At 39.1% G+C, this 475,134-nt stretch overlaps 14 protein-coding genes across 28 annotated transcripts; 5 read left to right on the top strand and 9 right to left on the bottom strand.

The window, feature by feature from the left end:
• Positions 1–46,467: 46,467 nt before the first annotated feature.
• pdgfa (platelet derived growth factor subunit A) lies at positions 46,468–68,761 on the bottom strand. 2 transcript variants are annotated; one of them, XM_023349478.1, is made up of 6 exons: positions 68,127–68,761; positions 67,304–67,400; positions 61,780–61,914; positions 59,735–59,925; positions 49,968–50,094; positions 46,468–48,305 (listed from the first exon to the last, which is right to left on the bottom strand). In XM_023349478.1, the coding sequence occupies exons 1-6, from the start codon at positions 68,184–68,186 to the stop codon at positions 48,292–48,294; spliced, it is 624 nt and encodes a 207-aa protein (XP_023205246.1). In that variant the 5' UTR covers positions 68,187–68,761; the 3' UTR covers positions 46,468–48,291. The 2 variants fall into 2 exon arrangements, with proteins under 2 accessions (XP_023205246.1, XP_005809335.1); XM_005809278.3 differs by having other exon boundaries at positions 67,304–67,403; positions 68,127–68,760.
• Positions 68,762–82,553: 13,792 nt separating this feature from the next.
• prkar1b (protein kinase cAMP-dependent type I regulatory subunit beta) lies at positions 82,554–150,133 on the bottom strand. 2 transcript variants are annotated; one of them, XM_005809279.2, is made up of 11 exons: positions 149,953–150,133; positions 147,468–147,655; positions 134,486–134,656; positions 130,053–130,144; positions 111,495–111,556; positions 107,996–108,042; positions 103,851–104,009; positions 97,084–97,144; positions 93,532–93,653; positions 85,537–85,618; positions 82,554–85,320 (listed from the first exon to the last, which is right to left on the bottom strand). In XM_005809279.2, the coding sequence occupies exons 2-11, from the start codon at positions 147,639–147,641 to the stop codon at positions 85,148–85,150; spliced, it is 1,143 nt and encodes a 380-aa protein (XP_005809336.1). In that variant the 5' UTR covers positions 147,642–147,655; positions 149,953–150,133; the 3' UTR covers positions 82,554–85,147. The 2 variants fall into 2 exon arrangements, with proteins under 2 accessions (XP_005809336.1, XP_005809337.1); XM_005809280.2 differs by lacking the exons at positions 147,468–147,655; positions 149,953–150,133 and adding an exon at positions 137,646–138,067.
• An 872-nt stretch (positions 150,134–151,005) lies between these two features.
• On the top strand, positions 151,006–178,593 carry dnaaf5 (dynein axonemal assembly factor 5). The gene is made up of 13 exons (XM_023348864.1): positions 151,006–151,543; positions 152,974–153,158; positions 153,368–153,492; positions 153,733–153,851; positions 155,246–155,478; positions 155,805–156,029; positions 163,069–163,212; positions 164,838–165,003; positions 168,315–168,462; positions 172,634–172,784; positions 174,347–174,503; positions 174,815–175,006; positions 177,998–178,593. Exons 1-13 carry the CDS (start codon positions 151,012–151,014, stop codon positions 178,141–178,143), a joined length of 2,523 nt encoding a protein of 840 aa, XP_023204632.1. The 5' UTR covers positions 151,006–151,011; the 3' UTR covers positions 178,144–178,593.
• Positions 178,594–179,639: 1,046 nt separating this feature from the next.
• On the top strand, positions 179,640–183,422 carry LOC102227451 (MAPK regulated corepressor interacting protein 2-like). The gene is made up of 5 exons (XM_005809281.3): positions 179,640–180,091; positions 180,168–180,237; positions 180,649–180,788; positions 182,252–182,350; positions 183,081–183,422. The coding sequence occupies exons 1-5, from the start codon at positions 180,037–180,039 to the stop codon at positions 183,149–183,151; spliced, it is 435 nt and encodes a 144-aa protein (XP_005809338.1). The 5' UTR covers positions 179,640–180,036; the 3' UTR covers positions 183,152–183,422.
• trap1 (TNF receptor associated protein 1) lies at positions 182,592–190,221 on the bottom strand. The gene is made up of 18 exons (XM_005809292.2): positions 190,017–190,221; positions 189,126–189,296; positions 188,953–189,035; positions 188,723–188,863; positions 187,837–187,908; positions 187,500–187,660; positions 187,306–187,415; positions 187,145–187,218; positions 186,876–187,031; positions 186,589–186,709; positions 186,410–186,479; positions 185,487–185,634; positions 185,220–185,405; positions 185,002–185,140; positions 184,831–184,916; positions 184,189–184,334; positions 184,031–184,103; positions 182,592–183,937 (listed from the first exon to the last, which is right to left on the bottom strand). The coding sequence occupies exons 1-18, from the start codon at positions 190,123–190,125 to the stop codon at positions 183,836–183,838; spliced, it is 2,148 nt and encodes a 715-aa protein (XP_005809349.1). The 5' UTR covers positions 190,126–190,221; the 3' UTR covers positions 182,592–183,835.
• A 1,708-nt stretch (positions 190,222–191,929) lies between these two features.
• LOC102230576 (CREB-binding protein) lies at positions 191,930–230,995 on the bottom strand. 5 transcript variants are annotated; one of them, XM_023348773.1, is made up of 31 exons: positions 230,105–230,995; positions 218,611–219,230; positions 212,368–212,535; positions 211,389–211,641; positions 209,201–209,314; positions 207,529–207,768; positions 207,324–207,423; positions 207,077–207,217; positions 206,881–206,998; positions 206,609–206,783; positions 206,433–206,495; positions 206,100–206,215; positions 204,739–204,924; positions 204,263–204,652; positions 203,158–203,340; positions 202,896–203,076; positions 201,348–201,466; positions 201,016–201,255; positions 200,001–200,089; positions 199,018–199,128; positions 198,869–198,925; positions 198,692–198,769; positions 197,938–198,005; positions 197,687–197,837; positions 197,417–197,563; positions 197,209–197,322; positions 196,962–197,127; positions 196,017–196,184; positions 195,673–195,834; positions 195,298–195,579; positions 191,930–195,165 (listed from the first exon to the last, which is right to left on the bottom strand). In XM_023348773.1, exons 1-31 carry the CDS (start codon positions 230,187–230,189, stop codon positions 192,880–192,882), a joined length of 7,371 nt encoding a protein of 2,456 aa, XP_023204541.1. In that variant the 5' UTR covers positions 230,190–230,995; the 3' UTR covers positions 191,930–192,879. The 5 variants fall into 5 exon arrangements, with proteins under 5 accessions (XP_023204541.1, XP_014328089.1, XP_023204543.1 ...); XM_014472603.2 differs by having other exon boundaries at positions 199,018–199,098; XM_023348775.1 differs by having other exon boundaries at positions 202,896–203,073.
• A 1,012-nt stretch (positions 230,996–232,007) lies between these two features.
• On the bottom strand, positions 232,008–270,484 carry adcy9 (adenylate cyclase 9). Of its 3 annotated transcripts, XM_023348708.1 has the most exons (11): positions 269,617–270,484; positions 267,147–268,972; positions 245,044–245,201; positions 241,840–241,947; positions 241,271–241,527; positions 240,957–241,059; positions 240,267–240,475; positions 239,556–239,715; positions 238,974–239,116; positions 237,548–237,568; positions 232,008–237,306 (listed from the first exon to the last, which is right to left on the bottom strand). In XM_023348708.1, the coding sequence occupies exons 2-11, from the start codon at positions 268,957–268,959 to the stop codon at positions 235,959–235,961; spliced, it is 4,320 nt and encodes a 1,439-aa protein (XP_023204476.1). In that variant the 5' UTR covers positions 268,960–268,972; positions 269,617–270,484; the 3' UTR covers positions 232,008–235,958. The 3 variants fall into 3 exon arrangements, with proteins under 3 accessions (XP_023204476.1, XP_005809351.1, XP_023204477.1); XM_005809294.2 differs by having other exon boundaries at positions 267,147–270,483; XM_023348709.1 differs by lacking the exon at positions 237,548–237,568 and having other exon boundaries at positions 267,147–270,483.
• A 2,555-nt stretch (positions 270,485–273,039) lies between these two features.
• srl (sarcalumenin) lies at positions 273,040–292,629 on the bottom strand. 2 transcript variants are annotated; one of them, XM_023349614.1, is made up of 7 exons: positions 292,553–292,629; positions 284,100–284,192; positions 283,688–283,783; positions 282,234–282,269; positions 277,335–277,451; positions 276,836–277,069; positions 273,040–276,258 (listed from the first exon to the last, which is right to left on the bottom strand). In XM_023349614.1, the coding sequence occupies exons 1-7, from the start codon at positions 292,611–292,613 to the stop codon at positions 275,447–275,449; spliced, it is 1,449 nt and encodes a 482-aa protein (XP_023205382.1). In that variant the 5' UTR covers positions 292,614–292,629; the 3' UTR covers positions 273,040–275,446. The 2 variants fall into 2 exon arrangements, with proteins under 2 accessions (XP_023205382.1, XP_023205383.1); XM_023349615.1 differs by lacking the exon at positions 282,234–282,269.
• A 1,756-nt stretch (positions 292,630–294,385) lies between these two features.
• LOC102231357 (transcription factor AP-4) lies at positions 294,386–304,525 on the bottom strand. Its single transcript, XM_023349437.1, has 7 exons — positions 304,088–304,525; positions 301,087–301,252; positions 300,291–300,389; positions 300,016–300,186; positions 299,789–299,932; positions 298,249–298,416; positions 294,386–298,105 (listed from the first exon to the last, which is right to left on the bottom strand). The coding sequence occupies exons 1-7, from the start codon at positions 304,174–304,176 to the stop codon at positions 297,953–297,955; spliced, it is 990 nt and encodes a 329-aa protein (XP_023205205.1). The 5' UTR covers positions 304,177–304,525; the 3' UTR covers positions 294,386–297,952.
• Positions 304,526–310,077: 5,552 nt separating this feature from the next.
• Positions 310,078–341,051, top strand: glis2 (GLIS family zinc finger 2). Of its 2 annotated transcripts, none has more exons than XM_023349105.1 (7): positions 310,078–310,872; positions 331,808–332,009; positions 332,873–333,003; positions 334,761–334,898; positions 334,978–335,111; positions 335,190–335,308; positions 335,721–341,051. In XM_023349105.1, the coding sequence occupies exons 2-7, from the start codon at positions 331,832–331,834 to the stop codon at positions 336,461–336,463; spliced, it is 1,443 nt and encodes a 480-aa protein (XP_023204873.1). In that variant the 5' UTR covers positions 310,078–310,872; positions 331,808–331,831; the 3' UTR covers positions 336,464–341,051. The 2 variants fall into 2 exon arrangements, with proteins under 2 accessions (XP_023204873.1, XP_005809339.1); XM_005809282.2 differs by having other exon boundaries at positions 334,743–334,898.
• Positions 341,052–341,261: 210 nt separating this feature from the next.
• LOC102228224 (mitochondrial import inner membrane translocase subunit TIM16-like) lies at positions 341,262–458,236 on the bottom strand. Of its 3 annotated transcripts, XM_005809284.3 has the most exons (31): positions 458,097–458,235; positions 456,715–456,811; positions 455,923–456,000; positions 455,520–455,590; positions 454,713–454,899; positions 453,667–453,743; positions 445,939–445,989; positions 419,357–419,440; positions 418,765–418,847; positions 351,602–351,656; positions 351,459–351,516; positions 351,220–351,365; positions 351,015–351,113; positions 350,836–350,931; positions 350,600–350,753; positions 350,326–350,501; positions 349,975–350,083; positions 349,765–349,851; positions 349,399–349,541; positions 349,161–349,265; positions 348,839–348,924; positions 348,563–348,704; positions 348,376–348,465; positions 348,170–348,286; positions 347,928–348,063; positions 347,730–347,821; positions 347,506–347,592; positions 343,776–343,860; positions 342,708–342,844; positions 342,431–342,496; positions 341,262–341,432 (listed from the first exon to the last, which is right to left on the bottom strand). In XM_005809284.3, the coding sequence occupies exons 1-31, from the start codon at positions 458,154–458,156 to the stop codon at positions 341,343–341,345; spliced, it is 3,144 nt and encodes a 1,047-aa protein (XP_005809341.1). In that variant the 5' UTR covers positions 458,157–458,235; the 3' UTR covers positions 341,262–341,342. The 3 variants fall into 3 exon arrangements, with proteins under 3 accessions (XP_005809341.1, XP_014328090.1, XP_023204870.1); XM_023349102.1 differs by lacking the exons at positions 341,262–341,432; positions 342,431–342,496; positions 342,708–342,844; positions 343,776–343,860 and adding an exon at positions 345,086–346,799 and having other exon boundaries at positions 458,097–458,236; XM_014472604.2 differs by lacking the exons at positions 347,506–347,592; positions 347,730–347,821; positions 347,928–348,063; ... (22 more) ...; positions 456,715–456,811; positions 458,097–458,235 and adding an exon at positions 344,115–344,221.
• vasn (vasorin) lies at positions 372,828–394,332 on the top strand. 2 transcript variants are annotated; one of them, XM_023349104.1, is made up of 4 exons: positions 372,828–373,116; positions 378,095–378,273; positions 380,122–380,199; positions 390,504–394,332. In XM_023349104.1, exon 4 carries the CDS (start codon positions 390,511–390,513, stop codon positions 392,593–392,595), a length of 2,085 nt encoding a protein of 694 aa, XP_023204872.1. In that variant the 5' UTR covers positions 372,828–373,116; positions 378,095–378,273; positions 380,122–380,199; positions 390,504–390,510; the 3' UTR covers positions 392,596–394,332. The 2 variants fall into 2 exon arrangements, with proteins under 2 accessions (XP_023204872.1, XP_005809340.2); XM_005809283.3 differs by lacking the exon at positions 378,095–378,273.
• A 789-nt stretch (positions 458,237–459,025) lies between the features above and the next one.
• LOC102228474 (dnaJ homolog subfamily A member 3, mitochondrial-like) lies at positions 459,026–464,973 on the top strand. Its single transcript, XM_005809285.3, has 11 exons — positions 459,026–459,257; positions 459,918–460,054; positions 461,065–461,148; positions 461,277–461,483; positions 461,575–461,727; positions 461,809–461,956; positions 463,107–463,171; positions 463,304–463,432; positions 463,525–463,640; positions 463,735–463,832; positions 464,280–464,973. The coding sequence occupies exons 1-11, from the start codon at positions 459,050–459,052 to the stop codon at positions 464,300–464,302; spliced, it is 1,368 nt and encodes a 455-aa protein (XP_005809342.2). The 5' UTR covers positions 459,026–459,049; the 3' UTR covers positions 464,303–464,973.
• Positions 464,974–465,715: 742 nt separating this feature from the next.
• LOC102228740 (heme oxygenase 2-like) lies at positions 465,716–472,376 on the bottom strand. Of its 2 annotated transcripts, none has more exons than XM_005809286.3 (6): positions 472,272–472,376; positions 471,095–471,203; positions 470,841–470,958; positions 469,979–470,470; positions 468,412–468,535; positions 465,716–468,324 (listed from the first exon to the last, which is right to left on the bottom strand). In XM_005809286.3, exons 2-6 carry the CDS (start codon positions 471,172–471,174, stop codon positions 468,197–468,199), a joined length of 942 nt encoding a protein of 313 aa, XP_005809343.1. In that variant the 5' UTR covers positions 471,175–471,203; positions 472,272–472,376; the 3' UTR covers positions 465,716–468,196. The 2 variants fall into 2 exon arrangements, with proteins under 2 accessions (XP_005809343.1, XP_023205199.1); XM_023349431.1 differs by having other exon boundaries at positions 465,716–468,321.
• Positions 472,377–475,134: the final 2,758 nt, after the last annotated feature.

Genomic DNA, 475,134 nt, shown 5'->3' with positions numbered 1-475,134 from the left:
TTGATCATGTACTAAACTGTAAGGGGAGGCAGCAGAAGGCCTCAGTAAAATTAGTGCCCTGACATATCATTACTTGTGAATGCCTGCAGTAAGTGTGGCTGTCAGCTAGAGCAACAGGCTGTCACAGGGAGAATATAAGATGCGAGGAGCTACAGCCCCTCCATACATGCTGTCCAGTACAGTGGACAGTCACTCAGACCTAAACTAAACAACTTGAATACCAATGATTAATGGTGATGTATGACATTTGTTAGTATTACCTCAAAATTAGCAGTGGTGGAAATCACCCTGTCATCTTTAGGATAAAAGACCTGCATGTTCATCGATTTGGTGATTTAGTTTTTTTTTTAATCAAATAATTGAGTGGTATATTAAAATGTATATAAATTAAACTATGTTTAGTTTTATATAAATTCCTTGCAAATTGATTTCTAGCACTTTTTTTCATGGCAAAACTAAACAGTGTATTTTTGTTGCTTTCTATGTGATAAACAAAAACTATTGTTTAATTATGAAGTGTAATGAAAAATATTTTTTAACATTTGGTTTAGGGATTCTGAACTGGATCTAGGTCTTGACTTTTACTGGGTTATTTCAACCCATGAATCTGCTTTCATCTAAGCTATTTTAATATTTGTGTTTCGCTTTCTAGTGGCCTTCCTGGAAGATGCACCTCCTTATTTGTCTCAATGAACCATTATTCATTAAAAGAAGGTGCACTGATCTGGTTTTATTTCTTTTTATAATAAATGGTCTTCATAAATTATCAGATTTATAGTTTCTATAGTTTTTAATTTGTCATTAGAAAAGCTATTCCAATCTCTTAATGTTAGAACATTTTACTTTATGTATAAAGGATTTAACAATTAACGTTAGTTTCCAGAGTTTATATTGTGTAACTCCTCCCCCCCAAAAGATAGCAATAATAAAGAAAGAATACTTGTACAAATATAACTTCCGCTATGGAAATTTGTCAAATGTGTCAACTTTCTTTTAATAAAATGCTTCTCAAATTACTTATAAAAAGCTAAGCGCATTTCAGCTATTACAAATTTGAAAGGTCAACGTCTCAAAAATTATTATAACATTTTGTGTTAGTGTTAAAAACTGAACAGAAATGTAGTTAAAGAGGTACAGTGGTGCCTCTTTAGCTACTGTGCTCCACAGTTTGTTGTGACATTCGATTGATCCAGCACTTCCCCTCGGAGAAAAAAATTTGATGAGGAGTCTTGGACATGAAATGCTGAAAGGCTGCTATTAGAGCAGATCCTTCACTCACCCGTTCTTTCTCTTCTCCTGTTACATGAAGTCATCGGTGTGGAACGCCAGAGCCCACTCCAGCTTACTCCTGAGGGAAAGTGACACACTGCTGGATATATATCGTTTGAAGATATGTAGAAAGTTGTAAAATCTCGTCTGCATGGTATGGGTCCGTGTCCCTTGACATGTGTCAGCGCAAGGCTTGTGATGAGTGACTGCACTGACGAGACATCAAGTCTAGCTATGCATTCAAGGGGGTATTCCACTGTTGGAGTGACTGACGAATGACCTCTGACCTCAAAGCACAAATTTTAAATGGAATTTGGATAACCTCATAAATATAATAATAAGCATAAGAAGCTCTTGAGGGAGAAAATTTGATGTATGGATACTCACATGCACTGATTTCTGTCATGAAGTGCGGTGGTGTGAATGGTGAGGCAGATGCAGCAGACCCAGGATGAGATGATTATGGTGATTTAATGATGAGAACAAGGTGCAAGCAAATCCAAAAACAGTCCAAAATCCTGGCAGCACAGCACAGCACAGCGGAGAGGAGCGGAAGGCAGAGGCTCAGCACTGGTAGCAACAGAACATACGAAGGACCAACGACAACACACGACTGCTTAGACACACGACAAGGACCCGACACAGAGACACAGGTGACACTAAATACACAGGCGTAATCAGGGAACGAGACACACCTGGGAACTAATCAAGGGAAGACAGGACAACACGGAGACTCAGAAACAGAGGAAACTCAAAATTAATACACAGAAAAACTCAAACCATGACAATTTCATGAATTTTTAGAACTCTTATTAACTACTAAAACATGCAAAGGAGTAATTCAAATTTCTTCTTCTTAAGAATAGCTAAGCACATAAGTAATCTTTATTGTAAATATGTGGAGAACTCCTTGAAAATGAATCTTTTGATGTTGACGTTTTCCACTCTGGTTCCTTTAAAATACCTCATATCAAGTAATAGACCAATACAAAGAGAGAGGAGGGAATTATACAATTTTACTAATCTTTAATACTCATGAATGTAGATAGATAGATAGATAGATAGATAGATAGATAGATAGATAGATAGATAGATAGATAGATAGATAGATAGATAGATAGATAGATAGATAGATAGATAGATAGATAGATAGATAGATAGATAGATAGATAGATAGATAGATAGATAGATAGATAGATAGATAGATAGATAGATAGATAGATAGATATTCCAGGTAATTGATAATTACAGAGTAAATAGTTCAAAGAAGGAGGTTGAAGATGGAGGTAGGCAAAGCTGTCTCAGCAAACTGACAGATGCTTTTGTCAGTTTTCAGTGAACAAATTAACAAGTGGGTTACATTTGTAACATTCTCCTGTTTGAACTACCTGACCTTCCTCCATCGCTTGGCAGAGCTCAACCAATCAGAAGAAAAGGGTGAGGATTTAGGTGTAAACAGAGAGCTGCTGGTTGTTTGAAGCCAACCAGAGAGGTCATGTTCGCTTCCCCAGCCACTTCCACCCTGCTTCCTCCATTGATTGGGAATATTTGTCACATTAGAGAGAGGTCAAGGAGGGGGTCAAGTTAGAGCAGGGCTTGCGGGTTGCCACCCTGTAGTCTGGGTAGTGATACTGTCCAGAACCTGATCACAGGCTTGGGAATATTAGTGAATGGATAGAACATGTTTGTGATTAATTGAGTGAGGAAAGATGGAAAGAATAATACACAAAGGAGAAAAGGTAACAAGAAATATCAAGTTTCTAATGTCAAGTAGTGTCAGCTCTTCAGTCCAATCCCCCTAACAATTATTTATCTCCTAATAGACTCAGTTTGCTATTAACCAACCAGATTCTATCCCTACTCTGTCATTTGCACCATCCACCTGGCCTCATATCAGCAAAATAGATACATGGCGCTTTCATCTACCGGTTCAGGGCCTCTCTGTAATCCAGGCCCTGCATTAGGTTAGCCCAGGGCGGAAAACCCTTTTCATGAGCGACAGGCAGAAACCTCCCCTGCCTCTCTATTTGACCTCCTTGTTTCCTTAATTGTGTGTAATGTCAGGGCTATACCCCACCCAATCCAAGGTGTCCCCACCTCCTGGGCGCACCGGCCACAGAGGCCAAGTATTTTCTTATTGTTGACACAGACAGCCAAACATTTCCCCTCCCACATAACTGCTGTCCTCCTGTCCACCCCGGTGTCTTTCTATTTCTTTCTCCACTAAAAACTTTTTCGGGACCACCTAGGTGTTTTTAAGACCTGGTGCCTGATGTTTCTTCATAACATGTTGGCAAGATTCTCTCCGTTCATGCTCTGCATACCAGTGGAGAGCCATTAACAATGCCGCCTCAAGGCAGGACCACGACGACGGGTGTGAGGGGGTCGAAGGTCATCTGCTGTGGGGCAAAATCCTTTGTTTGCTTCTTTCCCCCCCAAGGGTAAAGTAACAGGTAATATTATGAGAATTATATCTTCTTAAACATATCTCTCTTGATAGATGGTAATTCCCCTCTTACTTTATGTTCATTCTTATATTTGGTTTAGAAAAACAAAACAACAACGCTCCATTACAACAACATAAACCCATTAAATACAGTGACATCTTTGTCTCTTGTGTGGGGGGGTTCTATTATGAGCTGCAGTAAAGCAAACATCTCTTCACTCGAGGAATGGAAGGTTGGTTAGGATGGAAACTCATCCTCTATTTTCAGCAAATGATCTGTGTCAAGGTTTTTTCCTAAGTCAATTTAAGAGCCAGCAGCAAGAAAAAGAATCAAGTCAGGTTATTTTCTTTTATTCTGCCAATCTGCCTAAATATCCCATTGCACACCATCTTAACCAGGCTCTTTTGTGTGATCTGTAGTGCATGAAATGAAATATGTTTCTTGTTTTCTAAAAAAAAATGAGGAAATTATGCCATTCATTTGTTGGAACTAGTACAGGTGTCTCAGGGTTGCTTTGGATTCTGGTAAAAGTATAAAACAAAAAATAATAATATTAATAAGACAGGAATGTGACTAAAATGTAACTGGTGGCACTGATATTTGAATACAGTATATTGCTGACCTGGTCTTTCTGGATGGAGTTTGCATTCTCCTGTGCATGCATGTCTTCTCTCTGGGTACTCTGGCTTTCTCCCACTGTCCACAAATATGACTGTAAGGTTAGTTGGGGTCTCTGAATTCCCTTTATGTATGAGTGTGTGTTTCTATACATAATTTGATACATTTTTCCAACAAATACTAAATTGTGAAGACTGACTGTTCTTTACGGGGTCCAAAGCCGGGGCCCCGTAAGTTTGATCAAAGTGTGATCAGGACCCCTTATGGCTTTCTTTTTGCCCTTCACCCACATATGGCAACTTTTTGGAGTACAGATCTATTGAATGTCTTGTTGGTGGATTCTTCCGATCTATACAGCTCCTCATTGGCCTCTTAGCGTCATAGTTTGTTCTTGTTTGATTGTGAATCAAATGCAGAAATACTGAGCATTAATATGCATAAAATGAAAGAATATGGAGTTTCTGATGATTTTACGTTGCAAACCGTTTTGTATATATCAGTATTCTCTCTGGAGAGAAGAAGAGAGACTTTAATGCTGTTCAGAAAGTAACTCTTGTCTCTCTACAGCAGAAGAATAAAGGGACTTGGTAGTGTTTGTGGCTGCAGGAGAAAGGTAAGTTTAGAGGTTTGCATGTTTAATTTTATCCCTGACAGAGTTGTAGTCAGTGAAGACTTATGTATGCACAGCCAGAAAAGTGAACACAGGTCAACTGGAGGACCAGCTGCCAGGATCTACTGTAGATAGTGGTTAATATCCATATGGGTATTGCAGGTTGTGTGTTTTTCTCAGCAGGGAAATCTAGAGATTTCCTCTGTGGGGAAATTTGAGGAAGGTTCCAGGTAGATTGGTTGCAACCACATCTGACAGTCTGCGGTCGACAGGATCTCATGCATGTCTTTTTATCCTGTGGCTCAGTGAGGCTTGATCGTGGTTTTCATTTGCTCCACATGCACCATTTTATTAACCTTTGCTAAAACGCAACTTTAAACTATGCATGGAAAGCACTGATGGAAACACTATTAGCATTTTCTATATATCCACTTTAGCTTGCTATGGCTTGGTGACATTTGAAAATAAGAACCCATGGAAGCATGTAGATATGAATGACTCATTTCAGGGAAACTTAATCTCTTTTTTTCCCCCGTGTGACTACGTCAATAGAAACACAGTTATGAACATTTCTGCCAAGACACACACTCCAAGCTGCCAATGCCTCATGCTTTGTGTGAGAACATTACTATTTTAAAATCCCCCCCAAAACTACAATTACACACAATGTGGTGTCTTGCAGAGAGGAAGTAAATGTTAACTGTTTTCGCTTAAGGCAAGTTGTCCCACAATCCGTCGACAATAACAACAAGAAGATGGTACATAATTTTTACAAAACAGGTTGCACATTAGTTTTATTTTCTGTTTATCAATAAAAATATTAATATGTATCTTATATATCAAGTAAGGTAATTTACAAATAAATATAATTAAATCCATGATTATCTGACCTGTACTGAAAATAAACACAGCTGCATCTGTACTGTACAGGTACCTGTATTTGACTTAAGTTGTCAGATTGAGGAGCTGCAAAAACGGTTGATTGGATTTGTATGCATATCTTAGTTTGAACAATTATGGCTCTCATTTTTCAGGTATTTGAAAGAAAAATAGGCTTAGAGTAAATTTTTGTATTTTTCCATTTAAGTGTAAGCACTGGCTATGCTCAAACCCTGTGGAAAAGTCTCAGACTGTGTATGTAAGTATATGTTAGTGTGGACTTGCTGTGCAGCAGAGAAAATCCAGCTGGTTTATTGAAATATTCTGTGTAAAATGTTTGCTTTGCACGATAGGATGTCAGTCAATATTTCTATGGTGGATTTAAGTTGGATTATAGGAATGACTTTTACCTTTAATTTAATGTAAGATAAGAGAGACTTCTGATAACATAAACTTGCAAGTTTTAAGCTGAAAATATTGAAACTGTAGGCTACGGGGTTGACCAGAAAGAAAATGAAGCAAAAAGATTTTGAAAATATAAATATTTATTGAAACTTAGCTCAGTAGTTTTGAACATAAGAATACTATAAAGCATTGCTACTGGATACAAAAGTAAAAAAAAATTTTTGGAATAGAAAGTGAAAGGCATCATTCAGCCTCAGCTATTCTGCACAACATTATGCTGTACCTTTCCCAGTTGTTTGAATGGCTCTCCGGGATAGCCATTCCTTTTAATGTAACCCAACCAATCAAAATGCAGATAATCATCTAAATTGTGGGGCTGGATAAAATGCAGTGCTGAACAACAACTTCATAGATTGACTTTTAAATAGATATATTAGTCTATTATGCTATTATGATTACATGTTTTACATCAAGATGTTGCAAAACCTCACGGACCAGACAAAGTATAACTTTATAATCTTTTAATGATTAATGTGTCATTAATCCTTCGTTGTGGTGCTTTCTCTTTATAATACGAGAGGTATTTTTTTTTCTGAAACTGTCTTTTTCTCTTCCATGTCAGAAATTCTGTCAAACCTGTCAATAGATGAATGTTTACCGAAAATAGCTCGAGGATGCATGTTTTCTTTAAAAAAAAAACAGCCTCTATATAATTTTTGAACCAATCTGTGCCTGTTTTTTAAAGCGTGTGAATGCACAGCCTGTTAAAAGTTGGTCTACTTTCAATCTTCACTTCCAGGCCTATAGCAGAAAGTTCCACCTCGAAGGTTAACTTTTTTGATCCCATTTATGCCCTGTCCCTCTTCATCATGCCCTCCTCTCTCCTGTAGACTCTGTGGCTGAGCTGGATGGTATCTGGAGCACAGTGTACTTTAACAAAGCTGCCTTTGTACGGAGCCTCTCTCACTGTGGTTTGAATCCATAACCACCTCTGCAGTCTGGCCAAGGTTGAGTGAAAGAAAGTGTGTTGGACATTTGCTGGCAGGTCTGATTTGATCTTCCTTCGTCTGCCGCCCCGAACTTGTCTTTGCACAACATCCAGAGTGTGACATTTATTGTTCTGCAGGGATACGTCCCACCAGGTGTGTGTGATGACTGTCATGTCCATGATTTAGCACCACAGGTCTGTGATTTTTAACGAGTTAGAGGAGCCTCTGCAGATAGTTGGATAAGTTGTTCCCATGAGAGCCATTCAGGCTCCTATAGAAAGGCCACCTGACTCTGGCCAAGTGATGGTACTGGGAGCAGGGTGCTGGTCCAGAGCAGTGTGGGCCAGCGCTGGTCTGCAGTGTGACGAATGCGACACTTGAGCCAAACTGTAACACCATCATTGTGGTGGGTCCCTCTAATCACTCTGGCTCCCAACTTTCAGAATCAAGTTTCAGATTCCGAGTCGGGTGGGGGTACTATGGTCTGTTGGGACTGAAGTGTCTGGTTCACTTTAACAACAAACACTTACAGGCACTTCTACAGTTTCCCCACAAAATCCATGCAGAAAAACCCACAACAGAAAGAAATTAAAACATCTTTCCACTCACCTCCCAGACTGGATCTGGTGTTTACAAGACCACGTCTCCTCTTGCAAAGGGTGGAGAATCTGCTGAAATGTGATCACTTTTATGCAGAAAGATGGTCTGTCCATAAAGATAAATTTAAGTAGAAAAACAGCAAGCTGTTCCTCAGCAGAAAAATCCTATTCGAGACTAATTGAACCTTAAAATGGCAAACTGATTAGTATTGATACATCTTTTTCAGAAGCCTCTACAAAATCAAAAAAGTTAATGCACTAACGTAAGTATGCCATTTGTACAGAACACAAAATCTAAAATAGGGATGAGGATAAATGCCTAATGTATCTTTAAAATACAGCAGAATGTGTGTTATGTAAAAAGAAAATACATTTAAAAAAAACCAACATCCAATACGCAGTTCAAAATAAAGAAAATCAAGGGTTTAAGGCTCAAAGTTTTGGGAAGCTGGCAGCATTCTCTTGAAAATGCTTGGTAAATAAACAAAGCAAAGATTTGGTGGTTAAAGGTTGCTTTAAACATGTAAACCCTGACTCTTGGTGATGCAACACTCTGTTGACATGCCATGCTATCAGTTTACAATGTTAATTGAACATCTAATAGCTCGATAGAGCAGATGGCCTGAGGTTAAACGTGTCCTCTTGCCCCCCCTCTTTGGGTTTTATTTCTGGATCAGCTGGAGGAGGCGGGAATGAGGTGGGGGCAGCAGACGGTCTGTATGCCCAGAACTAAAGCCTCCCTGTTTGGGGACATAAGACCCACACCTCCCTCATCTTTGCCGACATCCACCGCGACCAGATTTAGGTGAAGGGGCGGGGGGTAACGTTGCACTGTGTGTCAATACCAACGTGGGCCAAACCAAACTCCATTTGCACTTGTTTCTCTACTTAATCGCTCATCTAAACAAGCTTGAGGGCTGGTGGGAAAGGAGGAAGAAGGGCAAGAGGGGTGGGAGGTGGAAAGGTGAGGAGGAAAGAGGAGGGGGGAGGAGTGAATGGGGTTTGCCAAAATAAATGCATGAATGCCTTCTTTGACTGACTGGCATCTTTGAAGTCAGCTATAATTGCAGACCTCTTGTTGAGCAGTGGAGCCTGTGGCAAGCCAGGTCGTGGGCAAATAAGATGTTTGGCTGCGTCGAGGAGGAAACGTCACTGCTGAACAATAAACAATATCACAAGGCTTCAGTTTGGCAAGAAATATGGCGTCATACTTATGTGGCAGCAGCGCCAAACCGCAAGAATAAAAGTCCTTTATTGCCTGTATATACACAGCGCCTTTCAAAAAGAATCATACCCAACCAACTTTTTTGTCACCATGCAACCACAAATTTTGTTACATTTTATTAGGATATTATGTGATATATTAAGATGGGGTAAAGAATAATTTTAAAGTGGAAGGAAAAAATACCTGAAAAGAGTGTGTATGTATCCAGCTACTCTTAGAAGAAGTGATCTAACTGGTTGCATAGTCCATCAGTATCCAATGCAATCTCTGAATAAATCTAGGTGTTTAGTAAAGGCCTTGGGGTTTGCTAGAAAACATTAATAATCAAATATGAAGGCAGGTTAAGAATAACTAGGGGAGAAATTTAAAGCAGGATTACTTTTTAAACCAACATCCAAGCTTTGAATATCTCAGGAAGCATCGCTTAGCATCCCATAATGCAAAGCGTATGACACAACTGCAAAACTACTAAGACATGGCTGTCCACCCAAACTTAGAGGCAAGGGAAGGAGAGCGCTGGTCAAAGAAGCAGGAGCAGCTAAGATCCACAGCTCAAGTAGGAGAATCTGTCGACAGGGAACTGTGTGTTTTAAGAACTACGTTGCTCATGAAATTACATTACAGACTTAATCCCTGCATAGGGCAGCAACTCATTCAGAAATGACAATGAAGAAACAAATCATCTCATTTGGTTGGCCCACTTGTACTGTTCTCCGAGAACACAGCAACCATGCAAGTATGAGCTCATGCATCCTCACGGTAAATCAGCAAGGCAAATGTGGGCTCCTGGGATGCGAGAGTTGGTCATGGAGGGTTTAGACCACAATGTGGGTTTTCCATTCAGGGTGGAACTGTGACAGGGTTGCTGTAATTAATACACAAATCCTCGATGTTTTGTTTAGAAAATAAACCCACCCAAACCAGTGATTATTAGACCTAAATCCCTGAAGTATATCTCACACAATGCACCTTTCAGTTGGTCTTTATGACATTATTTCTTTTGCCAAGGGTGTGTTGTCTTGTTATTTTAATGTTCCACTGCAGCAGTTGTGAAAGGGGAAAACCAAATGCAGCCTTGCCTTCAAATACTCGCTTGCTTTTGCAGTTTTTCTGAACACCAGAGAACCAACTGTTGCAAGTGTTGCAAGAGGCAGAATATGCTTGTAGGGGCAGAGCTTAAAGAGCCGGCAAGGTGTTTCTTGCAGTTTGTTTAAACTATGTAAAGATGAGAATCCATGTCTGCTCAGCGTGATGAGAAGATGGAATGGCTGATCACGCTGAAGCAGCTTTTTGATGTTTTCCTGAATTCCAGCTCCGTGCCAAACACGCATTCCAGGTCCTGCTAGTGTTTTGTCCCATGTTCAGCGTCTGAGTCTTTTCACACCCTGGGGAGACTGAATTGGCTTCTGTTTAGCCTGTTTCCATGAATATAAAATGCAGTCGTCCCTGCTTTTTTAATAAACTTTTATAAAATGTACTCCTTTAGTCACAGGAAAGGACCTGAGACCAGAGACAGTCCGTAAATGTGTAGGGACCTAAACAGAATTTGATTTCGGCCCCCGTCTTTCAGTAAAGCACATGGTTGTAAATTAGATTTAAATTTCTGGGTACTATCAGAAGCTGATTTGAGCCTCACAACTTTCACCCTGCCATAAAGATCAAAAGATAGAACAGATGAAGGCAAATATGTTACACAGCAATCACGCTTTGAAGAAAAGAACACTGATGCAGATTAAGACAAAGACAAAAGAGATGAGAATATAGCAAACATGATCTTAATCAACAAATGTTGCATAAGACAACAGAAACCAGGGAACAGAGAGATGTCCCCGGACAGCTACTGATGCAGTGCAGAGAAGCCAGTATAGCACATGTATTCCAGAATTGCCAGCAGTGCAACAATGTCGCCATCATACCTGCAGTTAATCTATGTGCTCCTTTGCAGACCTTTATATGCAAGGTCTGCAGCAGATCAAATTTGCAACTTGCAGAAGGAATCGAGGGCCCAGGTTGGGGGCTGGTGAGAACAGATCTGGCATCCTGCCAAAAGGTAACTTATCCTCCAACAGCTATACAGAGTCCTTCTCCTTTGAGTATACACACCTGTGCATGGGCCGGGGCTTTTCTCAGTAGCCTTTTTCTTCTGTTTGATCTAGCAAAGCCTGAGATTTTCCTCCCACATTCAGCTGTGGGGCAATAAGAGCAGTACAACAGTTGGATATTAACATGAACACATGAATTCAGCTATAAAATTTGGTTGCAGAACCAGAGCACTTTCATTTTTTTAAAAATCTGAGTGATAATACACAATCACCATTAGACTGAGCTATTTGCTGTACACTACACTGTACAACACAATAACTATTTGAGAGACAAAAGTGGGAACATTAATTCCCATACATGGTTGTTGGTTTGTCAGTTTTTCCTGCAAATGCTTTCGGGTGTTTTTGTTCTTGTACTTGGGTCGTCTTCAGTTCTAAGTATAATAAGCATTATATTTATTGCTTATTATTAACATTGAAGAATTTGATTTGACACATTTATTTTAAATGTAGCTATTCACTCACATTCCTCAAATATTCATTATTTAAAAAAAAAATGGATGTAAAAAAACCCTAAAAATAAAAACTAAACCTAAAAGACGAGCTTTTCAGCTTTTAATCCACATCATTTTCCTCTGGCCAAAACAATAACTTCTGGTTACACAAACCTGACAGTATGTCTTTCACTCTATTTTACTACATAGGTCTTTTTAAAAAAATATACACCTATATGTGTTATTATCCATCGGTCTTTGTAATTTGCTTATCACTTTTGTTTTGCAGTTGGATTATTTGGTTGTTTATTTGTTTCTTTCGCTCTCCGGTCTTGTACTTGTTCAGTGCTCTGTTTTGAGATTACTACCTCCATCCTTATATTCTCTACTTCATGTACTCGTTAGTGCTAGTCTTCAGAGTTTGGTTTTGTTCGATTCAATTTGTCATGTTACATCTCTTTAAGCTGCTCGACATTTCCTCTTGCGATTGCGCCTCATTCCGTAGTGATTTCATTCAATAAGTCTTCAAAATCTGCAACTTTAGACTTCTGCTTTCCTGTCAGCACTTAGGTCTGCAAACAACAAGTTCTCCAAAATGACAAATCAGGAACACGATTAAATAACTAACACCTTGGATAATGTTCTCAATATAAACATAAAATATAATATTCAATAAAAGTGTATTCCAGAAAGCTTTCTTGAACACAACATGACATTCAGTGTTTAATGAAATGGTGTTTAATGGTGAGAAAACAGCTATTGCAAAAGTGTATAAAGATCAAAGCAGTAACAACAAATTGTTATATTCTCCCAAATGTGAAACCAAATAAGCAGCAATTTATTTATTTCAACCAAGGTTGCATGTGAATGCAACATTAGCATTACATTATATGTACGTACAGATGACGCATATTACTTCTGTGTGTATTTGTGCTCTCTCTGCCTCCTATAGCATGCATATTAAACTAAATGGTGATCATAAACAGAAGGTTTATTATCACAGTAAATCACTGTGATCAGTGATTTACTGTGATGGACTGAAGAAGACATGCAAGAGACAAGACTATCTATATTTCAATACAACCCAGATAGTCCTATATTGGGTTGCAAAGAGGTGTAACATATCCTAGCACTTACTGGGAAAATCTGGACAAGTTCCACGTTCCATGTTTAAGGATTGCATGATGAAGAGTGCACCCTTGGTCAGCAGACAGTCCAAAGCATATAGTCCAAAGCAGATAGTCCAAAGCAGCTGCAGAGTTTGCCCAATACAGGCCAGCTCTCGCTGGCCTGTATTGAGCTTCATGTCATGAGTGAACAACAAACCTTAGTGGTCTTGTGAAGAGTTTTCCGTCTGTGTCATGCATTCTTTCAGCAGCAGCATAAGTAACGGCACAGTGAAGTCACTCAGAGCTATAAAAATTAAGATTTGACCAGCTGCTCCTGAACAAAGAAAATCACATTTAGCGTGCTGGGTAACAAATATCGACGTGTGCACCTTCTCACGCCCGCTGGTCTCCTCACCACAGATCCAGGATCACCTTCTTACTCCTTTTGGCTGACTTAGAAGCTAAAAGCTGAAATTACACCGGCGCAAGCTTCAAATCTCCCTCCATTCTCCACACATGCCAGACAGGGGAGGAAAGAATAACAGGCTTTAATGCATTTGGCCCGCTTTTCTCTCAGCCAGAGCAAATCCTCAGCTGCATCAACTGATAATTATTACAGCTCATAAGCATGTGAGGGAGGCAAAGAAAATGCAGAGAAAGACAGGGAGGAAAGAGGCAAAGGTGTTGTAAGGTGAAGGTTGGAGGAGGAAAACGAGGAACCGCGGCCAGAAAAAAAGGATGTTATGCAGAAATTGGCGTCTATGGGTTAAATGTTGAGAAGCAAAAAAGTGGAAAATTGGAAAAATTGCTTGGAAAAGCAAAATCCATTGTTGATTTGTAAGGAGAAAGAAATAACAAACACCTAGTGCGGATTTTGATTAGAACAAAAACAAGAATTAGAAAAGATAGTCAGGGCTGAATATCACATCAACTCAAAGAAAGAGGAACATGATGACAGACGACAGATCTGGATCATGCCCAATGTAAATAGAGCACACAACTGGGTATCTGTGCTGTAAAATGTGTGTTGTGTTGACTGCTCGTTAATCCCATAAGCCAGGAGCTTCACAAGTTTTCTTTCATCGGTAGAACTTAAGCTGAAGCCAGCACACATAAAACTGGGTTTCTAATAAAAAAGAAGGCAAAGGGGCAGCTCTCCAAGTCATCCATAGGTGCAGACAGCGTGCAAACAGATAGAAAGCCTGCATGTAAGCAACAAAGATGTCATACCTGAGTGGCAAGCGAGTGGAGACAAGATGAGGCAGCAGTGAAAAAAGTGAAGCAAAGAGAACGACATGAAAACATCTGGAAAACCCAGGCTTTATCCCAGATTAATAAGCACATCATTTTTGAAACAGACAAGAATAGTAGCTAAATTTTGAAGAAAGGGCAAAATTACCCTGCATTGTTAATGAAGGGATGTTTGTGTATTCTGCTTCAGAGAATAAAGATGGACTTCCCCACATTTAGCCCACCATGGGAGATAATCCCAAACGTGTACGTCACAACAATGTAAATACATGTCAAAGTTATCAAAACAATTAAAAATGATTAAAATAGCAAAACAACAAACAAAAACGGTAGTTTCCCATTTCAGTTTTGTCTGTAAATATGTTTTTAAATGCATTGAATGTCTCTACAGCAGAAAGGTTACAAATTGAATTCCCGGACATTCAGATCATGTTTGTTAACTTTGTATGATTTCTCTGTGCCTTCTAAAGTATGCATGTTAGGCAAAACAGAGGGTACATGCTTGTTTTCTATGCATTCGTGATGCACTGTAATGGACTGGTGAAAAAATGTCGAAAAACAATCCACCTAAATTGCAATACATATTTAGGGTTGTAGATGGATGTAGCATATCCCAACAGTTACTGGGAGGCAGTTCAAGTCAAAAATGTGTTTTATTTAGAGTTTTATTTTTAATTTTAACCAAACTTACTGCATTTTTGATGGTACACTTGAAGGTTAAAATAAATAAGTCAAAAAATCTATAAGCAATAGTAAGAGATACCATGTAAAAGTCTGAGTAGCACAAATAAGCCCACCATGTGAGTGCAGTGACAATTGTTTTTACTAATCAGCCCTTCCTTGCCCCTTAGGTACAATAACGTTTATCTAATATTTGCAGAAAAATTCTAAACAGCAATGTAATTCAGAAATATGTCTGGAAATATGTTAGATGTTTTTGGTGATAGTACAGTGAAGACAAGAACTCTGATTTTATGCAGCTTGGTAGTAAATAAATTATTCTTAGGGAGATTTTGCTGGAAAATAAATACATTGAATAAAATACATACCGTTAATAAATTAAATACTGTTCACTCTTTAATAACTGGACAAAGGGGGCAACTTTTAAAGTCATGAGATTGACGTTAAATGTTCCTGCGACAACTGAATGGTTTAGATCACAGGATATTTATGCATTAGAACACCATGGTCAAACTCCAGACCTAAATTCATCCAGGAATCTGTGGACAGACTTTAAAACATAATGTTCAAGGACACTCTCCATCAAACCTGACTAAGTTAAAGGTATTTTGCAAACAAAAATCAGCAAACATTTCAATCTGGGAATACTACGAATGATTCTATCTCTAAAATAAATCAATAAATAACAAATTGAAATAAAACAGACATTATTCATTATAGGTGTCACAGTCGATAATATAACTGAGCAAAAGAATTCTTCGCAGCCAGTGATTCTTAGAAATGTATCTATATCTTCAGACTCAAGAGTACAAAAATAAAGTTCAGCTGTCACTATGACACCACAAACAACTTTGGTGTCATTTTTGCAGAATGATGCAATACCTGCAGTTCTGTATAATAGGCATGTGTAATGTCTGTAGTATTGTGTTTTTTGTGATGACGGGGAATGTAAATGAGACAGTAACTATGGACAGAGAGGTGGCTTGAGGTGGTAGCGTGAGCAAACAGATGTGTTTTACTGATTTTATCTGATAAGCTCTAAACATTTCTTACTCAGTACAGATTGCCTGGGACACTGGCACAAGCTGAACACCGAGACTTGCTGATTGTAAACTAAAACACACCGAAACATGAATGAAGGTTCGGATGCCCACAATGTTGTTTTGTCTAAAGTTTAAAACTGTATGTGGTTGGGCCACTTTTCGTATTTTTCTTTTTGGTATTTACTTACACTTTTGCTAACTCAAGTTTTCAAAGTTTTGCAATTTGTTACTCTCGTGGATACCTTGACTCTGATGTGGATGTTATCGTACCGATTATGTTCCTTTTTTTTCTCTTTCTCTAGCTTGTCTTTCTGTGTCGGTCACAGCTCAGTGCCCCTCCATCACACGCACTAACATCATACCTCCCGTCATTATTTTGAGAAAAAAAGCTCCATCTTTCTCCCATCTTTTCATGCAAAACTGTCAGATGAAACATAATCGCTCTCTGATATGTGACCTGCAGAGTAATGCAAAAGCAATCTTTTTTCTTTTACATTTTGTAACATTAAAACCTAAAGCATCTGTTTTTATAACAGCCTATAAGGTGCATGATTGTGGAGTACATCACAAATGATACATATTTTTCATCTCATTAATGGAAAAAAAGGGGTGCATGCTCTTAGAAAAACCAGTGGAATTGGATGAGAGCATATATTTTCCCACAGATTCTTCACTGGATTACGATCTGGACTTTGACTGGACCATTCTGACACATGAATTTGCTTTAATCAAAACTATTCAATTTTAACTCTGGCTAGATTTTGCTTAGATTTTGCTTGTCAAGTCTTCAACAAGTTCTCCTCCTAGACTGACCTTGTGCTTAGCTCCATCCATCCTCCCATCAACACTAACCTCCCTGTCCATGATGAAGAACAGCACCATCATGCTTCACTAAGGGAATGCAGTTTTCATTAGAGATATTTCCGATCACTGCCCCACATATCCGTTTGTATGTTGGCCAAAAAGTAATTTTTTGAATTCATATGACTGCAGCACCTTTTTCCACATGTTTGCCTTGTCCCCAGTATTTGTGCCATACTTTAAATTTGACTTCCATTGTGACAAACAAACATTCCTCAGTTTTCTCTCTGGACTGGCTCGTCTCTATGATGCTGTTTGTTCATTAATGTTTTCTAATAAACCTCTTAGGCCTTCAAAAAGCAATAGAGTAACTTAAACTGGGATTAAATATGCACAGATGGCGTCAGTTAACTAATTATTTTACTTTTGAAAGTCTGGTTGGGTTATGTTGAGTTGGTCTGTGGTAGGAATACTTAATGAAACACATTGACATCTGTTGTTTAATGTGTCAAAACAGAAAATGTTTAATGGGTATAAATGCTTTTGGGGGAAGCTGTGCATGTGGTTTTTACCTTCAAACAGTCTACAGTTCATATTTCTGCAGTTGGCTCATGCAGGTATGTGTTTGTTTTAAATATATTTTAAATGCTCACAGTGCTGCCAAAGTCTTGTCACATGCTGCAACAGATTCACTGCAGTGGCCATGCCTGGCTTACTCCAGAGTCCAAAGACACAACTTTGCCAACCTTTTCCATTTAAATTTGTTGTTTTTTAAATTTTTTGTTTGTTGGTTTTCTGCTCATCTCAGATTTCAAATATGATATAATGACTTGATTTTGGGCTGCACTGTAGCACATTTGGTACCGCTGGCAGCATAGAGTTGGTGTTTTCTCCCTGAGCATGCATGGGTTCTCTTTGGGTACTCCAGCTTTCTCCCACTGCCCGAAAACATAAATTTCTATGTCAATCAGTCTCTCTAAATTGCCCTTTGGTATGAATGAGTAAGTGAATGGCCGTCCACCCTGTGTTTCCTCTGTGCCTGATGGTCCTTCCTAGGTGTACTTTGCTCCCCGTCCAATGACCGGTGGATTTGGAGACAAAATCCATCAAGTCTTTGCAGAGACGAGTAGATATCGACAATAGATGGATGGATGGCTTGATTTTCATGACAATTGGACAAAAACATGTAATGAAGGAACATCTTTTATCTATTAACTAATTTCTGGCGTGTATTTGTTTAACATCTGAACTTAATCAGACGCAATTAATGTTTCCTGTGCAGACGTTTCAGCGAGTAATTTATTGAAACGTCCTCTCCAACCCTTTCTTATCATTTGACAGTGCAAGCTGCAAGCTGTACAATAAATGTATTGTTGCAATTGTTCTGTGTTGCCTAATGAGAATTATTGGAACAGAATTGAATTTGTTTGCTAGTTTCTGCCCAGTAATGGCATTCCTCGCTGTGTCTGTTTCCCTCCTGTGACTTTCAGAGTTGCTTAACTCCAGACCTCAGCTTTTTCCATTTCCTTTTGATACAAAATACAGAGAAAAACAAAAAGACTGACGTGTTAAGACAACTTATTGGTACTGGACATGATGTATTTGGGAGAAGAAACTCTCAACAGGTGGGAGTGAAAAGAGAATCCAGTGTAAAACAGTGGGAGTATCATGAAAGTGACTGGTAAAGTGATGAAGGCATAGTGTTGGAGGAAAAAAGAGCAAAATGATCCTAAATGCACAGATGTTCTGTTTGTTGTTGAACTTGAAGGTAATGCTATATCCCTTCTGTGTTTTGATATCTTCTGGCTAAAGGAACAAGCCTTGACCATCAACCAGACAATCATGCCTCTTTTGACAGGCATAAATAAGCAGCACAACGTCATGCATTTTTTTAAATTAACTTTTTTTCCAGTTACACTCATGCTAAAAAAAAACAGTACACCCTTGTTTTACTTCTAAGGTTAAAGGAATTGGAGAAATAAAGTAATGATCTGGCTTTTACTTGCTTCTAAAGTTAACGATCATTCTTTATCTATTATAGACCAAGCAAAAGTGGAAAATCCCTATAAAATGTGAATATCCCAGGACCTTATTTTCCTGTGTGGTATCTTTCGTCTCTCTTGTTGCTGTACAGCAATTTGGATGATCTCTTTAGTATTACTTCATTGAGGTTCGCAGGCGTTTTTTGCTGCTCAACTTTCTCAAGGTGTTTCTGCCATTCTCTTCTAGATCTGCTGCTGTATTTGTAATCATCCTCTGTGTTTCATGGCCTAATATGGTCCATCTGTCAGGTTCCAGACAGATGGCCCCACATTTGACTTTGCAATAAGTTGGAGTTTGTAGTACCTTGACTCAGGGCTGAAAAACCAACCCAAATCGTGTTTGAGGTGTTTTACTTGTGCTCATGTTTATGCCAGACAATTACAGCTGGTATTTTCGCTTTAGCCTCAGTTGTCTCTTTCTTTTAAATCATTCAGGTGTAACTTTAAAACCAATGTTGTGCTTCTGTTTTCATTTTAGGTAGAAGAGTCCTGCACAATCTGTAATTAGGATTTACATCGACTCTTGCCAAGAATGACAGCTTTCTTGATTTTTTTCCACCTACTTTCTCTCTGTAGATTGTTAACGTTAAACTGTTTGGAAATTGCTCTAAAGCCCTTTCTCAGATTGATGTGTGGCAACAGTAGCTTTTTATGGTTATTGCTGATCTCTTTCTGTCTAGACATTGTGATAACACACACATTTATACTCACCAACACCTAAAATCCTGACTTTTATTTTTCAAACGACAGAGTGAAATCTGTTGTTTAGTTTTGGATACTGAGGTTAGATCAAATTTATCTAAAGTTCGTTCTAAAACCAACTTTACCTGGATCTTAAAGCAGGTAAAGTTGCGATGAATTTCAAGTCTTGAAACACAAAACCTACAGTTAAGGGAATTACTTTCTTTTTTTTCAATACTGCAATTGTCACATGGTTTAGTTTTACTTTGCAACCTCTATGTAGGAACAATAAAAAAGCCAATAAAATCTTTAAATGGTGAGCACTGTGTCAGTGTTTGACTGGAATTAGAAACAAAATGAGAAAAGGGTTCTCAGTCGAAACATATCTAAATAAGTTGTAGAAGGAAACTGTAGGTGGATGGATGAAGGGGCAATGAATGAGAAAAACATGTCCAACAATCATCATTAGAATTGTGTTTCAATGCATCGGCTATTTTAATGGAAGAAACATTAAAGACCAGGGTATCTCTCATGGGTAAGAAATGTGATTATGCATTGTTCATATGAAATAAAAAACAGTTACACAGAAATGCCTTACATAAGCAAACTAAAGCAAGGTTTCAGTTCAGTTTTTCACTTTCACAAGTCCTATCTCTTTTTTCTATGCCCAAGTGTCTCTCCTCTCTCTTCTGTTATTCAGTTTTTAGCGTCTAATTAGTCCACCATACTTCGGAGGAAGCTTGGGTACTTTGACAAAATCCGCCTATCCACATTGGGACCACGCAAACCTTATACAAATAAACCCACATTTCGGTAAAGTAAAACTTGGAAGGTTGTACAGACACTTTAAGAAATGGTCTGAATGAAAATAGTTGAACTAGTATTCCAGATTCAGAATCAGTCAAACTCATGTGACATATAATCTAGTCTCTCAGTAAAGTCATAGTGGTTGTTGCTCTCTAGAACAAAGTATTGATTAGTATGGATACTGCACTTCCTCTGTGAAATTAGTTTTCATATTTGTCAACAGAATATAGACAGGTGAATGATGGAGCGTGAACATATTAACAGAGAAACTGAGTAACTTACAGGAGCAAACTTAATGCTCCTGTAGAATCCAGCAATTAATCAAACAAACCAGAGAACTATTGTGGACATACGATCTGTGGCAAACCAGGTCAGTACAGTCCCCAGAATGAATGGTAACTGAGTGAGAAAGCAGACTGGAGTAGTGGCACCACAGAATCATGAAATAGAAGGCAATCCACCAGGATTTGCAAAGCAACTTCAGTATCAATCTCAAGTGGCAAAACTGCAGGCGGGACATGACTACTACAACCCCCAACTTGTTATGGTCAAGCCTGGACATTAAGTCCTCCACTCGGATTATACGCTTTGTTGAGTATCTAATAAAATCATTAGATATTTGTGACAGCTGTTCTGGCACAACACATAATTGGGGCAACACCAGTAGAATACAATAAGTGGAAAATGTGCAGAAAACAAGAAAATGAAAGACATAAAATTGGAACGATACCTCACTGCAGCGTTAGTGTTTGAAGAACAACATGCTAGCAATAACATGTTTGCTCATGCTGCCATCAACCAAATAAAAGTTTTACCTTTTATCATTTCATTGCGGCAGGTTCCAGAGGCCTGATGCGTTTTAAAGCCCAAAGTAGATGCCTTTCACGTCTAACTCAGCAACACAGTATTTGCTATGGTGCTTGTTGATATGCACCAAGAGGCAGGTACCAGCATAACTTTTTCAGGAATTTTTGTATTTGTCCTGTTCCTGTTATCTTCCTCTTCCATTCATGAAAAATATCATGACTTCTGTGACACTATGACATTGACAAATAATATATTAATGACATTTTTGTTTCTCATTTGTTGCTCTTACTGCAGTATTGTCTTTATAATCTCTTCCTTTTGCTGCATAAAATCACACCGGGGACTCTGTTCTAACAGAGCCGTGAAACATGACATGACACTTTCTCAAGTCAGAGAGCTGTAGTCTATCTCTCAAGTGCAGTATCATTCATCTGATTATATCCTGGAGACCACTAGCATCTCTCAGATATGGGTGTTGTGGTCGTTGCTTCCCGACGTCTCTGTTGTGGTCATGTTTCAAAGATAAACCATGTGGTATCGTGTTAGTCTTTTGGAGAGGTGATAGAGAGTGACTTCATAGTTGAGCTGTAATGTTATTTTGGGTTCATGTTACAGGTGCTACTCTTTGAACTCAAATAATTTGAATTCAATTTACTCAGGAGAGAATTATAGTTTATTGCTCATTGTATTGCAATTTGTTTGAACTCCATATAAACTCTTTGACACCTTGATCCTACAGGATCCTAAACTTCAAAAGCCCACTGTTCAAACATCAATTCTCAGACATACCTTTGCACTTTCCAGCTTGCTTTAACTTCTTTCCGTGTGAACATCAAACCCCCTTCCTCTGTTTTTATATCTCTGCCCCCTTACTCAAAACACAGGAAACCTGTCCTGGAAAATTCAGCTCATATGTCACTGCACTTTAAAGTGAGAGTTTCAAGCAGGAAAAATAAATAGGGGAAAGGGAAAGTAGCTGCAGAACAAAGTAACACTAAATTGGTGCGGCTGCATAGCTTCGTTCTGGCTGATGTCCATGCTGATAAAGAGGCTTAGAATGCTAGTGTTTCTATAAAACTACCTCTGATGTTATCAGAGACATGCTATTGCTTCACTATTAGACAGTGAATGCGTTGATTGTGGCTTTGATTATGCTCCTAGGCGAGTAAGGCAGTCATTCTGTATGTCTGATTCCTCACTGAGTAATCATTTGGAAAGCCAACATGGATTAGCATGTGCTCACAAAACAACAGCTGACTTTAATTGCCTATATGTGTCATGTTCCAGCTCTATCACGCTTGTGTTTGTCTCCTTTGTAATCATTAAAAGCTGTGTGATTTCTTTGTGAGACAAAGTTACATTTCTCTGTAACTTGGTTTCTTATAACAATTTGCTATAAGCTGTGCCACAACTTATAACAATATGTGTTGTGTCACAATGCCATGCCACAACCCATCATTGCTGTGGCGCATCTTGTCTTTGAAACAAAACAATGTGGTGGAGAATTAATTGGTGGCTCAGAGAACAAAGAAAGGGATGCTTTTCAGAGTTGATTGGAAAATTGATGTTGTTAAATAAATCTAAAAGTAAACCTTTTGGAGGTTGCAAACCCACCCCCAAAAAACTCATGCAATATATATGGAGCTATAGGATGTTCTCACATCTGATAGTCTGGTAGACTCCGTTCGACTTGGGATCAAAATTGCAACAACTGTTACATTTGTGTCAAATGATCCAAACTAATTGAAAAAACAAAAACTGTTTGGGGAAAAACTGTTGGGGGAACAGTTTTCCCCAAACAGATTGGTGGCGCTGCACCAAGACCCATTGAAAGAAAAGACACAAAACTTACGAAGAAGAAACTGGCCTGAAAAAATAAAGAAAAATGGAGCAGTGACACATTTTAGCAGTTTTAAGACTGCTGTTTTGTCTGTGGCACATGTTCCAACCAAACACTTTCCAACAATTGACTCAGGAAGAGCAGAACTACCTACCTAATTCTTTGTATTTTTGTCCTTGTAGGACCATGTGGCCTCAACCACACCATCAATATGGTGGGAAGCCGTTAACAGCTCCTAGGATGAAATAGATTGGCAAAACGTCAGGATGAAAAAAAACCCATTTCTGCATCTTTGTGACATCCTCCAAACACATTCGACATGCCATCACACTAGATATCGTAGTCCACTTTCTGTTGAGATGCTGGTTACAATGTCTATGGAAGCTTGCAACAAATCTGTGAGGATTTGAGTTTTTCTGTGTGTTTATTTAGGTTTCCGTGTTCTGTGGCGTCTCCGTTGTCCCATCTACCCCTTGATTAGTTACACCTGTCTCTTGTTTCCCCTGACTGTCTCCCTGTCTATTTAAACCCACCTGTGTTCCTTATTCTTTGTCGGGTCCTTGTCTAGTCTGCTGTCAGATGTCTCTTGGTTTCCAGTTGCTACCAGTATTGAGCCTTAGCCTTCCGTTCATTCTGTGCTGCCTGGATTTTGGACTTTGGATTTTTGTATATTTCACCATTACATCATCATTCTCACTCAACTACCTGGGTTCATCGCATCTTCCTCACCACCTCACACCGCAAATCATGACAAAATCTGAAGTAGGGGTAGGGTGAATGCACCCATAGATAGGAAACGTTAAGGTTTATATTAAATACCAAGAGAGAATGCCATTCTGAATGCAGCTGAGATTTCAATAATCATATTTGATGTATCCATTGAATCTGACAGTTCTTAAGCTGTTATTCAAAGAATGATTGGTAAAAATATTTATGATTGCACAAAGCTGGTAGCAACATACCCAAAAATGTTGCAGAATAAGGTCGTTCTACTAAGTAATGTGTCAGAGGTGGCTGAATGCAAATACATGGCACACTTTTTAAGTTTTGAAAATCATGTATATTTTTTTCTTCACTTCCCAGTTATTGCGACAGACTGGCGACCTGTCCAGGCCTCTCCCCCGGAACGTAGCTGGAGATGGGCACCGGCAACCCTCCCGACCCCATTAGGGACAATGGTGAACAGAAAATGGATGGATGGATGGACTTCCCAGTTATGTACTACTCTGTGGTAGTCTATCATATATAATCCAAATAAAATACTTAAAAAATTGTGGTTGTAATATAACAAAATCTGAAGAAGATCAAGAGTTATGACGCAGTGTAGAGACTGAAATCTCTGAGATCTAAGATCATTCGTCGTTACTGGCGGCACGCAAATAAAGCACCAAGATGTTACCAGAAAGATGTCTGAAATAATAGTGTTAAAAAAAACTGAAATTATGTTTGTTGAGACCTTCAAAGTGTGGAGCCTATCACAGAAAGTTAAACACTGCTCCTTTAATCATTCATCAAAGTCGTCATTGTTGTGGCACGTTCTGTCTTGTGCACTTCAAAGACAGAAATCTGCCCTGCTGCTACTTCTCCCAATGTCTCTAGACATAAACCAATACACTGGGGCAATTTCAGAGGTTCACAAAAACAGTGCAAATATTCGTCTGTAGGTAAACTGAGAGGAGTGGCTTACAACATAGATTGGCAGGTGCTGAGCTGAAAGGGGGAAGATTTCCTAACAAGTCTTAACGGCTTTGCTCTCCAGCGATGCAGAGTGGATATTTATCTGGTGGAATGTGGGGTGAATTCACAGCCTGCCTATTAAGCAGCCTGGCAAAAGGAAAAGACGATACAGAGGACAGATATGTTTAGGTTTAAGATGGAGGCGACAGTGGGGGGTTAAGCATTCCTGTAGAGTTGCTGTGGGGACAGTCGAGGCTGTGTTCCAGGACTGTGTCCACATGTTGACAGCTTTACGCCTGTGGTCCTGGACTATAACTATAACTGCTGCCTCGGATAAACCCAGAAGCCTGCTTCTTTCACCAATTGGTGTGAATACCGAAAGGAAATTTGGTCTGAAGCTTGTAGCTCAGTGGAGAGCTCTTTAAGGACAGTGAATAGAAATACATTACAAGTATGTATTGTTTAAATAAGTTGAAAAAAGTAAAATATTTCTGTTTTCCACACTATTACAGGGAGAAGAAATCAGACGGTCATATTGCTTGAACATAATTTCTAAGTATCTTTTCTCAGATGCCGTGTTTGGTTACAGAAGAGGAGCATTATTGTCTTATAGGGGGGTTTTCCACCAGCAAATCACTGTGGAAAACTTGAACTAATGCTTGCTTAGCATCTGTTCTGTTTACTACCCCGTCCCCCCCAATAGAGACTGAAAAGCTGTTAGCTGAGCCTGAAGAAAGTAACTTTTTCATTGCAGACTGGAGATGAGGCACAATCAGAATGTTGTGAGAACCATTTTCAAAACTCTAACCTGAGGTCGGCGCTGCCAACTTTTAGACTTTGTTGCTATATTTAGCAACAATAGAGACGTCTATCAACCCCTTTAATAAATAGCTGCTTGTGACATATCTATTCACTTTTGTGGTGCTATTGGTGACAGGTGCAACTCTGGGCCTCGTCCCAAAGCACACAGGTAGCTCTGTCCTTGCATGAATGTCCTTCCCAGCTGTATTTAGTCAGACCAGGATATGTTTTCCCCTTTGTGTCTAGTGCAATTATGGCCACAATTTCCTCACATTACACTTTCTTCTATTCTCTTTTTGATTACTTTATTTTGTTCGTGTCAGCTGTGTACAAAACATCTTTTGGTTAAAAATGCTCATGTGATCCTGTTTAACTGCAAGGTCTTAAGTGGATCATAAGGCTGAAACCATAAAAATGTTCCTCACATTGCTTTTAAGGATGTATTTGGTCTCATCTGCAGACATTTTATTGATGACTGAATACGTATTAAATTCCTCACAATGTTAATTGGGCTATTAAGTCCATTTATTAGCTATAAACCTTTTTTAATCACTGAAGTTACAAAGTTACAGAGCTAGAGGAAGGTTTCAGTTTCATTCTTAGATTTTGTTTCACAGAAACAGGAAATTAAGGAAAACACTCTCTGTGTTTAAGATTAAACCCAAAGAACAATATGGATTCATTAAAACTAACGTATCACTGCATAAAAATAAGTGCCTTGTAACTAACACACAATATATACATATGGCTCTTTGCTACTTTAGTTTAGCCAGAGAACTTCACAGTTGTATGACTTCAGTCATGCCGCCTCATATTACTTTTCATGCATTAGCTACTTGGCAGCCAGCTGACTGAACATCTAAATATACAGATAGGGCATCTGTAATAATAACCTGTTGTTGTTGTGCGTGCTCATATTCTTTGAGAAGTACTGAAGTGTTGTAGTGTAGGGATTATGATTACCTTACATAGTCTACAGGCCTGTGGTGGAAATGTTTTTGATTTTTTTGTTTGTGTGTTTAAATATCTCTTTTTTTCTTTTCATTTCTGAATAAAATCTCTCTACATAGCCCATGTCTGTTACACAGCTCCTCCATCACCTTTACCAACATGACTGGTAAGAGCGGCGCCCATCATAGAACAATAAAGAGATAGACAGGACAAACTACCACCCACACACACCAGAACCAAAAAGACAATTTTTGAGGGGAAACCAATTAAGCATGTTTTTACAGTCATGTTTTTATGCTGTGGGAAGAAAACCAGAGTACCTGTATGCAAACTCCATGCAGATAAAACCCAGGCTGGGATTTTAACCCATGATCTTCTTGTGCAACTCATTTGTAAAATATTTTAAAAAAGAAAACTTTGGGGGAACCCCCGGAACTTGGAGGGCATACTGTTTGTGTAAGCCCAGCCCAGGAGTTGCTACTAAATCATCTTCACATAATCCTGTAGATTCTCTGTAAAGAGAACATAGGAGGTGTATTTAAATATTTTCTCTCCCATTTTTGTTGGTCATCAATCATCCTCTCAGCATCACTTCCTCTGTATATAACCACCTCCTATCCAGTTTGTTCTCTCTCATCCAGTCTAACATAGATTTTGATCAAAGTATTACATTTTCAAACGTGGATGGCTCATAAGTGAAGCTCCCTGTTTGGATGGGTTCGTCGTAAAGCTGCAGGTGTTAATTTTATACTCGTAAAGTTGTTGCTTTTTGACCTGTTCGTCCTCAAAGGGGGTGTGGACTGAAAGGCAAACATGCACAAACCAAAGACAAATACACACCTCACGGATGATGTTTTACAAAGTGTCAGCAGATGGACTCAAGTACTTTTGGTGCATTTTAATGGGCTACTATTAAAGTTGAGGGGGAAACATATTCTCTTGATTCTGGGAGGGAACGGTATTTCAGGCCAACTCTTGGTTTCAGCATCTGTTTGTGTAAACCAAATGGAACATTGCAGGAGAACACACAGAGCTTCTTATATTGAACAATTAACACAAGTAATGTTATCTCCGTTCTACCCTCCACACATAAAAGATTATTCCGGAAAATATACAATTTGGGTGGTTGTGGTAATGGAAAATAAAATGTAATATTCTGTACAGAGTTATCAATGTGTGGAGAAAAGACTTCCTTATAATTATCAGCACCCCTGGTGAAGATTGGCACAGAAGAGTAGAAATAAATGACAATGAAGATTTTTTTTATGCCACTGTTGAACCAAACTTCTTCTTATGCAGACCTATTTTAAGTTGAGGTTGTTTAAACTCATAAATTGCTGCTCTATCTTTAGCCACTGGCAACTAAAGGTCAGGCATCTTCCACAAAAAGCAAAAGTATGAATCAACAAATGCTTCAAATACGTTTATTTTAAGGAAACAAAATTTGAGGCATTATTTATTCAAAAAAAAAACATCTTAATTGTGTCATCACTGTATAAATGTAACTAAATTAAAGGCTCATGTAACCACTACTTAATTTAATTAGCAATAAATTCAGTAGGAAAGTTACTTTTGTTCTAGGGTCACACAGGAGGATGATAAGCATACAAGTTTTAACAACTCAAGTTTATTTTTCTTTCCCCACAAAAAAATAATAATCCAGGTAACACGAATTACCTTAATAAAATTAAGGTATAAAACTTAAATTGTCCACCCTTATATAAAAATATCAAAGTAATATATAGAAAATTGAGGGTAGTTTTTTTTAACTGTAGCTTTAAAGCTTATTTCAACAAAAGAAATTACATATTCCAATTAGTCCTTCAATATAACAGTTCAAGTCAGTCAGTTCAGTCAATGTGCACATAAGTTGTCCGTTATGAAAATGTTCATGAACAAATAGTTTGTGGAATAAAAAAAAAGATTTGGGGCCCCCTTTTTGTTCAATAAGCTTATCTGTTGTCCACGCAAAACATCCAGCTCCAGCAGCACCAGGCCCTCCGTCTTTCCAGGCTTCAGTCCGAGTCACAAAGATGGCGGCGGAACCATCCTGGTTCTGGAACCACTGGCTCGTTCAGGTATCGGTCGTCCAAAAAAAAAAAATCCAACCTGCATGTAGAGCGTTAACCGATCATGCAGGTATACGGAAATCATAGAAATCTTTCAATTACTTCTCATAAACAGTCTCATTTCACAGAGCTATGCTACTTATAGAGCGACACTTTATACTCCGGTTTGGTTTTTTTTCCAGTTCGAAAAAAACTGAGCAATGTTAGCTCCAGCTAGGTAGCCATTCTGCGTAAGTAAGCAGCTGAAAATAAAACAACAGACTCACCGGAGAAATCTCAGAGCAGAATGTACATTATCCAGTTCAAAATAAACAGATTTCTTTCATATCACAGCAGCACTTATGCGTAGTAACTTCTCTACTTCTGCTTAGTCTGCATTTCTTCTTCCCTTTTCTTTACTCTTCTTCTCGTACCGACACAGGAGAAATGTGGGTCTAGTGCTCCCTACAGGACATTCTAAGAACTAACAAACACATTAAACATACAGACAGATCAGCATAGTTTATGGGGGTTACACTCACGTTTTTCTAATAGTAAAATATTTTTCAGTGAGAGATTATACAAGTGCAATAATAGATGAGTTTATTTTTGGACTTTTTCCACATCTTAACCACCTGCAGTAACATAGTCAGAAGGTGACATGTCTGTGGGTGACATGTCTGTGTTACAGACATGTCACAGAAACTCAAGCAAGGCTTTTTAATCTTAGCAGTGAAGACTACCTGCAAACATCTAAGCAATATTTATGTAAATTCTTGGACCAATGTACATAAAAATAAATGTCATTTAAACACACAGATACTAAGTCTGTCATTTAGTATCTGTCATTCATTGGTCCAGTAAATACAATATTCAAAGAAAAACACGTAGTTTGTGTAAAAGTTAGAATCCACACACGTTTAATTTGAATTGCAAAGAAATTATGAGCCGAAATATCAATGAGTCATATCAAAACAAAGAGGAGACAAGCTAACATCAGACTAACATTTCAGCAGATGTACCCCAATGAAGACCCCTCTGTAGCCATAGATGCCAAGTTGCTCTCTATAGAAATAAAGGATGACACTTTATATGTGTTAGGTAAACTGTAGTTAGCACAACATAATAGTTTTCGACAACTCAGTATACCTAATATTTTGCCATAATACAAAAACAGAGTCCTGTATCTGTCAGTCACTTAGATGACTGAGAGACACATTTTAAGAGTGTATGTCAAATTATGTAAAACAAAACTAAAATGTGGAAAATTACTTTTAAATATCACCAAAATAATGTGAATAATGCTGTAAAATTGTACTCCACAAGTTTTCTTTCTATTACACTCAGTTTTTATTCTCTATAGCCTGTGCAAGACAGCGCAGACTTTCCTTTTATTATCACAGGGCAGAACCAACTGGTTGGATGCTTTTCTGGTATCAGTGAAGGACACAGATATTTGAGTATAAATAGCGTGAAAAGAGGAACTGTGCCAGACAGGAATGTCCTCCTCAAGGGCATCGCTTGGACAATGCCCAGAATGCCATGATGGGTGTTAAAATTTGCTGAACTGCAGCCAAAGGCAAGAGCGGGAAACAGTGGTCTGGAAAAAGACAGAGAAAATTGTCCAAAGGGAGGCCTGTATAATGTTTTCTCTCCTCTTTAATCTATTTGGAAGGGAGAAACATATCAAGATCCATGTGGCAACAGGTTCACACATCTGTGCAGCTCAGACTTGAAAGCAGGAATAATTACATTAAAAAAATTTGCAAAGAAGAAGCCAAAACAGACGAATCTGTTTTATAGACACTCGTGAAATTCTGTTGGAGAAATATGCAACAACCAGAGCGTAAACATAATAACTAAAAGGCAGAATACAAACCAGCCAATCAGAAGCTATCATGTTGATAAACAGACCAATAAGAACTCAATTTTAAAAAAAGTAGTTCCATCAAATGTTAGTTTGTTTTTTTTTAGTATGCCATATGTATTGTACCTTATAAAAAATGCTCTTTTAGATGGCTTTAAAATCTTTTTTTTTATTGTTGTTTCTTTTTTTTACTTTTCTTTATGGGAATTTTGAGCATTTTTGTCTGATTTTAAAACTTACAGATTATTTCAGAAGATAAGCTACAGGACGGTATTCAATTGGTTTCCTACTTGGTCTGGGAGACTGGCTTTGCTTTCACTCAACTCAAATAGCCACTCAGCTGTTCTTAGCCACCATTACCTGAATGTGAAAATCATAAAAAATGCACTTCTTGAAGAGAATTTTGGGCCACAATAAAGTAACATCCCAGGAAAGCCTTTAAGAGGGCAGTATTACGCATTTTCCAGACACAAAGTGCCATTTTATAGCACAATCAAGTAACTAAATTGACTTCAGTTGTTATAAAAATGCTGTAAATATAAAACATAACATAAAAGAAATGTGACTTTGCAAATTGAAGCCTAGAAATTTCCTCTGTCTCTTTAAGAATCTCCTATTCTTTCTGACACTCTGGAGAGGAGCATCACAATAATGCTCCTCCATTATGCCGTTTACAACAGAAGTATTTTGGCATGATTTTGTATCATTTGGTGCATACTTTCCAGTGTTGAAGTCCTGTGAGGTTGCACAGCTGTGTATCTATATGCATGCAACCAGTAGCCTTGTTGCCTTGTTTGTAGCAACAGGAGCTCCTGTCAGTCGCACAGTGAGCCTCCTATTTTACAGAGGTCAAGGGTGAGAGGTCAATGATGTGACACTGGGATTGTTGGAAGACATATAGAAAACCAGCCAAGACCTAACTTAACAGCATAGAGCAATGAGTTCTTTCTCTGTTAACATTTTGACATAGAGATGTTGAATCAATAAAAAAGCACCAGGAAATTTTGAGGACATTTGATCATTTTGCCACTGCTGAAAAAGGCCTGAGTGTAAACGAACAGTGTCATTGGCGTGTTGCAGCGTGACAACTTATGAATCAAATTGCTGACAATGTGGAGACATTTCGTGAGTTCTGGCAACAGCTATTCACTGAAAAATGAAGAAGTTATTGTCAGCGATTGTGAAATTTAAGATTATTTGATTGTGACACCAAAGAAGTCATTGACCTGGCAGTTCTAGGAGGAGTTCTAACTGTTTTCACCATTTCTTTCTTACAGTTATTGTGAAGGGTCGGTTTCCTCTCAGTAACCACTGGTTTATATTTCCAGTCCAAAATTACCTATATGTTTTTGGTCACGATTTTTAGCTAGATATTGCTGTAGGATGAGTTAACTACATTATAAACCCTGAAATTATCAAGAAGATATAAAACATATGAACAAATAAATAATAAAGACCAAGAATATTCTCCATTAAATGTTCAACAAATTGTTCTTGTACTAGGCAAACAGCAACAGAAAAACTCAGTCAATAATCACACAAAACACAAAAATATCTTGCATTGTTTTTTGAACAACAGCAATATTTGAATAAAAGGCTAAATACACTTATGTGATTCAGAAGGAAAAACTGAGAGCTTTGGCAGGAGTTCTTGGGTTTTTGACAGTTGTTTTCCTCCAATACAAATTTGATAAACATCTTCTCATATTTAGTTTATTTACAAAGCACAAATTCATAACAGATGTTATGTCAATACACTGTACATCTAAAAGGTTTATTAATTTATTTGCAAGTGGATTTTTATTTCTTTGGCAGTTTTATATGCAACATAATTTTTACCTAGAAGACAGCCATATTGGATTTTGAGATCAAATTTATTGTGCATCATTTGACTTCATTTTTGCCTCAGGATGGTTATTTTTTTCAACTTGAATTTTGACATTTCAATTGCCAATGGATACAAATGTTTTTCATCAAATAACATAACAGTCCAAATCCCTACAACTTACTGTAGAGAAATTTCGATCCATATGGTGGAACTGGGAAGCCTATTCCTCATAAAGTGGTATATGTGCTATATATGGTGCACAAAACTGTGCAAAGCTAACTTTCAGTAAAAAGTACAGGGAACATGCCACCCATACGTCATCCTACAGGTTTCAATGAGTTATGCTGCTCCAAGTGTTACAAAAAACACATTAAAGCAGGAAGAAGACTGGATGAAAGAGCATAAGGTTGCCATCAATTTCCAGTAATTCAAAGATTTGATTTCACATCTTTGTGTGTATCACAGTGTGGAGATCAACAGAGAAAGAGAAGAAGAGAGTGGGGGGGGTGTAATGAGAACAGTGTGGGCATGTACTGTATGTTGTTCACTTGATTATCTCGCTCCTCCATCAACTCTAAAACTATAAGGGTGTTTTTTACAGAACTGAGGTTGCAGCAAAAGAGCTACATAAATATTTAAACACAGTACATCTTACACTACAACTGCTCTTTTCATCTGTCTTATAAAAGTGATTTCATTCAATAAATTCACAAGCATTCTGTCTACTTTGTTAACCTGTCTTCAATTTAACTGGAGCTTCTGTTCTTTACTTCCTCCTCTCCTCTTTTTTCCATGTACCTCACTTCTATCTCATCCTGCTCTCCTCTCCTCTTACATGTCATTATACTGTACATTTACCCAGGTGGCTGCATGCCAAGCGATCACACACAGCAGCCATTGTTCCGATTTGCTCTGAGACAAGCGTTTAAAACCTTAAATATCCTCAAATTATAAAACATAAACATTTACCCATTGAAGTATTGGTTTCCGCTGTACAAACATGCTATCACTGTCTTTGGACTCCCATAAACACACACACACACAGACATAAGCCTTCAAGCATTGAGTCTTGGATGAACTTAGCGTTGAAATGTACACTTGTGCCACTGGCATTGGAGCAACAAAGGTCTACACAGGCCCTGTTGTCCTGGGACAGTAAGGTAGTTATCTGTGCCACAGTGGGAACATAAAGCAGTCAATAGATGAATGCTATCTTTATATCTACTGCACCAGAGGTGAATTGAAATGCTGCCACTGGACGTCATGGAGCCCCGCTCTGAAGCACTGCCTTTGAAGCACTGACAGCAAAGACAGAATCAGGCCAGCTCTTTGATACGGGTGTTGGGGGAGAGGAAAACTTGAACCTTAAGAGGGAGCATTATTTAGTTACAGCTCCATTTAAAATTCAGAACTTTACGGAAAAGCCCTGGAATAATAATAATAATAAAAAATAAAAAAACATGAGAGAATTGCGTTTAAAAAGGCTTTACTTCCAAGTTTGCGGCTTTTACAAGTAAAACAACAAGAATTTAAAATCTACTTTGGAAGAAATAATCTAAAATACAGAAAAGAGGTGTGCTATTGCAATCAACAAAACTGTGGAAAAAGTTCAAGGGTTATGTACTCAATTAGCCCAAAGGAGTTTAATTATCTATCTACAGTATGTTGACTTGTTTTACCCAAACTTCCTGTTTTTCAGTCCTATACCGTCTCTTTTTTCACTTCCTGCTAGTGGGGCTTCAGGTAAACCAAAACATTACATCATTATAAGGAAACCCTGAAGGCCTTTCTGAGAAGAAGGATAAACACCACTGCTGAGAGAGTTAATTGCGGCCGCTGATTCACTTGCTAATGGCTGGATCATTTTCTGCGGGGTGTTTTTAAAGGGCTCCAGGAGCAGCAGCGTTGTTTTTAATGGGACTCTGAACATTTAGAGCTGGGAACACAAAGTGAACCACTGCTTTTACTTGTGGTGCAAAGAGAATGATCTCATTAAAGGCCTGGTAATAAAAGAATCCCGGAGTGATTAGATCATAAGGAGCAGAACGAAACTTAACATCATTAACAGTTTTTTGCTACTTAAAACACACCCTGAAGCATTTCTCTCACCAAAATCACTCTTAATTTCTATTATTGTACAATTGCTCATAAAACTTTCACTTTATCTCAAAGTCATACTGTACAGTTTCTTGTCTTTGCAAAGAGAATACCATTCAGAGAACGAAAAAGGGTACACTACACATTTGACGCCAAATTTTTAGGGTATATATATCTGCCATAAATCCCTCAAACCAAATTAAAACGGACTAAACCAGTTGTTAAAAAGCATAATAAATAGTTTTATACATTTAAGAAATGACTGCATGAGATGAAAGCAAATCAGCATGGAAAAGCTTTTAATTCCACAGCTGTTACCATAAAGCAATAAATTCTAAATTTGGAAAGATGAAAGCTAAAAAAAAACAGCAGCTACAATATAATGTGTGTAACTTTTCTAAGTCTGGTCTCACAAATGTAAATTGACTTTTTAACGGCATATTTTGTGGTGGAGGCATGTGATGTGTTAAATTTATGTGCCAGTTCCACAGAAAGCAGAAAGAGTTTCCTGTGTTCACTCAGTTACCAAAGTGACAAGTCCAAACTATAGGCGGCATAAACCTGCTGTTTGAAAAGTAAAGATAATAGGGAAGTGCAAATTGTATGAAGGAAGGAAGCAAATGCAGTGGTTGAGAAAAGGATGTCAAATTCAATAGAAACATACAGAAGTGTTACTTCAGTTCTTGCTTTATTTGTCACTTTTTGAATACATTACTAATTGCTGGCTTTTGTCGTATTGTTTTTTTATTATGATGTAACTTGCTTTGTGTATTCTATTTAAAGAGTTGAAAATAGATATTTACATGCACTGTCTAAAAAATACACCCATTTTTTCTTCTGCAAGACTAAATATTTTATGTTAGGTAATTTATGATTACCTAAACTATATGTATTTGCGAAATTGCAGTAATTTAATTCAACACCTCCAACATTCTTGCTTCTTTTACAAAACATTTCCATCATAAACAAATCCTGCAAACCTGTGAACTTTCACAAATTAATCCATCAGTGTGGAACACCAGGAAGTGTGGCCCCTGGGAACAATTTGCAGATGACTGAAGGTGTCACATTAATCTGTTCAAATAATTATAAGCAAGTATAAACAGCATGGGAATGTCCAGTAATCATACCGTTAATAATGTTAATATATGCAGAATATATTACATCCTAAAACAATTTTAAACTTCAACTCCAGTGACCAAAATGTTAGAAGTCTCCTGAGTTCATAGTGTACTGGAGTTTCTGAGATTGATCTGCCCTCGTCTGATACACCTATTTTAAGACTTACAGAGGACCACAAGTCTTGAGGGAGCACTAAACTAAAATCTATGAATACTTGACACCCTCTTTAAAAATGCTAATAGCTGCTTATTTTAACTGTTCAAACACCAGGTATACCTTACTATACACTAATATGCTCAGTAGAAACTGTCTTACGCTAATATTTACACTCTTTCTTATTTGCGCTTCTGAGTGCACAGACAAGGAAAATGAAAGCAGCCGCAGGATTGGCTGCTTTGCAAATGCCAGCCCGTAGCATGTTGAGTATCATTGCAACTAGGTCTGCCAACTTCCAAAGTTGGATTTTCTTCCAAATATTTTAGTTGTTCTCTATGAAAAATATCTGTGAGTGAATGTATTTTCCTGCAGTTAACTTGGAGTCACATTCCACAGAAAAATCAGCAAATTAAAAGAAAAACATACAATAAGAAAAATAATAATAATGCAGATTTCATTTGTCATCATTAGAACCAAAACTGAAGAGGCTAGTAATTGTTGTATTAATCTTGATTATTTATTTTAAAAAAAGAAAAACATTCTAAAGGACATTCTGTAATATTCTAAACTTGACACTAAAGGCTAATAGTTTAACATCAGAAGCTGGAACATAGTAATACCATTAAGTCTAACCATTGTCACAGGTCTCAGTTGAGTTGAACTATTTCTTCAATGATGATAACATACCAGTTCAGCGAAGACAACGCATCAATTCAGCTTCAACTTCTCCGTGTTTGGGAAAGCAGATATTCATCTTGAATTTACTGTAAGGGATGATGTCAGTGCTTCCACCAATGAAAGAAATGATTATGAAAAAAAAATCTGTTGACACATTTACAGCTGAGGTAGTCACTTCACATCAGCACTCCGTCTGTGACGTAACAAGAGGAACGCCTCTTGTCTCAGTTCATTCGGCAGGTATTATAGTCTTGTTTATGCTGAACACAGCTTTCCTGTTTTATGGGAGTATCCTGAAATCACTTCTGAAGTCAATTGCTGCCTCTCCTCATGACTTACCTGTGAGTCATGAATCTTCACTTTAGTCTGAGCACGAGGCATATTTCCAAGTGGAAAATCACATTACAGTCTGGTTGTCAACAATAGTTTTTAGAAACTTAATAGTAACAAAAAGAGCCTGTTTAACCTGGTTTGGGCTGGTAGGAAGGAAATATTCAAGACTGTGTTTTACAAATGTGAAATTAATTACGTTTAGCACAGACGGTGTATGTAATGTCTGACTCTGACGGCAAGAGACGTAATCAGCGATTACTAATTAGAAACATGCTCATTGTGTCTCGCTTTTACTCTGAGAAGAGAAAAGGAGTCACATTGATCTGAACCCAACACGTCTGCCTCTCTGACTGAACAAACACATTTGCTTATTTACCTCCAGCTGCCTCCTACTGTACTTTGTGGTCGTCTTTATTTAGGCTTATATGAGCCTTAGCATCAGATCAAACTGAGACTGAAAGGAATGTTGTTTATTTTTTGTTTTATTGAGTGTGTTTAAAGACCATTACATTTTGCAATTTTCTGGGCGAAAATCGCATTAAAACTGCTTATGACTAAAGACAATAATTGTGCAGAGTTCTAAAGGATTTTATAAGATATCACTAAAGTAATGTTTTGATTTTTAAAGAATCAAAATCTTGGAAGCTTAATTTTGTATAAGTCATAGTGACAGCTGTTGCCAAACTTAATGAGTTTTTAGGCTGGTGTAAATCTGCCTAGATGCTGAAAATAGGGCACTTTCCTTAGAGGATGTTCTGACAGCTACTGAAAACAGATTGCTGTAAGTTTCTTTCTATACTACACAGCAATCCTTCTCTTTAACACTGACCTCAATAAAATTATATCCAATGTTTTGGGTTATATTTGAGTCAAATGAACAAGTCATATAAAAACAGAGACAGCATGCTAATGTTACCCTAGCAGTTCAAGAAATTTTCTCTGGCATCAATTGGAGAAAAGTTTGCCCCACTACTCAGTTTCAACTTTGAGACGTTTGAGGGATTTCGTTAAAGCTGGAAGCTAGTTTTAAATCACCCCACAATATCTTAATGAAATCAAGGTCGGGGCTTTGACTTGTCTCAGCACTTTCCATTCCTCATGTTTTTGCCATGTCCTCTGTGGATTTACTGATATATTTTGGGTCATTATAATATTGTGCGGTCCAGTTCTGCTTCAGCTTTAATTTTTTTCAGATGGTTTCAGATTTTACTTAAGCATTGTCTGATACAAGGTTCAATTCATGGCGGATGAACTCAATCAGTAGATGGGTTCTACTGCAACTCGGAATTACATGCACCACAATAAAAGGTTTTCACTAGATTATTGTATTTAGTTGAAACCGAACACGAGCTGTGATCTGTTTTCAAAAAGAAAAAAACTAATCTTAGACTCACCTCTAAAGAAAATGATTCCTAAAGTATTGATATTGGTCTGTGCTCTCTCAGACAAACTTTAGTCAGGTTTTCTGTTTTTTTCTTTGAGAGCAAAGGATTTCGCCCTCACACCTAAGAAATTTAAACTTGTGTAACCTGTTTTTGCCATTTTATATGGTAATGAATGTTGGTGTGTCCTAATGCTTTAGCTTTCAATTATACTTTGTTTTTTATTTAGTTTTTGTTGCTTATTTGCATTATTTGAATTTAGTATCACACATTCATGCGTCTAAAACTGTTACAAAAGTAAACAGGTTGTCATAAAGCATCACAATAATACAAAGCTGTTTAAAAAAAAAAGAAAGACAGAAAAATTCAGGAAATTATAGTAACATTAAGAATCTCTATGAACAAAAATATTGATGAAAGTGAATAAAAATGTCTGGAAGAGACAGCAGAGTCAGTAAAATCATTGATGTGGGAGAAAACGGGAAACAATCATAATGTTTATGTAATGTTGTCTTACTGCACTCTACAGCAGCAGATGTTTCAAGTAAGCACTCGAAACATCGCTACCTGAAACATACGAAACAGACGGAAATGTTCTTTGCCTGTAAAAAAAAACAAGTAACCCAATTTTAAAGCTGCTTTCTCTGATTCTTGTTCATGTTTCCTATTTTACAGAGGGAATCCCAACAAACACAATTAAAAATGCTGACCAGACAAAATATAACATGTGACGAATGAATGTGTGTATGCTGCTGAGTAGAGCTCAAATGCAAAGGGAAGGGAATGAAAAGGAAATTCCTGGATGCCGAGCAAAGACACTTTGCTCTGCTTTCGCTGCTCATAGGGTCGGGGATGTCAGTCATTTGTGCCTCACTCAGTCACTCACAATGATTTACACCTTCAACTCAACACAACAATGAATATGTCATTTAAAATAGCAGGTGTTCACATGCTGCTTAGCTCATGGAAAGCAAATTAAAGAGGAATGGGGTACAGTCAGAAGGGTGTGGGTGTCTGTGTGTGTGGGTGGGTGTGTGTGTGTGTAAGGGAATAGGACAGGATGGGGCTGAACCTGAATTAAACTCTTTAAATTGGTGTAGTCAAGCTGGCATGCAGGTCACTGAGTTTCCCAACCACCAGCGGGCCTGTTTCTCATCCCACCACAATAACTTTGCCAGGCGGCTTCCAGCAGCCCTGGTAGCACTTATGCTGCTGTTATTAGCTTTTGGTGAAAGTCATCTCAGAGATATGCGGGTCAGACTAAAACCGCTGAATATAAAACACCAGGGTTGGTGGGAACTGTGCATGCATGCGTCTGCGTGTTTTTGATTTTGCCCAATCTGCGATGACATCACCCTAAGTATTCCAGCAACAGACACATGAAAAAGGACTGCAGATAGAAGCAGATCAAATGAGCCAGTGGACAAAACTGCCGTTTTATTTCAGGGAGGGGTGGGGAAGGGTTGACAATATGACGTTAAATGGAAACCCCGAAAGAAAAACAAGAGAAACTATAAACCTTCTTGCTATTTAAGGCATGACAAGGAGAACAAATGGAGTTCTGTGAAGTCGGAGAATCACTAATGTTACCGCCCCCCTATATCCCCTGGCACAAAATCCCTTCAGAAGCCCTCCGTGAAGGCGGCTTCCACTCAGCATCTTTCAGCCTCACCTCCCATCAAAGACGGTCATATGGGGGGAGTGGGGGTTGTCTTTAGAAGATAAGTTCACAGAAACACATCCCAGCTTTTAAGTGGATGTGGCAGGAAATCCACAGCCAGTTCTGGAAGGTTCTCCAATAAGAGAGATCAAGAGGTTATCAGGACAGCTCATTCTTTTGCTCTCACACTGAAGTTCACAGGCTTCCTCAACATGTCAGACAATTCAAATTTACATAAATTATTAAAATTATACAATTATGTTTTAAGGGTGAACTAGAAAAAGGATATCTGACATCTGTATCTTTTGTATGTGTATGCCACACGATCACTTTGCATTTAATTTGAAAATAGAAAAAACCTTTCCTCAAATTTGGTGACTAAAGTGGCTAACAGGGCTCCGTTTTCACTTAGGGTTGTACTCGCTTTTGTTGCCAGTGGTTAATAAATAAATGGCAGTGTGTTAAGTTATTTTGAGGGGCCAGCAAATTTAGAGTATTAATATTTATGTAAGGGCTCTACTCGTACTCACTTTCTAAAAATGACTAAATGAAAGCAAATTAAAGAAGATAAAGAGATTTGACAATAACAATGAAGCAACCATTTCCTTCATGGGTAAGTCAAACAGTAATATTTGCTCTTCTGATTTGAAATAGCCAGAGTATCCAGATGTTTTTAAATGGTCTCAAACTCCCGGTCAACTATTTACTTAATAAAATAAGAAAAATCTAAATCCTGAAAGGCATACACAAGGACCACAACAACAAGATCTAACAAAAAAATCTAACTAACAGAGATATCTGGACTGGAAAGTTAATTTCTGAACAATGAGTAGGTGGTTAATTAGAAACAGGATGCAGCTGAGAAGGAAGTGAAGTTGGTTTAATTCAGGAAATAGGAGAAATTGCAGATGTTATACATGGGGAAATACAAAGAAGACTATAAATACCAAATTACAACAAAGCACAAAAGATTATAGTCTTTTGATTACTTTCACACTGAGCTCATTTCTGGTAAAAGGAAGTTTTCTTTTCTTCCGTTTCGTCTATAATGAGGGACAGTCTACTGTTGCTACATGCCTGTCCAGAAGGAACGAATGCTCCAAGTCAGTGACTTGATGCAATCTGCTTTGTTTTGTTAGATAGGAAACCTCTTGACCAATTTGAGTAATAAACTGAACTTCACTGCATTGTTTTATACCTACAGTCAATTTGAAATGTATGGAATTAAGTCTGAATCTGTCTGTACGATTGCATTGAATTGGATTGGATTTGCAATGTGCCTTGAGACAATGTTTTTTTTTTTTTCTTTTTAACTGGTGCAATATAAATAAAATTAACTGAACTGAATAATTACTAAATGTTGCCTCTTAATTGGTTCTCATCACAGAATGAGCAGACCTTGGATGTCCTGAGGGTTTAACATGGTTCATTTACCAACGATGGAAAGACTATAGTATAGCAACAATTTAAAGCAGAGTTTGAAAATGAAACATCCCAAGAACAAATAATTGCTGAGTACAAGAGCTAGAAGTTCCTGTTTTGTAGTTTACCACAGGCCAGAGGAAATGGCAAACATGTGAGAGAAGGTGCTCTGGTCATATGAGACTAAAACCGAACTTCTGTAAGTGATGGAAAACTAATATATATCATGTTAAGTGCTGTCTTGAAATTTTTTTTGTGTGTGTTCTTAACCCTGATTGTTTACCAAATAGTCCCTTGAGGGACAGTAAAGGTTTGCGATGAACACAACACAACATGCCATCCTAACAGTAAACATCTTTGGAGGTTCATCTTCCAGCTGTAACCTAAGCTACTGTGGAGTTGTTTAGCTCAAAGCATTTTTGTGTTAGAATGTTTTTTTTTTTTTTAAATACATTGATGCTTGTGGTTGTTGTGTGACACAACGTATAATGTTATAACAGCAATGAAATCTACCTATAAAGTAAATGAGATTTTTTTTCCCTCTTATTTAATTTGCACTTGAAGAGAAAACAGAGCAATTCAATTTTAAAAACCTGATCTGCTTCGGAAATGTCCACAACGTGTGCTTAACAACAGGTCCCACAGAGATGTATTTCAGATCTTTCTTTTCTTTGTGAACATGTCCGTTGATCCACTTTGGCACCAGGTGTGTTTGCCACCTGCCAGCTGGGCTGAACAGTGTGAGGTCTGTGATGCTCTCATCATACCCTCATCAGACAGATAGGAGGGCGCCTGCTACCTCACTTCTTCCTCATGCCATCTTTTCTTCTTTTTGTCAACACAATCAGGTCTGTGTGTGTGTGGGCGCGTGTGTGTGGGGGTGCACTTCTGCCCAGTTTACTGACAAGATTTTTCCTTGAAGATAAGGGAGTGCTGGGTTTCTGTGTGTGTCCATGGCTGCTAAACCAGGTGGTGTCATCAAACAGCTGAATTATGGGACTGTTCAATTCATGTTTTTACTTGGACTGCGTCTTGACGGGGCTCGAAATAACGAGACGAAGAACATCCTGAATATCATCATCTCAATGAAGTCAAGCATCTCTGGGAGGCCAAGTTCAGCTGAGTACATTACTCCTCTGATGATGACGGATCAAAGTAAACACTGATAATGGTTACACTGCAATCAATAATACTGCCGGCCCAGGAATGTCGGTTGCACTGGCTACTCCCGACCTCACACATACAATCGCACACACGCACATAAGTCCTTATTTCTCATCAGCAGTGACAGATTCTGAGCTCTCATCCTTTCTTCCCACAAGCCAAACACTCCTCACTCCTTACTTCTAATTGTAGACTTTTGATTTATTTGATGTGCAAAGGAAAACTGGCTTCTCCTGCTGCGCTCCCATCAGAAAACATGCACCCTCACACACTAATCCTCTCTCGAAAGCAGCCACTGGAAAGCAGCGCTTCCCCCTTTCTAATTACAACACTTGCAAGCTTTTTCGCCCATTAGAGGCTGACTTATCGCTCTCGAGAGACATCTACTCTGTAGTTTCTGTTCTACACCCGCTTTTTCTCCCTTCTTCTCTTAACTCTTCCTTCCTTGAGTTTTACTGGGACCGACAGTAGCCCTGTCACACTCACCTCAGCCAGACACAGAAAAAAAGATCTATTGTAAAAGGAAAAGAGATACAGTTTCTAGAAAGAAATTCAAAACCAATTTCAATACTGCTGTTAAAAAACTGCGTACACAAATATGAAGGAATCTGTGCTACTTGGCCGCAAGTTCTTATCTTTAAAAGTGCTACAATGAATCTATGGTCCAACTCCAGTTTATCAGCATTCTTCAGCCTCTCTTCACTTGACCGAGGTCAACACTGAATTTCTAGAGCTATTTCTTTCCTTTTTTCTCATGTACTGCTTTAACTTGAGTGTAGTGGCTCAGTAAGGTTAGAAGTCCATTAATTTTACTGCAAGAATATAATTTTATTTTATTTTATTTTTTTATGCAGGTGAAGGGTGAGGTGAGGAATGGGCAGTGTGAGAGAGGACTCTGGACAATCTAACAAGGTTAGCCAAAGAGGAATAGGAGTTAAATAAAATTAAATGTTAGATATTTCAAAATGTTTCAACATCAAATGCTATTTTAATAGAAGTTGAAATTATTTGAGGTATTTACTCATTGTTTAGATAATACATTGACATGCATCAATAACTTTTAATTGAATTTGTTGCCCTCATCTTTATACTATTGGTCTGTAAGCAGTAAGGTGCTTATATTATAAACTTATGAATGTTTTATTTAGCTCGTACCCAACATTTTGTGGCTTTTGGAGCAATGCTACAGTAATTCTCCGAAATGAGAAGGTGAAGGTTTTAAATAGAGCCCAAAAGGTCATAAAATAGTGTTTTGCATCAATACACATCTTTAAGTGATTAAAAGTTTGACTTTTTCTTTTAAACACAGTCAACATTGCTTCACCTGAATGAGGTAAGAGACTTAAGTGTTTCTGAGGGACATGCCACCCAGAGGTGAAACCAGAAAGTAGAAACTCCAGAGCACAGTCAAAAACCATAACCTCAACTATCTGTCGCTTGAATAAACCTTTCCTGCCCTAATCCAGTGTTTACATTCAACGCTGGGCAGTAATGATAGCCATGAGACCATGGACCACACCACGGGCCCTATACACCTTCCCCTCTCCAACCGCCTCGCCACCTTCCACCGCTAACCCCCGAAGCTGTTTCACAGGAGCCAAATACCTTAAATACATAATTAGCGGGGTCATTTGTACAAAGTGGGCCCCAGCAAGGGCATGAGTGTCTTGGTGTGAGCTTGTGGGGGGCAGATGGAGGATACTGAGTGAAGTAAGGGGGCGGTGGAGGGAGTAGGATATGAAGATGTAGGAGGACGGCGAACAACAAAGACATTCATTCATGGCTGTGGCCCCAGACAAACCCGGCTGCCGCCTTCTTCAAAGGCCACCTCTGCCTTTCCTCAAAACCCGGAGGCCACAGGTTGGGGAAGAGAGGAGAAACATAACAGGGGGGGAAATTGGGGAAAAAAGTTAAGGGGCAGATGGCGGGATGTAAGAAATGATGGTAAAAGCCATGGCTAATCCTGACAATGTTGCTCATTAAGATCTAGATAACATCTTCAGAGACATGCATTTAGAGTATTATGAGCTGTAATACAGAACCAGAGGAAGCTGATCTAAGCTTGACGATTCATTTAGCACCACTTGCCACATCCTCTTATGATCTGTGAACCCTGAACTCCGACCCTTTGTATTGTAGGCATTAAAATCTCAGTTTGCTCTTTGGAAGAGCCTAAAATTCCAGTGGGCCATGTTTCACACTGGGAGACCTCCTCTGTATTGTTCATATGCATGCACAATCACGCACATTTGCAGACTTTCGCATGCAAAGGCATACATGCACACAATGATATAAAGCCCATTCAGCAGCCCGCTTTTCACACCTTGCCTGACCTTTGTGCCCCTCTGGTATTGTTTATAGAAGCACGTCCACTTAAGAGCTGACCTGTCTGGCCTCTCTTGCCGTGGTGCCGATTATCCACATCTTGAGTCCACGCTGTTCCCTCTTTTCTTTATTTTCCAACCCCCTGTCTCCATCCTATTGCACTCTCACTCCTCGGGGTATCCCCTCTCCTCCTCCCTCTTTCCACACCATGACATATTGCTTTCTTTTCTCTGTGTGGTGAACACGCCATGCACTCTAAATCCCCACTTCAGCCTCTCTCCTCGCCTTTTTAAAATAAAGCCGTGCATGTCAGATAAAAACAATAAAATCAATCAATTCCTGTGCTCTTCCTTTTATCTCTACTTTTTTTGACTTTATCCCTCCCGTTCCCTTAGCTTGTCGAATTGCTGTCTCTCTGATCCTTTCTTCTCTTTCATGTGTTGCCTTTCTTTATCTGGCTTCCTATTGAGGTAATAAGTTGGGTGTATAGCAGGGAAGTGGAAAGGAGAAGGACTTTCATGTCCCTCCACCCTGGGATTAGGGTGAGCTCCTTGGGAAAAGCAATAAAGCCCCCTGAACCTTTCGTCTGTTCCTGATGTGTACTAGAGTAAAGCTCAGCTCATGCTCACTGTGCAAACCTGCAAAAGCTCTTATTTCCTTTACATCACCATCCTCAATTGTGGTTTTTGGGATGCCTGCAGCTGCAGTACTTGTTTAAGTAAACTTCACACATTTGACAAATAGTACACAATGTTTAGTCCTGTTAGAAGATTTTAAGAGCTCGAAGTTAATAAGTCTCCTGGCATCTCTAGTTTGGTATGGACCCACACCCAGGTGAAACCGGATCATATTGAATTTCTACTGTTGTGTACAGCTTCTGTGAATGCACAATCAGTAATAATTATAGCAATGAGTGTGTAGAAAAGAAATTAAATCCTCGTTTGTGGAAGGTTAAGAGCTATTCATATGGCGTTTTAGCTGATTTAATCTTTAGCCAAGTAAAAGAACTCAAGTGTTTAAAAGGTTTGCTGCCTCTTGCTCAATCAAACAAGCTACACTGGCCAATGTAACTGTAGAAGAGTTACATTCGGCAACTTTTTTTTTTTTTGCAAAAAAAAGTTGCAAAAAAAAGCTCTGCCGTAGATAGTTTATCTAACCTTTCTTTGGTTTTGCAACATTTTATTCTAAATTGAGGTCTGTTTGCTATTGTAACTATTTTGTACTTTGAATAACATGATTAATTAAATTGTCTTTTTTTAGCATGTGATAGCTTTCAAAAATACGTGGCATAAGTTTTGGAACTAAACATTTGACAGTTTCATTAACAGAAATGCATTTATTACTGAAAACAAAGGAATTATGATTATTTGCACATTTGTCCAACGGAAGTCTAACATATAGCATAATGGCATTGTTTAATCATGTATGAGCGCTACGCATGGATCCTGAGTTAGAGGAAATACGACCGTACATTGATGTAATCTTAATGTGAACAGTGTTAAATGATCCACCTCATGAACATGGCACTAGTCAGCTTTTCCAAAAATCACAAGCTGTCGTAAGATTTTTTATGTGATTCTACTCTGGTGACATTCCCTTTGCGTTGTAAAAATAATCCCAGTTTTCTGCTGTTGATCCACATTCATCACTGTTAGCTCACTGGTAAAGGAAGCGGTTGTTTGTTCAGATAGGGTGCAAGGTCAGGCCAGCACTGTAATGTTTTCAGACCACCTCAGTGAACTCATCATTTGTCCTGATTGTACATGAGTGCATAAAGAGCAAGCTCCCTCCACAGGGTGGAGTGATTTGTTCTCCTGTCAACACTGGGAGTAAAGCCTGACTAAACAAGGAGGGCATTCATGCAGTCGTCGATTTGCTTTGCTCACTCATTCACTCTTTCAAGGCGGACTTTGCTCTTCGAGGCATAACATGTGCACTTGTGAAGCTGATCGGGCGGGCATCTTCCTTATCAGCTTTCGAGATATGTGTGAAAAACAGCCTCTTGTTACAAATACACAATCTACGACTATCTATACAACACAACTTACCTTTGTGTCTTTGTGGAAATGTTTGCACTGCAAAAAGGTTTTGCTTATTGTGCCCCCAATCAAAGTAAAGGCAAAGCTAAACCCAGAGTTATAAACATGACAGAAAATCAATCCACAGGTATGTTCACACAAAATGTGAGCTCAAAATGTACCTCTTAAACAGGGCATATAGATTTTTACTTTCAATCCAAACCAGTATATCATAGATGTGTCTATCATTGTTAACCATTGAATTTTGCTCAACAGCAAGCAACACCCTGTAACCTGGATTAATTTAACCTTTAATTTATTTGTAGACAGGGATTTTCAGTTTGCAAAAAACAATCACTAAAAATATGTGTAAAAAAAAGAAAAGAAAAAGGACTTCAGTGACTTATATAGTTGTGCTTCATGATATGGACATAAAATACCTCTAACCAAATTTTCCTGTTAATTTAGATACATTTTGCATACCATAATAAGACCAATTTTATGGTATAATTTTATGTTATTGTTTTTTTTTACACATTTAGAAGTACAGATCACTGGAAACTAACAAGAAAGTCAGTATTCTAGTTTAGTCAAGGATTCTTAACTGGATTCTTTACTTTGTTTGGGCCATTTCAGCACATAAATGTGTTTTGATCAAAACCATTCCATCCTACGGTAGCTCTGGTTATATTTCTGCTGGATACTGAGTCTCTGCTGCATTTACAAGTTTTTAGCATCCATTAACAGATTTTTGATCTACAGGCATCCTTACACAAAACAAGGAATGTATCTTTAATTCAACACAAGTGCACATAAAATTTTCTTTCACTTCTGACATGGATGTCAGACAAAAATGTCTGTAATTTGGATTCAGCTCACTAACCTGTAGCATTTTCAGACCCAGCTCCAACTACATGTTTACTTAGATCTGCACACTGTGGTGCTTTTTCTGGTATAGTTATGAGATTGTCATCGACATATTGTGATATCTGCTTGTTTGTTTGTCTCAAAAAAGGAGCATGACTGCAGCATAAGGAAATGTAAACCACCACTAGCTATTGATTCTCCTTTTTTATACCCTTTGCACAACAGTGATGCAAACAGATTTCAACCTTACCAATTTGACCATCTGCTAAAATTATTTGCATTTTCAAAAGAAAATAAAGAAAACATAATTCCTGCTTGGATATAAGTATGCATAATATATTTCATAACAAAAATAAAACATCTTCCTTTACTGACTCCTCCTTGCACACATACATCTGAACCTTATGCAAGACTTGACATCAATCAGATATACTGCAATATAATACGAAACATGGTTGACGATGGAAAAAAAACTGCTAAAAAACAAAAATGACACTGAGATTGTGATACTGGTGAAAGCAAAGGACTGGACCAAACATATCAGTATGTCTGCGAAAATTAATAAAACATATTTTTTTTGTCCTTTCTTGAAGATTGAAAGTGACAAAAGCAAATGTCCACACGCATAAATAGTTTGTAAGCAGCGGCGCATCCTCTGTTTTTTTTTTTTTAAGATTTATATGTACATAGTAGGTAAGGCAATTTCAAAACCGGAAGTCTCTGTGGCTGTTTCTTCCTTAATTAGAACAAATTGTCCACCAGTTTCAATGTTTGCTGCCTCTTATAGTCCTGCAAAATGAACACTCCCAAACTGTTTCTTTGCGTCTTTATTCCCATCTTCCTTTTGCTTTCTTTTTATGAATGCAACAGTTTTTCTATACAAACAGGGCACTTTGAGTTATAGCACTGGATTCACAAAAAAAAAGTCTGATCCCACAGTCTATTTTCCATTTTGCGTGTCTTTTGAATTGTTCATCCCAAATTCCTTCCATCCTCTTGAAGTCTGAGCTTCATGGCATCTTCTTTTTTACTTCGTAATCAGCAGCACAGTTCAGTTGCCCTCATCATTACTAGTTTTGAAAGCACCTTTGGCATTCTGTATTTTAGTCTGTTGTCTATTTTTCAGTCTCAAGACTTTTTGGAGAAAGTATATTTTCCTTAAACAATGTTTGCATGGTGGGTGGAGAGACAAAGAAGATGGTGTCCTCTTCTGGTTTAGGTCCATCCCGTGATGCTGCCCCTTAGTCTGGGAGGTTTCACCTCACATCTGCTGTAGGACAGAGAGACAAAGCTGAAATTACTATCACAAATGCAAAAAGACTCCCATTTCATTATTACAAAAGAAATCTTTGTAGATCTCTGCAATCACATCCCAACCTCGGCATTTGAATCCATGCATCTCCTGCAAACTGACACAGCACACCAATAATGTTCTGAATTAAGTTTCCCCAGATACAGAACAACTTGATCAGTTGAAGCACAGTTATGTTCAGGGTGATTTTTCTGTGTACAAAGAATAGTACAGGGGAAAAAAATGTGATGATACAGTCAATCCCAAAAGTATTTACACCCCATGAACTCTGTCACATTTTGTCCATAAAGCACGAATTAGCAATGTACAGTATCTTAATAGTATTTTATACAATAAACTATTTGAATCTGAGAAATGTGATGAGCATTTGTTTTCAGTCCCGTCTACTTTTAAACTCTAAGTAATAAAACAATCATTTCCAAGGAGGATTATTTAAAACATCATCTGAAATAGAAAATATACAGTACAACTGTAATTGGCAAAAAGAAAATGAGCACATTACTCTAAACATACTATCCTGACAGAGAAATATGGGGATTGTTTTACAGTACATTACTTGGCATTTGTCTATTATGTAAAATTCCAATAAATGGAATTGAGGGTTTATGATTTTTAAAGTGACAAGTGAAAATGTTCAAGGGGTATAAATAACTTTGCAAGGCACTGTAACTTAAAGAGGAGCAAGATATAATTAAGAGAGAAGGGTGCCTTTTTAGAGGTTAGACAAAACAAACTGCTGATGCACTCAACAAGTCGCAAGACCACTGCTGTGAAACAAAACACATATAAAAAGTGAGCATGCTCAAGAGGCCACAAATTCAACATGCACAATTGGGACATGGAGGTAAAACTTGGTAGCCCTCCTTCTCCTCACACTGTGATTGGTGACTGTGATTGGCAGGCCCAGTTTTGGCCTTGGTTGGGCCAGTGTGACACCAAAAGGTGACTTCAGTGCTCTATTCCTACCTGTGTCCTGTCACAGCCTTGCAGTGGACTTTGGGTAATAAGAGCACCTTTATTATGTCACCAATAAGTCCTTGGTGGGCCTTAGCTTTTTAGGTTTCCTTTTTTTACCTTTAACCCTACGATGGCCTGAAAACACAAAAGTTGGGGAGGGTGAAAAGGAAGGAGGATTTAAAGCAAGAAGCAGGCTTTATGGAAACTAAAGATGCCGCAACAGCCCTGGGACAGAAGCAGAGAGTGCAAAAATTTAGCTCAGTTTAAATTCTTCAGGTGCCTTATCTGCGCACATTACAGCGCTTATCTGCACACAGATATAGGAAACCTTCAGATCAAGGCACGTTAACTGCTGTCATGCCAAGCAGCCCTTGAACACACACCCTTAACACACAAATTCTCACAGAGCAAGGCTCAAAGCTTTACAGTTTTCAAACAGAGAGTCACCTTGCAGGTGTGCATGTCTGCTTGGAAGCATTTGGAGGTAAAGGTTCATTTAACCCAAAGCAGACAGAGAGAATAAGGAGGTGTGCACAGTGACAAAAGTGTAAGTGCAGGATTTCGGCCATCAAACTTTAGAATAACAAACACAACATTTGAAAGGGACTTCGGAAACATCATTTAAGGAAGGTGTGAAGGAAATCCCAGCTTGTATTTATTTACCTGTTTCTGCATCTAAGTGTTCTACCACATGATGTTGTGATGTACACACACACTCCAGGTGGTCCTCTAACCTCACAAAGACCTCCTTCAGCTTGGGTCTCCTCCTCACGTACTCCACTTTGGCTACCTAAGGAAAGGAAGAGGAGAAAGATTAGCTATAGGCTCCTGCACATTTACTCTTCCCTGTGTGTGTCAATGAATGCACACTCTATTTGCACACTGGCAAACATCAAGAGGTGTAGTCCCATGACTGATGGCACATGCATGAACCAATTCATAAAAAACTCAGCTAAGGCTTTGCTTGTTGTGTTTGGAGTGTGACAGGAGCATTCCTCAGTGCCTGATTCATTAGGTTTCACTTGTTGTGTGCTCTATGGTCTGTAAGGATCTGAATGGAGTGTATGACCCCGCTATGAGTTGAAGGAAGAGGGATGAGGGGTAGGATAGAGCATACTGCACCCTCAGGCCCTGGGAAGGTTTGCTCTGGCAAAAGAAAAGAAGCTGGGAGATCCCCTCAGCTCCGACCCAAAGCATCCACATCCAAACAGACACCTAAACTCATTCACCTTGCCTCAACATGTTGATTTTAAGCCGTGTTTCTACATGGATTATGGAACGTTCTGCTTTGCTTGCATGTAGAAAATCTACAGTGCCTTCTAAAATATTTATAATACTTTAACCTTTTTATATTTTGTCACCATACAACCACAGACACTGTTGAAAGTAAGCCGGCCCTGTTTGCAACTTCCCACAAACTATGCAGAGCACACTTCTGACATATGCAAGAAGGCATTCCTTTGCTGATATTCCTTTATATCAAGCACGTCAATGAAGGCAGATGGATGCTTTCAGTACTACACACATAAAAGGAGACTTTTCCAGGACACTGAGAAAATTTAGACCTGTTTGGTGATTTGGTCACACTGTTCACAAATTGACTGGTTTGTGGACCTCTGTGTTGGGAGGTAGAAAAGATATGAGACTGTGACCAAGGTTCGCCATTTAACATGACAATTCCAAGGATACAGTCACAGCTACTAATGTAAAAGCTTAGATCAAAGTATATTATTAAGTATTAGATTGCCCTAGTCAAAGTCCAGACCTAAATCAATTTGGTTAGCAAAGAATTTGGGGAAAAAAATGTGCAAAGAGGCCAAAGACACAACTCAAAACATGAATTACTTAGTTTATTAACTCAGGGAAATCAAATGTGAGTTTGCACCCAGTTCCATGATTTAGAAAATGTAAATCACTATACATATTTTATTTGTACAAAATAAAATATGTGACTGCAATGTTACAAAATTTGTATAAAGTTCAAAAGAATATTTTTTCTGGGCTCTGCACTATCAGGTCTAAGCTCAGAAAATGGTCAAACAAGCACAAAAAGTGCAACAAGAATTCCAATCATTCCAAGGCACAGCTTGTTACAACTACCAATCCAAGGGTTATGAATGTTCTGAGCCTTCATCAACAATACACTACTGATTAAAGCTCAGATGAAAGCTGAGTAGAAAAGGTTGTATGGAGGTTATGATGATATTGTTGTGCAACTGAGAAGAAAAGTTGGGCACATACTGTTGCCCCTCTGACCTGAACACCAAGAAAGGTAACATCTCAAATCATCCCTGAAGGCTCTGGAACCACAGGGAAACAATTTCCTCAGCTTCACCTATGCCAGTTGCAGCACGAGAAAGGATATTGGCTGACAACCTCCCAGTACTCAGCAGCGATATGAGCAACCCAGTCCTGTACTCGGCATGAAGCTTCTGCACGCACAAAACCAATGAGTCTGTTTTCCTCTATCCCATGATGGCACAGTGCCAAGCCTGGCTCTTGGTGGTGAGTCAGTCATGCAGACAAATCAACATACCAATCCCTGTCTGATAAAACAAACAATAATGCTCAAATTCAAAAAGACAGAGAGTTGCTTTTTGTGGTGTGGGGGGCAGGGGGGACAGGGGGGGCGGTTCGACTGGAACTGCGGCAGCTAAAAGGCAAAGGGCAAGCAGTTTTTAGCAGCCACTCATTTGCAATAGTTTCTATCTGTGGAAAAGAAGAGAAGAAGAAAGGCAGTGAAAAGAGGATAAGCAGGCAGGAGAGGTATGTGGAGAGCAAACAGAGGACAATGGTGTCTGGGTTATTGGTGGATGTGTTTGCTGTTTCCGAGCCATGAAACAGAAGGGGAGCGGGTGAAAGGCCAGAGTGAGGAAGAAACTAGGAGTAGGAAGGTTAACCACCGTTCTCATTAGCTCTCGCAGGGGAGTACGCATGTGTGTGTACAAACAGAGGTGGTTATTTAAGGACGGGAAGGAGAACCTCACCATGATCATGACTTGCATTAGAAGGCATTCATGTGTTACCTATTAACACTGAGTTTCTGGGTTACCCATTTGGGAAATTTATTAAACCAACACTGACATGACAGATAGAAAACTTATCAAAGGTTTGCATTTATCTACAAAAAGTGTGCTAAACATCCCCAAATGGCACGACTTTCTCAGAAAACCGCTGTCAATGTTTAATCCAATTATCTTACTGGAAAATACGGATGAAAGGAGAAAGGGATGAAAGATGCAGCTGCCTTTGCGGACAGCTTGTCTGCTGATGCCGGTTACAAGAATGTCTGTGCTCGCAACTTCTAAGCGACTGCTCCAGAAGTTGCAAGCAGGAAGCAAAGAAGACAAAGTCTTGTCTAAGACTTACTGCTGACGCTAATCCTAATGACTAAGACACACACAAGCTCTGCCGGGCCAAACAAACAGCTATTGACAGAAGGATGAAGCTATGGCCTCCCTGGATGTGAAGCCCAGCGGCACATTTGTTTTGATGACCTGCACATAGCAGAACCATAATCACTCTCATATCAAGCAAACAAACATAATTTCTAATTATAGGTATACCTTCCTACACCATGTTCCAAATTATTATGTAAATTGGATTTAAGTGTCATAAAGATAAAAAATTTTGTTGTGCTATTAAATTTATAGATGGTATTGTGTTTGAATCACTATAATTAATTTCAGAGAACTGGGTTGATTAGTTTGTCTGGTGAGTTCAATTAAAGAAAATCTACTCAAGTAGGATGTTCCACATTCTTAAGCAGGCCACAGGTTTCAAGGAATATAGGAAAGAGAAAGGATCTCTCTGCTGACGAAAATCATCACATAGTGTAGTGCCGTATGACAAGGTAAGATGTTTTTGATTGAAATAGCTGTTGATTTTAGTACATGTGACCACTTAATACTGCACATTCACAGAATGACAGTTTGCAGTTCTTTATAATCCATAAAATGTTTAGAAAATCTGCTGTGCATAATAACTTGAAACAGTGCATTTTGAGTTTTTTATTTTTGAAAAAATACTGTTCTCCTGGGGAGCTTTGCTCAGTAAAATTTACTGTAATAGTTCATGACTTGAAAATTATACTGACCATTATTTGCATTGACCATTTAAGAAAATCTGAGAAAATACCACTTGCATAATAATTTGGAACATGGTGTAATACCAAGTAAGGCACGGGATTCTCCATCAGAACTTCCTTAAATATTCTTGGTAAAATTCAACACGATGTCAAAAACTTTCCTAGGAGAATGTGGTCCATATCCTGATTTGTCATTTGCATGTCCATGAAATTGATCTCAATTTCAATTTCACTGAGTTTGTGTAAAATTCTTCCCTCTGAGCTCTGACCTCAATAGGCATTTTCATCCACACAACTGCCCCTTGTATTTGTTTTAATCATTCTCTTTAAATTGACATTTTAGTTGAGTGTTTAAAAACCAAACATATCCAGCAGTTTCTGAAATATGCTGGGCTGACAATATAATACAAAAAGCCATATCACGTTTCAAGTTACATACATTGCTTTTCTTCTCAATTCCGGTGCACAGTGTAAACTTCAGAAAGTTGCCTTCATCACATCTAGATGCCTAGATGTATTCGGCTGCTTTCTTGTGTTAGAAGGGAGCGCTTATGAGAACTTTTGTTGCAGTCTTTCTGTGCATTGTTGTCTTATTAACAGAGACTTACACTCTGTTGCACAGTCAGTGACTTCCCATTTAAAACCTAGATAAGAAAGCACCCCTCTCCCATGCTACGACACAGGGCCCCACACTCTCTTTGTATAAATCAAACAGCTTTAAACTCCCTGGAAATCCAGGCCCTGAGAAAGAGTCCCCTGAGTGGCAGTGGAATGATATCCAATCCAGAGGGTTGGGGGTGAGGCTTGAGGGTCTGGGAATCACACCCCCTCTTGGTTTTGGCTTGTCCCCAGAGTCACCAGCAGCCCTTCTGTGTGAAGCCGTTTGTCCGAGTTGGGGCTAATTGGGAATTCCCTGAGCACAGAACACTGACGATGAGAGCATGATGAAGGAAGGGGAAAGTTTTGCTCCGGACTTCCAAGCAAAACAGAGCAGGGATGTGGATGTGCACTGCGGGCCATGGCAAACTGGAACAGTGACAGATTGGAGCAAAAATAAATAAAAAAAGTGCATGTGTATGTTTGCAGAATGGAGAGGGGTGGAAAGAGGCTGGGCAGGGTCACAATTCATCCATCAGGAGGGAAAACAGGCAACAGAGACAGTCTGTGTTTACTGCCCAGAAAAAAGAGGAGAAAGGAGCGGCTTTGTGCATCTCCATCTGTTACTATTTCTGTTTGTGCAATGACATAAATAAAAGAAAATAAATTACATTAACAAAGCACATTTGGTCTAACAAACATGCGAATGATTGAAGTCTGAAGATTCATTTCTTGCAAAATGTTGCATAGGCTTCAATATTGCCCAAAAGCAACACTTATAAAGTGAAAGTGTGTGACCACAGTTGTATATAGGAAATACACTTGTTCTAAGTTCTTCTTCAGTTGTGAATTACTGTTTACAGACTATGCAGTGACATCTACTGTTTGAAATAAGAGCTACAGTGAGCGTAGTGCGCCTGACATTGATGCAAGAACTAGCTTGCGCACAAAACCATACCAATCCATACCCCAAACTTTACGGTTTCAAAAATACAAAATTTTTCCTTCAACTCATCCCTATGATTTAAACTCCTTTAAAGGGGCAGCAAGGAAAAAATGACTAAAGTAACCTGAGTTTTATCCAGCTGTAGGGAGCACAAATTAGTACCCCACCCCTACATGTTGCTCCATCCTGCCAGTCAGATGATGGCTTTTAAGAACGATAAATACAACTGTTTAAATATATCCCCAATAGGACAATTAATAAAAGAATTATTATAGTTATTGCCTGAGTAAGTACCATTAAAATATCTGTTTTTTAAACTTGTGTTGCACTAAAGAGAGCAGAGTATTAAGAGGTATGTGAAGTTGGACAACACATAGCTTTAGAGTATTAATTGAAATTGAAATAAATGTTGTAAAATCAATATGAGACCAATTAAATCCTATTTTACATTTTTGTATTGAATTATCTTACCAATACTAAAATACCATGAGAGCCTCATACCAGCCCATGCCTTATTGCAGTAGTCAAAGGTGAAAAAAAAGAAGCAAACTCCAAGTGCATAGACAGAAACCATAATTTCAGAAAGGGACATTTCTAAGCAACGCAAAGGATGAAAAGTGAATGAGATTTAATGAAAGAGCACAGATGATGCAGAGACTTGACAAGTGGGGTAAAATTAGAGATTTGCAGATTCAGGAGAGACAGAGGGAGTGAACAACTATTTCACACATCAGACAATCAGACTCCAACACTGAAGTGTGCAGAGAGGAGATCTGGATGGGCTGAAGCATGAGGAGCAGGAGGGAGGACAGCATGGAAGGAGTGAAGTAAAAATACAGACTATTGAGTCAAATATGATTTAAAAAATACTGCTTCTCTCCCTGCTGAAGTGTTCCAGCCGCTGCAGCAGTAGCCAACGTCTCAGACACTCCCATGGTCTGCGACCTGCCCCGCCATGTTCACACAAACTCCCTCACCCTGCTTCATCCACCAGGAGAGTTGACTGAATCAAAGGGTAAATAATTCACAGCTGCAAGGCACTTCAAACACAGAGGCCCCTCACTCCCATCTGAACCCCCCCCCATCCTGTCCCTCACATAACCATAAATCATTCTCACTGTATCAGCGCCACACTTTTATTTATGAAACACCCTGTAAGTCAGAATCCCACAAAACCACAGGGGTACAGCTACCACTATCCCCCGGTACCCCGCCATGACCCACCGTCTGCTGGGATAATCATGTGTGAGTATGTTTGCGTGTAGGGGTCGAGGACCTGGAGGCTGGCGCTGAGAGATATGTGGGACCCCCACACTCTGTACCGGGCCATTTCCGCCTGGCCTCAATTGTCCTCCACTTTGATCCAGTAGCCATCAACACTTCATTACTCCTCAGTCTGTCTTCCTCTTGCTGCAGCTTCACACAAATGGCCTCATCTGGGTTTGCATCGTGTCGAGGACTCACTCTCCCTCACCCACACTCATGTCCAACAAAGATGTGCCCTGACAACCCATTCTAAACACTGCAAAATGCTTGCTTGGAAGCCAATTATAGGTTCCCAGCTATTAAAAGCTACTAAAAGGTAAAAGTGATACACCCTTTAGATTAGATTAGGAACATCATGAAGCTAATTTAATAGGTTGGTTCTCGTGTTTTGCTTATATTGTTGCAATTCAGTCTCCAAACTTCCGCTTTCCTAATGTCATTTGTAAACATAACATATAAACTCAACTTTTTACTCATTTCTTGCGATCACTCACTGCTGTATAATACTTTTTCTTTCAGAAATCTACTTGGTTTGTGTGCCAAGCATTTTTTTTTTCAATATGACTTTCTATGGGAAAAAATATATGTAGAGGTAATATAGGTCTAAATATAATCATCACAAAGCATGTATCAGTATGAGATGATCACAATATCATAATCTTACACAAAAATCCAACACTTTCACGGCTTTAAGTTGAACTATTAACCTTCCTACATTTTCTGCAAAAAATTTAGATTTCACCAGCTCATTTCTGCCTATTTCAAACTCTTTTCTGAATGAGATGTTTTTTGGCTATGTCACTATTATGTAAAGAAGATGTGCTTTCTCTCACTAGAACTTTGTAAAGTCACTACCCTGCCAATGAACAATACAGGCTTGTACAGAACAGGGCCTGCACAGACCTATCATGCTTCCTTTAAATACCCAGTCTCAAGTGAATGGGCAGAATAAGAGCAGATGTAGAGCTGATTTAGACAAATCTAGGTTGGTATAAGGTGGAAAGAAAACACCAGAAATCTTCTATGCTGATCCTTGGCTTACAGAAGAAAAACAATCCAGACCCCTTGGCAGTCTGAGAGAATTTTTAGCTTTCTAAGAAAAGAACGAAAATGAACAAACTGAGCCTCTGTTCAAAGTCAAACCTTACGCTGAGATAATGTTTCTTACACACAATGTGATGAATGTCACTTGATCAGAGAAAGCCCTGAGGGATGCCTTCCTTTGGGACAAAACGCCTTTCACCCTCCCTGCCACCCCCAAAATATCAGTCTGTTGTCTGTGTGCCCATTTTTTCACCCATGTCATGAGGGGGACACAAACAAAGCTGGATGGAGCATTCCGGGTGAAGCTGAACCGAACGTCTTGAAATGCTGTCGCCAGCGTCTTTCCATCCCTCTACATCGCTCCGATTACAGACAGAGCTCCTATTGAGGATGACATTCACCAACTGTTTGGCAAACAGAAAGGCTGAGTCGCTTCCATGCAGACAGACACAGATGATTGTGTGGTATATCAGAACTCTCGACTTTGACCGCAATATGAGTCAGCATTTCTGACCAAAAACCTGATGACCTTCGCCCCAGTCTCAAGTCTTTTGCGGCCTAGTATGCTTTCTTCTAGGATTGATCTGAACTTAGATCCATCCATCAAACCAGTAACTCTGTCCAACTTCAGTGTATCTGTTAAAGAAAAGCTTGTTTTGTAATGGGGATGTTATGTTGCAAGTGATGTGCAGAACAATTTCTGGCATACTGAACATTTTGAAAGTTGCCAAAAACCTTAAATTTTGTCTCACCTGGCCAGAGCACCTTCTTCCACATGTTTGCTGTGTCTCCTACATAGATTGCAGTTAATTCCACCTGAGCTGTGGGTCCTCTAGCATTACAAAGAGCCTTGCGGTTAGTTCTCCAATTAATTGCAATCTTGTTCAGTTTACGTGAAAAGCCATATCTTAGAAGTGACAGGTTTTTTTTTCCTATTTTGGATGATGTATTGAACAACTCTGCATGAAATTTTCAAAGCTTGAAGAACTTTTCATAACCATAAACTTGTATTTGTCTAAGCTGTTGAAAGCCATGCATCCTCAATGCAGCTTTGTGACAGCCTATTACACAAAATCCCAATAAAATACAAAAACTTCCATTAATAAAAGCTCCATAGCCCAGACTGGCATTTGTTTTATGACTAGACTAGTCTATCAGGCAGAGATCTTTAAAGACTTGGATGAAGGGCAAAAGAAAAACAACTCTGGCAGTCCCAGTAACTGGGCAATATCAAGCTGTCTGCAGCAATAATTAAGTACAGATATAGACAAACACAGTCAGAGTATTCTTGGCTACGCTGTTTATACCTTGGTTGTCTCTAACTTCCACAGGGCAGACCGCATAGTCCCCATACCTCCGAAAAGAGCAGTTGCCCACTCAATACCGCCACTGTAAATATAATGAGAAATTCATCTCATCTCCTGCCACCATGTCTCCTCTGATCCTGCGCAGAGGGACATGTTTTCAAGAAAGCTATGCTCCTCATTCTTACTGTCATTTTGTCTTCCAAGGGCACACTGTTTCCACAAAAGACAAAAGAATAAACAACAGGAAGACGTTGAAGCAGTCCTGCAGCATGTGACACTCTGACAATCTCAAATATTGTTTTTTTATTTCTTGAAACCTGGCATGAGCTTCCCTCTCTGGGCAATTCCTTCAACAGATATCCCAACCAACAGCTACCTCTTTCCTTTTTCTTTCATCTTCTCTCATTTGTACCATTCTGATGCTCTCACCTTGAACTTACACCAAGCAAGAGACAGAGTGATGGAAAGGGGTTTCAAATGGTAGGGAAAGACATTGGTAGAGGTCAGATGGACAATTTTGTGGGAAGGTATCAAGAGAGGTTCTCCTAAATAAGATATTGGAATGTGATTTAGTGTTCTGTCAAATTTTTCATGTCAGAATTCCTGACATCCCAGTCCTTTTTAGTCAAATTTTAAAGTAGAAATATAATTTCACAATGAAGTTGTGAAGTTTCATAGTGTTTTATAATTAGATATTTGAATATCATGAGCTACTCTAAAAGATTAAGAATGGGCACTATTGTTGGATACCCTAGATTGGATGGATGGATGGATGGATGGATGGATGGATGGATGGATGGATGGATGGATGGATGGATGGATGGATGGATGGATGGATGGATGGATGGATGGATGCTCTAAAATTACTGTAGTATCTATTTAACTTCTTTGGTGAATGAAATTAGAGAATGGATGGATGCAAAGGGAAGGTAAACATTTTTGCATTTCAATTTCTTTCTACATTTTGCCAGACAAACTCTCTACTTTTGCAGATCTCAGACACGTTGAATGCTAAAACTTTAAGGCACTGGATTTAAATTCCCAGATTTACTTTCCCAAAAAGCACAGAGAAGTGTGAGTTGTACAGAAAACAAAGCCAGACAGACTTACCACATGAGGGTAAGAGACATGTTTATACTTGGCTTGATGATGATAATTGGTTTATTAAGGAATCCAGTCTTACCTTAACGGTGCGGTGGTGCTTGCGTGAAGGGTGACAGCGCATGTTACTGGTGTTGCAGCATCCTGTGCAGCGCTTCACCTCCACACAGGGTGGCCATATCAGGAAGTTGGCAGATGTGGGATCCACCTGGCTCCGGGGGATCTCGTAGATCACCGTCCGCGTCTTGCATGCTGCCGGGACGGCCTCTTCGACTGGAAGTGAGACAGTGGCTCAATGCATTTGTTGTGCATGTTACAACATCTGGTGACGCATTTCCCGACCTCAACTAAGTGCTTATGTATTGTTGGAATCTGATCTTCACACACACAGCTGCTTGTACTCTCACTTGATGTGAGAGCTGCTTGTCTTGCCTCATATCGTACCTAGCATCTTTTAGGAGTGTTAAGAACACAAACTTTCCAAAAGCCTGATCTCATATCAGTTAAAAGTCCAAGGAACATGTGGAACTTGAGAAAACAGCTGCACTAAAGGCCCTCGCTGAGGTTAGCGTAGCATGACTCGGCAGGACAGCCATTACTTCAACAGGTGGGAAATTTAATAATCACAGATGTTTAATCCAAATGCTACATAAAGCATTTATGTACAACCCACAAAAAAGGAATTTTTGTGGGTTGTATCATTATTTAAATGAATCACAAAGGTTTGAAAACACAATAGGAAATTGTTACTAAATTCTAACAAGTTATTTTAAGTCTGTAAAAATATTGTACTTAAATATATTGATTAGAAATGGTTTATTCAAATGGGTATCTTATCTCATTGTTTATGTGTAGTGTCCAGCATTCAATGGCAAAGTAGGTATGTGTCTATTGACTATATTGTGGATGAAAATTTCAATTTGGTAAAAGTTAAGAGTCATGAAAAACTTGTAACTGGGAGAATTTTTGTGTTAGAGCAAGACGTTTGTATCCAGCATTAGATAGTTAAGCAACAGGGGCTGGAGGGGTGTTGGTATTGGATGCATTAGGCGTTGCCATGGCATCCGCAACCCAGATGGGGGGGAATAAGAGAATCAGAGGAACAGGGGGAGGTTTAGACAGGAGGGTATGTAGGGTAATCGCATGCCAAAGATGCCGCTCTGGGAGGTTGCCCATTTGTCTGTCAAACATAGCCTAATTCTTATTTTGTGCTTCTTTTAATCTTGGGAATATAAAATTGTAAACTTAAAGAGTTAACTGTAAAAGAAAAAAATAACCAATTTATTTAAGATTTTCTTAATTTAAAACACACCATTTTAGTTTCTTAGAGTTATAATTTCTTTTTAGAAATACTGATTAAAATATGCTTAAATAAAATGTTTGCAAATGTTACACTCATTTTGTTTTATAGTTTGTTTTATCTGTGTCCAATGGCTTGAGATGTGTAAAACTGTTTGCATTCTAATAATTATCCTGTAGAGATGAAATTCCAATCATGCGTTGAATGCAAGAGCTTCTGTGGAGAGCAGCCAAAATGCCATCTATCTCATAATCCTATGGTGCCGGACAAATACATGAAACATGACCAGCAGCTTCGTCCACGTCCAACTTCTCCACTGCTGGGAGTAACGTGGAGAGCATGCACTCTGCAGGCTCCACGCCTCGATCAGATATCGTACCGCGTGGCATTTTAGGAAGAAATCTGACTGAGGGAAGAGGCGAGCTGCAACTTGAACCCTGAATGTCTGGAATTTCCACGCTCGAGGATATATTTCTCCCTTGACGCGTGTGTCTTTAGATCTGCAAGCCTCGGGGCAATTAAAAGGCTTGGTGTCAGACGTCCCCGTCAACCCCGCGCTCTAGCCTCCCTTTCTCATGATTCCTTGATTGCAAATAAATACTGGGTAGATGACTTCATTAGGGTGCCTCTCATCCCCCTTAAAAAGCAGTATAAAAACCACTAACTGTTAGCTTTGTTGGAAATTAGTGTAAAGCGATCTGTTTCATGTCCTGGGAACTTCTGTTTTAGAAGTGAGACTTCAGATTATTTTCAGGGCATGTTGACGCTGTGTGTGCCAAGTTGTCACGCATGTAATGATGCAACTTCTGAGCTCTGACTGGTCTTACCAATGCTCCTCTTGCGTCGGCTGTGCAACTGGGAGCTTTTCAGTTCATTGTAGTAACCATGATGATGGGACGAGTTCTTATGGTGGTTGTGGTGCTTGTGGTGCTTGTGCTCCTCAACAACATCGTTTCCCGTACCTCGTCAGAACAGAAGGACGGCATGTTAATGATGTCACAAACAGGTTATTCAACAAACAAGTTCAAGTTCAACTTTTATGTTGCTTGTCATGTTCACAGGAGAAACATTTTTACCAGAAGCACCTAGACCCCATTGAACAGCAGTGCTGTTTGGCTTGGTAGACCTCAACAAAGGATTACATTTGAACTGCAACTCAGTTTAAATAAGCTAAATGTTGTTCTGTACAATTTTAAGTCAGATCCATTTTTGCAGCACCAAATTCCAACAAATCTTGGCAAGGAGCGCCAATTCACACACATTTAAGTAGAATAAAATAAATGCAGTTCATTCCAGTACAGTGTAGTTACATAGTCACATTGACATTCAATTACACAGTGCAGTTCAATCCTAGTTATAACACAGTGTAATCAAGAAGCTCCTGAACAGATAAGTAAATGTTTATAAGATTGATTTGCAACTGTTTATTCAAGAATTTTAGATAAGAAGTGGAAGTAGGAAAAAGACAGTGATTTCTTATGTAAGAATTGAATTAAAGCATCCTTGTAAGCCTTTGATACTATATGAATCCTAACACTAAGCATAAGTTTATCACACAAAAAATAAGGTGGGAATGAAAAGGAAAAAAAATCTCCCTAAATAATTTCGAAGAGGCCTAAAGTGCAAATTGAAGATTTTAGATGAAGAGAACAATCAGTCAAAGACCTCAAGATGTTAAAAACTATTTAAATACAAATCATGTTCTACATTTTCGTCACATTAAGATCAAATTCTGCCTCTCTCAGTCATGACCTAATAATGATATTTGGAAGGATAGAGTGAATTTTATTTCTGATTAAACCAATTCTATATGTAAAGGTTTCTATGAAGGCACTGGGAGCTCAAGGAACACAACTGAATGTTTCTATGACTGGAAGCTATAAATTGGTGATACACTGGTTCCTATACTGGAATGAATGCTAAGAATTACATTTCTCAAAGAAACAATGTTATTTATAGAGAATCCTGTGACATCACTACAGCTCAAAGTTAAATGGACATGCGTCTCAACAAAGTTATGACTCAAACATATGACACATTGTTAGTCTGGCTACTGTACTGGGAAATACACTATAAATTGTATTCCTGATAGAGACAACAATGTCATGAAGTCATCACCGCAGAGATAAAGGAATACACGACTAAACAGAGATGTGACTCTTTGCTAATCTGGTGACTACAGCAAAAAAAATGCACTCTTGTTTTTCCCTTAATGATGAGCAATACTCTGTTATAAAAGCATTTTCAGGATTAAGTAAGAATCTTCAACTGCAATTCTAAGAACCAAGTATTGGTTGGCCACATAGCCATAATGAAATAAAGTATCTTTTATGTTCCCAAAGGGTTTATACAGTTCTCTTAAACATGCAAGCATGGTAACTTCTAGAACACTGGCTGAAGGTAGGAGGTTCAGTTGTACACTGGTTAATTGCTGGCATTATAGGTCAGCCTCCCTCAGTGACTAGGCTAAACTTTTTTTTAGCTGTAGCAAGACGAAGGTGAGTCAGCACTGACTTGAAAAAAACAACCAGCTTTCACAGACACAGAGGCTTAAAGTGGTCATTTGACAGGTAGGGCCCGGTCACCTTTATTTTAGGCCTAATTAGTGGTTCTGTGTCCCTCATTTACTGCAAATGTTTGCTTTTCAATCACTTTGTGGTTTTTTGGGGAAAGTACATGTTTTGCTAACATAGCCAGTTCAGTTTTTTCATGTTCACGGTCATCTGATAAGACGTGCTTGTTTTGGTCTCCACCCAGACTTTTAAGGTGGATTAAGAAAAAGTGCAAGAACAGCAATAAAATTTTAAAGCTTGTCTGCAGGATTCCAAGAGCGTCTGACTATATTTGCAAACTGGGTGGGTCTGCCTTTCTTATGGTATATCATGCTTGTATAGGATTATTCTACACATGTACACTGAACAAAAAGACACTGTATAACAATCGGAGAAACTCTTCTCATTATCCTACATAATGTGGAAAATCCTTAAGCACACATATCTGAACAGAGTTCAACTGTGGGCAAACACAGTCCACTCTCTCAGCTTTTTTGTGCATTCGACCAAAGTAATTCAAAGGGATTTCCTCAAACTATACAAGGTCCACCACTGGGATCGGTTGTTTATTTGCTTTTTGATCATTTCTTTTTTCAGGTTTGTCTGTTAGAGACAGTTCAGGGAATTTCCTTCCAGCTTGTCATGGAGTCAGTCAACCAGTTGGCGACCCAGGACTAAAGGTTCACTGAAGGGAAGTATTGCCTGCAGCTGAAACTGGGTGTCAAACAAAGGGCTGAGCTATCATTCTTTCAGACCATTACACTCCAGCGCACACATACTGTACATAACATCCCAATCTATAAATCTTTTCATCTCTTACTGTCAGAAATACACAAAAGGTAGGAGAAGAATATAGCAAATATGGAAAGTTTGATGTAAGGGAAAGTTATATTAGATTTGACAGAGAGGCCGCATAAGAAACAGGAAAGAAAGGGAGGTGGAAAGACTACAGCAGTGGAGTGAGGGGGCTTGATTCTTTCCCGGTTCCAGGTGACTAAGATGTATGCACACGCCCAGAGTCTCTAGACAAGAGACCAGAGGACAGGAGACAGTCTCTTACCATGAATCAGGCTTTCAAGACTGGCAAATTACTCCCTCCATTAGCTAAGGGCCTTAACTCCCTCCTTTTGCTTCTTCTCCTCCACTCTCTTTCATTCTCCCTCTCCTTGAACAAACAGCCAGCATGTTGTTGACTTTCAGTGTAAGGGACTCCCTTCATCTGTCATCCTTTCTCATTTGTCTTCTCTTTTTTTAACAGTTTTGTGGCTGAGTTGACAAAATGTAGGCTTAAGTCTAATAGGCAGCAGGGTATTTCTGCGGTTGTGGGTAGTAACAGGTGGCAAGCAACTCCCCTCTTTAAGTATCAGAGTTATCTGTTAACTGTGCGGGAGACAGAAGACAAAGCAGATTGCACAACAACCTGCGGCTTCTCCGATTGAAGCCGGAGTGCAGTCTCAAGATGTCTCCGACTCCCTCCTCCACCTCTGCCCCTTACCAAGAGTCAGGTTCCCTTTTCTGTCAAAGTTCTTCACTGAGAGAGATAAGAGCAGGCAGGCGAGGGGCCACCTCAGAAGGGAGACAGGGACAGAGAGGAGGAGGAGTATAACGAGGAGAGCAGCACCTCGGGGACCAGACAGCCATCTGCAGACTTCAACAGGGTCATCTCATCTGACAGTCAGAACTGAGGACAGGGACTTTGTAAAAACAAATCCAAGCCTGCACTGAGCACAGGGGTATTGCAAGCCACCCCTGGGCGCCCTATTTATCCTGCCACTTCCAAACTTCACCCCCTCCTGGGACAGAAATCACAGAACAATTAAAGCTAATTCTGAAAAGTTCACCTATGTTTTAAAATCTCCCCTCCTAGATGATGTCATGTTACATAGTATTTTGCCTAACACTGATAACTTCGCTAGTTCAAACAATCTGCAACAAAAGCTCTGAAAATACCCCTCTGGCTGGCGTCTGGGGTCTTTTAATGGGCTGGCCAGGGCTGACCAAGCTGACCCTCAAGACAGATTTATGTCCTCGTATAACAATAATTAGCCTACTGCTGTTACTCTGCAAAGCATTAATCTGTTTGAAGAAAGACACGTTAATTCAATTATAAACACCTTTTCTCATCTATGAGGTACCAAAGCGGTATGTTCTGGGCTCAGAGTAAAGCGAAATGATGCCTGCTGTGGAAAGCAGCCTGGTTTAATGTTAATTAAATCCATCACTGAGGTTGTTCTATTAATTAAATCCTATAAAACTTTGCAAAAACTTTCCCACATTTTGTTAGACTCCAACTACAAACTTCAGCATATTTTATTGGGATTTTATGGGATAGGTCAGCACATAATTGAGCTAAATTTTAAAGTGGAAAGAAATGACAATATGGTCTTCTGAAAAGCATATTTCTATCCAGGCCCTTTACTTTGATACCCCCAAATAAAATGTTCTGTGCAATTACCTTCAGAGATCACCTATTTGTACTTGTGACAGTGCAATGAAAATAAAGTTGAATTCTATTCTATTCTATTCTATTTCCAACCATGTGCAATTTAACGCCAAGCGTCTGAGGCAGCTGTAATTTGAAGGCTTCAGAAGTTTGTTTGAGAATGTTGGTGAGTAATAAGCTTGATGTAGACTAAGAAACGGAGAAAGTTATATAGATGTTTAGATCAAGGTGACGTTATGGATAGAGTTCATCATCACAGAATGAAAAGATTTGGCACAATTGCAACTGGTTCAACCATCTCAACAGTGAATCATGGAGGTGGTAGCATCATGATGTGGGATGGTGGTCACAGTTGACGAGAAGTGGGAAAACATGGGAATAATCCTAAAGTTGAGTTAAAAGTTTCTGGACTGGGCAGAGGTCCTCCTTCTAGTCGAACAGCAACCTTAACCATACATTCAGATCAACAAGAGATTGGTTTAGTATGTGTGGGAAAAGCCTAGTCAAAGTCTAGACATAAATTCAATTGACTTTGTATCAGTAGATGCTCTCCATCCAACCTGATTGAGCTCAAACTATTTTCCAAAATGGAATAGACAAATGTCAATATTTAGAAGAAAACATGCATCCAAAAGCATACAAAGTATTGAATTAAGAGGCGCTGAATAGAAAAAATCTCAACATAAGCACAAGTCAATTTCTGTCTATTGTAAAATTGTGCGCTATAAAATACATTGAAATATGTGGAGGAAGCTCAAGAAAACACAAAATGTTGCTATTACAACCTATAAACAACTCAAATTCCAGTCTCTGCCTTTGTTTGCTGAATGTAAAATCTAGAGAGTTGTAAAGCAGGAGAGATAATTACCCCTTTCTGTTGGCAAATCTGCACAGAGGGAGCCCTGAACTTGATATATGACAGCAGCCTGTGTAAATAGAGGCTCATGTGAAGGCAAACAAGTTCTTCCAGCACACAGATGTAATTTAATCAGTAAGACAGTCTGGGACACAGAGGGAGAAGAAGCCAACTTGACCTGCAACCTGCTACAACTTTTCACCGGATTTATGGCACAAAAACATGCGGCAGTCTGGAGGCAACAAAGCAAGTTCACTGAACTCACCCTTCATCACGTGTGCAGTAAATGCACTTGTCTTGGATCATGCGTTTTCAAATGTGCAAACTATTATTTAGGTTAATCATAAAGCCACAACATAAGAGTCTTGACTTTCAGGTTAGGTTTAATCAGATTAATATCCAAAAGCCGGGGTATCCGACTTGCAGACACATTCCGCGCAAAAAAAATAAATAAATAAATAAATAAATAAATAAATAAAGTATCAAGAGGCAGAATTTACCTATGGAGTCAATCTCCAGTAACCGCTGGAGGTCGCTGATGCTGTGGATTTCACTGTTGGAGAGTCGATCGATCAGCTCCTGTGGAAACTCCACTTCCTTCTGTGGCAGGGAGCGGGGCAAAGAAATCACACAAGAAAATAAGGTTAGAGATGTGTCGAGTGATTGGGAAGCACATGGGGATTGGCTGTATAAATAAAGGCTCAACTGAGGAAATCTTTTCAGAAGCCAACTTTGCAACAAGGTGCCAGAGAAATCCGTTGCGAATTTAGTGAATAATCAACAACATTAGACCCCTGAAATACACATCACTTTCTTCCTCTAAGCTGGAGCGCGAAACTCAGACCGCTGGCTGTAAGACTGCGGGAGCGGCAACCTCGCACCCTTTGCACTTGTCGCGCTTCATCCAGGCACCTCGGGTTGAGCAAGACATGCAGAGCCCTTACAGGAACAGGAACTATTTTTATCAGCCAGAGCGGTTCCCATGGACGCGCTTGGTCCAACCAAAACGTTTGCCCAGTTGCCCTCAAGCTACAAACAGATTTGGCACCAAAAAAGACCAAAAATAACTGCGTTGTGCGCCCAAGCGCATGCAGCGGTGTTTACTTTGAGAGGCGCACTTGTGAGAGAAGCTGCCTCAAATCATCTTAGTGGTGGTTTTATTGTTTTGATTTTTCTTTGCATAGGCATTAATTCAAACTTCATTCCTATGGAGTTTAAATTAAACATCGCGTTTCAGTGTTATGTGTATGTATGTGAGGCCCTTGAGGAGAGGACCTTTGCACTCTAATTGGAATAAAACCTGGTTGAACCTGGTCACTTTACCTCAGCAGTGGCCAGCAGGTACGTCGTCCACAGCAGGAAGCAGCAAATTGTGGCTCTCATCTCCCTTTACTGTAAAGTCTCCCTCAAACACGAAAAATGTGCTGCCGCGTAGGAGCCCCTGAGTCGCTCCTGGCTCCAGAGGATCCACAACCATCCCCTCAGGGAGGGAAACGGTGTCGTCAGAGCAGGTCGGCCAGACGCGCTGCTTGTACTTGCTTGAAACTCTCGGGCTTAGCAGTCTTCTTTTTATTCACATTGAGCTGCGTCCTCTTGAAAAAGCCCTGCGCTCCAGCACAGCATATACCTTCCTTACGCACGCGTGAGGCAAATCCAATAAACAAGTCTAGCGCACATTGCACTTGTCTTTCACCTTAGCAAAAAAAAAAAAAAAAAGACTTCACACTTTGACCGAATGCAATGAGAAACCACACATAAAAAACAGCTGCTTGTCTCTGAGGACAAGTGAAAGCGCACTGTTTTTTCTCTGTTCTGAAAGTCTTGAATGAAAAATAATCCAAAAGATGCCCTAATCTCCAATGGAGAAAGGAGTCCGTGAGGGGCTGTTCAGAGCGTGTCTGCGCGCAGGTCCTTGGACGTGTAGGACTCTGGAGTGAATGGTGTCAGAGCGCCTCTGAGCCGCTGAATATAGAGAGCCAGCAGCTCTGTGCCCATTGCGCCTCCCCTCGCGTTTGGGTGATCGTGCATCCATTCAGCAAGGGGAGCTGGTTGGCTGATGACTTAAAACTCCAAGATCCGTCCCCGTGCCCCTCTTACCGCCTCCCCCCTCCATCCTGTGTGAGCGAGTGCATGAGTGTCTATGTCCTTTGAAAAAAAAAAGAGTCCTTCACAGATTTGGTGTGTAGTCCGTTTTTATTTACAGGAAGACTGGAAAATAGATCAATTTTTCAAAGACATTTCCTTCATCTCATTTCCCACCACTGCACGGATTGATAACTGGATTAAGAAGAAGTAGGAGGATGCTCTGGGTTTATCTTTCTGCAAATAATAGATAAGTCGCTCCGGATGCTTTGTCTAAAGGACATCATGGTGAATCTTATTTTCAGCTGATGGTCATGACTCATGACTAGAGCTTTCTAGGTTTCTCTGTTTACTCCTCCTAACTTGTTTTGCTTTGCAAAAATGTTTCACCCACTTGAACATTATTACAGTTTCTTAAGTGAAAGCTACAAACTTTAGTTTAATTTTGCTGTTTATGTGACCACCAGAAGCAGAGCTTCATTGTCAAATGAAAAGAAAGGCATACATCTTTCTGAAAATACTTTTTGAAGTAAAAGCCTTAACAGTCCATGATGCATTTTTTGTTCAAGTGTCGCCAGTTTCTATCCCCACAGCATCATGCTGCCACCACGAGTTTTCACAGCAGAAATGAGGTATTTAAGGTGACATTTGTTTCCCTGCAATTCAGAAAGCTTGGTCATTGCTTTGTATCATATGTATGTACTGTGTTTATTTACTGCATGATGACTGAATAATTCAGCAATGTTTTTTTTTTTTTGGCCAGTTGTCCATAAAAGCTAGTTTAAAAAAAAATACATTTTAACTAATAATTTGATTACTGCAGTTCCTTCAGAATTGCCTTAGGTCTTTTCACAACTTCTGTTTACTTGGGGTTGCAGTTATGTCATAATTTATTTCCATTTTCGAGGATGGACTGAATAGTGCTACCTGTGAAGTTAAAAACATGTTGTTTAGCCTTTAAGCTTCTCCCCAACTTCATGCCTTGACCTGTCAGGTGACCTTTGTCAGCAGTTGATTGCATTAATTTTACAAAAGTTGTCAGAATAAATGGATCTGAAGAAAAAACTTTTAAAATCTTTATATGTGTAACTTTTGAAAACCACACATCACTGTCCTGCACCATCACTGTTACACAACATAATCTAAAATTTCAATAAAATACCTTTATGTTGGAAGTTATAATTTAGCTAAATGTGAAAAAAAAAATCAAGAAACTGTACTTTCTTGATTACGTAGGATTTCTGGACACAGGGAGTCACTGCCTGCAGATTCACAACCAACTGGTCTTATCTTGCTCGGGGTCTCTCGTCCTGCACTGGGAGGTCTGGGAATAAAGCCTGAGGGTCATCTCGGAGGAGACATGCATGCAGGAGCAGAGACACAGACAGACAGAGAGCGTGCAGACACATTATCAGCCAGAGGTGAGAATCGGCAGGGAGCTACAGGTCAGCCGGCCAGGTGGTCCAAGCCTACACCTCGTCCGCTCAACCCTGGAGGGTGTTGTGGCTGGAAATCCTGCAAAGAGAAATCACTCCAGCAGATGGTACGGTAATTAATGCAACCATTTTAATAGGCCAGTTGAGCTCGGTTGGTGTCATAAAATGAATCAAATATTTTTACAGTGGAATTCCCTCTGCTGAAGTAATTTATGACAAGTTGTTGCAACTGAACCGCCTTTCCTGAGGTGCATGTTTCCTTTTAAGAAGGCTGGTTTAGTATGCATGGAGTAAACAAATGCTATGGCAACAGGCTGCTCCATGATGTTAACATATTAATTTTACTCGAAAGGGTTTATTTTTAAGTTTAAGACATATACACGCGGCGCAGATAAAAGATAGAGAAAACCTCCGATGCATTATTCTTCAAGGTAGAAACATAATCTTTAGAGAGGAGAGATATGTTTAAAGAAACAAAAACAGAAAGATCTCTCTCCTTCTTTTGCTCTCTTCTGTGTGAGCTAATAAGCAACATGTTTACTGGCAACTGAGGCCTGTGTACCTAACAACATTAACCCCATTAAATGACTTTATAGATGCTGCTGCACAGTAAATAGAGCTATAAAGACTGCAGAGAGGACGTTGGGAGTGAGGTGATGACTCCTATTTTGCCCCCGGGCCACACATAGTTCCCAGTGATTGAGACAAAAGAAGACAGGGGAACATTTTTGAAGAATGCGTTAGATATGAGTTGCATAGCCTCTGGAGAGCTGATGTGAGCCTTTTAGTCTGGGTGATCTGTCAGTTTGATTAATCTTTTTCCATGCTTGAGAGATATTGAGAAACATTCAACTCTTTTTTTGACATAAAATTTTTATTCTTATCATCAAAGACCAAAAGAAGGATTTTATTTGGTATTTGGTATTTGGTATTAGAGTGCCCTCTCCAGTCAGTTTTGTATTAAGTAGAAATCAAGAAAGATTGGGATTGCGCTTAGATTGTTCTAACATGCACAAAATAAGATGAATTTAAATACTGAAACTGAAAATGGATGGTTTTTATTTGTGATATATAAAAAGGGAAGATGCTGGAACACCAGTGTCTCCCGTCCAAAGTTGAAACATGTTTTTAACTCTGCCTTCCATAAAGAATCTCCAAAATATATGCCTTTAGGTATGACTGAAATTTTAGCAGCGCACCGACAAGTCTTCTGAGCAAAAGTCCTGGTCTAAGATTGAGTTATTTATCATATCACAAGAAGTACTCTTAGGAGGAGGTCTTCAAACCCAAGAGACTGTGCCAGCTGTCAGTCATAGTGGGCAGCAGCATCATCATAGCATGAGTCAGTTTTCCTTCCAGTAGTCCAGGTACATTGCACTTTCAAATCCTGCAACTTCCCGTTTACTCAACAGGTAGATGTTGATTATTGTAGATGTGCAATTCTGTGTTTGCGTCACTCTTCCACCATGAAAAAAAATAGTAGTTCAAATGGTTTTGTGTGTGTTTTAAATGGTTTACTAAACATTTTGTGACCTGTCGCGATGACAAAAACATAATTATCTAGGGCTTCATTTTAGCTTGAACTTTGACCTGGCAACGAAAGCAAGGAATCTCACACTTCAGTGTGCCAGAAAATCATAAAAAAGATAGCAGGACTGACAATAGAAACTCCATGAACTGATAGCCTCATGTCCCTCATTTGTTTTACAGCTCTAACTGTGATATTTCCTTCAATAGAAAGTTGTAAAATGTTTTCCACAGGGCATCCCCCGTCTATAACACCTTCTGATGACAACAGAGACAGAGACTGGATTGCCTTGCAACAGAGAAACAAACACAGATCTTAACCTGATGTCCCCCCCCACCTCGAGCACCACCCAGCCGTATCATGAGTATGAGTCAGGCCCTTCGTAAACTACTGAGTGATTCCTTCCCTCCTCCCCAGGGCAGAGCTTACTAACTCGAGCCGTTGCCAGTTCATCACTGTCCATGATGACAAGGTTGATGTCATTAGTGGTTTGATGTTTTGTAGTTGTACAAATTAGGAGCGGTGGTACCGTTTATGGTTAGGTTACTCGTGTGCACGTTCAAAAGCACACGCACACAAGCTGAAGTCATTCAGGTGAGATTTTCCAGGAGCAAAGGTGCATTCCACACGCTGGCCATAATATAGATTGGACTTGGAAATTATCCAGAGCAGAGTGCATATCCAGGGCAACCTCTGTATTCATAAGCAAACACACAGTCTTACTTAAATTATTGTTGAGTATTGGAGACAGTAAAGGTGCAGCAGCCGCATTTGAAGTTGGTTCTGGATACAGCTGCTCTTTTATAGGGACAATTACTAGAAACCATTTAAGGGACTTAATATGTCTAACATGCACTGCAACCTGAATGCATTACTCTGTGGGGCCTCTCAGTAACCCTCCGAACCCGTTTCCTTCAAGGCGCTCTAGGTGCGCAGCCATTCGGGGGCACAGTACCCGACTGCTCTTTCATAAGCCACAATGCAGTCGTCAAATCGGCCTCAGGGATGAAAAAAAAAATGACACCACATGCACACATAAACGTACAAAGATGTCGGTGCAAGGTATGTGAGGCAGCTTTCCAGCTGCAACACATTATGCATTACAGCAGTACACATTAGTTGTTAAGGGACCATGGCATCCTCTCTCTGCGATCTCCAGATCTGTCAAAGTGGGGTCTGGTCTTGTCATAACTCTGACATGATTTTTTTTTCACTCTGACATTCTTGATGAAATGTATCCTCGGAGAACTATACTTGGTCAGTGAGAAAGAGAAACTGTAAACACAGTGCCGTGCAAAGGTATTTTTGAACCCCTTTAAAGTTTTTCACATTTTGTTCTATTGCAGCCCCAAATTTCACTGTAGTCTCTATAGATTTTATGTGCCACAAAAAGAAAAACAAAGTTGACAGTAAGTGTGGACTTAAGTATGGTTTAAAAAGATACTCAAAATTTCTAAACAAATATTTTCAAAACTTTAGCATACATTACCAGTCCCCTTTACATGGCACCAATAATATCCAAAACAAACATCAGATTCAGATCAAAACTCACTGAATCAGCAAATGGAGACAAGTGGGGGTTGGGGGTGTGGGTGTGTGTCTCGGTATAAATCCATCTGTTCTGTGAAGGTATCAGAGTTTTGTTAGAGAACGTTACTGAATAAACAGAATTACAAAAACCAAAAAAACACAGCAAACAAGTCCAGAAGAAAGTTGTGGAGAAATTTGAAGCAGAGGTTTCTTCTCTCAAGATCATCAGAAAACTGCTAGTATACTACAAGTCTAAGCCTAAAAAAGACATGACAGTCCACCTAAACTAAGGCAGAGCATTGTTAAAGAAATAGCTAAGACACCTGTGGTAACTCTAGAGGTGCTGCAGAGATGGAGGAATGCAAAGCACCATGTATGGTGGAAAACTAACACTGTGCACACAGCTGTATAATGAAACATGGTAGCAGCAGCATCATGCAGAGTGGATGATGTCTTCTGCCTGAAGAGGAAACTTGTTGATCTCTGTGTTGATCTGAGGATGGATGGAGTTAAATACAGGACAAACCTGATGGAGGCTGCAAAAGACTTGAGACTGGATAGACAGACAGAGCGGCAAGGGGATTGTTTAGATCTAAACATATTTATGTGTCTGATTAGACCAATTTTGCTTATAGTTCAAGCTGCATGAATATTTTTGCAAAGCATTCTTTATTTCATTGCTGAGTCACCATCTAAGTCCCATTAGACCCATGGAAATGGACTCTCGACCACAAAAGTATAAAGAAAACCTCAGGCAGCAAGCTTCAGTCAAACAAAATTATTTAAGGGATTTCAGTTCTCTCACACTTCCATATAGGCTACACTTGGGAAACTTTACACATTTACACACCTCCACCCCCTCATGCACATTTACCAATTTCTTTAACTGGACAGACAGACATGAAGCAATGTGGGCACAAGTCCCTGCAAGCAGCTACCCGTTCCCCCTGTCCCAGCTCATTTTCCCCTTAAAACACTGCCTCTTTATTCTCTATGAGTGAAAAAAAAACCCAACTCTTTCTTACTGCACACACACAAACACACACACACGCATACACTTTCTCGCACATGAAACAGGGGACTTCCAGCCTCTAAGAAATAGCAGTGTAATTGCCGGTGCTCTGTTGTCTATCAAGACCTGACCTTTTCAACATGTGTGCGTTGTGTTGGGAGCGATGGGAACCGGCGAGGAGGAAGACAGGGGTCTCCCCGACTCTGCGGTGGTCTGACCCAAATCCCCCTCCTCCTTTCTCCCCCCTCCAACTCCAACGAATCTCTGGGAACTCCCAGTGTGTCCGGGCATCGGGTGAGTTCGGAGGCTAGTACAGGGGAGGACGTGACTAACCCACAAATCAGGTTCTTGGCGGGGCAAACATCAAAGCTGGGACAGGACGATGTGGAAATGGCAGAGAGGGCACAGAGCTGCCCTGTCTCGATGGAGTCTCAGGGGACAGAAGAAAATTAGAAGTCTATAAGTAGAGTCCAGACTTTATGGTAGCAAGCTCTTTTACCAGTGCCAATGGGAAAGTTGTGGACCAGTATTGCCTTACATTATCTGGCCCTGGAATACGTGCTTTATAGAATGTAACATACACAAGGAAACATTCATAATAAATACCTAACAGTTTGCAAGATTTTGCATCAAGAGAAGTCATCAAAACAAACAAGAAGCAACCAATACAGAGCGTAAAAGAGAAGATATAGAGTTCATGGGAGAGCGTTCCTGAGGATGCAATAAATACAGCACAGGCAAAAGAGATTGTCCACAAACCCAATGAAATGCCATCTTCACATCCATACATGACAGACGAGCTCAGAGGGGGCATACAAAGCTGACTTCGGTGGTTTATTTGGAGACTATAAGCTCATGATTACTCCAATTTGCAAGTGTGGCTTCCACCTTCTTACCTTTCATTTTACTTGTCTTTCACTTGCTATAGTATAGGCACAATTTTTGGGACTTTAAATCGAGGGTAACCAAGGTGGTTGTGATGATGGTGGTGATATATGGGATTAAGAAAAAGATTTCTAAGCTTGGTTTAAGGGACAGAGGAATGAAGATGACTTAGCTGAAAAACAGAATGGGGTAAAGAGACTGGAAATGGTTGGATTCAAAGACGTCTTGAGAATCCAATTTGGTTGCTTTATGTCCTCAGCATCAGCACCAAATGTCCCTGGAGGCAGTTTCGCAAGAGTTAAACGGAGATTTTCCTCAACACACTGCAACTCCTATGGCAACCACACCAAACTTAGCTCAAAAAGCACTTAGACTCCAGGAGAGAAACCCCTTCCTACTTTATGGTCCGTACTGCAAAGCTGTTTCGCACGCATCATGCTAACGATTAACTGAGGCTAATGTAATCCTTCGACCCCCTGCCCAGGTAGCTGCTCTGAAAACAGCACCAGTGCTGCTTTTAAAAAATAATTACAGAAGGTATTTTATTGTTGTTATTATTGGAGGCCATAAAAGCAGTAGCAGCCATGATCCAACCTCTGGGATCAGGAAAGACTTTTTCTGGCATTCTTGTCTTCAGTAGAAGCTGCTGATGCAGGCACAAGTGTACTATACGTAAAATACGTACTATGGAGTTCACTGGAGGACCTGCATTAGAAAAACTAAATGTTTTAGGTTTTATTTGACAGAAATCCATTCTGTCATCAAGGTGTAGCAAGGTCTGCCGTCTCTGAACTTTTTTTTATAATACACTTCAAAACGTCTTTGTGGAAACTTAGGTCTAGTCAAAACAATGTTTCATTTGCCCAGGTCATGAGCTGCTATGGTTAAGGCGTATATACAAGTGTCAGACAGCAGCTATTAAAGATCCTCATAAAAGGGAATGAAGTAAGCTGGTTCAGTAAAAGATGCCCAGTGCATATGATCAGGTTTGAGTCTGTTCAGTTCTGGTATGGTGACTCTGGAGCAAAAATCTAACAGATGATCACTTATCAATAAGAACTTAGACCAGATCATGAATCCCATTTTTTAGGCTTCTGTGGGAATGGTAAACTCCATTTTGGTTTACTGATCAAATCCATAGTGCGGCATTGGAATAGAATTTATTATAACTACAGTGTACAAAGTACTGTTAAAATAATGATTTCTCCAAGGGAAACAAAAGCTTCCCAGAAAAGTTGCTCCCTAAACCTAATAACTGGGTTTGGGTTTTTTATGTCAATGTGGAGGAACTATGCCCTCCTCTCTTTTCCAGGATTGTTTTAATTCATCCTCGCTGGAGGGTTTTTAAGCACTAAGGCTGAGGAAAAGCATCTACAACTGTATTTAAGTCTGGACTTTGAATAGGCCTTTTTTTTATTAATTTATGAATTGGCTCATTCTCCTAACCAAAACCCGATGAATGTGCACACTCCTTCATGATTTCCTATGAGACAGTCCTGGAAAAGTAAAGCATCCTTTGACAAAGAAGTTCCACCTTTGTCTTATCAATTTCATATTTCCCCATCAGTCTTGGGGATCATCATGTTATTTTTTGGGGGAAAATATTTGCTGGGATTTTGCTCACTATATCTTTGAGTCATTTTGGTAGGAATTATATTGCTTTGAAGATTCACCACTGATTCATGTTTCCACTGTTTGTGGATAGTATGCCACTCACTCTGGAGTCCTGGAGTCCCAAAGTATTAAACATGGCTTTCTAGCCTCTTGCAGACTTTGTTTCTCATCTGTTCTTGAATTTCTGTAGATTGGGCTGCTTTTTGACATCTGTTAGCCTACTTCAGGTCGTCGGACATGTTAGTCTACTTCATGTGATTTCTTAAACGTGAATGTGGCTGGTTAAGATTAATAAGGTGGCTGATTAGTTTTTCACATGGCGGCAGCTTATTTTGGACAGGTTTTCTTTTTAATTTTCAAACAGTTATTTGCATTTATTCAGATTAACTTAGTCTGACATTAAAACTTAATTGATGAGCTGGAACAACTGTGAAATAGAGTAAATAAAAACCATAAAAAGATATTGGCTATTTTCATTTTCTACAACTCAAGATGAAGTGACTAAAGAGAGAGATCACAACAAGGTGATTATCAGCAGGAAGTGGCTCCATTATGGGCTTAGAGATGGGAGAGAGTGCTCTTTGGTTACAGCTCTCAGTCAAATCTACACATTCCATCGGGGTTTAGGGTAGAGCTGGGTCACCCCTCTGATGGATCCTGCGGGGTTTTAGGGATAGGTGGGCCACCCTCACTCTTTTCTCCACCTGCTGCCCCGGTACCTGGAGCGCTGCTTTGGGCACAGTGGAGGATGCTGGACGGATTCTAGGACACTTGAGGAGGAAACAGAGGGTGTGTGGATGTCTGTCAAGAGACACTTGACAGCTTTTTGCTTTGACCTTGTGAGAAGTGGTGTTGTGAAGGATGAAGGTTTTCAGAGGCGTTGGGAGGGGAGGTGAAGCACTCACACTTAATTATCCCTGAAATGTAGGAGTTTCTGCGGGGGCTGAACTTCTATGCATCAATCAGTAAAGATATACTGTATCCGATCCAATCCGGAGAATCAACAAGAACAGACAAGCAGTTTGGAAAGCCAAGGTGCTTCAAGAGTGTTAATCTGAAAATTATGAAGTAAATCACATCAAGTTCTAGAATATCTCATCTTCTGAGTCAGCCTTTGTGACCATTATCCTAACAACTCAGCAGGGACTTGTTTTTTTTTTTTTCTCATGGCATTCCTTCATCTTCCTGATGTGATTAGAAAAAGAGTGTGAGCACTTTTTACGATCTGTACTCCAATCCCCAACAATTCCCCTGAGAGCAGCAGCAGGGGAAAACAGAAATAATTGAGACAACCGCCGAGCTGCCTCCCCTGGGAGTGAAGTCAGAGCCCGACTGAAGAGATGCATTGTTCTGGGTTTGGATCGATGTAGGCAGGAGACTGCAGAATCATGTGCATGATGGAATATCTTACTCTGAAAACTGCTTCTGACTCTTTCCTTTTTTTTTTTCTTTCTTTTTTGTCCGTCCGCCTCGGCGATGCAGAATGTCGGGGGAACATTCGGTTTGTTTTCTCTACACGTCGTTTGGAGGCTGCGCTGACTGGGAAATAGCTTTGAAACTGAGGCCAAAACTGAGGCAAGATGGGGAGGCCCGGTCTCAGTGTTGGTACATGTATACATGTGAATTATTTACTTGTCGTCCAGCAGGAAATGAGGAACGATAACAAGCTTGGGAAAGAAAAGCAGAATAACAAACAGATGGTATTGCATCCACTTCTCTATTTTTTTGTAGTTTTCTCTTTTTGTCTTTTTTCTCTGTTTCTAGTCTTTAATTTCTTTTATGTGCCTCAGCGGGATGAGTTTGCTAACAGGAAGAGAGGAAAAAAATAACTTTCTGTATCTGATTCCCAGCTGCAATTGCTTGGTTACATTGACCAGAGTCAGAGAAACACCTTTCTGGCTGCGTCACTCAAATTTGAAATATTTCTTCAAGCAATTTAGAAACAGACCAAGTGACACAGATGTCTAAAACCAAAACAAAAAATACCCAGGATTTCAGCAAGTGGGCACCTGTGGTCCTTTGCAGAGTCATTGACAGGGTTATTTTTAACTATACACAATAATATTTTTTAAAAATGCAACAGAAAAATGGAAGTTATAAGCTCAATGAGAAATCTACAAAATTATGATTACAAATTGTCACTGAAAATGATAATTTGTTCTCAACCAACCTACCTAGTAACATAAAGATAAAATAAAATAAAAAATATAAACATTTTTAACTCCTGTACTGATGATACTGCAGCAGCATTTTTGAATGGAACCTTTTATGTGAAGTTTGTGAACAATGTTAAGGTTTATTGAATATTTTTATATTATTTCTACAGACGTACTGACACAACTAACAAACTATCTATATTTACGCTGTAGAGAATTTATTTATTTTTTTTAGCTCAGTATGGAGTTTTTCTCCCCATCATCGCTCATCCTTAAAGTCTCAATCCTATCAACCTCACTGTTGCTCATCCACCTGTGACAAGCCTTGGTGGTGGCCTTTGACCTGAGAAGGTCACGATTAGAGCAGAGAATTAGAACTGGGGACCCAGCAGAGGAAGAGGATGCCGCTGGACTGAGATTTTTTTCAACTAAACCCGGCTAAACCCGGCTCTGAAGCCAACAGGTCGCCACACCCAATATATCCTGACAGCTGAGTATCAGAGTCCATGATCATTAGTGCAGGTGGTTGGGGTCGGGGATTGACTCGGAAAGTGGGAAGCAGGAAGAAACAATGGAGATCACCAAGCATTTTAATTAGCCTGAATCCCTCTGGTGGAGAGGAGGGGGAGATGGAGCAGAGGTGGCATCTGTGGGAACACGGAGAGCAAGCAAAGAGGGCAGAAAACAAAAGAGGGAGAGTCAAGAAAAAGTCATGGGGGGAGGTGATGATGCTAACACACCCCATGGCACTGTGCCAGGTTTAAATATCTTCTCATAAAAAGAGTGTGTGGGTTTATACAAAAAAAAAAAACAAAAAATGCACAAAAAACACCAAATTCCTTCCGGATAGTTAATCTTGTAAATTTTAGGCACTCGTTATAAAACTTGGAATTTGGAGGGATGTGCATGAGAAGCCACACTGTAAATGAGTGGGGAAAATGTTTCCATGTCGGGATAAACTCTAAAGCGCTCATGTGAGTTACTCTCAGAGGAGTTCAGAAAAAACTAGAAAGCCATTGTTATGGGTCCCACAGTGTAGCTTATGTAATCTTTCACTTCTGCCTCTTCATTGCTCATTACCTCCTCTAACTCCATCCTCATCCTCAAGTCTCGTCCAGATTTTCGGAGACAAGGAGTCAGCAGACTTACTCATCAGTGAGTGTGAATATGGAACGGTGTAAGAAGTGGGAAAGGTTGAAGTAATAGTAGATACCAAGATCATCAGTAGTTGGCATCATAAAAGTATTTCTTAAAAGTTTACCCACAAACTTCAATTTGTTTTGGTGACTTTATGTGATAGACCAACACAAAGTAATGCATGTTTGTGCATGTTTTTCACATTTTCACAGATAACAGTCAGAAAAATTTAGTACATTTTTATTTTCAGCCCTCTGCACTGCATTATACCCAACATTCTCCAGTGGGAGAATGCAAACGACTTGAGGTGGGCTGGGCATTGACCTTCTGCCACTAAACATGCAATCAAAAGTTCAAAAATGACTTAGATAAAGATGCATTAAGGTCTCAGAACTGACTACTCGAAGTCCAGACGTAAATCTAATTGAGAAGCTGGTAGCTGTAACAGCAGCTCAGGGTTGTTAAACAAAAAAGCTGAACACAAACACACTTCCCATTTTTTAGATTTTTATTTGTTAAAGAAAAAAAAAAGGAAAAGGAAACCATCTTTCTTCAATAACTGCACTGCACTGTGGTTGTCGTAAAGATTCTAGAGCTGCTATTTGTTTTTTTTTATACTCCAACGAAGTCATGGAGAGTTGCGTGCCATTGAGAACCTCTGCAGCAGGACCAAGTGATCTAATATAAAAGTAGCACAGACTGAAAGTGTGTGTTTGTGTTTACTCCTATACTGGCTCTGTTCCATCGTGTCAGGGCTTCATAACACTGCACATGTGACAGTGCCAAGATTTGTCCTTAGCTAGCCCACCCAGGATGGCTCGGTAATGGCCGTGTCTAATCTGGTACTCTGAACACACACACGTATGCAAGCCCCCCCACACACACACAGATACAAAAGGGAAGGCTTAGGTGACCAGTTCTTCTTTTGTTAATTTAGGCGTACCCTGTCATACAAATGCTGCATTCTTTGGTAAATGCTTGAATAATAGTGGGACTTATAAGGTTCAGTTTCATGCTATTTCCAGAACTTTGAATCAAAATGAATGGATTTAGTGAGCTGTCAGCAGGCTGGGCTGTGAAATGGTTGGTTTGCACCTGTCCTGAGGTCAACCAAAGAGCCTAAAATACCTGGTAGCTAAATTCATTCTTTCCATTTCCTCACAATAACTTTAGTCAAGTTTAAACCCTCATTTATTGTTTTCCAGTCAGTCATGGAATGTAGAATGCTGTAAAAAACGATCTTTCAGACACAGACAACTAGACAAGATGCACTTTTAAATGATTTTTTTCTTTCTGTTAACAATGAAAAAGGACAGAAGAAATCTATCCAAACCTACGCTGCCCTGTGTGAATCCCCTCTAAGCCTAATGAACAGCTTTGCTTAATGAAAACGAATCCACTCTTATGTGAAGGATTGTTTTAATGAAGACACATTGTAAAGTTTCAATACCACAGCATCTCAGTCAGATTTAAGTCTGCACTTTGACTAGGCCCCACTAATACCTTCAATTTGGCTTTTGTGAGCCAGTTAGAGATGGATTCGCTGGTGGATTTTGGGTAAGCTGTGTACCCTTAATGTTCTTGAGCTCAAGGTCAAAAGCCTATGACTGGACTTTCCTCTTCAGAGGTGAGAGTGGCTCAGGAAATAGCAGAGCTTTTTGTAACTAGTAGGTTGCTGGTTTGAATGCCGGCTCTTTCTCTCTCAGTCATTTTGTCCTTGGGCAAGACACTTAAGGACCAAAATTCCAATCAGAAAATGTTGAACCAATAGCTTGACACCAACCTGAGGAAAAACCCAAACTTGTTAAGGTCTGTTAGCATACATTGTGAAAGCAAAGAAGTTGTGCCTGTGTGGCGAGGGGAATATTAAACTCAATGTCAGCGAGTTGGGGGCACATTCCTCAGTTGATTTAGTGGACATTAAGATGAAGAGGAATGTGTCAAAGCCGCACAGGCTTTGGTCCACGGTGGTGTAAACCGCCTGGGAGGAGCTTTGAGCCTTTCTGACAGCCCCGCTATGACGGATGACTGACACTTGGCTTAACGTGAGAAGGAGGACAGAGAGCAGACAAAAGACAAGAGCAGAGGGTGGGAAAAAGAGGGAGAAGCCCGTAGGAAGAAATATGAGAGACGTGACTGAGGAGGTAAACAGGAGAGAAAAGGAAAATTATCAAAGATCCAACAGCTAACAGAGTTTATGTGCAGTCAAGAATATGAGGTGAGGTAAAGAAAAGAGTAGGAACTAAGTCCAGTCAAGGGAGGCGGAGAAGGTGCCAAAAGCTGGGATAAACGGGAGGAAAGAATGTGAGGAAAAGTCACACCCCCAGGGACCAAAAGGACCAAGACGAAAATAACATCAAATCAAAAGAGTTTCTGATGCTTATCTTTATTTGCTCAAGATGGTTTGATAGTTGAAAAAAAAAAAGATACACAGAAGAGAAATACAGAAAGACTCTTTTTCTTAAGGTCCCATTTTTACATCGGGTCAGTTGTGCAATGCTGACAGAACTGTAGATCGAAGGAAACCAACACAAGTTCTTAGTTTTCTCAACTTTCTCTTATTGAGAACATTTCAAAACATTTGAATCAGACTACGGTGCTGTCCTAACGTTTTAAACTTGAAAGTGGTGCAAAAGTACTAAAACATCAAACAAAATCACCTCAAAAACAAGCAGATTTCTTTATTCAGTCCTGAGACAGTGTAAGCCTTTAAGGTTCGGTCGCATGGAGATGACACGACTGAACCTTTGGAGAACAACAGCTCACAGAAACATTAGAATCTTTACATATTTTTGTTAATTTTCAACTAACCTGACAGAACAGCTAAAAACAGGAATGAAGAAGTGCTCTCAAAAAGTACTGTCTGTGTATCAAAAGTGTGATGCTGGGCCGCAGTTTCTCATAAAGTGGGGAGAAATGGTAATCATATCAAACTGAGAAGATGCTATTATTATTTTCACAGAGCTGACATCTTCAGGCTCCAGCAACTGACATATTGACCAAGATGAACTTCCAGTTTAACACTGCTCAAACCATTCAAGTAAAGGGTTTAATAAATATGTTTCTTTTCCCCCAAAATAGTGTTAGAAAATTCTTCAAAAAATATTTTCTTTTAGAAGTGAATGTCACACTGAAAATTTAGAAGAAAAAAAAACTTGAGTACATTTATTATAAGTAGAGGGGAAAAGTATGTTTCCAGAATCCAAAAGTTTGATTATTTTTTCCACATATTTTAAGTTAACCAGAAAGTCTCTAAAGTTTTGATTAGTAATCAAGTAATCTTGTTTCACTGGGGAATAAATATGATGTGACTCAGAAGCCAAGTTCACACTGTGCAGGGAGAGCCTCTGGGAATAAATATGACAAGAAACAGAGCATAATTTCTCACACCCACACTTCATAAATGAATATGATTCAAAAGATGCAGGGTTTTCACTGAGCAAAGCCAACTTATAAAAAAATATTAAGGGGACATTTATAAAAGCTTATTACTTTCCTATTCCTCTCATCTAGGAAAGTAATAAGTGTCTCCACAATGTCTTCTTTTCTTCGTTCTCCACTCCTTCTGTCCATGATCCAACTCTGCTTTCCCATCCAAAACATTCCATTTCTGCTGTGAATCTGCATTTGCAGCAGCCCTGCAGTCTGCCATCTCCCGTCGCACAGAACGGCATTGTTACCAACAACCTTTTATATAATCAAGCTCACACAGTGTGACATGTTCAAAATCCATTTCAGAATCACTCGGTGTGTGCCTGTGTGTTGATCTTCCTAATTCAGGAAATGGCTACAAGTTAATAGCTTCTTGCCTCGACTTGCTCACAACTGCAGTGAGAGTAATAATTAAAAAGATTAAAACACCTGGAACTGTGTCAAGGACGGATGGATGATGATCCAAGTTTATCTGAGCAAGATGATGTGGGAGGTAAAAGAAAATATCTAGGAAGCTCGCTCTGAACATCAGCTTTAAAATTCAGATCCAAACTCCGCAGAGTGGTTTAAAACAGGCCCAGAGAGCAAGAAATCACCAACTGAAGAAAACTGAGAGAGCAGCATAACAGATAAAGTAGGTAAAAAAACAAAATTTTCTACACTGCAGTTTCTGACAGTAATTATCCATACCATTCTGTCAAATTGGCCCCAATAGCTGCTAGAGTTAGGAAAACCAGTGCAAGAAAGAGCTGCATCACTCTTTGGATGCACAGACAGTATATTTTAACCCAAATTTAATGTTTTTTTTATTGTTGTATATGTTAGCAATAATAAATCTACAAAGTAAGCCCCCAGCTACATCTAACAATCTTCAACCTGATAAGGATAACAAAGTTATTCCTTCGACACAAAGAAAATATTAAAACAGCCAAGAAAAGTTTTCTTCATACCTCTCTGACTATGGTACATTTCAGGGAAGATTACAAAGATCTGTGTAGTGCGTGTTTGTTTTGATCGAGAAAAGATGCAACGCACAGGCAGAGATAAAATAAAAAAATAAAAATAAAAAGGCATCAAAAAGCAACAATATCCAGCGAGCAAAGAAATGTGTACCCACTTCCAGACGCTTTGCGTAAACATAACTTCACTTCCTCCGTGGTTCCTGAATGTGTCCGCATGCTCCGTAAAATACATCAAAGTGCAAACACCATTTTTATGCAAGTCCCCCGTGCATCGTAAAGCGACTCATTCACATTAGATCATGATTTAAATGGTTTCTGTCCTCTTCTGATTTTTACAGCTACATGACAAGTAGTTTGAGTCAAAGTGCACAGGATAAAAAAACAAAAAGAACGTAAATTGAAAAAAGTAAAGGTAAGAAACAAGCTTTTTGTGTCATTTTGCATTTAAAATTGCTGTTCACCCTGTGTCCCAACACTCCCCCTCGTTCCCAACCCTGACGCTTAACCTCTGATGCTGCTGATGATGGTGCACAACCCTGCTGGTGGAGTGGGAGCTAAGGGGCCGAGCTCTCACACGGTGAGGGAAATGAAGCTGTTGTATCTCTGGATGTTCCTCTTGAGGATCTCGGAGCACGGCCCCAGCACGCGCTCGAAGCGGGGCCGGTCCAGCTTCACGCACTTGAGGGGTCCGCGAGCGACGACGGTGGCCGCCCGGGGACGGTTCAGCAGCAGGGCGATCTCACCTGAATGCAACAGGAGTCAGAGACAAAATCAGAGACAGATGCATCTCAGCAAATAAAAACATCACTAAAAAGGTCATTCATTTTGCAAACTAATTCCACACAGAGTAATACAATTTTGTTATCATCATAGGCCTACATATTGGTAAAAATGCTCAGATTGGTGCATTCCTAAGATAGCTCTAAATATGAGAAAGTAATGAAAAAGATTACACTCACCAAAGTAGTCTGAGGGTCCGAGGCGTCCGACCTCAACATACTCCTCATTGTCAGATCGGCGCTGCAGAACAGAGGCTATTCCCTGCACACAGAAACAGAAAGGTCCTCAGCTATGTAAAAGAAAAGCAAGACTGTGGAAAAAGTGGATAGGAGACTGAAAATCATGAGGAGGATTAGGCTGAGGAGAAAATTCCTCTGCTTCATAAGAACACAGGTGCACTGGATTTAGTCGTCTGTGCAGTGGGACGAACACCTGTTTGAGTGGGACGCACATGAACAGCAACGTCCAAGATGGGACAGGACAGAAAAATCAGTTATCTCTGCCCTGGTTCCTCCACTGAATAATAAACACAAACATCTAAGCCCACTTGGGGATGAAGTGAGTCATCACTGTCTCCATCACAAAATCCTCTAAATCAGAATTAATCCGTGAACTGGAAACTGCTGTATTGTCCAACAAAGAGGAGCTTAAAGTCCTTAAATGACCCTCAAAACACTGCACACACACACACACCCCTCCACACACATAAATTCTGAGCTAATATTAGAAAACTCTGAATCAAAAAAGCACTTTAGAGTGTAACAACTCCAGGTGATGCATATATTCATCATGCATTTTTGTTGTTGTGAGAAGCTTGAGTGTGTGATTCATCTATCAAGCAAAGGGAAGGGGAAATTATTTGGATTTATTTTGGCCAACAAAGGATTAGTCCTGCAGCTGTTAGCGAACTTCAAACTACATGCCTGAAAATGTATGTTTTTCCACAATCTCCCAGACATACGTTTGAAGCTGCACTCGATGCATGCTTTGCAAGCATATTCAGAGCTAATCTCGAAACATGTGACATTTAAAGAGCTGCTGTAATTGATGGCAGGTAAAAAAAAAAGGAAAGTCAGGACGGGAACTTCCTGGCTTGTCTTGGACTGCTTTAGAAGACAGAGTTGATTGTTCTAGCAATCCCTCAAACGTTTCTAATCCCTTTCTGCTTTCTGTGCTCCTGGTCGCTGACCAGGCTAATAATGCTAAATATGAATATAATGAGGCTTAATGAGAACCCCCCTCAAACTGCCAGCTACTCACTGCTGGCAGACAAAGGTGAGACTGTATTTCAACAAAAGGATGTGTGTGACTCTGTGAGTTTACGCTAGAAATGAGCTGTGCAGAGTATTTCAAGCAAGGAGTAATTTGCGAATCCCCTTTTCAAATCAGTGCTGGAAAATTTGTACTGTGCAGTTACCATGTTGACTATGCAACACGTTGCACAGTGTCAGTGACAGTAGGAGAGACCATGGGAAAGTCATATACCCTGTTGTGCAGCAGCACTGTCTTCATATGGCACTTTATTCAGATGACTTGAATGTGATAAAATGTGATTTATCTGATAACTAATGTAATCAGCCAGGAAAAGGAGAGTGTTAAAAGAGCAGCCAAGAGGTCTGGAGGAACTCTGGTGGGAAAATCTGTTGACATGACAACCACAAGTCCTGAACTCAACAAATCTGGCCTTCATGGGAAAATGGAAGATGTGACTTAAACTGTTTTGCTTAAATTCTAGCAACACCGGATATGGAGAAAAATTAACACTTCAAATCAATGGAGGTGGCAGCATCATGCGGTGGGGAGGCTTTTATTTAGAATATCGAGGGAATCTGGTTAGAGTTGACGGGAAGTTTAATGGAGTTAAATCCTGGAAGAAAATCAAACTGGATTTACAAATTTTATTACATTATCATTTTAGCAAGCAGGTGATGAGTTATATAAATATACTCATTTCATTTTTTGATGGTTAACACCTGGTTGTTTCGAGATTAAGAAATACTCATCAGTACTTCACAGTTTTTAAAAGTTTTATTGGCCTTTATTTAGCTGTTTTTAGACAGAAAGGTAGGTTATGAGAGAGGGGGGAGACATGCAGCAAAAGTCGGGCCAGGACTTGAACTCAAAACAGCCGCGTCGAGAACCAAGGCCTCCATACATGGGTCACGCTTTACCCCTGCGCCACTGATGTGGCCTAAAATTACTTCACAGTTGCTGTTTATGATGAGAAAAAGAATTTTAAATCCCAATAAATGGCGAATCTCTTTCAAATTTAACTCCCCATTACTGCTTCTTCACATTTTTAGCCCATTCCAGTACTATTTTTGTAACTTATAAACTGCATTTGTAGGATTGCAGTTGGATCTTTTTCAAGCTAAAGGAGAAATGAATAAGCTGGAAGGTAGCGCTCTTGTGTTTACAACCACTGTAATACTCTCCTTTCCATTCATGTCCAAACAAAGAGAGTGAGACAGTACAGCGCTGCAACAACAGTTGTTCATGAACAGGCCTCATCCAGTGTGGTCCAGATAACCATCTCATACTGTACCACCTCAGGGGGAGTGCTCTGCTCCACAGATATTTCTTTTATAAACATTTAAGAGCTTCGCCTGCCTAACAAAAGCCGCTCCAGACTGCTGACAACAAAAGACGACAGGAGAGGTCAGGCATAAAGAAAAACAAACAGAAAATAACAGGGAAACACAAGCGAATAAAGACTTCACGCCAATTAAATAAGAGACAAGCCGCCGTCTGTCCCTCAGCAGGTCCTTTGTAACAGCTCATGCACAGAAATACATATTCACATGCATCGGCACTTAAATAAATACGCCACAGGCGGAAAGTAATGAATCAACTTGGGATGACAAGTCAAAATGTAACAGCTTGCTTGTAGGAGAAGCATTGGAACTCCAACACGCTCAGAGAAACACAGACAGGGGCACAGGCCGAGATGGAGAAAGGTGATATCCGGAATAGCCTGTTCACGGGGCCACCCAGCGCCAGGAGTGTCTGCACCTTCTCATTCAAACACACACAGCTCCCTGGCTGCAAGCAGCACTGTTTCTAACTAAATTTGCTCTCTTCCATCCGCGCCTGAGGGCTACGCTAAAGCAATTCCAAAAATGGCTTTACTCCGTTAGGACCTGGTAATCTTTACCTTCCTCCGAACCACCTTTCGATATGAAAACCTCAAATAAAAATGACCTGCTTTATGAACTCCATTGATCTGCCCTCACTCAAATCAGGCATCAGCTGAACCGCACGTCAGGAAACAGGTTTGGAATACAGACGAACAGCAGATGATATATGCTGTTGGAAATCCACAGAGGGTCTTTGTTCTGCGTGACCCACAGGGACCCTTTAAGTCCCGTCAGTGTGATTACTCTTGTGGGAGGTCAAAAGACAAATGTGAGACAGCTTATGAAATACTGTTTAGAATGATGACTGGGGGAGACGAGGGCAAATATATGAGCAGAGAAGATGACTTCATGACATGTCTTACCTTTACAACCTCTGTGTTTTATTTACATAACGACATTTAAAAGAAAATTATAATGTTTTCTACTGAACTAACTTCATATTTGGAAATATAAATATAAAACCTTAAATATTTTCTCATTCAATTACATTATAACCACAAACTTCAGTATATTTTTGGGGATTTTATGTGATGGATCAACATGCGTTCACGTGATTTCAAAACACTGTGTGTGGGAGGAAACATCATTTCCACGTTGAAACACAGCAGTGGCAGCAACATGCTGTGGGTAGGCATTGGTTGGAGGTTATTATTTTGTCACATCACCACCACCTCCTATAGGTTTTCTTTCAGGACCGCACTGAAAGTAGTTCTGTCTGTCTTCCAATCAACTATTACCCTTTTCCCTATCTCTGCTAAACTCAGTCATTACCCCAGCATAATGCTGCCATGGCCTTACCTTGCATAAGGATTAAGGATTATTTTATTTGTATTCTAAAATGAAAAGGCTTCCATTTATGACCACAGAAGAAGAAGAAAAGGAAGAAGAAGAAGACGGGCAGAAAAAAGTAGCAAAAGTGGTTGACGTTAAGGAAGCTGAGATTCGAGACCTCGTGGCCCCTGGAGCCTGTGAGGGCTTGTTTGTACAGTGTGAGAATAAAATGTAAACATGTCCTTTTTCATTAAAGCCTCAATCTTCCATCCAGGCCACAAAAACATGATCTCTCTATAAGTTCTTTCTTTTAAAGCAGTACATATTTAATGGTGTTTTTTTTCTTTTGCTGATTCACAAATAACAGTGAGAGGAGACAGATTAGGACACAAGGGAGGTGTGAGCAAAGTCATTGCAATCATATAAATAGCAATAACAACCATAATATGTGCACATGAGAAGACAGAAAAAGGGAGAATATGGTGAGATTGCAGGGAGCTTTTCTTGCAATTAGTCACACTTTCAAAATCCTCCTTTATTTTGCGGTCTGCCCACATGGCCTGCCCTCCTTTACTCATCCCTTTCTGCCTCTATCTGTCTCCCTCGCTCTCTCTCGTCTCCCCTCCGGGGAGGCTGGGTCTCCTGACCCCGTGTGAAAGTCAGTAACACGCATTCCAGCCCAGTCCACGGCACGCTGGGAAAGTTGGGCTGCCATGAGACATGAGGTTACAAACGGAACCGAACCGCTACTGGGCGCAAAAGTAGGTGGAAAAACAGTGGGTGTGTACAGGCCCCGAAAGATTTAAGGTGGGAAACAGCGATAAATCTTGTATAAAATGTAGTCATCATCCTTAATGATAAGAGCAACTGATCTGTGATAAGCACAAGCTAAAGCTTGTTTGTTGAGTCGGAAAGCGCATTCCCTCTTTGCTCCTACTTTTACTGTATCTCCATCTTCTATTCCCCTCAGTCCACAACATATTTTTCTCCCTTTGGCATGTATGAACTCCCAGATCCGTGAGTCATGCAAAGCTGATTGTTTTTCTTTCTTTTTCTATTTTCTGCAGAGTTAAACTGACCTTTGAGGGATGTCTGCAGCTAAATTTGGAGGCCTCAGACACGACCAGCTGGTGAAATACAATGTTAGGAAGTTTAAAGAGCTCATTCAGCTAAAACCTTCCCAAATACTCTTGCATTATGACACACATCAATGCACTTTCTTGGCATTTTAAGTAATAGACCAACACAGAGCATAGGTAACTGCAAGGTTGGAGGAAAAGAATGATTTTTCAACATTTTTTGTCAATACAAATCCAAAAAGTATTGTGCATAAATGTAGACAACCCTTGGGAGAAAATACTTTTGCTGCAATGTCTCTGCTCTCTTTGAACATCTACAGACTGACAAATTTGTTCGTTCTCCTTCACAAAATAGCTCAGATTCATTTAGATTTAAAGGAGAGGATACTAAGTGTTGCCACAGAATCCCAATAAGTTCCAATATACTCTGGATTTTGATTGGCTCATCCTAACACATGAATTTGCTTCAATCTGAACTATTCCATATTACTTCAGATCGTATCTTTAGTCTTGTTGTCCTGCAGCAAAGTGAATCTCCGCCCCAGTCAGAAGTCTTCTGCAGGATTGCCTTATAATCTGCGCTAGTCATCTTCCCATCAACCCCGACCAGCTATCCCTGACCACACAGGAGATTACTTATCGATTCTCCAATCTGATCTACAGCTCCCTGGGCCTCCTGGCTGCTTCATGTTGCTCTGTCACATAAAATCCAAACACAAAGCTTGTGGTTGTAAAGTGTGCAACTGAGAAAAAGTGCGAAGACTTTGCAGAGTTTAATTTAGATTAAATATTTTGCTTTTTATGGAAGCAATAACGTGCTTAAGGAAAAACAGGTTCGGAAAATGAATCAACTAATAGCAGGTTGTTGCTTTAGTTAGTCTAGGTTTACAGATTTCTGATAGCCTTTAAATCATCATTTATTTGGGCACTAGCATTCTTTAAAGAACATGAGTAAGAGGAAAACAAGGAGAGGTTGGGGAGTGACACAGACACTAAAGTCACTGCTCAAATCAAGGATGGCTGCAAGTGCTGTTGCAGCTAAATATAATGTTTCACCATGTTTGCTAAAGTACAGCCTGTAAACATTACATGTGGCCACTGTTCACGAAGAGCTCAATTTATTGTGTGTGAGATTACAACCTGCTAACCTCATTTTACTGCTCCACAATAGCTGGTTTACTCAGTGTAGTGTGCGCGTATGTGTGTGTGTGTGTGTGTGTGTGTGTGTGTGTGTGTGTGTGTGTGTGTGTGTGTGTGTGTGTGTGTGTGTGTGTGTGTGTGTGTGTGGCATCCTGGGTGTTGGTCATTAGGGAAACTGGTCTTCATTGCCACACATTCAGTTTAACAGAGTGTGCACTTCTCAGTCATTATGCTGTCAGGCATTTTTTCCCCCCGATTCTCATGGCTGAACTGGAGCCAAACGCAAATACATGTCAGTGTCAAGATAAGACTTGGTAATTTTACGGCAACATCTGGAGGTCCTGTACTGACTTGTGGTCAGTAGTAAGAGTGACAATAAGCTGTCCTTAAGAAAGAAGATTGTAGCAGGTAATGTAAGGGACTTGTGGGGTGACTTTAAAACATTTCACAGCTGAAAGTGAGGAGTGGGGAAAACTTTCCACAGACTGACGTCAGAGGCTGGTGGATGTCTGCCTCACTGAAGTTGTTTCAGCCAAAGGGAGTAAAACTAGCTGTTATGGGGGAAGGTGTTCTAGCTTTTACTCAGTTAAGATACACATTTTTTGTTTATATTGCTTGACTAGTAAAACAAGGCTGTTTAGTTGCAATTAAATCTGTTTATTTGCAAGAAGCAAACAAAAAAATTACATATTGAGAAAAAAATCTCTTTTTTGGGGGGGGGGTCTTATTTTGTTCACATGACTGTATTATCATAGCAATCCATCCATTTCATTATCCAACATTATCTCTTGAGAGGCAGGATACACCTTGGACAGGTTGCCAGTCCATTGGAGGGCAACAAAGACAAACAGGACAAACAATCAAGCACGTACACACATACGCAAGCGCGCCTTCTGAGAATTTAGAGAGATCTGTCAACCTGACAATCATGTTTTTAGACTATGAGAGGAAGCCACCCATGACCAGGGAGAACAAACTCCATGCAACTTGGATTTGAACCTTCTTGCTGCAAGGTAACAGTGCTACCAACTGCAGCACTGTGCACTGGGCTTCTGTAGTTCAGAGTGATTTCAGCAATCCCAACATCAACCATCTTGTTTGACAAGTGTGTTTTACAATTTCTATTTATTTGGACTTTGAATTCAGGTCAACTCTATGATAATACTTCACTTTCACAAAAGAAATGTTAAGAGTCACTTTCTGAAAACATTTTCTGTCATCTGTTATTTACTTTTAGAGAAAAGAAAGTGAAAAAAAATTATTGAAATCGGAAATTGGATCTGGAATGAGAAAAATCTGAGACATTGCCCAGTCCTAATTGGAGTTGAAGCCAGGCACAGCGATCAGAGTGAAAAAGATTAATGAAAAGAGATGTAGAACAAAGGGAGAGTATTGTGTAGGAAGGAAACAGGTGAAGAGAAAAAAACTGATTCAGTAAAACATGGGATAAAGTCTGACATCATTCAGCCTTCTCACATTTCACCTCTGCCTTACCTAATCTTGCGTACTGTAATCAAAGCTAAGAAGAAATCTCGACGGACACGGACATTACTACTGGCATGTGATGAGGTGAGCATCACCTGCAGGAGAGTCTGAAAAGAGGAGAGGAAAGAGAAACAGGGTCTCCCTCCCATCAGGAACCCTTCGGTCAGAATCCTCCTGGCCTGACCCCGCTGAAAGCTATACAAGTATGGAGTTAATCAAAACTGTGTTAGGATGACAGGCAGGGGGCCCTCTGAGAAGCCATGCCAGGGGCCCCTTTTCCACAAAGCTTGCACTGTGAAGGGGGCCTGCTCTTTGCACAGGAATTGTGGTTGAGGGCCGGGGCAGGTAATCTGTCTGCTGGTGGCAATAAACTAAAATCAGTTCTGATGTCAGTGGAGCCGTCTTCAAGGCTTCGGCTCAATGACATGAACGTCAACCCTTGTGCCCACCTGATGACACATGCATATACTCAGGTCCTACATGTCAGCACTTACACTTTAGAGGAAATGAGACAAAGCGTTGAAATTAGCCAACGTAATGGGCAGACATGACAGATCCTTACCTCTGTAATAATGAAGAAGTCATCTCCAGGCTCTCCCTGCACTACGATCTTCTCCCCATCCTCAAACTGAACTGGCTCCAAAGCATCAGCCACAGTCAGGCGCTCCCACTTATCCAAAGACTCTGTGAATAAAGCACATTAAACTGTGAAACAGTGGACGCACAAACTCATATTCAAACAGTGTATGTTTCACGCTCACAGACGCTGCCTTTACGGTTCTCCAGGGAAGTTGTGGGGATAAATCCCCTTCCAGGCTAATCCGGTTATTCATCAGGAACCATTACATTTCAGATCCTTTGACTACTCCCTCGTTTCATGGAGGCCCAGGGAGCTTAAACACCTTAAAATTGAGCCCTAAATCTGTTCTACTTACGGTGGCTTGTGGTGACAGAGATATGATTTATCCCCAAAAAGAATCTTTTACTCAGCAATAAGCTACGGTATGAGAGCATGCTGAATGCAGCGCTTTGCAAAAGTATTCAAACCATGTGAACGTTTTAATATTTTGTGGCATTGCACCCACAAACTTCATTGAGATTTGATGTGAAACAACAGACTTTTGAACTAGTAAAACAAAAAAGCACACATCTGGTTGTTGTTGTAGAGAGAAAGTAAAAAGCTACAAAACATCCTGCTTAAAGGTTGCAAAAAGCCACATATAGACCTATGCAAACATATAGTATATTATAAAGATGCATAATATTGGGGAAACAGAATGCTAACCAAATATTGCAATCAAGTTCTTTGTGATTGCAATTTTATACATATTCAGGGCTGCAACTAATTATTTTAGTAAATGGTTATTCTGACAATTAAGCAATTAATCAGATAAGAAAATGAGAACCTTAATATAATAATATTTAAAAAATGCACAAAAATTTATATGCAGGAAGAACCTAAATACAGGAAAGTCTTGGCAACAAAAGAGGCTGCTAACAACTTGTTACTGGGATGGAAATTTACCTCTAACAGGAATGGAACACCACATTAAATCGCACTAACAAATTTGTGGTTGCAAAAAGAAAAAAAAAACTCAAGAGGAAAGAAATTAGACCGATTAAATAAAACTTCAGGTCTATTTAGTTCCTTTTACAACCAGTAAATTAGTGACCAAAAATAGTGGCTAATTATAATTAAATATTTCCAAAACATTTTACAATAAAGCAGGATTTAAAGTCTAACGAATCAAGCCTGGAAAAAAGGAAAATCCAATCAGTATTTTCTTTCAGTTTCTGGGGGATCTTTCAGCCAGCTGGTTGTTCCAACTATCCGACCACAGAGACATTGACGTGGTTAGCCCGAGATATTCCTAGAAGCCATTGGTTATTTCACAGAAACCAAAGCGGATAGTTTCTCATCTCTCTTGGAAAAGAAATGCTTCAACCAAAATAGGTTAAAGCAACGCAAAATTTGATGTTTAAGAAAGAACGATCGGCCAGTAATAACCGAGTATCTCCACACAGATGTTTGACCAGATGATCTCATCCTTCATTCACAGTTCAGCAGATCAGTGTGGGCTAATCTTCCCCAGTCCTATCCATCTGCATGTGGAATGTGGCTTATCTGCAGCGAAAACACTCCTCATCCTCGGCTTTGTCTAGATGAAAAGATGATTCCCTGTTTTTATTTGACTAAGACGCGAGTTAGAGGCATAAAACTGCGGCGGGCTCCCTTTGCCTGGCAGCATTGTCTCCTGATGAGCTCACAAACTGATCCTGTTGTGTCTATTTATCTGTGTGTATAACCGTGTATGCATTTAGGATTAACTAGGATAGGCCTGGCAGTTTGGAGGTGTCCAGTGTCCTCTCCGGTGGGGCCACGCTGTCTGCCGGACCCAGATGGATGTCTTCTGTCTGGCTGCAAACTAAAAGGCAGCAGGTCCTGTAGAGAGGTGATCCTTAACGGCAAGGCAAGTAACACGATACAGAGATGTCTTGACTAAAGGAGCTACATTTTACGCTTCACAGAGCCTGCACCCACTTGGATCGGCTCGCTGTAAACATCTAGGGACCTCACTGCTGGGATGTCAAAGCCTGTTGAAGTGCGGGTGCGACAAACATTTGTTATTTCTCACTTAACACCAAAACATCAAGGGCTTGCACCCAATTTTGTGGCTATCTCTGAAATCAAAGACAAACAAAAACACTCCCACCCCTGTCCCTCCTGCATTTGACAGAGGGCGAGCAGAGAGGCAAAGCGGCGGAAAGGGGGACTGAAGAGAGGTATTCTACCTCAACGAGGGAGGCGGGTTCTCGAATTCAAGCCTCAACAAAGCTGTCAAAAAGGGAGAATAAAAATAAAAAGAGCCGACTTCAGAGAGACAATCTCCCGAGTCCTGAATTGAGTGTATGTGTTTACTCACCCAGCTAATAACTCTGTACAGGGGGCACGGTCTTACCCTATACACCACACACACACGATCAAGCGGATGGGGATGAGACGTCACTTCCAATTGAAACTCAATTCAAAAGTCAGAGTGAATCTCATTCACCTTCCCTTTAAATCCAGTGGCCTGTGTAGGCTGGGTGTTATCCAAATTCCAGCAGGAAAGAGAGGCTTATCCTAACCCCCTATACTTTAATTGTCCACACAGAGACATTACAGAGTGTGGCGGGCTTAAGGGTGAACACTGTGAGTAGATTAAGACTGTAAACACAGACCTTACTCAGCTACAGGCCCCGTGTGACAGCGTATGCCTGTGTTTATGTGGGCTAATCTATAATATATGTTAATTTAACTGCCTCGCCTCTGGATGCTGGGCCTTATAAATCAACTTAGACCACAGGTTATTATCGCTTGGGCAAAAGTACCCATTCTTTATTAAAGAAGAAACAATAAACGATTTGTCTTTCTCGTGTAAATTTCTTCAATCACTTTGTCTCATTAAAACCGCAAACCTCAATGTATTTCATGGGATTTTGTGATAAAGCAGTAAGAGGTGAATAGACAGCATGTGTGGATTTCCAATTTTTTGAGAATAAAAATCTGGAAAGTATCTCTTGTTTGTTCCTAGCCTACAGTATGTTTTTTGTTCAATCCAATTCAGAGGACTTAAAAACGTTGAGTGAGTCAGGCTGCCTGATGAGCAGCCGACTCAATGGTTGAAACAGTAGGAGCATTAAATTTTAAATTTTAAATTTTCCCTTTGAGAGAATGTGGAGGACCATAGGGTTGAAGCTTAATATACGGCAAGGCATTTAAAAACAAGTCATTTTAGAATTAAATCTCAAACAGACAGGAAATCAGTGGTGTGGTGCTAAAACTGAAGTAATGTGTTCTCATTTTTTGTACCACTTAGCAGACAAAAACTTGTATTCGACACATGTAAGACTCAAATTTGATGACTTCCGAAGGAAATTGGTTGTGCTGGATTTTGATTTGTAGAATTAAAAAGAAATGTAGCCCACACTTTTCTGAACTTTATTTAGAAAACAAATTGAAAAGAATATATATTTCCCACAATTTCACAAATTGTAAATGACCTATGTGAAAATGTTGAAGGCTTATGAATACTTTTAAAAGGCACTGTATTGATCTGACAAATACACTTACCAAGGATGGAGACCTTGCTGAGGAACTCTTCGTACATCTTTCTCTTTCTCAGAGTACTTCCCTGTGAGACAAGCAGAAATAACATTATCTGATCGATACAGTCCTAAATCAACTGGTAGCACAGCAGTTTCATTGTGCTGCTAAATACTGAAGTCATTCTTGGAGTGGCTCGGATTCAAAAAGCACATTCTGATTCATTTTGCAACGGCTTGTATTTTTCTCCCACTTTCATCACTGAAGGATTAGCAAAAGCAAGTGTCAGCAAAACATGAATTAAGATTTTAATATCTAAAAATATTTGAATGGTTATTACTTTTCTGTATCTTGCATGAACACTTTTGCACTGGCTATCAATCATACAGCAAGAAAAGTCCAGTGCCCATAAAAGTAAACTACAATACAACGTTTTTAAAGATTAACGTGTCACAGTTCACTGGGTCATGCTTAGGGAGGTTTGTATGAGATATGGAGTAAAGTTTATTGCGTGTGTGTCTGTCTGTGTGGCCCGCCCCACCCACCAGGCAGGGGACTTTCCCTCCCTGGTTTTGCCATGAAAATCAGGTGCTTCCTGGCAAGTCCAGACCCAGAGGACCCCTTCCCTAATTGTGTTTCTTCTTCACTGCACAGAGCCACTCAGGGAGAGCGGTAGAATAAAGAAGGCAAAAAAGAAAAAAAGGAAAAAAACAGTGAGGACGGGCAATCTTGTCCGACCCGTTTCTGCCGTTTGCATGTGGTAGTGATATATGTATTGAGGCTTGGGGTGTCTTCAGCACAAGTGCTTGAGTCCCACTGCTGCCTCTAATTTCATATAATTTCACATTTTGTCTTAAAAGGGGAGAAAATCTTCCCAAGTGAGTCAACGTCAAACTGAGGATCGTAAACAACTTGATTAAAGGAATTCTAGGCTGCTCTGCCTCCCTCCTGGATAAATGATTTGAGTGCGTGCAGGCAAGTCTGTTTTTAGTTCGGCCACTTATGTTTCAGTGCTATCTGAGCAGGGACAAAATTTTGAGGCTCTACTGTTAAACTTTCACATGCACACTGCGCTCCAACTTTTACAGCCTTGCTGCGAAGCTTAAAGATTCAAAATGATTGCCATGCAAACATAAAATGCATACAGCACGTCTGATTTATGCGAGTGCTGCAGGAACAGCAGGGTGGGCCCAAGTAAAGTGAAGGATTTGCATTTCCAAAAGTTACCAAATAAAAATATGACACTACTGAATGTCATACTTTCTAGCAGCCGTCTTTATTGGCATCTACCCTAATCCATCCTGTCTACCTGGGAGGCCTTCAGCACACGACCATGTGTAAAAATGTCCTACTTCTCTTTGACCTAGTGTCTTCACCATTTATGTGGTTAAAGATGAACCAGCATTTTTGTCTGTTTGCCGTCTTTGAGGTGGAATCATCAAAGGCTTGAGGTGTGGAGCGCAGCCAGACTAAACCAACTGTATCTTAAGCCCCATCGCTATCGCCTTCATCTCCGTCCAATGTGACACATAACCGCTCCCTCACCCTTCATCGCTCCTTTTTCTTGCTATAATTTCCCCTTGTTTCCTTTCGTCTTGTGTTCTGTTTGTTGACAGTGGTCTGTCAGTTTGATAATAGCTTTGGATGTAACTGTGTCTGTTTAAATACCAAGATGACACAACAACACTGGTATTGTATGACTGATGGCAACACAATGGGGAGAGTGTGTTTACTACAAGGACTGGTATTACATTGTTTGCTCAACTCTTGAATAAGGAAAGTGGTGGGATGTGTGGGTGTGGTGGAGTTTGAAGGGGCGCCTTGGCTTTGCTTTACAACATCAAATGAAATGTTACACATATACTGTGTCGTCAACATGCCCATTGGTTAAAATTATTTATGATAAATTTAATAATGTGATTTACTCTTTACTCTTCCAGGAATAGACTATGGTTTTCATTTCAACTTTAAACCTTAAAAATCTATAGCTTTCCCTTACCCTCCAGTCTTTGTACAAACAATACAATCATTTTCTAAATTACTACCTCTGAAATATATATTTTTTAATTTTTATTTAAAAGTAACAGTCACCTTTAATCTTACACAGCTATACCATCATTTACAAATCTACAGAGCTGCGATGAGGAGTTCCTCAGGGTTTGGTTGTGGGATCTGTCTTGTTTTTGTTATGGATTCTGCCATTAGGTCAGATAATTCAGCAGTTCAAAGATGTTTTTTTTCTGACAACAAGATTAATTAAAAGGGTTAAAAAGGTCTGATTTTAAATGTCTTAGTTTAGGATAAATTTAAAAGAATTATAGCATAAAACAATCAGACTTTAGAGATATCTTTCTTGAATATAGACAACCATAGACCAACATCAAATAACAATGTTATTCATGCCTGTAAATGAATAATATTTGAACTGACAGTAGTATAGTCTTATAGTACTTGTACTCTCTTTGACCAGTACATTACATTTGTATCAGTTAATACTTTCAACATTTCAGCATTTCATTTTGAAGCATACTGAAAACATGCACTCCATTACAGATGTCTCATCTGTAATGAACTTTGTAGTAGCTGTGATTTGATGTTTATTTACTTCAGCTTGCTTATGTTGTTTGATTCAGGGTACTCATCTGTTTGCTGTAGAATTCCCAGACAGTGTTTCCCTCCTCAGGGAATACCATAATAATAGAAAACAGATCAGTTTGTTAGCACAAGCTTTCTTCATTTTAAACAAAACCCTGTAATCACGTAAAACATAAAATCATTTATAGAGGCTAGTTCTGTGTACTACTTTTGTGTACAATTTTTCACTTATTACATGATCAAGGATGTGTGTTGTTATGCACAAAACATATTTGAAACATTTCTGACCTCCAGGCACCAATTATTTCACTAAGGGGAATAAGCCATATCTACAGAACATATTTTAGGAGCCCACTTTATGTTAATGATAGTGTTTATTTCACTTTTCTGTAGTGTCGTCAATCAATTAAAAAATTTTGGTTAATTAGATTCTGCTGCTGTGATTAATCATTATTAACTATAATGTATAACTTTGCAAGCTCCTGCCGCTCTCCAATTAAAATACAATCAATTATCATTTTGTAGCAGAAATTGGCAACTAAGGGAAATGTACTACCCTACTCATGCATTCATAGTAGCAAATTTGTTCAGGGAACAACTGATGGATAAGATATATCTTATTTTCTAGTTCTTGGATAGCTCCCCTTTCTGATGTTGCCCTGGGCAACTGCCCAGATTGCCAATATATAAAAAAAACTAACACTCTATTTTTATAAAATGTTTATATTTTGTTGTCCCAAACCAAATATTTCTGAGGATTCTCAGTTTTCCATGTTTCAGGAAGGTTTGAAAGAAGTCATATGGTTTTAAGCGTTAATTTAGAAATGTGCCTCTCCCTTCATTATTGACAGTCGCTTATCTTCATCCAGAAGCATACATAGCATGTAACATAATGGGTGTGTGTCACAGTGCAGGGTGTAAAATGAAAACACACTGCTGTGTAAGGACAGAGCAAGTCAAATGACTTTTGACGTCACGTGTCATTTTCTTCCTAATCTAAATATAACAATTGCCTAACCATTTTGGACTGAAAGTTAAAATCTTTGCCCACAGCCCATGACTGGTTGTAAGTGATCAAATAATTATTGGCTAAATCAATCAGAAATTAGATCCAACTCCATAGCTACACTAGTCACTTCAAGCATCTGGGATGCTGAGTTGAGTAAATCTTCATTAGTGCAGACACAAATGCCTGCATAGTACAACAGGAGAAGAACATTAATGGGAAGGCTCTATCTGAGAGGGAAAAGCAGATGTCTCGCAATCGGAAAGTCCAGTTTCCTCCACCATCTGTTGAAGCTCTATTGGCCAGACGCTTAACCCCAAGTTCCCTATCAATCAATGCTGGTGAATGTAGCTCTAGTGTGAAAAGAACACAATGTAACTTCAGTCAATTTATCTTGTCAATGCTCTGATATTTGTGTAGCATTTACTGAAATTTTACAGCAGTGGCACATACTGTATGTGTAATATACATGGCATCTCTAGATTTTGGCAGTCATGTTACAGAATATTTCAAAATCTCTTAAAAAACGGTGGATGCTTTGCTTAGCTAGAGATAAAATTTACTTTGCTTCACAACCAGATGTGTGCAAAGACAATGCTGTGTTTTTTAATGTACACCACATAAATTTGCATGTTTTTGAACTCCAAGAGTGAGAATGAGAATGCTAATGAAAGAATACTGCGACAAATGTATGTAAGTAGTTTTTTTTACTGATAAAATAGGGATTAGAGGGATTGGATTAAAGTAATGTATATCCTTATACCATTAGGGGCCCTTGTGTTCTGATTGTGTTCTTGCTGTGTCTTAATGAACAGATTGTGTTTTTGTCCTAGTTGTGATTCCTAATCTAGTTTTACTCAGAAACATACATCGATCCATTTTCATTTCTTTCCTAATCATATTCAGGGTGTTTAGGAGGCTGGATGCTACCCATCAGTCCACTGGCTTGTCTAGCTAAATAACTCCAAAGAAATGTCAGCACAAGACTGTGCAATTCTACAAATGAGTTTGTCTTGAAATCAAATGGATCAGTAACAAGTTAAGTGGTAAAGTGGTTAAATATTACTTTATCTTATAATTTGTAGATTATGAAGACAAAGAGGACAGGGGAGCAGATGCGAAAAAGTTAAACAAACAGCTGTGCCAATGCATATTTCAACCTCAGTGCTAAGTAGCTGCAGACCCAGAAATTCAGCATAATCTTTTTCACTGGGAAACACACATATTCTTACACAAAGAAAGAATGTTCATTGTGTTGGCCAAAGAAGCTGCCAGAATACCACACTTTGTAAAAAAAAAAAAAAAAAAAAAAAAAGCTTTACAAATCACTGACAGCAATAATTAACTACAGGTTTGTGTAATTGAATTCTGTTTTCAGTCCCGCCACCCCCCTTCTTCTAGCTGCTGCTGCTGCTGCTGGAAAGAACGAAGGAATGAGAGCAGCAGAGAGCGAGAATCCTCTCAAAGAAAGGTTACCCGGGCAGATTGAGCCGTCACTTTAACTATGCGCTTAAGAGGTGACATGAGTGCTAGGCAGATTGCTGCCAACTTTACAATGAGCTTAAATTCCACTTCTCAAAGAAAAAAAAAAAACTTTCTTCCATATCCATGAGCTCTGTTTGACATAAAACAGAATTTTCCCTGCTGCCAATGGCAAAGTTTAGATACACACAGGAATTAGGAAGGTTAATTGGTGTCTGACTAATTTATTTGAAATAAAGTGTTGGGAACGTCTGAAGTAATGTTTAGCTGGACAAGGAGGTCTCACAGAGACATACTCAGACGTGCAATAATTACTCATTCTTACAGAACAAAAATATGTCTGTGAGTCTGACAGTCACTGCAGAGTACCTAATGTTTCCACTTTAAACATTTAGACATTCCTACTAGATAAGCTCCTGCAGTGGGAAGTGCATGTACAGGCATTAGGACTGACCCTTTCTCTCCTCCTCAGCCCCCACACACCCACTGCTTTTACTTTTTTCCCTTTCTTCATGACTAAGAAAGAAGAAAGGAGATCTAGGGATATATTAAAATGGGAGGATGGACTCCTGTGTGTGCATGCATGTGTCGGGGTGCACATGTAAATGAAAGCAGGTGCTGCAAGTGTTTAAGGAGTTTTAAGTGGCTAAGTAGGAGGAAATATTGGAAGCAAATGAGCATGAAAGATAGTGTTGACGACCTACTGCAGAAGATCTTAAATGTATGCACATATATCATACTTACAGTACTTCAGTATTAAATTACAGTATAACTGATGCTACTCTGCATTTTTATGGTTTAATGAGACTTTTATCTTCATTAAAATGTCAAATTTTGGTCAATTTTAAACTACTAATGATAAAAATTCAAAGTAAGTTTTTCAGTCAATTTTGTTTTTAATATGTGGAAGTGTTACGTATCCCTTAAACTTTTCCACATTTTGTCACATTATAACTAGAAACTTAGAAAAACGTATTGCAATTTCATGCTGGAAAGTAACACATTATATGCAGAATGCATACAAGAATGATTTAATAAAAAAGTAAAAATACTAAATTTCACTAATCTCAATCCTTTTGCAAAATCTAACAAGTTTTCTTCCAGGATTGTCCTGTATTTAGCTCCATCCATCTTCTCACCCACTATGTCCCCGTTAAAGTAAAACCTTTGCAGAGCATGATACTGCCATGTGTAACCACAGGAATGATGTGTTCCAGTGATGTGTATTTATACTGAGATTAATATACACATCCATGCTGGCTGCAAAGATTTTATTTAGGAGCATGAAAGTAAAGAGTTAAAGAGACAAATGTACGCAACATTTTTGGATTTTCCTGAAATTGTGTCGTTTTCTGTCCACTTAACAGTAACACACAACATGTGTTGATCTGTTGCATAAATTCATTAAAAGTTCATTGAAGTTCTAATGTGACAAAATCTGAAATAGTTTAATAGTTCACAATACATTTGCAGGGGATTCTATTTGCAATTTAATGAGAGTTTGATATTCAATTAGTTAGAAAAAATGTAATTTACTGTATTTTATTGTGCTAAAATGTGCTAGGTGTATAACGATACTGTTTTTTAATACTAGAGATTTGGCCAATTCAAAGTAATTATAACAGCAACATTGGCTTCTTCCAAACTGCTCAGCACTCAGTATGTTACCAGAGAGGATGCAGATTGGACTTCAGGTTGTTGGGTTACTTACCATGAGGATGCGACGATAGCTGTCCCGGTCAATGCCCCACAGTTTAAGATCCGTTTTGGCCTTGACGGTGGCAGCTCTTGGAGTCCCATAGATCAGGGCCAGCTCGCCAAAGCTTCCTCCCTCTCCGATATTGGTCACCAGCTCACAATTCACATAAACCTGCAGAGATAAAAAGAGAAAGGAAAGATGGACAGGCCATGAGATTGTCTGCTTCAAAGAGTACTGACAAATGAAAACCGGTTTCACTCTAACTTTTGCAGCTCTCACAAACCTATTGACTTTTTTTATTCTAATCTAAGCCTTCAAATGAGATCCTCTAAGGGAATCCATCCCATCTATTTCTTCACTTTTCTCTCCAGTCATCTGAAAGAGACTGAGTTAGACAGATGTATAAAACAGTTCTATCCTCAAGTCAAACTCATACACACTCCCTTGCTTACATGTAGAGCTCTATTTAGGCCAGCTGGTAGAGCTCTAAAGACAATACAACCTCAGTGAGGCCGTCTCTGGGGCCGTTACAGTTTCAACTGTCAACACGCTATCCACTATCTTGTTGACTTAATAACACAGGGAGACAGGAGGGAGGGAAACAGAAGGAGGGTTTATTCCTTTGCTCTTTGCTGTGAATTGCGAAAATAGTTAGAAGACATTATTCAGACTCTAAGGGGAACCACAAGGGGCCCATCCGTCACCATATGCTGGATTCTGTTCAAAGAGATGCAGAGTACTGACTGTGGTTACGTCAAGGTTCGAAGAACAATTATCCGTTGCAAAAGCGTTACATCAGAGCAGAATGGCGGTGGTGTTTTTACGACAGTTTCCAATCCTGTTCCCAGGTGGTAATTATTTTGACTTAACTGTTGTACTAGCAAACCTTTATTCAGATCCCTGGAGTAGTCGAGTAAATTTGAGGTTTTGGTAACAGTAAGTGCAGCTCTACAAAGAAAGGCTGAAATAAAGCATGTTTTGCAATTTTTACAGACTAAATATGAGCAGAGAGTTGTGTGGCTGGTTGAAGATAAGAAACAAAATCAAAATGTAAAGTATGAGGATAAAGCATGAATTTGTGCTTAAGAGTTACTTCATTTGCAAAAAAAACCTAGTTTAGGTTGAAAGTATCAAGCCTGCTATTTTACAAATTTCTCATGTGCTGGTTTCTCTTGGACAAAAGACAGTGGCTAAAAGTAAATAGATTTGTGTGCAAACATAAGGGGGATTACATTAGTAGCAACTTTCAGGCAGTTTATGAGTCGCTGGCTAATTTACACCCCTGTCTAATGAGAGACATCTTCACACTCTCGTAACATCTGCACTGTTCTTGATGTAGTTTAGTGCCAGGGTTGTGCCTGGGAGGCAGCCGCTGTCTGTATGGGATGGAAGAGAGGGAGATGAGGTGAAATAGATGTAGAAGAGGGCGAGGTTTGGCAATGGAGGGAGGTGAGCTTGAGGATAGTCTTCCCACAGCTTGGGTGCAGGCAGAAAAGAGTCTGTGGGAGCAGATTCAGTGGTGAGCAGGACACATCTGGTTTAACACATCGAAGGAGGAGCAATCAAGGCAGAGCAGAGTAAAGCTGCAGCTGTGGGATGCTGCAGCTGTTGAGTCAAAACTTCATGGAAAACTTTAGGAGCAAGTGGAAATATGATAATTTAAGCTCGGGATATGTTAAAATAAAATGCAAAAGATGGAAATCAAAACTATGGAAAGAAGTCTAAACGCACAGCATGGAGAAATTTTGACTATATAATTCACATTTGTGGTGAACATTTTTAATGTTTTAAATCATGCTTAAATTTCTTTATAGATTATAATGTTAAATGTATAGGCTCACACAGCCAAATGATCAAGGTGTTCCAATCACTTCCACAATGACAAGATGTGTAGAATCCAGCTGATTAGTATGCAAACTGCTTGTACAACCATTTGTGAAAGTATAGGTCAGTGAATTTTAGTTTCCTACAGTGCACTGTGAAACCGCAGTAGAAAATTTTCTTACAGCTAAATATTCCAAATTCAACTGTTGGTGTTATTATAGCAAAGTTGAAGCAACTGGGAACACAAGAGTTAAAAACATCTCCAATGAGATCAGTGGTTATATCGTTTCAAATATGGCTTTGGATTAGCTCAGGATCAGTCTGTAGAGTGCTTCATGTAGTGGCTTCCAAGGCCAAGCAGCTGTTTCCTAACCTTATATCATCAGGTGCAAGGCAAAGTCTCCGACTGGTGAATAGGACAACACCACTGGACTGAGAAACAGTGAGACATGTTCTCTGGGTGGACAAATCAGCTCCAGCCACATGGAACATGTTGCAAACAGACTGGAAATTTAGTGAACATGATTCACTGAGCACTTTTAAGTCCAGACTGAGAGCACTAGAGATGACTTTCTTAAATTGTGACTGTTTTTAATGATCATTTGTAAGGCATTTTAATTGTGTTACTAGTTGTAATTATTGTGTAACCCTTGCTGCCTCTTGGTCAGGACTCACTTGACAATGAAGTTTTTAATCTCAATATGAATTTCATGGTTAAATGTATTCAAAACATTTTTTAAAAAAGCCCCTTTCTCCAGGCTACTTTTAAAGTGCACTAAGACTTTTGCACATAACAATGTTTCAATGGGTTTAATATGGCTTCATCATGTCCTTGTCTGCCTGACAGAAACCAGAGACAGCGTTGAAACAGTTCCTGTTGAGCACGATATCTTACAAGAGTAATAATCAAATTTCTACTTAAGTCCTTATCTTCTATCTAAATACACTTTACGCTTAAACAAAAAACTGAATGATGTTTTGTGCACAATTGTGGCTTACTTCTCTTTCACATGAATCTCACTATAGTTTAGATTACGGTACTTATCTAATCACATCAATAAGACAATCTGAAACAATGCCAGTCAAAATAGGAAGATTAGAAGCTATTTAAATTGTGGTGGTTGTAACAAGGCACCATCTCAGGGCTTTGCTTCCTACTTTCAATTTAGGATGGATTCCTGATGTTGGAAACCTTAAAAAAACTCACCAACCTGCCTCTCTTCTCTTATCCAGCTTTTTTTTTTTTTGGTCACTGCTGTAAGCTGATAAGGTCACTTCCTGTTTAACTTTCCATCAGCTCCTGTTTTATCTCTCCACTTATGTCTATCGGTTGGTGTCAGGCTCGCAAAGACAATAGATCTTCTCAATTTGGGAACCGTCACGGGGCGCTCACCTCTGAAGCGCCATGTTCAGATTGTCATCAGACCAGAACCAGACTTTGAAGAGGACAAAACATGAGGGCAGCTCAACAAACCAGCCCATCTGTAGGGGTGCAATTTTGTCTTGACATGACTGGAGAAGTAAGGTTTCTTAAATCAGGTCAGGTTTTACAAACTATCTAAAAACAGTGGAATGGAAATTCACACTGGTAAAGTTCCAACTAGAATACCTTCAAATATATTTTTTGTCTACTTTTCTTTTAATATCAGAAGAATTGACAAAGTGAGAGGACACACAGAAATACAAAAGGTATTTAGAAAAAGCTGTATTTTCAACAATGGTTGAAAGAGAGCATGCCTTTCAACAGATAACAGGAAGGGTGAATGTATCACAGCAAAAGGTCCAATGCAACATTTTGAATTTTTAAGCTTTGTTTGTCACTGGACATGTCACATGTTGGAAATTTTTGACACAATGTAAAGATCTGCATTCTCTACAAACACACATGACTGCTGTTTTTGCAATGGTAGCTGCACTAATCGCTAATATTAGAGCTACACTTGTTTTAAGAATTTAAATATTACTATAAACCTATCTAAAAGTGACTAGTCTCTTACATGCATTCACGGCATAAAAGCTATTAAACAAAAAAATATTAGAGTTTTGGAAATAGATAAAAAAAAATCTAACTAGTGTGTCTAATTAGTGTGTAAAAAATATGTTAAATTTAACAGTGGGGCAAACAGCCTACCAAAATTTAGCCTAAATTAAGACATTAAAGACAATATTTGTTAGGTTGTTTTATTAACCTCAACATTTCAAAGACATTTAGACATTATCAGACATGTTTATGTAGATATTTTATCACCATTCAGCCACATGTTCATGCTGTTCGGACAGAAGACAGCAGCTTTTTGCTTGGGGTTGTGTGTTTGTGTGTGCCAGACACTTACATCCACTTCACCTTGGTCAATCACATAGAAGTTGTCTCCTTCATCGCCTGAAAAGGAGAGAGGAGGAATCATTAGTTAATAACAATAAAGAAAATAACTAACAGGCATGCAATCTAGCTTACTTCATTATTTCCTACAAAAGGTTCTTGACAAATAAATCCTGAATTATATATTAGATAGGAGTAGGTCTGGACTGGATTCAAATGCAGACTTGTTTCAGTAATACTCAATCTTACTACCAAATTGAGCTATAATTTTAAACTAAAATGGTTTAAACATACCAAAAGACACGAATAACTTCACTCTTAAAATAATAACAATGCAAAATTGAAGGTCTGTCTGATTTGTTTATTTTCCAAAAAGAAATAAAACAAATTAAAGAACAGTTCCAGTACTTTAGGTCCTTATAAATAAAATGGCTTCGAGCTTCTGGGTAGTGCTAAAAGTGCTACTGCCATATTGAGAATACGTATTTCATAGGCCATGGCAATAACTTTGTGCAAATGTGCTCTTGCCAGCAGAAAGTTGCAGCAATGACAGTATTCATTACTTTGGTTTAATAGCGGAAACTTTGAAACATAAGTGTCTGAACATGCAAAGCTTTAACACCTCAGTGGGTTGGAAGAGAACAGTGCTTAACTACAGGTGGTTGCTTCATTCATTATGGTCTTTATATTACTGAAAACTATATTTATACTTTAAAAGCAACATTCAATCCATAAAATGTGGTCTATTTGCCTCACTGTCATAAAAAAGCTGTGCTTTTAAGGTAAACTCTCAAAGACATGAATGGGGTATGTGATTGATATATTCTAAAAGCATCTCTGGATAACAAAAACAGTAAAACATAACTAAATTTAGAAGAAAAAGTAGGCAAAGTGAGTAAATGAGACGTATATACATAACTGCAGCCTTTTGGCACAAGTAAAGATGCAACTTTGAGTGTATTTTTGATCTAAGTTTACCTGAAGACTTAAAGTGTGGAGAGGACCATGTGAGTAAAGTTCACAGAAGTTCACATGGCTAATTAATTCAGAGAGGATTGGAGGACTCATTAATCATAGTGCCCTATTTGTCACACGAAATGTTCGTTGTCTGTCTGAAAGCCTACCCCTGAAAAGACCCTAAAGAGCCATGCGCACACACATATTCTGACAAACCTGCTGCAACGTGGCCCTGCCATAATTTTTCTTCTTTCTCTCTCTTTCATCTCATCTATCCCTCTTTCAATTTCCTCTAACTGTGTCTGTCTTTTCTTGTACTCTTCCTGTCTTTTATCACTTTGGTGGCCAGGTCTTTGTTTTGTGTCTTTCACTTGAGAGTGCAGGCAAATATTTAACCAGAACTTGCGCTCACAAACACACACAGATGTACGTCCTCACACAATCTGAGATACCTCATGTGGCCTTGTTTCAATAGATTAATTTTCATATATACTGATATTGAACCAAAGGACAACATGGGTTATATCTTTGGTCCCCAAGGTGTTGTTATACCCAGAGTACCAATATTAGTGGTTTAGCAGAATAATATTAAGAGAATAATTGGTTAAGTAGCAGCAGTAGTATGTTTCAATCGTATTGCGTTTATTGATATTGAAAAACATGCACGTTCCAATGACACAAGCAACTTATAGCTCACTATATGCAGCTTTATTAGTGTGCGTATTAATTGACATATTGATACAGAAGTCATAATACTACTGAAATTTTGATTAATATCTGTCCTCTATAAACATGCTGCATTTAACAATTTTGCTAGCATCCCAATCTAGTAAAAATAAAAAAAATAGTGCAATACATAGCTTTATTTTTTAATCCTGGGTAGGGTTTATATAGTGCATAAGTAGCTAGTAGTAAGGTAGGTTTTGTTGAAGCTCTACAGTAGTCCAAACACTAGCTATGACATCAGCACTTTATACATCACACTCTTGGTGTATATAACAATGGGTTGTCTGGGTCGGGGGGCCCTGCATAGTAAGCTAGACTTATTATCGCCAAATTAGGGCTGATATACTCCCGAAAGCTGTTTTAAGAGTAGGTGGGAGGCACCAGCAGTTATCCTTCACTTAGTGTCTGTTTATGAATTTAATTTTTTTTTTCCCGGTGGCTTTTTTTTTTTTTTTGAGTGCTCTACAGCTGTAACACTAGGTGATTTTGTGCAGGTGTTAACATGACATTATCTAAAGTGGAGGCTTTTCAAGAATGTGTGTTTTTTTGGAGTTTTAAAAATATATGATTAAATGTCTGTGTTTGATAGGAGCTTCAGAGAGGGAAATACAGGAAAACATGCAGTCTGGTTCTCCTGGTCTGTTTTTCTTCCAAGTCTAGGGATGACTACTGTGGAGGTTTCTCTGTAAAACAGAGCAAAGGGACAAAGTGATGCATGTTTGAGAGGAATGTGTGAATAGGGCAATGAGGGGAAAAGGGAGTGGTAGGATAAAATAAACATGGCCAATGGTGGCAGTGCAACTGATGTATACTTTGAGATAAATCTATTGTGGATAATCAGTAAAATTGTGGTGTCTTAATTGCTTCCTTTCTATTTAAGTGGTTTAGTGGTTCAAGTTTATGATAATAGGTCATCTATTATCATATCAAGGAGCTAGCAGCAAAATAGATTCTGTACATTGTTCAACACCAGTTGTCATCCTAATTTAGTCAAAACTTCAATCATATTGTTTATTAGAATTTAGTGATTTAAAAGAACAAATTAAGGGAAGTACATCAAATATGCAAAAGTTTTCACATCCCTTTAACTTTTCAAGTTTTTTTACATTACAACCACAAATCATGTCTAATTTAATCTGTTGAAATTTTTCTGTTTGTGAAACAATGAGTTTTGTCTGGAAGGTGCTACATGAATCAAACTTAATGGTAAACTTCTATGCATATTATTTCCTTACTTTTACTTCCACCAGCTGAATGTTTGTGGAAGAAAACCCATCTTCATATTCATCTGCTACATCTTACGGATCCCCTAACCTGCTTTAAGTCTGGAGTCAGAGACTACAGTAGAAGGCAGAACATTTGCAGTAGCCTTCAATACGTGCATGTCTTCTGACTTTCTTTCAAAAGTGGTTTTCCTTTATCCAACTTTCATAAAAACAGATTTGATAAATCCGATAAATATCTTCTTTAAAGACTCTCCCATTTGGGCTGTATCACTATACTCTTGCGTAATCCTGTCAATTGGGTGGGTGGCCATGTTTCGGTAAGTTTTCAGGTGTGCCATTATCTATCCATTTTCAGATCATTGATAACAATCTATGAGATGCTGAAAGTTTAGAATATTTCTTTATTACCTAACCCTGCTTTCAACATGTCCGCAACTATTCACTGATTTGTTTTCATTCATCCCACAAAATCCCAACATGACAAAACATTAAAAAGTTCCAGAGTTACAATACTTTTGCAAGTCACATATACAAATGTTCTCAACATATCATACAAAACCATATTTTAACACAATTTTTTCTAATCAAATTGTTTGTACTAACCTTGTTGGATAACTATTTCCCCTGCAATGTGGGTGACAGGGAACATGGCATCAAATATGTCACTGCAGAGAAACAGGAACAAAAGGAAACAATTAAAGCACACATGCTTTCATTCTTTACATTGTATTTCTTGATTTCATTATAAATTAAATATGCAATACTTTCAAAACTGCATCATAAACTTGCAACATGAATGTTTTTCATCATTCTCTGAATACAACCAAATACATGCTGTCCCCAGTTAAAGGGATAAAAAAAAACACTCAAATACAATTTCACAATTCATGAATGAACATTTGTGAAATAAGTTGTTATGGTTGTCATATGAGAATTCCATCAAAGGCAGTCAAACGATTCAGCCACTTAGTCTGGATCTCTGCACAATACAGGTACAGTACGTGGGCCGATTTATGGCTGTTTTGTTTCAGCTCATGATCAAAGCTCGTATCTCTGAGAGCATCTTCCTTCAGAGGAACAGAAAAAAACAAACAAAATGACAGTTGAACCCAAGCACCAGATTTCTGCTCCATTCCGCCAGGTAAAAGCGCCTGTTAGATGGCTGCTAATCGCACAGTTTAAATGCATGAGGCCTCAGAAGATTAGAATGTGATGGGACAAAAGACATTATCCTCCTCTCTGGGTGTCTCCCCCCTCCAGGGTGTACTTTTTCTACCTAATCAGTTGCATACCATTTGTCTTATAGAAAAAAAAATACAGAAAAAAAACTGTAGTTTTTGTAAGTCTTTGATATAATTGATCTTAGTTAAGATCAATTATATCAAAGACTTACAAAAACTACAGTGAATTTGGGGCAAGTTTGAGCTTGCTCTGAGTTATGCCTCTATGTGTGTGTGTGTGTTTCATTGAATGTGCATGTTTAAGCCAGTATGTCTGAATCTGAGTTCATATAGCCTATGAAAACACTCAGGTTTGGACAAAATAATGTGTGGGAGAGGGATAACTGCATGCTTCTTAACCTGCAGCACACAAAATACACATAAAACACAGGGAAAAAAATAACTATATGTCAACAGCTGTTACATGGAGATCTAAGGATGTCAATGAGTGGTTTGGAAGGGAACGTACCATGCTGGTATTTATTTATGTGACACAGAATAGAAAACAGACTTAAGAAAGTGGATTTCAGCCAAATACACCCACAGGTAAGCCCAGTGCACTGCAGCTGGTCATTGACTCACATACACACACAAACACACGCCAATGCACCCCCGCACGCACTGGAGGAAACACTTACACATGCACAAAAAAATCATGCTTGCTCTTTGAAGTGCGGAAACCCAAAATAAAAAGATACACAACCACCATACAACATGTAAAGAAATCATCAAATGAATGCAAGCTTTGCATGTCAGCACACTATTAACACACATTGGGACAATAACAACAAACCTGTAGACAGGCATTTTTGATGAAAAAGTCCTAAATGGCAAGATGGCAAAGAGCTTGAACACTTTGATGGGGATTAGTCAGAGCAACATCTGCAGGTCTGCCATCAGTTCTCCTCACATCTGTGACCACCTGTGATTGGTGCGACTGCTTGAGCAGGGAGCTTGGAAGCAATCAGTTTCAGGTCTCAGCTAAAGATAAAAACTAAGTTTTATTTATTTATTTTTTTAAATTGAGAACAAGGCTGGTAACTAGAATCATTCCTCATCTGGCCCATTTGAAACTCAACATCACTCAATAAGATACCTAAGCACCACAAGCTTACAGTAATACCAACATTCTTCACATTCTTCATTTGTTCTGAGGGAAGAAGAGCCGAAATGATTCATTTTTAAAGTAAAATAAAGTCAGTAGAAACAACGATGTTCTGGATAAAACCAGGACCATAAATGGCCAGACAAGGGTCATGTTCCCTTTTGTATGACTGGCAATAAATTTCAACGCAAAACTAATCTGGGCGATCGACAGTGTGTCACCAATAAACTGCAAGAGCAACAAAGAAAACCAAACCTGACTTTAAGTACTTACACTTGACCACCTTTCTTTCAATGTCCCACCTCTCTGCATCCCTTCAGTGTATGCATCAGTGAGTATAACAAAGAAAGTCATGATGGTAATTACTTCCCCCTGTCTCTACCCATCTCTCTATTCTCAGTCACCTTTCTCCCTTCCTATACCCTCTGAATGCCCCCCTGCTCTTCCCTTTGATTCATTTCTGCCCCACATTTTACTCCCCACCCTTCAGTCCATTCCCCCGCTCCATGTGTCCTAGATGAAGTGATTAATCTTGTCCTTTCCGCTACCTGTTGCCCCCGCCTGACCTTATGAAAAGGCAGAGTAACTCAACCAACAATGAATGTGCTGTTGAGACAGAGACGGATAGAAAGGCAGGGAGGCAAAGGCACCTAGCAAAAAATGGTGATGGCAGTAGTGAGGCTACGAAGTTCATCCCAATCTGCAACCTGTGTAAAGTGTTTGACACACACAAGAACAAATCCTGGGCACAAATCATATATTACCAAATTCAAACATACAGTGTGTGCATGATGGCATTAAGGACTAATTAATTAAGAATTTAAAAATGTGCAAATTGTGAAGCTACTCATAGTGCCAGACAAAAATACTGTTACCTCCAGTTGCAACTTGCATATTACAACAAGTGTGGGACAGGAACATTTTATCTTTGCCCTCCACAATAGCTTATTATTGTTCTGCAACACTCATAATATAATTTTTAGCTCGGGGCATTTCAGTCATTAATGAAGTCTAATCAGGCTTGCTTATTGTGGCTGGATTGCTTGTTGTTGTTCCAGGTTGGCAGTGACAGCCGCTCTCGCTCCTTCACCTCCTACCCCGCCACCCTCCTCCAGTCTCTCTTGTTTATTTCTTCAGCATCAAACATCTTATCTTTTACATTACTGTGTCAACAAACAGCGCTGCCATTATTCCATTAGCACCAAACAGGCTCTTTGACGCTGCAGCGTGCCGCCTGTTCTTTGGGTTTCTAAATGACCCGCAGAATGTTGACTAAAGCAGCCAATCCAGACTCATCAGTCCGTTTGGGTGGAAGAGATTTTGTAATAAGCAGAACAATCAACAGTCTCACCGCGTATTGGGAACTTCCCTGTTTTTCAGGCCGTGTCTCAGCTTGGCAGCGACATGCCACTGGTTTGGCTGTGTTTATGCCATGAAGACCTGAAGGAGTAATTTTCACTGCCACTGTTGATTCCAATTCATTGTGCTGATTGTGCCGATTCTGCACAATAATCTTTGTTTTGCCAGCATAAACAATTCCAAGCAAAAGGCGATGGGCTGAGATTTGAGAAGTTCCACCGGAGAACGAAAACAAACAAAGCTGTCTATATTGTACATATAGAACGAAAGCAGTAAAAGAAGTGCATCTTTTATTAATGTGGTAACTTTGAAACATCTTGTTGTGGTTTATATGTTCCTACATGCTGTTTTTTCCAATACCTCAGAAAGATAGGAATGTTAAAAAAGCCTGCTTTACTGCACTTTATCCAAAATCAAGAGCTTTCTGCACATTCTCAACAACCTAAGTGGCAGCTTACCATGAATACCACACAACTCCATGCAAATATTTGTTTGGCAGCTATTGTGATTAGTCAGCAAAACATTTAAGGCTCGACTTAATTCACAAATATGGCCAAGCAAACATAAATTAGACTTCCACTGATAAGTGGAGGTATAAAAAAAAACTGTATAGCCTGTGATGGTTCGCTGGAAAACAGCTTTACGAGAGCTGACTAAGAGCTGCAGTTTAATGTCCAGTTTAAGTCTGTGCTCACCAAGCCAAAGTTACCCACATGGAACAACCAACTCACACCACCTTCAGCCATGCTGTTTGTGTAGATGCAATCATTGTGCTTTCAAATTGCATTTTCAGTTATATGACCTTTCAAGTAACCACATGCAACAACGTCCTCACACATAGACAGATACCAACATTAACAAAGAGAGAGTGAAATGCTCAGAAAATAGGGAGATGAGAAAGAAATAATTACAAAGCGTTGAATAATTCCGTGGAAATATTTATGACATAAAAGCTTGCGGCACGCGGTCCTATTCATTCTGGAGACCAACACATAGAAAGAAAAAGAAATCATTATGGGGCTACTGCCCCTTGCTTTTATACTGCCACTCAGGACTATGCAAAGAGTGTTAAATGGTAAAAACAAAAATCACAACTACAGTCCATTTCTTAAGCAATTGTTTATCAGAATAAAGTTAACAAGAAAATAGGTACATTGTTATGTTCACACAAATCAAGGGATTTATCGGTTTGGATTTGACTTGGTGTGAGTACACAAGTCTACCTGTGTGGAGTTACAGTGCAGAAGAGGAGATCAAGCTGTCTTAACACAATTGTTGTCAAAGCTAGAGTGAAATGATGTTTAGCAGCACAAGATTTCAGCTAATACAATTTTTCTTCATCAACATAATTTGTAAGGCTGATGGCATTACTAATAAGAAGAGATTACCTCTTCATTGTTCTTACTTTAAATCATGGGATTTAAAAAAAAACGTCTTTCATTCATCCATCTCAAATTCTATGGACAAGAACACCAGAACTATGAATAGTCTGAAATGATTATCGTTTCCAGATGTAAAATTAATTCATTCAATTACTTGTACATGGGGATTAGCCAATAGACACAGTTTCACATTATTCATGCATAAAAATTGTCCTACCATTATTTCTAAGACCAAATCTTTACCAGTTATTAAAATAAAGCTGACTGAAACTATATATATGGAACAGTTTCTAATACAAAAGCATCAGAGAGAAAACAGTTGCAAATGAGACTACGAAAGTACTGTAGATGACAATATTATAATTTTCTCATAGAGTTTCAGATTTGTCTAAGAGTACATGTCCAGACAAATAATTTGATTTTTATTTTAGGCCATTTTAGACGCCTTACCATATACTGCACAGTGCAGACTATAAACTAAAGATTAACTGGTTTCATATTTCAATTCCACTGTAATAGTCCTATTAGTACATCTTCCATACAATGGAAGAGGCTCTATTAATAATAAGAGCTGGTCCTTAAGGTTTAGAGATGGACATTTGTCTTGATAAGGACCAGTAAGACATGGATGGAAAAGGATGTCCAGAAAAGAACATGAGAAAGGCAACTTTCACTTTTAAAAATACTTAATTCCCGTGGATTTGGACCTCGACCCTACAAAAACCCTTCTTAATAAATTGCAACCTGAGAGTCAGTTTAAACAGTGAAATAAACTGTTGCTTTTCTGTATCATCCCTATAAACAGAGGTTTTAATATAAAACGAAGGCCAGAGAGCCACACATCTGGCTCTTGTTGTTTATAGGGGTGTAAACCTGAATGCATCCTGCTGTCTTAACGTGTGAACATGTGCCTCAGGATGTGTGTGGCAAAGTCAGAGCACCTGAGGGCCAGTGCTTTCGCTCTTATGAACTGTGTGACCTCTGAACGCCTGCTTAAACCTGATGACAGGCACCGCAATGATCAGACCAACTCATAGACAAAAAGAAAGTCAGATAGGAAACAAGCTGCATTAAGTTAACATCAATAGGGTTTATTTAGGCTACCCTGGACATGGACGATAGATAATGGCTGTAAATGCCAAACTAAGATGAGGGTGATTATAGCACAAATTAACAGAGCAAATTTGGATGTTGTACTTGTTATTAATGAATCAGGTCCATAAAAGCAATTTTGTTTACTTAAATATGTGCCATACTACTTTCATAAACTGCTACAATTTACATTCAAATTAGGTAGTGTAAACTTATGTTTGAGAATGGTTGCATTCAAGTTCTCAGCAAGCTTTACTGCTTTATGAAAAGGTTTCTTATTTTTAGCTCCATGAGCTACAAAGAGTGTTCTCCAGTTTTCAGTGAAGTTAGGCACAATAATGATGTGTGGAAGATATCAGCCAACCAAGCTGACCAAACAAAGATGTGAGGAATGTGCAGTGTGTTTGGAGAACTGTGACCTGAATGAAACAACTACACCAGTACAGTTTTATAGTGATCTTTATCCTTTGAAAACAGGACAGATTATTTACAACTTCACGAAAACAAGCATGTTGTAGGATAGCACAGGGGCTCTAATCTCCAGAAGCTCATCAGTTAAACCAGCGCAATGACTGGTTACCATGGGGAATCAGGCATACGCAGGCATGTGGGGAGATGCTGCTGAACAAGGATTTAAACCAGATTATAGAGCTGGTGGTTCTGCTTATTTCACATTAAGCGCTGTCACTGGTGAGGCTGCTTGATCTTATAACTTTCAAAGCAAAGGTGGGAGGTTTTTGCTCTTTAAAGGCTAAACAAACAAATGTCATTTGTGCCAAACCTTGCGTAATATAGTTGATAGAAAACTAAGAACAAATGTTATCTTCTGGCTACTTTATTTCATACTTTACTTAGCATAAGTCGTTAAAGTTTTCTTTTATCTTTTAACAAAAGCCATCTGAAAAAAAACCCAAATAAAAGCAAAATATTCTGATTTGTGCTTTATGCATGTTTTATTTCCAATTAATTTTTCCACATAGCATATTAAATGACAAATTAGTTGTTACTTCATAATAATATGAAATGGAATAGTTTATGGCCACTTTCTTAAAGTAAATTTAAACTAACTCCAATTTTATAGAAATCTGAAATATTTAAAACAGCTGTTACTGTTAATAGAACATAGTTCCTATTTTTCATAGAAAAATGCCAAACCTTTTTAAACTCAGCTTTTGATCCTTCTGAGTTCTTTGTGTTATAAAATAAAAACATTCACCAAGAATTTATAGCACCTATAAAACACGTGCCGTTTACACATGGTACTAGCAAGACTAGAAGGAAGGACATTAATGTATCGAAGGAAGGACGTAAAGGAAGGAGTGAAGGTAGGACACAAGGGTAGAAGGAAAGGTGGAAAGAAATAAAGAATGAAGAACATGAAAGAACAAGGATTTGAGCCTAGATATAAAAAAAAGAAAACGGAAGAGCAAAACATAGGAGGAAAGAAAAAGGGGAAAGACACAAAAACAGGCAGACAAATGGAAGAAATAAAAAGGACACATGGAAAGGACAGAAAGAGGGGAGGAAAGTCAAAGGGGTAAAAAAGCACAAGAGATGGAAAGAAAGAAGAAGGGATATGAGAAATTGAGAAAGGAAGGAAATACATAACGAAGGAAAGAACAGCATGAGCCAGGACATAGGCACGGAAGAAAGCAAGGACACAAGGATGCAAAAACACAACAGTGGAAAAGGATGGTGTATAGTGTGCTAACACACTATACTCTATTATCTTTTCCATCCTTTTCCATATAGTATAGAGCTGTTAATACAACAATGACAAAACATTTAACATATTTAATTTTTTACTAAACGGGTCCCTGTTCAGGTGGGGAGAGCAAGTAGTGAATTGTACACTAACTCACACAGTAGCCTTCTTCGAACCTTTGAGCCTAAGTTAAATCAGGAGCCCCAAAATAAAATACCAGACTGAGCATCTTGGACCCTGCAAACCTGCCAATAACAACCTCAAGAAGACTAATAACTATCTTATCACCTCTGGTTGCCTTTCCAGCTTCCTAAAGGATGAAAAGCCCTTTTAACATGTGCAGAAAAGGCACTGTAAGAAAGATTTTATCTATCAGAAGAAAAAGATATTAAGATATGTAATTGGTGCCAGATCCAAATTTGATTTGCATCTCATGTTCTCTTATATAATGTGATAAATTATCTTAGTAGCTGTGTGATGACATAAGTCCAGACTCTGCTCTCTTTTAACGCATTGTTGCATGTATCAAGAGTGACAAGCCTGTTTTACATCCCCACCTGTGATCCAGCACACACCACCTGCTGGTGAAGCCATGATGTCAGCCTACAAGCACTAAAAACATCACAAGCAGGCCCCATCCTGCTGCCTCTCCTCTGGTTTCCTCTCCCTTTTCTGTTTTTTTGTCTTTGCCACCAAGCTGCCGTGCTGTTGCTTAACTTTACAAGAACTTCTTTTTTCTCTTCTCCTATTTCGGACCTTTCTCCTCATGCAGTCAGTCCATATCACATTTTCAGCGATCAGGGATTTTCACACTTTCCTAATGCCCCCCGCTCTCTGTTGTTGTTTGCCCCAGGGCAGGAAAAAGCGAGCTCTTCCTCCACTTAGAGACAAAAAGGGTCAGGTTGAATCAGGCGCTGACAGGACTAAGCCTCTGCCTCTCTGATGTGTCTGCAGCAGACATGTCACTGCAATGAGGTAAAACAAGAGAGTAAACCTCTTCCTTGCCCATTAAGAAGACATCAAGAAAAGCATTTACCTCAAAGCATATAAATAGAATAAGTTTAGTTAAGGTAAACAAACAATATTAAGTGCACTGTATGCGCCAAGAACTTTATCCCCTTCAATTTTCTCTCTGGTTTGAGAACAAACACATTTCCTGACATGTTCCTGAACATCACAAGGAACGCCGCAATCTTGAGGGCAAATGTTTTTTTCTTTTTTCAACTCTTCCCTCTCCTCCTTACCTGTCATTCTCAGCTCACAGAGGACAACACCTACAATGGGATAAGGTTGAAGAAGCAGATCAGGACGTAAATTGGTCTTTGTGGGGAATTAGACCTGCGAGGTGTTTACACAGGTATGTGGCACATTACACATACCTCCTGGAACACATTTACATGCTGAAACTGAGAAGGAAAGAAACAAAGAGGCAATCAAACGTAGATAAGTAAATGAGTAAAATGAGAAGACTGAGGGCAAAGTATCGAGGGTTGAAGTATTCATACCCCATGGCCATTTTTATTCTCAGAAGCTGAGACAAGTTTCAGGATGCTGAAACCATAGTGTGAGACTCCTGATCTAACCCAGTGGCTGTTTTGTTTACAGTAATTGTCCTGCTGGGGGATGAACTTTGATTTTTATCACTCTAAAACATTTGTTCTGTTTATTTCAGTAATTCAGAGGTGGAATCAGTGAGTGAATTGATGCACACACCCTGCCAAAAAAAAAAGATAATTTATTTTACCTCTTATTCCAAACTGATCTATGACTTTACTAAATAATTTTGTACAGTTGTGAATTGAAAAATTTAACCAGTTATAATTATTTGTGATCCTTCAATGTTAGAAAAAGAGACTTACACAGCAATAACAACTTTTTTCAGGAGACATTGGTGACATGATGACGTGCAACAAATGTGAAATACAAGCTCCATGAGATGCTCCTTTCTGAAAGTCCTCAGGCGTGGTAATGCACTGAGCGCCTCTAACCTAAATAAAACTCTAACAGAGTGACACCATTAAACCAACGAGAAAGTCATGGGAGAATTAACACACTTTAACAAGACTGCTGTCTGTGTCTGTGAACTGGAACCTATCGCTGTAGCATAGACAAAGCAGACATGATGTATACAATAGGAGGCCATGGGGCAACCCTGGCAGTTTTGTCAGATGCAACGTTGCTCTGTCCCCAGCTGATGCATGGCGGTCAGTGTGTGGCTTGTTATTTGAGCCTGATTGAGCTACAAAAAACACAGAAAGACTGCAGGAACATCATGTTCCCACACTGAAGGGAAACAGAAGCAGATTTACTCTGGATATTCATTCAAATGAAATAAAAGTGATCACAACTAGCATGAGTGACTTCTACCTCAACACATTCTCACTCCCAACTCGTCATATATTGACGAGTTGGGACGATTTCTGACCATGCGTCACATATTGACGTGAAGGGTACCCCCTTTGCGTCAATATGTGACGACTTGGGCAGGGTCCTTCAGGGTCACATGTTGACGATTTGGGTAGGTCACATATTTTACGTGGATTATTGAAGCGAAGGGTTCTCGCAACCGCTGCCGACACTTCAAAACCCAACGATTTGGTTAGGTTTAGGGCAAAAATTACGGTAAGGCATAGGGTAAAACACCTCGCGTCACATATTGACGCAAAAGGGGTACCCTGCGCGTCAATATGCGACGAGGACGGACCGTCCCATGCGTAAATATATGACGAGTAGGGAGTGAGAATGGGTTGTCTACCTAGTTTACCTTTCCTTACTCCAGTGCCTCTTAGGACACTGTCTCCTAAGAGGCAAGAGGCAATTTATTCTCTTGGGCAATTTTTAAAAGTTGGACTGGGTCTCTAATGGCATAAGCTCAAAATGGTCAAGTCAAACCTACAGTTCTTTTCAAATGAGAAGCTGTGGCAAGACTTGAAAACTGATGTCCATAGATACTTTACATGTAATTCAACTGAGCTTGTGCTATTTTGAAAAGATAGATGCGAGAATTTCAGTCTCAAGATGGGTAAAGGTGGTAGAGATAAACCAGCCTTGCATGTGTCACTACACTTCCACTACATTGTGTTGGCCTGTCATCAAAGAAAAATACACTGAAGTTTTTGGTTGTGATGTTAAAAAAAGGAACATCTCAAGAGGTGTGAATAGCTTTGGAGGATACTGCAAGAAAAAAGACAATATGAATTAGAAAGAAATTGCAAAACAAATTTACAAACATACACAGGAATATAAAAGAATATTTCTGTGCAGTTTTGGGGTGCATTTGAAAAGAATACAAAGGTGTAAAGAGATTCCAAACACGAATATTGCCACACTTCTTACTTGTTTCTGAGGATTTGACAGAGAAACTGATGCAGGTGAATGATATGGAGCTAAAGTTTCCAGTAATCTATCTAAATACTTGGTTATGTCTACATGTGTGCACTGGCTGTAATTTAAATATGAGTACGTGTTCAACAGCATACACAGATACAGCTTGCCCAATACAACCTGCCTTCTGATGACATGTTTGCATGTACACCTAATGATTAGTGTAAGCGTTAAGGTGAAGTTGTCTAGACCTGAATCAAAGACGGGACAATCTGGGGGAGGTAAAAACTACTGGCATGTTAGGTGTCTGTGCGCTGGACGGTGGTGGGGATGGTGGAGGTTCAGTGAGGCCTGCAGCTCTCCTGTGGTGAGTGACCTCACCGCCTGGCCCCTGGCATTGTGGCAGCAGCACAAAGCCATCCAGGGGACAGAGACAAGGGGCATATACATCAGTATGGGGGGAGGGAATGGGTGAGAGTGGACGCGGACATGAATGAGCAGGAAACAGAGAGAGACAGGGAACAGAAATAAGGGAAAGACAGAATGTACTGAATAGTAAAAGAGTTGAAAAAGAGTACCACCAGACTTTCAGTAAAAGCACTCATAAGAGCATGTGGGAGTAAAGCAGGAGAAAGTTACAAGAAAAGTAGTCAAATATCCCCTTAGAAATGTCTGCTGTCTGTTTCCTGTGCATTCGGTTTACTATTCTCTGTGTGCTGCTAGTAAGTGAGAATCTGCAAATTGTCCCCCGACTCCAAGAGAAAGGGCTAAGTCAAAGCCCGAGTTAATCTTGAATAGATGCACTCCTTTATTTAATGTCATTACAACAGATGAAGAACTTATGGAGAAATGCTACCTGTTTTATCCATATATGACTAAAACAGCTATAAGGCAGCAACAACAGGCATTACCTTTTCTAGAGATTAATGATCAGCTGTGGTAATGATAGCTTATTTGGTTAAATGCTGGGCTATCCATCTTCCCACCCTCTTTGTAGCTTTGTCTCATCACAGAATAATTCTATAAACGAATAATAAAGCAACAAATTTGTCTCTTGTTTGTTTTATTCATTACTGCACCCATCGCCAGTACACGAAAGATGTTCCTCGTCAATCTGCACGGCCTAGTGATGAAGGTGCAGAGGTCAGAGTTTAAGGGGCAGGGGTCAACTAATCAGTCACTTCATCAACTCATTACTCAGCTTGTTAATTAGAGGATTAAAGCAGGCAGGATGAAGAAGCAGCACCTCTTCCAAATCCCTCTTCATCACTGTACCTTTACTTTAAAGTTGAACAACATTTGTCTTTATGTATCTTAGAAAAAAACTTTTCTATAAAGAATTTAATTATTTACGATGTGAAGTATTGCATACATTACATTGTGAACATTATATCTCTTGAGCTACAATGACTGAATAACTTCTTCATTTAGTTTGATTTTTAAATGCAGAAGCATGTAGATTTGAAGAGTATACACGCAAAAGGCAATGAAAGAGCTTGGATGTCAAAATTCAACACATTCATAGACATGTAAAATGAATGTCAAGTACCAGAAATATACAAATTGGGAGAATCTGTGGAAAAAAGTAAGAATTCAACAGGAAAATTTTCATCTGTTGATTATCTTTACAGAAATGTGCTTGGAATGTACGTAGTCTCATTAAGAATGAGCGTAGGAATGTGTTTGATTTTAATTCAAACATCCTGCATGTAAAGGTGAGCCTGTTTCAGCCCAGAAACAGAACCTTTATACTGTTGCCTGATGCTAAGTAATGTTGAGTTATTGTAGCAATATTTGCGTAGCAGTGTTGCATATATGCAGTATGCACAATGTGCGACCACAGTGTTAAAAACTAAGGAAAATGATGCTGACATGTTCTTTACCTAAGATAGCATTGTTTCTATTTTCCAACTTCTTGTCCCATGTCTAGTATTTTCTGTCATTTTTAAACTAATTTCTTAAGGAAATACCTTAAGGGGAGTAAATGATTTACGCTCATTTAGACTGTAATCCCATCATTACCCAACATTGATCACATCAAAACCACATGCTTTTCCATTTCGAAACATATTTACAGTATATAATGGGTGCAGCAACTAGATTGCAATGCTATTTTTAACGCTTGTAGGAGAATTTCCTCATCCAGGCTTAGCAGACTGTTTATATGGACACAGAGAACAAGGCTTTAAGAGTGTGTTTTATTCCCCAAGAGTGGTTTGTGGTATGGGGGTATTAGAAGACTGCAGACAGGCAGGAGGAGACAACTTGATATGTTTATATGGGTCTTTGTTTTATCACAAGAAAAGCTGGAGATCATCAAGGTGTGTAGAGAAAAGCAAACCAACGCCCCTGAGAACTCTATTTATTACTATCAGATGTCTCATTTCATGTCAAAATTTGTAGTCGGATAAGAAAGTAGTTTTACATCAGGATCTATGTAGCGGTGATAGTGCCTCCTCTGAGCATTTCAAAGCACATATTTTGAATGAGTTTTAATTTGGGGAAGTGATGAAAAGATAAACTAGCAAATTAAGTTGCACCTGGACAACATGGCTATTTATACATCACAGTATAGAAGCTGAGGCCTTACACCTAACTTCACTATCTTCCTGATATCTGAATATTTTAAACTTTTATCTGGGGCATTTCCTTATCTTACTGAAACCTAAACACATAAATCAGATGTGCAGGTTATGAAATAATTTCCTCTGATAGAATAATTTTTGTACACCTCTATCTTTACAGCAACAGGTGGCTGGACACAATGTGAAATCAGACACCTGCTTACAGCTTATCTTGAGAAAGTATGTATGTTTGTGAGGGCGTGTCATAATGAGGTCATTCTGGCAGCTAATGGGCAGCAGATAGACGGGCCTTTCCTTCAGTCTGCTGGCAACAACATCCTAACAGATGTTCAGATATAACTGCAGAGACCAACAACTGTCTGAAAAATGAACAGATTACCACAGATTTCTCTAATGGTTTGGCGTTTGCTTATTTGCGGCTGTCATACCTTTTAATTTAAAGTTATTGCAACAATTAAGTTCTGATGGAGCTGGTCTTATTTGATCCAGTCAACTAAAAGTTTAGAGAAGCCAAAGTTAACTTGATGCAGCATGTCTGGTCAGAATGTGCTATCGACTTCGCTGGACTGATGTTTCCTGATACATATGCCACTTTTCAACATCTATTATGAGGCGTAGCCATGCCAACAAGAGATTTGTTTACACGTGGGAGCAGCTGGAGGAGCTTTTCAAGGCCAAAGTAATGCCTGGAATAAGACCAAAATCTTTGACAGGCTGACTGGGAGATGTGACGGATGTAGGGCAGGGGAATAGCAGAAAATAAGAAGGGGAAAGTTTAGCCTTTCTTTCCCTGATAGCCACAGAGGTTGTGTGATGATTGACAAATAAAGAGGACAGAGCAAACACTGTGATATGTATGTAATATTCAGCTTTCAGACAATGTGAAAAGCCAGAAACTGCAGAGCAAAGGTTGACAGTATTTGATGATCTTTGTATGCTGAATACCAAAACATTGACTGTGAGTTTCCATTCAGATTGTCCACTGAGCCAGTTCACCTGTTTTTTCCTCCTGAAGGTGACGTTATCAACCCGGTTGTTGCCAGGCCGCAAACAAAACCCCAAAGCATACATGGAAATCTCTAAAGATTTTAATAAAGCCTCAATCTCTGATACATTTCAACTTTCCTAAGGTTTGTCAACTCATTTCTTAATCATGCTTTTCTATTTCATTTTAGTTTTCCTTTATTGTCCATGTTCCCTTTAATTTAAACAAGAATATGTATTCAATGTTTAACATTAATGATTATAGTACAATTTTTTTAAATATGATGTAAACTTATGACAACAGCAAAGCAAAACTGCATTAGAGCCAACTTTATGTATCCTTCAAAGAAAAAAAATATTCTTGGAGTCAAATTATCACAGGAGATATGGACATTACTAATTGAAGAAAGTGGTTCTTCAGGTTCCAGCTGGTTATCACTATCACATATGCTATAGATGCATCTTAATCTACTAATGTTCTGCAATGAAACTCATTAAAATGCAATAAAAACTCAAGTGTGTATGATCTTATAAATGAGATGCCTTTGACTGATGGTAGTTTTCATCAGAATGCATGTATCCATGAGTGTTGGTTTCACAAATACATGCACCGTTACAACCCTAGATTAAAAAAAAAAAAAAAAAAAACTCAGGTTTTACTTCTATATTTCTTTACATTCCTTTCGATCACTATAAATGCTACAAACTGGAACCAACGGTGAATAAAAGCAGATTAATTAAAAGTCTGCAAAGCAGCAACATTTTATTTCCAAGCAGCTGAGGAGGCAATGACTACATGCAACGCATTGGCGCACATGCGGCTGGTGGAGCTCAAAAACTTTGAGGCCATAAAGTTTGACATATGGAATGGCGTGTTAATCAAAGACTCCACACTCCCAGCTGGAGCAGACACACTGGGAAAACATTCTGACATGCTTACTTGAGAATGTTCTTATTAGTGTGTGCCTGCATGTGGACACATCGCGCATGTGTGCACAAGTTCCTCATGATATTGTCCTTTGAAGAGATGGTGGTATGTGCACCTGGTTATGTGCTAGTGTATGTGAGCTAGTTTCACACTTACACTATAACTATTAGGAAGAAGAATCAAAAGGGTTCAATACAATGAATGTCAACATGGGGAACTTTGTGAAACAGACGTTAATGGTCATGTTCTAAAAATGTGTTCATCATCTGGATCAATTATCTTCTGTATGACTCTGTGCTGTAATAATACATTTTGTTAGGCCTGCACAAACGTAAAACTAAAGGTTAAACTTTACCTAACCAAAAAAATACCATCGCACACAGTGAAAATAACATATTATCTAAACGTCTTAGTCATAATACCAAAAAACAAACCAGTTGAAGTGACAAAATGATTTCATAAGGAAGTAATTCTGGCTGTCCTGTAAAACATGGTGATTAAAATAAATGCTTAGGTTGCTAGCATTGTCCCTAAATTCCTAGAAAGGCAGATAAGTAAGTTGAGAAGATGAAATGGCTTAAGAATGACAGATATGGCGAGATGGGATAGTACAACAAGAAGAAACAAAGCCACATAAAAAGAAATGAAAGCAGAAGAAGAGCTCTGCAGGCAGCAGAGAAACAAAGAGGCCTTCATTGTTTCTAATCTTGCTCACTACTGAAAGGGATGATAGCATAATATGTTTGCTAATGGGGGAACAAATCTTTGGCGCTCAGCTTACATAACTGCTGACTGACTAATCATACATGCTGCCTGAAACACACACGACTGTCAGTCAGAACATTTCTCCCTTTGTGTGAGCTAAAGTTGAAACAAGATACTCAGATATGCTGTACAAAGAGACGAATAATGATTTTGTTCTCACTATCTGACATTAAATCAGACTAAACTTTTCCTGTTTTACATTGGTAATAATTATAACAATTACTTCTTTTTGCAAAATGCCAGAATAATGAGGGTGAGAGTAGAGAAAACGGCTTAATTTCAGAAGTTTACATAAACTGACTCAGTATTGTACGTATGGCTCAAATTCACTCAAAAGGTTAAAACTTATCGTTATTAAAAGATTACAAATCCATGCTATCCTTTTCCACCCTTTCAAAAATTGTTTGAATGGATAGTAACATTAACTTGTTTAGACTTCCTAGTCAAGTTAATGTATTTAGCAAATAGAAATAATTATGATAATTCTATCCTAGCACATGTAAAGTTTGGTCTGATTTGTTTTTTTAAAGTACAATTCTATTTACTGTGCATAAATATCTGGTTTCAAATGTACCAAGTTAAAGGTATTTACACAATATAAATACATATGACTATATTGCCTAATGTACTGACTGATCTTCAGAAGATGACATTTTGATAATGTACAAGTATTGTGATGTTAAATACAAGCTAATACCAGAAGTAATTGTCAACTGTCACTAACTTCTCACACACTAGCACCAGATCTGCAAGAACATCTGACAAGCCAAAGAGCCAGCTGCTTGCAGTCTGAGAGGAGAGCAGAAATGAAAGGGTAGGAGGCTGAGAGGCGGCTCCATCTGCTGATCTGCGTCAGTCAGAGGCAGCACTGGCACATCTTGAGAAAGTCAACGTCCCTTACTCTCCGACTTCACCAGTGCTTACAGCAGATGGCATCAACTTATTCTTTAATTTGTAGCTTTGTTCTGCTTCTCTCTTGTGGTTCGTTGTAATTGTGATTTTAAATTACAGCAGATTATCAAAACTGTGCACCATGGTAACATGTTATACAAAACTTCGCCTTTCAATTCTGTTATATTCTTGGCTTCTAAACCAACTGATTCATGTCAACAGGCACTCTGGGTTTATTTGTGCTGTTTTACATTTGTAAAAGTCTACACTTTTGAGCATAACTGCTAACTGTTCAAGTTGACAGTGAATTTATGAAAACCTCAAAGTCATAAAATACTATCATGGCTACAAGTGAAACAAAGAATAGAAAGGACAACAAAACAAAGAGTAAAAACAAGTTGCCAACTTGCTGCTTCATAAGTTATTATTGTAAAAAGATAATATGCTTGGGAAAACCACTTTAATTCTCTCCATGAGCAACCCTAAGTTTTGTTTCCAGAGTTAGCTGATGTCTTCAAATACATTAATGTAATTTTTATTATCATTTTTGTCAGATAGTACCTGTGCAAGATATTATATCTCATGGCCATTTGATCAAAACTGCAGAACAATCAAATAAATTTATTTAGCCATTTTCCATCTGTGTGTCTGTTCCATCCACCCATCCTCTTATGTTGCAGGAGAAATCATACCTTTTACAGATCTAGCATTCCCAACATTCCCCTGTAGTTTCTTTCCAGTGGTTTATATGTTTTGATATAGATATTATATTGTACTATTATAACATAAGTATGATTCCAGATTCACAAGCTGCTTCAGAACAAGAAAGAACATCTAAAAATCCTACTGCATGTTTACCCAAAACTTTCAAAAGGAATTCCTGTATGAATGATATTAATGGTATATGCTAACTATGCCTTTTAGAGAAAGCAAACAAGACAGCTAGTCAAATAAAATCAATTTTTTGCATGGCTTCATGAGATGATGTCAACTGCATTACATGGCTTGGCATTGCAAACAGATTTGTGTATATTAAAACCCGATGCCTTATCGTCTTTTGCTAGGTACTTTTCTTGTTGGGCCCGTAATCTGCCATGTCAAGCACTCAACAACGTAGTTTTTTAAACTGTCCGGACTCATCGCATGTTGCAGCCCAGTCGAGGCTCCTTCAGAGGCAGTGACAGGCAATCAGAGGCACGCTTGCCAGCGCCAAGGGAGCATTGAAGACTGTCAGCTGATGAAAGAAAGGAAAAACTGTGTTTTGGGTTTGGTCCGTGTGGGCTCTAGCCAACAGGAAAGCGCCAGTGTTTTCCTCTCCATGGGGCATAATGGATTCTCTCCGCCAATGAAATCCTATTCCAGCTGGGACAGATGTAAACATGATGAGAAGACGGCTAAAGAGAGGAGGAATATGAAAGAATACAAGCAGATGATGAAGAACGGAGGGATTGGTGAGGCTTGCCAGCTTTATGTTAAAAAACAAATGGAAATAATTCTTGGCTTCGAACTAGCCTCTAGACCACTGCTATATCAGTGTATGCAACATGATCATGTTGCCCAGAGAGGTTACTACATCAACCAAAAACATAATGCAATACAAGCAGACAGGGCCCTGCCCCAATCATCAATGTATCACTTCCTTGGCTAATTCTGGCAATGCCCAGCTCCTCGGCCTGAGTCTTCAACACTCAAGCAGCATTGACAGGTAGTGGTCACCAGGTTAAAACAATGGCACTAATACATATTTAAAAGAAAGTCAAAGTTTCATCCATCAAAACTCATTCAAAGTTGGCGTACACTGGGCTAAGAAAGACTTTGTACCTTCTCTCATTGTCATCCAAGTGAGCAAACAACACATTCTTTGAGATGGCCTTGGCCAAGGCAGTCATGGTCTTGTAGTCCTTAGGAATCACCTGCATAGACAAAGACATAATTGCAGTTAAGTGGGCAGCAACAACAAAGCACAGGTGAAACCATGAAACAAACCAGGGCAAACTGACTTCAAAAGCTGACCAAGATGAGTAATTAAAGAGCAGCACATTGGCAAACCCTAAAAGACATATCCCACACATGCATCCGAGTATTTTTGGGAATGCCCATCTGCTCAGTCATAACACTAAAAGTCACAGATCTTAAAAAAAAATTCACAAGAGACCTGAAATCATTCATAAAGCATGCATTTTTTTTGGTCCCAGATTCTGCGGCACATGTTCAGGCAAAGGGGGGAACAGCAACATCTGAAGCCACAAAAAAGCAGCTGAACACAGAGTTCTGTGTTTATGGTATCTAACATATGCCAATTAGAAAAATTCTATAGAGAGCACAAATAATATTGAAAACATAAAAAGGAAGAAAGTTTTATAAACCCAGTGTCTTTCTAAAAGACCAAAGAGATGTAGACTAGTGTATAAGTATGTGTATTTGCCTTTCATTCTAGGAAAGAGGAGGGGTTAGGCTGTAATTAAGTTAAGGCAACAGATGTCTCCACATGAAGACAACCACACTGCACAGTGTACAATATGCACACAAGTGCACACATAGCCACATCACACACAAATGAAGGAATACTACATTTGTATCATCTGTAGGACTACAAATATGACTATACAGCAGCCAGAAAGAGAAAGATGCTGGATTGAGGAGGGACACAAATTTTTCGGTTGGATTTTATATGCAGGAGATTATTAATTATGAGGATGCTGGGGCTGTAGATATCCAGGACAAGGCTTTTGCTCACCAAGATACATAGTTTTCGGACCAAAAGTGGCATCCACAGAACTCCCTGCAGGAATCAGCAGTGAACCTCTCATGTTACGTGCGGTAGAAGAAATAAGACTGAGGCAGTTTTTTTCTGTAACTGTGTGAAGCCTTGATGATGCATATTTCTCTTGCTTAAATTAGCAATTGAGCTTCCCCTGCTAGTGAAAAAAACAGGGAGAGAAATGATAAGACAGGATATAAATATATGATAATTGCAATGAGCCAAAAAGCGCTGTTTTACCGACTAAATCATCCCTGTTCTGGTGTATTTTCTTAGATGTGATAAATCCTGTGTTTAGCGACTGTGAAAGGATGTTGCACCACAGTCAATGTTCAACCATTTTTATCTTTGGCCACAGCAAAGTGCTGTGTGTTGAAAGCAGTATTCATTCTATACTGTTGCATGGTGCACACAATACAAATGAAAGACTTTCTGGGTGCAGAGCCACGTGGAGCCACTTGTGGTCTGAAAACTTCACTAGTCCACAGAAGCATAGCTCCTTTCTAGAGCCACTTGTGTCCTCTGCATTAACAGTGTTAGTTTTTGTGATGCAGCTTGAGGCTCCCAGTGGACATCACTAAAGAGCTTCTGCAGAACTTGTAGCAGAAGAATCTGAAGGATATACATTTCTAATATTCAAATATAACTACACAATTTAAACATTAACTGGAATGTGTGTTTATTTGAGCTAATGTTGGATTAGCTTTTGTCTTTTTTTCTGTCTAAATGGGCCAAATAACTTCCATTTAATTGGCTGATTTGCTATTTGTGTAAACAGACACTTCAACAAGTATAGTTGATAAAGTGGCTGGTGTGTGTACATCACACCCATGTATGTGCAGGTAGAAACCAATAAGGTTCAACTCTAGACTGCTGCTTTTCCTGCTTGGTGAGCACTTTGTCCCCTCCAAGCGACAGGTCTATTTTATATTAACCTACAACAAAAGTTTTTTTTTTCATCATCAGAAATGTTCAACCTATTCTGGTTTTATCAATGAGACACGCAGTCTGAGCTGCTCAGTCTGAAACCCCGACTGAGTGGAATCTCGACATTTTAAGACAATCTGCTTTTTATGGCAAAACCATTTTAATCAGATGAGCAGAGTTGCTGATTGTTAAAAACCAACATGGAGTTTCACACTGGATCTGGCTTCATGTTCTAATTTAATTTTGATTAACTTTCCTCTGACGGGCTTGTTGTGTAAGTTAAAGACATGCAATAAATTGTCTATAAACGCCACTGATGTGGTTTTGTGTATTGTGTGTTGAGGTATACATTTGTGAGAATGTGAGTCTATAAATGGGAAAAGAGGGGCGTAGAAAATACACGAGCTGAAGATAAAGGCGGGGCTTTCACAGCAGCACAGGCTCTGCCAGCAAGACACCTTAGACCGAGAACTGCTAATGCATGTCAGTGCAGACACACACCTCTCTCTCTCTTTCTCTCACACACACCCCCCCACACGCCCACACACAATGTGCACTTCCTGCAATTACTATGTGGTGATGTCGGCTTATGCTGTAATGTCATTATCTCACAATTCATGTCAGGTTAATTACAATTTAGAAAGTATAGGACTGATGCAACGTCTACGTTTCACTGTGCATATGTGTAGGTGAAAGAAAGTGTGTGAGACGTGAGTAAACATAAAATATAATTTCTGCAAAAAGTACAAACTACAAAAGCCTCAATGAAAATGTGGACATATAATACTGAGAAAGTCCTAATATGTCTTTCATTTGTGTGTGTGTGTGTGTGTGTGTGTGTGTGTGTGTGTGTGTGTGTGTGTGTGTGTGTGTGTGTGTGTGTGTGTGTGCGTGTGTGTGTGTGTGTGTGTGGGTGTGTGTGTGTGTGTGTGTGTTCGCTAAGGCTGTTGTAAACAAATATTTTAGTAATTAATAAAACTTAATTTAATGAAGCTTCAAGGCATATACATTTTTCTCTGGGAATTTTAATAATTTAGGTACTCGAATCATTCGAGGAATCGTTACAACCCTAGTGTTCATGTGTAACTAGAAGATCAAAATACAAGTACAATTGTTTTAGAACAGCCCTATTAATTATGACAGCACATCTTAATTTACTTGGGGCAAAAGCCTTTTGATTAAAATGCATTTTAGCTTTAGCTACAATTTAGCCATAGACTAATATCCAATTTTCACCTAGCCAGATATCTGGGAAAACAAATAAATTTTTATACATTTTGGCCTTTTATCCACATAAAAACCAATATCACTAGAGATTATTATTAAGACCATCGCTGAGCAAAGGGAAGTTTTAAGAAAACTCTATATCTATGTTTGCATGTGTACATGGAAAAATGGAGAATTGGGGTACCATGCATTTCAGTCTACGACAAATAACGTACCAATATATCCACACGCTTGCTCCTGATTGACATCGTTGTTTTATTAACTTTATATTGAAATACACTATTTAAAATTAGTTCAATCTATATATATCTGTCCACACAACTGAACCTCCTGGTGCCATGCTTAAATGATTGACTAATATAGGTTTTAGCTTTGTGCTACACCTCCCCCTATCCATTTGGCATGTTTAAAACAACGCTCGGGGTGGATTTGGGTGGGTTAATGTAGATGAAAACTTTTCTGAAACCAATCCGTGTGCAAAGCTGTTTTCTTTGGTGGCTGTTTTTTTGTTTTTAGAAAGACCTGGGTACGTGTGTACAAGGCCCTCCATCATTTCTGTATCATTTTATTCATAGAAAAATCTCTGCTATTTTCATCATAGTTCTAGACATACTCCATCAGTTTTTATTCCCCTTTCAAATACTGTCACATAACATCCTAAACATTTTAGTTTAGGACTCAGCTCAGATTCAGCTGAGTAACATATTTCTGAAATCAGATGGATTTGTCATGCAGTGTGCCTGCTCTAATTGTGCACAAACCTGAATATTGCTGTTCACAAATACTCTCCAACCAATCTTGAGCTATTTTGCAAGTTGTGAAGATGTGTACCCCAAAATATCTGCAGCTGTACCTACTTTAAATAGTGGTGATTATAAAGGTATGACACACTTTTCAGTTTTTTTTATTTGTAAAAAATAAATACATACATAAGTAACATGCTCACAATCACTAATTATGCATTACTTTTTGTTAGTCTATCCACTAAAAAGTCACATAAAATCAAAATAAAATCCATTAAAGTTTGTGGCTGTAAAGTGTCTTGCAAAATAGGCATCAAGGCACTGTAGCTGCATTGTTATGCAAGTGCTGACAATGTGATGCAAATGTAAACGGTCATAAAAATAGTGATTATGAAATGCAGATACAGTCTCAGTGTTGGTCCCGCAAATTTGTTCAGTAGAACATTCACCATCTGTGCAAATAAATTCACCGATGTGTCCAATTCTGTTCGGTGACGGCTTTCATAAATTTTACCGATTCTTCATCTACTGCCATTCTGCTCTTTTTGTCCATCAAGATGGCAAGTTGGAGGTTTTGAGCTGATGTGTAATCTGACCTTGCGTACGTAGCTGACAGCATCCTCCTCGGTGTACACTTCCGCGCTGACTCCTCCCCTGCGGCAGCGGGCCTTGACGACCGGGTTCGGAGGAGGAGGAGAAACCTCATCGTCGTGAGAGTCTGACTGGCTGTTAGATTTCTGTCGTGCCATGATCTGCTTGCATTCTTCCTGTAAAATGAAAGACATAAAGATGTTAAGCAGCCACCATCTTCAGTGCCTGAACAGGAAAAGAAAATGCAAGCAGGCATCGTCCCACTTTAAGATAAAGAACAACAGGTAGCGAAGACATCAGAGGAGACCCAGGAGGCATGAGGCTGGCTGTGCTTCCAAACCCTGAACACAGCGGGTGATGAGTTATTGACTACTTTCTTGATTAAACCATTAGCATACGAACTCAATTAAGGCACTGTAGCATTGACAAAATGAGAGTGCTTCAAGAGTGGGATAATACCTTCTGCAAAAGCAAAACAATAAACTGACCGCAGCTATCACATTACAAGTGAAATTTAAAGGAGAAAAGAGCAAAACTTTTAATGCCATAAATTGGAATTTTTTCTGACAATAGTGTAAGTGTACCATCTATTTGCAGTTGCTTGTTCAATCTTTATTTATATAGCTGAGTAAGCAATCTCAGCTATTATTTGTGCCTCCAGGCCAGTAGATGGCTCCAGAGAGTATTTGACTTCTCACACATGGCATATATGTTAAAACTTCAGAGTTTCATAGCTAGGTTTGTGTAGAATAACCTTACTTTTAAACATGCTTTTATGGTTTCTGGACATCATATTTGGAGCTTGATTTAAAATCAAGATTTAGTTAGGATTCAGAACAACTGAAGGGCTGAACAATATGGCTGAAAAACATCAAGATATAAGCATTTCATATCAGTCGATATCAATAACTATTGACTGGTTTTTGTTTTAAATATCCGAAATCTTACCAAACTGGTGCCGTTACCTGTACTCTTTCCCTCAGTTTCTACTGCATGCTGTTGATGTTCATTTTTAAGCAATTAAGAATAACAGTGCGAAAACCTTAAAGTGCTGTGCCAGTTACTCAACAGGTTGTTGCTAGGTAACCAAAATGCAAGTGAGTTAGTTACTCACTTTCATCGTTGTTAGTTAGAAAGGTTAGTAGTACATGGTGAGCGATATTGCTAACTGAAAGTGGGGCCCCTGAACACATTCTGCTAAGGCCCTGTGTAATCTTGGTACGGCTCTGTTCTTTACAACTCAGGCAGGCAAGCCTTAAAACTAAATAATCTGGTAAAAACTATCACAGCAAAGCTGATGTAATTAAAAACTTCATAGACAACAGAGAGCGCTACAGTAGGAAGAAAAACACATTTTCCAAAGTGAGAACAAACGTTAATCTTTGGTCAACAAAATATGGAGATGTGTTGGAAGGGAACGAATAACTGATGAATATGGTCGGGCAAAATCCATGCCCCATTTTGTCTTTTGTCAAGATTCCTATCAACAAACTCAGAAGCCCGTTTTACCCTGAATGTGGCTATATTTCTGATCATGGCTCATGTTCTTTTTGAAAGAGAAATTTAGAGCAACTGCTGTGTCCAAACCATGGGAAACTGCCTTTTCAAGCAGGGAATCTTTTTTTCTAATTTTAGCTTTTTATAAAACTATCCTTAAATAATAAATAAGTTTAACTGAGCTTAGCTGAACCTTATTAAAATAGAGTCAACAACATTTGTGATTTTACTGTAAGCAATCACAGACAATGACTGAATAAATATATAAGTAGAAATATTTCTTCATCTGTAAGGTAATTGTAACATATTTTTATGCAGAACTGGGCAAAAGTCTCCTTTCATTCCTGACATCTCATTGCAGTCATATGTTATATAAATACTTAAATTTTTTCCTGTATGCATAACATGTACTGTGAGTTATACTATGGTCTGGTTCATCGGTTCTTCGGGCTTCCTGTTGGCTTTTCAAAGGTTTTATTTCAGTTTTAGCTGATTATCACAAACTGTAACATTAATCAGTTTTCATCGCTTTATGAATAATATTATTATTTGAATTTAGTAACATGATAAATTGTTTATAGTTTTGAAGGCTACAAACAGCAAGACGTGCAAGATGTGAGGAACAAACATGTTAAAAAGCTCTGTGATTTGCTTGATCTTTAGTAGCTGAAATATTCTGGTTATTCAGAATTTTTTACAGCATGGTACTCAAGTTACATCTCAGTGCTTAACATTTTTGGCCTGGTAGCCATTAAAACCACGACACACCTTATCTATAACTGTGATGAAACGGTAGCATTTTACTAAAGGTTCTCACACCATGACTACTACAAAGTACCCATTCCTTTCATGAGTATCTACCTAACCAATTAATTAAGTTTAAAAACCATCAATTTGTTGAATTTGACTTCTTGCTATTATGAATGATGCATTCTTACCATTTCCAAAACACTTCTATCCAATTTTATGCCTCATTCACACACAATCTTACTGTTCAACATAGGCAGAGGAGCGGAAGGAAAGAAATAGAGAGGAAACAGACAACTTATGTAAGTTTGAAAACACCACAAGAGATTAAACCAGAAAAAGGCCCTTTTTAGATCTGTGTTTAAATTCTCTACAAAATGTCCCAGTTAGAAAGTCAACAAGGAATTCATTAGCTTGCACTGTGACCCAGTCTATGAAATAGTACACAACTAATGAATTAATCACAGAATCGCTCAGTTTCACTGCCTGTCCTGTCTGAATTTAAGTGTTACTCCTCCCAGATTTACACTTACAAACACGAATCAGAGAGGCAAGCAAAAATACTCCCAAGCACACACTTTCACGTGCTTCTTGCTTACGCACAATCATGAACCTGAGAGAACACAGCCTGCAGTATGAGAGGACAATAACACAACTCTCTCTCGCCAACACATGCACAGGCAGACTGCAGAGGGAGACGGTGGACACACAAATACTGTTAAATTAGGACGACAACATCTGCAATCAGGAAACTTACTGCATCCGTAGAGGGGTTAATTTAAGAAAAAAAACATGCATGAAAACATGAATCTTTCAGCTTCACATTCACAAGCACTCGCTGGAACTATTCTAAACATGTTTATCTAGTGATAAAACCCAGGTAGCAAACTCCAGGTTAGGTTTGTCTTCAGAGGTATTTACCATGGCATGTAGGGCCCCCGGTCAGGCCTGCTGTGTGTCCCCCAGCAGCATCAAGACTCACTGTGCGTTCATGGGAATCAGCACACATGGATTTCCATCTCATACACACCTGACACACATGCCACAGTGCATCAGCATCTTCCCGTTAAAAGCACAGGCAAGCAACAATAATCCAAGCTGGCTGCTTGAGACGAAGAGACAAAGAGAGACGGAGAGCCTCCGGTCCCCACGGCGATGAAAATCTGATCACAGCAAAAAAAGAGCCCGACTTCCCATCGCTGCTGCAGCACAACTCTGTGTCGCTTGTTTTCTGCCCTCTGTCTGGCTCTCTCGCTCTCGCACTCACACTCAGGTGGCGCAGTGAGCGGGCTCTTCTTGCTGCCCTCCGTCACTATGACAACTGGGTGCTGGAGGAGTCTGATCGGGAAGACACAGCAGCTCGGAGATGCGCTCACGTTCGCACACGCACAAGTTCTTCTGACGCCTGGTCTGCAAAATATCTCTGGTCCAAGTGAGTCAGTTAGCAGAACGGGAAACGTCACTTTTCCTCGGCACGCACTTCTGTTCGGACCAAATGTGCGTCTGTATGTTGAGCGCCACATTCTCTCACTTCCGAATCTCCTCTTTATGCCAGAAACTTCTTTCTGACCTGCGGATTGATTTCTACTACAACCTTTCCTTTCAGATCAGATGGTCCAATAGTACAGATAGTTATCCACCAACACTCTAAATTTCATTTACTTTCACCAGTTATTGGTAGGTCAAGTAAAACAAACAGAAATTATATTTTGCTATTTTTCCTGGCTCAGTACTGGAAACTTTTCACAGAATAAAGAACTGATCAGAAAAAGGTCTAATTTTGAACATTTCAGATTAGAGATGCATTTCAATGGATTGGATTAGAATAGCTTTGCAAGACTGTATTTTATAACTTCCTCACACAGACTGATATGTTTCATTATGCATTTTCTGTTATTTTTTATGATTATGGCTTGCAGCTAAGGAAAACCCAAAATTCAGTTTCTTTAATAAGCACATTATTGGGTATGAAGGTTTTAATCTTCCCCTTGAAAACACATTAATAAGAAATGTACTGGTACTTGTGACAGTGTGGGCTGGAAAACATAATCAGCATCTCTAAACCTATCAGTAGAGAGAAGCATGAAGGGCTCTTAACTTCCTGGATTGCAGATATTCTATCAAGGGGGCTGTTATGCATTTATTGTTTATGCTGCTTTTTCTATAACATTTTTTCCTTCCAATTAACCTTCCATTATTGTGCTTGGATACAGCAATCTGTCACAAGCATGATACTTCAATTGTGACCTTTTGTGGTTTACCCTCAACGACCGTCAGCTGGACAACTGTGAAGTCAGCAGTCTTCAGTATGATTGTGTCGGGCATAACATAACGTTTCTGAATTAAAAATACTTTTATTGATTTAATGTAATATTAAATATTAATTGGTTTAATTCTAATATTCACCCATAAGCATCTAAATTACAAGAAATAAATTACTGAAATAATTGAACTTTTTAATGGTATTCTAATTAATTGAGATTCACCTATATGCTCTGATGCATATAGGTGAATCTCAACCTGCCCCACATGTCAGACGTCCTTTTAAAGCCGATGACTGATTTAATCTGTGAATTAAAGCAAAAATTTCCTCAAATATGTTGGTATGAGTTACAGAATATTGGAGCAAGCAGTCAACTCCTCAAAGAAAGCCAAAAATCAGTATCAGACGGGAAGAGCTGATGTGTCAGTAGGCTACTAAGTCATTTTAGAGCAAATAATATGAACAGCGAGGTAAAAAATGACAATCTGTGTAGGTTTTGCTGCTGCTTTCATAAGAAGAGCAGCACTACAGTGTTAATATCATCCCTTCGGTTCTGCTTCGTTTTCAGCTAAAAGAAACAGCGCCATTGCCCTACATTAGGCTCTCTCCTTTCGTCTGTACTCTGCTCTTCCTGCGTCATCATCTGCAGCTGCGTGCCAGACAAGAGAGGACGGGGCTAGAAGAAAGACGTTAGGCGACAGAGGAAATAAGCACAACCAGTGCTAAATAATAAAATAAAAACTCTCTTAAAAGTGGGCTTCCAATTAGCAAGAAAGCATAAAATACAAACCCAACTCCTCACACAATCACTCTAAAAAGTCACTCTTGTTAAAACCATCATCTTTTCCATTTAAAACTAATTCATGGATGATGAGGCTTATTAAAATTAATATATTCTGCTCTGTTCGTTCCCTGAATCAATTTGCACCCAACAGACATAAACAAAAGTTATGTCTGACTCATTTTAAAAGCCGCGACTAACAATTAATAATCAGCACGAGGACCCTACATGCACAAGAACAAAAGCATTCAAATCATCAACACAGATTAGTTAGCACTGGCCATAAATATTTGAAAACACAAGTCACTCTAAAAAGTTAATTTCTGATCAGAGAGGGGGGAAAAAAAGTACACAACCCTAAGTGGTTACCTTCCGTTTACCTCCTCCAGTGTCATCCACAGTTTCACTCTGGGACTGCTGGAGTTGAAAGTATGTGAGTGAACCAAAAACAAAAACTCACACACACACACACACACACACACCATCACATGCAGTTAATGAAGCATGCAGGGGCTGATCCACCGGCAGAGCTAACAGTCTACTCATCACTCTGTTCCACACCATTACAGCACCACAATGGGCTGAATTTTCACTGCTGCGTTGGCTCTGACAGCGCTGATGATGTTCGTTTTGTTCGGTCTTTCAGTTCACAACGAACTTGTCTCCCTGTGTAGTATATGTATATCAAATTTAAAAAATTAGTTTTCAAATTACCTATATCTGAAATCTGCTGACAGGCATAAGTGGACTAAATAGAAAGAAAACAACAAATCGGCTCAATAAGAGCTGATTTTCCTCCACTGCACAGGTCTACTGAGAAAACAATACAAATTACTTTTTGAAAAAACAAATGAGTCTAAAAAATCCCAGGAGAAATCACTGCTGGTTTTGAACATTGTTTACCTTTTTTGGCTGCCATTTGTTTCTATAATCAGTTTTGCACAATTCTTCTGTCTCACAGAAAGCAGAAACTAACAGAAGAAAAATGGCAGGAGGCAATGGACAGATGAGAAAAGACAAAGAAGGACCACCATGGAGACAGAAGCCGAGGGGTCCTGTATAACTTTAGGGGCCTTCAGGTGAGCCATGGAAGAGGATGTTTGGCTTCGGGTCACTGCGTGGAACCAGAGGTAATTTCACAAACTACTCTGCTCAAAGTGCAGTGGTGAGTGTGGATACATTGCTTCACTGAGTACTATAACTTAGAAAGTCCTTTTGGGTAAAATACTGATTATTTTGATCTTAACCTTACCTCACAATTGTACATCAGGGGCACTAAAACCATCTGAAACTGTATTCCCACCCATTGCACGGTTTCATATTTCGGTACATTACAGCCCCATACTTCAGCATATTTTATTATGATTTTATGGGATGAACCAACACAAAGTGTGGCATAATCCCAGAGTGGAAGAAAAATATTACATTGTTTTTTTTTATTTTGTGCATTTGTACTTAGCACCTTTTCATTCTCACTCTCTCTAAATAAAAGTCAGCACCACTACTTAGCTATTTGGCTTTTTTTTCACAAATGCACACCTACATTGAGTCCATCTACTGTATGTATAATGCAATGTAAATGCAGCTGTTCTGTGAAGTCTTCAAAGGTTTGTTAGAGAACATTGGTGAACAAACTGCATCATGAAGACCAAGGAACCAACTTTAAATTTCTTGAGGAAAAAATGTAGCAAAAAGTTGCTCTTGTCGATGAGATCAAAATTACTTCCTACATCCAAAGAATTTATAAAATAAACTATGTGTTACATTATTGTTCTTCTACTTCACAAGCCTATAGCAGTTTGCAATGGTATATCACATAAAACCCTATGGAATATATTAAAGTTTGTGGTTGTTCCTTGGTAAAATTCAAGTATTTTATTTTTTTATTAAAAAAAGAAAAAAACAGCAACAAAAATAGATAGTTGATACAACACTTTCCAGAATTTCCAGATCAGCTGCCTTTAAAGGGACAGGTTGATTTGTTATGATAGGTTCTTGGTGATGGCAGAATGGCTGCCAGCCCTAGGCATCTTCTCATTATACTGAAAAAGTGATGACAGCAGCTGATTGACTGACACAACGAAGGAATCCATCTAATGCAATCTCACAAGCAGTCTTAATGCAGCAGAGTTGCCACTCGACATGATGCATTATGCAGAAAAATTACTTTTCTTCTCCCTTCTCTTCAGCTCACTTGGCAAAATTTCACTTCTGTTTACTGAATCTGATTGTAGTTCATATTTTAGCATAATTTTTGCACACATTAAATGGATGGGTGGCAATTATCATTACATATCAATTAAAAGGCAAAATTTATTTTTTTAATATTTATACTAAGAAAATATGAACTATTCTCTATTTGTTTCGTTTTTTCTTCCCATGACTTAAAGTGTTGTGTATTCCTAATGATCCCATAATCGTAAATTTGTTTCATACTTTCCTCCCAGCACTATATATGTTAAATCTTCATCAACCATTTTCCCATCTCTCTGCCTTCAGCATTTCAAAACTTGTCTTTCTCCATTTTACTTTCTCTTTACTTTTAACTTACGTGAGTAAAACTGCAACTTATTTTGTCTCAAATCAAGACAGAAAGAAACACATTTGAAATCTGTTTCAATTGAGTAAGGCTCTAAATTAATTAGTTGTAACTTACACAAGCACTGACGAGAGACACGCTTTGTCCTGTTTTAACCTCTACACCTGCTTCAGAATACATTTCAAATTACAGTGTATATAGTGTGCTGGCCAGATTTATTGGTGACCCAAGTGAATATGAATAAAAAGTTCTAATTTGAATCTTTTATTGATTAGGCTGTCTTTTCTTCAACTCGTCTCATTGGTTTTTTCCAGGATTTGGGTCTGGTGGCTCAGATGATCACAGAATGAGGTTCGATTTGTGTCTAGTGAATCAATTCTGTGTTGATTCACTCATATGTTTCAGAGCATTGTCCTCAAGAATGGCCCAAAGAAGACTTTACTGGTTAATAAAAATGTAACTTAAAGAGTTTATTATGCATCATAGTATGGTTCCAAGTACCTTTCAAAGGTCCCCAGCATCACGGATCCGCCACTGAACTTATTCTCAACCGTATTTGGCATGAATTTCTTTCCTACAACATTATCTTTTACATCACACCAGAAACTTTTGGGGTGTTTGTTGCTAAAACGATTGGTGTAGACGGTTTTTTTTGTTTTTCTTCCCCCAAAATACACAATCCCACTCAAGCAAACTCCACATGTTTACATTTGTGGACAGAAAAGGATTTTACCAGGCATTCCTCACAAACAATTGCTGTGATTATAGAGACTTTGTGACTCCAAGAGGCTGCTTTAACAGTTCCCTAACACTGAGCTTTGGTGATTTTTTTCACATCACTCTCACTGTGTGAATTATGGGTCTTTCCCCTGTGTAGCTGCCAGGGACTAAAAGAAACAGGCTTTTGTTTCAGTTCGTATTTAAATCTGAGACACAAAAAGTCATGGGTTCCTCATTATGAGTTCCTGGAAATGTCAATAACCTTAAAAAATGTAAGCATAAATGTAAAAAAAAATGCTTTGACTATATTTATCGTAAAGGGTTTGTGTTAGGAATATTAGAAAAAAAACTATCATTTCTCAACATAACATTTTCTCCTAACCGAATGAATGGACTCAAATTGAAGTTTGGCAATTTCTTCATTTCTAGTGTGAGATTCTGATTTTATTTTAGGCTTTATACACATGTTTTAAACTATGAACAATAAATGTGGTTCTCTCTGTATTAGAGTCATAGCTTTCAAAGACCTCATCTTATCAGAAAGACACAAAGTGTTCTTCATTATAAATCTTAATAATGATGTAAATCAATATTTCTCATGCACAACCCAAACACCACTAAGATCCCAGAAGGAAACTATAAAACCTGCAGATGCCAAATGCCAGAAAACATCTGTAATGCAAGCTGCTCAATGGGCGACACATTCACAAACACCATTATAGTTTCAGCAGATGCAAACTGTTGCAATTACTGTTGTGCAATTTACATTTAACCATTCAATACAGATGGTGAGAGCAATTATCTATGCACAGATGAAATTTCTGTTAATCACTAATGTATCTCTTTAAAACTAATCCTGTCAGACCAGAATTCAGTTATGACAAAATCAAATATTGCTTTGTGTTTTTAGGCTAAACTGATTATGTCAAAAATTAGGGGCTTGCTTCTCCGCAGTCAGAGCCAGACAGAACACACTGAGCTGATAGACATGATGAGACCAGAACACCCATCTGAAGCCTCTATTGTATGCACAAAAGGCATCATTATCATGCATAAATGGGCAGGAAGAAAGGAACCAAGATGCCTGTCATTTACACATTTACTCTGTAGGCGTGTCAATGTACGAACGCAAAGGTTAAAAACAAAGTACCTACTGGGATGATTGCAATCAAGACAGAAATAGAAGAAAAATTAAGATAGAGAAAGAAAAAAACAATCATGTATATCAGTAAAATATGCATGAAGGAGAAGGTTTCTGAGAGTGGACAATGGAGAAATTAATCTTTTCAGGAGAAAAAAAGAAGTTGGGTTTGACAAAAGGACAGAAAGATTACACCCAGGCAATCTAATTTGCACACAGAGAACCCTGACCAGATTAGGGAATAAACTTTGTGAATACAGGATTGGTCTACAGTCTATCTATCCTCTCCTGTTGCCTAGGTTACCGCCTGTAGTGGGCGAGGAGTGCTGACAGAGGTGGCCCTGAGAGATGGAAGAATCATGCAATCATGAAAGGGAAAAAGTAAAAAGAAAGATTTTCAAAAAAAAAATTCTTATGTTGTATTTTGGAGTTGAAAGAAGCATCTTCCTAAGGTAAAAATCCAATAAAGTCCAACACCAAAAATTCTGGCAAAAGTTGAAAATTTAGCATTTTCTCTTAATTTCAGACTTGGTCCAAAGTTTGCACAAATAATCGAAAAAGATGAATCATAAAGATTATGATCTTGAAATAAAATACTGGTTATAAATCAGAGCTGAAGGAAAGAAAAACATTAAGCCTCTTAAAAAAAACAGGGACACAATGAAAGCGTGCATAGCCTGTTTCAGCTCCACCAGTGATTGGTCTCATAATATTAGCCCAGATTTGGACTGGTTGACTGCAATCAGGTTGGGCTTCTGTTGACCGTACAAGGCTAGAAAAGAGCAGTTTTTATTCCAACTATTTACAGTTCAATTAATTCAAACTGCACAATAGTAAGAACTCTGTTTCGTATTTAAACTAAAAAGAGAGTGCTGCAATCTTGCATCACTTACAACTTACTGTTAAAAGTCCTGTTGTGATAATATGGGTTCATGCATGGTGGCGCAGTTGGTGCAACTATTCCTTACTGCAAGAAGGCTCTGCATTTGAATCCTGCCCTGGAGGTTTTCTGAGTTTGCATGTTCTCCCTGTGCATATGTGGGTTTCCTCCCACAGTGCAAAAACACATATGACTCTCGTGTTAATTGGCTTCTCCATATTGCCCTTAGGTGTGAGTGTGTGCATCGTCGCTAAATACAGGAACAACGTTTCCAAGTTAGAAACAGTAGTCTAAAAAGTACAATAACATAAAAAAAATCAGGTTGATAACAATTATCGTGTACCAAAAAAAAAATCCTTTTGCACACACTGATATTGTGATGGCGATATATCCACAATATATTGGAAAACACAGGCTTTTTGTTGCCCATGACAAGGTTCTGGTATATTTCTGCCTGGATATTTGACCACTATTTTTGTTAGAATATGTAGAGTTCAACTTGTTTATTTTTTAGCACTGACCCATCTTTCAAATACATAATCCGAATTATCATTAATTCTGACAAGTAAACATCTCACTCAAAGTGCATATGCCACCTATCCTCATATCTTCCATCTTTATCTCTTTAAAAGGGGTGGCCACATATACAAAACAAGTTTATTAATGTGCTTTCCATTCAGTATTCCAATTCTGTACAGACCTGCAAACATGCAATATTTGGCAGACTAATATATATATGTATATATATAATATGCCATTCATTCACACTCTAATAATATAATTTTCCAGTTAAATGAAGATTGACTGTTTTAGATGTTCAGATCTGATTTAGATGATTATCAGAATCATTATGACAGAAAATAAAGAAATTGATCAAAAATATTTAACAATAACACATCCTGTTTTTCTAACACCATGCAACTTGACTTATGAGTGCATATTAACGTTCATATGTTATTGAGATTGTAGTGGTGAACCATGAATCCCATTAAAATTGATTACTTGAGATTTTCATATGATGATCTCTACCAAAATTATTAGTATTCATGCTGCCTCTCTGCTGATGCAGCATCGCAATCCCAAATAACAGCACAAGCAGTTGTTTACCACACTTTATTCTTTTTGACGTTAACTATTTGTGACCGTTCTGAATGCATTTTGAACACGAAGCTGCAGACCATGGAAACGAGAAAAACAAGTCTGCTCTAATTATTTTTAGTGAAATCAGTCCCCAAAGAAAGAGATACATGGGAAAAAAAGTGGAAAACGACAAAGAGGTAAAAATGCAATTGTTGCTAAAATCTGGTGCCTCTCATGATACCATATGCACACATCCCTGCAGTAAAGATGAGGAGCGGTACCACCTCGACCCACCCTGCAGATAATGCAGTCGGGAACTTTAATCCTTCTGCATCTGATTTTTCTGAATTACTTCCCTTGCTATCAGTTATGTTACAGCTACTGTACATCCGTGTATGTCGACCTAAACATTTTGAAGTATGCAATCTAAGATGTACATTTCAAAGTAAATAAACTCATGTTTGGGAGGAAAAGCTCTGATTTTCTATTGGCTGTATTAGAATGTAAAATGATTCATTAATTCTAATTTTAAGAATTGTTTTATCTTATTCGATTAATATTTTATTCCTATTAGGATCAGAGGCAATGTCACGCTGGGTTTGTTTGAGAGAATAGGCGGTGAATTAAAAAGGATTGGGGTTTTGATCTTCTGTAAGCCAAGAGCTAAGGGTCGTTAAGCGAAGCAAGCTGTTCCCCTGTTGGTTCCAAACACCAGCAAATCATCTAAAAAGATCTTGGTACTCAAAATCACCAAGAAGTCCCATTACTTGTCAGCAACAAGAAATGTACCACAGGGGTCACCACCTCTTCACCCACTTTGTGATTTATTTTCAGCTGATTCCAAAAATCTCTCTCCTCTCTGTAGGCTGTTAGCTTTTAATTAACGTGTCATCTCCATTGTTTCTCTGCTCTGATGTAGACGGGCTTACAGAAAGAAAGATACAAACAGTCCGCTGTCCGAGTCTGCGAGCAGGACACTGGCCTTTTATGGGAATCTCTGTTGCATCCACTAATGGGTTCTACTATTGTAGCAGAGAAAATAAAGGCTCTTTTATAATATTTCTTTTTATGTTTTGCTTTGGGTTTTTCTCTATCATCTCTTCTGCTACTGTGGAACTGAAAATGTCCTAACAAGGCACTAGAAAGACTCTGCTGCAATAGAGTAATCCAGCAAACAAAAACTGCTGAATAAATCATTGATGTACATTAATCATTGCAAGCATGCATAGCAAATAAAATCTGTCTAAACCTTTTACAAACTCAACCTAAAACACATCAAATTCCCACATTGCAAAGAAGAATCTTAAACTAAAGACCTTTTTTTGTTGTTTTCACTAACCTTCTCCAGCTTTTCAAAATGCTCCCGCAGGAACTTCATAGGACGCTCGGGCTTGGCAATGCAAAGGTTCACGATGCACTCTTTGAGGATCTGCTGGATGTTGTGCTTCTGCACAAAGATTTCACACCCCTTCAAACTCTCGTCTTCTTCCAGAGCTGAGGAGGAGGTGGCCATCTTATCTTTTATCTCTGTGGTAGTGAGATATAAACAGGGTGGACCGTGAGAGGAGGGGAGGCAAAGTAGGACAGAGGGGAGAAAGGAAAGCTGTAGCCAGCTTGGTGAAAGCAGGAAATACTGACGGAAGGGGCAAAAATGGAGAACTCATAAAGCACAAAAAGAGGAGAACAAAAAAAAAACAGAACAGCAGGAATCGATGTATAAAATTAATTGCAATAATTATGTTGAAAATAAAATTGTTGGCATCCTCCTGAATATGATTACTTCATCATCAGCAAGAGAGGCAGCACTGAATGTAACTAAAGAGCCTGATATGTGTTTTGAGTCTGTTGAACTTTCCAATTTATCAAAAATATTAGCTTCTTCCAAACATGCAACTTCCATGTTGGACCCTGTCCCAGCTAAAATAGTGTTCCCTTTGATTACTGTTTCCATTTTAGATATTATTCATCCATCTTTAGTAAATCAAAGAATTCCACAGGGTTTTCGGGTAGCTATCATTAAACCTTTATTTATTCACTCTGCTATGAATTGGCCCTAAATAATTAACATCAATTGAATTTAATTCTGTTACTCAAGATGGGCACAATTAATAGTAAACAACATCTGTAGATTGATCAGCATATACTTATGTATGCCTGGGCAGATGACGGCTTTTAAGGATCTGGGTTGTTTCAGCATGATAATGTCAAACTACAATGACCAAACATTAAAGCAGAATGTCTAATTCTATCTGTAATTCAATCTAAAAGGTTTAAAGCGCTATGGTCTGAAAAGCAATTGTTTTTAGAAAAAGAGTAGAAGTCATATGGCATTAGCAGGTTACCTAAATCACAGTTTTAAAAAGTTATGGTTTCTATTTTACATCATACCATTTCTTCAGCTAAAAGTAGGAAGGCACAATATATTGGCATTAGCATTGCTATTGGCCCATGTTGCTCATTTTATAACGTACTGTTAGTCCTATAAGTATAATTGAGCCAACAACATTCTATCCTGTTGCCATTCGTGGATGTGATTCAGGATAAAAGGGGGTTGGCCATGCGCTAATTTTTCAGGCATGTGTCAGTGTTAGTGATGCTGCGCAGGACTGTTGGGTGTTTAACTGAAGCGAGAAGCTATTTCAGCAGTGTGGTCATATTTCAGAGGCAAAAGGGCAGGAATACACTGATATCAAAAATAGATATCGGTCTAAATGTTTACATCAGTACATCCCTAGCTTAAAGTCCTTTTGAATGAGATACCATAGAAAGTGAGCTGGGAATTTCACTCGTCACTTGAGTAACACAGAGCTACACCTTCTCCTCCTAATGTTACGCACTGCAGGTCAGCTGGATGAAATATTGCTCCTTATGAAAGATATATAAAATTGGTTGTTTGGAAAAAATACACTATTATTCTGAGTGTAATAATCAATACTATATAAGCAACACGTTTTCTGCTTCAATTCATTTAAATTTGTTTCATTGAATTCTTCTTATGATAATTGTGTTATAGTTTCCTTTGTTTTGTATTTACTCCTTGATTATATTGTGCTTGTTGTTTTATCCCAGTTATATTTTATATAAGTATATAATCTTTTAAACAGACAATAATGGCACAAGGGATTTTATTATTTAATGAAGATACTTTGTAAATTATGATCTACAGGCTTTAAATTACTTGGGATTCTTTTCTAATTGTTTGTATTTACATTTCACCCCATTATCCAGCTTTTAATAGTAACATTCCAAAATAGATTTGCATAAATGATTATGTTTCAATCATAAACAGTTTCATTTTCTTCTAAATTTGGGTAATTGTATATTACTTAATTGTATTACGTTAAGATGCTGGACGTGTATCAACAGCTCTCATTGTCAGACTACAAATAGGGTAGATCAAATAACACGCTGAAGCATGGTATAGCTTGACAGTCCAGGAAGAGGAGCATAGATAACCACCTTGTTTCACTTCCTAAAAAGCATATCACGTTTACAATACGAGTATTATTGCATTATGCATCATCAGTTTATGACTTTGGTGATGACTCCTACAGTGTCTTTTTTTTTTGTCAGAGTGCATGGTGCAGCAGTGTCCATGAGTAGCAAATTAAATGCAAACAGTGTCGCTTGTGAGAGAAGTGAGCACCTGCTCATCCGCATTCAAAGGGAAGCTAACAGCTAGCATTACAGTGAGCCCCAAACCACAACGTAGGGGAATTACAGCGACTACAGACATCATAAAAGCAAAACAGCGACCCCATCCATTGTATAAAAAGCTATTTTATAAGCACGGTTCCGTCGGAGCTGTGGCGTGTGGTCCCTACCGTTTGTTTGTGGAGGACGCTCAGGTAGAAAACACCTGGGGTTGGCGGGTTGATGATGTACCGCTGTTTAGCTGGGATGCTGCTACTGCTGCTGTTGCTGCTCTGCCTCTCTCTCTCCTGTCCGCTCACTCTGCGTCAGTCTCCATGACGTCAATCTGTCATCCAGTCGACCGCAGCGTCTCTCTCGAGGACAGCGGCACCTGGCACGCGGCAACACAATCAGCACAAAGAGTGGGGAACGTCACAAAGACTTTAGTTAGATTTCAGCCATTTTAAATGTCTACCAGGGCTCATAAATAGAAAAACAAAGATCAAATTACTTCAATATTTTTTTACTCAGGTAAAAAGTAGTCACCCACAAATGACTAAATTAAGAGTAAAAATGTTTTGAGTAAATTGCTTACTAAATGGGTAACTGTTTGGTCATAAAATCAAATTTGTGAAAAATCAGACATACAAAAAGATTATAAAATTGGGTGCAAATTCTGTTACTTTAAAGAATGAAACAAACAAATTACTTTACATCACTACAAAATAATAATTGATGGAAAAGAGATCAACCTTTAATTTTTTTTGTCATATTAAAACTATTATAGATACAGTACTGTTTATTGTATATTGTTCTCTAAATGTAGGCTCCGCAGATAAAAATAACATATAAAAGAAATACGTTTTTTTACGAGAATTGAGAGAATATTCTCTAAAGGTAATCTGAAGTTTAGAAAATCTAACCACTGAGGGAACATTCCCTGTAATTTCCAAAGGTATTGTATGATGCTAATTTAACTGAGAGCTGACCATGCCATTTCTTCTTCAATTTGCTTATACGTTACACCTTAAATGATTAAATGTAGTTGAATTTCAAAAAGTAAAAAAGGCCTAAAGCAAATTTAGATTTGCTTTTTAGATTTTTAGATTTGCAATTTAGAAAATGCAAATTTATGTTGCATTTTGTTACTTTGTAAACGTTTGTAAAGGTTTTGATTTTGAATCTACAGCTGTCGTAAAGCAGACGTTTGTTTTGTCGCGAAGCAACCGGTTGTCATAGCGATAGTTAAGATGGCAGTGGCAGGAGACCAGCATGCTGCCTCTGAGGTTTTGAGAGGTATCAGCCGACACTTAAACTGCTTGAACGAGGACAACAAGGCGACACGAAAGAGGGCTCTTGAGTCGATAAGGAAGGAGACTGTGAATAAAGGACTCCCCAGCGGCATTTTACAGGAAGTATTCTCTTCTCTCCTCAAGCCTCTCCTCAAGTGTCTGTCAGACCCAACGGAAAAATGCAGAGAAACCACCATTGCGATCATAACAGAGTTTATTCGTTGTGTCCCCAAACCGGAGGAAGCGTTGCCCTATCTCATGCCCTGTCTGGGCCAGCGGTTCGGCGACAAAGAAATCTTGGAGCCGTCGGAAGAGCTTCGGCTCTCGGCTGTGGAGCTGTTGACTCTGTTGGTGGAGGTGTGTGGTAAACATTTAGTGCCTTATCTGAACGAAACGATCAACATTCTGCAGAGAACCATCGTTGACCCGTTTCCGGATGTCAAAAAGGAAAGTTGCAGATGCACTGTTGGCTTTGCAAAGTCTGTGCCAGGTTGGTTACCTTGGATTCATACTACACACGCTTACAGTACTCTCTACTGCGCAGCCGCAGTTCCTATTACTTGTTTTTTTTTTTTTTTTTTTTCATTCTCGGTTAGTAGTTCTCAAAGTTGGAGTATTGAGATGATTACAGGTCAGACATTATTATCAAAATGACAAGAAATAATATTTTGAAGTCAGGATGGAAAGAGAATAATATCATGGGTGAAGAAGTTGTTTATGGTGTCATGCATTTTTAAATTTAAAGCTACTAGTCAGATTAATCAGTCCGACTTAGGTATAACTTTTACTTATTAAATTCAAATTAGTTTTTTTATTTCTTTTGCTGCTTCTGTTGTTTTTAAGCACATTAAATTAATACAAAATTACTGTCAGAAACCAGGTAAATGTGCACATTCCTTGGATGACATCACGTAAGGCAATAATCATTTACTAGTAAAGCAGTACCAGTCGATAATTTAAAGTCAAGGTTGTGACTTCAAACATGAAACATTGTCAAATCATCTCTACAATTTCAAATAACTTTATCAAGAGATCACAGAAAATCGAATAAATTTGCAGTGTTACTCCTCCCCTACCTGTTGCTGTGCACTTCTGGTCAGCTGGATAAAGGAACAAGGTTACATTGTTTTTGTCACACTTCCAGAAAAGTCCGATTTGGCTGTTTGGAATTAGTTCAGTTGCAAAAACACACACAGACAGTGAAGGCTGGAAAAAAGTAGAGTTTGGTTTCATTCTCTTAAAGGCACCTTACACTCTTGAAGCGGACTTGCGGGTTGTTTTAAGTCAAACTAACTAGTAGTGGTGAAACATATGAATAATTCAGAAAATTTGTGCTAATGCCTACTTCAATGTCTTCTAAACATTTTATATCAGGTGGCAACTAGTGTTTGCAGGAACTAAATCAAATTGAAAGGGAAGTTTGGAAATGTAAAGAGTAGATGTATCATCCATCTTTACATTTAACTGGCTCAGAAGTCTGGTCCAACCAATCTAGCTCTGGCTTCCTGTTCCTTAACACTTTGGATTAATGTAACTCAAATGTTTTAGACTGTGCCAAAATCTACTAAAAGACACTTTTCCACAAAATTGTTTAGCACTGACAGCTGATTAGCTCAATTCCAGGAACTCTAGTGATGATTACTGACAGAATCATAACTGGGATTTTTTTTAAATCCTTTTCTTTTTCATCCTGTGCTCTTTGTGTCTTGTGAGATCTAGTGAAATTAAATACATTAAATGATCCTTAAATACACTGAAATTGATACAGATGAAATGGATTAATTTCACAATACATCTAAAGTTTTCCATTTTAAGCTTATTTATTGTTTGGTAATGCTTCCTTATGAAATTAATTTATGTTCAAATCAGAAAGTCCAAATTAAAATGTAAACACGTTGAAATCCGCTTTCTTTCTTTTAGAACATTTTCACATGCAAGCTGAGAGTCTGGTAAAGCCGCTCATGCAGACCATAAGTCATCAGCATTCACGGGTCAGAGTTTCAGTCATCGAAGCCACTGGAGCAGTCATACAGCATGGCAGTGGAAAAAACGTGGATGATGTGCTGTCACACCTAGCACAGAGACTATTCGACGACTCGCCTCAGGTATTTCTTTTGTTATTAAGTGTCTTTTAGAAAGCTTTACCTGTGTGCTTTCTATCACCTGCTGTTTGCTTGTTACTATGTGGCTTTATGGTTTGTAGAAAAACTACATTCTTACCTTTCAGTAAAGATTTTCTTATTTTATATATGAAATAAAACGAGCAAAAAAGTTTTTGTTTTTTGTTTGCATCTCATTTTCTTTTATATTTCAGGTGAGAAAAGCTGTGACTGCAGTTGTTGGTGACTGGCTTTTAAACATGAGAGATCGGTATTCATATTTCCACAAACTCATTCCACTCCTGCTGAGCAGCATCGGCGATGAGATCCCAGAAATCAGGTTTGAATTGACAATACAATACAATAATATTTACCAAATATTAGATAGATGAGATTACAAATGTAAATGCACCCCTGCTACACATTTAGTATAAAATTCCTTTATGTATTATCCATATGTATTTATCAAGCTCAAAAAATGTGGTTTTAAATATTCCTCCTTTAATAATGGAAATCGCAATGAATTCTATGAGAAAGTGGTTAACTAATAAATATGGGATGTTTGTACCAAATGTTACAGACTGTTAGCAGCTGATTTGTGGAGACAAGCAGGCCTGCAGTGGGAGAAGGAAAATGAGGACGACATAAAGGACAAGATGGATTTCCTTCTCAGCCCGCCTCCTCACTATCCACCCGGAGGTCAGTCACTGTACCAATAACATGTTTACTTTCAACTTCTGTGTGTTTCAGTGAAAACAATAACGTGTCACTTGTTTGAAAAAATGCAACAAAAAGTTTGTACTTGCCTCAAAATAACTGTTGTGTTTTCTGTACTAAAAATATCAGCCTTCCCTCTAATCTGCTGCAGACCGTAGACTATTTTTTTTTACAGTCACCATAGTTTGGAATATGTTATGATTTTTCTGATTGAACTTATGTTAACCAAATGTCTGTGCACCCTCCAATTGTAATTTTTCAGATTGGAAAACAACAATTTTTCACGCCTTAAATTGATGGAAGAGCTTTAGTGTAAGAGTATTTGACCCTGAACTGGAGCTGCACAACAAAGGGGTTTCTCCAAAAAATTGGAGTATCATTGAAAATTTTATTTCTTCTAATAGCTGGGTTTAAAAAGTGAAACTGCACTATCCCAAAGTATAATGTAGATGTCCTTAGTGTTATTTCTGAGAAATGTGTAAAGCCACAGAGCAGTAATAATATTGCCACTTTAAATTATGTTTTTTGAGAGTTTAATCTGATTTTTTTTAATATGTTCACATCTGCATATTGAGGTAATGTAATTGCACCAACATAAAGTAAGCCATACATTTTTGTTGTAGCTTCTCTTGGTTATTACATTTTATGAAAATAGGCTTTCTATAACTGTTATGTTGTCAGGGCAGGCACTGGCCTGCAAAGATTAATGTTTGCCTCAGGTCACAGAATGAGCCTGAACCTGAACATGGTCACCACGTGTTACCTAAGAACCAGGGGTGAGTGTACTCTGCGCTGCAATAAAGCTTCTGTCCAAACCTCAGAGATAGCAAAGCAACATTATGGATGAAAACCAACTCTGCCTACAGAAGGAAAAGAAAAAAGAGGAGGCTTTTCTTTTCCTCCTCCTTTTGTCTTTCACTTTCTTGCCATCATAAATCTGCCGGCTCACCCCGAGTGAAGAGGTCACTGTCAGACAGCAAGACATCCAGAAATGGTCTTGTTTGGGCTTGTTGTGGTTTGCCTCTCTGATTTATATCCGTCTGCTGTTAGTCTTTGCTTCCTTTCTCATCAGTGTGCCTCTACAAGAGAGAAAGGAAGCGAGGGTTGGCTAAATCAAAATTAGCAATGAAATTCACTCCCAATATGCTCCATGTTTTACAGTGCTTGAATTTTTTTTACAATGCTTAATCTTTCTCCATATTTTGCCTTATTATAATTACAGAATTTAGTGTGTTCAGTTGGGTTTTTATTTGACAAACCAACACAAAACAGTGCACATTTGTGTATTGGAAGGAATCAGACACATGCTTATCAATATAAAATATTGATTATGATATTATAATAAAAATTATTATGATAAATTTGTTGTCCTTCAGTGGAACGTCCAGGACTGGGCTGTAGAGAACTGGTGGTTAGAAACCTAAGCAGACTGGTACCAGCTGTCGCCCACGATGTGACCGACTGGCTGGTGCCGACCCGGGTCCGGACGTCCCAGCTTCTCTCCGTGCTGCTGCTGCACGCCGAGGACCACACCACGCAGCACCTGCAACCTCTGCTGGCCTTGCTCTACCGGGCCTGTGCTGACACAGAGAGGGACGTGGTGAACAATGTAAGACCCAGAAAACCTTTGATCAGCTGGGAAGGACGTGATGCATTATTTTGTGTGTGTGTTTATTAAGGCAACAATAAAAGTTTTAGTGAGACAGAGGGATTTGTTGAGTCAACGGTTTAACATTCATTTAAGTTTATTGATTTTTTTATTATTATTTTAAATTGGGTCAAGCAGTGTTCAAGGACTTAGGATGCACCTGTTTACAATAATGGATTGTCAAGATCTTTGATGTGTGGTAGATTAAAAAAAGGACTTCCTCCTCTTCTCCTTCCTGATGTCTCCTGTTTTTTTCTGTCTCCTTTCCTGTCTGTGCTCACTGACAGTGCCTGGCTGCTGCTAAGCTGATTGGGACTTTTGTCCCACCACCTGTCTTTCTGAAGCTGATGCTTGAACATGTGACGACTCCGAGCTCTCCCTCTCACCCTTGGACACCCCTCATGGTTCTGGCTGCAGTCCTGGGAGGCGGCTCCAAACCGCTTCTAAAACCACATCTTCAGCAGGTCGTAGACACTCTGGTGCAGCCTGAAGTCTGCCAGGAATATCAGCAGGTCAGCGGAGGATAACTGGAGTCTGAATAAGAATGTGGTCTACCAGTTTTATTTACCAGACTTTCATAAGTACTTCAGGCCATCTGAGTCATTTGTGCCCATTAAAACACATAGTGGTATCCAGAAGTTTACAGAGACTCACAGTCCATATATTTTTTATAGAATTAAGATCAGAGCTTTCCAGAACCTTAACATCAACCTCATTTAATGTGTTTTGGGGATATTTGTCCAACTAGAGCATCAAATGCTGTCAAAGAGTGCATTCACACTAGCCCTGTTTAGTCCGCTTTAATCAAACTAGTTCATTTGCCTGGCGACCCGAAACGTTAGCTGGAGATAGACACCAGCACCCTCCCAATCCCAGTACGGACAACGGTGTAAGAAAATGAATGGATGGATGGATAGTTCATTAGGCTAGAAAGTCTGGTTCGATTGGGGAGGTTTGAATGCACAATCGTACTCTGATGTAGACCAAAAAAGCCAATTCTGGTCCGCCTAAAAATCTAGATCTCAGTTAGTTTGTGCTCATGTCTTCTTCTGAGGTTTTCCTTCAGTGGTTCTTGGTGGAGAGGTTTGTGGTGCAGTGCCACCACGGGCAAGGGGATGAGCAGGTTTTTCAAAGAGTTTGGATTGTTTGACACTGTACAGTATGAAAGCGAACCACATCAACGGAAAATACTCAAAAATGTTGTAGTTTTGGTTCCCAATCAAATCAAGTCTACTGGACTATAAGATGTGAACACACCCAAAGTTTCAGCCATCAAACCCAAATTGTCCCTGTTAAATGAAAGGAAACCAATTAGAATGACTAATAACAATCCAGGAATCTTTACTTTAGGGCCATGCATGCACGTTCTACATTCCAATAATCTATTTGACCTGCCTGTTTAGCGGTGTGATCGAGAGATTAAGGATCAAAAAGAGTGTTGGGGACATTGTTTGACATGTAGTTTGGGTTATTTGTAATCAATACTCAGCAGTAGTATCACAATTAGATGTTAGGGTTTGTTATGCTGTAATTGACTATTGTGCTTTGCAAATAGTATGTGGAATAAAGATCAAGGACTCCTTATGAGGTCACGAATTTCCTACATGTCTGAAACTTTGACACAGTTGGTATTCTAACAGGACAGTTAGAAGCATGGTCAAACATTCAGGGTAAACTTTGCCAGAACCTAATTGGCAAAGTTAGGTTCAGTAACTCCATAGCTTCTCTACAGCATAAGAAAAAATGTACCAAAGGTACTAGTGGTGATGGATGCATGTATTTGATCCATAATGTGTGAATTTGAAAAAAACTTAAATAGATTTGTACATCTGGTTAAATAATCATTTAAGTTCCATCTTCTTAAAAGCATTTATGCTGATAAAAGAGCAGATCAAACACCTCTTAAAAAGCATGAAATTGGTATAATAATCCTGTTTGCGAAAGCTGTTTACAATGTATTGTTGCTCTTACTTTAGCCCATTTGATCAAGTATAATGATAGACAAGTTGAAACGTTTGATGAAGAGTAGGTTGTTACGACAAGGCGGCTAAAAAGGGTCATACGTTGGAGACTATCCAAGAACAGCAGTTGGTTTGTTGGGTTTGCTTTTGAGTAATTCCAAACAAACATGCCCACTCTGGCAAAAAGGTTGCCAGCACATGTGATGTTTTTCTAATCTATTATTTCAAGACTTTGATCAGACCGTCGCTGCTGTCACGCGTCTCTTATCATCTGCATCTACATTGATGCGCTTTTTAGAAAATGTTTCCTTACTTGTGGAAAAATCTAAACATCTTTTTTGCTTTTACACCAAATACGTTTCTCTTGCTGTTGTCTGGCAGAGGGCTATTTTTGCCCATGCTTTTTTAAAACTGGATTGGAGCGAGAGCCCCATTCCTCTCGCTCAGACTGGGCTTCAAGAATCTCCTCTGTGAGATAATAATAACAAAAATCCACTAATTTTGCGTGACCCCTCATGGACCTATGGAACAGGCGATGCAGCACACAAGATTCACCGCTATAGTTCAGCTGTGCCTTCAAATTTTAAAGCCTTTATCACCGGCCTTAACACGGTCAAGGCCGGTGATAAATGAGGAGGGGAAATTGACCTCCTGTCATCCCCCGTCGCTGTCCGGCAGGGGTCGAGCGGACAGAGAATTAACAGGACGGCAGAGTCACACGCTGCCGCACAGATGTGGGCAGACCTCTGCTTCCTCTTCGTCTCCTTCTCCATCTATCTTTCTTTGTCGCTGTTTTTGAGGACAAAGCGTAGCGAGCGCTGTCCCTGAAGAGCTTTGAGCTTAGATAAGCCCACCTGCGACATTCTTTTCATAACAGGCATTGTTCACAGCAGAGAGCTGAATCTTTATCTGTAAATTAGACCACCATAGATGAACGAACCACTATCAAGCATCATGCTTTTTGCTTGTTTTCTGTTGTAAAATTATTTCGTTTAATATATTTACCTCTAGACACACCATAGCAGCTCTAAGTCCTGGAAACTAAACCTTTCATTTTATTTTTAATAGCTAAGACATTTATGAAGTGTTTGGATTTGACCTGATAGAATTACATGCCACTTCAAACAGGAGGCAAAGAGAAAGTACAGTAGACATGATGTTTGACTTGGATGGAACTATATGTCTGTTTAGAAATTAAACATAAATAATCTTCAAAGTGAGCAGAAGTAGTGGGAACCTCGAGGCCCGGCTGGGAGCTGAAAAAAATGAAAGCTGATATATGAGGCGTCTGCACGACGTAAGCTCTCAGGGTCTTTCAACTCTGTTTTCTTCTGTATTCCTGTTAAGAGGGAAAGACAGCGTACAAAAATAAACGGCAGGATGCTCAGCGGGAATTAAAAATATTGGTCGTAAATTGGAGACGAAGAAAGCCAGCAGCTATAGAGGTTACCATCTTCCCAGTGATTTACAGTATGTGCTCTGTCTTCTTTTTGAATAACAGAAGAGCTCCTTTTTTCAAAGTTATTTCAGTCAGAAATAAGAAAAATAGAGTTGGAGTTCAAGCTTAAATTGATGCCTTCTTGAACTTTTTTTTTTCTTTTAAATTTTTTCACGTTACAACCATAAACTTTTATTAGAATTTCACATTCTGTATATTCTTTCTGTAAAAAAACATTTTTCATGTTACTATCAATGACATAAATAGTGCTGTATTTATGCTGTATTTGCATGACACTGCCACCACCCTTGTTCACTAGGAGGTTGATGTATTATTAAGCCAAATATTTGTTGATTTATATTTTAAATTATTTTAACTTACAGTAAAAACATTTCCCAACAGAAAATAAGATTTTTAGCTCACTTGACAAATTCAACTCCGATCGGATCGCTCCTAAAGATTAATATTATTCCAGTCAGTAGAAAGATTACATTATATATAAATTTGCCAAATGTATGAATAATTTTGACCTTAGCTTTATGGTATGGTACAACTTTGCTTTTGAATCAACTGACTTTTTTATCGCAATCGTATGCATTGAGTGTTGCTATTTCCTGCTTGTGCTACATTTTATTTGGGGTATCTGATTATAGAAGGCTCAGTATAAATGACTGTGACACTTTTTTGTTTCTAAAATATTTTGACATGTCATGCCATGGATCCATTTTCCTACTACTTCACCATTCCCTGTTTCTTTGTGCTGATATTCCACATAAAAAACTATTGCAATGCACTGTCAAGTGTTTGTAGCATTACAAAATGAGGAAAAGGTTCTAGGAGTGTGAATACATTTTCATAGCTGCTGTATTGATAAACAACCTGGCTTTCTTAAGAATGAATATTTGTATTTTTGAAGAATGCGTAACCCCACAGAGCAGATCTGCAGGAGGCCGTCTTAGTCAAACAGTCAAAAAAAATCTCACTTTGTTGCAACATAAAAGATTTTGCTGATTGCAAAAACATGTTTCCAACATGAGCACGCCTTGCACGTGTATACCAGCTGGAGACTGCTCGCATCCAGTGACACTCAGCTCCAAAAGGGGCAAGTGTTACCCGACTGCAAAGGGGTCTACCCACACTCTCACACCCTGCCGGTGTTTGTTTCCCTGTTGCCATAGCAGTGTCTCTGGCAGCATGGGGTTAACTCCCCTCTGGATAGGAATTCATCGCCTGCTAAGGCTCCTTAACAGAGGAGCTGGCTGGATGTAAGTGATGTACTATACAGTGGTGGACAGATGCGCCACATGGCGTAATGAGGCCCCCGGAGCATGCCTATTACAATATAACCAGGTGTATATCACCTGCCTCCAGGTGTCAACCTAGTCATTAAACTGCAGCACTTTTTCCGCTCTCGGTTTTTCTTACCCCATTCCAGCCCTAATGGGTGTTTTCTGCACACATGTAACCTGTGTGTCTGTGTTTGTACACTAATGTGTGTAAAGTGCCTTGCTAAAAGTATTCATACCTCCTTTGCTTTCCCATGTTTTGTCACTTCCCAGCCATAAACTTTAATATATTCAATTGGAGTGTATGTGAGAGAACAACCCAGAGTAGATCATAACTGATAGGAGGAAAAAAACTGAAGCTTCACTAAATCGTTATTGTTAGATCAGCGTTTTGCAGTAGTTTCAACTGCAAGCCTTGTGTGATATGTTTCAACCTGCTTGGCATATCTAGAGATTGTGACGTTTTGGCACAAACTATGAATTGGATTTAGCTCTGGGCTTTGACTAGACGATTTATAATGTGTATATACATATATATATATCCTTTGATTTAACCCTGGCTGTATCTTTGTCCTGTTGAGAGGAGAATGTCTGCCCCATTCTGAAGACTTTTGCGCCCTCTAACATATTTTCTTTAAGGATTGACCTGTATTTAGCAACATCCTAAATACAGGATGCATGATGCTGCCACCACCATGTTTTAACATAAGAATGGTGTCAGTTATTCACAATTTTTCCACATTCTTGTTGAATTCCATACGAGGCCTGAAAAAAGAAAACTGGAGACGGAACATCTGTCCGCTCTCTTTCAACAGTAGTTTTTTTTTTATTTCGACTCTTCCATGAAAGCCAGATTTGTAAAGTGCATGAACAGTTGTCCTGTCAATAGACTCTCCCACCTGAGCTCAGGATCTCTGCTGCTGATCCAGAGTTAACATGGGCCACTATGGATCTTTAAGTTGTTAAAAAAGTGTTTAATAATTTTTTCTTCCACGTCATGATTATGCACTACTTTGTGTCAGTCTATCACATACGAGCCCAATAAAGTACATTGAAGTTTGTGGCTGTAACATAAAAAAAAGCTCAAGGGGTGTGAATATTTTTGTAAGGTATTAAATGTCAGCAGCTTCTCCTACAAGCCACTGAGAGGCTGATTCACACTTGAGGATTCCCACATCACTGACTCATAGGACACAGCAGGAAAGCATTTGTCTTCCTATTTGCTGATCAGTGGTCCACAACAATAGGTGTGTAGACCTATTAGACCGTTCACACAGAAGAAAAACTCTATTATCTCATTGTGAAACTCACTTAGACCTTTCTGTTACAATCGCTCCCTCATGAAACCCCAAAATGACAGGTGAAAACAGGAAAAGAGGTCTTGATCCCAGTGATGGCATGGAAATTAGCCTGAGCTGCAGCTCTTTGTATAAACATGACCTCACCACAATAGCGGACAAATGATGATAATCACACATTCCCAGACTCTCTCTGCTTCTATTTTTTGCAGGAGGAAAAAAGGAAGAGTTACTGCTTGTCTATTACATTGTGGAGGTTTTTCCATGCTACAATATTTTTGTTTCCATAAAAAAAAAAAAAATAACTTTTTGAGATGCATGCCATCAAGTCATTTGTGGCATCTTCTGACTGGAGATATAAACCCTCTGTGAAGAACCTCACACTGGAGTGAACAAATCTGCACAGATGCTGCACGGTCCAAAAATGATGACATAGTAAATCATGTACAATAAATTGCAATGTAATGTGTGGTTGAGGTTGCATTATGCTCTGTGGCTGCTTTGCTTTAACTTTAACATTGAATTCCTTACTGAGATCAAAAAGAAGGTGAAATATTTTAGCACAATTTGATTTTCCCACAGTAAAAAATGTTTCTTTGAGAAGAAGATATTTGTGTTGCAGCAGCATAAGAAAAGCAAAGTTGTAACATCAAGTAATGATTAAATATTTAGAAGTTCTATCAAAAACCTTAATACAAATCCAAAATAAATAAAACATGCAACATTTAAAGAACTAGAAGCCACAAATAAAATGTATCAGTTTGCTTAGGTGACACCAGAAACCTTCCACAGTAATAGACAAGCTGCTGACATACGTGGTGGAGGCTGCGTCATGCTGTGGGGCTGCTTTGCTTTTAATGAACATTTATTTTGCTTACAGTTAAAAATATTACTTGGTCTTGCAGCAGCACAACTGAAACAGGAAAACCACTGACAGCGACAAATATTGACTAGAAATACGTCTTTTTATAATGTTGTTGAAATGGTTGACCATAGCTGAAATCAATGGGCACAAGATGGGAATTATGTGTATTTCAAAGAAACTGAGCACATTACGAATCAACAATGCAAGAAACTTTCAGTAGAAGTTTGTAAGAAATTTCTAAATGGTACATCTGTTACAGAATATTGGGTTCACGTTTTTCCAAACTTCCGACACATCTCAATAAATTCAGTTAATTAGGGTGAGTAGTTAAATATAAAGAGTGACACTCATTTGTGTATCTCAAGCTATTATTCCTGATCAGTTTTGATAAACATGACAAAGCTAATGAAAAACTAAATTAAGTTAATCAGAAAATGTGAATATTACATAAGGCCAATGTTTTTAAAAATCTGCCTGGATACAACAGTTTTAACACTCTGTAATTTTTGGTGACTTACCCTCCTTATGGAAGTATCAAACCAATGAAATGTGAGTTTCTCTTTTTAAATTAAATAACTTCAAAAAGATTGTAATTGTAATTTATTGAGATGCGTCTAAAAGGATCAACAGGTCAAGTGTGTGTGAACTTCTTTTGGTATGAAGGAAACGTGGTAATTATGCTTTCTATGTATTTCTCTCTCAGGTTACATACTTGGAGCAGTTGTTGGCATGTGTGGATGTGCTGCTGCATCAGTGTGAGTCTGACTGCGGCTCAACCAGCCTGCAGCTGCTGCAGGTGCTGGTCACCATCCAGAGCCTCTCCACTGATCCACAACTCAGTGCAAAAGTGAGGAAATGCAACACAAAAGAGAATTATTCCTTCTGATCAGATAGAACAAAAGTCCTGGCTAAAAGCAATATTGCTCTCTAAAGTTATATCTTTCACAATTTTTTTTTCTCCTGCTTTTTATTAGAAAGGTAAGCGGGTTTTATGAAGGGAGAGCTATTCAAGGAATGTAAGCATTTGTACAGTTTCAAAGTGAGTACGACCAGCTGTATAATTACCCACTTAGCCAGGGAAGGTGAAATTGCACCTTTGGTGTGGAACTTTAAAACCAGTCTTGGGTGAAAGGAGGCGGATCAAGTGTGCAGAAAGAAATGAGACTGACAGGAATAGAGGAAAAACAGATGGGGAGAGATGAGTGGTGTTTCTCAGTAGGTTTGTGTCATCCGTTGAGCTCAGTTTGCTTTCATAGTCGGCTTCACAAAACCCAATTCATTGCTCGACATTAAGGGTTTGTCGAGTGGTCAGTCTCCAAACCCAAAGCGGCCGACAGGAGCAGTGAGAAGCGAAGCCATCGGTGTCTGAGGGCAGCGTGTCATCCAGCTGCTTGTCGCCGATGTCAACTAATGACAGGGAGGGAAGCGGGAAGAAACTGGCACAGACGCAGACACCACACCGGCCACCAGCGTGACTGTGTGTTTACGTCTGTCTCCATCCAGTGTGTATGTTCACACAGGCATCGGTATTAAAGATGAGATGGGAAGGAATGGATTAGGAAGGAGAGGGAGGGTGAGAATTGGCCCTGGGCATTTGTGGACCCAGAGGAAAAGAAGTCTTGTTTTCCCAGAAATAGGGAATGTCTTTCCCATCAGTGGGCAGCTCAGGGTTGTCCAGATTTGTGCAGAGGAAGTTAAGCTGTGACTCAGAGAGTTTCTCTGTCACCGTTCAGCCCCGAGGGACGAAAAAAGGAACTATGCGATGGCCTTAAGGTCAGTTTCTCTGCCCTGAACATGAGCTAATAGTTGGTGAGCAGCCCCATCATGGATTGCACAGTATTAACTGTAGAACATGTAGTAAATGTTAGCTAACCCACTGGTATTGGCTGAGATTTTATCATCCAATTGTTAGCTAATGACGGCATATAAACAGTTATTAATTTAACATGCCAATGTTTATATTTTCTAAATAAAAGTCTTCCTTTTTCATGGTTTAATTATGGCTGAAGAATGTCAGAGAACTTTAACGGGTTGTAAACGAACCCAGCAACAAAACCTTTATTATGGTGCCAGGTGGTATGATCCAAGACACAGGGACCACAAAATAACTTCAGGACTTTCCAACTTCACCATGCTATCTCATCTTCTCCTCTCCCCTTGGTTTATAGAGGTGTTTTTTCGCCTGTGTGTGTTTAAAAAAGCAAGTTCTGGAAGCTCTTGTGTTTTTGCTGCCTTCAGTGCATGAGTTTTGGTTTGATTGATTTTAGTTATAAAACCTTTTTGTCTCTCCATTTTTGTTCCATCCATAACTTTATTGATTGATTTTGTATATCTACTGGGAATTAGACCTTAAAAATCAATGAACTATGTTCAGTAGCTGAAATTAAAGTTGTTCTGTCCAGTTGCTTTACTTTTTACCAAACTTTTGTTGTTTATAGGAGAGGTATTCATGCTTCTACCTTTTTTTCACAGGCCTTGGAGAGCGTACATTTTTTGAGTAAGGTTCAGGACTTGGACCTCTTGGAGCTCTATAGACGACATATGGGACAGTTGCTGGACTGGTTGTCTGCCTCTGTCAACACCTGGTCCAGCTACTCCCCACAGAGACTCCAGCTGCATATCGTTCTCACGCAATCAGGTGAGATTTCAATACATAATAGAACAGAAGTTATGTCAGAAAAATAGGTAATGTAGTTAAAAAAACCCTAATTAACCTCAACATGATCACATTCATACATCTAAAACTTTTTAAAATCCTAAAATGAAATGATTTTTATTGGGATTCTTTGTAACAGACCAAGACAGATTAGAGCATATCTGTAAAATGGAAGGCAAGTGAAGCATGTTTTGTTTAAATGTGGTGCAAATATAAATCCAAACATTGTGGCATGCATTTGTATTCAAATGTGGCAAAACTTTGTAAAACACACTTTGCTGCAATTACAGTTGTGAACGTTTTGTGGTATGTGCAAGAGGCTGACATTTCTGCTCTTTATTCTCTGCAAAATAGCTCAAGTACAATCACATTAGCAAGATGTAATTCATTAAGGATTATTAATGGTGTTATAGAAAAAACACTTATACTTTAGGATTGCCATGTATTTAGCTATATCCATCATCCCATTACAGCATGATACTGTCACTGCACTGTTTAACCAGGTGGATGGTGTGTTCGGGATCAGTGTTGTTTTTCCTCTAAAATAGTGTTTTCCTTATCTCCCAGAAACCATGGTTATGAAACCATAGTTTGCGCTTTTCAGTAAAATATTTACCATAATTTATAAGTTAGAAAGATTGTTTTATTTTTAATGAGTCTGGTAGAGTCTCTCGGATTTGCCATTTGGAACTGTACCAAAGATCTGGTGCAGGGGTGGGCACTCCTGGTCCTCGAGGGCCGGTGTCCTGCAACTTTTAGATGCATCCCTACTTCAACACACCTGAGTCAAATAATGAGGTCGTTAACAGGACTCTGGAGAACTTGACTGCACTTAGGAGGAGATTCAGCTGTTGGATTCAGGTGTGTTGGACCAGGGAGACATCTAAGAGTTGCAGGACACCGGCCCTCGAGGACCAGGAGTGCCCACCCCTGATGGTGTATGGTTGAGCATGACCTGTATTCTAAAAACCTTTAAACCCGCAAAATTACCTGAAAAAGATTCCAAGAAAATATCAGACATCAAACCCCTGTAAAATCATACTGCTGTAATAAATTATCTGGATGCCACAGCTTTGTACTTGAATGCAACAGAGAGGTTTGAGACTTTTAGTTTAGATTTTCTTTAATTGGTCATTTAACTTTATTTGAAGTGATTTTCTTTCTTCTCAAACCAAAGATGGTGATTCCAGTTTGACAATTGAATTGCAAAAATAAAAAAAACTTCAAACTTTAATTAGACTTGTGACCTAAAGACTTGAGACTTGACTTGTATGCTGGTCTCAGACTCAAGGCCTACTAACAGAACAAGCACAGTGCAGTCCTATCACTGGACTATTGCACAAACCATCTTCATCATATCACTCCTTTGACCCAAGAACCCAGCTTAGCCTCTTAGAAATCAGCTGATGTAATCCTGTGACTACGTAGCTTGGTGACACAGAGACATTATTACAGACGTGGCAAGCAGATTTAGTACTACTTAGGTTCTTATTTACATTTCACTTTTGTAGATGAGATCTTTATTCCCTAAAAACAACCGACGTAGAAGAAGGAGACTATGTCTTATCAGGATTTTAAACGAAGACTTTGACCTTCTTTAAAACATCAGATGGCGGTTCTTAGACAGCTAAGATCTGAGATGGGACAGATACTGCTGTTTCATGTCCTCAGTACACTCCTTTGTTCTTCATCTGATGGCTGAATGTCTCATAGGTTGTGATGTGGCGTAGTTTCATTTCCCTCCTTTGTTTGCAGAGAGATGGTAGGGCTTAGCAGAAGTGATTAGTGTTTTTTTTATTATTATTTATTACATTGAAATATATTCCTTTATCTGCATTTACTCATAAAGAAGTCCATGAAATCCCTTTGTTTAATTCTAGTTAACTCATTCCTTTTAATTACCAAGGTCTCCTGTTGTGTTTTTCTCCTTTGTCCTTTGATCCCTTTATGAGGCTGGCTCACATCCTCAGTTGGTGTCAGGATTTCCCCTGTCTCCTCTCATGCTGGTCACTGCTCAGTCCAAACAGGGCACAGGGACTTATCACCAACTATAAACACTATGCTCACTATATATAGCTGTGTAAACATGTAGGTGGACTGATGTTAGATAAGTGTGTGGGCATGAATGGAACTGGAAATACTTGCAGGTTAAGTTACTTTCCTGTAAAAGGTGTTTGTTTAAAGAAAAAAAAACACTCCATCAAAGGTCTGGGTATTTCCTCATCACTCTTTGTCACCGTCTGCCTCACCAGTCCACTGAGGACTGATTATTGTTTTTAAATAGTGCTCCAGTGGGCAGAGGAATGGGTGTGGGTTTTAGTTGCCGTGTCATTTCGTCATCTGTCTATGTACAAAACAAATTAAAAACAGTTGGTTTATGCTGTTTTTGCTTTTTCTAAGAGTTACTGTGACTTCTCACTGAGTGATTTTTTTTTACCTCACAGATAGATACAAGCTTTCGTTTCCCTCAAAACCCTGAGCAGAAAAAAAGGATAGTTATACATTTAGAATAAAATATAGAATTAATTTCACTTTGACCAAGTGGTTTGGTTGGCCATTAAACAACAATATAGACCCAAGGACTGTTGAAAAAACTGCTTTATTTTGGTAATTGATGTGTTTTTATGCACTATTGGCCTAAACCCACAAATTGGAAAAGAATTACTATGAATAATACCAAGTTGAGTTTGTGACTTGACTGAATTTCCTCTTAAGTTTTAATTTTATGTAAAATTATGACAATACAAAAAAAATCTTAATTCAGGATAATTTGATTATTCTCAAATTATCCTGGCATTTTTCATTTTTTGACATGTTTTGATTTTTTGACAATATTATATCAAGTTATTCTGAATAAAGTCCCACCACTGCAGGAATATCAGCTGTAAATATGTAAACATTTTTATTTATCCTTCGAAAGTTGACTCAAAATGACTGGGATTTCTGGAAATTTAGGTTGTTTTTTTACATAAAATATATGTATTTTATTAAGAAATACAATTTAAAATTCTGGGGTTAGATAAAATTGGATGTTTCATAAATGTTTTATTTTCTATATCTACAACTTAAAAGTTGACTTACTTACTTCAGGTTGTCAATATATATATATAATTTTTTTTTTCTCAGAGAAAAAAAAAACTCTGCAGCCATACTGTCTTAAAGGAGTTGAAATGCTTCATCAGAGAGTACAGATGTGAAGACAGTGTGGTTAAAAAATGTATCTGATGTTACTTCCTCTGTTTTCTACATAATAGATTATCATAAAAACGGTCAGAACGTTTCTGTGTTTGTAGGTCCAGTTATTGGGGAGTTTTTGAACCAGCTGATGCCTCTGCTCCATAACTGCCTCCAGCCAAACAGAGACATGGAAATGAGGATGAGTGTTTTCACGATGCTCGCCAAGCTGCTGCTGGATGCAAAAAACACACTGGATTCCCAGGGGTGAGAGAGACGCTTTACACACTCTAACTTTAAAACCAGGTGAAACAGATTCCACCCTGTTGTCACTGCAGAAAGGCATGGTGAGTGTCAGCCTTTGTCTGATTCTGTCTTGTTTTTTGAGTAGTTACCATTAGGCCTGCTCATTGTTTATCCTCCCTGTCCTGCACTTCTGCCCCACATGCAAAATCCTGTTGACTTTTATGATGTTGGCTACTTTTAGTAATGTCTAAGAATAAAAAGCTGCCCCTCTCAACTCACCCATTTGCTGTGTCTTGCAAAGGTTTTCAACTCTCCTGATTTTTTATTTTTTTTAACCTTTTGTCACATTACAACCACGTACATCAATTGATTTTATTGGGATATTGAAGATAGACCAATGCAACACTGCGAGATGTATGAAAAAATATACCTTATTTTAATTTTTTTAGATTTATATACAAATCTGAAAAAAGTGGTATGGACATTTCTCTACCTCCTTTAATCTTAAATAAGCCTAAATTAAATCCAGTGCAACTAACTGCTTTCAGAAGTTATGTAATTAGTAAACAGAGTCCACCTGTGTGTGATCTAATATTTGTATAAATCCATCTGCACTGTGTAAGCCTTAGAGATTTGGGTGAGAAAATCATTTTGACTAAAAGTTATGCTACAATGACATGGCTTAGTTCAAAGAATATTAATTTCTTAAACTGGCCTAGTCAAATTCCAGACCTAAAGCCAGAAAACTGTAGCTTGCAGTTGTAATTATTGGCTTAGAGGGGATGAATACCAACACATTTCATCCTTTTCCTCCCACTTCTTAATCATACGCTATATTGTGTTGTTCTATCACATAAAATCCAAATAACATACATACAGGTTTGTGTTTGTAACATAACAAGATGAAGAAAGCTTAAGAGATATAAATGGCTTTCCTGTAGAAGGATGACAGCCTTCTTAGAAAAAATTTAAACAGTAATTTAATGGTCATTGACTTATTAGGGAGCTGGGACGACAGGAACGTCTTGACACAGCTTTAGCCGTTTCCGCCTGCTTCCTCGGAGTCTCCAGCTGAGCGGCCGCCAGCTTGGACATCAAGCTCCAGACTGAAAGAATGCTTTAAACATGGGGGCCCTCTCTGGGCCCCAGCAGTCATAACAGCTGCTCCTGTCCATCCAAAAGACAATCGGCACACTGTACGGCAAAAACTAGAGCTGCAGCCAAAAGGTTTGTTTCCACTGGTTGCAAACAATATTAGAAGCACAATGAAACATAGTGCAAGGAGCCCAACAAGAAAGAATATCGTTGTCACTTAAACAACAGAAGGAGCTCTGGAGCCAAAATATTCTGCCAAAGATTGTGCAAACTTGAAGTTCTACATTGGTCTGATTATTTTCTTCCATCTACAAATGTTGATGCAAAACAAAAGAAGCCACTGTTCCTTGTGCACTCCCTGCTCAGCCACCTGCACTCTCATTCCTTAGCTATATCTCTGCTAATCACATAACCACCAAGAGACAGAAACCATGTTATACCTTCAAAAAGGTTTCAAACAAATGCTTAACTCACAGCGTGCTGAGCTGTGTGGTCTGCCATAACATTTCCATTCACTCCCTCCATCCATGATTTACGGCCTGATCTTTGTTCGGCAGATTGCAGGGCCACACGCGCGCCGCATGTCATCAAGAGGACAATGATAGTCATGCAGAAGACTTTGGTTCTTTGTTGTGCTCCCAAAATGACATAATGACACCTCGGTATAGAACCTGAAAGGGAAAGTTACGTGGAAGGTCCTTTCATCCGCACGCACTCATAATGTTGCTTTTCATGTGGATTTGCGTGTCGTGATTAAAAAGCTGAATATGAAAGTTAAGTACAAGAAACGAAAGTTTATACCTTTTCCCCCTGGATGTGGCAGACCAAAATAACGTGCCGCTTGTAAAGAAATAAGAGTCCGCTTTCAAGCTTTTGTAGATGACTAAATCAAGCTTCTTTAATTTCAAGCTTGGAGATTTACCACAAAAAAGAAAGGCATATTCAGATATGGATTTCTTTATAAAACAAGCCATAACAAAGCTGTTAAAACTGTGCCCTTATCTGTAATGACTATAATCTGTAACATATCCGAGAAAATTGCTGAAACAAGACATTCCTGTCTTTGTAACACATTTTTAGTCCGTTTTCATAAAGAAATACTTGAATAGCTAATAGATGTTCATAATCCTTTGGATGTATTACAGTATGACATTTTTTTCATGTCATTACAGACAATGAATCAGCATTTTTCACGTACATCATATTACACTAAATTGTATTGAAATGTCACTTGATAGACATAATTGAGCAGTGGTAGCCAAATTATATACGGATTACAATTTTAGATTCATGTGATCTGTAAAAAGCTGAAAAGTGTGGCTTGGTTTTCATCCGTTCTGTAGTTGCCTGCAGAAGGTGCATATATATATTTTTTAAAAGAAATCTCACTTTTAAAAAAAAGTTTCAAGAAACACGTAATTGCTGAAGGAGAGCCTTAAGACATTCCTTTTATTTCTAGAAGTCATTCAGTAAAAATACCATCCGCCAACCCTATGGCGGTGGCAGCATCATGGAAGGCAGGATGGACAAAATTGTAGAGGAAAACCCATGAGAGGCTGCAAAGTAATTAGACAGGTCACAAAACACACAGCTATTGCTTTGGTAAAATGATTTAGTTAAAAGCATAGTCACTCAGAGAATTACCTAATTAAAGTCCAAACTAAAATACGTGAACTCCAGGTATTCACTGGGGCCAGAGGCCACAGCTGTTCATCAGTAGCTAAAATCCACAAATACTTGAGACTTTGTCTAAAAACATGAAAAAAAGCCACAAATGGTGTGTTAGAGATTTCTCCTAAAACATACATGAAACAAGCAGCATCAGATGGGAGTACAACTGTAAATAATAAATGTTAACACATTAATAATATGTGTTAACAATGTACTATTAAGCCATTTACCTAAAGATCAGTGATCTATTAAAACAATAGAGGATGCAGCAGTAATCTCCAGGTGTATAACGGGTAATGGCACCAATAATTTAAAGCTACAGCAAATCAAACCGAGACCAGGCGAATTTTTTTTTTTTGACAACGTTTTTGTCACTTGAGACAAAATTGCATTTGATAAAACCAGATGGCATTTAGCTTGCTTAAAGTGAATCTGGTCTGGGCTCCAGAACAGTGGGGAGAAGCACAGAGGGAGTTTGGGAAATGACATCTGAAAATGATACAATAAATGTCAGAATGTGGCCTGGATGGTTAGTAGCTTTCTTACCTTGCAGTTAAAAGTCCAGAATTTGAATCCCGACCCTGGACTTTTCTACATGGTCTGTGGTATATTTGACATTTCTGAAGAGTGATCTAGAAAACTCCTGAAGTTTATTTTAAAGGATCGTAATGTGCTACCATGAGATTGTTAAGCGGATTCTTTTATTCTCCCTCTGTTGATTCCTGGCTGGAAATACGAAAGAATAAACCAGTTCCAGTTTGAGTTTCTGTGTCATCTTTAGGAGTTTGAATACATGCAATCACAAAGTGAGCTCCGACTCCTCAACACTTGGCGACGTTCTTGACAAGCTTGTCAGCACATTTTATGTTGAAGAAACTTAGCTAGGGAGGTGTGAAAGTTCTGGCTGTATTTTTGATGCACAGTCGCCCCCTGCTGGTGCTGAAGTCATTACAGTTACTTTTTGAGACAGGGAAAGCACCAGTTGGATTCTCAGTCCAGCTCAAGAGCTGAAATATGGAGGAAACGCTGGTTGGGGGATGTCGAGAGAGCGCAGGTGCAGATAGTTTGATATCAGAGGGTCGAAGCCAGCATGGAAAACGGAAAGAGAGGGAAACCCAGATGTTTTTATTTCTGTTTTTTTCTTTCTTTCTCCACGAGTCTGCCTTCCAGAGTGTGGGAAAATGACTGAATCACATCAGTTATGTTGCAGCAATGAATTAGTGCAAATACCTGCTGCTTGCTACTCAAATTCAGTCAGATTGGATGGGAAGCATCTGGGAACATTCATTTTTAAGCCTCATCATAGATTCTCATTGGACTGGACTTTGACTAGGAAAATGTTCTCAATTCTTTTGCATCCTCTAACACACGGCAAGCTCTGCTACGTGATGCCATTTGGACTGACTCGATCATCATGTCATCGCAGGCATTTCTGTGACGAGTCGGAGAAGTTTCTGCGTGACGTTCTCCTTCCTAACCTGGTGTGGCACGCGGGCCGCACCGCCGCCGCCGTCAGAACCTCAGCACTGAGCTGTCTGCTGGCCCTGCTGCATGGAGGGGCTGTTACACCTGGACAGGTGGGTAAACACACAAACACAGACGAATTGACATAACATCATGATTTCATTACCAGATGTGCTGGACGACTCCTGCTCTGGAACCAAACATCAGTTCTGGTCCCTTTCCAGTCGAATGACAACCTGCAAGAACACTTTTTATTGTTGACTCGGACGTAATGCAAAAGGTGCATTCTAGAAACCCTTCAGGGGTCGACTTCAGATTCTCTGTTTGAACTCTTTTTTTTTTTTTTTTATTGTTGAGGAAAAACAAGTTGTTCCACCATCTTTTCTTCTTGGCTCTGGGAGTTGGCCTGAGCAGGTAGCAGGTGTACGAGGAGGCAAGCGGGTTCACATACCTTTGTCCCAAAGGAACAATGCCGGAGCTGTTCTGGACTTTGGTTAAACGTTGGAACTGTTGCCAAAACTCGGCCTCGCACCTGCCTGCCGGGTTGCAGTACGCGCACAAACACATGCACATCTGGCAGCACTTGTCCCTACGTTTGCATGCTGACCTGTCTGTCCAAACTGGGTCAAGCAGCTTAATTTGGTGACACGTCCTCAAGTGCAAGTTGGTGCAAAGCCCTGGAGGACAATGAGAGAATGGCGTAGGTGTGCATGATCGAACCGCTGCTATCTTGTGTCACCTAAATATCCTCACAAGATTAGAAAGCCCGAAGTGTTGAGATTAAGTAAGGCCGGGTGATTTTAAAACCGGATGCTTAGAATGAGCTTACAGTAGAGATGAAGTAAATAACACGTCCTGACAGATGGAACCGCAAAGAGTTGTGTGTGTGTGTTTCCACAGGTGAATCAAGCAGCCTTTCTTTTTATAAGAACATTGTTTCCTCTCTTACTCCCTGTGAAAACAATTTACAGCTCCAGTTACACTTGGCGCTCTCAGATTGTCACTGATGTAATGGCGGATGAAACATCTGCCAAGTTTTCCTCCTCCTCTTGTATCCACTGTGGCTCAGTGTGTTTTTTCTTTTTTTTATTGTTTTGCCTGCCTGGTTTCGATAGCAAACACACAGGGCGACAGAGGTTTAAATAATCACATCGTAGCTTTTGGCTGAGTTCACACAGCTTCATCTTGTTTATCCATTACCTCTGTTTCACACTTTTGATTAAAACATTCCCTCTCACCACACACACCGTAGAAATCTCTCATTTGAATTTAGTATGGAAAATTTTTTAAAAAGACTGAAAAAAGTGATTGTATTTTAAGACTTTATCTTGAATTTTCTTTTTCTTAGTTTGTTTCTTTCTTCCTCTCTCTATTTCTTTCTTTCCTTCTTTTTTTGCCACACAGTCATGGTTAAACTTGGACTATGTTTTTAAATCTAATCCTGTTTTTAAAATGCAGATAAGACTAGTCTGGTAAAGGTTATATTTCACTTTAAATGTAAAATAAAACATTCTGTCCCTAAGACCATCATGTGAGATTGATTTAATGATGCTTTAAAGCATGTGCTTCACTAAGCTGCAGGTTCAGGTTCTGAACTTCGATGCCTAAAAACACATTTGGTCAGTTGCTGACCAGATTTATCCCTTATTGAGTTCCAGTCGATGTCTTCTTGCAGCTCCTGAGTCTGGAGGAAAAGCTGAGCCCCCTGGTGTTGTCGGCCCTGGATGAAGACTCTCAGATGAGCCGAGTGTTGGCCTGTCGCTCTCTTTCTGCCACACTCCAGCTCGTTGGAACTAGTTTACACCACGAGGCTCTGAACAAGATTTATCCTGGTAGGAGACTTTTTTGCCTTATTTGCACATGTGGTCACTTTGGGTAAGCTGTCCTGTTTTCTCTGCGTCAAACAGGGGTAGAGGTTATCTCTGCCTTCTAGTGGCTCTCCACACTTCATTTGGAGAGCGAAACAACCTCTTCCCCTTGACACAGCTGGATGCAAAATGAACTTTTTACAGCTTTGGAATTTATAACCCCTTGAACTCTTATCGCATAAAATCCCAATAAAATGCATTGAAGTCTGACACTGTAAAATGCAAACATCATGTGCCATAAAGGTCACCTTGACAGCGGCAGGTTTCTCCCGCAGAGCTGTTGAAGCGTCTGGACGACAGCAGCCAGGAGGTTCGCAGCGCCGCCCTGCAAGCCGTCGCTCTGTGGCTGTCCAGCCTGACCGGAGGCTACAACCCGGAGCTCTGTGCTCCCCATCTGCAGCTCCTCTTTCAGCAGCTCCTGCTGCACCTGGATGACCCTGACAGCTCCATGCAGGACCAAGTGCTGGGTGAGACCGGTGGGGTGTTGATAGGTGGAGATGCCTGAGAAAGACAGCTCTGCTTCTTTTGGCTCTTTGAAAGAAAGGTGCAGATTCATATTTAAGAAATTAGTTTGGTTTTTTTTGTTTTTGAAAAAAACCTCTAACTCATGGGGATGTGAGGAATTCAGGATGACCTCTGTCAAAACATTGTCTTCCTCTGGAATACAGCCAGCAGGACCTCCTCTCTCTTATTTCAAAGCTTTCTTTTATTCTTCTTTTGCACTCAGTTTATCACCCAGACCAGCGTGAGCATTTTCTCCTGCCAGAATACTTCAGATCCGTCAAGAACCGGGCTGGTCGGTCACTGACAAACAATTAACTGACCGAGCGGTTTCACTGATTAAAGTCGTAATATCTAAATAAGTTGGTGTTCAAGTACTTGTGATAGATGGATTTAGTTGTGTGTGACCGGCCTAATGATAACCACATGGGGACCCTCTTCCTCCCCTCTCTTTCTTGCCACCTCCTCACGTCTGTCCACACGTTCATCCCACTTAATCCCTCCATCTTTTATCTGTCGGTATCCCTTCCTCTTCTCCCAGCCCCCCCGTTTTCTACAGCGGCTCCGATTTACAGCCTCATCAGTGGAAAAAATCTGAGCGGCTTTCCCCAAAGTGTGCGGCTCCCCGGGACTTTCTGCTCTTTCCTGACTTATCAGGAATGTTAGCTGTCATTACTTCTGACAGGATGCAGGCGAGCGCTGACGGCTCGGCCAAAGCTGAGAGGCCTCTTGATGGGATCTCTCATCTCCAGCACTCAGGAAGACAAAGAGAGGGTAGCATATTCTCATGCTCACCAGATAAAAGACGAGCTTCCATGCATTGTTTTCTAATGTGACTCCAACATTTGAAGGCCTTTTAAATAGGTTGAGTAATATTTTTCTACATTTTTAGAAAGTTGAAGTTGAGTTTGGGTTTTTTGGGGGGGTTTTTTAAACTGCTCCCCTGCAGTGAAAATGTACACACCTTTATAAATTCCATGTGTCACGAAAGAAAGGTAAACCATGATGTCATCGATTAAGAGAACATAAGCGATCCTGGTCCACCTGGATTTTTTAATTAGAACTGACCCCTTTGTTGAATCAAAAATCATTTGTAATGAACAAACCTTTTTAGGTTCAGTTGTACTAGTTGTGTCTAGACCTAATTACTGTCCTGCACAATCAAAAAAACAATTAAAAAGCACTTTTCTGACAACTCAAAGTAGAAGAAAAGTGGGGTATCTTACCCTGATCTACTAAAAATTGTGAACAGATTAGAAAACCCAACCTTTCCATTGAATTTGTGGCCTACCAGAAATATTTGCATCAATAACTCACCCAGAACAACATCTGAAGCACTACAGAACTCAGTCGCTAGGCTAGGTTGGCTCTTTGTGAGCTTTAAGAAAGCACTCGCATAATAAAAAACAACAGATCTATTAATTAACGTATAATGAACATAATCAGGGCTTGCCAAAATCACATAAATATCTCAAAACTTACATTTATTTTGTTGGAATTTGTTTGGTAGAGCCACAGTAAAATTAAGTGGCTTCTTTGTTTTTATTTTTGAGCATAAGAGTAAAGGGGGCTGATTCCAAATGCATTCCACACTTTTCAGATTTTAATTCCTAAAGGTTTTTGAAATCAATGTACTCTCAGCTAAAAGCCCAATAAAATACATTTTGACGTTTGTTGTAATTTGACAAGATGTGAAAAATTAAAATGCCGTGAATACTTTTGCAAGGCTCTTATAAAGTTTACATATCCCTTTACCTGTCAAGTGCTTCCATCCCATTGTTTTGAAGTTTATAAACACATGGGTGAGCTAAGATTCTATAAAATAAAGCAGGGTGCGTTCGCAGACACCTCGGAGTCTCTTTGTGAAACGGGAGGACCTCACATCTTGCTGAGCGACCGTCTGCATCTGACCGCTCCCCAAACGTGGAAGCATTCCTTCCTGGTGTTTGAAGCGCTCTTTGTTCCCTCCACCCTCTCTTTGTTCTGCTTTGTCTCCCCCTGCTTGTTTCAGTTAATAGTTGATCCTTTTCTTACGCTTCTTATATTTCAAACGCATGTCTCTGAAGTGGCTGGATGTCTGCGGCGCATCCTGACAGAATGATGGACAGCGTTCCCGTCCTCTCCCTCTCATCCCTCCTTGTCTCACTGTTGGCACAAGTTTAAATCACTTCTCACAAGCCATCATTGTTCTCCTTTATCGCAGAGTCCCCCCCCACCCACCCATTCATCTCTACTGGCACTTAAAGAAAACCTGAAGAATCCCCTAAACAACAAAAGAAAGTATAATACAGGCTGAATCCTTCAAACTGGTGGCATGTCACCACTGGACTTTAATATTTTGATCACTGAAGGGTCCACCTGTGTAGGAAAACCACTACACTCCTAAAATCTACAGATTGTTGGAGAAAAATGAAAGAGGTGGATTTATCGCCTCCCCGTGGAAAGAAAAGGAACTTTTTCATGAGTAAGAGAAAGCGCTCTACTTCCATCTTCTGGTGAGGTCGCTCCACTAGAAAATTAATTCAAGTTAATTCTGCCGTCATTTGGAAAGCAATAAGATATTTTAAATGGTTAAAATATGTTATTGAATAAAAAAATCAAGTACATTGACATGTAAAGTAAGATTAAACAACACATGATCCAATTACAGCATATATAATATACTTAATATCCTCATAAATGTGAAGGTTCTTTGTTACTCCTCATTCTTTATAGTTTTCACTAGAAGGGGGTGTAAACAGTTAAAGCTCATCATTAAATCAGACTCACTTTTGATTTAGGTCAGTTCAGATTACCAAAGTCATGACTGTTAGCAAGATGCCAGAAGAATAACGTACTACTTTCTTTTAAAGTAATAAAATTGTTTACCTAAAGATTTCTGGCGTATGTCCTTAAACAGTGAAAGCCCAGTTGATTTGCTGTGTCATTTTCTTTGTGTGTGTGGTTTCTTTGTGCAGAAGTCTTGAAGAACGGCAGCTCGGTTCACCCGTCTCTTCTGCAGAGGGAGGCTGAGGCTGTGAGGGACAAACACAGGAGCCCCCTTCACTGTGACCTCCTGCTGCAGCACATCAGCTCACTGCACACACACACTTCGCACCACTAGACGCGGACAAGAAAGATGCAAAACACATCCAGACTGAAGTTGGTGCCTTCACTCCTCATCAAAACCAAAACTCTGTATTGTAATTTACTGCTGAGTTAATGTTGTTTTAATTTTTTTTTCCTTCAGTCATTCCTACAAAACGGCTGATGTTGTTTGTACTATTAAGATATATTATATGGGATTAATGTAATGCCACGGTGCTTTTTTTTTTTTTTTTACATCAAAAGTGGCTTAGTCGGATTTGAAAATAAAAATAACATCTAAATAAATATGAATTAAAAACAAGTTCAAAGTGTTTTGAAATGTAGGTAGCTTAATGATTTTCTACTGTGATTTTAAACTTTGTACTCTTTGTGTGTAATTTGCATTTCCAGAACAGATTGAAGGTAATGCACCTTGAAGTATTTTACAGTTCTTAAAAAGTTTTCAAAAAATAAATTATGGAAAAATGTTTTTGTTTCTCTTTCTTTCCTTCCTTCCTTGTGCTATTTCTTCCCCTTTATTGTGTTCATCTTTTTTATTTCCTTGTCTGTTACCTACTTCTTTTCTCGCTGTCCTCCTTGTATCAAAAGTCAGCACTTCATACCCTGATCTACGTGGATTTCAGAGCAGATGAGAAACAGACATTTAGAAATAGAGGAAAGATTACATCTTCCCAAATTGTTCAACTTATTAGGTACAGATGAGTGTTTGCCATAGCAGGAAGTGGGATTTTGTATGAGTGTGGAAGCAGTTTGTTCCCCTCTGTACTTTGAAGAAATTTTAAGACTGGTTCCATTGAAGTAATTTCATGCTTCTGTGAGTCTGGCAGTAATCAGGGGTTAGTTTGACTCTTGAATTTAAACCAAAGAATTCGGTCAATCATTGTTAATTTATGATTAACACAAGGGACTGTACCGCAGTACCAAGTTAGTTTGGACAGTTTTACGTCCGTAATCAAAGAAATTGTTTATTGAGCAATGAATTATTAAACAAAATTTGTGTTCATTCTAAAACATGTTTGTTAAAAATAAAAACATCTGAACGGGGGCAAGTACTTTTTCTTATCATTGTATATTACATCATTTGAGTCTTAAAATGAAATTTGTTTCATTTGTATTTAAATATTTGGTGACGGACGAGTAGGGTAAGTTAAATGTTTAAAGTCCTGCTTTGATGTTAAACCTTCTGAATTTTTACTCAGAAATTTACTAATGAAAATCTGTCCAAATAAAAGTTACCGATAATTATACTGTAGTAAAATGTAAACAGTTATCAGCTTGTGTGTGTGTGGGGTGTGTGTAATATAAACAGAGGCTGTTGGTAGGTGGGAGCGTTGAAGAAAAGTTTTCTTTTTTCTATGCACAAACTAAACCAGATAATCATCCATTCCATTACTTTAGTTGTTATTAATCGGTGATATTCGTTTTTTTTCCCTCCTAAAATAGTGGTTGCAGGGAAAAGGCGTAAAAGGGGGACGCTGTCTCTTTAAGGCGTTAAAGGAGGCGTGTAGGGGACGTCGGCAAGACGCGTCCAGAGTGAATGACTGCCGCTGCGTGTGTTTGTGTGACATTGTGACAGGACAAAACTCATCAGAAACAAACGGTTCGGATTCGCGTCTGCAGGTGAAGCAGAATCAGAGGGAAGGGACGTGGGATCCGGAGATGCGTCACGGCGGTTGGTGTCTTTACGCACAGAGGAGCTGCGCGGCGCACCGCTCACTTTCATGAGATTACAAAACAGTTTAGCCACTCTGCAGCCAGCGTGTGAAATTCAGCCTGCCTGACTGACCTACATCCCCGGAGTTTTTGTTTGTTTGTTTGTTTTTTTCCCCTCAAATTTCAGAAGAATGTGTTCACCTTAAAGGCGTGAAACAAAAATTACTGTGAGCAGCGCAGGTGGATTTCCTCCCGCATGATGTACACAATCACAAGAGGTCCAAGCAAACTGGTCACGCAGAGGAGAACAGGTGAGTCTCCTAACTTTCAGCTCCCTCCCACCTTCACTTTCCAGATACGCATCGGTGTTTTTAATCGTTTCCGCAGGACCCACTCAGCAGCTGGAGAGCAAAATAAATGACTTCAAGCACAAACAGACGTCCTGGAACATGCCGGAGTGAGTAAACCGATTCTTTAAACTCATTTAAAATTAGAGGAACCTTCAAGTTGTCAGAAATGTGAGGGGTGTTTTTCGTTCACCTTCTTCCTAAACCCGAGCAACTTTCTGCCTGTTGCAGTGTGCTCAAGTGAATGTGGGTGCAGCAGTTTAAATCTCCTTAATCTAGAACACACCTTAACTCTCTGCCTGTTGTTACCATGATGACTTTGAGGCAGCAGACACGACCCTGAGTGTGTTTGAGTGTGACCTTGGCAGCACATGCTCCCTCTCTCATTCAGCTGTTGCAATCTGACTTCTACTGAGTCAAGCGTGCTTGAGTTTAGGTTCAAAGGGCAACTTTTTTTTTTTCTTTTTTCTTTCATACAGTGAGAATTAACAAAATCTCTGATTTCTCTTTCCACTTGGCAGCCTTCCTGCACCCAAGATAGTTTTCAACCGTCTGAACGGGAAGAAGCACCATCTTCCCGCTCTGGCGCTCCCCGCAGACAGCAGGCATGAAGAGGCTTTCTCCCCGGAGCACGAGGAAAACGTGAAGTTCATCTCTGAGGGTGAGGAAGGCTAAACTGAGCTTTTCGTTTTCTGCACTGCTGGTTTCTGTGAATGACTTGGCTACTATCAGTTTTGGGGTTTTTTTTTAAAGGCAACGGATCAAACACCTCCTTCCCTTCCTCCCAAGGCGACTCCCAAACAGCTGCTCTGACACTGATAGAGCAGAGAAACTCTCTCACACCCACATTTCACACTCCTCAGGACAGAAGTGCTGAGGGAGGCGGGGGGAGCTTTTGATTTCAACCCACAAGATGAGCTAATTGGACTTTGAAGGATAGAGAATTTGTTTGGGTCAAAACAGTCTGGGGTTGTTTTTTTTGGTTTTGTTTTTGTTCCCTACATTCACAGAATCCCTGTGTCTCTAGGAAACCTTGCTTGGCTCGGCTGTTTTTGCTTTCTGCGTCCTGCCAGTTGTTGGCATTGAAGCTCAGCCACAGCAGCCCATAAACAACTCCAGTAACCTTCTGTTTGATTGGACAAGGCCGTAAAGTAGAGCCAGCTCTGTAAAAAAAAATACTGCTGTTTCATTCCCATCAAACCTTTTCAGTTTTTCACACAGCAGCCACAAGCTTCAGTGTGTTTTAATAGACCATTACAAATAGTTTATCGTTTAGTCCAGTAAATAAACTCCCTCCAGAAGTCCTGCAATAGAGTCCACCTGTGTGAAATCTAATCTGAGCATAAATGCACCTGTTGTGTGAAAGCTGCTTCCTAGAGAACATGTTAAACAGCAGAATTGGATGATTTAAAAAAAGTATTCGAAGTTTTGATTATCTCGCAGAACAGTCAGAAAAAAGTGTGGCTCAATTACAAACATGCCGAGGCAGGGCCTTTCTAAACTGACAGGTTGAACGAGGACCAGCAGAGATCCAGAGTTCAGGAGGGAGACTACAGTTGGTGCTCCGCAGATTTGGTCTTCCTTCCCAGGATGACCAACAATGTTTGTGAAATGGCCCTGTCAAAGTCCAGACCTTGATCCAATTTTGAATCTCTGGAAATAATTGAAAGTTCAGAAAGTCAGTGTTCAGCCTGCCTGAGCTTGAGTTGTGATGCAAAGAAGAATTGGTGAAAGTTTCCCAAATATTCATCATTTTAGTTTCTAAGAATCTTTTTCAGATTTGTCTGGTTTTTTTTTATAGAATGTATCATTTTTCCGTCACTTCATGGTACCTGGTCTATCATGTAAATCTCATTGAAGTACACTGAAGTTTGTGATTATGCGTTGGATACCGTTGTAAATCCCTGCAGCTACCATAGATTTAATCAGTCACACTGCATGTGGCTGAGGCTCTGAATGATTAAAAGTACAAACATTTCCCTGCAGTGGCCTTTGTTCTGGTGGACTTTAACCCCACCCCTAACTCTGTGGGTGTGTCACTTTGATGCAGAACTGTTTTCATATTTCTTCATTAAACACTAATTGTTAGACATGCGGTTGTTAAAGAGAGCTGCTTTCATTCAGCCTGGCAGGAGGTGGCTCAGGCGGAGGAAGGTCGAGCAGAGCAGGACTCCCAGACGGCGGTTTACTACAAAGAAGCGTCTGCTGGACCACACATGGACAGTGAGTACAGCTGCTTCTCTTCTTCCACCAGTTCGGCTACAAATACATGCAACAGACAAATAATTCAAATAAAGAGTGAGCTTTGCTTTTTATCGTTTTAAGAAGAAATTAGAGGCATTTGCAAAAGGTGTTTCGAATGTGGCCCTGTAGAAAATAACAAGAAAATATTTCATTTAAATCACTTGCACATTTTTTAAAGTCAATTTTTTTTTTTTTGCTTTATTCATAAGCGTATCAACACTAGAGGGCAAAACACATTTTAATATCCATAGTTTTGAAACTCATTGCAGTTAACAGGCAAAGTTTATGCAGAAGATATTTTACATGAGTTTTATGTTATCACAATGAAATCTGCAAAATAGTGACACATTTTAACTTTATATAGCAAAGCATATCAATTATGTATTTAAGACTTTGTTTTAATAAAAAAAAGTACTTGCATCAAAAGTAGTATTGAGGAATCCTTTGGCTAAATATTTTTCACATTTAAATACGAAATAATGTTCTAATAGTGGACATGTTTTGTTAACTTATGTAGTTTCTGATTTCGACCACTAGAGGGCAGTAAAAGCAGCATAAAAGTCTATGAAAAATTAGTTTTTTTGACTTAGTTTTTATTCCAATCACAATACTGAACAGCATGATTTTGTGAATCTTGTTTGGAGCAAATCTTATGTCTTTAGAATTTATTTTAGACCGATGAATCAGATCCTTGTTTCTTCCTTTCCAGGCTTTGTGCCCATAGATCTGGACGAGTGGTGGGCCCAGCGCTTCTTGGCCAACATCGACAAGCTGTCCTGACTTTCCAGACTGGATCTGATGCTGTTTGCCAGTCAGGAGGTGAGAACCGAGGAACGGCTCACCGAGGAGAAACGAAGCCTGCTTCTGTAGGTGTGACGGCTCAGACGGCCCAGGGATGCTTTAGATGGACTGACAGCGCTGGGACGCTGACCCCAACGCTGCTGAGAGCTACTTCAGTGTCTGAAAGACCAGATGCAGGATAAGGTTTCTTGTGGTGTTTATGGTCACAGCAGAGACAGTTTGAATGCAGTAAAATTATGTTTTTCCAAGACTTCTGGGTTTATCTTTTTTTTTTTTCTTTTTATTTCACTGCATTTGTAGTTTCCACTTTAATAGTTAAACAGCTTTATTTGGCAACTGATGGTGCCATACCTAATCTTAAATGTAGTTTATAAAATGTTTGGAGATTTAAATTTGAGAACAAGACAGGGAAACTTTAAAACTGACTTTCACACGTCAGACATGAACGGAATTCAAGTCCATCAAAAATAAACCAAGAAGTTCGTTTCAAAATGGATGAAATTTCTCAAACACCACAACCAGACGGAGAAACGTTGTTTTCATTCTGACTTGTGCAGCAACAAATTCATCCACAGTAGTCCGTATTGTTCTCCTGAACTGTCCTCGGTCAGCCTTTCTTGGTGCTGCGAATGCTTCACTCGGCATCTGAAGTGAGACGAGCCGTCAGTGTTTCTCCAGAGCTCTGGCCAGGAGCTCATTGAGGCGTGAAATCATCGGCCGGGGGTCGTCGTTCAGGCCGGCTGCAATCATGGCGTTGTCGTAGATCTGAAACGAGCGACGGTTTAACGTCTCGTAATCAGGCACAGCTGTAGATGTTTAACATTTTGTTTAAAACTAGACAGAAACAAGATTCAGTACCTGTTCCAGCAGCAAACCAGCCAGTTCAGAGTTTGTGTCCTTCAGTGAGTGCAGCTTCTTGATCAGATCGTGTCTAACAGGTGAGGAGAGGAATTACTAGTTAGAAGTCCTTACTTGTTTCTTTTGAAAGGAACAAAACGGCAAAGTCTGTGTTTTACCCGGCGTTGATCTCCAGGGTGGGCTGCAGGATCTGGGCCCTCTCCTCAGCAGTGCGCGCTAGCTGCTGGGTTCGGAGGAAGTGGCGGGCCGCGCCCATTTCCAGCACCGTGATCATGGCGGGATGAGTGTCGAGACGAGGAGTCAGCTGAGCGTCACAAAAAAATGACATTTGTGGAATTATGATTTCAGTTCAAGACACTACAGCATCCTGCAACAGTGTCTACATTTAGCATCACTGGGACACATCAAGGAAAATCATCAAAGCAGTTCACTGAAATGACATCTGGGTTAAAAACTCTTCGGTGCATCATTAACATTGGAAGATGAGTGGAAAAACAAACAAGTTTAGGGAGGGAACTGAACAGCTGCTAATTTCATGCTCCCATCATGCATAGTGGCGGCTGTACAAGCCTGTGATGCCACAGGGACACAAAGCTAAGAGGGGTCCAACAAAAATATTAGCACTAGTTTTGTTTCAAACTAGAAATGTATATTCCTTCTTCTTCACAAATACTGTAATAGAATCCGTTTAATTTTGTGGTAAGATGACAACATGCCAGACATCTGATATTCATGGAAAGAGATTTTTTTGGAGCTTTTCAGTCTTTGTTCCCTAATGTTGACACCATTCCTGCGGTTACCTTTATGTTTGTGACTCGGGGACCCAGAGTGTTCTTCATCCAGGCCATCAGGTCGTCCGCCTGCTCCTGCGTCAGCCGCTCAGATGCTGTGGTGGAGAACAAGGCAGGGTTACAGCCGTGACAGAGATCACCGTCCGCTCCGCCCGACCTCAACCTGAAGGTGGGGCTCACCTGGCTTGCTGTCCTCAAACTTCTCCTCCTTGTAGTGATCCACCACGATGTCCGTCTCCACCGAGATCAGCTTCTTCTTGTCAAACTCCCTGAGGTGAAGCAGGGTCAACTCGTCGAACTGCTCATAGCAGAACAGGACCTGCGAGCATAACCAAGTTAACCCTCATCTGGCCTCTCACTGCATGAAAACATTTTCAATCGCTCGTTATGTCTCCCACCTCCATGTCTTTCTTCTTCATGGCCTCAAAATACGGCGAGTGCTCGGCCAGATGTCTGTTGGGGGCACACAGGTAGTAGATGTTGCGTGTGCCAGCCTTCATGCGGGATCCATACTCCATCAGGTTGGTCTGCTGGCCGGCCGGCAAAGCGGACGACTCGAACCTCAGCAGCTTGGCGATGTCTTCCTGCAGAGTGACAGACCAGCTGGTGAGGACTACGCTCCTTAAAAGCCTGCTGTGCGGGGAGCAACGTATCTAATGCAGAACCTTTACGTCCTGTTCCTGGGTGGTAACGATGCCCTCCCGCATGAAGAGCCCGTAGTCCTCAAAGAACTTGTTGTACTTCTCCGGGTCCTTCTTGCTTTGGTCCAGCAGGAAGCGGATCACTCGCTGCTGCAGGACATTTCGAAGCTTTCTGAAAAAGGAGATGGACATCAGCACATATGGTCACCAGGATTCCCAAACACACCTCTGGTCACAGCTTCAAACTTTTCCAGATGGAAATTTCCAAAAGTTCTCAGCTCCTTTTTGACTAACAGGAAGGTTAGTGAATTTACTCTAGATAATATTTACACTGCAAAAACACAAACTCCTACCAAGTATTTTGCCTAGTTTCTAGTGCAAAAATCTGACTTTACATAGGACAAAGCTACCAAGTAACTTTTGAGCAAGATATAGGAGCATATTTTAAATAAATAATTAATTAATATTGAAAAAAAATTTTAAAGTACCACTGGCAGATTATTCAATTTATAACATTGGAAAATGTCCTGTTATAAGACTTTTTTCTAGAACAGGTAGAAACCAGAGAGGAAGAGTGGATGGAAGGCCAACATTGATGGATCAATCTGGGACAAGATATCTGGCCAGAAAATAAATTCACTGGTTTGAGAAGAGCATTAAAACTCTTTTCTTTTAGCAATAGTTGTATCTAAATAAATATTTAAATCCCAGAAAATGCAAATAAAAATCTGAACCAAAGGAGCTTAGAGAGGCAGATTTGTAGAAACCTGATATCAATCTTACAAATTAGATTTTCAACAAGACAATAAACATACATTTTTTGAATGCAGTAAAGCTCCACAACATTAATCTACCTGCACTGTATGCTTTAAACCTAAAGATTCCCAAGGTGAGAATGAGCCACAATCAGAAACAAAAGGTTTGAATTGAAAAATACTTCACTCTACCTGATGAGGGCGCTCTCCTGCAGCAGTTCTCTGCTCAGGTTCAGGGGGATGTCTTCGCTGTCCACCACACCTACAGCCCCAAAAACAAATGGTTACATTCCTGATGTGAAGTGTGAGATGGAACTAAAAGGCAGAGCTCAGTAGACCAGCGGGTGGAAAAGTTCGGAACGACGCAGAACCTCGAAGGAAGCGCAGCCACTTGGGCAGGATGTCGGTGGCTTTGGTCTGGATCAGGACCTTCCTGCTGTACAGAGCCACGCTGGAGCCCATCTCTCTGCTCACGTCAAACATGCTGGGTTTCTGTCAGACGGGACGAGGATTAGTCCAGTTTTATACGATCATAGACAAAATCCAAACTTCATTCAAACATTTTCCTTATCAAATCAGCTATAACCATACTTTTTCCCTCACCATTTCCTAACTAAAATTCCTAAACTTGACCTAAAATTCACCAAACACTCCTCACCGCGTCAGGGACGTAAAAGATGCTTCGGATGTTGAGCGGCGCGTCGGCGCGGTAGTGCAGCGTGTAGCGCGGCTTATCGTAGGCCTGAGCGATGTAGCGGTAGAACTCCTCGTGCTGCCAGTCACTGATTTCTTTAGGCTCCATCATCCACAAGGCCTGGTGGACAAAACCCAAACAAGAAATCCTTTTGAAAGCAGTCAAAAGGTTACAGAGTGTGCTCTGTAAGTTTTGCGTTAAACACTGAAGATAACAGAAGGACTGAGGCTCACCTGCAGAGTGTTGAGCCTCCGTCCGTTCAGGAAGATGGAGAAACTAACAAAGTTGCTGTACTTTGTCACAACCTCTGAAACGGATTCATCATGGCATTGCTGTATGAATTTTATTGTACACAGTTGTGGTTCAATAGATCATGGTGCAGTTTGAGTTTTACCTTTAACTCTGTCCTCAGAGGAAAACTCCTTACAGTCGTCTTTGAGGTGCAGCACAATTTTAGTTCCCTGTTGAACGCCGCTGGCTTCAGCGATCTCAAACAGTCCAGAGCTGAACGAGGAAGTGACAATGTCCATTTGAAGTTTAACAGTTTCACAAATAAAAACAGAATAAACGTGGTTTCAGTGCTCTCACCCATCGGAGGACCACTTGTATCCGGGAGCGTCCGGCTCCGCAGAGCGGGAGAAGACGTCCACACGGTCAGCCACCATGAAGGCGGAGTAGAAGCCGACACCAAACTGACCGATGATGGTGCTGCTGGCCTCTGCCTGGTTCTGCAGGGCATCTAGAAACGCCTGCAGTGAAGAGGGGAGAGAAGACGACGAGAAGGATGTAAACACATCAGTTACAGGACAAATTCAACTTTGTTAATATAAACACAGAGCCAAAGCTCAGTCACATTAACGTTTAAAGTCATTTGCCTCCATAACAACCACCATTGGCGTTCACTTTGCTGAACATGAGCACTGACCTTGGATCCAGAGCGGGCGATAGTACCCAGATTGGCCACCAGCTCCTCTTTGTTCATGCCAACTCCTGTGTCCTATCACAGAAACACATTTTTCACTAAAAAGTTTCATTCAACATGCAGCAGCACACTACCACCACCAGATGGCAGCACATATGAGAAGTCAAACAACAGAGCAGGGTGGTTTGTCATGTGTTTAATATTTGTAATGGTTAAAATGTTCCTATATCTTAACTTTATACTTTATAATTTCCAGTCTTTCATGCTACAGTAAAATTGTAGAAGTAAATGGGAAACATCCGGGGTTTTCAAAATGTAGGAATCTGTGAATATCAATTTTCTGACCTATAATGTCTGAATTTTTTTCATACATACCTGAATATTAAAAAAACAACTATTTCTTATACCATCATCAATAACTGGACTGCTCTAGATTACTTCTCAGAGGATGAATGCAAAAAGACTTAATAATAATAATTGAGCTTTATATGCATTTCAGGGAGTTACAAAACACTACGATTTTCATTTCAGATGCAATTTTATCACATTAAAAGTATAAGCTCCAGTTGCGCTCTGGGTCACCTTCAGTTTATTTATTTTATTTTATTTATTTAACCAGGAAGTCCATTCATAACAGATCCAAAACAAAAAAAACTCTTCCAAATCCTTTAGTGAATGAAAATAACTGCTGGTTGTACAAGCCGTGAAGCAGCTGCGTATCAATAACGTAAACAATGTCAAAATTCAAATAAAGCCAAGATTCCACAGCTTAGTAATGCTAAAACATACAGTGCTGGGACAAATCCAACAATATTTAAATCACATACAAAAGCAATAACAATACATTTAAAGGCCAAGATAATTCTCATCTGGCATTAGATGTGGGTACCTGAATGGTAAAGGTTCCTTTAACACCATCAGTCTGCAGGTGGATTTCCATCGGAGCCGTTTCCCCGCCAGCTGTGATCATTTTGTGTCGCAGCTTTTCCAAGGCGTCGCTCCCGTTAGAGATCAACTCCCTGATGAAAACCTGGTGGAATGAATAGATAGGAAATAGATACACAGGAGTGCTGACAACACTTGAGCAAAGTGGAGGAAATGTCCTTCACAACTTCTTACCTCCTTCTCTGAGTACAAAGATCTGGCAACAATGTCCAGAAGTTTCTTTGTTTCTGCCTGAAATTCATGTTTAGAGGAACTACCTGAAATTTTTTTTTAAAGAATGACACAAAGCTTATGAGCTTTGAAGTTCAAGAAGGAGAGAAAGAATAACTTTGCAGCTGTTCAGGCACCTTCTACAGACTCCGTATCGGTGATGATGGTGTGTAGAGGTTCTTCTTCTGGCTCTTTCTCCACTTCCTGAGTGCTGTAGAAGGACTGCTGGTTGAAGCCCAGAGAGGACCACTGAGACCTCCACACAGTGGGCCGGCTGCTCCACCTCTGCTGCTGTCCAACCTGGAGATCTAATGACAGGAAGTGCACAACGGAAGAAAGCTGCAGTATAAAGTATACACAAGAAATATAAACATACATTTTGCTGTTCTGGCAGTCTCTTCAAATATTGTGTCAATTGCAATGTTCTTTTTTCACATGCAATAGTTCTGTCCTGACAGTGGCTGTTTTATAGGCAAAACAAAACAAAGTACATCTTGTAAGCTATACGTATGTTTGCCACAGTCAGTGATGTTTCAGTGCAGCATCCAACAGAACATTTTACAGATGTTTACAAGCAGTATGGAGATGCTGCAGTTATCCTCATCACTCAAGCTCAGTTAAAAGCCTATTTTTACTACAGCTAACCTTTTGTAGTTTGCCATACTCGTGACTGTGTAGTCTAAAACATAACACCTCTATTTTAAAAATACTTTTTTACTTTATTTATTGTGTAATAATATGCTTTTTATTTTGTATTGTCATGATCTACAAAACATGTTATTTAAAAATAAAAATATAACTTAGAATGTATCAATGTTTACTTGGCGAATTAAATAATTCAACAACATTCAAATATACAGAGTTGAATCAGTCTGTTTTTTTATTTCGATTATTTCCAATTTTTTGTTTCCGAGTGAACGAAACTAATATTTAACCTCATTAGCTGAAGGTTATTAGTAAAAACATGCAGTTCCCAGCTGATGGAGGGAGACTAAGCTAACTGCGCTACCTGACATAATACTACCTACCTCGCGAGACATTTAGCGTGCTCAGTCCACGCGCACAAGACGTTAACCGTAAATTGGTCCGGTGAGGAGAGCCGAGCAAGAGGCGAGCCAGGCCGAGGCAGCGGGACATATTGACGGATATCAATAAGCAGGTGGAGACCAAAAGTCACCGGGCTGGGGGACACACGCTGACCGGTGGAGAGCGAAGATGAGGCCGCGCTTGAAAATGACATCACCAGGGTGTCTAGAAATATGCCTGATGAGAATTGGAGAAGGAAGGTTTTATATTATTTCTGTTTGAAAACAAATTTACAAACATCTGTAGGTTTAATAAGTGTTTCATTAAAGGCAATTTTTTTATTTTGCATTTATTTTGAGAAGTTACTGTTAACTTTTAAAGGATACTAGTCCAGTGGCGTTGTTCTTCACTTACACTGACAATAAAAACAGCTTGGTGATGCATTAAAGGCACTTCCCCGTGTGAATCCCGTTTCCCCCCCCCCAACTCACTTTCACGTATATTTGTACGAAATTGGCATATAATTGTGCCCAAAACAGGCTTGTCCAAAAGGTTACATAATGGTCCTATCACTACCTTCGGATAACCAGGTAAAATAATTGCACCTACCTGAGTCGCCGTGCTGTAAAATTGATTTATTTAAGAGATGTACATATATAATTCCAGGTCTCATTTGGCAGATGGCACCGACTGTATACCATTTGACAACTCTAAATCTCAGGGGTTTCTCAAAGCTCCAATGTCGTACCGCTTTTATTCAGTATTTATATCTCCCCACTGCTCCAATTACGATGAAGAGATTTAATATCTTTATGCTGATGAGATAAAACTACTATGATATTAGGGGTAGTGTCCATAACATCAATAAATTTCCTCCAGCTTGAAAAGGGAAGACATTGTTTTTGGTTTCAAAAATCCAAGACCAGAGGATCAGCACCGGTAAAGTCATGAGATCAAATACTTTTCAACATACCTCGACACTAATAGACTAGATTTCAACACCCACAAAGATAAAAACCAAAACTGACTACCAATTCTTAAAAAATAATGCAAGAATTAAGGGTTTCCTGTCAAAACAAGCCTGATATTGGTGTACGCTTTTAATTTTCTCTGGTTTCTTTACATAATGTCTTTACTCTCATCCAAAATGGTGCTCCTACAGTCCTAACCAAGAAATTACTACACTGGCTCACTGTTTGTAAAATGTTAAATTTAAAATCTTAAAGGTTTATGAAGCACTGAATGATCTTGAGAGTAAATTCATTTGAGAGTTGCAGGTCAGGAATGGGAAACCCAGCTCCCTGAAAATATGCAGAAACTGTTTAAGATCTGAGATCTTAAAAGTATAGTTTCTAGTATTGTTCCTATAAAAGTTAATTACTTTACCAGTTCATTTATCAAATCTTAACCTGTCATCGTGTGATGTTTAAATGCTGTCATTACTCTTAGTGTATTTCTTTCCCTCAATGCAAAATGAACTTGCTTTACAAAACGAATCTGAAACCCCGCGAGAACTTTCATATTTCAGAGGAAAGGGTGATATCCTGCCTGGGTGAAAACAGTTTATGTAGTTGGTCCAGAAAGTGGAAGAAGGGTTAAGCTGCAGAGAATCATTACAGAACCCCAGGCTGCAGCATCCCAGACAGATGTGGAAATAGCTGTAAGGATTCTGTGACCACTTGGACGTAGAAGGATCTTTGTGTCCTCCAGGAAGTGCCAGAGTGTCGCTGAGAAGGATGATGTCTGGGTTTCCCACTTGGACCGGCTGCCCTACAACTCGATCTTGGATAAGTGGAAGACAAATGAAGAATGGGACCAGAAGAGCAATTTCTAAAAGCTCTAGACAATCAAGTTTCTTCCTAAAATGCTTTTTCACACACTTTTAATGTTTGGTTGTGATAGGTTAAGAGACAGATTCTGTGGCACACAGGTTTATTTAACAATAAGGTATATAAGTACGAAATGAGCCATTTGAACCAGTTTATACAGTGATTTCATTCTCATTTTCTGCATATTTACAGTACTGTCTAGCTGCTTGATTTACATTAGAGAATAGTTCCTCATCAATTCAAGTTTAATGCGAGAGAAAAATGCTGCACAAAACTCTCCGAACACAAATCAGCAGTCAAACAATTACATATTTCCCACCACAGGCAAAACAGCTTCAGTACTTAATGACAATTTCTTTAGAATAAAGAACAGACAAAAGCAAGGTTTGAAAATCTGCAAGACAATCGCTGGGATCGGGCCAGGTAAAAAGAACATTCTGGCACCTGTGAACAACAAGTTTCAATGCAAGCTTCTCTTTCACCAGCATGTTGTGTTTGTGTGTGCAATAGGTATCCTAGATCTATACAAATACGTTAATCTCCTTTAGACTCTGCAAACAGGAAAGAAATTAAGGCTTTCCTAAAGGCAGTCCTTTTGAAAAAAATGGCATATTAGAATAAATTAGCCAGGAACAGGAAAAACTGAGAAACTGGCGAAAAACTTCACAGACAACTTTACAGACTTCGCAACACAAATACAATATTTATCTGCAAAGGTACAAAATAAGGATATTTTTTTTTGTTGTTTTCAGATTTTTTTTTAAAAAAAGTCAATTGAAAATCAAAAGAAAAATAAAATAAACCAGCAAAGACCAGGGCGAATTCTTACAATGCTGGTCTGAACCAAAAATATATTCTTTGTCTTTGTTTTCTTTTCAACAGCAATTATTAAATCACTCTGTTTTCAGAAAAAGGAGTTTGTGGTGTAAGGAAAGTTCACAGTCCGTAGGCCTCCAAAGACTTTTTCTAAAATCAGTAAATAGAAAAAAAAATCTCAGTGGAAAACTGGAGCAGGCCTTTCTTCTGCCTCAAAATGCTACAATCCTTCAACGAACCTCTCTAGCGTGTCTCCTGTTGTGTCGCCCACCATGTTCATGTCGTTGCTCAGCCCTCCTCGGTTTGGTGTGTTCAGCTGTGGGAGCATTGCGCTTTGCTCAGGCGTTCCCATGTGTCCCTGGTCCATAGAGCCTGACATGGGGCCGAGGCTTGGGTGAGGGGAGCTGGAGTGGAGAGCCCCGTGCTGCGGCGAAGGCTGGGGTTGTATCCGCGGGGAGGAACCGGAATGGGGGGCTTGTTGTGAAGGCGGCCGGGGCGACTGCACCGGAGCCGGGGAGCGGACCTGGTTTCCCAGGGTGTTAGCCATGGTCTGACCAGATAGATGAGCTGCGGTCTGGCCTTGGCCCTGCAGCAGATGAGGTTGAGGACTCATCGGGTTGGCCTGCCCAGGAGAACCCATCTGCTGCTTCATCATCTGATGCTGAAGCATGCGCTGCTTGAGGTGGTTCGGGATCCCTTCCATACCCATGCCGGGCTGGCCCATCTGCGACATGGGAGGAACCGACCCCATTGGACCGGAGCCCCCTTGCATAGCCATCTGCTGATGCGCGCGGAGCTGGGAGAAGCCTGGGGGCCCCTGCTGCTGGGTGGGGAACTGGCTGTGGCCCTGAGGCATGCCCCCCTGCTGCTGCATCTGCTGCATTCGGAGCAGCTGTCTGTGGTACTGAGGGTTTCCGTTTTGAGCCGTATTCATCATCTGGCCTTGAGGACCCATGGGGGGCATACCCTGAGGGCCCACCAGCTGAGGAGGCTGCTGCTGCGGAGCCATCCCGGTCCTCTGCATTTGGTTCATAGCTGCCATGGCCTGCATCCCAGGCTGGGAGCCCAGCAGGACCTGAGGGTTCTGCTGCTGGACCTGTTGCTGCTGCTGGACTTGTTGCTGCTGCTGTTGCTGCTGCTGCTGCGGCACCGCCTGGCTGGCCTGGTACTTGGCCGCTCTCTGTTTGATGAAAGCGGCCATGAGGTGGGGATTGGACTTAAGGATGGTCAGCACCTGCTGCTGTTGCTGTGGGGAGCTCGGAGACTTGAGGGTGTGCAGTAGTTCCTGCACGGCACTTGGCGTAATATTTCCAGGCATTACCCGGGGCATGTTTGGCTGCTGCTGCGATGTCATTCCCTGTTGGGGGGGCCCCTGAGGAGGCATGACCCCAGGCATTTGGGGACCCGACTGCTGTGGCATCACGGGCCTCTGCATGAGTGGGGACTGCTGAGACATGGGGGTTCCCTGAGCCTGGTGGGAGGCCATGGGGCCTTGCTGAGGAGGGACCAGTGGCTGATGGCCTTGGGCATTCTGCATTCCCACACCCCACTGACCCTGCGACACAGCCTGCATCACCTGGGGACCCCGGGGACCCGGCATCATCTGCATTTGGTTCTGAATGGGGTTCATCATGCGTGACTGGTTCATGGGCATCCCGTTCATGGCGTAACCCTGCTGCTGCTGCTGCTTTGCCTTTGCCGCCATCTCGATCTGTTGTGCCACTTTCATTGCTGCCAGCAGCTGCTGCTGCTGTTGCTGCGGCTGCTGAGGAGGAGGAGCCTGCTGCTGATGCGGCATGTTAGGCATAGGGGACAGCTGCTGATGGAGCGGCGATGACTGTGGGCCAGGTTTACCTTGCGGCACAGGCGTGGAGGGCTGACTGCTGCGGCCGTTGCTGGGGAACCCTTGGCCCATGTTGCCGGGGTTTGGTGGTGGTTGCTGTTGCTGAGGGTGGTTAGGCATGGGTTGTGGAGTCTGGGGCGTGTTAGGTTGCTGCACAGACGTGGGGGTTTCTGGAGCAGCTGAGGTAGGTGGAGATGGCATCGGCATACCTCTTCCAGCCATGGTGGCCATTCTGCGGCGCATCATCTGGGCCTGCTGCAGCCTGTGCTGCAACTGCTGCTGACGAAGCTTCTGCTTGATGTTGAGGCAGAACGGAACCGGACACTTGTTCTCCTGACAGTGCTTGGCGTGGTAACAGCATAAAGCAATCAGCTGCTTGCACACCGGGCATCCACCATTGGTCTTGCGCTTGCAGCCCTTAGTGTGCTGAACCACCCGCTTCATCTTCTGGCAGGACGCGAGGGAGCAGTTGGCGTTCCTGCACTGACAGGCGTGGACCAGAGACTGGATGCAGCGCTGGATGCTGAGGCGCCGACTCTCCTGAGGACTCTTTGAGGCCTCGCCGCTCTGACTGTTGCTGTCATCATCGATACCCAGGCCCCACTTCACCATCTGGTGCTCGTGGCCCTTAGTGTTGTAGCAGTTAATGCACAGGTCATAGTCCTGATGACAGATGAGGAAATGCATGTTAAACTGGAGATCTGAGCATTTATCCAGTCTCTAAGCTCTGAAAAGTAATACCATTTGAACTTTTTCCTCACATTTACCCACAGATTTCATGAATTGGGGTCTTACCTCACAAACAGTGCAGTGCCAGCGAGTCTCCACATGATGCTTGCATTCGTTGCATGTGTAGACAAAGCGGTCCTGGCCCTGGTTGTGCAGCTCCACCAGCATGCACATGGAGCTCCACTTGCATCTTCTGAGCGAGCTGAACTCCCAGTGCTTGTCCCTGGCCAAAGTCAGGAAGGCGTCACGTCCGTCCATGAGGTCACAGGTCAGCAGAGGGTCGGGGTCCATGATAGGTGGGAGGGTGTTGATGACAGGCCCCGAATGGAGGTGAATTACAAAAAACACCTAGAAAGAAAAAAGATATTGTAGCATTTAACAGCTGCTTGGCTGAATAATCTCTTGTAGGGTTAAAGTTCAGCTAAACTGCAGGTTTCCCACCTCCTTGTGTTTCTCCATGGTGGCGTAGAGTTTTTGAGACAGATCATTGGCTACATTTGGCATGCCAGGCTTCTTCTTATTGGATCGGCTGACGCTGCTCTTGTTCTTGTTGGTTTTCTTATTATTCTTCTTTTTGGCATTCTTGCTGTCAGCCTGGACTCCCTTGTAGGGCAAACATAAACATTTTGGAAAACAGATTCAAACCATGGTTGTGTAAATTAGGCTGAGTGGGTCTACTTTCCCTGGAAGGTTTTATTAAGCCAACACGTTAGGTTGATCAAATCTTTAGTGCTCAGCTGATGGCATAAAACAAAGAGCTAAGTCAATCCAGCTATCTAACATACCTCTGTTGTCTCCGAGGAGGCAGTGTTCTCCTCCTTTTTTCTCTCCTCCTCCTCCTGCTCCAGCTCCTTGATGCTCTCCTCCAGCACATTAGGCCAAAAGTCGCCCTCAAAGTATGGCAGCTCGTTGGCACTGGTCAACCTGTCTTCTGTTGCCTGCTTGAAAATGTCCTGAACAGAAACACAGCAACTTCTTATCTCAGGCAACGGAGAAGCAAAACCACCACATCAGAAAAATCATCAAGTTCTTGATTGAAAACTTTCCATTATTGTCATATTTGTGCTTGAATTGCAATTTTTAAACTGAAATGAACTCTAAATAAGGCATATACATTACAGGCACAAATATCATAGGTAAACAAAATGGGTTGTAAAAGCACAAAATATTAAAAATGTAAAAAAACAACAAAAAAAGACAAACTTCCTGTTGAAAATAACCACATTCATTATAAAGACTGGGAATGTGCCTGTTTGCCACAATCAAAGTAGACAAGAATTTAATTTTTTTTATTTTAATACACATTTTTCCACCATACCAATCTTTGTGTTACACCAAAAACAAGCTGAGTTTTTGTCCCCAATTTGTAAATTTTGCTCATTGTCTGTTTTTCCGCTAGAAATAGCTCCACTTAGGTGTGACATTATTCCCAGAGATTTAACATAAAATGTTTAAAAATTCCGATAAAATGCTCATGAAAGCTATATTCTTGTTGAATGGGGCAATTTTACAATGATTACTATTATACTGATTATTGATAAAGACTCAGGTCATTTTTTAATGTTCATGTTTAGGCACAGTCACCAACTTTCCTCTTATTTCTAAAGACAAACTCCTCAAACTTGTTTCACAACAGAAATTTTCACACATCTTTCTAAAATGCATTATTTTATATTAAATGTCTCAAAGTGAATTATCTCAAGGTAAACTTTTTTTTTTTGTTTTCTAACCTTGTAATCATGAATGATCCTCTCTGCAAACGCCTTGTCAAGCATCTTCCTGTACCACTCCTGCAGCCTTTTGGGTTTAGGGATCTTCTGGTCCGGAGGGTGGCAGTGGAAAATATAATCATCTCCTTCACTTGGTGGGCAGGCCCAAATGTGACCCATTACATACCTGCTCAGAAAATACACAATGAGCACTACATTCCTATACCGCATAGGTGGTAAGTGAAAAACAAAGAGTGCTTGGACTTACCCAAGTTTCCTCACATACTCCAGGTAGCCTATCAAGATCTCGTGGTACACTGCAGTCCTTAGCACACGTGGCTTGAAGAAGTGAACACTGTCGAGGTATGATATGTAAACCCGTCTGAAAGGAAAAACAGGGCAAAGCATTAAAAACCTAAATAAACTGACAAATTAGTAAGACATCCGTTAAGGTTTTTATTGAACTGTAGCATTACCTTGTGTTTGGAAAAGGGCAATCTGAGCCATACTCCTGTACATGCATGCCGAAGAAACAAACGTCCACGCCATCGATTTCCTCGAATGCAAAAAGTGCTTTGGTTCTGTAAGGGAAGTTCGCCATCATCTCACCTGAGTCTACAAACCTGTGGGCGCAACAACAAATCCTTAGTCACAACAATACAAAAAAAAAAAAAGAAAGAAAAACAAAATGCATACAAGATCAAAGTGCAATATAACTTATCCATCTTGGGTGTAAGCTGCCTCACCTAGACTTCATGCCAGGCTTAATATCCACAGTTTTATCAGAGCTGGCAACAACTCGCACAAACACTTCACCAGCTTCTGGGTGGTTCTGCCTTTTTAAGTACTTGTTTACTCTGTCTTCAATGTACGTCCCCAACCTTGTAGTCTGCAACCCTAGTAAAACAAAACAATTTTAAAATTAATTCAGATCACAGACATTTAGTTTAGAGGAAAATATTAACCTTTTTCTTTTTCCATCAAATGTTAAACTCACTTTTTGCTGAGAACTTGTTCTCCTTCCTTGTTTTTCCTGATTTTCTCAGGCAATTGTCACAAACGAAGCTGGAGACAAATTAAAGATTTGGTCAACCTGCAAGGCTTTTAGAAAATACAGCACCTTGCAAAAGTAAATTGATTTTTGTCAGATGATGAGTAGGGCATAATAGTTGGTTGATGTCCTTTTTTTGTAACCAATAAAATGCTGTAAATTGTGGTGACCATTTATATGTGGTCAACCTCCTGCAGCTAAACGTTTTTGCAGATTCTTCTCTGTAAATTACCCAAAACTAAGTCAGATTAGACAGAGAGTGTCTGTGAATGGCCATTTTCAAATCCTTCCACAGACTGTCCAATAGATTTTGGTCTGGACTTTGACTAGGCCAGTATCAAACATTAATCCATTTTGATCTAAACTATACCAGTGCAGCTCAGGCTATATGTTTAGGGCCACTGCCCTGCTGATGAACTTCCTAACCAATTTTCTTCCTATATTTAACAAAAATGACCAGTTGCCATCTCCATGGCATCACCACAGCGTGATACTGACAACACCATGTTTTGCTGGGGAGGTTATTAGAGGAACTAGAGATGTCAGAGTAAAAGGGTGAATAAATGTCTAAAGAACTCTGCTCTGTTTGTCTATCACATAAAATTGTCAATAAGGTCGTAGTTGGAGTATCAATACTTTTATGTTCCTATAAGAGCATATTTTGTTTGTTTTAGTCACAATGTTGAAGAACAAGACTCACCCAGAGGGCCAAATGACATCGTAGTGCAGCACACAGATCTGATGCATTTTTCTTCCACAGTCTTTACATTCAACAAACCTAAAAACAGACAAACATGTTTCATTTTCACCAAAAGCTATAGTGAGACATTTCACTCAAATACCGTTGAACTTCTTGTACTGGCCACAGTGCACTCACGGTTCAGGGTCCAACGTATCATTTTTCTTCTTTTCAAACTGATCTTTAGATATTTTCCTGCACGGAAGAGAACAAAGAAATATGTTGACGTTGGCTCATATGAGACAAAAAGATGATCCCCAGCAGATTTTCAGGTTTGGGCCACTCACGTCTGCGGTTGTGCCGGGTCGTCCCCCAGGTTCACACTGTTGCCCTGGATCTCATTGAAGCACTTCTCACAATAGTGATACCTGTCGGCAATAAGGCCATATTTGGGTGAACTGCAGCCAGCACACACAGTAGCAGCACAGGTGGGAGAGTGCAGAGCGAATGGAGCACATGGCAACAAGGGCGGACCGAGCATGGGCGGATAGACGGACAGATAGATGGACGGACAGACGGACGGATAGACGGACACACACACAGGCAGAGGTACAAGTTAGTCACAACTGAACTGGTCATGATTCAGCGACTCATGCAAACTGGAAAAATGATGAGGAAGGCAAAATACTAAAAACTGTGCGTTAAGAAAAAGTTATCAAAAAACGAGAAATTATTTCAAACAGCATGCTGGTGAATGGACAGTTTCACTGTAATGGTTTATGACATGACAACATGCACCAGGGGTGGTGAGAATGAATGTCACGATGGTCAGAAGAGGCATTGATGCAATAACAAATACACAAGCTTTTATTTCAAGCTAACACAGACACTTTTTATCTTTTCATCTATAAATGCAACCTAGGTGCATAACTGGCTAAAGGGAACATTACACTTTGACAAAATTACGTTGAAAGCCAATAGGTTAAACAATGGTTCATGTAAATCTGTGGAAAATACTTGATATTAAGATGTGAAACATCAAAGCATTTGCAAGAGTAGGAAACTGTATTGTGCTCCACTAAGGTGCAGTAGCACATTCAAAACAGAAGGGGGGGCTTTGGTGCCAGATTCTTGTGAAAGTAAACCTTTGAACTGAGCACAGACTGATAAAGAAAGATACCAGCCCGTTGTGTCTGCAACCCTCCATAATTACCATCTCATTACCTGAGCGTTAAGGTTTTTTGGGGGGTGTAAAGTGTAAAGAGGCTTTCTAAACCTTTACAAATATTCAAGTACAGCCCCCCCAACCAGTGTAATAACACCCTCCTACCTGTTCTGGTAGCTGTAGTAGGTGCTGTCTCTGGAGATGGTACACAACTGTTTGCCGTAGCAACAAAGCGTCTGAGGTGAAAACTCGTACTGTTGATAAAAATAAGAAAATGTTATCGTCCAGACTCCTCTGAAAGATTTCATCTGCGGCCATGGATATATGGAATGTTTTGGAAAAGTAATCACACTAGAGTTGGGTCAAATGGATGAAATAAATCACAATATTTCATCAGCATTGAGCAATTTTGAATATTTATTGTGATGAAGTTTCAAATGAACAATTCGGTATCTAATTTAGTATGTTTTTCATTAAAAGCAAAGAAATGTTTTAAATAAAACCTTATTATTTAGTAAATAAACTAAACTGCATAATTTCTTTAAGCATTGGGGGTGTTATGAATTGCAGGCCCACTTCCTCAACTAGAAAAATATTGACCAACAAAACCTGCTTGCAGTTCTGTTTAAAAGTGCAAATATGTCTTAGTGCAAGCTTAAAGTGATGAAAATCAAGTTGACAGCTTGAAATACGGCGTCCATCTTGTATGAGTGCTTTCAAATAATGATATCTCCATGCACTGCCAGAAAGGCCGCATGTATTTATTGAATTTTAAAGCATAAATTTGTATATTTTCATTTCAGTTGCTCTATAAAATGTTGAAATTGCTCAGCACTAACTTCCATGCTCTTAAACTTATTCCAACTACAACCACAGACTTTTTTATTGGCTCAGATTCTGAATCAGATTTTATTGTGGATTTTGACTAAGCCATTCTTAAAGCTAAATATGGTTTAATCTAAACCACTGCGACCTAATTTTTCCTTCCACCTTGCATTGTTTTTGTGTTGATTTATCACAAAAAATCTGTAAGAAAACAGATTAAATGTCCTATTCATAATTTCAATGAGTTACAGGGGATATTAATCATTTTTCAAAGCACCACAAGTGTGAAGTGAAGATGCTTTTAATAAAAAATGAAGCACATAGGCATATCTGCGGCGCTGTGTTACCGTCTCACCTTCCTGCCACAGCAGTAGCCCAGAACCTGCATGACGGGATCAATCTCTGCTTCGAACACCTCGGCCAGCTTGGTGCAGTACTTGTAGACGCGTGACGTTTTGCGGTTATACAGCCAGGCGTTGTTGAACATGAGCCAGATGTCATCCACATACTGCCACGGCTCCTGGTACTGACCCGTGTCCAGCTTGCGTTTGATGGTGGATAAGTCGATGGGGTTCTTCACTATGTCAAAGTAGTCCTGCAGGAAGACGGGTGGGACAAAGATTCCAGTTGTAGCAGTGTCTGTGTTATGGAATAAATAAGTCCGTTCAGAAAATTGTTGACACTTACAGGAATGCCGAGCACCATGGGGTCTACAGGTTGCCTGAAGGGTAGGGACTCGGGGTCTTGTCTGTAGAGGGCCTCAAGAGTGGGCATCAGTGCTTGTCTCAGTTCCTCTGGCTTGAAAACTGGATGGAAGACAACTCTTCAGTGGAACTAAATAACAGCTTTCTTAAGTCAGCCTAAAAATTTATGTACACCAGTGTTTTCCAGTGGAAACAAGCAACAATCAGGATTTATTGATGGCTTAATTAGGCTGTTAGGCCAATTTAGGTTGGGTCAAACCTTTAATAGTTGCAGTAATACTGCTTAAATGTTCACAAATTCCAAACTGTGTTTAATGATATCAGTTTAATGTACTACTGTTTAGTCCAGGTTTAATCAGTTGGAGTATTTTAGATAGTAATGAAACCTAAATTGCTTAAAAGCTAATAAACTGTAAAGCTTTGTCCTCAAATTCTTCACTCTCCTTTTAATGCCGACCCTAACTTGTTAGCAGTAAAATGTCATTACCGTCGCTCCCATTAATTATGAGGGTTTAAGATGGATGTGCATTGGAGAATAACAAAAATTGGAAAAAGTGCTCAGCTTTATGTTGCCTATTTGCTAACAGAAACATTGCCTTGGTGCGTTGCCTATGTATAAGGAGATTGATATTTCTAAAGACTAGATTTTTTGAGTCAATATAATAGATTACGTTCAACCGCTGCAGACCTAATATGATTCACCACCTCTATCTGTACTCAAACTTATTTAACACATTTTAATAATAGTCTAACCAGCAGGGGATTGTATCAGAACTGGGATTTCCTGAAAAATCTGAAATCTAGCTTTTTATCACTCAGCGAACTGGTCATTCCTGCACCGATGAAAACAATCCTCAGAATGGTTGCAGAGCCTCAAGGAAGGGCCCTGACAGTCAGTCATCTTCAGTATCAGTGAGAAGTTTGAAAACGGAGGACAGAAAATGTCTGCAGTTTGTCTCATATGCAACAAAGCCAGAAATTCAGCAGACAAAGGAATAGTTGAAAATTTGACACAAAAGTTGCTGTTTTATACTTTCATGCTTCCACCTCTGCTTATGAACAAGTTGGAAATCCCAGAGTTAAGGTCAGGATCTACACTCTGGGGAATAAGCACAAAGGCTGTGACTTTAATAATGTTACCTGTGCTAATCGCTAATATAAGTTGCTAAAGCTAGTTTAAAATATCAACGTATAGATTCACACACCAAGCAAAGCTGTTCTATCTATATTGCGTTAAATGCAACTTTGTCATCATTTTGACCTTTTTATTATTATTATTAAAATCCTGATATACACTAACTGCTCTCATACATTGCAGCGGCATGACATAGCTTTAGTTCCCAGTATAACTAATTAATGATGGGCTATGGCAGGTCTTCTATCTCCTTCTATTATAGCTTAGGAGAGATCTGACTTGAACAGAATCAGAAAAGGTTGGTCAAAGCTGTACGAAAATCAGGTTATCAGAAACTGGTCCTAAAATGTTAATATTGTCAACAAATAAAACATCAAAGTGGATGAGTGGTCTTACTTTTTTTGCGGTTCTGAGCAGTGGAAGTGGCTGATGTGCTGGTGGACGCACCGTCCTCCTCTTCTTTGGGTTCCACCTTCACCTCTGGCTTCTTCTCGTCCGTCTCCATGGGTTCCTGCTTTGGTTCTGCTGCATCCATTTCCTCCTTCTTCACCAGGGAGGGTTTGGTTTCATCGTCCTGCTGGGTAACAAGAAATAAAACCCACATTTACCTTCATAGCTTTGCTCCAATTTCTTTTAAATGCAAAATAAATGTACATACTTCCATCTTTACATCATTTTGCTTTTTTCCAGACTTGCTGTCCTCCTCCTCTTCTTCTTCCTCTTTGACTTCGGATTTGACCTCAGAGCTGGTCATGTCAGGCAGAGCCTGCAGGGAGCTCAGTTCAGCCACAGAGCCAGGAGTGGGTACTCTGTTATCAATACCGGCAGCAGCCTGGGACAACTTCAAGAGACAAAATGATCACTACATTAATCATTTTATCAAATAAGAATGAATGATGAGAAGATTTAAAAAGACCAGCCAGGAAGTTGAATTTAAACCAGTGGTGGTATAAGCAGGGTTCGTACACTTTTCCCACAGTAAAATTTAAGAACTTTTCAAACATTTTCAAGGTAAGTTTTGAAAATTGTCCTGCTTTGGAGATAAAAACAATACAAGTGAACTAAAAAAAAACAGTTTCACTATTGTATCACATCATTTATTACTATTATTAAAGTTTTGTAATAGTATTCCACAGGGAAAAGGTATATGAAAAAATAACAAAATGTTACGTTTTAAAATGTTTCTCACACACAGCCTATACACCTGACTGATCCAAGAACAAAACACCAACACCTGAGAATTTCAATAACTAACATAAAATTTAAGTCAATGTTCATTTCAATTACACTGACCAATACGTCCTTGAGCCATTAGGAATAATAAATATTTGTCACATTGACAGAAACCCAACCAATGTTAGGCTAAATGGCCTAATGTAACGCTTAAAAATAACGTACAAAGAAAGTTACAAAAATTTTTTTTCTAAAAACAGAAATAATTTTAGTAATTCTAAGTGACCTATGCCAAGAAAATTTTGGTCTGATGTAACGTCAGTGAGAAAAAACATGTTTGTATTGTTTCATTAGGTGTATAAAAAATACCTAAGTAACGATTTCCAAGTTTAGGCTGTTAATCCAGTGTTAAATTGCACTTTATTACAAAACTATGCTGTTCGAAATTTCAAGGACATTATACAGAAATCAAGCACTTCCCAAACCTTGAAAACACAAAATTGAAATTTAAGCATTTTCAAGGATTTTAAGCACCCGTACAAACCCTGTATAGGCCAGTTTTTAGCATTCAGGCAGAACAAGGATCTCACCGGTGTACTAGGGTGCTGAGGCTGCACAGAGGTGGGCTGCTGCATCTGGCTGGGGGGCTCAGAAGGAGGCTGCAGGGGTGTCAGAGGCTGGGAGGGGTCAGGGGGAGTGCTCATAGCTGCAGGGGGGCGAGGAAGGCTACTTGGAATGTGGGTTGGGGTAGAGGGGTGTCCTACTGCAGAGCCAGGAGTGGAGGGCTGCTGCGGCACCTGGGCCTGTGTGGGAGCATGCTGCTGCTGCTGCTGCTGCTGCTGCTGCTGCTGCTGCTGCTGCTGCTGCTGCTGCTGGCTGATGCTGGGTGGAGGGGGGGTGCCCCGGGTGGGTTGGGTGGTGGGTCCAGAGGGCAACTGGGAGCCCAGTGCATTCAGAGGGAGGTTAGAGGTTTGTTGTTGCTGGAAAAAAAGGGGAACCTCACTATTAGCATTGCCTAATATTTATTGGGACGACTAGTTTCATCCAACTTCACAGATCATCTCACCTGTGCAACGGCAGCCTGTGGCATAGTCTGACCCATGCCTATATTCACATTCATGGCTCCACCTGCAGCACCAGGATACTGACCCTGCTGCAGGTACTGGCCTTGGGTGGCTGGTTGAGTCATGCTATTAGCATGATTACCCATCATGCCTTGGTTCGGGGGCATCCTGGATGGAGACATGCCCATCTGGAAAGTGGTAGAGATGACACAAACACATCAGAAAATCAACAAATGAATTTTTATAGAAAATTATTTTTACTCTGAATGTAGACTACACTGCTAGAATCATAACCAAAGAACAAGATATTAATTAAAAACATAATTTTAAAAAAACTGTATTAAAATGCAGAGGAGGAAATCAGTTTGAGGTTTTAATGAAAGAGCTATCAAGAAGGAAAAAATTTAATGTTGAAGATTATTCTTTTTGAATGGATCTATATAGCTTAAATGTGAATTATCCCTATTGTGAATTATTTATCATTTCCGAAAATAAATTGAGGCTTCACTTTCCTTTATTTCTTTAGAACCAGGACAAACGTTTTCCTTGACTTCTCAAAAAATTTAGCGAAATGTTAATGGGATGTGTCACATTTGTAGTAAGTAATATCACTCCTTTAATATAAATGTAATGTCTTCCTGTAGTCACATTATACACTCTGAATATAAAAAAGTCAAAATCTTCCAGATGACTTAATCAATAGAGGAAAGACCCCAAAAAATCCCATTTAAAGGAATTTCTCTTTTTTCAAGTTATCTCTTTTATTTGATCTATTACCTGTAGTAATTTTAGTTTAAAATTACTACCCATTTCTTTTAAACTAAAATTAATTTTCTTTCTACTTGATTTTTCAGTTTTTTATTGCTTTTAAGTATTTTATTGTCACTAATCCATAACATCTAATTTCCCTGGCATATGAATATGAGGGGAGTCTTCAAAATAGGAATAGTTAAGAGAACATTCAATTCAAATAGAGCAGATGGCTACAAAATAGTAGATGCCAACAGGAACATTCCCTCCTCTACAACTGGAGCTGCAGTGAGAAAATTTAAACCACCAGAAGTTTGATCAGCCTCAATTAAAGGCACCTTACAACAACATTAGCAGGACACTTTTGATATTAAAATTAAAGATTGATCTGTTAGGTGAAATCTACAAATTATACATCGTCATAGTTTTAACATCTTGTTTCATGAACTTGTTTTCAAATGTAAAAAAACAAAACACCTAATACATTAAAATAGTTGAAAAGGGGTTTTTTGCAATGTGTTCTTAAAAGAAACCAACATAATCATAATAATAATAATAATAATAATAATAATAATAATAATAATAATCATAAAAACTGGGAAACCAATCTCACCACAGAATTCATGTTCATCTGCTGCGGATGGCTCATTGGGGAAGGAGCCCTCGCTCCCATGGGTGCCTGAGGCATCTGTGCATTCTGCATCGCCATTGGGTTAAACTGATTGATTCCTGTGGGAACATATTTATGTACAATTACATACCTCTTCAGGGGAGTTGATGTAATTTAATATTCAATGCCCGAATGGGCTGGCAGGGGCACTAAACCAACTGACTGAAAGAGTGGTTCAATAATCTCAGGCTTTACTAAACGGCTTTATTTACATAGTGTTTACAGTTGTGGTTCTGATATTAATTAGAAACACATGTAACAACTTGATAGATATACCTTGATCCACCTGCATACGGTTCATCATCTGATTTGGCATGTTGGGCATTGTTGCAGGTCCATCTGCACGGAGGTAAGACAGAAATATGCTTTATTAAAAGTTGCTCTTAGTATCTGAAAACAAAGTGAGCAGCTTTAACCAATAAACCAAGGTGTTACGGGGTGTTTCTACTAACTTGGAGGTCGAACGGCCTGTGCAGGGCCCATGCTGTTGGGCTGAGCCATACCAGGCTGCTGGGGTCCGGGAGCGCCCACCATGATGGGCTGTTTCTGCAGACGCGAGCGTCTCTTCTCCTCCAGCTCTTTCTGGATCTTGTAAATTTTTTCTGCCAGGAAGTGGTAGTACTCATCCTAATTAGATGGACAAGAAAACCATGAGATCAGAAAAGGTTAAAGAACAATTATTGAGTTGAAATGATAAATAAAACAACTAAGAGTATCATAATACCCTGCTGTTTGCTGACTCATACATGTCTCCCTCAACTTTGCGTGCGTAAGCCACCAAGTTCTCCATTCGCCTGTCCTTCAGAGCTGCAGGGTCTGGGGTCGGGAATATGGCTTGTACTCTGCAGGATGAGAAGCTGAGTTTATCTGCTGAACAACAATATATTCTACAGACACACCTGCTTATGTAGTAAACTTACAGTTTGTGCACCAGATGGGAGCGCAGGCCCTGAGTCACGTGTTCATGCCAGGCCTTTCTTACCCCTGAAGCAGAGAGCGGGGTGGCAGCGGGGAGGTTTCCCATACCTTCTACCTCTGATCCATCTGGCAGTAGCTGCCTGCTGGACAGAAAAGGTTTCTCTTTAGGCTCATTTCATAAAAGAAGCAGAATATGGACAGAGCCCATATTCTGTAAGAGTTGAGTCAAGTAGAAATAATAAGGCTCACTTGTTGAGCGAAGAGGGGAGCGAGGAGTCGGAGAGCAAGCCCGTCTGGTCGGAGGAATGGCTACCCAGGCCTCCTGCCATCTGGTTCATCTGATTAGTGCCTGATATTAACAAACATTAACAAAAGTTTACATACAAGCACAGTGACTGAACAGTTTAGGTAAACACCAAAAAAAAATGCAGCTAAAGACTTTTTGGTTTCATACCGAGTGAGTTCATATTTCGTAGCTGCTGGTGTGCCTGGGGGTTCTGCTGAGCCGGACCCTGACCCTGGACCTGAGCAGGGGAATGGTTCCCATATGGGAGGCCCAGAGCTGCGTAAGCCCTCTGCATAGAGCTGGGGTCAATGTGTGTGGGAGCGCTGTTGATGGCTGTGGCGCTCGGCTGGCCGGGTCCGACTGTACTGATGGCATTCTGCAGGCTGGCTCCGGGAGAGCTCAACATGGCTGGAGAGAGAGATTAACACACCCACTGTTTGGTAAAGCTGAATAAAAATAATTATTATGAGGTTATTAGTACATAAGCAAACTTTGCAGCTTGTAATTTAAATGATCTATATCAAAAATGCTTGTAAAGTATTAGTATCACAAAAGTAATGAGTCAAAAAATGAACAAAACCTAAAAATGGTTAAAAAAAAAAAAAGAAAAAGAGAATGTGAGTTAGAAAACTTTGCATCTTGTGCTTTTGTTTGCTCTTATTTATTAAAACTCCAAAAAATAATGTTGCTAAATGGTTGTCATTCTGAATCAGAGGGGAAAACAATAACCAAAAAGTAAACATATTCCAGATAAAATATAAAAGCATATAAGAGCCATCTCAAGCTTTTGTATGTTTTTAATTATTGAAACATACATAATAATGGATGTAAATGAATTATTCAGTGAGAAAAAAATTGTAAAAAAATATTGAGTAAAAAATTTGAAATTGAATTATAACAATTTAGCTTTTTGGCTTGGTTTGTAGCTAAAAACAAAAATAATGCTAGCAAACTATTAATTTCCACATATAAAATCTGCATTTTTGTTAAATGAACACATAATAAAGAACATAAAAATTAATAAGTTAAAAGACCTATAAGTAACAAAACATTTGGCATCAATGCATTTTTGTCTGCTCTTAATTATTCAAAAATAGCAAGCAAGCAAATGGGTTAAAATCCCAATATTACTTAATTAGTGGAAAAAATATAATATAATAAAATGACTAAGTTAAACTAAGTTGATCAAATGAAGAAAATAGAAGAAAATTGCATCTTTTTCTTATATCTTCTCTTGCATCACAAATGTTGCCAAGAATGTTTTATTTCAATATTAATCATAGTAAAAAATGTAAAAATGAAAAAACGTTAGAAAGATCTAACGCTCCACAAGGAAACTTTTTCTCCTTTTGACTACTTTAGTCATGACAATAATTTTAGTAAATGAGTAATAACATTTAATAATGTATTTAAAAATAAAAATAAAAAAAACAACAGAAAATGGCAGCTGAAGAAGGACTCATGTATAACCTGTGCAGCTCCCTGCTGTGTTGATTGCTGACAGTGAGCATGCTGCCTCTGTGGGGGATTTAAACCTGTCATAGCGGCTTTTAACCAATTAGAAAGCATGCTGTCCTGAGACCCTGCCCCCCGCTAATAGCAGAGCCACCAAGCCCCTCCCTGGGTGTCACATTACAGGCCCTCCCTTTCTAGAGGAATCCTCTCACAGTCAAAGCTCAGAGCTAGCGAGCCAGCACAGCCGTGTAGCAGGAAAACTCCGCCTGCAGGTGGCACCACTTCATGATACACTTACTTCCTTGAGGCTCGCTGCTGTTTGTTGAGCACTTCTTAAAATGTTTTTAAAAAAAGCTACTGAGCAAACGTTCCTGGAGTTACTTACGCTGCTGATTTCTCTTGTCACTTGCATTCTTTAAAGGCAAGCAGACGGGGCAGTCGTGTCGTGTACAGTTCTTCCAGTGAGAGATGATCTGCCTGGATGATGCACAGTGAGCCACTGAAGAAAAAATGAAAGCACACAGTAACTCTCAGTGAGAAGAATTAACAAGTAAACCAACACGCTCAAATCACCCTGCAAATATATGAAATTAGCAACGCAAAATCAATTAGTCAACATGTTGTAAAACCATGAATGTACCTTTTAATTTATTTAAACAACTGAAACAGCATAAACATTAAAGTTCAAAGTTCACAGACCCTTGGTGTCTGATGGGGACCAGTGTAAACATATTAAATGTAAAACAACCTTCCTTCCAGCAGTTTGAAACGATTAAATTAATGTTTGCTGATGTTGTCAGTCACTAGGGTTCAGCCAGTCAGCTGAAGTAACCGGCTCCACTAAAGCAATAAAACATGGACACGCAGACGTTTAGCTATATACTCTGGGAAGTGGGGTAACTGCCTGGAAATCGCACTAAACAGGCATCAAATAACCCCTCCTCCAGTGTCTGTGCTCAAAGCACTTTACACACAAAATCACTGCTTTTTGCATCTTGTCATGTAAACAAGATACTAACAGAAGCCGTTTTATTAGGCAAGTGTACCGGTGTAATCACTTGTTAGAGCAAAAAGTTAATTTACGGTAGCACCTCTGTTCATTTAGGCATCTGGACGTGGAGAAGAAGATGAAGATAACTAGCTTAAGTTCAAAGAGAGCATCGGAATAGAGAAGGGTGTTAGTGACAGAGAAGCTGGTCTAGAGCTGTGATTTTAAGGCAGAAGCATCACTCTGACTTATAAATTTTACAAATCATTCAGTGAAAAGCAAGTAAGTGAGTGAGAGGTGAAAGGGCAGATCACTTTTTTAAGATATGTAGAAAACCATCTATGGAAATACATCAGGTTGAATAGCTATCCCAGATCCTGTCAGTTAACAATAAAAAAGTGTGGCTACAGTTCAATTGGACAATAGTCCTGGAAAAAATATTTCATTTTTCACACTTTGGGCCCTTTTCCATCATTTAAAAGTGACCGCCTACCCGAGTATTACTGCTGATGATATTCAACCAGTTATGACCAGACTGTCAGACAGACCTTTGATGGCTACTTCTGTCTGGGGTTGTCAAAATATCTAAGATTTCAACAAAATCAATACTAAAAAAAATATTTATTCAAATGTACTCATTTGCAATAAAATCTATACAAACTGATTCATTTACAATTGCTTCTTCTGGCAGCAGAGCTGCAATAGCAGATACTGAGCTTCATCCCCTCCCTGCAGACGCTTACTGGGCCCAAAACAATGAGCCGCTTCTGAAAGACTTCAAATTTTTTAAAGAAGTTGCTGCTGTATTGAAAATGGTATCAAGTATTGAGAATTTTTCTTAGTACTGGTATCAAGTTTGAAATGTGTGTACTGTAACAGCCTTTCCCCAAGGAGGAACCCAGCCACCCTGCAGAGGAGGCTCATTTCAGCCAGGGATTTCATTAGTTTGACTATGACCAAACTAAAATGTACCAGTAAATTAAGAGCTTTGCTATGCGGCTCAAAACTGAAGTATAAAACATTGACTGTACTACTGCAGACAAGACAAGAAATTAGCAGAAGCTAAAGTTTTACATCTCAACCAGCTCTGTACACTAATTGACCACTCAAAAATCAAAAAGAAAATCCAATCAGTGAACACACCTTAACACAACATTCGTTGGTGTAGATGCTGTTACTTAGAGAAGAAAGTTCAAGATGTCTATTTTTAGTGTCAGTGAGGTGTTATAAGGATGTCAAAGATATGTTAAAAAAGCTTCTTAAAAAGAAACGTTCAAGATAAATAGCTGTTCAATGATTCATTTTGGCTGTTAGAGAACAAGACTTTAGCAGATAACAGGAAGGTTAAACGTAGTCAAGTTTCTGTTTTCTCCATCTAAGCTTTCAACCTCAGTTTGTTTTGAAGAATCATTGACTGAGAAATCAATCGACATTCTCAAGGGAAAACACACAGACAGCACTGTTTTAGTAATGCTATCTATGCTAATCACTCACACCCAACAACACCTAACAAAATATATGTCAACTCTAGTTTTTGTCTTTTCTTAATATTAGTAAATGTTTATTATTGTAATTTTTTACTCACCCTGGCAAGACTTGCCAGCTTGGCAGTGAGTCATGTGGTTGAGTACGTTCTTCATGGTGCGGCAGTGAGGCAGAGTACAGGCCCTCACTTCTCCATTGGCCTGTTCCCGCCGTTGGCACTTGTGTGCGTGGAGCAGCAGGACCAGCTGCTGCTGAATGAGTTTTCGTTTCTCGGGGTCGGCAGTCGGCCCTCCAGATACGCCGCCAGCCCCCGGGACCATACCCATCGATGTTACCTGCTGCTGCATCTGGGCCTGCAATGGCGTGCAGACACACATGGTTATTATATTACTCTATTGTCAAATGTTGCTCATTTCAAACTTTAAAAGTGTATGAAAATAAAATGATGTGCATAATAAAGTGCAAGAATTAAAACTTGAGGTTTGGCTTTAGCAGATTAACAAGAAAAGCAGTTAAAAATTAAAAAAAAGATCAACACAAAAAGCATAGAAATTGAAGTTTGATGTCTAATTATAGTAGCAATATTTATACCTAGAAATTGAGGAAATGACCTTTAATCCCAGAAAAGGTCAGAATTAAAAATCCCTAAATTTTCTGTTTTCTTCATATTTAAATGGCTCTCAGTTAAACTGGTGGTATGAAATGAATCAATGAAGTGAACAATTGAAGTTTTTACACCCCAATTTTAACTACAGCTGTATGCAGACATTGTGAAGTTTAAGCTGTCGAGCAAAAAGAGGATTACCACTTAGCCACACTTTAATGAATTACGTGGTCATTTTAGTCTTAGTTTCGTTTAATCAATTTCTCAAAACCAACACAGCTGCATAAATCCTACATTTTGTTTTGAGAATTATTAAAACCTACAGCTTATATTTTAAAGAAATGATGAAGTAAAACATATATTAACAAGATAAATATAACCAACACTGTATTTTTTTTCTACAGCATTGAAGGATGACTTCAGAAACGCAAATCAGACAACAGGCAGCAGGTCATGTAGGGGCTAAAACACTCACCATGTTTGGCACATTCCCAGCTCCCTTTAAGTCAGCAGGGAATGGGGGCAGGTTGTTAGAAAGGGCCGTCTTGTTCTGGAGTTGTTGGGCATTGACCCCTGCTGTCCCCATCTGCTGCACCCCGGCCTGACCATACTGCTGGCCGAACGGAGCTCCTGACATCACCATCTACAGAGAGCAAACAGGACAATGGCTGGTCACAGGCTGAGTCTCAGCATATCGCAGTTTCTCCGTTCCTGCCCAAACATCCAACTGGTTAAAATTGAGGAGCTTGGCTGGCTTTCTCTCACAACAAAATAGCAGTCCTTAAAAAAAAAAAAAAGATTTTAGGATGGCTAAATTTACTCAAACTGCCAAATTTGGGCCATGTGCAATTAAGTAGGGAGTAAGCTAAACCTATCAACCATGATGGAACATTTCTGAACTCTGATATTCTTTTAGTTTCACCTATGTCAGGGGTGCCCAAAGTCGGTCCTCGAGGGCCAAGATCCCGCATGTTTTAGTTCTCTCTCTGGTGATAGTAAAAATCTTTTCAGCACGTCAATGTACTTCTCAGGCCTTCTAATGAGCCATCATTGGATCCAGGTGTGTCAAACCAGGAAGAGAACTAAAACATGCAGGATGTCAGCCCTCAAGAACTAACTTTGGGCACCCCTGACCTATGTCATTATCTAGTAAGAAACATACGCAATTGTGCAAATAAATGGTGGAATCTTAAGGGGAGTTGGAATTTGTACTGATAGAAGTGAATCCAATCTCCCGACATCATTTCAAAAGAAGAGCTGTGGTAATATCTACCAAAAACAACTGTAAGATTCAAACCATATTAAGGATAAGGTGTCATTTGCCCATTTTTGTGTTTTTCACTAATAGCTCATAACGCTATTAGTGAAAATAGCATTATGCTATTCAAATAACTAGTGAATAGTTATTTCAACTTACTAAAACCTAAATAAATTCTCTTTAGCTATGGTTGAATGTTATTAGGAAAATGGACCATTTAGACAATTTCATTTAGAATGCAATGATGATGCTGACTGCAATTAACCCACACTGACTTATCTTAGGTCCCCTCCACACAGGAATGTTTTTTCTTAACAGGTTTGCCAGTTTCAAAAATACCAATGTCAACACGGAAACACAGAGATCGTCCCAAAATGCAACTTTTATCCCCCAGTAGCGCAATTAGACATGTACGTAATGTTTCAACACCAGGTTAGAAGTAAACACAACAAGAAAACAAGAATGCCAAAGGTGCAGAGCATCCCATCAAAAATACTTTTGAGCATTTCTCCTACCATCACCCCAAAAAGATTAAGGTTCAAAGTTATAACGTATATCTAAAATATGTAAATAATGTCAGAAGATCACATCATGAGCTATTTCTGTCCCCAAGTGGTCGCTCCTCTACTTTCAGCTCGCTATTATGAAATTACGAATTTTATAAAAGCTGGATGAAAACACACGCTTCATACACCGTCACCAACGCTAACACACTGCAGGTCATGTGCTTCCGTGCTGGTGAACACACAACACACAAACAGAAACCATGTTGCAAAAACTTGCAAACCGAGCAAGCATATCCGTGTCTTTTTAAACAAGCTCAGCTTCATTCATGGAAGCACTTCCTTTCTGTGAGAAGCAGCAGGAGCAAATCTCAGGTACAAACATATAATATAGCCCAAACGCTTCATGCCCTGCCCCTGACAAACAGCAAAAATCCAGTCATCACTGACTAAAAGGTTTTGACCTGGCTTGGCTGTCAGAGGGGAAATGCTCCCTCTGGCTGTATAAGACTGAGCTCCGTAAGGAAATGTATACATGAGAGAGAGAGAGCGAGAGAGAGAGAGATACAGTAGACAAAGACTGAAAAGCACAGAGACAGAAACATTCAAAAGCTGAGATAAAGACAGAAATATGAAGATAGATAAAAATATAGACATTAAGAGAAATATATAAATATAGTAGAAAAGATGAATTATGAAGATTCTCAAATTTGTCTTCCTTAGGAATATTCTGTTGAACATGTAGACATATTCAAGACATGTTCAAGTACTTCTTCAGTAGCTGTTAAATATATTTAGTTTGTATTAATGGCTGTTACCTTGATTACATCAAACAATTGCTCTACAAAGCAATTGCTGATATTAAAAAAAAAAACAATGAAAAAATTACCTGTCAAGGTATTTTTTGTCTTTGCAGAACCCCCGCCCCTAAGACAAAAGTCTCTAGGGGAAACACTGGTCTTTTCATAAAATCCAACATAAAGCTTATTTTGAAGTGTCATATTATGTTTGGTACCCTTGTACACACAAAAGATAGCAGCCTAACAAAGGGGGAATTTCCCAATTCAAATTCAAAACAGAAGCTTAATATACAACCATGTGTTTTCTTTGGTATCAAATTCATTCTTAACAGGCATTAAAATATGGTCAACAAACTGAAATTGTTTCCATTTTCTAAATGCAGGAATAATGTGAAGTAATGTGCTTTCATTTTTCAAAATCAAGCGTTTACATATATTTCCTCAATATATGACAGATAAAATTAGGACCAAATCAACATTTTTCTGTCCAAAAGTAACATTCTGGCAGAATGCTTATGGTCCCTGTCAAATACACATTCACTCCTAATAACTTCTTGACAATGTCTGGAGATTTTGCTATATTATTTCCACTTAATGTTCTTAATTGGAAAACACCCACACAACATGATGCTGCCACCCCCATACTTCACAGTAAGAATGGTGCTCTCAGGCTTTGAAGCATTTCCCTTTTTTCTCCGAATGTACCAACGGCCGTTATGGTGCAAAAATTCTAATTTAGTTTGATCACACCTCATGAGACGTCTGTAAAAATTAAACTCTCTCTGTGCACATTTCTAATCTGTAATCTGTCTTTTTATGTTGCTTTGTGACTTGGTTTAAGATGCCTTTTAGCCCATCTTAAACTGGACTCGTTTGACTGTGGCTGATGATGTTCTGGAGCTGATATGCAAATTTTGCACTAAAACATGTTGATTTCTGACACATGCAACCCTTCCAGAAAAGTATGATGGTTGGATATTCTCACAGATGAACATGGCATTTTCAGTCATCTGGAAAGTTTATCCAAATATTAAGGAGAATCCTGATAACCTGGCTGATTTCTTGAAATACATAGTTGTGTCTAAATTTCACTTGAAAGTCGTCAACATTTTGAGGAAAGTAAAAACTCTCAAAAACTAATATTTGGTATTAAAAAAAACATGTAGGGCAGAGAAAAAAAGTATTTTATACATTTTATGTGAATAACTGGTTTCTATACAAGGAGCATCACATTTTATAGGAATGGGTATATATTGCATCATTTATTGGTCCTTTGAAATCCATCCTGCAATAATGGGGCCCAACTTCAATTGACTGACTGATCCAAAAAAAGACAGTATAAACAGATTAGTTTTTCAGACTCATTTTGTTTAAAGTTTGATAATAAAAGTTTATCAATAAATGCATTTACATTTAATAATGTGCAACAATTGTGCACTGTTTAGCAAAATTCTAACGTTACTGTTGAGAGAAGAGATTTGTTAACATAACTTATTCTGGTTTTAGAGCAATATTTGTTTCGGTGAGGCTCTTACTGTATGCAGTGATAAAGATTTAAGTGCCAAAAAGAGTCAAAAGACTTATGATTACTTCAAAACATTAAACACTTTAATATACTAGAATATTACGATAAAAATTATTATCACCAGCCCCTGCACTATAGTGGAATACTTACATTTTTGTGGTATATTTTATTTGTGTTAGCACTGGAATGGATCACAAAACAATTCTTATGTATTTTAAAGTTACTGTTCCATTTCTACTTAATATGAGGAATAAAAGCTTTTAGCTGACAGCTTTGTTGAGCAGTGCCTCTATAAAAATTAGCTTGTGTTGCTAACATTTTTAAATGCAACACAGTTAAAGGCATGCTGAGCACCCTTACTTGTTGGCAGGAGGTTCAGCATTTTTCTTTCTCAATTAAGCTTTTCTATAATTAGTTGCTCCCAATGTAAGGATTATGTATTTTCTTCAATAACTGGACCACTGCAAGAAAACTAGAGGCACATGGAGCTGAAATCTATGGGAGAAAAACAGTCAAAAAGAACAGAAGTGGATTAGTGCTTTTATTTTTAATTAATTAATTAATTCAACAAATTTAACAGACGTTCCTGGCATAAAGCGATTTGCTGCCGGTCCCGACTTTCTTCTTCTGCCGTGGCTTAAGCAGCCCGACAGAGCAAGCCCTGCCCAGTCTAAAGAAAAACGGTACGTGACACACAGAGAAAGACCAGCTTGCACAACAAATGAGCACTGCACCGCTGCCTGCCTGCCCCTCCCCCTCCCCTGCACATAAAACCCACAGATGCTTGTCTGCCTCTCATTCACACATCCAACCTCTCCTACCAATGGCTTCTCCCACTTGATGAACTGCCTTTATCAGGGGATTGTCGGCAGGGAAGAGGAAGGCAACGCAGCAACGGAAAGCCTCCAGTACCTCCCCTCAGCCTGTGAGCCTCATTTCTTCAAGTGTTAATAATAAACTCTTACAATGAGTATAAAACTTTGCATGTTCATTATCCTCAAGTGTTGGGAACTTCCTAAACAAGTTCTTATATTTAAGCTAACCATTTACCTCCAGAGAAGGACAGATCAAATGGACAACTAAAAGTGATGAACAATAAAATTTTATATTTGACACATCGGTCTTGGACCATTTCAAACATTAGAAATGGCTTCTGTTTACTCAGATTTTTTTTTTATTTCTACTAAAATTGTTTGCATAAAGAAAAGAGAGAAAACTTCAATCTTTTTCATTTCAAACAGCAGCCAAGAACACAGGCTGCACAATTTTTTAGACATTTTTGACACTTTTATGCAATCTGCCAAGTAAATCAAAATGATGCTTTGGTCTCGTGCCAATTTCAGCAGTTTTTAGTTGTTCCACAGTCGTTTCATTTTCAGATTATAGACTGGCTCTGTGAGTTGTTCTGACCTTGTTTAAACTTTCTCCCTCACCTGTCTGCTGTGTGTTTTGGTCTTAAGGATGCTGATTCTTCACTAAAAATCTCTAATAATCACTTTTGAGGCCTTCCCATAACAGCTGCGTTTAGACTTTCAGCTATGCAGATGTGAGTTCTATTTACTCGAGTTGTAGGCATAGTTGGTCGCATGGGATTTCATTTAGGGGCATCACATTAAAGGGGCAATGAATACAAATTCATGTCCAACTTTTTAGATTTGTATTTGTTGCACTGTGTAACTTTTCTCTCACTTCGCTCCGTCCGAACCAATTTCAATAAGACATCGTACAAAACAGAATCAAATCAATGAACTTATGAAGCACATAGTGAAAAATTAAGGTGCATACGTCTGCACAGGAAAGGAGGGGCTTGTTTCATGTGGTGACGTCTGCTGTAACAATGTCAGTGAGACCTAGCCTGTTGGTTTTAGTCTTGGCTTCCCTTTCAAACCACAAAGCCCTGTATCTCTCAGACAAGCGGAGGAGCAATTTCTCGCATTGAGCACTTCAAAGTGCTTGAAACTGTAGATATTCGGAGACAATAAAACCAGCAGAGCACAATACAAACCGCTGCTCATTCAAAGATCGCAATGCATTAATGCCAAGGAACGAGTTTTCAGCAACATTTTCACAGCTTAACCCAATTTTATATCACTAAGACGTGAAAAAGGCCATAATTAACAGACTGATTATATGATTGAATATTAGACAAAAACAAAATATAAATCCAAGATTACAAAGTAGAACAGGTTAGGTCTAACATATGAACGATTGTTGGATGACATAAATCCAACTCAATAAATTATATAGGTTTAAAATGAAAAAAGATCAGTTTTAATGTTGGTTGTAACTTCAGGCCCACACACAGACTGTTGACTTGACTGTTTTCTAGCAGACAGGCACCGACATCCTCCACAAGGAGGCTGAGCCAGAAAGGACATAGTTAAAAACGCTGACTGTTCACAATATGTTGTATATAAACTTAATAATGTAAAGTTTAGTAGAAGAAAAAAAGTGTGGTAAATAAAAAAGAAAAATTTAAAATGCATTATAAAATTATTGGTGTTCATTAGCTGTAAATCAATCATGAAAATCAACAGAAATGCTAAAAGACAGCAGTGCGTTTGTGATCAATCTAATTGATGAATTTCTCTCTCATATTTTGTCAGACAAATTAAATTTTTTTTAAACTCACCTTGTTCATGTTTCCAGCTTGTTGGGCATTCATGGTGTGCGGTGCACCCATCTGAGGTCCTCCTTGGGTCAGAGTCTCTGCCAGCACACTTCCTCCAACACCAGGTCCAGCGCCTCCTTGTGTCCCCTGCATTGCTTGGCCTTGGTACTGCATGCCAGGCCCAGGTCTCCCTCGGCCTGCTGGTCCCATAGCACCATTCATGACCTGTCCCACTTGGCCCATAACACCATGACCCTGACCACTGTTCAACATCGTCTGGTTAAAGCCCAGGACTCCATTTCCTTGTCCAGTGGAAACACCTTTCTGGCCTTGGGGCGACTGATGATTGGGTGAGCCCTGGCCCAGAGGCCCTTTGCCCAGCACCGCACCCAGCTGGCTCGGCACCATGCCTCCCTGTTGGGGACTGCCAGAATTGAGCGGACCCCCCAGAATAGATGAGCTTCCGGGTCGCAGGAGCTCAGAAAGTTGCTTGTGTTTGGAGGCGGCATCAGGTATAGCCGAGTTGAGACCAGGTGGCATGCCACTTGGACCACAATTAGCAGACGGCCCATTTCCTAACTCTCCATTGAGGATAAGTTCATCAGGAAGGTCGTTTTCCAGATCAAGCAACGATACAAGATCTAAAAAGAGACAGGAGGGAAAAGGATAAGTTAGCCACCTCACTTCCAAGGGCTTTAACTAAAACTTACAATAGCAACTGCTGGAGAAAGTAGCTAAAAATAAAACACGTTACTAATATGAACCTGGATCAAGCATTCATAATCTTTGCTCTTACTAACCTCCCCCTCATAAAGTACCAAAAGATCCTCATCCATGAGTGAATGACAATAAACTTGATTTAATCCAACTCAAAAACATGACATGTACAAAAAGATGCTCAATGGGAGAGATGCCAAAGTTTATTTATGTGGATATGCAACTCAGCATTTCATATTTCAAATAAATTGTTGACAAATCCTCACGTTAACCTAAAAATACCAAGTATACTAATTTTAAGGAAAGGGTTAAAACAGAATATAAATAATCTTTATTGTTCATAATGGGGAACTAGCAGCAAAGTGACAATCAAAGTCCGCAGATTTACACAGAAATAAAAACAGAATCTAGAAGAGCACACTGTACAGTAGGCGCCATTTGCCTCCCTTGACTAAAGTTGAAGAATTATATAAAACAACCCCAGCCCAGCAGGTTGGAGGAGGCTTCTTTGTTTGTTTGTTTTAAGTTTGGGCAAAACTATTACAGATAAATCAAAATGGTCTTGCAATGAAAAATGTTTGGTACACAAAGTTTTTGTCTCTTTACATCCCCAATTTCTACCTTTTCATTAATTTCTTTGTGAAAAACACCACATCTATCCAGTTCTTTATACTCTAAAGCAAATTTTGGTTAATCCAAATTTACTTCCAATTAATTAATTAAACTTTAATAAAAACAGCAAAAATATTCAGAGGAGTAAACTAAATTTGACTCTTATTGCTGAAAATAAATCAATTTGTTTGTACTTCGTATCAAACAAGCCCACAGAATTTACATGTTTTTTTAATAAGATAAGCCTACTTTTAAGTTTTTGGTGTTCAATGATCGACACTCCTTTCCTACGAAACATCTGACTACATTATTTGTCGAATTAAAACATTGCATACTTAGTTTATTGTTGAGCAAAAAAAGAGTAAACCATTTTTGTGATTTCCTTTTTAAAAGTGCGATTTTTCTGGGCCATGAGTACTTTTTATGATTTAACTCATGTGACAAAAAGGTTGAACACCTCAGCTGTACAATAAAGGCAAAAGTAAATGCATTTCCTAGTACTAAATACATCTATTGGAAACTCACAAGAATATAAAATTTGACTTTTTTTCAAAACAAAATGCACCTACCTTTTATGACATGTTATTTTAAAATGAATCAAATTTTGGTCATTTTTAATATTAGCAGTGACATGTTTAATAATGTAAACAGTCAAAATAGCCTGTTTACATACTCTCATATTTGTGAAACTAAATGATTCAGCTGGTGCTATTTGTCAGGAAGCCTTTTCATTTGAGAGAGAGAGAAAAAAATCAACATGTATACATGTATTTATTCAAACAAAAAAGGAACTGGCTATTTTCTGGGTATTAAAATCATTTTAGTAACTGTAGTTTACTTAATCAAGTGACATGTTATGTTTGAACTAAAAGTTGCAATAGAGTCACAGAGAAGCAAAGCCTTCCTCTGCAGTTGTGCAAATAACAAACCAACTACCAATAAAAATACTGAAGTCTAAAGCCCAAATCACGTGGCAATGCCAAGGTCCTTCCTGTGTAGGTGTGCTTTTGTATGCAAGCCAATAAACAACAACCACACCCCAACACACACCTTATTCTATGTCGCCACTGATTTATAACAAAAGAGGAATCCAACCCACTTCTTAATGATGCATTTTCACAGTAATTAGGAAAATTAGACACTTCAGTTTTCCAAAGATGAAGGCTAAAACCACATTTATAAATTTCAGTTGAGCCCAAAAGTGTGCTAAAGGAAATAAAGCACCGTTAATCAAAAGGCTAAACTCGGGCCTTTGACATCATCGCAGCCGTACGGTGCTGCCATACTTACAGACAGCAACATAAACAAATAGACAATCTGGCATTTAATGGAGGGAGCAGCTTAAAAAAAAAAAGAGACGTTACATTTACTGGAAGCAAAAGCCATTCCACAGAGAAAGTGGGGCTGCTTCTAATGAGTTGATCAAACAGTAAATCATGAGAGTTTGTACTAGCAAGAAGCTACATTGTGGCGTTTAACTTTACAAAGTAAACATTCAGGGTTATTTTCACAAACAAAATTTGGCAGAACGTGAATTAGATATGTAAATTCAGCGTTTTTTTTATTAGTTGTCATTATATGCACATTAGGAATGACTCATTGCAAAGTCAACTAACCATTAAACAGTAAGAGAGTAAATGTATAACCACAAGCAAAAAATACAGTTGCTTTACGATAATAAACAAACAAACAAAAAAAATTAATATAGGAGCATAAAAAGTACAACAGAATTTAAATTATTTTGTTAAAACTCCAAGAGCAACAAATATTGGTGCTCTCAGCTAACATAATATTATGTGATAACAATTGAGAAAGAAAACTTAAGAGTGCCGTGACAGTGACTGTGTTTACTTTGTCTGTCACAATGGGAATAAATGTAAATCTGTTTCAGATAAACTTTATCAGCCCAAAATTCAGATTCTTTTTATTTTTTATAAGTGAACGTACCATATACGTTCATTTTTGAGAAATTACAATATGTGTTCTGATGAGCCTTATTAGATTAAAAATACCTTTTGAAATTCTAAACCTTGAAGCAGGTATTAAATATATTGTTCTATTAAGTCCATATTTCTGTATTAAAAATATTCCTTTTAATTGTTTTTTTTTTTTTTAAATAATGTTCTAATTCTAAATGTTTTTCTTTGCTGTGAAAGTTGTCACTGAGGGAAGAGGACTCCAAGTTTTCTTTTTTCCGAGGTGTTTAAAAACTACATTGGAGAAAGCCTAAAATGTTGGCTTTTCATTCATGTTGAAACTTTAAAACGCACAGCTTGAATTCAACAAAGAGAACAGCTTACAGTAAATTTAAATACAACAAGTTTACTCATTTTGTTTACACATGACATCTCAGTAAAAACTGAAGGGCTGCATTCTGCAAGTGAACAACAGACTGCTGTTGACATTTGCTAATGTTTAGTCTGCTAATTGTTTGTACAAGAACATTTTAAAATGTTGACTAAGTAATAATTTTGTTGTTTTAAATTAATTAGCAGATAAGTTTAACAAGCCAGCTTTAAATCCTAATTATGGCCATTTCACTTTTCGGACAAATGTTTTTTTTATGAGAAGGACATTAAAGGGTAATTTTTTGATTATTCTGTACAAACATTTCTGATGCTTTAAAATAATTTCTTGTATTCTATTTGTCGTTTATAAAATGTAAATGTTAATTGACCACAACAAATATTATTTATAACCTGTTGCTGAAAATTACTTTGTTTTGGTCAAGCATCATAAACGCGCATATATTAGAAAGGTCAGTGGGCCCAAATGGGATTATATTCAAAATGAAAAAAGTAATATAAACTCTTTTGGAAAATATTTTGCAACTACATTAGATTGTAAGACGTGAGAAGTTTTATCAATATTAATTTCCATAATTCAGCAAAATGCTTAATTACCTAAAAATATAAATTAATAAGCAACGATTAAGTTTTTAAATGGTAACAAGTGGTGTGTTGATGGTCATAAAGCTGGGTATGAAATTGATCAATTATCTGAAGCTTTTATTCAATATGCAATTTCATTTTCCACTGTCACTGTAGTTGACTAAGGAACAATATTATTAAAGCAGAAACAGTTATATTTCTAAAAAAAAAAAAAATCTATATGACAATGGAGTACTCTCAAGGTTTGTCTGTTTTCTCCATGCTTTTTTTTTTGTTTGCTTTGGCATCACTTCATGTTCTTCAACTTTATCTCTGAACATAAACATACACATTTAAAACACTGCTGTGTCCTGGAATAAAACCCACACTGAAATTTTTCAGTTTGAATGTTGCTATCATTACATTCCTATATTCTTTTAAATTTATTTAGAAATGGGAACCAAACATTACGATTTTGGCTAAGTTATCATTTAGCCAACATTATTTGTTGTCACAATTTCTAGCGACAAGAAAGGCACCTCAAACTGAGCCAGATTTAAAAAAAAAATCTTTTTCATGACTTAAGAATTAGGCTGAGCAGCACATTTGCAGCTGTTGGTTACAAGAACTAATAGCTGTAAAATCAAAATCATTGAGTTCATTTTGAAAGCTCGTTTGTTATGAATTGAAATTACAGGACCAGATAATGAACTAGGTCATGTCTAACTGTCCTGAAGCAGCACAGCAAGTTTTTACTGCTAAATAAACCTGCATAAATCTTTGATTGTACACATGATTGCTCAAAAGTAAAGCATAAAGTCAAAGATCAAAATAAAAACCTCTAAAATTAACACAACTAAGATAAAAAAAAGTCACTGTCCACTGATTTAAAAACAGTTCACAGCAAAATTATCTGTTACAATCAGTCATTACAGCAAATTCAGAAGGAAAACAAAATCATGTATCTGAATTGAACATAATATATGACATTCATATTCATATCACCTTAAATTTTTAGTGCTCATCACTGTATCATGAAGGCTGCATTTCTGGTTCAGCAAAGGTTTGTGGTTTTACTGCCCTGCTTTGAGCTCCTAAACACCATCATGAGAAAATGGTAAAATAATGCTAACTTGTAAATGGCTGTCACTCTGTCTTCTTAGATGCACATGCACACATATTTAAATGATAAATAAATAATAACTGATTTCCTTGTCAAACAAATTTGAATAGAAGTTTGCTTTAAAAGTCAATTCATAAAGTAGTCTTATTGTCCTGTTCCCTAGTCAAGCTTTGGCCTTATCACTAGCTTAAAGCAAACTAAACATCTGCTAATCAAAGTCTGCATTTTCATTCATCTTGTATTCATGTGACATAAGCTACATCTGAAGTTGGAGAAACAACTGAGAGTTTATCCCTATAAATCTAATTCAGAAAAACATCTGTAAACCTTTATATATGCAATTTTAATTTCAAAATTGAAGTTAAAAATGTACAAAATTTGTAGCACACAACACAAGTAAAGCTGAGAGAATACAGCTCTACTTGTGTAAACAGCATTAGCAATCAGAACTACTTATAAAAATGTACGTGAACACTAAAAGTTGAAGAAAATAGGAACCCCATCCCTTCTTCACACAAATATTAATGAATGAAATCCTCTCAAAAAAGAGAAAATAACAGTAATATTGGCACACGTGTCAAATGCAAAATGTTAAAAGAAGACACGTAGAGAGGAGACAGAGGGTATCTGGGTGGCTTCCAACGACACCCACCCTTCATCTCAATCAGTTCCACCACAGCAGACATCAGCTATCTGCCAAAATGTTACTAATCTTGCAAAAGGGAATATTTTTATGCTTTTCCCCCCTTCCAATTGTTCAAATGCTAACATATATGTTGGTCCTCAGAGACAAAGAAACCAAGCAAAAAGCCCAATAGGTGAGCAGTCCCATTAGCGAGTGGCTCAAACTTGCCCGTGGTGTCGACGCGCCCATTCAGTTACACAAATGAACACAAGCCTGACTCTGGCCTGTGGCCACGGGCACAAACACATACTGACACGAGTCTGGAGCCCCATAAAAAACTGTCGCACATTAACATAAACATCAAAGACTGCTAATCTGTGTCCATGAGCAACAGCTCAGCATGCGTGCTCCTCCGTCCTGATGCCAAAAATGAAAATGAGACCCAAGTAGAATCAATTTATGTTCGCAGATATTAGGAGTACGCAAATCATCGATTTTTTGATTAGTAATTTTAACTGAAAAAAAAATGCAAAGAAAAAAAAATATTATTACAGATTTACCATGTAATCTTAGAAAAGACTGCATTTATTGAATTCATGAAGTCTATGTATACCATCTACAGGCCTTCACATTAAATCACTTGTCCTTCATACAATGAGGGATTATGTCTGAGTTGCCCAGAGGCTGAACTAACATGTTAAAAATGCAAAACAAAAGCCCTACTTAAATACAACCAATCTATAAATCAGGCATACACAAATATTAATTCATTAGCTGACAAAACATATGAAGTCTGGAAAAATGGATTCTAGCTCCATACTAATTCCCAAAGAAAGATCCCATTTAATAACCATTCTAACAGAGAGCAATTCATTTTATCGGTCAACGCCGCTCTGATCTGCCATGACGTGGACAAAAACAGTTTAGGGGTATCCTGCAGTCTGTGTGTTAATTCTCTCTGCAACATTTCCCCGTTTTAACTCGCTTTGACCAAAATGAAATGCCAAATATTGGACAAAACAAAGGTGGGAATTCCTGTCTTTCAAACTGCTGAGGTCTAGTTTGTTTAAAAATTGCTGTTCATACACATTTTGTGTCATGCTATTCTGCTTCATAACAGTTTAATGCTAAAAGTCCGTGTTTGAGTCAGCAAATATTCCCACAGATGCTGCGCCACATGGAAAAGGGAACTTGTTACAATAAACACACTTCTTATTTATTAAACTTTACCAGCTAAATTGCTTGAAATTTTGATGTCAAGAGATGATAAATCTATGCTATGTTAATTTCAAACTCAGACGTGACCCATCAAAGGACAGTCTGTAGGCTAACTGCAGATGATTAAAGTTGGGGTCGGGACTTCACCAAGGTGTGGGTACTTTGTATTCCTCTTCAGAGATTAAGGTGAGTAAATAAAATATAGTTGTAAAAGCAATTTCTGTTATAAAAATAAAAAATGAAAACCGAAATCATAAAAATGCTAAAATCTAACTTATTTTAAATGTAGAACGCAACATGTAGAAAGTTACATTTTGCACTAGAAGAAGTTGGAAACTAAACGGCAGAACTCAGTGGGGTACAAAATGGCGATGGGGGGGGAAAAACACTGTCCATGTGCTGGGTGACACTACTGCACTCAACCAACAGTTGGCATCTTTTCCAGTTTAATTGTGGGTCAGAAGTTGATAAGTTTGGTTAACAATGGTCTGAAAGACCAAAAAGTAAGACAAAAACCAAGACAGAGGCATTCAAAAAAAAAAAACCTCCCAATATGAATTGTTAAGAACCAGAGTGAGTTATAGGAGAAGGACAACGGAAAAGATTTATCCCAGACTGTCATGCCATTGAACGGGGTGTAACTGACGTGCCTGTAGTAAATCACACAACATGGTACACACATCTTTGGTAAAAAAAAAAGTAAATGGTTAAAAATAATTAAGGGATATCTAAAGTACTTTAACAGCAAGGCAACCTGTTTTAGCTGTAAAGTCTAAATCTGCAGAAGATGGAGGCTCATCAAAGCGTTCTATTATGATAAAACCACAACCACTTTAAATTTTTTATCACCATGTGCATAATTAACTTTCTTTAAACTATGTGTCAGTTTTACAACAGAAGGCTGTAATATATTCAAAGCACAGATGTACAAATTAAGTTTTTCTTGCCAAACAGAGTAGAGGTGTGCAATTAATCAAATGTACAATTCAATTTGCTAAAACAATTTAACCACTGAAAAATCATTGGCTTTTTATTTTCGGATAATCAGATTTGTAAGTGAGCCATTATTTTACAGTATCTCCCAAATGAAGCATGCTTCTAGGAAGTTCAAAGGGTGAACTTCATGAGTTTCTTGTTTTGAAAAGTTCAAAGTAAGGATGGAAGAAAGAGGAGGAAAGGAGCTGCAAAGTATCCTCCCAGTGGGATCTAATTAACACACTTTTATCAGGAAATGTCCTGATGTACACACTGCTGTTTCACACCTGGAAAAAAGTCTGGCACGAAATGACCAAGTCTGCAGAGGTCTGAAACAGCAGAGGAATGGTTTACCAAACCATCTGTGAAATTTCTTGAAAAAAGGTAAATGACTTCTAGAATCTTTTAAAAGTTGCATTAAGATGCTGAAAAGTTTGACTGAAAAAAGGTAATATATTCATATAATAATTTTGCGATATGTTGATGTACAGTAAAATTTCAACTGAGGATCTTGTTTTTCAGAGATTGCAGAAATACAGGATATTGCTGACTGTGTGTCTATATTTTTTTTTTTACACATTTTGCATTTAAATTAAAAACTACTGGTTATTTTAAAGAAATTTTTCACATTTAAGGTATTTCAATGGACTTCGAGTGCAACTGATGCATTGTGGTCATGTTCGCAATATCAGCGTGTGAAACATCGCAATCTCCAAGAACTGCTTGGATGTAATATTTAGGAAATAATATTTGAAGAATCCTGTGTTCACACTCCCCATATATTTAATATATTTAACCAGAAAAATGAACAAACTTGTGAGCAGGAGTATTTCTTTAGTGGCTGAGATGCTAAAGGTGAAATTATATGACGTGAAGGAAAGAAAAATCTCTGAAAAGTTAAGACTCAATCCTAGTGCATTTAACAACTACAAAATTGCAATCCAATAGCTTTCAACAATTGTGCAGCTCTATTTAGGGGTTGGGCATTTGAACAATTCTGGTTCACATTTTGATTCCTCGTTGCGATTCCGTTTCTCAACAGTTATCGATTCCATTTTTAATTCATTTTATTTCTACAATCTTTTTACCTTTTGTAAAACTTTACTGTTTTTTTTTTTTTTTCATAGGGCTTCTTCCGAGACTTAGGAACCAGTCCAGGTAAGCAGCAGGTACAGTATATGATCATAAACGGTGCTAGGCTGAAAGTCCGAACCGGAGGAAGATCGGCACAGAAATCAAAGACCTGGAATTTGATGGCGTCAGTCAGAGGATTGGGTATCAAAACTAGGAATCAAAATTTAAAAAGTTGAACTATTCCAGGAGAACTGAAATGTTAGTACCAGTTCCAATACATTCTTGATGTCCAATCCTTCCCAAACATATATATAAACATTTTTCTTTTAAGCCAAACTAGTATAGTTTGTCTATAATTTTGCAACCCTAATCAAAGTTCTAATTGTGTATTCAGATTTTTGACTAATTAGTCATTTGTGTATAAACTAAAACAAGAAAAAAAGTGCAGATAAACAGAAAAATTCAACGTAAAGATTAAGGATTTACAAGATTAGTCCCATTTATGTATCAAAGCATGTCCCTAAACTTAATCTGACTTTTATCTTCCTCAGGAAGTCTAAGAAAGTAAAAGTTGTTTTTCAGCATTTATTGCTGCAAAATTGAGCTCCTAGCTTAATGAATAAGCAAAATATGTAAATCTAATTGTTTAGCATTTGACCACCCAATCAATGACCACCACCAAAAAAGAAGAAAAAAGGTAAAACTACCCCGTTCTGATATCTGGCTGCTTGATAAATCTGTGTTCTATACAAGAGGCCAGATGTAATAGCAGGTCCAACCTAAATGAAATGTACCAGCAAATTAAAAGAAATAAAATATTTGGGTTTTTTTTGTTTGGCATTCTGATAAGAGACAATACCTTTCAAACATAGGGTTGAGGCTAGGCTAGGCTAAGGTAAGGCTAATGTCGCTGCATGCCAAATTAATGTAATACACCTGTCACATGCCCAGAGGCCTCACTCAACCTTGGAGAGAATATTGGTTTAAAATCCGGCAAAATATTTTCCAACAAAAAGGCATGGGCCGGGTAACAGTATCAAAGCAAATCAACGTTTTAAGAGGTTTTGATTTTGAAACCGCAAAAATGTTGCACCATACGCTTGCAATGCTTTTAAGTCTGGACAGAAGTGACCAGAAATACTTCGCCTGGCCTGGAATCTAAAGGAGCGCTACCTGTAACTGTTATTATCTTTAAACCACAGTCAAGCAGGCAGTAGAAAGCTGGAAGCCCAAGTTGATGGACCAACTAAACTAAAGCTGTTATGCTGCCAATGTTACTCTACACAAAAAGAGAAATATGCTGTTCTTAGCTTCAAATGACAGTAGTTAGCTCCTGTTATTCGTTTTGGTCTTAGTTTCACATTTACCTAATGTGACATGCTAAATGTAGTACTCATGGTTAAACTGTGAAAATCTCCTTGCATATAAAAGCTCCAATGTATAAAATACTTTGAGACATCCTATTTTAAAAGGACAAAGTATAACACTGAACTCAAAAGATTAAACCTGGAAAAGTGTAACTTTTTTGGAAAGAACCAGTTAAATCCCCTAAATTTACTGCAAAGAGATGATATCCATAAAATATTGCTCATAATATACACAAGCTTTTTCTCCTCCCCACTTGAGTGAGAAAAGCTGCTCTACAAGTTGGGCAAGTGAAGACATGGACCCTACGGCTAATCAGTAATGTTCAGCCTTAAAATGGCAGGCAGTTTTATAAAGTCCGGTACGTTTCCTCTCCTAAAAAGAAACTCAACAAGTGACAAAAAAAAGGAAGTTTCATCTACCCAAGTTATGTTTCCCATTTCTTTCCTTCAAGCACTCTTTTGAGTGATGGACAGATGTTTACTTTTTCATGCCATGTTCAAATAGATAAAAAAATAAACTGTTCAACTGGTAAAATAATGCAGGATTTTTGTTTATCTGTGGAGAGATTTTTGTAAACACACAAACTAAGAGATCAGAAGCAAAATAACTAATCCAAATAGTAGTTCATTTAAAAGATGTAACTGTATTTAAAGTGCCATAATGGCTTTATTTTTGTAGCAATGCAGAAATAAGTTGGAAAACATGAGTTTCTGAGATTATCAGGTGTTTGAAACTAACTGGTTTTTAATACTGTTATGAGTTTATTCATTGGAGGAATCCAACAGGAACTTCATGTACAGTTCCTCTTAATATTTGCGCATCCCACGACTCAGGTGGCAGCTTGGTGTTATTTTACTCGTTCCTGTTCTCTGTGTTCTGGTCAGTCTCCTTGTTATTAAGCTATATGGGGGTAAAGTGGTGTTGCGTCCTTACCTGGGCCGTCTGATCCCGATATGGGTGAATTAATCTTGGGTCGCTTTGCAGTAGGGGGTCCCGCATCCAGCAGATTGTCAGCCATCCTGCTCGGTGAAAATGATCAATGGATGTTGATGCCGGGAAAATAATAACAGGGTCAGATCAAACCTTGAGTCTCTGATTTGTAATAATGCGTAACTTTTTTTCCTTCCAATGTTGCGTGCGAAGAAGCGACGTTAGTAGTTTATTTTCACTTGACTGGCAGAGTGGTGAAATGCTGCCCGGAGAAGACGGATTTTAAAAGAAGGGCAACAGCGCCACGCTTCGCAACCGAAGATCACCCCATGATAATCCAACACCCAACACCCACATAATTATCCCCAATTACTACGTCCAAAAATTATTTTAGTTCGAGAAAAATAAATAAAAAACAATTACAAAATATTACACAGCGTACAGGCAAATCCCTTAGCTCGCAGATGGCCGGTTTCACCCACGTACAGAATCATTTTTTAGCAGTCGAAGTAAGCAGCGATAAAATCCAATTTTTGCTTAAATAAGAAAAGGAAAATTCAGAAAATATTTTCTATGAGGCGGATATTTTTTCTCGTCGCTGTCTCCCCGGCAAAAACAGCGTTCCATGGACGGAGATACGGCGACAACCAGCGGCGCTCTCTGAAAGGGAAATCGAATATACAGTGGCCTTTCAGGACGGTAAAAAACCCCGCAACCCTCACATGTTTGGCCTCATTCTCTGCGGAAGAATCTAGTCTTCGATTTTCGACCGGAAAAATCCCGTTTCAGCCGGGTCTGGGTGGCTCCGGTCGGTTTTAAAAATTGTGCTCCTCCGAAATTCCTACTCCGAGCCGCGTCAAGATGGCGGCTGTTGATTCCTCCGATACAAAAAAAAAGTTTTTTTTTTTTTTTTTTTTTTTTTTTTTTTTGGTGGTAGGAGGGGGCACTGCTCCGACGCCCTGACGTAAACCTGTATCCCACCGTGCGTCATGTGAACGTATGAGAAGTTACCTTTAGGCGTGGAATAACATAAAAAATTAAAGGTGTTCAATCTGTATTAAACTTTTAACAATATACATCATGCATTTTGTGACGTAGAATCGGCAAATAAAGCAAAAGCGATGCATTTTCGAAAAACAAAAACTGTAAAAATAAAAAACTTACAATAACTCATTGGACTTCTCATTACCTTGTCATTTTATAAACCTCAAGGTATTTTATTGTGATTACGTAATATACCAACAAAGAAAAAATCTCCTTCCAGGTGGAAGCTTTAGGATTCATTTTCAATTCTTAATTTATGCATGCTTATGTATTTCTGTACTTCTTGGAACAAAACCTGCCAAAATAAATAAATATCAAGACTATGGCAGAGGATCACCTTTCATTGTAGTCGTCAAACTCAAGACCCAAATCCCATCTGAAAACAGTGGTTTGGCTTGAAAATTGCTTTTTTTAACGAGACAATATATGCCACCTGACTAAGTTTGAGCAATCAAGGCAAAAGTCCACAGATGGACCAAACTTGAATAGACGTACTCCAAAAAAACATATTTTTTTCCAATAAAAGTTAGTTCAATAAATTGCTGACTCTGGTCCAAATATAAATGAACCATTATGTGTTAATTATGTACAGATTTCTGTTAGTCTAGCACATGAAATTCTGGTCGCAGTGGCAAAATTACTTTACCCTAAAGGTTTTTGTATTTTTTTAATAAGGGGTTTTTATTTAATTACACATATTTTTAGAAAATGTCAACATTCATCCATTTTTAAATGCAAGATACAATAAGCTCTAATTTTAGTTAAAGAGTACAAGACACAAAAATTTGTATGACTGACGTACAATCTTTTATCTTGTATAACAGGTCAATGTAATGTTTAGGCTGCAAATTGAATCATTCTCTTTAATGTTCAGCAAGTGACTTTTATTTGTAGTTAAATTTCACTTCACCTATTAGCGTGCCTTATACAAAACATAAGCAAAACAATTTATTGTGTGGGAGTAATAGCAAGCTACTCCACTCCCTCTGTTACTATATACTATGAGAAAAACTGGGTCAATTGGTAAGACCCTCCCCCTTCAAGATATTAAAGAACCTCACACTTTTATAAACACCCATACAGATTTACACATGCAAGCCAACAAAACACACAAGCATTATTCCAACATTGTTTAAGTTGTCCAGTTCTAAACTATTTAATACCCAATTACATGCTCTTATACAAATAATAGAAAATGTTTTACAGTAGAAAGGCATAATGTAGATCAAAAATGAAAGACTTGTGCAATTTAATTTTTACAGTGTGTGTGTGTTTGTGGGGGAAAAAAAACAACCAGAAAATGGAGACAGCACACAACAAAACTGCATGAGATGGCAATGACACTCTTTGGCATCAACATTTTTCTAGTGCACTATTCTGCTGGTTCAGAATGTCACCAACATCTCAATGAATCCAGGTAAATTACTACACTGTATGCTCATGTACAGGCAGGAAAACAAAAGGGGTTCAAAATCAAAATCTGGGAAAACACAGTTCATTGCTGCACCCCAAAATAGTCCAGAGTTCAAAAAGTATAACAAAATGACCCCCAAAAACAAAGGCTTGTCAAATTCATGCTTTTTCCAAAACACCTTTACTTTTACCAGTACCTACCTGTACAGTATTATTTTTCCCCTTTTTGTAGTGTCAAACATATTAAGCTATCAGGGTTGTGTGCTCATGAGCAAAGAAACACAAATTTGCTTTTCATTTTTTTTATTTTTACATATATACTACACCATATCCATATGGCATGCAATAGCAAACTAAAGTGAAAAAGAAAAATGTACACATGCATCAAGAAAAGGGACTAGGCATTTTTGAAAATTATCCAAATAAAATATGATTTAAGCTATAGATTCACATTTTATGCTTTGTTTTTAAATATGTCGTAATTAATTAAATCATCTCAAAGTGAAAATCTGAAAAAAAAAAAAGTTAAAGCGCAACCCAAGCATCAGAGACATAACTTAAACTATGAAAATATTATATATTCATACAAATTATTTACAGAAGATGAGGAAAGGCAAACTGGTTCCCATTTATAAAGCTAAATTGCAAGTTGAAAATATGAAGTGGCAGGTTTAATATTTGAGGATTTGCTATCCATTATTTTTTGAACAAATCCAAATTAAGACAAGTGAGTGAAATTGTATCTTTTTGCTCTTGAGCACACAATCCATTTTTAGCAAGAACAATGACAGAAAATGCACTGCGTGGTTATTTAACATTATAGCATGAAAAAAAGCTTTAAAAACACCTAAGTATATGAATCACATCTGAGACACGCTTTTTGCATTTACAGTGCTAACACATTAAGTTTCATGCCACTAAAGGTTTTAAGCAGCAAGTGTCAAGCTGTTCGCATCCAGTAATGTCTTTCAGATCCTGGAGAATTAGACGTCTTAAATGAACAGCTTAAGTTTCATGTAACAACACAAACACATTTGTGACATTCCACATCAATTATCCTCGTTTTGAGAGAACTAAGAACTACTTTAACACAGTGTAATGCAATTCAACTTTAGGCAGTTATTCTTTTGTCTTTAGTCTTTCTGAAATCATGGCTTAAAACCATCTATAGATTTGTTAGCTTCTTCTAAAACACCAAACACATCTTGAGCTCCTGCTAAACTAAATTGTGGGCTGGGGGAACAACTACTAGAAGCCTATAATGCTGCAAGCATGCCAATAAAGTATATCTGACGAAACCATTTCCTAGTGTTTTGGAAATGTAACTGTAGTCAGAAAAAAAAGGTGCCACAACAGCAAACGAGTTTGTATTCCAGTCATCTCAGAAACTCTATGGGAGCTTAACCATATATGAATATATTATCCAATAAAGGTTACGCAATGTTAAATGCGTGCAGATATCCTCACACAGTTCAGACTGGTCCACTGTGTCCTTTACCAATTAGTCCTGGCCATGCCATGAGTTTTCTAGTTTTACACAAACTTAACCATAAGCTTAACCATATATGAATGAATATATTATCCAACAAAGGTTACGCAATGTTAAATGCGTGCAGACATCCTCACACAGTTCAGACTCGTCCACTGTGTCCTTTACCAATTAGTCCTGGCCATGCCATGAGTTTTCTAGTTTTACACAAACTGAGGCACGGCAGCAATTATTGTGCAGATTTTCCCATGTTGAAATAGCAACAATTTCTTTATAGCTTTCACTTAAAGGGATACTTAGGATTTTTTTATGAAAGGTCATTCATAAAAGCTTACTCACTGATGTCATTTCCTGTCAGGAGTTTATAAAAAAGTGAATAAGTCCTCATAGCGGTGAAACAGTTAAAGCTAATATGGGGGCAAGCGTTTTCGCTGACTTCAGCAGCTTAAAACAACTCAAGATGAAAATGTTTCCATTTGTGGGATACAATGCTAGATTAGTAGACATTAACTGCCTGCACTTTCAGTTAATATCTGCTTATGACAACAAGATAGGATCATATTTGTTGCCATTTTCTATGCTGACACAGGTCCGTGTGTACTATGCTGAAGTTACATTAGTTATATTTGCTGTCATTTGCTTTGTCATCTGAATTAATTTGCCTCATCAGCTTTGACTAGTCAGTTTGCTCCAAGTCCACCAAGACCAGAATAAACATTTGGATTGAATAGCGTTGAAGATTATATGTTACCCATGTCTCATAAGAGCTAGTCAAATGGAAAAATTAACTATTGAAACTTTCGCAACAGGCTATTTATACTAGTAAGCTCAACAACATTTATATTACTGTGCTAAAGTTATTATGTTAATTAATGCAGGCTGTATCAGTCTGCCTTTTCACCAAGCCCTGCAAGATGTAACTAAACTTCTGGTGTGTTACATAACTTGTGGAATGGACACCTGCTTTTGATAATTTAACACATTTTCAACCACAACAACAGAAAATTTTTAAATACCTGGGATACAAGGCTGTTACAGGAGGTATTAACCATATAAAGTTTTATAAGAGATTGCTGTCAAATTTGATGGTGTTTTCTAAATTGGAAATAATCTGTTACTACACTAATATTTTGTTACATTAGTGACGCGTCAGCAATGACTGCTTTGGATTTTATCAGACAGCAGTGAAGATGCTTAATTTGTGCTCTTAAAATGTTGAATGGTAATATCTAATAATAAAGTGTCGCATCCCACATTTGGAAACATTTCCAGCTTGAGTTGTACATCGTCGGGTCTACTTGGTAGCTTTCCTCCCTTCTTCTGACAACTTCACATAATTCAAATTATCCCTTTATTTTGGTTTCTCGTATTTCTGATTTCCTCTTGGATAAAAAGGCAAAATAAGTCATTGGAAAATATTGTTTAAAAAAGTAAACCAATAGCAAAAGCGAAGCTTTATTCCCAAAAAGTTTTCATGTGTAAAGTTTTCCCTTTTAATTTTTAGTTAAAAAGGCCTTGTTTACGTCTTATTCTATTCTAAAGGCACTTAAAAGACATTTGACAGAAACAATCAAGATTAAAGGTGCAAAGATAATCAAGTAAGTTAATGACAGACAATGGGGTTGCTAGGAGGCAAATTTCCATTTTCTCTGAATATCTTCCCAACACCCTATGTGTGGTCCACCAAGCACCCTTGATTATATCAGCCAAACACATTTACACTACAAACAACCTTGTTCTTGGCTGATGGAAAATCTGGTCTGTTTATACAACTCAGATTTCTGTGTCTGTCCAAATCCACCTCCTCTACCTGAAGTTGGACGAAAATATAGCTTCTACACATGCCAGCTAGCAGTAATGAGAGCTTAAAGGGATGAAGGTTGGTAGTAAGAGTGCTTCTGTAGCAAATGCTTAAAGCCTGGTTAAATCGCCACCATTGTAGTCAGAGTTATCCTCTAGCTTGTCTTTTGTGTCTTTTCTTGGGGAGTGTTGTGGTGCATGTTGTTGGATTGAGGATGAGACGATGAGCTGTTTGTTATTTGGCGAGTGTCCCTCAAGACTGGTTACAGGTACTGATGTTAAGCCACTGTGTGACATGGATCGTCTGGCACAAGAAGCGACCATGGAGGAACATCTTCCATTGATGTCTGAGTCTTTCATTTGACTAAGCCCTGTTGTGTTTGAGGAACCAATGCTGGCACTGGGGACCATCATTTTGGTACTGCTTCCATTCTTGCTGGTGGTTGGCACCATGCTTGCAATCTCGTCAGTGGGAGACCGCCCGATGCTACCATCCACCTGAGCTCGGATCTCCGGTGAGACCGAGAGCTGGTACTGAGGCACGGGGCCACTGTCGCTGCTTTTAGGATAAAGAAATGTCTTCATTTGACCTTTCCCTTTGACATTAACCGTTCCCCGATAATCAAACTCGTAATCCATGCCACTGAGCACGCAGTAGCTTTCCTCGCTGACCTGAACACGGCACTCTACACCCGTTGTGTCCATGCGGCTGGCGATGTTCACGGTGTCGCCCCAGATGTCATAAAGAAGCTTGGTGGTTCCAATTACGCCCGCTGTCAGGGGCCCGTGATTAAAGCCAATGCGAAGCTTGAAGCCGAAACCAAGCATGTTCTTGTTGAAGTCGTCAACCACTCGCATCATTTCCAGGGCAAATTCAAAAAGAGCTCGAAGATGCTCTTGAGGATGAGCTGCATCCGCGCACTGCTGAGTGTTGAGTCCTGCTGCAGCCATGTATGTTGCACCAATGGTTTTGATCTTTTCAATATTTGCAAAGGCAGGCTTGCGTAAGAGCTCATCAAAGTCACCAATTAACTCATTGAGGACGCGATAGCACTCTTTGCCTCCCTCGTAACTTTCTTCATAAAACTCACTGAAGTTGACAATGCTGGCAAATATGACTCCCACATTGTCGTGGTTCTTGGAATAACTCTGGGTAACCTTAAGTTGTTCCGCTACATGGATTGGAATTATGTTGCGGAGCAGCCAGTCGGCCTGGTCCCTCATGTTCTGAATCTTGATGCGGTGCTGATCAGCTTCTACGTTGCCATGGTAATGCAAACGGTAGCTGACCTCGAATTCACGGTTAAGGAACCAGACGAGGAGAAGGAGCAGGAAGAAGGCCACACAGGCTTCAGGAATAAGACGTTTGTGTGGGTCAAAGTTGGGTTGTTGATCAGAACTTGTTGAGTTGTCGGACAAGATTACAGATCCGTTTGTAATGTTGCTTTGGGCATGAGACCTGGTGGAAAAACAAAGATACGAAAAAGGAAATTAAGAATAACAGTAAAAAGACAGAAATGCAAGCATGCAATCAAAGTATTACTTGGCAATTGGAATTTCACACTTCTTATAAAAACATGAACTTGGGGATTCTTTTTAGGAATTGCCAAAATCTCACTTCTAGTGGCATTTGATGATGGCATATTAAAAAGTAATATTTTTCATATTTATTTCACATTCAACTTTGTCAAAGTTCTTACCGGAAAAAACTCTCAATAACACTGAAAGAGACAAAAACAACAATGATATTTATTAATCAGCCTAATACATAAAGTGTGAAAGATACTATATGTAACACCTATCTTTTCACACTCTTTTATTGTGACTCAACAATTCATTTTATGAATAATCACTATACAGCTAGAGGTGCAATCTCTCAACATAACTGTCGATCTAAAAAAAAAGTGTAAAATATGGGTATTGGAAGATAATGCCACAGAAAGAAAAAAAAATTAAAAACAGGCTTATAGTGAAAAAAGGTAGAAATAACCACTGTGAAGAGAAATGATGGAAAAGTCAAATGTTGCTTCTTTCACATATTGGTAATAAATAACTACATTTCCATCTAATTGTTATGGAGCTTTTGAACAAACTTTAAAAATGTCTCAAAAACGAAAAGTCGAATTAGGTATGTTTCCATCTGCTGGTTTGGAGCAAAGCAAAATTTTGTCAGATGTTTACATTACTAATGGCTGCAATGAATGAAATATAGAGGTTGAAAACTAGCAAGGACCACACATCTTAAAAAAATAGAAAGAGTCTCGTACCCCCCCTCAACTCCCTAAGGCAGAGGTTTGGATTCATACATTTTCCAGATTTTGTGCCTCTGGTTTGGCACAAACCCACAAGTGGTGCATTAACTCTTTCAGAAAAGTCAAAAACTATCACAAGCGAGCGCCAAAATTTTTTTTTGCAAAATTGAGGACATTATTTTGACAATTGACCTTTGATCACGGTAGAGCAGATCATTGCTATTTTGACTATTCTACAATTTAATGGACAGAGGTTTTTGTTTTCTACCACAGTTTCCATTTTAAAGAAATTTAGATCATTTTAGATGAACTATCAATTTCTGTACCAACTTATACATTTGCTGCTGCATCTGCTCTAGTGAAAATTGCCTGCAAAAACCCATTCCAATTTTCAGTGAAATGCATTATAACCAGCATTTACAACATTTCCTGCCTTTCAATTAATGATTCAATTACACATAATGAGTAGCCTGCAAATTATAGCTTTTCGGTCTGTTGCTTTCTATTTCTCTACTACACCTTCTAGTAAATTACTTGCTATGTAGAAATGTAATTTTTCCCAAAAACAGTGATTAATCTGACTAATGAGGTTGAGCTGAAATCATATTGAACAGAAATGTATGCAAAGACAGTAAACAAAGGAAATGAACACTGCTTAACTCATGACTGAAAATTATAGCTAAATGACGTAAGAGTGATGATGACGACATTAGGGATATGAAATGAAATGTTATATGACATTAATATATGTGCAAGCACCACCACCAGGGCGGCATCAATTTGAATCATAAAACGCCTCATCAGAGTTTCAATTTTTTCACCTTCCAGTATTTTGACCAACACATTTACCATGCATTTGTTAGCTGTGTCCTACCTGCAGGGGGAGCAGCAGAGCAAGGTGAGCATTGTCAGCCCCACCAGGGTGGCTATTGTAGAGCGCATCCAGTAGCTGAGATGGCAGAAGTTACAGTACTGAACAATAGCTATGATGATGGCACAGCAGATGAACATGGTAAACTGAGAAGAAATAAGAAGAAAAGGAAAACGTCAAGTAATTTAAACATCATCTTTAAATCTCATCTAAAAGTAAAGCCATATAGTTTTATTGATTTAGTTAGGCCTGGCCCGGTTACAAGAATCAAACGATAGCTACGTTTTGGAAGGTTGCCATGTCCTCCACCTGCTTCTTAAGTTACAATGTTTAGAAAAGGTCAGATACTTTTGCTTTTTATTGCTTACAAGAAAGAATCATTATATACTTGCTGTTTTAAAGAAAAGCAATTAATCAATTAACACACTGTTGCTTGTACCATAACATCTTAAAATTGTGGTATTTTTAGTCAAGACTATTTTACAATGAGAATCTAATTTCAGCCCAAGCAAAACTATTGTTGAAATAAAGATTAAACGTTTGATTTACAAAAGCCAGGAAATGGTTACGAAGACTGAATTCTACCTGGATCGAATTATACATGTCACAGGTGAAATGGGAGTAGACTGTCAGAGCAGGCAGAGACACCAGGACAGCTCCAATGAAGTGGCGAACTATCCAGCCAGAGACGGCCCTCATCAGCACCCGAGTGCAGCTCAGCACACTGTCCAGATAAAAAGCCATCCTGAAGAAGAAATACAATTGAAAAGACATAACTTATACACAACCTTTCATTGCATACAACATTAACATTTCAGAGGATTGTCTGGAATGGGCGACCTGGTGCAGCATCTTTCTGCATGGAGTTTGCATGTTCTCCCTGTGCATGGATGGGTTTTCTGTGGGTATTCCAGCTTCGTCTCATAATCCAAAAACATGGTTGTTAGGCTGCTTGGCCTAAACTGACCTCAGGAGTGAGTGAATGCGTGTGTCTGTGTGGATGGCTAAGTGCCTACTTGTCCGTTTTATCCTGTGACTGTCCAGAGTGCAACCTGCCTCTCATACCATGACTCCTGGATTTAAGATTGTGCTAGTGCAAGAAAAAAATCTTATTTAATGCTTTATCAAAATCTTTTACAATGTTGCCAGTAAATGCAGGTGACGCTGTAATTATTCTTTTTTTACTTCATATTGATACCAATTATAAGGCTGCACATTTTAATTTGTCCTTCCACTGTCTGAAAACAACCCACAGCCTGGTAGTTGAAGATCCACACTCTGTATTTAGTATCTCACCGAATGGCAAACAGCAGAGCCAGAGCCTCCAGCAGGGCGACTACAGCTGTCAGAACTAGCGCCGGAGTGGATGGACTCTGCTGGGTGACAAGAGGTCGGAGGAAACAAGCAAGAGAGAGCGCCAGAACAACTAAACAGCACAGCAGCATGTCCAGGAAAGAGCTGAACGTTGGACTGGCGAACATCTGAACCGCTGCTTGATTCTCCACCTGGGAGGGAAGACAAAAATGAAAATTAATATGAAATGAACAGAAAATGTTTCCACTTTCTATCACCTACAGCTGCAGTCATGCCATCATAAAATCACTTCTAAAGTTACACCAGCAGGGGGCATTGTAAGCTAGCGCATAACAACTTTCAAGGTCCTGCAGTCATTTCTCTTTGCCGCAGTCTGACCAGTCTGGCGATAATGTGGTGCTAACAGGCTTCCGAGACTAGACTCAGACAGAGGAAAACTCACACAAATAAATACACAGAAATCTAACCTGATATCAGCATAAATATACAAAATAGGAAAAAGAGATTGATTGACATCACGAAAAGATGCTGACTAACACTGACAAAAATGAGAACAGCAGAATGTTACCAGCGAAGTATACAGCACCAACAAATAAAACCTAACTACATTCATATGCATGAACAATCAATCAAATTCAGGTAGATGGAGACCATTACATCACAGAAACACACCTCCTCCTGGTAGCTTATCCGGTAGGCAGATTCCAGGCTCCTCTCCAAGAAGGTGAGGCTCAGCTTGTGTAGGGGAGGCTTGTAGAAATAGTCCTTCATAAGACTGATAGAGTTGCATAAACAGCAGAGAGAAAATCATGTCCACTTCAGACTAAATTGTTTTATATTTTATCATGCTACACCCACAAAGTTTGATTTAATTTTTAAATGGAGAATGTATTGGATGAATCCACACAAAGTGCCCAACTGAACTGACACCCAACCCCTTTGCAATAAGATTTTCTAATAAAAGGGACAGACAGGGTGGTGATTACCTATCCTCCTTGATAACATCCACAAAGTGAGCATCACTCCTTTCCCGGAAGTTCTTTGATCGGAGCGGGATGAGCGCCGAGTGGTCCATGCCCATGGCTCCTCCGCTCCAACTCTTCTTCTCTTTTTCCTGCAGCATCTCACACAGCGAGGTTTGGCTGTTATTCAAGGCCTCAAGCTGAGGACTGAGCAGGCCATTCACCGTCTTGGGGCTGCGGCCAACTGATACCGCAGGGGAACACTTCAGATTTGAAGAGTCCTAAAAGAGAGAAGAGTTCAGAAAGAAAGAGATCAAAAACTCTAAAGACAGAAGGTGTGATAGTGCAAGCTTTGCTCTCTGCAGAAGATTTTATGTAGTGAAATAAAGGGGACATAAAAATGAAAGACGGTGCTCCAGTCAGATCCATTCAAAGGCAACAGTTTAAATCAAATTCATATGGGACCCATTGAGTTATTCCTCAGAGCTCAATATTTTCCATGGCTTTTATTACAAGATATAAACATGCTGAATAGCTTAAATTTGTTTTCTTTTCACAATCCAGGTACACGTTTACACGCTTCCCTTTCTCACCTTGCTGTTATTGCTTTTGTCATCGTGGCAGCCATTATGTACAATTCCTTCTTCAAGAACCTGATCCTCTCCTGTTATAAGGGTCACACTGCAGGACAGGCAGGGGGACTGTCCAGAGATTAGAGACAAACATATGTAGTTACACAACAAGTGGGGGAATTAATAAATTGTGCAGAAGAAAACATGAAAAGTCAAGGTTGAGGAATCACAAGAGTTATGTTACGTATTCAAGAAACATCACGGAGACAGTTTTTTTTTGTTATAGCTTCAGTCTTTGTGTCCACATGGAAATGGTGGTAACAGAAAAAATGCTCTGTTGAATCTTCCCTTTGTTTGCTATAAGAGTTACTGATGTTGAGTTGAGAGTTTGACTTTTGTTAATGAATTAGGTAGAAAATAATCTGGAAAGAAAGATAAGATTAACAGAATAAATTATTTTAAAACAAGACATTTAGAGTAAGTTCAAGGAAAACCCAACAGAGTTAAGATTTTACCTAAACTTTATTTTATTTTAAACCCCTTAAATCAATTGAAAGGTTGTTCTCTACATGCATTATATGCAAGCCCTGCTTAAGTTATCTCTCAATTACAAGAGTTGAATGTAGATCAAATTTATTTAGGAAATCAGTAAGCTTTATCATTAACCTCTGTTTTATGTTGTTGTTTCAAAACATTTCAACGTGGATTAAAAATAAAAGACAGAAGAAATCTACATAAGGTAGAGAAAAGGTTTCACAGTGATGTGTCAAACTAGCATGCAGAGTGTGAATGCAGGAAACTGCAAGAACAAAATAGCCTATTATATATAGCACTTGTGGTGTCCTATGGTATTGCAATATTGAACCCTTTATAACTTGATATATTGTGCAGTTTACCTGAAGTCAAAGGAAATAATTATTTATTTGCTTGTTTACGGATTTTCCAAGTAGATAAATATGTAATTTAAAAAAAAATTACATATTTACAACTGCAACATTTTTTATTTCTTCTCAGTTTTAGGATACAGGACTACTAAAGAGTTATGGCATGCTTTCTGGTTATGAACGAAGCCTTTTTCAAAAACAACCCAACCTTTTTTTTAGGAGTAATAAATATATAATTTGAAAAAAATATATTGTGTGTGCACTCTGGAATAATTAAAGAGAAAGAATGTTGACAATTTCGTGTGACTAATCTGACCATAGTAGACTAAGCTGAGCTGACACAAAGGTAGTGTGTGGTTCTGTGAACCTACCAAATGGGAGCAAGATAACTCAATAGGTGCATTTATGAATCATTAAGCATCCAAATAATGCTGTCAAATGTGGCCAAAAAATATTTTTACACATTCAAATATCATTCTCTAATCTATTTAAAGACCCCACATCACTTGATACAAGTCTGTTTTTTGAGGAACAGCTTCTCAGAAGACTAATGGCTCTATATGGAGGAGTCAGACTTGAAGAGCGCTTCGCTGCATGAGCTAACCCATTACATGCCTCCCACTGTGCCCTTGATTTGTCGACTTGCTACAGTTAGAGTGAATCTAAAAAAGAAATGCAACACACCCTTGTTTAAATGGCTGATTCTCTTTTGATAAAAAATAGATCTTTAATGTCACCCATACTCTTTACAACACAACTGAAAAACAAAATGGAATCTTTTACGAGTAAAACAACAGACTGAAGTAACATGAATGAATAAGTGTACATGCTCTTTTCTAACTGGGGAGGTGGCTATGTTTAGAACAATCCACCACGTTTATTATTGCACTATATTTTGAGAAAACATGGTGCAACAATGGCATTACATAAAAGAACTCAAAAACTAAAAAGACAAAAAGAAAAAAACTGGTCAGGAAGTCTGCCAGGAGACAAACATTTAAAACAACTTCACAAATTTCTGAAAAGCACAGACTGTGTGGTTTGTATAACATCAATCCCCTATGCTCTTCATATGCCTGGGCTAGGCTGCAGGGTGGTGAGAAAATCAAGTTTTTGCTTCTTTTTTTTATACATTCAATGCAACCCCTCCCCCCCAAAACACCACCCCTATCATTATCCATTGTAGCATTATGGTTGGATGAAGACAGTTAACTGTTTCAAATATCAGCATTGGTAGAGAAATCTTATGGTCATGCTAGATAGCTAAGAAGAAGATTATTAAGGTTTTTGAATAGTTCATCCTCAGTCCAAATCTGTAGCTGATTGAAAATCTGAAGATATCTGCCTAAATGCAGCGCTCTCAAATATGACAGAGTTGGTACATATTTTTTCCACAGATGAGTATGTATCAGAATCTAATTTTGACATGGCCATTCATAATTACAATGACAAAAGTCATTAACACACATTTTCACAGTCATCTTGTTTTCCATCACCAATTTTCCCCGACCACTTTATGTGAGGATGAGCATTTTGGGGTCTGAAATCTGTGTCAAAGTTGTGCATCAATGTTGGTAAAATCCACCCAGATGGCCAAATAGATTAGTTGCAATTGATATTGCAAAACTGACTGGAAGTTACTATACTGTACAGATACAAGGAACATATTGTAAAGTCACCACATGCTAAAAAATCATTAGCTTTAAGGTCTGTGCACAATTTTCTCTTTTTCTTCTAAATGATTTCTGTTTTACATGTGAAAACATTTCAGTTATTTTTTTCCTGTCACAAGAAATAGATTTTCTAATTGGTGCTTGCACCCTTTTTATATCCACTATACATTCCTTCTACAAAGTTAGATTTAAAGAGGACCATCTGCACTAAAGGTATAATTTTTTTTACAAAAAATACCTGGTAAAAATAATACTATATTTCTAAAATTGTTTAATAAGATGTTAAAGTGTTGCTTTCAAGTCTCATAGCAATACAACTATGACTAATGGAAGCATTTTTAACGGTAAATCCATGTAGGTGTATGAAAAGTGAGCTACTCTTCCCCTAGAGGATGCATAGGGTTATATTAATGTAGCTACAAGGAACACATAGAAAAATGAGGCTACATAATACTGGGCTAAAAGTCAATGCAAAGGCAGCGTCTCTGCATGCAAAAAAAACAAAATCTAAAATATTTATAAAAGCTTCTGATACACCCACATATAGCAAAAGAGGTTGTAGTAACACACCATGTGCCGTGTTCTTCCTCAGGCGGTGTAGCTGTGCAGCTATAAACAACACACATTCAGCAGCATCTCGAGCTCTCCCAGAGACGGTTACTACTCGCCTTGTTTTTGTCTAAGGGGAGGGTGCAGGCCCCATCAGGCGTGTGCAACCTGGGCATTTGGCACTGAGAATCAGCATCCCCTGGTCCAGACAGCCCAGTCTGGGTGCAGTTACAGAGGGCCTCCACCTTTCTGCCGGAGATGAGGTAGGTCCTCATGCCTGGAGAGGTGACAAATAGATTAGATCAGAGCGCAGTTTAGTCGTCTCTGTGTGTGTGTGTAGAGGAACCCTGGGGTTGCATTAGGATTCAGCTAAGGCTTAGTGAATTCCCTCATTTATTTGTCTATGCAGGAAAGAGAGAAAAGAGCTCAATATAAAGCTCACCTAATTTGAAAAAAAAAAACAAGGTCACATAAATGAATCATTCTTTTATGCCAATGTGGATGTGTATCCACATCATGTCTGGTGTTTTATCCCCAAGTGGCTTTTTTATATAATACAATATAGAACAGATTGTTCAGACACACACAGAGAAAAACTTTAAAACTTTAATAGAATAGATACTTTAATCCAACCTCCATCATTTTCCTACATCATTCACTTCACTCTACTTTTCTTTCTCTCTGTGGAGGTTAAATTTATGTCCTTCATTTATCCACTTTGATCTCCAGTTCCTCCACAATGTGAGATTCATGTGCAGCACCTTGCAAAAGGATTCATACCCCTTGAATGCTTTCACGTTTTTAAGGGCATGTCTAACAATGTTGCACATTTAAATAAATACTAACATTTCTTCAAATGTTCTTTGGACATCCCTAAAAGCAGACGGAATGGAAGACACATTTTCAAATCTTGCCACAAACTAGTTTGATTCTGGTTTGGACTTTGACTGGGACATTCCAACACATGAAGATGGGTTGATCTAAAGCTCTGGCTGTGTTTTTAGGGTTGCTGTCATGCTGAAAGGAGAACGTGCAACCCCAAACTCTATTCATCTGCAGCCTCCAGCAAGCTTCATCTATCTTCCTTTAAGGTTTTACAAGCTTGGTTGTTCCCACTCAACAAGAGTAGCCCTCCAGCATGATTCTGCCGCCATCATGTTTCACAGAGAGGATGGTCGACTCAGACACACACAGAACAGTTGTACTTCTTCTGAACCTCTGATTGCCCTAATAGATTTATTTAAGAGAGATTTGGGGATGGTGAAAGCAAACCCACGCCACACTTTTCAGATGTACACTACTTTATGGTGATCTTGTGGTTGTAACATGACTAAAAGCAAGAACTTAAAAGGTGTATGAATACTTTGGCCATGCATGGTACATTAATATGGTCAGAAGGTTTAGGGGTTATGTCATGTTCAAACACCTGCATGTTTTCAGTTTAGCATTTCTTAGCATTCCAGCTCGTACAGGTTTTCGCTGTGTTGGTGAAGCTTTTTTTCCCAGAATTTCAACTATGAAAACAGGTCAGTTCACCGTGATAGCTAAGCCTGGCTGTTTTCAAAAAATAAAACTGATTTGTACAAATGAGAGAATATAGATCAAATCGTTTAAAATGGTGCTTGTGGGATTCCACAGAAGCTAGCCCAAAATAATTCTATTTGTAAACTTCATTTATACAACAGTGTGCTGCATTTGATACTTTTTCAAACAGTTTTCATTATGGGGTAAAGATGTTTACATCAAGACAGTCACAACAGATATGAATATATTATGCACACAGTATTTTAGCTTAAATTGTCTAAATAAAGCCAAATATAAACAGATAATTACTACTTCTGAGCAGTCAAAAGAGTGTACTTTATATCAATAAAGAAATTCATAAGCTAACTAAACTAAATGCATGCTGATAGTTGTATTTGTCTCTTGGATTTAAGGTATATTAAATGCACTGCATGGTGCAGATGGCTATAACATTTACTAGGTGAGAGCAAACAGACAAAATATGTCGTTGACTCTGTTCATTTTCCTCCACTCAGTCAACGTCATTTTGTTGTCACCAGACACAACTTCAGTTATCTGTTTGTTGTCAGAGCAGGTAACTACATGTGACTCCGTGCTTAGCCACATAGCTCGGAACCAAGTAAAATCACAGCCTCCAGCACTGAGCATTGTCTGCACTAAGCACTCCAGACAAGCCTGCCGCTGCCTGTGTTGAACCACAGCAGGGCTGTACCGCACAGACACGGGCCACACATGACACCAAGGTACAACAAAATGTTGAATAAATGAATGGGATGGAATACGAAAGCAACACTCATGTAAAAATGCAAATGAAAAGACAAAAAAATATATGATATGGTCATAAAAGCGCCTCTCTGTCCACCTACACGCTCAGTCAAACACCTATGCACAAAGTGTGTGGAGGAGTAGGAGGATAGCTTTGCTGTAGCTTGTCAACGGGCCAGGTGGATGAGATTCTAGGATAAGAAACCAGGGTACTCAAAGGCAGAAACAACGAACTAATTCTTCGCACCAGTGATGCAGAATGGCACAGCGGATGAGAACAGGCAGCGGGAAGCTGAGAGGAGCTTCTGATGGCCTCTGAAAATCAGAGCGAGTCCCTGCGACTGTGTTAAAAACAGAGTCAGGGAACGAATGGCTAATCGAATCTCATTCCGCCTCCCACCGGGAAGCACACATCGACTTCTGCTTGTGGGTCAAAATTGTTATTTAGCTCCTCTATTCACACGTCTCTAGCCTTTGTCTCAATATCTGTGAGGAAATAAATCAGCTGAGAGTGAATAGAGGTGCACTTCAATACCTTGCAATATCATTGATTTGTTTTTGGGGTTTTTTCTGGTAGTTCAATTCAAAAAGTGAGACTGATGCAAATTCATCCCACAGGGATCTAGAGCAAATATTTATTGCTTAATTTATATTATATTACATTAACCCATAAAAATGAAGCTTTATGACTGAAATTACAGCCTCTATAATCAGGGGAGTCATTGTTGATGACTTAACTGTTTTCCAACAGCGTCATAAACAATTTGAACAAGAAAGGTAAACAATGAAGAGTAATGCAGTGCAACGCTGTTAACATGCTGAATCTAAAAATATTTCTAGACAGTTGTGTGGAAGAAAAAAGATGCATACCCGCTATCTTCATTTTAGACTGAAACATGGAAATTTTAATTAATGCCCAGACTGCAAGGTATTAGAAAAATATGAGAAGATGTTGATGCCAATATGGCTTGCAATAAATTCAGAAGTACTGGGCTGGGCAGTCCTCATGTCTCACTGATTTCAGATAGAAATCTTGCATTGGGTTGCAACTGTACTGTTGGCAACAAAAGGAGTTTCTTACTAATCTTAGCAAACATGTGTCACAAAATATATATTACTGCATACAGAACAGGAATGCAAACATGTATAAATAGTGGATATGTATTGTTGTCTAAGCACCTTTTGGTGATATTGATGCTGCTGCGCAGATTGACAAAGTGATACCCATAAAGTGATGATATACTGCGCAGCTCAAATTCACACGAGTAAATCCGACCGAAAAACTAACGGCACCAGATGAATTAGATGTACTGGATGGAGACTAAGCCAAATCTGTTTTAAAGAAATTAATGGGCCATTCAGTCTCTATTCACAAATACTTTAAGAGCTTATTTAGCACACCAAACGGTAAGTATAAATTCTGGCCTTATCAAGTCTTTGCATACTTTCCTCCCAAATTTTTGGAAAATGCAAAGGTTTGTACAGATCATTTGGCATAAACTTGAAAGATTAAAGCTACATTTGCAATTACCCTAAAGTAATTAACCCTTCAGAGTAACATCAGCATTAATTGTTGGGCATCTTTTTTTATGTCTGGTTGTGAAAAGGTTAAAAAGTGCAACTGACACTAAAAAATGTCTGCAAAAAACCCAAAAGACCAATGGAATGCTTTTTATAAGGTCAAAACAATGCAGTCACCAGTGATGCTTATAGAGACAAAGTACCAAGATGGAGATAATTTGACCTTTTGGAGGAAAAGATAGCATGGAAAGTTCCCTTCCAAACAAACTGCCAGTCCCAAAACCGTATTAAGAAGAAAAGAAGAAATCCTTGTTGATGTAAGGTACTGTTCAGTCACAACCATCTACAAAAAACACCAACAGAGATTACCTGACCTCTCTTTTTCACCAGACTTAAATATCATCAAAGAAGGCAGGAAGGTTCTGAATTGGGACAAGAGAGAAATTATTCATTACTAAAAGTACACACTTATTTAAAAAAAAAAAAAGAAAAAAATGCTCATGGAGTGAGGAGAGAAACAAAGTGGGACAAACTAAGAAAAAAACCAAAGTAGTTCAGAATTTGACAAGCTGGAGGCAAAGTAGATCAGATGTGGTTCTGCTTAAAGCTTTGAGTAAGAAATAAAGAAAACATACAATGCCTTTTAAAAATATTCACACCCCTGGAACGCTCTTAGATTTGTCCCATAACAAACTTCAAAATATGAAGGCAGAATATAATTGCTAATAGGTTGTAAAATGATACATAGTTTTAAATTATCATTCATATATAAAAATGTGAATAGTGACACAAAATTATTTGTGGAAATGTTTGCTAACTGCGCATCATTTTCCTTTCATTTATTAGTCATGGCCAGCTTTGTTGGCCCATAGAATTAAATAAAATATTAATAAAATATAGACTATTGTGTTTGTAGTATAACACAATGTGAAAATTTTTTATGATGTATTCAAGGTAAATGTACAAAAATAGAAACCGTGTTGCTCAGTTGGTTTCGAGACGGTCTCTTGTCACACTGAAGCAGATCATCGTAGATCATCTTAAAAGACAGGAATCCATAACCCTGTTAACTTCAAATGTCAAAGCCCAATACGAGCGAGACAAATCAGGGGCAAAAAGCCTTTCAAAAGCTACACAATGAACAATTTGTGTGTGTGAGGAGCTGCATGAGCTTTTAAACAGATTACTGCGTTAGTGCCCCTGTTCTTTCCTGTCAAGGAGAATCTCATCTGCAGTCTTAACATGAGGTAGCTGAAATAGCTGCATGGGGGATCATGGATTGAAAGTCCTGAAACAAAACTACATCTTCATCTCACTTCAGAATACATATGAGCTCAAAAAGCCTCACAGGGGAAAAGGTCAGGAAGCCCCAACTCTTGTTGATAATTTCATTTCAGCTCTGTGTGGATGTTCTGCTTTATGTCAGTCTCTCTGCCAAAACTTTTGAAGGTTTGTGAGGCGGATCCATACATGTGTTTGACCCTCTCACTCTCGGTTGTCCTTGGGCTAATTGAAGAACACCATTACTGGCAGGCTCCGAGCATTACAGGATGTGAAGTGTCCTGTTGTGTGCCATCAGCAGACTGGGAACAGTAAATAACCTTTCCCCGTGAGAGCCCAGTAACATTATCTCCATCTCTTGAGCCCTTTTGTTCCAAACAGATGAGTGCAAAATGAGAAAAGACTTTTGTAAACAAATCTATTACTACCTTACACGGCCACAACCTCCTGGAACAAATGTCCCAGAGCCCGCTCTGTGCGATGCAAAGAAAGAATCAAACAAACACAATAAAAGATGGACGCACACACAGATGCATAGCAAAGTGGTCATTTTAGACACTTAAACTTACCCATCCACCGGTCTGAGCAAAGAGAAGGGCAATTAAATGGCAGCCCTGCATGATGGCCCACTTTTAAATGCCCTTTATGTAAAATTGAAAGCCGAAGTGATGGAAAATGTGACGCACACTAGGCTGCCACTAATCTCCCATTTTTAAAATGGGATGATGAGGCTCACTGCCCTGGGCGTCGTTCCATCAGAGGGCAGCACTGGAAATCCAGAAAGAAGAAGTTCTCAGCTTTGCCTGAATCTAGTTTTCTATTGCTCACTTGCAAGTTGAATAAACAGGAAGTGGTCGGAGTTTTGAATTTAGAGTGCAGTACTACAGAAGGCCAATGATGCTGAAGTTGGTACATTACTGTAGATTTATATTAAATGCAAAACTAAAAAGCTCTATTTATGTCTTTTCGTCCCCAAACAAATCTTGGCTACATTTGATCACCCCTAGATACAATCCAAACGACGAGTTTCAGGAGCGTATAACCTGGGCACTGTTCATGCAAGGACTCCAAGCACCTGCTAATGTTCTCTCTCTTTTTCTGGGGTCACTTTTATTGTCATCAGATTATAGATTTATGTCAAAACAAACTTTTAATCACTTTTATTGTCATCAGATTATAGATTTATGTCAAAACAAACTTTTAATCCCATCATTAAGACACTTTTAAAAAAGTCTGTTTTCATGGCATCTGAATATTACTGCCCTTGCCTCTTTAAATGAAACAAGAACAAGAGACAGATAAAACTAATTTGAATAAGGCTTACTGTTAAATTAGACATAAAAAAAATCTTTAAAATTATAAACTGTACATTAAATAATGATTATTGAATACTTTAAAAGCAACCCTGTCTTATTTAATGTAACAATTTCATGCTTGAAATGGCTAATAAACTATTTTATTCATGAAATAGTTATGGTTAAAAATGTAAACAATGTAAACACGTTAACATATTCTGACTATTTACTTTTCAAGAACTCATTTTATCCATGAAATAACTGCTACAAGGATGGTAGGCCAATTGTATTTGAATGAAGAAATATGCACTCTGATGACACTAGATGCCATTTAGACCACTGCATTTTACGAGTGGAGCATTACGGCTTTTGCTATAATGCTCCACTTGATAGATATAGTAAAAGCTCTATTAGAATCTGGCTTTGGGTTCATTTCAAATATAGTGCAATTGCAATGTAAAGGGAAGAAAAGAACGGGAGAACGGTGGGGTAAGGTTTAGAGGAAAAGAAGAAGAGAGAAACAGGAGAATACAGGATGACACTGTAGAGATCTGCTTCTACACCTACAAAAAGAGAGAGGAAAACACTACTGAATCAAGAAAGAATAGCAACAAATTTATGCATACAAAAACAGCTACAACATCCCTGTAAAGTCCCTGGTACTAGTTGATACAAGAATGCATGCAAATGTGAAACTCACTGGACATTTATTAGACATACGTATTTTTTTCCTTTCCAACTATATTTGCAGCCTGAGCTTCACAGAAAGAAAATATATATATACTATCACCATCCCAGAGTGGCTTATTAAAAAAAAAGGAGAACAGAGGGCAGCAAAGAGAAAAAGAAGGTTTGGCAGATTTGCTTGCTTCAGCACACAGCCACATGAACACAAACACATTGTGGGTCTGATCATAATGACAGGTTTGCCTTTCAGGGCCAGGTATCGGAGCAGGAGGGCAGCAGAGCAGGTGGCGCACAGAAACTTGCACTGCTATGCCGAGCAGATCTCTGTGCCATTTGGCGCGTCAGCAAGAACCCTTCCTCCTTCTCATATCACACTTTCTCTGTCCAAGGATATACTGTACGCCTTGTTCCCGTTGATGGGGAGAGAGCAGGAGGGGACGAAGAAGAAGAAAGAAAAGAGTGGAAATTTGTCCAACATTACAAGCTGTTTAAGAGAAACTATTACTGTGGAATGGTGTACAGGGACATAAATAGAAAATATGCTCAAGAAAGATTTGAGGGCCAGTTTCATTAGAGGCAGAAATAAGAGTCGCCATGCAGTTGTGGATTGACAAAGGAATATATAAAGCATGTCAGAAAAGATTATTGCTACACATAGCAGGCATTCATAAGTTATAACAGTGAAACCCTCAAGAGCCAAGCATGGGTGAGATTTGTGGTTGGGGGAGGTGTTCGGGGAAGATGACCTTCCTCTTTGGAGTCGAACAATTCTGCTGATCCCGTTTCTGATGGGGCTTTTTAAAGGACATCCAGTGATGTGAGCAGAATTATTTACAATGTTAAAGTGAGGGGAAAATAGCGTTTTCTATCAGAAATGCTCAGTTGCCATGCTCAGCAACATACTGTAGAAAATGTTTCCGGAATCAACTGGAATTTTTTTCCTCACTTGAGGAAAATTCAGGGGACGGTGGAATTATACCCACAAATTTGTGTTCTCCACAGATTTGTAGAGAATACAATGAACTGAAGTTTTATCGACATAATCTTTCACCTGCGCTGTGAATTTCTACAGCTTCTCCATACGAGGGGTCTTCTCAGCTACTTCTTGCCCAGCCTTTTAGTTCAAGTGGAAGGTCATGATTAAGAAATAGGCGACTTTCATAGGCAGGTGGTTAAATACTTTATTTAAGAGTACTTAAATAATGGGGTAGAATATAAATGCACAACACTTTTCCAATTTAAGAAATTAAAAAAAATAAAATTAGGAAAAAGTTTTAATAATGACTCGTTTCGTCCAATTTACCTGTTGCTGGCTCTCTCCATAGGTCCCAGTGACATACATTAAAGTGTCTGTTTGTAACATAATGAAATATGAAACAGCTCAATAGATATGAACGTATCTATAGGGCACTGTACATCTTTTAGCTGCATTTACCCACTGATAGCTACAAGAATCCAATAAATATGAACTCTATTTGTCTGCGGAAGCCCCCTTTTATTCTTCGGTTTTACAATTCAGATCTAGGGGTAATTAAAAAATGTGTTATAAATAATAGAGAGACATCTAGCAAGATAAAGTTGGGAGTCACCTCAGTAGATACTTGACAGAGTTACTCCATGTATTACAGGCACACTGAGCCAAGAGTTACAACTAACACCACACCTAAAGTGTCTGTCAAACAAAGGCACAGGTAATTCAACACAATTTCTTCTCAAACACCCTTGATAACCGGCAGTGACACCTGGGATAATTTACGCAACCCTCTGCGTTGATAAGAGACAGGAGGTGTTACACACCACCTGGCCTTTCTCAGCCTGACCTTTTCCAGTGTAGCACAAAAACACTGTCCTAATCTGAGAATAGTGCCCTACTTTCTCACACAAGCACACAGCCCTCACACAACACACCATCCTGAGATTTCCCTTCCTTCCTTCCTTCCTTTTCCCGTTGCAATCAACAGAAACATATCAATATCCTTCCCCTCTTTATGTCTGTGTTCTGAACAGAGGTGGACGCGAGGTTAAACGTTCATATTTGGGCCGTGCATTTTTCCTGGCTCCAGGCCGGCTCCAACACAGAGCACTCAAAAAAAAGGAAAACATCAACAACAACAAAAAACTCTCGACATCTCTCCAGTGCGTTCAACTCTCACTTGGCTGCTCCTGTCTCCGACACTCTGCGTTCTTTTTGTATTCTGTGCCTGTTATCCCTCCATCCTCGACAGTCTGTGGCTGTCATGCTCTGTTGGCTGAACAATAGATGCAGTTGAAATCCCTCCAAAATCTTTGACATCCTCACTTTCTGTTGCTCAGTGGCCTGCATTCACTCTTCGTTTTGTCAGCTTTGCTCAGTCTCAGTGCCCTCCACTTTCTCTTCTTCTCCCTCTTGCTTCCCATCCATCTGCAGTGTGACTATCGCCTGTGTTCCTTTGTGTCCAAGCCCATATCCGTTTGCTTCAGCAGCACATCAGCACATAGTTCTTATCTCCATAGAATTGCTACAACTGACATCATCTGAAAAGCCTTTCCTCATTTTCCTTCTCGTCGCCTTTTTTTTTTTTTGCATTCTTTCCTCGCCTGTGTACTGAATGTTAAAATTCTCCTACATTGCTTTGCTCCCTCTCATAGCAGTGACCATATGGCCAGATTGGTCATTCAGCACATCTGTGCAGCAGAAACGTCCACACTGCAGAGATCATTGATGCTTTTGAAGGAAAACATTTTTTTTTGTTTTGCTTCTAGCTGATTTTTAGTAATTAAGATGATTTATTTCTAATTTTGCCTTCAAATAATGTACACATTTGACCAAAATTATTTCTCCTGCTAGCAGATCTATGTTTATATTAATCTTTTAATTTGCCCAACATCACTCTTCTGACTGGAAAGAATCAGAAGAGTATGATGCTAACATGTGTAAGAGATTTCCCCCAAAAAATAAATGGCAGGGTGTGCTGTGGTGGCGACCCACGTTTGGAGGCCTTGAGTCCTCGACGCGGCCGTCGTGGGTTCAATTCCCGGACCGGCTGATATTTGCCGCATGTCTTCCCCCCTCTGCTTCCCCTGTCCTGTCAGCCTACTTTCATATAAGGGACACTAGAGCCCACAAAAGACCCCCTGGAGGGGAGAAAAAAATAGGCAAACGGCATGTCCAAAAATATCAATATGCAAAGTAAACTGTGGGAAAACAGTATCCTTATTACAATCACTAAAATAATAAATAAAGAACTCAGTGAGAAGCTACATAAAGGGCCATAAAAATGTCTAAGTACTATACTTAATAAAAATAACATTATAAGCTCAGGTGTTGTATTTAGGAAAAAAATAATTAAGCCTTGTTGACCTCTCCCCCCTCCCTCTCACACACACAGAGAGAGCTTCACATTTACTTGAAATGGTTGAAATATCTCAGCCTGAGATCATATCGATGTGCGGCTATGAGCAGCGCTACCCTATTGATTTAACAGTGACCAGAGATGTGAGAGTGGGAAAATGATCAAAGTGCACAGCAAAGCAAGACAAAGCTCCTTTCAACCTCTGATTCACCACCTGCCCCTGGTTTTTTGCTCTAATAATAACACATTCTGAGTGATGGCATCTCTTCAATGGGGGGCTGATGAGGAAAATGTACTGGATCCTCTGCAATAAATGAGGATCATAATTATCTCAGCGTCTAGTCTGAACAAGGGATAAGTTATGTATACCGTCTTTATATCGCGCTGCCTCGCACTCCTAAAGAAGAAGAGTCGACGGGTTCAAAGTGACTCATGGATTAGTAAGAAGGGCAGAAACAATCTGATACCAGGCCTGCCCAGAAACATTCCTGTAATGTTGCATTGTTGATGATGGTGCAGTTTGAAAACAGCAAAGGCAGCACTTTGACACAGTTACTCAATGAGCGAGACAAAAGCAGAGAGAGAAAAGTAGACAAAATAAAGAAAGAGGAGATGGACAACTATAGAGTGATAAAAGGACAGGGAGTCACCTCTGCAGGGAATATATCACGTACTTAGCACTCTGACAGGCCAAGTCAGTAGTGGCTTTTAGGACTCCCAGCATGTGAGATTCCTGAAGGTATGAAGTCTGGATGGAGGAGCAGCTGACAGCTAGTGAGACACAGAAGGGACGTGCAGATGGAGAAGAAACAAGGACATCATCTGTATAACCACAGTCTGATCTCAGTCAAATTAAACTGAGTAGTTTTAGGTTCTTCTGTCACACATTAAGTTATGGCACCATCCAATGTACAGGTACTGAGACAGACAGCCAGAGAATAAAATGAAATGGAACCCCCTCCTCTTTTCAGACTCATTTTTAGAGATCTTTTGACCATTTTAAAGAAACACAATGACGCACTAATCTACGTCTTCTCTTCTCTCTACAGACACGCATAAAAGCACAAAGCCAAGGAATAGAAAAAAAACTACAATATCATTTTTACTCTCAAATATTTACATTTTTACTGATTCAAGCTCAGTACTGACTGTTAGTAATTCCTCTTTATGCTTCATCTCACTGCAAGTCATGCAATAAATTGGTGTGGGTTGTGAAAAAACAACACATTAAACGCTGATTAAGTACCGGACAGCCAGGGCTGGTTATAACACAGTTCCTTGTAGGGATTAGCAGCTACTACTACAGCATTAAAGGCAAACTCTCTTCTGAAAATCTTCAATTTGGGGTTTCTTTTTAACAGAAAATTGAAAAACAAGACAAAGAGATGCCAACAGAAGTTACTGTAATTCTTACTATCCTTAAAAAGACGAAGATGCCGTGAGGAGGAAGAGTCTCCTGTAGCTTTCTGTATTACAGTGACTCTGAAGAGACCTCTGACTAAAGACAGTCTTATGAAGTCGATGCTCAGGGTTGTCTTTAATGGTGTTCCTTTTTACAAGAATCCTTCTTTTGCAGCATAATCTCAGCGGTTCCATAGTCGTCCTCAAAACAGACCCCGCTTGCTGCTACAACAGATGGTGGCAGAAGACGCTGTACTCTCCGCAACAGATTAATAGAAGATACGCAGCTTCTTGCTGCAAACACTGAAGGATCTTAGCTTCCTCAAGATGTATGCTCTAATGTACATAGTGAACAGGAATGGTAAGAGTACATTCCCCTGTGGTTCTTCTGTGTAGCCGACTACCGGGTTGGACACAAAACCTTTTATTCTTTTATTTATTCTGTTTGTCAGGTAGTCATTGCTTCAGGTGATTGTTGATGCATCTACCTGTGTCTTCTGACAGTAAATCAGGTTAATTCTGCTTTTTTGCGATTTTTCACACATTGATATTATGTAACCAGGCCCCATTGTTAAATACTCCACATCTTACGTTTCACTAAGTGAGTAAAATGCCATGAGGGAGTTTGATTAATGGTGACTGAACTGCAAATTTATCTCCATCGTCTTCTAATGTTCTTCCTTTAAAACAGCAACTAAAGACTTAACTGTGAACAAATAAGATTGAATATGTAGGTTGTGCATTTAGAACTTTAAAAGGATATGCAGCAACAAAAATTAACTTGACCTCCTTAGAGTTGCATATCCATCCTCCACAGAGGTTCCCCTTCTGACAGGCTGAAAGCTCCACTGACCTACATATAAAATCATCTATGGAGCAATTCATAGCTCCAGCAATCCAGTTTTTATTCTTTTTGTGTGCCATACATGAATGAATAATGCACCATCAAAGCTGACAAGCTGCTAAAAGGATATACAAAAGCTTCTCTGAGGAAGATATAAAAAATTCAGAAGGCAGTTAGGACGTGCGAAGTAAATACAACTGTAAATGTCAATGTGATATTTTATAAAATGTTAAGAAGATAAAGACCTATTCGGAGAAAAAAGGCTTGTGGTACTTTAGTGCCAGTTCTGCCTGCCACAAAATCAGAGTTTGCTTTGAATGGGTTGCAAGAATATGGTTTGGTGTTGCTCAAATCCACCAGCTCTGAAGAGTGACCTGCTGGTCAAATACTGGAAAGAAACTAAAAAGTAAAATTTTTCTACATATTCTTAGATACACTTTTCTAATAGCTAGTAAAAAGAATATATCTAATATAAGTTAAGGACAACTATCCAAGTTAGGAGGGATTTCATTTGAAATTTAATATAAATATTTTTACACTTAAATCATCTTTGAATAATGACTTCCTTTCAGTTTGTCTTAAAAGCAAACTGTCTTTGGTTTAAATGCAAGGACCTGGTATTCAATTTAAATGCCCTGATGTGAAAGGTTTTAATTAATTGAGAAATCTTTAATATTATTCCAAGTTGGACCGAGTTGACATAATTGCATGTTCATATTCTATTTGTCAACACAAACCAAGTAAAATGTGCACTTCTGTATAGCTTCTGTTTAAAGTTAAAAAAAAAAAAAAAACTGAAATATGAAAGTCAGACTAAAGAAAATCACAAATAAGTACGGACCAATAAGAACCTGATTAGTACATTTCTGATATACATCTGCAACAACAAAACGGAACAAAAAGAGTACAAGACCACAAAAAAATCACAAACTGTCTACGAAACTTACAATATTTTACTAGACTTGTGGAAAACGTTACCACATCTCTTATAAACCACAGACAGTGAGTTAAGAAAATAATGCAACTACAGGGAAAAAGAACCAGAAGCAAGTGGTCAAACAGAAGGTGAAGATAATTGCTCAAACATTTTTAGAAGTAACACAGGAAGGGTGTGTGAGTCCAGCATGTCAGAGTGCTTCCTCATTCTGAGACTTGAGAGTTTAAAATGGCGTAATTCAATTTCGCATAGTAAACCCTCAATAATGAAGCAGTTAGCAGTAGTTTATTTATAGCGCAAGCAAAAATGCACAGTCAATCATTAAGGAAAGTAATTTCCAAATTGTGTCATCAATCCATGCAGCTCAAGTGCAGCAGCAGCAGGCTTCAGCAGGCACCGGCAGCCCTTCATCTTCACTCATTCATAATTCACACCGCTATTTATCACATGCTCGCACCTCGCTGAGCACAGGGACGAGTCCCTGCAGCCACAGACAGGGTGTGACTGCTTGTGAAGCCGTCTGCATAAAGACAACTGGAAGGGCAAGTGCAGAATTAGTGGTCTAACACAGAGAGATGTGGTGGATCGAGCGAGAGGTTACAGTGTGTCCCCTCAACAGTGAGCTCCATCTGTCAATGTCACTAAAGGCAAAGTGTGACTGTTGAGGACTGCTGGCATTTTCTGCACCCTTGATCACAAAAGGGGGAAAAAAAGCTTAGATGACACAAGTGACTCATGAAAGCAATTCATCACCAGAGCTTCCACAACAAAACAAATGCTGAACCAGAGGAGAGTTAAATGACAAACCACAAAAAACGCATTGAGAAAGCAAGAGAAAAACACTCTCCTTACACTTTTTTCCCCCAAGGCTTTTGATGCTTTCGGAGGCATTTCTGCTCCATTTGAAGATGTACATGCTTGGCTGTTAGTTTTAAGATTCAAGAAAAAAGAACAGGCTTTACTTTGCAACAATCTGGAAGTCTGAGATTTAGTCAAACTAAGTCAATTTGGCTTGTTTCTCTCCATTTTAGCACCAGTCCTCCTGTCAAAAAAGAGCCAACTGACCCTCACTTCATTCAATGGCTGGTTGCCATAGCAGTTAGCCTTCGTATGCCCAGGGTGCACAGATTGAGTGTGTTGCAGGTGTGATCCAGAAAAGCCTTGCATAGGAGAAGTCTTAAGAGGTAACAGTCCATCAGTCCATATTTAACTGCATTCAACCACTGTTCAGCATGGCCTTGTCTCACCTCTTCATTCACTGAATTTGTCATTTCAGGAAGCAAAACAACAAACTCATCTCTGAACTCAAACTGCATACATTACAATATAGCATTGGATTGGGCAGTTTCCATCATTTTAGTACTGTTGAGCTTTCCTTAATTTATATCAGATTCCAAAGGGTTTTGTTTTATTAGTGAATGTAATTTTTATTGCATCGTGTAAAAATGAAGGATAATCACTCGTTTCTAAATCAACCTTCTTCCATATTTCCCTAAAGTAAATGTGAAAAAAATACATCAATCCATTAAATATTCAGTTCTTTGTCAAAAAATGTAGACATATCAATATCTAATATTTTCAAAGGAATAACATCACAAACTTTCCAGTGTGAGGGGTTTGGTGCATGTACAGCTAGTTTAAAGTCACCCCACAGTATCTCAATGACATCCAGATCTGTTCTTACTCATCATTCCTTAATTCTCAGCCAGTCCAAAAACAGAATCTATGATATATTTTGCCTCACTATGACGTTTAGCTTTATATATATATATATATATATATATATATATATATACATACAGATTTACATGTTCCTCAAATCCTAAGATATACAGTAGAAATCATGGTGGTTTCTATGATGTTGAGCTAACCATGATATATCCACCTCCATGTTTCACAGCTACTTTGTGGTTTTACTCCAGGAATTCTGAGTTCTGTTTATGCTAAACACGTCCTCAGCTCTTGTTTCCATATAACATCATTTTAGATTCATTTGTCTAAAGAACATTATTCCAGAAGTCCTGGTGTTAGTCTATGTTCTGTCCGATATAATTTAGTCTGGTCTTCTTGTTTAGTTTTCTTTCTTTCTTTTTTTTTGTAAGAAAGCAGTGATGGTCCAAAACCTATTGAAAGCAATGACTGCATTTTAATGGCCTGTCTGCATCATCTCACCAGTTCAACAGTGGCTAATGGAGCAGCTAAGATACAGATCTGAGCGCACATTTCTCTCTTATGTCATCAGGGCAGATGCTACAGCTCATAAATGGATGCCATCAATATTTATGAGGCAAAAAAAAATGACTTGATTTATCACTTAGGACCAGATTTACCAAATCAAATATTGTTACGAGATGTAAGGTGTACAAACCTTTTTTAAAAAACGTAATTTTTATTAACCATCTCTCAGTGGAACAATATTAGTTTAACAGAAACTCCATTGATATAATACAGAAAAGAGAGCACATATCTTTTACTGCTCAATACATTTCCTTTGTTGTGCACATGTCTGAAGCAGCGAACAGTACACCTGTGAAGAACTTTGAACATGTCCAGGTTTAATATCCCAACTGAGCAGATAATCCTAATGATTTCAGGTATGACACATCGGCTCTTCTACACATCCCAGCCCTTCAGTAACCTTCCCACAATGCCATGGTGTTTGTGAAGAATGACAATGGTTCATGATGCCCTGCACCCTAGTTCAGATAAATGATACCGAATTGCTGCCAGCTACAGTTCCATGCTTTGCTGAAGTGAAATGCGCAGTACAGTGCAACACAGTGCAGTGCGGTGAGATAACATTGCTTTCTGGGTAAAGCTGTAATCTACCATGCAGAACCAAGATGCTGTAGCTGGGGATTGGTTGGATATATCACAGTTCAGAGTCTGGCTGGATCTTTCACTCCCCTGACAGATCTGTGGAGTCGCATCGTGCTCCGAGACTCAAGGGAACGCCAACTATGAGTGGATCTACTTAACACTCATTCATTTTACAAAACGCCATCACAACTGCAGCCACACCATCCCCACACTGTCTCAGTATCTACTTCTCTAACCTCCACTTAATGCAGTTCATCAACGCCGCTTACCTGTCTACAGCAGAGATGTGTATGTGTGGGGGGAGGGGGGTGTGCGTGTGTGTGTGTGTGTGTGTATACAGAGTTGGTTTTAGGAGAGTAGATATAAATGATGCAAAAGGTTTGATTGCCACTGTAGAGAAAGGATGGCTGACTATGTATTGGGGTGAAAAAGCCAAACAGCTTAAATTTAGTCAAGGGCAGCAATATGTAGGCAGAGCACGGGCCCAAACACTCCGGCAAATGGTGTCTTGGGAGAAGCGTGATACAGAGGTTTAAATGTATATGGCCTCATTTTACCCCGGAGCTAACTGCCAAGAACATTCACACACTGCTCCTTAGCTCAGACATCCATTGGACTGAAAATCTGTCTCCATCAGAATCATTCAGGGGTTAATATAATCATCATTTATTGGTCACTGCTTCTTTAAAAACAGCTGGAATTATAATAATGTCACCATTGACTTAGAGAGTGTTTCAAAAGACTTTTACACTAAAGCATTTTAGTGCTACATGCAGAGCTGCGTAAACAGTTTTGCTACTTAGAGGTTAAATAGAACCTGACAACATGGAAGCTATAATATCTCAAAAAGCAACACATATTGCCACAATCTAAATTTCAGAACAAATGTGAAATGAAGTATAGAATTTGACATCAGTTTCAGAAAGGTTATAATGCTATTTCTGAGGCTCTGGGACTCAAACAAAGCATATTTTCGATACGTTTTATTGTCAAAGTTTGTTATATCACCAAACCTCTGACCATCAGATGTGTTTCTTTTGAATTAGTTTTGTTAAAACCAAGCACAGAATATGGACAAAGTTGATAGGTGTCAAAAAAATGTACAAACATAAAAATGATCAACTTTAACAATCGAAAAACAAATCTTTGTGTATTTTTCTGAATAAAGTGCAAAAATAAATAAATAAATAAATCAGCATTTGAGAGCTAATCAAAACATCTTCTAAGTACAATTGAGAAACTATATTGCAAAAATAAAATAAATTTCAAGAGGGAATCTGAAAATGATTAATCAATCTTACCACACTATTATCAGTCCAACACCGACTTAGTATCAATATTTTTGAATCAATCTGCCCACCTCTAGTTTATAGAACATCACTTGAAAATCAGCTAATGAACTATCTTACTAAGCACAGAAAACACACTGGTGGATTTTCCTGTTTCAATACAAAATGACACTGAAATGCTTCTAAACTGATCTGCTCAAAATTTTCTTTAACAAAGCTGAAGTAAAATTGAATGAATTCAAACAAACTGTTAATGTAGCTCAGTTCCTTTAACCAAACAGCATTTACAATACAAACCATTAGCCTGAGAGAAAAGGGAATTGCTACATAGAGAATAAAGTGCTTGGCTAAAGCTTAACTGGCCTCATTTGCTGTAATCAAGGTCAAATGCTACAGCTGTTACAGAGCTTCAGGCATATATTGTACAATTTCCAAAGTGACAGTGCTGCCCGATGGGAGAGCATTCACATGGTAGATGTGTGAAAGTGTCTGCATATGAATCTCCCAGTTTCTTTAATAATAACAAAGGACAAGAGTTGCATCATTTAATGCAACATTTGCAAGTAATATCATGATTTATTAAGGTTTGCACAGAAGCTTTACATGGTAGAAATCTCACCGCATTATACAAAAACTGTCTTCTGCATCATATCGCACGCTCTGCCAAGGCTTCTTTTCTTTTATATCCTACATGAAACACTTTTTCCTTCTCTACCCCATTGTTGCAACATCGCAAATAACCACAGTCATGACAGTCTAATTATAGGCAATCAATATCATTTCCAGTGATAAAAATGTTTTGCTGGGCAGGCATTCGCTGTGTTCGAGGGTCAGAACAACACCGGGTTAGTGTGGGGAGATATGTCGAGGCAGAATTACTAACATTAATCACTTTAGCCACAGAGATTATCTAGTCTTCCTTAATTAGAAATACCCCTCAGGCCAAAAAAAGAAGATTGTGGTGTGGGAGGAGGTGATACAGCTGTCCAGTAAGCTTTACTGGGCTGAAGGGAAAGACTGCACTCTCTGAAACAACTGGTTACTGAATATCCTGCCTGATAATTATGCAAATGAGCTGTCACAAGTCCCAATGAATCAAAGCTTTTTGAAGATCATCAAAGTGAGGAAGACTTCATGTGGTTTAATTAATTCCTCCCAACTTCAAGCATCAGTCTGGAAGGTTCACAGCATACATACCAAACAGCATAACTCCCAATAAGCATAAAAAATATGTCGAAGCCCCTTCCAACCAACAGCTAAGTATGTACAGATACTACAGCCCACCCTCAACTAATTTTGCATCTCAACCAAAGAGCTTTGGCAGTTTTCAAACAGACACGGTTCTCTGCAGGGTGAAACCAAGCAGGAAGTTTTCTTTTTTAAGACAGCAGCAGCTGCCATGTGTGGAAAAGGTTGTGGCATGACTTGACAACTGGAAAAAGCTCAGACTATAAAAGTCCACAGAGAGAGAGAGAAAAAAACCTTACTTGTCTGAAGCAAGTTGCAGTGGACTTGAATAACTTGATACCTGAGGGATCATTTCAAAATGTCTATTACAAATACGAATTTGTAAAGTTCTCATAGAGTAAAAGGGTTAAAAAGAAAGGAAAATTTTTATATCCCGACACACAATCAGCGGGAAAAAAAAAAACTGCCAGAAGCAACACTTCCTTGAAAGAAGAGAACAGTGTTGACTCTTATCTGCAGCAGAATACAGTTAATCTGACATTTCCTCCAGTGGGATAACATTAACCAGGAACCATTACTCTGCATTTAGCACAAAAGGGAAAACAGATGGGTAGTTTCCAAAGGAAATTGAAGTAAATATAGTCAACTTCTCCTGGTAAGAAGAAAAACACAATGCAGCACAATTTCTAACAAAAAAAAAAAATCAAAACTTATTATAGCTGTTGGATTCAGAAGTTACAGAAATACCCTGTTTATTATGATTCTTAAAAATTATTTTACAATTTCTTTTACCTAATTTATGTACAGTATATATTTAGTTTGCAGCCTTACACAATTATTTTCAGAATAAATAAACTTTGAGACCGGCAACGGGAAACGTAAGCCTGTATATTTCATATTACCTGTTTTAAATAGATTTAGTATTACCTAGAATAATTTTTAAAGGCATTAGATGTCACCATCAGAATGCTTTGCTGCACTAGTGACTGATAAAAACACTATTTTGTAGAGCTTGATTAGGATCAAAATAAATTCACAGGAAGAACTATGAATCTTTGTACACAGTCCTGAAATCAATTAACAACTGTTGGTCAATATTAAATGTTTTTAGACTGCAGGAGTAGCCAGGGCAGAAACACCAGAACAGTAAGAACAGAAAAACTCTGAACAGAAAGGCTTGCATAAACACCCCTGTAAATTAGGGACGTTGCAAATCTAAAAAGGCAATGTCTGAATCACATTTGAGATTTAATTAAAAATAATCTATATGATTAAAAACTTAATAGCCATAAACTCCAGCAAAGACACAATGAATATCATTAATATTACAAGGTTTAGTGTTGAACCTAACACATTTACAGTTGGTAGCTAAGCCAACATGATAGCATGATTCATCTCCTTTTCGATTATGTTTTGTTGATGATTGAGCTCCTGCCTTGCAATATTATTTAAAATAGTTCCATCTCGTGTTTACAAAATGTACAGGAAAAGTTGTCCCCTGCTTCATAAAATAAATGCTTTTCATCTCAGGAACACAGTGAGCAGAACAAGTCGCAAGATATTTACCATGAATGGACCAATATAGTTTTCTCAGTCTTGCAAAAAAAAAAAAAAAAAAAACTGCCTTTTTTTTTTAAGTTGGTGCACAAAAAAACTGACTGTATGCCAAAAATGTGTATTTGATTGAGAGATTAGTTTGGGACTCCATTTTCAATCACTCATCATTAGATCCTAGGCTGAAACTTGGGATCAGATCAGGACATCCGTCAATAGAAACAATGTTGTACAATACGGCACCATGTGCACCATAGCTAAAACCACATTTCAATCAGTTCCTGAACCACATGTCTCTGATCGGAGCCCAGAGAGCAACAGGACACAGCTGTAGCCTTTAACTTACCACATGTGGTTAACGTTTTCACAATGTGCAGACACAAAACTGTTCCTTTAGTCCGTAGTAACTGGAGCCAGTACATAACACACTAACTCAAAAACAAGGACATCAAAAATACATAAAGAATCGGCTGCACAGAGATCCATATCTTTGACAAAACAATTTTGGAGGTAGAGGTAAGCTACAAGGACCACAGCCAGATGGGACTCTGTAAAGTTACACGAATGATTTACACAGACTGAGCCAGACAGCACAAAGATTTTTACAGCCCTGGCGAACAACCACCTCCTGACAGCCAGTTTTCTCATTGGCAGGGAAAACCTACAGGGAATGAATAAATCTTCAGAGGGACGCTAAATAAATGATGAAGGCAAAAAAAAAAAGAAGTCAAGAATAAAAGGAGGAGACAGATGACGAGGAGGGGGTGAATACACTACAGGTAACACATTAATCCTTGAGAGGAAAAAAAGGAGCTAGAACAAGGATGGAAGTGACTAATGTGAGAGTTGGGGAGGAAACACATTCATAAATCACTTCTGCTCTCTAGTAAACAATATCCAATTCACTCAGTCGTGTTCCTTTCCTAGGAACTGAAAGGATTTTAAGGGAAATTTATTCCATCTACAACGAGTCACATGGTTATTTAGATAAATTGATAATTTATGTAGCCCAAATGATTAATGTGCACACATGAATTGCTAATGTGCGTGAATTGCAGGTTAGTTTTAATACCTAAGGAAAATCCAGGTACCACAGCGAAACAAAAATGATTACGGCCCCTAATTTAAAAAGAGCAAATGAAGACCATCTGAAACACCTTTCGTCAGACGCCGTCTCTTCCCTCGCGATTAGCGATAATGGATCAGCAAGCTTTAAAGGATGAAAGGAGCCATTAAGCCCCCATTTGGCAACACTAAGGTGATTTGCATAGATGTATAAAATAAAACCCCTGCAGTGAAGCAGCTTGAAGGTGGAATAATAACAAAGGTAGATGGATAAGAATGAGACTGCAGGAAATTCTCTATTGGGATAGGGGTATAGCTTCAAAGCAATCCTTCAGGGTCAGGAAAAGGTTAAAAGAACGGGACGCTCTGAGGACGTTTGAACAGGAACGTAATTGAGCAAGAGGACAAAGAGTGAGCTGAGAGGGTTGGGGAAAAGATGGCGTCTGAATGTGATACAATCTCATAGTCTAAACATCACAGAAATGGCAGATAAACTTAAAGCTTTGATGGAAGATCAGTGCAGGGTACAAAGCATGTTTTTAACCCTGCATCAACCTTGAAAAGTACCAATATGCCCCACAGCTGCTTTAGTAGAGGAAACATTAATATATTTGCAGTGTTAGAATTTGCAAACAATTAACAGCAATAATTGAGCTTGTTTGTTTACTGTATTGTAAAAATCTGTGACAGCCAGTAAAAAACAATAAATAAATACTAACCTTTGAGTTGATCAGCCACCACACTCTGTCCGATCCTCTCATTGACCTGTCCATCTTCATGCTGGTATCGGTCATCCAGAAAGTCAAAAGTGGCTTGTGAAAGGTGGACTTTTCCAGCAACACCCAACTGCTCCATCAGATTGGCCAGATTGACATCGTTTGACCAAACATCAAACTTGAAGCGTTTCATCCCCAGGATACCGCACAGTACGGTACCAGTGTGGACGCCCACCCTCATGTTCACCATCTCCCTCTTCTCCTGACAGAACTGCTCGATGGCCTGAATCATCCCCAGGCCCATTTCTACACAGCAATAGGCATGGTCTGGTCTAGGTTCTGGACAGCCAGCTACGCAATAGTAACAGTCTCCCAGAGTGCTGATCTTCTCACAGCCAGTGAGCTCACAAAGTCTGTCAAAACGTCCAAACAAGTCATTTAGAAGTCCAACAAGGGCATGAGCAGATTTGTTGGCAGACATTTTGGTAAAGCCAACAATATCTGCAAAGAGGATGCTGACGGGGTCCATTCGTTTCATGTTGAAGGGTCTGAAGATTATCTGGCCTCGGGGAATTGAGGTTTTCTTGCGTTTGTTGTTCTTTGGGCTGGAAATGGCTGCAGCTGCACCACTGGTGGAGTAACGTTTGCCACAATTATCGCCAATCTCTTCGTCACCTTGCTTCATCAGCTGATCTGCCACAATTCTTGGCATCACTGAGTGGATCATCCTCTCTTTCAGGGCTTTTTCCACCTCCAGATCTTTTCCATGCATAATAGCCTGTCCAACTTTAAGAAAGGTGCTGCGCGAGCGCACTTCAGACATAACGAACAAATGGATGCCAATTGCATGAGCGCAGAGATGAAGCAGGGCTTTGGCTGGACCCAACCAACTGAACATCTCCAGCTCTGATGAAAAAGCCCAGCTCCAGTTCCCTCCTGCCTGAGTTGGGAGTAGACAGCCCAGGGTCTCAAATAAGACAGAGTACAACAACCCAAGCATGAGAGATGCATAAAGTCGAACATGTAGAACACTGTACAGCAATAGCAGAACCTCAATACAGAGAGAGAAAGTGCCCACAGGAGAAAGGCAGGGGAACTTATTAGAACCCCTAACAAGATTGTCGTTGGATGTGTTGTATATGGGTCCCATGCCACTGAATTCTTCCTGATCTAAATCAGGTGACATGTCATCTGGGTTCCTGAATCCTAATGTCTGAATCTGAGGGGCCAGGGTCAATATGAAGGTTACAAGGATAAGCAGCAGAGATGCTTGGTTGTAGCAGCGGGAATAAAGCCTGGTAAAAGTCATTAGGAAGAGGAGAAGGCAGAAGATGAGGAAGGAAGCTGTAGGGAGGAGAAAAACAACTATGTCGCAGCAGGAAGGATGGGCAGCAAAATACAACCCCCAGAGGAAACTGGCAGCCACCAGATAAAAGAGCACATAGCGGAAGCGCCGCCGGGTCTGAGGGAAACATCGCTCTCTACAGGCCTCCTCCAGGATAGACGAGTCAAACTTTGGGTCCCAGAAGTGACCTGCTGACCTCTCGAATAGCTGGGGCATCCCTTTATGAGCGCGGAAACTCTTCACCACTGGCCTCCTCACCCCAGACTCCCCAGAGCTGCAGCTAGAAGAGATGCTGTACTTGCAGTGCTTGGTGGCCCCGATGAAGCCTCCCCCGATGGAGCCCAGCGGCCCTCCTCCGTGCCTGTGCTTGACACTGCTGCCAATTCGCACCGAGACGCCTCCGTCTCCGCTCGAGTCACAGCTCACTTCTGTGTTGTGTGGCAGCAGTTTCTGATGCTGGGGAGATGCCATGTTGTCTATTGCTCTATTCAAAATGAAAACAACTATTAGAAGGCACAGTTAATCATGACAAATATCTAGGCAGAGAGGTAAGGCAAAGCATGTGGACACAGTAGAAGAAGATGAGTTCAGTGCTCTGGTTGCAGCAATACCAGCAGACTATTGAAAGTTTTTGAGTAGTTCATTATTGCCCCTCTTGACGTCAATCGCTGCATTCCTCTACATTCCCGTCTGTTTAGATGCACTTGAGACTGCAAGGTTCATTCGCTGCCTGCTCTGTTCCACTCCAAGCAGCCCAGAGATTGCTCCTGTCATTGGAAAAATATTACATAAAACTGTAAATCTATCCCAAAAGTAAATTTTAGGAATAGGAAGTGGCTCAGAAAACTATGAAAGCATAATTGAGAGTTTTTTGAAGAGCTTTCTGTAGACAACACACTGAGTACCTCAAATAATCAGTCCACATTCAGTCTTTAGCCCCCTCTTCCTCAAGTTGTCTATGTAAAGCAATACTTCCTGTAAAATAGCATATCTTGTTTACAGGACGGGGCAAAAGTTCAAGCAAAGTAACTCCTCCGCAGAGTTACGGGTTCTCATATTCCTAGTTGTGATCAAAAAGACGGTCGACTTTTCCCACACCTGAGGCGACGTGAGCATAGAAATACACACCAAAAGCTTCTGAATGCATGCCACATGCTTCTTGCTGCAGGGCCTAATCCCAAATGTTCTTACATACGGAGCCCCGTGTTTTCCTGCCTTCCCACTCCCGTGTCTCCGCCGCTTCTCCGTGTCCAAACTCACAGGGGATTCTGCGCGAGCTGCTCTTGCAGAGGTCCAGGCGCGTGTGGAGGAAATGACCAATAGGAATGTTTGGATTATTTTGCAAAAGCGTGTCTGTGGGTGACTCCTGCCCAAACACGCTGCTTAAAGACATTCACGGAGCACTTTTTTTCCCCCTGCGTTTGTATAATCCCACCGCATGTCACCAGTCCGCCGTGACAGAAAGAAAAATCTCTATATGTAGTCCAAATATACGGAGCGCAGGGAGAAAATAAAACTGTAGCCTTGAGCGGAGTGCAGGACTATTTCCGTTTGTCTGAAGTTTCCCTGTAAAAGCTGGGTCACCCTTTGCGAACGCAAGAAGACAGAAAGCCCACAGAGACTGAGTGGAGCTAATTAAAAAGGTCCCCACCTCCGCTCCCCTTCCACACCTCAGCACCACAGGTTAAAAAGCAGAGCCCCGCCTCGATCCAACCACTTTAATTGAATCAGACAGGAGATGGTGTTTTCACACAGCTCTAAATGATTCCACTTTACCCCGAGACTAAAACGATATCAGAGCCTTTCTTTGAATCCCTCTGTAGAGTCCACATTGCGACGAGAATATCTTCTCTCGGGGTTATCTGGCCATGTTTGACACGAAGGAGCAGCTGAAACGAGTGTGTGGTGGGATCAGAGAGGCAGCAGCAGCCACCATCTTCAGAGCGCTGACAGCCGCGACCACGGAGAGACGGTGTGTGTGTGTGTGTGTGTGTGTATGAGAGAGAGAGAGTGAGAGAGGGAAAGAGAGAGACAAGCACGGAGAAATTTACCTCAGGATGGAACAACAACCACTTCCGCTTTTTCCTTTAGCAATAAAACGGTCATCTGTTCATATAATTTCCCAACTTTCTCCCGACAACCTTTGAATCCTCAAAGGGTTGTACAGCGATCCTTTCTACTTAAGAACACTAAAAATGCTGTTTTTGGCGGGTGGCTTTTGCATTTTATGTGAATGACCAAGAATCAAATGAGTGCAGTTATGCATGGTGCAAATTTATTTACAAATAAAAAAAAAAGTGGCATACGTTTTTGTTAAACCCCCCTGAACCCTTTGTTGCAATAACAAGATGCGCATCTTTGTCTTTATCTTTGTTTGTCTCGCAAAACTTTGCAATTTTTAGACATTGGTTGCCTGACAGACGACTGAGTGCCATGCAGCAGCTTGCTCCTCACAGTCAGCTCTGAGAGAAGCACTATTTTTTTTCTATTTATAGCCATGTAAAGCAACTTAAGTCTATCTTTTCAATCTAACAGCAATTAATTTTTATGAAGTGCTATTCCTTTATTTCAGTCTTTGTTTTATTTTTCAAGCTGTTATTAATCGGCAGAAATTAGTGACAGCTGTTACTACTGTAACTGCCTTAACATCAATTCCCTTCCCTGAACTAACAAAGAAGTTATTTAATAACTTTGCAACGCCCTCATAATGTACATTATTTAGGTTTATTTTGAAACAGCCTGACATCCGGTTTCTTTATCCCCCATTAGCTTGACGTTGCTGTTTGCTGTGTTTGGTGTCCACACGCAGAGGAGCTGAGTGATAGGAGGGAGGGGCAGACTAAATACATGTACCTGAGGGAAAAACAAAAGCATCAGGATGATTTCAATGACAAAGCCTCACAATAAAGATGCATCTGCAGTTGCATGACAGGAAAGGGAAACTGTGTTATTTTCCCTTATTATATTAATTATATCCATCTAGATATAATAAATATAATAACTAAATGGAATTTAACAGACCTGATAGTCAAAATTGACTGGAAAACAGAGACATACCAAGTAAATTACAAGAAAGCTATCTAAATAAGTGCTTTCTTGTAAAGCACTTACAAGTACTTGTGCTTTACACTTACACTTACAAGTGTAAATCACTTGTAAGTGTAAAGCACTTACAAGTGATTTACAAGGTGGGACAAAAACAAGACTATTTTACTGTGTGTTCTTTATTCAGATGTTTAAATGCTTATCAGAAAGATTGTGTGTTTTCTGCTTTCACAGTCTAGTTTATTTACTGGGCTTTAGTTTGAAAATGAACAGAAGTGTGTCACTTACAAAGTGTTTTGTCACACATTTCAATCAGAGTGTTATTAATGTTGTTGTCATTTGGGCACTGTGAAAGGACTTCTTATTAACACACAGCAAATGTTCACTGAAACTAGGCTGCATAAAATATAAAAATAAGCTCTAATCATTTGAAAACAACCAGTACTTAAGGATTAAATTAGGAATTTTTTTCTTCGATGTATATCAGAAGTGCAACTTTATGCTTATGTAATTTTAATAATTCAGATTTGGACCCTATGTTCATTCATGTTCCAGGATTGAGCCTTTCTTGCTTAAAAATCTAAAACATTTGTTCGCATTTGCAAGCACCCCTCTGAGTTAATACTGTAGAAACATTTCTTTATGCAATACAAAGCTGAAGATCTCCTAGCTTTACACATATAAACACTGGGGTTTGCATCAGTTTTTCAGACTTTCTGCATCATCTCAGTTGGATTTCGATCTGGACTGGTTTTGATCTAAACCAGCAGTGTCCAACTTTCTTAATATGCAAAGGACATTATTAAGGGTTGATGTTAGTCCTAATAAATATTATTCCAGAATGAACTTCACCTGACTTCTCATCTACTATAACCAACTTACCTTTTGTCACAGAAGAAAAGCAGTCCCACAGCATTATGTTGCCATCACAAGATTCTGTAGGACTTCTGTAGGAACTGCATGCTGATGTGATATTTCAGCCATATTCGATTTGACTGTGTTGATATCCAAGAGTTGCAGAAAACTGGACTGGTCTGGATCAAATGCATTAAACCCACATTGTAACACAGTGCAGTATACTTATCCAACCTCAAAACTCATTCTACTCCTAAGTGAGCCACAATAAAAGATTTTTTTATAGAATATTAAAACAGTTACATTAGGCATGTTTTTTTTTTAAAGCCAGCTCTTGTCAAGTAATGGATGTTTTTATATGCTTAATCATGTGAAACCTAAGTGTTTGATGTTCTATTTGCAATAGTTGTCCTGATATTTTTGGGGGTTCTTTTACAGTGGGATGCTTATGAGTATGGCAGTTCAGAATGCTGTGGCATGGACTCATGCTGAACCACGTTCCTCTCCAATTTATGATAACTCACTAATTTCAAACACAAATTGAGACTTTTTTTTCTGAAACACTAAGGGGCAAAGTGTAAGAAAGAAACTCAACAAGTGCATTGTCTTTCTGCATTTTAGCTGAATAATCACAACATTTTTCTGAACAAGTCAATCAAATATTTTTATTCTTTTCTGTCAAACATCCACAACTTGGGCCAGTGGTAATGTCAGTGTTATACGAAAAGGTGAAACGTCAACTATATTCGACAGGACACACATCCATTCATCGTCTAAAAGGTGATTAAAACTGACACCGAAATAGATCAGAAGCACAACTAGCTTTTGTCTTAAACCTCTCGCAGTTCACAAGGCTTTCTTTTACTTTTTTTAAACAGCACCCTCTGGTGGCCATGTTCCGCCTCTGCAGTATAAAGACAACATCCGGAGCACTCACCTGTGAACAGAGTTGGGAAAACAGGTTTGTTCGAGCTTGATTTTTGCTGTTCTCTGCATCATGCCTCAAAGTGTGGATGTGTAAAACAATAAAGGATGTTAATGAGGTAAATTGGAAGTTCCTGTGTCTCCTCACTCAGCTCCCTTTTGTGTAGAGCTCTTGCAGGACTCAGAACTTTGTTTTTCACAGACTGTGAAGGCTTTTTAAAACATCATGGATTTTCTCTCCTAAAGTAAGATAGGCTTGTCTTACTTGTTCTTCACATATCTTAAGTCTGTTGGTAACAGAATATAATATGCTTGATTCTCAGACGGTTGTTACTACCTAGTGCATTTGTACTTGAACACGATATTTTTTGCAATGTTCTTGGGATAACAAGGTCAGAATCTATCTTGTTCCCACAGAAGTCAGGGCTAAATTCGTGAATCTTAAGTTTTGCATTTCCCTGCTTTGTGCTATTTTACAAGTAATTCAATCCACAAATTGTAACATTTTAGAAAATCTACATTTAGAGTTTAGCAGAAAACTGCAGAAGAAAGGAACATACTTTTACCTTTGTAGAACTTCTAAATGAGTCATAGGAGTTAGGTTGTCCAGTCTACATGTGCTATGTGGACCTCTAAAAAACTTGTGTCATGTATTTTGTGGAGATCATGGGGAGTTTGGGTGCATATTAAAGCCTGTAAGGACTATCACAGTCTTTGTACCACCAAAGCAAAAGCTATATTTTGTATTCTCCTGTTTCCATTTCATACTGAACTTAACCAGTGTGGCTCATGGTCACCAGTCCTGCGTCAGGTGTTTGTATACCATGGTACTTATGGTGGCATAAGTAGCATAATGGTTGAGAGTCCCAAGTAGATCCAGTCATGTGGTGGAAGCTAAGTCACTGCTCCTTTAAATTGAAAGTAGTCAGATGTAGTGTTTGGACCATATTATTTGGATGTTTCTTTGAGCATATCTCATTGGTCTTGGATGTTTTCTTTGGGAGGAGACTTAGGGGAAGATCAAAAACTTACTAGAAGCACTGTATGTCCTTTCTGGACTGAGATCACCTTAAGATCCCACAGGAACAAACTAGAAAATGTGAAGAGAAGTAACTTAGGTTCCCCTCTTCAACCTGTTACCCACATAAAATGGTCTTGGATCAGCGAAGGACAATGGATGGATAAATGTACAGAAAAACAATAAATATATATCTTTTAAATGTGCAGAGAAAACAGCAGAGTAAATGTAAAAAAGACAGCTGCAACTCAAGCACATCTTCTTCAGCTTCTATTGTGATGAATCGGCAACAAAAATGAGGAGCAAAATACGCCTAAAATAACTTTTAAAATTCTACCAAAACCTGGCAGTTTAAAGATTCAAAACAATCAGAAATAAAAAATATATTTAAGAAGAGTAGCAGACTGAACATACTCTCTCTGCTCCAAAGACTCTTGAACCCTGACCTCTGTTTACTTCATCATCAAAAACCAAGAGTGATGAGCATACCAAGCTAAGAGAAAAAAGGCCTTGTTTGATGCGTGGTCGGTTTGATGCTGCATGAGGGTTTTTTTTCTTTATGGCAGAAGAAAAGCACACATATCGGTAGATAAAAATGGAAAGTCTAACATGCAAAGATAATCATTTGATCAGATAGACATAAATGCTTTTGCATAGCACCCACAAGAAAGGCTACTTCAAAAACAACCTCTGAAGAGTTTGGAATTGGCCTGCTGCAATGCAATTCATATATTTTTACTGTACTGTACATATATCTGTTTCCACCTTTTGTTTTATTCACATAGAAGGGAACTCCCATTGGTGTGAGACAGTCTAGAAATATTGTGCCATAAGAGAGAGAAGGGTGTGTGTTTTAATATACTTTGATATCAGAGACATGTTCTCATTTCTCCAGCATTAGTGTCCTTAAGCTGCCGTATCGAACGATGGCTTCCTTCTCCCACTATCATATCAGCTTATTCTCCTGAGGACAAAACCCCCCAAACATTAATCCTCACCGTATCTCCTCAACAATACAAATGTCCAGACAAAAGCAGGGCTGGCTCCCACCAGACCCCCCTTTCTCTTCACCTCCTCTGTCACCATTCTTCCTCCTGACAAGTTATTTTATGTTCCTCAATTCTTTCGGTAGCGATTCTTTGGCTTCTCACCACAACCAGTGACCTCACAGGACGACAGGCCGGGCTGCTTGCCAGAGTTAATGCTGCTCAGGAGAGCGGGCAGCTCATTGGTGATTGCCTTCTCAATCTTATCCAAAAGGCAGCCTCCAATGTAGGAACATTGAGATGCCAGGGACTTGAAGTTGGCGATTGGATTAATGCCAAAGAAGTCACGATAAGCATCCCGGTTGGGTAGGTCAAACTTGCTGACGTTGGTCTTGGCTAGAATTGATTTGAAAATATAAAACTTGTCCGGCTCATCTACAATCTCCTGGAAGACCAATTCTGGGTCACTGAAAAAGGTCATCTTCTCTTTGAAAGTCTGGACGTAACGGTCCACAAGCAGGGCATGGATGCGCACACGGATGGCGTGTTGGCGGATGAAGGCGATCTTGTTCTCCATCCGGTTCTCAATCACCTGGTTAAGATCTTCCAAGAGGGAGATTTCCTCTCTCTTGAAGAGTTCGCGACTGGTGTCTGGAGCATAATCATATGGCCAGAAGGAGCTGACGTAGACACGAGGCGGTTCAGTCACATTAATAAGTGGAGCCAAACTCCAGAAGAGTGCTCCATAAACTCTCATTAAGTCCTGCGTGGCCAGATTGTCCGCCTTGTTTAGGATGATGCGGATCTGTGACTCCCGGCCTTTCAACTGCCGGAACAACATCTCGAGCTCAAGACCAACATCCAGTTTGGTTGGGTCAAACACAACAAAGATGAGATCAGCACGGTCAATGAACCACTGGCAGACATCGTTGAAAGGATAACCTGGGTGGAAGAAAACAAATTGTGTTACAATTTATGTTGTACTGTACAGTGCTTTACAAAAGCATAAACATGTTGTTAAAATAATCACAATGCCCATCAGCTTTGATCAGCATGTCCACAGCTTGATGCTGCCACCACTATGTTTGCCCAGGTGTTGGACCTGTTCAGGTTGATGCGCACCATTAAGGTGTATAGCTAGTCTGCAAGAGCAAAGCTGCAGAAGCAAAATGCTGTCCTTCTCTTTTTGAAACATAGGTTATAGAGATTTTACAGCTTGTTATTGTTGCTTATTCTGGACAGAACATTTTTCTTGCATGGTGTCAGAATTATGTAGTGGGTGTGCTAAAGTGCATAGGAAGACTTCTGGGAGCTCTGCATTGTTGCTCTTTTGTGACGTTTGAAAAATCACTGTTGCTGTTTTTGTAGTCTTTAGTAAAAGATCAGTTTCTTACACAGAAACCCGATGAACAATATTAAAGTCTGTGGTATATTGAGACAAATGCTAAAATGTTCAAGAGATGCTTTCTTTTTGTTTTCATTCTGATATGCCTAATACAAAGTGAACTGTCTCTGTTACCTCTTTCCTGCTGCTTGCGGTTCTCTATGATTCCCGGTGTGTCCACAAAAGTCACACGTTCTAGCAGCTTGTGAGGCATCTCGATGCCAATCAGCTTTTCCAGGAAGTTCTGGCCAAACTTTTCAAGTGGAGAGAATGAGCGAGAGCTATCTGCTGCCATGACGATACCCTCTACAGAACGGATTTTCTCCCCGTGCATTATAACAGTAAACTCAGAGGTAGTGGGCTCAGCTCCTGCAGAGTAAAATTATTAAGGAAGAGAATAAGTTAGCAAGAAAGGTGCAGCAAATGGCCAACATATTTTTTTTCCAGGCAATAAAAATGACAAACATTCACCAAAGAAAGGAAGCATCAACAACATTCAGCAAATGTAGTTAAACATCCATTTGTAAGAGTCAATACTACTCTTCTAATCTTCCTGTAGATGTTCTTGCTCAATTTTCCCCTGAAAATGACTCACTAATATGATTTATTGGCAATACATAGCTGCGTGGTATACCTGTGTAAAGCTGATATGGGCTGTCGTGCAAGCCCAGGAGGTAATTGATCATTGAGGACTTTCCTACACTCCAGGGTCCAAGGAACAGCACCATGGGCTTGGAGGTAATCTCTCCATCTGTTAGGTGAGAAATGAAAATTTCAGTGAGGTTGCAAAAACTGTCAAGAGGAAAATTCCACTTTTATTCAAAATGTAAACTCTTTCCAAACTAAAGCAAATGCCTCTATGCGTACAATGTTCTAATCAATCAGCCAAAATATTTTTAAATGATGCTTCTTAAACAGTTGTGATGCCGTATTAAAAGATCAAAAAGAAAATTGAATGACTTTGTAATGTATGCATCATTTTGCATATGATGATAGCAAAAACAAACAGCTTTAGGATGAATAATCTCCAAAGACACCATCTGGTTATAGAAAACAGGTCAGAGTAACAACGAAGCAGGTTTTCATAACATCTACCATTTACAGTGCCTTGCAAAGGTATTCTAAACATTTAAACTTTTCCAAAGTTTGGCATACTATAACCACAAGCTTCAATGTATTGGAATTATATGTGCTAGAGAAACACAAAGTGGTGAATAATTGTGACATGGAATTAAAACCACGCATTTTCCAGTCTGCAGGATAATTGTTTGCTCCATTTACAACTGCAAGTTTTTTTTCCTGCAGGTTTGTAAAGTTTTGCCCATTTGTCTTTTTTATAAAAACATGAACATCGACGATCTGAATTATTCCATTGTAGCTCTGGATGTAGGTATAGGATCACTGTCCTGCTGGAACGCAAACAAACATCAGTATCAGGTTTCATTCCAGTTTTCCACTGTATTTAGCTGCGTCCGTCTTCTCGTGAACTCCAACTAGCTACAGTACATTGTCCTTGTAGAAGAAACTCAACCCCACAGCATGATGCTGCCAAAAACATATTTCAGTGTTCAGCGCGATTGCATTGTTGGTTTTGTAAAATAATGTTTAACAAAGACACCAAAAGGCTTCTGAAGGCAACTGACTGCACTGGATTATAATTGGGAGTATCTGAGTAGATACAGTAGCTAAATACAGAGGCAGGCAGCACTTTAATAATTTTTATATGTGAAAAAATCTTTAAAAATCATGTATAATTTTTCTTTCAGTACAAAAATATATGTTACTTTGTGTTGGTCTATTAAATAGAATTCCAATAAAATACATTGCAGAGGCTGGATGTAACATTAAAAATGTGAGGAAGCTGAAGACATTTGAGTACTTTTGCAAGGTACTATAGAAAGTATTGCATTCTTGTCTGTATTGATGCATCACACTGCATACAAAGTTTTTCAGGAAAAAGAGGTTTATACATTATTAATGAGCACAGGAGGAGCTCTGTCAGCCTCAGCCATGCACATGGAGGCTGCAAAGTTAAGGTTCGGGCAAGAAATACAAAAATGGGCCAAATACACACTGAAGCTACAGCTGACAGATGTTAGCAGCAACAACATATTTTTAAAAATGCAGCCACAGCATAAAAAAAAGAGTATAAGAAATTTTGAAACAGATTCAACACTGCAAGTTGTGTGTCCAGGCAATCTGCCACTTGTTATGTGGAAATGGTTAAGGGGTGGTGAGGTAACATAGTCTGTAATGGTACTTTATAAAATGAGCCTATATTTATGAAGACAAATTTAAAGAAAAAAACTTTTTGAAGACAGTAATGTAATGCAGGGATTTGATGTTCTGGAGCTAAATCATAAGCAAAATGTATTTAGTTCTATCTGAACACAGACTTTTAACACTACCTGCACAAATCAAAGATTCTCTCCTAGGCCCCAAAATTAAAGAGCAAAGCAGCTGTGGAAAAATGTTTATTATTTACTTAATGTCCTCCCCATTTTGATTTGCATAGCTTCCAAAAACGGCAGCGTTCTGTGGACAGAAGCTTTAAATGAAAGATTGTTTTGATGACAATCCAATACAGGACATCTTGTTTTATACAAAGAGAAGCATGTTTGAAATATTTACAGTGTCATGAAAAAGCATTGTCCCCAATACAGATTTATTTTGTTTTTGCTTTTTTTTTTGTCACACTGAAATTCTTCATCTCATAAGAAAAAATGTTGCCAGACATAAATAACCTGGATAAATGCAACACATATTTTTATTTAGTGATTTTAAAAAAGCAATTACCAAACAGAGCATTTGTTATTTCTTTGGCAGCAACAATGCCATTAAGCATATAAAATATTCTTCCAAAATTACCGAAAATGTTTCTTTAAATTAAATAACTATTTAGGAAATATTTGTTTAATAAATATTTCCTAAATATTCCTAAATTGCCATTTGTTGAAGGTATCAGTCAACAGCTGAGTTGGTGTGTAGGTTAACCAGTCAGATGTTCTTGTTTATTCTGTGAGACACAACAGCATTTAGCTAATATTTTATGATGTACTTTATAGCAAGCAAAAAAATTATAAAAATGTTTTTATGTGAATTTTGCCATATATATGATTGTAATTTTGACTAGATTTCCCAAATGAATTACTGCATTGAGTAATAAAGACCTGAAAATGCATTATATATATATATATATATATATATATATATATATATATATATATATATATATATATATATATATATATATATATATATATATATATATATATATAAAATATAATTTTCATTATATTATATATAATGAAAATGCATTTTATATATATATATATATATATATATATATATATATATATATATATATATATATATATATATATATATATATATATATATATATATATATATATATATATAATGCATTTTCATTTATTTTAATGTCAAATACATATATTTAACATTAAAAATTAAATAATGTCTTAAAAAGGTAAATATAAAATATTTTTGTCTAGTTACAGTTTGTAAATGGTAGAGGCAGATTATCTTGTTGCCAGCCCAAAACAAGGTTGTCATTGAATACAAGCCAGCTACAACCCCCAAATTAAAGAACAGTGACTACAATTAGCTAATTTCTGATGAAATATTGGATGTGGTTAATGCAAAATATTTTAGATGTTCTTCAAAGAAGATGTAGTGTTAGTGTAATGCTAAGAGAAAAGACCTGTACGTTGGTATTGATCAGCTGCTTCACCTATGAACAATAAATGCTAATTGCTCTATGAGGTGCAGCTGGCAGTGGTCTTTGTAGGACCCAAACAGGGAAAAGGGTATATGCAGCAAAGCTGAACAGCAGATTTTATTCTGCAGTTTTTCTCTGCTTGCTTTGTCTCAAGCCATAGCACCTGAGAAACAAAAGGAAGCTGCTTTTCAGTCAAAAGCCATGGCTCTTGGACTTCTTTTGGGGTCTGTTTTGTTGCTGTAGGTATGTAAGTGTTTGTTTAGAACTGAGTTTGGTGATGTTGCTTTTACCCCAATGTAGGATTTCCTTGCTGTTAAACTATTCCTCTGTTGGTTCAACTACAACAGGTATGTATTTTTTTTCCTTCCACCTTTGATCTTGCTTTGACAACACTTATCTGCTTGCAGGAGGTTGATTTCAGGCCCCACCAGATGTTCACGTTGACCCGGATGACGAGTTCTTCAAAGACCTGGAGATTGCTGAAGAGAACGATTTAGATAGCCAGACAAGTGGCCCTGCCCTTGTAAGGTACACTTGGCCATTGGCCCCTGCTAACCAAAATCCACCCAATGCCATAAGGCAGGCAGAACCCCAAACTCCACCAGTGAATGCTGCACCTTCCGAAAGTGTATCTCCAAATGACACAGAGTGGTCTGGCCAGGGCAATGAAGTTGACTGTCCATCTGTACATGTCTCTCCTCCACAAAACCCTTCAGCTCCAAATCAAGCAGACCAGCCTTCCTACAGAGACTGGATGAGCATACCTTTTTTTGACATCTTTAATGAGGACCTGTTCTTTGGTCAAATGGGTTTCCAGCCAGAAAATTTGGCCAACTATGACATGCATTGGGTTTCGATGCGCTTTCCCCCGATGGCCTACCAACCACCCCCACCTCCTCTTCATCCCAGTCGTAAAAGCCTGATCAAGATGTCCACGAACAGCTATCGTCGTGCAAGGCTTCTCCAATCCAAAGATGCTTACTGGTCAGATGTTGGAAAGAAGCAGATGAAGGATGCTGAGAACTTTGATCCCACACCAGGTTCCAGAACCATGAGATGGTTCTGCTTCCAGAAATGTGAAGTGTTTCATTTGATGCTTGCAAGCCAAAGAATCGCAGGGATTAGCATCTGTGGGTGTTGCAAGAGGGATGGCAAAAAGAAATGTCAGCAAATTCTTGAGACTGAAAGTTCAAGGGGATCTTCCAAATGACTAGTGATCCTACAAAGGAAGCCAAATTAGCTACACAATAGCATGGTCAGCACAAAAATGGCTCTCAATATTTAAGGGTACAGACCAGACTTACACTCACTCAGACAATATTAAAGTTGTTTAAATTTTGTAGAATACTAAACATTCAGCCTGAATGACGCAATTTAAAAATATCTATGAAATCTTGAGGAAATTACTGGAGACTTGAATCCTGTGTGCTCTTTGTTTCAGCAGTAGATTTCACCTAAATTGGGGTAAAATGTGTTTCTGCTTCAGATATTGTCTACTTCATCTTGTCAAATTCTATTCAAGTCATTTCTTGATCCTTCAGCACAGGGAGTAAGCAAGCCTTGGTGTGACTAATAAAACTAAACCAGAAAAATGTGGCTAATCACAATTCAGAATTTGGTAATTTGACATTAAAATTTGATCTGAAAAAAGGAAAAGTGGTTTAAATTTCTAATGGGGCACATGTTTTCATAACACTGTAGCTCAACAGACAGCAAATTTGTGAAGGGTGAAAGGAAGGGGCTTAGCTCTTCAGGCAGTGCCATGCACAGGTAAGCCCTGCCCACACCCACCTGTGGCCGAGTCGCCCAGGGTTCGTCCGGGGTATGCTGTTAGATGAGGGGAGATGGGGATGAGGGGAGGACAGAGAAGTGAAGGTAAGAGGAAGTGAAGGAGAGCTCAGTAAGGGAGTAAGGTTTCTACAAGCAGTGGGGAGGGGAAGAGTGTCGATGTACATGAATGAGTTGGAGATCATGGCTGGAATTTACGCTAGCATATTTGACCTACAAGTCGTCAAACATGTCTGTCAACAAATGCATGGTGTGCTCATGTGGTCAGGCAATGACGGGAATTTACTGTCCCTCGCAAAAAGGACATTCTTAGACGCTGATAGAAACTAAATATCTGCATACAAACCAAGCCTAAAAGGCCGTATGAGGGTGAAATTGATTGTATTTCATTCTAAAAATATTTCTGGTCTCCTACCAACTCAAAGCAGGGCATAAATGTGAAAAAAATGATTTATTATTTTTTTTTTTTTACAATTAAAAATTTGAAAATTGTGGTGTGCATTTGTATTCCTGAGTCAACAGCTTTTAGAATGTTTTCACACCTGAGGTATTTAAACTTAAATTTAAAACAAACTCTGATTAGCTTCCCTTCTTTGTGCAGTTTGTTTGTGTAGGTGTGAATACAGCAATCGTACCAGGGTGTAAACCAAGACCACTACCTATCTGAGGTCAATCCAGCACAGTTGCCAGGTGTCCATTAGAGTCAAATTGAGTCAAATCTCTTCCCATTGTCTGGTTGATGTTGCTCTGTGGCAATGCGGAAGAGTATGCAAACAGCTTTTCATTTCCATAGTTCATAAAGCCTTGTGTAACTTTCAAGATGTTTTCTAAAAATCCATTCGGTGTACTAAGTTCTAAGATGTTTTTTGTTTTGTTTTTTTTAACCAGAAATGACACCCAAAGAAATACTAAGGCAAGGACTACAGTCTCCATGTTTTTGACTAGCTCAGAAAACAGCCTCTTGTTCAGTTTTCAGAATGACACACATTGCCAGTTTTCAACCACAGATAGTTAGTTACCATAGAAACCTCAGTGTTTATCTCATCTGAGCAGAGCATCTTCTTTTCTGTGTCCCATGAATGGCTTCTGGCAACCTTTAAACTCGACTTGTTCATTATGCCACTCTTCTACAGTATATTTGCTGTTTGTTCACACCACACTTTTCAGCAATTTAATTGTAGAAAACATTCCACATCATATAAAAGCTCCCTTCACCTTCACTCCAACTATGTGTTGGTTCATCTGATAAATTCCCTATGAAATAGATTGAAGTTTGTGGTTGTGACAACTAAATGTGGGAAAGGTCTGTTTGTACTTTTGCAAGGCACTGGAATAAAAAAAGAAACTTTCTAAACCTCATTAAACAGTGTCAAAAAAGTGTGCATAAAAAAGTTAATCAGTACAATCCACACAACAGATAAAGCAAAGACAAACTGAACACTTAGTTTGAGTGATACCTGAAATCTCATGCTGCCTGAGCTCATTGTACTTGTAGGCCTGCTCCATTGGTTTGATGGACGAATGGTAGATCTTCCGCAACTTCTGTATAGCCGCTGGAAAACGAGATAAGAGCGCAGAACATAGTGGACCAGTGTCAGAGGAAGGGTTTACATAAGGAATATCTACATAGGAACAAAATGTTGCCACAACTTTTTGTTTAATAATTTGGAGATTTTCACTCAACGAAATGTAACTTTAATTTTTGGAATTGCAGCAACAAACATAAACATGCTTATTTATTATAAAAATAAAATAAATGTTTTTCTATAATGTAGTTTCTAACACTAAAGCACCTTTGTTAAACTATTCAGTCCTCTAATCAGCACAAGAGGATAAAAAAAAACAAAAAAAAACCTCTGCGTTCCTCACCGGCATAGTCTGCTGCTTTTTCCTCAGCTGCAAGCCGCAGTGTCTCATCAATATGAGATCTGTCTCTTAGGACAGAATCAAATTCTTCCACCTCTGAAAGAAAAGTAAAAAAAAAACACAAAACATAAGCGAGATTCATCTGCCTAGTGTGAATTTTATGATGCCCATTTAAAAAGCATCCAACAGAACATTATAACAACAATGGCTTTAAGTGAGGCAGACTTTGGATGACACGTTTGTTGACATCAAGAGTTTGTAATCTGAGGTTTAAGATCACCCAAAGCCTCTTGCTAAGCACCATTTGTAAAACACTATTATCACAATTGAATGTAGAAACTGTAGGACCAGCGAAGCCTGATTGCTTCATATTCAGTCAGTTTGTCTGTGGGGTTTAATGACCAAAAAAAGACCTGAATGTGAATGTGGATTCTTTACCATAACTGGCTACCGGTTGTTTGTGTGAGGGAGAACGAGGCAGAGGATCCAACAGGGACATATTTGCTCACTTGTCATGTCCTCTTCTGAACCTATCGGGTTACTTAGATCACAGCTGTTAGTACGATCAGCTCTTAATTTAGAAAGCAAATGCTGAAATTAAACACACAAAGACATGGCACCGCCGGAGGCTTTAATGATGGCCATCAGCGATAAGCCTTGGGACTTCCCCGGTTTCACAAAGAGGTGAGCCAACGTGAGTGTTCCCTGCAGTCACATGCATTCAACAATGATCCGCAGTCTTCTGTGGATTCTTTTTTTTTTTTTTTTAACAAACTAGGCACAGACTGATGAGTTCTGTTCAAGTGCATAAACATCAGAAATAGTTGTATGTGGGATCTATCACAGTAAAATACTCTGGAGGTTTCACATTTTCTTTTTCAAATGAAGCTGCACAGTTTGACTTTCAAATTAATCTAAAGGTTTTTACAGAATAAACAATTAAAACTGATATCAAAAGATGTCAGTTTAGCACAACTGGAAAGTATTCAGAGCACTTCACTTTGTCCACATCTTGTCACATCAGATGACAATTTATTACAAATTGTATTAAATTAGTATCTGTGCTCAAAATTCTACAACTAAATGTCAAATTATGACAAAAAGGGAGAAAATTTTGAGTTTTATTGGGTTTTTTTTGTACATTTATTAAAAATAGTAAAAACCAAGGTAATACATTTCCACAAGTACTCATAACCTTTGATCTGAAGTTCAGTTTTCAGCTGTTTCCACTGATCACCCTTGATACGTTTCTACAGCTAAAATGGAGTTGAAATTCAATTGATTAGATTTGATTAGGAAAGGCACACACCTATCTATATAAGGTACCCTAACCCTAACCCCTGACCCTATGCGGATTGCAAAAATAAATAAATAAATAAATAAGACCTTATATTCAAATCTATGAAAATTCACTGTAAATGGGAAGTTTTATAACCTGCTATGACCTCAAGTGCACCATATTATAAAATCAAGAATTCCTGCACGGGAGGATCAGAAAGCATGAAAACGTTTATACTTGTGCTCAGAGAGCAGCCCTCTTATCTCAGCAGGAGGCTGGCAAGAAACGGTGGTGCCTATGCGATTTCTGTAATACTCATCATAAACTCTTTGTTGTACATTTCAGACACCAGGAGGGGGAAAAGTAAAAGATATTTATTTTCTGCAGATAGAAAGTGCAGAATGCTGAATTCTGGCCACTGGGATAAAACTTTGATCTTTTCTTGTTCAGTTTTGTCAAAATAGACTGTGTCTTGTAGAACTTTAAAAAAAAATCATAAGTGAGTTCTCCTTTTACAAGATTTTTTCAGGGGTAGTCAGTAAAGGGGGTAGATAAGAAAAGTATATGCACCATTGATCATTTTTTGTTTCACTAAATAGTTCGCTTCACTCATTTATGAACGTCAACTTATCAATGAAAAATGACTCCCATTTTAGAGGGCTGTCCACCAACAAACTGGAGCAAAGTCACCTGCTATGTGAACAATGACTTGTAATGTTTCTGACCAACATCTGAAAAGCACATTCACAAATCAAATGACAAGTCAAATCATGAAGGCATGGTTGTTTACAAGCAGGATGCAAGACTAACTGGTCAGAACTAACTGGAAAATTAATGAGACTTAGCTTTAAAGATATTGTCCAACAATGCATTTCTTCATCAACAAATTCAGTATAAACCTGCAGGAGATAGCAATGCAATATATATTTCTCCTACAGGATTTTACAAATTAAATTTCACAAAAAACACATTGAAGAAAAAACAGCTAATCAAGCTTTGAGTGTATTTGAGTTGGAAGAGGCTAAAGAATCAAGCTGATCAGACGGGGTTACACTAAAGTAGACTTTTAACAGCTTTTGACAACATTTATAATCATTCAAGTTATGTATCAATGAGATTAACCTGCTTAAGCAGAATCTGATGTTGGAAATTTAATTTTGAATTTTTCAGTCATGACTGATAACTGACGGAAAAGGTTTCATTTTCAGGGACCTAATTGTATCACACAACTATTTGAAAATGCTCAATTAAATTGTAACTTTTGATGAAAACTGATGATCAATAAAAAAAATTATTTGCTAATAACTGACCAAAACAAACAAACATCCAACATGGACCAGCAAACAAAATCAAAACACAACTTTTACTGACATAGAGGGCCTAGTCAAGGCCCAAAATCTGACTATTATTGACTATTATTACACCCCAGACCACGATGGATACTCCTGTGCATAGCAAAGTTGAAGCAAACAGCTGTGATGGTAAAGATCTTCATAGCTGTAGCTGGTAAAAACCTGTTCATTTTGCTGTTTGAATTTTTCCATTTGATTACATTTTTGCCTCAGGATAAATCATCTTAAGTAGCTGGATGATTTGGCAGTAGACTGACACATCATGTAGTTAGACTTAAGTTAGGCTTAACTAAACAATTTATCCTTCTATAACAATTTTTTTCTATAAAATAGAAAAACTTGTAAAAACGGATCATGACATATGAGTTAAACTGAATTTAAAGTGAATTTAATTGATCTTACTGACCGTTCTGGCTGGTCGCCTTAAAAATACTCAATGAGTGCTTAGCAATCAATTATCCACAATGACTAATTAAACCTCAGAAGCTTTATTTGCTATAAGGCAGCAGGGATATACACTTGGTTGAACAACGCAATAGTGCTGATTCCTATGCAGTCAGCCAGCTAAAATTAAATCTGTGCAAGGTTGCTGCCAACCCTGTGCACGACAAAGAGAAACCAAAAGGTTAAAAGGTTATCAGCTACACACATAAAGGCGTGCACATCTATATTTTGCAAACTATTTTTTGCAAGCAAATTTCATCATATTTAAAATAGATCGAAAGAGTTGTCCTCCCAAAAGGAATCAAGAGAACACACAAATTAAAATGTTCATAATGTGTTCACAGATTCCTTCGAAAGGATTCATTGCCTTTCGACTTGAATCGCTATCTGTGGCCGAAGTCCTCAACCGTAACCGGAGCTTCTGCAACTTCCCTCGTCACTCAGAGCTTCACGTCTTTTAACACCAGCTCCTAGAGTGTGCCAAGCTGCTGTGAACTTGTTAGCACCTTCCTGAAGAAGTCAATACCTGATGGAGGCTTCCCAAAAATCACATTAGAAATGTTGTGCAGCAGAGACGGGGAGAGTCTTGGTATCGCAGTACGGAATTAACCCCGGAGGCGCCAGAGGATCTGAGCCCCCTGGACATCTGCTTTCTGTTCTCGTTGAGCTCGTTGCCACTCAACGCTCGCTCAGTTTGGAGAAACATTCTGGTGGCATCGGCACATTCTGCAGGAATGCCGCCGATTTAAGCCTACCATTACCGCTCTGTGACACGGAGTCATACATCAACTATAGACTTCTCATTAGGGGACCGTTCAGTGAGGATATTTTAAAAATGAACAACAGTAGAGCTCAGTTTTAGGACTAAACATTTTAAACACAAATAAGATAAATCATACTTGTGATAGTAATTGAATCATTCCTTTTAATACTCATTGAACGTTTTAACATTTTTATCTTTAGAACTGCAAACCTTGCTGAATTTAATTGACATTCTATGTTAAATACCAACACAAAGCAATGTGTAGCGGTAAAGTGAAATGATAAGAAATATTACGTGGTTTTTCATGTTTTTTGGAAAATATAAACACAAAAATTATCCTTTGCCATGGTATTCATCCCCACTTTACAATGAAGCCCCTAATTAAAATCAATAAAAAGCAGTTTACTCAAGGTATCAATACACCGCACTCTTTTTGGTCAGTCTATTTCTATAGACTGAAATGTTCCTTTTAGCATAATACCTCAAGCTCAGTCAAATTGAGTCAAGAGCGTTCATGAACATTTTTGAAGTCTTGTTACAGATTCTTAATTGAAATTAAGCTTTGGAATTTCACTGGGCTATTCTAACGCATCAATTAACTTTTATCCAAACCAATGTATTTTATCTCTGACTATGTTTAAGGTTGTTGTTGTTGTTGGTGTTGAAGCTCTGACCAAGTGTCAAGTCTTCATCAGCCTTTACTTATTAAAGCTATTCTTCCAGGATTGCCCTTTATTGAACTCCATCCATCTTCACATCATCCTTAAACAGCTTCGCTGACATTGCCAGAAAAAAAAGCATCTCTGCAGCATGATGCTGCAGCCAGAATGGTTCGCAGCAGAGATGATGTATAAAAAAGTGAAAAAAAATCTTCAGTGCTGGGAATACCTTTCCAAGAAACTAAAATAATGCCAAATCTCACAAGGTGTAGATGAAAGGGCAGGAAATGTGCTAAATTTAAAAATGTGTATATTTGAATCTGCTATGAGTATTTACACAGTATCAACATGGATGCATTTTTCTATCTATCTGAAGACCCAGGATTATATTTCACTCACAGCAGAGTGGAGGCAAATTTAATGAGACTGAACATGACAAGAGCCGAAAGCACAGGTTAAAGGATTTAACTTGAGAGCTGAGGGATTCGGACGTTTATTAAAGGTCAAGACGTTGCACCGGAAACCTCAGTGGAATTGCATTGATCTTATTTTCATTTTAACAATCTAGAGTACGGATAAGGCATATTTTGTTTGATTTGGAAAGACAACTTGTAACAGTGTAAATGCACAAGATTTCTCTTTCAGAAAGTGTCAGATGTGAAGCTACTTAGCAGAGTTTGTGCTTGCTGTGGTGAGGAGACGTCACAAATGGGAACAGGTGGCACGGCTTGGGCAGCCAGTGCTCCCCCACAGTCAGAAATAGACTCACAATGGGTCAAAAGATGGACAGAGAAGGAGGAGGCAGAATGACTGCTGCCTATTTTAAGGTTTCCACTGTCAGTATGGAGACGCAGACATCAATATCCCACAAACCTGACAGTGTAATATGCAAAACAGAATAGACCAGGGAGATTTCCTGCTGCTTGTTGTACTTATTTGAAGCAAATTAAAGTGATAGCTCTGAATTTTTAAGGAAAGTTCATATTAAGTTTTTGTGAGCAATAGATAGGTTACATGCAGTAGATACAGTAAGTCTCAATGTAACTCTCCGCAGTTAGTTTAATCCGGGGTAGTTGGACCTGAAGATTAACAGCTGAAAAAGAGCACATTAAGCATTTCTGGTTTATCTGATAGTAAGATTCCTTAAGTAAAAGAAAAATAAATAATTTCCTCAAAGCATTATGACAATTACTGGATTGGAGTTTTTAAAGATGTTACAAGATCATGTTAGTCTTGGCCCCTCTTGTGCATTTTCTTCCAAGTAGAGCTATTACATTTTGCTCTCTATATAAAAAATATTGACTATAGGAGTTGCACAAAGAAAGAGCGCGAGCTCAGAGGGTAAATCACTTCATGCTGGGGAGTTTCTGCAATATGTTTCACTGTTAGAAAAGCACCCAGGTACATTTGATGCCCTTGGAACTTAGGTGCTACTTTAAGAAGTGTTGTAAGGTCATTTAGTGCATCTGTTCTTGTCCTCCTTCTACTACAGCTAGGGATGTCCCAGACATGCCACATGCAATTAGAGGGACTCACATATCACTTGGAGACTGCTTTAACTTTCAATGTCTTTCCTGGATAGATAGTGTTACCTCCAGCTATAAACACACCACTTAGGAGATATAAATCCCAGTAAATGTCAGTAATAATATGACATGTGCAATAAATGTTTAACACTAAATGCTTCTCAATTTTTCTCAAAAGAATTTGAATTGTTGTGTCTTGCAAGTACTTTCAGCTTTCTGATTTTGGTCCACCTGGTACAAATTATGGATCCGACTGTTGCATTGCTTTTATTATATTGTCACCATTTAACAGATAAACTCTATGTTTGACATAAGACACACAATGCAGCTTAATTTATTTTCAAGTGCCATCAAATTCATCCTATGACCTAACCATTTGCTTGCTTTTTCATTTAGAAATGTGTAACCTACTTTAAAAGTGAATATTGATCTAAAATGGATGAAATATGATAAAAAGATAAAATCATATGAAGACGAACTTAAAACTTGATCACATGCACACAAAAACCTGTTGGGTTAATACTTTAGACCAGATTCTGAGTATACACTGTTAGGACAGATGTGTTAATCAAAGATTTAATCAAATATTGGGTCAAAAACAGAGACCCAGTTTGTTCACTCAGACAAGAGACCAGAAAGGGCCTTATTGTCCTTTAGAGGTGGATAAAAATTATAGTTCAAGCAGGTTGCTTGAACTATAAAGCAACCTGACCAGACTTTACTGAAACTCTTCCACAGCATGAAACAAGAAATAAAACAAGACTGTGTAACAATATTGATGTCAGTTCACACAGAGAACATATTTATCCCTTTAAGATTAGCCTTTTCGCTGCAAAGTGCTTCGTGAAAACTACAGCTAGCTTGGTTCAGTGTTGAAGTCAATGAAGTCAATATAAACAGGCAATATTTATTTTAGTGGTTTATACTGAATATGACTTTTAAAATCTAAATTCAGGTATTTTTCAATAACTATAACAATAATAACTATCACCTTGACACATATTTTTCAGGAAAAATATGTGTACCTAAACCTATTTTGTTGGGTAAAATCCCCAACGTAAATTTGTGTATAGGTTCTCCGGGAGTGGTTTAGCAGAATTACTCCAATTTGGTTGTTTTTAACATACCAGGTTTTAGAGTGCTACACTTTGCCCACTGTTAAGTATGGTGGAGGTAACATCATGCTGTGGGTATTGTTCCACTACATGAGGTACTGGTTAACAGTGTATCAGCAGACAACAAGCAAATAAAAAAAAACTTCCCACCACTACATGCTTTCAATAAAAAGATGATGGTGTTCGTGCTGCATCTACAGGATCTGTGTTCATCAGTATGTTTTTACCTCGAAGATTACAATATACAGATACAATATACATTTTCCTCCAAAATCTTTAGAGTACATCATTGGCTATTTTGGTTGCGAAATGTTTGTGTGCTGAGAAAAAAAAAAGATGGTAAATCTGATTCTGAGGAACCAAAAACCCGCCTGTGGGTCTGTAGAGACAGGCTCCCACAGTTTAACCCCTCCTGCATGGAGAATGCATGTCCCTAAAAGGCCGGTTGCTGGGAATAAATTGCGATTGTGACAGTGCAGAGTGACAGCAGCTGCACAGCATATCTAAAGCGGACCATGATGCAAAGGGGAGGGAGGGAAGAACTGTGGCGGACAGTGTTGGGTTTCAGGAGGTCTTCCAATCTTAGGCACCTGACAAGCCTGGAATATAGAAGCCTGGTTACAGACTGTAGAGGGAGAAACGGCACCCCAAGGACGGGCAGGGGTGACAGACAAGGGTAACAATAACTCCACCAGCGGAGACCCAGAGGCAGGGCCACAGGTTTAGAAAGTAAGCCAAAGCATCAGAGCATCTGAACAAAAAATTATCTTTACTTTGTTCCACATTATCTAGCTTAGGACAATATTCATGATAAAAAAAATGCACCCAACAAATACAGACTCTTCAATGCATAACCTAATTTTTAGGAATGAAGTGAGGAGAATGATTCAGTGTCTATTAAAGGTCCCCACATGGCCGCTCCACTCTCCTTAGTTAGACTAAGACTTTCCATCAGCTGGTGCCATGCCTTTGGACAGCTGACATGCAGTCAGGCCACAGCAAAGTCTAAATACTCCTCATTGTCCCTCCTTCAAAAACGTAAATCAGACTTTCACTTTAGACAATTAATTAAACTATAACTTAGTGGTGAAGTCACATGAGCTAACTACAAACATTTCTGTAGTTTTCATTCTACCTCAGATTCAGTTCAGCTTCTCATTTGACCGTCTGTAAAGTTTAATTACAACAGCCGCTAAACTTACAGATGTTCATTAAATTCATCCACCAAAAAGCAGAAAGGAATAATTTTATGACATACCATAAATGCACCATCAGATTCAAAACAGAATCTTTATCTACGAAAGCGTCCGATTCTTACCTGCTGTGGCCTGCAAAAGCAGCAGGGTGAGGAGACAGCAAATCGAGACAGTACCCTTCATGATGGCTGCCAGGAGAACTCTGATAGCCTCACAGACTATATATACCAAGGCAGGAAGGTTAAAGTGCATGCAGAAGGAAGAGGTGGGGCAGAGACTGTCCCACTACTGGCATGACTGGTGAAGGGGCTGATACCCATGTGTTTTAGGAGCACCAGGTCTGACTGCTGGTTCGTCATCGGGACCTTTGCTGCATGCAATGCCCAGTTGATCAGGACTCCCTCACAGAAGAGATATTGTATATGATTTTAAATGCCCTTAGAAGCTGAAAAATAATACTTTTTTTCTAGATTAAAACAGAATACATGAACTTTGCCTTAATCAAGTGACTAAAATGGCTTTATCACCATCATCCACAAACTTAAATATCACAGATTGGGCTCCTAGCTGTGGTAATGTAGATTCTAAAACATCCACCCTATACTCACTCTGCTGGCATCTTAGTGAAAGTAATTACCATCAGCAGAGTGAGAGCTGAGAAGAGTTCGCCTGAGTCAGCCTCAACTCCCTCACCCAGCCCGACGCTGGGCGGATTACCGTTTTATCATCCTCACACAGACACAAAGTGGCAAACATAATCTCACCATTCCTCGGGAATCAACATCTTAACTGTAAATTAATCCTCAAATATGGCAGGTTTCTCTCTTTGACCAGGTCCATCCCGAATTACTTGTGTCCAAGCACCACAGCATGATCATTTTGAACTTTCTCATGTCTGGAGGAAGATTCTTAAAGGCAAGATGGCTTTTATAGAGTCTAGACAACACGAGCTTTTCACTTAAATACACATGACAAACACTAGCATTAATAGCATTAATTATGCAGACTGTAACTTAATAGTAGGCCAAAAGCCACTGTCAAGAAGTTAAGAGACATCAGGATATTACATAAGGAGTTGATCCTTCCAAATGTGTGGTCCCTACTCAGTAATAAGGTCACTATTTTCAGACGTCCACACAGAACAGACAACCAGTTTTTGACGTGTACAAATAATTAAATGTAGAACTAATTAAATTAAAACTCCTAAAATTAGGTTGTATTATTTACTTCAACAATTTTTTTCCAGAAAGTGTAGATTCACTAGAAAGCTCTTAATTGTGTTTGTTTAGACAATTATAGTTTACACCTAAGCAAAACCTAAAAGTTTCTCATAAACATTACTAAATTACATAAGAGCAATAAAAAGCTGATTTATTCTCACACTTTTCATTTTATTTTTAAATACAGAAATGTAATTTTATGACCCATGCTATTATGAGAGGGCAACATCCACAACAAGGGCAGGTTCCAAAAGGTCACTCATTAACAGTCACTTAATAGAGCTAATGGAAAGTTGAGTGGAAGGAAAAACAAGTCAAACAAAAAAAGATCTTTCAGGTTTCTAATAGCTGCAAGACACAATCATTGCAATGATCAAACAATAACGCTTAAAATATGCTTCTGTCTATAATTAATTTACATTAGTTTCACTTTCTGAAAGAAAATATTTTTTTCTTCCATCTCTTATTTTACACTTTTAAGCAATGTTGGAATCACACTGAAAAACATATCACAATATAACAAATATATTTTGAGATATTTGTCAAAGCATTTTTGACAAATCAAATGCTTTATGTGTTATAAAGAATTCAACTCTTTTAGAGACCATTTGTATGAAGATAAGTTAAAATAATCATTTAGAATAATAACTTGCGGCATCTTTGGGGAACAAGGAGCTTTGATTGGTTCATTGCGTCTCAGGAAATGACAAAAGATGCCACCCACTGTCAATGGTGTGCATGGTCGCTGTCACAGAGAAAGTGGTCGCTCTTAATTTAGCTGCTGTAAAGAGAAGGAGGGGCTGGATGGGGTTCTTCCACAGCCCATCTACCAAACACTCGGCTGCAAACACTTGGGCTTTACGGCCCGAACGACCGCCATTGATTTGAACTGGCAGCCAGACAAACAGAGCTATTCATGTCATTGCTGGTGCTGTAATAACAAAAGAAAACACACACGAGCCAAATGTTTAAAAAACAAAGTACAAACTTTATTATTCTGTCTTTACAAAGGCACAAGCCTCTTTATCCCCAAAACATAAAAAAACCAAAAAAAAAACGTAATAGCTTCTTGATGACCATATGCACTGACCGGTCTAACAAAGTAAAAAAAAAAACTGAATGAAACAAATAAAAACAATAGGGAAGGAACTGAGCTGCAAAAAAAAAAAGATAAAATACATAAAATGACAGGATAAAAGATGCAAGAAGATATGAAAGGTAAACTGGTAAATGTAGGAGGACTGACATGGAGGGTTGGGGGATACACAGCTGTGCGGTTTTTTTTAACTCATAACCTCAAGAGCTTCAGCTGAGGAGATCCTCCTTTACACATAAAAAAAGAGGCAAACTCCAGTATATTACAGTAAGTGCTTCGTAATCTTCACCCTATTTAGTGATCCTTAGTCCCTCCCCCACTAATCTGACAATCTGATATGCCCATATAATAACTTTGTAACACAAAACACAGAATAAAGAGACGCAACGGAGAGCAACCAGTTCTGGGATTCAGCAGGAAAACTTTCCAATGCAGATACTGGGAAGAACCAGAAAAAAAAAAAATCCTCCGTTTTCCAGCGACCCTCCCCTTCTTCCTATAACAATAACTGATACACCTGACATCAACAGGTTTAAAGGGGAATTCACAAATCTCGTCAATCGTGACGAGGAGTGTTGGGGTTTAACACACAGTCTGTCCAGCAGTTCAAAGCTCAAACAGTCGACTCTAAATGCTGAGATGAGCCGAAAGTCCTAACTGTGATTTGATTTTTCTGCAGGATCTCAGGAAACCTTCGATACAATCTTATGGAATGTCTTATTATGGAGGTTTCTCCACCCCTCCCCCACATATTTCACACCAAGGGGTCTCGAACTTTCAAATCTAGACATACAGTGCTTTGCAAAAGTGTTCACAACCCTTGAACTGTTTCACACCACATAGTCATTTAGTTAGGAACATGTGATCATAAATTCCAACATAAAGAAGCACACAACTGTCGAGAAAAGAAAAACATGTATGGTTTTAAATGTTGTTTTTTTACTTTGCAAGTGCTTTGTAAATCACTTGTGTGCAAATTTGGGCTTACAAAAAAAACAAAAAACTACAAGAAATCAGCAATTGCGTAAAAACAAGTCATGAATGTAGAAGAAGGTGCTTGAGTCAGATGAGATGAGAACTGGCCTACATGAAAATCAATAAGTGGCAGAAAACACACACTACATGTGACCCCCAACACAAAGTTTCCATGATTTAAACAAGGTAGTGGCAGCATCATGTAGTAGGGAAACTTTTCTCAATCTTGTCAGAACTGATGGGAGATAGAATTTAGCCAAATTGTATCTAGAAGAAAAACTGTGAGAGGCTGAAAATACAGAAATCCAATGAAATGGTTTAGATCAAAACACATGCATGTTAGATCAGCCTAGTCAAAATCTGTGGCAAACTCACACTTTTGCATCCTGTTGAACAAACCATCACCACTAAGAAGAAGGTTAGAAGCAGGATTATATGCTGTGGGAATGTTTTTTTTTTAAATAAATAGAGCAAAACATATGAAAGAACAACCTGCTTGAGGATATTTCTTTTCATCCAGTTCACCATTATGCACTACCTTGTGTTGACTTTTCTCATAAAATCAAAAGAATAATATTAATGTGAAACAATTGAGAAAAGTTAAAAGGTTTTGAATACTTTTGCAAGGCACTGTATACCCAAACACAATTTTTGCATTAATTTACCTTTAGTATAGTTTGTAAACTACCAACATGTTTCATTCTGGGGCAAACAAATTTTTGGGTTAAAAGAAACCCAAAAATAACTATATAATTGGGAATATATATTTATATATTTAATGACATCTGCCTGGTGTTTACAAGTCTGATCAAAGAGGTGAAAATCAGTTGCCCCCAAATGAAAAGTTTCCAGATTGTTCTCTGAAGCTGTGTGAAGGAATGGCCTCCCTGCAGCCAACCAAAAGGGCTCATAATAAGGCAAACTGTAACCTCTCTTCGCTACAAGTCGCCCAGTCATTACATTTAAAAATGAAACAGAAAACGTACGAAAAGGACAGATATTAGGAGATGCATAGAGCATATGTAGTAAATTCAGTCGTCACCGTGAATGGCACACTAACGAGTTCTCTGGGCATTCTTCCTCAAATTTCACCATAATCCTCCTATGTCCCAAAAGGCGGAACAAGCAACAAAACAGTCTCTCTAGACCGAGCGAAGAAGTGATTGTATGCGTCCTTTTCGTATAAATGAGTCGTGCATTTCAAGGCTAAAGTGGTGGCGTTTCAGACTGCCAGAGTCCTGGGCACCACGAAGTCCCGCTGCCTTAAAACACTCAGACACACACCCTACTCAAAAGTACTCATCATGGCCCAACAGATTAGCTTATACGTCAGGCCAGGGGCTTTTATACTCAGAAGTAGAGGATGTTAACAGTAAAAGAATAAACAAGCAAGATGTGGGATTACTGGGATCCCAGCCCAGCAAAAACAAACAGAAAAAAAAAATCAACAAAACTAAAGTTGTGAACCAGTAAGTGTACTCTCTTTTCGTATGAGCACCAGTCAGCCATTAAAACGGCCTTTAGTTTTTTTTTTGTTTTTTACTTTCTAGTGGAGCATTTAAGATAGAAACATGAAATTTTGACTTAATAAAATAACAAAGAACTTTTAGGACAGTCTTGCAAACTCACAGTGTCTTTGCAAACAGCCCAGATGGTTCTCGAGCGGAGCTGTTCGAAAGGGCATCCATCTTCATAATAATCACGCTCAGTTGGCGGGCGCCGACGTCACACCCGCGGGCCTCTTTCCCATTTCTTTGATCAGCCACACGACTTCAGGACAGCGCCGGGAGGACAGTCCTGGCGGCTGATGGAGATGTTTAACAGGCGTTTGAAAGTCCAGTTTCCAGTTTGACCGAGAGTTCATAAAAATCAATTAGTAGCTTTAATAATAGTTCCAAAGAGTCATGAAGAGACAAGAGTTTGTTGTGTAGGTGAAAAGAGCAGAGGTTGTAGTTAAGCAAAAAAAAAAAAGAGAAAAACTACGGTTGTGAATGTGTAATTGTAAACCTTCTCAGGCGCCTATTTTTGTAAAATCTGATGTAAAGAAGAAGATGGGGAAAAGTAGTCAAAATGAGTGCTATAATCCGACTACCATCCCGGTTTACGTCCACAGAACAAGAGTGCTGTGAGTTTGTAGTCTCCCATAGCCCTGTTCTGCTTTGGGGCCCTTCTGTGTGTGAGTGTGTGCGTGTATGAAGGTGTAGGGTACACGAGCCTTCAGGCAGGCGAGCTCAAGGCAGCGAGCAGTCGTCGGGTCCGTCGCTGTTGGAGGCCGTGTCTGAGCCCGCAGCGTCGGAGAGGATGCGCCCCGAGCTGACGATGACCGCCCTCCTCTGCTCCTCCTCAAAACCCTTCCCCTGGGTGCCCTCAATGTGCTGGATTGCCTGGAGGCAAACAGGGAATAATAGAGGAGGCACGTCAGAGACTAAGGCGCCCTCTAGTGGTCAGATGTGGTGGAGAAAAGAAAAAAAAAAGACAGCAGGAGTCATGTGAAGGAAAGATAATTTAAGTTTTAAGTGCAGCTTACTTGAACGATGGTGTCCAGGTTCTGCCGAGATGTGGACACGGAATTAATAACCGATGTTGGGCCCATGGTTACCACGGTAACATGATGGGGCTGGGGAGTTTGTGCGGGCGCAGGAACGATGACTGTGGCATGATGTGTGGGTGCGGGCGGGGTAGCAGGAGCCAACACCTGAAAGAACGATATTTACACATCATTCTAATGATCCCTAACAACGTAATATGCAAAAAATATTCCTGAGGTGCTTAACAAATAATTGAATCAAACACTGTTTCTATCACACAGGCAATAGAAATCTACAAACTATGAGGTGCATTTTTGTGTTTAACCTCCTTGATACTGCTGCCCCGAAATAAAATCCAGGCAATCAACTGCCTTCAAAAGTCACCCAGCAAGTAAAACCTGTGTAGCTGAATCCCAGTGTAAATACAGCTGTTCAGTGAATCCCTCAGTGGTTTGTTAGAGAACAAACGACATAATGAAGAACAGGAAACACAACTTATAAGTCAGGAATATTGTTGAGGAGAGACCAGAGACAACAATGAACTAATGTAGATTAATGCATACCTAAACGCTCATATGGCCAAGGCTAGGGCTGGATGATATGGCTGAAACATTTATCACAATATACAGTAAGTGTTTCATATCAATTGATGTTGATAATTGAACCAGTCATACCCGCAAAGATTTGCAGCTGTAATTACAGCAAATGATGGTTCCATAAGGGGCTAAATAAATACAAATGCACTCCACACTATTCAGAATAATGCACTCCTTTGTACTTGTCTACGACATCAATTTAGGAATTGGCATGTATTGTACAATTTATTGTGAAAACTGTTTTATGACAGGCATTTTGACTTATTGATGTGTTGATCAATTTCAATTAATGATGTTAAATAAAAAGCAAAACTGTGACAGTATTAACGGACATTATGTTTTTACTATTTTAATTAAATAAATTGATGTTAAAATGTATTTAACATCAATAAATATCAGTGAAATGAAAAACATGATTAAATACAGTTATTGTGTACATCTTAGTGATACAAATCACACTTCTTTCAGTAACTTGCACGCTGAAGAAGACTATTTCTACTGAGAATATTTTTCAAGAATAGTATCTGTGTGTGATGTTATGAATGCTATGTCATGCATTCACAGTAATGTAAAAAGTTTTTAAATCATAATTTTTATCGTCATCACAATTGCACCGCAAAATATTGCGTATATATATATATCCTAAGTCCACAATGCCCACCCCTATATCGAATTTCAATAAAATCTATGAAACTTTATTTAAATTTCATTGTTTACATGACAACATGTGAGAAAGTTCAAGGGGTGAAAATTTCTTTTGCAAGGCTCTGCATATGTGACAGTCAAAGTTATTCTGAGTCTTTTATCACAACAAAGATGCTGACATATATTGAAGATAAACTCAATTTCAAATATTTTGTGATGATAAAGTAAAACACCTTCTGAAAGCTAAATTTAGTCATTAAACAAAAGCTGAATTCTTTATGAAACGTTGGTGTTGAACCTGAGGGCTGTGTGCTGGAGTGAGGTCCCTCTCTAGCTGCTTCTGCAGGCGAACAAGACTCTGCGTCTGGACTTGTTGTTCCTGGACCTGCTGGGCGATCGCCTTCAGCTTCTCTGGGTACAGCTGAGCGTCCAGGGAGCGCATCTGCCAGGCGGGACGCATCGGGAGAAAGGTGCGTCAGTCACGCACTTAAAACAGCTGTGTGTTCATTCCCACCCGACTGTCACCTGATCCTCCAGCATCATCCTGACTGTGCGCTCCTTTTCCAGCTGCTGCCTCAGCTCAATCATCTCCCTCCTCAGATCCTCAGTCTTCTCCTCCTCCAGGATGTCTGGAGAGCCGATCCCTTCATCTTTCTCCTCCGCCCGTCTCCTCTTCGGGGACGAGCCACTTAACTCCTGGGGGAAAAAAAAAACAAACATAGATTGAGATATCTGGTTCAGATGAGTGCTAAAACCGAAGAAACGTATAGGAATATTTATGCAACTTGATGTACCCGTACCTGAATGATCCGCTTCAGCTGACTGTTTTGCTGCAATAGCCGCGTCTTCTCCTGCTCCAAAGTGAAGATGTACTCTGCCGTCTGTTGCAAGATTGCAGCCTGAAGAACATCAAAGTTGTTACAACAAAGAGGTTGAAACAGCAAGTTCAAACCCGTACAGCAACAGCGACTTCAAAAGTATTAATATTCCTTTTTCACGTTGCCATTTTCAAGTTTTGCCACAAATCAGATTTGTGGCTAAAACTTAAATCTCAGTTAGATGTAAATCTTAGCCATTACATCATATCTCCAGTTGTGGGCTTGTCTTGTTGGAAGGCAAACTTTCCCTTAGTCTCAAGTCTCACTTGTCATTGCTCAAGAAAAAGCTTCCCACCACATAATACTGCCAACACCATGTTGGGGTATTCAGGCTGATCTTTAGAGCAAAGCTTTTCGCTAGCGTCCTGTATGTAAAGCCAGAAGTTGAATTTACCGGTAGAGAAGTTTCTTATTACATGTTTGCTGTTAACTGCATTTACTAACTTTGAAAGGCGTTTGACTGCACTAGATTGTAGTTAGTGGTGACAGAGTAAAGGGAACTAAATAAAAGAAGCACAAGAGCAATTTTTGTTTGAAAAAAAATTGTTCTAGAACCAAGAATCATTTTCTTTCAATTTTACAATTAAGACCTCCATGTGTTGGTCTAGCACTTACAATCCAAAATGTGAAAAAGTTGAAGCAGAATAAATACTTTTTCAAAGCACGTTGGATCAAGCTCATCACCTAATCTAATTCAAGCCCACAGTTTGTGACCCACCTTGCTGAGCTTCTCCCCATCGCTGTGTGGGATGAGTGTTTTAAGTGACTGGAATCCAGCATTGATGCTCTGCATACGCCGACGCTCGTTGCTGTTGGCAATCTCCCTGCGAATTCGCCTCTCTTGGTCCCGGGCTGTTTCTGGGGTCAGAGGAATGTTGGCCAGACTGAGGGGGAAACAAAACAGGGAGGGAAGCAAATCCGTTAGTTGATAATAAATTTTGAGCACAGAGGAAGCCTTCAGCTGTGAGTCAGGAACCGCTTAACTTTAGCAGAAACATTTAATGCATACGGCAACTATGCATTTATTATGAAGCACTTATTAGTTGCAGTTTTATTCATTTTGTTACCTTATTTTTCCTGCCAATGGCATGACTAGTGTAAAAAATATTTCCATTTAAAATGCATTGTATATTGTGCAGCCTTGCATTAAAAGCAGTAATTAATTACTTAAACAAAAGGTAAACCGATATTTTGTTCTACAAGCAGCACACAGGCAGTGTTTGCCTCTAACCACTACAATTTTAATATGTTCATACTTTAAAACAGTCAAAATGAGCCTTCGTAAGCCAGGTGCTGGGATTTAATTTAGGGGAAATTCTAAGAGCGCTTCCTGCAACATCCTCTGCTTCCACCTCTGTATCTCCTGCCAGGCTCTTATCTGTACTGACTCAGCTGCCTCAGTGCAAACACTGGGAACTGTTGTGCAGACACAGATGAGAAAAAAAAATGTGCATGCGCGTTGTGAGTGTTAAGTGTGGAGATACACACAGACACAAAGCATCACTGCAGCACTGCCAATACAACTGGGCTTTGCCTTCCCTAACAGTAGATTACCACCAAGCTGTTTTAAAGTGCGTTTTTTTAAAGGGGAGCAAGACAAAGTAAGCAAATAAGGCTGTAATGACTGACTTGTTGATGTAATAAATAATAGACTGTAAACAGATGAGCAACAGATTTAGAAATTAAAAATCTTTCACCAGTCCAGAGACATATTGTTATTGTGTCTTGTCTCTATGCTGTAACTGCGAAGTAATTTCCCTGCTGGGATGAATAACGTACTTCTATTCTATAATATTCTATGACTTCCATTCATTTTACTGTTCAGTTATACTTTCGTTTGCAGAGCCAGGGTCATCTTAACCTGGTGGCACAGTCAGTTTATCTTGCATTTCACATGTAATACTGCATCAATCAGGTCTTTTCTGACAAATATCAATTTTACATAAAAAAATCCCCAATCATGTATGAAATAGCATCTCCTTAGCCTTTACCATATTTTTTAAACCTAAAAAAAAAACTATGCAAAACGTACATTTTGTACATTGATGCCCAAAACAAATGTGAGTTGGTAGGAATAGGACAAAAATATAAAAATATATTTTCCTTGTTTGTCCTATGGATCAATAATCAGAATCAGTCAAGGGAAAAGTAGCTAATTCAGATGATCTCTGGGTGATTGATCGATGCATCGCTAGAAACCAATGCAGAAAGGGACAAGCACAAATAAACAACAGGCTCATTTCTATTTAATTATATTGTGGTTTAAAGATATTCAAACAATAAATCTTTATCAGCTGGTCATCACATGGTGCTTTAGAGAAACTGGTGTTCAGATACTGGCAACAAAGTCTCAATGCATTTGGTAAATTCATAAATGTACATTTTCTCCCCAACTGTCTTGGAAAAAACCGAAAGGTTTCGGACGATATTTTGTATTACCACAACAATCATAAACAATCAACAATTCACAACAAAATGCTAAGAGAAAAAAGCTCCAATTCTGACATTGAAAAATAGACCACATATTTGAAAATCTCAATAATAAACTTAAATAAGCTTATGACACTAATACATATTTATATATCAGCATAACAACATTTATTATACTATCTTGTTTATTTTTATCTTTGCTAACCAAACACCAGCTGACTGTTGGATGATTTGGGACAAACAGAAATAAGACTACATTTCCCAGAATACCCGTGCGCCAGCAGCAGCAGCAGTCGCAGCAGCAAGCAGCACAAGATTCCTCCGCCTCCTTCAACTAGCAGGGCTGCCGACGTATCGACGGGCCTTCCGTGACATACACACCCCCTTATTAATAACTCAACTTCTAATATTCCTGCCTACCCTCGAACACCAAATATCCCGTTATCTGAAATGTATTAAAAACAATATTTGTAACCGCTAAAAGAAGAGCCAGTCGGTCACCACAGAGCCCGACAGCACCTCGGTGCTCGGAGCAGACTTTTTCATGTCCTCCGCCATTACAACAATGCGGCAGGCAGCATGGCAGAGGTGCGGGATGAAAAGACGCAGTGGAGGTGGCTCGATAGCGCCAGCAAGCAGCACAGAAACCCCAATTATTTTATCGCAACTTAGAATAAGGGCAAATATGACGACAGCTGTTTGTATTTTACATCAACAGAAAACGGTTAGAAGAACATACAACGCGAGACTAACACCAGACCCCCCCCCCTCATCACTTTTAGCTCAAGCCACAAGCATGGCCGCACTACCCACAATAACTTCGGCTCCCTTTCAGCAAACCAGCTCCTTCCAGTAGCGTGTGGAGCGAAAACTGGCCCTTTAAAGGACCACAGTAATCGGCAGCAAAATATTTCATTTTCGTATGCAAATTACAGCGCCTATATAAGAGATTATTTGAGGATAAATAGATGTGGGATGTGCTCTGGAGCGGAGTAGCAGCGTGGTGTGCACGGAACCACGTGGTTAATGTTTGTTAGACACAAAATACGTGAATTTTTATACTAAATGAGCAAAATACAAAACAGGAGATATTGCACTGGCAGCATAAGACACCCAGCCGCTCATTTGCAGTGTAACGCCGGTGTTTGGTGTTAATTAGTGCCCGCAGTTCCCCCGTAAGCAGGTCGTGTACACAATAACAGATCAGATCAAACATGTTGCCTCAGTGCGTGGACAGTTCTTACAGTTATAATCATGCTGAATGGAGCACATGTGATTTATATACACACCTACAGAGACCACCAATCACTTCTTTCTCCGTTTTCCTGAAATGTTGCAGCGGGGGCACCTTCTGAGCTGAAACCATGAAATACTCCATGCTCGCCTCTCGCCAGTTTGGCCCCCCTCTCCAAAAAAAAATTTATAAAAATAAAATAAAATGAAAAACAAAACGGCAATCTCCTTTAGATTAAAGGGAAACAGATGACAAAAATCCCGTGATCCGAGGCGGGTTAATTCCTCAAAGTAAATCCGAATCCCTCGTCCGTGTATTGTAGTTCTTTTTGAGGCTACCGAGAGTTGTAATGTTACTCGACTTCCAGCTGATGGGGTTCCCTCGTTGTGTGTGGCGCTCTACCTCTCCTTCTCCCTCCCCTTTGCTTTCTCCCTCTGCATGACCGTGTCTCTCTCTGTGTGCGTGTGTGTTGGTGTGTGTGCAGCTGATCGGATTGCTTTCAAGGCGGGAAACAGCTGGTAGGAGTCACACACCGCACCACCAAATGCCTCCTTCCGCAGAGAAGGGGGAACTGCGTGTAAACAAAGGACTATTTAGTGCAGAGAGAAGCCAAAAGAATCTGATAGAATGAACTGGGAAAAATGTAAGAAAATATTGACATATAATTTATGGTTAAATACGCGGATTAAATTGCGGCAATCACTCAGTCGGTGATTCTAAAGACAATAACACACAAACAACAAAACAATGAGTTTAATCAATAAAAACCATTGTAAAAATTTACATAAATTTTATACGGCTATTACTTTGATGAATATTTCTGATTAGATACGAGTATATACTAAAACAAATGAGTGAAATCCCAGCTAATTTATACAGTGTATCTACTTAACAGCAATAGTTAATTTTTAATAATGAGGAATTACTCATCTTTCTCTTCTTATGGTTAAAAAAAGTGAAACAAAAAGAGAAGAATTGCTTTCTGATTTGGACGTAAGATGTTTGTGAAATAGTAATAAACGTTTTAAACCAATCCTAACAATGTGACATGTAAACATTTTAACTGAAAAGAAAAGCTAAAATGTCTCTTTCGTGATAAACAGCAGCCCCAGGGTATATGGAAGCATTTAACTGCCACAGATAGAACATAAATAGGGCCAGGATCTCATTAAGAGATGATACTGTGTATATCTTGTTTATATCTTAAGCTAAGATATAAACGAGATATAAAACCCATTAAAACATAAACTTTCTTGCAACTTGTTGCACTGAGTTACTGTGATGACATTTTTTGTTTAAGCCAGAACCTATTTTGGTTGTAGTAAAACTCATAATAACCAGATTTGCATCTGGTTAAAATTATAATTTTTCATTACAGTGAGACCCAAAACTCATTAAAACAAGAAACTCTCTAAGGAGATATAAAACTTGTGATGATTTACAACCTTTTTGTTTAAATGACGTGGTTTTAATGACTTATAAAACTTGTTATAACAACCGTATTTGTATCTTGTTTAAATGAGTATGTATCTCATTTTAGTGAGCTTTATGTCTCCGTATAACGGGGAAGTTTGAATCAAAATGAGTAGGCAGGATTTGTCTCTGCATTAATGCAGTAATTTGTACAAAAGGAGCCTCAAACAAGCACTAAGTGCATCTACTATACAATACGTCAACCTACTTTTCCGTAGGCTAACAATTATGTTCTAAAAATCTTTTTGGTAATGTCTAATTTTGCGAGAAACTGAGTAATTAGTGTTTACTTTCTATAGGCCTTACTAATCATCTAAATTAACACTTAAGAATGATCAGTGTAGTAAATCGAGGACATGAAATTTGACATTTGTAATTGAATTATTGAAATAAAATATATTTTTAATGATGTTCTAATGTGTTGGGTTGCACATAACTATGAAAATATATAGTAATTTTAAAAAGATTTTATTTTTCGCTGCGCATGCCGAAGTGCAGCATTAGTAGTGAGATAGTAATAATAGCTTTTTGTTATATTTTGACAAACACATAATCAATGTTTTGGGGTTATTTAAAAAAAAAAAAAAATCAACTCAAAAATAATATTTGCCCATTGTTGAATGGTGTCACTCACGGTGCTCCATACCACCTGCGCCCTGGCGATTAGGTAAATAAAAAGCGGGAGAAGCCTCTTCAGGGGCGGACACTCCAACAGCTGCGATAAGAGAACAACAGCGATCAGCTGACCAGCTGGCAGCGCTGCACAGCAACAGCGCACCCACCAGAAGGGAGGGCGTTCAGGGACACACTGCTGCTGCTGCTGTCTGACACACCGCACCGGCTGTACGGTGATAACGCGTAGGTGGCAGGGTAAATACCAACCCGATTTAACAGGTTCAACAGATGCAAGGCCGCGCAAGCTAGTTAAGTCCTGCAAGGATTTGCATAAGAGCACCGCACCGAATGATCACTCGTTTAATGCAACAAAAAGTGAGTGCAGAAAACTGAGATAAAAACACAGCAGGTTTTAAAGCTTGAAGAAATCAAAAATAAGTTTCTAAATTCTTTGGATTGGCATCATTTGCTTGAAATTGATTGAGGCTACTTATTGTAATCCAACCTATAAGAACTAAAATTCGACAGAAATAGAAATCGATTACTTATTACTAGTTATCATGTCAAGTGAAGGTGTGGACTCTACACTCAAAGGGCTGTCTGTGGGCTATTTAACGACATATGATTTTGTAACTGGAATGTTGACAATATGGCAGGCCAGCACAGTTTGACTCTTTTCTTGAAATTTTTTTAGAGTGAGATTTTTATTGAAAAATGTAAATCTTCTAAAAGATTATAATATGGATAATATTTGGTACAAGACAAAATATTTGTTTTGGAGTCAATTTGATAGTAAATAGGATGACAATCATCGAGAGACTTTAATCAGAAGCGGACTCGGATGTACTCATTCATTAAATTCATTTAGCTACAGAAAACATGTTGAGACAAAAGACCCCTACTCCATTTTTGTTGCAGAGAATAACATTTTGTAGACTAGAACATTTTAGCTGTTATACAAAATGTTGCGCAAAAGGTGTAGATGCCAAATGCTGAAATTTCATTTATGAGTGTCAAACTCAAGATGACAACAGGGATTTCTTAACATGTTTTACTTATCAGCAAAATAAACTATCTTTCTTTATTAAGAGGGTGGAAGTGTGAGGCCTGAAGGTTCCTGCGTGGTGATCTTGACAGTTACATAAGTAGCACATTTATAAACCTTCTATCTAAATGTCTGCTTTAGAGAAGATTTTTTGAAAAGATATAAGTTATGTTTTGTAATGAATAAAGTTATTTCGATGGAACCTTAAAAAGAAACACTAAAATTAGCTTCAACAGCTAGCCATTGATTTAATGTTATCTGAGGTTTCTCGACGCCCTCTAGTGGTAGCTGGTGAGAACTTGCGGGAGGCCAAAAACGGGCAGCTTAGGGCGTTGATTTCAAATACAAGGTCCAACAGCTGTGGACTGACAGTATCATACTGAGAAAATATAATACTTACAGTTTTACATGTGTCTCCTGTTACCTGGGGTGGGAAAAAGGTATTATACGTGTTACGGACACATTCAAGGTGTCATCTTATGTGGACGTCTCCGTGAAAAAGAAATCGCAGCAAGCAAAATTGAAAAAACAAAACAAAACACTTCCATCTCCAAGTCCTAGTCATACAACTGTGCCCTTTTGATGTTGTCAGTGTAGTAAATCAACAAGATTAAGTGGAAATTAAATGAAGTAGCTCTTTAATTAAATAACCAGTGATAAATGGCTGGAGCAATACACTCTAGACAGTGATTTATTTTTTAATAATTTTATGAAATAACTTAAAAATGTATAAATGTCTACAGGATTAAGTCATTGACAGGTGCAGGAAGACTTAATAGTATAATATGTTGTCAGAAAGCAACAAACAAAAAAAGACAGCTGGTCCACAAGCCATCAAATTTGCAAGGAAAATATTTTTATCTATGACTGCAATCACAGTTTACGTCTAAGTTGCAAAATTAAGTATTTTGGAATTAATTGCAATACTGAAAAAAAAAAAGAATCTTCGCATTGGGTTCTGCGAAGGCATCAGATGTTTGTTAAAGAGCATTTTGAACAAACAGCATCCTGAAGACCAGGGAACACATCAGACAGATCAATAACAAAGCAGGGTTGGGTTACATAACCAATAGTAAAAAAAAATAGGAAGAATATTGCACCACTGCAAAACCTAGCAAGATATATCTGTCCTCCTAAACTGACAGGCCAGGCACGGACTGAAATAATCAAAGAAGCAACATAGAGGTCCTTGGAGAAGCTCCACAGCTCCGGTTGGAATAATACGTTGCCAACTATTATTCATGCATTTCTCCAATTCTGCATTCATTGATGGGGGGCAAGAATAATTCAATTGTTGAAAGAAACCTATAAGAAATCCCACTTAAAGTTTACCACATGTTGGGGATAGAGCAAACATGTGGAATCGGTTGTTCTGGACAGATGAAACCACAATTGAATGCTGTGACATACATGCAAAGATCTCTGAGTGGCAGAAAACTGACGTCACTACGACCACAATGAACCACGTGGTAGCATGATGCTGTGGGTTTTTTTCCCCTTCAGCTGGCACTGGCAAGCTGGTCAGACTTGTTGGAAAGAATCATAGAGCTAAATCCTGGAAGAAAACCTGCTACAGACTGCAAGACTTAGTATTAGGTAACAGGTTCACCTGCCAGCAGGACAATAACCTTAAACATACAGACAGAGCTACAGTGGTTGGGTTTGCTTTGATTTAAACAGTATCTTAGTTTAGTTTAGTTTAGCCAGGTACACATTTCTGAAGCCAAAGCATGAGATAAATGTAAGAATGACTCTTCATCTGATTCGTATCTACTGGTCCTGTTCTCCTGTTCCTCATTTTCTGGGCTTACTGTTTTTCAAAGAGTTTCAGAAAATAGAAACAAATCCTCTGAGAACTATCAGAGACTCAGATTATCCCACTTGAAAGTTGGACTTGTTAACTTTCACCCACCGTACTGGTCCATTGAGCAATCTTAATTAAGTGGCTATTTGGTCCTTCCTTGTCATTTCCACTGGATCAGGGATATTATGTCTTTAATGCATCTGTAGAAGATCTGTTTTCACTATGAGACTAGAAAGTAAAATGGATATGGTGACTGTTTATGACAGTTTTTTACAACTCAAACAAAGCTCTCTCTGAGAATAAACCCTGGCCTCAATATGTTTTTTATTTGTTTCTTTCTCTGTTGTGATTATTAGTTCATTTAGTTATAAAAAATATATTCTTAAAAGACGTTGTCACATTTTATATGTTTTTTTCATTTTCTTGTTATTTCCATTGTTGTTGTTTAATTTAATTAAAAAAAAAAAAGACAGCTGAAAGATTGGAGCTACATAGACAATCCTTAGAGAACCTTGCAGTGAAGGCTGCAAAGGACTTGACTGTGGTGCAGGTTCACTTTCCACTGAGATAACTATTCACATGCAACCAGCTCCACAATGGAATGATTTTAGAGCAAAACATTCATATTGCGTTAGAATGACCCAGTCGGAGGCCAGACCTAAATTTAATTGGAAAATACTGGAGGATGTAAAAACTGATGTTTCCAGACTTTTTCCATCCAATCTGATTTAACTTTAGCCTTCCGAGTCTGTCTTATAAGAACTGATACATTTCTAATTACATAAGTGTACAGTTTTAATATCCATTACTTGTGTTTTTACTTAACGCAGAATCAAACAGTATGGCAACTGTTACTTCTCTGAACTTTTTTGTCTTATGTAATGCAGATTTGCATTACACAGGTTGCTGGTGAGAGGAGGTGAGCAGGCTCACTGTGTACACACTGACTAACATTGAAAAATGCGGTGTTTGCTCTTTGGCGATCTAAGGCTGACCGTGCGGACAGACAGACCGACGTTTTGGGAGAGGAGTGGGGAGGGGGGTGGCTTGGAGGAAAGCCGGGGACTGCCCATGATGGATGGGCGGAGCAGTAAGCATGCGCTGAGGTGGCAGGCTCTGGGCTGGTCCTGACGGGCTGGCTGGCTGCTGGGCTCCGGGCGGATGTCTGTGTGCGTCAGACGACGGTGGGGGAGAACTACCATCAACACGCAGCGTCTCCGAAGGAAAACACGCAGAGGAGACGCGGAGCGCTAAAAGAGAAAACCAACCGGGCTAACGTTGGCATCTGGAAAAGCACCGAGAAGGGAGACGATCCTCCCACATCCAGCCCCACACCCTGTCGCCAACCCGTCCCGTCTTTTTCCTCTCGACCACTTCGTGCCATCCCTCTGGTCCGACCACCCCATAGGAAACCCCCCATTAGACCAGCGTTGCCATTAAGCGATGCGCTTTGAATCTGGGAAGAAATCCTCTCTGCGCTTTTTGATGCATAGCACAACCAGTGCTCTTCATTTCCAGGCTATGGATTCGGGTGTTTACACTTTTCTGATGGGTTTCCAGCTGTAATATAACATGCAAAACATCACCCTGTCATTCCATAGATTGGCTGGAATTTAAACAACCGGCTGTCACACACGCCGGGGTGAGTTCTTATGTGATTTTTTTTCCCCTCAAGCTTGAAAACAACTCCGACAATGGTCTTAGTACAGACCGCCTCATTAAACACTTAGTAATAATCTCTAAAGACCTGTCAGCTGAATATTTCGATCCCACCGAAAAAAAAGCGGCAGAACTGACGAGGAGTTTGATCGTGTAAGGACTTCGGGAAGTTCTTGCTCCGGAGGAAAGGCGTGGATTGGACCGGAGACATCTCGGCCATATCCACGGCATTTTTGCTGTAAAGGTAAGCCAGGATCGACATTTTCCTGCATGTCACTTGTGCATGTTGCGTTCACTGTCTAGGCTGAGAAAAAGCACTGATTTAAACAGGGCAGTGACCTATTTTCCAGCACCGAAGTCCTTCCGCCGGGAGTGCTCCGCACTGTCACTTCCAAGGCCGGTGGTTGAGTCTCAGCCAGAGATATGTGCGCGTGTGTGTGTCATTGCCCTTTTCAACATTAGACCAACCTTTTTCCAGATGTAAACATCCTTGCCTTCCACCGGGACGCATGAGAGACGTTTTAAGAGCGGTGTCACAAATCCCGCCCTACATAGCCCATGGTGGAGCTCATCACTTACAGCCTGGCCAGATACAGGTTTCTGCAGAGCTCTCTGATGCTTGTCACAACATCTGATAAAGAGCTCAATGTCTGCAGATTCCTGGTTGTGATTTAAGCTTGTGATATATTGGTAAACAAAGTGTTACGGTCCAGGGATGTTGTCTGACATGCAGCTTTGCTGGAGCCATTTTCCATATTTCTTCTCAATTCTCAAACTTTGTTTCAAGTCATTTGGAGCCTGTAATGGGTTTTCTTACAGGATTGTCCTGTATTTAGCTTCAGTCAACCTCCTATAAACTCTGGCCAACTTCTTTAACCCAGAATGCAAAAAACATCCCCCACAGCATGATGCTGCCACTACCCGCTGAAATCTTGGCTGCATTTGGAAATAGATAGGGGGACCTAATTTAAGAAAAAATAACCTTGTAAATTGCTAAAATATAGAATATATACTTTATTTATTTATGTTTTTTCCATAAATTATATTATTAGCTACAGTTAGCAAACCTCATCTGTCTTTCCATTTTAAAGAAGGAGCTCAACTCCTTGATGTTCTTCCAAGATTAAAGTTTTGACTCACAAAGCAAATCAAACACACTTTTTTGCTACGCTACAAAAAGCAAAATACCAAAAAGTAAAACATTCTTAACATGTTATCTTGACCTTTTTGGCCTAATTACCATTGAATTTTTACTAAAGGTTATCATACCATGAGGCTCTCTACTGACTCAATCTTCATAATTGTATGACTGGGATCTCTTTATCATAGCTGTTCAGCTCAGTGCCAAGCTAGAGGAGGCAGTACAGGGGGCAAGGATGGGCACAGAAAGAGAAGCATAAATAAAGAGCTATTTTCATCCAATTAAGCAATTGCTCTGTTCCTACGCCTAATTGTGCAGCACACAGGGACTTATTTTACGATGGACCTTCTCCCAATTGGCTGCCTCTCATGGGTCTATTGTTCCTGGAGCTGCCAGGGGAGAGAGCCGAGCGCTGCCAAGGCAGACCTAACAAGGCAAGGGCCGAAGGGGAATCGGGTCTGATCATTAAAAAGGTCACAATGCACATCGGAGGCACATAGGAGGGGATCAGATGAAGAATGATTATAATATTTCCAAGGTGTGTGTTGGGTGTTTTTCATGCAGAGACATGTAGGCTCATGAGGTATCGGTGTACTGGGTCAGTCCTATAAAACAGAAGCTGTGAAAGAGATTCCACCCTCCTTATTGCAAGTCTTTCTTTTGTTTCATCCTGAAACCTTCCCTGAACTCATAACAGAGGAGATCCACACATCAACAGCCTGCTCTGGCCATTGTTTAGCCAATCAGATGATGAACAGTTCAGCTGCAGGTCAGCCTTAACATTCATCCAAGAGAAAGTCTGGGGTCAGACAGACAAACATCTATAACCACTGGTCACGAAGTGGACACTGCTCACTCTAAACTCTACTGATAATCCAGATGTCCATGAAGTTCCAGCTGTGCATCTCTGTCTACAATCAAGGATGCATGTGTGTATTTTAGCTTACAGCTTTAACTGATTAATATTTTCTTGCCCTCAGTACAGACTCAACCGTATGTTGACCAGGTCTCTGTCCAGTTCTTTCTATATACACCCTGCTAGGTGAATACTGGTTCTGCTGTGGGTCTATTCATGTTGAACAGAGAGTTATCTTCATGCAGATGCTCTGGAAGAGAATTGAATCACTCCACTTCATGTACTTGTGGATAAACGCTTTCCACCATGTCAGTCCCTGAAAATTAAAACCACGGGCATCGCTATCAACCCCCTTCTTTAATTTTCCATCCGCCTATAGCTTGCGCCCCTTGCTACCACTGTATGACATCATTCACTTGGGGTCCAAAACTGTAAAGGGGCTGAACAGCTGCTGTTGTTTTTTTGGATCGACAAAGGTGAACTCTCTGGGTAATTTCCTGCGTTAGAGAGCAAAAGGTGATCAGTAAAGAGAAGATGGGGAAACATCTAATACACTCCTGATCAGTACTTTAGGACCGGGGAAAAAGTATTCAAGTTTCACACTGCTGGATCACAACTGGGTCGAGTAAAGCTTCAAAATAAGGAAGAAACGGAGGAAGAGAAAAAAAATGAGTGGGAAACATTTCAGCTGAAAAAGAGCAAAAACTATCAACAAAACGGACCCAGTTAGTGGCTTCTTGTGGACAAGTGTTTCCAGGCAGCAGGAGAGATGTTATTGTGGTTTAACTGCAGTGTAGTCCTGTTGAACGATCCACTCCTCACCTCACAGATGGAGGAGTCAGTCAAGAAGAATGCTTCTCCACAACATCTGCACATAGGTAGCCATGACTTGATTCCTCCTTCACAACCTAAAGCTTTATTTTTATTGACGGAAGCTGCATCTTTATCGTGGCCCATAAAAACGTCTTCAGTCCTGTAATATCAGTAATGTTGGAAGCCATCAGGAAATTTCTCCCCAGCTCTTTCTCTTTTCTTTCTTGTTTTCATCTTTGGTGTTTCCTTGCAAATTTAAAACGGGGCATATTTGTGGTGTGGAAGATAAGTGTTTTCAAAGCAGATAGAGTTTTGTGGTTATTGGGCTGCAGGCAGCATCAGTAAGAATCGTACCGTGAGTTGAGGATCTGCCTCTGTCTTCAAGAACAGCACATTACATCCTCTAGTTCAGCACAAGTGAAATTCTTCTGCTTTACCACGTCACTTTTTTCAATCATAACCTCCAAGATCTTTTAAGAAGACATTAAGGAATGTTGTGAATGGCTCTGCCAGTGCATCTCAATTATCGTGTCACTTTCAAAAGCAAAAAACCTTTTTGCCTTTGCCATTAGAAGTCATAAAAATGTCATTGCCTGACAGAAAACAACAAGAAAGGCTGATTTATGGGCAGCTTTAGAGTTTTTAAGGCTAAAGTCTTTTGCTTAGATGATAAACAGCTTGTTTGGGATTTAATGCTGTTTTCAATTTGTCTATTTGTTTTGCCTGTTGCTCCAGTTTCTTCTTTTCGCCTTTTGAAGCTTAACGTAGAACCCGGTCCAATACTTGTTATTACTTCCTCAGGATTTATACTTTGACCCAGAGCCTACAAAGTTTTCACACAGAGCGCGTGTGAGTAGGCCTGTCACGATAACAAATTTTGCTGAGCGATTAATTGTCTCAAAAATTATTGCGATAAACGATAATGTTGTTTGAAGATCTTTTTACACTGAATTAATGGAAATGACATAATAATGCATGCGATTTCCTGCCAAAGATAGATACACATTATTTTCAAAAGAATACTTAAGACTGCAACTGATAAACAAAACAACCAAAAACAAAAATAAAATGGATTCTCAGTCTCCATTAACAAAAAATGTACTTGAATAAAAACTAAACAACATAAAGCCAAAGTGGAAATAAATACAACCAAAAGAGTGCAGATTATGAAGTCTGTATTCTATGTTGCCCTATAGCAATAATTAGGTTTAAATAGAGAAAATGAGCACATCCAACTACCTGATGCAATAGTTCACACAACACTGGGGTTTTTTTTGCCCAGATTTTCCCCTTACGACAATCTTAGAACTGGTTTTTCTAAGATTGTCGCTTGCGATTTCGTAACCGATCATCCTGTAGTGTGTGGTGTGTTACGGTAGATCATCGTGGCCGCTCCGATCTAAATCAGGGGTTTTCCCCGACTGGGAGAGTTAACACAGCCTGTTGAATTTGATAGGTAGCCAATCAGCTGTTCTTCGTTAACGTGACGTAAATAGGTTATAATGATTTTCATTCAGCCAGGACTGACAATAGCCACATGCATTGCAGGTATGTAAAGCATTGATTAATGCCCGGTTTTAAAATTAGTTAACTGGAATTGTAGCCATTATTTTGTGCCCATTGTTGGACACCACAAGGCAGGATCGAACCCGAACGAACCTTTATACCTAGGATTTCTGTCGGCTCATGTGTGGTCTCTCAGGTATTGAAAATGGACCGACAACTCTAATATCGTGTTGTGTGTGCTGGGCATTACACTAAGGATATGAGGAAGAGAGGGTCAGTGGAGAGCACCTGAGTTGAGCCTTTTTTCGTTCAGTGTCATCAACAGAAAGAGAAAAAGGCCGGAAGAGACGATAAAGCCGATAATTAAAATGAGGTCGATAGTTTTAATTTATCGTATGATTAATTGATTTATTGTTTATCGTGACAGGCCTACGTGTGAGTCCACAGCAGCATGTTTACCAGTCAATCAGAGCAGCTGTGGACATCACAATCGGTGAATGAGATGCTAACTTGTTCAAACTTCTGAAGCTACTTTGAGTGCTTGAATTCATACTGCAGCGGGGTGCCATAGCTGCTGCGGATTACGGTCAAGCTGAAAGGCAACTGAGCAGCAGGGGAGAGAGGATTATGGTGGTCAGTGAATGAGGCGGCATGCTGTGAAAACGAGGCACCTGATACACACTTGCATCAGGCTTCACAGGGATGCAGAGTGTGTTATTTTAGATTCCCCATGACAGAGCTGGATATCTTGTGATTGCACACGAAAACAGTTATTAATATTAAGATGAAAAGCTTTGCGACTGCAATGCAACTGTGGTTTGGTTAAATTCTGACTCTTGTATCCACATCACAATTCACTCCAAACTGTTTGACTTGAGTTTGCATTTCCAGATGATGTGAAGAGGTTTAAAGCTCAGTGTGTATTGCATGGAGTCACTATGCTTATGCCTGCTTTAAGGGCGTATTATTGACTTTGAATGAGATACCTGAACTGGTTTCTGTTGCTGCAGATTGCTAATTCATGCTTGCCGTTGCAAATAGAAACCTCAAGTTTGAGAGTGTCAGTGTGACTCAACTAAAATTCACCTGAAACGGAGCTGATTCAGACTGAATCAAAGGTAAAAGTGGATATGACTCTACAAGGCTCTTAATGTCATGTATTTTTCCATAAATGCTCTTATGTATCATTATTGTCACGTGCCACTGGAGTGACAGAGTCATCATTGGTGGGTTATGGGATGTGTTTGTGGGGCGATGGTCGGCTCCATGGACCCACACAGTAAAAATAGACAGAACGGATGCAGCGCAGAGCTTGACTCACGCTCACTTGGAAGCTGAAAGACACTAGTGCATACCTCCTTGTCGCCTGGCTGGCGTGGCTCACGCACCGTACATTTTTCTCCAGTTAAACTGTAACCACTAATCACCTCACCACCTCACTGTTTCCTCTCAGAGCAGACAGCTCCTGGGTCCCCATGGTGGGTCAAAAGGCTCCCTATAGGAAACAGCTCTTTCGCTTTAAATCACCTGTATTGAACATTGAAAACGAATGCTTCCTTCTTGCTCTTATAGCAGCAAAGATCAGGGATCAGTTCTTCAGCTTCAGGTCTGCTGGGCTGCATTTCCAAAATAAACACAGAGAACTCAGTGCTCGAGTCCAAATACCCCACCCAGCCTCTTCTCATTTTCTGTAAAGTGCCTTCTGCACTCCCAACTCAATGATTCCCTCGTGAGAGGATTTCAGCTTGCAAACCTCTTCAGACAATATGCAGAACATGTCTGGAACAACGTGCTCTTGAAGGGAAGCAGTTGAATAAAGAGGAAAAGAGGAAAATTAAGACATAAAAGCATAACTTTAGTGCGAAAGAGCTGACCAAGAAGAATGTTTCTGGTTAGTTTCTTGGACTATTCAGAGCTTTGCAAAAATGTTTATACCCCCTAAACCTTTTCAGCATTTGATTTGACATCATACCAAAAACAACATATAGTGGCTTGAAGAAGAATTCACAATCCTTTAATTTTTCATCTATTGTGTGGAATTATGTCCATATAATTTCATTTGATTTTGTGGAGGTTGCCTTTTAGCTACCTTTTACTACAACTACAGCTGAAAGTCTTCTGGGGTGTCTTCACCGGATGGTGAAGACATTTGAACATCAATTTTATAATCTTGATTCTCAATTGGATTTAGGTCTCAACTTTAAGTAGGTCATTTAACACATCAATATGCTTTAATCTAAGCTATTCCTTTGTACCTCTGGCTGTATATTTAGGGTGTTTTTCTTACTGGAACAAAAGTTTTCTTCCAAGATCATTATTTATTTAGCTCCACCTGTCTTCCCATCAAATATGAGCTCCATGAGCTCCAGCACCATCTTTCACCATGAAGACAGAGCACTCAGTGTTAGTTTTGCATGCATTCCAGAAAGTTTTAAAATTTTGGTCTCCTCTGACCAGAGCAACTTTCACATTTGTCCGTTCACCAACGCTTTTCGACAAAATCTGAGGCCTTTTCTGAGGCCACAGACAGCTGTGTTTACACTGAGATTAAAATACACACAGGTGGACTCTGTTTTCCAGGTGACTTCTGAAGGCAGTTGGCTGCACTTGACTTCATTTAAGGGTGTCAGTGCCAAGGGGCTTAGCATAAACGCATGCAAAACCTTTCTGATTCGTCTTTGTAAAGAAACTGCAAAAACCAGTTACATGCTACCCTGTGTCGCTCTATTAAACGACATGAAAAAGTCTACGTGGTAGGAATCCTCCACCACCAAGGCACTAAGTGACAGCAGGAGCAGATGTAGTTTTACTGATTTTATATGTCGTGAAGCTCGAGTCCAAAACTGCACATTCAGCAGAAACACAGCTGGTTTGTGTTATTTACTCGCTTGGTTAACTCCCTGGATTCTCTTGCATACCCTAAGTAGCTATTGGCAGTACAGTATGGCTAAGGTATGTATGTGCATGATTTCTTGTTTGAAGAGAAGAGAAAGAAGAGTCAGATGAAGAGGAGCTCTGTCTGTAAGCACGAGTGAGGAATTACTCACTGGAAGGCAGAGAAGGGGAGTGGGATTGATGGTGTTTTTTTTTTTTTTTTTAAGACAGGGGGATGACGGAGAGATGGGCGAGGTATTTTGGAGACTCAAATAAGGCTCAAGTCTGGGCCTGGGCCCTGGCTTTCTGTCTGGGCATATCCATTCCTGTCAGCTAGCTTCCAGACTTTGCCCCCTCCTTCTTCTGTCTTCTCCTTCATCCCCAATTCAGACTCCATCTCTCCACCTCTCTTTCACTCCTTTGAATTTTTCTTTTTCCATAAGCCCCCTCCCCCCCTTGCCCCCTGCCCTGTAGCAGCTTCACAAGCAACGGATAAATTATATAAGAGGTTGTCCATCCTATAGAAGCTGTAAAAGAGGGAGGAAGTTAAAAAAAAAAGAAAAGAAAAGCCTGGCCTGTGAGTGTTTACCTTCTCCGTGGTGGTTTGGATACGTTTCCAGCACTAATTTATTTCATATGTACTGACGTTTGCTTGAAAAGTAGCCTTATGTAATTTGGAAGCGTTTTAAGGTTGAGGTTGCATTTTGAGACGTGTTCTGGTTTAAGATGCTCTAAGAAGCAGCCTTACTGTTTTCATTTTGGTTGCTAAAGGTACAGTTGAAACCAGATATGTACATACACACTGTGTAATCTCTCTCTTTTTTTTCTTCTTCTCACTGTGACATTAATCTGACTAAGCGATTCCTCTTTTAGGTCAGTATAGATCACCTACATTATTTCTTGTTGCTGAAAGCCAGAACATTAAGAGACTCAGAAGTTTACTGACATTCAATTTATTACACCTTTATTAAAAACTCCAGATGATCTCTTGGCTGTGTAAGCTTCTGACTGGATCGGATCTGTTGAGGCATTTTAATTCAACACCTCAAACACATTGCTTCTTGTTTGACATAATGGACAAATCAAAGGAAAGAGAAGAGAGTTGTGGATCTCCATCCTGGATAAAACTTCCAGATGCCCAAAGGTGCCACATTCTTCAGCTCCAATAGTTATATGCAAACATAAACACCATGGGAATGTCCAGCAATTATACTGTTCAGGACGAAAACCTTTCTGGTGTCCCAGAGATTAACATGTTCTTGTGCAAAATAAGCACAACAGTGAAAGACCTTCAGAAGATGCTTTCAAAACAAGCTCAGGGACAAAGACCTTCATTATGAAGACATGTCCTGTAGACTGATTAATCTAACATTCATATATCTGTACAATCAGTATAAAAACCAAAGATCCTCATCCCCCCTGTGAAGTATAGTGATACCGTCATCATGTGTGCATGTTTTGCTGCATGAGGGACTGGTGCACTTCACAAAATAGATGACATCATAAAAAAGAGCTCTAATTGGAAACACTGAAGCAACATTTTAAGACATCTGTGAAAAAGTTCAAGCTTTAGCACAAGTAGATCAGCCAAGTGGGCAATGGTTGAAAGTATACCACCACTCTAGATGAAAAGTGTTTAGAGGCAATGAGATCAAGCCTTTGGAGTGGCCAATTGTAATTGTGAGAAGCTTGTTGACGTATAAGTAAAATATCCTGTCTAAGTCATACAATTTAAGAGGCAAGTCTACCAACTGCTAGTACTGCTTTGAAATTTGTGAATTTGAAGAAAAGTCATCAAAAAATATCACAGTTCCCAATTTTCTAGCCTATTCTATAAAACAGAACTATTTTTACCCAACTTGTGTAATTTAATGTCAACTGTAAATCAGCTTCAGTGCTGTCTGGTTGCTGTTACCCTAAGACTGTCCTTGTTTTAGTCCAAATTAATGACCTTAGGGCAACAGGGTCTGAATCATTTTGGGTAAAATATTCACACTCTCAAAGTTTCAAAGTTTTTCATTTCCTGTACGATTGTATTTATTGGGCTTTGATGTTTCACCAAGAGGAAACCAGGAATCAGCACCAGATTCTTCTGCTTGCTCATTTCCAGGAGATCACACAAATTGGAAGTGTCAACAAATTTAAATCAAGAATTTAAGTGGTGCTCCGTTTTGCAGCATTATGCTCAAACCATGTCTGTCGCCATCTCAACCGTCCCCCATCTGTCCCTTCGCATCTGTCTTGTCTCTGGTCTCTTTTTGCCGTTTCGCTCTCTTGGACGGAGCCACAAAAGATGAAAGCTGGAGGGTGGAGCATGGCACTTATAGAGGAGCCAGAATATAGGAATACAGCAAGGGGAAAAAAGAGAAGAGGGATAAAAACAAAGAGAAGAAAAAGAAAAAAGAGAAAGACGGCCTGACCTTGTTCCTTTGCCAATGGTGGAGGCGACAGTGGGCAGAGGGTTGTTCAGCGAAAACAACTGCTACGGTTAAGTCAGACAGACCTAATGAGGAAAAGACAACATGAGCTTTGTGCGTAAATGTGTGATCATATGAGACAGACATGGGGCTCAAACAAAGACAATCTGAGGGGCACACCCAAGTTTAAAGCAGCAGCAGGAATCTTGGCCTCATATCACTCACAAAAGCACACATCTCCTATGCTACTAATTGCTCTCTTCTGTTTTTGTATTTCTTCCTTTTCCTCCTTTCAAAATGCTTTAGTTTGGAGAGCTGAAGCGCTGCCCTGTTCCTCCTCCTCTGTGAGCACATGGACTCACATTATGATGCTGTTTCATTTTAGTATGTTGCAATTCTAACTTGTAACGCATTTTATGCACACAAAGTAGTGCATAATTGTGCTAGAGTTTCAGTTTAAAGCAGTATTGTTAGTCAGTTTTGGTTTTTGTTGTTGTAAGAATTAACTTCATTGATCATCGTTCACATAACTCTATGGTTCCATTAAGTAAGTCCTTTCGTAATGGAAGAAAGTAACAAAGTTCTTCAACAAACAATATAAATATAGGGCAATCGTGGAGTTTGAAACTGCATAACCTTTGAGACTCAAGCAGGGAGTCATCTTCCAGCAGAACAACAATTGTTAGCATTCAGTCAGAGTTACAATAACATGGTTTAGACACATTAGAATGGCCCAGTCAAAGGCCGGAAATAAAGTCAATTAAGAACATGTGGCAGGACTTAAAAATTGATGTTCAAAGATGCTCTCCATCTAGTCCTGCCTTTTTGGAGCTATTTCTCAAAGATGTGTTGCAAAAAAAAAACAAAAAACAACAAACCCCAAAGACTTGCAGCTAAAACTGGTTCTTCAAAGTTTTGACTCAAGGGTTCTGACTAAATGAATGCCACACATTTTAGATTTATGCTTTTAATTAAAATCCATGTTTTCCCTTTTCTTTCCACTTTGGAATATGATACCGTGTGTCTGTCGATCATCAACTTCTGAGAACAAAAATAAATTGCGACTGTTTGTGAATCAACAAAATATGAAAACATTTTGAACAAATGTGCTGGGTTCAAACCACAACCGCTCTGGAAGACTTCACAGGTGTCAGTCTCCAGCAGAGATCCGAGGTACAGGTATGGGTGGAGGTGCAGGAATTCACTGAAAATATTTGAACTTTGAATGAAGAGTTGAAAACTCTAAGCACATTATTTGTGTTTGAAAAGTTGAAAATGCTTGACTTTTTTTTTTGTTTTGTTTTTACTTAAATCTGACTTCTTAACAAGTTGGAGTGACAATCCAAAATCCACAGTGGAAAAGGCTGAAAAGTTTCAACTCTGCAGAGATGAGCTTCCCCACCTCACGCCTCGCTTTGGCCGCAGCCTCAGCCTCCCGGAGGCCGTGTTGCATAAAGGTGCAGCTGAGATCATATTACTGCAGCTATTGAATTAAAAAAAAAGACCCGCTTCCTTGAGATTTCCCTGTGCTCACTTGCTTTATTGAGTTGCAAGCGAAAGGAGAGCATCTCAGGTCGGCATGTCGGTGTGAAAGGGGTTTGTTTCTCATGCGTGTGGTGCCATAATATTCCCGTTCAGGAAATGACTGTGAGACAGACTTCGCCCCTCCCAAAGTTGGAGCGCAGCTACAGTATTCTGAACTAGCCTGAACTCCACAGAGTCAGTGCTGCAGGTTGGCTGAATCTGTTTAGATACAGTATTTACTGTGTTCTAAGGGCTGCAGAGGTGGTTTCATACACTGCAAGTTCACTAGCCATCATTTTTAAACCTATAAACTCTACTTAGGTGTTTGGGAGTGGTCTGTTGGGATTTTTTTTGTGTGTAGAGTGAGCCTGGTATTTCAAAGATTGAGGCAGGTGTCTGTGCTTTGCATTCCTGACCTGACTTAAAACTCATTTCTGCGTCTTTCAGTGGAGATCTCTTGCTATAAATCTGGCAAAGTGAGCTTGTACGTGCTTTGCATGTCGCAAACCATTTCAAATGAAACAGCTTAAGAAGATTTAGAGCCCTTTAAAGGTCTGCGATCTGCCGCTCAACATGTATCAAGCCCATTTTCTTCGATAAGGCCACTCTTTTAGTGAACACACCTCCGGCGTTAAAAGAATGTGGCGTACCTCTGTGTACGCACACTGTGCTAATACATGTTATTTGCCCAGCCCCAACAACGTAATGGGGAGAAAAGGACATTTTTTAATCAGACAGAGAGTGAGGGAGCAGCAGAGAGGTGTTACTTCCAAACTCCACTTTCAGCAATCCCAGTAAAACAGACACAGCTGGTTTGTGAGCTGAAGAGAGGACTGAGTGTCATGGTCTTAGACCTTTTGAAGCCTCCGATGGCATTTCGTCTGGTATTTTCCTTATATGGAGCCTCATATATTTTCCCATGAGCTCTGGCCAGCTTTCTTGCCGTAAAAGAAACTCTGCTCAGAATGATGCAGCCAGTACTATGCTTCAATATTTGGGGTGATGTGGCCACATCAACATGTCATTCAGTTTAGATTTTTGCTCCAAACAAAAAAATATATGCTTTTTTTAACTTGTATTATTTTTGCATTTTTCATTGGTACTCTAATTTTGAAATGCCTCTTGACTGATGTGCCATTCTCCCTCTTTTGGAAGTTCAAGAAAAGCTACTAACTTATTAACTTTTCAGATCCCACTAGTGATTTTTTTAGTTGACCAGCAACATTTCTAGATCAATTTTCTGGTGTTACTGGAAAATTTATGACACTCGAGAATCCATATTGTTTGTTCTTATTATTCTAAACAGGCATGTATTTTGCAGTTTCTGACAAGTTTTATTGGAATATAATAATAATAATAATAATATATTACTGTTACTTGCATTTCTTGAGGCAGTAATGCTAATGTGGTGTGAGTCAGCAGGAATGACAGTGATCAGTGTGGGAGTAGCGAAGAGCTGTCACTTCCGAAATCCAGTTCCAGCAATCCCAGCAAAACAGACACAGCTGGCCTGTGGGCTGATGAGAGGACCAAGAGCTGAGATGTTGTGCTATTTGATCATCGAGAGTCATGTTCTTTCCAAAGCTCCTTCCAGAACATTTAAAGCAATTTACAACAACCACACACACCATCCCGCTTGCACAAAACAAAGTCAGGTTTGCCAGACATTTACTTCTAAAGAAGCAGCACAAACTGTAAACTTTTTATGACGGTACTTTTTTGTCCAGATCTCCCACTATGAGCTCGCACAGCTTCAGACTCTCTTTTGCTCTTTCTCACACTGGCTGTGTTCCCTCTTTTCTCTCGCCTCCCATCTTTTCCCCTCCTGTTGCTTTCCTGCCGAGCGTGCTGTGGAAACGCCCCTGCTTGGCTGCCGAGCCAACTCCAGACCCTGAGATTGCACGCAGGAGTCGGTGGATTGCATCACTGCCTGCGGGGGGAGAGCCCACAGATTTTGATTGAGAGCGAGAGGAGGTTGGTGTGTAAGTGTGTCTGTGGAAAACAGACGGCAGCGATAGACGTGGTGGGAGTTTGTGAAGAAGAGGAAAAGAAGAGAGCAATAGAAGGGAATGGGAATATAGCCTGAGAAAGTGAAGAGGAAGTCAAGAGGGAGCAGAGATGAGGCAGATTGTTTTGGGGTTTTTTTTTACATGGAAGTGTGGGAGAACAGAGATGAAAGATGAGGAGTAAGGGTTGGAGGGATTGTGTTCACCGCTGGAGGTGGAGAGGCCCATCGGCGTTACAGGAGGTTAAAATAAAGCAGTTTGGGGATGGCTTCTCTTCTTCTTTCTTCTCTTACTCATGCTGCGCTAACTGCATCCTGCCGTTCGCCACCTTGTAAAATTGGGATGTTGTGAAACGCCCCGCGTTATTGTAACATTACTCACCGCTAATCTTCAAAGCCCTTGTAACCACTGTGCAAAGTGCTGCACACGTTGATGGATGGGATCATTCTCCTGTGGATGCTGTCCTGAAATGCCACATACTGTGTTGCGGAAGAAATTTTATTCCAAAAGTTGCTCTGTATCTAGCTTTCATCTGCTACGAAAAGCCATCCAATCAGCATGATGCTGCCACCACGCGTCGCTGTGTTAGTTTTTCTACCAAACATGGCATTTTAGATGTAGGCGAGTTTTTGTCTCACTTGACCTGAGAACATCCTTACACCAATTTTTTTTTCTTAAAGATTTTTGAATAAAATCGAAATAAAAAAGTTACATGGGCATGAATATTTTTGAGTGGCACTATAGATTTGGCTATTCCATGAAGACCATCTGATCAGACCAGAGAATGAAAAGACACGTGATCGCATGTCCTCTCAGTCTGCACTTGTGTTGGACAGCATGTTCACTATGAAGGGCCAGAGAGAGACAAGCAAATTAAGTGCAGCTAGGGGAGTTTTCCCCTGTGCAGCAGCGTTTTCCAGCTAAATTTGCCTTTTCTATAAATTTGTTCCGTCAAAGCATCTCGGAAGAATGTTTTATTGCAGAACTGATTTCTTTCTGATCATGTTCTCTCCTGAGAGCACAGTGTTCTTTTTCTAATGACCTGGCGAATAAAAGAAGCACAAAGATCAAAAAACTCTTGCCAAACCATCCATCCATCCATCCATCACTCAGGCCACCGCGTCGTGCCACATTTTTATGAACTGGGTGCTTTAAATGACTATGTAAAAATACACATAAAACCTAAAAAGAATATTTAATGATATAAAATAATGTTGTGTAAAATAATTCCTTACTGACTCAATCTGGGGCGTTTTAAGAAGACTGTGCTGCGTTTCATCTGTTTTCTAGAGTGTTTTTCTATTCAATAATTTCAAATTGACATTTTATTTTCATTTTATTAAATAGTATTAACATTCAACCCAAAATCTAAAATTTATGAAGTTTGTCAATCTGTCATGAAACTATGCAGTATCATAACAAATGTTATTTTTTCTTTCTTACTGACATACTGCTGGACCAATTCAACACGTCTTAAATGCAGTCAGCTGCATTAAGCATGCTCTCCTTCTTTCTCTTGCTGTGGTCTCCCTTTGACAACAAACCACAAGCGCGACCCGCCCTCCTTGTTCGGCTGCTCCCTCCCTCCTGGCACCTTCTCTCCTTCCCTGCCTTCTGCCTGGAATTCCTCCGTGTCTGAAAGCTCTGGCTGCAGGCCATCGGTAGCTCTCTCAGAAGCTTCCTGTTGCACTATTTTCTTACTTTACTAAACCTATCCCTCCCTTTTCTTCCCTTCTTTTACTCACTTTTTCTCCTTTTGATCCTTCTTTTGCCCCCATTTGCTCCATTTTGTGCTAATTTATTCCTGCTTTTCTTATAGAAAATCCTGAGAGAACTGGTGGCTGTTTTGGACTGCGCTAATGCAAATGTCTTTTCCTCTGTATTCCGGGGCTCCACAAACTGTTTTCCCTCAAAAGCCCTTCCCCGGGGGCTGCATGCATTCTGATATTACATAATACCGTCTAAGATTCAGTATGTTTGCAGCGGGGCTGAAAAAAGACGTTTGCAGGTTTAATTTAATGACAACAGTAGAAAACTTTAAAGTCCCGTTAAGTTTCTTAGAAAATGTACAAATGAGAAATAATCATTTAATGCTCTAGTAAAGTGACTAGGGCTAGATGCACACAGGAACAACCCACAATAGCCACAAATGTGAGTTTAAAAATTTAAGCAAAGAATACAAGAAAAAAAGAAAGAGAGAATGAGAGGCCCAGCGAAGGAGGAGTGGAAACTGAGGTTTCCTGTCTGAGGAGGAGGCTGAATAAGGATGACAAAAGCCCGAAAAAGAAACCTCTCAGCTGTCCGACTGTGTGTGTTTGTGTGTATGCTGGGTGATGCGTGAGAGATGAAAGATGTGGGTGGGTTCATGTACCAGCATAGGTGGGGTCCTTAGTGGCTATTACCTCAACTCACGTCAGTAATGACAGAAGAGGGATTAAAAGAGTGACCTCATACGGTTCTGATTTCTTCAGTTTCTCAATGTGAACATATTAATAATTCAGTATTAAAGTAACTCGCTTTGTTTTTTAATAGATTTCATTGATAGAGCAGAAGAGTTTTTGATCTGTTAAACCAGGACTATTCCAGAGATTTGTGCCTATTAGTGAGAAATGCTAACTCCATTTATTTACTCTAGGTCTGAATTAAACATGTGGATCCCAACCGTAAAAAGTCAGGGGTTGCAACGTACCCACGTCTCAGTCATTTATGACTTACCCAATCCTTGTACCTGTTGGATGGAAACACAAGAAGTTTTTCCTTTTTCCTTTTAAGTCTGTTAGTCTTATAAGTGCTGCTATTGACGACGGCGGCCATGTTTTTTTCACACATTTAACAGGGTTTAGGAAGAAAATGTTCTGCTCTGCGGTGATTCATGTCAAAGACTCAAGGGAGTTTCTCTGTTCACATCAGGCCCGTTTCCACTACAGAGACCTTTTCCAGGAACTAGGGCAGCTTTTTGGGTCCTGGCATAAAGGTTTGGAAATTTATTAAGTGGTAATAACTGCAGTGAAATGTGCTTGAAGCTCGATTATATTAATTCATTAATGAGGTGTCATTTCACTGATTTCTTGAAAAACTTCTAGTTTTTTCCCTCCATCACACCTTGAAATCCGTGACACTTTAGGGATTTACTGGGAGGAAGAAATCAGCCTAAGACGACTTTGTGTTTTTATAGTGTTGCTTGGATCAGTTGGCCTCAGTGCATGCGTGTGCATGTGTGTGAAAAGGAAAATGAGAGTGAGCGCACAAAGAGCCCTGGGGAGAGATGACTTACCTCCTACAGACCACCTCCCAGGGTCCCAGCAGGAGGGAGATTAAGTTACAGCCAACCTCAGAGGGGGCCGCACAAAATCTGTAGACATACACATTCTTTCACCCTCCTAAATACCGCTTGGAAAATAAAATATTGCACAATATGATTTTATACCCTGAAGCATAATCATCTTATGGTTGATAGCTATGTTCTCTAAAGCAGACTTGTCTGAAACCTAACCCTCCCTGTTCTGATCTCCTCAGATCAGATCAGGTGAAAGATCAGGCAGTCAGGGCCGGGTCAGCCTTGATCCGTGGGCTTTTAGCCCCAGAACACAGAGGTGTTGAAACACGCAGCCCTGCCTTTGACCTGATGCCCCTTCTATGCTGTCTCAGTCATTAACCCGCCCAACTTTCATCCATCTTTGACCCAAACTTACCCTCTAACACACACACACACACACACACACGGACTCAAGAGTCTTCAAAGGGACTTGTGTTTAGAATTCAGGACTCAGGTTGGAAAGATTTACACGAAGAGATAGATGATAACGCTCGCTAAGAAGACACACACAAACCTCCCTTTGAGGAATCTTCCTCCACCACTTCCTCCTCACCCTCATATATCCTCGCTGCGGCCCCTGCGATCTTCCCTCCTTTCCTCCCTCCCACTCAGCTGCTGTAGTCCGTGTTTACTCGGCGAGAGATTGAGAGAGGGCCCAGGGAGGGACAATGCTGCCTTTCAGAGACAGTGCCGACCCCACGGCTGAGCGAGGAAGTCTGCATGGGGGCCAGCCAACACCCCTTCCTCAAACTTCACAGCCACCCACAGCAAAGCTTTACACGCACACACATGCACATCCGCACACACACCCACTCATCTCACAAGCATGCACGGACAGAACGCCATAATCTTCCCTTGCCTGAATCACGCCCACTCTCTGCTGCACGGCCCTATTTGTTACACTCTTTCTTACAAGCCCCTTCTAAGTGGATGCTGTTTCAAAGATTTAGCCAAAATCCTGCAAGTCCAGTCCAAGATCAACACACACATCGAGTCACTTCCCAGTCAGACTGACTGAGGGTAGGAAGAGGTGAAATACAACCATGGGGACACTGGAGGCGTCTCCTCTGAGGATGACTGGGACTCACTAAGATAAGTTGAGTATAAATAATAATATTAAAGCTTATTAAGATGCTTTTAATGCATTCATCACATTTATAAAGTTATTTTCAGTTATAATTCCAAATTAATATGGGTTAATATTTGTTTGTTGCTATGTTCTACATGTTCCATAGCAAAATTCACACACTGCACATCAGTGTTGAATACAGCATCCTCACAGTGAAACGTAGAGGTGGCAGCACCATGCTGTTGGGATTCTTTTTATCAGAAGGAACAGGGAAGCAGCTTATTCCAAGGGAATTCTTGGAATAAGCCTTGCAGAATTCTTGAGACTGTGGTAAATATTCACCTTTGATAGCGGAATGGAAGGTTTAGATATAATCATATCCAGGTGTTCAAATGGCCCATCCCAAGTCCGGACGTAAATCCAATAGAAAAACTTGAAATGCTTTCAACTCAGATTGATTTTATCCAGCAAAAATCCTAGTCTGAACACTCGCAACTGTTGAAAAGTCAAACTAATACGACTCTTTGATACCTCTGTGCATAGGAGGTCAGTGTTTACGTTATCAAGCCTAAGTTTTCCATAAACTCACATGGAAAACTTTTATAATCAAGCAATTGCCAAGGATTTTGATTTCCAAAGAGATTTGAGACATTGTTCTAAATAAAACAATAAAATGAAACCTCAAAATTGCACAATCTGTAGACTTTTAGAAATAGTATATGCTACCAGGTCTCATATCCACAAAAGGCATGTAGCCAAAACATACAAACAAGTAATTCCCTGCACAATTTATGCAGAAGAAACTAATTGCATTCATCAGACCTGTCAAACCTCACCTTGATGTTCCTGTCTTCTGTTACAGCACAACAAATATCAGACTGTGTTCTCTCGTGACACATGCTCAGCTGAAAACGTGACAGGTTGTTTGTCTGTTTTTAACACATCACGCTATTTCTTGTGTTTTCATCTGGTAAAATTGATCCCAACTGTTGGTAACATAGTGTGCAAACATGAAGGCTATGCAATGTTTAGATTTTATCCTTGCGAAGAACACGAGTGTCTATTTTTGCTGTAAGATCAAACTGATAGCAGCATATTGCAGCTCTGTGTATATACACACTCTGCTTCCATGTTTGCACCCCCTCTGAGTGTATTATCATCCTCTTATCTTTGGCTGACGGGGGTCTCTGGACCCTCTTGCAATCCCCCCGTGTATGGATATGCATGTGCAAGCTCAGGCAATCGCTTATTGGGATGGTGAACCTGCTTACCTCCATGCTCCATGCCTCCCAGACACAAGGCCGTCGTCTCATGTGGCTCCCGGCCAGTTGCTCTCAAAGCCCACCATTCACGGCAAACTGTGGCCTGTATGAGTCTGCGTCAGCATTTGTGTGAAGGAGAGAGAAAGGACACATGAATTTGTGAAACTATGGCTTGATTAATTACTTCTGTGCATGGATGGATTTATTTGAGTGCCTGGCTAAGATGTGTATCAGGATGTAGGGCTGCACGCCTGTTTGTTGCTGTGTTGTGAAGAGGCTTTTGAGGAGATTTGTCCGTGTTTGTTTGGTGAGGTGGAGCAGTGAACCCTAAAGCATTGCCCTCTGAGGTTTCGGCTTTAAATCAGTATTACAGCACTAGTACAGCCTGGATGTGTTATGTAGAAAATCTCTGATGATGTTCAAGAACAGAATCACCTCTTTATGTTAAATCAGCGTGCCCTAAATAATGGGATTTATTGTTATGTATTCATATTTAATTAAAGTCTTATAAAAGTATTCTTACCTCTTGAAAATGCTCCCATTTTTGTCATGGTAAAGCCACAAATTTCACTGTGTTTTATAGGAATGTTATATGATAGAGCAACACAAAGACATAGAAACACTTTAATATTTGTTACAAATCAAAACTGGAAATGTTTGGCACATTTGATCTGACTTATTGTCGTGTCTGTTTGAATTTGATGTAAGTCTTTTACAAAACCACCTATTCTTTTTGGGATACATCTCTTTTTTTCTTTCCAAAACAACTCAAGCTAAGTCAGATTCAACAGACAGCATTTGTGATCATAGATTCATAAATTCTGCTTCCGATTATTAACTCGTTACTATCTCACATATTAACATACATTAATTGGGGTTTCTGTTCTGCTGGAAAGTGAACCCGGACATCAGTCTTAGTTTTTTCTTTCTCATTCGTTAACCCTCTATGGCATGGCGTTGCCCTCTGGCAACAAACCACATAGCTGTACCTCACATTGCTCCTTTATTTTATTTTTTGGGGGGCATGATTTTTGACATATTTTTGTCCAAAAAATAGTTCTTTTATGAATATAGTTTTTGTTTGATTTGTATTTCATTTCTCATAATCAGTGTAGACAATCTTGGTGTTCTAGACCAATGTTACCCTGAGGCAACAAACCCAAATCTGGTTCCAGGAGGTGTCAGAGTCCGATTTTATGATTGACATGTAATTAGGGACCACCAAGCTCCCAAAGAATGCAGGAAAATATTTCTTCCCCACAAAAATAAAAAGTCATGCCATAGAGGGTTAACAAGTTTCTTTCATGTGGTAGTGGCAGCATCATGGTGTGGGGCTGCTTTTGTTCAGAAGAGAAAGGGAAGCTGGTCAGAGTTGATGGGAAGAGTGTTTGAGCTAAAGAACAGCCTTCCCATAACATGATGCTGCCACCACTGTGTTTAACTGTAGAAATTGTGTGTTCAGGGTAATGTGCACCCCTGTTTACGTAGACCAAAAGGTTTCATTTTTCCACATTTTCAGTGAAGATTGTGATTCTAACATGATATAATGTGAAAAAGCACAAATTAACGTTATCAAGGAACTCTAAATGCCCTGCGGTTAAGGAAGAGGACAATTAAAGTCTCCAACAACAGCAAATCCTCGGGCTGGGTTCAGAGGTCAGTGTGCTTAGAGCAGGGAGGAGGTGAACTGAGCGGGTACAGCTGGAGCTGAAGGCCTGCGGCGTTGGTTGCGGGTCTCAAAGGTCCAAGTTGGAAGGTGCACAGGGGGGTGATAGGATGGGTTACGCTGGTGGAGGGCCTGATGCGACAGTGTGTAAAGGCCAGCAAACCGGCCACGGGGTGAGGTGAAAAAGGCCCAGCGGAGGGGCCGACCATCTGGATCGGATTGTAGAAATTCCTCAGGAAGAGTGTGAGAGTAAAGGTCAGGGTGGAAAAAGAGAAGGGGGTCACTGAGTCCTCATCGTGTGTGTATGTGTGTGTGTGTGTTTATTTTTCTTTCTCAGTGTTTCAGATTTTGATTGTGGTCGGTTTGCCATTGTTGGAGAGCGCTCCCTGCTTAGTGGGGTTGTGGAATGTGAGATACTTTTTAAACAAAGTTCATGTGGGAAAAGTTGCAGGTGTGAGAACCTGCCCTCTGCTGTCTGACGATCATAATCTTGAACTGTTGAATTTCTTTACATTAGTTACTAAGAGATTTGAAAATAGACTAATCTCCAAAAAGTCTTCATCCATTTTCTCTTGCTATAAACACAAACCCCACAAAGTGGCACACAAGTGGAAGGAAAATGACAGATGGTTTCCAAAGCTTTTCTTTTTTTTTTTTGCAAATAAAAAAGTGAAGTGAAGTGAATATAGCGTTGAAAGTGACTCCTTACCTCAATCCCTGTTTTTGCAGTTGAGAGGTCAGTGGGTTGCAGCCATGCTGTCGCTGGACGAGCCCCTGGACCTGAAACTACCTCGGAGGGCAAACGGGAAGGACAGGGGAACCCGCTCTCCTCTTCTCTCACCGCTGCATCCCAAGCGGGTTCGCCAGCTGCATATGACGGATGATGGGACAGCAATTATAGAGCCTGCTTCACCTGCATCTCCACACTCAGGTAGGTGGTAACCAGGCGATGCCAGAAGCAGACACACTGATGTTGGCTAGTTTATAAGCCGCTTCTGCACAAAACTGATGGAAACAACTAGCAGTGAAAAAAAGCTTAAATCGATATTTGGGCCAGACAACTTTGCAATAGTTTTTGTGAGTATTTTGTAATGCCCAACAACAACAGGGAGAAAGAAAAGTTCCGTGTGAGGAAAGGTGGTATTAACCTCATGCGGTGTCCTTCACGTTAAGTCTATTTAGTTTATGAGATCTTAAGCAAGAGGTGGGCAACTCTGAATCTCAAAGGCAGGTGTCTCTCCTGTTTTAATGGTTTTCCTGTTTCAACAACTGACATAAAAATACTTCCACAGATAATGTCAAAGGCTATTCCAGAACATGATCTCTCTTAATTCTCAAAAACTTTCCCAAAGGTTATTTCTTTGAGAATTAGCACTATCCGTCTTCGAAAAATTAAGAATGAACCGGTTTTTCTAGGATAGATTGGTCCTAATTTTATTAGTAATCATAAGTACTGCAGAAAAAAACTAGATTCAAGTGAAAAAAAAATATAACCTAGAGATAAAACCTTTATCCCTCTGAAACATGCCATATTTGAAATAGGATTGAACAGGACAAACTTTACAGAGATCACTGGTCATCTTCTGTGCCAGACTGAGCTCTGAATCCTGTCTGAAACTATTATGATAAATTTTCTGCAAACGGTAAAACCAACAAAGTGAAAATGTTATACACAGCGGGTTCTAATCTGTAGCTGGTGGTCAGGTTTACAAAAATGGTCGTCCTGTGAGTCCAGTGTCCCTGTAACAGATATCTCAAGAGTGACATCACTCCAACATGAGTGTACTTTCTCAGGTGTGCAGGTGGTCCCTTACGACCGGACTGACACCCCAACACCTCCTGCAGTGGACCTGAGCATGTCTCCCTCCTCCCGACACACCCCCAGCTCTCCAGAAATGAGCAACGGCAGTTACGTTCCCTCAGGCGTGAGTATGACATCCAAGTTCCTGCAAACACTTGGAGTGACAAAATGTGGAAACGATTCCACATTACTACAAATACAAACCACAAGCTTTCAACATCTAGTCGCATTATTCAGCCCGTAATCTGAAAATGGAAAGAGTATGGCACAGTGGAATGTTCTGTGTTGCTAATTCAAGTTCAACTCAAAATTCAAAAGTACTTTATTATTTATTTTATAGATCCTCTCTGTCCAATCTGACTGAGCTTGGACCATTTTGCAAAGATGTAATTACATCTAAAAATACTTGCAGTGGTAATTACAGATAATTTTCTTTTTACAAAGTATTGACTAATTATGCAAATTTGTTTTATGAAATACCCTGAAATGTTGTAATATAACAACTTGTGAGAAAGTTTAAGCAGTGTCAATATTGCAAAATTTTTAGGGCACTGTATGCCGTCCGCACTCAAAGTTTTACGCTCTCCTTCCATAGTCTGACTCAGGATGTTTGGGTCATCAAATCAGGGGCAACATCAAGTTGTGTCACACCGTCACAGGGGAATTCAATTATGCAAGGTTAGGGAGGCCTCTGTCCATGAGAGGGGAAGGAAAGCTCTTATCAAACGCGACTTGTGTCCCCAACAATTGCCTTTGTCTGTGAAACATGCACTCAGTGGCCCCATTGGCATGTTGTGTGCGGGGGTGGGCGTGCGTGGGGGTGTGTGTGTGTGTGTGTAATCAGATTTAAGACAAAACTACGGCCATGCAGACCTCATGCCGCCTAATTCAATTTTAGTGCAATTGAATTGAATTGCTAAGGCAGTTAAGCCACCACTCTGTATTTTACCTAACCCCCTGAGCCTACAGCTACATCCTTATTCCTAGATAAACCTCCATCACTCTCGCTTTCTTGCAGTTTCTCACACGTTTACCATAAGAAAAACACTCGCTTTCTTCTTGGAAAGAAAAACACAATTCCCTCCGCATTGGAAATGAGTGTGTGTGTGTGTGTGTTTCCAAGATTTTAGATGTTTAACTCGTTTCATTGAGATATCTGCTTTTTGCTTGAGCAAGTCTCCACTGCAGGTTACTCTCAGCGTGGGTAAGCCTGTTCATTAGCTCTCTGAGGCTCAGAGAGTCTCTCCACTCTTTAGGAGAGGTTTGAGATATAGTGGGGTTTGCAGCAGGACACTACTTGAAGAAAACGGAATGAGTTATAAGTTTAGTGGCTTTTTTAGCTTTTTAGTTTTATTGGCGATCAAGCCCGGATTACCTGGTTTTCAGCAAAGTATCCCCATGCTCCTCATAATGTGAAAAATATCTTAAATTAAGCTCACATAGGATTATCTCAAAATGGCAAATTTAGAAAAGTCCAACCATTTTTAATGTATAAAGTAACTGGTACCACACGTTTGGCAATAGAACAGTTTTTAGTCCTTGCCTTTAACATTTCACAAAGTAGCATAAAGGCAGGGATTTTTAACCAATCCTCTGCATACTTTCTCTGAGCTGCTCTGTGTTGATTTGGTTATTTGGTCAGTTGCACAAGCCTTACTGAGTCTTTTAGAGAATAAACAGCCCGCAGTATCATAGATCCTCCACCTTACTTAAGTGTGGGAATGACATTTCAACACCAAACACACTTGGAGTTTTTGTTGCAGAAAAGTTCAATCTTACCAGAAAATTCAGTTCTAGTTACTTAAAAAAAAACTTATCAGCATTTCTCTGTTTTCTTTTTTGTTTGTTTTTACTGTTCATCAGAATTCTCACATCTCGCAGGCGTTTCAGTTCTTTGTGCCAATTGGTCCTGGAGCAGGACTTCACCTGCCATCCTCTATGTTCATTGGCCAAACGAGTGACAAGCGGGCTTCTCCTGACCTTTCAGCGGATGAACAACTTGCATGTCACTGGAAAAAGGTAAACAAGAGTTGGAGTTTGATATTGAGAAACTTTTATCACCTCTTACGGTTTACAGAAAATGTTTTCCTTCCTTTAGTGCCACCTGCTCTTTGACTCGCTACAAGATCTTGTGGACCATGTCAACGACTTCCATGTGAAACCTGAGAAGGATTCTGGGTACTGCTGCCACTGGGAGGGCTGTGCTCGAAAAGGAAGAGGGTTTAATGCCAGGTGATGAAATCATTCGTTGGGGGCATATCAGATATTCTGTATTAAAACCAACATTTTACGTTTGTTTTTTGCTTGCAGGTACAAAATGCTCATTCACATACGCACTCACACCAATGAGAAACCACACCGCTGTCCCACCTGCAACAAGAGCTTCTCACGCCTGGAGAACCTCAAGATACACAACCGCTCGCATACAGGTCTGTTTGGCTCCCAATTAGCAGTAAAGCTAAAATACAAAAAAAATCACCTAAGACGGTGTTTGCTGCGAAGCCAATTAAACCATTTGAATCAATTGTGTTGGATCAAGTAGACATCTTAAACCTGAAAGACATTGTCAGTGAAGGACTGGAGCTAAGCATCCCTACTAAACGTTCACAAAAATATGGTTGTATCTTATATTTGAGAGAGTTGAGGCTCCATACGCTCTTTCTGTGTCAGTAAAGGTTGATTGTGATTATTTTCTTTGCACACTTAGAGTTTTTGAATGTCTGGCTCTTAAATGCAGTGATATTTGCTGTTTATAATTAGGGTGTAAAGAAAGCATTTCTTAAATGTATATTTTTTAGGATGTATATAAATTCTCATGTGGAAAATCTCTCCCCTCTGCAGGTGAAAAGCCCTACATTTGTCCTTACGAGGGTTGCAACAAGCGCTACTCCAACTCCAGTGACCGCTTCAAGCATACGCGCACACATTACGTAGACAAGCCCTACTACTGTAAGATGGTAGGCTGCTTGAAGCGCTACACAGATCCCAGCTCGCTGCGGAAGCACATCAAAGCGCACGGCCACTTTGTGGCTCAGGAGCAGGGCCCCCCAAGCGGGGTAGGCTCTCTGCTGAAAGGAAGTCAGAGCGGAGGACCTTCTGGCGTTGGCAGTAAGGATTCAGAATTGCCCTACGTCAGCGGAGCTCACATCATCATCCCCGGAGCAGCTGCCACTCTGCTGGGAGGCCACACCTTGCAGGGCGTAGGCGGTACTCTTCCCTTGTCCCCTCTTAGCCCAAGGCCCCTGGACCTCACCACACTGGGGAGCCCCAATTCGTCTCCAGCCAGCCTAGGAGGCACATCCATCTTGTCCTTTAACGGCTCCCCTCTGGGCCTGGCTAAGGCCCCTTTACTTTCCTCTGCCTTCCCTTCCTCGGCCCTTGGCCTGCCAATGGTTCCAGTGCTGGGCCCCACTTCAGAGCGTCGGCCCCACAGTCACCAGGCAAAGAGAGGGAGAGGAGATGAAGCAGAGGATGAGATGGCTGGGAGGGTCCTAAACCTCTCCACAGGTGGGTCTCATGATCCCCTATCGTGGGTGGTCATTCCCCCAGGCGCTGTGGTGCTCAAACCAGCTGTGGTTAACTGATACAAACACACACACCCACACAATCTCACACACACACGCCCTCTATCTCACACACACATTCCAAAAGAGCTCAGGGGGTTGATGCCATAGCAAGGATGTGGGATGTCAAAGGTGACATGGATTGGCTTGAACAATCAATTCCAGGCAATGCATTAAAAGGTAGGAGTTTGGAAAAAGACACACATCACCTCACACAATTTAAGAATACAACGCAAGCCTCTTGTATTGTTGAAGAACTAAACTTGAGGCCCAAGATCTGTGTTCAGGAATATGTACAGTCCTGGATTTGTATCACAAAGCCTTAAAACAAGGCTCCTCTTTGCTTTCTTATTTTATACTTTACTCATTCTGGCTGGTTCTGTGGAAAAGGACCGTAAACGTGACAGTCTTAGTGCTCTGTGTTTTTAAAAAAGTTCCTTCTTCATCATTGAGTATTTATATGACTGTACTTTGACAGAGTGCCTCCAGCTTAGTGCTGAGGTACGGTGCCTCGCAAAAATATTCACACCCTTTGAGGTTGTACACATTTTGCAACAATACAACTACTCCCAGGCATTAAGCAGTTCAGATTTACATAAAAGTAACCGTGTTGCAAATGAAAAACTAAAGGTGTGATGTATTTCTATTCAGCCCCGTTTACTTTGATTTTCCAGTGCAACCAAGTACAGCAGCATAAACACAGCTGTTCTGTGGAGGCCTTTTAGGTCTGTTGGAGAACATCAGTAGAGTTTTACAAAGACCAACTAGCACAAGACAGATATAAGATGACTTGAGAAAGTTATAGTGGTTTCTTTCCAGAAGGACAACAACCCTAAACAGCAAAAATCTAAACCATTCTCGCGTTAGAATGGTCCAGTCAAAGTGTAATGACACTTGGAAACCGGTGACAAGACCTAAAAACGTATGTTCAAGGTAGATACAATGTATTACTATGCAATAAATTGTGTTGGTTTGCATGAAAAAATTTTTTACCATAGTTTTGTTGTTTGAAAAGACAAAATGTTAGGAAGCTTAAGGGGTTTGAATGCATTTTGCAAGGCACTGCACACCACAAAGGAAGCACTCTCTCACACACGCATGTAATAGAAAGATGTTTCAAATGTTGTCAACATTTGAAACATCTTCCAACATAAATTTGACAAACTTGCCGAACCAAAGCAAGTGAACTTATTACGTCTTATACTTCATTTAAACAGAGCGCTTAACAGTCTCAACTTATAGTATTGAAACCTCAGAACTGCTGCTAAATGTTTCTGCTCCTCCTGCTTCATAAACTGGGCGAGAGCACTTTTGACAATCCGTCCCCGGTCTTGTGGAGGGTGATGAACACGGACCAGACCGGGGGCCGAACGAACAGACAAACGGTGTTTAGCCACCTTGCAATGACCAACCATTACTTCCTCTCTTTTTTTCCCACAAGTGAAACTTAAGGCACTGGTGTGTCTGACTCCCCCTACTGGCGGGACGTGTCGCAACCTCCCGACTCACAAAAACCAGCACTGTTCAGCTCCTGGATTGTCCAGCTGCTTTACAGTAATTCAATCAACGGGACCTGGTTGTGTATAAAAGGCCCTCAGTGGTGATAAACACTGCAGCCTTGTATTCTTTAAGCTAAAATGACCCCAAACCAGCTGTGAAAAACAGGTGGTGGGCCTATCTACATGAGATTCGACCCCAATAAGCTTCAGCTGTGAAAAAAACAACAAAAAAAAAAAAACAAAGAGGGAATGTTCACGTTGTTCCACAGCGGGAGATGGGATACACTCAGTGCTGCCTACAGCTGGACTGACTAGGACGCCACACTATCCCTAACTGCCTCATTTCAGTCTGTCCGAAGGGGAAAACAACATGTAAAAAAAACTTCTGGGAAACACTTCATGGTTCGATTAAGCAGTAAACATGCACTTACTAAAAACGACATGTTTTCTAAAATGTTATATTTAAAGAAAATAGCTCTTATTTCAGTCCCCTTGCAAAATCCTGCTTTTTGTTGGGCGTTTCGTCAGACTTGTGTTGCTCATCCAGCTATAGTGTTGAAAGAGGATAGAGCAGGAGAGGATCCTTAAAACTAAACAGACTGACATCTCTCCTCGCTCTTCATCACTCCTCCGTCTCTTTTGTCTATGTTTGATGACGTTGGCTGTTTTTGAGTGTAATTTTTCGTTTTCAAAACTTAGGAGCAAAAGTTTTCAATTTGAGAGCAAGACATTTTATGCCATTTGCTCCCCTGCATAACTCTGTTCTCACAAAAAAAAAAAAAACTTGTTTGCTTAATAAATACCCTACTCTTGCATCAACTCTAATTTTTGCAATCAGATTTGATGCCTCTCGCACAAATATCTTATGCTCTATTTACACCTAAGGGTCAGTGATGTCAAAGTCTCACCTGTGATTCTGTTGGTTGTAACTGCTACCAACACTTTGTTCCAAGAGAAAGCAAAGAAAATCTAAAAAGGTTTTAAAGCATGGCGTGTAGGATTCAAACAGGAGCAGAAGATAGTTGTGCAAAAGGGAGTAAGCAGATTGTGCAGAACCTCTTTTGCAGCAGAACATATTTGGAACCAGATATGATTATTTTCACGCGTGGGAGCAGAGTTTCAAATCAGGGCAACACATTATCCGAAATCAAGAAATTCTCCTCTTAAATTGAAAATAGCATGCTCATATTTCTTTTGGCAGAAAAATCCCCTTATAACTCTTTCATTTACCTGTTTCTGTTTTATATTTTTTGCCATTACTATGAATTTTTTTATTTTTGCAGATGTTCAGACGAGACATTTTCTTTGTGATGTTGAAGTTGCCTCTTGTGTTCTACATGGCTGCTCTGCAATCAGTTTTCTGCTGCCGGGGATGAGTTTGTGAAGGGGTTGAAGTTGGGGGAAAATTTTTGGATGGCTTTCCAGAGCTGCAGTTTCCAACCCGAGGCTCACACTTCACACGGATGGTTAGATCGATCAGAAACTTCAAAAAGTTTACCTAAATTTTAAAGTTGTGGGGAGTCAACTTTTTCGACTGATTGGCAGCTTGAGAGGAAAGAGAAAGGGTTATTAGGATGAGAGAATGGACAGGGGAGCTATTAGGGTGGAAGCTGCGTGCCAGCAGAGGAAAAAGGAAAAAAAAAAAAGCAACTTGCAGCCATCCTATGCTGCCGCTCTCCATCTGGCCACCCACCCACCAAAACGGCCCTCTCAGCTCTGAAGTCACCGGCTGTGCTGGGCCCACTGTGGCAGCCTCTCACAGAAATACCAGCCTGCAGAAAACTAGGCCACTGAACTCTTCCTGCCCCCTCTCTCTTCAGTGTTACCATCTTCTTTAGATTAAACCCGTGGCTCAATTCCACCACCTCCTGGTTACAAAACATTTACCAAAGAACACTAAAGTACACCAAGAAGAATTAGTCTCACATTAGAGCAGAAATATGTTAATAACATAACTCATTGAGGTTATTTTTTTTATCAGTATTCCTGCAGGACTAGCAATCAAAATCCATTAAAACGGATTATTTACAGAAGTTCAAGATGTCTATTCCTTAAAAGTAAACATTTTACCATTTAATGTCCAAGCTTGGTATGTTATGCACACAAACCATTCAACTACTAATGCTTAAAAAGTACACACTCATTTTGATTAAATCAAATTCTCAGTACGCACGTTGAACACGTCTATGACATGATAAATGTCTTGCCATACAAGTTGCGCTACAAAGCTCCTTCCTAATAACACCACCTCCACACACACAGTTTAGCTCAAGCGTCAGGTCAGGTATTGGAAACGAGTAGTCTGCCGTGTGAATGGACAAACCTCGCATGTAATGTCGTCAGAAAGAGGCGTTAAGTAAGCCAGACATGGTTTCCATGGCAACATCAGCGCCAACAGATGCTGAAAGAGGCCAGAGACAGAGACTCAGCGCCGGCAGCAGAAATCTCAGCACGACATGGGTCCAAATGGGATCCACACATTTTCGATATTAAATAAGCTGTATGATCCATTAACCCTTTGAGCTCAGCCTGTAATAATCTGCACTCCCCCCCCCCCAACTGTATACGTTTGGGGATGCTGTCACATTATTTTCCAATGTCTAAGCTGTGTTTGTGTTGTTTTTGGGAAATAGTCGCTACGGGGTTTCAAGTAGGACTCTGCTAAACATTTTTAAAAGTGGTACGGACTCCTGGAGTTGTTTAAAATCCCAGATGCCAGGACACAAAAATGACCCACATCAGAGGCTCGCTTTGCTGGAAGTGCCACAGTGTTGCACAAAGGGTTAATGATATGACTAAGGCCACAGGAGGCCTGTTCAACTTACGTTTTTTTGCACATTTGTGAGATATTATGTCAGTATTTTAATTTTTCCAAGTGCCTTTTTTATTACAGGTAAATATAGAAGTTATACACTATATGAGAAAAAGTTATATGAAAATATATTTTTCCTGGCACCATGTTCTGTGGTTGAACATGCAGAATTTTAAGCGTTGTAAAAGTCTCCAATTGGTACAACATAGCGGTGTTCTCCTGTTTTAGAGGAATTTTATTACGATATTGATAATAATGTCAATGAAAACAAAATGTTTAATAAAGTTGCATTTGATAAGTGTGCTTATGTTATTTTTTTTTTTTACATTTCTGCAAATACTGTTTCTTTCACACTCTGACAATCATATTATCCTCATTTACATTCAACAAAAAGCATTGTTAACCGAGTTTCCAACACTGCAGTCATAAATATTATTTTTACAGTCACCTATTGTCTATAGAAAAGACAGTACTTGCATATTGTATAATGGGAATTCACTGCCACATACAAAAGACTAAAGAAAAGACTTTATTGGGTTATAATTTACATGGGACATGGGGGAAGAAACTAGCGGTCCAATTGTATCCTTTATGTTTCTGGATTTTGCTGCGACTGCTGGTTTTGTTCTTGTTTCTGAATATTTAGCTCCTCATCCAGACGCTCTTTAGCTCGCACCACCTGCAATGCAAGAAAACGGCACATGAATGACCTGCAGTGGAGGATGAAGCAGCTACACTAACACAGCAACTGTAAATAACAGAATAACTCAACCACCTGGTGTGAGGTGTGAGTCATATTTTCTTAATGCAGAAATCTGGCATTTTGCTGAGGAAAAATAATTAGGAACATGGTGTACACATCTGCTTTTATGCAAAACATGTTCCATTTTAAGATTTCACGCAGTAAAGAAGGAAAAAAGGAGACGGGGAAGGGAGGGAGGGAGGGAGGACACTAGAGAGGAAAATATACAACGAAGCAACCATGACTAAGGAAGGATGAAACATGACAAGGAAACAACAGGAAGGGGGACAATGAAATGAAAGGAAAAACGAAGAAGCAACAATTGGAAGGGCGCCTGGAAGTGAGGTGGGACACGAGGGAACTAACGACAGAAAGAAGAAAAGACAAATAAGGAAAGAAAGGTAGGATACAAAAGGACACAACGAGGAAAGGATAGAAGGGAGGATGAAAATGGAAAAATAGAGATGGAAGGACACATGAAAGGAAGGAGGACACAAAGAAGAATCAAAGGAAGGAAAAAAATAATAAGAAAGAAAGGAATAATGGTGCAAGAAGGGAAAAGTGGTAGAAGGAAGTAAAGACATGTTTTTTAAACAATAAAACCCAACATGTCAATTTTAAACAAAAATGAATTTGGTTTTTGAATGTGTGTGCAGATTGTGATGTTGCAAATCAAAAGGGATAAAGGATGGAAAATAACCAGAACATTTATAAAAGCAATTTCAATAACTTTTAAGACTTCTGAACATTGAACGAACTGTGGAAATAATGTTTTGAAGCAAATCTTACAAAATAATGATTGATTTGTTGCTGTGGATATCACAAGATTTAAACTAAAATATGTTTTTCTTGCTGTTATTCAAAAGTACAACATGGCATCACACATTAAGGTTAATATTAATATTGTGATTTTATGTGGAAAAAACAGTACTCACTTTTGATTGCAGGTAAAATGAACCTCCCACTGACTTTTCATTGGCTTTGAAAAGGTGCTCATAGCTCTGCAGGAGATAAACAGTTCAGTCAGTGTAAACGCACTAAAAACAGCAGCATTAAAAAACCCCCACAATATTTGTTATACATAATCAAACTCATAATTAACCAACTTGATTATAAAGTTAAAGATTTACAACATTGTAAAATTTAAAAAGCTTTGAGTATTAGCATTCACTAGTAAAAACACATGACATCGGAAGTCAACCCTGGTATTACCTTCTGAATCTCTTCAGGACTGAGCGTGGAGACGTTGAGGATTTGTTGAGCCTCTTGTACACTCATCCCAGTGATGCTGGACACTGCGGCAGACTGCTGCCCGGGTCGGCCCCTGGCCCGGGCTGCTGCCTGACTCGCTGGGAGAGGGAAATATACAACAGAGATCCATCCTGAAGTGACGCGATGCCAACATGGCTTATGTTGGAGAATGAGACTAGCAGATAGATTGTTGTTTTGTAGAAACACTAAAGCTGCTTCTAACACTTGAATAAAACTCCATAGTTTTCCAAGCTGTGAAGAAACCCACATCTCATTCAATTTTGCTACTGCCATGAATAAACAATGGTATGAAAACATCATCCAGGTGCAACTTTTGTACATTATCATCAGAGTGCTCCTGGGCTGTTATGCAACTTTTTACCCAACATGGCTAAGCACTTTCTTTAGAAGGAAAAAGTGATAACTTAGTGGGCCTCATTTGGTCCATGGCACAAAAGTTCTATATATATATATATATATATATACAGTACAGACCAAAAGTTTGGACACACCTTTTAATTCAATGAGTTTCCTTTATTTTCATGACTATTGACATTGTAGATTCACACTGAAGGCATCAAAACTATGAATAACACATGTGGAAATATGCACTAAACAAAAAAGTGTAAAACAACTGAAAATACCCCTTATACTGTAGTTTCTTCAAAGTAGCAACCTTTTGCTGTGATTACTGCTTTGCACACACTCTGCATTTTCTCGATGAGCTTCAAGAGGTAGTCACCTGAAATGGTTTTCACTTCATAGGTGCCCTGTCAAGTTAATAAGTGGGATTTCTTGCCTTATAAATAGTCATGAAAATAAAGAAAACCCATTGAATTGAAGGTGTGTCCAAACCTTTGGTCTGTACTGTACATATATGTTAAAGATAAGGATACATTTTCAGTCTTAAACTTGCACCTCTTTAAGGATTCCTTTAAAGGTTAAACATTATTTTAAAGAGGTGTAATAACATTTTAATCAAATCCATAACATCAGACGTCAGGCTCAGGATAACTGAAGCATAAATACCTGCATACTCCTGTTGTAAAGCCCGGGCAAAAGCTCGTCCCACCACCTGAACACCCATCACCACGATCTGAGCGAGGTATTTAGCCTTAAAGTGTTCAGATTAAAACAGTTATTAACAGTGTCAGCAGCCTGTTGTGTCAGAAACAAAGAGACAGAACTCAACACACAAACACATTAACCTTCTTATTACTGAAGCTCTTTTGAAATGCATTAGGTTCGTTATGTAGAGCAACTTAGACACAGTAGCACTAAAAAAAACACATTATTTCATCACGACATGTTTTAGAGTTATCGCAGTACATAATCCAACGAGACCTTGCAAAAATAACATCTTCTTACCATTTTTATATCGCTATACAGCTTACACAGCCGATGTGCCGACTCCTGTTGTCACACATGCACACTGAAGGTTACAGAAGCGTCATAGTTCAAGGAAGATCGACAACTAAACATTCAAGACAAATCATCTTGGTGGTACTAGGTTTTAAACATTTCCCTCTGCTGGTGGGGAGGGATGAATGCAGCGTTGCGCCATATTCGATGACCATCAACTCTTGTGACTCTAGAGGGCGCTGTTGAGAAGCAGCACTGAAATTCAGTCACATATCACGACAATAGTATATAATTTAAAGCCAAAAAATTAACAAATTGATTAAACTGAATTATGTGAATATGAGCCACTGGCTTGAGAAATGATCCAGAGAGCCGTTACAGAACATGTGAGCATACCAACCTTCACAGCAAAGTATTTTAAGGCTAACTTTATAGTTTTCACTGTTTAGTATTCATTTAGCGAAGCAGAGTCAGATATTCTATGTGTCCGTCAGCATGTCTGCATGCCTGTCTGTCTATTTATCACGACAGACCATCACAAACTTCAAATAAATAAATATTATTTTAGACCTTTGATAAATACAAAGAAGGATATGTCATGCATTTGTATTTAACCCATTTAACTTTTTAGAGGTTTTTCTTGAACATGGTCAAAAAAGCTGTTTGAACCTAATGGGAAGATGGATGAAGAAAATTTGGAAGAATCTTAAAAAACAAAAAAACATACAAGAGTCTGCAAACGACTTGAGACATTGGTGGAGTTTCACCTTGACTCAGTGAACTGAATACAAATGAATGTCACACTTTTAAAATTTTGACTCATAAAATTTTTCAAAAATAAAATACAGTGAAGTTTGTGGCTTTAATGCAAGATTGATGAGATGATAACTAAGAAAATATTTTTGTCAGATGTGCATTTATGTAGTTTGCCATGAATGCAGTAGCAATGCTCACCACATTGAGTGAACTACAGAAGATAAGAGAGTTCATATGGTGTTTATTGCAAGACAGTTTTTGAAAAAAATCCACAAACCATTACTATAAAAACAAAACCACAATGTTCCACTTACTATATGAAAACAAATCCCAAAACCAGTTAATCCAGTCAAAACATACAACAGACCTTTAAAAATCACAAGCACATACATCCAGTGACATCCACCATACATGTGTTCAACATGACAAGCAGGAAAATGCATGGCTGATTTGGCCAGATCACATCAGTCATTCTGAGGATGTAAACAATGTTGTTGGATCAATAAATGGTTCTCAACGACTCCAACACAGCCCTGAGTGATGATTACACAATGATGGCTTCACTCTAAGTTACTAACACTGTACTGTTTGCCTAATTAACACCATTCAAAGGGTATTATTCCCCAAACTGTTAGAATATTAATGATTAAGGTTAAAAACATTAGAATACCCTGCAAACAAAATGGAATGATTAAGTAAAAGCATAGAAATCTCCATTTTTCCCTCCTCATACAAGCATTCCTTAATGGCTAAAGAGTGAATCAAACCCAACTAGGACAAATACACAAATACATCATATCTATCATCTATCAACTGTATTTCAATTTATACTTAAAAAGAAAAGGAGTCTATAGTTCCTAACACCAGAGACTCCCCTGACCCTGTTGTGTCCTTAAGTTTAAGGTGGTATCTGCTGCTGACGCTCAAACTTGTTACAGTAACTGTGATTTGCATGATCATACTGGAAGACAATCAGTCTTAAGAACTTGTGCTGTTATAGTGGGCAATTAGAAAGCAAAGCAGTGGTCGCGTGTCGAACGAAACATTCAAGATTTGATTTAGATCTACAAAATAAAAATGTGCCATTAGAAGATAGGAGAAACTAGCCTTAATTCTACGTTATTTTAACAAGCTGTTAGAGAGTTAACTGGTTATACATCAGAAATAAGATAGGCTGCAGATTTATTCACATTTTCCGATTTGTTAATTTACTGTTGTGTGATTTTATATGACTATCTTATGAATTCATCAAATAGATGAATCCTTTAAAGATATACGAATGAAGACATTTGTTGGCACCCCTGGTAAAGATGTGTAGAAAGCATAGTGTAATCTCACAATGAAAAAAGGGAGACAAGAGGGAAATCAGAGCTTTCAATAATAGCACAATTAATCAGTAAAGGAAGATTTTACATTTGCTCTTGAGAAAAAAGCAAATGCTGACAGATTGTGCTTTCCAAGAGGAGACCTTTCCTTAAATATATGTCCCATTATTTGTTAAAACAATTATTTTATAAAATCAGATGTTTTTCCCATGAAATAAATATATTAAAAGAAAGGTTGTATTTTTCTTTTTGAAATTATGCCACTAAAACTCAAGATTAATTTATATTCAGGTTTTACATTTTTACCAAGAGTGCCGATACTTATGTTGTCTATACAGAGAAAACAACTATTTTAAGCTCAAACTGAATGTGGAATTTCCTACAGAGAAGTGCTAAAACTTATGGAAGTTTCATTTACACCATATGAGTTTTTATGTAACGCAATTTTTCTCTTGTTCGGTAGGCTGCAGTGTTTGTTTTCCCCAGATAACTGTCTGGGTGACGCGTTCAAACACGAATGGCAAAATAACTCTTGAGCTGTCCTTTCCTCTCTGCTGTAGGCACCATGACTTGAAGCAAAGCCCAGGCGATGACATCCTCTTTAATCGTCCTGAATAAAAGGGAGACAAGAATGAGATCACTAAAATCAGGGGGAAAAAAGAAAAGAAAAACTTCCATAATTTCTTGATTGGAATGAAAAGAAACTTTAAACTTCAATCAGCTCAGTTTATATTTATTTGATTTTCTGAATATATTAAACTGTGACTTCAAGTTAAGAACACAACTAATGCAAATATACAAACACAAACTTCAGAGATGACATTACAAGAAAGAACAATAGACAAATACAGTTACTGGAAAAAGAATTGACATCACTTGAACTTAACTATTTTGCTGCACTTCAGCCAAAAGTGCAACACTATCTTGAGATTTTAGGTGGTAAACCAACAGAAAGTAGTGACATTTTTGTGACATGGAACATGTTTTTTTAATGTTCCATGAAAAGCACAAACATATGAAAAGCACAACAAAAATTCAGCTGCTTCTCAGAGAACAAGCAGCGTCACGAAAACGAAGGCACAGCAGACCGGTCAGGTAGTAACCTGTGGAGATGCTTAAATCAGAGTTAAAGCAGTTTTTTTTAGTAAAAATACAGGGGCCTGAATACAAATGCATGTCACTTTTTTCAGATTTTTATTCGCAAAAATTGCTTACATCTTTCCTTTCACTTCATCACTGTGTACTACTTTGTGTTGATCCATCACATAAAATATACTTTTGTGTTTTATTTTCAAGAGGTTGTCACATGTACTCACCCACTCCTCGTCATCCACACCCTCAAAGGACTCCTGTGGAAGGGGGTCGTCCATGTTTCCCAGCTTAGACACCATGGCACTCAGGAGCTGGATCACACACACGCACACACACGCGGACACACACACTGAGTTTTACGATCTCAGGAGGACAGAGACATGCTTTTTTTCAGGTACTACCAAAGGTCCATACATCTGATCTACAACAAACTAATGCAAAGTTTCACCTCCTCTTTTTTCTGTTCATCCGTTTTTTCCTCCAAGTAAACAGACGAGGGCAGGTATTTCCTCACCGGAGCCTCTTTGGGGGCCTCACTCACTGAGAAAAAACACAAACGTACCAGGACATGTCGAGAGTCAACATGCGGGTCTAAAGACGGCATCTTGATGAACATTTAACAGGCGTGTTGTGTCTGTAGCTGCACCTGGCGTCATGTCTTTGGGCTTCAGGCTGAGCTTTTTATGCTGGCCGTTGGAGCCAGAGAGCCAGGCGGAGGCAGTGAGCGCAGGCTCCCACCACACTGCTGTGTCCGGGTACACATCGTCCTGGAAGAACTCTTTCTGGAGAGCCAAAAAGGAAAAACATTCTGTTCGTTAGAAGTAAACATGAGTAAAAAAAGTAGACAGTGTTCCTGGAAGTGTTTGCAAGGGGGTTCAGTTGCCTCACTTTAACCCGGGGGACTCTGAAGGCCACCGGCTCTATGGTGGTCTTGGTGAGCATCAGTCCCACAGCTATCTCCACATCTCGCACGTTGCACTCCGTTTTAGGCAAAAAGGCAAGTCCCTGCACACAGAGCACAGAATCCATTACTTTAACTTCAGCTTCAATGGACGTGTCGATGATAATTAGGACAAAATAAGTAGCCTTAGTACCTTATGAGGCTCAGGGGAGTTAAAACTGCTGCATTCAATAAAGTATGGATCTTCTGGGACCAACTCATAAATGTAGACTCTGGTGTCACCCTGAAGAAAAGCAGAAAACATCATTTAATGCAAATTAGGCTTTAGCCATGACGCAATCTGCAGCGACTAGCACCAGTTCATCTCTCATCTTACTCACTTTCCCAGAAAGAATTACAACGCTGGTGTCGGGGTCGTAAAATGGGATAAGAGTTGAGGGAGATACATTTAAAGCAGCATTGGCTATTGGCCCGGATGACAGGGAGTCAGCGGAGAACAGGTAAAGAACTCTTTCACTACGACTAAAATAACAATACAAAAGAGGACAAGAAGAAAGGTTACTTTGGTCAATGCTGCTCAGACAGGAGAAAAGTAAATTAAAAAAACTTAACAGCCATGATGAACGGACTAATAAAAAGGTTTTAGTTTCCAGTACCTGTCAAATCCTGACACCAGCAGGTACTTCCCATCACACACCCAGACCACACGAGCTCCTCTGTGGCCCTCTGGACCCGGCCCTTCCTGGGAAAACCAAAACAACAGCAAATCTATGCGAGTACTGAAGCAGTGTTATAATACAACGACTATTATCTAAGAATTGAGAGGCAAATATTTATTACAAAAAAAAGGACTGAATCCAAATATAAAAGTATCCAGACCTCTTGAAGTTTTTAATGTCGTCGTAGTACAACTGAAAATGTATGTGAGCCAGATTATTATTATTTTGTAAGCTGCTGTTCTATAGTTTATTGCCATACTTGCACAGGTGCTGCAGATTTGCGAGGGTCATAGATGCGAACTTTCCCATCCTTGCAGACTGTGGCCAGCAGCTTTCCGTCTGGACTCCACGCCATTCCAAACACCTGAACAGGAACATCAGGAAGAGCCAAACCAGGAGGAAACATTCCATAAGTTTCCGTTCGCTTTATGGAAACATCTCTGCTTGCTCAAATTGTGTTTTTTGAAAAGATTTTCTTTGCTACAGTAACAACCCACCTGGTCCTGGTGGCCGGTGAGAATCTTGACCTGCTCTCCACTCTCCAGGTTCCACAGTCTGACTGTGAGATCGTAGGATGAGGACACCAGGACTCCACTGGCCAGAGGGTGAAACTTGATGGAGTAGATCTTCTCTGTGTGGCCTACAGGGAGTCAGGGTAGCCATCAATACAACTGAGACTTCAAGAGTCACACATGGAATGTGCAAGTTTATTTCCGGATGCATTCGAAATCAATACTGAAAAATCTGCAAAATGCGACTTCCTGTCCTGCCATTTATTGAGATTTTTTCAAACTCCCGCCCAAGCCAGAATCATTAATACATAGATTTAGGTTGAATTTGTTTCTCTATGCAATATGACCTACCTTGCAGGATGAGCTTAGGCTGAGTCAGTGTCTCTTTCAGCCCGCCCTCAGGTACTTGCCATATCCTGATTTTAGCATCATCTCCAGCTAGATAGAGACATTCAAAAATAAACTCAGAGACAAGCTCAGACAAATTTGTGAGGAAGAAGTTTTTATCTGCACCTTTGGAAAAAAAAGGTGGAGGTTGTTAGTAAGGATGTATTCACTCACCCACTGCCAGTCTGTGTGTGTCAAAGGGATCCCAGGAAAAGTCGACCACGTTTACAGAGTTCTGGATGGTGGGCAGAGCTGTGTCTGGCTGCCTCCCGGGTCCAGAGCGCTGAGGAGAGGAAAAGAGTCAAACAGCTGGAGTACAGCTGTGGTTTTACATCTAACAAGCATTAACTAAACTAAATTCTCAGGGGATCGAAGGGACTGCTAACTCAACTGGAAGTCTCTGATTCAATTTGCACACACTGTAAGAAAGCATATTAATTTTGAATAAGGCTACTGCACCAGGATTAATAGGGAATGTGTGTATACTTATGGTAAGTTTCCTTAAGTATAACTAATAACACATACCTCGAACACAGCAATCTGGCCTCCTGCGATGGCGAGTGGGACGGCCACACGTTGGCGGTTTACACAGAAGCCGTCACTCTCGCCTGGCGTCGTCAGGTTGAGGTTCCGGATGTTGGTGATGTGTTTGTCCCGGTGCATCACTGCACCCTGGATGTGTCGGAATTTGGATGTTGGTCCTGATTTTAAAAAAAAAGGAAGCCTTAGTTTAAAAAAGTCCCGTCTAAAACAGATAATTATTCTAAAAATATGGATGTGTGCATGTGTTAGTTTCTACCCAGCATGTTTTGGATTGTCTTTACGCTCTGGCTGGGACTGGGGAGGAAGCCTGAGGAGAGACCAGAGGTGGAGGAGGGAGAGCGGGACGGGGCAGCGGTGCTGCTGGGGGTGCTAAGAGGACTACTGGAGGTGGAGCAGCCGTGAGGCTGATCCTGGAAAAGCAGGATGGTGTTTTAAATTCTGCTAATCAAACATAAAACTTGTTCTGCTTTAGAAAAACAAAGACATTTATACCTCTTTGCTTCCTCCACGGGGCAGCTCCTTCTTAACAGGCATCTGTTTTGCTGCTGGTTTGGGTCTCTTGTCTGGGTGGAGGCTGACTTTATCCACCTTGGGACAAACAGGGCTGCTTGTTTGACCAATCTGTGCGGCCTTCAAACCTTTCTAAGCTGTTGTGAGTGAGGTTCTGTTACCTGTTTGTTCCCTCCCTTCCACCACTCCGCAGCAGACATGGCTGGAGTCGTGCCCACCGTATCTGGGTAAAGGTCATCATGAAACTCCTGCCCAGAACTCTGAAAAAACAAAGAATAAGGTACAAAAGTGCAAGCAATAAAACATCTGTGGAAAGGAAATCAAGATGTACGTGGAGGTTATAAATCTGTTGTTTGCTGGCGATACCTTGCGAGGGACTTGGTAGCTGATCGGAACGATGCAGCTGTCTGTCAGCTGAAGAACACGCACCACTTCACAGGAAATGACATCCAGTGCCAATTTTGGCACCATGGCAATGCCTCGAGTTGAAGCGTCAGTCAGACAGTGACTCACTGTGAGAAAGTTAAGAAAGAGAGGTAACAATATGGGACAGAATTTAAAAAATAAAACAAATTTAAGCATGCACAAAAACAACCACATTTTACCTTGAGTCAGGAAAGGCTCAGCAGTGGAGACTTCAAAACAATCAACTGCAGTGTCTCCCTAAACAGAGAAAGAGAAGCTTTAATAAATCTGAGTTTCTTCAACATAATCTTTACGAGAACAAATTCGCAGATATACAGCTTACAATGCCGGCGAGCATGAGGAGACCAGTGTCATCATCGAACAGAGGGACCAGCATCCTGTAGATGGAGACAAAGATGAACAAAGAGAGAAAACATTGAGAATTTTTTTCTTTGGTTTTGCATCACTTAGGCATGTTCAAGTTGAAAAGTGTTGCCACTAGATGGTGTAGTTGACTCAGTAAAAGGTGTCTTCAAGCCCTTCTACAAACTCAGCGGCAAAAATGCTGTGCATTTCTGTTTCAAGTCAAGATTAAGCGGCTCAATATAAATCAGTCACAAAACCTTCCCCAAAACAATCATCAGGTCATGGACAGAAAATTAGAGAACTAACCAAAGTAAAATTTAGAAAGACCTTCGAAAAACTGGGCAATCTGTTGATTGAAGTTGCTGCTTGGAATAAAAAAACAACAACAACATGCTTCTATATAAAGAGAAGGTTGTTTCCACACCACAGCACAGAATAGGCCATGTCTCTTGGTATCCTTGGTAAAAATGTACAAAAAAGTCTTAAAAAATTAAATAATAATAATGTTTTAGTGCAATCTCCCATTTAAAATTGTAGAAATCAAACCTTTAATGAAAGTAATTTTTTTCAGTTAGAAACAAAACCTATTATGAAATAATTATTTTCAACAAAATCCCTGTAAAATAAGTAGTAAATATTGCTTTTTTCAATTCAGATTTTTAAAAAATCTTGGTAAATATCTTTCTGTTTCTGTTGGGTATCAACAGAACACCACAAGAACACCGTGATGACACTTGGGAATTGTTTTGTTATGCTTCATCTTGGTTTCCTGCTTCGTTGTTCCCTGTGTGCTTTATTAGCCAGTTTTCCCACTTCCTGAGTCCAACTTGTTTTCCTTCACAGTTGTAACCTGTTTGTTGAGTAATCAACTCTCCAGCTTAAATTTGCCAGTTTGATAAATCCTGCTGTTGATGATACATCTTAACGTTAGATGTCACCTGCCAGTAAAATTCAGAAAGAAGAAGAATCCTACTGTTACCTCCAGCATGTCTCCTGGTCCTTGTGGTTTCCCTGGACTTAGATTTTTTTTATTTTCTCCTTACTTTATTAAGTAAACATTTTATTTTTTAACGTCCTACACTGGGGTCATTCTCTTCACCATTCTATATAGAAGTATTACCAGCACTTACTATATGTTACTTATAACTGTGCCACAAGTGATTTTGTAAAAAAAAAAAAAAAAAATCCTAATATTTCTTCCCAATTAAATAACATATGATGCCACATTAATAGAGTAATTTATTCAAAAGTTTGTTTTACACAACTTTACTATGCTTTCTAATAAGTATGGCTTGGATTGGATCTTTATGGATTTCAATGCACTAAAATAGAAATTGTGTTAACTGCATATTGGAGTTACTATCAAGAAATGTCTTTACTGTAAATTTATTTCATAATATTGACATTATCAATGTTGACAGTAAATCACCCATTTTGGATTATTTGTTAAATAAAGAGAAGGCTCAACAGATCAAACTGGTGTGAAGCACAAAATAATCAAAGTCAAACTACAGAGAGATTTCTTCTGAACCACTTGAAAACATTTCCTGTTGGTGTACTACAAACTGTACTCATGCAGGCCTAAACAAGTCCATAGCCACCTGCTACCTCTCATGATACAAACTAAGAGGATTGAGGGCAACAGAACTTAATAAGGAAAGTTCAACCGGGTACCTAAACCAAACAGGAAATACTTCTACAAACAACTGAGGTAATCTAGGCAAATCTCCCTCATTCTTCACTGCTATTCTATTCTAAGAGCCGCAGCCAGGCTACGTTATGATTTTCTCTGCAGGTCACAGTCGGGATAAGGACAGAGTCCAGGCTGACTGAAGTGGAAAGACTCACTTCCAGAGATGGGTTTATGATGACGACCTTGTGCAACGCTTCTATTCCAGTGCCACTTGATGCTGACAGACTGGTGATGTAATGCTCTAACTATGACAGTGTAATGACAGAGTTAGTTAGAGTATGTAAGGCGACAACATATGGTGACACGCAAGGGATTTTTTTGTTTTCTGTGAGCAGCAAAATATAAGAGCATGTGACAGCATGTCGTGGATGTTTGTATGAAAATTATGAAACAACCAATTAGCAAAGAAACAAAAGTATCAGGTTAGAGTCTATTAACAGCTAACAGTTTGATGTATTCATGATTTTTCTTTTATCCTTAGTCTTTAATAAATCAGTCCAGTTTAATGTCAGAAACTCTAGAAGAAAAAGATGTTGTAGTCAAAGATCAATGACTACAACAGTCCGCAGTTTGTGAGGATAAAAAGTTATCCGTTTGACCAGTAGATCAGCAGCCCTGTAGCACCACAGGGGTCTGTACTCTTGCCATGACTTTTTACCTCAGGTTTCCAGTAAAACTCAGACTCCTGTTATCTAGAAATGCTAAGAAAACTCTCTGGGTGTATTAGAGATGGACAAAAGGCTGGGAGAAAGCTGGTTTGGTTTGTGGCTTGATGTGGATACAGCAGTCTTATCCTAAATGTCAATAAAACAAAGAACACAATTGCAGATTAAGGAAGAAAAGGAATTGGTCAAACACTATTTCCGTCATCTGAAAAGGAGTGGAGGTGGTTAAAGAGTATAAATAGCAGTCTACAAGAAGCTTAGGAATCTTCAGTGTTTGTTGTGGGGAGTGTGATCTATTCAACAGCATTAAAGCCAGTCAGTCTTTCTATGTAGATTAATTTATAGCTGATAAATAATTTGAACTGTTCATGTTCATTTTAAAAGATCCAAAGGGTGTTGGGGTTGTATGTGCTTGGATTGTTCAGCAGGATCACTATGACCTTACTGTTCAATGAAATCTAGTCCAGGAAATATGAAAAAAAATATATTTGGAAAAATCATTAGCCATCTATCCACTTGTTTCACTTTAATTTATATGTGTTCAGTTTCATATGTTGTCAGATTTATTAGCAGTAGTATTTCATATTGCTAACACATTGGATTGGCTATGTGCTGTCCCACTTGTTTTTTTGGGGGGAGGGGGGTGGCTGCATGTGAAGGATGTGGTTTCTCTTTACTCACACTACAATACAGACATTTTTATTTCTTTAGAGATTGCTTACCAACTTATTTTTAGCCTGGCTTTAACTTGAATGTCACAGTGAAAAGATAAAAACAAGTGTTGGAGCAGTGTTGATTACAGTCCATCTAATCCATAAGGGATATACAGTAAGAGACATTTATTGAACATTTAAAAAATGTCAATCTCAAAAAAGGTTGAAATTCTCCTCCTCTTGAGTTTTTGTAGTCTTGTGTTTGGTTTAAGAACAACTAAAAGTAGGACACAAATGATACCTGTGCTCTCTCCTCTCTGTTGCAAGATGGTGAAATCAGCAAGGGGTGGCCACGCTTCATTAGGTCGAGTCTCTGTTCCCATGTCCGAGTCTGTCCACAGGGAGTCCACCTCCATTCCCACACTGCTCTCCTTTGCTCTGTCCTCCCCACAACAAAACTACCTTGCTTTGTCCCTCAAGCTTCCCCTGCATCGTTAGTCCCAATTAGCTCTCCGAATTGGCTTCACTCTCTCCGAGGTCTTATCTCCGCTTTTCTCACAGTAAAATGTACAAGTCAAACAGCCACATAATAGAAGCAGAGCTTTATCTCTGATTGTGGTCACTGTTTGCTGTCATTTTCATGGTCCACCTCCTCACCGGCCCGTTTTCCCACACAGCGAAACGCAGGCACATGCAGGTGCATATTTACGCACACATAATGGGGAGCACACATGCATGTAAGTGCTAATGATGCGGATTTAATGACTTCATGACACAGTATGGCAGAGTTAATTAATTAAGAGTCTGCTATCTCCCTCACACAGGCTCATTGTGAAGGAAAAAAAGAAGCTATTATTCTCATTCAGTAAAGTCAGATGCATTTCCCTGTTTTTGGTGTGCAATTAAAATAAGTTTACCACCATAATCATGATTACATAACATGTCAAAAACAACATTCCAACATCTCTCAGGCCTATCTGCACCTAATAATGTCTCAACACAATCCAAACTCCTCTAACTATCTGCAAAGAGCCATCAAAAAACCCACCTGCCTCCTTTCTGAGCTGCCATCACCTCACACCGCTCATCTTGCACAGATGCCAAATGAAAATCATAAAATGACCTTCTCCCTCTGACAGCAGCCTTCAGCACCAGCAGATATAATAGGTATAATACTCCTGCTATCTGTGTTTAGGTGTGTATGAGTCAGCCAGGGTAAATTCAGATCATTAGAACGTGTTGTCGTTTAATAACGTGTGATAATGGTAAACACTCTAAATCGGATTAACAGGCCAGACAAGTAGAGACATGCAGAGCAGACCAAAAACAAACTGATGTGCTCATTTACTGGGTATTTGCACCTGAAAGAGACACTTAATGGTGATTCAGTTCAACTGAACACTTGGACAATATGAACACATGTACTAAAGCTGATAACTGCTCAGCAAGCAGGGAAACATGTATAACCTTACTTTTCTAATCATTTTATTAAGAAAATAGGCAAAATACTTTGGAAAAGATCAAATTGTATTAGGTTCGGGGTGACGTGCAGTGTTTGTTGTACCTGAGTGAAGTTGCCTCTCCTGCCCCCAAACATTTGTGTTACGTTTATGCAGCAAAACATTTTCGTTTGTGTCGATATCATTTTAAAGATATTAAGAAATGTTTCCAGAGGTCATGAAAGGTCAACCAGCCACCCCACTTTCCCCCACAAATGCAGCGCAAATGTTTGAGACCAATTTTGTTAGATTTGAAGAAGGTGTGGGAGGGCAGCTTCACTCAAGTGTTAGTTGTCCTTCACCCAGTAAGTTAAAAATTGTCTCAAATATTTAATTTGGGCTTCACCTGATGAGAGAATCTTCTTCCGTGAATTTCTTTATCTTTATGATGCTGTTTGTTAAGCAAAGGTCTGAGAGGATGCATCATTTTCTTTCTACTTCACTTATGAATAGATTTTTATTCATAAAGATGGGCTATAACTCATTATGGTAACAAAAACATCAAACTCTACAGTTCCGATGTGTCAAGATGTGGAAACATTTAAATTAAATCAATAGTTTTACAAGGTACTAGAAAAAAACATTAAAAAATATGAAAATTGTATTAAAAACCTAAGAAAACACGTTTTATACCTGATTTTTACAGTAAAATACTTCATGCTCTTTTACAAAAACACACAAAAACCAATATGCTGCACACCTGAATGAGTCCATACAAGCACCAGCCTTTCCCCTGATACCATCAGTCTCATCCAGTGGTGTAATGTGCTCTGGCGTAGGTGGAGCTAATTGAAGCAGCCTGCAGAGGTATAAGGTTATGGGGTTTGAGCTATGACCAGATGAGTATCAGTCAAAGGGACCTTTCTCTGTCGTATCAGATCATGACCTTCAGCAAGGCCTGCCTTAATAATAAAAACATGCACTAGATATGGCAATAAGCTCCAGATGACAGGTAGTGAGCCTGAAAATGGAAAGAACGGGGAGGTGGAGGCGGTCAAGGAATGCAACCCCCATGTTTTAAAATTTGTATCCTAGCAATATAAAATATACTATTTTGCACATTTATTGGCCTTAGAGTAAGTCAATAGTAGGATGCGTCTTCTGGATTTCTAGGAGATAAAATGAGACTAAATATAGGAACATTCAAGTCAAAGAATATCTCTGGAGACATAAAAAAGGAGCAACTAGACCTTGATGTTAAAAACAACCTTAAATCACTGTGAATGATACCTCTTTTTTATTGCAATCATAGACATTCATCACTAACTTCAAAGTGTAACTGTGCAACTATTTAGGCTTGAGATATTTTCATGATCAGTGTCAGATTATGAAACATAAAGCAGCACCAGTTAATAATGTGGCTGACATTTTGTTGAAAGCTGGGCTGTAACAAAAAAATTAGCCTTGCATTTTATAGCAGGGCTCTTAAGTGATTCATGTAATAAGTATGTGATAAAAAAATAATTCATATAAGCTACAGATCCTCTATTGTTACAATCTTTCCCTTTTTAATTTTCCTTTTTTTGTCCCAGACAGAAGACACACTTATTGTCTCATTGTAAAGAGTTAAACACTCTCCTGCTACAGGCCAAAGATTGATAATATCTCTTCAACAATGGAAGTAATGAAGCAAAGTAATCTGCTAACATTAAACTGAATTCCTATCAAAACAGGATGAAAATGAGAAACAGATCACAGAGATGATAATTTGTGAGCTTATTTTGAAATTTATAATAAGTTTAATATGAGCTATCACATCTTTTTCAACATATATGTCTCATGTCTCTTTTGCTTTTGGACCACATGTTCCTGTTAACAGAAAATAGAGACATGAGACTGACCATGTGAAGTTATCAATTTTTAAGACAGGAGTTCTCCCTCAACACCATCTTGGTAATTCTGTAGGCTTACATCTATCAGCCGTTTTTATGCCGACACAAGGCCAGTTAGTTGGAAAATCAGAATTAAAGCCTGCATTTGAATTCCAAGGCAAAATCGATACTCTAATCCTTGTGAAACCTGAGCACAACATTTTTATAGAAAAAATGTCAGGGAAAAAAAAAACCCAATAAGCTAAAAGAAAAAAAAAAAGTGGCTTTAAGGGAACTAAAACAATTACATCTCTGTATGTTTTCACTATTCTTTAAACTGCAGACTGAGTGAAGTCTTACAGTGAGCACACTGGCAGCTGAAACGTACCGTAATGAGCCGCACACTTTTTCCACTGACCAGTTTCTGTGTTTCCACTATGTGAGTTTAATGAGTGCTCTGGGTCTGCCTGCCTGGCTACCTTCAGAAGCTAGTTCATTAGAAGGGAATTAGAGCTGACGCGCTGCGTTCCTGAGAGGAAAAGAAAAGCAGGAATTGTCAGCAGAGGGGCCAGCTGTGGCCGTATCTGAGCTCCAGTCTCAGATGGGCTGCCAGGCTTCTGCTCCCCGGTTGGTATGAGTGCCATTGGGTGCACTCATACCACACATCGAGTGGAACAGAGGTGCAGGTATAAATGAAAACATTGATGACACCTTCTCATCAACCTCCAACTTCAACATATACCCACAATCAAAAATATCACAAATAAAATTACAACTGACCCCATCCTAGCCTCAAGATGTAGTCAGGTTGTTACATTTCATCACTTCAGCTTTTTTTTTTCAGATGTAGATCATTTCTACACCTTAGACAACAAGTAGATTCATAGATTAAAAATATAACAAAATTTTTTGGACAGTTTTTAATTTTAACGTAAAACTCCAAAGAGTATTGAAGTAATGATGACTACAATGGAAATGATTGACATTTTCCTTAACAAATTAAAAACAACACTAAAGCATTACAGGGATATAAATCCAATCCAGTCTCAGGAGAGTGGAGTGAAAAGGTGTGACTAGTTATTTACAGACAAGAGGTGAAATATTTCCTCTTGGTGTAATGAAATTATTTTCTACTCGAGTTGTAAAAGGATCTAAACAATCATTCTTTTATGATTTTAATATCTTTGCCAATTAAAGTAACTGAAACAAGACTAAAACTAGTACAGGTGAGTAAAATGCAACTAAAGATAAATTAAAGATTCAAATTAAAACTAAAATCTTGCATGATACCAAACCATTTTTAGGACTTTATCTTCAGAATGAATCAAAATACCAAATTACTGAGGGAAATCAATTAATCTGCAATGCACGAGTGACAAATATTACTACAAACATGCATAGAGGTGAGTATACACTTATGAAGAATGTTTGTGCAAACTGGAACAAATGGAAGTAGGACATGTTGAAGAAACATGCGCTCAAATGGGGAAAGAAGTGAACTGATATGGAAGCCTTGCTAGCATTAGTATCTGTTAGCATTAATGGTTTACATTAATGAAGTAAGAAAAATAATTACAAGATTTTAAAATAAACACATTCATTTTATTGTAGTTTTTCTTTAATCTTTAGGTAAACAAAACAAATGTAAAAAAAATAGCAGTTTAAAGAAAAAGCAGCTTGAAAAACATGATTCCTTAATTGCATCAGCTTCTGTTTCAGCTGAAGGTGATGAAACACCAAAATCTTGTTATTATTCATTTACGCACTAGGAAACAATCAAAGCATCGACAGGTCTGATTGTTATTTACAAAAAGCTATGTGATATGGACACAATCACACAACAAAATAGCTTAATTAGGTCTAATGACTCAAGTTGTGCATCTTCATGTTGGGTTGCACACAGAAACACACATGCAGAACTTTTAAATGCCTGCTAAACTGGTCCAGACTGGCTTGGTTATAAAACAGGCAGGTCACTGGTTGTAAATTAGCAGGAGGGCTCCTTCCCTTAGCATTCAGAGCTGGGCGAGGTTGGGATTTTTGCAGAATGTGGGTGGGCATGAGGAAGTTGGAGTATGTAAGAACCGTAAGAGAAGTTGGGTGTTACAGCACTAAAGGGAAACATAAACCCCTAACGTGCACATTAAGCCAACTCAGAAAAGTCAGAATGCTTTGGGGGCGGATGACAGAAATAAACAGCACATTTACTTTCAGTGTTGGCTTGTGAACACGGGGGCTGTATCTGTAAGGTGCTGTTGGCTGAGAAGTCCTGGAAAAGATGCGTTCCGCATTAACCCCGGCGGCCCCGGCTATATGACCATGTAATGACCTGTCACCAGGAGCCTGAGAACTGCTGGCACTCAAGACAAAGTCAGAAAAGAGACAAGGATGGGTGTTAGTCACAGACAGCAGCAAGGTGAAGATCAAAATGGGTTCTAATGACATCAGAAATATGGAGCAGACATGTTCACAGCTTGAGGGTGAAACTAAGAAAAAAGCTTTTAACAAAATTACATTTATCTATAAGAAATTAAATGAACCATACAGACTGATGGAATGCCTGGCAAAAGTATTCATACCCATTCAAACTCACATTTAGACATGTTAGAGTCCTCATTATTATGAAGGTATGAGGTAAACCAACACAAAGCATCACTTAACTGGGAATTGGAAGGAAAGTGACAGAGTTCTAACCTTAATTTTATTTACAAACAAAAATCTAAAAAGTGTGGCATGCATATGTATTCAGGTCCCAATGAGTGAATATTTTGTAGAGTCAATTTTCAAATGCAAATTCAGCAGCAAGTCCTTTTATGTTCATCTCTACTGGCTTTGCGCATCTACTGACTGAAATCACCATCCATTTCATTTAAAACAGCTCAAGCTCGGAAAGATGGACTGGAAAGAATGAAAATACATTTTCTAGTTGCACCAAAGAATCCTCTAGAGTAAAATCTTGCCTTTAACTTTTTTTTTTTTTTAAATGTCCACCTGCCTCAACCATTTGTGCTTGGGAACCAAATTTGTACAATTCCTGTTGTCTGGGACCACAGAAAATTGTTCCAAATGTTATTTGGGTTGATTTTTTTTGGACAACAATGTCCTAAAATGACATCTGATTTAAATTTGAATCTCCTGCAAATGACTGACTCCTACCAAATTACTTTTCCTTAAGCAGACCTACAGTAGCTGTTATTAGAAAAAATGTGAATTGGTTATCGTATTAGGAGCAAGAGCCAGCCCCCAAAATACTCTTCATAATTTGATTCTCTTCAAAAATAAACCACGGAACAAAAATTTCATGCTCTAAATAAGAAGAATGTTTCAGTGCACCAGACAGTTGCTGATGAAGTCAGTCTTGGTTGTTTACTCAGTTTTATTATTTTTTATTATTTTAGCAAACCTCAAGCAAAGACTGAGTAGTCGCTGTTCGAAACTCGGCGAAGCTCCAATGCAGTTGGTGTTTAACAAACCCGATGACTGACTTACTGCCTTAAGAAAATATTGAACAGTGAACAACATGATCACATGGACGTCAATGTGCTTAACAGCAACAGTCCAGCCAATAGTTGGAGCCTTTCTTCAAACAAAGGAGGCCTTGACCTTACAAATAATACATTTAAGAACGCATTCACACTGCTTTAAAGAACTGTGCATGACACTTTCCCTCTGGCACAGCCAAGAAAGAGTTATTGAAAACACTAAAGCTCTAAAATTTAGTAATTTATGGACACAAACACGACTGCTTTATGGGTATTTTTAAAGCCTCAACACACATGCAGACGGGAGAGAAGGTTCGCTCAAGGAGTAGGAATCAGAAGAAAAAACAACAACCTTAAAACACTACTGAGAATTTTAACAAAGCATCCCTATGGTTTTAGTTCACAAATGTTTTGGCTAAGCTTTGTCTTATAGTTTCACTTTATCAGAAGGCTTCATCTTTGTGGCTTTTCAGCTCATGTCAGTACAGGACTGGATTCACTAGAGATAATGATACGCTTACTCTTCAGTCAGTATCTTCACAAGGTGTTTTGCTTTTGTTTCAAGGTAGATGTACCCATTTTACACACAAAAACATGTTCATCTCTTTCCTGAAGGATACATTGGCTGGACAGTTTGAACCTTACATTTTCAGGCATCTGGAACCTCAGGATTAACCAGACTTGTGGAGGTCTTCAATTCCCTTTCTGATATCTTAGTTGATTTTGTTCATTTTTTATATGAAATGAATCATCCTATCACAAGCTTGCAAAGCTATGACATCATCATCTGGGCTTAGAAGCAAATTAGTCCTGTTGTTTGTAGTTCTGATTTTGAAGGAAGTATTAATAAATTAAAAAAAAAAAAAATTTAGGAAATTTTTTTTCCCACCAAAGTATTCCTTGGATTTCCATAATTCAATGTGATGTCAGATCACCCAAGAACTACCATCTTGTTTAAGAGACATATTTTACAAGTTCTGCTTATTTGGAATTTGAATTCAGGTGAACTCAAAAAAAAGAGATGATTGGAAAAAAAAGAGACAAGTTTTTGAAAATATTTTCTGTCATTTATAATTTCTTTTAAAGGAAAAAAGGGGGGTTGAGGGAGAATGTCATAAAATTGGAAATCAAATTTGGCATTTATTTATTTTGAGGCCATATCGGTCAGTCCTACAAGTAATAGAAAGAAACACTGTTCCTTTCAAAGCTAAGAAAAAACAAATATGTAAATAAAAATTGTTTACTAATTTCTCCATTTTTAAATCAGACATCAATTTTACCCCATCTCCTTTTAAATCCCTAAGATTTTTCTGATATTGTACCCCAAATCATGAACCACTGCCTTCTTCATAACTCTAATACTCTCTCTCAGACCCCTACACGCCTATCATCAATCATTTGCTTTAATGGCCAAGGCATGAAAAAGTAAAGCAAAAAACAATAAAAGTCTGATTTACTGTAGCAAGATGGTCAAAGACAGAAAGAAGAAAAAACGAAATACCCAAAAGAGGAGATAAGATTGCATCACATGAAGGCTGTTAATCATGATGGTTATGCATGTCTATGTATATATGAGATTGCATGTGTGTGTAAAAGTCCTAAGAAGAAGGCTTTGAGATCTATCATGCAACATCTGGGAGAGTTATAGATAGGGCAAAGCAAGAGGCGATTAAAGAAGACAACACAACTGCAACATGATGAACACCTTGATGGACTGTGACTTTTACAACCAGATCTGGTGCCATGATGCAGCCATGCATAAAAACACACATTTTTTAACTGTTCTTCTCCTCTACATTTCTGAGTATATCTGATCAGAGGAGAAGCCATGTTTGCGGCAACACATAGCGAGAGAGAGAACTGGTGATGAAAAGGTTAGATTTACAGTCTTTAACATTGCTTATTCAAAGAGTAATGTGTTGTAACAGAGCCAGGGAATTATGGAACTTGATCATTGAGATATGAAAAAAATCCATCACAAAGGAAGATGCATACCAAAATATTTTACATAAAGACAAAAAAAGGGTCACAGTATAGTTAGTTTATCCCAAAATTATTCAGACTACTGGCAGAAATCTGTTTTACATTTTAATAAAACCAGAATATAGAAAAATATTTGTTTATTATAGCATTTTCAGTCAAACCAACCTTTTAATTTGCTTCTACTGGTATTTTGATGAAATCATCAAAATCATCTTTGCTAAGGAAAGTCTTTGAGGTTGGAAGGCCTCATCAACCCAACCCTAACCCTTAGTTCACTGATCCTCCATCAGATTTAATTTGGGGGTCCAGCTGAACCATATAAAAATGTTTAAATAACTTTCAATAATAAAAAAAATATATATCTTGGTAAAGACCGATTAAACCTTAATCAACAAGGGGTATGAATAATTTTGGGTCTTAAATATTTAATATTCTTGACAAATATTTTTTGTAGGTTTTTTGTTATCTTTTCTTAGTTGATGTGTTCATTAAAATACTCACCTTTATAATTTATAAGATGTGTTTAGCTGGTTTTCTTTCTCAGTGTTCCTGAGATGCTGCAGTTTCTCTAGTTTTCTTTCTATTTTGCAAACAGAAACCTAAACTGTCTGTGCAGTCTGAAATCCACCACCTTCTCACAATAAACAACCCTGAGCAGACATTTACAAGCCTACATCCAGGCTCTGTCCACACTGCTCCAACAGCACACGATGAAGCAGCTTTGAGCAATTTGTTCGCAATACAGACTCATATTCCTCTGAGGAATAAAACTAAGAGCTGCTCAAGTTACAAAGAATTACATCAAGGTTAAAAGGATCCAATGTAGTAATCTGCAGACAGAAACAAACCAGTGACTACTTGTATCTTTTCTATTTAATCAGCTACTTGACCTCGTTTTAATTGTCAAGACCTTTCCAAGACAGTTGTCAGTGCTGTGAGTGACACACTTGCTATCTGTACTTGTATTTATCTTCTTTTGTTTGACCAGGCAGATCACTTTAGAGGCAAATTACTTCATGAGTGTCAAGGTAAAATCAAACACGTTAAAGGGAGATTTACGCAAAGATCTGGTCTGATCATAAAACACAGATAGGCCGAAGACGAATTAGTTCAATTAGTCTCTGGAACATAAACAATCGAGAATGTGTAACATGCATTTATCATTTACCTATTTTACTTAGATACCCTTAAATAAAATGTAAAGTAATAAACAGTCAGACTCCACCTGTATGTAAATTCAAAGAACTCCTACAAGAACTACAAGCCATGTGGGTGACATAGCAAACACATCGCAGAAGATGTCCTGCGCAAAAAACGACCAGCACATTTGGAAGAAAACCTGTTAGAGGCAGAAAAAATATTTAAAGAGAGGAAAAAGAAAAATTAACCCCCAGCCTCCATCCTGGCCCTCTTCCAGTTATTCACTATTTATGTTGATCAAATTAAAACACATTAAAGTTAGTGGGTATAATATAACAATGTGTGGAAAGGTTCATGAGGTGTGAATACTTTTGCATAACAGTATAATCTGTAGCACGGTGTGATTGTAGTTGTACGGTGAAAATCTTGGCCCCTAAAAAGAACTGATTAGAATACAGTACATACAGTATGACAACACCTCAGACTCAGATATGTTTGTTTTAATCTATTTATTTCATCCCTATTATCTCCATTTATCTATTGATTTTAATTTAGTTTATCCCAATGATTTGACTCATCCATGAAAAAAAAGGGAGATCCAAAGATTAACATAAAACAGGCCTCAATCCAGATGCAATTTTTTCCCCCCATTACATATTTTATTTGTCATGGTTCTCTGTGTTATATGGTCACTTAGAAAAAGAAAGTGCACATACAGTAAAAAAAGAATAGGAAAAAACCTTAAGGTGTGGCTTTTTGATTACAAGAAGATCTTGGACTGGTAATCTTGCACTGTGCAGGGATTCGACAGACGATAACCTCTCTGATCCTTATCATTTATTGGAAGTAATTCAATCGTTGAAATATGCATCGTGACCTGAAGTGATCTGTGCCGCATAGCTGCTCTCATCTCCTTCAAAGAGTGTGTGTGCAGTCATACTAAACATACCTCAGCTGAGCTGCTGTCTCTAACAAACTCAACCACAGGCATGTTTCTCTTACTCAATGCCTAGAATACCAGAGAGCAGAGTGAGAATATGACTAGAATGAAGAAGTAAGCAAAAGCAAAGAGAAAGAGCTGAGCAAATAGCTTGCAAGCATCTTTGAATAAACCAAACTGGTTCCCATTGCATTTAATGGATGAGGAAAGAAGTCACCAAAATAAATGAAGATATGATCAGATTTTAGAGTGAAACTAAAGAAAAGCCAAAAACAGAATCTGAAATAAGGAACATTAGTCTGAATTTATTTGAGCACTATTAATTATGATCATGGGAAAAAGTCAATTCTGTATGACCCTAGCTAAAAGTAACCAAGGGAGTGGAGGTCAGCAGGGTCTACTAACCCAACCTATGCTCCCTGTACCTCACCCCGTCACTGCAAGATCACTCTGCACTTCATCACCCTGAGTTTCTCAAATCAGAGCTGCAGCTAGTGCTTACAAATGTATACATACTTCTTAAATCTTTTAACATTTAACCATAATAAACCAATTTAGAGTAATTTTCTGCTAATTTTTTTCTACTTTGCAAAAAAAAACCCACCTCAGATTGCACAGATTTTATGTGAAGATTTATCTTTAAGTCTTGCCTTAGATTCTCAATTGGATATATTCTGGACTTTGACTAGGCCATGCTAGCACCAAAAGGTGTTGTTTGGCATCAGACAGGTGTAACTGTGGGATTGTCCTGCATTTAGCTCCATCCATATTCCAATTAATTTCCCTCTCCCATTTGAAACTAACAATTCCCACAAAAAACATGGCCACCACTGTGTTTTCTGGTGGGCATAGTGCAGACATGACGATTGCCGTGTTAGTTTTTAAGTTTTCTAAACTAATACTAAGTTTAAATGTGGTCGTTTCTGTGCTTATGTGTTTGCAGTGTCCTCTGCATGACTTGTGGTAAACTGCAAGTAGGACTTCATGTTTTTTTTTTGGCACTGTTGTATTTAGCAATTAGGTAGCTTCTGAAGGAACTAGATGTTATTTAGGGATGTCAGAAAAAAAGGGGGCTAAAGAAAAATGCAGGCCACAATTTTCAGATGTTCATTCCTGAACAGTTTGGACACCCACATGTCATTACATTTTCAATTATAGACTAGTTTATATTGATTTATCAGATAAAATCCCAGTAAAACTCTTGGAAGTCTGTCCATTGTAAAGACAACATATGAAGAAGTAGTAAATATTACTGTAGTTTCTGTTAGCTCCCTGTTTACAAATCCAGGTTGCTGCAGCTCACAGAAGATCCAGTTATAAACATCATAAGGTAATATCTTTAGTTGATTTAATACTGTAGGTTAGTGAAGCAGGGATTGCTTTTTGTGTATATTTACTACACTAATCTCTTCTGTGTGAAACAAGCAGCTCATGTGACCGTAAATGTTTAAAATACAATATCTGAGCTTATGGTACCTTTTCATAATGGCAAACAGAGCTCTGATGAGACCAATGTGCCCAAATTAAGCCAAGAGAAACAAGAAAATGACAAATATCTCTATACAGTATGTAATTATTGTGAAAAAATGAAAAAGCCAAAACAATAACAGACAAAAACAGGAACCAGATTTCTTTTAAAAACGTGCCCCAAAGCTAGATTCAACTCCCCAAATTGCGGTTAAAAAAGGTTGTAAAAATATGAAACCCCTTTAATTCTAAATCTAAGCTGAGTCGAGGAGATTCACTGATCCCTGAGCCACACTGGGTCCGACTACCAGATGATGCTGAATTATTTTATTCAAACTTCCTCTATAGAAGACAGCTTTATGAGGGGCACGATGACTTACAACGGGGTAAAGTTGGCTGTGAAGCTTGGATGGGAAGAGTCAATATTTCAACTTTAAATGATATATTGCATTGAATGGCAGGATTAATTGTTTGCTCTCACACAAACAGTAACAACTTCTGCTTTCAGTACACTCATTACTCCTCTTTCCACTGGCCATATTTTATTCCCTCATATCCAGCTTCCCAGAACTGTGTCTAATTAACCCTGCGTGCTCCTGGTTTGTTGGCCAGGTTCTTCCTCTTCTTTTTGCATGGCACTGCATTTTTCTTGGACATTGTTTTTCCAAGCTGCAGGGTTAAAGGGTTCGGTGGGAAAAAGGGCAAATGGAAGATGGCAGTCGCATCATGAGGCAGCCCACACACACAGCTGTCAGAGCGCATTTATGTGTGACTGCCGATGAAACGCACGTCCACCAAACTCAACTGAACACAGCTGACAATATTGAAGACAAACAAAGAGAATGCCCTCCTCAGCATCTAAACAACAAAGAGATGAATGATAATTAGTCAAAGACTATCTAAACAGGAACTTTTGAATTGGACTAATCATCTCTTCATATACTAATTATACAATGCTACACATATTTTATAAACATCAGTCCCAAAACATTATTTAACTTTGTTCTTTGGTCTAAATAAAAAAAAGACACTTTGAAAACACAAAGAGACGCAGAGAATTTTAAATGTATGCATATGTGAAATGAACCTCATGTGCACTGTTAGGTACGGTGGAGGATGTGTGATGCGAAGAGCCTGTTTCCCTTCCACAGGTCCTGGGATTTTTGCTGTATTCTTACAAGAAGATTTTAAATAACAATCTGATGAACTTTGTCTAAAACCTGAAAATGAGATGATATTGGACCTTTAAATAAAACAACTGGAAACATATGACCAGATCCACCCAGAAATGTCCCATTTTTCAGAAAATCAACTAGAGTTTAGATTTATGGCCCAACCAAAATGATTTGCTTGGTGGTCGGGTCAAACGCAGACATCAGTGACTCCCCTTGTAGACAATGGATGGATAATTGGATGGAACTTGCAATATGTGTCGATGTCTGATGAGCTGCTGCTTTGCAGCAAGAAATATGGTCTTATTTGGCCTCACAAAAAGTAAAAATCCACAGGAATATTTTTAACAAAACATGCAAATTGCAGCAATACATGTCATATTTTACTTTTAATTTGGCTGTGAATAAGAACATTCCTAAAAAAATGTAAAAATAGATATAAAACAAAACATTCAGTTTTGTTTTATAACTATTGTGTTATATCGATGTACAGTCCTGTCTCGAGACCTTCGAGGGTCTCGCGTAGAATTTCCCTTTTCAATAACAATGCTTTTGTTTTCCTTTTTTCCTGTTTTTTATGGATTCCTCATGATAGTATGATTCCAAATAATAAATCTCAAGTCAGTTTACACCCTCTATGAGCTGTATGGAGGTTCCATAAATGTCGGCTAAACCTGAACTTATAATAAAGGTGGAACAAACTATAAAAGTAACAGTAAATTATGAACGTAAAAGGTGAATGAGGTCAGAAATGACAGAGCATATAAAACAGAAAAAGGGGTCACACAACAACCAGAATGAAGTGAGACAGTTGGATGATTTAAGCACAAGTTTGCTCATCAATGCAGAGAGGCGAACAGCAAATTTAAGTGCAGACATGATTTGAGGAGTGATTATAAAACAGCCTGCAGAAATTCCCGTCAGCCCAGCTTGGCTCTACGTGGCAAAGTGCCTGCATTTAAAACTGTTAGCAGGCAGGAGTTGGCTCCAAGCTTCACGAAAGTTTTATAGGTTCCCCTGGGCAGAGCTATAAGCTGCCTCGCCATCTTTTACTGAACCACGGTGATTAGGAGCCCGATGTGGTGACGGCCCTGCAGCCACTGGACTGTGATTTACAGCTCAGACCAAATGCATGTTTTTTTTCCACTGTTTGTCATCACTACAAGAATTTGCTCCCCTTTCTTTTTATGTATTTGTTAAGTAAATAGCTATTTATTGTTGAAGTAAGAGCAAGTAAATGTGCAAATGGAAACATAAAAAGTAGAACTGTCAATCTCAAGTATGAACTAATTTACAAAACAGATCAAATGAAACAAGTCAACAGACGTGAAACCAATATGAAAAACCCAGGAAAGAGTTTTTATAAACTGCAAACTACAGATAAATGTGAGAATATGAGTTTTAAAAACCAGCCTCTTGTTCTATGCTTTGCTTCTGGACTCTCGGCTACTGAGAAAATTGTTACTTACTGGAGGCGTAGACTGTGTTGAAGTCTTAAATTCTACCCAATTGCTAACATTTAACTGCGACTTTATAGCACTGATCTGTAATTCACCAGATCAATGCTATGAAGCTTACCGGAAATCGCCTGCTTTATAAACAACCATCCTCCACTGCTAAGAGTGAAGTGTAGAGCTGAACGAGTCAGATTTTAATGTTAATTTAATGTTTGGAAGTGTGGCAAACACGGATTGAATGGCTTTGTTCACTTCCTCTGCTGCCACTGCTAAAATTACAGACAGGACTACAATTCAAAAACATTGCAGAAAATTTATGTCATCGTTAAATTCTCCTTCTGTTCGCTGATTGATCGGAGACAATCCAATTCAATGGGAAAAAACCCAGAAGAAGCAGAGAGATTAGAATCGAGCAGAAATGCGTGTAAGGCAGTGGCCAGGTTATGTTTTAAAGGCTAATTCAGGTAAAAAAAAAAATGTAATAAAAGAATTAGTTACTAATAATTTAGAATAAAAATTAATAAATAATGCAGTATCTCATTTAAAAGTATTTTTTTTTTGTCTTTGGATCTGTCAAACACTCTTAAATGTGTAAAACCCTTCAATAGAATAGCATGACCTGGACCTGGTAAAAGGCTGCAGGAGGTATTAAAGTTGTGAGTCTGAAAATGGGGCCTCATGTCTCGATGAGACTTTTCTGTGTAAACAAAAGTTAAGTAAAATAAAGTCATTCTTGGGCATCTTGAAGCCCAAGAAAAACAACCCAATTTTTCAAAATTCCCCCTTACCATCCCTCTCAGTGTGCGCAGTGTCAAGATAAATTTTCTCTGGTATTTACCCAGTCTTGTTTTTACAGTTCAACCTTCCAATTAATACTCAGGCGGCAGATACTGGAATCTTAGGTAAGTACGCATATATCTTGTTGTTAACTCCTGACTTATGAAAATGCTTGTAACAGTAACTTTATTGTCAATGTACCCACAAAATCCCTATCTAAGCTTTTATTTATTTTTCATAAAGGTTAAATCAAACAATCCGTACAAAGATTACATTTGAATTTGAATTATTATATTTAAAGTATGCTAAGTGCTATTATTGTGCTTTATTTCTGGTCACTGTTGTAAGATTCTAATTTTAAGACCCCAGTTGCAAGAAACCTTATTAAAGTACTACAGAAACCCCAGATCTGTGGGGGCCACCATAAACAACCTGAACCACTGATCTAAATAATTCACCAACAGTGCAGCTGGTTAACTTCAAGTCTGCTGCTGAAAATAGGAAAAAAATATGGACTCAATTAAGCACAAGATCAACAAAGAACAAACTTTCTTTTAAGCTAAATGTAAACAATGAGGTACAGAAAAATGTAAGGATGTATCTTTCCTTTTTTAATATTTCTAAATATGGAAAACCTTTCCTCTGGAATAACTGAGCAGTTCTATCTGGACCTTGTGGGATGTGTGTGAAATCTCTATTCCTGCAAATGACTGTAATACCTTGCAGATGGTATTGCATGTGTGTGCTGCACTGATAACTCCTAGCAGGAGCAGAAGGAGAGCAGAGAAAAGTCATGAACCACAGACTGTGGAGGCCAGTATGAAAAAACAAATGGTAGAAATTACACAGTGAGCACGGTTCCACAAGTGGAATTAAAGCACCCCTTGTCCGGAGGATCCCGGGGGTGGGGGTTGGTTTCAGGAGACACATGCGACCCGCCTCAGGCTCAGACACAGTGCTGCATGTTGAATCATTTTCTTGTTGAGAGTTTCTACACCTTTGGCCACGAGAGTGTAAGACAATACCGGAGTGAGAAATTTTAAATGGTTTAAGTTAGTTTTTAAAGTTTCATGAAAACACGAGGGGGAAACTGATGCTCTGCAGGAACGCACGTGGCATACCAAGACAAATATTAGGCAGAAGTGGCTGCAGGGCGCTGTGTAATTTAGTGACGTGTGGCTAAAAGTATACACAGGAAGTGTCACAGTTCTAGCAGCTATCATCTTTCTGTACCTGGCTTGGACAAGCCAACATCGAAACAGTCTCTCAGCTGCCAGTGGGTAGTTTGTCACTGGTGTCACGAAGTATTTGATAGCTCTATATATGCAACCATATGTGCACTACATGCACACTCAGATCAGGACCTACTCTCAATTTATTCAAATGTTTTGGATATTTTTTTTAGTTATTTTGCCATTTTACAGCCACACACTTGAATTTTTTTGAAACAAGTCCAGTTTAAAGTTGACCAAAAGCCACATATGGGACAATAGCTGAATATTTTGGCCTGCAAGCAAAAACTAAAATGAATCATCTAGTGAAACATTGGGGTGGCAGGATGATGCTGTGGGGATATTTTTCTTCTGCAAAAATAGGGAAGTTGGTCATGAATAATAGAAAGATAGATGGAGCTAAGCATAGAGAAATATTTCAAGTTTGCAATGTTTTAACAGCAGCGCCATTCGTCTTTCCATCAAATCCAAAAAGACTCTCTGTCCCTGCTGAAGAAAAGCTTCCCCACACCATGATGCTTCCATTACCATGTTTCCCAATGGGGATGGTGTGCTCTGAATGATATGCCACATTTTGTTTCTGCCCCACAGTGTATATGAAGGTCAGAAAGTTAAAACTTCGTCTCTGTCTTCTGTGTCTACTACATGGCTTGTGGTAAACTTCAAACTTCTCAATGTTTTTCTTAAATGTTCACACAGGTGGAAAAAAATTTTTATTGACCGATTTCAGGAGGTTACTTGTTACTTTAAAATTTATTTAAGGTTATTACAGTAAAGGGGGAGAGTACAAATGTGCACCACACTTTTCAGACTTGTTTGTAAAAAAAAAAAAAAAGAAAAAAGTAACTCATACATACCTATCAAGTTAGTCTAGATTATGTTGATCTATGACATAAAAGTCTATTAAAATATATTGAAGTTTGTGTTGTAAATGACTCAAAGGGTATGAATACTTTTCTCGGGCACTTTAATTGAATGTGAAAGAACACTGACACTGCAGAAAACAGTAAATGTCCTGTATTTTTAATTAAAATCTACCTCTGGATCAGATAATACTGAAAGTTGTAACGTTTCTTGCTCAGAACAGGTCCTGCAGGGTAGGTTTAAGACGAGGCTGGAATTTCTTTCCTAAGCCAGGCTGCAAGGTGAGTTGTTTGTTGCCTTTTAGTCAGCGCAGGAGTGCGCCTGGACTCGCCCCTCCCACCTACCTCCCTGCTCCGCTCCAACTCTCCCTCTGCTCTCCAATAAAGCGCTTTTTGTCCAGGGGAGTCGGCACTTGAGCGCATTCCTTGACGTGGAGGCTGGTCTACCTCTCTCTGACCGTTTGGTGAAGACTGTTCTTGATAGCCCAGGTCAATACATGTCCACGGGAAGGAAAGAAAAATACTTTCGTTTATTCTTGCAAGATCGTGCGCACACGGAAAACTACCAGGTTTGGAGTTAACATCGGTGAAGTGCTCTGTTTGGATACGGACACAAGCGCGACAGCGCTCTTACAACTTCACCTCTACAAAGTTACGGGTAAGACTCTGCTGTATCTACTAATAAAATATGAACAAACTATTCTCAGGTCTTTAAGGCAGTATGTTGTGAATCAAGACGCGCAAACTAGATGACGCGTAAAGCAGGAATGTGTATAATATAATCAGCGAACGACATCTTAACAGATTATGCCTTTTTGACATACACGTGACTAGAGTTGTTATATTTTCGTCTTTAATTGCAACACCTTTAACTTAAAAAAGGCAGCATTGTTTGTTTTTTTCCCCTTAAAGCGCTCATTTGAACGCACGTGTGTAACGTCACAATATCTCTTATAAGAATTTTATTGAAATGCATCAAATGTTTCAACTCAACGGAAAACTAGGTTTACGTGAAGCTGCATGGACACGCTGCTGCCTTACTGGGATGATGAGTTAGGGGATGCGGTTGCATCTAATGCCTCAGGTCAACAATCAGTGACAAAAAAAAGCGTGTTGTTTTGTAACTGGACCAAGCATAGCGTGTGCGCGGTGCACAAAAGTAGCCGTCGGGGCGGTAACGAGGCGGGCTGGCGTTGGACCGCAGGACGCCGTGCAGCACGCAGGGACCGAGCAGAGCGTCTAGACCGCACCGAGCCGTGCTCACCGCAGAGGACAGCTGTTTTTGGAACATACAGCAGGGAGCGTCCCACTACATGAGGAGCTCAACGGGACACAATGCGCATGATTTACATAGATATGTGTTTGAATCTTGGGGAGTTTTAAATGGCAGAGGCGGTCAAAGGTTATAAGGGACCCTAAGAATAAGTTTTTTTTAGGGCTCCCTTTTTATATTCAGCTCACTCTTATTCTCTATGTACAGTTAACTAGCAACCCAATAACGGATTGAATGGACTGTATGGCAGAAACCGACCCTTTACAGTATATATCAAATAAACACAATTTAAATGAACATGCTTTCACTTTTTGGTCGATTTTCTAATTCTGTCATAATTCTATTAACTTTCCTAAGCTAAGATGATCAGAGTACGCCCATATTTGCTCTGTAGGTAAACAGTTAATTCAACAAATTTAGGTTTCTGGTATTACTTTTGTCCATACTTCTGAAGCAAATATTATTTATTATTATTACTTAAAGAAACATATTTACAACTCTCAAATAAATGCTCCTTGGTACAGCAAAAAAAAGAGAGCTCTCCTCAACCCCCACAAAAATGGTAACAGATTTTTACCCAGAAATGTAAAGCAAACAAACAAAAAACTAATTGATTCAGAGATTAAGGTTACACACATTTCCCCATGCTGACAAAATCTGACAAAAAGTTATTACTAAACTTAGTGTTATTTCATGTTCATCTATTAATGAGCTGTGAAACGGTGTATAAAATGTGTAGAAATTACTGAAATAGCTTTAAAGTTCTATTAGTACCCTAAGCAGCCACAAAGTTTGTGTTTACTTGTGATATATTAGGCATAGAAAATCTAAGACTGGCATGGATTAAACTTCCCTCAGGGTAAATATTATCCTTTTCAGGATATTACAGGACTGCTGAATAATAATAAACACTATTTTAAGCATGTCTTACAATAAGATTAACTTTTGGGCCAAGCTTCAGTCATAAAGCAATGACTTATGCCATTTTGCAACATTAAAAATATGCAACAACTATGACTACCAGTGCTGCAATGATTCAATTACATCATAACTTCATATCTCCAAATATGCGCAAGTTACAGAGCTGCCAAAACGTATAAATGTTTGGACATTTAGCTGAAGGCGTTCCAGAACAAGTTGCTCAGATGCAAGTAAAGGTAAAAAAAATAGAAATCAGACAAATGTCAGCTTCCTTCGCCAGGCGTGCGGCAGAGATGCGAGCGACGGGGTCAAATTCCTGAAAGATTAAATCTCTGGGTGACCTTCTCCAGGTTTAAACCAACATCTAATAAAGCGACGTGACTCGACATGCTCGAACCGATCTCCGCACAAGACCCAAGTAACAGTAACAGTTCCATATTTTTTCCTGCTCATTTTCCAAATAATGGTGCCAGTATAAACATGCACAGATCAAACTTGCCTTTGATGGAATGATGACATCAGACAGAACAACAGGGTAGGTTAATGTCTTAATAGCTAAGAACAACCTATTTTTTTTAAATCTTGTATGTCCCTATAATCACCCCTATAATGAGGCACAGAAAACCGCCTCCATTCTCCTAGGGGCAAAAAAACCCGCAGACCTAACTACTCCAATAGCCCTCTATTAACCCATCATTGGAGCTCTGCTTGTTTCATTGCCAAGTGCTCCATTGCAGGTACTCATTATGTTGTAAAAAAAGGTCCTCTGTCATTGACAGTATGTAATGGTTGCAATCTGTTAATATATTAGACTACCAGTCATAGCTGATCAGCCACAGGAGGCCAATTATTCCTGCACTAATGTGAAGAAATTTGAGGCTGCACATGGTGACCACAGCAAACCAGAGGGCTGCTGGGCACTTTCTGATGTTGTAAATAATACAGAAGTGTGCCTGGACAGTCACTATTGTATTCTCAGACTGTTGTGTATGCTGATATTTTGACCTCTCAGAGCTGAGAGACAGACCAAAAGATCTCTGAGGGAGTGGGAAAAAAAGATAACAGTTACTTCTGCATCTTTCTTGCAAGTATTTCAAAGTTCACATCAAAGCTTGTCAAAACATTCGTACCACTCCTGTGTGTTGGTGTGAATATGAAGGAGAGGGTTTGCTCACAATGAATGGGTTATTTTAGCTGCGTCTGTGTGTGGTCGGGAAGCAGACTGAGGAGAACAGGGACTCTGTCATAGAATCTGATTCAAACAATTAAGCACAGACCTGGCTTTCATGGAGATTGTTACAGAGATGTTGAAACCACATTACCAGGACTGGTTGGCAACACTGGGTCAGTGAGAGCGTTATCTGGTATTCTTTTTTTACAAAATCAAGGCTGGCATTTCATTATCTGTGCCAAAGAGCTTGGGTGGGAAAGAGCGCTGATGTCTAAATCTGCTGCAAACCACAATCATAACATTTTATTTGTTGTTTTTAAAGCCGAACTAAAAGCAGGGTTCCTGTGCAGTCTGGAAAAGTCAGGCTTTTGAGGTGTTTTCCAAGTCTGGAAGAGTATGAAAGCATTTCATATCCATATGTATATCCCTTTATCTAAAAGCTGAAGCCATCCATCCATTTATCTGTCTTACTTATTTATGGTTGGAAAATGGAGTGTAATGAGAACTTTTTGGAAATTCTGGAAGAAAAACAAGTAGAAACCCAACTTATTAGAAACCTTATCACAATGTTGCATGCATCCATGTCTTTATTTCTCCTTTCCCCAAACTTCCAAACATTTCAGGACTCAGTTTTGCACCAATTAGGGTGAGTGCCTGAAGCATTCGACCCTCAATATTAGAGGGATTAGAGGGTTAAAAGTCAGGTGCTAAGGCGAGGAGGCCTGGGGAAGGTAGAAGAGCGGGGCATGCTCTTAGAAAGCAGGGAGGGGGAAGTCAAAAGGGGGGAAACCTGGAAAAAAACATGTTACAATTAGCAAGGAGGAAATTCAAGAAGAACAAATCCTTCTCATGTCAAAACTTGACGTGTTATTGTTCCTCTCCCTTCAGAAGTGGCACAGCAGGAGGGGTGTTGCCATCCTAGGAGCTTTTACTTATAAGAGGAGTTTTGAGTAAAACCCCCGAGCTTCAAAGGCCTCTGCCTCAAACATCAGTGCTGAACTAGCGGTATGTGGAGGCAAACCCCAGCCCATACGCCTGCCAAGCTAAATTGAAGAAGAGCTCGCCGATGCAGCCAAATGATGCGTTCAGAAGAACCACTTCAAAAACCTCGCATAAATATACACACACATGCGAAGGGATCTGAGGGCTTTGGAGTGGGCCCCAAAACTCCCCCCAAATAACGGCTGCCCTCCACGTCCGCTTTCACACACAGACCCACACAAGCATCTCGAAGCAAACTCTTGAAAGGAATGCAGAATCAAGTCTGCTGAGTACATCTGAAAAGTTCTGAATCAAGATGTAAAATCTATGAAGATATCCCCTGCCCCCCAGCAGAAAAAAAAAATTCCAGAGGGATGTTAGGGAAAGAGTAAGGAGAACAAGGATGTTCATCTATAAAGAAATACATCACAAATTGCAGCGTTTCAGCTCTGGTTTGTAAAAAAAAGGGGGAAAAAAACAACTGAAGAAATGACTCTTAATCTAAGGTTGTAATTACTTCTGGCCTACACTGTAATTAGGAGATGATCCATGAACTGGATCTAACTAGGCAGAAGGAAAGCAAAGATCCAAGGCACAAACACACACCAACAGTGCCAGTGCAGTTATTGGCATCCCTGGGAGAGATGTGTTACGAGTCTTTTATCAAGCAACATAATAGAAAAGTGTAACCTTTAATTTTAGTACATGCATACAGAGGAGGTTTTTAACAAAACCAGCACCTACTGTCCTGCATGTTGCAGGTGTTAGTCTGTTGCCACAGGCTTCTGCAGCATCTGTTGACATGTTGAGGAGGTAGTTCAATCATTTGAATTAAAAATGTTGGAGAAGAGACACATCTAACACATAAAAAAATTAAATGCCCTGAGGATCAGGATTGGGAACCACTGCTGTACTCTATTCAGGTCCCTGATATATGCTACCCACAGCATAAGCCCTTGTTTACCGCAGAGAAATATGGAGAGCTGTTGTCAATTACTAATAAAAAGTCCCTTTTTCCTCCACTAGATAAATGTACATATGTTTTTTGCACATTTTTACCAGGGGTGCTAATAAATTCCTGCATGGCTACCATTGAATAGAAGACAGCTGACTTCCTAAGTTGGCATCTAAGAGCTTTAACATCACTGAAAATATGACATATATGAAATGTGTGACAATGTGTGACTTACTCAGAAGTCGACACGTACAGACGGACAGATCTACTTTCTTTCACTGAGTTGGTCGACCCTTTTGTTCTCTGGCTCACTCTTTTCTTAATGTCTATTTCAGTCGCAGCCAGGGTGACACAGATAGCGGTGCTATCTGTTGCTGCTTTGTGAGTTACGCAGGCCATTGCGGGAATCGGTTCCTGTCTGCTTGAATCTGAACGGCAGCAAAGATCAGCCAGAATCCCAAGCACTCAACGTCCCAAACAGCACAAGAGCGGCGCAGGTCGTGACATGTAACTGGTAGGAAGTCGAGCAAGAAGGAGCCTCACAACTTCTTACATCTTAAGCCAAACAAAAAACTGTATCTGTGATTAGCTGATCTTGATGCTGGGCTGCATAATCGGCCTGCTGTTGTCAGTAACCTAGTGCTACCACTGTTTCAGGAGCTTCATCTGAAAGAAGGATGCACCTTTTTGGGATTTGAGTTCCACTTTGAAAGCTAAATATTTACTCTTCAGTCGAGGAATCGTCTGAGAGGCAGCGACCTCAAAAATCTAACCACAGATGTGTCAGCACACACGCTTTCCCTGATTCAGAGGCTACTCACACAACTTGTCTGCATAAGCATGCATTGGTACATCTACCTGTGTGGGTTTCTATGCAAAGAAGTAGTAATGAAAGTACAGGGCTTCTGTGTGGTGGTGTAAAACACACCATGCATTGAACAACAACTAGTTTCACATGTAAATACACTGACGCATGCCATGCAAACTTATGTGTAAGTATATGTTACAAAATCAGTTATAGTAAAGTTTGTGGCATATTTTTAAAACCTGACTCAGATCAAATGTCTATGCATTACATTTACAAACCACGGCTTACTAGAAACAAAATAGTAAAGTAAATACTGTAAAATATGAATAAAGGTCACCTGTCAGTTGGTAAAAGTGGAGGAAAGCTCAAATAACATATGCTTAAGATATACTGATAATTGGCTTTAAAGCAGCTTAAAATATTACACCAAAAATTGGTAAGAATGTGGATTTTTTTGTCCAATCTTCATTCACTAATTGAAAATTACATGAGGAGATGAATATAATGACTCTGATCAGGATTTTTTTGGGCAGTTTCTATTTCCAGCTTTGTTTGAGGTCTGATCTGCTGATTTTATTCGAAAGACTTTTGATAAAAAGAGAAAACAATAGGATGCAAAATCTTTGATAGAAATAGACGTCCCTTGTCTTTATCTGATTTAACTAAAAAAAAGTTCACCACAGTACAAACAGCTGCAAGAGGTGGATTTAGATTACCGGTAACTTTTTGTCAGATTTTGCCAGTATGGAGAAAAAATAGTGGGATTTTTTAGGTTTAATGCTGTTACGGAACACAAGTAGAAACTCATCCATTTATGTTCATATTATCTTATACCATCTTTCTTATTCCCAGTCTCTGCTGCCACCATCATATTTGATGGAGCGGTGTGTTTAGTTTCTTCTGTACTTGACCAGCTGATCTCCAATCAGAGCTGACTGAGTCATACATCCATTGGAATTTTTTTTAAGAACCAAATCAGATTTACTGTGTCATATTGTTCATCTGTATGTATAAAAAGTTGCATTAACACATACTATATTTCATGTTAAAACATCACAGATAGGGAGAAAATGTGTGAAAGACAAATTCATTGTGGCCAGTGCTGAGTTTTAGCAGCAGAGGCAAATAAACGTGTGAAGCAATAAAAAAAAATATGTAAACTGCAGAGAAATGTTTCAGTTCAAACTGGTTGAACTACACTGGTAAAAAACCAACAGAACACACTGTGGGAGGGCATGAAGTTTAAATTAACGCATGCAGACGATGGGTTGATGAAGCTAAGACAAGGAGTTGACAGATGCAAGAGGCGAGAAGTCGACCCGCATTCTTGCCTCCCTTCCTGTGCGCCGTCATATTGTTGTGTTGCCACATGGTCTGCCCGCTCAGCATGCTCCTGCACACAGCTGGAATTTAACCAATTAGCAGCAACAAAACTTCCTGTTTCGCTTGTGGGCTATTAACAGTGCATGACAGAGGGGCTGGTTTCCAGCTAAGTAGAGCAGTTGTACATGGTAAAGGTGATTTGATTAACAGATCCAACTGTTTTATTTCCAGGTGGAAAAAAAAAGCAACTGAAGTAGAAGAAGAAGAAAAAGTGGGGAGTAGGGGTAGAAGAGGAAGCATCGTGACTGGGTAAGTGAATCTGGCAGCTTTTACTACAAAAGTGTCAATATAAATAAGAGGTGGCCAGCTGCTATAATACAAACACATGGTTAAGATCAGGAACACTGTGTATTATTACAGAGGGGAAAAAAGCTTGACTTCATAAATAATGTAGAATTTCTGATGTGGTCATATTAATAGGCACTTGGAATATTTGAATCCAGAATCCCAAACAAGCCACTGTTGGCGGTCTTTAGTGCGTTAACTCTAACACCCCGCTTCCTCAAGAGGCCTTTTCACTCTGAGCCTGTTAACAAAGACTGGCAGGAGAACAAGAGCAGCTCTCTTACCAAGCATACAGCATTTCAGCATTTCAAGGAGGCTATGTATGAAACGTACGTTAGTTTGTTTCTTTGCTGAACTTAAGGAATTGTTGCAGTTCCTTTTCCCAATGCCACCATCATTTCAACCTTAAATATAGGCAGTTTATCCATTCCTACTTCCCTTTCATAAGTATTAAAAACAATTTCATGCTCATGTATTGTGCATCTATTTAAATTTGTAGGCACACAAATGCTCAAATTTAACAAATGATTGAGTTATTTTGAGTATTTTTTTAAATGACCCTTACATAACATGATGGATAAGGACCTTCATGCAGATCCTGTTGATGTTATAGAAGTCAAAGTGACAATTCCTTACTGGAAATTGTCACTTTCCAGTAAGTGATAATTTATAACTAAATTTAATACCCAAAAATATCAGGCACTGAGGTTCTAAGGACGAATTATCTTATCAATAGGCTCCACAGTTTTCCGAAACAATCTAAATGACTTTCAACTTTTAAAATGACATTCACAGTAGATGAGAAATCATAAAGGCTGCCGCAGCTACCTCGGTCTGCTTTGCACATTGCGCCTTGTTAACTGAGGGTAAAGCAAGCTGCACAGAGAGCAGCTGAAACACTACTCATAATGTTCATGAGGTTTAAAGAGTTTTTTTTCCCCAAGCTCTGTTCACACATTACCTGGAACTGCGTTGAGACATGTTAGGATCAAAACAGCCAGGAAACATGCTAAAATTAGCCTAGCACTTCTAGAAACAGTGGCCACATGAAAACAATACCAGGAGGAGAAAGAGGCAAGACTCAGAAATATAGACAGACACAAATGTCTGTCTAGCTGACTTTATTTTGCAGAAGAAAACATCTGTTGCAATTAGTGACAACAAAAATTAGCAAATTAGTTAATCAGCACACAATCGCAATACCAGTATAGTCTTGTTATTTTACAATGCTTTGAAGCTACTGAGGTCTCAAACATACCAATAGCTTTGATCTTATTTACTTTAATGATATCTCAAATTGGGAATTGGTTTTGGGGAATGTTTTTTTTAATCACTCACACTATACAGTCCGAGTAATTGGATGTCAGTACACAACTTATCCTCTGTTCACCTTACGAACCTTTTCCTGACCCTTCACCCTCCGTCCTGCCTCTGTGCTGTTCCAGTTTTCAATGAGCTGTAACAGGGACTGTGTGGGCTTGTAAAGCCAAACCCACATGCACACAGTCTCCCTGGAACTCTGGACGCACATCGCTACTCCTGCTAATTGCCTCCCTCTCTCGTCCTCACCCACCTCCTCCTCCTCTTCCTGTCTGATCCCTGTCTTATAGGCAGAAAAAGACGCAGCAGTGAAGTATTGATTTCTGGCTGTAACCGCCACATTCCACATCCCTTTTTTTTTTTACCATCAAAAGCTTGCCTTGAATTACAATGCGTGTTGACAACCCTGTGCATCTTTTACTAATCGTTTTCCAGATGCACGCCTGTATTCCTGCAGGTGTCTGCAACAATTTCACAACATGTTGAAATATGAGTGAAAATGACTGAGCTACAGCTTCTTATCAATGCTCCCCACTACAAGCACATTAGGATATTATTGTGGGTTAATAAAGTTACTATTTCAACCCGCAGGCAAACACTCACGAGCAAACAAGGGTGTTCCAAGATACTTCCATACGGTAACTCTACCGCATGCTTAAACAAACTCTTTCACATCAAAGCTCTGAGCCCAATCACACGTGTATGAGCAAACATTAGAGAGTACATGCCGTTGTGTGTTTTTCACCCAGGAATCTGCTTCGATCACCTAAAGAGATGTATGAAGGGACCTGTTGATTTGGAGCAAACAAACTGCTCCTTTTGCTGACAAAAGTTACTATTCGGTTTCAACAAAGCAACCATTTGTATCTTCTGTCTGAAAGTACGATAAACATGTCATGTGTACGGAAAGAACAGATCTGGGTCATGAACCACACAAAGGGCCACTATGTCTCTAAGTTTCCTTTATACTTTTAACATGTGGTATTTAAACCGTATTGGATTTATTGGTCTACCTAAAATATAATTAGAGAACATTTTTTACACATATAAAATGACTGTTAGTAGTTTATTTTCTTTATGCCAGATTCGAGGAAGTGGAGCTCATAGGCTGTAGGACTTTAAAGATCTAAGGATCTCACCTGTTTGGGTGATTATTGTGCTTAAAGCTTCTCTAAATCATCTCTTAAATTGTTTGCTTTGATTTGTATTCATTATTTGGATGTGACCTCTAAGTTTTGATTGTGTATTTCCCTTACGCTGTATGGTTGGCCAACGAACCAGCATATTTGATTAAAACAACAAAGAAATTAGAGTTTTGGTTCATAGGGTGACACAGAGTGTACCTGAGGCCATGAAGGAGAAGCTTGTCCATGCTAGGAGTGGGGAGGGAAACTGTACCGCCTGACTGCTGCCTTTTCCAACCTCCAGCCTCCCCCAGTGCTGGAGCAGCACCAATGCAGGCAACAGTTTCACAATAAATTCCTTTGTGACACTGTAATCAGCACCACTGATCTCCAGTTCACATTTATCTTGTGTGTATGGCACATGTCTGGGTTTTTTTTTTCATTATTTGTTAAAGAGAAAATAAAACTCTGGGGCAGATTGACAAAAATCCCCAACAGTGCGTTCTTAGAGCAGAAGAAGTATTGTGAGGTGGATTTAATGCCTCCATGTAGCTTTGTCTGTCATATACTCAATATGTACGCGTCATTGGCAACTTACAGATCAATACTGAATAGTCAACAAATCTGAATTTACCTCAAAGATGTTCAGTGCTTGGGATGTAGTTTTATAATCTTACACTACTTTAAAGTTCTAATTTCTGACCTTCAGCTGTGTTCCCTGGCCTATTTGTTTACCAGTATTCTTTTAGAAGCCTTTTAGGTCTTCAGAGAACAGCTTGATTTATACTGAGGTTAAGTTAGGTAGGTTTTATTTAAGAGTATCAGGATCACACTTTTGAGATTTTCATTTATAAGAAATTAATAATTATATACTACTTTATATTGTGTTTACGTTGTGAAATTTGACAAAGTTTTTCTCTAAAAGGGTGCAAACTTGTAGTTTCTCCCCAAGACTTCAAAGTCTGACAAAGTGAATAAGTAGTTGTCTGGCCAACTTTACTGATTACCATTACACTGCTTTTGAACTCCCTTGAAATTTTAAACCCTCACAGGGTAGATTTGGCAGGTGGAGAAGACCTGCCTTCATCGGATTCCAGTCATACTCGTCATGAACAAACCAATACCGAAAATGTTTTTTAAAAAAGTTTTGAGCAGAGGCGTTAAGCAAGAACAGGACAAAACAGGATATTTTAGTGCTTCTAGACAACCAGCTTAAACAAATGTGACTTCTTGGTATCCGGAGTACACATTTGGATAAGGCAGACAGCATATGACTCAGACATGCTGACAGACAAGTAAAGAGGCAAAGGGATAATTTTCCTCAGTGAGACCGTGTGACATTGTTTGTTTAACAATAATGGTCGGGCTACCAGTCATTCACTCTAGTAAGCCTGACTAAGTCACATAGCCTCCAGCATTTTATTGATCCCTTACATGTTGATTTTCCACAAAGGGGGGAAATGGTCAAAATCAAGTTGTACAAATAGACATAGCTACATCTTTTCATCATTATTATGATTAATGTGGAAGTCTTGTCCTGTTTGTAGTGGTGCTGAGGAAAACTACATAGCATGAGAAGTATGCATGGTGTGCAATGTCAGGTAGAAAGGCATCATAATAGCCAGGAGACAAACTAGCATTATGTAGATGGAATGAATGTCACTCAGGAAGGATGACTGTCGGCATGTGAATGTAACTGTAGGCTTGTGGCTGACTGAACTAACTGGTCCTTCCAGCTTCTTCATAACAAAAAAACAAGCACAAAACACAAAGAATCTCCTTCTTCAAACTTGATTATTCTTAGAAGCTTTAATCGACCCAATTCAACTGTGGCCAAGCTTGTGTTGCATGTCTGCACCAGCGTGGCAGAGCACTCTGTAAAATGCTGCCAACACGAACAATAAGGTTTTGATAGTGACCGGATGAACGGAAAATGAAAGCACAAGGCCAAAGTCTGGGAAGGGTCTAGATTCGTCACAACCAGTCCCTGCTTATACGGTTTCCTGGTGATGTGAAGCTTTTGGCCTGAGCAGGCTGCGACCTCTGCAGTGCTGTGGTTTGTTATTGTGTCTGACACAAAAGGATGAATAAGAGACGCGAGGCACAGGACTAACAAAAGCTGTGGGTGTAAAACACCACTTTGAGAAAGCGGATCAAAGGACAGGTTGTCAGTGGTACGCTGGAATCCTGTGTCCTCTGTGTAACGTGAGCGCCTTGTGGTGAAGGTCTTCAGCAGATGTGCCGAGCCGTGAGACAAAAGCAACCGCGAGTTGCTGTCTTCAGAGGGTCACAGGGCAGGAGACTATGACGAAAGACTCGTGTCGTGACCGAGGGGAAACAAGTGGACAGTGTGTCTGGCCTCAGTCGGAGTCTGTGCTTATTTAAAAGCAAAAAATCTGATCTAGCATCTACTAAACCATATGTCATATCCTTTAGCAATAAAACAAAAGGAAATGATCCACGTTTCCGTTTAGAGCGCACACAACATGACCTCTGCGCTCCAAAGCTCAGAGGAGGCAGATGCAGACTCCACAAGTGCTCTCTTGCAGACAAGACTGCCACCAGCCTCCTCTGGTTTCCTCCTCTGGCTTTTCAGTCCTGGTTGTATCGTTTAGTCAGACACACTCCAGAGGGTTTGGGGTTTCACATCTCTACTGGAGGAGCAGAGAAAAAAGGCACCTGTTGAGACGAGGCGCAGGTATATGATTGTAACTGGAGCTGGGCGTGCGACTCTATCCAACAGAGGATGTTAACTGTGTTGTGTGGGTCAGCGTTGCAACAAAGGTTGCTGGATAGAATGCAGAAGTGGAAACACTAATCTGAGCCTAACCTCTGACCCTGAGGAGTTGTGCCGTGTCTCACAAGCTTATGGGCTTTGTCGTCCTTTGAACTGATGCTATCTGGCTGTTGAATGACTGTTTGGCTTTCAGGTCTTGTTTGTAATTTTATAGCAGATGAGAACGAGCTAAAATGTAAACCACTCAATGGTATCTCTACATCAAACACAGAGGTGCCCCGAGTTCTCATATAGTGCAGCAAATGCATCCCGATCTTGGGATTTTTACCGTGAGTCTACCCTGACATTAACCCCTGCACTTGTATATTATGCTCTCTTTCAAGCCCTCAAGCTGTATGCTCGAATGGTATTGCTTCACACTGTTCTTAAAACAGTTCCAAATCATAAATCTTAAGATGAAAAGGACTTCCTTTCAAACAAAAAACAAACTATTCTACCAGAAATTGATGTCATAAAGTGGAAAATGAGTAAAAATTGTTTTAAAAAGCCTTGAAAAAGTATTCATACCTCTAACTTTCATATATTTTGCTTCAAGAAGAATCACGGTGGGTCCAGCGTTTTGCTGTGTGGGGCTTTTCTTCAGCAAAGACAGGAAACTGCTCATATAGAAAAGTTGAAAACCTTAAAGTGTCTACTTTAAAGGTGCTCTACTTAGATGACACCTAGAGTAAACTCATTGATCTACATACATGCAAAATAATATTATATGTGGCAAAAGATTAACACTGCACATGTTGAAACATGGCAAAGCATGGGGGTGGCTGCATCATGGTGTGGGGACGCTTTTATTCAGAAGATAAAGGGAAGCAGGTCAGCAATTAAAATCCAGGCTACATTTTCATTCTCAAAAAATACATACTTCCACTTTGCAATCATGAACTACTTTATGTTAGACCAGCACAGGGAATCCCAATAAAATAAGATTTAAGCGTTTTACCTTACAAAAGTATTCGAGGGGTATACATACCTAATGAAGACCTGCTAAAGTTGCTTTAGAAGCTAAATATTATCTTGGGATCAGACTGAAATCTCTAGTTTGTGCACATTGTGGAAAATCTGGAGGCTTTAATCCCAGTCCAACCTCGACAGATCGCAGTGATCAGAGGGGCTTCAGGATGAGCATTCTCAGTGATATTTTAAGTGTGACTATTACTATGCTGACAGTAAAATTTCATCTTTGTTCCTGTTACTTGATAGACCTTGATGCAAAGTTATGCTGGTGAACACATATTTAGATGTCTTTTTTCTGTTTAATTAGATGGTTGCTGTCTGGTTGCTTTTACAAGCATAAAATTTAAAGTCAGCCAATAGTTTTTTTAACTTCAGTTATTCTGAGCCTCTCATCTTTCCATAGGGTAACAATATCTAACACAGTTTGACATGTACAACCAAAAATAAAACACTACATAAGAGACACATCAGTCTCTATGCATTGGCAGTCTGACAGTAACATGAAATTTTTACATGTATATATGTGCTAAATGTGTTGGCTCTATTCTCCCTCTTGTTGCTTCTCAAGTGATCTTTTTTCAACTCAGATACCATTGCTTCACCTTTCCATTTTTCCATTGGCTCTTTTGTCATGTTGACAGATAAGTCTGCTTGATTGTGGATAACAGAATCCATCTGGTGGCAAAGACGTTGCTGAATGTGGAAGGGAACTGGGACGATGTAGAACATGCACATACCACAAGCTGTTTTCCTGTGAAAAGACAAGGTCACTGAAATAAAAAGTCTCTTTGATGGGAGTATCTAGTCTGTGCGCAGCCTTATCCAGAACTGTCAGCCAGCATCATTCGCTCGTTTCGTCTCTGGCCCAACTTGTCCACACATTGTTGTTAGCCTTCAGCCCTAAAGACAGGGACTCTTGACCCTGTCTTTAGCCCGCTGGGCTGCTGGGATTTAATTGCTGAAGCCCACTTCACCAGTCTAAAGTCAGACCTTATTGAATTTGAGGCCCCGCTGACAGAAACCTGCTCTTATCTCTTCTGGATAATAAGAGAGCTAGAGGAGAGGGGAAATGTGATTATCCCTTATGCCTCTTCAGTTTTCCAAAGTGCTGAATTATGTTTGTCACTTTGAGCAACACAAAGAAGTTCACATGCTCCGTAATTCAGAGTTTTGGCACATTTTCAGGCCCACATGTTCACCTGCCAACAAGTTTTTCTTCTAATAAAACCAAACAATGTCAGACTCACGAACAGATTTTAATGGATCTGCGATGAATCCAATCCTTTGTTTATAAACCCCCAAAAAGCTTCCTGCAAATCTTAAAAAGCCAACCACAGAGCCAAGATCACTTTTTTTTCCCAAACTGCCTGCCTCAGGAATGTTTCAAGCGCACAGGGGAGAGAAAAGGAAATTACAAGTCGAAAAAGGAGGACGACAAGTCAGGAGGGGGGCATTCCTCCACTATGTGCGGGATTACAACTTGCCTTTCTACTATCTCTCTCTGCACCTCCACTCACAGCAATCACTCACCACAGCAGCAACGTCCCAGCTGCGCCGTATCTGAGCTGCCGATCAGCACGGGCCTGCTGCAGCCAAAGAGAAAAGACAACAGCAGAATCTAACCTTTCAAGTTCCAGTTTATCTGAGATCGGGCCGAATCCCTCCCCATCCACCTCCGCTACAGTTTCTCCTCCGCTGGGTTTTATCAGATGTGCCTGGCCCAGTTTGGAGTGAGGCACACTCAAATAAACATTCTATCCCCGAGGAAGCAGTGGTAGAAATACCACAATGATTATTTTTAAGGGAAATATTCTCAGTTTTATCCTTGTGGTGCTTTTGCTTTTCTAAAGCTGCTTGATGTTGCTGTGTATTCTGGCTCTGGACACTTTCCTTTTGCCCAGAATATTGGTAAAGTTTTGATTTAGTTCTTAGGTTTAAGAAAACAAGCATCCTATCTAGCTGTTGTTTGTTTCTCCCTGTTCCCCTATCTTCTGGTTATCTTTTGAGATCTCTTAATTTCCATAATATCAATAACAAATTATTTCATAATCCCTCACTGTACTGCAAACCTCTAAATACAGTCTAGTGACAAGTGAGATTTGAATTAAGTTTTTATATCAAAAACTAATTTAATTCCCAAAACAAGCATATAAAATGCTGCTACTTTGGACTCTTACTGAACTACTCACTCTGAAACATGACTTTTATAGAACTCTGTTTAACACAAACGCCTGCAGGCCCCTGAGAGTAAATTATGGGTAAACTGCAGCCCTTCACCTCTGCTGCTGCTCATTCATTTGTAGCCAGCAGCGAGCTATTACCATCAGATGCTGTCATTACTTTTTCAACAAGGTTTTCCATAAACAAATCTATGTCTGAGTGGAGTTTTTGCACAGTTGCTGTGCAGATCTGGAAAGGGCTTTTCTCCTGTTTGTAGATGGTGACTCTGAACCGATATAGATACGCACCACACTTTTCAGACTTTTTTTGGGGGAAAAAAACCCATTTAAACTATAATTACATATTTTTCCTTCCACTCTGCAACTGTTGCTACTTAGGGTTGGTCTATGACTAAAAAATGCAATTGGAACATATTTTGTTTTGGTGCAACAGGACAAAACATAAAAAAGACCCAGTAAATCAGAATCCAACTACAGCAACATGTCATCATTTTATAGATTTTTTTTATTTCAATGTTAGATTGTTCTCTATACAAATGAGATACATGAAAAAGAAACATGAAATGTTCCATTAGTTTTTTTCAATACTTAACAGAACAAAGAAACAAAATTGAGAATAATCTTGTCTATAAACTAGCTGACTTGCACCTCATGAGGAATTTCCACATAGTATTACCATGCTTCTGAAGTAAATATTTACATGTTTAAAATTTCTGATGAAATGGGTTGCATCAGTCATGAGTCGAGAGAACACAATGTTCTCATTGTGCTGTGTAGAAGATTCTTGGTTCCAAAAGTTGGGTGCTATCGAGGTGTTTGGCAAAGTCTGCACAAAGAAACTTTGTGCAGGCAACAACTGCACCTTTTAAAGCCTGACAAATTCTCTATAGCATTCAAACTGTAAAACATACAACATATTATAAATTTAACTACATAGGTTTGGAAATGAAGTCCTTATTCTTAAAAAATATTGAGTTGGGATAGAAAAGTTTAGAGTCACTTTGGGGCAATAAAGCAAAAGTGCATTTAATTATCTTTTTCTCTTACGTTTGGGCAATGTTCAGCAGATACATGTTGCTTCTACCCGCATGCTTGTCTCACTTGATAGCACTGGATGATAAACGGCTACACAGACTTGTTTGAAACTGGTTTCTTCTTCATCTCCCACTCATTCCTATTCCCCTCTCCTTTCCATCATCCTTTGAAGTAGCGTGCTGACACTCCACTTCAGCATTTGTTTTAAAAAGCTTGGACTCAGGTGAAATGGCTTAAAGCATGGGAATGTATCTTTTTTAAAGTCTATTCATCTTTATCAGTATATTTCAACTCTTAATGTTGAAGAGGCACTTGTTTGGCAACTATCACAGGCAGTCAGTCTGGATGACACGGAAAATGTTTATCTTGCGCCTATATGTGGGAAGGCAGTTCCAGAATATCAGTTCTTGTTCACGTTTAGTAGGCTACAAATAAATCATCCGCGGATGTTTTGCTACATGCAGCACGGTATTCATGCAGCCACTCAAACATGACTTTGTATGACGGGACAAAACTGGAGTGAACAGAATGTTAATTGTTACTTTTACCAGTTTCACAGATTCTTGAGGTTTAGAGAACTAAACTAAGTTAAGACAAGTATATATGTAATTTCTGACTTAGACCGGTGTCGGCATGGACAAAAATCAGTGTTGTGCTTCTGAATCTAAAAGCAGAAATCACAAGGCTCTATTCTTGGAGTCAGAAGTCTTTGATTATGGTCCTAAAATGCAAGGTTCTTAGTATTCAGTAAACTTGCCTTTGCCTAATTACAAAGTTATGTTAAGGCTTTCCTTATCTTTCTTTTATACAGAATATTTCCAAGAGCCCAATTGATAACTGATTTTGTTTTTCTTGTCTTAGGCAAAGCATGGCCCGAGAGAGATTCTGCACCATGAAGATCTTTCTCAGTCCATTGATGTCCTTTGTGCTCCTCCTCATCCTTCCTGATGGCCTCCTTTCCGGCAACTGTCCAAATGATTGCTTGTGTGCCATTCCAGGGAGCATTTTATGTTCCCGAAGACGCTCCTCTACCATTCCTGGCGAATTGGACTCATCAACCAAAAACCTCTTCCTGTTTGCCAATGGGATTGAAGGCATTACAGCTGAGGACTTCAATGGACTACTTAACTTGGAAATGCTGGATCTAAGTCAAAACAAACTTACTGGTCTTCCTGAAAGAGTGTTTGAGCCATTGAGCTCTTTAAAAAATCTGGACTTGTCATCCAACCAGATCACCTACATTTCAGAAAAATGCTTCCATGGAATGCCGCAGTTGGAGCGCCTTTATTTGTATAGCAATCATATAGAGAAGATTCATCCAGCTGCATTTAATGGCTTGGAGAACCTTCTGGAACTCAAATTACAAGGTAATGCATTGACAACCCTGCCCCTCCTCTCATTACCCAAACTACTACTGCTCGACCTTCGTTTTAATGTCTTACCCTCTTTAAATACTTCCAAGCTTCAGACCCCCAACCTGGAGTCACTCAGACTTGGTGGTGTTGGACTTACCAGCCTAAATAATGAGCTTATAAGAAATTTAAAGAATCTTCATGAACTGGACATTTCAGAAAACAAACTCGAGTCTTTCCCCTCAGCACTAAAAGAGACACCAGGGCTGTTTCATCTCAATCTTGCTGGCAACCCAATGGGCCCTCCAAAGATTGAGGACCTGCAAAACCTTGGTGAGTTAACAGAGCTGGACATAAGCAGTCTCAGTATACAAGGTCTTCCTGAGGAGTTTTCCCAGCTCTTCCCCCATTTAGAAAAACTAGCAATTGCCGAAAATCCCTTCAACTGTCTTTGCAACCTAGCATGGTTCCCAAGATGGCTTAGAATGCAGAGCATCACCCTGGAGAGAACAGAGGAGACGCGCTGTCATTTTCCACCCATCAGTGCTGGAAAAGTATTAGAAAGACTGGAAACAAGAGATTTTGGCTGCCCAACCACAACTGCAATGACGACTACTATTATCAAAACCACAACTACCACCCTGCCTGGTCCTGTTACCACATTACCAACTACTACCAGACCTATCCAAGTCCCCAGAGCCAGTGAAAAGACACCTAGCAAAGGTGGTGATATTCCTCTGCCTTCTGTCCCTGCATCTCCAAGCAGCAGCAGTATTGACCTAGTTGAAGAAAAGCAGTTCTGTCCCAACTATCCTTGTCTCAATGGAGGCACATGTCAGTGGACTCTCCGTGGTCCATTTGTTTGTGCCTGTTCACATGGCACATCTGGACAATTTTGTGAAATCCAGAGCCGCTCTTCAACTTATCCAACTGAAGCTGTTCCATCCAAGTCCACCATCGTCACAAAGACACCAGACATCACTTCACATCAAGCGACAGCCACATCGATTCTGATAGATCTTCATCGCTATGTTAAAATGCGGCCTCACATCCGTGGAATCCGTCTGACCTACAGAAACCTCTCTGGGCCTGACCGCAGACCAATTCCACTCAACCTTCCAATAACATTCCAAGAGTACACACTTCGAGGTTTGAAACCCAATTCCACCTACAACGTATGTGTCAGTCCTATAGGTGCTGCTAGTGATGCTGAGAGTGTTTGCACTCAGGCTCATACCAAACCTGGATCTTCTGGCACTGGTGCACAAATTGACACCAGTTCATATGCAGGCACTATGCTTGTGCCTGCATATGCTATCATGATACTACTTTTCCTCATAGCGATAGCAGTGGCAACAGTTTGCTTTCTTCGGAGAAGGAGAGCCAAGACCCACCTGGATCTAGATTGTGAACCCTCCCAGTTGGGGATGGATGGAGTTAAAGCCGGTTTGGATAATGGAGCACTGTTTCACAAGCAGCCACAACTTATGATCCCTGAACCTTCTGTCCAAACAAGTAATGTGGAGTATGAGGTGTTATTAATACAAGATCATTGTTCATCAAATAACAATATGCCCATGCACAAGCCTTCTTACTTTTGACAACAGGCCTTGATGACTTATGTCTAAAAGATGAGTTGTATTTCATCTGCTGTGTCCTGTCAAGTGGAATAATCAGAACATATAGAGCAAGGTCTTCTGGTTCAGAGAGGAGGACACAGAATCAGGCAACTAATCAGCAAAAAAGAAGCTGGACTTACTATCAACTCACTGTTCTATGGTTGTCCAAGAAGAGACTAAAACTTGGTAACACTTTATGCTTGGACTTTAGAATCCACCAATGGTGTTTCTATGCTAAATGCAACCATGTCTATAAACCAACATGCTGTGATCCTGAGACTATTGTTTTTGGCTGCAATTTAGGGTTGGGACACTTAAAAAGCTCATGCACTCCTTTATGTGCACTGAAATGAGCTTGTACTGCCGTTCCCCATAACAGAAAGCAGCATGAACAGTCTCAGTAGTTGGTTTTGAGGCGGGGTGCAAACTCTTCAATACTTACCAGAAGGGATCAGTGTATGCTGTGAATGATCTTTTAACCCACCAAATGAAGTTGTACAGAGAAAATAACTGATGCTTGTATTGCTTTATTTGGATGAAATTGTTTTATAAACTTGTTTTTTTTAAATACTTGTATTTTTTATTATTGTTAAATATTGTGATGTTAAAACCCCTTAAAACCCACCATAGACCACCTCCCCAACTCACTTCTTGTGACTAACAGACGAAACATCAGATTAAAATCTTTGAAGATTAAAACTCATTTGGTACCAGTAAAGTCAGTCATAGGGTTTTACCCCCAGAATATCAGACAGTCTGAGTAGATGGGAGTCTGGAACAAACAAAGACTAAATCCCCCCATTATAAAGAGGAGAAGAGAAGCAGGATTACAACAAGGTACAGAGGAAAGGAAAGGACTGAAGGTCTTGTAATTCTATGTTCAATGCACTGTTTTTAAACACCTATGACATTTACTTTGCTGAAAATGCATCACATAAGTCTCCAGTGACTTTATTTATTGTTTATGTCTCATTTTAAGGTAACTCAGCTATTTGTTTAAGACAACTTCAGTAAAACACAGTTAATGGTCTGGTGGTAAAATGAGCAAAGCAAACAGTTTATATTTACTGCGTTTCATTTGAGGAAAAATAGCATGCTCAATGGCGTGATAAGAGCTGTTACCTTTTGACAGGGGAGACACCAGCTTTGCATGCTTGTATCTAGCCACACTATGCAAATGTCATTTGGTGTCCAAACTATTTGAAAAGAAAATGAGATTTGCAGAGATCCACTGGAAGATCATCAAAAAGACCCGGGGAGAGCCAAGATCCGTATCTGTGAATCTTACGCAAAGAATGATAGTAAATACTGTTTGTTTAAGCAACTGTGATAATCCAACTACATGTTCTGTCTTGTGAAAACAAAAACAACAGACATCAAGTTGCTATCATTTACTTCCTTAATATGCCCTCATGCGTTGGCGTACTCCGAGCCACAATAACTATTTGTTGGCAAACGCACCAAAGACACATCCGTGACTGCCTTTTTACTTACCCGTAGTATTTCCCTTACTGATCCTACACAAACCCAAAAGCCTTTAAAACAAGAGTAGCAAACTGGAATATTTGTCTGTAAAATAGATAACATTGAGAATAGCCAAAGGTATTTTCAATGTGTTATTTTTTTCCTTATTATTTAGGGAAATTTTTTATTACGTATTGCTTTTTTTATTTTTATTGTGTGAACTTATTTGTATAAATGGAAAAAAAGTGATATTTACATTAAATAAATACCTAAAAGTAAGTTTTTGGTGTTTTTTTCCCCTGTACTTAAGAGTTTGGTCATTGAAAGGATGGTTCATATTAGGAGGGAGGGAAGGTGGGAATGTAGAGAATGTGTTTGTCATTAGCTTCTCTGTTACGCCATCACTTAGAGCGAGAGGAAGTCATAACTGGAGGGGGTGTGCAGTGAAAGAAGGGAAGAAAACTCCAAATGCAGGTATAAAATAGCAATATATCACTCAACATGGTTTGGCTGTGAAAATGTGAATTTTAAAGTAAACCCATGCAAACAGTTTCAAGTGCCAAAATCCATAAACTGATGTCTAAAGCTAGTTACTTAAACAAATAAATGAACTTCTAAACATGAAATTCCAACAACCTCATTTCATGCTTGTGAAAAACGTTTAGTTAGCCTATTCTTGAATCAGCCTACTCCAAACACTCAGGAGATGCCTTAACGTGCCTCCACAATCACTCAAAGTCACTCTGAAAGCAAACAACATATCACTTAGTGAGCTCGCCATTTCTTAGCTGGCACTCTACTCCCTACTTCTACCAGAGTTTTCCACTGAGGTAAAATTAAAAAGGACAAGAAATAATTTTAGCAATTATAGAAACAAAAGCTATTTTGGCCTATGTCAGAAAATACAATACAAAACAGGAGCTGTAAAATTCATTTATTTTACCAGCCTCCATTACAACTATGACAGAAAAAAGCAACGTTTGTGTCAAAAGACAAGGAAGCAGGAAAGACATTGCAAAAAAAACCAAACTTATACCACTGGGGACCTTTTCTACCTTTTGTTTCATTAAAACCACAAATGTATTTCAATGAGATTTTATATCATTAGACTCACACAAAATAGTGCATCATTACAGAGTTTTCTTCAGGTCAGCCTCCCACAAGTAAATACTTTATACCAAATTTACTGGAACTACATCAGGGACTCTATCAACTGCATGGCTTATGGAAAATCTCTTAATGCAATTGGTTTCACTAGAAGTTATTTAAGGATGAACACAATTAGGAATAGTTTTTTTTTTCCACTTCAAAATCATGCACTACTCTATGTAAAAATTAAAGTATAAAGATAAAAAATATCCAACAAAATAAATTTTTTATAATGTGAGAAAATGTGAAAAAGTCTAAGGGGTATGCAAACTTTTGCAAGGTGCTGAACATAACTAAATTTACACTGAAACAACAACTACATAATTTCCTGTCACCCCCTCTTGTGTTAAAAACAACCAGATTTGTGCAACTATAGGTTTCCTTTTTCTAAGAGTACAAGTCATTAAATGCCGACATCTTAAAACATAAATGTTGTACAAAATATTTTTTTTTACCTCTTTCTCTCCAGCAGTGAGTGGTTTTCCTAAGTAAATACAACCCACGCTGATTTATGACGAGAACTGTAAAAAGAAGATCTTGGACTTACGCCTAAGCTCAAGGCAAAATGGAAGTAAAAGAATATAATTAAAAACATTTAGATTCAGGTAGTAAGTGAATGTAACCATTGTGATTGCTATAAACCAACTGAGTGAGCATTGTTTGCAGACTCCTGTACTGAACAGGATGACCACCCAGTTGTTTTATATGTAAAGGGACTTGGTAGGGCATGGACGTAGGATCTACACACACACAAACAGATAAAAACATGAATATCGATTTTCCCATAGCTTGGAGCTGTTGTGTGATGTTCCACGCCAAACACAAACCCATAAAACAGCACCACTCCCCTCATGCTGGCAAAATTTATTCAGTTTTTTAGAGAAAAGACGTATCTCGGTGAATTACGAGATACAACAAACCCACTTGATATTACTAAATTAAACTTTCCCTGCCTACCAAGATGCTTGTAAAATGTACCCTTCGCCCAATCTGTTATATCCCCTCTAATATACTGATACTAATTGGTCATCATTAGCCATGAGGGAAGAATAAAAGAACTACTACTTTTATGATACCCAGATCTGGGTATGATCTGGGATGCTTCAAACTGGACTTTTAGCAATGGATGTCTTTGTCCTCTGGGTTGTAAGGAGGGACACTGTGGACTAGGTTCATAGAAGCAATTACAGACTATTAAGTTAAATTGTCAATTAACTGTGATTAGACCTTTTTGGTGCAGGTTTCCTTAGACTGTCTCAGGCCTGATTACTTCCTAACTTATAGAATCAAGAAATTACATACATAGGACCATTTCAACAGTATGAAGCTGGCTAAAAGATGTAGAAAAGCAACACATGTCCCAATCTAAAGACATTCAAGGACAGAATTCAAAGTGGTTGAGCTCTATGAGTGCAGAAAGACGGCAACAACTGCTAATAAACTAATGAAATTTTCTCCTTAGTAAATAAAATAAATTTAAAAAATGCTTTTTTGTATATACACTCCTAATATTTGTATCTGATAAAAAGATATTAGATATGTTATCTAATATAAAAATTAGTTTAATGATCTAAAACATTCAAATGTGAGCTAAATCTCAACAAGGCGGAAAAAATACTTTTTAAGACCCTTAAGCCGACTGTGCTAATAGTTCGGGCAAAGAAAAAAATATATATATAAAGATTGTGCAAAACAAATCAAGAATGCTTTTGTCCAACACAATGGGTTTGTTTGTACTCTTTAGTCTGTTTCTGTTCCTCCTTTAGTTATATTATTCTTTGTTTTGTTGAGCTTTTAGATAATTCATGCCTCTGGGACTCAACTTTCAACTTAGCATCAAATCTCACATTAAATTCATACCACACCGCTAAGAGATCACCATAAATGGTTCAAGGGACGAATTTCCTGCCGACTAAAAGTCATCGTGAAATTAATTACACATTTCCTTTACAATATTCTTTTTTCACCTCCTTGCTATTCTTGTCTAAAGAAGAAGCAACTGTGGGCCATAAATCTATGCAAGCTTACACTAAAAATGAAAAAGACTGTTTTCAAATGTTTCGATACATTAAGCATTTATTTTACTAAATCAAGAGGAAGATTTATACTTTTATGACTTTGCATTTATGTTCTGTGATGATCTGTTCTAAAAAGGAAAGTCAAAGAAGAGTAAATAGACGGGGGGAAAGCTGAGCAAAGAAAAAAAACACTTTGTTTTTGGAATCAGATTCTCTGGCTCTGGTTTTTGGCCCTCGGCTCATTTCCCCCCAGCTCTCGGCACATTCCACCTTCCCTCCATCTAAATCTTTCTGAGGAACTAATAATAATGGATGAAGGGTGGTGTGCCACCGGTTCCTCTCAAGCAATAAAGCTGCCAGAGTGTGCCAGCAGATGGCTTGAATGCTGCTGCAGCAAAGGAAAATGGCACAGAGCAGGGAAAGATGAGAAGTCAGAAAGAAAGAAAAACAGGAAAGTAAAGCAGAGGAAGAATTTGACTTTGGTTAGTTTCTGGCAGCATTCATTGACAGGCACACATGCAATTCATTTCACATGCTCAAGATTATTAAATATAAAAACAAATGCATCACAGAGATTTTTCTACCAGAATGAACTTTTAATAGTCTTTTTCAGTCATTTCTGATTCAAGTACAATGCAGACTGATGCTTAAGTTTAAAATGCTGCAGGACATTGTGAGTTAGTTGTGTGTTAATTCATTGAAAAGATTAATGGAGCCCTAAACTTGCACCAGTATGCTTTACAGGGCCCTGCCTGGATCTAACATAGCGGTGTATTTGATTTGTTGGTGAGTTTATGTGGCATCTGATTCAGTTTCACCTCTTTAAGTAAGTATCCAGGTAGAGAAAACTGAAATGTACTCAATTTTAATTATCTTGATTAAATAATTGCTTTATTGTTGCATGAGAAATTTACAGAAATGGAAGCACACATTAAGAATAATTGATTATAATTGTAATATTTTGACTGCAAACTAAAGATAAGTTTCTTCTCTGCAGTGACATGTATTCATACAAAGCTGCAGTTTTGTAAGCTCTGGACACTATACCACTTCTGGCATCTCATTAAAAACAGTTTGACCCACAGAAACTGTATAATGGAAAATTTTAGCACTTTTGAAACCATAATTTTTATTTTTTATTACGCTGGTATATCTTGATACCTGTAGCTAGCCTATGCCTAGTTATAGTTTCATTCAAATGTGATCAATTTAATAGGGCTAAAACAATTTTTCCTGCAACTACTCTGAGTAGAATGCATTCATTTAATAAATCAGGACCCCTAAAAAGGTGGGGTCAGCTAGCACACAAACTGTGGTATGAAATAAATTAAAACCAAGTACAGAGCGACTTTATAGTATCAGTTTATTTATAATATATAAAGGATTTATTTTACTTTTGCTTCAGCAAAATGAAGGTTGTTTGCTTATCTGTTGTAATATTTTGATTTTACAACTGAACCAGAAAACCACATCACAAAAACCATCAAACCCCAATAGGAACTTCAAGTTAAAAGTTTCATATTCTAAATCATGATGGTTTGGAAAAGTTTGTTTTACCATAAATAAGGAAGCCAAGTTGGAAGGTAACCATCTACGAAAACATGTACAATAAAAAGCAGCGGATGGAAAGAATTATCTGAAAATTAAAGAGGTGGAGTGATGATGAAATGGGAGGACCGATTAGGGGGGAAAAGCGCTGCTGCAGGTTGAGTTGAAGCAGAGCCACGTGCACTGATAACTTTATCTCTCATTGAAAACATCCTAACGACAGGCTCTGAAGGGGCAGCTGTTGAGGTGTCAAGTAGGCGTGTGCGTGTGTTAGTGCAGAAATAAATTTAAAAAAACACAACTAAATAGAAACACCTGCCATCTCTTGGAAAGCACCAAACATGTCATTTCGAAGGAATGGAGTGATAGTGAGTGGGTGGATTTTATTTATTCAGGAAAGCATAAGCAAATGAGTAATATGGTATTAATGAAAAGGGTTGGGGCCTGCCTGAGAGAGGTTATAGCGGGTGAGAGGAGTGCACAAGGATTAGAGATTACCAAGCATGCATAAATATCCTAACAAACTCCATAAGGCTGCCAGAACCAGCCAAGTCTAAAACCTAAAACACATTCATTTTATTACCAAGGCTAACGCATTAAATTGACATCAACAAGTAGGATGCAATCTGATTAGACATCTGAGCACACATTTTATGACAGTAGATATGATTATGGTAGATGAAGCAGATATAGGATTGATTTGTATTGCCAGAAATAGCAGAGGTAAGTGTAGAGTGAACTTTAAATTTTTTGGTGAATTATCAGTCTTCTGTTAATGTCTTCTGTTACAATAATAGCCTGTTTTGCCTACTACAATTGCAGCTTGTGATTCTTTTATTTACTTACATAATATTAGATAGGTGAATTTGGGAAAAAATGGACCATTTTCAGAGATTTTTTTTTATTTAAAAAAAATAATAAATGAGGTGTTAAAACAGCTGGTGACCAGAATTTACTAAACCTGATCAGAAACTTCAAAATAATGTGAAATTCATAAATCTGTTCTACCAGACACTACAACAGTCTTTGGTGTGGAAGTTCATACTAAGTGAGGAAGACTAAAAGCTAACTATTTCAGAAAAGTTTTCAAAATAAAGTTACAGAATGCTGATAGAATATAAGCGGAAAACTTCTATTACAGGCATTTTAATTTCGAGACATGCCTGTAGTTTTATCAGGCAGTGAGATCCACAGGGAGCAAGACCTTAAACAGATAACAGTAAGGCTGGACATATTAAGGAAAAGTTGTTCTATTTTTTCTGGCTTGGCTTTCAACTGATGTCATCGAACATGCTGGATTTGGAAATGTTTGAAACCTTTTGGAAATCTTAGTATTAAGGTACATTTTAACACACCCCGGGAGCCGCTGTGTTAATAACGCTAATCATCTCAAGCAAGCTGATAACTAGCTGTAGCACTACTGCAAAATAGTGCAGTAATTTTTCTTTGTTTTTAAACTGTTGTAAAATAACATAAAACTTAGTTTTATGTTTTTTTCGCAGTTCTGAAAGAAAAATCTGAGTCAGATAAATTGGTATTGTCAAAGCAATGAAAAAGAAACAAACAAAACAAAAAATTATCAGTATACATCCATACTTTTTATTATTACTTCACAAGCATCATCTTAGTAGGGCACAATTCTTTGCAATCTTTGTGTGTTGCTACATTGCAACATTTTACAATACTGCAAACATAAAAACTAAAACAACTGATTTATCACATTTAATTTTATGACAACTAAACTATAAAACTATTGTAAATGATTCTGTTTTAAAAGCCTTTGGTATTCATATAGTGCTTTGTTGTTTGCCGCGATCCCTAGACCTCACAATTTTCAGCCAGTCATTTAAGACCAAGATTTTTAAGAAAAACCAAAACAAAACATTGCAACAATGCAAGTGAAAGTAATTGGGGTGCTGGCTTGGTTTCTGAGTTGTCTAAAATTCGTTTGCTTGTTTACAGTTCTGCTGCATTTTCATAACATATTTTATTACATATAACTGTGTGAGCACTTTTACAGGCTACAAAAGCTGAAAAAAGCCTCAAGGCAGAGGAAGCCTGAAAAGGAAACCCATATTTACTGAAGTCAGCAGTCAGTCAGAAGGCATAATAGGAGAGATCTTAGTTGCAATGACACAATGCAGCAACTGAGCTGCATAATCACCGCTTGTAAGTACAACACGGGCGAGGAGGATCGTCTTGCAAAAGAGACTCATCAGAAAAAAGCCTGAAAACAAAACTGAACGTCTGTAAAGGATGCACAACTTACAGCATCCCCTGAATGAACACACTGGAATTACAACAACAATAGGGGATCTGATCTGATAAAGTTGCTCCCAATTAAATCAGCCACTGTGTGGGGTCTGTTCTGCAGAAACATCCCAGATAATTAAAACAATACCACTCAGCTCTGCTGCATCTCACCAGATCAGCAAAGTCTCTGCTAACGCAGCAGAAACACACTTGCACTATCCACAAATATGTGCACACCAAGTAAAGCTGAAGGAGTGATCTATGGTTTGTGATATGTTGCCAAGTAGTAATGCAGGATTAAGTTAAGGTCAGGTGAACAGTTTAGGGTGCTATTAAACGTCTTTAATAACTACAACTGCTCAACGAACAATTATTGCTAAACACTAAAAAAAAGGCCTAAAACATAAAAGCTACAGTTGCGATCAAAGGTTTGAAGATTTGATCTAAATACGTAACAAAAGCCACATGAGGCATTTGCTCCATGTATGAATCTGTTACTGATCAAAGCTTGGGAGTTATCTGATAGAAATAAAACCAAAATTACAACCCAAATTCCCCTGATCAACAGCTGAATTAGGGCGACACACACTCCCCCATGGCATCGCTAATCTTTCCTTTCGGCAGGAGGGAAAAGCAATAACAGTGAATTGGGTGTTTCTTCTCCTTATTGTTTTTCCATTTGGCTTTTTCCTAATAACATAGAAACATTTAACAGCAACAATGGACACACAAAAAAAACTGCAGTGCAAAGTGCAGACGCAGAGGCATAATGCCTATATCATGGGAGTAGCACTCTGGAAACTCTCTCCAAAGCCTTTTGGTTCAACAATTCAGGACCTCTACACATCCCTCAATACTCCAGCAGACATTCATCAAACACTGCTGTGTACACATCCTGCATAACTTTCAAACTAGACTTGCATCACGACCATGCAATGTATACACATCTGCAGATTCCACAGTGTTTGTGGCTGGAGCTCCTGTGTAATCTCAAAATGAGCTTGAGCTTTTGCTTTAACGTGGGTGGGCATATTTGTATCAAAGAAAAGAAAAAGCCTTTTACAAACAGGTAGCAGGACCAAAAACACAATCACTTCCCCGGACTGCAAATCTGGCTCCTGTGAAGTGAAATTAGATTAACATATTTCTTTCCGACCGTCTCTGTAGGGAGTGAAGGGTGGTGACAGGCACAGATTATTTGCTTGTAATCCTTTTCATCACTGTATGCACTCAGAGTGTCTGTGAGATAAACACTGTGATTTCCATCCTCTCCATATGCAGAAGATGGAGATCTCTGCGTATAGTTCCTTGAAAAACCATCATAGTCATGGAGCCTTACTAGACTTTGTTACAGTGCCTAAAAAAAAATTTGCACCTTTTCACTCTTTTTGCTGCTTTTACAAATCAATAAGAAGCAGCAAAATTTCATGGGGTATGAATACTTTTGCAAGGCCAAGTAGATTTTTCAGCTTAGTATGATAATTAAGCAAGCTGCCTTTTTACTGTGTTAATTATTGTTTCCCCAATTCAGATATTTGTTACAATGAAGATAAGAAAAACAGCCTGATTCAAATTTATTCTTCTGAGAGAGCAAATGCAAGCATGGAGTCTAAATCAGGCGATTCGGTTTCCTTTAAACATCAAGCCCAAGCAGAAACATTCATTGGCAGAACAAAATGACCACCTCCCATCTTAATGCTGCCAGAGGGCCGAGGTCAGCTGAGCTCTGACCCCTGCCTCAGGCGTCCCTCCTGGCCAACAAACACCTGTTTGTTTTCTTGCTGCTTCGACCCCCATGGGGGGAGGCTGTGTTTGAGAGAGAGATTATTGCTACACTCAAACACTAAATGCTGATCTTTAAATCCTGTCTGCAGGGAGGGCCTGGACACTCGTAGGTGTTTGAGTCCTGATTAGTGGCGACGCGGTAGATGACTAGCAGAGCCGGATGAGGATGATTGTTTTAAAGGTTGTTGTCTGGTAATTAGAGCGCTGGCTTATGTCGCCTGACCAGTCAGAACTGATGGTGTTCAAACAGACTGTCAGATTTCTTCTGAAACAAGCCTAAGAATCTGAAAACTAAACTTGTTATATATTAGTGGAGATTATTAGAGCTCAGATATTTTTCCATCCCTTGTCGACTAGTATGTTCAATCTGATGAGTCACACTGAAGTGGTTTCTAAAGCAACCCGATGCCTGAAATGTAAGGATCTAAGGGTGTAGTCAATTCTATGTATTTTCATAATTTAATAGGATTTTTTTCTTTTTGGGATGGATGACAGTCGTCTTGAATTGGTGGTATAAAAATCAACCTTTTAATTCATGGCAATTTATGTTTAAGCATTCATGAAAATGATCAAATTAATAAATGAATAAATCAAATTATGTTTAAAAGCTGTCTTATATGGTATTAGTTGAAAACCAAATTATTGCAAAGCAACAAAAAATTAAGGCAAGCCAATTTTATTATGTGCATCCATCAAAATCAACCAAAGCCGAAGTGTTTTAATAAACATCTAAGTTATTAAAGTATAAAGAAAAAGAATGAATGAAAACAAGTAGATTCTGGTACAGTAAATGGTCACTTTCTGTCTAAGCTGTGAAGCATTATAAAGATTTAGATCTGTGTATTGTTATGATGAGTAAATGTTGATTGTAGGTGCTAAAAACTGGAATGCATCCATCTGGACCATCAATATGGATTTAAGTATTTACAAGGTTCATACACATTTTTCTTTTATTTCAAAACTTCCAGCTCTTTCAGGCTCATGCTATCAGATTCATCGATAAATCTACATGGAAGATGTTTCAACAGAGGTGAGGCTTTAAAAGAGAATCCAGGACAAACACTGGAAGGAAACAACGTTTAACAATGATACATATAATCAGAGTCTAGATATTTAAATAAATGTTTTAGACTGCTTTATTTTGCTATAGTTTGTAAATCCTAGAAATGTTGGCATCAAATTCCAAACATTTCCAGACAATGAAAGAACCCTATAGCCATCCATCCATCCATCTTCTCTACAGCCTAAATGGACTCAGTGTGTGTGCAGGGGTATATCCTGGTGTGTGCCAGGCTGGGTGGCTCTGCAGCACAGTAAGCATCACCACAAAAGACAAACATCAACAAGGTCACCCACAAGGCAGGCGGAAGCCGCGTGCCTGTGTGGGTGCCTGCCAGCCTGGGTTGTGGCCTGGGGGGCGTGGGTGCTGCAGCTGAGCGCCCACAGACACCTCAAGTCAATGAGTGCACCTCAGTGGAAAGTCTGCATCAGCCCACAGAGAGCCCACTGGGGCTACAGGGAAGGTAGCGATCCACCAGGGTCCCCCCCTACTCCCCTCTTCACTTCTCAGGCAACCGCAGGATAAATGTATCCTACATGAGAAGAGAAAAATGGCTCCACTGTGGGGAAGGAAGGCAGAATAAGAAGTCTGATATCAAGACATTAAAGTATCAGTGGATAAATTAGAAATGAATTTGGAAACAAACATTTGCAAAATAAAAAAAGGATGATGCCTGAAGAGTAAAATGAAGATATCAGGGGGTCTGAAAAATGGCTGAAGTCCCAGAAATTTAAGGGAGGGGAGGTGGTCTCTCTCCCCGTCTTACTAAACCACTATGTATTTTCCTTCATAAGGGTTATAATTTACACAAACCCACTAAAGGTCAGGAAGAAGGCATGTTGTGCCAACTTCATCCCAGAACCTATGATGTTTTTCTTCTTAATTTTCCTTTCAATCCCTTTTCCCTCTGCCTTTCGCTCTTCTTACCAGGTCTCCTCTTAAACTTTACAGTTTTCCAAGGATAATTATGGTAATTTCAGCTCGAGATGATCATAATTATTTCTGGTAGATTATTTATAACATTGCATTTCTGAGCAATATGGATTGTAAGACTGAGATAAAGAGGTTCTTTAGTTTTAAAGTGTGGATATGCTGTGTATTGAAACATGGTCAGTATTTCACTTGCATTTAAAAAAGCAGGCAGAGTGACCCCAGTTTGGAAAATCAATAAATGGAAATGAAGGCGTGAAACAGAGTTATTTAAGGGAGTCCATTTAATTGATTATTCCTAAATATTTCCCTTCAGTATGCAAGCTGGTGTAGAGGCAAAGAGAATGAGTTTATAAAAATTCCAGATGTGTTGTCTTTTCCCTCCAAAACTATTTAGATGCAGAGTAAAACACATCAACTTTCCACGTCATAACTTGGAAAACCCTTGCCACGGAAAGTCCTGCTTATGTTTTATAAAATTAAAACCTGGAAGCAGCTTAGGAAGACATAATTTTTTAACAAGAACCAGTTTGTTTATAAAAATAATTGGTTTATAAAAATAATTTCTTGAAAGTAAAGAGAGATGGAAAATAAACCGCCAAGCAAAACTTTTCGTACATTTTGAGGCTCTTCACGTTTTGTCACATTCACAACCACAAACTTTAAGATATGTGGTTGGGATTTTAATGTGACAAATCAATTCAAAGTGCATAATTTTGCATGATGCAGCACTACAGGGACAGAGGGTATTTTTACAGTGATGTGAAGTAACTGCTTCAATCTTTAATGTTTTACACATAGGCCAGAACAACCTCCTCCAAGGTTTTAGGGGATGCAGCACAGAAAGACTATATTTACAATTTAAGTGACTTCTGAAGGAAATCGGCTCTGTTTGATGTTGTATGCGGGGTTTTTTGCTTTAAGTTTCACAGTAGTTTTCAGGTGATCCTTGTGAAAAAACAGAAAACAATCCATCAGTTCACAGCTGTGAATTCTCACAGCTTTACAGCTCAACTGGACCATGGATTGACCATGATGGCCAGCATGTGTAGGTAACAGTGAAGAAGAATAAGGCCCACTTTATCACTGTGACTCTGGAAGTTAAGTTGTGACAGTTTTTCCCCATTGGGTTTGTGTTTTTCTCAGTCCAGTGCTAGTGAAAGGTTTGTTCCCACCCCCCAGGTGGGACTAAGATAAAGAGCCTGCTGCCCCACAGCTTTGCCCCACTCGGACGGTCAGGAAGCAAGTGGTGTCTGAAATATCCCCCCTAGCTCCAAGTGGTTCTCTTTTCTCTCCACGCTGTTTTTTTGGTGAAAAACACTAGGCACTGCTTGCTCATCTATGCAGCTGAGATTAAGAAAAATAAATAGTTGGGAAGGAAAATCAGTAGGCACAGGAAGGCACCGGTGCTCGTCTTACCAGGCAAACATAACATAAAAAATGTGAAACAAAACCACAAGTTAGAGTTTTGTAGATGACTGAGAAAAGATCCAGACAACTTTAGCGATTTACCGGTATCTTCACTGAGCTGAACAGAAACCAGCAAACAAAGAAAGAAACGACGATGAAGGATGGAAGTGCCATCTTTGAAAGCATCGTCTGCATGTGTGCAGCGCCCTTAATGCATGGCTAAGAAGAGACATGGATGATCAGGTCTATGTCACTCCACCTGTCATGTCCTGCTGAGTGATGATGAATACTGTTTGGCATTGGTCTGTAAATTCTGAATAGAACAAGGGAGGCAATGGCAGATCTACTGAGGCATGTTATTATAGCAGTGTGGCAGAAGGTTTAATGAATGCAGATGTCTAAATGACTGAGCAGCACAGATTTTCTGGGGGGATCCCCTATAATACAAACCTGTAAAAGTTCGTTAAAGATAAAGCAGATACACAGAAACATGTATTGATCAGACAGATATTAATTACTTTTAAATATCATGACTTATATTGTGTTGTAATGACCTATTTAAAGTCCTGAACTAAATCCAATAGAGAATCACAGATAATTTTCAACTAAATCTGCCGGAGGTTTTTTTTTTTTTACAAAGAACAATGGACACATATTTCAGTGTGTACATGTTCAAAGCTGGAAGAGAATCATCCTAAAATGAATTGGCAGCTTTAGCTACAGCAAAGCTCGACTGTCTCAGGTTACATGAATGCAGTTTTTTTTATTTATTTGGAAAACATGCATCCTTTTGCTGCTACTTAATGTGAAAAAGCACAAAAAATGTGAAGAAGGTTAATGGGTATGATAATTTTTTAAAAGGAACAGTATGTTAAGTTTGAATGGCTGTTCTAAATCGTAGGACACTTAAAGGGAGAACATTTCAAAAAAATTGTTGCGTTAAATTTGTTTTTAAAGCTGATTTTCTGAGTTTCAGGATCTTACATTGCCAGAAAATAAATATCAGTCAGCAAAGGCACAACAAGAGCCCACCTTTAGCTCTTTGCCCCTGCAGGCTGACTAAGTGTCCGTTCAAAAACGGGCTGAATAATTGACCTTTCTGAAATACTGTTGCTAGCCTCAAACAGACGGCTTTTAGTCCAAATTAAAGCAGGAAAGTCTACAGACGTTTCTCTCCTTCAAACAGACTCAGCTGGCTCTCCCCCCTAAGGGTCCTCCACCTTTTCTTCTCAGTCCTACTTCAACTTCCTTTGCACAATTGTTGAATTATTTCCTGGCCAACAACACATCAACGGCTCTCCCACTAATTACATTTTGATGAATTTTTCTTAATCTGTCTAAGCCGTGAGCACTTGCGCAGACTCAGGCACACAACTCGGAGCGGAAGAACAGAGGCTACAGCGATGCAGGTGCAGAGCAGCTTTTCTTGTCATAACATTTCCATGCAGACGGTTGATATCTGACAGGCAGTGAGGCTGAACAACTCTTTCCCAAACATTTCTGTCTCTGTTGTCCACTTATAGTTCACATAAAGGCAAACACGCATGTGTTAACATAGGAATGTTAACAAGTAGGCATAGGCACAAACATAAACAGACAGGGAGCTGCAACGCGCCTCAACACTTTTCCAGTTAAACGAAGCATGGAGTATTGCTCCCTGCCTCACCGACAGCGACACGTTTCCACAGTGTGGGCAGACAAATGGGGCCCACATGGGAAGTGACATCAGCCAGAAGCACATGAGGCCCACCTGCCTCGGACCGATCAGATGAGGTCTTTATTAAAAAATGTCCCTCTGTTTTCTTGAATTTTCCTCCTCTGTTGGCAGATTTGCCAGAGAGAGGCTACAGATCTCTGTTTTTTATCATGGAAACATGATCATAAGAAGAAGACAATCCACCTAGCCTGCCAGTTCTATTAAAAATATAGGAAAAGTCTGCTCACTCCTACCAGAACTAAAAAAGTATATTTTGCTCGATTAAACGTAGTTCCAGATGTGGATGAGGGCTTTTAAGGTATTATCCACAATGCTTATAATCTGGAGGAAAAAGCTGCTGTTTGAGATGAGGTTTGGAAAAATGCAATAAAAAAAATAGCTCAAATATTTGATTTATAATGTCTGCATCAAAAATGAATTGAAGCATTAAACTGTCAGGTTTGAGCTTCAGTGTGTATCAACGTTTTTTTTTTTTGTTTTGTTTTACCAGAGACAATGGTCTAGGCTTCAGGGATACAAAGAGACTTATGCCAGCGTATCAACAGTGTAGTTATAAAAACCGAAATTTTAAACCATTTATTTTCAAAATCTACAAAATACATTTATTTACTTCCTGTTAAGTCATTAAAAGTTTAATAGGCACAACTGTTGGATTAATTTGGCTCCTGGTACAGGAATTATAATTACCATCATCAAGTTTTCTTGAGAAATAGTGTTTATTCTCAGTCAATTACAAAGTATAATTTCATTTTAATTGTGTTGCCTACAATTTAAACATTAAATTAGGCCAGAATCACAGTAGAGTGGTAAACTGGATCTTATTAAATCATTTGCACTATTAGAGTTGCAAGCCATTAGATGACTATACCATGAAAAAGTTTCACATAACATGCAAATTTTTGTGTCAATTTTTCGAAAGTAAAGTTTCAGCGTTTTAGTTTTTAAAGTGTGCAGAAGACTTTACCGTCACAGTAATGACTGCCAACTAAAATTGTAGAGTAAGGTAAAACAAACAAAGTTTTTAAAAACCTGCTTTGATCACCAGTAAAACAATTTTGATGAACTGAGTCAAGTATTACTCTTGGATGAGATTTTCATGATTTTCATTCATGTGAATTACACAAGAAGCTCTTTGTCCATCCATATTTCCAGTTTCTCCGTCTCTCCTTTACTATGCTTCCTTTATTCTTTGTCAGGTTAAAAGGTGTGCTGTGACAGGCCGCCAATCTGCAGCGGTCCCAAAGGCAGCGGCTGAGGCCAGGCTGCAGGATGGGCGTGCAGGCAGTGTGCAGGGCAGAGGAAACAGTCTGTTAATGAGAAACACACTTCTCTCCATCACTCAAATCCTTTTAAAACCACAGCTGAAAAAAATAAATAAATAAATAAAAAGAGGTGGCAGGCATCCCGTAGATGAGCAGAGTCCAGAAACAAAGCAGGATTTGATAACGGGAAATATGCGGCGCAAAGGTACCTTATTTCCCATGAAAGAGACAATCTTGGTTGTTATTAAACTTCCGCGCTAGAGTTTTATAGGCAGGGATTAAAAAAGATGTAGCATGGAAATATGAGCAGATATGGGAGACAAAGTCACAAAACGCAGTTCAGTGAAGCTGAAGCAAAAAGATGACACATTTTCATATATTTAAAAAATATGGTACAATGGTACATTGCTTTGAAAGTTATGAAAACGTGCAGCTTTCCATACACATTTTCTTCATTAACAAAGCAAAATAATGCGCTTCTTCATCTCTGAGCATTGAGTTTATGTTGTAAGTCAACAGCTTGTGCTGTTTCCACTTTAGCCCTGGATCTTCCATCAACTGTGCCATCACGCACTCAGCTTCTGGATATCTTACTCCGCTGCACAGTAAGAAAAGTGCTGAAAATGATTCGAGATACGCCAAAGTAAAGTGAAGGCTTTTGCTCGGGCAAAGATCCTAAATGGTACTGCAAGCACATTTATGATAATGGAGGCAGAAAAAAAGGGACATTTGTTCCAGATGTTGGAGGAAAAACTATATCCACAGCTGCAAGTGTAACTGCGTTGCTGTTTGTGTTAATGATGGAAGGTGAAGTCTGACACTGTCTCAAACTCTGAAACTAAGAGAGGATTGAGTGAGTTTTCCAAAATAAGCTATCAATTTTTGGCATTCCTTATTGCAGTATGATGCGAAAAAAAACATTTTTCACCATTAATCCTCTGTGTTCTGTGCATAAAATTATAACCCGAGCAACGAAAGAAAATAAAGGAAAGCAATAGTGGATGGAAGGAGAGAGGAAAGGAGGGAGGAGGAGAGGGTGCAGCTAAAGGTGGGGGTGAGTGACTTTATATTTTTCCGTCTGTGGCGAGTTCACACAAAAGGGTCCTTCTGATCCCTGGAGTGCTGAGCGCATACCTGCGGGATGAAATCAAAACCCTCTGTGAATTATATTAAAGATCCCCTGCCAAACGCTCCACAAGCTTCCATGTGCTTTTACCAGTTCTGCAGAGTCCCATTAAGTTCGCCTCTAAAAAAAACACTTAAATTAGAAATCCAGACCCGAGCACCTCCACAAAGCCCAGCTCCTAGCTTTGATTTTACCTTCACTGCCTTGCAAAAGTACCATTACCCTTTGAACTACAGTATATCCCATTTTGCACATTGCAACCACAGACTTGAATAGATTTTATTTGGATTTTGCTGCAATAGATCAAAAAGAGGTAGTGCCTCACTGAATTAGAAGGAAAACAATACAAACCTAACCGTTTCTCAATAAAATAGTTGGTGACTGATTCTCTGCTTTTTACCTACACTGAATTAGAAGGAAAACAATACATGAATTTACATTTGTTTTTTCATAAAAACAGACATTTGTATTCAGCTCCTAAATACAAATGAATGTAAAACCCTTAAATAAAGTCCAGTGAAAACATTTGTCTTTACAAGTCATCTAATGAGAAAACAATAGTTTATTCTCAATATAAGTACAATTGTTCTGTGAAAGTGTCAGAGGGTTCTTAAAAAACATTAATGAACAAATAACTTAAATGGCATCCATGTCACTCATACAGTTTCTAGCACAGTTGACCCACAATATTTCATTCGCATACATACCATTCTAAGATTCTTGTAGTTGTGGTTTCTAACAGATTAGTGACCCAAATGGGGAAATAGCAGATCTCCAAACCATGCGTTCCTAACAAAAGAAAACATTACTGTTGTTTTTCTTCTGCTCATGACCTGACCAGTGTTATCTTCTGTGTGTTTGGCGCCACCAGTCAAACGTCAGCATTACTGTTTATCAACGGAAGAAAACAAAAAAACAGCGCAGTCATAAAGAATTTGGACTGAACTCGACGCCCGCAGAGTTCTAGCTGACCCTAAGATGTTAATCAGACAGCTCTGGATATTTGGTCAGCATTCAAAACACCATCTTTTTGGTGAAGCGTGGTATTGGCAGCATCATGTCTTAAACGGGAACAGAGAAGCTGCTGAGAGTTCATAGAAAGGAAGCAGAGAAAACATACAGAAGATGCAGCTTTCCTTACACTTCACGCACCAAACATAAGACACTAAGACTATGTTTCTGGTTGTACATAATGGGATGTGAAAAACAAAGCTATCTGAATATGTCTGCAAGGAAGTGTATGTTGGCTCAGGAGTATAGAAAAGGACAACATGAGGAGACTAATAGTAAAAGGCAGAAGGCATGATGGGTTGTAAGGTAAGGATAAAGATAGGATTTGCTGGAGATCAATTTCTGACATATTAGTAAGATCAGGAATAATAGATTGATAATTTATGTATTTAAAACAGGGAGCATGAAGGATGATCAGGAATTTACCTTTCAACTCAAAAGAAACTAAGATTAACACGTCTTTGTCCTTTAAAAGCTAATAAAAGCTCAGAGAGATAATATCGCTATCAAAGAAATATATGAGGGGATTTTAGAGCTGCCTCCCACTCCTTTTCATCCTCTTTTCCTGGTCAAACTCCCTCTCTCCGATGAAACCCCAAATGACTAACAGATTCCAGACACCGTGTTTCAGCTGTCAAGCCACTGAGTTCAGGTTCTTTGACGGAGCGTGTGCGGTCACATCTTTACTCCATACCATCCCCCCAGTGGTCGTCGCTGACAGAGAGAGGGGGGCTGCTGAAGCTGAACTATTGACTTGGCCCTTGAGGATTACCTGAGGACTGAAGTTGCACCATTGGGAAGAATGTCTGGGCTGCATCCAAACAACAGAGCTTTGTGATTTTCTTAGAAAATAAATTCAAGAGAATCAAGGTCAACTATCAGTTGAATAAGGTTTTATTTTGGGCTGGTATGGTTAGCGGTGCTGCAGCTGCACCTAATCCCCACAGGAAAGCCTTCATCTGGGACTGATTTTAAAGAAACCAGGCCAGGGTGGGAGAAAGGAGTGAACTGTTCTGTAAAAATCTGGGTCCCTTTTACTCAATCCATCTGATGAAAGGGAGCTTGGCTCAATTACACCCACTTACTGGGCCTTAAAACCCGGCCCGACCCGACACACGTACAAAAACACACACGCACACACAAAAAAAACTGAGGAGAACCAGAGGGGAGTGTGAGTTTAAACATCACACCTGAGGTATTTCCATCCATCTCTTCACCACAAGAGACTCTCTCCATCGACCAGCAGTTCGGTCTGTCAGCGGCGTTTGCCTTAAAGGGCAACTTCTTTGTGTAACCTATGATTGGGTTGGGGAAACGTTGAGGCCAGCTCTCCGGGGACAGGCTTCTGTCTTCTCCAATCAACAGGCTGGATTCTCTGGGTCACTGTGATCTGTTTTAATCAGCCGCTATCCAAGAAAAAGACATGAAGTGAAGGTTCCTTGTGATGAGGAGTAAGAGGAGACACGTGTGTAGCTGCATTTACATGTATGGTACTTACAGAGAACAATAAACGGGTCAAACCCAGAAAGGTTACAATTCTATCACGCTTGATTCTCACAATCTGTCCTGAGTTTCACAAAAGTATTCACACCCTTGTGACATTTTGCAACTACAAACATATAGCCAATTTATAAGGTTTCGATGTGATGGACCAACACAACGCTGAGCATAAATGTGTACTCTACAAAGTGTGGCATGTTTTGGTATTCAGATCGCTTTACTTGGAAATTCCAAGACAAAACACTTTAGAAGTCAACTATTTAAAAAATAAGAGTCCTTTGGGGTCTACTATAATATCAGTATAAAACCAGCTGTTCTGTGAAGGCCTGAGAGAACAGCTCAAGCCTTCTATTTGTTCAGAGAATAATAGCAGAACAGAAGGAGAAGATGTGATACTGCTGGTCTGCCTGTAATTTTAGGGTTGTTGGCGGAAAAAGTCAACAAAGCCTTTTAGTCCACGTTTGCCACAACAAATATTAACATTAACAGTCATCTTGCTCAGGACGGCACTGTCTTTGCAGTGGAGGATGGTTGTTTACAGTAGGCAATTTCCGGTAAGCTTCATAGCATGGAGCAGGCACATTGCATTCGTCACAGACAAATGTTAGTGATTGGGTAAAACTAAGACTTCAGCGTAGTCCTCACTTCCAGCAAGCACTTGTTTCACAATAGCTAAGGGCCCAGACTCTCTGTATGAAGTGAAGTGTAGAATAAGGGGCAGATTTTTACCAGATGAACATTTCAAGTGAGAAAATCTGTTGACGCTGTTTGTTGCGCACCCAACAAATCTGCGCTTTATGGGAAAGTGCCATGAAAAAAAATCCACTGAAAGTCCAGTTTGCAGTTTAGTGAAAAATAAACAATGTATGGGACACTGCAACATGTTGGAATGCCTCATTTTAACCTGCATGAAAACGCATGTGTGATGCTGTTTTTTAGTAGACACAGAGAATTTGCTCAAGGTAGATTGGAAGACAGATGGAGACAGTTATTCAGATGTTCATCCAGTTTGACTAAACTTGAGTTATTTTGCAAAGAATATGTAAAAACGTCCATGATCCAAAGCTGGTTCAGACATACCCTAAAAGATTTTTATTACTAATGCACATCAAACTTTTCAGATTTTTATTTGGAAAAAAAAAAATTGCAAAGTAGCGTGTAGCAGTGGTAGAGCATTTGACAATTATGCTCTACTACTGTGTTAGTGTATTCCATAAAATCACAAGTACTTGCATTGATGTTTGTGGTTGTGACTTGAGAAAATGTGAAAACTATAAATACATGTGAGGTGAATGGATAATTCTGCAAGGTACTTTGTGTAAGAGTTAGACATGGAAACTGTTTAGGGCTTTGTGGGTGCTGAAGTAGCAGAGTATACATAACTATCATAGCATTTACAGCTTTTAAACAGCAACCTGGTGGCAATCATGCCCAGTTGTAAAGTTCACTGATTACAGCTGGCTTAGAGGCCTAATTAAACTCATTATTATAATTCTGTTTTATTGGAGGAAAGAGCATGAGTGGAACACTTGTACACAGAGATCCAGCTCCAGTTCTTCTCAAATGACCAGATCTGCCAGTTCTAAGGAAAATGAGTTTGTGGTAATAGTAACCTTTGTGCAGTCCAAAATACTCTTTACAGATCATCACCATCTATCCTTCACTTTTTCTGTCTCTATTTAAACCCCAAAAGTAAACATTTCCTCTCCATTATTATCCCTCCAAATTATATTCCAGCCGCAAGCCCGTTTCACTGGCTCATGATACCAGGCCTCTTTGTGTTGTGACACTCCAAAAAAAATAATCTCACTGAACTTTGTGGCCATCGCAGCTAACCTGACACAACCCAGCTTGCCGCTCCACTTACACAACATGTTTACCACAAGTCATTTAATCAAAAACAGACCAGAAACAATGCATCCATCTTTATATACACCTCAGCTCTGAGATGACAGGGGAGGAAATGTCCCAATAAGAGTGTTTTGACTTTGAGCTTCCGCAGCAGCTTGTGCATAATTGGCACTGGACAGCTTAAGGACAGAGAAAAATGTAGTCAAGGTCTCGTTTTGAACAGTGCATTTAGTCTCTTGCAGAGGTGCCTGGTCATAAACAAGCAAGCAGAACTAAGACAAAATTATCCACAGATAACTTACCGTGATAACAAGCTGAAAAATGAAGAGCTAAGAGAAATCCAAAGGGAAATTGAGGACAGCCCGATGATAATGATAGACTTTTTAGACATCATGCAAGCCCAATGAGATTTGAATCATTATTACTCATTACTAGTCTGCAAATCATAACGGCTGCAAGAATGCCCCCATGTCTCTTGAGTCTGTGTATTAAATAAATAATCAGGAGCAGATGTCTGTAACAGCCAACATTGTTATAACTTCAGAAAAACATATTTAGAATAGACTGGGATTATTCTGAACATGACCTCCAGGCATTTTATAAAGCAGCTACAAAATTATATTGGAGGCCAAAGAAAAGAAGATTTTACTTTGAAAATAACAACGAAGGCTGCTGATATCCAGTCAGTTTACAAGAAAATACAATTACTGGTTGTGGCCTTGTGTAACAAAATGATACAAAAAACTCCACTCGGGTTTTCTTCAGCCCCCAATAGAGCATTTGCCAGCCAAACATTTTGACCCAAAACATAATCAAACATGAATATATTCTGATGATACATACAGTCCTGGAGATATTTATCTAACTCATAAAGTTGTAAGTGCATTGCAAATGTAATTCTGACTTGGAATGTCGGAGGTCCAGAATGAGCCCTAGTTCAGTGTCAGTACAGCTGCTGTGCATACATAACAGTGAAACCTGCAAGAACAATTTGTTTCTTTGCACTTCTGATGGTTTGCATTTCTACTGGTTATCCACTGGCTCGGCACTCATCCATTTAACTGTGTTTCTTTTTTACATAAAGCAATTTACAGAGGTAATCATAATTATTTTCTTTACAAAGAAAAACCCTCCTGGACCAATGCTTATGTTAAAACTGAGTCTTTCCTTTCCACTGTTGCCACATAGTAGGAAGGATGGCTAAGCATAATCAGGAGCTTAAAGCATTCATATGGTCTTTCTTATTAAAATAATTTTTTAATACCACTTTGCATCGTCAACTGAATGTGAATGCAGTGTGTAATAGGATAGAACTGTAATAAACTGGCAATCAAAATTAAATCTATTTACATAACTGAACTCACTTCAAATATTTGTTGTAAGTCTATTAATATGCAGAATTTAACTGCTAGAATCATCAGCTTTTATTGCCAATAGTAGTACGCCTGCCCATTGACCACAACATCAGGTCACTCAAATGAGGTACAATATTTGGTCATCAAATGTGTGCAGATCTGAAACCTCTAGAGAACTACTCATCTCGAAAACTTCAAGCGTTAATCAGAAATTGTGGCTCCTGATACTTCCGCGGTCTGTGACAGATGATTGGATCAAACCCTGGAAGGTGCCACAGTTTCAAAACAAAGCAAAGAAAAGGTCATGGGAACCATGTGCAGACAATAAAACAAATAGTCTCTTAACAGAATACTCCATTTCAGGGGAACATCTGATCTGTCATTTTATTGCTTGCTTCTTATATTGGTGCTGGTGCGCAGCCAACTGGTGATGTGGCTTTGTGAATAATAGCTCTGTGATACACCATCAAAACCGATGATTCAAGTGATTTAAAACAGGGCAACCAATGTGGAGCACATGGGAGAGCACACGCACTCATGCAGATACATCCAGGGGGACATTTTTAGATTTAATTAAATGAGTATAAACACAGGAAATTGGGCTTGTGATATTTTAGGAGCAATTTAAATTTGATTAATACTAATAAAAAAGTGCATGAAGGATCATAGAAGACTATTCAGCCAAAGGAGGAAATGATGAGTCCCCAGATATTCTCACAAAATTCTCTTAAACTCTTAGTATTTTCACTCAAACAAAAGAGCAGTTTTAAAGTATTTCTTGGTCAACTTCAACATTCCTCTGTCTCTAAGCAGAGACACCACAGACGAACTCTCCAGGAAAAATTAACTAATTAACACTCAGCTCTGCGGGTTTAGGGGACATACCAGAAGGATTTTTCCGGACATATGGAATGAATCCCATCATATTTTGACAATTCGCCGAAACAGCGTGATGCGTGGCATAAGATATCCTCTCTTTCCATGAAAAGCATGACAGTTCCAAAGAAATATGATGATTGTGGGGAGGTACGCTGAGGGGCAATGGTTCGCCACAGACGAATCAAAGAGGAAGTGGAAGGAAATGGAGATAAGTGGCGAGGGCTTGCTGTGTCAACGATTAGACACGTCATGAAATGGAGAAAACAAATCATATTCCCTCGGATATTCAGGGTTTTTTTGTAATCTCAGGGTAAGAAAACCATTCAAACATATCCAAGTATACTTTAGCCTTAATCATATGTACGGTGCACAATCTAAAAATCTGATATGTTGTAGCTATAACAAACCTCTTAGCACCCATGTTAAAAATTTATTTATTCAGATTTTATTGCTGAAAATTTTGACTTTTCATTTGAGTACTATTATTCTGAGGGGATCAGAGTTTCTAGACTTATTGAAATTGATGACTATCTGTCATCTGAATCCAGATACCGGTTGATAGAAACAGCTTATTTTTCCCCACCTGCACAGTGAGCCGGATGTTGATGGGATTTTAAAAAGTACCATCATTGACAGAGGAACTGTTGGGATTTATATAAAATAAATGGCTGTGAAATTGTCTTGTGATCATTTCACAGCCTTGAAAGTGAATTATTCTCTCTTCAATTCAAAAAATGTTTGTAACATTTCATTAATATAACCAAGTAAATGTCTCCTAAAGAAACATATACATGTTTTTATTTGTACCTCAAAAGATAAATAGCTTACACTCCTAAAATTAGAGAACGGACTGAATGAAACTAATATTGAGTAAATGTTGAAACAAAATGGGATGTCTTGTGCTCTCCTTCCAAAACACTTCAAGTGAGCGTTCCTGATAAATGAAAAATGTGAGTAAAAATCTGATGGACTCTACTGGTAAACTGCAGAATATTAATGTAAAACCATAAGCCCTAATCAATACATAAATGACTCAACAGAGGCAAAATCAGCCTTCTTCCAAGTTTGTCTCAAATCCAAATCCAACAGAAAACCTGTGAGCAGAACTGAATGGTAAAGAGCATAAGAGAGGACCAACGACCCTGGACACTCTCGAGAGCAAAAAAAATTATCACAATTAGTTAGAGATGATTTCACCAGAGAACCGGACTGCTTTTTTTCCTGCCTCAATTATAACACCAATAGCTCGGACAAATCACTTCTAGTTTAGAAGTGATCACGTTTAGGCACTGAAATGCTTGAACTGGAACTGACTAAGGAATCTTCAACCCTCTCTCCCCCCATTTCTTCCTTTGGAGACCAGCCACGCTCCTGCTACCCTCCGGTCCTCTGCAGCAGTGTTAGGAAAAACAAATCTAGTGACTGGGGAAATGACAACGGCTGAACTGTGGGGAGAAATGTCAGTAAGTCTGCTGCTGTTTCCTGACCCTCTACTGAATACATACACATACACACGCACACCCACACACATGCACCCACGCCTACAACCTCCTCTCTACTGAGACATGACAGGAGTCAGTGTGTGTGTGACCAGACCCAGGAAATGACAGGAATGTAGAAAGACGGTGTCAAAACTCTGGGAGGTCTATCCGCTTCTCGAATCAAACATATAAGCCAACCATACAGCATTTTTTACAACTTTGGTTCAGAGGGACACACTTTGTGCAGAAACACATAATCTCTCACTGACAAATGAGTATTAAAGTGCAACAGGGACAGCGATATGACAGGGCGAGTCTGCTGGTGGGAGAAATAAGAAGATGCAGTACTCACCCACTGGAGGTGCCGAGTGACAGCGAGCTGACTGAAGAGCTCAGCTTCCTGCTGTCCCAAAGTCTCACTTCACGAGTCCGCATCTGCACATTCACCAACACAACAATAGAGGTGACCAAAGGAAGGCTGATATTTAAACCAACATACTGAAAATAAAGCATGAATATTTAGGAAAACCTGCAGTGGAGTTAATCCTGCTGATTTTAATAAAAGCACCTATTTATTTCATTATTATTTATTAGGAAAATTTTCCTTGCATATTTTTTAAGTTGCTTTTTATCTGATAACCCTAAATAAAAGCCAGTGTAAAGTTGGCTAATTTTGTGAACTCTGGATTAGATGAAACTTTAACTATCTGACTTCCAATAAATTGCGTAGAACATTGCTTATGACATTGAGCATAAATTCCACGTGGTGACATACTGGTGGCAGCATCATGCTGTGGGGAAGTTTTTCTTTATTAACATTACATTATTGTAATAATAAATATATGTTTCCCCTAAAACTTGAAAGAATTCATTTTCAGTCAATATCTGTTCTGTGAAACATAAAAAAAACCAAACTGATAGATGAATTGATTTATAGCTCTCACCATATCAAAACCGGTGGTCAATAAAAAGTCGTCTTTGGCCCACAGGATCCGGGAGTCCTTGTTGCTCTGAAGGCTCTTGGCACTCTGATGAACAAATAATGCAAACAGACATTTTAAGCATGTTTTACTCAGCTCTTCAATACTGAAAAAGGAAAAATCAGTTCAAAGTCAACCTCAACAGAAGCTTTAGGAACAATTTAATGAGGAGAATGATGAGTGAATATTTTTTCAGAGATACTGAAAGGACTGTAAACAAATTTCCCAGTGATCTCACAGCCCTGTGGTTAAACAGAACAAGACAGGTTCCATAAAAGAAGAACCTGCTGTTGGTATTTAAAAGAAAAGGTGACTTCTGCCCTGAATATAGCTAAGATTATCAAAAAGGCTGTGCTTGTGGTGCTGCAACTTATTTTCCTCCATTTCCATAGTTATTACCCTGTCAAAGCAGCGGAGAGGGGCTCTGTTTAATAGGTGGTCTTCAGTGACAGATGACACATGTTGTCAGAAGTAATGAGCAGCAACAACTAGGAGTGCTGAAATGAGAGGAATGTTTGTAAAGACAACACGCTCAGGTTGAAGAGGTCATGAGACTGTGAGGGATTTAGCAGGTATTGTCTCCGATATCACTTTGGAACCTGCAGTATGCACATGTGTGGTGTAAGTGTACACAACAAAACAGAGTAAAGAACTAAGCTGTCATGCTTCTTGTCTATTGGAATTATTATTCCTTAAATGTGGTGGCTTTTAACACTTTGCAATTTATCGTACCTCTCATTACATCTTGTAATTGTGAATTAGATGTGCAGTAAAGTTGGGCTTTTCCACGAGATAGTGATACGTTTTCCACAGAACAGGAGCTGTTAGCCTCTAATCCCACCCTGTCTCTCAAAATTATTGTTGTATTTTTATAGCCACAATATCTTAAACAAACAATCCTGAAAGCGTCTGCCATGGCAAGAAGACAAAGACGTCTTTCTGTGAGTCCCAACTTGTACTCACTCATTCTCATGTAACCATTAATTGACCACAGGCAACAAAACTGTGTAGGTAACACCGACTTGTTGGCTACCTCTTGGATCTGCAGCTGAAGCTGACATGAACACAGAGATTAAATCCTGTTTGACAGGAGCTCAGCACATCTGTGTGGGGAGGAACCAGCACGCACTTCCTGTTAATAATAACTCAAACCCAAATCTCCTTCCCCTTTTTTCTGTCATCCTCTCACTCCCAGACTGGTGGTTTGGGGAGCAAAAGCTACAAGGAAGACACAGAGGATGTGGTTACTTCAATTTTGCATTAAGTGAGAACTCCTATGCTCCAAAATGTTCCCCAGGTGATGCTCATTTACATACATATGGACAATGAATGAGACAGTATGAGCTAGTTTTTTCCAGATGCAGCAGCTTCTAGGGTTTTACAAATATGGGAAAGAGAGGTTTTCATTTTTGCCAGTTGAACTGCTGCTTGTTTTATTTATTTCTGTGCAGAGGAATTTAACAAGTTCACTCCCTTCTCCACAGGGTGCTATAATAGTATGTTATCTTTTTAGTAGATGTAGTTCTGAAAAGGCTCTGCCTCTGAGGTTCTAAGCATGTTAAAACCCCTGTTAACAAAGTGGTTTTTTTGAATCTGTAACAAGTGTCAAGGGATTTGTGGGCTGTAAATTTTCATGGTACACATAAAGAACCAAATTAGTTGCATTCCAAATAAAAAGGACTGAATTTGAGTTTGTTAATCCGTCCATGTAGTTTTATTTTTGAGCAAGTTAATATTCACTTGACATGTTTAAAACAGACAAAGTGGACATGAACTGCCTTTATGCTGCCAGCTCCTTTCCTGGATGTCCAGATAGTACTATAATAATGATCTGCCAACTTCTTGTGAGTGAATGTCCAACATCTTCCTTTCTATTCACGCATTAGTTCTTTCTGAAACTTATTTTTGATGGTGAAATTGCATCGAACTTGGAAAGTTTAATGTTTTCATTATAATTTTGGTACAAGTACAATAATTTTTTACACAGACTTGATTTGTCTCAAGTCTGTGTAATAATGCATTCAATTGCAAATATATAGTTATGGAAACAACCTTGTCCTTCCTCAGACTTCAAAGTTGTCTTTTTTATTTGCATGTTGATGTGCAAATTACAGAAACATTTATCTTCTGTAAACATTTATCTTTGTTTAGATTGTACGTTTTGGACTCTATGTCAGACTTTTGCTCTGTATTCACATATCTACACGACATGCACTCTTATCTAAAATATTGGGGGGAAAAGGAAAGCTCTGGAATTGTTGCTTCTTTGATTTAACGTGCAATTCCTTTATTTCACAGGAAGAAAAATGCTGTTTGACTGAGTTGTTTTAGGTGATTTTTTTGCTCCACAGATGAGTTTTATCTTTTCTTAACTGAACTACTGAAGGACTGATGGAGGTCTATGAGGTTTTTAGAAACAGATATTCAATTTTGCTTGAGTCAATAAGCAAACATTTGGAGCACCAATTATTTGCTAGTTTACTTAGGTTTCACTTATTACAATGGATGTCATCAGTATAACAGATAGTGTATATTGTGTTTAAATTTCTTAGACGAGAGGATAAAAAAACAAAACAGATCAAACCCAAAACCTTGCAGAGCACCATAACTAATGAACAAACTGAAATATATGAGATAGGAATTAATTTAATAAACCAAGAGCAATTCCTCTGCACTAAACCACATATTCAAGTCTTTAGGTTAGACTGCAGTGGTCAATGGTGCCAAATTCAGAACTAACATTTAAGTAGAGTATTAAAAATTTATTTTTGGATTTAATATTAAAACAAAGCAAAAAGATCAACGTAAAGCTGCTATTGTCAAATCTAATCTTTTATTCTTCTTACAATATTTTCCCAAAAGGAAGACAAAAGAGGAATAAAAATATCCAGAATCCTGTGGAGTAATGAACAAACAATATATAGATGGATATGATATTTTGAAGGCTAGGTATTGTAGTTCTTTTGTTAAAAGGTACAAAAATGCAGTAAATCCAAACTGCCATTTCAAAACAAACTATTGCGCTTAATAGATGATCAATTGCTCACAAATCTAAGATTTGTATATATGATCAACTTTACTTTCAATGGTTTAACTTTTTGTCCAAATGTAAAGCTTCAATGTAAAGACGACTGTTGTCAAGAAAATCCGAGCTCATCCCACTTCCCCATGCTGGAGATTTTAGTTTAACAGTAATAATAAATAAAGTTATCTTTAAAATGAATCACTCAAGTGATATCTAGGCCCAACAGTAGACTTAAGTGTCAATAAAATAAATCTGGTTGTGTGTGTTGTTTTTGTCTCATGCAAACTTTGCTTTAATTTTACTTTTTTCTATCTAATCATAAGAAATCATAGTCAGACAGAGAGAGTCATGAAACAGGAAAAGCAGGTTTCCTGGAAAAAGAGGAAGTTTCCAGCCTGCAGATTCATAAAAATAGATGAGACTATTTCTTATTTTAAAGCATGAAAGTTTTAAAGAATGAAATCTAAAACATTTTGAGTAATTTCATAAGATTCAAAGTAAAATACTTATATTAATATTGGTTTACTTGTAATAATACTTACACTTATATTTGTGAGAACATTTATAAGAAAAACCAGTAACCGTAACTTTAGTATTAAATAATTAGAATCATGTATTATTCTTTTGGTTTCTTTTCAGAAAAACATCTGTAATAACTCACATTAGGATTATAATAAGGATAATTAATAAGTTATGGTTATAAAATTATAAATGAATGCTAAATCAGAGAAGCTAAAGAAAATAAATGTGATATAAATGTGATTTTGACATTGAACTTGAAATGGTGTAAAAAGGTGTAACTGCAATTAAACATCACTGATATGTTGGAGGTAGAGAGTAGGTGAAAGGTGAAAGGCAAGGAACTAACAGGAGAGCAGAGATGATCAACGCCTTATTTAGAGAGTAGGTGAAAGGTTGTGCAGGCAATGGACAGGAGGTTGAGCAACTCTGAGACATTAGCACAGACATCAGGACATAATGTCTGTAAGACAGTGATGGATATGAAATCATCTGAGCAGTCAGCCAATGAAACAAGCCCAGCAACAGTGCTAGCCAAAGAAACCCTATAAAAGGTGAGTGCAAAAGAGGAACCGTTCGTTGGATCCTCCGGGCAGCTTCGAGCCAAGATCGAGATGGACAAAGAACTCTGCAGCTGAAGAAGAGCCGGGGCCACGGAGCCGAAGACTGTCCGGCCATGGGGACCAACCCGTCAGCCCCACAACCTGTGGCTTCAAATCGCACTTCTCTCATCGGCTGGGTTCAGACCCCAAAGACAAAGATGAAGACAAAGGCAAAGACAAAGAAGAAGAACTGGTGCCTTCCTTCCTGCCAGCACCAAGTCCTGTGTGACCTCACCATCCATGCGGAGAAGAAGCTCATCAGACCTACAGAGATTCCTGCCTTCGCTGATCAACATCTTCCTCCTGCTGCAACACCTTCTTCATCATCAGACCTGCGGAGATCCTGGCCTTCATCGATCGGCGTCTTCCTCCTGCTGCAGCACCTTCTTCGTCGTCGTGCCAGGTCTGGGGTTCGAGGCGCCATGCTCCGTCCGTCTCTCTCAAAGGTTCCTTTTTTTTAGTTCTTAGTATCAGCAGTAGGGAAAGACAGACTAGATGATTGATTTTACTTATTTGATTATTTCTGCTACTGAATTAAGCTGTACTGACCCTTGCAAAAATGCCTTACTAATAAAATATTTAGCATAAAGAAAATCTAAAAGATGTTGTGGACATTCAGTTAATGAGTCACCTTAAAGTTCTTTGATGGTTGTAAAATAGCTGTGATGTTTGATTCTGGAGAGGAAGAAGTGGAAAATGTTTTATAGGTTGCTGGTAGCCCATATTTAAAACAACATCCTTGGGACTCGCCCGAGTCACTAAAACCTACCTGGTTCAATAACAAATGCAAGTTGTAAAATAGAGAACGAGCGACCGTTAACAGGTGTGCTCTGTGAAACTAGTTGGCTGTAGGCTGCTCAGTCTGGCTAATTCACAGAGGGAAGAAGGGTGAGACACCTGGATGTAGGCCGTTAAAAATCAGGTGAATCGTTTCTCGAAACCAGCTTAAACAGAGTTTACTTCAGTTCTGGACAGGGTAAATCCCGGCAGATTTAGGAAACTCAATTAACCCGTTAGATGGAGAGCTGGTAGCACATCTCCCCTCTCAGAAGAGGAAGTAGAGAGTGAGAGAGTAGAGACAGGAAGGAGGGGGGGGGTGTTGCGCAACAACAAGTGGCGCCCAACGTGGGGCACGACTAACGAAGTAGGAGGGCCCTATGCCAAGTCAGTGAAAACAGATGTGAGGATCTGAATAGCTCACTTGGTTTGTTAACTCTTAGGGAATAGAGTTAATGGTGACTGATAAGGCCGTCAGTCACAACCCTTGCATTAACTGTATGGCATACAGGTGAGGGAAAGCTTCTACTGAGGATAAATGACCGGATCCAGACAGTGAAGCTAGTAGCCAACATAGTCTAGACCCATCCCTGCTCAAGAGCGCAAAGAGAGGCTTTGGGGGATAGACAACTCGAACCGACAGAGAGACGGAGTGATGGATGATCACTTCGAGGAGGAAAATCTGGGGAAGAAACCGGAGGAAGCCGGCCGTCCAGATCGTTTGGAAAAGGAGGAGACCTCAACAGAACTGCATCAACTTTCTGCACAGCTACCCAGGGCACCCAGGGCAGCGGATGGAAGGTTTGTTCATCAAGAGCACAGTCCCATGGGGTTCAGTCTGCATGGACGTAGCAGAGCCAATGGGGATAACAGGAAAGAGAGGTGAGAAGTACCTCTTGGTGCTGATGGACACAGTGACAACTGCTAGAAGAGCAGGTCTTCCCCTGCAGAGGAACTCCGTTCACGTCACAGAAAGCAGGGAGGCGAAGACACTTCTCCTTTTTGCTCAGAGAAGAAAAAGGGAAGTTGCAGCTCAAAGTGTCACTGAAAGCAGGGCAGAGAGTTTGGATTAAAGCTCAAGATCGGCCTGCAACTACGGGGATCAAGCTGAGATTCAACGCCCAAGATTTTGTAAAGTGAGTACTGAACTTCAACACAGTACTACTGATGAAGAAAGGGGTCCATGAGGAAGCAGTGCTCAAGCCAGTTCTTAGCTACAGCAAACCAGAACATTACGAGAAGATGGCCAGAGAATCAAGCACCATGCCATCCTACAGTAGACTGGCCACTATTACGGGAAGGTTGCCGTTCAAAGAACAACTTCAAGGCTTTGGACTGGGAGGGCCGTGAAGAAATTGGACTATGCTAAAGAAGAACTCCTGTCACCACCTGATGGATTAAAATGGAAAAGGATCATGATTACGGATAAAGCGTCATGATGCTTATGCTTTTTGCTTTGCTCTGCTGAACAGCCAGAATTTTTTTTTTTTTTGAGGCCTTCTGTCTCAGCCCATCTTCCCTTCCCTAAAGAATCATCCCACATCCTGAAGAACCGACAGTTCATCCAGCGAAAGTTCCTGTAGAAGAATCAGAACGATCCAAGTTTTCTTTGACATTCATCACCTCATGGGGGAAATCAAAACTCCAAGGAGGGGGTGTCAAGAGAAGTGGAGTTTTGATGACTACACTGAGCCCTCTGTGACAACTGAGGATGAAGAATCTGCATCTTCACATCCCAGACGAACATCTTCTCTTTCCAGGGGATGAGGACGGCGAACTGCAGGAGGGTGATGGACTCCCAGCATGTGAAAGGTCTGACCTCGTGGAGGGGGTGTCAAGAAAATCCGAGCTCATCCCACTTCCCCATGCTGGAGATTTTAGTTTAACAGTAATAATAAATAAAGTTATCTTTAAAATGAATCACTCAAGTGATATCTAGGCCCAACAGTAGACTTAAGTGTCAATAAAATAAATCTGGTTGTGTGTGTTGTTTTTGTCTCATGCAAACTTTGCTTTAATTTTACTTTTTTCTATCTAATCATAAGAAATCATAGTCAGACAGAGAGAGTCATGAAACAGGAAAAGCAGGTTTCCTGGAAAAAGAGGAAGTTTCCAGCCTGCAGATTCATAAAAATAGATGAGACTATTTCTTATTTTAAAGCATGAAAGTTTTAAAGAATGAAATCTAAAACATTTTGAGTAATTTCATAAGATTCAAAGTAAAATACTTATATTAATATTGGTTTACTTGTAATAATACTTACACTTATATTTGTGAGAACATTTATAAGAAAAACCAGTAACCGTAACTTTAGTATTAAATAATTAGAATCATGTATTATTCTTTTGGTTTCTTTTCAGAAAAACATCTGTAATAACTCACATTAGGATTATAATAAGGATAATTAATAAGTTATGGTTATAAAATTATAAATGAATGCTAAATCAGAGAAGCTAAAGAAAATAAATGTGATATAAATGTGATTTTGACATTGAACTTGAAATGGTGTAAAAAGGTGTAACTGCAATTAAACATCACTGATATGTTGGAGGTAGAGAGTAGGTGAAAGGTGAAAGGCAAGGAACTAACAGGAGAGCAGAGATGATCAACGCCTTATTTAGAGAGTAGGTGAAAGGTTGTGCAGGCAATGGACAGGAGGTTGAGCAACTCTGAGACATTAGCACAGACATCAGGACATAATGTCTGTAAGACAGTGATGGATATGAAATCATCTGAGCAGTCAGCCAATGAAACAAGCCCAGCAACAGTGCTAGCCAAAGAAACCCTATAAAAGGTGAGTGCAAAAGAGGAACCGTTCGTTGGATCCTCCGGGCAGCTTCGAGCCAAGATCGAGATGGACAAAGAACTCTGCAGCTGAAGAAGAGCCGGGGCCACGGAGCCGAAGACTGTCCGGCCATGGGGACCAACCCGTCAGCCCCACAACCTGTGGCTTCAAATCGCACTTCTCTCATCGGCTGGGTTCAGACCCCAAAGACAAAGATGAAGACAAAGGCAAAGACAAAGAAGAAGAACTGGTGCCTTCCTTCCTGCCAGCACCAAGTCCTGTGTGACCTCACCATCCATGCGGAGAAGAAGCTCATCAGACCTACAGAGATTCCTGCCTTCGCTGATCAACATCTTCCTCCTGCTGCAACACCTTCTTCATCATCAGACCTGCGGAGATCCTGGCCTTCATCGATCGGCGTCTTCCTCCTGCTGCAGCACCTTCTTCGTCGTCGTGCCAGGTCTGGGGTTCGAGGCGCCATGCTCCGTCCGTCTCTCTCAAAGGTTCCTTTTTTTTAGTTCTTAGTATCAGCAGTAGGGAAAGACAGACTAGATGATTGATTTTACTTATTTGATTATTTCTGCTACTGAATTAAGCTGTACTGACCCTTGCAAAAATGCCTTACTAATAAAATATTTAGCATAAAGAAAATCTAAAAGATGTTGTGGACATTCAGTTAATGAGTCACCTTAAAGTTCTTTGATGGTTGTAAAATAGCTGTGATGTTTGATTCTGGAGAGGAAGAAGTGGAAAATGTTTTATAGGTTGCTGGTAGCCCATATTTAAAACAACATCCTTGGGACTCGCCCGAGTCACTAAAACCTACCTGGTTCAATAACAAATGCAAGTTGTAAAATAGAGAACGAGCGACCGTTAACAGGTGTGCTCTGTGAAACTAGTTGGCTGTAGGCTGCTCAGTCTGGCTAATTCACAGAGGGAAGAAGGGTGAGACACCTGGATGTAGGCCGTTAAAAATCAGGTGAATCGTTTCTCGAAACCAGCTTAAACAGAGTTTACTTCAGTTCTGGACAGGGTAAATCCCGGCAGATTTAGGAAACTCAATTAACCCGTTAGATGGAGAGCTGGTAGCACATCTCCCCTCTCAGAAGAGGAAGTAGAGAGTGAGAGAGTAGAGACAGGAAGGAGGGGGGGGGTGTTGCGCAACAACACTGTGCAGAGAAATAAGGACAAGTATGAATCATTGGTAGCCGGCTGAACATAGAGTGTAGGCTACACTGACGGCTCAAACTAAATTTATGGTTCTCAGCTATCAAGGAATTTGATATTACTGTACTACATGTCCATGCACCGACATCAAATGCACACTTCAACTTCTGCACCTCTCTTAGGGACAATTGATCTCTGTCCATACCAGATTTTTGACTGACTCTGTCTGCATGTTGAACAGATGTTTTCTTGTTCCTGGTGTGCTCCTTAAAAGCTTTATCCTATAAGAGGATTTTCAAAACATTCTGCTGGGCTGGCTTTCCAAAACAATTCTGAAGTAACATGACCAAAGCTCTGACGTGGTTGATAATAAGTCCTGGGATAGAATAAACACCACAGTCATGGCTGAAGCCCATTTTCTGGAATGCAGTGCACTAGTTTGCATTGTGCAGGTAACAGAGCTCAGGGATGTCTTGATAAGCCCATGGTTGAAAAATAACCGTGGTGTGCGAAAGAAGGAAAGAGTAAACTCAGGTCTAAAAAAGAAATAGATCAGAAAATGGCAAGAAGGAAGAAAGGCTGATGCTGGAGTGGTATAAACAGGCTGAATCTATTGCCACTGAGCAATTCATCACCAACACGACTGGCTGACTTCCTTCCACGGTCAAAACAATCCTCTGGCATTCAGACCAAACCAGGAACAAGTTGATATCAAACTATTATAAACTGCTAAGTGTCTATAATAGCAGAGCTGCTTCTGGGAGCCACAAGATGAGTGTGATTCATTGTCTTGGCTAGAGATTTCAGTTGTGTTTAAATAACATGCACAAGTAAACACTAAAAACTCGCCATCATCATTTTTTTTTGTTGCCATATTCAGTAATGCTGACACACAGCTGAGAAGCAGTGCAAAGCATTTAAGGGGGTGACAGCATTTCCTGTGAGATCATCATGGTGACAGTCCAATGAATTAATAAAGACCATAGATTAGGAGGATGAATCCAAGTGCACAATGAGTCTGCAAGCTCTGTGAGACAAAACTGCAAAACAATAGTGTTAGTTTGCTCCTGCTGACACCAACTAGCTGTAGTATTTGCCATATTTAGAGTTGCATTTTTGGGGCACTGTGTTGGAACAGTAACACCTCAGAGCCAGTATGTCTTGGTCCAAACCTCAAGTGTGAAAGGAGTACATGACCCCCTTCACATGTTAAAGTGCTCTGGCTTCTTCCAATCACCACAAGGTCTGCTTGTTTGGTTAACTCTTGCCTCTAAATTGGCTGTGGGTGTTAATACACACATGAACCAACCAGCAACCAGCTGCAACTTCGACAGAAGTTACAGGTCCAGCTAATGACTGAACTGGAAACAAGCTGGGAAAGTCACAGCAATCACTTTTCAGGGAAACCTAAAACCGATCCTATCAGTTCTAGATTTTTTTCCCCTGAAAGTATAATTGTTGAAAATTATTGTGGTGCATCCTGTGGAGCTTAGGAGCACATTCAGTCATTAAAGTCAGAATTCACTCAAGTAGATATATATAATATATTTTTAATATAACATATTAAAAATTACAAATTTTGACCAAATTTGTTTATAATTTAGTCAGATAAACACAATGAATAAAAGGAAACCATAAAATACATTCAATTAAATAAAAAAAGATGAAGAAAACCTTAATGACCTCAACATGCTGGTGAAATTAGCTCAGTGTACTGAGGAGACCTGAAGTGAGCATAAAAGAAAGGTTTGGCAAAAGCAGGGAAACCAGAAATAAACTCACATAATTCACTATGACATCACACTAAATTTACACATAAATGGAATAATAATTACAAACAAAGCAAAGTCAATCTTCTGGAGCATAAAAGGTTCTAGTCATATATTTTAAGCACGAATTTCTATTCTACATATTGTTTACCTCTCCGTAGTCTAAAAAGAAAATAAATGTAAAAGATTTCTACGAGAAACGTCTAAAAGAAACGCTTTCAGGAAAGAAAACTTTTCATCTTTTGCAACATAATCCAAACAAATCCAATAAACTGGCATGAACTCTTTCAGCTGAAAGAATGTTGAGTAAATTACACCAACAAAATCACACCCATATCTTGAGACACGTGCAGCCTTGAGCCCTCGGGTTAGGATGTGTTCGAGACTTGGCAGCAGAAGTCATGAAGGAGGATTATGGTTATTCTCTATTCTGCTCACCTTCTCCTTGTAAAAACAAACTTTCAGGCTAAGGAACCACGAGGCAGCTGCAGCTACTACTACGACGGCCCAGTGGCAGCCAGAGGACACAACATCTGGACTTTGTGAGTGTGCGTGTGTGTATGCCAAACTATAACTCTCTGCCACAGTAGTATATGGATATAACTGAAAACCCACTGACCTTAAGAGTATTCATTTAAAGATACACGCAGCATACAGAGTTTGACGGAATTGAAAAAATATGTAAAGGGAGAGAGAATAAAGAGAGTGAAAATCCAAATCTGACTTGATGTGAATAACAGAAACGGGACAAAAGGAGGAGTGGGGAATGAGCTACACCAGCTTGAATGATTTGAATGAAGGAAGTAGAGGAAACCATATCACATCTTGGGAATAAATATTATCAACACAGGTGTCAGCCTCAGTGGCGTTGCAATGTACTTTCTATGTCTGTTAAATGATAAAAGATATGAACCAGGTGGGGACAATGAATCGAGCAGAATTACAGCCAGGATGACGGCACTGATGGATGAAATAATACTATTGAACCTTGAATGAGTTCACAGGGAGGTTATGTACTTTGCGAGCTGGGATCCAGATCCTTCAAAGTGCCATTCAGCAGTCTAGCCAATTATGCTTTTATGAGCCTATTAAATATCCTCTCCCAATATAAACAAACGAGTATCACTTCTTCTCCTTCTGTAGTTTCCCCCCAGCTTTTTAACTCCTGAACTGTAACAGACTGTGTGCACATCTGTGTCACTAGCAGAGAATGTTGATTCAACCACCAGGACGAATATCAGGTGTCGGTGTACACATAAAGGACACCGACAAGCTCTATCTCCTCTCTTTTTGTCCTCCTTTCTGTTCTGCAGATCATCTCATGAAAGTTGTGGATTTTTTCATAAAGAAATCCACCATGTGTGAAGGTGCAGAAGAAATGATTATTTTTGCAACCTCATGTTGTCCACCGTGTTGACAGCCTGTGGTTAGGGTAGTGTGTCAATCACGTTCCTAATTGTAACTACTCATTTTAACCTTCCCAGAAATACACAGTACAGTGAAATTTAAAGGGTTTTTGAAAAGTTTTCTTTGGATTTGTCTGCTTTTTCTACAATTCCCTCTCCAGTCCTTCTAGCTGCCAATGACAATGACATTAACTTGACTGAAATAGAATACTATTTAATTCATGTGAAAGTTAATTGCCTTTGGTGCACTACTAACTACATTGCCCCATTCTGTCATGTTACAACCACAAGTTAAATGCATATAAATAATTTTTTGTTTAACAAATAAAAATCAGAAAAAAGTGAAGAATATTTTTGTTTTCAGACCCCATTTACTCTGCTAAACTGAAATAAAATCCAGCAAAGCCCTGAGCTTTGAAAACCTGATGAAGCACTGCTTAACTGATTATGCCAAAATGGATTATGGCACAACTGAAAACCTATTAAGACATGGCCAGGCATCAAAAATGACAGTCCAAGCAAGGACAGTATTAATTAGCTAAATGATCAAGGTCCCCATGGTAATGCTTCAGGGGCTGCAGAAAACCACAGAACTGCTGACAGGGCAACTGTTAGCCGTGAACTCCACAGGTCTGGCAAAAGAAACAAGTTGAAAGACATTTTTCAAAGAAAGCAAAAAGAAGTCATGCTTGCAGTTTGCCATAAGCTACGTGGAAACTATAAGAATGTGATCCGGGCAAATTTGAAATATTAGCCTAGATGTAAATTGACTGTACATCACCCTAAACATATCTCCACAGTAAACATGTTTTTGATACTTGTTTTGTTCCACAGACAGTGAATTTGGTCAGTTGATGATGAATGCAGCTAAATACAGAATAATCGTTAAATAAAAGCTTTTAGAGGCTGCAAAAAATGTATGAAGACGGGAGGACAACAACCCCCCAAAAATACAGCCAAAGCTAAAATGGAAAGGTATAGATGAAAATATATTCATGCAATAAAATGGTCTAGTTAAAGTCTTGGTGTCTGGCTTCTCAGAATGAAAATACAAAGAAAAAATGTCTTTTCCAGGGCTGCGAACAACAAACAGAACAACAAAATTGCTCAGAGTTTAGTCATTTAATCAGCATAGATATGGACTTGGTAGGTTAGACGTCTTTTGCAACATTTGCTGCAAAGAGCTGTAGTTGCGGCTGCTCTTCTAACTGCTTCCTCATTTTCTCTGAGATTCTCTTTATATGCATATCCTTTAAAGCCTGACTGATGTTAAAGACAGTTTATTCCCCTCTTTTCTAATCAATTGCTACTGCAGCTTTCATCACCCCTACATAAACCAAAGCTCAGTCTTTTGATCCATTATTAATGAGTCTTTTCAGTAATTAGTAGGTTTTCTTCTTCCTGTTCTGTCGTCATGGGCCATTTAGGTTGTGTTTTAAATCAGCATAAGCTGCATCCAGTGTAAGTCTAACCCTACAGAAACTTCTAGAAATAGGGCAGAGCGAGGGGCTGGAAGATGGAAATCAAACCGGCCACTATATGCTTTCATTTCCTCTGTCCCTATTCCTATTTTTCCCTCCCCTAATTGAAACCATGTAACATTTTGTTCATTTCTCCAGAATGTCCAGAAGCTACAAGCTGTTATTTTCATTACTTCTTCGTACACTCTCAGGCTTCTCACAGACAAAAATAAATGTGGAAGATGACAGAAGCTGGACAGGGAGTTTAAATCTGAAGGAAAGATAAGGAGGGAATTCTGAAGTTTCAGCTTTATTAAAAAAAATAAAGAAATTCTTCAAAAATGTTAAAGATCATTTCAATATACAACATCATTTACCTCTAATTTAACATGCTACTGGTCAATTTGGTTTTCTAAGCAGAAACTCCTGTAATGCAATGAATGCAAGGCAAAGAATCAATTTGGATCTTATTTTTCTGATAAATTAAAGTGATACAAGTTGATAATATAATCTGGCTTTCACATCCAGTTTAGAAGCTAGAAGGATCATTTCTAACAATGCACAAATAAAGTTTGAGCACATGATTGCATATAAAACCAAATTTGCTTAAATTTCAGTAAGGTGCAGCTCATACGGCTTCACCTTCTTCACCTTTGAATATTGTCATCGTTGTTTCATCTTTTCATCAGCAGTCACTCTTTCCCTACAATCATTTCTCCTGAGTCAGCAAATGAAAATCCCATGTGAAGTAAAGTGCAGCTGACATGTGAGCCAGCCAGACAGTGAGCGCAGCTTTGAGACAAGGTCTACTCAGCAGACACCAGGCCAAACCTGCAAATCCTGTGAAAAAGGTTCACAAGCTGCACTGTTCCAAATGTATTTATAGTTTCCAGGGAGAATGGGATATCCAGAAATCCTTTCTGATACTTCTTAACCATTTTTTAATCCTTTGTGTACAAAACCCCTTCTGTTCTTATATTTAAGCATGAATGAAGATAAGGATACTTAGGTTAGGTGACTCTTTATTGATCCAGAGAAAGTTATGATTAATTAGACAAGGAGAATGGGCCCTCGAGGGATTAAAAGAGTTTTTCCCCCCTCAATTTAATCCTTATTGATCCAAAATTTTTGTCAAGGCCTGTTCCAATAGTTTATTATTAAATTAATTCTGCTTAACCGCAATTCAAAAGGAATAGCTGATTTTTACTGGTCAATGTTCACTACATTTTTATCCATTATTACTTTCCTCATTGTCAAGTTATTTCAGTGACCATTGTGGGCTTTCCGACCAACAACTCTGCCCACATGTTTATTTCTAGAGACTGAACTGTCATGTCTTTTTGTAAACTAGCCTAAGTTCAATAGGTTTGAATTTAGCGTGTCTGAAAACAGGAATTTTCAAGTTTTCTACAGATTTTTGATAAGATCTAAATATGAACTTTGAATAAATTGTATAGACTGTAGAAAGCATCCACATAGTATGTTGCCACTACCATTTTTCATCATGTAATAACATTGTGTCTGGGATTATGTACAATGTTAGTTTTACAAAAAGTCCAATTCAGTCTCATGTTTGCTGAACATAATACATGACTTCCACTGAAATGGGACGTCCTATGACTTTCTACCCACCAGTGGAATCCATTTACTAATTAGGATTCTGAGGAGACCAGTTGTTTATTTAGAGGTATTACAATTAAAAAAAAGCTCTTCAAATGTTTTTTTTTTTTAAATAAATATATTTCTTATCTTGGTCAGTCACGCAAAAAAATGCCAGTAAAGTGCATTGAAGTTTGTGGCTTAATGTGAATAAATGCGGAAATTATCAAATGGTATCAATACTTTCAAAAAATAACTTAATTTGAGTTTATTTTATTATTGTTTTAAAAACCACATTAGATCTCTGTGATCCCATAAATAAATAAATCTAGAACATCTCTCTCACTATTTGTCATTTAGCAAAAAGAAATAATTTTGGTAATTCTAAGTGTCCTGAAACAAAAAAGGTTTGGTCTAATTTAACTTTAGAAAAGGAGGAAACAATGTGCATGTGTTTTTTTTATTCAGGGCAAGTAAACTTCTGGATTCAACTGCAAATAGGCCTAAACTGATACAAAAGAATAATTTGCTTAGTGTGTGGACGCACAAAAAAACTTGAACTCCATATTTTTTCAAACTAAAATCCATGCATTTAGATTTTGTATGGTGAGTAAAATATGTTTTTGAGTTACTGTGAATAGTCTAAGTTTTGAAGCAAGAAGAGAATGAATGCCTTAAACTGTCTGTCTGTAGACTGGCAGCAAAAACACTTTGCCTACTGGCAGGAGAATCCCTCTGGGAAAACTAGCCATGGTCACAGCGGCTGGTCCTGGATGACAGCGCGGCACACAGATACTCTGTTCCTGGAACTAACATGATTAACATGTTGATTGAATTCCCTGAATAAGTGTTTGGGTCCAAAAGAAGCACAAGGCGGCCAGAAGAGATTTCAAGTACACATTTGGTGATCTCTGGGGTTTTTGATGGTTATTGTGGTGGAAGCTCCAGCAACGAATGTTCTAGAGATGCACTTAGTGGCTTGGGCCTTAAAATGCAAGCAGGGATCTGTGGGGCAGGATGGGGCACTAATGACAGATGGAGGAATGATGCTGCTGACAACCACAAGAAATCCTAACGCTGGGATGAGAATCTGTCCGCCAGACCTGCTCTACAAAAACAGACACGGGCCTCCAAGAGGGAGGGGTCTGATGGAGGCAGGGTGAGCGACACTGAGGAGGAGCAAATCATGCCTGTACTGCTGGAGACATCATGAAGCACCTCAGTTTCTAAAGTCTGACCAAGCCCTCCGGTGCCTGTTGTCACTTATAGCAGCAGTCGATGCAGCTGGCTGACTGCACTCCGTCTCTGAAACCACATCACAGAGGCCTCACATCTTCAAAGTACCCCCACACATTTGTAAAGAAACATGAGTTCTGAGCAGTGACATCCAGTGAGGGCACACGTGTGCGAGGCACATGGCCTTCAGGGGTGTCATTTATGTGCAGCCATGAACCCTTCTGACCACTATAAATCCTGGCTGTTATTCTGTGGTTTTACCTTTCTGTCTTCCACTATTTGTTTGGTGAGTTAAATTATACAGACACGTCTCTGCTTAGATGTTTTTTTGTTTGTTTGTTTGTTTTAGAAATTATGTATATTAAAGTTTTATATGTTAATAGGAAATAAACAATGGGAAAGGTAAGTGCACAAGACGTAATTTGATAAGATTGAAAATATTGAAATACTGAACCCTACTCAGGGTATGCTTCTGATGAGTGACAGCTTGATGAATCACCTCATCTTCACTATACTAACAACCTCCTGTTGCTGCTCGTGCTGAAACAAAGAATCCCCAGTTATGATGGGTCTTTAGTTCCCCCCAATGTTTAGCAACTTTATTCAGGGATGTCGTCTATTTAGCTCTAGCATGAAACCACAAATTCCAGAAGAACCCGTTGCTTTAAGAGGCTCAATTAGCAAAAGATGGCCTAAATTGGCTTTTGTTGAGAAAGAAGGGGATGTTTATAAGACATGTGCAACACACATTTAAGAAGTTAAACAGTTCCCGCTCTTACAAATGTGTTATTTTTATAGAACACTGTCTTACTGTTCTATAAAAATAACCTGGACAGGTATGCACACATGTATCCCATTCCCAGCGTTGATGATAAACAGCAACACAAACACTGTAGGGGGGAATATTGTTACAGCGCTGCCTCAGCATGTATTTGCCACAACTCAGTCATGCAATGTGGTTTAAAATTAGGTTTGTACAGAAACAAATGGCTGCAAATAAGGTATGAGATAACTTTGAGTAATAACTCAAAACTTTCATGGCAATTACACAAAAATCATTTTTGATACATTTTGTGCAAAAATTTATTTATTTTTTTTATTTTAATGTAGTGTTAAGTAAAAAAAAATACAGTAAATATAAGGTTAGTGATCATTTCTGAAATAAAATGTTGTATACCACAGTATTAAAAATGTGGTATGGAGGTGATCGAGATTTGTTTTCTAAAAGCTAAATGTTTCTTTGGCTTTGAAGTGAAAGGCATATTGGCAGGATTATTAGTTCCCAAACATTAGTTATCCAAATTTTTCACAACTGTAAATATTTCCACACAGTCAAATTCTTGCTTTGCTTTGTTGTAAGCAAGAGAAAGCTGAAGTAGACGTTCAGGTAGCTGACCAGTGGTGTGCTGCAACATGCGTGTAATGGGAAGCAATGTGTTAGCTAACTTCAGGTAACTCATTAAAACTTCCTAACTTAACCTGTGCTCAGTTTTGGAAAAAACATAATAATAAAAAAAAGGGAAAACAGAAGCAGAAGTAATATACTTTGTGAATCAAGAAATGCAATGTTTTTACTGCTTGTCAGCAGTGATATATGGTCATAGATTTGTTACACATAAATAAAATACAACTGAACCGTTTTTCCACTTGATTAGTTGAGCCATTTAGCTCTAATGATATAATTGATATAAACTGTTTGTCATTTCCTAATCTAATAATTTTGGCATGGTACTCCACATAGAAACAATCTCTTCAATGAGGACGTTTCCATCTGTTTCCAGCACTGATAAATCATTTGAGCCCTTTATTAAGTTTGATAAATGTGTGTACTAAAAATTAGCTATATATTATATATTGCTAATGAATGAATGAACAAATTAGTATTAGTTCAGCGTTTCCCATCTGGTAATGCTTACTAAATTTACATCACATCTTGGACTTGTTTATTCTCACTAACAAAACATTATCAGTGTTAGACAAGCAATAGTTTGCATGCACTCATAATCCCCACAGAGGACTCATAGTCCCCCAAGTTCATGGCAAGTCTGTCTTTGTGAAAACTCAGCTCTTCCATGCAGCTCCACATAAAGACAACCTCAAGTACTTAAGCAAAACTATGGTAAAAAGAAAACACAGACTGTGCTATGCTGCTTAGGGAAAATTAAAAAGCAGCAGCATTTAGTCAAACGAAGGTCAGTGTGCCAGTCAAGGATGGAGCCAGAACTGCACTTTATTTCCCTTGAGCCACATTGAGGTTGACCAATCTGCATCCAAGATCCTCATCTTAGTTTATTCACTGAAGGCAAACTGTTCCTCATTACTGCGACAAAACTCAGATAGTGATGTGCAAAACAGTATTAATAGCTAAGATATATGTGACCTTTACTTTAACTTTACTCCAAAAGAACCCTTTACAAAATTCCTGGACAGACCTTTAAGATTTTGATGCAAAAACCAAACAAACCAAGATGCCTTTCCCAGCTCCAAGCCTAATCAATGTGTCAGCTCTGGTTGCAGTCAGAGGTGAGCAGAGTAGTCACTGTTGTGTATATTTTCCTTCTCAGCCAAACTGAGAAACAGGATTAAGGGAATCACAAACCTGGAGTGACCCGGTCAGTTCTACGAATGAGCATATACTTTGTTTCTCTTTTTTTCAGTTTTATTGTGGTTGTGGTGTGAGAAGATGACTGACCCAGTCACTGCATTTTTGTCTCTTTCAAACTCTCTGCTTCAAATTAACATTGGGTATTAAAGATCAGGAAGAAAAATCTGGTGATGGTTCAAATGTTTAAAAAAAAAGAATTTCTACTTTAGTGATAGTCGAAATCTTTGCATTTGTTAGCATCACAGTTTTGTATTTTTGTTTTGCTTGGTATTGCATCAATATATCATTAGGACATAGACCTTAGACCTTTATTAATACTAATACTAATTCTTTTTATATAGTCACTGACTGAAATGTGATCATTTTACTTGAGCTATTCAAATCTGAAATCTAACAGAATTTCCTTGCTTCTTTAAATTTGTTCATTTGAACTTCATTTTGAGGATTATGAGACAGATTTATTTCAGTAATTTTTTGTGAATTTAACATAGCTCACAACTCCTAAACAACTTGGTAGATAAAACAAAATCATCAGAAATCACTAAAGTATCTCTTCATTATCGTGATGGTTCAACAGAAAGCACAAATCACCATTCCATTTTGGCTCCAGGTGTGATCCACATGTGTGCATAGGGACTTAATTAGTTGGAAAATAGAGGTCTCTGAACAGCCAGCTCACTAATGAGGCCTCCTCTCACAAACAGCGCACACATGTTAGCAAAGATCTCCATGTTTGCCAGCTGGCATTCATCCTTATCCCTTTCCTCCAAATAAAAAATGTGAAAGGAAAAATCTTCACCAACAACCCAGAGCGTAAACCCACAAACACACACACACACACAGAAATGCAAAGAGAAGACCCTGTTCATTAGTACAAGCAACCAGAAACCTCAAATCATGCTGCCGATGCCCACAAAACTGAGCCATGGACTTTTTCCTCCTGCCTCAATTGCATCTCAGGATGCAGTAAGCTATATAGAAACATACAATCTAAATAAATCATCAAGTAAAACCTCTCCAAGATGATCAAGTTACTTATAAAAGAAAAAAAGGCCAACCAGAGGAGTTCCCATAGGTCATAAAACCCTCAACACTGACAGATCAATCCTGACTGAGACCCATCCCATCCAGTGAAGTGGATGGATTATCCAGATCACTCTGTTATTCCTCTCACCCGTCAGGATAATATCCTATCTCCTCATTAGAAAAGAGTTTTGACAGTTTTTTTCCTGACTAACATAAAACTCAAACTGGTAGCGAGGTGGTAACCAGTAATGTTAAGGGAGCTGAGAGATGGAACAAAGGAACAAGAAGAGGAGAAAACACGAGGGGAACTGAACATCTGGGCTGAGTTAACCGCTGGCCATTACCAGGTCCTGAACCCAGCAGGGCTTGATGGGGGGGAGAGATACAGGCATGATCTGCTGGGTTTGTGAGTGATTGGAAAAGAAGGTGAGTATTCAGAAAGAGGCAAACCACAGGAGTGAGATGGAGCGGTCAGAGAGCTGAATGTTGCTAAAGAAAAACCCAGCAGCTAAATGTGTATCTTGTTTACATGTCTATATTTAAAGTAAGGCTGTTAAAAAAGCACTGATTTATTTTGAGAGCCAGAAAGAGAAACTTGTGTTGACCTCAGCTGGTAATAAAAGGCTGCAAACAATTCTGGTTATAAAATCCCTTGAAAAGACTTTTCCACTTTAAAATGATCAACTGAGCTACTTTTACAAATAACTTTTAAAACCTAGACGTAGATCTTGGCTCGATACGGGTCTAAATCATGCATCTTGTGAAGTTTGAAACAAGACTGCTGCTCTTTAAATATGTTTTCTTTCACATTTCACAGTGTTGACTTTGCATCCCTCTAGGGTTTGGTTTAAACATTTTCCAAATCCACACACACAAGTTTCACTCACTAAAACACGACAAACGTTTCCTTCACTAGCCTTCGGTGAGAAAAATCTTGCTTGTTCAGAAAACAGGGCAATTTTGAAACTAAAACATTTTTTTTTTACATCTCTAATTGGTCACTGAGTTTAAAGTGTTTAGGTAGATATTTTTACAAAGGCAACTCAATATTTTACTTATTATTAATACAAGGTTCCTTGGAGCACCTTAAATGAGCGCTTAAATAACTCAAACCTAACACTGGATGCATTGAGAGCCAAATTTGCTCTCACAACTCGGATAATGAAGATTACAGCCATCCTGAACATGCAAAAAGAAAAAAAGAACTAATTCAAACTAATGCACAAGTTGTTTTGTGGTTTCATTGAGCTTTCCTTTCAATAAAATGGGCCGTGACATTTTATCTTGAATTTATCTCAAGTTTACCTGGTCATTTTGTAATTCTGATATCACAGATAAGTTTTTTTAGCTGTAGATTTGCACATTAAAATAAAAAGGGGCATTGAGGAAAACACATGCAGAAACAAAGAGGCCTACTTTAAACCTAACCATATCATCTTTCTGTTTTGCCTTCACCTCAGTCCTCAGGGTTCCCACACGTTTTTCATGTCAAAATTCCAGAATGTAACTCCCAGACTTTTAACCCTTTTTAACCAGATTTTAAAGTGCTACACAGAAATTTCCCCATTGTGGGAAAAAGGGATATTTCTATTCTGCTCTGTACAATGCAGATACTTTCAAAGTGGTCAAGCTTTAAATAAGGAGGGGACAGAAAAATGAAGGGAAGGATGGACACATGGAAAGAGATAAAAAGGGGAATGTAATCGTAAATTTTTTTCACAATCCAGAAATCAAAAACAATTGAAGCACTTTTCCTCTTTGTCCAGGCTGTGCAAGAAGCCAGTTTCCATCTAGCTTCTAATCTGTGAGATGAAACTAAAAGAATGGGAAATGAGCGCACAAAGTCCTAGTCTGTCTGCCTGTGGTTTACTCTTGACGTAAAGATAAATTTAAGCACAAAAGAGAAATACAAGATCAACCTTAAATACAGTTAAGTTTGGCTCTGTTGTGAATCAAGGGAACGGAGAACACACCTTCCAGGAAGCTCAGACTGTAATTTATGGAAGGGCATAAAAGATGGTACTGTACTGAAACCACTGTGCTTTTCTTTGGCCCTGCCCAGCGCTGCCTCATCAGATCCAAACCCCTTCTAGCCCACGGTGCTCTCTAATTTCACCCATAGCAGCAGAAGCTCGGGCTGAAAAAGAGGAATCTGGCCCCCAAGTCCAGCAAACTATTCCCTTTTCCAGTCTGCCTCGTCTTCCAGCAACCGCAGATCGACAGCTCTATGGCCAGTAGTGGCCCAAAACTATGAGGGGTATTTTCGGCACTGTAATTTTAAGCACATATGGCGCGCGCACACACACATACACTCTCAACAACAGATCCACACACGCAGCAAATACAAAGACATTGGAAGGTAGATCAAAAGACGCAGACAAGTGGAAGAAAGACAAACGCCCGCAAAGGCACGTGTCTCATTAGTATCAGGTCAGAATAAGTGAGTGAAGAGCCTGAGGAGTCTTGTGGCTCTGACCAGGAACGTAGCACAGAGGCCTAAATACACAAAGATGCAAAAGCAACTTATCTAAAGAGGCCAGTCGAGGGATGTTATGGCAGGGCGGCTGGAACCGAGAATAGAGGCTACAGAAACACAAAAAGCTGATTATTCGACATTTTCCCGTTCTCACACCGAGTGTGTTTTTAACTAAACAAGCAATTCAAAGATCTTAAGTGAATCCTTTTCTTCCCTAATCCCAATAGTTTGAAAAATTTGGAAATATAATACATAAGATGACTTTTCCAATAAGAAAGAAAAAAAGGACTGAGGCTAAAAATAATAACAGGTCAGGTCAAATAAAGACTTTTTATCTCCCAGAATAAAGCTCTCTACTGCGGAGAAACAGAAAAAGCATCCAGACAATTTTCTATCTTGTGTGCCAGCTTAGTAAAATTCAACAACCAGATTATAGACAAAATATTTACTGCTCGTTTTCTCCAAGACTTTAATTTTCTTCTGTAATTCCATTTTCCATAAATACAGCAAGAGTAAGACTGTAATTAAGAGCTTTAATTTCCCCACCTGGTGGTTGGAGAGGTAGTGGGGGGAGATCCACTTATGGTTGAGTCAGAGCAGGCTGACTCAGTCATAGAGCCTCTGAATCAGGATCAAAATATTGACTATCAATAATGTCCTTGCAGGTTTGATTCTAACCACAGGTGGTTTTAAAAAGTCAGCTGTACAAGTCCGAAGTTTATTGAAGATTTTGCTAAAAGAAAGCCATTGCTGAATTAAACACATAAGAAACTCAATTAAATAGCTGACAGAAAACACTTAGAGGACACAGCAGACATGTAGAAGGTGCTCTCGTCACATGAGGTCAAAATTGAGCTTTTGATCAACATGCTAATCAATACATAAGGTGGAAAATTTACACCATACACATTGTAAAAGATGGTGGTGGAAGAATCATGTTTTTGGGGATGCAACTCACAGGGCAATTCAGAAGGAATTAAAGAGGCCTTTAAAAATAATTGGGGTTAAGGTAGAGTTTTACCAGTCTTCCGGATAATAACTTTAAACATACAGGGAGATCTACAATGGAATGGTTTAGATCTAAGCATATGCTTTATGGTAAATGTCCCAGTCAAAGTCCAGACCTAAATCCAATAAAGAATTTGTGGCAGTGCTTTAAATTAATTGTTCACAAAGTCTCTCTACTCAATCTTAGCCAATGCTACAAAGAATTGGCTGAGGGTCAAGATTGTGTACAGTGAAAACAAAATTTACATAATTATGTAAATACTAGGATTATTTACTAAACACATTGGGAGGAATCTTGAATCAGGTAAAATTCATTAAATGAGATTTAGCTCTTTATTATAGAGACATTTTAAGTGAAATCTCTGACTTGCTTTAACAAGCTCCAGTTTTCTTGGGTTTCTGTTCCCCAGAACTACTTTCAGGAAGACTTGTGGCTTCTCTTGATGAGGACAACTAGTTGTAACTCATGTAAGAAGCCAACCGGACCTCCCAGAATCGCTACAAAGTCGAATAGTTTGGCCTTTGCGTTGGCCTTCTCATTTTTCTTTGTGGCCCTGCTGGCCTTTTTCCTGCCGTTTTTATACTTGCTCATCAAAATGCAAGTTGGAGAACGTGCTTTGCAACTGTCCTCACATCAGGCACAAAGAAATACTTTAAGGAATCTTGCTGAAACCACTCAGCAAGAAGAGAAATGCTGTGTTCTGCCATGTTTTATAGTGTTCAGCAGCTTCATTGGTCTGTACAATCAAATTACTGTACTCCTACATTTCAGCATGTTAAGGATTCGTCATCCGCACCCCGTTGACCACTCTTCAACAGATGGGGTGCTAATTGGAGCTGCTGTGGCTCTCCCATTCTCCAGAGACAGTTGCACATCTGAAAGCTGTCGGGGTGAGGCTCTTCCCAATCTGTTCTCCGGGGCCTTTAAAACCAAAGCCTCTGACTGCTGGACCTGATGTGATTCAAAGTTTCAGAGAGAGATAGGGAAAAAAAGGAGGACCAGAGTAACCCTCTAATAACTTAAATCTGTGCCTCAACTTTTGAAGGTCTGAGGTGGTTAAGTCATATGCCGTGTGAAGAGGACAGTGGGTTGAATCACATCTGCACGTCTTGGTTGTCTCTGTGGTAATGAGGGCGGAAGAATAAATCAGGGAGTTTGGGGAGAAGAGAAAGCATTAAGATAGCGGAAATGCAGTTCAAATTGGCTCTAAGGCTGTTTAGCAAACCCGCAGACTAAAGTAACCAAAGATTCTTTTTAGACAGACAAAGAACATTTGTGACAGGAAGGCAACCACAAAGCTTTTCATCTTCCCCTGCTACATTTCACAAGAGTAGAGCATCCAAACAAAGGTCTTTGGCCTTTCCCCTTTGCATGATCTCTTTAGATCTTCCAGCGTTATCTCACAGCTTTTTGGCCCACTGATTGGGACGGTCATGGAAGAGGGCTGATATGTCTGGTGACCCATTTTCATCTATTTAACCATGTTCTGGATCATCATCCTACTGAAAACCCAAAGACAGCACATCTTTAGTTTGATGTATGAGTTCGAATGACTGACCTTTAAAAATCAGAGTGATGGCATAAACTCCAAAGTTCCCAGAGAGAAACTGACCCACACCATCACAGACTCACCACTGTACCAAACACTTGGCATGAGCCCAATGATTTATTTGAGCAGTACATTCTCTCATCCTTCCCACTTTGTAAAGAGAATTGAGCTAATCTATTTTATTACACTCTGGACTGGATTTTCTAAGATTAAATACAGATAACGCTGAATAAAACAGTTTGTGGTAATTTATAACTTAATTTCACAAAATGCAACAATGCAGGAGATCAAGAACTTTGCAGTATACATTTCATGCACAATGCATCTAATTCACAACTCCTGAACTAAAATATTTGGGTTTATGACAAAATAGCTGAACAAGTGTCTTACTGCCTTGATTTTGATGTTAAATTAAAAAAAAGACAGATTTAGAAATTGTAGAAGATGATATCCTCTTACCCCGTCACCAGAAACGGTATGCAACACATTCACCCCTTCAATAGCATCAAGTGATTTACATGAAAGCTAATTTAAATTACATTTGAATTATACTGAATAATTTGTTAGGCAGAGTATTTCAAAGAAAAGCTTCAAAGTTCCCATTGCATGCTCAGACCACAGAGAGCTCCGTTAACTGGCAGAAATCTTCGCTAGGCTTCTCAGAGAGATCTCGAAAGTTTCAAAACAAATAAAGAACGCATGGTTGAGCACATAGTGTAAACAGATGAAAGAGTCCACACATGTACACAGAGCGTGAACACACAAATATGCTCCCCCTCTCATTGCCATACAAGCTGATGTGCCTCCCAGGTATTTCTGGGATGCGATATTTAATATGCTGTGGCATGCTGTGTTTTCGCAGGATTCCTCGTATTTACAAAACCAGAGAGCCCACGAGGCGGGCTGAGCATCCCAGTAATTAAAACACACTGGGAGGTCCACCACCAAAATGTGTGAGAATATTTGCTCTACGGTGAGCAGCCTCTCATGACACTTCTATTTCTTCTCCTCTCAGCTCTGAAACAACTCGACCGCTCTGCCTTCCTGCTGATGCTCGTTGTGATGGCAACCGTTGGCTCAGATGTGGGGGTCAGTGAGAGATTTACATTGAGGGTAAAAAAAGAGGAGTATTTGAGAAAGAGAAGTTCACACTGTATCAGAGAGGGGTGGGTACCGTGGGAAGTTGAGGGCAGGGACTCCACCATGTGCATCACATTCATAAATTAGAGCAAGATGAGTCACTGAGTGGCCGATGGGAGCTCCCTATGATACTGTAAAAATGTATAGTAGATACATTTTGGGGGGAAAAACAACATTTGCTAATTGCTCATTCCTATTAGCGATGGACATTAGTGATTAGCGGTCATTTACCTCTATTGGTAAATGACCACTATATAGTCATTAACCAATAGCGGTGAATCACCAGTGGTGATTACACCCATACAACAGTGCTTTTGAAAGGAAGGACTTTTCTTACTAAGAGACCAAGAAGGTCATAACTCCTCCAATGATTTATCAAAGTCTGGTGGTCTTACCTGAACAGGTGTCAACTGGGCTCTGGGATCAAACACTCGCAACATCTTGTCCTACAGGAGAAGAAAGCAAGGTAAGAAACAAAAGGAAAGGGATGGAATGGGCTATAAAAAAAACTTTGTACTGATAAATGAGACATTGTTTATAACAAAAAGAAAAACATTTTTAATCAGTAACATTCATACGTAAAGGGATTGCTAGATATATTAAATGTCTAAGTCTCTTGGAGCTCACCAACCTTTCAAACATTGCAGGATCACTTAAAAATTATTAGGGTTGTATTTGGCAGAATAAAGTACACTAAGAAGGTAGAAGTGGAAGGAAACCTAACCATGGTTTTCACAATATTTCACAAATCCAATGTAATGTACATAGAAACATTTCCCCCATTTTTTAAATGGGAGGTTTATGTGCAAGGGGCCTTATCATGGAAATGTGTGTATGGCAGGGAAATCATACAAGGTTGCTACTTTATCCTTTTTGACACAGACAGAAAATTATCTGGTTAAAGCACAAACAACTTTGCAACAAATAAAATTGAGTGATGCCAGCCAAATGTGTGTGTGATGAAGGTGCACCCTTAGCACAAGGCATGGCCTTATGCCAAGTCCTGAATCAAACACTCACATGCCTCATGTTGGCATAAGCCATCACTGCTGCAAACAGACTTCTCCACCCCAAAGCACACTAGGACCAAGAGATGATACCATCATGATAGAAAACCACCACAATCTGACCACTAGTCTTTAATGCATATATTAAAGACACTAAAGATTGGAAACGCTAACCTCCCATCAGTAGCAACAGCACATATATTTTCAAGACCCGGCAAAGACCAAACTTTAATGTTTTTATATTATGGCCTTGTCTTAGTTGGTAATGAAGGGGGTCGTTGCTCAGTGGGTAAAGCCCACTTTCCTGTCTAGTAACTGTTTTTAATGATGCAGCAACGTTTTTAGCTTGTTTAGTTCAGTGTTTCTCAATCCTAGTCATCAAGGACCACTGCCCTGCATATTTTAGATTTCTCTCTGCTCCAGCACTCCTGATTCAAATGATAGCATTAGCACCTACATGCCATCAAGTGCTGCAGATGCTTGTTAATCACCCATTTATTCAGGCCAGGTGTGTAGCAGAAGGGAAACACCTATAACATGCAGGGCAGAGGTCCTTGATGATCAAAATTGAGAAACAGTGATAGTTGCCTGTTACAGTTGCAAGGTAAGCAGATTTCACCAGTAGGTCTACTTATTGAATATGCATATCTGTGAAAAGTTGGATCATTCTAATTATGAATAAGAACAGGAATGAATGGAACAAATGAAAAACAAATAAAAATCCAAACTTTTTGCATCTTTTCTTACAATGAAGTAATCTTAAACCATTAAAGATTAAGCCTAATAAAGTTTAGATCAGGCCTAAAATATCCAACCGACCCAGCCTGAGCCCTTAGGCATTGCGTCCAAGCCTGATTGGACTCAACTAACATTAAGTATAGAAGTCCAAAGTAAACCTGACATGTCATTTTAATTAGGTTTTTACTGCTTTTGTTTGTAGACTATAATATGAGCAAGCAGTGTAACATCTTCTGTTTAACATCTTCTAGATCCACTTTGTCGCTTGTTGTAACTACAAGGTGAGTCAAGTGCAACTCATCTGGGATGTGTGATTGATGAGAGCAGAGCTACGTGCACTTTAATTATGCAGTGCACTGTGCTTGTTGGAGTCTAAGGAACATCTGCACCTTACTTTCTTTCTGTTCTCAGAGTAAGCTGCTAATTTCTCTATTTAGACCATAATAAGATTGACACAACTTGATATTGCAGATTCTCATTTGGATTTCTCTGTGCTGTGTGTATTGTAGGCTTATTAAAAGCACCACAGAAGCCTGACCCGACCATCGAGCAAATCAAATAAATTTCAAATAAGTCTAATCTCTAAAACCTAGATGTTTTTTGTTCTGCATGATGATTACTTTCATTCCCAGACTTGCATTTATAAAAAGATTCTGAAGTTAAACTGAAATAACATAAGGGGCGAGCTGAGGAGTAAAAAGTTTAACATGTAAGAGAGGTCAGATAGCTTGTTTAAGATCGGGATTTTCAAATCGCCTTACAGAAAATGTGGAAGAAATTACAGACTTTTCATTTGGCAATAGTATTTTCATGCAACCCAAAAAAAAAACTAGAATATTAATGATGCATATTGAAAGTATTAACAAATGGTCCCTCCTCGTTAGTGTAATTCAAACAAAGAACAACAAAATTGCTCAGAGTTTAGTCATTTAATCAGCAAAAATCTCACTGATTCATCGTCAGCAAATAAAATCCAGTGACCTCTCTGTGCCTTCACATGCCTTGACCCCAGTCTATTAAAACACACACACAGTCTCTGCCAAGGCAGCCAATCACAGGGAACTGTATGTGATTGAAAGGAAATGATGCCTAATGGGATCAGGCTGTGCAGGACGCACGTGTCTGCAGCCGTGTCACTCAATACTGTTGAGTGACTATGATCACAGCAACCGCCTGACACATGGAGCTGATAGCAGGTAATGCTTCTAAGCACATGGGCTCAACCATGCCACACCTAACATATACATGTCAAAGGGAATCAGGAGGCTGACCATAACACAGAAAACTCCACTTGGACACACTCAAAAAGAATCATTGTGATTTCTATCCTGTTATCCTTTCACATAAAAACACATGTTGGAAGAATTTGAACAAGCTTTACCTTGTCTCCACTCTGATCCTTTCTGCAATTAAAAGATGCATCTATTTGCAATTTTTGGCATTAATAGTAAACATTGGTATAAATAATGAACCGCTTTTTTTTTTGGTGTCTGACTTGTCTTTGTCTGTGCAGCCCACCCACGAATATGATGCCCCTCGAGGTCTGTCTTCAGGCCTCTGTGACCTGGGAGTAAGCTCCGGGCTCAGAGAGCAGTCCAGGAACAACACACAAACAAATCTCCTCTTCATGACCTTTGGGTAAGACTCCACCTGTTCTTTCCACCAAGCTTTAGTTTACAATTCCAGTAAATTTATTTCTTGCAAACCCAATTAAAAACTTTGAGACAGAGCACAGAGATGGCGTACGGGTAAAGCGTGCGACCCTTATATAGAGGCCTCAGTCCTGAATGCGGCCATCACAGGTTCAAGCTTCATCTTGTCAACCTTTACCGCATGTCTTTCTCCTCTCTCACAGCCTCCTTTTCTGTTATTTCCCTACCAAACAATAGGAAATAGAGCCAAAAATAAATTCTTAAAACAAACAAAACAACTGGACAAATTGTAACTTAGAATGGTTCAGAAACTATTATAAAAAATGTTCTTCACTGCGGACTTTCCTCCAATTATGCTTTGGAATAATTAAATACAAATGTACTTGCATAAAAATATAAATATAGCATAGATCCTCACAACAGCCTATTTTATACTACAAAGTCAATTTAATTTTAAAAAGAGCATAAATGATTACATGTCTAAAGTTCTGATGAGTTTGAGTATTTTTTAAAAATTCATCTTATTTCTTAAATGCTAATAGCTTTGGCAGAAAATCATCCCTATAATGTATTAAGCATTGTTACAGGAAATAACGTAACATTATGGCAAATACTTTGCTAGGGATAGATTAGCTGTGGTTTCCCAGTATTCTGTCCATGTCTGCTGTAGTAGACTGAGAATATCAGTCACAGCCCTGATCGTCGACAGGACACCCGGAGTTAAACAAGGAGCACTTCAGTCTCTAGAACATACCAAGAACGCACAAATGAATATGGACAATGCAAATGCATGAGCACCTGATTATTGCAACCTTCATCCAACTCCATCACCTCCTGAATGTGTTAGATAAACTCTAAATCAGTTACATTTTCTAAATTGCAAAGAAGTGCAGAAATAGCTCAAAAGAGTCAAAATTATTGTACTCTGTGATCCAAAACACACACTGTGTTTTACAGAGGTGCATAGTAGTGAGCATTTTGGGTCTCATAATCAACCAAAGTGTTGCAGTGCAAACAACACAAAAAGGAGGACAATATCTGGCTGTGCAAATACACAAATGAGGGGCTTTCATGAACAGAAGTGCTCACCAAACAACTGCACAAATGCACAGACTCAAACAAACAATCACTCTCTCTTATCCCTCTAACAATATCACACATGAAAAACACATACTACCTAAACTCATAAATGCACAGATGGGAGCCCTGCATGGCCGTGTCTGGATTTGTGCGGGTGTGCTTATGCAGCAGCTGTTTAATCAAAGAGGCGGCGCATCACTCTCAAGCTGCCGTTGATGAGTTTTCACTGTGCACCGAACACACACAGACGCTGGGAATCTTCACCCAGCAGCGCTCTCCATCAGTCGCTGCGCTCGTCAAACAGACGGTGCTGCCAGACTGCTGTTCCCAGTCTCCCGTGGTTACTCGGGTCAAAGCCTGCTGAGACTGTAGCTTCTTTATCAAGTATTCGTTACAGCATGGTGTTTGGACAGCATAATAGTTGGTCCTGTTCGTCACTCACACTACCTGTAGCTTTGCCTGCACTTTACAGAATCTCTTTTTTTTTCCCCACACATGTGCCATAAATACACCTTTCTTTCAGTCCAAATGAAGCCTGTCATGATTACTGCTCTTTGGGGACAGGGTATTCCCTTCATCTTCCCCCACCCAGGGCCCATGCACCGGTGTTTACCCTACAGAGGAGACGGGGATTGGACCCACATGTTGGCAAGCTCTATTTGCTTTAATAACTCCAATTGAAAGGAGTGAAAGCTGCCCTTTTAGTTAAATGACACCAGAGTTGAACATGGCTAAAAACGTAGAGGCCCCCAAACACACACACACACGCCCACGCTTTCTTCTCAGGTGTCTTGTTCTTTCAGGCTGCATCAGTACAGCTTGTAGCTCTGATTAGGATGATTATCCTGTCGGGAATGTCAAGGTTTGGTCAAATCCTGTGATGGCTGGAGTAATTTGTTACTTGTCAGAGAGAGACAAACTAGGGGCAACCAACCAACAATCATACCTATTAAATAGGTGAACTTGGTACATTTCTGTGTCAAAGGTCATTTGTTCTCAAGGATGAGAAAGCATAATTGCACATGGTCTAATGTAGGATCCAGTGGCCTTGTACAAATTTTCCCATCAGCCACTGAGATTTCAGCAAAGAACAAACGCAAAGAGAAGGTCACTCTAGTTAGGCAATAAGATATAAGTCAAAGAACAAACATGAATCTCAATAAAGTTGAATGTCAATAAAAAGTTAATTTCAATCATTAAAATCACCCTAATGTTCCAAATAACTGAATCAAGCTCAACTTTTCTGTTTTAGGTCAGTTAGGATTATTAAAATAAATATAAGTCATAAGTCTGAACAAAGAAAAAGAATTTATAAATATAAATGCATCAAAATGTAGTACCATTGGAATATTGCATAGGAACAGTAAAAACACTGCTGACTTGACAGTTATCAAGCAGAAAGTCACTGAGACTCAACAAGTATTGTGAACCACAGAAGGTCATTGCTAATCAAAAAAAATTAACAGAAAAAAAATAGATTCATTTTTTTGAACTAATTACTGAAATAAAATAACTTTTCAATTATATTCTATTGAGCAGTATCTTTACAGTAACGTCCCACATTGTACTTATAGAACAATTTTAATAGCTTCTTTCTCTTTCTGTTAATTCACTACACCTAATGGAAAGCCCATTAATATAAAGAAGGACCTTTTTATCTTGAGCAATAAATTACCCTCTCTTTATGCTTTACGATGTTCAACATAAATATGTGTAAAACACTGAAGCTTTGCAACAGAAAAGTGTTTGACCAAGGAGACCATTGTGAACCACAGAAGATCACAAGGTCAGATAGCGATGAGACAGATTTACAGTCCCGAGTGACTAAACCTTCACACACAGCCTGTTTCCATTAGTTTCTTAATTTCCAAAAAGTTTTCCAATCTCATTTAGGAAAATCTCCTCAGGCCCTTAGTAATGTCTTTGGCATTACTGTTTCACCGCTGTAACAAAACTGGTAATTAAAGTTTTTACATTGAACTGATATCAAAGTTTTTCCCCGTTTTCCTTTGAAAAAGTTTCAATAATTCCTAATCCAATGCGGAATGCCATTCCCACCCTCTTTTATGAGCTTCACCTTGTTGACATTTTGATTTAATTCTCCAAACTGAGAAGGTGTATATGATTCAGTGGGAGCATCTAGTGGTAGACAACCTGTAACTGCAGCAAATGGCTCCGGGGTCCCAATAAACCTCTTAATGAAAAATTATGTTTTTAAACATTTACTTTACTTTCTTTAAATGCTTATAAAGTTTTTATGCCATTCATATCTTTGTGAGGTCACTCTTGTGCCAATATTTGTAAAAAAAAAATTTTTTTTAAACGTGCTGTGCAAAATGACTAAAGATTGGGCATTTAATGCAATGTATCTGTAAAATTTCATTAAAACAGAAACTAACCTTTTAATGGAAAAATATATGCATATATAAAGTCTAGGAACTTCATTAGATAAGTGTGCACATGCTCAATCTAATACTTGGCTGCAGCATCTTTTAATGAATTAAAACATTCAATCTTCTTAGGCTGAATTTCATTACCATGCTACATCTTCGCAAGCCAGTATTTGTTAGTTTTATGTAGCAAAAGTTCACCAAACAAATCGTCAGGGAATCTCCAGACAACATATATTTTCTATCAGATTTAGGTAATATCCCCATCTAAAAAATTAACAACTATAGGAGTTGTTCTTTTGTTGACTTGGATGTGGATCTGGATTCATTAGGATGCTACACAGATCAAATCTGTCTTCACCTTTCAGTTTCTAATAAAAGTGACACATTTTTGGTTTCAAAACCGATTGGTCTTTAGTGCTGTTCAATTAAATGTAATGGAAATCATTTTTACAATACAATATAATAGGTCAATTCAAGAGAAGCAACATGACAGAATGATGTATGTTTTCTGAACATAACTCAGGATTACAGTTATAGAGGTTTTAGGCAGGTATGGATATTTTGTTATCTGACTTGTAACTCTACACTCCAGTCTAAACATATGGTAAAGTAATGATAGTTGTCACATGTAGAAAACAGATTTCTCTCTAGCTGGTTCAGTGTTGCTATCGGCTTTTTGGTGGCCTCTTCGCTTTCAACATGTTAACATAAATTTTGGAGGAAAGTGATGTATTTATGTCCATGTTTTCCTACATATATTCTTTAATCTTGTCCTATTCATTAGCATTACCTGTGGTTAATAGAACTGATGTTATAAGTGAACTAAAGAGACTTTGTATAAACATGTGAGGGTGTGTATCAAGGTCATTGTCATCTTTTTGTATTTATTGTTTTTACGCATTTTCTCACAATTGCTTATTTTCCAGGATTAATGTCACACTGTAGTAGAGCAAAGTTTTGAAATGATTTATAACACTTTCCTTTTTAACATCATATAATCCTGGCATTTTTAGACAGGTGTGCACAAATTTGAGAGAAAGAGAATGCCAAATGAACATCATCTCTTATAGAGTTAAGGATACAAGACATAAAAAAATAAATAAGTAGAAGAGCAGCCAAAGCCAGTCTCAAAAAATAAGTCTCAAGATCATCCTAAAAGTGTCTGTGAAACTGTCTATTTGCAAGATAAATTAAAACAAATTAGGCAATGCTCACATCTCCTGTTAAATCTTGGTGCACTGAGTTAGCCTCACCTTGCTGGAGGATGCAAGCAGGGAGCCGTCCTGCTTCCAACTGAGACTCTGCAACTGATCGCTGTGCTGCTCCAAGGCTGCAAACATAGACGACCAATTTAGGGCGAAAGGGAACAGCACACACAGCAAGATAAAGATCAGACAGGAACGGAAAAAGTTTAGGAAAAAGAGGAAGCATGACAACACAAACAATGAACAAAGAATGACAACAAACACAGAGATGCGACAAAAAAAACAATATGCTGAAGACGTCATCACAGGAAAACAAGGAAAGAGAAAGCCAAACAATCCAGAAAAGGACAAAGAGAGAGCGTATGATTTACATAAAAATGTGTGAAAATTTTAAGCACTGATGTACAAAACACTGCTGTGTCAGAAGAGAGCACAGCACAGCGTGTGAGAAGTTTCTTTGTAACACCAAGAAACAAAAAGAAGAAAAATAAAGGGTGCTTCTATTAAGATTTCCTCTTTTTTTTTTTTAAAGGAAGAACCTTATATTTTTGCCCCTTGACCACAAAACAACAACAAATGCAGGAAATGAAAGACTCTGTGGAGGGAGCAGCTCATGAGATGCTGGATCAGCAGAGAGCAGCAGCCAGGTCAGCTGGCATGGGGAGGTGGAGGGGGTGTGCAGTGTTTGTGGTAGGGGAGGGAAGTATGGGGTGGGGGTGAATGAGGCCAGAGTACAGTGAATGCATCCTGAGGCCAGCCTGAGGAGATTAGCCTCAGGACTGCGAAATAAAATATTACCTCTGCTGCTCCAGCACTTAGACAGAGCCACAGGGCTGTAAAATGTAGGCAGGTCAGTCAGACATTCTCCAGCAAAAAAAAAAAAGCCAACCTACTGCTTCACTCCAGACCAAAGACATACAGCATTTTTGCTACACATAAAAACAACATGAACATGGCACAACGAAGACTTTAACTGACACAGACTGAAGACATGATATATAATGTACAACAAGACAAACTTTCTGAGACATGTAGTTTAATTTTGTCAGGGCACACAAACTTAAATTATGCTAAAGCGTTCTGAACACGATTACCTGCAAGAGGCGCATCTTGCCTGCTGGTGTCCCAAATCAGAGGAGACTTGGCGGTTGCAACAACCAGCAGGCCCGAGGAGGTGGGATGGAAGTGCACAAGCTCGAGCCTGCCCTGACCTGACTGTAGAGTCAGCTCAGGACTGCTGGGTTGCTCTTGCTCTGGATCACACAAACGCCACAGCTTCACCTTCACACACAGGAGTGTCAGATGTGAGGATAATATCTCCTATGTGTTTTTACTGGCAACAGTCTTAGAATATTTGACATTCTTCTCCATTGCAGATAGAGAAGAATTCAGGTGAACATATGGTCTTGTCAAGGTTTCAAATGCTGATTCATCGTCTTTTCAGTGTAGGTAAAGCAGGTAGAGGCGATGACTATTGATTTAACACAGGGAAATGTCAGATTCAGGTACACAAGTGATGCTACAGGGTTTAATTATTAACTTTATGTTTTATGACACTACAACTAAACTATGACTCAATTCAGATCAGACAAAAACTGTACCATAACATCTGTCAGAAGACAGATGGTCTCAGCAAGGTTTTAGGGAAGTTTTCCAAGGTGAATTAAAATACAATGAGGCCAGAGTACATCTATTATGCACAATTATGATTGTGCTTAATAGATCATAAGATGTTCCTGATTTTTTGAGAACACAAAAAACTTTGTTATGTCAGGAAAACAACATTTGGAAAAAAGGGAAATTGAAAAAATATTCTGGAGAATACTGAAAAGTGGAAAAGAGAGATAAAGGGGACAAATAATGGCAAAGTTGGGAAGAAAGTAGGACATTGCAGAGCTTACCGTTTCATCCCCAGAGCAGGTTGCCAGGAGACACTCATCAAAGGGAGAAAAGTCCATATCAGTCACCAGATCTGAAGGAGGAAAGAAAACTCAAGTTAAAAAAAATGGTATGGGTCCTATCTGTCAGGCTTTTATTTTTAGACACTGTCTGCACTTCTTTATTTTATAAAAACACAACATGTTCTTAACTCATTAAAATAAGCTACACAGAATATCAGATATATTCCAAGTATAACTTTTGCAGACATTTTTGCTCTTTATGTGCTTTAAGATACTAAATAACTCATAAAAAATTGGTAATAATAAAAAGCACATTGTTTTTAAGCACTTACAAAATCTGAATGGTAATGACCCATGTACTTATTTGCATCACATCAAATTAAACAAAAACAGAGAAAAGTACCGGAATGGCACGAGATCTGGGTGACCCTCCATTGGCCATCTGAAGGGCTGACTGAGGTCAGGCCCACCATCCCACCACCTAGAGAGACATGCAGCACATAAAACCTGGCAGAAACCACACCATAAAACCCATTTACTGATACCAAAGAAAAGTTCATGAGGCCTGAACACTGCCTGGAAAAATTGTTCCTACCTCGTTAGCCATTACTAACGAGTTAATGTTACACTTTGTCATGTTACACCCAAAAACTTCAATGTGATTAACCGACACAAAATAGTATTATAGCTATTTACTGGAAAGAAATAACTATTTCTTATTCCACTGGAGTGGAATAAGAGCATCTAGGAACATAGATTTTCAGATCTCTATTCTTTATCAAGGGTATATTTTATATTAGCTTTTGTTAATCTGAAAATGTGTTTTTTTTTTATTTCAATGTAAGCAACTTTTTTTCATTTTACAAAAATATGGAAAAAACTGAAGCAATTCTGTTTTGTGTTTAGTTTGCATCAAATATTTTTAATAATCAAAAATTTATTTTATGTGCTCTTAAAGGGAGTTTAGACTTATTTTTTGTTCGTAATATGCACGCAAAACAATTGCTTTTCATTTTACAACGTGTAGCTTCTTTCTTCCACATATAAGCAAGGCTATTTTAATTTTAAGGGTGCTCAGCAGTCATCAACAATATTTGCTGGGAGATTGGGCAAAATGTCTCTTTCATTTGTAACAGCTGTAGATGTCTGATCTAAAGACAGTGTTTTTTATCTTGCCACAAAATTAAATCCATACCAGCCTGATCGGTGTTGAAAGCCACCAGATTGGAGCTTGCTGTGATGTGCCTCCCCTGGCAGGAGAAGGAGCCAGCGTGGACATTGTTGATCCATCCCTACATTTACAGACAAAGAGGCAAAAATAAGGAAACCCATACACGAAACACATGGGGGGGGGAATTGTGAGCTTAATGATAGGGAGGAGAGCATGTGACCAAGTTGGTTTCAACAACCGTCAAAGAAAAAGAAGCCAGCAATAAACAGGAAGGATCTAGCTGAGTGTGCACACACTTTAGAGTTTTAGAACGAGCACAGAGAGGAGGAAATGGAAGTGCTCCTTTCACTGCACAGCAGAGAAAGGTCTTACATAACGTTAACATGGCAAGAGCAGCATGTGTGTACAACATGCTCCATTAACTACTGCTAAGCTGCGGGACAAAAACAATAAAAAGCAACACTAACAGTATGAATCCAGAAGGCATTAATAGATTTGCTCAGGGAACACTTATTTATCGTTTTTTTCTATAACGCTGCATGTTGGTATACTTTGTTTTCACTAAGACCTCAAAGACATTTCAACAATTTAAGCAAGATCTGCATAGATGATTAGAAACTGGCTCGGCAGTGATGCAAGAGAACGTCTGTTTCCCTCAAACGAAAGCTGGACAAATTAATCTATGAATATTCAATCAAGCAACACCCATTCATCTTTGTTTTCCTGTCAAGCCCCTCCAACCGCTCCTTGCTTGCCTGACTATGCTCCTTACGTCTCTCGTCCCATTTTTGCTCCTGCACTGCGTTTTGAAATGAAAGCACATGGCTGCAGCGTCGGAACAGCTACATGCCTACACGGATTATTGCTTCAGTTCACAGGAGCAAGGCACCACCAGCAGCGTGTGAAGAGATTGGGGGACATCCACTGATTGTGGGTGTGTGCGCATGCCAGGCTTTCATTTGTCTGCATGGAGGTAGTAGATTGCATAAAACGCCCCACACACGGGTTGTGCAGGCGCTGTAACCTGGAACTAATGGGTTCAAAGGCATATTTGTATGCAAGACACATGAATTCTGGTCCAGACATGTCGACTACTGAAATTTATACGCATCCTTTCTCCATGAGTGATTGTTAAAAATCAGTAAAACAAAAGCTTAACAATGGGTTTCGTTGCAACATCTGACGAAGGCCAGCTGCTGAAATGCAGCCACAAGGCTAACAAATACATATAAATATGCACTAGTAGCAAGTGCATTCATATTTTTCTCTTTACTACAGGCTCCCAGAGGCAGGAAGTTCAACATCCCTTGCAAGCAGACAGGCAGGCGTTTCTCCCCAAAAGTAACTCAGCAATTTAGTGTTAGCCAGGAGAACTGTTTCTATCCAAAAGCGGGTTCACTACTCACCTCTTTCTTGGCAACCTTCGGAGTGGTGTTTTTGAATTTGGAGGTCTTAAAACGATTCATATTGCTCTCCCAAATTGACTTTCGTGCCTTCCGGGTGTCTCTGTCGAGCTGGTTGGTACTGCTGAGAGTGCTGCTGCAGCTGACAGCTTTGGCTCGCCGAGCGGTGTTCGTTCGATTTGCTCTACGAACCGAGCCGAACGACTGGGCGGTGTCTTCGATTTTCCCTTCAAACCAGTGGCAGTTGTAGACCGTCTTCTCATGGGGATACAGAAAAAGAAAACAAACCAAAACGATAGATAGATAGATAGATGGATGGATGGACGGACAACAATAAAGTTTGTTTACATTTTTGTGTGTCATCTAATGAAGTAATGAAGTAACTTGGTGTGGGACGAGTAGCCAGAAATTGTACTGAAATTAGAGTGGTATCACTTAGGTAGGTCGAAGAAAAGAGTGTTGTGTATTAAAACTACCCTTACAAATATTTTTTTCATGACCTTACCAAAATAAATGTAACAAAGTACATATAGCTACATACCAAGCTCTGAACAAAACAGACCACATACAGTAACACAGCTCGATCCCAAACCTGTAAAACAGACCGGGATTTTAGAAGTGTTTGCATGTCTAACAAAAATGCCACTCACAATATGGCGGCAATATCGACATACGACCCTGTGGTTAAACGACACGGTGTTCCGAAACGTGCAACCTCGGAGAATAAAACGTTTGCATCAATTTTTTCATGTGATTTGTTTTTACAAATAAATATATTTTTCCTCTCTTTCCAAAAATTATAGTGCTTGATGTATAATTTACTAAAAAGTAAAAAAAAAAAAAAAAAAAAAAAAAAACTTTTTTTTTTTGTTTTGTTTTTTGGTGTTTATTTCCTATGCACGCCCACACCGTTTTCCCAGGCATGCGCAGTTTCTCAAGCGGTGGCGACTGTCGGCATGATGGCGTCCTCGGCCGTTCGCAGCTCCTCACGCTGGATTACAGTCATCGTGTCCTCTGGACCTCGAAGAGCTGCCGGTTTCGTTCTGTCTTCTGACCATGGAAGCCTCCGCAGTTTTTCTACTGTGGGAGCTGAGAAGTTGTGGCGTGGGGGCAGCTTGTTTTGCGGTGGAGCAGGAAAAGCGTTGACATTGAGAGGGGTGTCAGGTGAGAACTACATCAGCTAAGCTAAAATAAGCTAAGCTACACGTATATAATTTTACTCAAGTGACACGGTCTATAATAATCGGATAACCGCAAACTAATATCTAACTACAAAAGTTATAACGATGAAATAAGGTTTTAACATCTATACATGTACCTCGAACCACCTAAAAGTAGTTGATCAAATGTGATGTAATCAGTCTTGCTAACTTTGCAGCCTTTAAGTGACATTGGCAAAGACGAGACTATTTTGTTTGAACTTTGTTAGCTATTGCAAGTCATGCTTGAATTATTATGTTTGACTGATCTCCAAGTAAAATAAAGCAAAAACAGCAGTGCCAAATCAATTCTATACAGTTTAGTGAAATCCTGTAACACTACCCTATTTTTACACCCTATTTTTAACCAATAAAGTCCAGTGCCACTTTGAAGTCCTTTTTACTACAGTTACTGATTGCATATATCTTAATTATAAAAAAAAAAAAATCAGAACAAAACACTTTTGCAGTATAAGCCTATCGGGATTTTTATAGGTCTTGGGTCTAAGACCCAAACAGAATTGAACCATTTAACTGAGAACTGTGAAAAGCAAGCTGCAGTGCAACTTTGTAACACTTCTAGATGTCATTTACTTACCCTCTCGCTTTTCTGGGCAACTTTCAGATCTGAAGTCGCCCAATGCTTTCTTCACGCTGTCCTTCCATACAAGCGCCTCTTCTGGCAGCAAGCAGGATTTCTATCAGATTCTTGGAGTTCCTCGCACCGCATCCCAAAAGGAGATCAAGAAAGCCTACTACCAGGTTTAATCTCGCCTTATGTGCAACTTGTCTTAGTTGTAACTCCCAATGTTAAGATATCAAATTATGGTGGTAAATGTGGGAGTGCAATATTATTGCTGATTTATGAGTTTAACTTAACATTTGCCTGACTATTTTCTATATTTTCACAAAGTCTTCACTACTGTCTTTAGCTTCTCGGCTATTAATTTTATAAGTTGTGGGCATCAAAACAAGCTACATTCCATCCAAATGGCTAAATTTATTACTGACCCGCAGAGCGTGAATGATTAGCACTTAAAATGTATCAGCCTTCAAAATTATCCAGGCAAGCAAATGTGAATTTGCACATATAAATATTGTAGCTAGACTCTAGATCCCTTTTGTTGGTTTACCGTCTGGGATTTTTGTGTCTGTTCAATCGCAAAGAGATGCGGAGCTGCAATTTGGTGCGGTCTAATATCTAAAAATAAAATCACAGCCTACTTTCATGTTCATAGCTATATTTTAAGCCCAGCAACATATTTAATTCACATAGGAATCAGCTTGGTTCTGGTAATTTAACAGTCTTATACTTTTAGAATGTTTGCAGTTAATATAGGAAATGTAATGAACTGGAACTACAGTGAAATATATTACAAGAGGAATTATGAACGAGTCATATCAAAACAGAGACAAAACATGCTATCGGTAGACTAGCTCTTTAGCATATACTTGTTTGATAAACACAAGGCTACCCTGCAGAAGCTCCTTTTGAGACAAAATAGATCAATTTTTGTTTTTAAGTGTTTAAAGTACTTAAAATACTTAAACACTTTAAAGTGTGTATTTTGCCACACGTTAAAGCCTCTTTTATGCATGTATACATAGCATTGGTTTTAATAAAGTATTGGGCTGATACTCTGTATTTGGAAATGCCCATTCTTATTAATCTGATTGGTACCAGGGGATGTAATCCTGATCAGGACATCCATAATGGCAACCTAAGCAAGGATCACAGAAGGTTTTTATTTTTTGTCTTGTTTCGTTCACAGATGGCCAAAAAGTATCACCCAGACACAAACAAAGACGACCCACAAGCGAAAGAAAAATTTGCACAGTTGGCAGAAGCATACGAGGTTTGCTTTCAGTTTTTACAATAAAGCTTAAATAAATATTTTAAAGTAGATTTCCTTGTGTTTTGGCGGGAAAAGTCACATCTATGAGTTTCAATGTGGATTTAAACTTTGCTCTTTGGTCTTCTCAGGTGCTTAGTGACGAAGGGAAGCGGAAGCAGTACGACACATACGGTACAGCGGGTTTTGAGGCGGGTCAGGCTGGAGGAGGGCAGCAGTACTGGAGTGGACAGGCCAGCCATGTCGACCCGGAGGAGCTTTTCCGCAAAATCTTTGGAGAATTCTCAGGAGGCCGTGGCTTCGGAGACTTCAACGCCATATTTGATCAGCCACAGGAGGTTAGTGAGATTTACAGAAAGCCAAGCAATGCTGTGATCAGCTGTTTGCCTTTTAGCACCTTTTCTGAAGTTCTCTCTGTTTTCCATGTAGTACATTATGGAGCTGACATTCACTCAGGCAGCAAAGGGAGTGAATAAGGAGATGTCTGTTAACATAGAGACAGCCTGCCAGCGCTGCGATGGGAAAGGCCACGAGCCGGGGACTAAGGTTCAGCACTGCCACCACTGTAACGGGTCAGGCATGGTAAGAACTCCTAGATAAAATTTACAATTTCTATGCGATTTTAGATTATACTTCTAAAGAGACCTGTCCCACGACCTATAGGAAACAATAAACACAGGACCATTTGTGATGCGTTCCACATGCCGGCGCTGCGGGGGGAAAGGTACAGTTATTTCAACTCCCTGTAACACCTGCCGTGGATCTGGACAAACCAAGCAGAGGAAGACTGTGGTTGTTCCTGTTCCTGCAGGTCAGTTGCACTCAAGTATCGATTCAGCTCCCTATCCTTCACAAAGTCTGTATGGCTAAAGTATTTCTCTCTTTCTTTTTATCATAGTTGAGCAGGGACATTTAGTGGAATACCTGAATCTTGTAGTAACATTGAAGTTAACCATTAACTTTTCAATAAATAAGTAAACTGTTTTTAAAGCACTTCTGTGCTTTAAAAACATCACTTTATGCCTCTTACAGGTTCTGTTTGCCTTGAGTTTGACTTTTTGTCTTTAATTTTAGTGCCCAATATTAATGGAAAAGTTTCCTGTTTAAAAACTGCCCACAGGTTCTCAATTGGGTTCAGGTGAGGTGAGGAAGAGGGCCATGTCAGAAGTTTTTCATCTTTATTGCCTTAAGTGGCTAGCCATGCAGAGGTACTTGGCTGTGATGGAGCTTTGTCCTGCAAGCACTGCGAAAACAAAATCTTACCAAGTATTTCTGTCTAGTTTCTAGTGCAAATACCTCAATACACTTGGAATAAGACAAAACTTAAGTAACCTTTCCGCAAGATATAGGATTTTGTTTTGAGTTAAAAGCTATTGATAAAAAGTAGTAGTTCATTTGGCAGATTCTTTTCACTACTAACACGAAAGAACATGAAGCTTTCTGTATATTTAACTTGTTTTGAGAAGGGTATTGATTGCTGTGTAAAAATCATTGTCCTTTTGAAAGATCCAAATGTCTTCTTGACCTGAACCACTGTTTGAAGAAAGTGTCGTTTAAAAACTGGCAATGGGTCAAGGAGTTGATTTTGAGCCTCAGCACACAGATCTTTATCAGTCTGTCACAGGTATTCTCCAGGATCACCTGTATGTAGCCTCAGCCATCTTTTCATCAATGTTGACCAACTTCCCTGTTCTTGGTAACCAATGTCATGCCACAGCATAATCCTGCTGCCACCATCATGTCAACTGCACACAGCATTTAGCAACAATTCTTTCACTGTTATGCTCTTGTTTTTGTTAGTCAATCGCATAAAATAAACTACCGAGTCATGGTGCAAAGCTTTGCAACGTTTCTCAGGAACCAGATAATTCAGAGACGGTTCAAATTTTCACCTGCAAGATTCAGAATTCATCCCTTTTTAAAAACAAACTGAGTTATTGTTTGTACTTTTTCCCTGTCAGGAGTGGAGGATGGTCAGACAGTCAGAATGCCAGTCGGAAAGAAAGAAATCTTCATTACATTTCGGGTTGGTATTTACTGCAAAGCTGACATGACTAGAAATGATCTTGCGTGAATTTAAATTTAACAATTGTCAGACAGTATAAAGTGTGCTGCATTCAAAATTTAGACTCTTTGGTATAATCTTTATTTTATCCAGGTCCAAAAGAGTCCTGTGTTCCGGAGGGAAGGTGCAGACATTCACTCTGATCTTTACGTCTCTGTGGCTCAAGCCATTCTGGGAGGCACGGCAAGAACACAAGGACTTTATGAAACGCTTAATTTGTCAGTAAGTAGAGATAGCCTTAATCTGATTAAAAAATGATAACTTCATACTTTAACAGTTGAAAGATCCACTGGTAATTTTTCTTTTATCCCCAGATCCCTGCAGGTGTCCAAACTGACCAGAGGATCCGTCTGTCAGGGAAAGGAATTGCTCGCGTCAGTGGCTATGGCTTTGGAGATCACTACATTCACGTCAAAGTCAAAATACCAAAGTGAGACTCCACAGATGTCATTGTTTCTCTATAGAGTTCACTGGAAAATTGTGAGGTTTCCAAAATACAACTTTAAATAAATTTTCTTTTGTAGGACTTTGACAGATAGACAGAAATCTCTTTTAACGAGCTTTGCTGAGGATGAGACCGATGTAGAAGGGACGGTGAATGGAGTCACAAACACCAGCACAGGTATGAAGACCGTCTCACTTCAAGATAGTTTTTTTTCCCCCTCCCTCAACTACTGAAAATCCATTAAAAATGGGAATTTTTGCAACACAAGTTGTACTTAGTTGCAGTGTTAATATCTGTCCAGGTGGGGGCAGCAGTGGTGAGCAGTCTAAGGGAGGGGAAAGCAGGCATGTCGAGAAGGAAGCAGGGTTGAAAGAGGAGGGCTTCCTCACCAAGTTAAAGAAATTATTTAGCTCTTCCTGACAGCCATAAACCGGGTATGGCTTTTTGTGGAAAGTAGTTGCTTTAGACGCGTCTTCATGTCTGCTATAGTACAAAACATGGCACTTCATAGTCATCTGGTCTGTGGCTGTCATAGGCACTTGTTCTCCTTCATTGAATTATACTTCCAACTGTCATCTTTACAGAGCAGCAATTTTAAGTTTGTTTTATTTTTGTTGTCCCAAGGTAAGAGGTCGTCCTGGAACTAAGCCCGACTGAGCAAAGAGGACAGCGCAAAGCAAGGACAGTATAAATGTAAAGAATGTCAGAAGACTGAGAGACTTGGAGTGTTGGTTTATTGTTTTGGATGGATGACTAAGAAACTTTCTACCCAGACCTGTAGTGAAAAATCCTAAGGACCATCTTCTCTGTTCCCCTGCTGACGTGGATCTATGGATGTGCCAGTCTGCCAACTACACCGCGCATGGCTACAGAGTGTGTGTTAGCACTCAGTGCATGCTGGTCATCTGCTTACCAAAATGCAAATCAAAAAGCAAATAGCTTTAAAGTAATAAATTATTGTAGTAAAAATCTACAAAAAACAGTTAAGTCTGTTTAGGATTAAATCCAGCTAACTCAGTACAATGTGACCCTTGTGTTTTTATTTTTACACTTCTTTACTCAGCTCTGACTGTTGAACATCTGCTTACAGCTTCAGATTACATGACTTTTATTATTGGAAGGTCTTGCGTTGGATAATTTGACACACAAGCTTTCCTGAACTGTCAACTGTCAATTAAATATTTTTAGTTTCGAACAGTTCTAAAATTCTATGTAACAGTAGTAAAACAGGAATTCAGCCATGTATCATTTATAAACTCTATTCTGTATGGTTTTAAATATATGGGCTGGTTTTAAAAATAAAACCTCCTCTGTTTTACTTCTAGCTCTTAAGAGTCATTTTTATGTAGAAAATTTCTACCAACCTAGGTGAACTTGGAGCTGCTTGAATGCTTTTCCAGAGTATAAGGTATAAAAAAAAAAAAATCAAAGGATGATTTATTTGATCGACATCCGATCATTTTATCGTGGTCATGATCTGTTTTAATAAGTGATTAAGTCGCTATAACATTGAGGCTGTGATAGTTCCAGGGTTTCTCCCAGTGTATTATAAAACTGACGGGCCACCAGGCTTTACTTGTGCCCCCACCAACCTTAGCATTACTTAAGTTTTTGTTTAAATGTTTGCATTTTTTAAGATTTTATAGTTGGTGTTCAGATATTAATCTTCCAATAACACATAATTATCAAGTGATATTTTCAAATTTCCTGTTAACTTTAAATATTTAACTCAAAGGCAACAGTCTGCTGGATGAATGATTGCGGAGCGCCCCAACCACTGGGCTTAGCAAGTTTTCTGGGGGAAACCTTACACTTCCTTCCAAAATTATACTCTAACTTACACATTACATCCACGTACTTCAATGGATGTTAAGGCGTTATGTAATTGACCAACACAAATAGTAAAGTGGAAGGAAAATATTGCATTGTGCTCTAAAACATGTAGAGGAAAAAGAATGCTGCATATGATCATGAACACTATATCCACAATTATAAAAAGTGGTAGTGGCAGCATCATGCAGTGAGAAAGTTCAAGTTGTACAAAAAATGGGAAAAATATGCAAAGTCAAACCATTTATTTTGTTATTGACAACACAATATAACTCTTGGTTTTCACTCATACAATAAAAGTGCTCTAGCTAGTCACACAGCTCCAATCAAATACAAAGGAATTAGGAGCAGAGTAAAAGAATTAAAAATTAGCATGTATTAGTCAAACATTTTCATTTATGGCTGCAGATTGTGTCCCTTCAGTAGGTCCTATTAATACTGACGCACACTTCATGTTTGAACCTTGTGAAAGCAATAAAACATGGGCTTACAAGAGCATTTCAAACAGTTCCTGTTTTAGCTCACCATATGCATTTCATTGTGCTGAACCTGAGACTTTCAAAAACAAAACTCTTATCACTCCCTTCGCCTTGTTTGCGACCAGGCAACTGCACCAGCATGGAAATGCTGCAAGTCTTTCTCCGTGAGAGTAAACGCATTGTGCACAAGATCCAGGCGAAACAGTACATTTCTTTGGATAATCGATACAAAAACCACTTCAAAAGGTTCCTAAAATATCAACACTCCATCTGGGTGGATACTAAACTTCAGTGTAATTACAGCACAAAGTATTTCTACTCAATACAAAGCTTAGCTGAGTTTTTATGGGAATCTTCTTCCAGCACGTTGTACAATATAGGTGATGTGTTAGACATATCCACAAAACTGGATAATAAAGAAACAAGAACTGAGCTGATACAGGATCAATATATTGGTATAGTCAAAGCACCCACTCGTTTATCTCAAAGTAAATCTGCTGCGTCCAAATAAGAGCCCCTGCTGCAGGTAAGCAATAACATTTCATTTAGAAAATTAGAGCATGCACATAAAGAGACTGCTTTTTATTGGCTAAGCCATCACATGTTTCTGAAACAAAAGAATAATTGAAGTTAGCATGCGCTACAATGGAGTAATTGTTTGTATTTCACCATTTTGAGAATCTGAATGTTGTCAAATAATCCTGCACTTTTTAAAGGTTTTTTTGGCTGTCATCATCCGTCTCATTGCAGACATGCAACCGTTTTAGAAACATTTGAGTGTGACGACAATACAATAAAATGTGACAATTTTCACATTCTATTTAGGGAAAAACAGACAGCATAAAATATATGGATGCATATCCATTTAAACCCTGCCTCATCAAGGCCTGACCTACTGTACATGGTAGATACGATTTACCATTTTTTGTCTGAGCTCACTCTGAACTCGTTAGCTAATGCACCATCATGTGATCAATAACAGCTTTTTTGGGAGAGGAGGAGGGTGTCGCTTCAATCTAGGCCTGTCGAAGTAATTATGTTATAAAATAGCAGACGTGCTCTCAACCGTTTATTCTCACCCACACCACACACATAAATACATACAGCAACAGTATATTAGCAGAAACATTGAAGGGGATACGGGAGTTTTAATCTGGGAATGGAAGAAACAGTCCACTTAAGAGTTTGCTTTTTACGCTGATTGGAGATGAGGAAAAACAACGTGGAGCAACAATGTATACTTTGAGAAAAACTGGAGAAAGAAAAGTGGAGACAACTACTACCGATCTTGTGTTTATGACGGGTTCTTTAGCTAGGGATTTTGAATGGCTTTATGTCACCATAATAAACCTGAGCACTATATATCCAGATATTAAGTGCAATTTCTGATTTTATAGAGGCTTTTAAAGGCAACCATACACCTTTCTACAATTTGTCATGCTATAACTGTATTTTGTTAAGATTTTTTTGTGATAAATCAACATAATGTAGCTTTTGATGCAGAATTTATTTATTTTTTTGTTGTGGTGGGGGTGGGGGGTTTAGTCATGGTACCTCTTTGTTTATTAATGAGCTGGACAAAAATGCATGCCACATATAATTCAAAAACAATGGATCCTATTTTATCCACTTCCCAGTTATGTGGCATTTTGTGCTGGTCTATCACAAAAACTGTTATTTTTTTGGTTGCAACCTAAAACTAAACTGAAAAAGTTTAAAGCATATGGATATTTTTAAGTAGCACTGTAAATTGACTAAATTTGTTGTACAAAAGTACTTTTTTGTTTCATATTGTTCTGAAGGATTTAAAGCATACATCTAATTATAAGTATCATCCAGATTGACTATTTTTCTTACTACAATATTGTATTTTGTTATCATACTTACAGTATAATTTATTACATCTGGTCTACTACCATCAGAAAGCAGCTATAACATAACTTCAGATGCACCAGAACTGAAAAGCACCAAATGGAAGGACAGTGTGTTGGAGGTAGAGAAATAAGAAAAAATATCTAAAGTTTTATGAAAAAGAAAGTAAAGTGTGTGGAGGGAGTTGTTGTCCTAATCGTCTTGCAGATCACACTGCTTAAAGTCTACAACTAAATAGCTCAAACATAAAAATGCACAGGCCTTATTTGAATGTTTTTATAAAATGGTCAGTTAGTGGAAGTCTTCCAGTCTCCTTACTGTCCTTCTTTTCACCGCTCCTCTGTTCTAACACCAGCTGGATCACATCAGATACCACGCAGCCAGTCCAGCCAGGGCGGCGAACCAAGTGGCGAACAGGACCTGTCCCGTCGGGTGTCTGAGAGCGGCCATGACCAGCTGACCAAAATACGCTGTTCCCCCCGACGCTGCTGTGATGCAACACAGACAGAAAACTACATTCAAGAAGCCAACTATCATCCAGCGATTAGTTTTAGAACAACACATTCTTCACTTACCCATCTTGGCAGTATAGTAGGGACATTTGCTGATGTCTCCTCCCATCTCCCCATGAACAGACATGCCAGCATCTTGAACATCCTCCTGAATTGTTTTGCCAATTTCTTCTAACTCCTCAAACACCTGCCAGAGCAAACATTAGGTTAGGTCATACCATACCATACCATGTACACCTTCTCCTACTCTTAATTTTGTTATATTACAGCAACACCTGGATTGATATTTTATAATAGAATTTGAACGTTTACACTTTGCTTTGTGTTTGTTAGGAGAAGAAAATTATCCATCTTATTGTAATTTCCAAGTTCCATTTGGAAAAATGTCAATCTTGTGCATGTTTAATGTAGTACTAGTGTTTATTTGATGCTTCTGGTGATTTATATCTCATTAAATCTTTCACATGCATAGTGCTGTACAACATCTGCCAGAGAACATGATAATTTGTTGTACAAATACATTAACCTTTAAAAGGAACACATTGTGTTTACCTTTACTGCTAATAGAGAGCTTGTTACTGAGCACCGCAATTAGCATACCAGAGTGATTTCTGATACACAACCTGAACATGGTTGAGTTGGATTTGGTTTAATTCCCAGATCCACTTTCCAACTCAATTCATTGTTTATACTGGATGTTTACACCACACTTCTCTGTTGTGCTGTTTCTGTTTCAAGCAAAGATCACTGTGCAGAAAACAGTCTGAGAACCATGATGATGCAGAAGGTAATGATGTGTGGCTTTCAAAACTTTTTACAAATCAAAATCTGCCCTTACATCAATCCTTTGCAGAACCACCTTTGGCCGGAACTACAGCTGCAGGTCTTTTGTTGTTTGTCTCTCAGGTCAAAATATTTTGCCCATATATGCAAAATATTGAATATTATAGATCAAATATAACATTCTGAGACAGAATATTATAAAGCAGATAAATATGCTTTGATCTAAACTTCCAGTTTTAAGTCTTTTCAATTCTATAACAGGTTTTGTAATTCAGTTCCCCTCTAACATCGATTTTCACTGTAGAGATTATGTGTTAAGAATCAACACACATTTAATCTTCTACACAACTTTCCCCATAACCTGTCAGCTGTGACAGGTTATATGTCTTCATGATGCCGCTTGTTCATTAATTTGATCTAATATTTACTTCTGGGACCTCAACAGTACAGCTGTATTAAAGCTGGGTTTGAATTGCACACAAGTGGACTTCTGACAGCAATTAGTACTAATGGATTTCATTAAAGGATAAAAGAATTAAGGAGCAGGGATGCATATTTATCAGTTTGCTTTTGTAAAGAAATTTGAAAATGAGGCATCTTTTTCAACACCGCCAGTGACGTTTTATATGGTAGTCGCATAAATTCCCAATAGAAGACAGTACAATAAATTTGCTGGTTGTGACTACAGTTTAAATCAATACAAATGGTTCAACAAAATGCGTTTTACACAGAATTCCATTGGAATAGCACTGATGATTACCCACTTCTATAATACCAAATCTCTATTTAAACCGTTTTTCCCTGACCAGTAAAAGTGCCTAGATCATCAGCTGCCTCAGACTCTCACCTCCATGTTGAAATGAAAAGCTTTAACAGCTTCCGCCACCAGTTTCCTCTTTGCCGCCATGTCCAGCTCCAGCTCATTCATGCGGCTTCGGTACAGCTGTTTGAACGCCTTGGCACTGTGGATCGCATCAAACTGGTAGAACTCCAGGCCTTCCCCTGTGGGTGGCAGCTTCAAAGCTCTCTGTGCCACCTTTCTCAGCACCTGCCCCCCTGACAGGTCACCCATATAGCGAGTGTAGGCATGGGCCACCAGCAGAACCGGGTCTTCCTGCCCCACCTGGTGGATGCGGTCCACGTAGTGCTGGGTGGCCTGAGAGCAGCTGATCTTGCTCTTCCAATCCGGACCGTAGAAATACTCCAGGTCGCGGGCCAGGGCTTCATGGCGGTGCAGCTCTGCAGGAAAATACAGGGGGGCAAATTGGGGGTGGTCCTTATTCCTCTCGATCTCCTCCTCCATGGCCGTATATGTGTGGTAAAGTGCAACAGCACCAAGCTGAAGGGGGAAAAAATACAAACGTCTTCTACTTTCTTTTCAGCTTCATTTTAATTTTAATTCTCTTTTGTTAAGTAAATGGGGTCACGACATTTTGTTTCCAAGTCTAATTCAACTCCATAGGGGATTTTCAATCAGGGCTACTGAGCACGTTCTGAGAAGATAAGAGGTTTACCTGCAGGGGGTAACAGTAAGAGGTTTCTCAATTTAGAGAATTACTAAAGAAACCTCAGTGGACAAATACACCCTACCCACAATGAACAAATAGTAAAGCAAAAACTTGTCTTTGCCTGTCTGTGAGTTTAAAAAAAAAAGCTTTATACCATTAAAATCATCCCACTTTCTTCATTCTTTGTTTATTCAGTCTCACCTTGAAAAGCTCTTTGCGGATTCGTCCCCTGAGGAAATCTTTCACGAACTGCGTGTTCTCTGCTTTTTCGTGAACCTCCTTAGTTCCAGCAGCCAGCATCTCAGACAGATCCTCTGGGCTGCAATTGACATGCCAGCGAAAGAAAAATAAAGTACAAAGCTTGCTTGTTTTCTAAATGTTCTCCAAACCCACAACAGTTTGTAATCTTAATCAGATATTAAAAAATAAACCAAAGTACTGCAAAAAACGTTTACCTGAGGTTGCTTTCTTCTTTCTCATACCCTGTCCCAGATCCATTGGACACATTTGCTTCCGTCTCCATCTTCTCTGACATTTTTTGTGTAATTTTTTCTGGAGTTCAACCTGAAAACAGTGCATGGTGGTAAAGTTTTTACTAAGTCATATAAAAATGCCAATTTGTAACCAATATTTAAGGCTCATCAGGATTCAAGTACAGTCCCTTGTACAGGAATATCTTAGACCTTTTTACATTTTGTCACCTTACAACCATAAACTTCAATGTACATTTTGAAGGATTCCCACCTACATTGTTCCACCTTAAGAAAACCATCCCTCACAGTATGATGCTGCCACCCCCATGATTCGTCACATAAAATCTCTATCACATAAAATCTCTATCACATAAAATCCAAGAAAACTCAATGAAAACTGTGGATGGAAGGTGGCAAAATAATAAATGTTTAAATGAGCATTCTTAAGTTGCATGCAACAGGAAGATCCACATTTGTTGAATGACTTGACAACAAATCTGGAAGTTGAACAATCAAATACAAAAGCAGCTCCAGTTTAAAGCCAAATCAATAATAATTAAAAAAAAAAAACACGCAAAAGAGGCAAACAAAACAATAAGAGTTAATATCATCACTTTCTCTAGTGGTCTGGGTAAAACGGTCAAAACAAACACACCTTTAAACAGCTGATTAACCTACGTAAAGCCGCTGACCTTACTTAACCCTGACAGTAAGGCACCAAGTTGACTGACAGTAAACACAATTAGTCTTGTAGGTTCACAAAGGCACCTTTATACAACGTCCATGCTCGTATAGCATAAATCGACTGAACAAAAAGATGCAAAACACAGGACAGGCCTGCTTTCTGGAGTTTACCAGTAATCTCCGTGACAGCGTTGGAACGCTAGATATGTTTTGGCAAACGAACAAATTGACGTACATTTTCTGTTTATTTTTCCAATAAAAACAAATCCTGCCCCACTACAGTAAACCAAGAATTCTTTGCAACTTGTTGAAGCGACGCGTTGACAACAGCTAACTTTACAGGAGCTAAGTAAGCTAAAAGCTAGCTAACAAACTCGTTAAAATTTAATAAAAAAAATAAACGCTAAAACGTGCCACTAGATAGCAACAGAACATTTTTATGTACTGGTTTTATAAATAGTCGAGCGGAACAAACCTTCCCTCCAGCTCAGTAGTAAAGTCTTAAAACTCAAACGCAGGATGCGAAGCTCCACCGGAACAACAGTTATTAAAACCTTCTGTCGCTACCCGGCGAAAACAGACATGCGTGTCTCTACCGGAAATGCTGACGCAAAATTGTAGTTTTAGCACAAGAATTTGTAGTTTCGGATTATAAAAATTAGCATATCTTCTATTTGCCACTGTTTCTGAACATTACAAATCGCAGATGTTTCCATGACTCTTTGTGACATTAGTAAGACACAGCTGTACTTTTATTCATGTATGTATTGTCAGTTTTTTTCTTTCTCTTTTTTTTTTTTGCTTTTTGAAATCAATGTCCAATAAGTTAACAACAGTAAGAGTATTGCCTGCAGCTGATGTTTTCTTTGTTCTATTACTCTGTTCCAAAACGCTTGTTTTTTCTTTCTCTGTATCACCTTGGTACCACAAAATGAGGTTTATTGAAAAGCATCTCCCGAATTGTGGAGATGATGTTTGTTTAGGATGCTGACTTCAACCCCACTGAACTTTTTCAGAATCAGTTGTTGTGCTATTCATGCTAGAGTGACCAACACCTATCTATGATGGCTGACTTGCAACAAATGCTGATTAAAGGTGACCTATTATGCTTCCTAGAACAGGTTAGGTTAGGCCTACGGGCTATACAAAACATGTTCATTACAGGGTTTTTTTTTTTGCACAAAATCATTCTTATCATTCTTAGATATTGAGATTTTAGTCCATTCAGTACTGCCTATTTTGAGCTCCTTTCAAATATTTTCAACTCTCTGTCAGGCCCAGAAGCATTTGCAAAGATACTATTGTCAAGTAAAGATGTGGGACTTTGACAGAGTAAAAGGTACTTTAATAAAGTGTTAGCTAGGTGAGGAAACTTATGACCAGTTTTTTTTTATTCCTCATAAATGTGTTGTTTTCTTTCTCTTTTTTAGTTGAATTGTACAGAAAGTAATTGTCATTAATGGCTGGAAGCCTTTTAAAATGCTTTTCATACTGTTGTAAATTTTCTTTGCATAACAAATGCTATTTTAAAAAGTGTGTGTGTGCTACTGATGAATCATTAATACTTTAGGAAATTGATACTTTTCAGACAGTGTTTTTCTTCTTATTTTTATGCATATAATCAGTACACCCTGTTTGAGAGTGTACTGATCAGCTTCCATGGCAGTTGCAAGCTGAACCGACTAGTCTTGTCAACAAAAAAAAAAACCTGCCCATCTGTTTTATGTGGATAAATGTGTGTGCTTGTGTGTGTCTGTCTGTGTAGCAGCACATGTGTGAACATGCATGCATATGTACTTGTGTGACTGTCGGAGCCTGAGATCAGTCTGGTGGCCGGCTGGAGTGTCAGATGCTTTATTATAGGGGCAGCATGGGTGCTTCCCCCTCCCTCTGCTACCACAGGAGGCCAACGGGGATGGGGTGAGCTAACAGGATGATTCACGTCTCCAATAGGGCCTGCAAGCTGTTGCTATCTCAGAAAATACTTCAAGAGCATTATTTATGCCACTAAGACATTTTCAGAAATGCAGTGCTCTGCAGAAAAATTTATACCCCATGAACTTTTTCACGTTTCGCTTCATCACAACATGTATTTTACTGCAATGTTATGTGTTAGAGAAACACAAAGTGGTGTATGCCAGTAAAGTGGAAGACACGTGACACATAGTTCACAACATTTTAACAAGTATAGATCTGGAAATGGTGCCCCCTGTACTCTGATACCTTTAAATACAATTGAGCACAAAAAACATTGTTCAAAGGCTATTGGAATTCAAAATAAAGCCCACATCTTCAAACCTAAATCCCTCCCTTCTGTGAAGGTCAAAGAGGGTTGTCAGAGAAACAGGGAAACAAGCAGCATCATTAAGATGAAGGAACACAGCAAAAAGGCAGGGGTAAGAGGTGGATATTTTTAATCTGTGATTGTAGTGCTCAATTGCTATTGCTCCCACTTCCTTCCTCTCCGTATACCCCGCAGGTATAATGGCTCCACTAAAGATCAAATCAGCAGCACTGCTTCAACTTTGTTGGGAGATTTTCTTGAAGGAAAATTTTGATGGGAAAGGTGTAATGCCCCATCCTCCCACCCCCATTCCCCTGCACTTTCCCTCTCCTTGCAGTAGTACAAACTCTGCTGTATGACTGGTATTGATTGGCGATGCGTGTGAGGGTGTGAATAAAAGGCCAGCCAGTGGAGGCCTGCAGGGGGTTAGGTGGTATTTAATTTCTGGAGTGTGCACACTTAGTATTTTGCTGTTGTCCCTGGATTAATCCTTTATTGTTTACACGTGTACTTTATTTTCAGCAAAACATCATAAGCATTACTCTTGCCACCTACTAATATGAAAAACCTCAGCAGGTTGCTGTGAACAAGTATTTGCCCCTTGCAGATTTCCCTTGTTTTTACTTTTTTTTGGACACACTTTAAATGATTCAAAAATCAAATACATTTTTAGAAACAGAAAAGACAAGTTGAGAAAATATAAAAAGCAGTTTTGAAATTATGATTTTATTTAATGAAATTATGATTTCATTTAATGAGCAAAAATTAGCTACCCAAAAATGGCTTTGGGTATCTAATCAAAAAGTAATCACCCATTTCCCTAATATCTGGTGGTGCCCCTATTGTTTTTTTTTCATAAGGCTACTACAGAAAATACATTTTGTTGACCAAACCATTGGTTTTCTAGCAATGGTTTGCATACCAAGTATGCATACCAAGTATGCATTCCACCAAGCATACCATACTTGGTGGTATGCTTTGGATGGATGGATGGATGGATGGATGTAAAGGTCTTTGTTCCAAAAAAACTTGATTTTATGAAACTTGCTCATTA

This window comes from Xiphophorus maculatus, chromosome 16, assembly GCF_002775205.1.
Source record: "Xiphophorus maculatus strain JP 163 A chromosome 16, X_maculatus-5.0-male, whole genome shotgun sequence".
NCBI classification, from domain to species: Eukaryota; Metazoa; Chordata; class Actinopteri; order Cyprinodontiformes; family Poeciliidae; genus Xiphophorus; species Xiphophorus maculatus.
Note: the sequence above shows the minus strand (reverse complement) of the source record. Positions and strands in the feature narration are given on the sequence as shown.

Coding starts and splice junctions, on each gene's coding strand:
- pdgfa (XM_005809278.3), bottom strand. CDS start 68,186: ATGAGAGCCACAATTTGCTGCTTCCTGCTGTGGACGACGTACCTGCTG. Junction 61,915..67,303: donor ACTGGAGATTGACTCCATAG/GTAAATTCTGCC, acceptor TGTTCTGACGAG/GTACGGGAAACGATGTTGTT. Junction 50,095..59,734: donor AGCACCACCGCACCGTTAAG/GTAAGACTGGAT, acceptor TCCTTTCCTTAG/GTAGCCAAAGTGGAGTACGT.
- prkar1b (XM_005809279.2), bottom strand. CDS start 147,641: ATGGCCACCTCCTCCTCAGCTCTGGAAGAAGACGAGAGTTTGAAGGGG. Junction 111,557..130,052: donor TTGGATGACAATGAGAGAAG/GTACAAAGTCTT, acceptor GTTTCTCTGCAG/TGACATATTTGATGCCATGT. Junction 85,321..85,536: donor CGGACCCTCAGACTACTTTG/GTGAGTGTAATC, acceptor TGTTGCATTCAG/GTGAGATCGCCCTGCTGCTG.
- dnaaf5 (XM_023348864.1), top strand. CDS start 151,012: ATGGCAGTGGCAGGAGACCAGCATGCTGCCTCTGAGGTTTTGAGAGGT. Junction 163,213..164,837: donor ATCCACAACTCAGTGCAAAA/GTGAGGAAATGC, acceptor TTTTTTTCACAG/GCCTTGGAGAGCGTACATTT. Junction 172,785..174,346: donor GGGCTGTTACACCTGGACAG/GTGGGTAAACAC, acceptor GTCTTCTTGCAG/CTCCTGAGTCTGGAGGAAAA.
- LOC102227451 (XM_005809281.3), top strand. CDS start 180,037: ATGATGTACACAATCACAAGAGGTCCAAGCAAACTGGTCACGCAGAGG. Junction 180,238..180,648: donor ACGTCCTGGAACATGCCGGA/GTGAGTAAACCG, acceptor TCCACTTGGCAG/CCTTCCTGCACCCAAGATAG. Junction 180,789..182,251: donor CGTGAAGTTCATCTCTGAGG/GTGAGGAAGGCT, acceptor GCTTTCATTCAG/CCTGGCAGGAGGTGGCTCAG.
- trap1 (XM_005809292.2), bottom strand. CDS start 190,125: ATGTCCCGCTGCCTCGGCCTGGCTCGCCTCTTGCTCGGCTCTCCTCAC. Junction 186,710..186,875: donor TCTTTTACGTCCCTGACGCG/GTGAGGAGTGTT, acceptor CCCGTCTGACAG/AAACCCAGCATGTTTGACGT. Junction 184,104..184,188: donor ACCCTGGAGATCAACGCCGG/GTAAAACACAGA, acceptor CTCACCTGTTAG/ACACGATCTGATCAAGAAGC.
- LOC102230576 (XM_023348773.1), bottom strand. CDS start 230,189: ATGGCTGACAATCTGCTGGATGCGGGACCCCCTACTGCAAAGCGACCC. Junction 209,315..211,388: donor AGCTGGCAAGTCTTGCCAGG/GTGAGTAAAAAA, acceptor TTTTTTCTTCAG/TGGCTCACTGTGCATCATCC. Junction 203,077..203,157: donor AAAATGATGTAAAGATGGAA/GTATGTACATTT, acceptor CTTGTTACCCAG/CAGGACGATGAAACCAAACC.
- adcy9 (XM_023348708.1), bottom strand. CDS start 268,959: ATGGCATCTCCCCAGCATCAGAAACTGCTGCCACACAACACAGAAGTG. Junction 241,060..241,270: donor GATGTTATCAAGGAGGATAG/GTAATCACCACC, acceptor CAACTCTATCAG/TCTTATGAAGGACTATTTCT. Junction 239,716..240,266: donor GCTCTGCTGTTTGCCATTCG/GTGAGATACTAA, acceptor TTTCTTCTTCAG/GATGGCTTTTTATCTGGACA.
- srl (XM_023349614.1), bottom strand. CDS start 292,613: ATGAAGGGTACTGTCTCGATTTGCTGTCTCCTCACCCTGCTGCTTTTG. Junction 282,270..283,687: donor CAGGCAGCATGAGATTTCAG/GTATCACTCAAA, acceptor CTCATCTAACAG/CATACCCCGGACGAACCCTG. Junction 276,259..276,835: donor CCGCAAGCAGCAGGAAAGAG/GTAACAGAGACA, acceptor TCTTCCACCCAG/GTTATCCTTTCAACGATGTC.
- LOC102231357 (XM_023349437.1), bottom strand. CDS start 304,176: ATGGAGTATTTCATGGTTTCAGCTCAGAAGGTGCCCCCGCTGCAACAT. Junction 299,933..300,015: donor GGATGATGCTGGAGGATCAG/GTGACAGTCGGG, acceptor CCCGCCTGGCAG/ATGCGCTCCCTGGACGCTCA. Junction 298,106..298,248: donor ACCTGGACACCATCGTTCAA/GTAAGCTGCACT, acceptor GTTTGCCTCCAG/GCAATCCAGCACATTGAGGG.
- glis2 (XM_005809282.2), top strand. CDS start 331,832: ATGCTGTCGCTGGACGAGCCCCTGGACCTGAAACTACCTCGGAGGGCA. Junction 333,004..334,742: donor GCAGTTACGTTCCCTCAGGC/GTGAGTATGACA, acceptor ACTGTTCATCAG/AATTCTCACATCTCGCAGGC. Junction 335,112..335,189: donor GGAAGAGGGTTTAATGCCAG/GTGATGAAATCA, acceptor TTTTGCTTGCAG/GTACAAAATGCTCATTCACA.
- vasn (XM_005809283.3), top strand. CDS start 390,511: ATGGCCCGAGAGAGATTCTGCACCATGAAGATCTTTCTCAGTCCATTG.
- LOC102228224 (XM_005809284.3), bottom strand. CDS start 458,156: ATGAATCGTTTTAAGACCTCCAAATTCAAAAACACCACTCCGAAGGTT. Junction 351,366..351,458: donor TGAGCCTTTCCTGACTCAAG/GTAAAATGTGGT, acceptor ACTTTCTCACAG/TGAGTCACTGTCTGACTGAC. Junction 351,114..351,219: donor GCTACCAAGTCCCTCGCAAG/GTATCGCCAGCA, acceptor TTGTTTTTTCAG/AGTTCTGGGCAGGAGTTTCA.
- LOC102228474 (XM_005809285.3), top strand. CDS start 459,050: ATGATGGCGTCCTCGGCCGTTCGCAGCTCCTCACGCTGGATTACAGTC. Junction 459,258..459,917: donor GACATTGAGAGGGGTGTCAG/GTGAGAACTACA, acceptor GGCAACTTTCAG/ATCTGAAGTCGCCCAATGCT. Junction 460,055..461,064: donor TCAAGAAAGCCTACTACCAG/GTTTAATCTCGC, acceptor TTTCGTTCACAG/ATGGCCAAAAAGTATCACCC.
- LOC102228740 (XM_005809286.3), bottom strand. CDS start 471,174: ATGTCAGAGAAGATGGAGACGGAAGCAAATGTGTCCAATGGATCTGGG. Junction 470,959..471,094: donor AAAGAAGAAAGCAACCTCAG/GTAAACGTTTTT, acceptor TGTCAATTGCAG/CCCAGAGGATCTGTCTGAGA. Junction 468,536..469,978: donor CTTTTCATTTCAACATGGAG/GTGAGAGTCTGA, acceptor TTGCTCTGGCAG/GTGTTTGAGGAGTTAGAAGA.